Source organism: Pinus tabuliformis, chromosome 8 (genome assembly GCF_031772625.1).
Source record: "Pinus tabuliformis cultivar Carrire ecotype Pingquan chromosome 8, CPIR1, whole genome shotgun sequence".
Taxonomy (NCBI): domain Eukaryota; kingdom Viridiplantae; phylum Streptophyta; class Pinopsida; order Pinales; family Pinaceae; genus Pinus; species Pinus tabuliformis.
The window spans coordinates 1,692,019,433-1,692,596,148 of NC_142294.1; the positions used below are offsets into that span (position 1 = coordinate 1,692,019,433).

The following is a 576,716-nucleotide window of genomic DNA, read 5'->3' on the forward strand; positions in this document are numbered from 1 at the left end:
GCAGGAGCATGAGTGTGGATATATAATTTGGAAAATAATCACTCAGAAGGCCATGCATATAGATTTAATTTTAAATGTACCAATAATATGGCCGAGTATGAAGCATTAATTTTAGGTCTTAAGTTAGTTAGAAATCTAGGAGCTAAAAAAGTTTCTGTCATGGGAGACATTGAACTAATTATAAAAAAGATTGATGGTGTATATATGACAAAGGACCCTAGATTAATTTGTTATAGGGGAACTATAGTAAATAATTAACACTTTCCTAGAAACAAAGCTTACAGTAATCCCTAGAAAACACAATATGCAAGCCCATAGTTTAGCAATGTTTTCTAGCACCTGCAAATTACCCTTCCAACCTAACCATCAGTACACTGCTGAAGTTAGGCACAGACCTGCAATTCTAGATAATTTGAAGAATTGGCAAATATTTACTAATGATAAATAAATAAATAACTTTTTAATTTAAGAAGAAGAGTTTATAAATAACAACATAGATACTGATACATCAATAGATCTTGACACGAAGGATGAGATAGAGATAAATGAGATAGAAGGTGATGAACGGAATAGACTCAACCCAACTAAATTTACCAAGTTAGATGTAGATGACCTAGAGAAAATTGAGATTGATGAAATAACGAGTGAAGAAACCTAAGTAATTAATCTCAAAGATAATTTCTTACCAAAGGGATTAACCCCTCTAGAAGATTTCTTTGATTCAAATGATGTTCCTAAGAAACCTAAAATGGAACCTGTTAGCACTCCAGGAAACTATCCTAGGTTGCAGCTCGGAGATGCCTGGTAACATATAATCTTCAATATTGTTCTCAGAACTATTGGAATGGATGATGGTTTGGATCAAGTCAGATGACCATTTCAGCTCTATTTCCGCTCAAGGCATGCATGGACACCCTAAAAAAGACAAGGCTTTAAACCACTAATGCTCAATAATTTGTAGAATTAATGGATAGATGGAGAATATTGACTGTATCAAAAGATTGCATATATAAACATAAATGAATGGCTAGCTATAGGCAACAAAAGAAAATACTGATTTTACTGGTAGATGCATATATGACCACACATGGATGGCTAGCTACAGGCATCAAAGAAGCTTACAAGTCTAAGTTATCAAAGCAGACATAAGACTACAGTTTTCTGGCCTTAGACACAAAGGAAACATGAATGAACTGTTCAAGTGCAAGCATAGAACAACAAAGAGCATGGATGTTGAACATATAATGGCAAAAGAAGCTTGTATTTCTAGAATGAAGATGAGAAACTTGAAGGAACAGAGGAGGAATAATCTCTAGAAGTTTAACCCCTATTACATCTTGTTTTCAGCTATTTATAGCTTGTTTACAATGCTCCTGAGCTCTAAGAGGCTCAAAGTCTTAGTCTGCCTGATATGCATTGTTACTGATTTGATGCCCTCTAGGCAAGCATGGGATCAGAGTTTTTTGCTTATGACAACAGAGTAATTGCTTTAAGATATTTTGGTAGCTTGTTACGGTATCTGGGAGTTCTCCTGACCCAGAGATGCTCCATGATGTTTGTTTGATGAGCTGCGCTATCTGTTCCATAACTGTTTCTGTTTGATTTGGTTGTGTTGCGCTGTCTATGCCACCCGATCGATTCTGTTTAGGGCTAGTTGCGCGTGCTCCATGACTGTTTCTGTTAGGGCGAGCTATGCTGCGATGGAAGAGCTATCGGGCCTCTGTTTTCCCTTTAGATATTTAGAAAGACTGTTCTTTCTGTTAAACACAGAAAAACACAACAACCTTGTGAAATTCCTGCCCATTCGTGTCCTTTTCGAACTTAAAAAGTCAATAGATACAGTTTATCAGTCTCTCGGGTCTGCCCTGGTTGCCAACACAAGTCGCAAAAGCCTACTCCATGTGCGTTTTCCTTGTATTTGGAAATCCGCGAAAACACTAAAAAACATGTGAAATTGGCCTTAGGCAGACCTGAATATATATATATATATATATATATATATATATATATATATATATATATATAGATATATATATCTATATCTATATATATATATATAGATATAGATATAGATATAGATATATCTATATCCATATCCATATTTATATCTATCTATCTATCTATCTATCTATCTATCTATCTATCTATCTATCTATCTATCTATCTATCTATATATATATATATATATATATATATATATATATATATATATATATATATATATATATATATATCATTTCTGAAACCCATCGGGTCCGCCGCTATCGCAAGTCGCATTCGGCCCTGTTCCTGTGTATTTCATTAAACCACGAAAATACATGAAATACATTGAAAATGACCCTCTTGCGGATCTCAAATTTCATATATTTCACTTCCTGGCGTTGAAAAGTGTGCAACAAGAAATGCTTGTTGAGAATGCAACAAGATGATGGAGCTTAGTGAAAAGAGTCGCCTTCACTAAGTGGACCCGCAGGCAAATTATGGCGCAAGTTCTATTTTTGATCACAGTGTGGATGATCACAGTGTGGGTGATCACAGTGTGGGTGACCATAGTGTGAGTGATCATAGTGTGAGTGATCAAAGTCTATTTTTAGACTGGCTGTCAAAAATAGAAAAGTCAAATATTATTGTCTCATAATAATATTTGGACTATAAACTTGATCTTATTCTCTTGGAGCACTTCAGATTGAGCTACGGATGTGGTACATGCAGATCCCAGAAGGAAATACGTGGTTACCTATGGGATGACTAATATTTGCATACAGGACTTCAGTTAGAACTCAAGTGAGTTGAGTTTAGTGGCCTGGAGGTGCAGTTGATGGAGTTGTGTTCAGTTTAGCTTTGTTAAACTGGTTGTATTTAGTCTAACTGGCAAATAGACTAGAGATGAGTTGGGTGAATTAGTTATTAATTAATTCAAAAATTATTAAATCATAATGCAACTATAGAATACATCAGTTAACTCAGTTGCATGTCAGTGCATGTTCAGTTCAGCAGGGACAGGTGTTAGAGGATCAGATTGCTATCAGTTGTGACTATAGCCATGCATGATGATTTTCACAATTAGAGGGATTGAGTATGCCAATGAATTGGCCAATATCAAGAATTGTAGTCTGTGCTCACGTCCAACAGAGTGTGAGTGATTATTTGCAGGTCAAATACGAGTTTGGCAAGCCATTCTCATTAGTTCTTGAGCAGGTATTGAGCTGTGGAGGCAGGCAAGTAGTGGAATAGATTTGGAGATCAGATCTGAGCTGTATTGTGTGTAACAGGTGGAGATGGTACTAGATTTCTTGTGATAAGCATTGTACTTTGTAATGTTACATGTTCTCAATCATTAATATACAAATAGTGTGGGGTTTTTAGCGAGATGCTTTCCCCGGGAAAATACTGTGTTGATATGTGTGATTGATGCCTTCTATGTGCGCGTGTGAATGTTTCTGCTTCTGTAAATTGATGATCAACGTAGAGGAGATTATGTATTATACATGTTCCGCTTATAATTGTATGATCAGGATAATCTCTGTGAATATGTGTTAAATTATTCAAAATTTCTACATGGTATCGGAGCTGCTTGATTTGTAGAAGAGATTTTTACAGGATATCAAGCGAGGATTGATCATCAGATCTACTATTCAGGAAGTGTTTACATTCTATTTCTTTAGGCAGAGTCTGTAATCGGGCCAGGTAGCCTCTGGATTCATCCTTCTTTTGGAAGGTGAGATATCCGGTGAATGCCCATATAGTCGATCTCTGTACAAGAAATACTTTGTTCTCACGAATTTTAGATCGGAAGCGGTTGAGTTTTGAGTTGGTGGAATTCGAGTTTAATTCCAAAGCAAGAGATAAAACTCAGAAACATTCAGTGCGAGAATGGTGACAGTATGCCCCAGTATCTCACGAAGTTCACCCAATGCCGGGATGAGTTGGGAAGTGTGGGGGTGACTATTGATGATGAGGATGGTGAGTCTAGCACTCCTTGACCTTCCTAAGAGTTGGCATAGCTACCAGGACTCGGTGAATGGAAGGGAGAAACTACCAGGATGGGAGAGACTTTGGTCGGATCTTGTGCAGGAGGAGACTAGGCAGAGCACCAGAGACGGTTCTTCATCCATGCATGATGAGGAGAATTGTGCCTTAGCAAGTAAGGCGAAGAAGGGGAAGGGGAAGGTTTCTCTTTTCGAATCCAGTTCTTCCAGTGATGGGAAGAAGGTTGACAAGTCGAAGGTGAGATGCTTTCATTGTCATGAGGAGGGTTCACGGGTCAAGAACCTGTATTCTCTTGAGGTTCAAGATGCATGCAAAGCCTTGAGCAGCAAGGCAATTGATGGAGACTTGGTGGTTGAGAGGGAGCATACATTACCTCTCAACATGTAGAGCCAGAAGAAGTCTCAGACGATTGTGGAGGAGCCACGATTGGTGTAGCAGCTTCAGGAGGTTGTGGAGGAGCCACAACAGGGGAAGCTGAGAGGAGATCGAGTAGAGACATCTACTCATCCAGAGACCTCCATTAGGGGGAAACTTCGAGCCAGGTGGGTTGAGGGATCGCATGCAGCCATACCTCTAGGTAGGAGGTGGGGTGATGTGGATTGATTGTCCCAAGGAGGAGGGACAAGATCCTTGAGGTACCCAACCTCTTGGATGAGACCTTGCTACGGGAGCCCTGATGTGGAGTAGTAGGAACTGACTGATTGGGTAGAGACAGATGCGGATGGAGTGGCAGAGAGAGCGACAGTGCAAGGAATCCCAAGACAACGCATAGCTAGTAGGCTGCAACAATGCGAGAGGCACAAGTGTTTTGCACAGTGCTAGGTGGCATAGAGAGGTGTGTAATGGTGCAAGATGCATGGAGATGTTGCAGTAGCACAGATGTCAGAGAGGGAGCACTTCTCAGCAGCAGGTAGAGTTTCAGCATCAGAGGATGTTTCTAGCTCAACAGGGAGGTCAGTTGGGAGGTGCAGTGCAGATGAAATGCTAGGAGATAGAACCAGCAGCAGCACGGATGCAATCAGAGATCAAAGTGACAGAGGCTAGATCAGTCAGATACTGAAGAGCACAGAGATGCAGAGTTTCAGTCAACAGAGGCAATAGCAGTCAGAGACTTTGATGACAGAGCAAGTGGACTGGCCAGATGTGTTGCATGGAGAACATTCCAGAGTTTCAGGATCTGGTTTGAGAGGAAGCCTTTCTTGTTGAGAGGGAGTGTTGAAAAGTGTGCAACAAGAAATGCTTGTTGGGAATGCAACAAGATGATGGAGCTTAGTGAAAAGAGTCGCCTTCACTAAGTGGGCCCGCAGGCAAATTATGGCGCAAGTTCTATTTTTGATCACAGTGTGGATGATCACAGTGTGGGTGATCACAGTGTGGGTGACCACAGTGTGAGTGATCACAATGTGAGTGATCAAAGTATATTTTTAGACTGGCTGTCAAAAATAGAAAAGTCAAATATTATTGTCTCATAATAATATTTGGACTATAAACTTGATCTTATTCTCTTGGAGCACTTCAGGATGAGCTACGGATGTGGTACATGCAAATCCCAGAAGGAAATGCGTGGTTACCTATGAGATGACTAATATTTGCATGCAGGACTTCAGTTAGAACTCAAGTGAGTTGAGTTTAGTGGACTGGAGGTGCAGTTGATGGAGTTGTGTTCAGTTTAGCTTTTTTAAACTGGTTGTATTTAGTCTAACTGGAAAATAGACTAGAGATGAGTTGGGTGAATTAGTTATTAATTAATTCACAAATTATTAACTCATAATGCAACTATAGAATAAATCAGTTAACTTAGTTGCATGTCAGTGCATGTTCAGTTCAACAGGGATACGTGTTAGAGGATCAGATTGCTATCAGTTGTGACTATAGCTGTGCATGATGATTTGCACAATCAGAGGGATTGAGTATGCCAATGAATTGGCCAATATCAAGAATTGTAGCCTGTGCTCACGTCCAACAGAGTGTGAGTGATTATTTGCAGGTCAAATACGAGTTTGGCAAGCCATTCTCATCAGTTCTTGAGTAGGTATTGAGCTGTGGAGGCAGGCAAGTAGTGGAATAGATTTGGAGATCAGATCTGAGCTGTATTGTGTGTAACAGGTGGATCTGGTACTAGATTGCTTGTGATAAGCATTGTACTTTGTAATGTTACATGTTCTCAATCATTAATATACAGATAGTGTGGGGTTTTTAGCGATATGCTTTCCCAGGGAAAATACTGTGTTGATATGTGTGATTGATGCATTCTATGTGCGCCTGTGAATGTTTCTGCTTCTGTAAATTGATGATCAACGTAGAGGAGATTATGTATTATACATGTTCCACTTATAATTGTATGATTAGGATAATCTCTGTGAATATGTGTTAAATTATTCAAAATTTCTACACCTAGACCCTTTCGGGTCTAGGCTTCATCGCTATCACAAGGCTCCCAAGCTTCCTTTGTATTTCGTTGAAACAACGAAAATACATAAAAAAAACATTGAAAAATGGCTTTCCTTGGACCTAAAATATTATATAATATCATTCCCGAACCCTTTAGGGTCTGGGCTTTATCGCTATCGACGCTGCTAGGCTTCCTTTTTATTTCGTTGAAACAACGAAAATACATAAAAAAACTTTGAAAAATGCTTGGGCGCGGATCTGATATATTATGAATTCCTAACTATAATACCGTTGGGTCTAGTTATCGCATCGCACATACACCTGTGCATAGGCCCCGCCCCATGGTATAGTGCCGATGCGATACAACGATGCGATCTGATAGCAATCGTTGATCGCTCAATTCTCGGGCCTTATATATATCATAGCATATGTTCCCCGCCGATGCGATCATCGATGATCGTTGATCGGCGATGCCATGTGCCCGCCTTCAGACTGTCCCCTCTGCCTGGCCGATATGAGATTTGCCGCTTAGATCTGGGCCGTTGATCCGCGTGCATGATCGATGGTCCACATTGCATCGCTGATCGCAATTGAAAGTTCCCTCTATAATCATCGATATGCCTCCACCGATGCGACCCACCGATCCGATCATCGAAGATCGCTGATCGACGTCGTCTTGCGCCGATACCCGCCAGTTTCCTCTGCCGATTGTGATTGCCGATTGTGATTTGACGCTTAGATTTGGGTCGTTGATTTTCTAGATCTAATGGTAGCTGTGCAATGCCCATTTTAAGCATGCGGTAATGCTTTTTTCATGGTTTTAGAGTGTTTTGAGCCTCCCGATTGTGCATTTCTACCCTTCCAAGGGGTTTCCTCTTGCGCTGTTTTTTATCATTAGATGATCTTTGAGCCAAAATTGAAAATTTCAAGTGCATTAATGGATCCATTGGCATGTTTCTAAGAAAATTTGGAGACTTCAATAGCATATATGGATCCATTTGTGGGCCTTCTTCCAACAAGGCTAACATTGGCTCCTTCTGGGGATGAAATCCTCCCTGTGAGGTTTCAGCGATCTCAGATCAATGCCTTTCCTGTAAAACAAAAATTAAATTTTCCTTCTAGTGTTCCATTGGGAATGGAGTCTATTTTGTAATGAAATAAAAACTGGGAAAAACCTATTTACAATGACAAGGCTTTAAAGCCTTAAACAAAATAAAGTTTCAAGAACCGCCCATTTACTGGGCTACCAAAGGTATCTCCTCCTTCCAAACTCTGTAGAATGAATGTATTGTTCTGCTGAATTTGAGCGATGATAAAAGGACCTGTCCATAAGGAGTCAAACTTTCCATGATTACCTTTCTTTTCTTTAAATGCATCCCATTTAAGCACCCAATCACCAACTTGGAAATTGTCCACCTTTGCCTTCCTGTCAAAGGTTTCTTTGATTTTCTTCTGATGAGCTTTTGACTTCTCAACCAACTGCTCTCTGATCTGTTGTAGTTCAACCAAGTTATTCATTTTTATTACCATATCATTCTCTTCATTTTTTTCTTCTTGCAAGAACTTAGCCATAGGGAGAATGAGCTATATAGGGAAAACAACATCAACACCATAAACCAGTTTAAATGGAGAATTACTTATGGACTTTTTGATGGTAACTCTGTCAGCCCATAGTGAAAACTTCAACTTGGAATCCCAGCTCTTTTTGTTGTCCTCTAATAGCTTTTTGATTACCCTTACCAAACTTTTGTTAGATGATTCTGCTAGGCCATTTCCTTGAGGATAATATGAGGTAGAATGCACCACTTGAATGCCCATGGATTCAGTCACATCCATCAATTATTTTTCCTTGAAAGCTGCTGCATTATCAGTGACTAGTATGGTTGGGCAACCAAATCTAGTGAAAATATGCTCATTCAAGAACTTTATGACAACTTGATGATTGGCATTCTTAGTGGGTATAGCCTCAATCCACTTGGTGAAATAATCGGTGGCTACTAAAATCCATTTGTGTTGGCCACTGGAATGTGGGTTGATCTCACCTATAAAGTCCAAGCCCCACTACTGGAAGGGACCATTGACATATATTGGCTTCAAGGGCAGAGATTTTAGCTGCTGTCTCCCTGTAAACCTTTGACACTTTTCATGAGATTTTACAAAATAAAACACATTAGAGAACAAAGTAGGCCAATAATATCCATCCCTCAAGATTTTGTGAGCTGTGGTTTTCCAATAATGATGCCCTCCACAGATGCTAGAATGGAACTGGTGTATGACCTCCATAGATTGTTCTTTATCTAGACATCTCAAGAGGATTCCTGATGGGTCTTTCCAATAGAGAAGATTTTTATTAATGCAGAATTTGGTTGATTTGAGTTTAATGGCACGAGCTTGACTTGAGCTAAGCCCTGGAGGGACTTCTAGCTTTTGCAAAAAATGAACTATGCTGTAATACCATTCACATGTGGCTAGATTTTCAGCCAAAGACTGGTTCTGCTTTTGCTCTTCTGCTGCTCCCTTTGTTTGTTCATCATCTGAATTTAGACCTATGCAATTTATGTCTAACAAGCTGCAATTTTCTTCAGCCATAAGCTTAGCCAAGCCTTGGCCTTTGATAAGCTTAGTGGGCTTCACCTCTATGTCAAATTCTATGAATTTTGCAATCCATTTTGCCCTCTTTCCATCAATATCTGGCTGAGTTAAGATATCTTTTACTGAGGCTGAAGGTACATATGCAACTACTTTGGAATGTATAATATAAATTCTGAATGCTTTTAAAGATTTAATGAGAGCATAATCTTGTTTTTCAATGAGGTCATACCTTAGTTTAGCATCCCTTAGAGTTTTGCTAAAAAAGGCCACGGCGTGCTCTATGCCTTCCTCATTTTTCTGCAACAGAACTGCTGCATCTGTATCATAAGAGGCAAAAGAGAAGATGCAAAACTCCTTAATGTACTCTGGGCTGATTAGAGTGGGATATTCCATGATATCTTGCTTGATGGCTTCAAAAGAGCTTCTTGAAGCAGCTGTCCATTTTATTTTTGATCCTTTCTTCAGCATGGAAGTGATGTTCTTAAATAGCTCTGCAAAGTTTGGAATGAATCTCCTTACAAAGTTAATCTTACCTAGGAAGGATTGAATGTTCCTTTTCGACCTTGGGATGGACAATGTCTGAATGGCTTGAACCCTTGTTGCATCAATCTTCACACCTTTAGTAGAAAAAATATGTCCCAAAAGTTTGCCTTCTTTTAGAGCAAACTGTGACTTCTTCGGGTTCACTGAGATTCCAAAATGTCTGCACTTTAGGAAGACCTTCTTTAAGTGTTGTAAGTGGTCTTTGTGGCTATTGGAGAATATTGTTATGTCATCGAGATAAATAAGGACAAACTTGTCCTTCTCTCCCATAAAGGCTATGTCCATGGCCCTATGAAAAGTAGCCCCAACATTCATCAGTCCGAAAGGCATCTTGGAGTACATGAAAGTTCCCCAAGGAGTAGTGAAGGCGGTCTTTTCTTGATCTTCAGGATGTACAACTATCTGATTGTAACCTGAAAATCCATCTAAGAAAGACATAACTCTGGCCCCTAAAACTCTTTGCAGCAAGTGTTCTATCTTGGACAGGGGATAATTATCTTTTTTAGAGCACTTGTTTAGATTTCTGAAGTCAACACAAAGCCTGATTTCTCCATTTTTCTTTCTTACCACCACAAGGTTGGCTATCCACTTTGAATACCTTAGGGGGGCTATGATTTTGGCAACCAACAACTTCTTGATTTCTTTCTCAATCAAAGGCAATAAGAGAGGGCTGATAGGTCTTAATTTTTGCTTAAAAGGGATGGTGTTCTTTTCTAGCGGGATCTTATGATGAATGATGTTTGCATCATAGGTTTTAAGATCGTTGTATTCCTAGGCAAAAATGTCAGTGAATTGCTTCATGAGGGTGCAATAGTCATAATTCTAGGCCAAGGATAAATGCGTGGATAGATTTATGTTTTTTGGACAGGCTGGGCTGCCTATATTGTGTCTACAAACGGTAGACTCATTCTCTGTTTTGGCCGCATTATAGGGCACGTCATTATGATTGAAAAGCCTCTCTAGAGGCACCAATCCTTTTGGTATGTGATTACTAGGTAGCTGGATGATGCTTCTTTGGCCGATTTTGCTTTTCAGCTTGGACTGGCCACATTCTTCCATGGTTTCATTTTCCTGATTGATGCGCATTTTAGAAAATTCCCCACGACTTGCAAAAACCTGTTGATTTCATCATCGTCTTCAAAAACCCTCCAATATTTGACATTTTCAGGCAAAAACGGTCTATAATTTACCTAAACTTCATATGTCAATTTAGGAGGCAAAGGAGGAATAAACATGCTAGCAGAGACAACAAGGGAGTTGGCAAGATGGTTCTTCATTCTTGGAATATAAGAAATACTGAAATTATTGAAAGATTCCTTGAGCCTCCATACCTCATCTCTATATACCTTCAGCCTTGGATGCTTAGCTTGGAAAGTTTTATTTACCTACTGAATAATGAGGTCTGCGTCCCCAAACACTTTCAGGCCTTTGATACCCATTTCTTTAGCAGCGCTCAAGCCTAGAATCAAAGCTTCGTACTCTGCGATGTTGTTCATGACCTGAAAGGTTAATTTGAAAGATAAATGGATGTATTCCTGTGTTGGGGACACAAGGACTACACCTTCCCCTGCAGCTTCTTTAGAGCAAGCCCCATCAAAAAACATATCCCAAATCTGTGGGTTTTCTTCCTCTGCGATCTGGAAAACTGGTTTCTTGAGCTACGTGGAGGCCAACTGAGATTATTCAATATGAAGAATGCAAGCTCCAAAATCGGTGTCGATAGCATATATGGGATGATTTGTGGGATTCCTTTCATCGTTGATTGTATAAGCCAAGTGCACCTCTCTGTATAATCTCCTGCTCTCTCCTTCAAAAACTGGGACAGTAGCATAAGACAGATCATTTTGTAATGATCCACCTAGTCTCTTGATCCAACCTCTGGAAAGTAACATACCAAACTTGGGGGGTACATCTACCACCACAATATCCATCATCATGCTTTTCATAGGCAGCTGAGACAAAGTGATGGCTAGGTCCTTGATTAATCCCAGACATTTCACTTTTCTAGAGTCAAAAGAGAACAAGTCATGATAAGGCTTTGTGATGTCAAGACCCAACTCATCCATGACAGCCTTGGGCATTAGATTATGGCTAGCTCTAGTGTCCAGAAGGCAGTTGTGAAGGATTTTATCATGGATAGTCAGAGAGACATAGAATGATGGGGAGTTGTCTTCACAATTTTCAATCATTGGGCTAAGAATAACAGCTGGCTTGTCATCTTGCAGATTCACACAGTCAGTGGAGGCTTGGATGGCTTTAGGCTCAAGGGCCTCAAGGATGGATCTTTTGAAGGACTCATTCTTCAATAGTTCAATCAGAGGCATGGGTATCTTTAGCTTCTGAATTTCTGATTGAAAATTGAAAGGAGAAGGAGACTTTTCAAGACCTCTAACCTCATGAGTTGGAGCTTGGAGGATGATGGGATCAACTGCCGGTTGTTTTTGCTTATTAGCTTGCTGTACTACAGGGACAACAGCTCTTTGAACAAGAGTTTCCTTGGCATTATTTATCTTTGACCTCAAATTATATCTTTGCTGATCTACAGTTTGTAGAATAGCTTTACCATCCCATTCTTGGCTGATCTTGTCATTGCATAATGACTTTTCATAGGTAGCTGAGGTCAAAAAGGAAGCATTGCCTTTGTCTTCCAGACAATGGATCTCATCCTCTTCTTCAAACTGCTCTTCTTCCATGACTGTATTTTGAAAAGGAGCCCTCACCCTTTGGTCTTCATTTGCATCTTTGTTTCTTTGCAAAATCTGCAACTGCTCATTAGCTCTTCTATATGGATTTGGATTTGGATTTCTAGGAGCAAAGGTATTAGGCACTCTTCCTTTCCCTGGGTGCTGCTCAACCTTTAGTTTGGATATTTCAGAGGCTAATGACTCTATCATTTTGGTCATTTTATCTATCTTAGGATCAGAGGATGATGAAGACTCGCCCCTCTGTCTTCTTCTATCAGCATTTCCCTTGAGCTTCTCTGTAGCCATTATGTTCGATTCCACTTCCAAGGCTGCATCCTGCATGTCAGCGAAAGTAGCACATCACCTCTCTCTCAACAGTAGGCAGAAGTCAGAGTCAAAAGAATTGACATAGGTGAGTTTAGTAGAGGTAGTAGTGGGTTTTGCTTCAGCTGGTATCTTGCTGTACATATTGTTAGATACCTATACCAATAGGTTTCATATTTCATGATTGGCTATGGAAGGTCCAAATATGCTCTGCTTTGATGACTCAAAAATCACATATTTCCTAGAGAATCTGATCTGTGCTTATAGCTTGGTATGGACTCAAAGTTTTGATGGATGGTCCAAAAGTCTAATCTGGATCATTCCATGGTTTAAATTTGCAGTTGTAGAATAGAGAAAGGAGTCTGTCCAAACTGTTTAATCTTGGCAGACAAGTAGTTCAGGTAGAGAAGAAAAGGCTCCCAACAGCTTAATCTGGGACCTTGGAAGAGATAAGGGTAGAAGTAGATAGACAAAACAAAGGAAAAGCCAAAGAAAAGAAAAGGCAAGTAAGGGTCTGCAAGTCCAAGTGCACCCTCTAAGAAGAAATAAAAAATGCTAGGCAGGTAGTTGGGTAAGTAGTTGGGGTTGCAGAAAGGTTATCTTTACCATTGCAGATGTGTTAACTGTGCTTACCAAGGCAAAGTCTATCAATTGACAAGGTTTTCATCTTCATCAAGTTACAGCAAGGAGCATGACTAACCTCCCTCCTTCCCCCTTTCTTTTCATTACTAACATCCCCTTATCAGCTGAGATTCATGGAAGAAGATCATGGTTTCATGGTGGTTCTTGTTCATTCAAAAGCCACATTTCTTGTGTAAAAATCTTTTCATTTTGATCTACTCTTTAAACCAAGTGTTTCACAAACAAACTCAGTGTTTTCTCCCTTTATTCACCCCCCATCCATATTAACTCTAACTTTACTATGTAAATCCCTATATCACCTTTCCCCTACTAGTATTAACACCATGGTGTATAAACCCCAAAATTTGTATAAATATCCCTCCTTTTGGCATTATAGCCAATAAGTTCTCTGTCAGGGATCAAATGGCATCTGGTCACTTTGATGAACCTAACCCTAACCCCCTCCTCTGAATTCAGTTGGCTCCTTGAAAAACTTCATTTGCTAAAAAGTCTCACAAATGACCTAGTTTTGCCTATACCCACTTCATTTACAAAATAACTCCTAAATACCTATTTCATTCTCTTATCCAAAGTATTGGGGCTGTCTTATTGTGCATAAGAAAAACCCTATACAAGCCCCTTTTACCCATAACCCCTTTCAAATCACGAAAAGACCCAAAAAACCCACTTTTGACCGCCTAAACCAAAGTTGGCGCATGCATTTGGTTTATTTTTTGAAATACATTGAGAACATTATGAAAACCCATATCCTAAGGTCTCCGCCGGGCGCTGTTCCCAAAAATAAATAATAAAAAAAAGTACCTGCCCGCATTCGTATCCCCCGATCATATCATTCCCCCGTCCACCGTCGGATCAGATCCAAGAGATCCGACGGTCCGTATTAATATCGGAGCGGCCCCCGCGACAGAGGTTTAGCGCCCGAGAAAGTGACGTTGCGTTACGTCAGGGCGCGGCCACGCGTCGCCCATTGAGGGCTCTCAGAGCAATCTCTGACAATTGAGGGGCCGTATCATAACCACCCCGAGAAATCGTAGCGGCTAGGGCTAAACCGTAACCGTTAGGTCACTCACCGCCCGGTTTGATGGTCCAGTGTAACCTCCACATCATCACCCTGCCTGCCACCGCATCACACTTTTGTCTGCATCTGTGCCAACGTGCCCGCCACCTCATCCAAGGCTGACCCCACCCTATGACGTCATGCTGATGTCATCACAGAAAAAGCGCCAAATTGCAAAAAGTCCATATTTAGCCAAAAAACGCGTTTTTTTGTACTTTTTGCTCATTTGCTACTGTTTCCTTTGCATGCTATTTTTACGTCCTGAACTGCGCCACCGGCGGGAAACGACCTGAAGACCTCCAGAGCACCAATTCCACCCACAGTTACGACCTCTGTTCGCGGTTAGCCAGGTATTTCTCATAGTTCATCCTCCATACGCCTGAAATTCACTGTAAATTGCTCAGAACGCGTAGGGAACACTGAAACTCACTATTTCACCGATAGCTTTCCTCTGCAAGCACTTTTAATTACAATTGCAACCTTGAAACCACCAGCAGAGCCTTCATTTCCCAAGTTTTGGTCAAAAACTGTAAACTGCTCGCGCAAACGTGAGACAGTTGGTCAAGTTACTTAAAACCGGCCATAGAAGACAGAGGGAGACCAGGCATTGGTCTTATTTATAATTCGAGCAGTATTTCAATTGCTGCGTGTCCACTCCACCCTCTGCTCCCCATAATTCACAGTTGCATTGCAAAAACTCACCTCTGTGCTGTACTGCTCACTTGAAACTAATTCACCTGCAAGACAGAAACTGAATAGACCATGGAGACTCCAATTGCACTGAACATCAAGCCTCTCAATGCCCCTCACCAGGAATTAGAATGGAAAGCCCTGGGAGATATGGATTATCAAATGCTAGACTGGTTTCCATTGGGCTCCAAATATAATATTCAGATGCTGAATGAGTTGAAAGCCCAACACCTTAGTGGAGCAGACATCTTAGGGATTTGGGACTCAAACTTGCCCATCTACAACCTCCCCCAGGTAAATCCTATGCCAGAGTTGATCTACAGATGCCAGGAGTGCTATGACCCAGGCCAAAGAGCTGTCCTCGGCCCTACAGGCTCAGTCCTGTTCCATATCACCCCAGAGAGTATAAATGAGATGCTGCACTTCCATACTGCAAAGCCATTGACCCCCCTCCACATGCAGAACTTGATAAAGAAGGGGAACAAGTTGTCAAGTGACCAACTCATCAAAATCAACCAGCTGTTTGTACAACTAGGCTCTGAAGCCATCAAAACTCCTCCTATTGGATATCAGTACTTGAATGAATTGGGCAGGATGTTAGTGGATTTGATCAGCTATGTCCTAGGGTTCAAGGGACTAGAGGATGTGGATGAAATCATAATGGCAATGCTGTCTATATTCTATCCTGGTAAGCCCCCAACTGTACATTATGATTATGCTACATACATTGCAGATAAGATCCATGACCAGCTTATGAATTTGAAGAGGGAAAGACTGTTCAGGTATACTTCATACATATACCACCTATTCTTGTTTTATCAGCCAGCCAGCTTCTCTATTCCCTTGAAGCAAGTCAATGCCCAGGGAAATCCAAGGTCAGTTGTGTTTTGGACCTCTGTCTTTCATTGTGCCTCTGTATCACCATACACATACTCCGAGTTCATTGACTTATTCATTCATCCAGCCATGACAGTATTGTATGGTGTTCCTCCTCCAAGGTTAACTGATGACATGAGGAGAATTCTCCACCTGAACAAAACCTACAGCATTGGTAATTGGTACCTCTACCAAGACCACACAGTCATAAGAATATATGGCTGTGAGTTGAAGCCTTTTAGGTTGCCAAGGTATGTCCCCATGAGGTTTTTTGCCTTAGAATATTTCAGGCAGTTTGGGAATGCCGACTACCTCCACTTTCAAAGCAAGAACAAGAAGTCACAGTTAAAGGTAAGGAGCCAGCTGGGCCCTTTCCTATACAACAGAAAAGAGGAGGGGTGGAAAGAGGCAAACAGTATCCTAAAGGCCCTCAAACTGCAAACTAGTTTTGAATGGATACCCTATGACCCCAATCACTTTGTCTCCCTCAGGAGGATAAAATACAAATTGGGCAGCTATTCACACGTGAGGCAGCCTGAGATTGAGCAGTATGCCAATACATTAAGCTGGGAAGAAGGTACCCTAGAAGAGGAAATTACTAGTGAGGAGCTGCTAGAGAGAGAGGCTAGAAATATTCAAAAGGAAGCTGACTTAGAAACTTGTGGACAGGTTCCCCTCTCATACAAAAAACAACTTGGAGCAGCTGCCTCGTCCACAACAAAGCATCATCAAGCTGCCATGAATCCTCCACAGACATTCAACAAGGGCAAAGAAAAGCAGGTGGAACAGCCACCTCCTATGACCGAAGAAGAAATGGAAACCCTAGTGCAGCAACAAGAAGAGATGGAGCAGCAGGGTGAAGGACAGCAGCAAGAGGAGCAGCAACAACAAAAAGAACAAAGGCAGGAACAACCTGCCCAGCAAAAGCAAACAGTGGAAGCCCCTAAATCCACTGAACAAGCTGAGCCTCCAAGGCAAGAGACTTCAGCTGAGGCATCTACACTCCAGACTCCACAAAAGGAGGACACAAGCAGGAAAAGGGACAGAGAAACTCCCCTTACAACGTCAACAACTCATGGGGAGAAGAGGCAGAGAATCAATCCTCTTTCAGAGGAAGAGATGCCAATAGGGCAGCCGCTGGGTATGGTCCCACCCAGCAGGGAAACATCAACGAGTTCCTTTCAACAGGAACAGGATAGGGCAATGGGAGGAGAAGTAAGTTCCTCCAGGCAGCAAAGGGAAGGTGGGCCTAGTATTAAACAACAGTTCATCGATATTAAGATGAGAAATGAGCCCATCAAAAGACAGTTGTACAACCATCTGCTAAACTTGGCTCCCACCAATCAGCAAAGACTCATGTCTGCATATGATGTGCAGGGAGGCAAAATGATCATGAGTCATTTCATGCCAACAGCAGTACAGCCCCAAACTGCCTCTGATTATTTGAGGACTAACTTGGAAGTCCTTGCCAAGGATATCCACCCAATGGACAAAATAGAACTGCACAAGCAAACGGGTGAGATGGTCTATGCTTCTCTGGCAGACCAGACCTTGGATAACTATAGGCTACAAAATAGCCTTAACAATACAGCCTCTCAACTGGAGTTAGAGAGGGCGTCATCCCAGGCAAAGGACAACAGAATAAGGTCCTTGGTAGAAATAATCATTGAGATTGGAAATGATCCCAAAGATATCAAAGGGATCCAAGAGATATTGAAGTTGAGGGATGCTGACATGGTAGCATTGAGGAGAAAGATGAAACTCCCTGCCACAATCCACCCTCAAACAGATGATGTGGCCCAGCAAAGGCATGATCAAGAGGCCACAACCCTGTTGATATCTCTATACAAGGAGCTAATCCGGACCCAAGACAAACTAGGAGAATCAGAGGCTGCAAAGGCAGCACTACAGGCAGCATTGAAACAAAAAGAAGAGGGTCAAACCTCCCAGCCTCCTCCTGAAATAATCAATCTTGAAGAAGCTGCTCCAACAACTGCCCCTCCTCCTCAACAAACAGGGCCTACAGTACCAACTACATCAACAACTGCACCAGCAACAGAACAGACTCATAGTCTGGACATGCAGAAGCTCCAAAATGAAATTCAAGTCCTGGAAGCTCAAATGTTGGAGCTCAATTCAGCCAAAGAATCTTTGGCTAAAATAAATGAGAGATATGATAAGAGCAAACAGAATGCAGCTGAAAAAGATCGAGAAATAAAAGCTCTAAAGAAGAGGATAACTGAGCTTGAGAAGGAGCTCACACTAGAAAAGGTAACAGCAGAGCTAAAAGCAGTCCTTTGGGGCAATATTGGCCGGTCTATCACCAATCAGTGGCAGTACATTGAGACTATAGATGAACAAACAGTACTCATTACAAAGGCAAACAGGGAAATACACAGAGCTAGAGCAAGCCTTGGCAACATGCCTGATGCTGCCACCAGAATGATAAATATTTTAAATAACAGGACAAGCTCTCAACTGGCCACCATGGGAATTGCTCACAGGACTAAGACAATCTCAATGGTTAAAAGGGTCCTGACACTACGAAACCTGGTCGGAACACTGGAAAGAAGAACCCAGGATATGCAGACTGAAATCAACAAGTTCATGGACAGATTTCAGGCATTACAGAACAGAGGCCTCCCCAGCATATTAAGCAGTGTAGGAAGACTGCTTACCCTTGAAAACTACATCAAAAGGGTTGATGCCCATGCTGCAGGACAAATTGCCAGACAGCCCAGCACTTCAGCAGAATCAGGGCCAGCATCAGGGTAAACTTTATACAATAGGGTGGACAACCTATTTTTTATTATGAATGAGATCAATCATCTGTTTGATGTGCCTCCAAATTTCTTTAAGTATACAGAAGCAGATGAAACCATAGAGGCAATTGTGAAGCACCAATTGCCCACACAGGAAGTCTGGAAAAATTTGACACAGATAATATTGTCAAGCCAGAACCTGTAAATGTTAATTTTTGTCCAGTTTATAAGTAGTCATACACAGGCAGAATTTTGGTAGATAAGCATACAAAGGAAAGATAAAGGCTGAGCCAACTCAGCAGGGCTATTCGGTCACCACAGCAGCAATCACAATCACAGGTGGCAAACCCAAGAAAATACAGCGCAGCAAGCATAAAGACGTGTTCTCCAGCATTAAAGCAAAGTGGCTCAACCGACTCACTGACCTCCAAAGGTCAAATTATCCTCTGACAGACATAAAGAGCATTTATGCTGCATTCAAAGTTGTAATAACTTCTTTTCTACTTTCTGTACGAAGTTATGAAGATATTTTCTCTCTCAGATGACTCAATGCCTGAGATATTTTGTATAAACATTCCTATAAAGTCCCCTTCGCATGAGCTTGCAAGGGTTGTTGTTGATTTCTCCTGAAGAAATTCTTATGCTGTAATCCTTTCACAGGTTTAATAAAGAAAGTGATGGAATTTCTCGGATTTCTGAAGTGTTGAATGCGTTCTGGTGTCTGTTGATAACTACTGGATTCCTGTGTATTTCACCATACAATAAGTCTCTGTAACTCTCTTTGTTATTTACTTGTTTTGTTAAAATTCCATATATGTTATCTGATTTTCAATACTAAGCAACAAGGAAAAAGAATAACTTTCAGGATTTATTCACTGAGTACCCTGAGTTCAATCTGTGTTGTTTATGAATGTTTTCTCCAGCTGTAATCTAGATAAGTGTAATTCTTAATTGCTACACTTTCAGAATACACCTTTCACTGTGGCCTTTGTCACAGGAATTCAAGTTTTGCTCCTGTGCAGTGTGTTCACCTTCATCTCCCCAGCTTAATAGAAAATTCTTAATTGCTTTCTGTTGGTTGACATACATCACCATTTAAGCTAACTTTGTTTGTCTAAAATACACAATAGGCCCTGCAGTTTGAACACCACCAATCCTGCATCTCAAACCATTTCACAACTCCAGACTCCATTACCCAATGGTATTTCACTGTCTAAACACTATATCATAAGACTTGAAAGAAATCCTTCAACCAAAACATAAACCAAAATCTGAGCATAATAGCTAGCCTAAAATACCATCATAACAGAGATAAATCATAAAGAGAGAGCCCTCTCTGATTACAGTTTGGCTAGAAACTGTGATCCAAAGATTGGTTAGTGGTTACCCCGGCCGTATTCCCTTGGGAGTCATAGGGAACAACCTGGGTGTTAACACATATGGTTAAACCTATTATAAAAATCAGACAACAACTCACCATTTTCTCTCTTTAAGTTTCCAGACTCAATGTGGTAGTAGAGGAGGTCCTTTTTATCCCCCCAATGTTTTAGAAATGCATCATCTAAAGCTTTGATATCTGCTCTAGATCTTAGGGTTAGTTCTCTGAACCATTTTTTAGCCTCTCCATCTAGGCTTTGGACAAAGACTCTCATCCACACATCATCCTCACTAATGTCTAGATTATCAACATAGCTATAGAATGAATCAAGATGTTCTTCAGTAGTAACACCTTCAGTCCCAATGAATTTAGGCCTATATTTCTGATATTCGCCAGTAGGCATGGCATTTAGAGGAGTGGGTAGTATTAGAGGTCCATACCTAGTAGCTATGATTCTTTCCATTTTGGTGGGTGCTTGTGGGCCTGCCATAGCTGTGGTGGCTATATGGGTACTGGAAGTCTGAATGACAGAGGGCTGAGGAATGATTGATAGGACTAAAGGAGTATAATGGATAGGAGGTGAGGTTTCCTTTGGGCATACAACAAAAGGAGAACCTAAATAATAAGGAGCTTTATAAATCTCTAAGAGTTTTTCTTCGGCTAGTATTAAAAGCTATACTCTCAACATATATTTGTTCTATTACAAGCCTTTCTTGAAGAGATATAAGAGATTTTTTAGGTTTACCTGAACTTGATGCTCCTTTTTGCAATGGCTTTCTTTCTTTGATGATTTTTTAGGGTCAGGTACTGGATTAGCTTGTAGCTTTTGAGGATTTCTCCGAGTATGCCTCACAAACTGAGCCATAACTATGAAGTGGAGTCACCAAGAGGTTCGACCTCCAATAGAGTCACCAGATAGATGATTACAACCAAAAAGGTGCCCAGACTTTGTCTATCATCAAAACTGGATTTATGTCGTTTCCCAGGGAAGATGAGCTTCAGTTTCCTCTCCCCGACAACGACGCCAATTATGTTAGCACTCCAGGAAAATCTCCTAGGTTGCAGCTCAGAGCTACCTAGTAACATATAATCTTCAATATTGTTCTCAGAACTATTGGAATGGATGATGGTTTGGATCAAGTCAGATGACCATTTCATTTCTATTTCCGCTCAAGGCATGCATGGACACCCTCAACAACACAAGGCTTTAAACCACTAATGCTCAATAATTTGTGGATAGATTGAGAATATTGACTGTATCAGCAGATTGCATATATAAACATAAATGAATGGCTAGCTACAGGAAGCAAAATAAAATACTGACTGTATTGGTAGATCCATATATGACCACACATGGATGGCTAGCTACAGGCAGCAAAGAAGCTTGCAAGTCTAAGTTATCAAAGCAAAGATAAGATTATAGTTATCTGGCCTTAGACACAAAGGAAATATGAATGACTGTTCAAGTGCAAACATAAAACAACAAAGAGCATGGATGTTGAACATATAATGGAAAAAGAAGCTTGTATTTCTAGAATGAAGATGAGAAACTTGAAGGAACAGAGGGGGAATAATCTCGAGAAGTTTAACCCCTATTACATCTTGTTTTCAGCTATTTATAGCTTGTTTACAATGCTCCTGAGCTCTAAGAGGCTCGAAGTCTTAGTCTACCTGATATGCATTGTTAACTGATTTGATGCCCTCTAGGCAAGCATGGGATCGGAATTTTTTGCTTATGACAACATAGTAACTGCTTTCAGATATTTTGGTAGCTTGTTATGCTGTCTGGGAGTTCTCTTGAGCTAGAGATGCTCCATGATGTTTGTTTGATGAGCTGCACTGTCTATTCCATGACTGTTTCTATTTGATTTGGCTGTGTTGCGCTGTCTATGCCACCTGATCGATTCTGTTTAGGGCTAGCTGTGCGTGCTCCATGATTATTTCTGTTAGGGTGAGCTATGCTGCAATGGAAGAGCTATCGGGCCTCTGTTTTCCCTTTAGATATTTAGAAAGACTGTTCTTTCTATTAAACACAGAAAAACACAGCAACCTTGTGAAAATCCCGCCCATTCCTATCCTTTTCGGACTTAAAAAATCATTAGATGTGGCTTATCAGTCTCTCGGGTCCGCCCTGGTCGCCATCGCAAGTCGCATAAGCCTGCTCCATGTGTGTTTTCCTTTTATTTGGAAATCTGCGAAAACACTAAAAAACATGTGAAATTGGCCTTAGGCGGACCTGAATATATATATATATATATATATATATATATCTATATATATATATATATATATATATATTTCATTTATGAAACCCATCGGGTCCGCCCTTGTCGCTGTCGCAAGTCGCATTCGGCCCTGTTCCTGTGTATTTTGTTAAACCACGAAAATACACGAAATGCATTGAAAATGACCCTCTTGTGGATCTCAAATTTCATATATTTCATTTCCCGGACCCTTTCGGGTCTGGGCTTTCATAACTATCGCAAGGCTCCCAGGCTTCCTTTGTATTTCATTGAAACAACAAAAATACATAAAAAAAAACATTGAAAAATGGCTTTCCCCAGACTTGAAATATTATCTAATATCATTCCCGAACCCTTTGTGTTCGGGCTTTATCGCTATCGGTGTTGCCAAAGTTCCTTTGTATTTCGTTGAAACAACAAAAATACATAAAAAAATTTGAAAAATGCTTGGGCGCGGATCTGAAATATTATGAGTTCCCAACTATAATACTGTCGGGTCCAGCTATTGCATCGCAGATACAACTGTACATAGGCCCCGCCCCATGGTATAGTGTCGATGCGATACAACGATGCGATCTGATCGCAATCGCTGATCGCTCAATGCCCAGGCCATATATATATATATATATATATATATATATATATATATATATATATATATATATATATATATATATATATATATATATATATATATATATATATATATATATATATATATATATATATATATATATATATATATATATATATAGATATATATATATATCATAGCATATGTTCCCCACCGATGCGATCATCGGTGATCGCTGATCGATGGTGCCATGCGCCCGCCTTTAGACTGTCCCCTCTGCCTGACCGATATGTGATTTTCCGCTTAGATCTGGGTCGTTGATCTGCGAGCACAATTGATGGTCCACATTGCATCGCTGATCGAAATTGCAAGTTCACTCTGTAATCGCTGATATGCCTCCATCGATGTGACTCGTCGATCCGATCATCAGAGATCGCTGATCGGCGACGTCTTGTGCCGATACGCGTCGGTTTCCTCTGTCGATTGAGACTGCCGATTGTGATTTGCCGCTTAGATCTGGGCTGTTGATCAGCCAGATCTAACGGTGGCTGTGCAATGCCTAGTTTAAGCCTGCGGTAATGCTTTTTTCATGGTTTTAGAGTGTTTTGAGCCTCCCGATAGTGCATTTCTACCCTTCCAAGGGCTTTCCTCTTGCACCGATTTTGATCATTAGATGATCTTTGAGCAAAAATTGAAAATTTCAAGTGCATTAATGGATCCATTGGCATGTTTCTAAGAAAATTTGGAGACTTCAAGAGCCTATATGGATCCATTTGTGGGCCTTTTTCCAGCAAGGCTAACAGAACCTTTAAAGTATGATATAAAGGAATGTAATATAAGCACCGATGAAAAACCTAAACTAATCAAACTTTCAAAATCATTACCCCCAACTGAAAAGGTGAAGTACATTGAATTATTGAAAGAATTTCAGGATGTCTTTGCTTGGAGTTATGAGGACCTCAAATCTTATGACACCAACATCATCGAACACACAATTCCTATTAAGGAAAATCAAAAGCCTTTCAAACAAAAACTTAGAAGGATTAATCCTGTCTTATTACTTGGAATTGAAAAAGAAATTCAGAGGATGTATGATGCGAAAATAATTGCACCAATCAGATTTTCTGGTTGGGTCTCAAACTTGGTGCCAACTAGAAAGAAATCTGGTGAGATCAGAATTTGTGTGGATCTTAGAAACCTCAACAAAGTGTCACTAAAATACAATTACCCTCTCCCCAAAATGGACCACATTTTACAAAGAGTAGTTGGATCAACCAGAATCTCATTGTTGGATGGGTTTTCTGGTTACAATAAAATCTTGGTTCATCCTGATGAACAACCCAAACTGCTTTTACTACTCCTTGGGGCACATTTATGTATGTGAAAATGACTTTTTGGCTAATGAATGCTGGAGCCACTTTCCAGAGGGCTATGGATATAACCTTTGCAAAAGAAATTCATGACTTCCTTGTGATATATCTAGATGATATTACCGTATTTTCAAATATCTGACAATCAACATTTGGATTGTCTAAGACAAGTTTTTATTAAATGCATGAAATATGGAATCTCCTTGAACCCCAAAAAGTCCTTGTTTGGGTTAGGAGAAGGAAAGATTTTAGGTCACACAATTTCAAAATATGGTATAAGAATAGACCCTGCGAGAATAGAAGCCATCTTGCAAATACAACACACTAGGAACATTAAATAGTTACAAGCTTTCTTAGGAAAAATTAATTTTATGAGAAGATTTATATCTAATATAGCAGAATTAATTAGATCACTAAACAACATGATGAAAAAAGACTCCACCATAAAGTGGATTGTTGAGGCTAAAGAATCATTTGAAGACATTAAACTAGCCTTGACTAAAACACCTGCGTTAATCAGTCCTAAATTTGATAGAGATTTCATCTTGTTTTCCTTTGCTTCTGAGCGCACAATTGCTGCAATTCTATTGCTGAAAAATGACCAGGGCTATGAACAACCCATTGCTTTCTTTAGCAAAGCCCTGAGAGATGCCCCCTTGAAATATAATATAATGGAAAAACACGCATTGACTTTAGTCAAAGCCATTAAGGACTTTAGGGCATACATCTTATATTCTCATATAATAGCCTACGTTCATAATTCAGTAGTTAAAGACATCCTAACTCAGGATGGTCTTGATGAAAAGATGGGAAAGTGGATTGCTACTATTTTAGAGTATGATATAGAAATCAAACCTACTAAGTTAATCAAGGGCCAAGGTTTAGCCAAGCTCATGGCTGAATCAAACTGTCAGGCCTTGGATATAAACTTTATTGCAACAATAGATAATGAAGAGGAGATGGCGACTCCACTAATCAGCTAGGCCTTTATTGAATCACCTTGGTATGCTGATATTATTTATGTTTTACTGAACTTACAAGCTCCTCCTAAATTATCTAGGACTAAAAGCAGGTTTTTGAAGATGAAATCCTTGAAATTTTGTATATTAGACAATGCTCTGTTTTGGAGAGATCATGAAGGTATTCTTCTCAATTGCTTATTAAAAGAAGAATCTGACAAAGTTTTGCAAGAGTTTCATGTAGGTGACTATGGAGGACACCTTTACTGGAAGACCACTACAGATAAAATCCTTAGGACTGGTTTTTACTGGCCTACCCTGTTTGTTGATGTCAAAAATATGTGACCTCCTATCACAAGTGCCAAATTTTTTAGGGGAAGAAAAAGCTCTTACCTATACCCCTCAAGCCAATCTTTGTAGAAATACCTTTTCAACAATGGGGTTTAGAATTCATTAGTGAAATTCACCCACCCTCATCTGCCCATCATAAGTGGATCCTCACGGCCACATACTACTTCACAAAATTGATAGATGCCATACCTTTAAGGCAAGCCACAGACATTGTTATCATAACCTTCCTTGAGACCAATGTTCTATCAAGATTTGGATGTCCAACTAAGCTCATTATTGATAACGTAGAAACCTTTAAATCCAAAAGAATGATAGATTTCTGCAATAAGTATCATATCACCCTGGGCCATTCTACAGCCTATTAAGCTCAAGGTAATGGACTGCCAGAACCTCAAACAAAAGCCTTGTAAACATCATCAAGAAGTTACTAGAGGACAATAAGAAAACTTGGAATAAAAAGCTAGTCAATGCCTTATGGGCAGACATATTGACTACTAAGAAACCAATTGGTACTTCTCCCTATCAACTATTTTATGGAATGGAAGTTGTCTTTCCATCCTCTTTGGGAGTACCAGTAATGACGATACTTCAAGAATTGCAGGTTGAACAAAATAGTGTCCAAAGAAGAATCAACCAGACTATTCATCTACAACAAACCAGAGAAGAGGTCTATGTCAGGTCTCAAGTTGTGCAGGAAAGGGTTAAAAAGATTTTTGACAAAAGAACTAAGGCTGAAGATTTCTACATTGGTGACAAAGTGCTCAAGTGGGATTCAAGGAGGGAAGACAAAGGTAAACATGGGAAATTTGATTTCCTATGGAAAGGTACCTATGTTATTTATGCTTAAAGAGGAAATAATGCTTTCTTCTTGAGAGAAATTAATGGTATAGATGCAGAAGGTGGGCCAGTGAGTGGTCGAATGCTAAAACAGTACTTTGAACCAAGTTACTAATTTTCATTTCCCATTTGTACATACCTTATTTACAAAGTCTAGTTTGGATTGGATGGTGATATTTGAAGTTGAAGCCCGAAGAGAAGGCCCTAAGCTTTAAAATATTTACTATCATAAGTATCAATAATGCAGATGCATAGAAGAACACTTTGCAAGGTAACATCAACAACAATTCAAAGGCTAATGATATTAATTAGTTCTTGACATTTCACTAGAAAATTCCATCCCCAAGTGGAGCCACTATTAGGTTCCTATACGAATAGGAGTCATAATTTTGAATGACTAAGGTTAAGCCTTGTAATATTATACATACCTTTACTTTCTGCAAATGTTTTCCATATTAAAAAATTTAAAAATATAAAGAGGGTATGTCCTAAAAGAAAAATCAAAGGACAAAAAGAATGAGAAAAGGTAAAAAATGAAAATATATGAACCCCGAAAAACAGAAAGAGACCATGAAAGTGAGCAAGTCTAAATTTCACTACTATTTACTTTCATTCATAATAATGATTGTGTGCAGCTTGCTATTCATGCCACAATCCATGGTAATCAAACTGTTGAATCTTGATTATATCATGCTTTGAAATTTATGTTTATAGTTAGAGAATAAAATCTAACCAAACAGTTTAATCTTGGCAGATCATTAGATAGGTAGAGAAAATAAAAGGACTTCATCAGTTTAATTTGAGCCCTTGGATGATATAAGGTTAGGAATAGATAGTTTGTTTTATTAAAGAAAAGATAGAATAAGGGTTTTCTAGCCTAAATGCACCCAAATAAATGAAGAAAAAATGTTAGAATAGGTAAATGGGTAAGTAGAAGAAAGGTTGCTGAAGTATAAAGTTAATTGGATCAAAATACATGCATCATGCTTAGACTCATATTTCAATATGTATGATCAATTATGGAAGCAAAAACAAAGGTTTGCAAGTTAATGTGATTAACTCCCCATCATTCATTTTTCCCCTTACTAATTTCCTATCCACAAGTATGCTCTAGCACTTTAAATCCTTCAAGTCAAAGAGGCTCAGAGCATTTCTCTGACTTTTGGTGGGACCGAACCCTCAACTTAATGACTTAAGGACATCAAGTGATAGAATCACCTTCAGGAAATTCATCTCCCCCTCATTACCTTAATAAAACCCCTTTTCCTAAGGTTAAAACTCTTTTTCCTAGGAAAAGTGAAAACAAATCCATGTTAAAGCCATTTTCATTCAAAAAACCCACAAAAACATCTTATCCTAAATCGAGTATATGTAATTAAGGCACGCAAATATTACATTTACAGTTATACTTAAAGATATACCCACTCCACTCATCACATTTCATATTAATTTTTAATTTAATTATATAAATTATCGATATACCTATCCCTGTATATTAAATAAATCCCTTAAATAAATATCCCAACCCTTAGTTTTGATAAAAACTATGCAGTTTACCCCTTATCCTGACAAAATAAATAAAACACGTCATTAAACCCTACCTGATCAATTAAGCTCGTGATTAAATCTTAAATTAATCACAAACCGTCGGGGATTAAAGCCTTGCCCCCCTCGAAACCCATGCTCTTATCACTTGCACACCTTCCTCGCTCGACTGTCATCTGATCATCTTCCCTTTAATCCAACGGTCCACAGCCATATCGGCCGCGCCCGATGGCTGACCATTACCCGCCCGATAAAGCGGTTTTCGTCGGCCCCCCAACTGCTACATGTCGTGCTCTGAAGTAGATCGGGTGACCCCTCCGAAATATCACCCAAACTCTGTAAGCGACGCGATGGCCCATGAAACTGCCTCCCCGCTCAACCCGCCAAACCACCTACTGTTCATTTGAAATCACCCACCAAAAAATAACCGTTGCTCCATAAAAAGGTCGAGAAGCCCTTTTTCACCTTTTTTCGCTCGTTTTCTTTGTGAACCTCTGCGAACTAGTGTGATTCCTGCAAACACCAAATTCGTCATTTAAACTCTGAATTCACTACTGAAGAAAGTTGCAAAAACCTCAGTCGACCTTTCAGTCCATACCAGATCCATTCAAACCTCTGCAACTGCCATGAAATCCAAATTTGCATATAATTCACACAATTCCAGGTATTTCACGACGAATTACCGCTCACCCTTTCAAATTTGGAAAACGTTCAGCTTGTGAATTATTTTAATTAAGTAAAATTAATTGAAAAATACTTTAAAATTGAAAATTGCTTTGATCCCCTATCAGAGGTCACCGACGACCCACATAAGAACAAACGTTAGCTCATTTTTTATTCTTGGAAGAAATGACTGTAGATAGATAAATTTGTTTTTTCGGGGCGGACGTAGCCAAGTGGACCAAGGCAGTGGATTGTGAATCCACCACGCGCGGGTTCAATTCCCGTCGTTCGCCCATAAAAGAAGATAAAAAAAATCGGAGCTATCTCCCTCATCTAGGGTTCTCGGTTGGGAAAATATTACGAGCAAATAGATTGATTAATGAAAGTGATGGTTGATTCTAGCTTCGGTGAGAGCCGTGATGATTCATTCTAGCTTGTCATGGATGAAACAACCCACCAAGCCGCGATTACCCGCGGCCAAACCCTTTGAAAAATCCCAGTTGCCATGAAAAACCTATGAATTAAACCTTTAAAGCCAAATTTAAATCCACAAGAACTAAATTATGGCTGCCCCTGTTTCCTTGGATGTTAGACCTATCACAACTCCCCATTTGGACCTCGACCACCTTCCCTTGGCTGATAGGGATTTCCAAATTAAGGATACATCTACCCAAACCCTCCTGCTTACAATCCATTGTTCAAGTAGGGACAGATACCTCAACCATGCTGATGATATTGGCCTTTGGGAGTCAAATTTTCCCAAATACCAGTTTCGACAGGTACATGTTTTCCTTGAAATTGTCTACCAGTGTCATGCCCGTTACATTCCCAACCTGAGAGCTATTATGTCCCTTGACCAAAAGATTTTGTTCACCATTATAGTTGATTCCATTAATGAAATGTTGCAAATCCAACCAGGTCAAAACCTAACCCCACTCTCCATTGGGGATTTGCTAGACCAGTACTCCAAGTTGAGCCTGTCTAGGTTAGCCCAAATATTCCAGACATTCATTGTAGAAGAGCGGTATATTCCCAAAGATCCCCCTCCATATGTTTCTGCCATGTTCTCCGAAAGGGGCAAACAAATCATCACCATGATATCATGTGTTCTTGGCTGCACCACTGATGAATTTGTTGATGAACTTGTCCTGGCCTTCATGTCAATTTATACCCCAGGACAACCTCCTGTTGTTTTGTACAATTATGTTGAGTTCATAGCTGAGAGAATGCATGAATAGTTCACTAGGATGCACAATGAGAGAGTGTTTAAATACTCATCTGTCCTCTACCATATGTTCCTATACTATCAACCAGACAGATTTCCTTTTGCCCTTCAGAAGCTGGATACCAAAGGCCAGCCCAGGTCTGTCATTTTTTGGACCCCACTATTCCATAAGTTTCAGTCACCATATACCTATTTAGATTTCATAGATTCTTTTGTTCATCCAGTCATGACTATGCTGACAGGAAGCCCTCCACCCAGGATAAGTCCAGAGATCAAAAGGGTCCTTCAGTTGTCTAAACAAAGCAAAGTGTGAGATTGGTACCTTTACCAAAACCACACAGAGATAAGAATTTATGGTTACAATTTTGCACCATATAAACTACCCAAATACCTCCCCATGAGGTCATTTTCTCTAGAGTACTAGAGACAAATAATGAACTCTGATGAGATAAATTTTTTCTCGGCCAAGAAAAGATCAAAATTCAAAGTAAAACCCAGTTAGGCCCCTTCATCTACAATTCTAGAGAGATAGGGGAGGAGGCAGACCAAATTTTGCAGCAAATGAAGTTCCAAAAGAGTTTCATGTGGAGGTACGACCCTCAAGAATTTATGACCAGATTGAGAAAGAAGGTCAAGTTGGGACCTTATATTCATCACCCCATACCAGTGATAGAAATATATGCAAATCAATCTGAGTGGGTGGAAAACACTCTTGTAGACAGAGACAATACCAAGGTAGATGTAGATAATACCTTATGTGACTTAGAAAGACAGTTTGATGAGAGCTCGTTTCTGCAGGTACCTGAACAACAAAGAGCAACCATGAACACCCCTCCTATCGTGCATACTCCTTAGAATGAGGAAATAAATCCCAAGAGAAATAGAGAGGGAGTCTCCACTTCAGGCATGGAAACATCTAATGTACAACAGGAAACCAGTCAGAGCAAGAGGCAAAGGCTCAATCCTGTTTCAGAGCAGGAAGATATAGAAGGATCAATAAAATAACTAATAGTGAGTTTGATAGAAGTAGGGGCACAACTCCATCTGGGGAAACACAGGAGCCTTCCACATCACAAACCCAGATTTTGGAAAGGCAACTAAGTGTAGAAGTGTCCTCATTCAGTAGGCCTGCTGATAAGGATAAGGATATAAAAGATAGATATAAAGAGATCAAGATGAGAAATGAGAAACTGAAGGCACAAACTTATGCTCAGTATATCAAACTCACACCTACCAATCAGACAAGGTTGATGTCAGCTTTTGACATCAAGGAGGGAAAATTACAGATGTCCTTCATAAAACCAACTGCACAACAGCCAAGGACATCAACAGACTATAAAAAGATTGATTTTGAGGTATTGGAAAGGGATATTCATCCCATTGACCAAATCGAATTGCATAAGTAAGCTGGAGAGGTGATATACTCCACCCTCACAGGTAAAGCCATAGTTGCTCATCAGTTACAGAATTCATTGAGTAATATCTTAGCTCAATATCAATTAGAGAAGGCCTCCTCACAGGCCAAGGATAGTAGAATCAAGTCTTTGGAAGACTTAGTGATTGAATTGGGACTTGAACCCAAATATATCAAAGCCACTGAACAACTGATAAAGAAGAAAAATGATGACATTGCTACATTGAAAAAACAATTGAAGATACCTCAGCTGCAACATCCCTAAACACAAGAGGTCTTAGAGAGCCAAACCAGACATGAAGAGTTGATGGACTTGGTCCTAAAACTTAATGATCAGTTAAAGGAGACAAAGAAGGAATTGGACACTTTAATCCAATTAAAGCAAAGTGATATTGCCACTACATTTGCAGATGTCATCCCAACGGTCTCAACAACAATCCCTTCAACGCTGACAGCCTCATTGGCTCCCACGCCTCCCATGCCTACAACATAACCAATTTCAACAGAGTCTACATTAGTAGCAGGTGCATCAGGAGAAGAAGCAGCAAAGTTGGTCAGAGCCATGGAGGAAATGTCGATTTAGGCTACAGAAATGAACAAAATGAAAGAAAAGGTGACAAGCTTGGAAATAGATTACAAGCTTGCCAAAATTATGCACAAGGAAGAAGTGCAGAAAGATGCTAGAATGAATGAAAGATTAAAGGCCATGGAGAAATATCTAACAGTAAAGGAACCCCTTGGGCAAGCCAAGGAACTATTATGTGCCAATATCATTGACTCTGTCAATGATATTTGGCCATCCATTCAAGTGATTTTTGAATAGATAGATCTGATAAAGATAGCTACAGAAGCTATCCAAAAATCAAGGAAGAACTAGGAGACATGCTTGAAGATTCTACCTGACTTATCCACTTCCTCAACAGTAAAAACAAGTATGAACTTCAAGATTTAGATATAGAGGATAGTACAGAAACAATTTTGGAGGTAAGAAAGGTCCTTTCCAAGAGAAACTTAATGTTAAACTTGGAGGAAAAGTGTCAAAATATGCAGGTAGGAGTTGACATATTTATGGCCAAGTTTCAAATTTTGAGAGAGAAAGGGTTACCTAGTCCCTTGGTTATAAATGACAAGCTCATGACACAACAGGATTATGACAACAAAATCAGAGAGCTAGCTAAAGAACAGGCCAATACATCATCGATAAAGGCATTTCCAACAGGTAAAGTTCTTTACCAGACATTTGAAAACCTGTTTTTCCTCTAGCATGAGGTGAAACACCTATTGGTCACTAGGCCTAATTTTTCTAAGTACACTGAGGCAAATGATATATATAGGAGGATGTTGAAAATCAAGTTACCTGATGCTGAATTATGGGAAAAATTGACTGATTTACTATAGTAAAATGTAGTAAAAAGGTTAATGTACAGTCAGCAGGGTAAAAGGTAAAGGCAGGTCAGCATGATTAAAGAGTATCAGTGAAAGCCAAAAGCGAATGCAGCTTCCAGCGTAAAAAACCAAACAACAAGGCAAAATAAAAGGCTAGAAAGCCAACTATAAAGGCCAGCAGCACCAAAATACTAGGGATAGCATGAAGCAGTTCAATAGTTGTCTCTACCTTCTAGCAAGAAGATATTTTTATTTCCTAGATTAAATCTCAAGTTAGTTTGGGATATTTTGTAATAAACTTTTGTATAAATACTTCACAATTCGAAGTATGTAGGGTGGATTCTTAGACATTTCTATAGACTTCTTGATCAAAAGATTGTAAATCTATTGTATCACTAACTGGGCCAGCAAGCTGGATTGATGAATAAAGACAAGATATTTCACAGGATTCATGTGTTAATCGAAATGCAGACAAGTGTTTTCTCATGTTGTTGTTATCTTTCTTAAAGTTTTTCCACAATCTTTAATGTATTTCTGAATCTGAATGCTATAACTGGACCAATACCTCATAATTTGTTTAATTACACTCTGTTTTAATAGTTAGGCATTAAAATGTTTTCAACTGATATCTAAGTTAAGGAATTCTTAATTGCTCCTTAGTTTAGGTTGTTTCTTACTAATCCATATCAAAGGATTATTATTTTCCCTTTGTTTCGATTACCCTCTATTCCTCCTTTATATCTCGGTCTTAGAATTCTTAATTTCTCTATCACCCTGATTAAAACCATTTCACCCTCATGTTCCAAAGACCTGCACTTTACTCTGCTAGCTTTCCCTCTGAACATTCCCTTTAGTGAAATGATCCAATCTGGCTTCCCTTTTGTTGAATCCATATCCCAATGGTCTAAAGACATCATTCTATCCATCTGTTTTAAGGATCCCATCATCCAATCTTCAATAAAATAAAAAACCCCCTTGAACATTCATAACTATCCTGAAATCCCAGCAAACAAAGCTAAATCACATAGAGAGAGCGCTCTCTGAGCCTAGGTCAGCTAGAGCCTATGCACAAAAGTTGGTTTGTGGTTACCTCGGTCATTTTCTTTCTTCTAATAACTTCTAGAGAAAATTCTGAGTGATAACATAGTGCCGACCATACTAGGGACATTGAATCCTCAGTCCTAATATAGCTTTAAGAAAATTCTAAATCTACATTCTAAGCCTCTTAAAGTCATTTGTTAGAAGTTATCTGAAATTTTTTTCACAAAAACAATTAAAAAATTTGAAATTCTGGCTTCAGGAAGACTCATTTTATTATGGCTAATCCAGACCCAAGCCCTGCCCTAGTAGTTGATAATCCTAACCTAATTTCAAGAAAATCCAAAAAAGAAGAAAGTTCATTTAGGCAGATACCATTAGTTAAAGCTAATTCACGTCCTGATGAGTGACTATTTTTAGAAGAACTTCCCTTTGATGTGCTATTTGATCTTTCATTATTTAGAACAAAATTTGAAAGTGCAATCAATGAAACTGTTCTAGATCCTGATTTTATTGTAGACCTTGAAGTTCAATAGGCCAACAAATCCATTGATGAATACATTCTGAAATCTCCACAATCATCCATTAATACTGCCACAACCCCTGAGCTTTCTGAACAATTGTCCATTACTTTGAGTTCACCATTGTTCCCTTCAACTTCATCAATAATACCTTTTGAAGTCCATTCTTCACCACCATTTATACCTACACTCCCTCACCAACCTATCATTACCCATTCATCATCTACTAGTCCTAGTTCTTCATCCACTACTGCATCATCTCCAAGTACCTCAACCCCACATCTTAGCCCCTCCCAACTTAGAGCCATGGCAAATAGATATGCTCCTCTTGTTTTACCTGCCCAACTTGGTGCTATGCCAGCAGACTACCAAAGCAAAATTGTTCAATTTGATGGCACATGAAATTACACTGCACATCAACATGTCAACAAGAAACAAATTACTTTGAGTTGCACGAGATTGACACAGATAATGTTCAAATGAGAAGAACTTCCCTTTGATGTGCTATTTGATCTTTCATTATTTAGAACAAAATCTGAAAGTGCAATCAATGAAACTGTTCTAGATCCTGATTTTATTGTAGACCTTGAAGTTCAATAGGCCAACAAATACATTGATGAATACATTCTGAAATCTCCATAGTCATCCATTAATATTGCCACAACCCCTGAGATTTCTGAACATTTGTCCATTACTTTGAGTTCATCATTGTCCCCTTCAACTTCATCAATAATACCTTCTGAAGTCCATTCTTCACCACCATTTATACCTACACTCCCTCACCAACCTATCATTACCCATTCATCATCTACTAGTCCTAGTTCTTCATCCACTACTGGGTCATCTCCAAGTACCTCAACCCCACATCTTAGCCCCTCCCAACTTAGAGCCATGGCAAATAGATACACTCCTCTTCTTTTACCTGCCCAACTTGGTGCTATGCCAGCAGACTACCAAAACAAAATTGTTCAATTTGATGGCACAGGACATTACACTGCACATCAACATGTCAACAAGATAACATATTACTTTGAGTTGCACGAGATTGACATAGATAATGTTCAAATGAGATTCTTTGCCCAAACTTTAGCTGGTGATGTTAGGAAATGGTTTAGAGCATTGCATGCTAATAGTATTGATAGTTTAGATGCTTTAACCAACAATTTTTGAACAGATGGGAAAAGAAAAAGAATCCCCTACAAATCCTTTCAAAATATGAGAATATTAGAAGAGGACCTAATGAAACTATTCAAGATTACTACACCAGATTCAATAATATATATAACGCCATCCCAATTAATCTTAGACCCCCACCTGACTTAGCATTAATAAAGTTCCCTGATGGTTTTGACATAGATATGGCATACCAACTTAGGGAAAGAAAACCCCAACATTAGAAGAAATGCAAAGTGTAGCTGTTAGTGTTGAAGCTAATTTGTTAGCTAAAAGGGCTAGAGTCAGAAATGAAAGAAGAGGAACTGCAAAGGATGAAGCTTCACCCTCTGACATTAAAATAGATAGTTTAGCCAAAAGTATGGAAAAACTAATGGATAGAATAGAGAACATAGAAAGGAAACCCCAATGGGATAACCAACAAGCGCCTCCAGTTAGAAACCCAAATTTTAGAAAAAACCAAAACCAAAACATTGGGAAAAATGGACCGGATCAGAACATTAGGCCTCCTTTTCAAGAAAATTATGCAGAGACATCCCATCCAGAAGATCCAAAACAAGATACAAAAATTAACCTAATGGGAGTAAATGATGAGGACATTGTTTTTCTAACCCAAGATGAACAGGAATTGTATATGCTGTAGAAATTACAAATACAGTCTGGAGAATCATTTGATTACAAACAAGGATATGATTCTTCCATCTTTGAAGTACATAAACAGTATAATCTAAGAAGCAAAAAGAATGCTGATGTCCCTGACCAAACCAAGAAAACAGTACAAAGTCAACCCGAGAAAATAAAAGAAGCCCCTGTTTCAAAAATCCTCCAAATTCTCCCTAAGGAAAACCCAAAACCTTTTGGCCCCACAATTGTAGACATAACCTCTCATCAACCTTCTGTTGATCCCACATCCACTTCAATTCCACCTAAGGAACCAGTGGACAAAGCTCAAAACATCATATTTGAAAATCCTCCTAAGGAGGTCCCCAATAAAGGAAAAGAAGACAAGCCTACTCATGTCCTTGCTGCAAAAATTCAAAACCTTCAAACAAAAAAAGTCTATTTTCCATTCAATCTAGGAGTAGAGATAGCAAGGCTAAAGATTTCAGTTCCTTTAACAGAACTAATCAACAATGAAACTTACAAATCATTGATAAGCCAGACCTTAAACATTGCTGAAAATGAGGATTCAATAAACTTGTTTGATGACCAACCGGAACTCATATTTGGTCTAGATGTTAATGTAAAACCATTAGAAGGAGGAGTTCCACCTTTTTACATCAGCATTAGTTTCCATGAAAAAATTCTACACAATGCAATGTTGGATTCTGGGGCCTCTCACAACTTAATGCCCAAATCAATGATGGAGAAATTAAACCTAGACATTACAAGGCCTTACAAAGGCTTATTCTCATTTGACTCCAATGACGTACAATTTCTAGGATTGATCAAAGACCTGTGTGTCACTTTAGTCCAATATCCCGCCAAAAGCATCCCTATGGATATTGTAGTTGCCAACATCCCACCAAAGTATGGCATGCTATTATCCAGATCATGGGGAGCCAAACTTCAGGAATCCTTACAACTAGATATGTCATATGCAACAATCTCTATTTTTGGACAACCTAAGAAACTATACCGTGAAACCTTAATGAAATATATGGTAAGTAGCTAGGATCAACCTCAAAACTTTCCCATCTACTCCATACACTCAGATATAGATTCTTTTATCTTGTATAATGTTGATCAAACACAAGAAATTTTTTTAGACAGTACTAATACAGAACCAAAAGAAATTGCAGTTTCTACACAAAATGAAACTGACTAGACTACAAAACTGTTCAATGAACAAGATGGTCAAATTGCTGTAAATAATGAAAAATTTGTTGCACCAGATAGTGAAAATTATGAGCATGAGATATTATGGCCTCTAGAATTTGATGGGCTAGTCAATAGGTTAGGAGCAGGAGCAGGAGTGTGGATATATAATTTGGAAAATAATCACTTAGAAGGCCATGCATATAGATTGAATTTTAAATGTACCAATAATATGGCCAAGTATGAAGAATTAATTTTAGGTCTTAAATTAGTTAGAAATCTAGGAGCTAAAAGAGTTTTTGTCATGGGAGATTTTGAACTAATTATAAAATAGATTGATGTTGTATATATGACAAAGGACCCTATATTAAGTTGTTATAGGGGAACTATCGTAGAAATACTTAACACTTTCCTAGAAACAAAGCTTGCAGTAATCCCTAGAAAACACAATATGCAAGCCCATAGTTTAGCAATGTTTGCCAGCACCTGCAAATTACCCTTCCAACCTAACCATCAGTACACTGCTGAAGTTAGGCACAAACTTGTAGTTCTAGATAATTTGAAGAATTGGAAAATATTTTCTAATGATAGATAGATAAATAACTTTTTAATTTCAGAAGAGGAGTTTGTAAATAACAACATAGATACTGATACATCAATAGATCCTGACACTAAGGATGAGATAGAGATAAATGAGATAGAAGGTGATGAACTGAATAGACTCAACCCAACTAAATTTACCAAGTTAGATGTAGACAACCTAGAGAAAATTGAGATTGATGAAATAATCAGTGAAGAAACCGAATTAATTAATCTCAAAGATAATTTCTTACCAAAGGGATTAACCCCTCTAGAAGATTTATTTGATTCAAATGATGTTCCTAGGAAACCTAAAATGGAACCTTTAAAGTCTGATATAGAGGAATGTAATATAGGAAACGATGAAAATCCTAAACTAATCAAACTTTCAAAATCATTACCCCCAACTAAAAAGGTGAAGTACATTGAATTATTGAAAGAATTTCATAATGTCTTTGAAGAAAGTCATCCAACACACAATTCCTATTAAGGAAAATCAAAAGCCTTTCAAACGAAAACTTAGAAGGATTAATCATGTCTTATTACCTGCAATTGAAAAAGAAATTCAGAGGATGTATGATGCCAAAATAATTGAACCAATCAGATTTTATGATTGGGTCTCAAACTTGGTGCCAACTAGAAAGAAAACTGGTGAGATCAGACTCTGTGTGGATCTCAGAAACCTCAAAAAAGTGTCACTAAAAGATAATTAACCTCTTCCCAAAATGGACCACATTAAACAGAGAGTAGTTGGATCAACCATAATCTCATTGTTGGATGGGTTTTCTCGTTACAATCAAATTTTGGTTCATCCTGATGACCAACTCAAAACTACTTTTACTACTCCTTGGGGCACATTTATGTATGTGAAAATTCCTTTTGGGCTAATGAATGCAGGAGCCACTTTCCAGAGGGCTATGGATATAGCCTTTGCAAAAGAAATTCATGACTTGTGATATATCAAGATGAAATTACCATATTTTCAAAATCGGACAATCAACATTTGGATCATCTAAGACAAGTTTTTATTAAATGCAGGAAATATGGAATCTCCTTGAACCCAAAAAAGTCCTTGTTTGGGTTGGGAGAAGGAAAGTTGTTAGGTCACATAATTTCAAAAGATGGTATAAGAATAGACCTTGCGAGAATAGAAGCCATCTTGCAAATACAACACCCTAGGAATATTAAAGAGTTACAAGCTTTCTTAGGAAAAATTAATTTTCTTAGAAGATTTATATCTAATATAGCAGAATTAATTAGATCACTAGACAACATGATGAAAAAAGACTCCACCATAAAGTGGATTGTTGAGGCTAAAAAATCCTTTGAAGATATTAAAGTAGCCTTGACTAAAACATCGGTGTTAATCAGTCCTAAATTTGACAGAGATTTCATCTTGTTTTCCTTTGCTTCTGAGCACACAATTGTTGCAGTTCTATTACAGAAAAATGACCAGGGCTATGAACAACCCATCTCTTTCTTTAGCAAAGCCCTGAGAGACGCCCCCTTGAAATATAATATAATGGAAAAACAAACATTGGCTTTAGTCAAATCCATTAAGGACTTTATGGTATACATCTTATATTATCATATAGTAGCCTACGTTCCTAATTCAGTAGTTAAAGACATCCTAACTCAGGATGGTCCTGATGGAAAGAGGGGAAAGTGGTTTGCTACTATTTTAGAGTATGATATAGAAATCAAACCTACTAAGTTAATCAAGGTCCAAGGTTTAGCCAAGCTCATGGCTGAATCGAACTGTTAGGCCTTGAATATAAACTTTATTGCAACAATAAATAATGAAGAGGAGATGGCGACTCCACTAATCAACCAGGCCTTTATTGAATCACAATGGTATGCTGATATTATTTATGTTTGACTGAACTTACAAGCTCCTCTTGAATTATCTAGGACTAAAAAAGTCCTTGTTTGGGTTGGAAGAAGGAAAGTTGTTAGGTCACATAATTTCAAAAGATGGTATAAGAATAGACCTTGCGAGAATAGAAGCCATCTTGCGAATACAACACCCTAGGAATATTAAAGAGTTATAAGCTTTCTTAGGAAAAGTTAATTTTCTTAGAAGATTTATATCTAATATAGCAGAATTAATTAGATCAATAGACAACATGATGAAAGAAAGACTCCACCATAAAGTGGACTGTTGAGGCTAAAAAATTCTTTGAAGATATTAAACTAGCCTTGACTAAAACACCTGTGTTAATCAGTCCTAAATTTGACAGAGATTTCATCTTGTTTTCCTTTTCTTCTGAGCACACAATTGCTGCAGTTCTATTACAGAAAAATGACCAGGGCTATGAACAACCCATTTCTTTCTTTAGCAAAGCCCTGAGAGATGCCCCCTTGAAATATAATATAATGGAAAAACAAGCATTGGATTTAGTCAAAGCCATTAAGGACTTTAGGGTATACATCTTATATTCTCATATAGTAGCCTACGTTCCTAATTCAGTAGTTAAAGACATCCTAACTCAGGATGGTCCTGATGGAAAGAGGGGAAAGTGGATTGCTACTATTTTAGAGTATGATATAGAAATCAAACCTACTAAGTTAATCAAGGGCCAAGGTTTAGCCAAGCTCATGGCTGAATCGAACTGTTAGGCCTTGGATATAAACTTTATTGCAACAATAGATAATGAAGAGGAGATGGTGACTCCACTAATCAGCCAGGCCTTTATTGAATCACCTTGGTATGCTGATATTATTTATGTTTTACTGAACTTACAAGCTCCTCCTGAATTATCTAGGACTAAAAGCAGGTTTTTGAAGATGAAATCCTTGAAATTTTGTATATTAAATAATGCTCTGTTTTGGAGAGATCATGAAGGTATTCTTCTCAATTTCTTATTAAAAGAATAATCTGAAAAAGTTTTGCAGGAGTTTCATGCAGGTGACTGTGGAGGACACCTTTACTGGAATACCATTGTAGATAAAATCCTTAGAGCTGGTTTTTACTGGCCTACCCTATTTGCTGATGTCAAAAAATATGTGACCTCCTGTCACAAGTGCCAAATTTTTTAGGGGAAGAAAAAGCTCTTACCTTTACCCCTCAAGCCAATCTCTATAGAAATTCCTTTTCAACAATGGGGTTTAGACTTCATTGGTGAAATTCACCCACCCTCATCTGCTCAACATAAGTGGATCCTCACAGCGACAGACTACTTCACAAAATGGATAGAGGCCATACCTTCAAAGCAAGCTGCAGATGTTGTTATCATAACCTACCTTGAGACCAATATTTTATCAAGATTTGGATGTCCAACTAAGCTCATTACTGATAATGAAACATCCTTTAAATCCAAAAGAATGATAGATTTTTGCAATAAATATCATATCACCCCGGGCCATTGTACAGCCTATTACCCTCAAGGTAATGGACTAGTAGAATCCTCAAACAAAAGCCTGGTAAACATCATCAAGAAGTTACTAGAGGACAATAAGGAAACTTGGAATAAAAAGCTAGTCAATGCCTTATGGGCAGATAGATTGACTACTAAGAAATCAATTGGTACTTCTCCCTATCAACTAGTTTATGGAATGGAAGTTGTCTTTCCATCCTCTTTGGGAGTACCAGTAATGAAGATACTTCAAGAATTGCAGGTTGAACCAAATAGTGTCCAAAGAAGAATCAACCGGACTATTCATCTACAACAAACCAGAGAAGAGTTATCAGGTCTCAAGTTGTGCAGGAAAGGGTTAAAAAGATTTTTGATAAAAGAACTAAGGCTGAAGATTTCTACATTGGTGACAAAGTGCTCAAGTGGGATTAAAGGAGGGAAGACAAAGGTAAACATGGGAAATTTGATTTCCTATGGAAAGGTTCCTCTGCCATTTATGCTTACAAAGGAAATAGTGCTTTCTTCTTGAGAGAAATTAATGGTACAAATGTAGAAGCTAGGCCAGTGAATGGTCGAATGCTAAAACATTACTTTGAAACAAGTTACTAATTTTCATTTCCCATTTGTACATACCTTATTTACAAAGTCTAGTTTGGACTGGATGGTGATCTTTGAAGTTGAAGCCCGAAGAGAAGGCCCTAAGCTTTAAAATATTTACTATCATAAGTATCAATAATGCAGATGCATAGAAGAACACTTTGCAAGGTAACATCAACAACAATTCAAAGGCTACTGATATTCATTAGTTCATGACATTTCACTAGAAAATTCCAACCCCAAGTGGAGCCGCTGTTAGGTTCCTATACCAATAGGAGTCACAATTTTGAATGACTAAGGTTAAGCCTTGTAATATTGTACATACCTTTGCTTTCTGCAAATGTTTTCCATATTAAAAAATTAAAAAATGTAAAGAGGGTATGTCCTAAAAGAAAAATCAAAGGACAAAAAGAATGAGAAAAGGTCAAAAAATGAAAGTATATGAACCCCAAAAAATAAAAAGAGACCATGAAAGCGAGCAAGTCTAAATGTCGCTACTATTTGATTTCATGCATAATAATGATTGTGTGCAGTTTGTTATTCATGCCACAATCCATGGTAATCAAATTGTTTAATCTTGATTATATCATGCTTTGAAATTTATGTTTATAGTTAGAGAATAAAATCTGACCAAACAATTTAATTTTGACAGATCATTAGATAGGTAGAGAAAATAAAAGGAGCTCATCAATTTAATATGAACCCTTGGATGATATAAGGTTAGAAGTAGATAGTTTGTTTTATTAAAGAAAAGATAGAATAATGGTTTGCTAGCCTAAATTCACCCAAATAAATGAAGAAAAAATGTTAGAATAGGTAAGTGGGTAAGTAGAAGAAAGGTTGTTGAATTATAAAGTTAATTGGATCAAAATACATGCATCATGCTTAGACTCATATTTCAATATGTATGATCAATTATGGAAGCAAAAAAAAAGGTTTGCAAGTTAATGTGATTAACTCCCCATCATTCATTTTTCCCCTTACTTACTAATTTCCTATCCACAAGTATGCTCTAGCACTTTAAATCCTTCAAGTCAAAGAGGCTCAGAGCATTTCTCTGACTTTTGGTGGGACCGGACCCTCGGCTTAATGACTTAAGGACATCAAGTGATAGAATCCCCTTCATGAAATTCATCTCCCCCTCATTACCCTAATAAAACCCCTTTTCCTAAGGTTAAAACTCTTTTGCCTAGGAAAAGTAAAAACAACTCCATGTTAAAGCCCTTTTCATTCAAAAAACCCACAAAAACATCTTATCCTAAGTATTGAGTATATGTAAATAAAGCACGCAAATATTACATTTACATTTATACTTAAAGATATACCCACTCCGCTCATCACATTTCATATTAATTTTTAATTTAATTATATAAATTCTCGATATACCTATCCCCGTATATTAAATAAATCCCTTAAATAAATATCCCAACCCTTAGTTTTGATAAAAACTATATAGTTTACCCCTTATCCCGACAAAATAAATAAAACCCATCATTAAACCCCGCCCGATCAACTAAGCCTGTGATTAAGTCTTAAATTAATCACAAACCATCGGGGATTAAAGCCTTGGGCCCCCCTGAAACCCATGCTCTTATCACCCGTGCACCTCCCTCACCCGACTATCATCCGATCATCTTCCCTTTCATCCAATAGTCCACAGCCATATTGGCTGCGCCCCGATGGCCAATCGTTACCCGCTCGATACAATGGTTTTCTCTGGCCCCCCGAGTGCTACATGTCGTGCTCTAAAGTAGATCGGGTGACCCCTACGAAATACCACCCAACCTCCATAAGCGGTACGATGGCCTAGGAAACCGCCTCCCTGCTAAACCTGCCAAACCACCTATTGTTCATTTGAAATCACCCGCCAAAAAATAACCGTTGCTAAATAAAAAGGCCGAGAATCATTTTTTCACCTTTTTCGCTCGTTTTCTCTGTGAACGTCTGCGAACTAGTGTGATTCCTACAAACACTGAATTCAACATTTGAGCTTTGAATTCACTCCTGAATAAAGTTGCAGAGACCCCAGTTGACGTTTCAGTCCGTACCAGATTCATTTGAACCTCTACAGCTACCGTGAACTCCAAATTTGCAAATAATTCACCCAATTCCAGGTATTTCACCGTGAATTACCACTCACCCTTTCAAATTTGGAAAACGTTCAGCCTGTGAAGTATTTTAATTAAGTAAAATTAATTGAAAAATACTTTAAATTTGAAAACCCACGTCCAAACCCTCTGAAAAATCCCAGTTGTCGTGAAAAACCTCTGAATTAAATCTTTAAAGCCAAATTTAAATCCACAAGAACTAAATTATGGCTGCCCCTGTTGCCTTGGATGTTAGACTTGTCACAACTCCCCATTTGGACCTCGACCACCTTCCCTTGGCTGACAGGGATTTCCAAATTAAGGATACATCTACCTAGACCCTCCTACTTACAGTCCATTGTTCAAGTAGGGACAGATACCTCAACCATGTTGATGATATTCGCCTTTGGGAGTCAAATTTGCCCAAAAACCAGTTCCCACAGGTACATGTTTTCCCTGAAATTTTCCACCAGTGCCATGCTTGTTACATTCCCAACCTGAGAGCTATTATGTCCCCTAACCAAAAGATTATGTTCACCATTATAGCTGATTCCATTAATGAAATGTTGCAAATCCAACCAGGTCAAAACCTAACCCCACTCTCCATTGGGGATTTTCTAGACCAGTACTCCAAGTTGAGCCTGTCTAGGTTAACCCAAATATTCCATAAATTCATTGTAGAAGAGTGGTATATTCCCAAAGATCCCCCTCCATATGTTCCATCCATGTTCTCTGAAAGGGGCAAACAAATCATCACCATGATATCATGTGTTCTTGGCTACACCACTAATGAATTTGTTGATGAACTTGTCCTAGCCTTCATGTCAATTTATACCCCAGGACAACCTCCTACTGTTTTGTACAATTATGCTGAGTTCATAGCTGTGAGAATGCATGAACAGTTCATGAGGATGCACAATGAGAGAGTGTTTAAATAATCATCTGTCCTCTACCATATGTTCCTCTACTATCAACCATACATATTTCATTTTTCCCTTCAGAAGCTGGATACCAAAGGCCAGCCCGAGTCTGTCATTTTTTGGAGCCCATTGTTCCATAAGTTTCAGTCATCATATACCTATTCAGATTTCATAAATTCTTTTGTTCATCCAGTCATGACTATGCTGACAAGAAGCCCTCCACCCAGGATAAGTCCAGAGATCCAAAGGGTCCTTCAGTTGTCTAAACAAAGCAAAGTGGGATATTGGTACCTTTACCAAAACCACACAAAGATAAGAATTTATGGTTGCCATCTTGCACCATATAAAATACCCAAATACCTCCCCATGAGGTTATTTTCTCTAGAGTACTATAGACAAATAATCAACTCTGATGAGATAAATTTTGTCTCGGCCAAGAACAGATCACATTCAAAGTAAAAAACCAGTCAGGGGAGGAGGCAGACCAAATTTTGCAGCAAATGAAGTTCCAAAATAGTTTCATGTGGAGGTATGACCCTCAAGAATTTATGACCAGATTGAGAAAGAAGGTCAAGTTGGGACCTTAGATTCACCACCCCATACCAGAGATAGAAAGATATGCAAATCAATCTGAGTGGGTGGGAAACACTCTTGTAGATAGAGACGTTACCAAGGTAGATGTAGAGAATACCTTATGTGACTTAGAAATAGAGTTTGATGAGAGCTCGTTTCTGCAGGTACCTGAACAACAAAGAGCAACCATGAACACCCCTCTTATCATGCAGACTGCTGAGAATGAGGAAATAAATCCCAAGAGAAACAGAGAGGGAGCCTCCACTTCAGGCATGGAAACATCCAATGTACACCAGGAAACCAATCAAAGCAAGAGGCAAAGGTTCTATACTGTTTCAGAGCAGGAAGATACAGAAGGATCAGCAGAAGTAACCAATACTGATTTTGATAGAAGCAGGGGCACAACTCCATACGGGGAAACACAGGAGCCTTCCACATCACAGACCCAGATTTTGGAAAGGAAACTAATTGTAGAAGTGTCCTCATTCAGTAGGCCTGCTGATAAGAATAAGGATATAAAAGATAGATATAAAGAGATCAAGATGAGAAATGAGAAACTGGAGGCACAGACTTATGCTCAATATCTCAAACTCACACCTACCAATCAGACAAGGTTGATGTCAGCTTTTGACATCAAGGAGGAAAAATTAGAGATTTCCTTCATAAAACCAACTGCACAACAGCCAAGGACATTAGTAGACTATAAAAATATTGATTTTGAGGTATTAGCAAGGGATATTCATCCCATTAACCAAATCGAATTACACAAGTAGGCTGGAGACATGATATACTCCACCCTCAAAGGTAAAGCCATAGCTTCTCATCGGTTACAGAATTCATTGAGCAATATCTCAACTCAATATCAATTAGAGAAGGCCTCCTCATAGGCCAAGGATACTAGAATCGAGTCTTTGGAGGACTTAGTTATTGAATTGGGACATGATCCCAAAGATATCAAAGCCACTAAACAGTTGATAATGAATAAAAATGATGAAATTGGTGCACTAAAAAAACAATTGAAGATACCTCAGCTGCAACATCTGCAAACACAGGAGGTCTCAGAGAGCCAAACCAGACATGAAGAGTTGATGGACTTGGTCCTAAAACTTAATGATCAGTTAAAGGAGACATAGAAAGAATTGGACACTTTAATCCAATTAAAGCAAAGTGATATTTCCACTACATCTGCAAATGTCATCCCAATGGTATCAATAGCAGTCCCTTCAACGCTGGTAGCCTCATTGGCTCCCACAGCTCCCATGCCTACATCACAACCAGTTTCAACAGAGTTTACATCAGCAGGTGCATCAGGAGAAGAAGCAGAAAATTTGGTCAGAGCCATGGAGGAAATTTCTATTCAGGCTACAGAAATGATAAAACTGAAATAAAAGGTGACAATATTGGAAACAGATTACAAGCTTGCCAAAATTATGCACAAGGAAGAAGTGCAGAAAGCTGCCAGAATGAAAGATTAAAGGCCATGGAGAAAGATCTAACACTAAAGGAACCCCTTATGCAAGCTAAGGAACTATTATGGGCCAATATCATTGACTCTGTCAATGATATTTGGCCATCCATTCAAGTGATTTTTGAATAGATAGATCTGATAAAGATAGCTACAGAAGCTATCCAAAAAGTCAAGGAAGAACTAGGAGACATGCCTGAAGATGCTACCAGACTTATCCACTTCCTCAACAGTAAAAACAAGTATGAACTTCAGGAATTGGATATAGAGGATAGGACAGAAACAATTTTGGAGGTAAGAAAGGTCCTTTCCAAGAGAAACTTAATGTTAAACTTGGAGGACAAGTGTCAAAATATGTAGGTAGAAGTTGATAAATTTATGGCCAAGTTTCCAATTTTGAGAGAGAAAGGGTTACCCAGTCCCTCGGTCATAAATGAAAAGCTCATGACACAACAGATTATGACAACAAAATCAGAGAGCTAGCTAAAGAACAAGCCAGTACATCATCGAAAAAGGCATTTCCAAGAGGTAAAGTTCTTTACCAGACATTTGAAAACCTGTTTTTCCTACTGCATGAGGTGAAACACCTATTCATAAATAGGCCTAATTTTGTTAAGTACACCAAGGAAGATGAGATATATAGGAGGATGTTGAAAATCAAGTTACTTGATGCTGAATTATGGGAAAAATTGGCTGATTTACTATAGTAAATGTAGTAAAAAGGTTAATGTACAGTCAGCTGGGTAAAAGGTAAAGGCAGGTCAACATGATTAAAGAGTATCAGTGTCAAAGTGTATCATATGAAAGCCAAAAGTGAATGCAACTTCCAGCATAAAAAACCAAACAACAAGGCAACATAAAAGGCTAGAAACCCAACTATAAAGGCCAGCAGCACCAAAATACTAGGGACAACATGAAGCAGTTCAATAGTTGTCTCTACCTTCTAGCAAGAAGATATTTTTATTTCCTAGATTAAATCTCAAGTTAGTTTGGGATATTTTGCAATAAACTTTTGTATAAATGCTTCACAATTCGAAGTATGTAGGGAGGATTCTTAGACATTTCTATAGACTTCTTGATCAAAAGATTGTAAAGATATTGTATCACTGACTGGGCCAGCAAGCTAGATTGATGAATAAAAACAAGATATTTCAGAGGATTCATTTGTTTAAGCGAAGTGCAGACAAGTATTTTCTCATGTTGTTGTTATCTTTCTTAAAGTTTTCCACAATCTTTAATGTATTTCTGAATCTGAATGCTATAACTGGAAAAATACTTCAGACTTTGTTTAATTACACTCTGTTTTAACAATTAGGCATTTAAATGTTTTCAAATGATATCTAAGTTAAGGAATTCTTAATTGCTCCTTAGTTTAGGTTGTTTCTTGCTAATCCATATCAAAGGATTCTTAATTTCCCTTTGTTTTGATTACTCTCTATTCCTCCTTTATATCTCAGTCTTATAATTCTTAATTGCTCTATCATCCTAATTAAAACCATTTCACCCTCCTGTTCCAAATACCTACACTTTACTCTGCTAGCTTGTCCTCTGAACATTCCCTTTAGTGAGCTGATCTAGTCCGACTGCCCTTCTGTTGACTCCATAGCCCAATGGTCTAAAGACATCATTCTATCCATCTGTTTTAAGGATCCCACCATCCAATCTTCAATACAAATCAAAAACCCCCTTGAACATTCATAACTAGCCTAAAATCCCAACAAACAAAGCTAAATCACATAGAGAGAGCCCTCTCTGAGCCTAGGTTGGCTAGAGCCTATGCCCAAAAGTTGGTTTGTGGTTACCTTGGTCATTTTCTTTCTTCTAATAACTTCTAGAGAAAATTTTGAGTGATAACAATAGGGACAACCAAAAACTGGTCATGGCTAGGAAGAAAGGTCTAATTGGGCATATGGAAGCAGACCTCAATCAAGATGTAGGATGGACAGGGATGACATAGTCAGAGGTGGCAGATGGTTGTACGCCCTTGATAGGAGAGTTAGTATATATGGGTTCCATTCTAGTTCTGGTTCAAAGAGAGATCATCATCGATTACTGCCAAAATCCTTATAGGAGGAGTGAGAAGCACCACTTTCCAAATGAGTTCAAGAAAGCGAAGCCTCCTACATTTGATGGAGAGATGCATAAACCAGAAGATGCAGGGACACGGTTGTTTGGGATGAATAATTTCTTCAAGCTACATGATTATTTAGAGAATATGAAAGACATGATAGTTATTTTTCAGTCTCAAGGAAAAAGAAGATATCTGGTAGGAAGATGTAAAGCATGTCAAGGACATCATGATAGAGGAGTTGAGTTGGCATAAGTATATAAGACTCTTAAAAAATAAGTAATTTTACGAGAGATATTATGATGGAAAGGATTAGGAGTTCTATGATCTTAAGATGGGTTCTATGATAGATGAATATTATACGAACAAGTTCTGGAGCTATTGAGGTATGTGTCCTACCTCAAGGATGAGAAGACAAAGGTTCAAAGATTCATTAGTGGCTTTCTTTTAGAATTCAAGGATTAGATTGATTATGATGAACCTTAGTCATTGGAGGAAGTCATTGGAAGCTGAAGCATTGTTATGAGCAGTCTAAGTGTAAGTATGATCCTAAGCGTGATTGGAAGGGGAATAAAAAGACTATAGGAAAGTGGGTTAAGAAGCGAGGAAGACCTCAGGATGTAGGTTTACGAGGAGAACATGGTACCATAAAAGAAGTTCAATGTAGTTGATAGAGGACATGGGTCTCAGCTGGAGGAGCAGAACAAAGGTGATGGCAGGAAGCCTTTGCAGTGTTGGACTTGTGGTGGAGAGCATCATAGAAGAGATTATTCATAACATCGGGGTGGAAGACCTCATATTTACAATTCTCAGGAGACAAAAATAGTTGGAGATGTTGTGCAAATTATTCCTCATATCTATACAATACTTGATAACATGCAGGTGGATCATCAAACATCCATTATCTAGATGGAAGGTAATATTTGCGATCGAGATGTTTCCATTTTGATTGATCCTGAATCTAATTATATTTATGTTAGTCCTGACCTGGTGGATAAGTGTGGCTTGAATAAAAAGTGCATGGAGAACCTTGATTAGTGCAGTTAGCTATGGGGACCAAGAAAAGAGTTCATCATTGGGTGATATCTTATGAATTTGAGATGAATGGTAAATGTGCTTCCTTTAGGTTCATACAATATGATTTTGGGCGCGGATTGGTTTTACATTCACAGGACTAAGGTGGACTGTTATGATAAGGCTATTAAGTTCCTGGATGATGTTGAAGAGAGAAAAACTGTTGGAAATACTGAGAGGTGGGGTGAATCAGTATTTTCTTTCAATTTTTATTATTACCAGTTTAATTCTTCACAATTTAAATAGAGAAATGTATAAGTATAATTTTATTGAGTAAAATAATAAATACAATATAAATGTGTTCCAAGCTCCAACTTGGTTTTGATGAGGCTCTAAACTCTAGTGCTTCGACCCTATCTTGTCAAGGCACCAACCTTAGATTTAGGAGCACCAACTCCAAGGACACTAATCCTTCCAATTCTGAGGCACCAACCCTAAGGGCTCCGACCCTATCTTTCAAGATGAATCAGGTCAAAAGATTGTCCTCCTATTCTGTCTTCAGCTTCCTTCTTTGCTTGGCCTTCAGCTTCTACTGTACCTTTTGCGTCTGCCAGACCTTCGGCTTCTACTGCACCTTTTGCGTTTGCCAAACCTTCGGCTTCCTTTGTTTCTTCAAGTTCACGAGTTGTGAACTTTTCTTATTCTCTGCGATAGATGCCTGATACGCCTGAATCAAGTGAAGTGTTTCAACTTGTATATATATATATATATATATGTGTGTGTGTGTGTATGAGTTTTTCCAATGAATCGAAATGACACATTCAAAGGAGGAGGGGCTGACTTGTGCAAAAGGTGGTATATTAAAATATATCGGAGGGCCTGCCATGTCATCACCTTACCCCCGCAATTGCAACCTTCACGAAAATCCACATTAATAGAGGTCCCCCCACGCCACGTCATATTTTTAATCACAATTGCAACTTTCAGAGGTCCCGCAATCGCAACTCTTAACATCACCGATGTAACATGGTCGATATCCATAATTCCGATGAAGCGAAGGTGATATAATATTAAACCATTGTCAATAGATCTGTTGGGTCCATAGCTCCATCACAATAGGTACTTTGCCGGGTCCATAGTAATATCGCAATCGGCGGTTGGGTTCACAAGTCTTATCGCAATCGGCAGTTTGATGGTGACAACTCTTATGATTTGTGTAACTTCCCCGATATCTGGACGTGATACTACATAAAGGTATGTTGTAATGGAGTTGTCAGGTCCGCATATTATTATCGCAATCGCATTTTTAGCGTGACATTCCTTTAAGACTTGCAATGCGAAGGTTCTGATACAGCGATGCGATATTACAATAGGGCGTGTTATAATGGAGCAATCGGGTCCGCAACTCAAATCGTAATCGGAGATTTCAACGTGACAAGGCTTTAAAAAATTGCGGTATGGCAAATGCAATATTTCTTTAGGGTGTGTTATAATAGGACCATTGGGTCCACAACTTATATCACAATCAGGGATTTTAGCATAACAAGGCTTCAATACTTGCGACGCAACGGATGCGATATTGTATTAAGGTGTGTTGTATTTGAGTGATCGCGTCCACAATGCATATCACAATCGGGGGTTTTGAGCAATGTTACATAAATTAATATAGTATAATCGTTGATAAGATTTCTGCCGATATTATATATTGTCGAAAGGGCACCCATGGTTTATTGCTTCCTCCGATATGGCTCCTCTGATGTTTTATTCTTTTCTCCTCCGATATCATTGTTTCTTTTTGTTTTGTCGACGACACTTACCCTTGGGCATATGCAATAATCTGCTTCCTTGATGGCTTCTGATGAACTCTTCCTCTTTTTCTTTGGCTTCATGGCTTCTCCTCTTTACTCCTTCTCCTCTTCTGATGGCATCTGATATCTTTCCTCCTCGGTTCCACTGTTTCTATTATGTCTATATTCAATCCTTGGATCCTCCATGAGCAGTATTATGATCAATGGGAAACCACACATGTCACAAGAATTTTCCATCACAAACACTTCCATATTGATATCAATGACAACATAGATTAATAATCTCCCCCTTTGTCATTGATGGCAATATTCTTCTTCTCTCCCCCTTTGACATCAATGGAAAAAAGGTGCACAAGAACTCCCCATGTCAAACTGCTCCCCCTGTGATGCAACATCTTTATGAATCAACTTAAAGTGATGCTAGAGAAATAACCCCCATATTTTGGTGAAGATGTTCAAATGCTTCTCGAGGAAGAGGTTTTGTGAAAATATTAGCTATTTGCTCCTTAGTATTGATATATTCCAAGTTGATGTTTTTTTCAGCTACTTCTTCACGAAGGAAATGATACTTGATTGGTATATGTTTGGTCTTTGAGTTCATCACTAGATTTTTGCTCAGACTGATAGCACTTGTGTTATCACAATAGATGGTGATTGGTTGATTGGTACCTATGTTGACATCTTTTAGAGCTTCCTTCATCCATAATATTTGAGTACAACAATCTGCAGCAGCTATATACTCGGCTTTAGCTGTAGATAGTGATATGGATGTTTGTTTTTTGCTGAGCCAAGATACTAGACAATCTCCCAGGAAGAATGCATTTCCACTAGTACTTTTTCGATCATCGACACTTCCAACCCAATCAACGTCGGTGTATGCAGTCATAGTAAGAGTTGAGCTCTTAGGGTACCAAAGACCAAAATCAGGAGTTCCTTTCAAGTATTTGAGAATTCTTTTTACAACCAACAAACGAGATTGTTTAGGAGCTGATTGAAATATTCCCACCATTCCTACTGCTTGCATAATGTTAGGTCTCGTAGCAGTTAAGTATAGGAGGGCTCCAATTATTGACCTATAATGAGTTGCATCTACCGGAGGAGAGTCACCATATTTGCTTAATTTGCAATTTGTGGTCATAGGTGTGCTAATGGGTGCACAATCTTCCATTCCATATCTTTTAAGCATGTCTTTAAGATATTTTGCTTGAGATATGAACATGTCTTCCTTGGTTTGAGATACTTGTAGTCCAAGGAAGTAAGATAACTCTCCTATCATCGACATTTCGAACTCTTTTGACATATTTTGAGCAAACTCATGGCTCATCTCATCATTATTACTAGCAAAAATCAGATCATAAACATAGACAAGAGTGACTAGTAACTTATCCTCATCCATATTTATGTAGAGATTACTTCCTGCCACCCCCTTTTTGAAGCCTTGTTGTTGTAGATATTGATCCAATCTTGTGTACCAAGATCTAGGAGCTTGTTTCAACATATATAATGCCTTTTTCAACTTACAAACAAAGTCTTTTCCTTCTGCTAGATTAAACCCTTTTGGTTGCTCCATGTAGACTTCTTCCTTGAGTTCCCCATTCAGAAATGTTGATTTTACGTCCATTTAATAGATTTTGAATCCTTTTGAGCAAGAAAATGCCAAGAACATCCTTATAGCTTCCATATGAGCTAATGGTGCAAAGGTTTCTTCAAAGTCGATTCCCTCAATTTGTGAATAACCTTTACAAACAAGCCTTGCCTTATTTCTGATGATTTGTCCATCTTCATTCATTTTGTTTTTGAACACCCACTTGGTTCCAATTATATTTTTATCCTTTGGACGAGGTACCAGCTCCCATGTCTCATTCTTCTCGATTTGAGACATTTCTTCTTCCATGGATTTTACCCAATGAGGATCCTTACTTGCTTGAGTAAATTTTTCTGGTTCTTTCATAGATAGGAGATCAACATCATTTTTCTTTCGTGTACTTGTCATCCTTCTTCGGGTTTGCATCCCTTCATATATATTTCCAACAATCTGCTCTTCTCGGTGATGTTTTTGGAGAAACTTCACCTTTGAAGGGGTTTGAGATGGTTCTTTTTCCTTGTGTTTTTCTTGATCTTTTTCCTCTTTTTCAGGTTCTTCTTCGTTTTCTTCAATGAGAGGGTCAACTTCATGATCTTCAATTTATTTTTCTGGAAGGTCTTCATCAATCTTCACATCAATGCTTTCCACTATTTTCCGTAGTCGATTATTGTAGCACTTGTAGGCTTTGCTCCTTGTAGAATATCCAAGGAATATTCCTTCGTCAACCCGAGAATCAAATTTTCCTGGTGAGTCATCATTGATTTTTATGAAGCACTTGCTTCCAAAAATCTTGAAGTATTTTACTAAAGCAGGTCTTCCTTTCCATAATTCATAAGGAGTCTTCTCATTATTTGGTCTTATTTGAGTTCGATTCAACGTATAAACAACTGTCCCAACTGCTTTTCTCCAGAATTTTGGCTGCAAGTCAGCTGCTATTAACATTGTTCTTGCCATTTCTTAAACAATTCGTTTTCTTCTTTCAACTACCCCATTTTTCTTGGGTGTTTTGGCAGCAGAGAGTTCTCTTTCGATTCTACTACTTTAGAGAATTCATCAAATTCTTTTGATGTTTATTCTCCCCCTCTAGTCATTCTAAGACATTTAATCTTAGAATCCTTTTCATTTTCTACAAGAGCTTTAAGATTCTTAAAACATTCAAATGCTTCGGATTTATATTTTATGAAATATACCCACACCATTCTAGTATAGTCATCAACAAAAAAGGTAAAGTGCCTTTCTCCTTCGAGTGTCGGAGTTCTAGTTGGTCCACATAAATTAGCATAGATGATCTCCAAAGTTTTTGATGTAGAAAACTCCTTGGTCTTGTGGCTAGTTCTAGTTTTCTTTCCATGTTGACATGGACCACATACTCCTTGATTTGGCTTGAATAACTTTGGGATGTCTCGTACTGCATTAATCTTGCTGATATTGATCAAGTTATCAAAACTTGTATGTCCAAGTCGCTTGTGCCACATCCAACTTTTATCTATTTGACTTAAGTAACATTTATCTTCTTGAATTTTGTTCAGAATGTAGACGTTATTTGATGTTCTAACTCCTTTTGCCACAAGTTCCCCTCAGGAAGAGTTCCTTATTTCACAATCTTTAGTGCTAAAGAAAACATTATGTCCTTGATCACAGATTTGGCTAGCACTCAAGAGATTGTGTTTGAGCCCATCTACTAGTAAAGCATTTTGAGCCTTTCCTTTTCCATTAATAAGGGTAATAGTTCCTTTTCCAGCAATTTTGGCAGATCCACTTCCAAAGGATACATTTCCTTGCTTTTTGTTCAATGAGACAAACTTCCTTTTGTCACCTGTCATATGTCTGGAGCACCCACTATCCACAAACCAATGATTTTCACCATTGTGAGCACATAGAGCTAGGCCACATTTATCCGTGTTGGGATTCTCATTTTTTGCTTCTCCTCTTTTGAGGGGGCAATTTTGTTCATTATGTCCATTATTCTTACATAATGAGAAAATTGGATCAAATTTGGCCAAGGGATCAAAAGTGTTGTAGGTCTTGATTTTTCCTTGCCCTTTGAGACCATATGGTTTGTTTGTTTGATCCTTCAATTTTTGTGTTTCATTCTTACGAGCCATGCAATGTTTAGCTTGATGACCAAAATTTTTACAATAAAAACAATGCCCAAAAAAGATAGTTTTGTACCTGTTGTAATAGCCATGATTTGAATCAACATTCTTCCTTGGAGTTACTCTCTCTTCATTCTTTGGATTTGAGATGGGCCTTTGATGAAATAATCTTTCTTCTTTTGGGTTGCTGGAAAGTATGTCGGCATAACTTTTCACATTATTCTTAGTACTTGATGATTCTCCTTTAAAACCTATCCCAGATTTGTCATGTTGAGGTTTTTGATCATTTAGGATAATGTCAGGTATTTGAGAGCTTTCCCAATCCTTTTTCACTTGCTCCAATTCCTTCCTCAAATATACTATTTCGGCTTCACGTTCTTCACGAATTTCTTCTTTTTCTTTTAGCTTATGTTTCAAGAGGTCTTCCCTTATTTTTTCTTCCTCCTTTTCTACCTTGAGAGAAATGATTTTATTTCGTAATTTCTCATTTTCTTCAATGACACTCATTAACAATTCATCTACATTTCCTACTAGACCTGAATCATCATCATTTGTGAATTCCATGAATAATACTTCTTGGCTTCCAGCATAGTCATTTTCTTCATCTGATTCATCATTACCTCCTTTGCGATGAGGGAAATGATTAGTTGATTTCTTTTTGATGACTACAAATTCATCTTCATCATACTCATCTTGCTTAGAGAAGAAATTCTTCTTATTGAACCCTTTTTTTTGTATACCATCCTTTTAGAATTTTTCTCATCATCACTATCATGCTTAAGAGGACATTTTGCAACATAATGACCTATTATTCCACATTTGAAACACATAAGAGGGTACTTACCTTTTAGCTTAGATACTTTCTTTAGTCTTCATACAAATTGCGCCATTTTGGATTCAACATCGGTGTCATCACTATTGGTATTCCATTCTTTCCCCTTTTTTTATTTTGAGCCCTTGAATGCTGCATCTTTGGAACTTGGGCTTCCTTTTCTCATCTCATAGGCAATGAGTGACAAATCAAATAAAAAACCTGACAGTGCCATTGCACGTTCGGCATGTTTAGAAGTATCAGGCTCTGCGAAGTCTGATGGCCACATGAGACCGATGGCAAACATGATAAAAAAACTGTTAACAATGATTGAAAAGGAAAACTCTTTAAGCCAAGGTTTTAGATCGTTAGACGGAGGCTCGGATAGAGGCAGAACATATAACAATGAGCTTGAAAAATTCCGAACAACTGATAAAATTAGTGCGTTGAATATTAAGGATGATGAAATGCAAAACATGGGTAGCGCCGACAGAACAACTGATGAAATAAGTGCGTTAAGTATTGAGGCTAATGAGATGCAACACGTGGGAAGCACCAAATCAACTCACCTCATAACTATTTAAATCTCTCAGTTAAGATCTTCTACTATCAACATTCAAGAAGTCCTAATGATGGATCCCTTTGGGATTTGAAATGTTGACGAAAAATGGTTTTTACTGTGGGTTCTCCGGTAACTAAGTCAAAAGTATCTAGGTCCTTCATTTCTTCTATAGCACTTACTTTGGAGTCAAATCTGTCTGGGAGAGATCTTAAGACCTTTTGAACAATACTGCTTTCTTCAATGTTTTCTCCCAATCCTTTAAGAGAGTTGACCACTTCAGCTACTTGGAGAAAGTATGATGAAATATCTTCTTCATCACCCATTTTCAGACTTTCAAAATGTCTTCTATGAGTTTGAAGCTTTGCCTTCTTAACTTTGGAGTCCCATCATATAAGCTAACTAGGTTATCCCATACTTCTTTGGCTGAGTCACAATTCATGACTTTTGTAAATTCAAAATCAATGATTCCACTAGTGATGGAATTTAAGGCTTTTGCATTTGCAATGTAAGCTTTCCTTTCGTCTTGATCTGTTGGAAGAGTGGAAGGAGTTGTGTACCCATTTAAAACCGAATGCCAAACTTCAGGTCCAAGGGACATTAAGTAGTAGGACATTCTTTTTTTCCAAAAACCAAAATTTGTGCCATCGAACAAAGGAAGTCTTCCTGACACTTCTTGATTTTTCATTGTGACTAAGAATCCTTCTTCTAGCTGTTAGGCTGATATGAAGAAGCTGGCTTTGATACCAATTGTTGGAAATACTGAGAGGGGGGGTGAATCAATATTTTCTTTCAATTGTTATTATTACCAGTTTAATTCTTCACAATTTAAATAGAGAAATGTATAAGTATAATTTTATTGAGTAAAATAATAAATACAATATAAATGTGTTCCAAGCTCCAACTTGGTTTTGATGAGGCTCCGACCTCTAGGGCTTCAACCCTATCTTGTCAAGGCACCAACCTTGGATTTAGGAGCACCAAATCCAAGGACACCAATCCTTCCAATTTTGAGGCACCAACCCCAAGGGCTCTGACCCTATCTTTCAAGATGAATCAGGTCAAAAGATTGTCCTCTCGCTCTGTCTTCAGCTTCCTTCTTCGCTTGGCCTTCGGCTTCTACTGTACCTTCTGCATCTACCAAACCTTCAACTTCTACTGCACCTTCTGCGTCTGCCAGACCTTCGGCTTCCTCTGTTTCTTCAATTTCACAAGTTGTGAACTTTTCTTGTTCTCTATGATAGATGCCTGATACGCCTGAATCAAGTGAAGTGCTTCAACTTGTATATGTATAGATGTATGAGTTTTTCCAATGAATCGAAATGACGCGTTCAAAGGTTGAGGGGCCGACTTGTGCATGAGGTGGTATATTAAAATATATCAGAGGGCCTACCACGTCATCACCTTACCTCCACAATCACAACCTTCATGAAAGTCCACATTAATAGAGGTCCCCACATGCCACATCATATTTTTAATCACAATCGCAACTTTCGGAGGTCCCGCAATCGCAACTCTTAACATCACCGATGTAACATGGTCGATATTCATACTGTCGATGAAGCGAAGGTGATATAATATTAAACCATCGTCAATAGATCCGTTGGGTCCACAGCTCCATCGCAATCGGCACTCCGTCGGGTCCACAGTAATATCGCAATCGGCGGTTGGGTTCACAAGTCTTATCGCAATCGGCGGTCTGACAGTGACAACTCTTATGATTTGCGTAACTTCCCCGATATCTGGACACAATACTACATAAAGGTATGTTGTAATGGAGTTGTCGGGTCCGCATATTATTATCGCAATTGTAGCTTTAGTGTGACATTCCTTTAAGACTTGCAATGCGAAGGTTCTGATATAGCAGATGTGATATTACAATAGGGCATGTTATAATGGAGCAATCGGGTCCGCAATTCAAATCGTAATCAGAGATTTCAATGTGACAAGGCTTTAAAAACTTGCGGTATGGCAGATGTGATATTTCTTTTGGGTGTGTTGCAATAGGACCATCGGGTCTGCAACTTATATCGCAATCGGGGATTTTAGTGTAATAAGGCTTCAATACTTGCGATGCAATGGGCGCGATATTGTATTGAGGTGTGTTGTATTTGAGTGATTGGGTCCGCAATGCATATCACAATCAGGGGTTTTGAGTAATGTTACATAACTTAATATAATAGAACCATTGATAAGATTTCTGCTGATATTATATATTGTCGAAAGGGTTCCCATGGTTTATTACTTCCTCTGATATGGCTCCTCCTATGCTTTCTTCTTTGCTCCTCCGATATCATTGTTTCTCTTTGTTCTGTCGACGACACTTACCCTTGGGCATATGCGATAACCTACTTCCTTGATGGCTTTTGATGAACTCTTTCTCACTCTTTGGCTTCATGGCTTCTCCTCTTCTGATGGCATCTGATATCTTTCCTCCTCGGTTCCACTATTTCTATTATGTTTTTATACAATCCTTGGATCCTCCATGAGTAGTATTATGATCAATGGGCATCATTGGGACCACACATGTCACAAGAATTTTCCATCACAAACACTGCCATATTGACATCAATGACAACCTAGATTAACAAAAACATTACAAGGAAATAAGAAGCTTACATTAGTGAGAATGGTTACAACTATGTAGGCAAAGCGCAGTTGTAGAAAGGGATTTCTATTGTTTTCAGTTAATATTTCTAGTGACAATGGGAAGGATGTTGAGGATGATCAAACCCTGAAGAGGTATCCTGTTTTGCAGTAATTTCAGGATGTCTTTCCAACAAAGTTACCATCTCATGGGGAAGTGGATTTCTCTATTGAGTTGGTACTAAGAGTAGCACCAACATCAAAGGAACTATAAAAAATGAGCACTCCAGAGTTGGTGGAATTGAATTTGCAACTTAAGGAAATGCTTGATAAAGGATATATAAGGCCAAATGTATCACCTTGGGGTGCACTAGTGTTGTTTGTGAAGAACAAGGATGGTACTCTCAGGTTGTGCATTGATTACTATCAGTTGAACAAGGTGACTATCAAGAACAAGTATCCATTCTCATGGATTGATGATTTGTTTGATTAGTTAAAGGGAGCAAGTGTGTTTTCGAAGATTGAATTGAGATTAGGATATCATCAGGTGCACATCAAAGAAGAATACATTTACAAGACTGCATTCCACACCAGGTATGGACATTATGAGTTTGTGGTGGTTCCTTTTGGTCTTACTAATGCTCCAACTACTTTCATGTGTTTGATGAACATTGTATTGCATCCTTATCTAGACAAGTTTGTGATAGTATTCATTGATGATTTATTGATATATTCTGAGATTGAGGAAGAGCATGTAGAGCACCTGGAAACAATGTTAATATTGTTGAGAGAGCATCAATTGTATGGCAAACTCAACAAGTGAAATTTATTTCAGACTGAAGTTCATTACTTGGGACATGTTGTTTCCAACGAAGGTATAACAGTGGAGCCAGAAAAGATTAAGGTTGTCATGGAATGGCTATATCCTAGGGATGTGGATGAGGTCATATCATTTAATGGGACTAGAACGTTATTACAATAGTTTCATCAATAAATTCTCATGGATTTCCTATCCTATTACATCCTTCCTTAGAAAAGGAAATACGTTTGAATGGACTGAGTGTGTGGCTAGTTTTGAGCAGTTGAAGCATTTGCTTACAAATGCTCGAGTATTGAATATTGTAGATCCTGATAAAGAGTTTGTGGTATGTACAGATGCTTGCAAGAGAGGACTTGGTGGAGTCTTGATGCAAGAAGGACAAGTATTATGCTATGAGTTAAGGAAGTTGAATGAGCACGAGCATAAGTATAAGACTCCTGATCTTGAGTTGGAAGCTATCTTTTATGAATTGAAGATGTGGAGACATTATCTTCTTGGTAGGAGGTTAATTCTGATGAGGATCATAGTGGGGCGAGGTACTTGTTTGACCAACCCAATTCGAATTATAGGAAAGCTAGATGGTTGGTTATCCTCAGTGAGTTTGACTTCGAGATCAGGTACATCAAGGGCAAGGAGAACAGGGCTACAGATTCTCTCCATAGGAGAGTGTAGCTGAATCACATTGCAGTTGTGAGTTCTTATGGGACAAATTTGTAATAGCGGATCTTACAGGAAGGGAAACATGATGATAGGTACCAGGAACTGAAGAAGAGGTTACAACAATAGGGTGAAATTGATAGGGATAAGGTATATCATCTCACAGAAGATGACTTGGTCACATTCAGGAACATGATGTATGTGTCGAATAGTAGTGATCTCAAGAAGCTTATTTTGAGAGAGTTTCATGTCAATCCATATTCAGGTTAATGAGGATATTAGAAGACATTAAAAACATTTAAGAAGTTCTACCATTGGACGAACTTGAAGAATGAGGTGGTTGAGTTTGTTACTAGATGTTTGGATTATCAGTAGGTAAAAGCAGAGTGTAAGCATCCAACTGGTTTATTACAACCTTTTCTAATTCCAGAATGGAAATGGGAGGTCATTTCCATGGACTTCATTACATGTTTGTCGAGGACATCGAAGAAACATGATTCCATCATGGTTGTGGTAGATAGGTTTAGCAAGGTATCTCACTTCATTGCAGTGAAATCTACCAATTCAGCCAGTGAGGTAGCTCATATCTTCATCAGGGAGACAGTGATGTTGCATGGTGTTCCCAATAAAATCATATCAGAAAGAGATGCCAAGTTCACCTCCAGGTTTTGGAATGAATTTTTTGTAGGTTTGGGGATAGAGTTATCTTTTAGTACATCTTATCATCCACAGACAGATGGATAAATAGAAAGGGTTAACAAGATTCTTGAGGATATGTTGAGGATGTATGTCATGTTGAGAAATTTAGGGCATCAAGCGAATTAAGTTCTTCAAGTAGATTTATCTTAACTTTGACATTTTATTGTGATTTTTATTTCATTTTATTAGTACTTCTTTCAATTTATTATGTTCATCAAGACAAATGCCAAACAAGTAAGATCACAACAAGGGCACAAGATGTAGGCACAAGGCCATGGAAAAACCCATATAAAGGGGAAAACCCAATCAACCCTTTCTCTAGTATATTAGATCATGTTGAGACACACTTGAACCTTTGACTAATAGACATTCTCCAACCACCAAATCAACTCCTTCTACAACAGGCTTGGCTCCTGCAACATAGGTTCTCGACCCTTCTTGTAATATCTCTTGCAACATAAAAAATTTTGGCCCCTCTTGTAATAGCTCTTGCCACAGGGATTCTCGATCCCTCCTTTTATCCTCTTATCCAATATTTACAAGATATTAGATCGAATACTTGTCTTGTATCCTTCAAAATGGTCGAATGATAGGCTATTTATACTTGTTTTTCATTGTTCTTTTGAGCCAAAATGAATAATGGTTGAAGCTGACGTGTCATCTTGACTTGAGGCCGACTTGTAGGCTGGTTTATAGGTCTTCTATTTGGAGATTGACTTATGGTATATATGGTAGTATCTTTTAGGAGAAGGGAGTTGACTTATTGGAGTCGTTTCTTTGACACAAAAACATTTTTATCACTTTCGATTATGACTCAATAAAAATCCTAGAAGCCTACAATGGAGGCTTTACCTATTGACTATTGATCCAAGCATGAAAACCATGCTTTAATAAGTCAATAAAAATTTCTTTTATAAATAATTTTCTTTTCTTTCTTTCAAATACAAGTATGAATACCGACACTAGTTACATTATTCAACACTCCCCCTTGACTAGGGAGGTATTGATAATTTTTACATGTATGTACAAGGCTGAACTCAAAATGAAATTATCTACAAAGAAAATGAGTCATACAATGCCACAATGATTTCAAGTTAGATACTTGACCAAGGTATCTAACAGAGTGGGACTAAAGTGTGTTCCAATCTTCATCCAATTTAGGTACCATTAGACTTTTAAGCTCTAACACCAACCTAGGGATCTAGGTGCGTATCCAAGGTCGAAGGTCCATGACCAAAGTTACCCTCTATGATTTGGGATCTAGACATTAATACATAGGACGACCATATGTCCTCCCAAGTATATTTTTTCCACAAGATGCTTCATCTCTCCTTATCAACTAAATCATATATATATATATATATATATATATATATATATATATATATATATATATATATATATATATATATATATATATATATATATATATAGATAGATATATCTATATATATCTATATATATCTATATATAGTAGACTCCATATTTGAGACATAAAGCCTTAGAGACCAACAACTCATTCAAAATATCAAACCAATCATAGTGCTATACATCTAAGGTTTCAACTATATGCTTTTAGAATTTACACGTTAGACTCTACTAGGGTTTGTTGCAAACCCTAAATTTTATTAGCTAATAAGATAGAATACTTGCATATACATACCTAGGGTTTCATTATCATGCACTATCATCTCATATAAATATCCATACCTACCAGGTAAACTCAAGACACAAACATCAATACATCAAAGTTAGAAATACAATAAGTTTAATCAAACTAGGGTTTCGATCATATAGACAGATATACACCTAGTGTTTCATTCATATGATCTTACTATAACTATTACAAGAGTTTTGTTTATAAACCCTAATTCACCAAACCCTAAAAATATAGGGTTTCATTTAGACATTAATAGAAAATCCTAAAGGACTAACATTTTTACCCTGACATTATCAAAACCCTAAACTTCAAAAGAATATGATTTCTATACCTTATCGACAACCCCTAAGTAGATTAGGGCGTCATTATTTAACATTGACATACCCTTCGCGACAAGAGGCTAGGGTTTTACAGTGAACCCTAAGGGTTAGGGTTTCACAAGAATGATCAAATGACAAGAGATAATATAACGAGGGTAGATTAAATATAATGATTAATCACCCTAACAAGAATATTTTATTATTCAAAAGACTAAACACAAGATAATTAGTAAAATGAAGGAAATTTCAAAATAATTTTAATGAAAAAGGTTTTTTGTTGTTGTTGTTGTTTCAAATCTCTTAATTATAGCCATACCTGGAGTTGCTCCTTTTACAAATCTTGTAGGGTTTCCTTGAATTTCTGTCTTTTAATTTAGTCCCAATTTTATGCCTGCAACACTTAAAGACAAGTACAAATAAGAAAAATATACGTTACCCAAGATGTGATGTCAAATTTTAATCTATGGTTTCTAAGCAACAATGGAGGATGAAATCCCAGGGTTTCGAAGTGAAAATTTTGGGTCTAGTGAAAACAAATTTTCTTCTACTTCAATTATCACTAGGGTTTACTATATACCCTAAATTACCTACAAACATAGAAGTATAGATTAGGGTTAGGGTTTCTATATGACAAGGATTGTCATGTGTCATTTGGGATTTATAATTTTCAATACCAACATCATATGTTAGATTCTTAAACAAATAAACATGTTGTACATACCTTAAGGTTTCATGCCTTATATAACTTGATGTCTTTTCCTGCAAACTGCACACATATGGTTAAGTGACTAAAATATGAAAAATAATGTTGATACTTACTTGAAGACTTGACAATAAAGAGACTTGTTACACTTCTTCACTGCCTGTAGCTTCTTTTGTAGACTAGACCCAAGGTCTAGAACTTCTCATTGTCTTTCAAACTATATAGGGGAAATGGCTTTGAATGTTGCTTAGTGTATTCGAGATGACTCATTAAATAGGTCCTTCAAGACACTAAAATATGCTACAAAAGTTGTCTTTCATTGTGTTTGATACAATTTATCAAACAAGTGTATTTTTAAGAGGATTGATATATGTATACTTCAAAGGTCGGCTTCCCTTAGGTAACAATTCAAGTTTTGGACTGTGTAAATATATATTCTATAGGACTATCAATATTTTGTCACAAGATCTTTCCCTCTAAACCACTGAATTATCCTTAAGAGGATATACAAATAAGACTATAGGAAAGAGCGAATATGATAGGTATGATGATAGATCAATCTTAGAAGTCTCATATTAGAGTTCCCTTTCAGAACTTTGGCCTTTTGATAAGGTAACAATGGCTCTACTTTAGGATTACTAGTATAGATTTAGAACAAGTCAATACTATCCTCCAACAAAACCAGAGATTTAGTACCAAACTTTTGTGCTCATAATTTTGAAAATATTTGGCTCCTTTTCAGGGTTATTGGAGTTATGATCTAGGAAATTTTCATGTGGGCTTTCAAACAAAAATCCCCATTATACATGATCTTTTATTGAAACATACATTTTATTGTGAAATCATGAGCAATGTGTATTCTAAACAACTTCAATAAACCATCAACATGAAACAAGTAGCAATAATAATGAACAACCATAAACAAATGATATGATAATGGAGTTCGTCCAATGTGGACTACGTCTCAAGGCTCAGAGTCAAGAGTGGGGAGGTTGCTTCATTAGTCGCAGCAAGAAGTTGATGAGTACATGATGTAATATCTGTCAATACAAGGATGAACCCCTTATCTAGAATGGCATGTCTCTCCATGAGATGTTCTCCTATAAATAAATATCACTCACAATATTTTCTCCTTCAACATGACAAGGAAAATCTTACATAAAGTGGCATTCATAGATCTAAAATTCAAATCATCATCTTAGCGAAAATCAAATGGACACATGGCGAAAATACATATTATACCTCCAAGTATGGGGATGACTTGAAAATTAGTTATTCGAAAGAAGAAAAAACGTCTGCCATCATGTTCCCTATGAAAAACTATGAAATCTAAGTATAAACTCGACCCCTTTCCGTCTCCGTCAAATCTGGGCTCCCTGGGAATCTCAAAGATTCCACAAAGATTCAATTTCGTGGGTTGACTGAAATTTGGTTACTCATATGAAGAAATTGACCACGCCATAGTGTTCCTTGTGAAAAATCAAGTCAAACGAGTATAAAGTTGTCTGATTATGAAATTGCCAATTTTTGGCCTTTAGGGAATCTTTCAGATTCTATGCAGATTCTCGCGTCAAGGTTCCACCTTCATGGTTTCGCCTTCAACATCTTGTTTATGGAAAATCCACTACTCATATCAGAAAACCGATCATGCCATCATACTATTGACTAAATTCTGGTTAATTTGAGTAGAAACTTGGCATAATCCTGTCACTGATGACTTATGGGGCTTTAGGGAATCTAAAGATTCCCCTACACGATTCCCTATGGAATATTCTTGCAAAGATTCCCTCAAAATTTATCTCGAAATTCATTCCCAAGCTAGTGTGGTTCTGCCATTAGAAAATTTTTGCTAGTCGGCGCGCAGATCCACCCTCTCCTCCTCGGCCTCCGATGGACTAGACAAACGAAAAGACAAATATATATATATTATTTGGGTGGCAGAATTTACAAAATTTGGCAACCTAGCTTCATGGCTGACAAATAGTAAATAAGTTGATTTATTGTAGGATGTCTCAGGGTCAAATCTACGGGCCTCCCCCCATCTTTTCATTTGGCATTGGTTTATTTCTTTTTTTGTCGGTGGTTTTATGGGGCATGCGGCGGGTTGTCACATGTGGCAGTTACAAGTTCGATACCCATCGACCTCCCAACTTAGTGGTGTTCAGATAACGGCCTATGGGCCATACATTAATATATATTATATATCGTTTGGGGTTTGGCATGCCTACTAGGCCCTTCCCCCACATTATATATATATATATACATATATATATATCTCTCTCTCTCTCTCTCTCTCTCTCTCTCTCTATATATATATATATATATATATATAATTCAAAAACCGCGGACCAAATTTTATGGGTCACTGGAAAATTTAAAGAGGCGACATATTCATCATTTCTGACCACTGATAGGTGCCAAAATTTCACTTGGTTTGTGGCCGCCAAATTTAGCAACTTCTGCAAAATTTAGCTGAACCTCCATTTTTGGCGAGCCTCCAAATTTAGTTAGTGCTCTGCTAAATTTAGCTAATGGGATCGAGTTGACCAAAACTTTGATTGTTAATATATTAAGCATACGAACTCAGATTTGAGTGTCATTTGCATTGTTGGAATTAGGATGAAAAACTCTACATTATGGTCTTGGTTTCAACAAAATAAGAAGACTTTTATTTTTGAGCATTTCCAGAGCCACCTGTATCATTCCTCCCCACTAAGCAGCTTTTGGTCCTCCAAAAGCACAGACACAATCTAAAATCTATTGTATTCCCTCATATGCACAACAAGTGCCCTAACAGACCATACTTCCTTCTCCTTCACCTTTTTACTTAAGAACCATAATTGATGAACTGACACCTGCATTTTATGCAAACATGCAGTGCATCTTACAAAGTACATGTTCTTTTAGAAGACCAAAGATGACCCAAGAAAAACCCCATACTTTCCAAGAGACAAACTCTTTGGTCAAGTTTACATATGAATCATAATAGAAAGAAATACCATAACTATCAACAAAAAGGCAAAAAACATCACATGTTACATTCATAAGCGATGGCAAACACTTCATCACTTTTACAATCATTCACAACATGTGATTTACAAAATGCGATCATGACAAGCTATTATATCTAATAAAACTACCTCTCACTCAACAAAGTGAATGGGTCTTCTTTCTGGAGTTGATTCTCTTATCGAAAGGTTTCATTGACTTGTTCCTGCACAAGTGCTTTGTCCTTCTTGAGACACTACTCTGGATGGAGCTCCCAACATGTGGCTCTCTGACGTCCACCTATGTTGCAATGTCTGCAAAAATTCTTCTTCCTCCACACCCGCATAACCTTCTTCCTTCCCTGATGTGGAGAAGGCATTTCATGTCTTATCCTCTTTCTTGTTGTCCTTCTTTTGTGAAACTTGGCAACTACATGGTTATACAAGCCACAAAAACTACATGGTTTTCTATGCAATAAACTTTATTGATCATCAACAATCTTCTTGTAATCAAAAGGAACATTAACATACTGAGAATTTTGATACCTCACTTGGTTGCATTTGGTGCAATATTGGTGATGATAGTTTGCCTTAGCTCTTCCTCTACAATGTGCACTGTCATGGGACGATTTTGATGTGTTCCCATCATCCTCTTTCCTCTGTGGTTTTGGCAATGGCTTGGATTTTGCGTCTAAAGAATCCCTTTGATTATGCTTCCTTCAAAGACTCTCCTTCAATGTACTCCAATACTGCGAATCAAGGTCTTTGTACAACTTCCAATGGTTGAGTCATTCCTTGGCCATTAACACCAAGTCCTCCTTCTTTATACCCCATCTTGGTAAGGAGTCTAATGGAGGTTCCTTAAATGGGTGCCTCAAGGCTTCCAATAGAAATAACATCATGTGAAAATGAGACTAAAGGACTATCAAAACTATTTACCTTATTTTTTTATTCTAAAGAAGGTGATGATGGCTTCACTAATCCTTTGTTTCACTTCAAATTTTCCAAGGGCTCTTCCATGGCTCGTAATTGAAGCTGCAATCTATGCTTCTCCTCTCCTAATTCTTGTAGAAGTCTCCTCAAGTACACATTATCCATGTGAAGGCACTGGTTGATCTCTTCATTTGAATGATGAGAAGTTGAAGAAGAAGAATATTCACCTGAGGATGGAGAGCATCATCCTCTCCTCTCTCTTTATCCTATTCCTCTTTTTCCATTTTCTCCTCGTAACCTCCAAACAATATATCTACCATGTTTTCCATCCTGTGGAAGGCCTCGTAGAGATCTTGGTTCTTATCCATTTCCTTCTTGTTAAACTCTCAATTCACATTCCCTATCAAAAAGGTCAGACTGCTCTGATACCACTTGATCCGGGAAATTTTCATGAGTGCTTTCAAACAAAAATCCCCATTATACAGGACCTTTTACTGACACTTACATTTTCTTGTGAAATCATGAACAATTCATATTCTAAAAAACTTCAGCAAACCATCAACATGAAACAAGAAGCAATAATTATGAAAAACCATAAACACACGATATGATAATGGAGTTCATCCAATGTGGACTATGTCTTTAGGCCTAGGGTCAAGAGTGGGGAGGTCGCTTCATTAGCAATTACAAGAAGATGATGAGTACATGATGTAATCTTTGTCAATACAAGGATGAACCCCCTTATCTAGAGTGGCATGTCTCTCCATGAGACATTTTCCTATAAAGAACTATCACTCACAATATGTTCTCCTTTAGCATGACAAGGAACAGTCTCACATAAAGTGGCATACAATGATCCTCTTACAAAGTGGCATACATGGATCTCAAATTGAAATCATCATCCCAACAAAAATCAAATGAACACATGGTGAAAATACACCTTATAACTCCAAGTTTGGGGATGACCTGAAAATTGGCTACTTGGGTGAAGAAAAAACATGCACCATCATGTTCCCTGCAAAAAACCATGAAATTTGAGTATAAACGCAACCCATTTTTATCTTGGTCAAATCTGGGCTCCCCGAGAATCTCAAAGATTCCCTTATGGTTGACTAAAATTCAGTTACTTGGATGAATAAATTGATCACGCCATTGTGTTCCTTGCAAAAAATTGAGTGAGATAAGTATAAGGTTGGATTGGTTCTGAAACTGACAATTTTGGGCCTCTAGGGAATCTTTCGGATTCCATGCATATTCTTGCATTAAGGTTCCACCTTCAACATTTTGTTTTTGTAAAATTTGCTAATCAAATTAGAAAACCAATCATGCCATCGGACTCTTAGCAAAATTCTGGTTAATTTGAGTATAAACTTGGCATAATTCTGTCACTATGACTTATGTGACTCTAGGGAATCTAAAGATTCCCCTGCAAGATTCCTTGTGGAATATTCCTACAAAGATTCCCTCAAAATATGTCTCAAAATTTGTGCTCGAGATGGCATGGTTCTGACATTGGAAAAGTTCCGCTGGTCAATGTGCGGGTTTGCCCTCTCCTCCTCGGCCTCTGGTGGATTGACAAATGAAAAGACATATTTATATATTATTCGGGTGGCGGACTTTACAAAGTGGCTAGTGGACAGTAAATAACTTGATTTTTTGGAGGAGGTCCCGAGGAGGCCTCCCCCCTCCCCCACCTTTTATTTGGCGTTGGTTTATTTGTTTTTGGCAGTGGTTGTATGGGGCCACCACAATTTCGATACCTGCTGACCTCCCAACCCGTTGGTGTTTGGTTAACAACCTATGAGCCATATTAATACATATTATATATCGGTTGGGGTAGGATGGCTCCGCCGAGCCTACCCCCCATTTTTCATATATATATTTTTGAATTTAAAACAAACAATTCAAAAATGGTCAACTGAATTTTAAGGGTCGCTAACAATTTTTTTCTTTTGTAAACAAGGTAGTACTTTCTATATTTAATTTTTTCAACATTTACATTCAAAACCTTCGATCAGTCACCTGCCCGAAGGAAACTAGGTGACCATTGATCAACATTGTATCCACTCCAAAATTTAAATAAGTTCATCAGTATCATCTTGTCTTTACTATCCATTTCCCAAATTCCTATCTTTGGCCTTTTAAACAAAAAAATTCAAAAAACTAAAGATAATTAACCTACTCCTCATCTGAGGAGGCTATCTAAAATGTTTTCTCCTCTTCCGGGCTCAGCATCTTCCTGCCAGAATTATGCGGGTTCACCCCTGGGCCTGGGAGCTCTCGTCCCTGCTGGAACATTTTCCACTTTATCTCTGACAGAGTCTACTCAATTCGGCCCAAGGCAAGATTGTTCCTATAGGTTTGTATCTGAATGGTCGCCAGTTCTTTCATAATTTCCCCTCGTCCAAGTTCTGGTTCTTTGTTTCTGTTAGTGCTCGAATCTGCCTTAGGCTGAAGGAAAGCAGGATTCAAGGTAACATCAAACCAAGCTCAGCCTCGTAGCTAGCCCTACGAGGACAGGAGAGGGCTCTCTCCGGGTCTATCTTGGCAAAAGATATCCAATAGGGCCTAAGATGACCCAAATGAAAAACTGATAATGATTTTAGGCTAGTAAACAGATATGAAAAGATAATTTAATAAATGACTGAGTTTCTGGGCTGTATGGGACAAGGACAGCATGAGCAGAGATTTGACCAAAGGAACAGGATATTTCATAAGGCGAGATAGGCATGAGGTTTTAGCAAATTGAATTTAATTTAAATGAGGTGAAAAGACTGTTTAAGAAATCTGAAAAGGGCATTAATGTATGAATTTTTTCCAGGCAGAAGAAAACACATAAAATCTGAACACTTCCTCAAGGCAGAGCAATGAATGAATTCTACCTTTCTCACTTAAAAGTATTCAGCTGGAAACGATCATGAATGAATGGCGAAACATAACAAAGACATATGAGACATAAAGGGAGAAACACATGCTAAATTCATACCACAATAATCTTATAAATCAGAGCTACACCATTTAATTAATCCTATGTCAAAACTATATAGCCAAACGCTGAGTTATTCCTCCACCGTTTCCCAGAACTTAGAACCCTTCACAAATGATTTGTCATACAATAAATAAACTTCATCTGTGGGAAACAAATCGATGAAAAATAGGGAGCTGGAAAACCAATCGAAGAAGATAGGAAAAGAGCTGTCCATCCGTGCTGGGGACAGAGTAGCGTTACAGTATTCCATTTGAAAATCTATAATGACCAATGGAGAGGTGGCATCTGTAGATGTAAATCCCTTTGAATTGCAACTGAAATAAAAAATAGACTATCTGCTCCTATTTCTCTCTACTGTGGTAGGCATTTTTCGTTTAATTTTGCGTGCTTTGACTTGGAAATTTGCATTTGTTATTTAAATCAAAGTTAACCTTTAATAAACATAGCGTTTTGAATGGAGATTTCGCCTTTGATGACGGGAAAAACGTATTGCAACAACAAAGGCTTTAAAGTGCTGCTCTAAACAGGGCAACCAAACTGCTCCCGAACCAATTTAAAGACTCCGAATCAAGATACCGTTTATTTGCCAGCAAACTTTTCCTATCATCTTAGAAATGACAGGTGCAATCTTTGGATTTGCTTGATACTTTGCCAAGTTAGCATCCTTCTTCATCATATCCTGAAGTGCTATCATTATATCTAGATCACTGAACACAACCATCAGCTCTGGATCATTCAAGATTTTACTCATATTGGTTGAAGGGAAAGTACCCCTAAGGTCCTTTGGGCTAAGACTCTACCAGACTGAAAATTGCTTATTCAAAGAAACACACACACAGCCATCATCTTTACTTTTAAGCAAATTCTAATGTTAAGGGTACGTACCTAAGGTCCTACGTTCGAGAAGGCCTTTAGGGTCCAAACCCTTCTTGGAGTTCCCTTCTTCTTCCTTTGACCTGTAAGACAAAAAAATCAAAGAACACAACAGTACATGTACAAATACTTATGTATAAACCATCTTTATGCTATAAAGTTAGTTATAAAAATATTTAAGTAACCACTTGCATAAGAATTCAAAACAAGAATCTCATAAGCATAAAGAAAGATTGTTTCGGGAACAAAGACGTGTTTCTTTATATATAAAGGCAAATAAAGTACATATAACGGAAAGATATCACCTGAACACCTTCAGCAGGCTCCAAGCAAAGCTTCCTCCCGGATTCGTTCCAGCCTCAAGCCTCCAACAAGAGCTCCTTCCAAGTCTTACTCAATGATGATATCAAGGATGAATGATCACCAATACACATGGAAACAAGGGTTTCCTATGCAAAATGGGGGAAGTGCAGAAAGCACCAAGGACTTCAGACCTGGTCTATGGGGAAAATCTCGGCATAATAATCTTGCCCTTCTTTTCTCTCTCCCTTAGGCCTTCCCTTTGATGTCTTTTTATACCATCTCCAAGTAGTTTTTTAGTTAGGAGTTGGTTGGGAACAGTTGGGCCACGAGCACTAACAGGTGATCAGTAGGTAAAACCCGCGATCTCCGCCCGAAAATAAGGAATTATATATATTTTTAAGTGTTTTAATACATACACGCGGGTTGGGTATACACAGACCCACGTGTACACGCGTTTAACTCAGGGCAATGTCGCGTATAGGGAATAAAACACTGTTTTTTAAATTTTTGGACCAAGTCTGGAAGGAGGGGTTGCCCTAGGCCATGAGTGCAGCATCACAAACCATAAGAGTGAGATTTGGAGCTATAACAGATGCCCCCTAATGTATGAGGTCAGAAGGGGAACATGATGGCCGAAATATATTATGTAAGTACATGGAAAGGAACTCTGTCGAAAAACCGAGGAGGACTGCACCAGAATTCAGCCTGCCAAGCCACCGAAAGGAGATCAGAAAGAAACACTGTCTGAGGCGGGCATACCCATGCTCAGAAAAAGTAAAGCATGTCCGCATATCAAGTACAAGCGGATCCACTAAGTATACAAGTATAAATGACTGGAAGATACATAATGGATCATCTGATCATAATGAGTAAGTACATGTCTGAATATCACATATAAAACTGTCAATGATGCTGAAAAATGCAACGGATCACTGATATCAAAGACTGATCCCAAAAGGTACCAACTGAACATGATGGAATAGGATGGTACTACACTGCAAACTCAGGTGCCAGCATATAGAATGTCGCCATGACTGACTGCAACATATAAGGTGGAGTGGTATCAACTAGCAGCAACAGGAGCAACTGTCAAGTGAACCAATGAATGCTGACACAACCTGAGGTCTTCACCGACCGCCGTGGTACATTTCTACACCATGGGAATAAATGATCTGAAGTCAACCATGTGAGAAATCGTTTGATTACCGGTCATTGATGTATACCGTTAACAAACGCGAGACTACTCACCGATAATGATAATGAGCGTCAAGGTACCCAGTACAATCTAACAAGTGTGAATAGATGAGCTGAAGTCGAACACCTGTAAGAATCTATCGATCAGGAGACAATGATGATTTCCCACTATCGATAGCGAAGGATCTGCCACTAATGACTGCAAACCCCAAGGTACTGCCAAATGGACTCTAGATCTTTGCCCCAGAGCAATGAGTCGGAGTCGATAGGTAAAGATCCGCTAGAAGGAAGGCATTAAGGCATCCTCCATCAATCTAGCGCGAGTGTAACCCGTAGGCCAATAATGTGGAAGGAATCGGACGAAAAAAATGTAGTAACCCAACCGAAGTACGTTTCCGGCGTACACAAGATGTGGCTAGCGCACGGCAGAAACCCTCTGAACCAACCAATAATGAAAGCTGACACAGAGGCGAGGTATCCACCAATAGGGTCAAATGGAAACCAAGGTACTGCACGAATCCCAATGTGTGATAATGTATGCTGACGTCGAACACAAGGGAAACCACTCAGTCAAAGACCCATGACACTGATCGATGCTGAGCACAAGGTGACCTATCAATAATGAAAATAGGGCTAGGGTGCGGCTCTATGGCTGTCCTCAGAGCAATGTGTCGTCGTCGATAAGGACAAGACCCGCCAGCAAGAAGTCAATGGGGACCTTCTCAAACCGGCATGAGTAAAGGACCAATATAAATGATGTGATGATAGACATGATACTGACAACCAGGGATGGTCGACTGAAAAATGAGTCAAGAGACACCGCAGAAAGGCCGACTCAGGCTAACTTCCCTTGAACAAAAGCACGACTCAATGTGACTATGTGGCAACATATGATGAATCTGTATAAGTTCGTCATGCAGGAGGCACGAACGAACCCTCCATATGATTGGAAGAGATAACCAATCGGGGGAGAACTGACTCGATAACAAGGTTATGGCATACCTAAGTCAAACTAAATCCCACCCATGCGGAGGAGACTTTGTTTTGAGTGCTTTGTTCAAGGGCGACACGACTGACTTTAGCTGCCAACAATAAATGGAAATAATGTCCCTGTTCCCGCTCTTTTTTGGAATATTTAATTTTTTTGCCTTTTTCTGATAAGCCGGAAAAAGAATAAAAGAATGCTATGGTACAGTGGAAAGAACGAGTGTTGGTGAAACAGATGATCTAGTTCCTGGGAAAGGAACGTTCCTATGCTCAATGCAGGGAGGTGAAAACTGGTCAGTGACACTCAAAGGTATGTTCCTTCCATGGATCTGGGTATGTCAAGCTGCAGAAGTCAAAGGTATGCAAGGTTGATTTTGTAGACGTCATGGTCAAAAGTTGGCTTAAACACGAGTCCAAGTGAAGCCGGCTCTAGGCCAAAAGGTGCAAATGGTCAACATGCAATGCAAAAGTACCACTTGACATTCATAGGAGCCTCTAGGGTATAAGGCCAGAACGAAGCGAAGAAGCAAAGAGGAATGAGTCTTCAACGCACAAGTCATGGCGGGACTACAGAGGACTCCCGAGCCTACTCAAAACGAAGCAGCATGGGCAACAAATGTCAGTGAGGTGCTAACTAGGATGCCCATGTAAAGGATGGCTCTACCATCGTGTCATGATTTAACGAATCGGCGAGTGAAAATGGCTAACGAACCATAGCACGATGGGGTCGACCCTATGGCAGATGTATCGGTCAAATGGAGGCTAGTATGCATAATGCAACGGAAAAATGGTGTCCCTAACCTATATGCCAGTGAGAACACGATACCTGCCATGACGGGTCAGCAGTCATGGAACCGTCTCGAACCGTCGAAAAATGTCCAAAATGTCCTGAAAAACAACCCAATCTCGACATTCCAAGCTCCCAAGTTAAAAGTGACATGAAACCAAACAAAATAAAATTTTGAAAAAATTTTGCATTTTCAAAACTTATAAAAAGAAATTTTGAACTTACCATTTTCACCGTTTGACTTGGAGAGCAAAAATTGTGGAGCAAAAGGAGCAAACTTCCCTGTGACTTATTCAACCGTTCAAACTTGCCGAAAACTTCCAGGTAAGCACTAAACTTGTCTTGCAATTAATTGTGATAGTTTTTAGGAAGTTTAATTGATGTTTTACCGTTGGATTTTTGCAAAAAATTCCTTTGCGGCGTACACGCGGGTTGGCTATATAGAACTCGCGTATACGACGGCCCTACACGCGACTGTATACAAAGGAACCCGCGTGTGCGCAGCAAACTAATTTTATACACAAAACTAACGGATGAAAATGATTTTTTCTTCCAGGATGACTCTCACATGGCGTGAAAGAGAGCACTCAGCTGTGGATAATGAAGTTATGAACAATGATGAGGCATTAGATGCCCTACGGGGATGCGGGTTGCTAAAGTTCTTCAAATTGCCAAATATGAAAGCCAACACGCGTTTGCTCGAGAAACTCATTGATTATTGGGATGTCGATGAGGAAGCATTCATCATTGATCAAATGCCACTCAGGGTAGAAGTGGAAGATATATATTTTATCACGGGTCTTTCCTGAAGGGGAGAGGTAGTGCATTCCCGGGGCAGGACACGGAATAGCCTCAGTGTAGATGACTATGTACAGATTTATTGCCCGGGTCATCGGAAGGTCGGGAGTCAGATCTCTATCCCACATGTGGCGAGTTTGTCACTCAGGATAATCTTGTTCACCATAGGTCGAGTGAACGGATCATCCTCACTACATCAGGAATCACGGGTAAACATGAGCGTGGCAGTGGACTGTCTCACTACAGTGTTTGACTAGCGTACTCCTCTCCTTGCCAACATGAAGGAACAACTCACTTCTATCAGGAGGGGACAGACCAAGATCTTTGGGTTCGGAACCATCTTGTGCACTTTCTTCTTCGAAGGGTTCCCGCACTCCGCCCTAGGGTAGCAGTTTCCATCAGTAGTCCACGTGATCCACGCATGGGTCGGTGGGCTGACTTAATGAAACATCTGGGGGGGGGGGAGTCCCTAGGAATGCATTCGACGATGATTTCTTTACCTGGTGGGAGCAACAAATCATCGCCGTGGATGATTACCCCTATGCCGGACTGGATTTCCGAGGAGATCCTGATATAGTGTTACCACCGGATGCAGCATGGGGCGAGATTGGTAAGATTTTTGATTTTTTATGATTTTATGATTTTTTGGATTTTTCAAATATAATGATGAACTTTGAAAAATATTTTTTGATGAGATTCAAATGACTAATATGATGATCATGTTCCAGACATTGGGCCCGTACGACCAGATGGATTCCCGCGTCATGGACGGCGTGGCTGAGGGGCCGAAGAGGCGGCTGCGGATGCGGAACGGACCTTAAACAACGTCCAGCGACACTTGGTGAGACTGAGCTGCCAAGTACCGATGGCCGAGATAGAGGACCTTCCTCCAGATATGCAGCGTCATGTGGTTGGGATGCCACGTGAATGGGTTCGCATCTTTCGGCGCGTGGCCAATGCTATAGTTACCTATTTAGCTGCTCGTCCAGAGCCGAGGCATTAGATAAGCCTGACATGATTATGGGCATTTGAGTCCCAATTTTGTATATTTTTGGACACACATATGTACACTCGAGACGCTTTGCGATATATATATATACAGTTTGACTTTTTGATGCATGATTTTATGATGATGAATGATTGATATGCCAGTCTAATGCTTGATTAGCGATAGAATCAGCTAACCAATTTTGAGATCTTGGAATGTGCAAATAATTAATGTAAATAAATGATCTTTGCAACAACCTCACCCTTAAATATTGGCGATATAATAATGGATCTCTAACCCGATAAATGTTATTTAACTGAGACACTATCAATTGAGAATCAAGATATACTACCAACGAGTCGATCCCATAAGAGATTGCCTCGGATAATAAATTGATAACAGCTGTATACTCGGCCATATTGTTTGAAGCAGGACCGATACACACGCCTCTCGATATCATCAACTAACCAGTTGGGTAATAAAGTACCCAAGCTGTGGAAGCAAGATTCCGAGTGTGCCGACTAGCACCATCGGCGAACCCAAAATAGACCAAATCATCCATGAGCACCTGCCACAGTAGACCAAAAAGCACTGATATCAGAAAACGCTCGACAATATATGCATAAATATATACATAAAATACAAAGAAGTCATCGCCCAGCCTGAACTAAGCAAAGTACTTCTTTAGGTAGAGCCCATTTCGAGGCTCCGCCAGCTTGTTTCCTTCGAAATCAATTAACTCATACGATCCTTTTTCTAAAACTCGTTTGATAATGAAAGGACCGTACCACATAGGCTTAAATTTGCCTGCCCCCAAGGCGTCCTTATCTTGGTCATAGACCAAGACAAGGTCACCTTCAGAAAAGACACGAGGACGGACAGACTTATCATACTGTGTTTTGACCCTTTTCTTATGGGCCTCATTCATCGTGGCGGCATCTCGACGCTGCTCATCGAGATGTTCCAAGTGAACAAGGCACTCCTCGAGACTTGACGTCTCAGGAAGAAGCTCAACAGCCAACTTTAGAGATGGGATTTCACATTCAACTGGAAAGATAGATTCCATCCCGTAAACCAACTGAAAAGGAGTAAAACCAGTAGCCGTTTTGACAGAGGTTCAGTATGCCCAAAGCGCCGAATACAACATAATGTGCCAATTGGACCAATTTTTATCGATTTTCCATTGGAGTATCGTCTTAAGAGTTTTATTGAACGCCTCGACCTGTCCATTGGCTTGAGGATAATAAGGGGACGAATGCTCCTGACGGAATCCTAATTTAAGGGCCAATTCGGACATTAGCTGATTTTGGAAATGACTGCCATGGTCAGTGACAATCTCCCTTGGGATACCGAATCTTGAGATAACCTGATTGAAAAGAAACAAAGCTGCCGTGTCACTGTCGTTCTTATAAGTAGGCATGGCTTCAGCCCACTTCGTGAATTAGTCTACAACCACTATAATATACTTGTGATTTGCCGCTGAAGGCGGATTACAAGTCGTAAAATCAATACCCCACTTAGTGAAGGGACCGACGGTGACAATGGGAAAAAGGGGAGCTGGATGCGCGCGCATCTTGCGAGTAAAAATTTGACACGGATGGCAGCGTTTGACTGCTTCCACACAGTCCTTAAAGAGTGAAGGCCAAAAGTAGCCGGCACGTAAGATGCGCTGGGCTGTAGCAAGCCCTGATAGATGACCACCACAAGCTCCACTGTGGCAATCATTAAGAACAGACTCTGCTTCCTCTAAGGTTAAACAACGTCGAAGAATTGAATCAACCCCTCGACGGTATAATGTGTCACCAATGATAACATAGTTTTTAGCCAGGTGACGTAACTTGCGTCGTTCATCCTTGGAGAAAGTAGAGGGAAACTTCGAAGTCTGGAGATAAACAATGATATCTCCATACCAAGGGTCTTGTGAAGAGATGAGGAATATATGTTCGTCGGGTAAACTTTCCTCATAAACAATATCCTCTCCACAAGGAAGCTCAGAAATTAGCTCCGCGAAGACCATAGATTTCTTAGACTTGGCGGACAAGAATTCGAGATCGAATTCTTGTAAAATGACTATCCATCTATTATATTTGCCCCCAATCACTCGCCTACTGAGGACAAATTGAAATGGATTGACCGCCGCTAAGACAAAAGTTTTGCGTAGCAAAATATAATGACGGAGCCTCTGGACAGCATGGACAGCTGCCAAGGCCAATTTCTCAACTAGAGAATAGCGGAGTTCAAGACCTATTAAGCCTCAGCTCAGATAATAAATCACGTGCTCGACAAGAGCATCGTCTTCCTGAACTAGAACCATACCAATGGTAGATTCTGCTGCAGCGAGATATAAAAGGAAGTCTCTACCATAATCCGGTGGACTCAAAAGCGGGGCAGAGACTAATGCTTTTTTCAAAGCATCAAACGACCACTGCGCAAAGTCGTCCCACACAAATGGAACTCCTTTTTGTAGCAAACGCATGAACCCTTTAGTGATCTCGGCATAGTTTGCTATAAACCGTCTTAAGAAATTAGCCTTCCCTTGAAGACTTTGAAGTTGACGAATTGAGGACGGGGGAGGCAACTGAACTATTGCCTCAACCTTGAAGGGATCAACCCGAATCCCTTCATTGGACACAATAAACCCTAACAGCCGACCGGATGTAACCGCGAAAATGCATTTATTGGGATTCAACCGGATTTTATAGAAACGACATCGCTCAAAAACTAATCGAAGATGACTAGGATGATCAGTTCTCTTTCGAGAGCGAGCAACGAGATCATCTAAGTATGCCTCGATGACATGTTTGATGTCGTGGAAAGCGTATGACATGGCCCACTACAAAGTGGCTCCAGCATTTTTAAGACCAAAAGGCATCTTTCGATATGCAAAGGTACCCCAGGGACATATGAAGGCTGTCTTATGTTAGTCTTCAGGATGGATAGAGATTTGATTATAACCCGAAAAACCATCCATGAAGGAAAAAATTTCATTACCCGCACACTCGTCGATAATCTGATCAATGAATGGCGTGGGGTAATTGTCTTTCGGACAAGCCTTGTTTAAGTCCCTAAAATCAATGCATACTCAGATTGTTCCTTGCTTTTTGTCCACAGGAACTGGATTAGAAACCCAATCCGTAAGAGGAACAGGGTAGATAAAACCCGCCCTTAGCAGCTTCTCAACCTCAGCTTTGATAGCCGCTGCTTTCCTAGGGTTAACCGGCCGAAGCCTTTGACGAATCGGTTTTTCGTTTGCGTACGTCTTGATCTCATGCTGGACTATAGAAGGATCAATGCCGGGCATTTCCTCATAAGACCAAGCAAACACATCGCGATATTCCTTGAATAGGTCGGTGTAAATTTGAATTTCTTCAGGGGAACACTCAATTCCGATGAAGATATTCTCGATGATGTTAGGATCCTTAGAGATGTTTATAGGTATCGTTTTTGAGATTACCGACATATTACCTTTGGCACGTACGTGTGTTGGAGCCAAAGGGTTCGACACCGTACAAACATCACTACCAACGAGCTCGGAGAATCTAGATTCTACTTCCTGCAATGGAGGAAGAAAATATGAACGATGGTGTAAGTCTTCCCAAGGTCGATCTATACCCATCATTACTTCGAGGATTGCTTCTTCAGAAGGTAGAACCGAATCTAAGCAGTCCAAGGCAGAGGTAGAATCAAAGCTCCAAGCCAGGGCCACATGACCGTCTAACTCCTCTTCGGAAAAAGGAGTAGAATGGTTATCTGCAGAGTCTACGATAGGCTGATATCTAAGCTCAGCTGCAGATATAGGAAACGCCATTCCATTAACTTGTCCTTCAACTAATGTGGTCGTAGGTGAAGGCAAGGTCCAAGGGTCGGAAAAATAATGAGTTCGAAAGAACTCTTCTCGAGGAGACTCCTTGGATGATGAAATAGCATTGATTCTTGCAAAAGGAGAGGGAAGATCAAACGTACCCATCAATGAGGAATACATCCCTACTCCTAAATTCTTAGTCGGCGGGTGAGGGTTATCCACCAAAGGAACAGTAGATTCAGAGCTTGCTTGAGGATCGATTGGGGAATAGTCCAATTGATCAACCTTAACGATTTTCCCCTCATGAGGAAAGCAAATGACACGAAACAAAGTCGACACGATGGCCTCCATCTCGTACACCCAGTTCCTTCCTAATAGGAGATTATAGTCTAGGTTAGCATCTACGACTTCAACTTCGATATTAACGACCTTCCCTCCAACACATATAGGAAAGGCAGGGATAATCCCATGCGGCTCGTGAGAATGGCCATCAAATGCAGTTAAGACGGTTGGTGAAGGAACAGCCGAAGGTGAACCAATAGCCTTCCAACATGACATGGACATGACACATGTGGAAGCTCCTTCATCTATAACAGTGCGAAAAATATTGATTTTCCGGTATGTAGACTTTACCTGAAAAGCCATATGATGAGGGAGTCTCTTTTTGACATTTGACATGTCAAAAGAGAGCATTAAAGAATTAGCTGGATCGACTGCTCCAATTGCGGAGAGTAAAGCACTTCTCTGAGACGGACACGACTGGAGAACCTCCAAAGCGGACATAGCACATGGGCTTTGAGCCAAATCCTCCACAATGGAGTAATTTTGGGCGGCCCTAGCATTAGGGTTAATCGTCGCGCGTTTAGCGGAACCTTTCGGTATCCTAGGTATAGTCTCAACAGGAGGTCGCTCAATATGAAGGTCACTACCTCCGGGAACAGTTTTATCCTTAGATGTTTCAACTTCACCATAATCACGTGACCGAGTAGTCACATGGACGTTTGAACCCATCATAAAAACATTTGATGCTTTTTCCCCTTCCTGGTTGCCCCCTGAGGAGGTCCCAGGATTCGAATTTGCGCCAGCAAGAAGTTGCTGCCCTTGGGGAAACGGGTTAGTTAACACAGCTTGCGAACTAGAAGTCCCTTGCTGTCCTAACAAGCGCTGAGCATCTTCAATTCTGGGGCAGAGATGAGTTAGATGGTCCCTGCTGCATAACTTGGAAGGGAACTTAACTTTCTTTCTTGACTCACTTTTACCACCACCAGCGTTGTTGTCGGATTTATTTGCATCGGGCTTCCCATCCGAGTTCTTCTTCTTACCACGTCCTTTCTTTTTCCCATTGGAATTTTGATTTCCTTTGGGGTTATCGGATTGGACGGCGTTAATGGAAGAATTTTGGGAAGCGGGAGGATTAGACAATGTGACTTGGTTGTTAGAAGCAGTTTGTAAAGACAACTGTTGCAATTGATTCAACAAGTTCACTGTAGACGAGTCTACTGACCCAACGATACCATCCGCGTGCAGACCTGGCTTTGGCTTAGCTAAATCAACCTTAGATCCAGGAGCATCTGGCAAGTACTTTTGGAGGATCCCAGACTGAGAGTAAATCAGTTCTAACTGCTGGGCCCTGAAAATGGCTTGCTCCTCAGAATAGACCCCAGACATGGAGACATCCTTGGAGATCTCGGGTTGCAAAGACTTCAAAAACCACTCTAGACGATACTTCGAAGGGATTTCAGCTTTAATGAGCCTCTTTCTCCGTCTCCATTCCTGAATGTGATCAGAAATGTGGGTTGCCTTATCCTAACGAAAGGTGGCCAGAAGTTCAGTTCCGGCATCATAGCGGACAGGCAACTGGAAGTGATTTAAGAAGATATTAGCTAAGTCAGCGAACGATGTAAAGCTACCCCCTGGCAACTCTATGTACCATTTAGCCGCATTACCAGTCAAGGTGCGCTGAAAGAGTCTCAACCTAATCGAATCCTCGATGAGGGAGTTGGATGAGCACCACAAATGGCATGTGGTTACATGATCGCCCGGATCTTCACCACTCTTCCCTTCAAATTTCGGTATATCCGAAGGGAGTTTGGTTGGGATCGGAGGCCAGGCTGGATTGTATCTGATAGGATCATTTGTTAGCTTAGTAAGATCTGGCAAGTTTCATGTTGCCAGAAACGGAAGCCTAGGAGGACCTAGGGGATTCCACCCAGACTGGGCGGAACTCCCAAAGTTTTGAAAAGATTGTCCTGGAATTTGGGAGGCACCAGGCTACCCGAAGTGACCAGTAGAACCGGCTGAACCAAAAGGCAATCCTTGTGGTCCAGCAAAATTCGGAGTTTGACCAGCTCCTTCCGTATAACCTCCATAGCCCGTAAAGTTTCCTCCTAGAGAATGGTAAGGAGTTGATAACCCCTGATATGGGTTCCAAGCCGAAGCAAGGGGAGGAATACTTTGAAACATGCTAACCGTGGAATACGGCCTACTTCCTTGTTGGCCGATAAATGGATTCCCAGTTCCTGCACTACTAACCCCAGGGTTATTCCAACCTTGGAAAGGATTGCTGCTTTGTCCTATAGAAGAAAAAGGCATGGATCCTACCGTCGGGTTGGAATGTGGTATATGACCACTTCCGAAAGGAAAACCCTGGAATGAGGCCGATCCGCCCATCATGGACGTAGCCGCACTAAACGGAACCGATGGAATACCTTGTGATTGGGTGCCAAAAGAGAAGAGTCTAGTACTAAAAGCATTGGTTTGGGCATTTCCACTCATGGACGGAATGGAGGTAGACCCAAGTAGAGATGTGCTCGCAAAAGATCCAAACAAGGAAGTGGAGGGGATGGAAATGGTTCCTCCCCCTTGCACCGATGTAGGGGTTTGCATAGCCGCAACACTCGTAGAAGCCATGCTTCCAGTAGTGGTCATGAATGGTAAGCGCGTAGCGTAACCTGGACTTGTTGATCTATGTGACGGAGTCCCAACGTATTGCAATACGTCTGGATGACTAAATGGTAGAGGAGAATTTGGAACCACTAATGATTCTGAAAGTTCTTCTACCTCTACGTTATTCTCCGCTTGAAAGCAAACTCGAGAAAGGACTGGAGTGTCCCTCTCTTGCTCAGAAGTACCAGGCCTTGCTTGGCCGCTAATGTCCCCGAGAGGAGGATCAATCCCCGATGCGTCAACCGGTGTGGGACGGACCCCACCGGTAGTAGTACCTCTGCGCCTTCTAGGAGAAGGCTCTAAACTTGGTGGCGAGAGACCATGAAGTCTTCGAGACCGTCTTGAAGATCGGTCAGCCACTTTGAATTTTTTGTTATGATCTTAACTAAAGACTCAAAAAATTAAAAGCTAAGCCGACTAGGAGCACAGAGCACACACTATAAAGTCCCTAAAGATACATCCAGTCAAACAACTTCCAAGTATTTCCACTCCGAGTGATTAGGACCGGACACCAAAATACAAGAAAGTGAATCAAGGGGCCTTCCGAAGATAGTCTGGGATGATGAGGGCCCAGCCCTATCAGTGAAGGTATCAGAGGAAGTTACGCTGACCTCCTAACAACAGCCTGCGCCGGTGCAAGCCCCCAAGCTTCGCAAGGGTGCCTTCCAGTACTACTGTCGAGAGTGATACAACGTCGACCTCAAGTGCCACGGGATTCCCCTCCGCAACCACCTATGCACATCCCTAGGAGAGGCAACTATGGGTACCAACTCGTCGCAGAAGCCAGGCGGAACAGTCGTGAGGTAATTTCGGACAAGTAGGAGAGGGGGTATCTCTCTTCCCTGTCTTCACAGACCCTCGTGCTTAACTCCCAGATCCGGAGCTTTCCTCGTCTTCCTAATGCTATTGGATTTACTCTCGTTAATCAGACTCTTATGTTTGACGTTTTATGTGGCCTTGGAGAGTTAACTCTCCACTCGCCTAATCCAAGGCCCTAAAATCCTAAACTTGTTGGTGTAACTGACTAAAACAAAAAAGTTCTAGTGGATTTTAATTTAGCGCTTGATTTTATTAGGCTGTTCTTTAAGTCACAAGGTAATGGAGATGAAACTTGTGGTGTTTTTATGGACGCAAAAGAAATTAATAAAACTTAGCTACATGCACATGCACTTTTTGTTTTCGATGAAGAGCAATTTCTATGAGGTACAGAGGTACTTCTAATATAAACAAATTTTCTTTTTCTTTTCAGACTCCACACTCACAAAAACTAACAAAACTAAATATGCCTAAAAAGAGATGCAAATCTATCCTAATGCAAGAACTATATGTGGATGCAAGATTTAAAGACTACTTCTAAAAACAAAGAAGGAAAGTTGCTGCTTTACCAAATTTTGTCTTGCCACTAAAATGCTTAGATAGAAGATGATGTGTTACCAATCATTTCGTCCAAACAATAAAAACAAGTTTTAAGATAAAAACAAAGCACTTTCACTTCGCAAAAAAGGAAATCAAAAGAAAAGCAAGTTTAAGAAAGCGAAACTCAAAACTTTCAAAAGATTTTCTTTCAATCAAACCAAAAAGTCTTTTTCAAAGGAAAGCTCTCAAAAATACTGACACCAATGATTGATAAATAGGCAACCAAACACTTTTGTGAATTGACACCTTTCAAATGATGAAAACTCAACAAAAATAAAATGTGTTTGAAATCGCTTTTGACAATCAAAAGCAGCAATGAAAGTCCAAAAGATCAAAAGACAAGTTTCAAGAAAATGGTAACAAACAACTTTCCCGAAACGAAGGAGCAAATGGTCACAAAAATGATTTCGTTAAGCAAACAAAAGTGTCATGAAAGCAAAATGGACACAAAGCTTGAAATCCAATCTTCCTACTCTGCCAAAACAGAGCAGTCAAGATTCTTAACCAGAAATCTTGTGTGTCAAAAATCAATGACGCTTGCAATCAACGAAAACAAGACTAGTACTCCTTATAACTAGAGAGAGTTCAGAACAAGATGCCCCCTGTTAAACAGAGGACTGTTACTGGAAAATGACTGCTTGAAACTGACCCAAACCACCAGACAAACATTCAGCAACAAGAAAATTTATAAACCTTGAAAATTATGTAATATACGCGCCTGCAATTATGTGCAGAATGCGTGTACACGCGACTGTAACTAAGGAAACCTGCGTATACGCGGGTTCGCTTAGTGCAACTTGCGTATATACGCTTCTGTAATCCAGAAAAAGAGCGTATCTGAAGTCTTTCAAGAAAAATAAAAAACACAGACTGAAAAACTGGAAAAGCTTGGAGTTCAAGAACAGATCAGACAGTCAGAGCCAACAAACAGAGGGGCTGAGCCTTGATTGGCTTGAAGACTACCCAAACTAGGAACAACAAGAGTGTTGTCCCCAGCGGAGTCGCCAATTCTGGTTGAAGGGAAAGTACCCCTAGGGTCCTTCGGGCTAAGACTCTACTAGACTGAAAATTGCTTATTCAAAGAAACACACACACAACCATCATCTTTACTTTTAAGAAAATTCTAATGTTAAGGGTACGTACCTAAGGTCCTACATTCGAGAAGGCCTTTAGGGTCCAAACCCTTCTTGGAGTTCCCTTCTTCTTCCTTTGACCTGTAAGACAAACAAATCAAAGAACACAACAATACATGTACAAATACTTATGTATAAACCATCTTTATGCTATAAAGTTAGTTATAAAAATCTTTAAGTAACCACTTGCATAAGAATTCAAAACAAGAATCTCATAAGCATAAAGAAAGATTGTTTTGGGAACAAAGACGTGTTTCTTTATATATAAAGGCAAATAAAGTACATATAACGGAAAGATATCACCTGAACACCTTCAGCAGGCTCCAAGCAAAGCTTCCTCCCGGATTCGTTCCAGCCTCAAGCCTCTAACAAGAGCTCCTTCCAAGTCTTACTCAATGATGATATCAAGGATGAATGATCACCAATACACATGGAAACAAGGGTTTCCTATGCAAAATGGGGGAAGTGCAGAAAGCACCAAGGACTTCAGACCTGGTCTATGGGGAAAATCTCGGCATAATAATCTTGCCCTTCTTTTCTCTCTCCCTTAGGCCTTCCCTTTGATGTCTTTTTATACCATCTCCAAAGTAGTTTTTTAGTTAGGAGTTGGTTGGGAACAGTTGGGCCACGGGCACTAACAGGTGATCAGCAGGTAAAACCCGTGATCTCCGCCCCAAAATAAGGAATTATATATATTTTTAAGTGTTTTAATACATACACGCGGGTTGGGTATACACAGACACGCGTGTACACGCGTTTAACTCAGGGCAATGTCGCGTATAGGGAATAAAACACTGTTTTTTAAATTTTTGGACCAGGTCTGGAAGGAGGGGTTGCCCTAGGCCATGAGTGCAGCATCAAAAACCATAAGAGTGATATTTGGAGCTATAACACATATCAACATCACCACGCGTTCCGCCTGGGAAGCCACCAGTAGCCCCTCATGATTTACACGTGGATGTTTTCTCTTGCTTTTTGATTTTTCATATGACACCTAAGCTTCAGCACTTCTACGTTGCCTTTCATGTTCTTTCTTTCTCTCATATTTTTCCCTACGTAGGCGCACTTCATCATAAAATTTGTTCATTGGCATATTAACGAAATAAAGGTTTTTTGTTGACAATGGATGCTTGAATCAAGCATGGGGCTGCATTTGTTTGCTCTTCAAGGTGTTTCATATGTACAAGCGCATCTGCCAATTCGTCTTTGAGCTGCTGGTTGTCTCCTTGTAATTTGGTATAAGCATGGTGGACATTTTCCAATTCCGCTTCCAACTCTTTGACTCGACCATTGTGCTGATTAGATTCAACCATTATGTCAACCTTCTCCTCTTGTAAGGTCTGAACATTTTGTTGAAGGAGCTTTATTTCTAACTCAAGCCTCTCTAATTCTAAATGATGAGATGCCACTGAATTTTCAAGGGTTGCATTTTTCTTCATGAACTCCTCCATTTTCTGGAGAACTTGAGGAACATTGGCATTATCCTCCACACCTATTTGCCTGTATTCCCTCAATTTCTGGCTAATATCCTGCAAATTAATACAGACTAACTGAATGCTCTCTGCATCTAGCCCCAAGGAATGAATTTGTTTCAGCATTGTCTGAAATCTTCTGTCAAGGTCATTTCTGTCTTCTTTCAAGCAATAAAGTTCTTGTTGTAGTGCATTCCTCTGGTCCACTCGAAATGTGACCTCATTTAACAAACTATTCTTGTCTTTTTCCAGTTTATAGACTTCCTTTTCTAAATTCTTAATAGAAACAACTGCAGATGATGATTTCTCCTTAAGATTGCAATTATCTTCTTGTAAATGACTAATCTCTTCCTCTAAAACCTTTATTCGTTTATCAGCATCCTTCAGCCTCTCACTCCTGGCTTTGGAGTTCAATTGACAACATTTTTTGGTGTTCTTGCAATTGACTCATTGACTGTTGGTAGTTTTTAAGAACAACATCAAACTTCAACATTTGTGCAGACTCATCTTGAAGTTTAATGCCAACATCCTGTTCCTCATTATATTTTGTTATGGGTCCATCTTGTAAAGAAGTTGTCCTCTGAATTCTGTGCCAAATATCCTGTTGAAAATCATTTTTCTCTCTCTCCAAGTTCTGTGTTCTTTCCTCTTTAATATTCAAGCGAAGAACTCCATCTGCAATTTCATCCTTGATTCTTTTGTTTTCTTCGTTTAGATGGGCCATTTTAATCTGCAGGTCCTTTGCCCTATTTTCAGCAGACTCATACAACTTCAGGCTTTGTTGATACTGAAAAATCATGGTGTCATTTTCTGCTTGTGATTTTAAAAGAGCCTGCCGCAAGTTCTGGATTTCTTCATTGGCTTTTTGCAACTGCTGGACCCCTGTCATAACCTGTACCCTGAGATTGTGATTCTCATGATGAAACTTGAAAAGTTCTTCTTGTAAATTAGCAAGGGCTTGCCCATTATTTCTGTGTTCAGGAGTAGAGCATTCATACTGAAGTTCTGTCTGGATGTTTTGTCTCTCTGATTCCAATTTTGCTTCCAAGCTCAGAATTTTTAAGACAAGTTTATCATTCTCTTGAGTTTCAGATTTTGGCTTTTGACTCAAAGCCTTTCCTTCCTCGATATGTTCATTTTTCTGCTTCTTCAGTATGCACAATTGACCCTCAAGTTCACTGATTCGTGCAACATGTGATGATGAATCCTCATTGAGCTTGTGGTTCTCTTCATTTTATCTTCTAACTTCTCGCAGAGTACTTGGTTTAGCTCCTGCAAATCCTCTGTTGCAGCTTGCTCCACTTCCATGCTACAAAGAGGCATAGAGAAGCTTACATCATGCTTCTTTAGAAAAGCTCGAAGCCCACGAGTGGATCTTGTGAGATATGCAACACATGTATTCTCCATTTTCGCATTTAAACTACCTCCCACAAACATGACTATAAATTGTTGAATGCAAAAATAAAAGATATCATATGTCTTTTTCCTAAACATGTAATATACGGAACGAAATGAATCTTCCCCAAGCTGATTGTCGTTTTGATAGGAACTCACTCTCTGCAACATAGTATTATTCAACATATGGCACCAGTTAAGTGAAGAGGAAGAAATTAGGCGCATATTAACTTTCAAGCTCAAATCCAAAGGTACTCTATCTCCAGCTATTGGCAAATCATGTCCAAAACTGTTAGCATGCAAGGATGATCCTAAATTTCCCGATAAACCTGGAGAGTCATGAGGTTGAGTGACAACAGTTGAGGCCTTATTATTTGCCAATCCCTTAAATGCCTTGGCCATATCAACAGTCGTTCTTGAAGACAAAGCAGGAGAACTCGAAGAGAGCTCAGCAACATTACGAAAGTTGTTATATTCTTGACACTCAGCCTTTAGTTCAACGTTCTTATTTGCATATGCACTATTTATGGAGGTATCTGGATTACCAGATGAAGTGTGATTTCCATTCCTTCTCCAAATAAATTTTGATGAAAGCTTTCACATCAGATGGTGTGGAACATCGGTTGGTCTCTTTTATCTGTTTCTGAAACAAAGGAGCATCCTTAAACTTGTCTTTAGAGCTAAGTATTTTAAGCCAGGCTTTGTAACAGGATAAATATCAGCAACACGAGTATCGATGTATCTGGGCAGCTTGGGCAACTCAACTTTCTTAGGCCTAGAAACCATTGCATCATTGGACTTCTCTCCAGCAAGTAGAGCAACAGATGCTTCGTTCGACATCATACGCAAACGTTTAAACTGTTCTCCAATCTACTGTTTTATCATGGACCACATCTGCATAGGCAACTCGGCATTTGAATGCCCGCAAAGCAGACATGAAACGAAGATCGCCTCAGTCATTCACCATGCGACGAAGCAATGGTAATTTCCCCTCACATTGTCCGTGAGAAACAGGTAGCGACCTGATCTCCCATAAAACCGGCTTGTAGCAGAAAATTTGAGTCATTTCGGAAATTTGAGGAAGAAATGGTGAAAATTTTCTTTGGAGGCTCTGTGTGTCGTGCACACAACCCAATGTGCCGCGCGGGCTGTGTGCGTCGCGCCCATGCAATTTTGCACTGCGGAACAGGCTCATATGTGCTGCGCGCACCCAGTGCGTCGCGACACTCATCCTATGCGCCACGCCGGCAAACTCAAGCACATTTTTTGCCCACTTTACCTCTAATCATTGATTTTGCTCCAGATTCATTTGTGTCTGCAATTATCTTTGAGTGCATACTCCTTATTTGCTTTCCCCGATCTAAACCACATGATCATTGTCACTAAATTCTCCTTCCATTTCTACATTTGCAAGAGATGAGTCTTTCCATGTTTGTGGAGGCCATTCATAGTTTCAATTTATGTTATATGGGTAATATCGAAGTTTGCTCTTTTTAGTGTCCTGCTTGATTAAAATGATGACTCTTCTGTTGATTCTTTGCAAGGATAGGAGCTCCTGAACCTAGAAAGATGGGCAGGGCTGCCTGAAGAACTGTGAAACCTTATCAATCATGTATTCAACAAACTTAATAATTTCTTCTTTAAAACAGAGTTTTGAAGAAGAAATGTCCTTCCGCATTATTAATAATATGAATCTTGAAGTGAAACATTATTGAAGCTCCCTTTGGCCTGCAGGCGTTATTGAACGTTTCTAAAGACCAAACCCCAGACTTAAAAATTAAAATGACTCTTTTTGACCAAAATAGCATCTATGACTGCAAATGGCTTGAAATGGACTTTGATGATTTTTGGGGAAATTTTGACCAACCCAGCAGATACAAACATGAGGGAAACCAAGCCTTTCCATCAGTCAATGGCATGCCCCTAGCGGAATGCAGCTGAGTGAATGGAGCGAGACACCTAAAAATGAAATAGGAAAAAGAGCTTTGATCTCTGGTGGAGGACAGACAAGACCGACTCTAACAGTTTCTCTCCTGCTTGTTTAGCACTTCCCCTTCCATATGTTCCTGATGCAGGGTCATGGCTCGAGCAATAATATGTTTCATTATCCAGTACTGTTGTAGAGTCCTATGATAGAGAGATTGCCGACCATTTGTTGTACTTGGGTCCTGTAACATTTCTTCCCACTCATGCATAGGGAGGTCTCTACCTCTTATATTTTTTCTCAGGTCTCATTCCCAACCCCAAATTTGGTCCCGGACTTCCTGCGGATTTGCCTTCATGTAGGCGTCAATTAGTTTCTTCATCTGCTCACCATTCGATTTCCTTCCTTTTTTCTGTCCTGTGCTGCTTGTTCCTTCTTCTTGTTTTACATTTCTCTTGCTGCGCCTGGGTGCCATGTTTTTGCTTGTCAGCGTCCTGGTGCTCTTATCCTTAGAATGCTCTGATTGGGTTGCAATTGCCCCCTTACCGTTTGTTAGACCTATCACATTATAACACAGATGTCAGTTATAGCCTTTGGGGTGATATAATTGAGTAGGGTAGTGCTGCCACCCCTCATCATAGGTCCTCTCATGCTATGACTTGTTTGGTCAATTTAGTGTGATCTAAATTGCTATTTATAATGTCAACCCGGGGTTCGTAAACTGACGAAGTGAAGTGTACTATATGTACTAGATAACCATTTCCTTAATCTTTTGTCGTTTTTCACTTCTTCTTTTTTTAAGTTTGTTTTTGGATTTATCTTTCCCTAATGTGAGATGATGAAAATGTAATAAAGAAAGTGGAATATGGATGATTATGGTGATTTCTAAGTGGTTTTTCAAAACTTAAAAGAAAGCAAGCTTTAAAGTGACTGAAATGAAATCAATTCTTAAAAAGAAATAAAGACATCAAACAATGAACTAATGACATCGGCCCAGTATCTTTGTTGCTGAATGAAAATGAAAGTGAAATCTACACTAAATTCAATTAAAAATAAGAACAACTAATCCACACTATTTCAAATCTTCAACTCAATCTTCCTTGTGAAAATATATCATGAAATGTTAAGCAATGTGAAATCTAAAAGAAGTTAAACTGCATAAAAGAAGATAATCACACTACTTTAACTCTCTTGACCTTTTGCCTTTCAGCTTAATTTACCCTGTGAGAAACAGTCATGAACAAGTCAAGCAATGTGAGATCTAAAGCAAACTAAATCAAGCTATAATGAGTGATATTCTGATCCCTAATACAGTTATTTGATTATAGAAAGGAACCATTAACAGATGAATAGCATGATATCTAAGAACAGAAAATAAATGTACTGCTCAAGGAAATGACAGTACTTGAAAATCAAACTTCAGAAAACAAAAGTCAGCGACAAAGATAAGATGATCTCGTATGCCAATAGTGATAAAAAGAAAAGGTGAAAAAATGCCTCGGGCTGCCTAAGAAAACCTGCAAAAACACTGATCAGTTGTAACCATGAAAGAGCAACAATGAAAATGTAAATCAACAGAAATCAAAAGCTTTGTTATGTAAAGCTAATATACATGATGAAATAAAATGCAGAAATGAAATGACAACTGTACAACTAATATACATGAACAAAAATAAAGTAATGCAAAAGTTAAAAGACCACTGTACAAGGTTTCAGTAAGCAGGGGCCCTCTGCCACTTCGACCAATTCAACGAACAACTACACGCGGAAGTTTAAACCAATCTTCTCATATATTAAACAGCAACGTGAAAGTGCAGTGGGGAAATACAACAGTCTTCAAATTACATTAACAACGATTAACTTTACAGCGTTCATGGACGCGTTATTTATAAGGAAAGAGAGCTAAACAGTTTAACTAAATCTACGCTATTAACCACGCTGCCAGAGACACGTGAATCCTCCTCAGCCCGGATCTAGGTAACTGTCATCATGTTTATTAAATCCGAGAGGTATGTGTTATTGGGAAAAGTATCTATTCAGAACGTTCCTATCCCACTCTAAGGTGTGATAGTGCCTTAGCAACAAACAAGGAAAACTACTTGAGTCTTCTTCTTTATGAAATGTAAATGAGGAGAAAGGATGTAACTAACATGTGTCTTTCTCTAGTTTGTTGATCCAATCGCTCCTCTCTTCAATAGCTCCCAGCTCCCTGCTCCCTTATCGGCCCAGCTTCACCGAATTCCTGCAAGATCACAAGAGAGAGAAACTACACGAAGATATAGATATACATTCATAAAAAGCTCAGGATCAGATTAAGCTAAACATGCAAATATAACAAAACATCATTGATACACAGCATGTAGGAGAAACTCAAATAATTTTATTGATATGATAAGAAAGTCCAAGAGGAGATACAACCCAGTGAGTCCCGATCCAGCATCTACCTCCCAGCAAAGGAATCCCATCCTCTCCTCCAACAAAGCATAAATCACCCAATGTACTAATCTCAATCTCAGACCAACAACAATTCTCTGCAAAGTACAAAATTCCAGCCTCTGGATCTCTGGGATGAGGGATCCATCTATAGATGTAAGCAGAGAGGATGAGTCAGCTTATGTTTTGACTTGTGGCTTCTCTCTGTCAGTTCTTGCTTCCACTTGGAGACTGAGAGCCTCTTACTCATCACCTGGTCGAATTTAGTGAGGCAAGTGTCATTGGAGAAGATTCTGGAAGCTTCCATGGTCTTTCCACCTCGTTGAATGACTCTGCCACTTGTCATTTCCTGCTCAACGCACCTGGGTAGTGCATTCAAGTGTGTTGCAACACACCTAGCCAGTGTATTTGGGTGCTTTGCAACGCAGGCGGCTAGTGGAGCTTCTGAATTGATCCTGATTTGACTAGTTCTGAGTGGTTTTTGGTGGAAAACTTCTGGGAGAAGTTGTCATTGGTTGACCTTGTTCCTTTAGGAGCTGTAACAACATCTTTAGGGACTTTGGATCCCTTGTATTATGGACATTTCATGCTTAAAGCTGTAAGGCACAAAAATGTCTATAACAGTTGCCCCCTAAAGTATGAGGCCGTTTATCAGGTGAAATGCTTTATTAGGAGGATCCGAAGTTCTTTCAATGCTGGGAGGAGACCTGTAATAAGATACAATACAATACATTATTTTTCATACTGTTTTCATGATCTAGCTGAGGTGGGAATTCCCATGCTCATCTTTATAAATTCATTTTTATGTACATAGGACAGACAATCGTCTGATGGTATACTGTTGATTCTGATGAAATCATCATCCTTTTGGTAGGATCATTATCTGTTCTGCAGTGCTGTACATGTCAATGTCTTTATTTTTCCTGAATATATATCGCAGCCCGGATGGATGAAACTAGATCCGGGGTCTTCAATCTCGTCTGATCTTCACTCTAAGTACAAGTCGATCCATGTGAGAAATGTTTTGAAGTCGAACATGGAAAGAAATCGCTTGATTACTAGTCAATGATGTAAACTGTTAACAAGCGCGAGAGGAATCACCGACAATGATAATGACCCTCAAGGTACTGCAGTACAATTCACGTGGTGTGAATAAAGGACTTGGCGTCGAAAACCACGCAAAATCTTTCAGTCGAAGGTCATTGATCTATACCTGTCGCCGGAAGTGAGAAACTTGCCATTGAGGCATGCAAGCTTCAAAGTACTGAAGGGGGTGTTCCTAGATCAACTTCTTGGATAATGAGCTGATGTCGACAAGAAGCAATTCGTCAAAGGAGGGCCTTAATGTATCCCACATCAGTGACACGGAACGGAGCAAATGATTTTGATGGAGGTGAAAACGATCTGATGATATATGGTTCAGGGTGGCGGTCATGAAAGAATGAAGTATAATGTATGGTAGTGGATGGGACACGGTTGGCTTCTCTGGATGACTTCTCTTGAACATATCGGTGACACTTATATGATGGATTGGTAGCATTTACCCCAAAGGTGGATGGTATGGCGAGACCATGGTGATGTGACCGGTGAATGAAACAACCCAACCCAACTCAGGCACGGAGTGGAAGTGTCATGTTCAAGAGCGACTTGCTACCAATAAAGGTTCTTTGAGTTTCTTCCCAATTTTTCCCCAGTCATTGCTGACCAGTACCTCTTTATTTTTGTCAAGCTTGAGGAGGATAACATATGCTTGTTATATAATTTGCCCTTCGGGCAAACCCATCGCTATGTTTTAACGAGCCTAGCGATAGTGAAACTCGTTCTCGTCTAAAGACAAATTTGTCGCTATTAATCTTTTTAACGAGTCTAACGACAAAGATAACTCGGTCCTTTTCATTTTTAGAGAGTCTAAAAAGGTACGTAAAGTTAACTCCGGAGTTCCTTTTTCGTCATCTAATCCCTTAAGTCCGAAAAAGTATAAAACAATACAGAAGGGATGAATTTTCGATAGTTTTAACGAGCCGAACAAAACAAGCGCTCGATCTTTTTGTGCAATAATCCCTCAGGTCCAAAAAGATTAAAATCTAGAGGAGGGATAGCTCTTCCTGTCGCTTTAACAATCTGGAAGGCCAAAACTTGGCAATATTTTCATATTTTACGAGTCAAATGAAAAGAGCTTAAAGAAGACTCGTCTTTTGAGGAACGAGTGATAAAATGGGTAGCAGCTGATTCCAGGTAAGGGTTGGAATTTTCCAAGCACGGCAGTGTCGCAAGGATGGCTAGTGAAATCACTCTTCGCAACTGTTCCTGAAAATGGGTAAACAATCATATGGAGGTGAATGATCGGCCAATGGAAAGGTGGAGGTGATGGTGCAAACACGACCAAGGCTTTAATGGATGATAATGTTACATTCACGGTGGTTATTTACCGGAGGATAGTTCATTTTTTAACGAGCTTAAACGCGGGTTGAAACACTTGCTCGATCTTATGTTTATTTTTTAACGAGCATGAACTATGTGCTAAAACTGCTCGATAACATGGTCTTGTTTTGATTTTTTACCATAAATAGCTTTGCTTTTTCAAAGATAGTACTGTTCTTTCAATTGCTTCATCAAACTAGTTAGAAATGAATAACATTTGCTTGAAAATGAGATTAAAACGCTAATATTTTACTTTGAACTACGTAAAAATCAATTAAAAAGTGTTTTTACCTCTCATTTTACCATTTCATTTGAACTTGGTTTGTTGGAGCTTTGGAGGTGCCTCTTCCCCCTTGATTTTCATCAGCTGATTTCGGGAGATTCTGTGGACGATTCTCGGCGCCGTCTGGACTAGGTAGGAGCTAAACCTGAGCTCTTTCATTTCATGGTTTCTTTTCTGCATTCTGTGCTTCAGTCCCTGCTTTTCTGAGCCCCTGGGGTTTGATGGGAGCGTTTTGCCATCAACGCACCCTAGGCATGTCGAAACCTACGCTAATTGTGGGTCATCATGAAGGTGACTTGACATTCAACGCACCCATAACACATGTGTAGGTGCGTTGGGCGCAGAAAGGAAAGATGTAGCACAGTTTTTAATGAGATTTTTCCCTGTTTCTCATCAAAATTAGGATTTAATCTCCTCCCTTGTTTGTTTTTGCAGAGATATTGGAGCAAAATGACCCTTACATGGCGAGAACGAGAACATGAAGAAGAGGACATGATTGCCCTAAATGATCCTGTTACAGTGAACGCGCTGCGGAACTATGGTTTGCTGAAGTTCTTCTGCATCTCTAGCATGAGACAGCAGATCAACCTACTGCAGTATTTGCTCGATGCTTGGGATCCTATCAATCAAGTTTTCCAGATTAGGGGCAAATCCATCCCCTTGACTGCAGTAGACATTTACTTCTTGACTGGCTTGTCGCGGCGGGGTGCCCCCATTTCTTTGTCAGGTTCGGCCTGAGGGAGTGACTCTGTGAGAGATTATGTCTACCAGTATTGCAGGGAAGGATCTCAGCCGAGTAAAGACGGAAAGATCATCATCCGAAACGTCACTGACAGGTCCCTCAGGTCTATACTGTTCACTTTTGGTAGGATGGCCGGGAGTGCATCTCTTCATGTAGCCAACAGGTCCTATATGCAGCATGCCTTGGAATGCCTTCAACCGAAAATATTCAACTCGTGTGATGCAGTACTTCTTGTGATGAAGAGTCATTTGACCAAGATAAAGGACGGGAGGTTGAAGAACTTTGGGTTTGGTTCTATTTTGACCGCCTTTTCCTTGGAGAAAATACCACTGATGCAGCCGCAGTACATTGCACTCGACATACCTCCTCCTACTGAACCACGTTTGCAGAGATGGGTTGACCATATGTCTAGGCATGCTGGTCAGTCTCAGATTTCGTTTTCCGATACCTTCTTCAGGTGGTTTGATCGGCAGGAGATGGCTTATGCCGAGTATCCATATGCTGGCATGGATTTTCGGGGTGATCTGGATTTAGTACTACCAGATGGCGAGCAGTGGGGCGCTATTGGTAAGATCTTTGACCATATCACTGTTTACTGTTTTTATTTATAATGTCCTTGTGCTTTATTCCATCAAGACTTTTAATCAAACTCTTGTGTTCATGCAGATGTTGGTCCTGTTCATCCAGTAGTCCGTCTGAGAGTGTCGGCCACTGCCCCAGCAGGAGAGGCTGCCGGGAGGGTTATCCTTCATGACCTTGATGTGGCCGAGACTCTCACAGCTGTGCAGGAGCAGGTTGAGAGCCTTACTCTCGGTATTCCCGATGTGAGGATCGACGAGCTACCTTTGCAGTTACAGCGACATACTACTGGTGTGCCTAGACGATGGACTCGTCTCTTACGCATGATCGCACAGGCTATGACTTGCTATCACGAGCATCATTAGACTAGGGTGCCCCCTAGCATTTTGAGTTTTTGGGTCATGTGACCGATTTTGTCTTGGTTATAGAACATTATATATAAACCATAAACAACTATATATATATTTTGATTTTCGGGTTTTATTCTGGTTGAGTTATATGATCCACATGTAAAACATTGATGATGTGTTTCTTTTTACAAATGTCGCAAATGCCTATCTAACACATAGTTTGCTAATGAGTCGGTTAATGTGTTTAAGTTTCTGGAAATATGTTGGTATTGAACAAAATCAAATTGTCTTTCCAAAATCTTAACCCTTAGGAACATGCGATAAATAGCTGGGTTTCGGACGGAATATATACCATTGAGTTGTAGTATTACGAGTTGTGAGTCTAGCCTGACTATTAGTCGGCATATACCATGGGTGATGGCATCAGAGAGAAGTTCTATCAACACGCTATACTCAGCGATGTTATTCGTTGATTGACCGATACATACACCTCTGAAACTTACTAGCTCGCCGCTTGGATCAAAAATGGCCCAAGCTGCGGAGGACAGGTTCCGTGAACTACGACTTGCTCCGTCGGCATATCCAACACATGTCTCCAAAAGGTTTGACATCTGCAATAAATGTAAAAAGGTGGATTATTCGACCAAAACGAACACTTTAGCGAAAACAAAATACAACAAAAGCACTTTGGTTACTATTTAAGCATAGTAACGCTTGAGGTACAACCCATTACGAGGTTGCGCCAGTGGAATTCCATCATAATCCATTAACTCGTAGGCTCCTTTTGCTAACACCCGTTTAACAATATAGGGTCCCATCCATAAAGAACTAAATTTACCTGCTCCCAATTTATCGGATTCTTGGTCGTAAAGCAAGACCAAGTCACCTTCTGAGAAGATACAGGGTTTGACATTTTTGTCGAACTGCGCATTGACTCGTTTCTTATGGGCTTCGTTAGCCAAAGCGGCATCACGACGGGTTTCATCCAATTGGATTAATTCCAAGAAACGGGCCTCTTCTTCCGAAGTTCCGGGGAGGAGATCGATTGCGAGTTTAAGAGACGAGATTTTGCACTGGACTGGTAGGACTGCTTCCAGGCCATATACCAGTTGGAAGGGTGTGAACCCGGTCGCATTCCTTACCGATGTTCAGTAAGCCCACAAGGCTGAGTACAGGATTAGGTGCCACCTTCTTTTGTGAACTCTGATCATCCTCTGCAACATGCGCTTCAGGACCTTTTTGATCGCTTCAACTTGTCCGTTGGCTTGCGGGTAATATGGAGTAGAGCTGTCGTGAGACAGTCCTAGTTTGGCAGCTAATTCGAGCATCATGTGATTGCGAAAATGCGATCCATGATCTATGACTATAGCCTGTGGTAGGCCGAATCTGGCGACTACATGATGGAAAAAGAAAAGGGCAGCTGTTTCACCAGTGTTATCTAATGTAGGCATCGCCTCGGCCCATTTGGTAAAATAGTCAACTGCGACTATGATATACCCATGCCCCCCGGTCGAGGTGGGGTTACATGTCATGAAATCGATGCCCCATTTGGCGAACGGCCCAACTGCAACTATTGGCGGGTGGTCTTCTGGTTTTGCTATCAAAAATTTGACAAGAATGGCAACTTCTGACTGCAGTTATGCAATCCTTGAACATTGTTGGCCAGAAGTATCCTGCTCGTAAGATTTTTTGTGCTGTAGCATAACCAGATTGATGCCCCCCACAAGCTCCTGAATGACACTCATTCAGGGCTTTCTCGGCCTCCTCATGGGTGAGGCACCTTCTCAGAACTGTATCGATACCACGACGGTAAAGTGTATCACCGACGATCATGTAGTCCTTTGCTTGGTATCATATACGTTTCTGTTCGGAGTGAGAGGTGTTAGGCCTAAACTTTTGGGTTTGGAGATAAATTATTATATCTCCATACCACTCATTGCTTGTAGATATCAGAAACAGATTCTCATCCACGATTGATTCTTCGGATGTTTCATCGTTGGACGACGATGGGAGATCGCATAATAACTCTGCGAAAACTAGAGCTTTCTTTGATTTGGATTTTACGAATTCCAGATCAAACTCTTGAAGGATTGCTATCCATTTTGAATATTTTCCCCCCAGCAACTGTCGCGACAATATATAAGTCATTGGGTTGCAATCAAACAGAATGGTAGTTTTCCGAAAGAGGACATAATGTCGAAATCTTTGTATCGCTTGAACGGCTGCAAGCGCTAGTTTTTCAACATAAGAATATTTACTTTCTGTTTCATTTAAGTTTTTACTTAAATAATATATAGGGTGTTCAATTCCATCGACTTCTTGAACTAAAACCACCGTGATGGTCGTATCTGCTACAGCCAGATACAGGTTAAAATCTCTTTGATAATCGGGGGCGTACATTAATGATGCTTTCGTAGTCAAGGAATCTTTTAAAGCATCAAGGGAAGCTTGTGCAACCTGATCCCAGATGAAGGGTACCTCCTTTTTCAAAAGACGTGTATAGCCTTTAGCAAGTTCGGCGTAATTTGGAATGAACCTCCTTAGAAAGTTTGCTTTCCCTTGGAGTTTCTGAATCTGAAGCAAATTTGAAGGTGGAGGCAAATTTATGATTGCCTGTACCTTGCACGGGTCGAGACGAATCCCATCCTTGGAGACTACAAAGCCAAGTAAACGACCAGAACTGACGCAAAATACACATTTGTGTGGATTGAGTCGTATCTTGTAGTGTCGGCAACGTAGAAATATCGCTCTTAAATGCTGCGGATAATCACTCCGCTTTCGCGAATGAGCCGGAAGGTCGTCAAGGTATGGTTGAACGATGTTCTTGATGTCATGGAAGGCATAATTCATTGCCCTCTGAAACGTCGCCCCTGCGTTCTTTAAACAAAAGGGTAATTTTCGATATGCGAATGTGCCCCATGGACAAATGAATGCAGTCTTTGACTGGTCCTGTGGGCAGATATTTATTTGATTATACTCGAAAAATCCATCCATGAATGAAAAGATTTCGCATCCGGCGCATTCATCAATTATCTGGTCGATGAAGGGTGTAGGGTAGTTGTCTTTCGGACAATCTTTATTTACATCCCTATAATCAACACACACTCTAATTGTCCCTTGTTTCTTCATAACAGGGACAATATTTGATACCCAATCGGTTAGAGGAACTGGGTAGATGAAACCAGCATGGAGAAGTTTTTCAACTTCTGCCTTAATTGTAGCGGCTTTCTTGGGGTGCACCTACCTGAGCCGTTGTCGTACCGGTTTGACATCTGGATACATCTTAATTTCGTGTTCAACGATACTTAAGTCGATGCCTGGCCTTTCACTATATGACCAAGCAAAGACATCTCTGAATTCACGAAAAAGAGCGTCATATATTTCCAGTTCTGAAGGAGAACAACATTTGCCAACATAAATATTCTCTACAACATCTGTTTTAGTCGAGATATTTATGGTTATAGTCTCTTCAATGTTGGATAAGTTTCGCTCGGAATCCACCGTATTTACAGTATTTGAAAGGAATTCAAAAACTGGAGGATGATAAAGGTCATCTTGAGTATCTTCTCCACAATCCGGAAGAAGGGAACGATAGTGGCAATCATTCAATGGTGCCCCTTCAATCAACATTGATTGTACAATTCCTTCGTCGGTTCCATGCACTTGCGACCAAGGATCTGAAGGGGTACCATATTCTCTAGACCTATCTACCCAAACGCTTGATGAGCGTTGATTTGGGTTTGCCTCCCCTGCTAGAAACATTGATTGCTACAATATTTCTATTGGGCTTGGGGGCAAAACCATTGCATGATCCATGTTGATATCGTTTTCTGAAATCATTGTGGAAGATATCATATTGCAGGTTCCTATCGAAGCTACTTCCACCAAGTTGATTGGAGGTGGAAGAGCGAAAGTTCCCATTAGTATAGGATCTTTCAGTAGGCCTACTCCGATATTCTGGAGCGAATGGGGGCTTCCATGGATCATGGGAATGCTTCCTGTAACTTGTGAGCCATTGGGGAGGAAGTTTTGTTGGTCGACGATTGTAATCCCCCCTTGAAAGGGAAATGCAATCTTTCTAAAATAGGTCGACACAACAGCAGCCATGGCATATATCCATGGTCTTCCTAGTAGGATGTTGTAATCAAGATTTCCATCGATGACTTCAACATCTATTTCTACTATTTTTCCCCCTAGTTCAACCTTCAAGTTATTTAGGATACCATATGGGGTATATGTCCTTCCGTCGAATGCTCTTAATGTCGTCGAAGATCGCGACAAGGTTGGAGATCCTAAAGTTTTCCAGCAACTCATCGACATAATACATGTAGATGCCCCCTCATCAATAATTGTTCGATAAACAGTTTTGTTGAGGGCTTTCACTTGAATAAGGAAAGCTAATTGGGCTGGTAACTGAGGATCGTATCCTTTATGGTCAAAGGATACAGGATTGGAATCCTTAGGATCAACCCCACCAATGGCTGATAACAAAGCATGCCTTTGGGATGGGCAATTTTGTAGCACCTCAAGAGTCGACATAGCGGATGGCGATTGGGCCAAATCTTCCACTATGTTATAATGTTCCGCCGCTCTAGCGCGGGGATTAAACGTCGACTTGTGTACTACTCCATTTGGCGGTTTTATTGTTAATTCAGGAATGATGGGTGGTACAACTTTTGTCGAAGTTGTTGTCGAACTACTCGGTTGATCTTTATCCTTGTTGTTCGACAGCTGCGGATTCCCGTAATCTTTGTTCCTTGTCGAAATCAAAGCATCATTTTGCTGCTTCGAAATCGACAACATTAGCACTTGCGACGGGGAAGCATTTCCACTTTCAACCAGATTTGTTCCTGGATTTGGGAATGGATCAGTTAACACAGTTGAGGTTTTCGAACTCTTAAAGAATATTTTAAGCTTAGCTCTGTACTGACATTCTGTTGTCCAATGATCCTCATCGCATATATAACATGGATTTTTTGGTTTCCTATTTCCACGAGGGTTTGAAGAAGTTTTTTCAAGAGATGACTCATCCTATTTCTTCTTCTTCCCTTTGCCTTGCTTCTTCCTGCTTCCTGGTTGTTTGGTTTCTTTGCCCTTATCTGTCGATACGGCATTTACTTCCGAAGCAAGAATTTCGTCTTTTGCATTTTGATCTGAAATCTTACGGGCTTTCTTGGACGTAGCCTTTGTCGATTTCGCGTTTGTAGTGCCAATCACGCCATCTCTGGCGTGAGAGTCATTGTTTGATTTAGGAGGAGGAGGAATTGAGAATTCCGATCTAGGAGCATCAGGTATTTTGTCGTAGAGCGTGCCAGACTGAGTATAGACCAAGTCTAGATATTGCACACGAGCGATGACTTGCTCTTCCGTTACGACTCCCCCCTTTGCCACATCTTCCGTTATGGCAGGAAGTAATGACTTGATAAACCATTCAGCTAATAGCTGATCGGGAACGTACGTTTTTACCATCCTACGACGACGTCACCACTCATGTATATGATCAGATATGTGAGTGGCCGTTGTCTGTTTGAAGTTGGTTAAGATTTCCGTTCCCGTTTCATACCTTATCGGTAATTGAAAATGGGTTAAGAAAGTCGTGGCTAAGGTAATGAAGTTGTCGAACGAAGCTCTAGGCAATTCAATATACCATTTTGCCGCTGGACCCGTTAACGTCCTCTGAAAAAGGCGAAGCCTTATCGAATCATCGTTTAGGGTGTTTGATGAACACCATAGATGAAATGTCATCACATGATTTGATGGATCTTCACCTGGATTTCCATTAAATTTAGGAATATCTGATGGAAGTTTATGAGGGATTGCTGGCCACCAAGGGGCGTAAGCAATTGGATCGTTTGTTAACCGGTGTAAATCAGGTAACTCTAAAGTTGCCACGAATGGTAACTGTTGATTCAGGTTAGGTGAAGCATACCCAGGATATGATGGAATTGCCTGAGCAGTTGGCCTTTGCATACCAGCATAATGTAGTTGATGCTGGTACGACTAATACGGTTGGTGGACATGACCATTGTAGAATGGTTGATTTTGACCGTTTTGAATGTACGGCTGTCCACTGTTCACAAAGATCTGTTGCTCAGAACCTTGGTATACTTGTTGGAATTGTGGTTGTTGGTATTGCACCAGCCACGGTTGTGAAGCCATGTTCTGTTGCGCTATACTAACTGTTGGACCAAGGTGTGGGGTAATTGTACCTGTTTGGACCTGTGTCACCCCACCAGTCAGCGATTGTGGTTGAGTCACAGGGTCAAGGGGCTATTGCATTACAACCTGAGAAATCTGAGGTTGACATACAACAGGCAGCGTTTGAACTTGTGACACTGTCACAATGGCCGGTGTAGTAGGTATATTCGACACAGGTACGCATTGTTGCATCAAATACACAACCCTTGGTTGTTGGGGTAGTATAGGTACCCAACCACTTGATGTAACTCCAGTATAACCTAAATACTGTTGTGAACTCCCGTATGGATATCCTCCCGGAGGGGGTAATGAAAGGGCATACTGCCCCCCATACGGTGGCAATCCGGAACTCAAGGGAATTGTCTGCCCTTGGGGACTGGAATGCCCAAATTGACCTCCAAATGGATCAATTTGGCGAGTCTCAACATAAGAGTTGCCGGATATTATTCCGGAGGAACAAACAGGAACGGACCATACTATCGAAATATCCCCTGGATGGACTCCTTCTAGCGGTTGTGAGCTAGTCGGGACAGATGGTACGCCGGCAAACATTGTCGGAGTGACGGTAGGGAGTTCTGCTGTCGCTATGTCAGTCGACAGAGTCCTAGATGTTGACGTTTGTTCAGACATTTTGAGTCTATCCAAAAGATTACCTAGCGATTCTACAGGAACTTCCACTGGTGGTAGACTAACTTCTGATGTCGAAGGAAATAGAGTGACCCCGACTCCAAAATGTGTTGGAGTACTTGCTTGCGGATCTTCTACAATTTCCTCTATCGCAATCAAACCAGGTGGAAGGGGAAGACCATCATGTCCGTAAAATATTTCTGGTGCCGAAGAAGGGGTTGAATCGACAGCGATAGATGTTTGAAGAGCAAGACTCTCCGAACCGGTTGCAGATGGAACTGGTTCAGTAACACAAGTGTTTACTCTCAGACTAGGATCAGTATCACTGTCCCTCTGTGGCTGTTGAGCTTCTTGTGTAGAGGCAGGGTTTCCAGAAATGTTTGGAGTAACCGGAACCTCGGATGTTGTTGGAACACTTGTTCTAACTTTAATAGGAGATTTTGAATCGGTTAAACGAGTTCGCTTTGTCCGTACTGTTTTCGATTCCGGAGACAAAGACGGTTGACTCGTAAGCCTCCACGAACGACGGGGTTTCAATTGACTTTCTTCCACGATTGCGGATTACTCGATCAACTAAAATACAAAAGCGGAAATATGTTTTCGAATTAAATGAATTTTAGAAGCTTTGGACACAACTTGCTTTTTCAATTTTAAAGAGTCGAGAAAAAGCAAAAGATGACTCTAGTCTCCTTCGATTTTTAATGAGCCTGAAGTGACAAGTGCTCAGATGGACCTTTTTCGTTAAGGAGTCTGAAAAGGAACGAAAGGGACTGCTCTGGAGTTCTAGGTAGAGGGTGTGCCAAACCAATTGCAAAACCGCAGAATACTTTTTAAGGTACGGGCGGTCAATCTTCCCGAATGCTGTGTTCAGTGCATTGCGATCAGTAGGGCGGCCGACACGGCTTCCTATGGATAAAGGTTTTATGCCTATAGGGGTCTCCCAATATATACTCGACGGTACGTGGGAGCACAATCCGTACTGGCACTTATCGTCTCTCAGGAGGAATCACCCAACCATCAGTGAGGCCGACAGTAACCAGGTTTTACGACGCCGGAACACGTCTCTAGCCTAGACCTCTATGTTGTGCGTTAAGTTCCAATGCGTTGTTAAGTTCATTCAATTTATTTTAGGTTGATCTTTCTTAGAAGTTTGCCTTTTTGGATCACCACGAGATGTAGATACAATTCATAAATGTAGTCTAAAGATGATAAGCAAGCTTTTATCTCTTTTCAACAATGAAAATCCTAGCTACAAGGGGAAAAGAAAAACACAATCTTTTCTCAAAGAGCATAGAGAACACTGTAAATGCACATTTCCTAAATCAAACCATACAAACTATCAATATGAAAATGCAAAAATGCATGTATTTGTTTTCACTTTCTTAATATTGATGCCTAAAAAGAAAGCTGTTGTACAAATTTGAATTCGATTCAAGTGAAAACACAAACAAGTTTCTTTTTGAAATCAAAAAGACGATTATGACATTTTATGATTTTGAAGTAAACACTTGTTTTGACACTAGGAATTCATAAATTCAAACCAAAAGACAAAAGTAAAAGCACAATCAACTTTCAACACCAACAAACTTTCTCCTAAGATCAAAACGACACTTACAACAGGTCTAGATCTAAGAGCGACAGTATGACTAGTTTACTTTTGTAATGGGAAACTGCAAATGATGTAACAAATACACAAAAACAAATACAGTTTCTTTTATACAACTGAGGTGGAATTAAGGCAAAGAAAAGGGGTTTTCAGATAGGTACACATACTGATAACAGGCTGCAAAAAAATAGATAAAACTGAACACAAGGATGCAAAGAACCACAGCTGCACAGGGCAAAGGCTGATCAGCGCACCTGTTGCACAGAGAAATTGAATTGCAGCGCAGGTAGCCCTCTCGAGACCTGCGTTGAAATGTAGAGTCTCTTCACAGAACCTGCGCTGAAGTAGAAACGAGAATTGTCTCTGGGTTCTGGGTCACGGTTTGCAGTTTGATCTAAGGTTTTTGGCCGGATAAAGGCTATCAATAAGGTACAATTAGAAGGATGATTTAAAGGAGGACTAAGAGCTATCACAAAGGGAAGTTAGAGCATTTGTGGATCAGCTTGTTCAGATCATAAACAGGCCCAGTGAGTGGACTAGAGTGGCAGATCTCTACTTTGCATTTGTAAATGGCAAATGCAGTTCGATTCACCACTCCTAAGTTTATGAGAAGAACAACAATAGAAACACAAATAAACTAACTAAATACGATCCCCAACGGAGTCGCCAATTTGTTGTTGGGAAAAGTATCTATTCAGAACGCCCCTATCCCACTCTAAGGTGTGATAGTGCCTTAGCAACAAACAAGGAAAACTACTTGAGTCTTCTTCTTTATGAAATGTAAATGAGGAGAAAGGATGTAACTAACCTGTGTCTTTCACTAGTTTGTTGATCCAATCGCTCCTCTCTTCAATAGCTCCCAGCTCCCTGCTCCCTTACCGGCCCAGCTTCACCGAATTCCTGCAAGATCACAAGAGAGAGAAACTACACGAAGATATAGATATACATTCATAAAAAGCTCAAGATCAGATTAAGCTAAACATGCAAATATAACAAAACATCATTGATACACAGCATGTAGGAGAAACTAAAATAATTTTATTGATATGATAAGAAAGTCCAAGAGGAGATACAACCAAGTGAGTCCCGATCCAGCATCTACCTCCCAACAAAGGAATCCCTTCCTCTCCTCCAACGAAGCATAAATCACCCAATGTACTAATCTCAATCTCAAACCAACAGCAATTCTCTGCAAAGTACAAAATTCCAGCCTCTGGATCTCTGGGATGAGGGATCCATATATAGATGTAAGTAGGGAGGATGAGTCAGCTTATGTTTTGACTTGTGGCTTCTCTCTGTCAGTTCTTGCTTCCACATGGAGACTGAGAGCCTCTTACTCATCACCTGGTCGAATTCAGTGAGGCAAGTGTCATTGGAGAAGATTCTGGAAGCTTCCATGGTCTTTCCACCTCGTTGAATGACTCTGCCACTTGTCATTTCCCGCTCAACGCACTTGGGTAGTGCATTCAAGTGCGTTGCAACGCACCTAGCCAGTGTATTTGGGTGCTTTGCAACACAGGCAGTTAGTGGAGCTTCTGAATTGATCCTGATTTGACTAGTTCTGAGTGGTTTTTGGTGGAGAACTTATGGGAGAAGCTGTCATTGGTTGACCTTGTTCCTTTAGGAGTTGTAACAACATCTTTAGGGACTTTGGATCCCTTGGATTATGGACATTTCATGCTTAAAGCTATAAGGCACAAAAATGTCTATAACAGTATGGTTGTTGGATTTGCGCTGCCAGGATGTCTTCGTGGCTAAGGATTGTTCTGCGTAGCTTCACGTGCTCAAAAACAGAGCTACGCAGAGTCGTGCCACCGCTGGACACTTCCGTTGACTATCCTTTGCCCCCTGTTTGACCGCGAGTTTTCATGGCTGTGCTGGATGATCTGGAGGGACACGATCCATGTCCATGACTCCTGGAATTTGCCCATGTGGCTCATCCCTTCAGAGGACACGTGTAGCATGGTGTTTGACAAAACGGCTGCAGAATCCTGTGTTGGCTGCAGAATCCTGGGTCAGCTGCGGAAACCTGTGTCGGTTGCGGAAACTGAGAAGCTTCCGCAGCTGTCTGAACAAAATTCTAAACCAAACAACAGTCATCAGCGTAGTTAGAAAATCATGTCAAAAGCTCCTTTTTAAACTAAAATACAATGATTTAATCAGCTAGGTGGATGAAATGAGTGGAAGAAGAAGGCTGAGAGGGTGTATAGGAAAGTGTAGGTTCGAGCCTCAACATACCCCCACTGTGAAGGTGTTGCATGTCCTCATGCAACCAAAACTTAGTTTTTTTCTTTAATCCATGTGCTCTGAGGCTTCTGCAAGAACATCTAGCCCTCTTCTTTTCCTCTTTGATGCTAAAACAGTCCTTGGTTTCCTGACTAGACATTTGAACTTAAGATTAATCAATGCACTACTCAACTTTTTACACTTTCTCTTCAGCTTCTTGTTCTTCTTTTGCCACAGTCCTAAATGGAGCATAGTGTTATCATGGACAATCTTGTCTACCTTACTCTGCTCTTTGAGTGCTTCGTTTTCTTGTTTAATGTGCCTATTTAGGACTTCCAATTCGAACACTTCATGTTTTAAAGACTGTAGTTGTGCATCAAGTGGCAAGGTAGTGCTTGGTCCTGCAGCTGATTGTTCCAAGGACTCTAGGTAGTTATATGCTTCTTGCTGGTTGGAATCTACCTCAGGTGTTTTTCTCGGCCTGAACTCAAATTCTGGTAAAGGAGGATTGTTTTCTCTTTCCAGCTGAAAAGGGCTTTCCTCACGTGGAGGACTTGACTCAATGCCTGGTTGAGCTAGACCTTTTTCAGGTGTTCCTTCACCTAAATCAATAAAGTGTGATTTTTTTTCTTGGGTTACACTTTTCTTTCCTTTTAGCCTACTGCTCCTCCTCACATGTGGACTAGTGCTCTTTTTCTGTGCACTGTTTTTCTTTTTGTTTCTTTGCTAAGGCAACAGCTTGAAGATGTGCTAATCTTTCTGCCAAAGTTTGAGATTCTTCATCTATGGATGTTCAGTGGATGGATAGGTTTCTTGATTGATTACTTTGCCCTTGTCCTTCTTCTGTTTCTTGTTTTTAGCTCCCTCTTCTTCTTCCTGAATAGTTTCCTGAATGTCTATTGTAGGAGAGTCTTGGGCTGTAATATTCTTTTCTTTCCTCCTACTTCTCTTGGGAATTTTTGGGGGACTGCTTCCAGAGGTTTCAGTCAGTTCTTGGAAGTGGTTTCTCGTCAAAAACTTTTCCCAAGTATCCTTAGTGTTTTTCAACTGTTCTTCAATAAGGATTTTTATGAACCTGTGATGGTAAAGATGGGGTTCAATATTACCTACGTGTTTTTGAACAGTAAAACTCATTTTCTTCAAGCTTGATAATAGAAAGTAAGGCAAATTAAGGGTATAACCTTCCATAAAATTCATCATTAGCCTGGCATGATACATGTACATGGAGCCAAAACGACCCTCGCATGTGATAAATTTCTGAATAAGTAATAGCATAGGGGACCATTCTTCTTTTATTGTATGCACAGGGATTCCTTTGGTAAATATAGAGGTATCCATACCTGGGTTTTGTAGCATTGTTTTCCATATTTGATCTTCCACACCTCTGTTCTTGAACCACCTTTCACCTTCTTGTGGAAGACTTGTTGCAGCTGCTATTGTGGCCTCGGTCACTGTAAATTTTAGGTCTCCAACCAGCATTTTTTGTCCATTAAAAGACCTTGCAAAAGATTTAGTCACTTCTTTGTTATAGCCCCTGCAATTTTGAATGAATTTCAGCCACCTTGCTTTCTTCAACGACTCCTTCATTTGAGGATAACCCTCCAGATATTTCGGGCCTTCCAGTTCAGCTCTTAGTAGTTTTCCCATTCTCGGCTTCAAATTCCGACTGGAAATTCTACTACGTATGACGGTTCAGAAAAAAAAAAAAAAAAAAAACGGCTGATTTCGGGGTTCTTAGGGTAACTGGAGTGGCCGTAATCAAAGTTCGGAATGTATGTGGTGACTGTGGCTAGGGTTTGGAGCAGGCTGTAGTGGACGCAGCGGAAATGGAGAACAGGGAATGGTATGAGCACCGAGGTAAGCAACAGTCATGAGTTTAGCATCGAATGCATGCGGGAGTGAAGTGATAAATGGGCAGAATAACGGCTGAGTCCTTTTGGATCGGCTGGCTTGCGTACACGTCTCAGCAGACAGCTGCGGGAATTATGGTGAAGGAGAGTCGTAGTGCAGTCGGTCACGTCTCCAAAGTACGGCCAATAAATGGGAGAGCAGTCCATAAATTTAGAATGATTATGGGACCGTTAGAAATGAATAGGGTGTATATGGAATGACATCGTGGAAGAGGAGTGGTATGGGGCTTGCCGTATCAAATCATTGCATTTAGTGGAACTTGCCATGGTTTAATAACTATGCAAATAATGACATTAAATTGTTATTTGGTAGAGATTTTTGATCATACCTTTGGAAGTTGATCATTTCTTGATTAAGGTTTCTGACCCATTGTTGTTCTCTGATCTTGAGGATGCCCCATGCCTTTGCTGCACTTGGTGATGATGACACTAACCTTTGACTGTGATTTTTTTTGAAAACAAAGTGATGCCGGCTGTAAAGACAGAGTGATGCTGGCTGCAGAAATCGTTTCGAGCTGCGGAAACTGGTTCTGGCTGCGGAAACGGTTTCCAGCTGCAGAAACTAAGACAACACCCCTTTTTACTGCACAAAGATAGTTAGAGAAGAACTAACTAAATAAAATAGTCCTGAGAGGGACTTTTATTGATGGAATGAAATGAAATGAGTGGAATGAGATGGAAATGAAGTGGAGTGAAGTGGAATGGAGATGAAAATGAGATGGAGGTGAAGTGAAATGACAAGTGAGGTGGAGTGAAGATGGAAAGGAAGAGAGATTTTTTTTTTTGGAAAATATAGAGTGTCAGGTGTCCCTGATTTTCACTCTACATTTTCTGTATAAGACTGCCAATCTATGATTGGTTTTCAGGCTTATACAAAAGAATTTTTTTTTTTATTTTTTTTTTTCAATTGAAAGAAACAAAGACTAGGCTGGTGGAGGAGAAGGATTCGTCTCCACCAGCCTCATTGCAGAATTTTCTTGAAACATTTTGACAAAGTCCTCTTTTGAGAGTGGCTTATGATAAATTTTCAATCGGTGGCCATTCACAATAAGAGGAGTTTGAAACTCATCAATGGTCTTGACTCGAACTGCTCCATTGCTAAAGACTTCGTCAATCTCATATGGTCCAAGCCAATGAGTCTGAAATTTTCCTTTGAAGTCTTTAAACTTGGAATCAAACAGTAACGCCCAATCTCCCTTTTGAAACTTTTTCTCTTTGATATATTTTTCATGCCACTTAGTTCTTTGGTGCTAAACTAGATCAGTCCTTAAAATATCATCTTGTCTTATTTCATCTAGCTCATTCAGCTGCTCCATTCTGTGCTTTTGGGCTTCTGATAGATTCATCCCCAACTGAACTGCCATCTTGAAGGTCTTGACTTGAAACTCAATGGGGAGCAGGACTTCTTTCCCATAAACAAGTTCATAGGGAGAATGTCCTGTTGTATTCCTCCATGTAGTTCTATAGGCCCATAAGGCTTCAAGAAGCCTTTCTGCCCAATCTCTTCTGTGGAGATGAACAATTTTGGTGATGATGTTCTCAAGAACTTTGTTTGTGGATTCCACTTGACCATTTGCTTTCGGATGGTACGGAGTAGATTTTCTGTGCCTGATTTTGTATAATTCCATCAGCTTCTCCATCAAGTTAGATGTAAATTGACTTCCATGATCTGTCACAATTTCTCTTGGGACACCAAAACGAGTAAAAATATCCTCAAAAAGAAATTGAACAACTGAATTTTCAGTGGCAGAAGGCAATGCCTTGGCTTCCACCCATTTAGTGACATAATCAGTGCAAACCAATATATACTTCTTTTGTTTAGATGGTGGATTAATAGGTCCAATGAAATCTAAAGCCCATTTTTCAAAGGGTTCGATGAGTACCTGTGGCTGTAATGGCATTTCATTTGAAAGAGTTGGTCTCCCAATTCTTTGGCAGCTGTCACACCTCCTGACATATTGTTTTGCATCTTTGAAGAGAGAAGGCTAATAATATCCTAAAGAAAGGATTTTATAAGTTGTCCTCTTGTCAGCAAAGTGCCCACCGCATGGCTCATCATGACATGCCCTGAGGATTTCAGGCATTTCATCTTCCAGAACACATCTTCTGATCACACAATCTAGCCCTGTCTTAAACAATTCATTAGAAATCCATGAATAATTTGAACTCTCCTGAATAATTTTCCTCTTCTCATTAGGAAATAAATGTGGAGGTAGCTTCCCTGTAACCAAATAGTTAGCAATATTTGCATACCAAGGAGTTTTAGTAGTTACTGCAAACAAATATTCATCTGGAAACTTATCCTCTACAGGAGAATCTTCGTTAGTATTTTGGATTCTAGACAAGAAATCAACTACTGTATTTTGTTTCCCTGGTCTATCTAACACAGTAATATTGAATTCTTGTAAAAGTAAAAGCCATCTTGTAACTCTGCCATTAGTAACAGGTTTGTTCATGAGATATCTAATTGCAGAATGATCAGTATGGACAAAAGTTTCATAGCCTGTTATATAATGTCTAAACTTGTTGATTGCATGCACAACAGCTAAGAACTCTTTTTCAGCCACAGTATAATTTAACTCAGTGGGAGTCAAATTTTTACTGGTATAGTAAATGGCATAAGGAACTAAATCCTTTTGACCCAACACAGCTCCTAGAGCTGTATCTGAAGCATCTGTAGAAATATGGAAAGGAAGTTTCCAATTTTGCCCTCTCAAAATGGGTGCTTCAGATATTCTTGTTTTTAAAGTTTCAAATGCAGATTGACAGTCACGATCTCAATTGAATTCACAGTCTTTTGTAAGTAATTTGAAAAGCGGAGATGCTATCTTAGTGAAGTTTTCAATAAATCTTCTACAATATCCAGTAAATCCAAGAAAACTTCTAACATCTCTTTGACAATTTGAAATAGGCAACTTGGAGATGACTTCAACTTTTGATCTATCAACTTTAATTCCATCTCCTGAAATATGATGTCCTAAAACAATCCCTTCAGTAAACATCATAAAGCATTTCTCATGACTTAATGAAAGATTTGTTTCTTTACATCTTATAAGGACTTTTTCCAAATTCTCTAATGCCTCTTCAAATGAATTACCATAAACTGTAAAATCATCCATATAGACCTCTACACAATCATGAATTAGATCAGAAAAGATTCCTAGTACTGCCCTTTGAAATGTTGCGGGTGCATTACATAATCCAAAAGGAAGTACTCGGTAAGAAAAAGTTCCCCATGGACAAGTAAATGTGGTTTTGTCATGATCTTCAGGTGCTACCTGAATCTGATTGTAACCACTAAAACCATCCAAAAATGAGAAATACTTTTTGCCTGCTAAAGTATCTAATACCTGATCAATAAATGGTAAAGGAAAGTGATCCTTCAAAGTTGCTTTGTTTAATTCCCTGTAATCAATGCAAACCCTCCATTTACCATTCTTTTTAGGTACTATAACCAAGGGAGAAACCCATCGGCTATCTGAAATTGGATAAATGAAGTTTACGTTAAGTAACTTTTGGAGCTCTTCTTTCACTATCTCCCTAAGGTTTGGATTCATCCTTCTTTGAGGTTGTCTGATTGGCCTACTGTTTTCCTCAATGTAGATGTGATGAATGCAAGTCTTACGGTCAATACCTTTCATATTGGTATACTCCCATGCAAATGCAGTAGAATGTTTTTGCAAGATTTTGGTTAGCTCTTCCTGTTGTGATTTTTCCAAGTTTTTATTGATATTCAATGTTTTTCCTGGAAAAATCTCAATGGCAGAACTACCAAATTCTTCCATAGAGAAAAGAGACATTTGTCTAGATGATAGACACTCAATGTCAGAATCCAACTGAAATTGTGTGTGGTCATATTCTGAAGATAGTTCAAAGTTTTCTAAAGTGTTCAGAATTTGACTATCTTCACTAATCTTAGAAATGGTAAAAACGGGTTGTATAGTATCTTCATCATCAACCCACTCATTATCTCCTATTTCTGTAATTGCTTTTGTTGGAGGATACAGATTGAACTTCTTTGTCGAATTACCATCAGAAATATACATATCCCCAGACCTACAACTTATGAAAGCATCAGCTGTGGCTAGCCAAGGTCTTCCTAAAATAAGAGGATGTCCTCCTAGATTACTCTTGGGAGTTAAAATCATTAAATCCACTGGATATTCCCAAGAGTCTAAGGAGACTGGAATGTCTTCTAATACACCATCTGGTTTAATAATTGATCGATCTGCAAGTTGCAATAAAGTAGGTGTAAAAAGAAGATTAGGAAGTTTTAACTGTTCCATAGTCTGTCTACTCATGATGTTGATAGCAGCCCCTAAATCAATCAAAGTATTTGGTATTTCTACCCCATTGATATGTGTTTTGACAATTGGACTACCGAGATCTACATATTTCTGCATAGTAATTTTTCCCATCATGATATCTGCAATTTTCCCTACCAGGTGGATTCTTCTGGTATCTCTTGGTTTCCTTCCTGGTCTTTTAAGGCTCAACTCCTTTATTGTTTTTGCTAGAATAGGAATCTCTTTAATGGCTTGTAATAAGGGAATCTTGATACAGACATTCTTCAATTCATATAGAAAATTATAGTCAGGCAACCAAATTTGTTTTTCCACTCCTTTGTCAATTTGTAATCTTTCAGGAAAAGGAGGTGTGGATAAAGATGTAGGTTGCTCAACTATGGGAGTTGTGGGGGTTAACTCTTTTTCTTTTTCTTTTTGAGTACTTGGGTTTTGAAGAGATGCTTCAGAACCCTTATTGGCTTCAAGAGAATCTTCCTCAAAAATGCTTTGCTTTTGAGCATTTATAGAAGGCTTATCTAGGACTCTACCTGATCTGAGTTGTACATCATTGAGAGGAAAAATCATATAGGTAGGAAATTGTTGACCTACCATCATGTAAGCATTTTGAGGGTTTTTATTATTGGGGTTTGGCAATGGCTGAGAGGGAAGTTGATTTGACTTTTGTTGGAATGGAAGCAAGAGTTGAGAATTTGGATTCTGTTGAGAAGGTTGTTGTGGAAATGGAAATGATAGTTGTGGATTTTGATTTGGAAGTTGTGGAGCTTGTTGGTTTTGAAAAGATGGAGGATATTGGTAAAATTGAGCAAATCTCCCATAAGGATTTTGCATACCTTGTACCCATGATTGAAAAGGATTTTGAGGTTGGGACCAAGGTTGTTTCCAAGGATTCAAATTTGGTGGGGGTTGAAAATTCATAGAGTTGCTAAACCCTTGATTTTGTTGCCCCTGCCAAGGTCTCCTTGCAACAAAACAGAGAGATTTGATTGTATTTGGATCTTCTTGAAAGATAGCTTTGAGCCCAGGAATTGAAGGACAATCCTTGGTCTCATGATTCTCTGAACAAATTACACATGTTTCTACAACTTTTGCATCCAAGGGACATTCCCTTAGAGCATGTTTCTTCCTACACTTTGGGCAAAAGATGGCCAAAGCCTCAGCTTCTGCTTTCTTCTTATTATGAATCTTAAGGGTGTCTAGTTGCTCACTAAGACTCCCTAAGATGTCAGTTTTGAATTCATCAAGCATGTTGCCAATCTCAGCCCTACTTACCGATCCAGTTGCAAATTTATTTGCTCTGATGAGAGAAGGATCTCTAAGACCTTTTTGAGTTTTAGATTTCTCCCTTGAGAGATGGACACATAATTCTACTATATCAGAAAGTGGAAGTTGAGATATATCTCCCTTTCCCATCATGTTCAAAATATCTATCCATTCATCTCTAATGGCTTTTAATAGAAGGGCTTTCAAGGTCTCCTCATCCAAGTTACTCATTTTTGCTCTTTTCAGGTTATACTGAAATCTTTCAAGTAACTCCTCCAAGTTTTCATCTTCTTTTTGCATCATTTTGAATACCTCATCCTTGTGATTGGTGGGCATACAATAGTCCAGGTACCTATCCAAAAATGTTTGTTTCATATCATTCCAAGACCTAATGGATTGAGTGAGTAATCCCATGAACCATTTCAAGGCTGCTCCTTTCAATGTTGAAGGAAACAATTTGAGTTTTTGAGAGTCTTCCAAATAATCATAAGTTCGACACACGACCTCAAACTCAAATAGAAATGTTTCAGGGTCCTCATTCCTGAACCCATGGAAGTTTGGGAGGACAGATCGTGAGATGTTTTTCATTGTGGCTCGGGAGTCCTCATCGACTATAGGAAATCTGAATGAGTTATCCCCATCCCTATTTCCCCCAATGTTACCTCTACCTCCTCCATTGTTTCCTCCTCCTCCTATACCTCTACCTCTACCAAATCCAGTTGCTCCTTACTCTGTCATGATAGTTTCCCTGGAGACTTCAGAGTCTTCTGGTTCTTCTACTAAGGGTGTATGAGAAGGAATTTATCCCTCCTCTTCTTCAGATGATTCTACTTCTTCAATTACAATTTGTCTCTCTGTAGAAGGAAGGAAAGGATCTCTTTCTAGTTCAGATTCGATGGAAGGTGTGGGAGATTCAACTCCTGCCTCTTGAATTCCAGGAATCCTAGGGCTAGGAGTGTAAGTTGGAGATGATGGAGGTGTCTCTTTTCTATTCCTTGAAGTAGATGGAGTTGTAAAAATCGAACTTTTGGCTCTAGCTAAAAACCTTCCCCTAGAATCTCTTGCTCTATGCATGTCATTTTTTTTTTTCTTCAAGTCAGGCTAATAATTCTCTTTCTGATCTTCCAGGTCACTCTAGATGCAAGAAGAGAGCATACTCAAGAAACTATTAAACCAATAACTTTCTCTTTTTTGATCCTCCAGATCACACTAAGTGCAAGAGGAGAGCATACTTGAGAGGTTATCAATTTTCCTTTCTTGAAATTTTCTTGTTTTTTTTTTAGAAATTGGCTACCTAATTTCACTTCCCCGGCAATGGCGCCAAAATGTTTGGTCAATTTAATGTGATATAAATTTCTATTTATAATGTCAACCCGCGGTTCGTAAACTGACGAAGTGAAGTGTACTATATGTACTAGATAACCATTTCCTTAATCTTTTGTCGTTTTTCACTTTTATTTTTTAAGTTTGTTTTTGGATTTATCTTTCCCTAATGTGAGATGATGAAAATGTAATAAAGCAAGTGGAATATGGATGATTATGGTGATTTCTAAGTGGTTTTTCAAAACTTAAAATAAAGCAAGCTTTAAAGTGACTGAAATGAAATCAATTCTTAAAAAGAAATAAAGACATCAAACAATGAACTAATGACATCGACCTAGTATCTTTGTTGCTGAATGAAAATGAAAGTGAAATCTACACTAAATTCAATTAAAAATAAGAACAACTAATCCACACTATTTCAACTCTTCAACTCAATCTTCCTTGTGAAAAGATATCATGAAATGTTAAGCAATGTTAAATCTAAAAGAAGTTAAACTGCATAAAAGAAGATAATCACACTACTTTAACTCTCTTGACCTTTTGCCTTTCAGCTTAATTTACCCTGTGAGAAACAGTCATGAACAAGTCAAGCAATGTGAGATCTAAAGCAAACTAAATCAAGCTATAATGAGTGATATTCTGATCCCTAATACAGTTATTTGATTATAGAAAGGAACCATTAACAGATGAATAGCATGATATCTAAGAACAGAAAATAAATGTACTCCTCAAGGAAATGACAGTACTTGAAAATCAAACTTCAGAAAACAAAATTCAGCAAAAAAGACAAGATGATCTCGTATGCCAATAATGATAAAAAGAAAAGGTGAAAAATTGCCCCGGGCTGCCTAAGAAAACCTGCAAAAACACTGATCAGTTGTAACCATGAAAGAGCAGCAATGAAAATGTAAATCAACAGAAATCAAAAGCTTTGTTATGTACAGCTAATATACATGATGAAATAAAACGCAGCAATGAAATGACAACTATACAGCTAATATACATGAACAGAAATAAAGTAATGCAAAAGTTAAAAGACAACTGTACAAGGTTTCAGTAAGCAGGGGCCCTCTGCCACTTCAACCAATTCAACGAACAGCTACACGCGGAAGTTTAAACCAGTCTTCTCATATATTAAACCGCAACGTGAAAGTGCAGTGGGGAAATACAACAGTCTTCAAATTACATTAACAATGATTAACTTTACAGTGTTCATGGACGCATTATTTATAAGGAAAGAGAGCTAAACAGTTTAACTAAATCTACGCTATTAACCACGCTGCCAAAGACACGTGAATCCTCCTCAGCCTGGATCTAGGTAATTGTCATCATGTTTATTAAATCCGAGAGGTATGGCTGTTGGATTTGCGCTGCCAGGATGTCTTCGTGGCTAAGGATTGTGCCGCGTAGCTTCACGTGCTCAAAAACAGAGCTACGCAGAGTCGTGCCACTGCTGGACACTTCCGTTGACTATCCTTTGCCCCCTGTTTGACCGCGGGTTTTCATGGCTGTGCTGGATGATCTGGAGGGACACGCTCCATGTCCTTGACTCCTGGAACTTGCCCATGTGGCTCATCCCTTCAGAGGACACTTGTAGCATTGTGTTTGACAAAACAACTGTGGAATCCTGTGTTGGCTGCAGAATCCTAGGTCAGCTGCGGAAACCTGTGTCGACTGTGGAAACTAAGAAGCTTCCGCAGCTGTCTGAACAAAATTATAAACCAAACAATAGTCATCAGCGTAGTTAGAAAATCATGTCAAAATCTCCTTTTTAAACTAAAATACAATGATTTAATCAGCTAGGTGGATGAAATGAGTGGAAGAAGAAGGTTGAGAGGGTGTATAAGAAAGTGCAGGTTCGAGGCTCAACATGACTGTCTCGATTATGCAGAGCTAAGGCCTCTCTAGTGCTTTCAGGCTCTAAGATTCGACCACTTAGAGTTGCCTTATGAGAGTAGCGTACTTTTCCTGTGACAAGTGATCCACCTTTCTTTCAAGGCCACTCCTATCTCTCCTAGGCTTGCCTATCCCTATCCCCGGTTTGGATTCCTCTGGTCCAGAGTCCCCCTCCCAATTTTCTTCAGATTCTCTGTTCCCTATGAGATGCTCCTGGTTCCGCTCTCGCTTTTTCTGGGTTTTCCTTTCCCTCTTGGCAGGGTGCACCTCAGTAGGCAGAGGCTCAGGGTTTGAGATACCCAGGTCTCCAAATCTGTTACAGGGGACATGGGTGGATGGGCCCTTCATTTCCTTTCTTCTCTTCTCCTTACTTTTATACTCGCCAGGGTTCTTCCCTATCCCAAACTACACTAACTTTGTAACTGAATCTGAGATGATGAAGATCATCCTTATCTACCTTCCTGCCTACTCTATACTTCATGATAAATATTTTTTCCAAGAGACTTGGAGAAGGAAATTTAACATACCCATCAACCTCGTTGCTCTGTTCTATCTTCTGCAGCTATCATTTGCAGTCGTTGCGTTCTCGCTCGCCACTTTCCTTCTTCCATGTCCACATGCAAAATGCATGGTTTCCCTCATACTCTACTCTTTTAATATTCCCCTGTCTTAACGTTACCTCCAGCTATCCTCGTTTCTGTCCATCCCTGGCTCACTTTCCGACCCACTTTCCTTGGGATGTTGCCCAAATGTCTTGTCCTTCGTGCTTCATTAATGTTTTTCTTCTCTCGGTTGCTCTTTGCGTCCATTTTTTGACTCCGCATTGCCATTTGGCTTTCCCTTGCTGTCCCTTCTCGGTCCTACTGTCCTATTCTCCCTTCTCCCAACCCTTTCCATCTCTGTCCCCGCGCTTCTCAGGTCAGTCCTTTCTCTTCTCTCTTCCGTCATCCATGTCCTCTTTGTCCTTTCTTCCGTCTTTTGCTATTCCGTGGGTGATCTATGCTGACCTGCCTTCACCTGCCCTCGTCCTTCTATTACCATCAGCGTCACCCGAATTCTCTAGATGTCGCCTATCTGCTTCAACTACCTGTATCATTTGGTTCATTTCCTCATTCTCGCTAAGCTCTCCTTCTCCCGCGTCTAACTTTTGCTCTCTATTTAGGCATCCCCCGTTCGCAAGGAGGTCCGCAGGGGCATTTCCTTTCCTTTTCACATGGGATGAGATGGTGTATGCTAGCCGTTGAAGTTGCTTTTCAACGTCTGTTGTTACCCACACTGTCCTCCATCTTTTGCTTAGTTTTTTTACTGGTATTCCCTTCTGTAGTTGTTTTATGGTTTCTATGACCAGCATGGAGTCACCTTCTATTTGCATTCTTTGGTATCCTTCTCGTATCGCTATCTCTAATCCCCTGTTTAGTGCATGGTATTCTGCTTCATTGTTTGTGGCAATGCCATAGTCCATTGCATATGCCCATTTGATCTTTCCTTCTTCGTCTCTGAATATCCCTCCAATACCTGCCTCCCCTGGGTTGCCTTTGGCTGCCCCATAGAAGTTTAGTTTTATGAATCCTTGGGGAGGGTTCCTGTATCTTTCTTTGGCTCTTACCTTACCTGCATCATGTTCCTTCCCTATGCTGCTTGAGTTTTTTCTAGATTTCCAGTCAATTCATGATGCTAGTTTCCATTCCTTCCGTCTTTCAGTCTTCCTCTTTCCAGTTTCCCAGGATGATTGTTTCTCTTATGTTTTTCATAATTTGGTTCCAAATTTCCCCTTTGTCGTTTTTTCTTTGCTGAATATTACCCTGTTTCGTGCTTTCCAAAGGTTCCATAGGAGAAACCTAATTGACAGGTTCCAAGCATGGTTTAGGATTATGTTGCGGTACGGCTTGCTGCTCCACTTCTCTATTGTTATTTTAATGCTCCCTAAATTTCTTTCTATAATCTCAAAAAGTTGTTGGTGATTTTGCAACAGGTTATTACTTACACTGCAGGAATTTGCGACGTGATCCATGGTTTCTTCTTGATTTTGGCATAACACACATCACGAGGGCCCATACATCCCTTTCCTTATTTATTGATCCCAAGTCAAGGCTCGCCCATGTAGCACTGTCCAGGTAAAAAACGCCACTTTTGGCCAGGTTTTTAACTGCCAAATTCTTTTCCATTTTTTTGTGTTTGTGTTTCCAGCTCCTCCTATTTTCATATGGTAGCCTTCTAAAATTGTGAACTGCCTTTTATGCGTTTGCCCCATATTATTATATCTGGTCCTTCTTTAATAGCTATTTGCCTGGTTGCCAATTCTTTTTGATAGGTTGTCCATTGATCAGTTTCTGGGGCTTCGGGCCAGTCACTCTTCATCTTCCATTTTCTCCAATAATTGTTTTGTTCAACTACCCAATAGTTTCTTACTGCGTCTTCCACTATTTGGGTTGTGTACTGTTGGATTTTGTGTAGCTAGGTTTCTTGAATCAGGGTTCCTCTTTGTTGCCACGCTTCCTGCCAAAAATCTGCTTTGTCTCCCTCACGAATTTCCCAAAAGCTGTTGTCTCTTATCAGAGCTTTATTCATACTTTCCAGGTTCCAAATCGCTGAGCCTTTCCTTTCTGACAGGGTTCGGAGTTTACCTTCCGGTGTCCTTGCTATCTCATATTTCTGTTCCCACAACATTTTCCATAGGTCATTCCCTCCTTGAATCCATCTCCACCATAATTTTTCCCCCATGACTTGGTTTAAAATATAAGGGTCTCTTAGTCCTAGACCTCCCTCTGAGACCAACCTGATTAATCATGTCCATGACAGTAGAGCCCATTTTTTTTATTTGTTTGCCCCTTGCCACAGAAAATTTTTGAAGATTTGCACCATTTTTTGGCATATGGTCTTAGGGATTGCTTGACTGGCCATCTGATAGACTGGCATAGCTTGAAGGATTGATTTCAGGAGTATGAGGCGGCTCGGTGTATTGAGCATTCTGAATGTCCAATTGTCCATTCTTTTTTGAATTTTCCTTATCAAACCTTGCTAATTCACTACTTTGTACTGCTGATCACTCAGTTGTACTCCTAAGTATTTTGTTGGAAACTGCCCAATTTTGAACCCCATTCTTCTTTCCAGGAAGGCTTGGCTCACTCTTGGCGTGTTGAAGAAGAAGATTTCAGTTTTCTCTTTATTCACCTCTGTTCCTGAAGCTTTTGTAAATTCTGGTAGGATCTCCGCTAGTTTTTTAGCTTCCTTGAGCCTTGCTTGGGTTTGCTTGGCTATACATCATTACATCATCCACAAATTGCTAATGTGTAATAGTTAGGTCGTCCCCCCATAATCTTAGCCCTTTGAACTCCCCTTTGCTTACTTTGGTGTTGATTAAATGACCTAATTCGTCCGCTGCTAAAATGAACAGGAACACTGAGAGAGGTGTTGTTGGGAAAAGTATCCAATACGGAATGACCCTATCCCACTCTAAGGGTGATAGTACCTCAGCAACAATCAAAGCAAAGCTATTCGAGATTACTTCTTTATGAGACGTAAGAGAGAGGAGGAAGAGATCCACTAACCGATGTCTTCCGCTAATGATTGATCCAATCTTCTCTCTTTGCTGCTTGCTCCCAGCTCCTTGCTCTTTCACTGGCCCAGCTACACCAAGATCCTGCAAAATGGCAAGAGAGGGAAACTACAAGAAGCATACATTCATAATTGATTCAAGGATTAGAATAAATCAAATACACAAGTATAACAATACACCATTGAGACACATGCATATAGAAGAACCTCAAATGCTTTATTAATGGAAGAAGTAAAGTTCAGGAAGTGATACAACCATAAAAGGCCCAATCCAGCATCACCTCCCAGCAGAAAGAAATCTCCTCTTCACCTCCTTCAAGCAAATCACCCAATAGTTCTATACTCAAACCAACAACACTTCCTTACATTCACCAGATTCCAACCTCCCTAGACCTCATGAGAGAGCTCTATATATAGGAGTTTTGGAGAAAGGATGAGTCAGCTTGAGGCTGGCATGAAGCTGATTAGTGTCCTCTCCCACTTCAGTTATTCTTCGGTTCTTGAGTCCACTTGGAGGTTCTTGCTTCCACTTGGAGATCTAGACCCTCTTACTCATCACTAGGCGAATTCCCTGATCCAAGTGTCATTTTGGAAGCTTCCTGGGCATTGACACCTTGAGGAATGACTGTGCCACTTGGCCAAACTCGCCCAGCGCAGGTAGCCTTCTTTGCAGTTGACATTCAGCGCAGGTACACAGTGGAGCAGTTGACATTCAGCGCAGATGCTCAGTGGAGCAGTTGACATGATCCAGGATTAGGTTGTTTCTGAAGGTTTTCAGGTGGAGAACTGATATTCAGTGCTGTGGTTTGCTGACCTTGTTCCTCTAGGGGTAGGAACAACATGTTTAGGGACTTTGGATCCCTTAGATTATTGACATTTCATGCTTCATGATGTTAGGCACAAAAATATCTATAACAGTTGCCCCCTAAAGTATGAGGTCGTTTATCGGGCGAAATGCTTTATCAGGAGGATCCGAAGTTCATTCAATCGCTGAGAGGTGACCTGTAATAAAATACAATACAATACATTATTTTTCATTCTGCTTTCATGATCTAGCTGAGGCGGGCATTCCCATGCTCAGCTTTATAAATTCATTTTAGTACATAGAACAGACGATCGTCTGATGGTAGACTGATAATTCTCTGTTGAAATTATCATCCTTTGAGTAGGATGATCATCTGCTACAATGATGTACATGTCAAATGTCTTTATGTTTCCTGAATATATATCGCAGCCCGGATGGATGAAACTAGATCCGAGGTCTTCGAACTCGTTCGATCTTCACTCTAAGTACAAGTCGATCCATGTGAGAATTGCACTGAAGTCGAACATGGAAAGACATCGCTTGATTACCGGTCAATGATGTAAACCATTAACAAGCGCGAGAGGAATCACCGATAATGATAATGACCCTCAAGGTACTGCAGTACAATTCACGTGGTGTGAATAAAGGACTTGGCATCGAACACCACGCAAAATCTTCTGGTCCAAGGTCATTGATGTATACCTGTCGCCGGAAGTGAGAAACTTGCCATTGAGGCATGCAAGCTTCAAAGTACTGAAGGGGGTTGTTCCTAGATCAACTTCTTGGATAATGAGCTGAAGTCGACAAGAAGCGATCTGTCAAAGGAGGGCCTTAATGAATCCCACATCAGTGACACGGAATGGAGCTAATGATTTTAGTGGAGGTGAAAACAATCTGTGAGATATGATTCAGGGTGGCGATCATGGGTGGATGAAGGATAATGTATGGCAGTGGATGGGACACGGTTGACTCTTTCTGAACAACATCTCTTGAACATATAACGACACTGATGCGATGGATCGGTAGCATTACCCCAAATGTGGATGGTTTGGCGAAGACCATGGTGATGAGACCGGTGAATGAAACAACCCAACCCGATGTGATACGGAGGAAAAGTGTCATGTTCAAGAGCGACTTGCTACCATTAAAGCTTTGACGTTCTCCCAATTTTTCCCCAGTCATTTCTGACCAGTACCTCTTTATTTTTGTCAAGCTTGAGGAGGATAACATATGCTTGTTCTATAACCTGCCCTTCGGGCAAGCCCATCGCTATGTTTTAACGAGCCTAGCGATAGGGAAACTCGTTCTCGTCTAAAGACAATTTTGTCGCTATTTAATCATTTTAACGAGTCTAACGACAAGGAAAACTCGGTCCTTTCCATTTTTAGAGAGTCTGAAAAGGTACAGAAAGTTAACTCCAAAATTCCTTTTTCGTCATCTAATCCCTTAAGTCCGAAAAAGTATAAAACAATACAGAAGGGATGAGTTTTCGATAATTTTAACGAGCCAAATAAAACAAGCGCTCGACCTTTTTGTGCAATAATCCCTTAGGTCCAAAAAGATTAAAATCTAGAGGAGGGATAGCTCTTCCGGTCCTTTTAACGAGCTGGAAGGCCAAAACTCGGCAAACTTTTCATATTTTACGAGTCAGATGAAAAGAGCTCAAAGAAGACTCGTCTTTTGAGGAACGAGTGATGAACAGGGATAGCAGCAGATTCCAGGTACAGGTTGGAATTCTCCAATCACGGCAGTGTCACAAGGATGGCTAGGTGAAATCACTCTTCGCAGCTGTTCCTCAAAATAGGTAAACAATCATATGGGGGTGAACGATCGGCCAAATGGAATGGAGGTGGCAGGTGCAAACACGACCAAAGCTTTTTATGGCTAATAAATTTACAATCACAATGGTTATTTACCAGAATAGGTTCATTTTTTAATGAGCTTAAACTCTGGAGGAAACTCTTGCTCAATCTTATGTTTATTTTTTAATGAGCATGAACTATGTATTAAAACTGCTCGGATCTCGCTTTTCTATTTTTTAACGAGCATAAATTCTGCGGTAAAACTGCTCGATATACCAATCATAAGATAAGAAATTTCTCTTGTAAGACTCCATTTTTTATAGAGCTTGCGCCTCACATAAGCTATGCTCCCTCTCATCCTTTCTTTATGCAAGTTCGGAAACGGCTAATCCAAAAAACAGATAAATAACCGCTCCTAGCTTGCACTCCAAAAGGTTTGCATGCCCCCAGGTATAAAATACAATTTCAAGGCTGCCCCTCCTCTCCCCCACCTCTATTTTTCTTTGGGTGTTCACAGCTACTTGTCGTCTTGCTAGTCTAATGTTAACGATACTTGTCTTCTCGTTATTTTCAACGGGTCTTATGCGGTACTTGTCTTCCCGTCAGCCCAACTTTTAACAGATCTTTTGCAAGATCGCAAGAGAACAGCTACTTGCGACAAGAGAGCAGCTACTTGCGACAAGAGAGCAGCTACTTGCGACAAGAGAAGAACACTACTCAAAGACAAAACATGGTGTTATTGAAGGAGGCTTGCCTCTTTCTGGTTACCCAAAGATTGTTTTGTTAACACCATCAAACGAAAACATTTCCTCGGCACTGTTTACCGAAGTAGACAATGGTGAATGACCTTTGTCAAACAAGTAACCTTGACAAAAGAATCCTATTCTAGAACAACCCCTCTTCCATCCACGGACGGGGTACGGACTAGTCATATTCTTTCGCGGAAATTCTACCTTATACCCAGGGTTTCCTCTGCCCGAAGCAGACCAGGATGCATGCCCCCTGGGTTCCAGTCCCATCTTTCCGAATCACTCGCGCTCATCGGGAAGGAGGACTGGGGGTGGAGACATTTCTTGAGTGAATAGACCATTGAGGGTTGGTATATGACTATTTGCGATCCGTGATCCCGGAAATGAAAGTTGGTCTACGAGCTTGACCATTCTTCCTTCGTGTGGAAAACACATTACTCTAAAGAGTGAGGAGACTATAGCTCCCATGCAATATATATAGTCTCGTCCAAGGAGTAGGTTATAATCCAAGGGTCCTTGAACGACCATCACGTTCATTTGAACGGTCTTCCCTTTCAATGTAATAGGTACATTGGGGAGGATCCCTAATGGTCGACTGGTTCCTTTATCAAAACCCGAGAGATTCCTTATCTCAGGCAAAAGTGCTGGGGAACCCAGTGCTTTCCAAGCAACAGAGGAAAGGATACCCACAGATGCCCCTTCATCAATGATAGTGCCAGCCATTACCATTCTATAAATTTGGACTATGATTCTGAATGGTATACTGGCTGGCAACCGGGGTCTGCCTAGTTGGTTCCAATAAAAGGATACAATCAGGTTGCTTGGCGGTGGGACCGAATACACGGCCGGATATGACCCTGACGATGTTCCCTCCTGCGATAAAGGAATGGGTGCATTGCCCTGATGCTCATCAGAGTCGGTGTTGATGAAAAGAATCTGGATGGTGTCATCCTTATTCTCTTCAGTGAGGGTGTCATTTGAAGATGAATCTTCATTGACGGTGTCATTTGAAGATGAAACCTCTGAAGGCAAAACCGGGTCAACTGCCGTTTCGACCTTTAGACTTTCGTCTGGTCTGGATTCAGTAGGTTCATTTTCAATGACTAACGCTTCAGCTGACCACTTGAGCGGGCCAGCTGTATTTTCAACCAACGAAGGACTTGGCACGAGTTTTTTGTATCCAGGAGGAAGTCTCAACGGTGAAACCGGGCGATCTTCCAAAACTCTCTTCGCTTCATCTAATAAGGGACAACGGTGGATGGCGTGATCGCCTTCACACAGTCTGCAGGGGGATCTTGCTCCCCCTCTTTGTCTTGAACCTTCACTTTCGCTGGTTGACGGTAAGCATTAAACATGGCTATCAGAGGTTGATGCTCCCGAATTGTGCAAACGAGGGGACCAGTCCCTTAGTATCCGGGGAATACAGGGACAATCTCTATGGAAGTGGTCTCCTTTACATATGACACATGGCGATTTAGGCCCGGTCTGTGCTGTGTGTGGATTTTTGTTAGATGTCTTTTGCTTGCCCCCAATCGCCTTAGGCTCCTTCTTCTTCTTCTCTCTCTTCTTCTTCTCCTTCTTCTCCATGGGAGCTTGGCTTTTTCCGGCTCTACCTTGCGAAGATGAAGGATTGGAGGAAGAGTTATAGGAAGTAGAAGGCTGGTGGGCAGCTCTAGACTGATCTAACTATTGACTCGACTGTTCAGGAACCATGGTGTTCTGAACTACATTGGTTGAGAATAGCCAAATTGGCAGGCCAATTGTCAGTCCTGGAAGCGACAATGTGGCCATGTGGGGCGCACCAACTTCTCCCCAAGAGGAGAAAGGACTAGGATTTCCATCATGTGGAATTCCTTGGTTGGGGCATTCCATGTTCTCAACCTACAGATCAGCGCAGGAATAGGAGGTGATTATGTTCCGTTTAAAATAAATTTTATAACGACGCTTTAGACACAACTTGCTTTTTCACTTTTTAAGAGTCGAGAAAAAGCTAAAGATGACTCTAGTCTCCTTCGATGTTTTAACGAGCCCGAAGTGACAAATGCTCGGATGGACTTTTTCAGTTATAGAGTTTGAAAAAGGCCAAAAGAAACTGCTCTGGAGTTCTAGGCAGAGGGTGTGCCAAACTTTTCGCAAAACCACAGAATACGTTTTACGGTACGAGTGGTCGATCTTCGTGAATGTTGTGTTCACTGCATTGCGATCAGTAGGGCGGCCGACACAGTTTCCTATGGATAAAGGCTTTGTTCCTATAGGGGTCTCCCAATATATATGCGACGGTACGTGGGAGCACAAGTCCGTATTGATACTTATCGCTTCACCGTGGAGGAATCACCCAACCACTCAACGCTAAGATATCACGTTTAACGATGCCGGAACACGTCTCTAGCTTAGACCTCTATGTGTTTGCGTTATGTTTCAATGCGTTGTTATGTAAATTCAATTTATTTTAAGGTTGATCTTGTTTAGCAGTTTGCCTTTATGGATCACCACGAGATGTATAGTAACACTCCTAAATGTAGTCTAAGATGATAAGCAAGCTTTTCAATCTTTCAACTTTGAAAATCTTAACTACTGAGGGAAAAGAAAGACATCATCTTTTCACACAGATCATAGAGCACACACTAATGCACTTTTTCCTAAATCAACATGCAAACTGTCATAATGCACATGCACAATGCAAGTATTTCTTTTCTCTTTCTTAATGTTGATGTAATACAAGAAGAAAGTTGTTGTATAACTTTGAATTCAATTTCAAGTGAAAGCAAACAAGCTTGTCCAAAATCAAAAGACACCTTAAGATTTACTTGTTTCGACACTAGAAATATATAAATTCAAACCATATGACGAAAGCGAGAGCTCAATCAGCTATGAACAGCAAATAAACTAACTCTTAAGATCAGAACGACACTTTATCACAGGTCTAGATCTAAGAGGCCACAGCAAGACTAGTTCACTTTCGTTATGGGAAACTGCAAATGATACAAGAAATACACAAAGAACAAACACAGTTTCTTTATACAACCGAGGCGGAATAGTGGCAAGGAAAGTTGGTTTCAGATAGGTACATTGACTGGTAACAGGCTGCAAAAACAAGGGTGAAAACAGGGCAATAAACAGGAGGGAACCCCAGTAGCACTAGGCAAAACTGGTTCAGTGCAGGTAGTACACTGGCAGTTTGACCTTCAGCGCAGGTAGCCCCTTCGGGAACTGCGCTGAAATGCAGACTGCCTTCACAGTGCCTGCACTGAAGATTCAAACTTTCGTTTTTCTCAGTTTCCGGGTCACAGATTGCTCAAAAATTCACAGTTTTTGGCCAAATCAGAAGCTATCAGTCAAGTACACACTAAGGGATGAAAAGGAGGATGAAAAGCTATCACTAAGAGCTATTTAGAGTCCTTGTGAATCAGCTCTTAAAATCATAAACATGCCCAGAAACTGAGCTAGAGTAGCTGCCCTCTACTTTGCATTTGAAAGATCCAAATGCAGTTCGATTCGGTACTCCCTGTGTTTATGAAATGAATAGCAAAAACACAAACAACCAACAAGATACGATCCCCAGCGGAGTCGCCAATTTGTTGTTGGGAAAAGTATCCAATACGGAATGACCCTATCCCACTCTAAGGGTGATAGTACCTCACCAACAATCAAAGCAAAGCTATTCGAGATTACTTCTTTATGAGATGTAAGAGAGAGGAGGAAGAGATCCACTAATCGATGTCTTCCGCTAATGATTGATCCAATCTTCTCTCTTTGTTGCTTGCTCCCAGCTCCTTGCTCTTTCACTAGCCCAGCTACACCAAGATCCTGCAAAATGGCAAGAGAGGGAAACTACAAGAAGCATACATTCATAATTGATTCAAGGATTAGAATAAATCAAATACACAAGTATAACAATACACCATTGAGACACATGCATATAGAAGAATCTCAAATGCTTTATTAATGGAAGAAGTAAAGTTCAGGAAGTGATACAACCATAAAAGGCCCAATCCAGCATCACCTCCCAGCAGAAAGAAATCTCCTCTTCACCTCCTTCAAGCAAATCACCCAATAGTTCTATACTCAAACCAACAGCACTTCCTTACATTCACCAGATTCCAGCCTCCCTAGACCTCATGAGAGAGCTCTATATATAGGAGTTTTGGAGAAAGGATGAGTCAGCTTGAGGCTGGCATGAAGCTGGCTAGTGTCCTCTCCCACTTCAGTTATTCTTCAGTTCTTGAGTCCACTTGGAGGTTCTTGCTTCCACTTGGAGATCTAGACCCTCTTACTCATCACTAGGCAAATTCCCTGATCCAAGTGTCATTTTGGAAGCTTCCTGGGCATTGACACCTTGAGGAATGACTGTGCCACTTGGCCAAACTCGCCCAGCGCAGGTAGCCTTCTTTGCAGTTGACATTCAGCGCAGGTACACAGTGGAGTAGTTGACATTCAGCGCAGATGCTCAGTGGAGCAGTTGACATGATCCAGGATTAGCTTGTTTCTGAGTGTTTTCAGGTGGAGAACTGATATTCAGTGCTGTGGTTTGCTGACCTTGTTCCTCTAGGGGTAGGAACAACATGTTTAGGGACTTTGGATCCCTTAGATTATTGACATTTCATGCTTCATGCTGTTAGGCACAAAAATGTCTATAACAAGAGGGTCTCCCTGTCTTAGGCCGCGGGAAGGCTTAAAGGTGTCAGTAGGGGTCCCGTTAAGCAGGATTGACATACTTGGTGTGGATATCATGGACATTATCCATGCTATCCATCTATCGTCAAATTCGTAGGCTTGTAGGATTTCTTGTAGATATTGCCAGCTGAGTTTATCATAGGCCTTTGCTAAGTCAAGTTTAACCATCATTCCTTTATTTCCCGTTTTCTTTAGGGAGTGGATCAGCTCTTGCGCAACTACAATCCCATCCACAATCTGTCTCCCTTTCACAAACCCTGTTTTTTCTTTTGCTATCAATTCTGGGAGTAGAGGTTGTAATCTTTTTACCATTATAGTGGCCAGAATTTTATAGATTACATTGCAAAGAGTTATTGGTCTGAAGCTATGGGGTTCTTTAGCCTGATCTACTTTTGGTATTAATGCTAGAAAGGTAGCATTCCATGCGAGGTGCATTCTTTTATGGCTTCTTGATTCTTCTATTGCGTTAACAATATCTTTCTTCATGAAACTCCAAGTTGTTTGAAAGAATTTTGCTGTAAAGCCATCCGGGCCAGGGGCTTTATTTTTAGCCATTGACTTGACTACTTCCTCGACCTCCTTCTCAGTAATTACCCTTAGAAGAGCCAGGTTTTGATCCTTGTTTACCATTTTTAGGATATATTGTCTTATCTTTGCTATCTCCTCTTCTCTGTTACTTTGAGGCTCTGTCAGTATGCCCTTGAAATGTTGGATTAGGAGATTTTCCATTTCCTCTTTCTGGATTACCCTGTTACCTTGTTTATTTTTGAGGGAGAAAATTCGGTTCTGCTGCCTGTGTTGCTGCATCACTCGATGGAAGAATTTTGTATTCCGTTCTCCCTCTTTTAACCATTGAACTCTTGACTTTTTTCACCATAGGATTTCATCCTACTTTCTTCTTTCCTCCAGTCTAATTAGCACCTCTCCTTCTTCCTGCGCAAGCTCCTCTGTTCTTCCTTCTTCTATTATTTTTTGTTGTATCCTTTTCATTGCTATTTGGAGTTGTTCCTTGTCTTTATGGATGTTGCCAAATTCTTCTTTGTTCCAAGTCTTAAGTTTTCTTTTCAGCACCTTGAGTCTCAATTGGAGTGTGTGCATCTTATTCTTACCTTGAATTTCTACTTCACTATTCTGCCACCAGGTTTCCATCTTTTCTATGAGTGTTGGATCTCTTAGCCAGAAGGCTTCAAACCTGAAAGGTTTGTGCTGGTTTTGATTGTTCATGGCGATTTCAAGTTTTATTTGTCAATGATTTGATCCTTGGCATGGTAACTTCGTTGCTTCGTAGAAAATATCTTTCCCAAGGAAGTGTTCTATGGCTAAGAACCTGTCCAATCTGGAGGCTATCTGCCTACTGCCTCCTCTTCTATTATTCCAAGTGTATTTTCCATTGATAGTATTTATATCAATCAATTGGAGGGTTGTCTGGGTTTCCCTAAATCTCTCCATATCTGCATCCTCCCGTTGCAGTCCTCCTTTCTTTTCCATTGTGGTTGTTATCATATTAAAATCTCCTGCTATCACCCATAGTTTTTCTGTGTGCAGGTTGCCCATTCGACGCAACTGTGTTAGGAAGGCCTCTCTCTCAAGCGGTATGTGAGGCCCATACACCGCTGATACAAGGAACCAATCTTTATGTCCTACCATTCTGAATCTCCCTGATAGAATCCTTCTCATTCCTATCCATAGGTCAACCATTACTTCTGCTGGATTCCACAGTATTGCTATACCCCCTGCACTCCCTTTTGCATCTACTGTCATGCTTTCATAATAAGGCTTGATTTTTTTAAGAATTTCCTCCATTTTTGCTCCCGTTATTTTTGTTTCTTGAAGTAGCATGATCTGAGGTTTTTCTTTTTTGATCCTCTTGGCCAGATACCTTTGCTTACCCTCGATGTTAAGCCCTCTTATATTCCATGATGTAATAATCATTGAGACGGTTGGGTTGTTTGATGGAAGACCGTTGAAAGCGGCACTACTCTTCCTGTGTTGACTAACATTTCTCCCATTATTTGAATGGATTCTTGTAGGTTCTTCCGTCCTCGTTTTTCCCCCCTTTCCCTTTGTTTTGATGTTCCTGGCTATTATGATGTTGTGTTCCAAGCTGTTGATTCATCCCTGTTTTTCCACTCTCTTATTTTTCTTTGTATTTTTGGAAGATGTCTTTGTATAGTTTTTTGTCTTCTTCTCGAATAAATTGCTCGTCCAGGTTTTTCCACTTATCCAGTAGATTTTTAGAATTTCCTCTTCTGTGGTTGGGTCATCTCCTTTATTTATATCTACTTCCATTACTTCATACTCCTGGTATACTTCCTTTTCTTGATTCCTCTTTACTTTTGTTTCTTCTTGAGCTTTCTGCTTATTGTTGTTGGCGTCCTAATTTCCCCCCCCCCGCCTTCCTGATCTGTCTCTTCTTGGTAGTCCATCTTTCGGGTTTCTCCCTCCTCTTCTTCTGTTTGCAGTATTTCATACCTATTTGTCTCTTTACTTTTGGTTTTCTATTCTTTCCTGCCATCCTTATGGATTTCTTTGGTGGGTCGTTTCTTGAGTTTTACTTCTTGAAACCCCTCATCGTCTTCAGTGGTTTTCCTCTGTTGCTTGGTCTTTCTCTCCTCTTCCTCTGCATTTAAGGGGAATTCCTTGAAAAGGTGTCCATATTCATGACATTTTCTACATCTAAAAGGTATATGTTCGTAGTCCAACGCATGCTGCCAGACCTCCTCATGATATTCTAGTTCAACTGCACCTGGTATAGGGTTTGCAATGTTCATGTACACACATATTCTTGCATACGAGGTATATCTTCCTCTTTTAGTTGATTCCACTATCTTTACGAAACTGCCTATGGTGTTACCTATTCCTTCAAGAATCTCTGGGTAGTCCAAACAGTCTAACCCATACAGGTGCTGCTAGGAATTTTTCTTTGTCCGGGTTGTAGCATTCCTCCCAATACCTTATAAATAAACCTGCATTGTTATGGAAATATGGTTCGTTTTCAAAAAAATTCTCTTTGTCTTGTAGGTTTGAGAAGATTACTATAAAGAATCTGCATGCGCCCAGCTTCAGTTCAATGTGGCCGTGTGGCTGCCATTTCTGCTGGATCCATCTTGTTGGTTCTTTTTCTGAGGGCCATACTCCAATGAACTTGCAGATCAATGCACGATCCTTCATATAGCTTTTGTACCTTTCCAGTTTGTTCATCAGAATGACAAACCTCGGTTTCTCCACTGCGCAGGGTAGACATCTTCCTTTGCTTCCTGCTTGCTAGCATGCTCCCAGGACTGGTCCCAGTGTCCTTTGTTCAGCCTCCGCTTTGTTGTTGCTTGTTCCTTCTCCCACTATCGCATCCCTGTAGGAGGGGATCTCTCCCCTCCTAGTCTCCTCTGTCATTTCTGAGCCGCCTGTTCACTTCTTTCTGTGCCTGTCTGCTTGTTTTCGAGGTATTCCGCGCCGCCTACCTCATGGCCGTAAGGTCATTAGGGTTGCAGAGCTCCAAGAATCCCTCATCATTTTTTAGACAAGGGTCACTAACAAATTTAAAGAAGCGACAATTTCGTCATTTCTGACCGTCGATAGGTGCCAAAATGTCGCTTAGTTAGTGGCAGCCAAATTTAGCGGCTTCTGCAAAATTTAGTCGAACCTCCAGTTTTGGCGAACCTCCAAATTGAGTTAGCTCTCTGCTAAATTTAGCCAGTGGGGCCAAGTTGAACAAAACTTTGGCTGTGAATATCTTGAGCATATGAACTCGGATTTGAGTGGTGTTTACGTCATTGGAATTAGGTTACAAGCTCTATGTTTTGGTCCTAATTTCGATGTAATACAAATATTTTGAGTTTTGAGCATTTATGGAGCCACCTGGATCAAGTTGTCAAGATGAAGGCCTTTGACACCTAACAAAACTCAGAAAAATCCTTAACAAGTTTGTTGTTCTATAGTGAGTAAGATATACATTATAAAGTTTGGACCTTATGAAGGCTTTATACCTAATACAATCTCTCTAGACCCTCACTCTATCACCAAGATGTGTGGCCCTCTTAGGAATGTTGAATCACTCTTTCGGTTCTTCAAGAGCGGAGCTTCTCATGCCCTCGCTCTCTTTAAGTTTGTAGTCTTGTCACAATGAATAGGGCTTGATAGAGTGCCCAGAAATTTAATCTTCTTTCCTTCACAAATTTAGTCTATGGTATTTTTTTCTTCTTGAGATGGGATGGAGCCAATTTGATCTTCTTTATCTGCCCTCTCTTCAAAGCCCTAGCTCTGATACCATGTTGAGAAATCTAGGGCATCAAGCGAATTAAGTTGTTCAAGCAGATTTCCCTTAACTTTGACATATCCTTGTGATTGTTCTTTCATTTTGTTAGTACTTCTTTCAATTTATTATATTCATCAAGAAAAATGCCAAATAAATAAGATCACAACAAGGACACAAGATGTAGGCACAAGGCCAGGGTAAAACCAAGTCAACTCTTTCTCTAGTAGATTAAATCATGTTGAAATACACTTGACCCTTTGACCAATAGACTTTCTCAAACCACCAAATCAGCTCCTTCTGCAATAGTCTTGGCCCTCCTGCAATAGCTCATGCAATACAGATTCTTAGCCCTTCCTGTAATAGCTCCTGCAACATAAAAAAATTCGGCCCCTCCTGTAATAGCTCCTGCCACAAAGATTCTCGCCCCCTCTTGTAATAGATCATAGCACAAAGATTCTCGTCCCCTCCATTTATCCTCTTATCCGAGCTTCAGAAGATTGCAGATCGAATACTTGTCTTGTATCCTTCAAAATGGTCGAATGATAGGCTATTTATACTTGTTTGTCATTGTGCTTTTGATCTAACATGAGTAGTGGTTGAAGCCGAGTTGTCATATTTACTTGAGGCCGACTTGTAGAATTGTTTATAGATATTCTATTTGGAGATTGAATTGTAGAATATGTGGCAGTGTTTTGTAGGAGAAAGGAGCTAACTTGGTGGAGGAGTTTCTTTGACACAAAAAACATTTTTATCACTTTCAATTTTGACTCAATAAAAATCCTAGAAGCCTACAATGGAGGCTTGACCTATTGACCATTGACCCAAGCATGAAACCCATGCTTTAATAAGTCAATAAAAAATTCTTTTATAAATAATTTATTTTCTTTCTTTTGACAAATACATGACTCAAATACAATTATGAAGACTGACACTAGTTACATTCTTCAACATGCCATTCATCAGCAGAGGAAGTGGGAGACGTATCTTCCACTGGTTGAGTTTACATATAATAATGGGTATCAAGAGTCCTTGAAGATGAGTCCATTTGAGGCTCTTTATGGGTGGAGTTGTAATACTCCTATCAGCTCGAGTGATCTTTTGAATAGGGTATTGATTGGACCAGATAGGTTGGCTGAGATGTAACAGGAGATACAAGTTATCAAGAGGAACTTAAAGGCAACTCAAGACAGGTAGAAGAGTTATGCATATCATAATAGATCATTCAAGGAGTTTCAGGTTGGGGAGCATGTGTACTTGTGCATCAAGCACTGTCAAGAGGAAATCCTTGAGGATTGGATCATGTGCCAAGTTGGCACCTCGATATTGTGGCCCTTTTGAGATCCTTGAGAGGAATTGACCAGTGGCCTACCAACTTGAACTGCCGCCAACAATGAAAGTCCATGATGTTTTCCATGTTCCATTACTTAAGAGCTATGTCCATGATGTTGATAATATGATTGAATGGTATGTGTGTCAGGTAGAGCCAAAGGGATAATTCTAGCTAGAACCTCAGTGCATTTTGCAACGGAAACAACTCATGCTCCAGAACAAAGCAATCAAGCAAGTTAAAGTGTGATGGAGGCCCTTTGGGACCAATGAAGCTACATGGGAGATGGTTGATCATATGTGGGATATGTTTCCTTCTTTATTTGTTGGTTGAGCAGATGTGTTTGGTTTATGTGTTTTGGTTTATGTTTATGCATATGTGTATTATAGATATTGCAATGAGTTGTGTTATAAAGATCCAATAAGAGATATGTTGTAAATATTGCATCGAGCTGTGTTGCAAAGCTCCAATAAGCAGTATGGTGTTCATGGTTTCCGCAGTTTGGTATGATGTAAATGCTACATCGAGCTATGTTATAAAGCTCCATGGGAAACATGTTTTGTTGGTTATAAGTGTCATTGAACACCGATGATGGTGTTCCCCCAATGGGGAGGGTTTTGTAACAGAACCTGGTTGATTTTCCATGTAAATAAAATAGACCAAGGTCATGGGACACGTATGCCAAGCTGAATGTTGGGAAAAACACTTTAGTGGGCATCATTTGTGATTAATTAATGACTATGGAAATTGGCAAAGGCAAAGAGACATAATTGGCATTTAATTAAGAGAATAAAGGAAAATAGGGGAAAACGAAGGTGAAGAGACACAAATTTGCATGCAAGAGAAATTAGAGGAAAAATGAAGGAAAATGAAGAAAATAGAGGCCTCAATGATAAAAAGGCTCCAGAGAAATAGTGGCTAGCTTTTAACAATTTTGAGTTGAGCTCACTCTCATTCTCTCTTACTCTTGCACACTTAGAAATATCTTGGAGCATTTTTGGAGCACTCTAGTATTTGTTGATTTTTTAGTAGCTTGGGAGGTACTCCAAGCCCTAGGGTTCGGGGTTTGGAGGGAAAAGTGCCACAAGAGTCACTTGTGGGCTTGGAACCCAAGGTTGGGGTTTTGCACCCATCGTGATTTGGGCCAAAACCATGGATGCATTTTGGACATGTGATGGAATGAGATGATAGAGGGTGGAAAGGAGAATCCAACGCTTCAAGAATTGTCGAATTCTGAGTTGTCCTTAGTGAGATATGATTTTTTGAAGTTGACAATTAATTATTGGACAATCAAGTCATGTAGGCTTGGTCCAAAAGACATGTCTCTTCACTAATTCAAGGAACCCATCTTTAAGTTATAAATTGGAAGTGAATTGATTCATTTGTGATCATCCAAATGTGCATCTTCTCATAGAAAACTATCTTTGAGGCAGTCGTAGATTAGAGGAGAAAAGAGGACAAGTGTGGGGTGTGTTTGTATGGGTTTACTCTCTCCCATAGGTCCAAGTTTCAAGCTGGGAGGGAGCCGCATGTATGGGTAGTTTATGGTGTGTTTTTTATGCGATTTGAGGAGGGTTTACACTTGTTAAATATGTCACAATTCTAAAGGTTGATTACAAGTAGGCCATCGGCCTTAAGTGTCCTAAATAGGGAGGTTGAGAGGTCGTTCTGAGGAGCAGAACTAGCCGTAGACCCAAACCTCTATTTTGGCAAGTGTGGAGGCATGTTGGGGGCTTGTTTGTAGCACAGAACTATAGCAGAAAGTGGCCTGATATATCTAAAGGGAAGCCACAGTTAAGGAAAAGGTCTGGACGTGGAGAGAGGTGTTGTAGTAGTATGTGTTTCAGCCCTAACTAGTAGTGAAAACATTCAGCAATACACATCAACCCATAAAGAAAGGTTAGTATGGTTTTGTGTTGAGAAAGATTGTTAGTTGTCTCAATTTTGGTTGTAGCATGTGGGATCCGTGTGTTGAGGTCGACTTGGGTAGTTGGAGAGCTCAACTAGGAGCAAATCTTGCAGTGAATATTTGGGAGCCATTGGACTGGTGGAGGGCAGTGTGTTAGCTACCCAAAGTAACCCTAGAGGAACATACAAGAATGACATTGATTAGTGCGTGATTGGGTGAAGTTTGTAGCCTAATGTGTAGCTCTTTGATGAACAAAATAGGCTACTAGATTGGTAGATTGGAGCTCAGGTATTGGCCATCCTAGAGAGAAGATTGGATCAACCCGTGTTCATTGTAGCAGGAGCAACTTGTAGCAGTGATAGGAGGCAACCCTCCTGGAGACTTTATGTGTTTTCCTTTGATGGAATAAGGGGCAATTAGAGAGCAGAACGAGAGCGAAGGACCGGCATGAAAAGATACGACATAGAGTTTGCAACGTGATTGTCATTGTATCTTGTATTCCATAGATTGTTGTATTATTCATATTGGTTTAATATAACAAAAATTGGGTTCTACATTATTGTACAATATTTTGTCACAAATTGTGTATACTTATGCATATGTGATTTACTGCTTTATATTTTCTGTTGTGTAAAGTAGTTCTTGTTGAGATTCTTGGTTTGGTAGCATTAGAGTTTCTAAGATTCTATCCTAGACCCAAGATCGTGGAAATTCAACAGTATTCACTTGGATTGGAGAAATAAAGCAAAGGAAAGCAAGGTAGTTCAAGGGAACAATTGGATCAACAACTACAACTAGATTGCTTTGCATGTAATAGGTTGCATGTGTGATTTCCTTGCTGATATTTGGATGCATGGTATATGCATGTGATTCTCTAGTTATGTGTTGTCATTGGCATGGATATTTGCTTGGAGTGACAGTGGTTTCAGCCTTGCCTTGCGGTTTCTTGGATAGCCATGGTGTTATGGATTTCCCACTTGTTTTTTTCTTCTAATTGGTACTCAAGTTCCTTATGGCTGTGGGTTGGAACAAACACTCTGGAAGACCCATAACAACTTGGGTTGAGTTACTAGTTCCTGGAGCCATTGATTGGGACAAACACTCTGGAGCCCTTGGTGGGTTGAGTTACTAGTTCCTAGAGTTGCAGTTGGAACAAACGCTCTGGAGCCCTGGAAGGTTGTGGGTTGAGTTACTAGTTTTTGGAGTCATGGACAACTTGGGTAGAGACTGATCTGGTTGATGTTAGTGATTTATGGACCATAGAGGTGGAATCACTGTGGTTGAGGGTTGAGGTGGTTTGGCCTCTGGAAGCCCTGGTTTGGTTTTGTCTTGGTTTATTCCATGAGATCCCACATTCATGCTTGGAATATGGAACGGGGGTGATTGGATGAAAGAGATATTTGGTTCAACCCAATCTATGGTCGAGTGGTACGTGGAAGTCCCTGACTTGGTTGGCATTTTCATATGTTAATAAGAGTTATTTTCCTATTGTGATTTATGAGCACTTGTACTAGTTATCATGTTGACATTATGGTTGATTTTCCATGGTTTATGTGCTAGTTATTTGTTGGTTATATGCTGGTTATATGATGTATTCTATCTTTGGCTCATGTCATGCTTTAATAAGTTATTGAATGATTGATGAATGCATGGACTAACAAGTGCTATTGCAACTGGCTATAGAGGTTTCAGAGCCTTCTTGGTGATTCTCACATGAAGACTATCAATTTATGATTAGATATGCATTCATGACCTGTAGCTTACATGTTTGCCATATGTTTGACAAAATGTCTGTTATGGATTAGGCAGCTTTGGGTCAATTTCTTGCTTGATTCTGAATGGTTAGCATTGTTATCGTCTTTTCTATGTTTCTGGAAAGTTATAACCAATTTTGGGCAGTGGTCTAGAGATTAGCTTGGAAAAATGTCTCAGATCTGAGAACCATTGGCACTGAACTGGAGGAATTCAGTCATAACCGCTGGAGGTAAGCCTGTAAGTGTGGCTATAGGCTTCCAACCGCATGGATGCAGTGTCAAGGGTGTGTTATGGAGCTAGGTCAAAGAAAAAAGGTTCTAGCTCAGGGATTGATCACTTGGGGAGGTTATGTAGCTCCTGAGTGATTTGTAGTGCCTGTGGGACGTTAGTAACTGTTTAGTTTGTAGGTACCACTTCCTTAATTGGAACTTTGAGGTGGAGTCATGTCATAGTGACACTTGTGTCATATTTACCCTGGCAAGCTTGTGAATTTGGGTAAATATGAGAGGAGTCATTACAAACATGAACATGGTGACTTAGGAGATAGGCGTGCTTCGGAGGTGATTCAACTTTCAAGCTATAGGTAAGTGGATTTCCCTTCTATTTTTTTTTTCTAGTTTTGCTGCAATATTTTTCCTATCTGTTTTTTTTACATGCACAACCTTACAACAACACATTTTTCTTTATTTCAACAACAACCATGGCTCAATCACGGATAGAAGATAAGGGGCAAAAGGGGAGGAATGCCCCCATTGGTAATTCCTCACCTCCTTCAATTTCATCAGGGTCTGCCAGTGTTCCATCTGTTGGAAGTGGGGCTACAACAACAACTTGTGGAAGCTAAATATCCACAAGTATTTTGGACACCTTGCATTGTCTGTTCCTTGAATTTAGCGCTTAAAGCTATTGCTTTTGATGTGCCTTGGATTGGAAATATTATTGAGGATGCACGACATATCCGCAACTTTGTAAAAAATCATACCAATGTCCTCATAATCTACAAAGAGTACAGACATCTATCATTATTGAAGATTGCAGATACACAGTTTTCCTTTGCATTCATCATGTTGAAGAGGTTGAAGGAGGTCAAGACCAATTTTGGGCCCATAAATTTGTAGAGTTTTGGTCTTTTTGGAGAAAGACAAATCAAGCGGCCTCAAAAAGAGTCGACACAGTGTTAGATGATGCTTGGTGGGAGAGGGTAGATCTTACTATTAAGATCATGGACCCTATCATTCCTTTGTTACTATTTGCAAATACATAACAACCTATACTAAGAGAGGTTTATCAGGGATGGGATTCCATGATTGAGTCCGCGAGGACTATTATTTTTCAAAGGGAGTGCCTTGAGTATGAGACATCAACAAAGGCCTTCTTCACCACCATATAAGATATTCTTGTCAGCGGGTGGGACAAGAATTGCACACCTTTGTATTGCTTGGCTCACTCATTGAAACCAAAACACTACAACAATGAGTGGTTCAATGGTGGACTTTCATGTAGATTCCCTCCTCACATGAGCATGAGATTTTATAGGGAGGAAAGTTGCATTGAGATGGATATTTCAAGATAGAGCATCCCTTGATGAGGTGAGGGGTGTCTTTGCATAGTTTTCCACTAGCACTAGGTGATTTGTAGGCTATGATGTGATTAGAGACAGGCGGGATAAGAAGCCCTATTCTTGGTGGGAAACTCATGGGGAAACATGCCCTCCTCTACAACAGTTAGCCATGAGGCTCCTCTCTCAGGTTACATAATCCTCTTGTTGCGAGATGAATTGGAAAACATATGGGAATCTCTATAGTTTGAAGAAGAGTAGGGCTTGAGCAGTCTAGGGCAGAGACAATGGTGTATGTGTACACCAACCTTCGACTTATTTATAGGCAGAGGGAGGAGTGGTTGAAGGGAAAGACAAAGATGTGGGATGTGTTTTCTGATGATATGGGTTTGGACAATAGCATTGAGTTGGTATTGGCCAACTTGGATCTTAATGAGCCAGTGCTAGAGCTTGTCACTTTTGATGATAGTGATATTCTTGAGGGGTCATCCTCCACACCAACATATGCAAAGATTATAATGGATATAGAGGAGGAGGATGCAGAGATTATAATGGATACAGAGGAGGAGGATGCAGAAGAAAGCAGTGGTGGTATTGATGCTAATTTTGATGTTGATGAGCTATAGCCTATAACTTGCTAGCAGCTGCCTATGAGATTCTTCCTTCTTGTTATATGCTTTTGGGTTCTAATGTGTACCTTGTTTTGTAAATGTTAATTGCCATTGGCATTCCTAGTCAGGAGTCTTTGGGACTCGGTACCTATGTAATACATTTTGATTTTGATGACTTATTGAGAAAACTATAGTTTATGGCCAATTTCTTGTGTTTGTCCAATGTCAATTTATCGTCATTGATGTAGTAGTAAGTGTTAGTTGTAAACTTGTATCATAGATGAATCATGATTGTATGCATAATGTTACAATGTACATGTATGATTGAATTTGTATGATCATGAGAATTTGTGTAATATATATCTATATATATATATATATATATATAATGTGTCATGTTCAAGGGGGGTGTAGAATTTCCCACTGTAGATCACCAGATAATGCAATATACTAAAGCAAAATACTTGATCTACTTCTACAAACAAACTTGCGGAAGCTTAATGGATTTTGAGCAAGATTAAATAGAACACATATAACAGAGAATGAGAAAGCAATCGCACATGAACACAAAAGAATACTCTAGGGAAAGCCTCAGCTAAAAACCCCGATTTCTGTATTATCATACAAGTGGAAATATGTCCGGATTACACAAAGCTTTAGCTCACAAGCTATCCAGCTCTCAGTACAATCCCTCAATACAACTCACAGACTGAATAGACACAACATATGTCTTCCTCCAATCCTCCAAGCCTCCTATTTCCTTGCGCAGTTTCTCCTGGGGTCCAATGCTGCCACCTGTGTGAATTGGCCTCATCACACACTCATCAAACTCAGAAGTAACTGCACAATCTCCAAGGAATGAATTCCTTCTGCATGCAAGAGATATCCTCAATGGAATATTCCTGCAACTGATAGTACATTGTCCCATCATCTGATCTCAACTGGGTCCCTGACTGAACTGACATGCATTGTTATTTATGAGAGAATATTCAATTATCTGAAGTGCAGCAGTTACATGCATGCATGCATTAACTAACTGAACTCACAATCAGTTCCACAAACTGTTGGAACTAATCTAATTTGACTTAACTCAGTTAAGTGAGCTAACTAATTACAATTCAAAGTACAACTCATCCTAATCTCCTTAATCAAGGGATAACTTCCTCAATCAAAGGGGAAACTGTTGCATGTCTTCACATAGACTTCATGTTTGATTTTCTACAACTAATTAACTCAAGATGAATTAATTAATTATTTTACAAACAACTGCTAAGATCAAATTCGAATTTTAATTCTCAATTTTAGTTTAGGGACTAACTAAAATTGGAATGTATCCCGAATTGCTATTTTTAGTACTTCTATTTTTAGCATTTCTTGTTGCTATTTTCAACAATGGGCTCTATGTCCCGTGTCAGACACTCGTATTTGCATGTCCTGCGTGTCCCTCGTCCCTGTGTCAAGTGACCTAGGACACAGATCTAGGATGCCTAATATAGGGCCTCAAGTGGTTTTTACATGGCTTTGACTTGTGACCTTGGGTTTACAATGGTGGTGAATGTTGCACTGATAAATATATGTATCTCTGCTGACATGCGAGCTATTAAGGCTTTTATAGAAGTTTCATTTAGCCATAAGTATAAGGGCAACAAGGAGGAGAGAGGGCGGATATCATAGAGAATGCATTAAGAGAAAAAAAAATTGGCGATAAGAGTAGGCAAATCCATTTGTAAATATAGGAGAAGTTGATGAAATCATAGTACAAATATAAGGCCATGCATGATTAACAAAGAACAAAGAAATCAGTCAGAGTGGGAGATAGAGTATAGTTACAATTGAACAAGACTATAGGGTCCATTGTCCTAGTAACAAGATCAAGGATTTTGCAATATGGTCCTTTCGAGATACTAGAACACGTGAAGATATTGCCTATAGACTCAGTTTATCCCCATATATGCGTAGTTACTCTATCATGAATGTGGAAATCTCAAACTCTATGATCCTTCCATGTTGGATGAGGAAGGGCAAGTCTTACCTTCCATAGATGCTCAGGTAGAGTTGACCAAGAACACAGTTTTGTAGAAGGGGTCCATAACTACAAGATAGAGGCAGGATGACCTTTGCTACACTAGGTGGAAAGGACAACTTCCAGGAAAAGGAAAATGGTACTCCAGGGAAAATGTAGAGGAATAGAGAGTGTCTTTCCTTTTGTACTTGTATTATTTCCACACTAGACAAAAGAGAGCAGAGCAATCTCACCTTCTAGCTAGGTTTTCTCCCCGAAGGATTTCCTAGACCAAATACTTTGTGTTCATTGTGGATGGTGTATGATTGTATTTGTTGTTCTCTATTTTTCCACATTTTATCTATTTCATGTCTAAGCAAAAAATCGGTAACTAACGAATCTGGAATCTGAAGGAATTTAACCTTCACAATGTAGATTTCAGTTTATTTTATCAAAACCAGTGTGACGAACTGTCCAATGAAATAACCAGGGCAGTTTACAGATCAAATACAAAAACGAGGATTGCATGAATTTTCTGTCTTGCTGAAAACCAGAAACATTTGATTATGCTAAGCAAAAATATTAATTGGAGACCTGGCAAAAATATAACTCATAACCTTTATTCCAGATTTTTCCAACTGGAATATCTTTTAACTCAGGTCCGCCATATACCTGGCATTCCAAAAATTCAACGCTAAGCAGAAATATATCAAAATAAATTTCCAAACACTGTGTCAGTCCTTGCCACCACCACCCCTGAATCCACTCGCCACAACCCCTACATTCAACTATATATTTTCTTGCTTGCTATCCTTGTTTCCCAAAAGCTGCTACTGGATTACGGGGGCACCCATATCAATATAAACGGAGAGGTTACTGAGACCATGATGAGAAGAGTGGGGATACAAATTAATCAGGTTGCTGCAGAGGAATAAAAGAATTCAAAAAACCATGAAATGTCTGAACAAGCCTTCACCCAGATGTCCCTTGGAATATTTGAATCTGTGCAGGCCTCTTTTAGGTCACAGCAATACTTATTCTTCAGTTTCACATCAGGTCAAGCCAAAGCTGCCCCCGGTGTTTCAAGATCTTTGAAAACTTCCATCCTAAAGGAATGAAAACAAGCCTGAAGTCCGGTCATTCAATGAATGAATGATGACATCAATGAACTTAAACATTTTTCTCAGGCCCCTCGAGGAGAAGTTGAAGCTGGTTGGAAATTCTTTTGAATATATCTCTTTTCAAAAATATATATGGGTAGCCGAACATAGAGGCAGATGCCTTATCCAAAGAGGCAGTTTGTGTGGCTAAAGGTTCTGTGGTGCCTGAGGAGTTTAGAGGAGGCCCTTCTGTCTCCTATATACTAATCTTGATCTCCATAGGTGTCAGATGGTGTATTATTCTGGTGGCTGGCTTTTGGTTTCTGATAGGGTTCTTTCCTATATTTTTCTCTCTTACAGTTAAATGTTTTAGACAAAGTTGCAATGGTTCTGTTTTTGCCATTTTCTGGTAAACTTCTTTTGGAGAGGACTGAAATTTAGAGCTAATTACCTGGTGCCTTAGTTTTAGGGCAAAGGGTGTCTGTAGTTTTCTGTTCCAGATTCTGGAATTAAGTACAGGTCAGTGCTTTTTCTATGCTCATGATGTAAGGCTTGTAAAGAATGATTTCAATTCAATAGCACTTTTTCTTTGGCAAAAGAAAAGAAAATAGGCCCAACAATGTTTGGATATCAAATGCACGTCTCTGGGCATGGGTTGAGCTCCTTCCTGTTAATCCCAAACATAAGCCATTCATTTAAGGGTTAGCTCAAGCTTGCATTCTCACAACCAGCCCTTCTGTCTGAATTAAACATTCAAAAAGCAGGGTCCAAACTGCAATAACGAAGTGTGAGACTCACTTCAACGCACAGGGGAAACAGTGTTGACATGCATCATATCTTGCAGCACATTTGACTCAGAAAAAAGAGGGTGTAAGGTTAACTTTGTTGCTGCATATTGATGCTGCTCTAACATGGGTGAATTGACCCGGTGGCCCTTCTGTACAATCCATAAACTTTGAAATGTAAAATTGTAACACTCCCATGGCAAACTGCTGCATTCTCATACTCAAATTTGAGAGGTGAAACATTTAAACATGCAGGCATTGACGAAATAAGAGTGACTATAATGTTCTTCAATGATAGAGAGACTAAATCTAACTTGATTAATTAATGTCAGAGATTTTTTTCATCACGACAGCACTAGTTTCTCCGAAGACTGATTGCAATTTAAACTGAAATCAAAACTCATAAAGAGAGACCTGAAAAGAACTGAATTGCAGAAGGGCATTAACATCAAATAAAAATGAAAATGGCGATCAACAGAGCCAGACTCCTCTTCATTATTATAAAATCTAGCTATTTACAAAAGTAACAGGGAATGGCAAGATGACACCGTAAGGCACCCCCCTTTCCCTTGATAATCTCACTCGCCTCAACTCTCCTATCAGTGCTTCTCTGCACTTCTTGCTCTGGAAAGAGAAAAAGGTGCCCTAATAATCCATGTTGCTTTATTTTATAGCTGCATGATAAGCAAATTTCACTTATATTCATGATTTTTATGCTGCTCTTCCATTGCATCCTTCAGTTACAACTTAGAAGATGATGAATATCTTCTTTGTGTTGCAAATGGCATATACGCATTATTAATTGGGGATTGGCTAAGCCCACTACATGGGAACAATAATCATTTTAAATGTTTGCACATCCTCTAATATGCATTGCCTTAATTTGCCATGGAAAATACCATACACAAGGTCAGCGAAATCTGTAAGCATTCATCTGTCCTCCAACGTTTACAGAGTCCATATATTAATGTATTATAACTAATTAGGTCAGGCCTGTGACTTTCGTCTCTTGGAGGAGCTATCAGGTCTTCTTTAGGTTACCCACCTTGCTAAACTCGTTTATAAGAGTATCGTATGTGATTTCATTGGGCTGACAGCCTCTTTGTGCCAAAACATCTAACAACCAGAAAGCTTCCTCAAGCTTCCCTTCTCTGCAAAGACCATCAATAAGAGCATTGTATATGATAAAATTCGGATTGTACCCCTTATCTAGCATCTCATGAAGCACTTTCGTGGACTCCTGCGATTGCCCTTCCTTACAGAGCCCTCCAATAAGAGCACTGTATGTGACAAAATTAGGGCATATGCTTTTGTCGAGCATTTCATAGAAGAGCTTCCTAGCCCTGTCCAAATGGCCTTGCCTACAGAAACCATCAATAAGATCAGTGTATGTGATAACATCTGGGCAGATGTTTTTTAAGGGCATTTCATTGAAGAGCTTCATAGCTTCCTCCAATTTACCTTTCTTACATAAACCATCAATAAGCACATTGTATGTGGCAACATTAGGGTATATGCTTTTGTAGGTCATTTCAGCAAAGAGTTTTCTAGCTTCCTCCAACTTGCCTCCCTTACAGAGCCCATCAATAAGCGTATTGTACGTGACAACATTAGGGCATATGCTTTTGCTGAACATTTCATAGAAGAGCTTCCTAGCCTTGTCTAAAATGCCTTGCCTACAGAAACCATCAATAAGCTCATTGTATGTGATAACATTTGGGCACATATTTTTTTGGGGCATTTCATAGAAGAGCATCATAGCCTCCTCCAATTTGCCCTTCTTACAGAAGCCATCAATAAGCACATTGTACGTGACAACATTAGGGCATATGCTTTTATCGGCCATTTCATGGAAAAGTGTCCTAGCATCATCCAACTTGGCTTTCTTACAAAAACCATCAATAAGCGCATTCAAGGTGACAACATCAGGGCATATACTTTTGTTGGGCATTTCATAGAAGAGCTTCCTAGCCTCTTCCAACTTGCCTTGCTTACAGAAACCATCAATAAGCTCATTGTAGGTGAAAACATCTGGGTGCATAGTTTTATTGGGCATTTCATGGAAGAGTTTCATAGCGTCCTCCACCTTGCCTTTCTTACAAAAACCAGCAATAAGCACATTGTATGTGACAACATTAGAATATGTGCTTTTGTCATTCATCTCATAGAAGAGCTTCCTAGCTTCCTCCAAGTTGCCTTCCTTACAGAAACCATCAATAAGTGCATTGTATGTAACAATATTAGGGCAAATGTTTTTGTTGGGCATTTCGTAGAAGAGCTTCCTAGCCTCTTCCAACTTGCCTTGCTTACAGAAACCATCAATAAGTGTATTGTATGTGACAACATTAGGGTATATGGTATTGTTTGGCATTTCATAGAAGAGCTTCGTAGCCTCCTCCAACTTGCTTGCCTTACAGAAACCATCAATAACAGCATTGTATGTGACAACATCGGGGAATATGTTATTGTTTGGCATTGCATAGAAGAGCTTCCTAACCTCTTCCAACTTGCCTTGCTTGCAGAAACCAGCAATAAGTGCATTGTATGTGACAACATCAGGACATATGTTTCTGTTGGGTATTTCATTGAAGAGCTTCTTAGCTTCGTCCAACATACCTTGTTTACTGAAACCATCAATAAGCACATTGTATGTGAAAATATCCGGATATAAGTTTTTTCTGGGCATTTCATGGAAGAGCTCCATAGCCTCCTCCAACTTGCCTTCCTTGCATAAAGCATCCATAAGTGCATTGTATGTGACAACATTAGGATATATAATTTTGTTGGACATTTCGTAGAAGAGCTTCTTCGCCTCACCCAACTCTCCTTCTTTGCAATGGCCATCAATCAGAGCAGTAAATGTAATAACATTTGGGTGATGTCCTTCTTTTGACATCCGATACAGTAGTTTCCTGGCTTCATGGAGCTTACCTTCTTTGCATAGTCGATTGGTGAGCGTATTAAATGTGATTGTGTTGGGCTCATGGCCGTTTTGCAGCATAACAGCTAACAACACAAAGGCCCCGTGGGATTTCCCCGTCTTGCAGAATCCGTCCATTAAGGTATTATAAGTAAATAGATCTGGAGCTTGTCGTCTGCTCATCATTTGGTTAAAAAGCTTGAGAGAGTCCTCGATTTTGCACTTCCTGCACAGCCCTTTGATGAGGGTATTGAAGGTCACGATATTTGGCACATACCCATGTGCTTCCATTTCTTCAAACACTTTGAATGCACAATCCATCCTACCTGTTTGACAGTAACAATTGATGACAATATTCAAAGTTCTCAGATTTGGAAGAATCTCTGCTTGAATCATAAGTCTGTAAGTAGATAATGCCGATTCATGTTGATTCCGTCGGATTAAGCTGCTCAATAGAATATTACAGGTGACGAGAGTGGGGATAGATTTCGCTGAAAGCAGATGCTTGAAGGTGTCCACTGCCTCTTGAAGCCTGTTGGTTTCACAGAGTCTTCTAATGCCCATGTCTGCAGTTGGATTGAGAGCGTGGAAGAAACGTTGAGTGATTCATTGGGCAATTGAAATCTTCCTCTTCCATCTGAGGAGCATTGTCTTCCTTGCAAGATGCAATATGGATCCTTAAAACCCTAAACGCTATATCATCCACACCTTTCTCCCACCCATTGGATAAATGAAGTGACGCCGGAGAGATATAATAACAACTTCGGGCTTTCACAGAGTTTTCATTGTTCCAGTGATGACTGTACAAATATTCGGTGTATTTAGATGACCATTAATACGCTCCATGTTCTGAATGTTATTGGCTGCTTTTGTACATAGATCCCGGTACGAATATTGAAGATGATTGGAGAACAGACTTTGGTCATGGATTTTCTTGAGAAAATATTAATGTTTAAAATATTTTATTTTTCAGTTTTGTTAGAGTAATTATTTTTTGAGTGTCAAACCAACAGTGAGGACAGTCATTTCTGGTTGCTAATCGCGAATGTCGGTTTGACTCATCACTGTTATCAAGGAAAACCACATCACTGTTATCAAAGAAAACCACGCCACCTGTAATTATTCATTGATGTTATGTTAGTAGACAAATTTATTATTAAACAAAATATTAAATATAAATTTTGATTAATATATTATTATGTAAAAATTAAAAGAATATATGAACTATAAAAGAAATATATGTCTGTAGATCAATATTGAAATTTACTCTAATTATTAAACAATCTATCCATGATCTTGATGTTCTCTTTTAGTTGTTATAGAAGATGTTTTTTTTAGAGTAAGGTTGTTGTTTTTTCCAATGTTTAATTTTTATTTAATATTATTTATATTTTTTTAAATTAATGTTACATTTTAATTTATTTGTAAAATATTATGTTAATTGGGGTTATTTTGAAATATTATTTCAATTAGGGTTATTTTGAAATATTATGTCAATTAGGCTTATTTTGGGTGGTGGTTGTTATTAGTGATATGATAAGCTATAATGCCTTAATAAAGTGATGGAAGGAGCAAGGGGGTAGGGTGAATCTTTCACCCTAAGAATCAAGAAGAACATATGTATGTTTGGGGTTTAGGTTGCACTTCCAACAACGTTGTTGAAACCTATGCTTTATATCCATGTTTGGGGCAAATTGTGAGCTTGGTAATCGGTGATTCCTTGAATATAATTTAGCATTTATATCTAGGATCTCTCCCCTCACATACAAAACCTAGTCATATTTTCAAACATATTTATTAGTTGTATCAATCTATCCCCAAGAAGAAATGCCTCCATGTTCTCAGATCAAACAATTCCAAGGATAATCACATGGCTAATTTAGGGTCAAGGCTAAATCAAGGTGAACTTTGGTGGCAAGGGAAAAAGGGGTGTGTCCCCTTCCTTAACCCCCCTCCCCCCAATTTATGTTATGCTCATAGTAATAATTCTAATTATTTGTGTGCACTCTCCATGTTGTTCCATTTGGCGGCGCCTAATGGAACAAATTTGGGTCAATTTGAATGCAGTGAAGGGAGATCGCATTTGGATGAATGTGGTTAATGTTTGCAAGAAGTGGGTTTCACCTTATTGTATGAGAGCAGGCCATGGGTTGATGGAGAAGTACGAGTTGAATAAAGGAATTGTGTGGGTATGTCAAATTTGGATGTATTCGGAGGACGTCTCAAGTTCAATCCCTTTTGAAAGTATGATGGCAATAAGGAATGTTTGTACTTTCTTCCTACCTAAATCCTTCCTCCCCGGCGTGTGGCTTTGTGTGCAAATTTTGTTTATTTGAGCCTTTGAAGGTTGGATGATGTCCTCTTCTTCTTTTAGGAAGTTGTGGATGCATACATTCCACCCTGGGCTCTACTATGCGCGTTGTGCATGCCTTGGGATAGAGGAAAGATATCTACACTATTGGTTTGGTATAAGGTAAGCAAATTATCACCACTATGTTGTTCCATTGTAAATAATTTTAGTTTCTTTGACTTTTATTATCTCAACCTATCTTTAAAGAAAGAATTTGTTGGTGCTTTTTGTTGTTGGTTGCCATCTCTCTTATGCTAACATATGTCTACAGGCTTGTGTTCCCTAAATTTTGGTTTGATTCTATCGTGGTGCCCCTATGAATCAATGAGGGTGCTCCATGATTTTATGTCGGTGCATTTTTTAAGGAATGTGTTAATTTGGACGAATATTGGAGGATTCTAGCTAGCTTTAGGCTATATTGGGGTTTGACTCGCTTGGAAGCCAAGCAAATTGTGGGGATTTCTAGTAGTCCTTGGAAGGTGGCATATGGTTATTGTGGTATACTCAAAAGTTTTTAGTGGTTTTTTTATGCATGGTATATTCTCAATTGACCTAAAATCCCTTACTCATGTGCCTATTTCTTGTTTCCTTGGAGGTCAGGTGTCTTTTATGCTCCTAGTCCTGTCTCAAGGAGCACTGACTTCATGGAATCTCAAAAATCAGAATGGGAAATTCAACACAGTGTTTGTTGGCAAGAATTTACTCCTTGAAGAGCAATGGAATTGGTCCCTTGATTATGGACCCCCCCTCTTAGAACTAGTTTCTCACTATCTGTCAGTTGGATTCAAAGTATATCCCATGGGGGAGATGAAACTAATTTGGAGGTTGTCATTCAACTTATCGATAAAGATATTTCAATGATTTTGGACAATATACTCTCTCTAGAATCCAAGATTCAACAAATGGAAGATGAAATTAACTCTCTCAAATCCCATATTGAGTCAATAATTTTGAAGTTGAACGAAAACAATGGTCAATCAAGAGACTTGGAAATCAAAGCAGAAGAATAATTCCTCATGATTTAATGTAACATTTTGATGCTTTATAAATTTTATTTTATTTTTAAGTTAGTATTGGCAAATGTACAAGTGGAATGTTGTAGATATTATAGCATTTTGTTCAAAAGCTTCAAGGTTAGAATTATGTGGATGGTCATTGATACACACTCCATTCTAACCATGTTCATTGGTTTCAACTTGCTTATTTATATCGTGTATCTAAATTGAGCTTTAGCTCAATGCTTTTTAATGTAATATGTATTCTTAGTTCTTGTCAAGAAAAAAATATATCATCATTTATTTGATATTACCACATATTAAATATATATTAAGCAAAATGTGTATAACCATTGGGTGGAAAACTTAAGCAAAAATGTACTTATGCAAATTCAAATTAAAAGAAAAAGACATATATGTAATTTTATATGAATTTTTTTTTGCTTACCAATGGCTCCTAAGTTTTGGGAAATGAAAATGTTTTTTCAAATGAAATCATAATATAAGGTCTTTGAACAATAATAAATTTGTATTTTTTTGTTTTTTTAATCTTTTGGATGCATAATTTTAACATTCTAGGCTTGATTTGGATTGGTTCATGATATTATTTTTCATCTATCTTGATGCTTTTCAGAGTGTAAAAATTGGAGGAATCAACTCGTAGGACCATTTTTATTGGCGGATTCTAGTTTGGTGAATTGAATTCAAAACCTTCTTGAAGTAGTTTGAGGCATCAAATAGAATTTTTTTGGAAGGTAAAACTTTTCCACTTAAGTGTAGAGTTATTCTAAACATAGATATTGTTCCATCAATGTAAGAATCACCTTAATCAGAGTCTTTATGCAAAATTTATGTCACCCAAAGTTGACCTTTTTTGTTTTGACCACCATGATTTGAGAGGATACCACGTCAACCCCCATTATTCATGGAAAATGGGTTAGCCACGTGATCATGATGAAGAATACTCTAGAATATTCCATATTGTAACTATAGTTAAGAGTTGAAGTAGTCAAACTTAACCACTAGTAGGTTATCAAGCTATGTTATAATCAAGCCACTAGGTGAAAGAGGCATTCCACTTTATTCGAGTGCATTTTTCCCCATAAATGAGAAGAGTAGTTGAAAGTGGATGTAGAGAGAGCAAACAAATAGGGCTTGTGTAATGTAGTGTCCCATGGGCCACAATTCTCACTTCTTTGTACTTGTATCCATTTCCATTCAAAGAAAGAAAGAGCAGAGCAACCTCACCTTCCAACTAGGTTTTCTCCCATAAGGATTTCTTATGTCATATATTGTGTTATTATAGTTGCGAGTAATTGTATTTTTATATGTTCTCTATTTTTTTGTTTCATATATTGCATGCATCAACATAGCATAGTGATTAATGAATCTAGAAATATAAGGAAAAATTAACACACATAGTGTAGATTTTGGATTCTCATTATATCTTAGTAAATATGTCGCGACAAACATTCTAGTGGAATATCCATGATAGTTTATAGATCAAGGTCGGTCCGCCAATCCTAATTCTATCTATATTAACTTCTAATTTATCTTTCACTGAGAGGGATCAAATCTCTAAATTGCAAACCCTTTGTAAAATTTTGATGTCATTCGACACATGATACATTTAGAGTTAAGATGGATCTATGTTAGTTCTTAATATACCATGAGTTAACTCTATGTTGAGCATGGAAAAAATTACACATATCCCTCACACTAAGAAACACACCATTGAAATGTTTTAACCACCATGCATCGAGAATTATTAAATCCCTAGAAGTGCAAACCTTTCCTCAAATTTTTGATCCTTTTCAGCACATGATAAATCCATAGTTAATATGGATCTACAATTATTCTTAACATGCCATGTGTCAACTCCATATATTACATTTCAACTCCATGTTAAGTGTAGAAAAAATTACACATTTCCCTCATAGTGAGCAACACACCATTCAATTGTTTTAACCATAAGAGCCTTTTTACTTCTAGTTGTTACATGTGTTTGTGTGCATGTGTGTGTTTGTACACATGACTTTCTTTTCAAGGAGCCTTTATGCCCTTATGTGAATTCTTTATGGAGAAGGAGGTTGACTTCGAGGATGGAATTATTGGTACCTCTAATATATTCTACTCAGATCTTGATTTCATCAAACCACAACATGACATAAGGGAACTCAGAATGGAGCGCTCAAGTTCCTTTGGGCCACTAGGTGATAATCCATGTAACAGAGTACATACAAACCCTATTGTAATAACTCCATGCAAAGTAATGAATTTATTTCATTTTTTGTTTATTCTTATGCAATGGCTTTCCAAAACCTTCCATCTTTAACTCTAGAATGCCCTTGCATCATGCTCCCAAGGAACAAAGTTTTCATGGGCTCCTGTCCATGAGCTCTTTAATGGATTTGCCACTTTTCTATGTGTGTGGGGCAGTCATCCAAGTTTCATCTGACACTAGTAGTACTTAGTTCCATTTAACTAAGTACTTGTAGTACTCTTTGTCCCTGGTCTTTTTTATCAACCTCTTGTCTATAATCTTCTTAGGCTACAAAGGTTCATTTGTGAGCAACTGCTTGTCCCATTGAATTTGTTACTGGTGGGTTATTATGCTTTTGGTTCATATATATATATATATATATATATATATATATATATATATATATAAATCCGCTACATTAAAAATTGGATAAATTCCCACTCCAAGTGGCAGCTCTAACTCATAGGAATTGGATGAAAACTTCCTCAAAATTTTATAGGGTCCTATCTTTTTAAGTTTCAGTTTATTGTACTCACCCTTGGGAAATCTTTCCTTCCTTAAGTGTGCAAATACTAGGTCCCAAAAATTAAATTTTTGCTCTATTATCTTTAAATTTTCTCTGCTATTAAAATTTGAGGTGTTTTCCAACAACTTTTGCTTGACCTAGTTATGGGTTTTTTGTATGGTTGTAGAAAAATCTTCTGTTGTTGCACTCCTTTGTTCTATTATTCCCAAATTTCTAAGCTCATGTACCCCTCTTGGATTAATTCCATAGACAATTTGGAAAGGGCACTATCTTGTAGTCCTGTTAGGAGCGTCATTGTAAGAATATTCAACTTGTGCCAAAAGTTGATCCCATTGTTTATCATGGTCTCCAATTAGGTTGTGCAGTATGTTTACAATGCGTCTTCACAACTTCAATCTATCCATCAGTCTATGGGTGATATGTTGAGCTAAACTGCAATTCTGTTCCAAATTTTTTCCATAATGTCCTTTAGAAGTGTCCCAAAACTTTAGTTTCTCTATATGAAACTATACTCATGGGAATCCCATGCAATCTTACTACTTCCTTGGAGAACATATTAGCAATGTGACTAGCATCATTAGTCTTAGCATAAGGGATGAAATGAGCCATATTTGAGAACCTATCTACTACCAAAAAAATAGAATCATTGCCTTTATGTGTTTTAGGCAATCCCAAAATAAAATCCATGCTTATTGAATCCCAAGGCCTTTCTGGAATTGTCAATGGGGTGTATAATCTTGTGTTTTAGCTTCTTCCTTTGAAATACTGATAGATTTTGCACCCCTTCACAAACTTTTGGACATCATACTCAACTTTGGCCAATAATAATATCTCCTCAACATGTCATATGTTTTGTCTTGTCTAAAATGTCCTCCAAGGTCTCCATTTTGGTTTTCCTTCATTAAGTTCTCCCTCATAGAATAGCTCGGAATGCACAACTGAATGTTTTTTAAGAGAAGTCCATATTGAAGCATGTAACTAAGTCATGGGCTTTTATCTTATACATCTACACTTTACAAGCTTCATAGGCCTCCTTGAAATCAACATCCTTCTCATACAACTCCTTTATAAATTCAAATCCCAATACCTGGATCTGACTTTCCTGCAACAAAATTTGTCTCCTGCTTAATGCATCTACAATTTTGTTAGATTGACCATTGATATGCTTCCAAACAAATGTAAAACTTTCCAAATACTCAACCCATTTGATATGTATCCAGTTCAATTTTGGTTGCTACATAATGAACTGAGGAGCATGATTGTTAGTATACAAAATAAATTCTTTAGACAACAAATAATGCCTCCATGTCTATAAAGACTAAACCACTGCATAAAAATCCTTTTCATAAGAAATATATTTCCTCCTGGATCCATTCAAATTCTCATTGAAATAGGCAATGGGTCTATCCTCCTGGCTTATCACTGCTCCGATTGCATCATTACTAGCATCAATTTTGAATTGAAAGGGTTTATTAAAACCTGGAAGAGCAAGCATTCACTACTCTGTAATCTCTTTCTTTAGTATTTGAAATCCTTTTTCAGCTACATCGGTCCACCTAAATGGTTGTTGACTCTTCTTTGTTGTATCTACAATTGGAGCACTTATTTTATTAAAATTTTGAATAAAGTTGTGGTAAAATTTCCAAACCATGGAAACTCTTGACTTCAAGAACATTTTTAGGAGAGGGCCATTCAAGAATAGATTTCACTTTACCTAGATACATCTTCAGTCCTTCTTTAGAGATCACAAATCCAAAATATACTAATTTTGTTTTCAAAAAGGAACATTTCTTCAGGTTCAAAAGAAACTTTTCTTGTTGTAATTTTTCCAATACATACCTCAAATGCCTTATATGCTCCTCTTTAGACTGGTTTTACACTAGAATGTCATCCAAGTAAACAATCACAAACTCTCTTATGAACTCCTTCAATACTTCATTCATCAACCTCATGAATGTACTGGGTGAATTCGATAGGCCAAATGCCATGACCATCCACTCATATAAACCTTCATTAATCTTAAATGTAGTCTTCCACTCATCTCCCTCTTGAATTATTATTTAATGGTATCCTCTCTTTAGATGAATTTTAGAAAACTAGCATGCACCACTCAAGCAGACCAATAAATCATCAATACATGGCAGGAGAAAAAGATACATGATGGTAACTTTATTCAAGGTTTTGGAATATGTGCACATGCACCATCCACCATCCTTCTTAGGAGTCACTATTGTGGGTATTGCACATGGACTGAGACTCTCCCTAATCAGTCCCTTATCTAACAACTCTTGTACCTATTTTCTAATCTCCTCATTCTCCTTGGGTGTCATGCGGTAAGCAGTCTTATTGGGAAAATTGGATCCTGGTTCAAGTCAATGTAGTGACTGATACTCCTCTATAGTGGAAATTCTTTTGGCAGATTATCCACTACAACAACATGATATTCTTCCAACATTTATTGAATTTCTACAGGAAAATCATAAATAGTACTAGTAGTAAGAATTACTTTAGGATTACAAACAATAGCAAAGTTTACCTTTTCTGGTTCCAACTGCTGTAGAAATTCCTTACCACTCATCAATAGTGCCCTTGAATCACTGCTCCCAAAAGTTCCTTCCTCCTATAACGGAAACAAGGTATGATTGATGCCATCCTTCTGGAATTTATAAATATTCATCTTACCATCATGTACTAAAGTCCTGTAAAACTGCCACGGTCTCCCAAGAAAATTGTGGCACGCATCCATGGGCATCACATCACATAAGAACTTGTCTTTGTAGCTACCAAATTGTAGATCCACTTCACATTGTTCATTAACCAAGATTTGATGTCCCTTTTGCAAACAAGACACCTTGTAGGGTTTTGGATGCTTATGCTTCTTCAATTTCAGCTTCTCTACAACTTCTGTAGACACTAAATTATTTGTGCTTCCAATATCAATCACAACCTTGCAACACTTACCTTGGATTTTGCAAGTAGTCTTGAACAAAGCTCTCCTTTGAGCTGGTTCCACGACTTTTATTTTTCTATAAATACCTTCTTCACCATTAGAGCTTCACCTGTTTCTAGCACATTTTTTTGATTCCTACACCTCTACCTTTTCTTCTTCTATTGTAGTTGTAACAACATTCCTTTGGCTAGGTTCTCCATTCTCTAGACATTCACATGCCATATGTTTGAGCTTGCCAAACTTATAGCATCAAACCTCTCTCATGCCTCTTCCTTGTCCTCTGGAAGAAGATCCTTAGCCTCTAGATCACCTTCATGTTTTCCCTATGGGATGGAACTACTAGCCCCATCCTTCAATGTAGTAGACCTCCCTTTATTTTGTTGTTGTCCTCTACCTCTAGCAACACCTTTACCTCTTCCAGCTTGTTTTCTTGCAAGCTTCTCCTATGCTTTCAATGCCATATGGTAAGCCTCTTCTACTGTCCTTGGAGACAACACACTTATTTCATCTTGAATATCTAATGTAAGCCCATTGATATACCTTGCAGTTTTCTCTACAGACTCTTCCACATATCCAACTTTGATGTTTAGCTTGTAGAACTCCTCTATGTATTCTCTAACTGTCAATCCAATTTGTCTAAGATTCTACATACTTCTAAACAAGTTCAACTGACAATCCTTTGGCAGAAACTTCCCTCTGAGTTTTGCTACCATTTTGTCCCAACTTTTGATCTTCTATTTATTCTTTCTTCTCCTCTCTGTCTGCACACCATCCCACCAGAGATATGCATGTCCCTTCAATCGATTCACTGCAAACTTAACCTTATTTTCTTCATTCATTTCCTCATAATCAAAAAAAATTTCCATCTCTGCAATCAAGTCGATCAATTCCTATGGATTCATGCTTCCTGTATAAGAGGATCAATATAGATTTGGTTCTATGATATACCCCAAAATTGCCTTCAGAACCTTGGCCTCTGTTGGTTCTTCTACTTTTTCCTCTATGGTGTCTTCTTCCTCCTCAACATTTTCAACTCCAGCATCAGGATCTCTGTGTCAACCAGTCTCCATCGCTGCCATTCTTTCTTCCTATAACATCCTTGGTGAAAATTCCATGTAATAAAAGTTAAAAACAATAACCACTATTGATGGGACACTTATTCCAAGCTAAATGCTGGGAAATACATCTTATGGGGTGTTCATTTGGTTGTTTATGGCTAAGGAATTGGCTAAGGCGTTGGAAAGGTAAAATGGCATTTTTGGCACATTTATTTATGAAAATAATGGAAATTAGGAGAAAAGTTAGGTGAAAGGTCATAGGTTGCATGTGAGGAGGAAATTGAAGAAAAATAATGGAAAATGAAGAAAATAGAGGCCTCATTCATAAAAAGGCTTCTGAGGATCAGTTGCTAACCTTTTGTTAGTTCAGTTTTGGAGCTTTCTCATTGTTCTCGTTCTGTCTCATACTCTTGTAGACTTAGAGTTTTCTTGGAGAACTCTTGTAGGGTGTGGCATACTTGGATTTTTGGAGAAAGAAGGCAAAGGAAGAGTAGGAAAGCACAAGACGGCATCGATATCAACAATTACATCAGATTTTCTTGCAGGCACCGAGTTGCATGTATGTTTCCTTCACTAGTTTTGGCATGCATGGTGGTGAGTGCTAGTATTGCAGCAAGAATTTTGCAACTCTTGGGCTACCAAATTTAATTTTATCAACCCGACAGTTCGTAACAAACTTGGAAGTGTCAATGCTATATGCACAAGTACTAGTTCTCACTGCAAGTTGTCTCTTGGTCATCCAGCACGAGATCACTAGGAGCTCAAGCCAAATTCTATAGATTTCAGAAGAATCTCTATGTGTGATGAAAGGAAAGAAATATTACTCTACGGATGCTATTCTAACTGCAGAAAGGAGAAAGACTAGAATGTAAAGAAAAACCTAGTAAACCCTAATTAACAAGATAATTCTACTTTTGCCAAAAACACTATGAAAACCATGAAAGAAATTCCATTACCTACTCAAGGAAGTAAACAACATCTAACCATGCTATTTCTGGAAGTCAATAAGCAAAAAACATATTTTTGTATTTTTATGTGAATTTAACATGCATCTAACTTATTGTGTGTGAGTGTGGCAGCGAACAGGTAGCGTTTGAGGGAGGTTTTGGAGTTTGGGAGGATGTAGGATGGCGTGGATGGGTCCTATGAGGTCTTAGGTTGCCTTATGGGGGATTTTCCCACACTTGGCCTTCAAAAGAAAGCCTACAGGAAAAACTACAGGAGGACACAAGAAAACTATAGGAGGAAAACAAGGAAACTATAGGAGGCCTACAAGAGGAGGCCGAGAAAAAATTTCGTTGTTTTTAGGGTGTGAGAGTGGGTGGAAAAGGTGGATGAAGGTTGGAATGAGGTGTTAAGGTCCCTAAGGTCTACCATGAATCACCAGGAGAGAGAAAGATGATTGGGTTTGCTCAAGGAGAGAGGAAGAAGTTCTATGAAAAATGAAGGAAACTAGGGCAGAATTGAGGTGAGGTTTGGGAGACCTATAGGGCATGGATCAGATGGAGGGTGTGATTTCTGGTAAGCTGGCCTACTTTTGGAAGATATATTCTACATAGAAACTGACAGTCAACTAAGAAAATCAAGTAACCAATGAAATGAGTGCATCTTAGGAAAAACAGAGTTTTGCATTAAAATGGCCTAAACTATGATGTATAGAAGGAAATGTTGGGAAATGATGTAAGAAAGGAAAGCACACAAAAGGAATATTGCAAATCATGAAGTGAACATGATAAAGAAGATCTAAAGCAAAGAAAAACTGGACTATTAACCTACTAGAAAGCTGCAAACACTAGAAGTCCTAGGAATGAGGAAAATCTGTGTTTTTGGGGCAGTGAGAGAGTCTTTGCCTCAAATCATGGTCCTAGAGGGAGGAAGAGAGGCCAAGGCAATGTTGCTAGCCTTTGGAATCTTCTATGATCACTACTTAACTTGCTATAGAAAGCACAAATGGAATCAAGCTACTAAATCATCAAAAGCAACCTATTCTTAACCATAAGAGAAATACATCTAACATCAAACTAATATACAAACTGAAGTAAAGCATAAAAATACAAGTAAAGAGAAGCTTGGATACTTGGAATGGGCCCTAACGCAAGAGCATCAGCCCTCTGAGGTAACTCAATGCTAGCTCAAAAAGGATTCCATCTTCATTATCAAAAAATAGCAAGATTACATAAAACTGTCATAAAATAGTAAGCTCGAAATTTGAGCAGAGTTTACACAAGCAAAAAAAAAGTCGACCCTAGTGAGGCCATAGGCCTCTCTACTTATACATCTGAAGCTACCAACAACTTCCTTAAAATCAGGGAGGCTTGGCTCCCAAAAATCAAGATAACTATCAATCATCTTCCACTTGCTCGACTGCCTTCTAGTGCATGATTCGGTTGCTTGTACTCCAAGCTGAATGAAGGGGAATTCGAAATGAGGAGAAATAAATGAGGGGGATTCCCTCCTATAAGTCCTCTCCTCTATCTATTTCGAGTTATTGCAACAGTTTGACCACTAGATCCTTGACTTTGACCTCGAAATCCGCCAATAATCTGCATTAAATACATGTTAGACCACATGGCATAATAACTAACTCAACTCACCCTATAAGCATAAATATAATCAGAAAATCATACAACAAGCTAAGAGAATGGTTGATTTGACTAGGTTAGGAGGTAAAATGAGCCCATATAATTACCCATTTATGAGGCTCATCACATGTCATATGCATGTGGATTTTTGGTTGTGATTTGTCATTGGCATGGAGGATGGTCAGGATTGACAGTGGATTGCCTAGCCTTGCCATTTCCTGGATAGACATGGTGATTGTGGGTTTAATTTTGTTGTTTGTTTTTGGTTGTCTCTCATGTTTCCTTAGCTTGGGTTGAGTTATTAGTCCTAGAAGCATTGGTTGGACAAACACTCTGGAAGCCTTGTAACAGCTTGGGTTAAGTTACTAGCTCTAGAAGATTTGGTTGGACAAACACTCTGGAATCCCTTGGTGAGTTGAGTTACTAGTCCTAGAAGCCCTGGTTGGACAAATGCCCTCAAAGCCCTGAATAAGCTATGGGTTGAGTTACCAGTCTTGGAAGCCTTGGTTGGACAAATGCTCTGGAAGCCCTGGAAGGCTTGGATGGAGACCATTCTAATGATGGTTTTGTGATGTACGACCGTGAGGTGGGATCATTGTTCAATGGGTTGAGGTGGATGGCCTTTGAAAGCCCTGGATGAGTTTTGATTGATGTGTTCCATGAGATCCAATATTCATGCTTGGAATATGGCGCGAGGGTGAATGGTTGAAGCGATATTTGGCTCAACCATTCTATAGTTGGGTGGAACGTAGAAGTCCCATCTCGGGTTTGGATTTGCATCATTAATGAAAGGTTATTTATCCTTGTATTTCTATGAGAATTTTGATGGATTGTATGTGGTCTATATGGTTGTACTTTAATGAGTATTTTTGTTGCTATTATGTTGCTTTTGTATGTGTTTTATGATAGCAACCATGTGTGGCTCTCATCATGTTTTTACTTGTAATTGAATGACCAATGTATCTATAACCTAATGATGGAATGGAAGTTGATGTGTTGAGGCATCAATGGTTCTTAGCGATTCTTAACTATGAGATCCTTATGCTCAGAACTATTAATTACACCTGTGGATTACACATTTGCAATATGTTTGACAAAATGTTTGTCATGGCTAGTAGGGGTTTAGTCAAGGTCTTAAACAAGTATTTTATTTAATAATATCATTTCCTAGTTATTTTACTGATTTGAAAAGATTGTTTAATTCTGGGCAGTGACCTAGGTTCCGGGCTTGAAAAAGTGGCTCAAATCTCGAAGTCGTTGGCATAACACTGGTAATTTTGGTCTCTCGTCCCTAGCAGGCAAACCCGTGAGAGCAACTTTAGGTTGTTGGTCGCTCCCTTTCCCATAGCATGAGAGCGACTATGGCTTAAGAGATCTAAAACATCAGTGGTACCCAGGGAAAGGCAGTCTGAGTGGCTGACATGTCTCCCAAGGGTCCTATAGCTAATAATTAATGTATGTATGGTGTGTTTCCCTCGGTTCCACTTCCTTAACATGACTTATGAGGTTAAATCATATCATAGTGGCCTCTCATCACATGTTTATCCCGGCTAGTTGGTTGCTTGGGAAGATGTGGGAGGAGGATGTTATAGAGTGGTATCAGAGCATGGTTCACCTCTCGGACTAGATGGGTTATGTGTTGGCCATGCATGCATTTCAGTTGCATGTGTGTCTCTCACACTTGCATTCCATGTGCTTGTTGCATTTGAGGTGTTATTGTGGAATGCATCGCTGTGAATGTATTATTGTTTACATGTCGATTTATGTTGCCTACATGTATCATTTCAGTATGCTTGGTTACATTCTTGCTTGTTTGGTTACATTCTCTTATGCTTGGTTGCATGTGTCATGCTTGCAGGTTTGATTTCAAATATTTTTCGTTCATGCTTGGTCATATGTGTTTATGCATATGTGTGGATGGTTATGCATCGCTTATTGTTGGCTTGAGGGGGCTTGACCGAGGTTAAGTGTTAATTAGCCAAACAAATCCCTACATTACTAGCCCTTTTGGCATCATCTCGCGGAGCGTGGACCGAAGTCTCACCCAAAGCAGTATGGGGGGATGCTGGAACCAAGTTTCCGCACCCTAAGATGGTTGTGATGCTGGTTAATCCCCTCTATCCCTGCCTTCGTACAGATTACCTAGCTCTAGGGTTTGCCAGACTAGCCCCTTATTCTGTCCTTCAATACCTCCACGAAAGGGTATGATCGACCTTCGCGCAGCCCTAGCCTGCAGCTCAGGTACTTTCGTGCTGCTATGGCAACGTACTGTGCAAATTCCCAAATTAGTCTAGGTGACTTGCTTATCTTATTAAATGATTATAGTTATCACCACGTAAACAGATGTTCTTACTTGCGTTCACTTGACCAATGTAATTACATACATTCGCGCATCATATAAGCATTATAAATGAAATTTATATATAACATATCAAGATGCATCAACAGAACAAAGACACAGAAATTGCAGAATATTTCTCTTTATTGATATCATCCAAGGGATTACAGACTCTAACCACCCTACGCACACAGCTGCAGGGGTCCACGCACTCAGTTGTGAACTTCCACCCTAGGCCTCTGTGCACTCATCTGAAGAGCCTCTAACTACGCTACAACCCAAAACTTAGACTTCTACTTCAGAGCTATGACTCTTTAAGACTTATCTCCACTCCATGACTCTAAAACTACTTAGAGCTTAGCTCTTTTTATACAATCCCATGGTCCGTGGACCATGAGTAGATCTCTTACAACTGAATTTACTTTACAAACTAAGGGTGGACAACCCTTTATGACTCATGACACCTTCGCGCTTTGCGACCACAAAATGCAGAGTCTTTACAAGTTTATTACAAAATTTGACCAAAAAATGGGCTTTTAGCCCCAAAGCTGTCCTTGGGGGATCCCGCTCCCAACAGGCCCCCAACACAAACATCGTGACTCGCCCTTGAGTCACTCGGTCGGCGCAAAGATATTTGCACAAAGCCTTTCTAGTTTGTCTTGTATGACTGCAACCTCAGCTATGCACTGTGTGGTCACGTGCTTCACATCTTCCACTGATCCAGGTGGATATTGGTGGCCACCTGCCAAGTCCACCTGGACCCTCACCATTGTCTTTCTCAGCATTTTCAGTTTCCTTAATTGTAGCACAACTTACTATTTTTAGCAGTTTTTCGGGTCCTGAACTTCCAGAGCCGTTTTGAGGCCCTAAACGACGTTTTTTGGGGAATCCGAGGGCAACACGAGTCCATGGAATGGACTGGTGTTGCTCGTTCCAACAGTGATAGTGCTCGGATAGATCTTTCTAATGAGCTATTGTACGCGTCAAACGGAGATCATATGCCAAGTTACGACCCCGGGAAGTTGATGTACCAACTTACCCCCAAACGGGGCCCACAGTTTGGCATTTCATCTCCTAGGGTTAGGTTTTGGAATGTTAAGGGTTTTTCCATTGTTTCTCAACAATAAATAGGCCTTCGAGCCTCATTGTAACACAGTTCAGAGGCATGTAGCCATCACATCTCTTCTCAGAGATAAGCTACCATCGCCCTAGCTAGTTTATTTCCATTTGTGTCTGTAAGCATATTTCAGTATTTTCCATTAATGAAATGAAGTATTATTTCCGCTGCATCTTTGTGTATATGGTTATCTCTGTAATTTGTTGCGTTCCTGTTTAAATCCAGATCAGTGGTATCAGAGCGGTCTGCTTTTTCTCTGTTTTTCTTGGCATGTCCCCAACAAGGTCGGGATATAAGGAGTTAGGGCTTGAACTGGTTGAACCTTTGCAAGACCAGCCTCGCAAATCCCGACGGCCTCCCATGGCGGACGAGAAGAAAGACGAGGGGGCAAGAGATCCCATCAAAATCTTGCTCGAAGAAGCGCTCGAGCGACAACGGAACGCGATGATGGATAGCTTTGCGCAGATCCTTCAGCGGCTACCCAGAAGCGGCGCATCGGCTTCCAGTAGCTCCTCTGGAAACGCCACACCCTTTAAGGTACAAGTTAATTTTGAAATCCCCATATTCGAGGGTCAGATAGACGCCGATGCCGTAGATAAATGGTTAAATCTGCTAGAGGGTTATTTTTCTGTTCATGAATTTTCGAGTCGGGAAAAGATTGTTTTTGCTCTTCTCAAAGCAGCCCCCCACGTCAAGGACTGGTGGGAAACCTACTGCGAGCAGAAGGATGAAAGTACTGGCTCACTATTTTCAGCCGCACCCACCTGGGATTCATTCCGGGATGCCATCAAGGAGCAGTACTACCCTGTCGGAAGCTATGAGGATGAATACATAAAGTGGACCACGCTGCAGCAGGGAAGGGACCAAGACATGCCGGAGTTCACCAATCTTTTCCATACCCTTCGCACAAATTTGGGTATCAAGGATTCGGAGCAACATTTGATACTCAAATACCGTGGCTGCCTGCACAAGTACATCCAGGAAGAAATACAGTTCCTAAACATCCCCTCGCTCGGCGCAGCATACCGGTATGCCATCAAGGTCGAGCAGAAATTTAAACAAAAGAAGCGAGACTTTGGATCTGCGAATCCAAAGCAGGGGAAAGGTGCCCCTAAACCACAGAACAAAGGACAAAGCCAAGGCGGGACAGCCCAAGACAACCAGCCGAAGCTGCAAGCAAAGAGCAACGCCGCGAAGCTGAGAAAGGACACTGGAAAATGGTGCGAGTTCCATAAGAGCTCCACTCACAACACAAGTGAGTGTCGGGCCAAGCAGTCACTGGTGTCTGAGCTAAAGGTTTTAGAATCAGATGCATGTTCCGACTCTGAGTCAGAACCCGATAAGGGGTATGAAAAAGGGAAGCAGATCATTGATGCGGATCCCAGCGCCACTGTTGCTACCGCAAAGATCCAGAAAAATGAACCCGAAGATCCAGAGGAGGAGGAGCGTCTCTTCCACTCCCAGATGTGGGTAAAGGGCTCCCCGATACAGTTCATTGTTGATAGCGGGAGTCAAAAGAACCTCATTTCGGTAGAGGTCGTGAAGCAGTTGGGCTTATCGACCACAGCACATCCACAACCATACACCATTGGGTGGCTTCACCAAGGGCGAGATCTTCGCGTGAGCCAGCAGTGTCGCCTTCCATACAACATCAAGCCCTTCACGGATGAGGTATTGTGTGACATTGCTCCCCTTGAAGTTTGTGACGTATTACTAGGACAACCATACTTGTGGAAGCGACATGCTGTGTATGAATCAAGGCCCCGTGCTGTTATTATTACATTGGGAAATAAGTTGTTCAGGATACCAGAGGCAGCACCACCTGCCGCCATCTCTTTAATTACTGCAAAACAATGCAGTAAGATCATTTCCAAAACCAGGAAATTTGTTTTCCTGATGATACGCCCTCAAGGGAAGAAGAAGACAGTGGCCGCGGCCTCCAAACGGGGTCCCTTTGCACGACAGCTACAGATGGACAAGATTGTGGAGGAGTACGAAGACATCTTCACCTCCCCGGCAGGGGTTCCTCTGCACTGTCAAGTCAAGCACTCCATCGATCTGACCCCAGGTGCGCTGCTACCCAATGGACCAATTTATCGGCGCTCCGTTCTGGAGAACAATGAAATCAAGAGGCAGATTCAGGAGCTCCTGCATAAAGGTCACATCCGTCCGAGTTCTTCGCCCTGTGGGAGCCCGATAGTGTTGGTACAGAAGAAGGATGGGACGTGGAGACTCTGTATTGACTATCGGGCGCTGAACAAGATCACTGTCCGTAATAGGTACCCGTCCTGCGGATTGATGACCTCCTAGACCAACTAAAGGGGGCAAAATATTTCAGCAAGATCGATCTGAAGTCAGGATATCACCAGGTACCAATTGAACCCTCAGATGTGTGGAAGACTGCCTTCAAATCCAAGGAGGGCCTTTTCGAATGGTTGGTCATGCCTTTCGGATTAACGAATGCTCCTGCAACCTTTATGAGGCTAATGGATGACATCTTGCGGCCATTCACCAACTCGTTTGTAGTAGTATACTTGGATGACATTCTGATCTTCAGCCAGAGTTGGGAAGAGCACCTCCAACACATCCGACAGGTTCTCCAAACACTGTGGCAACACAAGCTATGTGCCAATTTGGAGAAATGCACTTTTGGCATGACCGAGGTTCAGTATCTGGGATACATCATTGATGAACAGGGGGTGCATGTCGATCCAGCCAAGGTCCAAGTCATTCGGGATTGGCCCTCTCCAACCACTCTAACAGAGCTCCGCATCTTTCTAGGTCTTGCCAACTTCTACCGCAGGTTTGTGTTGGGATTTTCTCATATTTCTTGGCCCTTGAGTCAAGTCACCAAGGGCGGGGCGAAAGCAAAATTCTTTTGGTTTGAATCTCAACAGAAGGCATTCAGGGAGTTGAAGGATCGCCTCTGCACGGCACTAGTGCTCGCGTTACCAGATTTACAACAACCATTTGAGGTCGAGACAGATGCCTCTGACTATGCTATTGGGGTAGTCCTTACTCAACATGGACATCCAGTGGCATATCACAGTGAAACACTTTCAGACACAGTCCGGAAGTACCCCACTTATGATAAAGAGATGTATTCCATTGTACAGGCCTGCCGACAATGGAAGCATTACATTTTGGGGAAGGAAACGGTCATCCACACAGACCACCGACCTCTGCAGTTCATACAGACCCAAGGGAAATTGCAGAATGATCGCCATCAGAAGTGGTCTACATACCTGCAACAGTTTCACTTGAATATCAAGTATAAAAAGGGCAGCACCAATAATGTTGCAGATTGCCTCAGTCGACCACCGATCATGGCGCTAACCACCGTGCTCAACTCTTGCGGGCACGAGACTTCTGATTGGCCACTTCTCTACAAAAGCAACCCAGAATTCGGCCACACATACCAGACACTCTTGGAGGGTCGGCAGGTTGCCGATTTTCACCTCCAAGATGCCCTATTATGCCACCTCGGTCACCTTTGTGTTCCTTCAAGCGAGCGTGCCAAGATGATTTGGGAAGCACACTATAGTCGGGCTGCTGGGCATTTCGGGGTCGAGAAAATAGTGGCAGTACTGCAAAACTATTTCTATTGGCCGAATCTTTGACAGGATGTTGGGAAGTACATCTGATCATGTACTGCCTGTGCCATTGCCAAACCGACCATTAAGAAGCAAGGCCTCTATACCCCGTTGCCTACCCCTAGTCGACCTTGGGAATCCATCTCCATGGATTACATGTCAGGCCTTCCTTCCACTAAGCATGGAAATGACTGTGTTTTTGTGGTCGTCGACAGGTTCTCAAAGATGGCCATTATGATGGCCTGCAAGAAGAATATCACAGCAAAAGCCACTGCTAAACTCTTCTTTGAACGAGTGTGGGTGCACTTTGGGATCCCACAGTCTATCATCTCAGATCGAGACAGTCGGTTTCTCAGCACCTTTTGGTCCAGTCTTTGGTCAATGTTGGACACCAAACTCACGAAGTCCACAGCCTTCCATCCTCAAACTGATGGCCAGACAGAGGTTGTCAATAGGATGATTGTGCACATTCTGCGCATGTATAACTCAAAGCATCCACGCACATGGGACGAGAGCCTCCCCTATGTTCAGCACGGCTACAACCGAGCTCTTCACAGCTCCACTGGCCATAGCCCTTTTCAGGTGGGTTTGGGATTCCAGCCACTATGCCCCATTGATGTGGCCATGCCACTTGCAGCTACTCACATGAATTCAGCTCATGTCCAGTCCGAAACAGATAAGGCCACCAGCTTCATTGAGCGCATCCAACATATTCGCCAGCAGGTCCATGACATTCTTGAGAAATCAAATGCCAAGTACAAGCAGCGACATGATCAACATCGGGTGCCACACAAGTTTCAGGTGGGTGACAAAGTCTGGTTGCATTTGCAAAAGGAACGCCTTACTGGAGCCTATCGGAAATTGAGACCACTTCGATATGGTCCTTACACCATTACTAAGGCTATGGGAGACAATGCATTTGAGCTCAGCATTCCCCCATTCCTTGGCCTGCACCCAGTATTCAATGTGGACCGCCTTCGGCCATACTTTCCACCATTGCTAGACACATCCGACATTGCAGAACAGCTCAAACCCATAGAATTAAATCCAGATTGCATCGAACAAGCTGCAACTGATCGGATCATGGACACACAGATCAAGAACACTCGCCAATAGAATATCCAACTGTATCGAGTTGTCAAAGCGGGCCAACTCCTTCAGCAGGGCAAGTGGCTCACCAGGGAACAAGTTCAGCAGAAGTTTCCTCATCTCATGGAGGAGCTCAACGCAATGGGGACCATTGCTTCCTAAGGGGGGAGGAATGATCCAGGTGGATATTGGTGGCCACCTGCCAAGTCCACCTGGACCCTCACCATTGTCTTTCTCAGCATTTTCAGTTTCCTTAATTGTAGCACAACTTACTATTTTTAGCAGTTTTTCGGGTCCTGAACTTCCGGAGCCATTTTGAGGCCCTAAACGACGTTTTTTGGGGAATCCGGGGGCAACACGAGTCCATGGAATGGACTGGTGTTGCCCGTTCCAACAGTGATAGTGCTCGGATAGATCTTTCTAATGAGCTATTGTACGCGTCAAACGAAGATCATATGCCAAAGTTACGACCCCGGGAAGTTGATGTACCAACTTACCCCCAAACGGGGCCCACAGTTTGGCGTTTCATCTCCTAGGGTTAGGTTTTGGAATGTTAAGGGTTTTTCCATTGTTTCTCAACAATAAATAGGCCTTCGAGCCTCATTGTAACACAGTTCAGAGGCATGTAGCCATCACATCTCTTCTCAGAGATAAGCTACCATCGCCCTAGCTAGTTTATTTCCATTTCTGTCTGTAAGCATATTTCAGTATTTTCCATTAATGAAATGAAGTATTATTTCCGCTGCATCTTTGTGTATATGGTTATCTCTGTAATTTGTTGCGTTCCTGTTTAAATCCGGATCATCCACTGTCTGCTCGGTCACTACTCCTGCGCTATCGACCTGAAGCTTTTACTACATCACTTGCAGAGTAAATCTTGTCACTGTACAAGCCTTATCCATTCAAGGCTTTAGTCTTGCCTTCAGCACTGCTTCCTTGTGTAGCGCTGTGCCCACATGTTCCTTCAGCTGCTTGGCCTCCCGCAACTTGGCTAGTCATTATGTTAGCGCGATAGTTCACGCTATGCCCTTAACCTCATCGTAGCACTGTTGTAGCTCACGCGCTTCCGTATCTAGTCGTTGTACATTGGGGTCCTCCTGCAAGCTGGTCAGGACCTCAAATGACTGTTCAAACAATTGTGTACAGTCTGCTACTACACTATCCACCGCCGCTACTGCTTCTGTGATAGTGGTCGCCCATTGTTCCTTCACTTCTGGCAGAGTTGAAGTCTAGGCCCTCAACTGTAACTCTGTAATTTGTAGGTTCAAATCCAACTGAACCTGCGCCATCTCAATCCGAGTGTCACGCACCCCTGTGGCTAGCTTATGAATGCATACCTTGACTGCCTCCTCCTCCAGAATGGCCAACCCAGGACCATTCGGCATGCCTCCTCAACGACCTTCATAATCCTCTTGCTCTGATTAGTCGCCTCAGTCTCAGCGGTGATGGCAACATTTATCTATAGGGCCATCTGCTCATTGTTGATCTACTATTCACTGATCACCTGGAGGGTGCGTGATCACATGCCCTTAACTCTGCAATCACTCCATCTTGTAAGAGGTGGAGTGCTTCATGCGGGAGCGCTGTCAGGTTTAGCCTTACTCCCTTTAGGGTGTTGGCAGTGGGCTTGCCAGCCTCATTCTTTGTGGTTAGTGCACCATTAGGTAGCACTATTGCACTGGAAGCCTTCGTGCGCAACATATCGGCAACCTTTGAAGTGCTGATAGCCAGGTTGGTAGACACTGTGCCAGCTTGTGACACGCGGGTTTGCAACTCCTGTAACCCTATCTGGATAGCCCCCATGATGATCTGCTGTTGCTACTCAAACTGTTGCAAGGCCTCCATGGTGACATCCCTCACTATGTCATCGATATCATGCAAGTCACCCTCTATTAATGTGATGGGGTCCAATGATGTCTTGGTCGCCTTTGACTTCTTCCTAGGCCCTCCCTTCTCCAACTCCCTTGGGCGCTTGATGTGGGTGGACGTCACCTGAGGGTTAGTGTCATGTTGTTCTATCTCTTCCTCTATCTCAGGTGAAGGTGACCTCGTGCCTTTGTCAGAGCCCCACTTTGTCCCACATGTCTACTTCCCTACCTGTTGCGTGGCCTTGTGCTCCACCTGGGCCTTATTAGCAACCTCCTTTTTCCTTTTTTTAGCTAGTTGTGCCATCTTAAGCTTGGCCTCCTCCTTCTTCTACGCGGTGGACTTACTCCTGCCCACCGCAAAGCTTGTGGTAGTGCGCCACTCTGTCGGCCATTAATCAAGCACCACATCAATGGTGTCGTCTGTTGCTAGATAAGGCAAGTTGTACCATTTATGTGTAGGGTCCTTCCACGCCCTGATGGATACTCAATGAAAGTTGGATTTAAATTTGGCATAGCCCTGCAGGTTGGTGTACACCGTAGGCAAAAATCACGGTTTGTGATTGATGGCCATTCGGATGTTCATCTCTGTCAAGATCCAAAATATCTTGTTGTCCCTGACTCACTGCACACCCTTGGTTGCTCATACTGAAGTGTACTTCGCTGCTTCTGGGAGGTCTGGTGTGACCAAAGGGAACTGGCTATCCTCTGGCAGCTCCCATGCTACCAGCACAATTGACAGCAAGAGCCACGCGTACTGGAACGTCTTGCTGAGCTCTTGTGCTTCGTAGTAGTTCACCAAGAACTCTTTGCTAAGGTAGTCCGACCAGTTGAACTAGACTCATTCAGCGCACTGTGCTGCTAGCGTGACGATAGGCGTCGACACCTCATCAGTCCGACACTTCCTCGTCAGCTTCCCCGCTAAGATATGTGTGTCTACCTTCACAATGGGGTCACAGATGCTGGATATAGCATATCCGCGCAGCTTCTTTACCAGTTTAAATTTTTCTTTCATTGATTTCGTGAGAGCCTGCTCACCACCTTTTCCTCTAAAGATCATGGTTGGATTCTCTCCTGTATATGGAAGTCATGTTATCCAGTGAATCGACCTATCTGTGACCGGTATCAGCTCCTCCAGCCACAGACACCCATCATGCACCAAGCACAACAGTTGCTTAATGACCAAAAATGTTACCGGGGTGTGGTTGTAGTGTGACACCCAGAGCAGGTTGAGCAACCTTGCCTTTTCTACTCCCTTGAGCCACCTCCGTGGCTTTAATGCGGTCATTCTGGTATTGGTATCAATTATGCGATGCATCATTTGCTTTGTCACCAGGTGTGAGAACTTCTCATGATCCGCCAAGTCCCAGTCTTCAAGTTTCAGCAACGACACTCGTGCCAATCACAGTTCGTCGAAACCAATTTTGTCGAGCAATAGAGGGGTTTGCAGGGGAGTCTTACTCTCATCGATGTCCTTTGGTACCTTAGTCTTAGGCTTACATGGAGGGACATACTCCAGCAACCGAGTAATAGGGCCCGCACCTTAGGTTTCAACCTCCTCCACTTCAACTTCCACATCCTCATCATCCATCGGGATGTCTTCAATGTCTTCCTCCTCTGGCTCCAAATTTATGGCCTTGCCTTTCTCTTGTGTGGTGGGTTTCTCCTTGGAAATGCATGCACTGGTATGGCAGGTTGCTTGCCCTCTTTATCCTTCATGGTCTCTTTGGTTCGGGCCGGCTTCGGTCTCAACATTCTCGGTGATTTAGGGACTTCAGTGAGCACCTTGGCGACTTCTGGAGTAGCTACTTCTACCTCCATCTCAACTTCCAGTATTGATTCTTCGATATCTCTAAATTATGTGGGTGGCGACATGATTTTATGCAAGAACTATTGTGTTTCCTTCGGCAATGTCTCAAATACTTTAGTAGCTATTAGAAGTTCATAGTGCTCGCGATTCATGTGCGCCTGAGAGCTCAACAACTCAATTCTCAAAATGCCAAGTGTTTTTCGCTACACAACCACTTGTAATTTATAGGTCATTTTGAATTCAAATATGACCGTTCCCCTCAATTTTGGTTCATTAATGCCGGATTGGCGGAAGATTTTCAAGGATCTGAGCCATAAATTTTGTCTTAAATGTCGACTGCCCATTCCATTTGGCCTCATTTCTACCATCAAATCATGAACATTGAATTTAACGGTCACTTTCTGGCCGACCTGCTTGATTTCTTCATGGGTAGTGCAGCTCCCTCCACGCTGCCGTGAGCCCTGTGACACTTCCTTACTTCGTACCATCCTCCAATCGCGCAGCTCCCCAACCCGGGCAGTGTAGTTTACAGTCCTGTGCCTCATTTCAGCTGCCTGGAGCACTAAGACTGTGCTGCCTTCATCTAGTCACATGGTTGGACCACCGGTGTATGGCTTCACGCAATTGCTATTCACCTTTCCTGGGAAGGGCTCTCCATTTTATTTGACCAGTTGTACCGCTCCTCCATTGGTAATTTCCTTAATGACATAGGGCCCTAACCAGTGCATTCTGAATTTCCCTAGAAATTGATCAAACTTGTTGTCATATAACAAAACCAAGTCATTTACCTTAAAAGTGCGCAGCTTAATGTGTCGATCATGCCATGCTTTTTCGCGTTGCTTTTGGACATGTTGGTGAAATCCAGCTAGAAATATCTCTTCCTCGAGCTCATCCAGTTGTGCGAGCCTTTCCTCTAGGGCTTCACGATCCGTCATACTCGTGAGCACCACTATGTGTAGACTAGGCATAATATATTCCATAGGAATTACCGCTTCAACCCCATAGACAAGCCTAAAGGGGGTTTGTCCGGTCAGCTTCTTGCATGTCGTTCAATAAGCCCATAGTACTGCATGTATGTGTAGGTCCCAATCACTTTGCTGAGCATTGCAAACCTTGGTCAATGCGTTCTCCAACACTTTATTGAATGCTTCCACCATCCGTTAGCCTGCGGATGATAAGGTGTGCTCTTCTGGTGATATACCTGAAATTCCTCCGTTAGCATGTTGATCGTCTCATTCAGAAAGTGTGTATCGAGATCACTCATCAAGATCTTTAGACATCCAAATCATGTCAGTAAATACTCAAAGAGGAACTTTGCAACAGTTGCGCCTGTGCAATCCTTCACAGGTTGTGCCTCTGCCCAATGAGTCAAATACTTTGTTGCAGTGATAATGTACCTCGCTCCCATTTTTCCTTAGGGTTGAATGGGTCCCACAAAATCTATCGCCCATTTTTTAAAGGGTTGCAACATCATTTGTGGATTCAAAGGCATCTCATCCCTCTGCGATGGCCTGCCAGTCCTTTGACCCACATCGCACGCCTTGCAATATTCTTTTGAGTCTTGATGGATGGTTGGCCACCACAACCCTACGCGTAGAATCTTCTGCGCAGTCGCTCTTCCTACATAATGTCCTCCCGTGGCACCTCCATGAGCATCCGCGAGGATGCTAATTCTTTCAAACTCAGGTACATATGGTCGCAATATCTCATCAGACCCCATTTTTATAGATGCTTAGAAATGATAGAGAAATATGTTGCACACACCACTAATTCCTTCTTCTGTTGGACAGTGTATCCTTCCGGTACAGTTCCTGTCTTTAGGAAGTGTATTATGTCCTCAAAATGACCATCCACGACTCGGACTTCAAATAGCTACGCGTTGGGCAATCCTTCCTCCAAATTAGTGGGCTCTTCCCCTGTTTCAATGTGTGACAAATGATCTGGTCCCACGTTCAGTCATCTAGGCTTCACAATAACTTCAAAATCATACTCTTGGAACAATAAGAGCCACCTACAGATTCTTCCCCCCAACACAGGCTTATTGATTAGGTACTTCAGCGTGAATTGATCTGTATACATCTTAAAATGGCCTCCTAGCAAGTAGTTCCTAAACTTTTGGAGCGCATACACCATGGCTAATCCTTTGTGCTCGGTGGTGGAATAGTTCTTCTCCGCTTTAGATAACCTTCTACTTGCAAATGCAATAGGATGGTCCAAGTTTCCTCCGCCAGCTTGTGCCAGTACTACTCCCAGCGCTATACATGACGCGTCAACATGTACATGAAACTCCTTCTTCCAATCTGAGAAGACTAAAATCGGTGCAGTGACCATCTTTTCTTTCAATATATCGAAGCTCTTCGTACAGTCCTCGTTCTAGCGGAATGTAACATCCTTTTTCAACAATTTCTCCATAGGCACAGTGATATGGGAATAGTCTTTGATAAACTTTCTGTAATATCCTCTGTGTCCTAAGGTAGCATGCAGCTGCTTCACACTCCTTGGCGCTTCCAAGTTCAGTATCACCACTATCTTCACGGGATCTACCATCATTCCTTGTCTGCAGACTGCATGGCCCAGTAGGGTCCCAAAAGGAACACAAAACAAACATTTCTTTATATTGAGCATGATCTGGTATCTTCGAAAGGTATCCAACATCAAGCAAAAGCTTGCTACATGGTGTTTTACCAACTCGAACATAATCTAGTCATCAAACTATACCTCTAGGAACTTATGAATAAATTCCTTGAATGTAGCAACGACTACGCGTGAGAAGATCATAGGTGCATTATTCAATCCAAGCGGCATCACAGTGTACTAAAAACAACCCCACTCAGTCACGAAGGTTGTCTTGCTCCTATCCTCCAGCGCAATTTTGATCTGGTGGTACCCAGAGAACCCATTAGTGAAGGAATATGCTTCTTAGCCACCTACATTGTCCAACACTTCATCATACTTCTACTTCTTCTCCTGTACCACCATTGGGCTTACTTAGTCAGATTCTTCCATAGACTCAATGATGCCTGCCATGAGCATCTTGTCTAACTCTAATCGGACCTTCTCCTTATACTTTGGGTTGAGACGGTAAGGTCTTTGCTTAACCGACGTTGCGTCAGGCTTCAGTGTGATCTTCATAACACCCAGATCCTCGATTATCCCTTTTAAATCCATAAACTTGGTAGGGAATAAATCCTGGTACTCACGGAGCAATTAAGCGACCTTATCCACCGTCACGTCATCCTAGTAATCTCCAATCTTCACGAATTTGGGTTCAGCCTAAGTACCAATGTTTACTTGTTTTTTTCTCAATGGTGCAATTATATCAAGATTCTCAATCTGTGGTCCTTCAACCTCACGATGGCCTTCTGTTTCTGGAATATTAATCTTTCGTGGATCCTCATCCTCTTCTGTAGCAGTTATGTCATAGCATTCCAGGACGTGGCTGAGCTGAGTAGCCCACTCAGGCTGAATCAGGCCCAAAGGATCCTATGGTATCCTAAAGATTTCCTCTTTCACTTCTTGTAGCGCCTCATCAATACAGTCAAACCCGTTTTCAAAACTGAATGTCATTATGAATCCTTCACGCAGAATATCCCATTCACCTGCACCATGGCAAAGCTCTATTTCTACGTACCAGTTCATAGGGATGACGTCAAAGGTGTGACAGAACAAGTGCACCCATTCAGGTTGGGGCTTCTCTCCATAAGCCTAGGCCCATTTGGCCAAATGCATGCGTGGATCATCCTGCCCATCATACTTGTCTGTCATTTGCATATTCGGTTTCCCAAATCATGTTCTCATCATTCTCCTACATTCGCACCAATCATCAAAGCTTCCCTTATGTGTACCCTGCCATGTTGTGGGTGTAGTGCGCAGTGCCCAGTCTAATGTCTGGAAGCGTTGCTTTTTCGGTACCTCCCTTTAAGATGCATCCAAAAAGGTATCTACCTCATTCAGGCCATCATAAGTAAGTAGATTTCTTACCTCCGAGGACACAGTGCAGCAACTGGGTCATCATGTTGTAGTTCAGCGTAGTCACTTCATGTAACCGATTCTACCAGCGCTCTAACTCTTCATCGGAGTCCGAGGTGTAGGAACTCTCACGATCCCATGTAATTCGTCCATCCATGGTGGGATTCACCCAATCTTGTTTTTGTGATGTTATCTTATAGATATAGTCCAGATCGTCATCACTCTCATAATCGCAGATTGGTTCAGTATAGCGCGATCCTTCAGCAGGATCTAGGGGTACTATTACGCGTAGCAATTTCTTCTCAAATATCATCTTTCACTTCTTTAGGTTGATTACCCCATTCATATCAATAGTCGAATCAATTCCCAGGAGCGTGGGATAGGGGTTGTTGTCATCCACAATTTCTATTGCTTCAAAGTCAGCCAGTGCGCTCACACCTTCAATATCCACAGTCACCCCCTGCAGCCACCCCATGGGGATGATTTTCTGTTGGTTCACCATTCTTAGCTGAATCAGAGACCATTGCAGCGTGGGTCTCCCCATCTGTTCCAAGTCTGCTTTGGTAGGACGTTCGCATCTGATCCTAGGTTCCAAATGACCTGATCCATTTCATACTCTCCTATCTGTGCAGTCAGCCTCATCTCTCATCTCGTTCTTGTTTTATGCTTGCCAATATTTCATACTACACGTGGATCACCCAGATCATTTTCAACACATATCTTTATGAGTTCTTCTAACCCCTTCACAACCTTACTATCGCGCAGTAACTTCATACAGGTCTCTAGGAAGGTTGTAATCATAGAAGGGTCCATCTCTTGATCAGGCTTATCCTAGCTCCCTGAGGTAGAGGCCTTAGTGAAGCTCTTCTCCGCTTCCATGAAGGTTTCACATGCGCGCTCCAAATTGAACTTAGCCTCCTGTTGAGGCCTCGAAAATTGGGTCAACAACAAGGGGGATACCCGCCCAGTCCGGACCTTGGTTGGCAGCGCCTTATCCGTTTGGTATAGCGTGTCCGACTGGAGATAATGGGACCAGTTTCCCAATCTATGGGTGTGTGTGTGTAGAATTGAAAGTTGCTGATTTAACAGTAACTATCTAATTTATTCTAATTCAAACTTTAATATAATTCTATGCTATGGTAATCTAATAAAAACATCACATCTAATCTATTCTAACCTGGGTTGTAATTCTTCTGTTATGCTATCTAAAGAGATTTCATATAACAACTAGTAATAAAGATCATTCAGTAATTATAAGAAAGGAAATCAATTAAGATGAACTATTTCGCATAAAAAGTTAGGCAAAACAGTTATGAACAACATATCGCATAATAAGCTATTCATACATTAAACATAAATAAATAGCTACCACCGTACAAAAGTGCCAAATGGTAACTCAAGCATTCATGCAATAACATATAAACAACTAAAAACTGTATATCGCTTTAACATATAAGCAGAAATGGCCAAGAGATAAAAGTACCATTTATGACTGGTCCTACTCATAAGCTTCAAGCAATAATGATTTATTTCTCCTTGCTCTAATATCTACTAAGAGTACAAAAGTGCAACATCAGTAGCAGATATCAAAGGAAAACATCAATAAATTTTGATCCATTCATTCACCAAAACCTCCTCTGAGGGTGAAAAAGTGCATGTTTTGAGGACAAGTTTTTGATAAATCTCTGGACCCTTCTCTAAATGTATGAGAAGGGTTTAAATACTACTAACTAAATAACTTAATTACACATATTCAGGATACGGTTTAAATGACCGCCCTTTTTCTAAGAAAAATTATTTCTAAAAATTAAATCTAATATCTAACTATTTCTGTATTTTCTCCTTAATGTTGCGAGCATTCAATGTTTTCCTGGGTAGAGTTGGCTGACTGTCTTCCGCTTTTGGTTGAGCTAAACGAACAGAAATGGCAAGTGTTGGCTCCATTTTTTCCAGCAAAATAGCAGATATGATTTAGAATCATCTTAGGCTATGTGGATTTACTGTGTATGCTCAGTAATAACCCAAATTCCACTTGGTTAACCCTTAAATTGCCTCTGCCTTTGATTTCTTGCGTTTCTGGGCTTACGAGTGACTAAGCAGTTAAGGACTTTGCTTTTTGAGCAATTTTCCTAGCGATGCACGATTAGGCGCTAATCGTGCATCGAAAACTGCCTCCGTTCTTTGATCCGGGCCTTTCTGGTGCGATTTTCGCCTTTAGCGCCTTTCCTTTACCGGGTATAAGCTTTAAATTTTTGCAAACATCCTGCTTTTGTGAACTTCTACCCTTGAGTGTTAAATCACCTGTTGATGTCAGCATTGTTCAACCATTCACGGAACTATGGCTCTGACTGATAGATCTGTAAATGAATAGCTCAGTAGCGCTCTGAGATTTGCGGCTCTGTAGCATGCAGTATCCATTCATGAGGGCATTTCTTCTCTGCTTCCGAGCATTAGAGCTTTACCTTTTTCCTTAATCACTCCCTGCACATTGCTTCATATTGTTTCTGTCTTTCCTTCCTGTAGTTCACACATAAGGAGAGCGTAATGATAATAAAAATTGACAAGAAAGCTCTGAGCTCTACGGATGTACAAAAACATGCCACCTGATGTGAACTAACTCTTCGAAAAACACAAAATTGTCTTTCATTAACACTTGGCATACATTCATTAATTTTCATTAACGCGCGTATTCAATTTTTCTTGAATGTTGAGCCGGGGAAAATCTGCGATGGACGATTTCTGTGATTCGCATTGCAGCATCGCATCATAGTGTTATCACATTTTATCCATATATGTTATCGCAGGGTGAGCCGATCACGTTTATCGCATTATCGCAGATTGCTATTTCGTGCGATCGCAAGATCGCCGGTCGCATTATCACATTATCTCAAGATCGCAATTCGTTAAATAGTTATGTGTTGTTTTTGCAATGTTGTGATATGTGATGTCGCATATCGGTCGTCGACGATTTTTGAAAGTTTTCGTTTATGAGCGTTTCTTAATGCATGCGATGCGATGGATTTCGCGTCACATTCTCGCAGTTTATCATTCTACTCACAAGGAAATGTCCTATCTTCTTCGCGCGATGCGATATATTTTTAAGGAGTATAATACATGAGTTTTAATTGAATTTTTGAATTTTTTACTAAGGGTCCCCACTTATCTAGTGTTATTGCTAATACTAAATAAGGAGGGGGGTTGTTGGTGGCCACAACAATTGGCGATTCACTTGGAAGAACCAGTTATCTCTGTTTTCCTATTGAATTTTTCAAACTTCCAAAACAGAAAAATTTTCAGAAAATTAAACTTTGTTATGGACAGATAGAGTACATTATGCTTTAAAATGTCAATGATATTTTGTTTCAACCTCTTTTCATTCTAATTATTTGCTTCCTTAGGCTAGTCCTTGTATTTACATCAGTCATTACTTGGTCTTGTAAAGATAAAATAAAGTCTCCTCTGTAAACCAGTTTTTAAATATGCTCATTTGTCGTAGGTAGAGCCTCTGCTGCCAGCAGGCGTTTATAGCCTCGACAGGGTTACCTGTTACCCAACAACGATCCTGTATCCTATTTAAGGTGACCTACAACTTCCAAGAAAAATCTATATTTACACTTATTTCTTTGATTTTCTTTTTATTCTTAAAGAACAATGTCTTGGTTTGGTAGCCAAATTATGACACAGTCACTCACTTGATTCATAACTTTGCTGAACAAGCTGGCTTGTGATGAGACCCCTTGTCTTTTGATTGCAACAATCTTGAGTCATTGCCCTGTTGTGGTAGACAGTATTGGCAAAGTCAGCAAGTTATGATATCTGTGATCATGATAAGCCGGCTCGTAATGAGACCTCTTATTCTTCAAGATATAGTGTATTCTTGGATTATCCCTCTGAAAGCTACGATTTTCCTTTAGCAGAGAGGAAGTCATTGTTTCCTTAAGATGGCTCTGGATGACAATAATAGAGTTTTTGGAAACAACTGTTCTACATAGAATCTTCATTTTGTTATTGATACCTTTCATTATGTTGATATAAAATAATTTCTTCACTAAAGGTTGCTTTCATCAAATTCCTTGAAGTTGAAACTCGTATCATATCTATGCTAAAGTTTTTAACTGTATTTGTCAATAATAAAGACCAATTGTCCAAAAGATTTGCTATTTATACAAGCGAAAAGCTCAAAATCGGAAAGAGAATAGGTGTCTTTTTCGTAAATACCTAATGTAACCATTCACAACTAGTTTTATTATGAAAAGAGAAACTATTCTACAAAAAATAGAAGAATAATCTTCTATGGAAAATATTTCTTCAGAATTTTTCCATTGACAGGCAAAGGATCCCTTCTACTTGCTAAATCCTGTAACACAAATGTTGATGGACCTATGACTTCAACAATCTAAAAAGGACCAAGCCACATCCTTTGAAATTTTGTGTGTTTTCCCTTTTCTTCATGAGCCTTGTCCCACTTTAAAACTAAATCTCCCATCTGAAAATCTTTTCTGGTCATTATGTTTGAATCAAAAGAGGATTTTACAAGCGCTTGATGATGAGCATGCGCTTTCTTAGCTTGTTCTCGTTGTTCTTCTAATTTAATTATTTCCATTTGTCTCAGCTGTAAGGAGGAAGTGGGTACTTCATCAGTGTATTGTACTAAAGACAAAGAGGGAATGACTAAGTGAGTTGGAAGAACCACTTCTTTCCCATAAAATAAATTAAAGGGAGAAGTGCTGATTGAAGCTTTTTGCGTTATCCTATCTGCCCATAAAGCATATACCAAAGCTTTGTGCCAATTCTTTTGATTCTGGTCAACTGTTCTTTTAATAATCCTAATTAGGTTTTTATTTGTTGACTCAGCTAACCCATTACCTTGCGGATAGTAATTGGCCGAATATTTAAGTTTGAATCCTCTTTTAAGTGCAAAATCAGTCATTGCATTTCCAAAAAAGTATGATGCATTGTCAAAGATTAAAACAGATGGCAATCCAAACCTAGTGATTATAAATTGATCTATGAATTCAATAATATTTTCAGAATTAGTTGTCTTGAGCGGAACTGCTTCTACCCATTTTGTGAAATAATCTGTTGCTGTGAGGATGTATCTATGCTGCTTAGAAGAGTGAGGAACGATCTCACCTATTATGTCCAAGCCCCACTGACTGAAAGGTTGCTCGATGTTTACCGGCTGTAGTGGCAGGGACGACTTCTTTTGTCTCCCAGCAGTAGTTTGGCAGACTTGACATCTTCTCACGTAACTGTGCGAGTCTTTGAACAGTGTGGGCCAGTAATATCCTGCACGTAAGATTTTATGTGCAGTAGCATCTCTAGCATAGTGTCCGCCTGCTGGCCCATCATGGAGTTCCTGCAAAATTTTTTCAGCTTCAGTTTTTTCAAGACACCTAAGAAGAACAGAATCATAATTTTTTCTGAAAAGAATATCATTTATGAGCTAATATTGTTTAGCTTTCAATCTTAGAGCTCTTTTCTTAGTATGATCAAGGTGTGAAGGAGCATACCCGTTCTTAAGATAATAAATGATATCAGCATATAATGATTCTGCTTCGTTCAGGCTTACCTCAGCCATCTGTACCTCTTCATATGGAGTTTCAGAGATTTGCGATGCTCCGGCTAGCATTTTGCAGAAGCCTTGACCTCTTACAATGTTTGCTGGTTTTATCTCAAGGTCGTATTCCTGTAAGACAGTAACCCAATTGGCCCTTTTCTCACCCACATCCTTCTGTACTAGAAGATTCCTTACCGCCGGAAACGGTACTATGATCTTAGTATGGGTTTTAAGTAAGAAAGGTCTGAAGTATTTGACCGCTTTGAAAACAACATAAGCATGTTTCTCCACATCTGAATAATTGAGTTCAGCACCTTGTAAATTTGAGCTAAAAAACGCAATTGGAGCTTCCACTTTTTCCTAATTCGCTTGAGTTAGTATTGCGGCATATGACTTATCTGAGGCAAATGTGTATAAGATAAAAGATTCTAAAAAATTCGGGGTTGCTAAAGATGGAGCATTACTAATAGCTTGCTTGATCAGGTTGAATGCTTCATGTTCATCTTGACCCCATTTAAAATTTGAATTCTTTTTAATCATGGTCTGCAAAGGAGACACGATTCGCGAAAAATCTGGAATGAATCTCTTTACAAAATTGATTTGACCAAGGAAAGATTGCATGGCTTTTTTGTTATGGGGTAGGGATATTTCAGAAATTTCTTTGATTCTGTCGGGATTAATGTGAATACCGGACTTTGACACTATGAATCCTAGAAGTTTCCCTTCACTTAATGTGAAAAAAGATTTCTTTGGGTTGAGTGAAATTCCATACCTTAAACACCATTGAAAGATTTGTTTCAGGTCTTTGAGATGGTCACTTCGCTTCTTGGAGTACACTGTTATATCATCCAAATAAATCACTACAGATTTATTGACTAAACATTTGAATGCGATGTCCATGGCTCTCTGAAATGTAGCACCAGCATTAATCAAACCAAATGGCATCTTCCGATATGCATATGTGCCCCATTTAGTTCTAAATGTGGTTTTCAACTGATCATCAAGATGTACCAACACTTGATTGTACCCCGAAAATCCATCCAAGAAAGACATTAGTTCTAAGCCCGCCACTGCCTGCAGTATTTTCTCCATAGGTGGAAGAGGAAACTTGTCTTTTTGACAGGCTTTGTTAATATTCCGAAAGTCGATGCAAATCCTAATGTCTCCATTTTTATTTCTAATGGGTACCATATTGGAGACCCATTTGGAATGTCTGACGGGGAAGATTATCCTGGCTTTCAGTAACTTGTTGAGCTCGATTTTTATCCGATTTTCTAAATTGGGGTGGATCTTTCTCAGTTTTTGTTGGACAGGTTTTTCGTTATCAATCATAGGAATATTATGCTGGATGATAGAAGTGTCATATGTTTTCAGCTCATCATAATTCTAGGCAAAAACATTTTTATATTGTCTCAAAAGACGAATATACGCTAGTTTCTCTTCAGGGGCTAGGGCGAGGCCTAGATTAATGTTTTGTGGTTTAGCATCGGTCCCTAGGTTTACTAATTCGTAGTTCAAAGTTAAACTGTAGAGTTTTGAATTGGTAGACCTCTTAAACTGATCTTTCAAATTGTATAAGTCTTCTAACTTAACCACCGACTTTGGTATAGCATTATTAGTGCTATTTTGCTGCAATTGTCGATCGTGTTGGTCTTCATTGATTATTTGATTGGAGTAGGATCCTTCAGATGTGAGGAAATTTACGATATCTGGATCATCATTGAATACTCTCCAATTTGTGATGTTGTTAGGAATGGATGGTCTAAAGATTAATTCTATTGAGAATCTATCTGGACTAAAATTTTTGGAGGGAATAAGCTTAGAAGCTACGTTAGCCAAAAGGTATGCACTTGCATTTTGGAGTCTGGGGATTGAAGAAATATTAAACGCTATGAAATGCTTAGTCAGATCTTGTACTAAAGATTGATAGTGTTTTAAGTGACTTGATAAGCAATGTATAGTGTTACGTACCTGCTTAACCACAATCTTAGAGTCTCCAAAGACTTGAAGATACTTGACATCTAACCCGATTGCCTTGTACAGGCCTTGAACCAAAGCCTCGTATTCTGCTGTATTGTTTGTGCAATCAAATTCGAGTCTGCATGTGAGCATGATCTTTTCTCCTTCTGGACTAATCAGAACGCATCCTGCTCCTGCTCCTTCGTTAGATCTAGAGCCATCAAAAAATAATTTCCAAAACAAAGATGTATTTACAGGTTTATCTAAAAAATTAATACATTTCGAACTATCAGTTCGAGAAAAATTCTCAACTTGGGACAAAACAGAATTTTCTAAATAAGGTGACGCATGAGCATTGAAATTGCCGAGGAAGGAATCTACCGAGTAATTGCCAATGATACTGCTGTTATACGCTACTGGTTCATTTTCTCCCTCTAACTCCGTTACTATGTACTTCTGGTGTAGCTCTCGTTCAACTTTTATTTGATTTGGTTTACCGTTGTAGGGCAGCCACATGTGTGACCAATCGGTTGCGAAGTATCCATGGAGTTTCTCTGACCAATCCCTGCTAAGGATTAAGCCATAGAATTTTGGGATGTCAGCAACTAGAATGTCAATAACCTGACATACCTTCGGGTTGGATGAAAATCTTATGGTTACTTGATTTAGTTCGCTGATCACTTCGACTTGAGATCGATCGAGCTGAACTATGCGCACTGCGGATTTCTGTGGTTGAACATTTAATTTGGGACATATAGATTTGGGTAAAATATTCGTTGAAGCACCAAAATCTACTAAACAATTGTGCACATTTTTGTTGAAGATTTCATAAGTAAGGAGAAATGGGGGAGTGTGAGATCTTGATCTTCCTCCAATCAAGGCGATGTCATTTGGATCAATCTTACTGATCGCGTTCGTTGGAGGTCTTCCCATGTTGTGGGAAGCTTGAGAAAATACAACGATAGGCAACGGTGCAACTGGCACGACATGTAATTCTTTCATCATTATCTTCTGTTGATGTTTCAATTTGCTCAGTTCGTAAAGGGTGATATTAGCCCTAGTCTTTTTCATGTCATCAATAATATTGTACTCCATTTCATCCGACACTATCAGTGTTTTTGGTGGATTCGTTTCATCTGCTTGGACTGGGCTAGTTTGAGTTGCTTTGGATGTCGTTTTCTTTGTTGCAACTTTATCTTTTGTTGCAGAGCTTGCACTCTTTTGCTTAGGGGTAGTTTGGGGAGGATCAAGCTGATTTCTACTTCGTGTGCTAACTGGAAATACTTCTTGATCTTCCTCTTGTGGGAGGATGAAGTCCCAAATTCCTTGTAATTCCACAACTTCTTCGTCATCGGTCTGCCCTTCAGTGGCAATTTCCTCTTCTTCTTCCTCGGATTCAACATTTGAAATGACATTGGGTGGCTTTGCATCCGTTGAAGGACCTCTTTTAAAAGCTCTATAGGGCTTTTTCGAAGAAGTCTCTGTTACTTGCTTTTTTATATCGACCATCTCATTGGACATGGTCTTTAGAACTTTCTCCAATCCTTCTAAATCAAAAGGATCTTTTGGCTATTTCTTCTTGGAGTCTTCCTTGAAGGTGACTTTTTTGGACTTACGTTCCTCTATCACGGATCTCTTTTCCAGGGCTATTATTCATTTTTCTACTGCTATCGCCTCTTTCATGTTTTCAGCTAAGGTTGTTTTATTTGCCCTATCCACGAAGATGGCTATGTTCGATGGCAGAGTGGTAATATACCATTCGCATCGTACTTCTTCGCTGGGCTAAGAAGCAGTAGGAATTTTGTTGAAAATTTTGTTGAACCGTAAATTGAAATCCTTAATAGGCTCTCTAGCTTCGGCTTTAAGATTGGATAGGTCATTGATTAACGTTGCCGTTGATCTGTCATCACCAAACTTGGTTAGGAATTGATCCTGGAAGATATCCCAACTTGTAATGGATTCGGAGGGTAATGAAAAGTACCATGACCCCGCTGTCCCTTGCAGTGTATAGGGAAAAAGCCGAACAACAGCATCTTCATTAGTAACCCCATTGAGATTAATGGAAAGCATGAAGTTATTTATGTGTTCTTCTGCTAGCATACCTACCTCAGGATTGAATTTGGGCAGCCATTTCTCAGGATGGGCCGGTATTTGACTCAAGGGTGCAGGCATTAAGAAACCGCTAGGGTTGTTCCATGGAGACTGGGCCATCGTTGAACTGCTAACAGAGGAAAGTGCAGAAGATGATGCCTGTGGCTGGGAGGATGAGGATACTATGATCGTAGATGATTGAAGAGGGGTTGTGGGAGTTCCAGTGGACAGATGGATGATGATCTGGAGTGGAGGTGTGGATGGTTGACTTTGCGGTGAAGTAGTTGAGATGGATGATGCAGACAAAAAAGTCTCACTGTCAGACTCTTGCGGTGATTTCCTTGCTCTTTTCCTGGTGGGAAGAGGTAATTCAGTTGGCTGAATGCCAAATTTTTCTCTCTTTAACCTGGTCAGGGGATGAGCAGGGTTGTACTGCGAAGTCACGTTGCCTTGGGATTTATCAAACCTCTGAGAGGAGATGGAAAATCGCTGAAGTTTGTGAATCGGGGATTCGACTTCAGGAGGTTCAATGGTAGATTGGTCTGAAATATCAGGGTGTGTAGCAGTGGTTGATACTCGAGCAACTTCTGACTCTGGATTTAAATGTAATGGGGAAGTCGGGGGAGATGATGAGGGCGATTTACTCTCAGAATGGTATTCAGATTTGGATTTACTTGCCATTCATAGTTCAGGCCCTCCTTCTAGTGCCAAATATGTTGAGGCCTCGAAAATCGGGTCGACAACAAAGGGGATACCCGCCCGGTCCGGACCTTGGTTGGCAGCTCCTTATCCATTTGGTATAGCGGGTCCTACTGGGGATAACGGGACCAATTTCCCAATCTATGGGTGTGTGTGTGTGTAGAATTGAATGTTGCTGATCTAACAGTAACTATCTAATTTATTCTAATTCAAACTTTAATCTAATTCTATGCTATGGTAATCTAATAAAAACAACACATCTAATCTATGCTAACCCGGGTTGTAATTCTTCTATTATGCGATCTAAAGAGATTTCATATAACAACTGGTAATAAAGATCATTCAGTAATTATAAGAAAGGAAATCAATTAAGATGAACTATTTCGCATAAAAAGTTAGGCAAAACATTTATGAACAACATATCGCATAATAAGCTATTCATACATTAAACATAAATAAATAGCTACCACCGTAAAAAAGTGCCAAATGGTAACTCAAGCATTCATGCAATAACATATAAACAACTAAAAACCGTATATCACTTTAACATATAAGCAGAAATGGTCAAGAGATAAAAGTACCATTTATGACTGGTCCTACTCATAAGCTTCAAGCAATAATGATTTATTTCTCCTTGCTCTAACATCTACTAAGAGTACAGAAGTGCAACATCAGTAGCAGATATCAAAGGCAAACATCAACAAATCTTGATCCATTCATTCACCAAAACCTCCTCTGAGGGTGCAAAAGTGCATGTTCTGAGGACAAGTTTTTGATAAATTTCTGGACCCTTCTCTAAATGCATGAGAAGGGTTTAAATACTACTAACTAAATAACTTAATTACACATATTCAGGATACGGTTTAAATGACCGCCCTTTTTCTAAGCAAAATTATTTCTAAAAATTAAATCTAATATCTAACTATTTCTGTATTTGCTCCTTAATGTTGCGAGCATTCAATATTTGCCTGGGTAGAGTCGGCTGACTGTCTTCCGCTTTTGGTTGAGCTAAACAAACAGAAATGGCAAGTGCTGGCACCATTTTTTCCAGCAAAATAGCAGATATGCTTTAGAATCATCTCTGGCTATGTGGATTTACTGTGTATGCTCAGTAATAACCCAAATTCCACTTGGTTAACCCTTAAATTGCCTCTGCCTTTGATTTCTTGCGTTTTCGGGCTTACGAGTGACTAAGCAGTTAAGGAATTTGCTTTTTGAGCAATTTTCCCAGCGATGTGCGATTAGCGCTAGGCGCTAAGTTTTCTGGTGCGTTTTTCACCTTTAGTGCCTTTCCTTTACCGAGTATAAGCTTTAAATTTTTGCAAACATCCTGCTTTTGTGAACTTCTACCCTTGAGCGTTAAATCGCCTGTTGATATCAACATTGTTCAACCATTCACGGGACTATGGCTATGACTGATAGATCTGTAAATGAATAACTCAGTAGCGCTTTGAGATTTGCGGCTCTGTAGCATGCGATATCCATTCATGAGGGCATTTCTTCTCTGCTTCCGAGCATCGGAGCTTTACCTTTTTCCTTAATCGCTCCCTGCACATTGCTTCATATTGTTTCTGTCTTTCCTTCCTGCAGTTCACACATAAGGAGAGCGTAATGATAATAAAAATTGACAAGAAAGCTCTGAGCTCTACGGATGTACAAAAACATGCCACCTGACGTGAACTAACTCTTCGAAAAACACAAAACTATCTTTCATTAACACTTGGCGTACATTCATTAATTTTCATTAACGCGCATATTCAATTTTTCTTGAATGTTGAGCCGGGGAAAATCTCCGATGGACGATTTCTGCGATTCGCATCGTAGCATCGCATCATTGCGTTATCACATTTTATCCATATGTGTTATCGCAGGGTTAGCCGATCACGTTTATCGCATTATCGTAGATTGCTGTTTTGTGTGATTGCAAGATCGCCGATCGCATTATCTCATTATCGCAAGATCACAATTCGTTAAATAGTTATGTGCTGTTTTTGCGATGTTGCGATATGCGATGTCACATATCGGTTGTCGGTGATTTCTTAAAGTTTTCGTTTATGAGCGTTTCTTAATGCATGCGATGCGATGGATTTCGCATCGCATTCTCAAAGTTTATCATTCTACTCACAAGGAAATGTCCTATCTTCTTCGCGCGATGCTATATATTTTTAAGGAGTATAATACATGAGTTTTAATTGAATTTTTGAATTTTTTACTAAGGGTCCCCACTTATCTAGTGTTATTGCTAATACTAAATAAGGAGGGGGGTTGTTGGTGGCCACAACACCTCCTTCATCATAGCTTGGCGAACCTATGTTACTGTCTTTGGGCTATTTCCCCTTGTCATCTCCTATTGTCATTCCACTTTGGAGCACTATATTCACGTTCAGATCCTCTTGGAGTAGATCAGACCTCATCATCTACAAGTTCTGAGTCGGAGGAGGTGGTAGCATCCCTTTGTCATGTATCTTTGCTATCAGCATAGGACAATCTTCTATTTCATGATCAAACAAAGTGCAATACTTGCATGATGGATTTGTTGGGTTAGTTCAATCGCGGGCATGGTGTCCTCATCCTTTGCAATTGTAGCAGATCAACTGTCCCCGACCTCTGCCAGGTCCTCCTTTGCCTCAACCTCGTCTGCGCCCCTGAAATCCTGTCTGGGCCATCCCCATGCTCTGGTCAGGGGGTCGTGTTTCTGCTTGAACCCTATAGGCAGGAATTCTATCCATCATTAATTCATAACTCCCGCAATTACGCTCATCATGCCCTACCAACCTACAAAAGTTGTAGAACAGTTGTTGCGGTGTCTGTACAAATTTCTACAGCAAATGACAGTTATATGTGGCATGTTTTCCTGCTACCTGACATATAGCACACCACAATGCAGGCCCCACGCTTGGTCCTGCTTGAGATTCCAGCCTCAAAGGCATCGATCCTCCTCCTGCAATATAGTTCACAAAGACTGGGCAATGGTCTTTGTCATGCCCCTGACCCTTGCATTTCAAGCACCATACCTCTTTGCGCATCTCTAGTCGAACCATTCTGTCTTGCTTCAAACTCTGTATCTGAAGGCAAACATTCTTCCAATGCACATGGATCTTTTGAACCCCCAAATTTGGATCTTGCATCAGTGTCTCATGTAGTCTCATTACAATCTCCAAGGCCTTCGCTTGAGTTGTTATCTTCTGTTGCGACAGCGCAACCCTTAGGTGTGGCAAGAGTGAAGCCACGAACCATCCGCGATGTTGTCCATTTGTTAAATTCATGTTAGCTTCATGAATTTTACACTTCAACCTCTGATATAATTCCCAAGGTGTCTCGCCTGGTTGCATCACAATTTCCTTGAAGTCCACAATCGACTGTGCCTTAGATTTAGGCCTATTGAATTCTCTATTCAGTGTTGTCTGGATGTATGCCACTTCAACATTCATTGATGTACCGGGTTAGCGCGCGATCTTGCGGAGCACTAACCAATGTCGCCTTCTTTATGTGATCATTTATCATGCCCTAAGCTTCCCATACGGCTTTCACAATGAACCAAAACTGGTCTGGGTCCTCATTTCCCAAGCCCTTGAACAAAGATAGCTTCACTGAATTTGTCATACTGAACTGCAGGGGAGGTGGAGGTGGTACGGGTGAAGTCATAGGTGATGGTGGTGAAGTTGGAGGTGGCATGGGTGGAGGTGGTATTTGCGAGAATCCTTGTCTTATCAACTGAATAACACTTCGCGGAGAAACTTGCGCTATCCCTTCTTCGTCATCACGCGGAGGTGAAATCAATGGAATTTATTTAAGACACTTCCCTTTGTTTCTGTAAGTTTTTCTACTTCACGTAGTTCAAAACATCAAGGTTGTTGCATAACCTGTTTTTCACACAATATCATTTTAATCCAAGTATTCACAGATTTCACGTACTTGCCTCACGGTCCTTTGAAAAAATGTCGCTCCACCTCGTTGTTGTTGACTGAGGTGTCAACCGCAAATTCAGTCACAAATCCTCCTATGATGCAATCGATCCAATGATCGACAACGTGGAAAATCTTGTCCATAGATGCTTCCAATTTCTGTACTAGCTTCGGGGTCCAAACAATAGGACCGTCAAGTTTCCACCTTCCTTGGCTATCTGCTAGCTTCGTGATCCACTCGTATTGCTCAACCGGAAAGAAGCAGAAAAGATTTCATGGATCTCTGTATATAGGTATCTATCTAACCATTGTTCCTTTGTCAATCACGGGTTTCTGTTCTCCTGCACCGCGAATTCGTGGATCTTCCTATCCAGCGAATCTTCGATCTGTTTCTTAGTTGGATTCCAGTGATACGACATCAAGCATCTCTTATGCAGATTCTGGTCCTGGCAAAAGAACCATTAGTTGGCTTGAGGGGGTCTGGCCTAGGTTCAACGTTAATTAGCCAAAAAAATCCCTACACTACTGGTCCTTTCGGCATCAACCCACGGAGCGTAGACCGAAGTGTCACCCGAAGCAGTATGGGGGGATGTTGGAACCAATTTTCTGCACCCTGAGATGGTTGTGATGTTGGTTAATCCCCTCTATCCCCACCTTCACACAGGTTACCTAGATTTATGGCTTGCCAGACTCGCCCCTTATTGTGTCCTTCAATACCTCCACGAAAGGGTATGATCAACCTTCACGCAGCCCTAGCCCGTGGATCAGGTACTTTCGTGCTTCTATGGTAGCATACCGTGCAGATTCCCAAATTATTCTAGGTGACTTGCTTATCTTATTAAATTATTATAGTTATGACTGTGTAAACAGATTTCCTTACTTACATTCACTTGAACAACGTAATTACATACATTCGCGCATCATATAAGCATTATAAATGAAATTCATATATAACATATCAAGATGCATCAACAGAACAAAGACATAGAAATTGTAGAATATTTCTCTTTATTGATATCTTCCAAGGGATTACAGACTCTATCCACCCTGCACACACAACTGCAGGGGTCTGCACACTCAGCTGCGAACTTCCACCCTAAGCCTCTACACACTTAGTTGCAGAGCCTCTACCTATGCTACGACTCGAAACTTAGACTTCTACTTCAAATCTATGAATATTTAAGACTTATCTCCACTCCATGACTCTAAAACTACTTAGAGCTTAGCTCTTTTTATACAATCCCATGGTCCGTGGACCATGGGTATATCTCTTATAGCTGACTTTACTTTACAAACTAAGGGCGGACAACCCCTTATGACTCATGACACCTTCGTTCTCCGCGACCACAAAATGTGCAGTCTTTACAAGTTTATTACAAAATTTGACCAAAACATGGGCTTTTAGCCCCAAAACTGTCCTTGGGGGATCCCTCTCCCAACACTTATGCATGTTCATGTTTGCATTTGGTCAAGTGTATAGAGACATAATGATGGTCGTTGTCATCCATGAGGTCTTGGTGTGTGTAGTTGTTGAGTTCATGTAGTAATGACTGGACCGTAGATAGAATGATGGTTTCATGGTCATATGATTATGTTTTATGTTTCTATATGTTGTCATGATTATGTCATACATGTATCACATTGATTTGTTGATCTTGCAAACAAGGTATCCTCCCCAAGCTATAATAAGGTATGTTGGTTTATTGTGATTTGGTTTAGCTGACATGATATACCTTGCAATAATAACTATCAAATGGCTAGGAAGATGGTTGACTACAAAGACTCTCCCTATGAATCAGAAGAGCAATATGGTGTTGGGAACTCTTCTGACTTGGTAGTTACACTGAGAAATTTAAAGGAAGAAATAAGGAGTTGTAAGGCAGATAATAAGATAATCATATAGGCACAGAAAAGGTTAGTAGAGGTAAATGCAGTTATACTTCAGAGCTTGTCAGATTTGCAGCAATAGGGACCACTTCAGATCAGCCATGAGCAAGAGGGTAGTACTAATGGGGCATATAGTAGTATATTGGATGGTGGTCATCAATTAGATAGAGATGACGCAATCAGAGATGGCATATTTTTGGACACTCTAGATAGGAGAAGGGATAAACACATGTATGATTCTAGTTGTGATTTAGATAAGAAATATGATCGTCATCGGTTTCATCCTTACAGGAGGAGTGATAAGGGGTATTTTCCAGATGAGTTTAAGAAAGAAAATCCACCTACTTTTAATGGAGAGATAAAGAAATCATAAGATACAGAGGCATGGTTCCTAGCCATGAAGAAGTTCTTCAGATTGCATGACTATTCAGAGAACATGAAATCTAGAGTGACTACATTCAGTCTCAAAGGAAAAGCAGAAATTTGGTGGGAAGATGTGAAGAATGTCAAAAAGATACTTTGATGACAGGGCAAAAGAATTCTATGAGCTAAAGATGGGATCCATGTGTTGGAAATACTGAGAAGGGGTGAATCAATATTACTTTTCAATTGTTATTATTTACTAGTTAGATCAATTATCATTAGAACACAATGAATGAAAAAGAATAATAAAAACTTTTATTAATCAATGATGAGGACACCAATCCTCTTTACAATAGATTCAATACAATAATGTGTAGGGATCCAACCCTATATGAAGACTTCAATCTTCAATCTCTCAGGCTCCAACTTGTATTTTGCCAAGATTACACTTGGACTTTCCAAGGCTCTAAAATTATCAATTTTGAGGCTTCAACCTCTAGGGATCCAACCCTATTTTTGGTATAGACTCCAACCTGGTCTTTTGAGGACTTCAATCCTCTAGGGCTCTAACCCTTTCTTCAGTGTAGGCTCCAACCTGATACATTGAGGACTCCTATTCTCTTGGGCTCCATCCCTCTCTTGTGTGCATGCTCCAAACTGATATATTGAGGACTTCTATCACTACAAGCTCCAACCTGATATAATGAGGCCTCCTATCCTCTGTATTCCTAGGCAACAACCCTGTCGATATGAGGCTCCAACCTCCTACTTCAATTTTGTCAAGTTAGGTTTAGTAATAGTTCACAACTCCCAATTTCTTCTTCAACGAGCCCTGTCAATCTTCAACAATGCCTCCACTTAATCTCCACATCTCTTCATCAATGACAACCTATCTTCACATGAAGAAGTCTTCACAACGCTTCATATTTCCCAAACAAATTTTGCAAAGTTACCTCATGATGATTTCAACAATGCATCACGATCTCCAATAATGTCTCCAAGGTCCGCTGAAGCTTTTCAACAAGATAAGCACAAAACAATTCTTTGTTTCGAGTCTCTATTCTCATTGTCATGGTAAATGCTTCAGGAGTGACTGCTTTAGAGGTTTGTGATATCTTACTTCCAAGGAATAAACTCACAAACACTTCAATGCTGGCGTCATCTATTTTTCCCTTCAAATGGTGTCAGATGAAACCTTACTTTGTTGGTTCAATGTCATACAGATCCAAGGACATATCGATCCGACAATTAATCTTTTCACAAATCTAAGATGGCGGTACAAAACTAAACTGAGCTACTAAAGGACCCTTCACATAACTTTTCTTTAGGTTGTGGTCTGTACTTCTTCTATAGATTAATTCATCACAGGTATGAGACTTTCAAATATTAACCCAATGAAAATAATTTATTTTCCTACTTGACCTTTCGCTTCCTTTCCTCTATTCCTTCAAAATCATGAGTTGTGAATTGTCTCTTATTCTTTGTAATGGATGATTGATTCACATACTTGAAGTGAAGTGTTTAACTTCTATATATATGAGTTTTGCCAATAAATGAAAATACACATTCATAGGAGGAGAGGCGGACTTGTGCATGAGTTGGCACATTAAAAATATATCGGAGGGGCATATAGACTTGTTATTTATGGAAACCACATAGTAACCTAGGAGAGGATATACCCACATTAAAATGGATATCTGGAGGTCCCACATGCCACATCATTGCATTGATTCTGCAATCAAAACCTCATGAATATCGTAGGTTTTCAAGTTGTGTTCATGCTCTATCTTCCGATATCGACATCATTGATATTCACATATTGCCCCTACTTCCGACGTAGTAGATGCGATATTCAATAAACCCGTTTTGATACTCAAAATCGAGTTTGCATCATGCTCTGACCATTGATGGATGCGATATTATATTAAATTATTTTTGATAAATCAATCAGGTGCACAACTTTATCGCAATCAAAGGTTTTAACATGTCATCCATTTCAAACTTGTGATACTGTGGATGAAATATTGTATTAAGTCGTGTTATAATAGTGCAATCGGATCTGCAATACATATCGCAATCGAAGTTTTTAACATGATATCCCTCTAAGACTTTCGATATGAAAGTTTCGATACGACAAATGTGATATTACATTAGGGCATGTTATAATGGAGCAATCGGGTCCGCAACTCAAATCGCAATCAGATGTTTCAACATGATAAGGATTTAAAACTTACGATATGGGGGATGCGATATTATATTAGAGTTGTTACAATAAACTGATCGGGTCCACATAACGGAAGTTCTAATATCGGAGGTCCATTCAAATCATAGATTGAAGATTAGGGTTTTTGAGTGGTAGCACATAATAAAGCACCGATATGATTTCTTGATATGATTCTTCCGTTGATGTGTTCCTCTTTTCTCCTCTGATATCAATGTTCTTCCCTTTAGCTCTTTCTCTTAGTCATATGTGGTCTTCTCATGGATCTGCTCCTCCTCAGCGTGTTTCTCCTGTGGCTTATCTTCCTGTGACTTCCGATAGCTCTTATTTGATGGCTTCGATGAAATACTTCTATTGTTCATGTTCTTGACTCCCAATGGCTTTTGATGGCTTTCCTCGACTTCCGATAACTTTCCTCCTTGAGACGCTCCTTGGGTCCATTGCTTCTACTCTATCTGTATGTATATTCAATCCTTGGGTCCTCCATCTCATCATATCAACATATATCATATTCTTGATATGGCATCTTCATAAGAACTTTCATCACTATGAAAATTATTATCAATGGGTATCAATGGGCAACATCACATAGCACAAGAATTTTCCATCACAAACAATGCCATATTGACATCAATGACAACCTTGAATAACAATCTCCCACTTTGTCATTGATGGAAATATTCTTGCCCTTTCAAAATTCTCTCCCCCTTTGACATCAATGGAAAATGGGGTGCCAAAGTACTCCCCCTATCATGCTGCTTCTTGTCATGTTGCTTCTTTCGTTTTTGCTTAGACAATTGCTTGTACAACTCCCCTTGAACTTGTGCTTCCCCTTTCCATCATAGATGTATTCATTAGATCAACAACATGTGTTTTTGGCTTGATTGTTCGAGAGGATTTTGGATCCAATCTACTTCTTTCTCCATACTTGTGTTACTTTCTTTTCTGGCTGAGTAGTTATGCTTTGAACTTGTTTAGGAACCCAAGATAAGTTACAATCCCAAGCCATATGTCCAATGTTATGACATTTGAAGCACTCAGTCTTAAACATGAAAGAGAGAGCATAGTTTCCTTTTGTAAATATTGTTTTGGAGAACTTATAGGAATCTTCATATGCACTTTAGTGCTTAGCCATGTGTCCAAAATTTGAGCAGGAATAACAATAACCATAAAATAAATTTTGGTACCTAGGGAATGATGATTGCCTTTATGCACTTCTGGAAGTATTCTACTTCAGAATTCTTTGATGATATTCATATCCTCTTGTAGTCTTGACACTATATTCATATATTCTTGGAACAGGGTTTCCTCCAATGTCATCTTGACTCTTCTCTTTGCCTTTGCTGGAACTGAGGACATCAATATTTTTTCCATATTCTTCCACATCTCTGTTGTTTGAAGCACCAAGATTTGCTTTAATTTTGTTTGAGGATTCACCTGTATAACCAAGACCCGTCTTATCAAATGGAGACCTCTAATGGTTGAGAAAGTCATCAAAGGATTGATAACTTTTCAAGACTTTGTTCAACAATTCAACTTCTTTCCTTAGTGAAACAATCTCTTCTTCAAATTTTCCACAGTCATCATTTTTCTTAACTAGTTGTTTCTCAATTTATTCCTTGACTTGTTGCTTCATTAACTTCCACTTTAAGGGAGATGATATATATTTCATCCTGAATATTTCTTCACTCTCCTTTGCTAGATTTTTCTCAATTTCTTCCTTTATCCTTGTTGCTTCACATGTTTCGGCCTTGAGTGAGTTGATATCTTATTTCAGTTTGAAGAACTCTTAATCTTTTTCTTCTAGTTGGCATATCATGGTGTTGGCTTGATGGGGCCTGACCTAGGTTCATCACTATCTACGCCAACCAACAAAACCCTAACTGCTAGCCCTTTCAGTAACAACCTGCGTAGCGTAGGCTGCAGTCTCACCTGAAGCAGTATTTGGGGATGACAAAACCAGGTTTCTACATCCAGAGGCCTATGTGATTGGTTCCAACAGTCCTTATGGCTCAGATCTGCCTTCGTGCACCTTTAAACATTCCAAACCTATAATTACTGTAAAATCATTCAAACAACTTCTAGATCTTCACGAAGGTTCCTAATCAAACTTAACATGCATAAATTCTACAGATATACTAAGTTTCACGCAGGAAATAAGTATCAATTCATGTAAATCATAATACAAAGTGAAGATACATAAACTTACAGAAGTAATAAGTAAGGCACATATGCATCAGAATTGGCTCAAAACTTTCTTTATTAAGTATATTCAATTCATTATAGACTTCTTTTCCTTACACACTCAGTTGCCCGGGCCCGCGGACTCAGCCTGCAGACTTACCAAGGTCTCTTCTCACTCAATTGTAGGAGCCTTCCCCTTTCACCTACGATCTGATTTAGAATATTATTTTGCAGTGCTAAGATCTTCCTCATATGCTTAAGGATTCATCAATTTTTGCATGTAAAATGAAAAGTTTTTATGTTAATTTTATGAACAATTTAACATAAACCAGAAACTAAAAAACATCATAAACATGTACAAAACATCATCAAAAACACATTACAACAAGTACATGATAAAGGGGTTTACCCCTCCTAGACTACGTCTCCTTGGTCTAGCTTCTAATGGCTTGGGTCTCTCTATTATGCTAAAAAGTGTAAAAATATGTGTTTACAATGCTCAAATGCTTCTAAAACCTACCCCAATCAGTTCATAATGTCCACAAATGGGTATATAGCCTATGTTTTTATCCAATTTGGTGAAAAACTAAAGAAGTTATGACTTCTCCTAGTTCTCCCAATATTTGCTCCACAAATTGCCCCATTTCCAGCATGATCCTACAAATTAGCTCTAAAAATCTACTAACTAGGTGAAAATTTCACCACGTGGCGGGTCATAATCTATCGGTACTGACTGTCTTATCACAAATCACAATCAGCGAGGAAACCATTGGTCTTATGGTCCGTGATCGCAATGGGGCGATGTGCGATTGCGATATCGGCAGACCCGAAGGGACATTAAATTGTAGCCTATAACCTTATCGCATCCAGGATATCACAATCAGCAGAAAACTGATGGTCTTATACATATGCGGGACTTTTCTTGTCGCGATATCTGATTGTGATATCACATCACAACCCTGATCTTGACGGGGGTTGATTCTGTAACACCTCCCTTCACCGATGTGTGATTGCGATTCTTGCATCTCACCCTGGCTTGCTCTAGGGTCGATTTTTAACGTTGATCCACCTCCGATATACGATTTGTGAAATGCAGGAACAAATGGTAGCCTGCCACTTGGAGCTTGCCAATTCACTGATGAAACCTGCCATGTCATCCAATCTTACCATGTGAGCATGCCAAACCTGAACTTTGACTTGCTCTAACTTCTGCATATGAGCTCGGATTTGAGTGTTGTTCACACCATTGGAATCAGAATGACGAGCTCTTTGATCTGAAGCTAACTTTAACAAGATTCTAACACTTTTTATTTTTTAGCCTAATTTTGAGCACTTGATCACTCCTCCCAACTGGAAGTCTTTTGGACCCCAAAAGATCACTTTCAATTGGCCAATAGCTGAGGGTACAATTCCCTCACCTTTCCAATCTTGATCCATTGATCACTGAATTGGAACTTGTGATCTCTACAATTCTTGTCGTGCCTTTCTGTGTACTTGCCTTTGTCCTTTTCAAGTTGTTCTTGCATTGTTTGATGTACCATTTGGAGTCATTCAATGAACTCTTTGGCTATGTCCATGTTACTATCAGTAGCAACATCCTTCTTACCAAGATGATACAATACATTATGATGAAAATGGTAAATAAATTCCTCCACTTGATTCATTTGACTCAAGCTTGAATATACATCTTGAAAGTATCTATTTTTTTGAACATAACTTTCATGTAAAACAAAATGATGCTTGAGGAAAGTAGTTATACAAACTATAGGCCTAGAAATTATATCAACAAACTTGTCACTTATACCTTTCTTATACCTTTTGATCGAGTGGAATAGTAGAAGAAAACCCATCCAATGGAAGTTCCATTGTCGCTGCAACTTAAACACTTTATCATTGAAAATTTCTGAATGAAAAGAAATGGGCTTGCCACATTGCAAAAAGACTGCGCCCATGGCATAGTCACATACAACAACCTGAAACTTAAATGACTGTCTCAAGTCTAGAAAAGAAAGTATTGGAGCTGTAGTGATTTTTTTAAAAGCATCAAATGCCTCTCATTGTTTTCCTCTCCACTAGAAGACCTTTTGCACAACTGCCAACGTATGCAAATGAACTATAATTGAAGAAAAATTAACAAAATTTCTCCTCCAACATTGGGTTGATCCCAAAAAGCATCAAATGCCTCTCATTGTTTTCCTCTCCACTGGAAGACCTTTTTCACAACTGCCAACATATGCAAATGAACTATAATTGAAGAAAAATTAACAAAATTTCTCCTCCAACATTAGGTTGCTCCCAAAAAACCTCTTATCCAAATGACTGTCTTGAGCCTGCCTGCATAAATTGCGAGCAAATCAAAGGGATCTGTGACTTCACGGGGATGTATGATTCTTTCACCTATGTCTGCAGGAATGCAGTGAATACCACCATAGACTACTTGGCTTCAATCTTGGAGAGGTCTAACTTTAGCTCACCTTCTCCACATCCCACGTAGACTACCAAAAAGCCTTTGGGAACCTAAACACGCTTAGAAGAACCAATTTCATGGCTCAAGTACATCAAAGAAGATTAATCCAACATATACTTTGACATCTTCAAAAACAAATGTTCTTGACATATGACATCAAGTATTTTTTTCTCATACATGACATGTTCATAATGAAATTTTTTGAAAATGAAAATGCCATCTAAGTAGACTATCATGTCTAGAAATGGATTCAACACATCTTTCTTCATATACGTAAAATCAGTAGGAGAATGGCAAAGACCGAAAAGCATAACAAGCCATTCAAACAAACCTTGCCTAGTTTTGAATGTCATCTTCCCTATATCTCCTTCAACAACTCTACTTTTATGAAAACCGCTTCTTGAATCCCATTCAAAGAAATGCTTCCCATTCTTCTTGGGTGCCAAAATGAGAGGTGCACCACATGGTAAAGGAGTAGGCTGAATGATCTTTTTATTCAACAGTCCTTGGATTTGTGTCTTAATTTTTGCACTTTCCATCACTGACATCTTGTACATGCCAATGTTAGGAAGAAGACACTTTTGTTGCAACTATAACCCGGGTTGGATTCCCCTCTTTGGAAGTAATCCCTTTGATTCTGAAACATTTCTCATATTGGTTAACTATGTCAACCAATTCATATTTTAAATTTGAATCAAAACCTTTAAAAGCTTCATTATTAACATCATTTTTGGGTTTGATCATGAGAAGCACAAAATTCTTACTTGAATTCACTAGTCTTTTCTTCTGCCCTGCATTAACAAACGAAAGATTTGTTTTCTTACTATGAGCTCTCACAATATATTCTACTCCATTTTTGAATAAATGATATTTATTTTCATGTTGATGGAAGATATATTTTCTTTCATAAAGGTACGGGCTACCCAAAATCATGCCACAAATATCTAATGGCACAATGTCAAGCTCCACTTTATCTATGAAATTTGTAGTAATAACGAATCTCATTTTATACTTTCTCATAACCTACAATTGCACATTGTCACATACCCATCCAAGTGGATACGGTTTATGATGTGGAACAGTTTCCGAATTTAAACTCTTGACAATGTTTTCTAAGATAAGATTGGCTTGAGACCTGCTATCAAACATCGTATCAATCTTGTTATTTTTTGATATCACCCTTATGTGAAACAGTTCTATTCTCCTCTTTTCATTTGGAGTTTTATGTGATTTTGAAGAATAGTGTTGGCAATGGATTCCTTTCCTTGAAACCCACCTTCTCCACATCCCACGTAGACTACCAAAAAGCCTTTGGGAACCTAAACACGCTTAGAAGAACCAATTTCATGGCTCAAGTACATCAAAGAAGATTAATCCAACATATACTTTGACATCTTCAAAAACAAATGTTCTTGACATATGACATCAAGTATTTTTTTCTCATACATGACATGTTCATAATGAAATTTTTTGAAAATGAAAATGTCATCTAAGTAGACTATCATGTCTAGAAATGGATTCAACACATCTTTCTTCATATACGTAAAATCAGTAGGAGAATGGCAAAGACCGAAAAGCATAACAAGCCATTCAAACAAACCTTGCCTAGTTTTGAATGTCATCTTCCCTATATCTCCTTCAACAACTCTACTTTTATGAAAACCGCTTCTTGAATCCCATTCAAAGAAATGCTTCCCATTCTTCTTGGGTGCCAAAATGAGAGGTGCACCACATGGTAAAGGAGTAGGCTGAATGACGATTTTATTCAACAGTCCTTGGATTTGTGTCTTAATTTTTGCACTTTCCATCACTGACATCTTGTACATGCCAATGTTAGGAAGAAGACACTTTTGTTGCAACTATAACCCGGGTTGGATTCCCCTCTTTGGAAGTAATACCTTTGATTCCGAAACATTTCTCATATTGGTTAACTATGTCAACCAATTCATATTTTAAATTTGAATCAAAACCTTTAAAAGCTTCATTATTAACATCATTTTTGGGTTTGATCATGAGAAGCACAAAATTCTTACTTGAATTCACTAGTCTTTTCTTCTGCCCTGCATTAACAAACGAAAGATTTGTTTTCTTACTATGAGCTCTCACAATATATTCTACTCCATTTTTGAATAAATGATATTTATTTTCATGTTGATGGAAGATATATTTTCTTTCATAAAGGTACGGGCTACCCAAAATCATGCCACAAATATCTAATGGCACAATGTCAAGCTCCACTTTATCTATGAAATTTGTAGTAATAACGAATCTCATTTTATACTTTCTCATAACCTACAATTGCACATTGTCACATACCCATCCAAGTGGATACGGTTTATGATGTGGAACAGTTTCCGAATTTAAACTCTTGACAATGTTTTCTAAGATAAGATTGGCTTGAGACCTGCTATCAAACATCGTATCAATCTTGTTATTTTTTGATATTACCCTTATGTGAAATAGTTCTATTCTCCTCTTTTCATTTGGAGTTTTATGTGATTTTGAAGAATAGTGTTGGCAATGGATTCCTTTCCTTGAAACCCACCTTCTCCACATCCCACGTAGACTACCAAAAAGCCTTTGGGAACCTAAACACGCTTAGAAGAACCAATTTCATGGCTCAAGTACATCAAAGAAGATTAATCCAACATATACTTTGACATCTTCAAAAACAAATGTTCTTGACATATGACATCAAGTATTTTTTTCTCATACATGACATGTTCATAATGAAATTTTTTGAAAATGAAAATGTCATCTAAGTAGACTATCATGTCTAGAAATGGATTCAACACATCTTTCTTCATATACGTAAAATCAGTAGGAGAATGGCAAAGACCGAAAAGCATAACAAGCCATTCAAACAAAACTTGCCTAGTTTTGAATGTCATCTTCCCTATATCTCCTTCAACAACTCTACTTTTATGAAAACCGCTTCTTGAATCCCATTCAAAGAAATGCTTCCCATTCTTCTTGGGTGCCAAAATGAGAGGTGCACCACATGGTAAAGGAGTAGGCTGAATGACCATTTTATTCAACAGTCCTTGGATTTGTGTCTTAATTTTTGCACTTTCCATCACTGACATCTTGTACATGCCAATGTTAGGAAGAAGACACTTTTGTTGCAACTATAACCCGGGTTGGATTCCCCTCTTTGGAAGTAATCCCTTTGATTCCGAAACATTTCTCATATTGGTTAACTATGTCAACCAATTCATATTTTAAATTTGAATCAAAACCTTTAAAAGCTTCATTATTAACATCATTTTTGGGTTTGATCATGAGAAGCACAAAATTCTTACTTGAATTCACTAGTCTTTTCTTCTGCCCTGCACTAACGAACGAAAGATTTGTTTTCTTACTATGAGCTCTCACAATATATTCTACTCCATTTTTGAATAAATGATATTTATTTTCATGTTGATGGAAGATATATTTTCTTTCATAAAGGTACAGGCTACCCAAAATCATGCCACAAATATCTAATGGCACAATGTCAAGCTCCACTTTATCTACGAAATTTGTAGTAATAACGAATCTCATTTTATACTTTCTCATAACCTACAATTGCACATTGTCACATACCCATCCAAGTGGATACGGTTTATGATGTGGAACAGTTTCCGAATTTAAACTCTTGACAACGTTTTCTAAGATAAGATTGGCTTGAGACCTGCTATCAAACATCGTATCAATCTTGTTATTTTTTGATATCACCCTTATGTGAAACAGTTCTATTCTCCTCTTTTCATTTGGAGTTTTATGTGATTTTGAAGAATAGTGTTGGCAATGGATTCCTTTCCTTGAAACCCCATGGCTATGATTTTTGTTTCATCACCCGATTTGGATCCCAAATCCTCTTCTTGAGTGATTACAGTTGTCTTTTCTTTTCCTTTGTTGTTGAATTTATTTGGTTTCATTTCCGGATGAGGCTTCAAACAATGAGCTTCATCATGACCCTCTTTGGAATAATGTTTACATTTTGTTTTCTCTCCTTCCTTTTTAATGGATGCATTTTTCTTTCCCTTTAAACCCTTTTCTTTCTCTTTACCCTTAAATGGCTTTTTACTGCCTTCTTGTGGGGTGTTTTCCCCTCTTGCTTCAAGATGAGTGCCTTGAACACACACATCACCTAGATTATTGGGATTAAACATTAAGATAGTATGCCTAAGGTAACTTTGTAAACCCCCTATGTACTTCAGCAATGTGTCCTGTGATTGCAAATCTAAACCTAACATCAAAGACCTTTTTCTAAATTTTTGGGTGTAATCTTTCACATTTTGACTTTTAAGTTCTCTAAAGTTTTCCTAATTCATGATAGATTTTTGCATATAAGCTAGAGGGTAGAATTGTCTTTTAATTGCATAAATGATATCATTCAAATAAATTGATATCTTACTGGTGGGCCCCAGTATTGTAGCAATAATGCTACAACTCCTGGAACTCCCTTCTTTAATTTTATCAACCCGGTAGTTCGTAACAAACTTGGAAGCGACGGTGCTGTATGCACAAGTACTAGATTTTGCCGCAGCTGTCACTTGGTCAGCTGGAACAAGTCCGCTAGGGGCTCAAGCCAACTTCTATGAGCTCTTAGAAGAAGCTTTTTAACTGATGGACAAAAGCTAACTCAAAGGAAGCTAATCTACTTGCGGAAAGAAACTGAAAGCTAAAAAGAAATACAAACCCTAGCAAACCCTAGCAAACCCTAATTCTACCAACTAGTCCTACTGATGCAAAAATGAGAATGCAAACTACAAGAAGAGATGCCATTACTTATAGGAAGGTAAAATGCATGTGTCTAAGTTATCACTATCTAAAGAAAACATCTTTTTGTATTTTTGATTAAGTTATTAGAATAATCATGCATGTGCTTTTAATTGGCTTTTCACTGTGCAGGGATGGATCAAGGAGGAGAAATGCTTGGAAAAGGTTGGGAAGACTCAGAGAGGGTCTAAGGGATCCCTATCATCCTTTCAGAGAGTTTCACAAAGTCAGGATGCCATGCAATCGTGTTTATGAACTTCTACAGGAAGTCTGCAGGGGTTTCTACAGGAAGTTCTGTAATTCTTCTACAGGATGTTTCGTGATGGGATTTTTGAGGATGGGTGATTGATGGAAGATGCATGGATGGTTATGGAGGTAGGATGGGGGTCTGAAGTGACCCAGGAACTGATGGATGGAGTGTTGAGATGATATGTAGAAGGCTGATTTGGCTTTAAGGTAGTTGAGACAACAATGGAGAAGAAGGTAGGGTTACGTGGGCAAGAGGATGGGTGTGAAGCGAGAAGCCTAGATATGGGATGAATCAGATGGCTCTGATGAAGCTTGACCATGTGAGTGAGTGATAGAGATGCCTTGCACAATGCACATTCAACCGAATCAATGAATTCTTGCAAACAAACTAAGTCCTAGCTAACTTAATCTAACTGTCAATGAAATGAATAAACATCAGCCTCGTTTGGAAAGAGAACCATGTACATCACGTGAGTAAGAACATTCCGAAAGATCTAAATGCATGACAAACTCCTACCAATCGATTCCCAAACATAAAAAGCTACTTTAACCAACAAAAACAACCAAAATAACAAGGCAAGATCTAAAGAGCAGATTTTATTTTAAGAACGCAGCAAACACACATAAAGATAAACAGGGGAGGTACTGGGCGCTTGAGATGGGCCCAACCCCAAGAGCTACAACCTCCCAAGAGAGATTTAGAGCTGGTGCAAAGCTGAATTCATCTTTATTAATCAAGAATGAAGAGTTACATCAAAATTGTCCACAAGGAGAGCTTGAGAATGAGCTGAAAGCAAAGCTAATCTATTGCATACAAATCGAATTACAAAATGACTACAACAAGGCTATGAAATGACTAACTACTAGCTACTATCTACTGGCTAACTAGCTAACATCCACTGGCTAACAAAATGACTAACTGGCTAACCCCAATGAGGCCCTAAGCCTTCTTATTTATACAATTTGAGGACCCAACAGTCCTCCTAAAATTTAGGGACTCGGCTGCCCAAAACTTGGAGTTAACAGCAGTCCTACTTGACTTGCTTGGCTGCCCTTGTGTTGATTGATTCGGTGGCCCTTGAACTCCGAGCTAATGGTGGAGAATTCGAGGCAAGGGCCCATAAATGAAGGGGACACCTTCCTACAAATCCTCTAGCTTGTCTTCCCACGAATTTGGCTGCCAAGTGCTCATTAAGACCTTCAATTTTGTCTCCAAATTGACCAAAAAGGCTACACAAAGCACCCATTAGAATTTTTGGCATAATGACTAACCAAATTCACTCTATTAGCATAAAAATAATCAAAAACATGCAATAAACCAATGAGAATGGTGGATTAAGTCAAATTAGCAGGTTGAATGAGCCCAAATAATTGTACATTTTTGGGGCTCATCACTTACCATTTTTTTAAATCTCCTCTTAGGTCTTTGATTCCCACCATACTAGTGTTTCACCCTCCATTCTCAAGGAAGCTAGCTGAATATTTATGTCATCCTCTTGAAGGTTCTGAATCCTACAATAGACCTCCAACTAATGAATACAATTATCAATCTTCTATGCATTCACTTCACCATTATACATAGGAAACTCGAATTTAACATCAAGTTTTAAAAAAGGTGATCTACAAGTTCCTTTTGAAGAATGATGATGAGTATGAGTAAGGGTTGTATAAGTGGAAGAGTGTGAAGATGGTTGTGAAGAAGAAGATGAAGAAGATGGTGGAGAGGGTGGAGGTTTGTCTCCATTCCCATTAGGTTCTTTTCCATTACCTCCTCTTGAGGAGCCTTCTCCTTTGGGATGTTTGGAACTTTCTCCTTGCAAACTCTTATTCCTCTCTTCATAGAGGACCTTCTCCATCTCTGTCATATCAAAGAAAGCCTTTCTGAAGGTTTTCTCATCTTCTGTCATGTTTGTAGGTTCTTCTTTATGAGACATGATCTCTAGAGTCTCAACTGTAACTTGAGGCTGAACTAGTGTTGGAGATTGTGGCAACCTTGCTCTTCTTACCCTTGACCCAACTTCAGGGCTTCCAACCAGCTTTCATTCACCTCCTTTTAGTTTTAACCTTGTAAGCATGACATAAACTTACAAACAATTAAATCCCTCTTTCACAAATAAAAAACTAGTGCTTTGATACCATATTGATTTGATTTAGAATATTAGTTTGCAGTGCTAAGATCTTCCTCAGATTATAAACAAAATGCTTTAATTGTGCTTAAGGATTCATCAATTTTTGCAAGTAAAATGAAGAGTTTTTATGTTAATTTTATGAACAATTTAACATAAGCCAAAAACTTAACAATGACATAAACATGTACAAAACATCATCAAAAATACATTACAACAAGCACATGATAAACGAGTTCACCCCTCCTTGGCTACGTCTCCTTGGTCTAGCTTCCAATGGCTTTGGCCTCTCTATTATGCTCAAAAGTGTAAAAATTTATGTTTACAACGCTCAAATGCTTCTAAAACCTGCTCCAATCAATTCGTCCAAAAATGGGCATCTATCCTCTCTTTTTTATCCTATTTGGTGAAATACTGAAGAAGTTATGACTTCTCCTAATTCTCCCAATATTCGCTCCACAAATTGCCCCATTTCCGATGTGATCCTTTAAATTAGCTTCAAAAAATCCTCTAACTAGGTGAAAATTTTGCCATGTGGCAGGCCATAATCTGTCAGCATCGAATGTCGTATCGCAAATCACAGTTGGCGAGGAAAACAACGGTCTTATGGTCTGTGATCGCAGTGGGGCGATGTGCGATATCAAAGGACCCAATGGGACATTAAACTGCATCCTATAACCTTATCGCATTCGGGATAGCGCAATCAATGGAAAACCAGTGGTCTTATACATATGTGAGACCTGTCCTGTTGTGATATGCCATTGATATCGCATCGAAAACTTGATCTTGTCGGGGGCCAATTATGTAACACCTCCCTTCGCTGATGTGTAATTGTGATTCTCGCATCGCACCCTTTCTTGCTCTGGGGACAATTTTTAACACCAATCTGCCTCCGATATGCGATTTACGAAATGTGGGAAATAATGGAGCCCTGCCACTTGGCGCTTCCGGATTCGTTGATGAAACCTGCCACATCATTCAATCCTACCATGTGAGCAAGTCAAACCTGAACTTTGATTTGCTCTAACTTCTGCATACGAGCTCAGATTTGAGTGTTGTCCATATCGTTGGAATCAAAATGACGAGCTCTTTGTTCTGAAACTAAGTTTAACAAGATTCTGACACTTTTATTTTTGAGCCTAATTTTGAGCACATGATCAGCCTAAGTACAGGAAACAAACCTTTCCTACCTTAGCACTTTTCCCCTTACAATGATTCTTCACAAAATGTTTCTTCTCTAGACTCACTATGACTCATATATATATATATAGCATTTTCTTTACAATACCATGGTCTGTGGACCATGGGTAGGTCTTAAAACCACTCTATCACCTACCCACCTAAAGGACTAAAGCCCCTTTGGCTCATACTAGCATCGCGCTTCGCTTCCACATTTCATAGAGACTTTACATTCGTTACAAAAAGATATTACAAAGTTTACCAAAACTTGACCAAAATGACCCCAGGGACCCTATCCCAGCACATGGTGTTTCTTTCCTTTTCTGCATCATCAACTTGTCCTTCTATGAGAGCCAAAGCTTCCATCACCTTCTTACCTCCTTGTGCTTGTTTCTTTGTTTCTTCTAGTTGACATCTAAGGGAGGAGACCTCTTCCTTGTATTAAACAATTTCTGCTTCAAGTTTATTCAAGATCTTGTGTCTTTGTTCAAGGTGGATTGACAAAGTTTCTTACCTTTTATTTGCCTTAACCAATTGATTTGTCATGGATATGAATTCTTCATCATGCTTCCTCTTTTTTTGATAAAAATATTCCTTAATCTTGGTGAGCTCCTCATCGCTTTCTTGAACTTGAAGCTTGAGTATGTTAGCTTCCTTCCTTGTCTTGACAAGGTCATGGTTACGATATTATGATTGCTTCTTGAGCTCCTCATTCTCCTTTTTCAACCTGCTTATCTCTTCTAGGGCAGCTACAAGCTTCACCATGAGATCTTCTTCAAATTCATATTTACTCTCTTTGTGTTCTAGGTCTTCCTTGGCCTTGAAATCTTCACTCATGTTTTCAACTTCCTTAATGGATTATGGATTTCTTTCTTTCTTATGATCATCTTGTTGACTAGCAGTCATGGTCAATGCTCCTTTTGAGTGAATACCGTGAAGTTTGTCCCACATACCTTTTGCTAAAGAACATTTTTCCACTTTAGCCGTTATAGGATTAGTTAGCCCAATCAATATTGTTTTCATCGATTTCATATTATATTCCTTGGATTCTTTTTCCATTATATTATCAGTAATCATTGATTCCCATACTTCAACACCTTGATCCATTAAGAAGTTTCTCATTCTTACCTTCCATACATCAAAGTTTCCATTAAACAATGGAACTTTCCCAATATGATTGTCTTAAGTTTTCATGGCCGAGGAAGATACATCTATAGAAGGATTGGAGGATTTCTTCCTTGGATTTTCCATTTATTTTCAAAGGATCAACCTTCAAGTTTTTAGGCTTTGAGAGAAGGTACTAACTTTGATACCAATTGTTGGAAATAATAAGATGGGGGTGAATCAATATTTATTTTCAATTGTTATTATTTACCAGTTAGATCACTTATCATTAGAACACAAAGAATGAACAATAAGAATAAATACTTTTATTAATCAATGATGAGGACTCCAATCCTCTTTACAATAAATTCAATACAATAATGTGTAGGGCTCCAACCCTAGATGAAGACTCCAATCTTCAATCTCCCAGGCTCCAACCTATATTTTTCCAAGCTTCGACTTGGACTTTCCAAGGCTCCAACCTTGTCAATTTTGAGGCTTCAACCTCTAGGGCTCCAACCCTATTTTTGGTATAGGATCCAACTTAGTATTTTGAGGACTTCGATCCTCTAGGGCTCCAACCCTCTCTTTGGTGTAGGCTCCAACCTGATATATTGAGGACTCCTATCCTCTAGGGCTCCAACCCTCTCTTTGGTGCAGGCTCCAACTTGATATATTGAGGACTTCTATCCTCTAGGGCTCCTACCCTCTCATCACTGCAGGCTCCAACCTAATATAATGAGGACTCCTATCCTCTATCTTCCAAGGCACCAACCCTGTCAATATGAGGCTCCAACCTCCTGCTTCAATTTTGTCAATTTAGGTTTAGTAATAGTTCACAACTCCCAATTTCTTCTTCAACAAGCCCTGTCAATCTTCAACAATGCCTCCACTTAATCTCCACATCACTTCATCAATGAAAACCTATATTCACATGAAGGAGTCTTTATAACTCTTCACATTTCCCAAACAGAGTCTGCAAATTTACCTCATGATGATTTCAACAATGAATCATGATCTCCAATAATGTCTCAAAGATATGTTGAATATTTTCAACAAGATATCTTTAATAGGTTATGTTAACCCTCAATATCAACATAAAACAATTCTCTATTTCGAGCCTCTGTTCTCATTATTGTGGTAAATTCTTCAGTAGTGACTACTTCAGAGGTTTGCGATATCTTACTTCCAAGGAAAAAACTCACAAACACTTCAATATTAGTGTCATCTATTGTTTCCTTCAGACGATGTCAAGTGAAACCTTACTTCTTTGGTTCGAGGTCATACAAATCTGAGGACACATCTATTCAATAATTAATCTTTCACAAATATGAGATAGTGGTATAGAACTGAACTGATTTGATAAAAGAACCTTCACATAATTGTTCTTCAGGTTGTCATCAATACTTCTTCTATAGATTAATTCATCACAAATACGAGCCTTTCAAAGATTAACCCAATCAAAATAATTTATTTTCTTGCTCAACCTTTGGATTCCTTTCTTGTGTTCCTTCAAGTTCACGAGTTGTGAATTGTCTCTTATTCTCTGTAATGGATGATCGATTCACATACTTGAAGTGTTTAACTTGTATATATATAATATGAGTTTTTCTAATAAACGAAAAGACATGTTCATTGGAGGAGAGGCTGACTTGCGCATGAGGTGGCACATTAACAATATATAAGAGGGGCCTTTTGTTAATATTCAACCAAATATGACATAGAATTGTTATTTACGGAAACCACATAGGAGAGGCTATACCCACATTACAATGGATATCTAGAGGTCCCACATGCCACATCATTGCATTAATTCCACAATCGTAACCTAATGAATATCATAGGTTTTCAACTTTTGCTCATGCTCTGTCTTCCGATATCAACATCGTTGATATTCACATATCGCCGCTACTTCTGATGTAGCAGATGAGATATTCAATAAACCCATTTTGGTACTCCCGATCGGGTCTGCATCATGCTCTGACCATTGATGGATGTGATATTATGTTAAATTATTTTTGATAAATCAATCGGGTCCACAACTTTATTGCAATCAGAGGTTTTAACATGTCATCCCTTTGAAACTTGCGATATTACGGGATGCAATATTATATTAAGTCAATTTATAATGGTGCAGTTGGGTCTGCAATACATATCATAATCAGAGGTTTTAACATGACATCCCTTTAAGACTTGTGATATGAAAGCCCTGATATGGCAGATGTGATAATACAGTAAGACGTGTTATAATGGAGCAATCGGGTCCACAACTCAAAACGTAATTGGATGTTTCAACGTAACAAGGCTTTAAAACATGCGATATGGCAGATGTGATATTAAATTAGAGTTGCTACAATAAAATGATCAAGTCCACATATCAACAGTTCTAATATCATAGGTCCATTCAAATCAGAGATTAGAGATCGGGGATTTTGAATGGTAACACATAATAAAGCATCGATATGATTCTTCTGTTGATGTGTTCCTCTTTGATCCTCTGATATTGTTGTTATTCCCTTTAGCTCTTTCTCTTAGGCATATGCAATCTTCTCATGGATCTGCTCCTCCTCATCGTGTTACTCATGTGGCTTATCTTCTTGTGACTTTTGATAGCTCTTCTTTGATGGTTGTTACACAACATTTTGTCACTGTCCTTGTACTCCTTGTTCCTTGATCCTGGAGGACCTCTACAGTGAACCCCACATGCTTTTCCTTCATGAAGAAACTCCCATTGTGTCCCTCTTCATGAGTAGATAAATTCCCTTTTGCACCATTTCCCCTGAAACTTTTGTTTTGCGCAGTTTACAAGACCGGTGCTAATGACCTTTGTATTCCTCGCACTAATGTGAAGAAATTAGCACTATCCCTAGCACCAACCGGGGTGACTGAGCTGTGTTCTAGTCACGTCAGTCCTATTATGGAAATTTTTTAAATTACGAGCCGAAGCTTCTAGCTCTAGAAGCTTCATAATGAAATTCTGGCCAATGGTTTGGCTGGATGGGGTCGAGGATGACAGTTTGGTTTCCTTTCCCCTATAATAATGGAACTACCTCAAGGTGTAAGCCATTCTCCCATGAAAAAAAGATCCATCTCCCATCCATTCATCCTATATTAACCTCCCTTCTGCCCAAGCACAAGCTAGTTTTTGTTGAGTGTGGATATTGGTGTGCTAATGCTATTTTGGTTTGGAGTAGACAACAAGCTATTACTAATTGTAGCTATCTAGTTGTGTGAGGGAGAAGTGTGATTTGGTTTGGAGTGAATCTTAAAGGGAAGAGCCTTAAAACTATTGTTGATTGAGGCCACCATGGAATGCTTGCAGAACTATGTGGGAACCTGGTCTTGTCGGAGGAGGACTACAATGTCAAGACGAATGGTTGTAATCTCTTTTTGATATTAATATATGCAACTATCGATTGATTTCCTACATGTTTTGTCATCTTACATATTCATGGCTTAATGTTTCTTGACTTGTTAAGTAGGTTGAATTATAATTTGTCTATTATCATGTTTGTTGTCTGTTTTTGTTTACTTGTTTTAGGTACTTGAAGAAGGAAGCAAGAGATAGCTGGAGCAATCAAGCAAGGACATCATCAAACATGATAAGTGGACTAAGAGGTAGGCCCTCTTAATTGGTTCTAACCTAAGGAAATGTTCCATAGAATGTATATGTTGTGGCTAGACCCATTATCGGGCTAGAGGAATTTGTTTGTGTCTGTACTTATAATTTTACTTCACCAAAAATTGGTGACTCCATTGGGGAACCAATCCTTTTGTTTGTCTTGGATTTCATGATTTCATGAGAACTTTTCTAGTTCCACTTTTTCCCTTTGGTTTTGTTTCTTTTCTCTTACTTAGTGGCTTGAGTCTAAAATTCATAGTAGCAGATATGGTCCCTATTTCAATTTTTTTTTTTTTTTTTTTCCTTGGCTCCCTCGATCAGCACACTTAATTCGCTGATAGTCACGCCGATCAGCATGAGTTGCTGAGAAACAATCGCGTCGACCAGCCTCGGCGCTTGTTGTTAGTTAGGCAGTCACAATGATGCCTGTAAGTGAAGATTAGGGTTTGTCCCCAATCTTGGCTAGTGTGTTTTTCTCTTATGACTTTGATCTCGTAAGCCTTTTAGACCGTTTTCTCCCTAACTAGAAAGCTTCAATTAGATTTCTTTGTGTGCTTGCTTGGTTTAGCCCACCCTCTGATGTGTCAAATTTGGTCCTGTGTGAAGTTATTTTTTATTTTTTCTTTGAATCCCTCAATCAGCATTATTTTTTTCCAAAAAGTCGTGCCAATAAGGCCATCTACGCTAGTTGTAGTACTGGTCAGTCGTGTCGATCGGCACTACTTTTGGCCCAAAAGTTGCTCTGGTCTTTGAGTTAAGAAAAATAAGAATTTCTCCCATTCCAGTACCAGTGTGTCTTAATCCTCAGACTCTCTTCTTCCACCCAAAAGTGACTAGGATTCTTTTTTTGCTTCATTTTCAATTGAACGAGTGAAAGAGTCTCGTTTTTTCTCTTATTTCGAATGTCTCTTTTCTCTTTCCAAGCATAGATTACATTGCTTGGTTTGTCGATTGAAGAATTTATGCATTCGGTTTGTTCGATTTAGGGAAGAAGTTGCTTTTAGTTTCATTTATAATGCTTTGGGTTTGATTGATGCTTGCTTGTTCGGAATTGTGAAAAATTTCTTTAAAGTGCTTTATGTGAAAGATTCATTTTGCATTTTATGAAAAGGAGAACATCATTCTAGATTACTTAAGAGAAAATATTGCATTAGTAGCACTATTGAGAAGCTATAATTTCATCATCATAAGCATTGGAAATGAAATGAAACTTCTTTTGTTGATAGGAAGATTAAATGCATTTAGGATATTTATTAGAGAAGGATTGCATTCTTTGATTGTTGCATTGATTTTGTGTTCCCTATCTCTCAATTAGTGTTAACCTTCATCGAAGACAAATATCTTTTTTCTCATATAGCTACACGTAGGAGTTTTGTCAGATGACAGTGGTAGGGCCTTGAAATTGAAACCTAATTCAAGGTCAACCGTTAAAATTGATTGAATTAACCTAAGGAAGCATTGAAACTTAATGCTCACATTTAGTGTTCTAGGCTAGAGATGTGTTCCGGCATCTTTAAACCTAGCAGCTGTTGTTCGCTTCAGCGTTAGACAGTGCTAGTACGGACTTGTGCTCCCCGTACCATCCTGTATATAAAGGGAGACCCACTAGGTTTGAAATCCTTTATTCATTGGAAGTTGAGTCTTCTGCCTTGTAAATGTGATAAACCAAACACAACATTCGGGGAGATTGCCTGCCCGTACTTCTAGGTTCACCGGGAGTTATTCTGCAGTTCACGGTTACCTAGTAATCCTTTATGCCTAGATCATCCTGAGTAGTCATTTGATCTTTTTCACTCATTAAACCTAAAAGACCATTCGAGCACTTGTCCTTTCAAGCTCATTAACTCAGAAAGTGACTAGAGTCACCTTTTCCCTTTTCTCGACTCTTAAAACATGAAAAGGCAAAGTTTTGTTTCAGTGTCTTAAAATTAACTGCCCATGAAATATTCCTAGTTAAAGTTATCTTCCTTAGTGTTTCCTTAAAAGTCAATTCCAATGGCAACATTCCCAGAGTCTATTAGTCAAGGATTCCCCTCAGATGGGAATTCTAGTCCCTTTCCTTCTTTTGGAAATATTGGTGCTCCTTATATGGCAATGTTGTCCCTCCCTGGGTTAACCATTAGTTTACATGTCTGGTTATCTATTACCTCGGTGATCCTGAATGTCCCAACTCTTGCCTTGCCATCTCCTTCATTAGAATCACATCACGTTGATTCTAAGGTTGACCTCTCCCCTTCTTCCCCTGTTTCTTCCTCTTCCTCTTCCTCTTCTACTTCGCTTGGTGAAAGTTTGAAATCTAGTAACCAGGAGGCTAAGAAGAAGAAGACGAAGACGAAGAAGAAGAAGTCAAATAAGCAAGAGGCCAACTGTGTAGCTATTACTCCAAATGCACCCCCCGTCGACCAACCTTTAGATACTTCATGGAAGTTTGGATTCCCTTGCAAGTTGTGTATGGGTGACCATCTCCTTCAAGACTGTCATGGCATTCCCAGAGTCTTAGAGGTATGGTCTCAAAATCTGGATTGACCATCCTCATTGACCTCTGGATATCATGTTGATGCTGCATCCTTGGTTAGCGATGGTAAGAAGAAAGGGAAGATTAGATTCCCCTGAAAGTTATGTTAAGGAGAGAATCTTCTTCACCTTTTTCTTCTTATGGATAAAGCTTCAAAAGTTTTGGAAAACCTTGCAGCTCCTCAACCCCAACTTCCTATTGGTTATCAAAGGCTTTCTTCTAACCCTTGCCTAGTTGGTAAAGAGATTGACTTGGATTCATCTCTTTCCCATCTTGCTCTTCTTGAGCATGACTCTCTTGTGTCTGTTCCTTACCAACCATTGGTTGAAAAGAGTGTCGACTTGGCTTTGCCTTCAGTTGTTCACTCTGTTCCCAAAGAGAATAGTGATCGTATTGATCATGTTCTTCTTGTCTCCTCAAATTCTCATGGATCGAAGCGTGACCCTCCCATCCTGGTTGTTCAGGAGAGTCCTTCTTCTATTCCTACAGAGCATGGGGGCAATCATATGATGCCCCCACCAAGTAGTTCTGTCATTTCTTTCGATTGGGGTCCATTGACTGCTTTCCATCTCCCATCTTATGTGCTTTTCCAGATCATAGTACAAGACTATAATATGGTAGTACATGGCACTATATTAGATGAAGGCGTGTCTGTTAGCATCATGTCTTCTACTACTTGGAAAGCTTTTGGTTCCCCACAGCTTGTGCCTGTCACCCAGAATTTGTTGGCTTTCAATAGAGGAACCAGTCAACCCTTGGGGGTCCTTCCAAAGTTCCCTATTACTTTGGGAGGAAAGTTTGTCTATATATACATGATAGTAGTCCAAGGTCCCTTATATTTCAATATTCTCCTTGGATGCGACTATGTTTATGTCATGGGAGCTCTTTTTTCTTCACTTTTCTGCTTGGTTTGTTTTCCGCACGAAGGGAGAATTGTGACCATTGATCAATTGTCATTCATTAGTCACCAGGTGCCTCCTTTGCAACCATAGTCCCCTATTAGCTCTTGTTTGCACGTAGTACCTTCCCCACCACAGGTCAAATATGTGGCTACCTGTTTCGTATCCGCATCTGTTGATGATCACTCATATGGTATAGTACATTATGTACTGGGGGCATTGGAACCCGATCTATCTTTGGTACCAAATGATATATATTCCTCCCAAAGCATGGTTCTTCCTTCTATTGAAGACCTCTTGGAAGCCATGTTCTCATATGGTTCATAAATAAGGAGTTGTGAGGATAGTTCCGGGTCTTGTGTCAACCTCATTAAAAAATGAAACAAGGAGTCATTAGGAGAGTTCTTGGTCTTGTGTCAACCTCATTAAAAAATGAAACAAGGGGTGAGCATATTTATTTCTCTTGTGTCAATCTCGTTAAAAAATGAAACAAGGGTCTTAAGGATAGTTCTTTTACTGTGTCAACCTCGTTAAAAAATGAAGCAACTCCCTTTTCCAAATCGAGTCTTTGATTAAGATATCGTAAAATCCTAGTTGATTCTTTCCAAGATCTCGAAAGTGAACCTTCATTACATCCACCTATTTGATTGAAATGAAGCTTGGGGGGCATGTACCTCGATTGAGTCATTATGTTGGGGGCATGAAAACTTATAGCAAGCATATTTTTTTATTTCAAGCTTGTGTAAACATGAAATCGAATCCAAGCAGAGTTCTCCATGGTTCAAGCTTGTGCAAAAATGAACCCATGCTCAATTTACATCTTGTGATTGTCGTTTTTATCAACTGACTTCTACTAGATGAGACTTGGTTGTTTGATTCCATCGCCACCATTTCTTTGGCCGATCATATGCTTTCACTTGGTTGTTATTCCTTTCTTGAGGGACCGCAGCGATGAGTGGTTTTCTTAGCCAACCTCTTGACCATTACATGTTTTGAGCAGTTCCACCATTGTTGGAACCAGTTGCTACCTTTTATACCACTCGTTCCTCTAGGACGGGTCACCTTTAAGCTCTTTTCTCGACTCATTAAACTCATATGAAAATATTGTCATGTTTTTCCATTTTGACTTGTAAAATAACATAAAATGGGGGGTCCGCTTTCAGCTCTTTTCCGACCCTTTAAAAGAGAAAAGATAGTCGAGCCCTTGTCATTTCGAACTCGTTAACAAATGTGAAATGTAGTGTTCCCAGTATAAGTTTACCCCTTTTTCAAGATGGGAGGCACTATTTATGAAAAAGGTATGCCTTGACTGCAATGGTCAAGCGGTTCTCTCAAGTATTGTTTTTCACCTTTTTGAGCTCGAGAGACACAAATGTTTGAAAAGGGACCATGTGGAGTTTTCTTTTATGAAAAGGGAACATCTTGGGTTTGGGCCGTTTATTTTTTCCTTCCATTTGATCTCTGCCACAGCATCATGACCACCGATCCTATGGATCCAAAAGCTGCCAAACTTCTAGTTGTGTCACAGATATGTTCAAGAGTTGTCCTTCTACAGTTACACTTACCTTTGATTCTCTGTATCATCCAAAATAATTTTGCATCCTCTCGTCTCGCATCGATGATATGGGATTCATTATGGCCCTCCTTCGACACGATCACTTTTCATCGGCTTCAACTCATTATCTGGGAAGTTGACTGAGAGTCTCCTTTCCGGTACCTTAGAGCTTGCATGCCCTAATGGCATGTTCTTCGCAATCAACGACCAACTCACGTCATTGGATTTCAATCGAGTGATTTCACGGGTGTTTGACTTCAATTCCTCTATTCACATTTCGTGGATTGTGCTGATAGTTCCTTGAGGATCATTGTCATTATTGGTGGTTTCTCTCACGCTTGTTAACAGTTTACATCATTGACTGGTAATCAAGAGACTTTATAGCATGTTTGACATCAACACATCTATTCGCATGTTAGAATTTGTACTTTGATCGGGTTGTGTTGGAGCGCAAGACCCTGGACTCAGATCACAAAAGTCCAGGTTGCGAAGTGATGTGACATGGTTATGTTGATATACATGTCTATCTTGGACGACTGGCTGCGACTAGACCATGAGTTATCATATGCGATCCTTCTCATTATTGGATGGTTGTGACCATACCTTGGTTTTGTTATGATCCTCTTTGACAGATGGTTGCGCCCATACCGGGATCCATTTACATGATCATTTTCTGGATGGCTGCATCTATGCCACAATTCATGTATCATTTGACAGAGATCTCAGTCTATGTATATGTATCTATACTTTCTTGCAGGTTTTCTGATGACAGACCAGTTCCTCGCACTGATTTATAAAGCATTACATCCCTTACTCTAGCTCGGCCTTCACGCTTTAGGGGGCATTTATTACACAACATTTTGTCACTGTCCCTGTACTCCCCATTCCTTGATCCTGGATGACCTCTACAGTGAACCCCACATGCTTTGCCTTCATGAAGAATCTCCCATTGTGTCCCTCTTCATGAGCAGATAAATTCCCTTTTGCACCATTTCCCCTGAAACTTATGTTCTGCCCAATTTACAAGACCGACACTAATGGCCTTTCTCTTCCCTGCACTGATGTATAGATATTAGCACTATCCCTTGTGCCAACCGGAGTAGCTGAGCTGTGTTCCAGTCGCGTTGGTCCTATTATGGAAAGTTTTTTAAATTAAGAGCGATGCTTCCAGCTCTAGAAACTTCGTAATGAAATCCTGGTAAATGGTTTGGCCAGATGGGGTCGAGGATGACAGTTTGGGCTCCTTTCCCCTATAATGATGGAAATACCTCAAGGGATAAGTCCTTCTCCCATTAGAAAATGATCCATATCCCATCCATTCATCCTATATAAACCTCCCTTCCGCCCAAGCACAAGCTAGTTTTTACTGAGTGTGGATATTGGTGTGCTAATGTTATTTTGGTTTGGAGTAGATAACAAGCTATTACTAGTTGTGTGAGGGAGAAGTGTGATTTGGTTTGGAGTGAAGTCTAAAGAGAAGAGCCTTAAAACTATTATTGATTGAGGCCACCATGGAATGCTAGCAGAAGTGTGTAGGAACCTGGTCTTGTGAGAGGAGGACTGCAACGTCAATATGAATGGTTGTAATCTATCTTTGATATTAATATATGCAACTATCGATTGAATTCCTACATGTTTTGTCATATTAAATATTCATGGCTTAATGTTTCTTGACTTGTTAAGTAGGTTGAATTACAATTTGTCTATTATCACGTTTGTTGTTTGTTGTTGTTTACTTGTTTTAGGTACTTGAAGAAGGAAACAAGAGATAACTGGAGCGAGCAAGCAAGGACATCGTCAAACAGGATAAGCGGACTAAGAGGTAGGCCCTCTTAATTGGTTCTAACCTAAGGAAATCTTCCATAGAATGTATTTGTTGTGGCTAGACCCATTATCAGGCTAGAGGAATTTGTTTGTGTCCACACTTATAATTTTACTTCACCACAAATTGGTGACTCCACTGGGGAACCAATCCTTTTTTTGTCTTGGATTTTATGATTTCGTGAGAACTTTTCTAGTTCCACTTTTTCCCTTTGGTTCTATTTCTTTTCTACTGCTTACTACCTTGAGTCTTAAATTCATAGCAGCAGATCTGGTCCCTGTTTCAAAAAGAGAATATTTTTTCCTTGGCTCCCTCAATCAACATGCTTAATTTGTTGATAGTCGTGCTGATCATTGTGAGTTGCTGAGAAATAGTCGCACCGACCAGCCTCTGGCGCTTGTTGTCAGTTAGGCAGTCATGTCAATGCCTGTAAGTGAAGATTAGAATTTGTCCCCAATCTTGGCCAGTGTGTTTTTCTCTTATGATTTTGATCCTTTAAGCCTTTTAGACCGTTTTCTCCCTGACTAGAAATATTCATTTAGCTTGCTTTGTGTGCTTGCTTGGTTTAGCCCACCCTCTGATGTGTCAAGTCTGGCCTTGTGTGAAGTTATTTTTTATTTATTTTTTCAATCCCTCGATAAAAATAAAGTCACGTCGATCAGGCCATCACTTCTAGTTGTAGTACTGGTCAGTCATGCCGATCGGCACTACTTTTGGCCCAAAAGTTGCTACGGTCTCTAAGTTAAGAAAAATTAGAATTTATCCCATTCCAGTGCCAATGTGTCTTGACCCTCATACTCCCTTCTTTCGCCCATAAGTGACTAGGATGCTTTGTTTGCTTCATTTTCAATTGAATGAGTGAAAGAGTCTCGTTTGTTCTCTTATTTTGAGTGTCTCTTTTCTCTTTCCAAGCATAGATTACATTGCTTTGTTTGTCGATTGAAGCGTTTATGTGTTTGGTTTGTTCTATTCAGGGAAGAGGTTGCTTTTAGTTTCATTTATAATGCTTTGGATTTGATTGATGTTTGTTTGTTCGGAATTGTGAAAATTTTCATTAAAGTGCTTTATGTGAATGATTCATTTTGAGGATGTATGTGATGCATCAATATTGGAAGTGGGAAGAGTATCTTCCTTTGGTAGAGTTCGCATACAACAATGGTTATCAGGAGTCATTGAGGATGAGTCCTTTTGAGGCATTGTATGGGTCGCGCTGTAACACTCCCATCAGTTGGAGTGATCCTGTTAGCAGGGTATTGATTGGACCATCTATGTTGGAAGACATGGAATAGGAAATGTGTTGGGTGTGGAGCCTGATTATCTTCTTTATTCAAACGTATTGCCACATTGGACCCCATTTCGTAATGTGGTGGCAACGCCATCCATTTATGTGCGCCGCCAGGGGGGTCTAAGGGGAAACGATGATTCTTTAGATCCCCCCCCAGTGAAGGATCAGGAGAAGCCCCTCGAAGCTAAAAATAGATGTAAAATTGCCTTGTAAAATGTTGTAATTTTGTATTCAATCTAGGTTGTTCATTAGGCATAAATCTAACGGTAGAAGTTATGTTTAATTTAGGGTTTTTTCCCTAGAAGGCAACCCCTCGCTATATATGAGGGAATTATATTGCGACTATGTAGATGTGTATTCTGAGTGAGAAAGAGAGAGGAGATTGTGTGACAACGAAGAGAGAATTAAAATAGACTTGTTGTAGGTTGTATATCTTCATTTTGCTAGATAATATAAAAGGAAGGACTGGTTGTTTCTCCGTGGACGTAGCCCAAATTGGGTGAACCACGTATATCTGTGTCTCTCTTGTTTTATGTTTTTTCTTTGTTTATATTTATGCAATATATTTTATGTGTTCCATCGCTCTGCAATATATAATTTTTTAACAAATGGTATCAGAGACGAAGGTCTATTTGGCTGATAAACTTGTAGGAGAGAAGGATTCCTGGTTCAAGTGGGAGAAATGGCGAAAGATGGTAGGTTTAGGGTTGAAAATTTTAATGGCCAAAACTATGAGTTGTGGAAGATGTAGATGGAAGATTACTTGTATCAGAAAGACCTGTACCTACCATTGAGCAGAAAGACAAAGAAGTCGGCGAGTATTACAGACACACAATGAGATATTCTCAATAGAAAGGCACTTGGAACAATAGGGCAATGCTTAGCGGCATCAATAGCCTTTAATATTTCAAAGGAAATATGAAAAACCTTCAGCCTAAAATAAGGTATTTCTTATGAAGCATTTATTTAATATGAAGATGTCAGAAGGTGCATATGTTGTTGATCATTTAAATGAATTTAATACAGTTACCAATCAATTAATTTCTATAGGGGTAACTTTTGATGTTGAAGTTAGGGCTCTGTTATTTCTATGCTCATTGACTACAGACACTAGGGGAAGAAAAATGGAAAGAGGAAACAACCCAAGATATCACAGTAAGTCAAGGAAAGGTAGATACAATTCCAAATCGGGGATAGTGTGCTGGAAATGCGGGAAGAAAGGACATCTGAAGAAAGACTGCAAGTATCGAAGGGAAAAGAAGGAGATGTGCAACAATAAAACAATCATGAAGCGAATGTGACAGGTGATGTGTTGCAAGATTCTTTGATTATTTCATTAGAAAATATTATTGAAGCTTGGGTGGTAGATTCAGGGGCCTCATTCCATTCCACACTTGATAGGAAACATTTTCATGATTATGTTCAAGGAGATTTTGGACAGGTTTGATTGGGTGATGATAAACCCTATAAAATCATTGGAATGGGTACAATTTTCATAAAACAGCATAATGGAAATCAATGGATGTTGAAGGAGGTAAGGCATGTTCCAGATCTGAAGAGAAAATTAATTTCAACAGGGTAGTTGGGAGGTGAAGGTTGTGTAACTAATTTTACAGATAAAACCTGGAAGGTCACTAAAGGATCCCTGGTAATATCAGAAGGATAAAAGGTTGGCACATTGTATTTATGCAATGGTATTTCTAATTTTGTTAATGCTTTAACCTCTACAGGAGCAGATACGACATTGTGGCATCATAGGCTCGGGCACATGAGTGAAAAGGGGATGTAGATTCTTCACTCAAGAAATTTGTTTCCAGGTTTGAAGTGTGTTGATTTGGAATTCTGTGAGAATTGTGTTTATGGAAAACATAAGAGAGTTAGATTCCTCAGAGTTGGGAAAGAAAAGAAGAGCGAAAAATTAGAGCTTGTGCATACAGATGTATGGGGATCTGCTCAGGTAGCATCTCTCAGTGGATCTCGTTATTATGTTACTTTTATTGATGATGCAACCAGAAAAAACTAGATTTGTAGTATTCAAAATAAATTTGATGTATTTTGATACTTTCAAGAAATGGAAAGCCTTGGTTGAAAATGAGACAGGAAAAATGTTGAAGTGTCTCAGATCAGACAATGGAGGTGAATATTGCAGCAAAGAGTTTGATAAGTATTGTTTAGATAATGGAATTCGGAGAGACAAGACAATTCTAGGATCACCACAAGAAAATGGTGTGTCAGAATGGATGAACATGACAATCATGGAGCGTGCAAGGTGCATGAGATTGCATGAAATATTGCCTTTAAAATTTTTGGTAGATGTTGTAGATACTGTTGTTTATCTAATAAACAGAGGGCCTTCAAGTTCCTTGGATGGTCGTATTCTATAGGAGGCATGGACAGGTAAAAAGGTAAACTACTCATTTTAAAGACTTTTGGTTGTGAAGCCTTTGTCCACATTAATAAAGAAAATAGAACAAGTCTTGAGGCAAAACCAAAGAAATGTACCTTTGTTGGATATGATGTTAATGATTTTGGTTATCGCTTTTATGATTATGAAAAATACAAAATCATTAGGAGCAGAGATGTCATATTCAATGAAAAGGTTTTGTATAAGGATTAGATGCAAGAAAAGAAATAGGAAAAAGAAAATAGAGAATACACAATGTTTGATGAGATCACAGAAAAAGTGAAGGTGCCTGAAAATCATAATGATTAATATTCATAACAACAACAACTACAACCACAATAGAAACAAGCACCTCAAACACCTGAAAGTGGTGTTAGAATATCTACTAAGATAAGTAGACCCCCTGAATGATACTCTCCTTCATTATATTATGTATTGTTGATTGACTCTGGTGAACCAGAATGTTATGAAAAAGCAGTGTAGGTAGAAACCAGGAAGAAGTGGGAGCAAGACATGAAAGAATAGATGGACTCCTTAGTACATAACTAGACCTGGGACTTAGTTAGTTTTCCTATAGGTAAAACAACATTGCAGAATAAATGGATTTACGGGTTGAAGGAAGAAGATGGAGGTAGAAAAAGGTATAAAGTCAGACTTGTGGTGAAGGGGTTTGCATAGAAAAAGGGTATACAATTTGATGAGATATTTTCTCCTGTTGTTAAAATGACTTCAATCAAAACTATTTTAAATCTAGTAGGAGCTGAAGATTTGCATCTTGAGCAGTTAGATGTAAAGACGACCTTTCTCCATGGGGATTTGGAGGAAGAAATATATATTCAGCAACCACAAGGATATGAGGTCAAAGGGAAGGAGAAACTAGTGTGCAGGTTGAATTAGAGCTTGTATGGCTTAAAACAGGATCCAAGGCAATGGTATCTAAATTTTGACAGGTTTATGTCTGAACAAGGTTATACTAGATTTCACTCTAATCATTGTGTTTATCTCAAAAGGAAAAATGATGGAAGCTACATTATATTGTTATTGTATGTAGATGACATGTTTGTTGTAGGTTATAACATGCAGGAAATAAATGTGCTCAAAAGAAAATTGGCAAACTCATTTGCAATGAAGGATTTGGGTGCTTCAAAGCAAATTAACATTGTCTCAGAGTGAATACATACAAAAGGTGTTGAAAATATTTAATATGCAGAATGCAAAACCAGTTAGTATACCTTTGGCTAACTATTTCAAACTAAGTAAGGAGGTGTGTCCTAAGACTCGGGAAGAAATCACTTATATGTCTATATTTCCATATGCATCAACAATTGGAAGCTTAATATATGCAATGGTCTACACAAGGCCTGATATTGCACATGTAGTGGGAGTTGTAAGCAGGTACATGAAAAATCTAGGAAAAGAACATTAGATGGCAGTGAAGTGGATTTTCAAGTATTTAAGAGGCACCACAAATCAAGAATTATGCTTTGGTGGTTCAAACATTGCTCTATAGGGATATGTTTTTGGGATAGGGTCCCCTGGGTCAATTTTGGGGTTAAAATAACCCAAGATTTGATACAGTTTTGTAATTAATGTAAAGTCTCCATGATTTGTGGATGAGGAGTGTGTATATGAATAGGAGTCAAAGGGGTTTAGCCCCTTGTTTTATGTAAAGTTTGAGTCAGTTTTGAGATTCATCCATGGTACGTAGACAATAGCATTGTATTAAAAAGGCTATAAATAGGTGTGTCGTAGGGAGTCTAAGTAATACTAATTGATGGATAAGGGAAGGAGAAGTGATAGCAAAGAGAAGTGGGTAAGATAGAAGAAATTCTCTATAGCTGAGTGTGCAAATACCTAGGTAGAGTCTGCAGTTGAGTCTGCGAACCCCTGCAGCTATGTGCACAACGTAGCTTTGATTCTATAATCCTGAATTGAAGATCAATCAAGATAGTTTCTGAAGAATTCTTTCATATTTCTATTTATTTATGTTAATGTTGTATGATGTCGATGAATGATGTGTTTTATGGAATATTGATTAAATTGTTACACAATTCTCTTGAATAAGTGTTAATGATGTACACAATGCATGTTTAAGTACTTTCACGAAGATACTGATGAATTCTCTGATGTTTACTAATAACTTAAGTAATTTTGTGTGAACCCTAATTTAGGACTACTCTTTGATGGAGGTAAGTAAATAGATTGACTGTTGAAGGTCCGCAAGGATTGATCATAAACCTTCGCGGAGGTCTAAAGGTTGTTTAACAGAGTTGCAGTAACATGCCCTAAGAGTGTATCGATCTGCGTGAAGGAAAATATGAGGCGTTGGAAGACATCGCACTAGTCTCTGGATGCAAAAATTTAGTTCTTGTATTCCCCCCATACTACTATGGGTGAGACTGCAACCCGCGCTACGCAGGTTGTTGCCAAAAGGGCTAGTAGTGTAAGGTTTTGTTAGTTGGCGTAGCTAACTCTGAACCTGGATCAGGATGCCCTAAACCAACAAATGGTTCCATTGTCGGGACCGAGATCTGCTTGAAAGAGATGTGTGATGTCGCATCACTGGACTCTGACCAAGAAATAAATTGAAAAGTGGTTGAATCAGAAGATTCACGAGTTCGTGGTGCAAGAAAATAGGAATTTGCACCTATCAAAAGAAGAGTGGTTGAACAGGTATCTATATACAGAGATACACGAGATCTTCTTCTGCACTTTTCCCATTGAATTGTATGAGTGGTTAGCCAAATTAACAGACATTCAAGGAACAAGGAAGCTTGATATTCCTATAGTGTGGACTCCAGAACTAATGTGATGATTTGAAGCCTCTGGAAATAAGATTGTGCGGGTTGTTGATCATTGGCTCGATCAGATTCTGGGATAATTTGTTACAGAATTTGTAGTTGATATATCGGTCAGCTATAGTGAAGAAGAGCGGTGATTTTTCAACGGAATGCGAGGTAAGTATTTAAGATCATTGAATACTTGGATTAAAATGTTGTTATGTGAAAAACGGGTGATTCCATTTCCTTGATGTTCGGAGCTATGCGAAGTGGAAGACTCTTTAGAGATCGAGAGAGATTAGGTCTAGAATATAGTTCGTTAATCGGGCCTCCTTCAAGTGATGACAAAGAAGTGATGCAGGCTTCACTGCGAAGTGTTGTCGAGATGATAATGCAGGGTTTTCCACAAACACATCATCCATCCACTTCGCCTCCACCTCCACATCCACCGCATACACCTTCGCCCAGTCCTCCACCTCCACCACCACCATTCAACATGACGAACATGATGAAGCTATCGATTTTCAAAGGCATAGGGAGTGAAGATAAAAATAAATTTTGGTTTGTTGTGAATGTTGTATGGATAACACAACAGATTACTGATGACAATATAAATAAGGCATAATTAGTTATCGCTCTGCAGGATCATGCACTAACTTGGTATATTAAGTATTCTTCTGATAATCCTCTTGCATCACTGACAGAAACTAGGGTGACTTTAAAAAAGGAGTTTAGTAAGCCTAAGTTTGACTCACAGTCAGTAATTGGATTCAAAGAAATCATGATGAGGGTCGATGAGACATCTTGGGAATTAGATCAAAGGTTGAAGTGTCAGATTCGAGAAGCTAACATGCAACTCACAGATAGTCAACATCACAAATGGTTTATAGCTTCGCTTTTGCCCCACCTAAGAATTTCTCTGTCACAAAAGAAGATAGGAACCCAGGCGGAAGACTTGGAAATCATGATGAGGTTGCATGCATCACCTATTCAAGATGTGACCTTGGGGGTGCAGTAGATCCACTCTTAGTTACAGACCCTACACATAGAACTATAGAATTTGAAGAAAGACAAGGAGATTAAACCAGAAGTGCATGCAAAAGTCTGATGTCTGAAGTGCAAGAGCCAGGGGAACGATAAAGACCATTGTCCTGTATACACAAATTATATTACAGGAGGGGGACTAGTTTCCCTAAAGCTAGAAGCCCAGTAGGGCTGAGCGTGGGGACAACACTATGGTGCACTATTTTTCAGATTGTTGGACAACATGCGATGGATAATTTTCATTTACTTCAAAATTTCATCCAAACACCCTAGCAATTGTTCTATAACTTCTGTAAATCGGTGGGCCACGATGAGTGCCACTGTCATAACTATGAGCTAATGATGGAAAGAAAACCTATATATTGGATGCAAGAAGAAACTCAACCTCCATAGCAGGGCACCGAAGGAGTGCATAGAGGTTATCAGGGTCGAGGATGGGGCCGAGGAGGAGGAGGGTCTGGTAGAGGTTGTGGTCAAATCATTTGCTACAACTGCGGACAACCAGGGTACTACACGCGAGAGTGTCAAAATCAGACATGCCCATCATGTCAATACTGCAACCAGTTTGACCATACTATAGAAGAATGTCCAATGCTAATATCTAAGATGCAAGAGAAGAAAACACAACCTACCCATATTTAAGTGAAGTTTTTGGAGTGGTGTTATATATCCAAAGCATAAAGATGAGGTTGTCTTTGGGTTTGATTGGTGTTAATACCAATAATACCTCTACCGCTACTAATATTTCCCATTAATATAATTGGCTTCAAACATAGCAATCAACACATCAAGATTTAAGTGAAGTTTTTGAATTATGGTGTTAGAGGTGCAATGCAACAAAGAGGAGATGGCTTGTATTCATTGATAGAGATATCACAGAGCAAGAAAGATGCCCATATTTAAGTGAAGCTTTTGGAGTGGTGTTATATATCCAAAGCATAAATATGAGGTTGTCTTTGGGTTTGATTGGTGTTAATACCAATAATACCTCTACCGCTACTAATATTTCCCATTAATATAATTGGCTTCAAACATAGCAATCAAGACATCAAGATTTAAGTGAAGTTTTTGAATTATGGTGTTAGAGGTGTAATGAAAAAAAGAGGAGATGGCTTGTATTCATTGCCTCAGTAGCCTACGTAGAACTTACAGATGATGGGATTTGAGCCCTGTGAGGAGGATCAAAGCATGAATATAGTGTTGAGAAGTGGAATAACGACTGGGGATGATAAAGATAAACAAACTGAAGAGGATGGATGGGTCTGCAAGGCCCTAGAGGAGGAAGTTGGCTTTGATATAAAATGTTCTAAGGAAACATTTATGGAAGGGAAGAAGAGCTTCATTGAGGCCTCCACCTTAGAAAGGCAGGACAGGGTGCAAGAAACCAGCACATCATTAGAGGTTGATCCCTCTGTACTCACTACATTTTTGGAGACCTACATAAATTTGTTGCGTGATAAAAAAGCTGTGGAAGGCCTATATGAATTAATAAAAAAATGCACCAACAAAGAGAAGGTCCCTGATGGACACCGAGTGGTCAGAAAAATTGGCAAACATAAGGCATGAACAGGGTGCGAGTGAGGCTCACTGTGTAGATAGGTGATTATGAGAAGGACCACGTCATCTTGGATCTGGGGTCTAATGTGAACATATTAGAAAAATAAACATGGGAAAGAATGGGGAGACCTACGCTACAGTGGTCTTCGATTCAGCTCAAAATGGCAGACCAGCAGAAAATCATTCCCATGGGATGATTATATGGAGTAACAGTTGACATATAAGGTGCCATCACAATGGCCGATTTTTGAAGTTATAGAGATCATCGATGAAATTAATCCATACCCTACACTCCTGGGGATTGAATCAGACATTAATATGAATAAGGTCATCAATTTGAAGAAGAGGATAATGTCATTTGAAAGAAAATTGCTTCGGGTTGTAGTACCATTGGACCCTGCATAAGGGCGTGCAATACTAAACCAGTCCACGATTATGAAGAAAGTAATGATGAAATAGATCAAATCTACAAAATAATAGCATGAGACCATGACTAAATCAATCTAATGGCAAATGGAAAGATTGCATGGGATCGAGAGAGTTCCTGCACCTCTGATTCAGACAAAGAGTTGGATCATTGGCAGAATCGCTTGCATGAAGTATCTACACTGCGATGCAATATGATGACGAAGTCGCTGCGCTATGTTTCATCGGAGGTGAGGAAGCTAACCTATTATGATGGTTTAACTGAAGTAGATAAGTTTTTGGATGAATTTGAATGTGAAGTACCTGAGGATCACCGCTTCCAAGCATTAGAATTGGCATTGCGTGCTACACCTACATGATGGTGGGGAACACATAAGGATAGATTTGATGGATGGCGAGATTAGAGAAGAATGATGAAGTTGCGGTTTAGGTGTGTTAACACTATAATGACTGAGAAATACAATGGAAAGGATGATCTGCATGATCACCTAGAGAAATGGACTAAAGCATGGGGAACGAAATTGCAACCAGAGTGGGTACACATATTTTTCCATGCTTTGGATACAATTCCCATGAACTAGTATCTGGAAACGGAGTTCCGCCAGGGAACCACAAAGTGGTATATATTGAGGGAAGGGTTCTTATTGACCTTCAGCTTTGAAGATGACATCAAAAGCATCGATGAAGCTCTAAAAGAGATTAAGGCAGTTATCTTCAAAACAACGTAAGAACCTACATAATGGATCCAACCAGACTAAAGCACCCAGCTGCGCCATGCACTGGAATGCTATAATGTGACCACTAAAGAGGAAGATGAAGATCCAAGAAACATTAATATTCCAGAGGAAAAAGGGCATTGTGAAGTCAAAGGCCAACAAATATAAAAACCAAACATCATTGCGTCATTGAAGACAAAGCAAGTAAACATTGACACTAAAGCAGAACCGAAATTTGCAAAAATTGGAGATTATTGGGGCGATTGTTATAGACATTTTTGTGCCTTACAACTCCAAGCATGAAATGTCCATAAACCAAGGGCTCCGAAGTCCCTAAAAGTGTTGCTCTAACCCCTAAAGGAACAAGGTCAACAGATTACAGCTTCTCCCAGAAGTTCGCCACCAGAAACTGCTCAGAATTGGTCAAAACAGGATCATTTCAGCTGCTCCACTGGCTAAGTGCGTTGCATTGCACCTAAATACACTGTGAGGGTGCGTTGCATTTCAAAACTCCCTTCTGTAGGGTGCGATGGGCGAGAAATGACAAATGGCAGTGTCATTCCGCGAGGTGGAGAGGCAATGGAAGCTTCCACAATCTTCTCCTGTGACACTTGCCTCATTGAGTTCGACCAAAGATGAGTAAGAGGCCCTCAGTCTCCAAGTGGAAGCAAGAACTGGCAGAGAGAAGACACTAATCAAATCATAAGCTGACTCATCCTCCTTACACATATCTATATATGGATCCCTCATCCCAGAGATCCAGAGGCTGGAATTTTGCATATTGTAAGGAATTGTTGTTGGTTTCTAGAGACATACATCAGATTGTTGGGTGATTTATGCTTTGTTTGAGGTGAAGAGGGGCTTCTTTGCTGGGAGGTTGATGCTGGGTCGGAATCACTGGTTGTAACTCCTCCTGGATCTTTTCTTGCTTATCAATAAAAACTATTTGAGTTTTCCTCCATGCTTTTTGTATCATTGATGCTTGTTACATTTTGTGTGGTTAACGTAAATCTGATCCTAAGTTGTTTATGAATATAGATCTTTGTCTTTGTATAGTGCTCTTCTTCTGTGATCTTACAGGTACTTTGTGAAGCTGGGCATGCAAGGGAGCAGGTAGCTGGAGACTATCAAAGAAGAGAGGGATTGAATCAAAGGATTAGCGCAAGACACAGGTTGGTTCTTTCTATTCCCCTCTGTCTATAATTCATAAAGGAAATACAAAAGTAGTTTTTCTCTGTTTGTTTCTAAGGCAGCTGTCACACCTTAGTGGGATAGGGAAGTTCTAAATAGACACTTTTCCCTGTAACAAAATGGAAACTCCGCTGGGGAATGTCTAATTAGTTTGTTTGTGTATCATTCTTTGTTGTTTGTTTCATAAACTTATAAGTAGCTCTCGAACTACATTTGCCATAACAAATGCAAAGTAGATAACTGCTGCTTCTATCCATTCACTGGATCTGTTTATGATTTAAACAGCTGATGCTCAGACTATCTGATTGCCCTTGTGATAGCTCTTAGATCCTCCTTAGATCTACCCCTGATTGTTGCACTACTGATTGCTTTTTAATTGGCCAAAAACCAAGGACTGAACTGCAAACTGTGACCCAGAACCCGGACAAAGTCTCGTTTCTGGCCCAGCGTAGGTACTGTTCAGAGATCCTAAATTTCAGCACACTTCCTGAAGGGGCAACCTGCGCTGCATTTCAGATTCTCTATGTTACAGGTGCGCTGATCAGACTAGCTTTATGCAGCTGTGGTTCCTGTGCTTCATTCTTTCCAGTTCTATCCTTGAATTTTGCTGCCTGTGATCAGTATATGCCTGTTTGAAGCCTATTTTCCTTACTGTTATTCCGCCTCCTTTGTACAAAATAACTGTAGATTTTTTTATGTGTTTGTTGAGTCGTTTACAGTTTTCCATTGCAAAAGTAGAATAGTCGTATTGTCGTCCTTTGATTTGAATCTATCGTAAGTGTCGATTTCAATCATAGGAGAAAGTTTAGTTGCTGTTGATGGTTGATTATGCTGTTACTATTGATTTTGGTCTGAATTTGTGATTTTATAGTGTCAAGAACAAGTGTTCATTTCAAAATCGTAAGGTGTCGTAATCATCTATGTTCTTTGATTTCGAAAAAGAGCTTGTTTATGTTTGTCGCTTGAAAAGAAATTCAGAATTTGTACATCAACTTTCTTTTTAGCATCAATACTAAGAAAGTCGAAAAACAAATACATGCATGTGCATTTGCATATAGACAGTCTGTTTGGCTTGATTTAGGAAAGTGCATTTACGATGTGCTCTTTGCTCTTTGCGAAAAGATTGTGTCTTTCTTTTCCCTTAGTAGCTAGGATTTTCATTGCACAAAAGAGATAAAGGTTTGTTTATCATCTTTAGATTGCATTTTAGGAATTACATCTACATCTCGTGGTGAACCCGAAAGGCAAACTTCATAAACAAGATCAACTTAAAATAAATTCAATGAATCTAACAACGCTTTGGAACTTAACGCACAACATTTAGAGGTCTAGGCTAGAGACGTATTCTGGCGTTGTAAAGCCTGGTAACTGTTGTCCTCACTGATGGTTGGGTGATTCCTCCACTTTGAGACGATAAGTGCCAGTACGGACTTGTGCTTCCACGTACCGTCGAGTATATTTTGGGAGACCCCTATAGGCTTAAATCCTTTATCCTTAGGAAGCCGTGTCTGCCGCCCTATCGATCGCAATGCACTAAACACAGCATTCGGGAAGATTGACTGCCGTACCGTAAAAAGTATTCTGCAGTTTTGTGATTGGTTTGGTACTCCCTCTACCTAGATCTCCAGAGTAGTCCCTTTCGTTCCTTTCCAGACTCCTTAACGGAAAAGGTCCATCTGAGCACTTGTCACTTCAGGCTCGAAGGCGACTAGAGTCATCTTTTGTTTTTTCTCGACTCTCAAAAACTGAAAAAACAAGTTGTGTCAAAGCGTCTAAAAATTTATTTTAAACGGAATATTCATTACCCCTTTCCTACGTTGATCTTGGGTTGAGAAAATGGAGTCTACCAACCAAGGAATTCCCCTTGGAGGAAATCCTAGTCCCTTCTCCTCTTGGGGAGATGTTGGTGCACCCCATATGGCCACATTGTCGCTTCCAGGACTGACAATTGGTTTGCATGTATGGCTCTTCTCAACCTCTTTCGTTCAGAACACCACTATTCCTGAACAATCGAATCAGCAATTAGATGAGTCCAAAGTTACCCACCAACCTTCTACTTCCTCTAATTCTTCCTCTCCTCCTTCCTCTTTGCTTGATGGGGCTGGTAAAGCCAAAAGTCAAGTTCCTAAGGAGAAGAAGGAAAATAAGAAGAAAGAGAAGAAGGAGCTAAAAGCGAATGGGGGCAAACGAGTGTCGTCTAACGAAAATCCACACACTGCACCGACCAGGCCTAAATCACCATGTTTCATTTGCAAAGGAGACCATTTTCACAGATATTGTCCCTACATCCCTCGGATCTTAAGGGACTGGTCTCCTCGTTTGCACAACCTGGTGTCGTCAACCTCTGATGATCATGTTGAAAACACACCGTCAACTAGTGAAAGTGAAGCCCTAGGACAAAAAGGAAAATATAGATTTCCTTGTAAACTGTGTGAAGGCGATCATGCCGTCCACCGTTGTCCCTTCTTAGATGAAGCTAAAAGAGTTTTGGATGATCATCCGGTTTCACCGTTACGACTTCCTCCTGGATATAAAAAACTCTTGCCAAGTCCGTCACTAGTTGAAAATCCGGCTGACCCGCTTAGGTGGTCGGCCGAAGCATCTGTCATTGAAGATGAACCATCTGAATCCATACCAGACGAAAGTCAAAAGGTCGAGGCGACAGTTGACCCGGTCTTGCCTTCAGAGGTTCCATCTTCAGATGATACAATCACTGAAGAGAACAAGGATGACACCGTCCAAATTCTTTTCATAAGCACAGACTCCAACGAACATGGGGGAAATTTACCCGTTCCTTTACCGTAGGAAGGAAGTTCGTCAGAGTCGTACCCGGCTGTCTATTCGGTCCCACCTCCAAGCAACCTAGTTGTCTCCTTCGACTGGAATCAACTAGGCAGACCCCGTTTACCAGCTAGTGTACCATTCCGAATTATTGTTCAAATATATAGAATGGTTATGGCTGGTACCATCATAGATGAGGGGGCTTCTATGAGTATCCTTTCCTCAACTGCTTGGAAAGCGCTTGGTTCGCCATCGCTTTTGCCTGAGATGAGAAATCTGACAGGCTTTGATAAAGGAACCAGTCAACCGCTAAGGATCCTTCCCAATGTGCCCATAACATTGAGAGGGAAAACCGTTCAGAAGAATGTAATGGTAGTTCAAGGACCCCTGGATTACAATCTACTCCTTGGGCGAGACTATATTTATTGCATGAGAGCCATTGTCTCATCACTCTTTAGAGATGTGTTTTCTGCACAAAGGAAGAGTGGTCAAGCTCGTGGACCAGCTTTCATTTCCCGGATCACACATAGAAAATAGTCATATACCATCCCTGAATGGTCTTTTCAAGCAAGAAATGTCTTAATCTCCAGTCCATCCTCCCGATGAGCGCGAGTGATTCAGAGGGACATGACTGAAACCCAGGGGGCATGCACCCTGGTCTGCTTCGGCAGGAAAACTTCAGGTATAAGGTAGGTTTCCGCGAGAGAATATGACCTCCGTACTCCCGTCCATGATTGGAATGGGGAGTTGGACTGGAACAAGATCCTCTTGCCAAAGTTATGTCAGGGATGGTCACGCCATACCATCCGCTCACCTTTGTTTATTTCGGTAGACATCGCCGAAGAAGTGTTTTGTTTGCGCTGTGAATAGAACAATATTTGGGTAACCTGTAAGAGGTAGGCCTCTCTCGGTAAAACAAATGTTTTAACGGACTAAAGAAGGGGTAACCTTGAAACTCTGTTTTATACTTGGGGGCATGCAAACCTTTTGGAATGCAAGCAAAGAGCGACTATTTATTTTTTAAATTTTTAGGACCTCTAACCCTTTAAACTCGTAGGATTGGTCATTTCCTAACTTGCATAAATAAAGGATGTGGGGAAAAACTCTAAAAGTTGCCATTCTTATGTGAGACATTCTTATCACAAGACTGGATTAATCGAGTAGTTTTAGCACATAGTTCAAGCTCGTTAAAAAATAAACATAAGACATGAGCAAATGTTTCCACCCGCGTTTAAGCTCATTAAAAAATGAACTATCCCCCAGTAAATAATCATCGTGAATGTAGTTCTTCAGTCGTTAAAGCCTTGGTCGTGTTTGCACCGTCACCTCCACTTTTCACTGGCCGATCATTCACCTCCATTTGATTGTTTACCCATTTTGAGGAACAGCTACGAAGAGTGATCTCACTAGCCATCCTTGTGACACTATCGTGATTGGAAAATTCCAAACCTTACCTGGAATCAACTACTACCTGTTTTATCACTCGTTCCTCAAAAGACGAGTCTCCTTTAAGCTCTTTTCAATTGACTCTTAAAATATGAAAAGATTGCCGAGCCATTGGCCTCTCCAGCTCGTTAAAGGGATAGGAAGTGCTATCCCTCCTCTATATTTTAATCTTTTTGGACCTAAGGGATTATTACACAAAAAGATCGAGCGCTTGTTTTGTTCGGCTCGTTAAAACTATCAAAAATTCATCCCTTCTGTATTGTTTTATACTTTTTCGGACTTAAGGGATTAGATGACGAAAAAGGAATTTTGGAGTTACCTTTACGTTCCTTTTCAGACTCTCTAAAATTGAAAAGGACCGAGTTATCTTTGTCATTAAACTCGTTAAAAAGATTAATAGCGACAAACTTGTCTTTAGACGAGAACGAGTTTCACTATCACTAGGCTCGTTAAAACATAGCGATGGGTTTGCCCGAAGGGAAAATTATAGCACAAGCATATGTTATCCTCCTCAAGCTTGACAAAAATAAAGAGGTACTGGTCAGCAATGACTGGGGAAAATTTGGGAAGAAAACTCAAAGAAACTTTGTTGGTAGCAAGTCGCTCTTGAACATGACACTTCCACTCCGTGTCCGAGTTGGGTTGGGTTGTTTCATTCACCGGTCACATCACCATGGTCACGACATACCATCCACATTTGGGGTTAATGCTACCAATCTATCACATCTGTGTCGCCGATATGTTCAAGAGAAGTCATCCAGAGAAGTCACCTATGTCTCACCCACTACCATACATTATATTCCATTCTTTCATGACCACCACCCTGAACCTTATATCACCTCCATCAAAAATCATTTGCTCTGTTTCGTGTCACTGATGTGGGATTCATTAAGGCCCTCCTGTGACGGATCACTTCTTGTCGACATCAGCTCATTATCCAAGAAGTTGATCTAGGAACACCCCATTCAGTACTTTGAAGCTTGCTTGCCTCAATGGCAAGTTTCTCACTTCCGGCGATAGGTTTACATCAATGGCCTTCGACCGAAAGATTTTGCATGGTGTTCGATGCCAAGTCCTTTATTCACACCACGTGAATTGTACTACAATACCTTGAGGATCATTATCATTATTGGTGATTCCTCTCGCGCTTGTTAACAGTTTACATCATTGACTGGTAATCAAGTGATGTCTTTCCATTTTCGACTTCAAAACATTTCTCACATGGATCGACTTGTACTTCGAGTAAAGATCAGATGAGATTGAAGACCCTGGATCTAGTTTCATCGATTCGGGCTGCGATATATATTCAGGGAAATAAAGACATCAAATGTACATCATTGCAGCACAGATAATCATCCTACCAAAAGGATGATGGCTCTATCAGAATCATCAGTCTACACTCAGACGATTGTCTGTCCTATGTACATGAAAATGAATTTATAAAGCTGAGCATGGGAATGCCCGCCTCAGCTAGATCATGAAAACAGTATGAAGATAATGTATTGTATTGTATCTTATTACAGGTCTCCTCCCAGCATTGAAAGAACTTCGGATCCTCATAATAAAGCATTTCACCCGACACCAAAAGGTTAATGACCTCATACTTTAGGGGGAAACTGTTATAGACATTTTTGTGCCTTACAACTCCAAGCATGAAATGTCCATAAACCAAGGGCTCCTAAGTCCCTAAAAGTGTTGTTCTAACCCCTAAAGGAACAAGGTCAATAGATTACAGCTTCTCCCAGAAGTTCGCCACCAGAAACTGCTTAGAATTGGTCAAAACAGGATCATTTCAGCTGCTCCACTGGCTAAGTGCGTTGCATTGCACCTAAATACACTGTGAGGGTGCGTTGTATTTCAAAACTCCCTTCTGTAGGGTGCGATGGGTGAGAAATGACAAATGGCAGTGTCATTCCGCGAGGTGGAGAGGCAATGGAAGCTTCCACAATCTTCTCCTGTGACACTTGCCTCACTGAGTTCGACCAAAGATGAGTAAGAGGCCCTCAGTCTCCAAGTGGAAGCAAGAACTGGCAGAGAGAAGACACTAATCAAATCATAAGCTGACTCATCCTCCTTACACATATCTATATATGGATCCCTCATCCCAGAGATCCAGAGGCTGGAATTTTGCATATTGTAAGGAATTGTTGTTGGTTTCTAGAGACATACATCAAATTGTTGGGTGATTTATGCTTTCTTTGAGGTGAAGAGGGGCTTCTTTGCTGGGAGGTTGATGCTGGGTCAAAATCACCGGTTGTAACTCCTCCTGGATCTTTTCTTGCTTATCAATAAAAACTATTTGAGTTTTCCTCCATGCTTTTTGTATCATTGATGCTTGTTACATTTTGTGTGGTTAACTTAAATCTGATCCTAAGTTGTTTATGAATATAGATCTTTGTCTTTGTATAGTGCTCTTCTTCTGTGATCTTACAGGTACTTTGTGAAGCTGGGCATGCAAGGGAGCAGGTAGCTAGAGACTATCAAAGAAGAGAGGGATTGAATCAAAGGATTAGTGCAAGACACAGATTGGTTCTTTCTATTCCCCTCTGTCTATAATTCATAAAGGAAATACAAAAGTAGTTTTTCTCTATTTGTTTCTAAGGCAGCTGTCACACCTTAGTGGGATAGAGCAGTTCTAAATAGACACTTTTCCCTGTAACAATGATGTTACTATGGATAAAGTTACTGAGTCACTCTGTGAACACCAGGATCTCTTCCCTACCAATTTTTCGAATTTGAAGGATATAGTTGGTGATTTGTGCGTTATGAAGATCACTCTGAAGCCATACGTGAAGCCTATTAAATATAGGTCATATTGCCTTAATCGTAAATACAAAGAAAAGGTTCTCCGAGAGCTGGATAAGATGTTGGAGGCAGGCATCGTAGAACCGGTTTAAGAATCTGATTAAGTGAGCCCGATGGTGGTTCAAGAGAAGAAAAAAGGGAGAGATAAAGATTTGCATAGATCTGCGGAATCTTAATGATGTGTGTTTCCATGACCGATTTCCAATGCCATTTACAGACAAAGTGTTAGATAATGTGAGATGACATGAGGCCTATTCCTTTATTGACGTGTTCTATGGGTATCATCGGATTAAGATCGTGCCTGAGGATCGAAGCAAAACGACCTTCGCGATGGAGTGTGGTTGTTTTCAATACATTTTAATGCCATTTGGGCTTAAGAATGCGCTTACGATATTTTCCCACATAGTCATTATAGTGTTCAAGGAGTTCATTCATGAGTTCCTAGAAGTCTACTTTGATGACTGGACAATGTTTGGATTAGTGAAGCACCATGTAGTAAGTCCGAGCCTAATGTTGGATACATGTCACAGATACTAGATCATGTTGAATTTGAAGAAATGCATATTCTGTGTTCCCTTTAGGATTTTATTGGGTCACGTGGTGTGCAAGCAAGAATTGATGGTGGACCCTGCAAAGATTATGGTAATTGTGAATTTGGAGGCCCCGAGGAACGTTAAGCAGTTGCGCGGGACGCTGGGACATATGGGATATTTTAGAAAATTTATCAAAGCTTATGCTCAAATCACTGCACCCATGGAGAAACTGCTGAAGAAGGATGCAACATTCAGAAACTGTTGAAGAAGGATGCAACATTCTGTTGGGACGAAGAATGTCAGCCCAACTTAGATGCATTGAAAGAAAAGATGGTCATTGCATTGATCTTGATATTCATTAATTGGAAAAAGGAGTTTCATGTACATGTGGATGCCTCTTGCATTGCGTTGGGTGCAGTGTTAACGTAGGCCGGTGAAGGAGAAATAGACCATCCTATCACCTTCGTGAGTAGGAAATTATCGAAGGCCAAGAAGAATTATTCAACGACTCAACGCGAAGGATTGGCCATGGTGTACGCACTGCAGAACTTTAGGCATTACATGTTAGGAGGGCATTTCAAGATGTACACAGATCATTCTGCCTTGAAATACCTAGTCAATAAGCCTGTGTTGGGGGGGAAAGATCTGTAGATGGTTGCTATTATTTCAGGAGTATTACTTTGAAGTCATAGTGATGTTGGGGAGGTTAAATGTGGGTCCTGACCATCTATCGCGGATCGAAACAGGCGAGGAGACCAATAATCTGGAGGAAGGGCTTCCAGATGCATAGCTCTTTGTGGTGCACGTAGCGGATAATCATTTTGCCAATATTATTCACTTCTTGACTACGGGGATGGCACCAGAAGGATATACAAGTCAACAAAAGAAGGAATTAGTAGTGTGCGGAAAAAAAAATCAGTTATTGCAGGACATTTGTATAAGATGGGTGATGATGAAATATTGTGAAGATATGTGTTGGATTTTGAGTGGGATAGCATTCTCGTTGAAGCTCATGGGGGAGTTGCGGGAGGTCATTACGTAGGTAAGGCAACTGTGCAAAATATTTTGCACGTAGTTCTACGGTGGCCTACCTTGCATAAGGATTCCAAGGCATATTGGAATGCATGTGAAAGAACTAGCAAACCATCATGAAGGGATGAATTACCATTACATTCTCAAGTATCTTTGCAACCATTTGAGAAATGGGCGATTGATTTCGTTGGGCCAATTCAGCCCCTGGGAAAGAAAACAGGTGTGCATTATATCATCACCACGATGGAATATCTAACCATATGGGAGGAAGCACAAACGGTTAAGGATTGTACAGGGGATACGACAACAAATTTTTTGTTTATGTCTTAACTAGATTTGGCTACCCGAAAGTGTTGATGAGTGAAAGAGGTACACAATTTCTAAATGAGATGACCAATGCATTGACTGAAGAATTTCAGGTATACCATCAGAAGAATACATTGTATCACCCACATTCCAATGGGACTGTGCAAGCCTTCATTAAGATTTTGGAGAACACGCTGACGAAGATCTGCATCGCTATTATAGACATATTTGGGCACTGCAACCCCAATCACATATGTCCTTAAACCAAGGGCTTCTAAGTCCCTAAAAGTTTTGTTTCATACCCTAAAGGATCAAGGTCAGCTGATCACATCATCTCCTAGAAGTTCTCCCTGAAAAACTACTCAGAATTGGTCAAAACTGGACCATGCAGACTGCTCAGTGCTAAGGGTGTGATGCATACTGAAAAGTACTTCTGTGGGGTGCGATGAGCGAGAGCAGACAAATGGCAGAGGTAGTTGGCTAGGTAGAAACCCAGAGAATCTTCTAGAAACCGCCCATTTGACACTTGCCTCTCTGAATTCGCCCAAGGATGAGTAAGAGATCATGAAATCTCCAAGTGGAACCAAGAACTATCAGAGAGAGGACACTAATCAAAATCCCAGAAGCCGATTCACCCACCTAAAAACATCTATATATGGATCCCTCATCCTAGAGATCCAAAGGCTGGAATCTTTATTTTGTAAGGAAGTGTTGTTGGTTTCTTTGTGCAACATTGTTGGGTGATCTAAGCTTTTCATGAGGTGAAGAGGGATTTCATGCTGGGAGGATGGCGCTGGGTTAGACCATTGGGTTGTAATCCTCTCTTCTACTACTTCTATCAATAAAGTTATTTGTGTTTTCCTCCATATGTTTGTGTATCTCTGAATCTTATCTTGATATATGCATTTGTATGGTTGATATATACATGATCCTATATTGTTTATGGTTATAGATCTCTATGCTTTGATGGTATCATGCTGCTTTGACTCCATAGGTGTTCTTTGAAGTGGGACAAGTGAGGAAAGAGTGGTGAATTTCTGTCAAAGGGGAAAGGAAACAAGCAAGGAGCCAAGTGAAAGACTGAGGTTGGTACTCTCTGCTTCTTTCTCATCTATCTCTCATAAAGGAAAACACAAGTGACTTTAGTTTGTTTGTTTCTAAGATAACTACCCATCTTAGTGGGACTAGCAGCTCTGAATGGACACTAGTTTTCCCGATAACCAAATGGCGACTCCGCTGGGGAGCGAATAGCTTGTTTGCTTGATTATATTTTTTTGCTTTATAAACTACAGATGGAACCTGAAGTTAAGCTAGCTAGCCTTCGAACTACATTTGCTATGCAAGTGCAAAGTAGATCAATGCTGCTTCAGTCCATCTCCGGGTTTTGTTTATAAACTGAAAAATTGATTTGCAAACATCCTAATCGCCCTGGTGGTGGCTCAAGTAACCTCATTAGATCAACCCCTACACTTTGTATTTACTGACTATCATTAGCTCAGCTTAAATCCTTGAACTAAGCTGCAAATTATGACCAAAAACCAACTTAAAGTCTCGTCCTTGGACCATCGCACTATCTCCTTTTGACAATCTAGATGCATCGCACCTCCCATGTACAGTAGGTGAGATGCATCCCTGTTTCCCTGTGTTACAGGTGCGATGATCAGATAAGACTGTTTCTGCCTCCAGATTTTGGTTTTTCTTCATTCTCTTCAGCTTTATTCAGGAGTTTTGTTGTCTGTGATCAGTATACCACTGTTGAAACTCCCTTACTTTGCATTATTCAGCCTCCATTGTAAAAATAATTGTGAATGTTTTTATATATTTTTTTCCATTTACAATTCTCCTTTACAAACAGTAGCTTAATCGAACTGTCGTCTCTTGATTTGAAAGTGTCGCAAGTGTCGTTTTCAGTCAAAGAAAAGAATCCTACTCTTCTTGATGGTCGATTACACTGTTACTCTTGTATTTGATTTGAATTAATAGTATTTCAAGTGTCGAAAGCAGTTTTCAATTCAAAATCGCAAAGTGTTGTCCTTGTCTTCCTTTCGTCTTTTGAAGAGAAAATTGTTAGTACTGTCACTTTGAAAGAAAAGATAATTCAGATTTTTACTTAGCATTCTTTTTTTCATTCACACATTAAGAAGGCGGAAAACAAATACATGCATGTGCATTTGAATTTAGACTGCTTGTTTATTTTGATTTAGGACAGTGCATCTAGTGTGTGCTCTCTGCTTTATGTTGAAATAATTTCGCTTCTCTTTCCTTAGTATCTAGGATTTTCATTGCAAAAAGAAGAGTAAATGACTGCTTATCATCTTAGATTGCATATTTAGGAATTGTATATCTACATCACGTGGTGAACCTTAAAGGAAAAATTCTTAAGAAATATCAACTATAAAATAAATTCAATGAACATAAAAATGCTTTGGAACCTAACGCACAACATTTAGAAGTCTAGTCTAGAGATGTATTCTGGCATCGTAAAGCCTAGTAACTATCGCTTTCATCATAGGTTGGGTGATTCCTCCTCTTTGAGATGACAAGTGTCAGTACGGACTTGTGCTCCCACGTATTGTCTAGTATATATTGGGAGACCACATTAGGCTATATCCTTTATCCTTAGGAAGCTGTGTCTACCGCCCTATCGATCGCAATGCACTGAACACAACATTCGGGAAGATTGACTGTTGTACCGTAAAAATATTCTGCAGTTTTGCGATTGGTTTGGTAATCCCTTTCTGTAGATTTCTAGAGTAGTCTCTTTCGTTCCTTTTCAGACTCCTTAAAACAAAAGGTCCATCTGAGCACTTTTCACTTCAGGCTCATTAAAAATCAAAGGCGACTAGAGTCATCTTTAGCTTTTTGTCGACTCTTAAAAATTGAAAAAGCAAGTAGTGTCAAAGCGTCATAAAATTTAGTTTAATCGGAATAACCTCATTGTTCCCTCGTGATATTAGGTTGAGAAAATGGAGTCCACCAACCAAGGATTTCCCCTTGGGGGGAATCCTAGTCCTTTCTCCTCTTGGGGAGATGTTGGTGCACCTCATATGGCCACATTGTCCCTTCCAGGACTGACAATTGGCCTGCCAGTATGGCTCTTCTCGACCTCTGTCGTTCAAAGTACCATGATTCCTGAGCAATCAAATCAGCAACCAGATGATACTAGAGTTACCCCTCAACCTTCTACTTTGTTTGTTTCTCCCTCTCCTTCTTCCTCTTCGCTTGGTGAAGTTGGTAAAGCTAAGGACCAAGTAACTGAGAAGAAGAAGAAAGGGAAGGAGAAGAATAAGAAGAAGCCAACAGCGAAAGGGGGCAACCGAGCATCGTCTAGCGAAAATCCACACACTACACTGTCCAAACCTAAATCTCCATGTGTCATTTGCAAGGGAGACCACTATCATCGATATTGTCCTTGCATCCCACAGATCTTAAGGGACTAGTCTCCCCACTTGCACAATCCGGTGTCCTCAACCTCTGACGATCATGTTGAAAGTACACCGTCAACTAGTGAAAACGAAGTCACTGGACAAAAAGGAAGATCTAAAATTCCTTGTAGACTGTGTGAAGGCAATCATGCCATCCACTGTTGTCCCTTCCTAGATGAAGCTAAAAGAGTCTTGGATAACCGTCCTGCTTCACCGCTACGGCTTCCTCCTGGATACAAGAAACTCTTGCCGAGTCCATCACTAGTTGAAAATCTGACTGACACACCTTTGTGGTTAGTCGAAGCATCTATCATTGAATATAAACCCTCTGAGTCCACACCAAACCAAAGTCAACAGGTCGAGACGACAGTTGACCCAGTCTTGTCTTCAGAAGGTCTACCTTCATATGATACAATCACCAAGGAGAATGAGAACGACACCGTTCAAATTCTCTTTGTAAACACAGACTCCGATGAACATGGGGGTAATCTACCCATTCCTTTACTGTACGAAGGAAGTTCGTCAGAGATGTATCTGGTCGTTTATTCGGTCCCACCTCCAAGAAACCTAGTCATTTCCTTCGACTGGAATCTACTAGGTAGACCTTGTCTACCATCTAATGTACCATTTCGAATCATAGTACGAGCTTACAGAATGGTCATGGTCGGTACTATCATAGATGAAGGGGCTTCTATGAGTATCCTTTCTTCAACTACTTGGAAAGTGCTTGGTTCACCATTGCTTCTACCTGAGATGTGAAATCTGACAGGCTTCGACAAAGGAACCAGTCGACCGTTAGGGATCCTTCCAAATTTGCCTATAACTTTGAGAAGGAAAACTGTTTATCTGAACGTAATGGTAGTCCAAGGACCTTTATATTACAATCTACTCCTTGGGCGTGACTACATTTATAGCATGGGAGCTATTGTTTCCTCACTCTTTCGAGTGATGTGTTTTCCGCATGAAGGCAGAGTGGTCCAGCTTGTAGATCAGTTTTCATTCCCCGGTTCACACATAGCTAATAGTCTAGTGCCATCCATAACTGGTCTTTTTGCACAAGGAATGTCTCATCAATCTCCTGTTCGTCCACCTGATGAGCGCGAGTGATTTGGTGATTGTGACTGAAACCTAGGAGGCATGCGCCTTGGTCTTCTTTGGCAGGAAAACCCCAGTTATAAGGTAGGTTTCTGCGTAGGAATATGACTAGTCTGACACACCCGTCCATTTAGGAAAATGGGATTAGACTGGAATAAGATTCCTCCGTGAGAAGGTATGCCTTTCTTGACAGAGCAAGTGTTTTGTCTACAAATTGAAGGGTAACCTGGAAACTCTACTTCGTTATACCTGGGGGCATGAAAGTGAAAAGCGACCATTTATTTTCTTAGTTTGTAGGTTCTTAACCCTTTAAACTCGTAGAATTGGTCGTTCCTAGCTTGCATAATGAAAGGATCTAGAGCAAAGTTTCGAATGGGGCAAGCTCCCTAAAAATTGAACCTATCGATGAGACATCCTTATTATACGACTGGCATGGGGGGTTTTACACGAAGTTCAATCTCGTTAAAAAATAAACCTAGCAATGAGCATATGTTCCACCAGAGTTTAAGCTCATTAAAAAATGAACCCACCTCTGGTAAATAACCATTGCGATCGCATTATTATTAGCTTTTGAGCCTTGGTCGTGTTCTTACCATCACCTCCACTCTTTTATAGCTGATCATACGCCTCCATTTGATTGTTTACCCCTTTTTAGGAACAACTACGACGAGTGATCCTATTAGCCACCTTCTTTACACTGCCATGATTGAAAAGTTCCAAATCTTACCTGGAACTAGCTGCTATCCGAAAACATCACTTGTTCTTCAAAAAACGAGTCTCCTTTAAGCTCTTTTCATTTGACTCGTAAAATATGAAAAGATTGCTGAGAAATTGGCCTCTCCAGCTCGTTAAAGCGATCGGAAGAGCTATCCCTCCTCTAGATTTTAATCTTTTTGGACCTGAGGGATCATTACACAACAATATCTAGCGCTTTTCTTGTTCGGCTCGTCGAAACTATCGAAAAGTCATCCCTTTCGTATTATTTTACACTTTTTTGGACTTAAGGGCTTACATTATGAAAAAGGAATGCTAGAGTTTCGTTTCCATCTCTTTTTAGACTCTCTAAAATTGAAAAGAACTGAGTTGTCATTGTCGTTAAACTTGTTAAAACAATAGCGACAAACTTGTCCATGCAAACAAGAGCGAGTTTCGCTGTCACTAGGCTTGTTAAAACATAGCGACGGGTTTGCTCGAAGGGAAAATTATAGAACAAGCATATGGTATCCTCGTCAAGCTTGACAAAAATAAAGAGGTACTGGTCAGAAATGACTAGGGAAAAACTGGGAAGAAAATTTGAAGAAACTTTATTGGTAGCAAGTCGCTTTTAAACATGACACTTTCACTCCATCACCATGAATGAGTTGTGTTGGGTTATTCCGTTCACCAGTCATATTACCATTGCTCCACCGTACCATCTGTTATCACTTAGAACTAAAAATTTGATGCATATAATTGTTTGTCCTAGTCCGATGACAAAGGTCTGCATTAAGTTGATTTCATTTTATGTTTCCTCACTTAGGATTTGGAGTTTTTAAAGTTTTTAACTCAAACCATACTCGACTCCCATTGGTTCTCCTCCACCTATCATTGTTCCATAGTCATATTTTGTCTTATTCGAGTCACCGTGGCTTTTAGTGATTTCGCAGCGTAATCCCATTTGCCAGTTTCGCAGCGCAATGATGGTTAAGCAATTTCGCAGCGCATCATGATTAGGCCGTTTCGTAGCGCATCATTAGAATTTAAAACTAACAGCGCTGCGAAATCATGGATCCATGCATTCCGCAGCGAATCTTTCCCAAAATGTCAAGTCCGTTAAGTGAGTCACCAGTTGTGTCCACTCATGTCAGTTTATGTACCTCTCATATCACGTTTGAACGCTCATTAGCCACTACCCCACTACTAGATCTGTTGATATGTACAGAAATATTATTCTCGAGGGATTTTACCGTGCATAGACCTTAATGATAGTAGTAAGTGCTGCATGAGTGACAAATCCGCCTGATTATGTATTGAAGAGTTTTAAATGAAAGAATTTGAATTTCAAGCGAGGCTGATTTCAAGCGAGGCTGGTTTCAAGCGAGGCTGAATTAAAAAGGAGCTGAATCACCATTTCAACCAGAACTATTAGACTTTGTGTGTGAAGATCTCGAAGGAAAAATGGAGAAAAAAGAGCACAGATCCGGTAAATGCCAGAGGACTGAACCTGAGGGCTTGGACATAACACTGAGGGATGAAGGTGTGAAGAAAGCGTTCAAAGATGCCGGGTGCTGGAACTTTTGTAAAAAGCTACAAGGAGGACATGCGCAGGTAACTAAAGAATTTGTGCTAAACTTCACTGGTTTAAATTCAAAGGTAGCCATGTTAGAAGTACAGGTTTCTCCAGAAGCAATATCTGCTGTGACAGAGATCCCAAGAGGACGAGAAGAATGGTTTAAAAATTTTAAGTTTGACATGAATCCTTGTAAAGAGTTTTTAAAGGAGGCATATGTAAACGAAGATTTAACAAAAGCAATGCCCAGAAATTATGTCAAGGAACATTATGCTCTTCTTCTCACATGCATACAGAAATACTTGACCTGTGAAGGAAGGTACAATAAGGTTTATTCTTATCATTTCAAACTGCTTTTGCATTTCACGGGAAAAGTCTCCATAGACATTTCTTTTTATTTGTTTCGCATTTTGAGTAAGATGTGTGATAAGGTGCAGCTGAGGAAAGAGGACTGTGAAACCTTTTTGTTTCATCATGGTTTGATCAAGTTGCTAGTTTTAGATGGCATCCAAAAGATAGGCAGAGACTGGAACTCGTTTATTTTCATGGCTGGATTCCAAAGCAAGACTGGCCTTACTCCACAACCAGCCAGAGAATTCACAATAGCTGAGTTCCAAAAAGAGGCAAGAGCTAAAAAGCAAACCAGGTCACAGCTAAGAAAACCAGTGAAGCCACTAATCATTCAAGATCAACCTCAGCAATCAACAAAGGAAAAAACTCATGATAAGAAGACTATACCTGAAACAAGAAGATCTGAAGCAGTCTCAAGGGTAAAGACAAGAAGCTAGATAAAGAAGGAAAAAGGTAAAGCCATAGCAGTTGAAGAGAGCCCAGTGTCTAAGGCAAGTTTGAATGATTTGTTACAGGCCATTGAATTCGAGCAGTCTGAACCAGTCCATATTGATTTGACGCAGTCACCGCAGGAACGTACCAAGAAGTCTAAGGCCTCAAAAAGGCTTAAATTCGATGAGCCAGGTGAAGAATTTATTTTTAAACCCAGAAGACCTATTACAAGGAAGCAAGTAAAAGAAGCGCTGCCAAGAACAGAGGAAACCAGGAAAGTTAGGCAAAAAGATACAAGCAGAATAGTCACCACATCTCAAGGAGATAATATAGCAGCCATAAAAAGCCAATTAGAAGTAGCTAGATATGAGATTGCCAAATTGAAGAAAGCTGCTAGAAAACGGGTAGTCATGTATGCAAATTATCGTAAAGCTCTGTGGAAAGGGAGTGAAACCCTAGAAAACCAGTTAAATTCAGTAGTTGATGGCCATGCACAATTTCACACATGGACAGTACCAGCAATCAGAGAAGCCAGGTACATTAGAAGGATAAATATGCAACTAAGAGCTGGGAATAAAGCTATGAAGAAGAAAATTGAAGACCTGAAGGCACAGCTAGGCCAGTTACTTGCTAAATAAATTTTCTTTTCAAGAAAGGTTTTGCTCTAAGTTTTGTAAAATTTGCTTAGGCTTATTGTTCTGAAGAAATGTATATCCCTGTTATGCATATGAAAAGTTGAAGGGAATTTTTGGTAATCAAATGTTTGGGTGATAAAAATCTCGGGTCAAAGGCAAGCTGTTTCAAATAATTCAACAGTTTCGTAGCGTGCTACGAAACTGCTGTAGGTGATGATTTTAACACAGACAGGCAATTTTGTATTATGAGCGGGAATTTTGAAAGGGAAATGCCATAAGGGTATGCAAGACATCAGCTGGAAAAACAATAGTAAATCAGATCAAGACAGGTGGATGCTTTAAAAGGTGGAATATTTCGACCCAATTTTAAATTTCGGTTGTAAAGTCCCTTTATCACCGTTCAAGAGGGATCAAACGATTTGCATACAAGAAACTTTTGCCTGTACACATGTCCATCGATGCAGCTTACAACACATCAAGAACGTGGCAGTGTTCCATATTTTGGGTTATTAAAGGCTAGAAAGCATGCTTCTGTACATTCGAGCATTAAGAGGAAAATTGGAGCCGAGAAGCAAGGGAAATTTCCTAATACTTCTAAGCAATTAAATGATTTAGCGTTCAAGGTCAATATGGAGTATTAAACATCCAGCTCAGCCAAATCGAAAGAGGACCAGGTGTCAAAGAACAAGGAGAAGCCATTTGCATGGAAAACGGAGTTAGAGTCATAGTTAATTTAGAACTCTTTAAAAACTCCAGTCAGCACTTTATTGTATTTATTAGTTAGTTAAATAGCTGATAGGTGTCATTAGAGGTAGTTATCGAATTCCCCTCATGCTGGAGGAGGAAAATCGAATTAGTTAGAATAAGGATTCTATATATAGCTGAAACAACAATGTAATGAGGGTTGGAAATTTGATGAACAGAGCATTGTTTTGGCTTATGTAAAGACAAAGTTTCAATAATATAATTTAGCTGCTTTACTTCTCAGGATTCATGAAGGATTTCCATGTTCAGAATGTATGATTTTATCTTTTCCTTAATGTCTTTTACAGTTGCATAGGTGTACAATCACTCAGAATTCACTGATTGTGCTCTGATTTCCTGTGTGCATTTATGAGCTGTGGTTCCATATGTGTTGTGTTCTGAATATTCAAATGCTAAGTGCCCTGACTTCTATGTAAAGGCAGTACCATTGTTTACTAAAGTGTTGTTGACTCCATAGGCCCAATGGAAATTTGTTTGATGTTTTTCCAGCACCCATATTTATCACAGATATGTCACAAAGAGTTAGCCATCTTATCTTAAGTAAAAATCATTAACCCATTTAGAGAGAGCCCTCTCAGGTTGAGGAGGCTAAGCCTCAACCTAAAGTAGGTCTGAAATAGTTACTTGAAATCTTCCTGGTCTGCAGCCTTCCAGGGTCTGATTTTGAGATAACATTTTGGTGCGTCTGCCTGGAGTCTGAAGATTACTCATTCCCGAAATTATGAAGCTGAACTTTTGAAGGTAGCAGGAGCTCAGAAGATTTTCGAGGCTGCATTCTACCTTGGTGACTCCATTCAATCTTAAAGTTAAAAAGGTGGATTCGAGAGGAAGATATACAAGGAGTAATCCTGACCCAAATCCTCCTAGTCCTGTGGATAATCCCAACATTATCTCAAGGAGCAGGCAAAGATTTTCTGATATACCAGGTACTTCATCCATATCAAAATATTTGTTCCCTGAATTTTCTAGAAGTCTTGAAGATAAAATTGTTGATGATAAAATTCATGAGGTATTGTTGAGGTCTGAGAACGAAGAAGAGCTTATTGGAATTATTTTAGATTTACAAAAAAGAGGCATTGATACTTCATCTTTAGTATCACAAAAAGATAAGGAAGAGTTTTGGGAGGTTGTTACTTCAGAATTTCTATTAGAGGAAGAGGACTTAAATCAGCTCAAAGAACTTGATCCTCTTGAAGTTTTGCTCAAATCTAAAACTGGTTTACCTCTCCCAAATTGGAGTTCTTTTGTCAGTGGTTTTCAAAGTCCAAATAGCCCTTTTCGTACCAATACTTTATCTTCTGCCTCTGTTAGTCCAAATAGTCCTCAGACACTATCTCACACTAGTTCTACTCCCACTGGTCATACAATACCTGTTGTCACTGCTCCTCCATTCATTATGGCTATACCTGCTAGGTATGCTCCTCTAGCTCTCCCTGCTGTTTTACATGATCTTCCTAGCAAATATGCCGCTAGGATTCCAACATGGGGAGGTGATGAAGATATTACAGCAGAGGAACATGTGGATAGGTTCAATGATTTTGTTGACAGGGAAGAAGTGGATGATGAAGATGTAAAACTAAGATTGTTTGCTCAAACCTTCATTGGGGAAGTCAGAAAATGGTTTAAAGCCCTTAGAGCTGGAAGCATTCATAGTTGGGTAGAGTTTGAAGACAACTTTCTAAGGAAATGGGGAAACAGAACCAACCCTGTCCAAGCCCTTACTGAATATAACAATCTTAGGAGAGCTCCAGAGGAAACTGTTCAAAATTTCTCTAAGAGGTTTAACAAAATATATAATTCTATTCCAGCTCATTTGAAACCTCCTGGAGCTTTGGCACAGTTGAGATATGTTGAATCATTTGATTCAGATTTTTCTCTTTTACTCAGAGAAAGGGAGTCTGCCTCTCTTGCTGACATGCAAAATGATGCAATTAAGGTAGAGGTGAATATGCTTGCTGCTAAGAAGTCAAAGATGGCAAAGTCTAAGTTGAAGGAGGAAGAGAAGCCTTCTACCTCTGCTCAAGAAGACAAGTTTGAAACAATGATGAAAACCATGGAGAAATTGGTGGACAGATTAGCTCTTGGGAATGTTTCTGCTCCTCCAGCACAGCAAGAACCTCAATTCAGGAACCCTCAGTTCAGAAGACCTCAGAATCAGCAAAGGCCAAGAGACAACCGAAATCAGCAGGCAGATCCTCTAGTGATACCTCCTTTCCAGCAAAATTTGGTAGATGAGGAGGATGAACCTGAAGTCCCTGAGGAATCAATTCATTGTTTTGATGAAGAAGGGTCAGAAATTTTCTTGACCAAGGAAGAACATGATGAGTCCAGCATGATAAAATCAGAAGAAGAGCCTTCAGATTTTTTAAAGGGCTACCGGCATGCTATCTTTGAGATGCAAAAGCAGTATAATCTTAGGAATAGAGATGTTCCTATTATAGCAAATAAAGCACAGCTCAAGAAGAATACCTCAAGGACAGCTGATGATAAAAAGGTAAAAGCAAAGGTAGTTGAAGGTAAAGATGATCCTCCTCTTGACAAAAAGGACGTTCAAATTCCTTCTCCTCCCAAGGAAATTGACAAGACTACTTCTGTTTTTAACATTGAGAATGAGATTGCAAAAATTAAAATATCAGTCCCTTTTAATGAAATTCTCAAGGTAGACAAATACAGAAGCAAAATCGTTGAAATGCTTAATTCACAACCAGGAGTGGCTGATATCCTAAATGTACAAGAAGATAATCCTATTATCTGTTTGGGTCCAAGACTTGAGGATGAACAAAATGAAGAATTTCCTCCTTTTTACATAAGCATTACCATTCATGACATGACTCTACATAATGCTATGTTAGATTCAGGGGCATCACATAATCTCATGCCTAAGGTAATCATGGAAAGACTGGGGTTAGAGATAACTAGGCCATATAAGGATTTATTTTCCTTTGATTCAAAAAGAGTCCATTGCATTGGTTTGATAAAAGATGTTGTTGTGGGGCTCACACAAATTTCAGCAAAAACAATGGTTATGGACATTGTTGTTGCAGACATTCCACCGAAGTTTGGAATGCTTCTTTCAAGGTCATGGGCAGCAAAAATCAAGGGCACAATGTAGATGGATCTTACATATGCTACCATTCCAGTGTTTGGTGAACAAAGGAGGTTGTATCGCGAAACAAGGATGGCCTACATGGTAAGCAGCAAAGAAAATCCTCAGAATTTCCCTATTTATTCATGTGATACTGGTCTTGGGTCAGCAATCCTTTTCAATGAATCAGTTGGGAGAGAATTACAAGATAAACCTGTAGAAAATCAGAGTCAAGAAGGGCAACAAGGAGATGAAAGGGACATAATGGGCTGTTGGTCATTGTATTTTGATGGATCAGCAGGAAAAGAAGGTGCAGGAGCTGGGATTTGGATCACTAGTCCAACTGAAGAAAGTAAGTTTCTCTCATACAAATTAAACTTTGATTGTACCAACAATATGGCTGAGTACGAATCTCTAGTTTTAGGTTTGGAAGCCTTGATAAAGTTGAAAGCCAAAGATATCGCTGTTTATGGAGATTCTGAGTTAGTAATTAAACAAGTAGAAGGTACATATCAAACTAAGGATGCAAGGATGAGAGCATACAAAAATTTAGTGTTGGAAATGTTGGAGAAATTTCAATCTTTTTCCTTCAGCATCAAAACCAGAGATCAAAACTCTATTGCAGATTCTCTTGCTGTTTCAACCAGTCTCTTTATTATTCCTAAACATTCTTCTGAAAGCTATGAAGTGGAGGTTTGCCATAGACCAGTTATACCAGATAATATCATAAATTGGCAAGTTTTTGAGGATGATCAGCAGGTAAGGAACTTCATTGAATTAAAAGAATACTTTAAGCACAATCAAATAGATCAGCAGAACATGTTAATAGAGTCAAAGGAAAGTTTTGAAGTCTTACAGTTACAAAACAACTTAATCCATAAAGGCCTCATTCCTTTGGAAAAACTATTTGATCAAAATGATGTGTTCAAAGCACCAAGATTGCAAGCTAATGAGGAGGAAGTAGAAAACTGTAATTTAGGTGACTCAGTTGTGCCTAAAATAGTCAAGATTTCAAGGTTCCTTTCAGCTGATATGAAGACCAAATATGTTGAAATGATGAAAAGATTCATTGATGTTTTTGCATGGAGCTATGCTGATTTGAAACAATATGATTCTTCAATCATACAACATACCATCCCTATTAAGCAGAATGAGAAGCCTTTTAAGCAGAAGATAAGAAGGATTAATCCTCTTCTAATGCCACTGATTGAAAAAGAAGTGAAAAAGCTTTTTGATGCCAAAATTATTGTCCCAATCAGATTTTCAAATTGGCTTGCTAACTTGGTACCAGTCAGAAAAAAGAATGGGGAGATCAGAATTTGTATAGACTTCAGGAACTTAAGCAAAGCCTCATTGAAAGGTAATTACCCTCTCCCCAAAATGGATTTCATTTTGCAAAACATTGTTGGTTCACAAAGGATGTCTATGCTTGATGGCTTCTCAGGGTACAATCAGATTCTTGTTCACCCAGAAGATCAGGAGAAAACAGCTTTCACTACACCATGGGGAACATTCATGTATGCAAAAATGCCCTTTGGCCTCATGAATGCAGGAGCAACTTTCCAGAGAGCAATGGATATTGCTTTTGCTGAAGAAAAGGACAAATCAGTGGTGGTTTATCTTGATGATATCACAGTTTTTTCAAAGAAGGAAGAAGACCACTTAAAGCACCTTGAAAGGGTCCTACTGAAGTGTAGGAAGTTTGGTATTTCTCTAAACCCAGCCAAAAGTATTTTTGCTTTAACTTCTGGCAAACTGCTTCGACATATTATTTCTGAAGAGGGAATTAGGATTGATCCTAATAGAGTTAGTGCAATTCAAAAGTTAGATTTACCAAGGAGTAAGAAGGAGATTCAATCCTTTTTTGGGAAAGTTAACTTTGTTAGAAGATTCATTCCTAATTTTGCTGAAGTGGTCAAGAACATAACAAAGATGTTAAAGAAAGGAGCAGATTTTAAATGGACAGCTGAAGTAAAGAAATCATTTGAAGAGATCAAGAAAGCACTTACTCAAGCACCAGTCCTCATCAGCCCGGATTTTACCAAGGAGTTTCTGATCTTCACATTTGCTTCTGAAGACACAATTGCTGGAGTTTTATTGCAAAAAGGAAGTCAAGGTACTGAACAACCCATTTCTTTCTTTAGCAAGACGTTGGCTAATGCTGAATTGAAATATAATATCTTAGAGAAACAAGCCGATGCATTGGTGAAAGCAATTAAGGATTTCAGGATTTATGTTTTGCACTCTCACATTGTTGCATACGTGCCAAATGCTGTTATAAAAGATATTCTTACACAAGCTAATCCAGATGGAAAAAGGGGAAAGTGGATAGCAAAACTGTTGGAGTATGACATTGAGATCAAACCCACCAAGTTGGTAAAGGGTCAAGGCCTAGCCAAATTGTTGACTCAGTCAAATCTGCACTGTATTGATATTAATTTAAGCACAGAAATCTTAGAAATTTCTGAAAATGAAGAAGAGTTGGTCCAAATAAACGAGAAATTCTTGATCTCAGAATGGTATAAGGATATAGCATTTGTTTTGCAGCATAATAGAGCTCCTGATAACCTTTCAAAATCCAAAGCTCGGTTTACCAAGTTGAAATATCTTAGATATTTTGTGTATGACCAAAATCTGCTTTGGAAAGATGCAGGAGGAATATTATTAAACTGTCTCATTGAAGAAGAAGCTGATAAAGCAATTGATGAGTTTCATAAAGGGGATTGTGGAGGACATCACTATTGGAAAGCCACTGCAAACAAGGTTTTGAGAGCTGGCTATTTTTGGCCAACTATGTTTAGAGATATTTATAAAAAGATAGCCACATGCGATGAATGTCAAGTGTTTGAAGGAAAGAGGAAGCTCATGCCAATGCCCTTGGTTCCTATTTATGTTGAAGCACCTTTCCAGCAGTGGGGATTAGATTTTATAGGGGAAATCCATCCTCCCTCATCAGGACAACATCGCTGGATTCTAACAACCACCGATTACTTTACAAAATGGATAGAGGCGATACCCACCAGGCAAGCAAATGATTCAGTGATTATTTCTTTCTTAGAAAATAATATATTATCAAGATTTGGTTGCCCAATCAAGATCATTACAGATAGTGCTCAAGCTTTTAAGTCCAAAAGAATGATTAATTTTTGTCATCAGTATCACATTTCCCTTGGATATTCCACTGCTTATTATCCACAGGGAAATGGCTTAGCTGAGTCATCAAACAAGAGTCTTGTGAGAATCATTAAGAAGCTGCTGCAAGAAAATAAAAAGGCTTGGCATTTGAAATTAAAATATGCCTTGTGGGCTGACCGGATTTGCACAAAAAGCTCCATTGGAACATCACCATATGAGCTTGTATATGGGGCAGAGGTTATATTTCCAACATCTCTCGGAGTACCAGTAATGAAGCTTATTCAAGGATTAGAAGAGGAACCAAATGTTGTACAACGAAGGATTAATCAGCTAATAGCTTTGCAGGAGAAAAGAAATGAGGTGTTTGACAGTAATCAACAAAGCCAGAACATAATCAAGAGAGCATTTGACAAAAAGATCAAAGAGGTTACATTCCAGATTCATGATAAAGTACTGAAATGGGAAGCTAGAATTGAAGAGAAAGGTAAACATGGTAAATTTGATAATTTGTGGAAAGGGCCATATCAAATTTCTGCTTTCCATGGGAATAACACCTACATTCTGCAGGAGGTTGATGGAACACCATATGCTGGAGGACCTGTTAATGGCAGGTTCCTAAAGCATTACAATTGATAGGATCTCTGCCAAGTGTCTCACAAACATTGTATATAACCGTTTTATTAGTCTTTCTTGTTGAAAATAAATGACAAGCTGAACAGGAAGCTTAAGCCCGAGGTGAAGGCCCACAAAGCTAGAAAGGCATGCTTGTCAACTCTGTTTATGTTTTCAGAAATTGAACAAAGCACTGGACCTACGAGTTCTTAGTGTACTACAGGAGCACACTATCCCAAGTGGAGCCACTGTTATCACTTAGAACTAAAAATTTGATGCATATAATTGTCTGTCCTAGTCCGATGACAAAGGTCTGTGTTAAGTTGATTTCATTTTATGTTTCCTCACTTAGGATTTGGAGTTTTTAAAGTTTTTAACTCAAACCATACTCGACTCCCATTGGTTCTCCTCCACCTATCATTGTTCCATAGTCATATTTTGTCTTATTCGAGTCACCGTGGCTTTTAGTGATTTCACAGCGTAATCCCATTTGCCAGTTTCGCAGCGCAATGATGGTTAAGCAATTTCGCAGCGCGTCATGATTAGGCCATTTCGCAGCGCATCATTAGAATTTAAAACTAACAGCGCTGTGAAATCATGGATTCGTGCATTCCACAGCGAATCTTTCCCAAAATGTTAAGTCCGTTAGGTGAGTCACCAGTTGTGTCCACTCATGTCAATTTATGTACCTCTCATATCACGTTTGAACGCTCATTAGCCACTACCCCACTACTAGATCTGTTGATATGTACAGAAATATTATTCCTGAGGGATTTTACCGTGCATAGACCTTAATGATAGTAGTAAGTGCTGCATGAGTGACAAATCCGCCTGATTATGTATTGAAGAGTTTTAAATGAAAGAATTTGAATTTCAAGCGAGGTTGATTTCAAGCGAGGCTGGTTTCAAGCGAGGCTAAATTAAAAAGGAGCTGAATCACCATTTCAACCAGAACTGTTAGACTTTGTGTGTGAAGATCTCGAAGGAAAAATGGAGAAAAAAGAGCACAGATCCGGTAAATGCCAGAGGACTGAACCTGAGGGCTTGGACATAACACTGAGGGATGAAGGTGTGAAGAAAGCGTTCAAAGATGTCGGGTGCTGGAACTTTTGTAAAAAGATACAAGGAGGACATGCGCAGGTAACTAAAGAATTTGCCCTAAACTTCACTGGTTTAAATTCAAAGGTAGCCATGTTAGAAGTACAGGTTTCTCCAGAAGTAATATCTGCTGTGACAGAGATCCCAAGAGGACGAGAAGAATGGTTTAAAAATTTTAAGTTTGACATGAATCCTTGTAAAGAGTTTTTAAAGGAGGCATATGTAAACGAAGATTTAACAAAAGCAGTGCCCAGGAATTATGTCAAGGAACATTATGCTCTTCTTCTCACATGCATACAGAAATACTTGACCTGTGAAGGAAGGTACAATAAGGTTTATTCTTATCATTTCAAACTGCTTTTGCATTTCACGGGAAAAGTCTCCATAGACATTCCTTTTTATTTGTTTCGCAGTTTGAGTAAGATGTGTGATAAGGTGCAGCTGAGGAAAGAGGACTGTGAAACCTCTTTGTTTCATCATGGTTTGATCAAGTTGCTAGTTTTAGATGGCCTCCAAAAGATAGGCAGAGACTGGAACTCGTTTATTTTCATGGCTGGATTCCAAAGCAAGACTGGCCTTACTCCACAACCAGCCAGAGAAATCACAATAGCCGAGCTCCAAAAAGAGGCAAGAGCTAAAAAGCAAACCAGGTCACAGCTAAGAAAACCAGTGAAGCCACTAATCATTCAAGATCAACATCAGCAATCAACAAAGGAAAAAACTCATGATAAGAAGACTATACCTGAAACAAGAAGATCTGAAGCAGTCTCAAGGGTAAAGACAAGAAGCCAGATAAAGAAGGAAAAAGGTAAAGCCATAGCAGTTGAAGAGAGCCCAGTGTCTAAGGCAAGTTTGAATGATTTGTTACAGGCCATTGAATTCGAGCAGTCTGAACCAGTCCATATTGATTTGACGTAGTCACCGCAGGAAGGTACCAAGAAGTCTAAGGCCTCAAAAAGGCTTAAATTCGATGAGCCAGGTGAAGAATTTATTTTTAAACCCAGAAGACCTATTACAAGGAAGCAAGTAAAAGAAGCGCTGCCAAGAATAGAGGAAACCGGGAAAGTTAGGCAAAAAGATACAAGCAGAACAGTCACCACATCTCAAGGAGATAATATAGCAGCCATAAAAAGCCAATTAGAAGCAGCTAGATATGAGATTGCCAAATTGAAGAAAGCTGCTAGAAAACGGGTAGTCATGTATGCAAATTATCGTAAAGCTCTGTGGAAAGGGAGTGAAACCCTAGAAAACCAGTTAAATTCAATAGTTGATGGCCATGCACAATTTTACACATGGACAGTACCAGCAATCAGAGAAGCCAGGTACATTAGAAGGATAAATATGCAACTAAGAGTTGGGAATAAAGCTATGAAGAAGAAAATTGAAGACCTGAAGGCACAGCTAGGCCAGTTACTTGCTAAATAAATTTTCTTTTCAAGAAAGGTTTTGCTCTAAGTTTTGTAAAATTTGCTTAGGCTTATTGTTCTGAAGAAATGTATATCCCTGTTATGCATATGAAAAGTTGAAGGAAATTTTTGGTAATCAAATGTTTGGGTGATAAAAATCTCGGATCAAAGGCAAGCTGTTTCAAATAATTCAGCAGTTTCGTAGCGCGCTACGAAACTGTTGTAGGTGATGATTTTAACACAGACAGGCAGTTTTGTATTATGAGTGGGAATTTTGAAAGGGAAATGCCAAAAGGGTATGCAAGACATCAGCTGGAACAACAATAGTAAATCAGATCAAGACAGGTGGATGCTTTAAAAGGTGGAATATTTCGACCCAATTTTAAATTTCGGTTGTAAAGTCCCTTTATCACCATTCAAGAGGGATCAAACGATTTGCATACAAGAAACTTTTGCATGTACATATGTCCATCGATGCAGCTTACAACACATCAAGAACGTGGCAGTGTTCCATATTTTGGGTTATTAAAGGCTAGAAAGCATGCTTCTGTACATTCGAGCATTAAGAGGAAAATTGGAGCCGATAAGCAAGGGAAATTTCCTAATACTTCTGAGCAGTTAAATGATTTAGCGTTCAAGGTCAATATGGAGTATTAAACATCCAGCTCAGCCAAATCGAAAGAGGACCAGGTGTCAAAGAACAAGGAGAAGCCATTTGCATGGAAAACGGAGTTAGAGTCATAGTTAATTTAGAACTCTTTAAAAACTCCAGTCAGCACTTTATTGTATTTATTAGTTAGTTAAATAGCTGATAGGTGTCATTAGAGGTAGTTATCGAATTCCCCTCATGCTGGAGGAGGAAAATTGAATTAGTTAGAATAAGGATTCTATATATAGCTGAAACAACAATGTAATGAGGGTTGGAAATTTGATGAACAGAGCATTGTTTTGGCTTATGTAAAGACAAAGTTTCAGTAATATAATTTAGCTGCTTTACTTCTCAGGATTCATGAAGGATTTCCATGTTCAGAATGTATGATTTTATCTTTTCCTTAATGTCTTTTACAATTGCATAGGTGTACAATCACTCAGAATTCACTGATTGTGCTCTGATTTCCTGTGTGCATTTATGAGCTGTGGTTCCATATGTGTTGTGTTCTGAATATTCAAATGCTAAGTGCCCTGACTTTTATGTAAAGGCAGTACCATTGTTTACTGAAGTGTTGTTGACTCCATAGGCCCAATGGAAATTTGTTTGATGTTTTCCAGCACCCATATTTATCACAGATATGTCACAAAGAGTTAGCCATCTTATCTTAAGTAAAAATAATTAACCCATTTAGAGAGAGCCCTCTCAGGTTGAGGAGGCTAAGCCTCAACCTAAAGTAGGTATGAAATAGTTACTTGAAATCTTCCTGGTCTGTAGCCTTCCAGGGTCTGATTTTGAGATAACACCATCCATTTTTGGGGTTAACGCAACCAATCCATTTCAGTTTCACTGATATGTTCAAGAGAAGTCGCTCAGAGAATTCACCGACCCAGCTTGTGTCTCATCCACTGCAATACCTTCATGCTTCATTATTTCATGACCGCCACCCTGAACCCTGTATCATCAGATCATTTTCACCTCCACAAAATCAATTTCTCCATTTCGTGTCGTAGATGTGGGATTCATTAAGGCCCTCCTACGACGGGTCACTTCTTGTCTACATCAGCTCATTATCCAAGAAGTCAACTTAGGAACAACCCTTTCAGTACTTTGAAGCTTGCATGCCTCAATGGCAAGTTTCTCATTTCCGGCGACAGGTTTACATTAATGGACTTCGACCGAAAGATTTTGCATGGTGCTCGACATCGACTCATGTATTCACACCACGTGAATTGTACTGCAGTAACTTGAGGGTCATTATCATTATCGGTGATTCCTCTCGCGCCTATTAACAGCTTACGTCGTTGGCTGGTAATCAGGCGATGTCTTTCCATGTTCAACGTTAGAACATCTTTTCACATGGATCGACTTGTACTTCAGGAGAAGATTGAACGAGTTTTGAAGACCCCGGATCTAGTTTCATCCATCCAGCATGCGATATATTTAGGAAAATAAAGACATCAAATGTACATCATTGCTACACAGATAATAATCCAAGCCAAAGGATGATGGCTCTACAAGAATCATCAGTCTGCCACACAGATGGTTGTCTATCCTATGTACATGAAAATGAATTTATAAAGCTGAGCATGGGAATGCCTGCCTCAGCTAGATCATGAAAATACTATGAAGATAATGTATTGTATTGTATCTTACTACAGGTCACCTTCCAGTTCGAAAAACCTCGGATCCTCATGATAAAGCATTTCACCCGACATCAAAAGGATTTACGACCTGATGCTTTAGTGGGCAACTGTTATAGACATATTTGGGCACTGCAACCCCAATCACATATGTCCATAAACCAAGGGCTTCTAAGTCCCTAAGAGTGTTGTTTCATACCCTAAAGGAGCAAGGTCATCTGATTACATCATCTCTCAGGATTTCTCCGTGAAAAACTACTCAGAACTGGTCAAAATTGGACCATACAGACTGCTCAGTGCTAAGGGTGCGATGCATCTCACCTGCCACATGCAAAAAGTGCGATGCATACTGAAAAGCCCTTCTGTGGGGTGCGATGAGCGAGAGCAGACAAATGGCAGAGGCAGTTGGCTAGGTGGAAACCCAGAGAATCTTCTAGAAACTGCCCATTTGACACTTGCCTCTCTGAATTCGCCCAGGGATGAGTAAGAGATCATGAAATATCCAAGTGGAACCAAGAACTATCAGAGAGAGGACACTAATCAAAATCCCAAAAGCTGACTCACCCACCTACAAACATCTATATATGGATCCCTCATCCTAGAGATCCAAAGGCTAGAATCTTGTATTTTGTAAGGAAGTGTTGTTGGTTTCTCTGTGCAACATTGTTGGGTGATCTAAGCTTTTCATGAGGTGAAGAGGGATTTCATGCTGGGAGGATGGCGCTGGGTCAGACCAATGGGTTGTAATCCTCTCTTCTACTACCTCTATCAATAAATCTATTTGAGGTTTCCTCCATATGTTTGTGTATCTCTGAATCTTGTCTCAAAATATGCATTTGTATGGTTGATATATATTTGATCCTATATTGTTTATGGTTATAGATCTCTATGCTTTGATGGTATCATGCTGCTTTGACTCCACAGGTATTCTTTGATGTGGGACAAGTGAGGAAAGAGTGTTGAATTTCTATCAAAGGGGAAAGGAAACAAGCAAGGAGCCAAGTGAAAGACTGAGGTTGGTACTCTTTGCTTCTTTCTCATCTATCTCTCATAAAGGAAAATGCAAGTGACTTTAGTTTGTTTGTTTCTAAGATAGCTACCCGTCTTAGTGGGACTAATAGCTCTGGATGGACATTAGTTTTCCTGATAACAACCACGCATCGGAATGACTGGGATGTGCACGTACCTGCAGTACTATGGGCTTAGAGGACTACTTGCAAGAAGCTGATAGGGCAAACGTCATTCAGATTAGTATATGGGGTCGAAGCAGTAATTCCGATGGAACACATTGTGCCTAGTTTTCGCATAACATCCTTTACGGATATGGCAGATCTCAAGGCCTTGGAGGAATGGCTCGCGCAGCTTATGGAGCTCGAAGAGGATCAATTTTTGGTAGGATTTCATCAACAAGTATAGACGAAACATGAAAAAACATGGCATGATCACCATATCAAGCTTCGCACTTTCAAGGTAAACAATTTGGTCCTGTTATATGATAGTAAATTCACTAAATTTCTGAGTAAATTCCAGATGCATTGGTTAGGGCCATATATTGTTAAAGAAATTACAGATGGAGGCATAGTTCAGCGTGTGAAGCTGAATGGGGAGCCCTTCCTGGGAAGAGTAAATGGCAGCAGGTTGAAATTGTATACATGGGATCCTGCACAATGACTATATGATAACAGGATAGTCTTAGTGATCCAGGAAGTTGCAAGGGATCGCTGGACTATAAACTACACTACCCAGTTTGGAGGAGGATGCAATGAGGAGGCTACATGAAGAATGACGAAGATACAACTTAGGAAGATGCGCCATGGAGGAAGTTGTCGCGTAACACAAAAGGAAAGTGATCGTTGGAGTTACTGTTCATGACTTGATGGCCAGAAGACGGTTAAGTGGAGAGGGGTGGCGGCATTTAAGGCAAAAATCTTTGAAGATCTGCCACCAAAACAACATTTATTATTAGAAATTGACCCTCCATGTGCTGCATACAGGGGTGGCAGATGAATTGACAACTAGGGGGCAACGCGCCTTCAACCTCATCAATGAGTATAAAGTCAACAATGAGCAAATTTTTCTAAAAAGGCACAAGTTTTGAAGGAAAAGGAGTCACTTCAGACGTGTAGTTCCTGTCTGGAGTCAGCAGTAGCAGAAGCATACAAGACAGTGCCTAAGCTTCACATATCAGAAGATGCACAAATAGAAGCGAAAATCAGAAACTAGCCGCTAGTGTTCGTGAGGCTAAAGAAGAGGTTGGTCGAGTCGCATTTGAGCTCAACATGAAGTTTACAAAGCTGCAGTTAAAGTTGCAGCCCACGAATCCGCCTAAGGTTTGGGAGTAGCACGAAGCCGCGATAAAGGAAGGCATGGCTACCTTGGATGCCACAATCATTGACTATGTAACATTATTTGAGAAGGGTATGGAACTAGTGACCAATCTGTGGGAGGATCCGAACCTACAAACACTGAACACAAAGGTACGAAAGTTGTAGTGGAAATATGATGAAGTCTGGGCAACTGCGCACTCCTTAGCACCATCGTAATGCCTTGCCAAATTACAGGAAGGAAAGCAACAACTAGCACAAGTAGAGGAAGCACAAAAGAAGGATGCCTTGCTAAAGGCAAGGTTGTAGCCTTGGGTAGAGGAGGCTTATCAAGTCACAACTACTATTCAGGATAATCTTAAAGTGTTGGAGTAGAAACAACAGATGATGAGGTTGGTCGTAGAAGGATGAGCCATGGAAAAATTAGTCAAGGAAGTCAAGCACGAAGCCACGGAGAGCATTTCCAAAGTTTTTGTGATCCACATGGAGCTGGGGGATCTTTGAAGTAAAAGCGTTGTGCTAGCAGAGTGACTCAAGGGCGAGTCACGATCTTTGTGTTGGGGGCCTGTTGGGATAGGGTCCCCTGGGTCAATTTTGGGGTTAAAATAACCCAAGTTTTGATACAATTTTGTAGTTAATGTAAAGTCCCCGTGATTTGTGGATGAGGAGAGCTTATATGAATAGGAGTCAAAGGGGTTTATCCCCTTGTTTTATATAAAGTTTGAATCAGTTTTGAGATTCACCCATGGTCCGGGACAATGGAATTGTATGAAAAAGGCTATAAATATGTGTGTCTTGGGGAGTCTAAGTAATACTAATTGATGGATAAGGGAAGGAGAAGTTATAGCGAAGAGAAGTGGGTAATATGGAAGAAAGGTTATGCAGTGGAGTGCGTAGAGGACTAGGTAGAGTTTGCAGCTGAGTGCGCAGACCCTTGCCGCTGTGTGCGCAGGGTAGCTTTGAGTTTGTAATCCTAAATTGAAGATCAATAAGGACAGTTTTCGAATAATTCTTGTGTATTTATGTTTATTTTTGTTAATACTATATGTTGTCGATGAATGATGTGTTTTATGGAATACTGATTAAAAGTTACGCGATTCTCTTGAATAAGTGTTAATGATGTACGCATTGCATGTTTAAGTACTTTTGCGAAGAATCTGATGAATTATATGGTGTTTACGAATAACTTAAATAAATTTGCGTGAACCCTAATTTAGGACTGCTCTCTGATGTGCGTAAGTAGATAGATTGATTGTTGAAGGTCCGCAAGGACTGATCATAGACCTTCACGGAAGTTTGAAGGTTGTTTAATAGAGTTGCAACAATGTGCCCTAAGAGTGCATTGATTTGAGCGAAGGAAAATCTGAGGCACTGGAAGACATCAAAATAGTATCTAGATCCAGAAACTTGGTTCTTGCTTCCCCCCATACTTCTTTGAGTGATACTGCAGCCTGCGTTACGCGGGTTGTTGCCGAAAAGGCCAGTAGTGTATGGTTTTTTTGGTTGGCGCAACTAACTCTGTTGATGTAGATATGGAAGGTGATTGAGATAGTAGGAGGAGCACCATAGTGTATGTGTTTACTGTAGGTGGAGCAACTGTCAGTTGGGTTTCAAAACTGCAAAGTGTTGTTGCACTCTCAACGACGGAAGCAGAGTATGTTGCTGCTACAAAGGCTAGTAAAGAAATGATTTGGTTACAAAGGTTTCTGGATGAATTGGGTAAGAAGCAGGAGTTGGGCAGGTTATACAGTGACAGCCAGAGTGCCATACATCTTGCAAAGAACTCTGCATTTCATTCCAAGACTAAACATATATAGCTCAAGTACCATTTCATACGGTTAGTGTTGGAAGATGGACAGTTGAAGTTGGAAAAGATACACACTAGCCAAAATCCTGCATATATGTTAACAAAAGTTGTAACCAGGGAGAAACTGAGATTCTTCTCAGTTTCAATTGGTCTTCAAGTATGATGATGAAGATGAGAAACAACCAGGTCCAAAGTGGAGTCATTGTCCAGCAAATGAAGCAGCGGTGGAGTTCCTATAATTAGTCTCCAAGTGGGAGATTGTTGGGTGTGGAGCCTGATTATCTTATTTATTCAAAGGTATCACCACATTGGACCTCATTTCATAATGTGGCGGAAACGCCGGTCCAGGGGGGGCGACAATGATTATTTAGAGGCCCCCTCAGCAGGGGATCAGGGGTGTTGGTCACTTTAATTGCTTATTAATTCAAACAACCAAGTGCTACATAAATTGTCAACCGAGGGAAGTTTGTTATTTCAAAGGCAACTATGCACTATATGTACTCAATCTTAAAAGCAGTAAAAGTTGTAGTAATAAATAAACTAGTTACACCTTGCTCTAAGCAAACTGAAGCTCCACTATGAGTTACAGCAAAAACAATCTATTACAGATAATTACCAAAGAATGCTTAATTTCATTAAAAGAGTTATCTAATGAAAAGGGAATCAATCTGCAAAGGAAAGCACTAGTTATGCTGTAACAGTGAACAGGACCCTATTCCCAAAGCAGGAATCTTCAACACCTGTTTTTGATTACCAAGCTTGTCAACCCACTCTGTAAACTCAATTGCCAACAAAACTCACATGAAAATGCAGTGATTCAATAAAGAAAACAGAGTTCAGCAATAATGCATAAGTAACATCCAGTAAACAGAACTTCTAACAAGGTATGGGTAGGAAACACACTTAACACACTGTATAAATATAATGGGCTTGTGATGAAGGTGGGCCCTGTCCTTCTCACAAGATTCCCTAGGAGACAAGAACTAGAAAGAAATGTTCAGAACAGTATTTTATTCATCCATCAATATGTCATGTTACAAAAGGATTCTAGTTATGTTCCTTCAGCTAGACCTTCCCCGCAGTCTGTTCCTCCCCCTCTAATGTAGAGGTCTCCTCTTTTTAAAGAGGAGATATCCATTACAATAGATTACATTGTAAGCCCTATTTTATCCCAATATTTAAAAATAGGGAAATCAGTTTTCCCATCAACAAAATGTTGTTACAGTAATGCTCTTTGGATCATGGTCGTTACATCCAGTGAAGCAGCTCCTTCGGTGATTTTATTCTGTTGCTGTCAAATCTAGAATGAAAATCACAACTGTTTCAGCCGTGGGATTTGCGCGTCATTCTTACTGTTTCAACAACTTTAGAATTACTCTTGCAGTCTCCAGGTAGTTTCAACAACGTGGACTGCACACCATTCTTCAACTGTTTCAACAACTATCCAATTCAATGATTAACTATGAAGATAGCGTAATTATATATAAAATAATTAAACGTATAGTGATGAGAAGAAATATTGTGTACCTTTGGAACAATTGGGTTAAAGCAATAACAAGGACTTTAAATATAGGTTGAAAAAGGATGACATGATAGCAAAATGTATGGTCAAAAAGGGACAATGTGAGGTCCTAACATCCCCCCCAACTGAAAGGGTTACATGTCCTCATGCAACTTTTACTTTGAATTTGAGTCTGAGTACTGGGATGTACAGTGAAAATTACTTAGACAATAAGTATAGAAGGTGCTATCAACCAAGTCTCTGAAAACATGGACATTCTGTAATCTCTGCCATGCTGCGAGCTCCTCCTTTTTGGACAACCTGAAGTAAGCCTTATATTGCTGTGTTGGCAACCATAGAAGAGGGAAATGAAAATGATATCCTAACCATTTTTCGGAACACTGTTGAATGCATTTGACATAGTTAGGTAGCCGTGAGATTGTTGTTTGAAGATTAAGAGGGTTAAAGGGATGATATTCCTTTCTCTCCTTAGGGCACTGTTCCCAAAATAGGTTGTTTGCCTGTAAGGAAAGAGCTCCCTTGGCTTTGACATAATGTTGGCAGTCTTTTAAGACTGCTGCCTGTAACTCTTTGATATGCTCGATCATTCCTGGTTCCTTCAAAAACTGATGATATTCAGCAATGAAAATGGCAGCATTCTGTGGCTCAGATCGAATCCACAGAAGGCGATTATCTTCATTCTGTTTTGCTGAAAGAAAGGCATTTTTCCACGTGAGTTGATTGGCCAAGAAAGAGACAAAGGCTCTAATCTAAATGTCACCAACCAGAGGGATCATATTAAGCTTTCTATCCTCAGGCATGGCTTCATTATGGAGGTACAGTTCACAGAGTAAATTTTTTTCACTGATTGATGCCTCTGTGAAAGTTTTGACAAACTGTTGAGGTGTAGATACCTCATGAGGTTGCCCATCTCTGATTGCCTTTACTTGGAAGAACGCTAAGCGTTCTGTGAGAAACACAGAATAATTAGAGGATGGTTTCCTGGTGGCCAGTAGTCTTTGAACCAGATCAAACATGAGAGACAATCTAGTTTTTAACTGTTTATTTTCCTTGTTCTGCGCACGAGACTGTTCTAAAACTTCCCAATTTGCATATATATGGTTTTGCCACGATGATTTGTGCTCCTGAAAAATCTTCTCTTGTGACATAACATAATGTTTCTTCCATTTATCCATTTGCGCTTGAGTGCTGTTGTTCTGAGTGAAAACAGTCTTTATACGCCGAGGTTCAGTCTGAGTAAACGTAGTCTTTGTAGGCCAGGGTTCAGTCTCAGTGAACAGAGTTTTTGTAGGCCGTGGTTCAGTCTGAGTGAACACAATTTTTGTAGGTCGTGGTACAGGGCTTTTAGTTTTAACAATCAGAGTAGGCCGAGGTATTTGTGGTTTAACTTCTTTTTCAAAAATATTTGAAGGCCCTGCTGGTTCTTGTGTAACAGCAAGGCGTTCCTTTTTAATTGCAACAGAAGTAAATGCAGGAGTGGCTCTAGGAAATGGAACTTCAACTATTTTATAACCAGCTTGATGATAAATATTACCACACTCACTACACATATATTCATTATACTGTTCTTTCTGTGTACTCTTCTCAGTTGCGGATGCTGCATGAGCTAAAGTATACAAATTAAGCTCTCTATCATAGGCTTCTCTTGCTGTTATTAATTCATGTTTATAAACTTTGAGTTCAGATTTTAAAAACTCGTTTTCCTATAGAAGGGAAGCTAAAGTGACTAGAATTTGTGTAACAATGGGAGTCTTAGTAGCTGATTCCAGTGAATGAAAGGCATGTTGTTCTGTGGAAGCTTCATCATTCGGAACCTCAGCAGGTGGTTCTTGTGTGGAAAATGTTGAATCATCAACTACATCATTCTGAGCATCCAAATTTTGCATACCAGTAGATGGTTCTTGTGTGGCAGCTGCTGGCTGAGTAGCTGGTTCTTGTGTAACAACTACAGTTTGTGCAATATGTTGGTTACTTTGGTCATCAGCAGTTGGTTATTGTGTAGCAACTGTTGAATTAGTAGCTGGTTCTTGTGGGGCAGCTACATCTTGGCCATCTGTTTTATGTTCATTAGCAAGTGGTTCTTGTGTAGCAACTGTTGAATCAGTAGCTGGTTCTTGTGGGGCAGCTACATCTAGGTCGTCTGTTTTCTGTTCATTAGTAAGTGATTCTTGTGGGGCAACTACATCTAGGTCATTTGTTTTCTATTCATCAGCAGGTGATTCTTGTGTGGCAAATGCTGAATCAGCAGCTGGTTCTTGTGGGGCAGCTACATGCTGTACATCATCTTGGGTATCTAAATTTTATGGACCAGCAGCTGGTTCTTGTGTGACAACTGCTGAATCAGTAGCTGGTTCTTGTGTGGCAGCTACGTTTTCTGAAAGAAATGATGTCACAAAATCATGGACATCTTGCATTTTAGTACTCGAGGGTGAGATAGGTAAAGATTCAGGACCTTGGGACTGTGGTGGGGTATGGGGTTTTAGGCTAATAGGTGGGGAATTTAGGATGGTGGTCATAGTTGCTGCTTCAGAAGACGTCCTCATTTGTCTTCGAGGTAAAAAGGCAGGAAGAGTAGTGGTTTTTCTTTTATGAGTAGTTTTCTTTAGAGGAAGAGGGTCACCGGGGATGGTAGCTTCTTGAGCAGCCTTTTCTTGCCTTTTTCTTTTTAGCTTAGCAATGGGAAGGTTGTCATTAGAATCATCACTAGGGATATGGACAGTGGGAATGGATGATTCAACTAAATTATGGGGTGGAGTCAATGTAGTGGAGGGGTCAATTGGGTTGGCTGCTGCGGGTGGTGGAATTTTTGGGGAATCAAAGATGCTCCCTGGTTGTCGTGCGGAAGGATTTTCAACTTGCTGAGGGATTCCAGGGGTTTGTTAAGGATTTTCAGGAGGAGCTTCGAGGGTTTCAACATCTAATTAGGGAATTTTGGCTGTTGTTTGAGGAATTTCAATAGTTTCTTGGGGATTTTCGGCTGCTGCTTAAGGAATTTCAGTAGTTTCTTGGGGATTTTCGGCTGCTGCTTAAGGAATTTCAACAACTTCTTAGGGTTATAGGGGTGGGTTGTTAAGGGGAGGGGGATTCTGTTGGGCAAAACCCCTCTGAATTAAAAGCTGGACAAGACGATGATGGGTGAGGGAAAGGAGTGGGTACTTCGCATTCATGCAATAGTGTGACATATTCTTTGGACACCCAAGTAGATAGTATGGCATATTTAGTAGTCGACCATGTCTCAAATGATTTAACAACACAAAATCATGCTAATAAACTACCTGGTAACATCCTTCGCAGGTGAGGTAGTGCTTGACGAACTATGCAACCATTGGCCATGGAGGTGGTAATGAATGGAGCGCAACACCCCTACCCTTAGGCTCGACCTTCTCTCCAGGTAGAAGAAAATCCTGCTATGCATTCAAAATGATGTGTTACCGACTAAACCATCGAATGCCATCGGCTGGTAAACCTGAAACCTATGCTATATCATCCTCTGATACTGGAATTTGGACTCCTTGAACAATAGAGTAGCCTTCTTGTAGATTACGTGCGAATTCAAGGACTTGCTGAGGATCGAATCCCTGAAGTCTCCGAAAATAATCTACCCAGCCTGCCTACTGAAAAATTTGATATACTTTTGGGTGTAATTCCAATAGAGCTGTTGAGCCGGGTTCATTTCGAATAGCAGAACCTCCCATAGTTACTAGCTTCAGTAAAATGCACAGTTTAAAGTCGAGTTACCACACCCGAAACAGAGTAAATTTTGCAAATGAGGTTGTGACATAATAGTACAGAGATGGGGTGACAAGACATGATCGTGGTGAAAAACGACAGTGATTGGCGTATCGTGAAATGATGGTGTAATTTTGGTATTCCCCCCCAACTGGGGCTAAAATGATGAGTTTGAATGTACGGAGATTGTGGTAATCATGTCATAATATTCTCATTAACTATAGCTTAATAATATTTACACATAACAAATGCATACCTCATGTTTACCTTTGATTGATATTCTGAAAATATAATGTCTGTTGCTAATAGATCACCAATGGTTATGGGAAAGGGTTTTGAAATATGTGGGTATTTATATGAAAGGCTTTTATAAACATAGGAGGAGGTAGTGAAAGAACAAAGTTATAAGGATCAATAGATAGTTCTCACAATGGAAAGTAATATGTATTCATCCTTGAGAATAATTGATGTTTCAATCACGGGAAAAATGGGAAAAGTTGGTGTTTCAGCAACGTGAAAAGTTGGTATTTTAGCAACGAGAAATTGGTGTTCAGCAACGGGAAAAATTGGAAGAGTTGGTGTTTCAACAACAGGAAAAATAAAGAGAGATGTTGCTGTAAATAAGAAAAATAAGGAAAATGTTGCTAAGTAATGAGATGACAATGCTTCTCAAAATGAAGCTTAAACCTACTTGTAATACAATTGTTCTTTTCAACCAGCCTCCCAATCTGAGACCTGCAAAATAATGAATTGTAACATGGAAACCCTTGACAGGGATTATTAGTTAAGAAATCTAATCTAATAAAAAATATAATGTAGAGATTAAATGCAATGAGGGGTAGCAGGCTCCCCCAAAAAGATATAGTGTGAATCTGCCATGCAAGTGGCCTTAAAATCCTCTTTAGAAATAGTTTGCTGGTACAGACGGAGCTGATACCCATTCACTAACAATGGTGTTCTAGAATCATCAATTGTTAGGAGCCTTACTATTCCATTGGGAAAAACAATATCTATTTCGTAAGGTCCCAGCCACCTTGTTCATAATTTCCCTTGAAAATTTTCAAATCGAGAATCATACAATAGAGCCCAATTACCTTTTTGGAACTACTTATGCTTAATAGTTTTATCATGCCACCTGGTTCTTTGTTGTTGAATCATAGATGTTTGATGGATGGCATCCAACCTTTTTTCATCCAATTCCTGGAGCTGCTACAACCTAGTTGTCTGTGCATCACTCAAATCAAGGTTAATAGCTAAAGCAGTTCTTAAGGTTTTAATTTCAAATTCCACAGGAAAAACAACACTTTTACCATAAACCAATTCATAGGGAGAAAAACCTATAGTGTTCCTCCAGGTAGTTCTGTAAACCCATAATGCTTCAAGTAGCCTTTGATACCAATCCTTCCTATTCTCCTTCACTGTTTTTGTTAAAATGGATTCTATGACTTTGTTTGTACTTTCCACCTGACCATTGGCTTGGGGGTGGTAAGGTGTAGTCATTTTATGATGAATATGATATTTTTGAAGCATGGATTTAAAACCATGAGAATTGAAAGGAGGTCCTCCATCTGAAACTAGCTCTCTAGGCACTCCAAATCTAACAAAGGTTTCTTCAAATAGAAAGGTTAAAACAGATTCTTCATTAGCTCTAATAAGTGCCTTAGCTTCCACCCATTTAATAATATAATCTGTACAAACCAATATGTAAACTCTCTGACTGGATGGAGGATTGATGGGTCCTATAAAGTCTAGAGTCCATCTTTCAAAGGGTTCAAGTATTACCTGGGGATTCAATGGCAATTTCATCTCTATGATTAGGTTGACCCATTCTCTGACAACTATCACAGGCCCAAACATATTTCTTTGCATCCTTGAAGAGTGAGGGCCAATAATAACCCATTCTGAGAATTTTATGTGCTTTTCTCTTATCAGAAAAATGCCCTCCACAAGGGCCATCATGACAAGCCTTCAGTGTATCATAAACTTCATCTTCTCTAATGCATCTTCAAATTTCATGATCAAGTCCTGTATGAAAAAGACACCCACTTATCCAGCTATACTGAGCACTTTGTTGAATGATCTTTCTTTTCTCCCGATGTGATAGGTGTGATGGTAACTTCCCTGCAACCAAATAATTGGCAATGTCTGCATACCAAGGTGAGTGAGCAGATACTGCAAATAAGTATTCATCAGGAAAGGAATCATCTACTGGAGTATTATCATCAGTTTTTATCCGAGAAAGGAAGTCAGCAACCACATTTTCTTTACCTGGTCAATCTACAATTGTAATATCAAATTCTTGTAATAATAATAGCCACCTGGTAACTCGAGCATTTGTAACATATTTGTTCATTAAATACTTAATGGTCGAGTGATCAGTATGAAAAAAAGTAGGGTAACCAGTAATGTAATGTCAAAATTTATTAATAGCATAAATGACTGCTAAAAATTCATTTTCGGTAACTGTGTAATTAAGCTCAGCAGGGGTCATATTCTTACTAATGAAATAGATAGCATAAGGAAGATTATTTTCTTCTTGCCCCAGGATAGCTCCAATTGCAGTGTCCGAAGCATCAGAGGATATATGAAAGGGAAGTGCCCAATTAGGTCCCTTTAGAATAGGAGCTGTAGACAACTGATGCTTAAGTTCATCAAATGCTTTCTGGCAGACATCAATCCACTTAAATTCAACATTTTTCATAAGTAACACAAACAAAGGAGAAGCTATTTTAGAATTTTTTTTGATAAATCTTCTGTAATATCCAGCATGTCCTAAAAAACTTCTTACATCAGTTTGTGTTTTAGGGATAGGAAGGGTATGAATTACCTGTACTTTGGATGGATCTACCTGAATCCCTAGGAATGAAATGAAGTGTCCAAGAACAATTCCTTTGTTCATCATCATATGACATTTTTCAGTACTCAAGGAAAGGTGAGCTTTTATACAACGTTTAAGTACTTTCTCAAGGTTTTGTAATGAATCTTCAAAAGTCACACCATAAGGAGTAAAGTCATCCATAAATATCTCCATAGAGTCATTAAGCATATCAGAAAAGATTCCTATCACTGCTCTTTGAAACATTGTTGGAGCATTACATAGTCCAAATGGGAGAACTCTATAAGCAAAAGTTCCCTAAGGACTAGTAAAAGTGGTCTTGTCCTGATCTTAGGGTGCAATTATGATTTGGTTATATCCGCTAAAACCATCTAAAAAGGAAAAGAATCTCTTTCCTGACAAGCTGTCTAGCACCTGATCAATAAATGGCAAGGGGAAATGATCTTTTTGAGTGGCTTTTTTTAAGGCTCTATAATCTACACACACTCTCCATTTCCCATTTTTCTTAGGTACTATCACCAATGGAGAAACCCATTCATTATCATATATGTGGTATATAAACCCTACATTAAGCAGTTTTTGAAGTTCTTATTTAACAATTTCCCTCAAATTTGGATTCATTCGCCGCTGGGGTTGACAGACTGGTCGGCATCCTTCCTTAATATAGATACGATGAGTACATAATTCAGGGGAGATCCCCTTCATATCTGTGTAGTCCCATGCAAATGCTTCCTTATTTTCACGAAGTAACTTCATTAGCTGTTGTGTTTCAACATCTGACAAGTTAGGGTTTATGTTCAATGTTTTGCCAGGTTCCATTTCTACCGTTATGCTTTTAGAGGAGATAGCAGTTGATGTTTGGGGTAAATTTTTAGATTTAAGCTTTTCCTGGGTTTCAGGTTCTAAAATTGCAGTTAACTGATTATATGTTTCAGAAGTGACCGAGGAGGGTTCAAAAATAAAATTACTAATTACTTCATCCTCCGTTGTATCTTTAAGAGTTAAGGCTTGTTCGATAGTCAAAATGGGTTGAGTAGCGTCATCATCATAATCCAACCATACAAAATTATCATTGTTAATCATAGGTGTGGCATGAGGGTAAAGAGTAAGCTGCTTAGTTTCACATCCATTAGAAATTGTCATTGAACCTGATCTACAATTGAAAAAGGCATTTGCTGTAGCCAGCCAGGGTCTCCCCAAAATCAGAGGATGTCCCCCCAACTTTGTTTTAGTCTATAATACAAAAAAGGCAGTTGGGTAGTTCCAAGATTCAATTGAAATGATCAGGTCTTCAATAACCCCTTCTGGTTTGATTGTGGAATGGTCAGCTAACTCTAGGATGGTTGGTGTCTCTCTGATTACATTTTTCAGCTGTAACAGTTGTGCGGTTTCAAGGGTCATAATATTTATAGCAGCACCTAAGTCTAATAGAACTTGTGAAACAATAGTTTTTCCAACCTGTATTATGACCATAGGATGGCCGGGATCACCATATTTTACAAGAGGAGTTTTTCCCGACATTAAAGCAGCTAGATCACCCATCACATGAACTATAAGGGGATCTTTAGTTTTCCTACCAGGTTTCTTGATGCAAATATATCTGACAGTTCTAGCATAAATTGGTACATCTCTGAGTGCTTGTAAAAGTGGAATTTTAACATAAAGATTCTACAATTCCTCTGGAAGATTAAAAGCAGGTGGCTTAGGTGTCTTAGTGAGAGCTAGGCGCTCAGGGAATGGTGGCTCTGTTGTTTCAGCAGTTTTATTAGAGGATGACTCTACTGTTTCAACACCCTTATTAGGTAAATTATTTCTTTCTGTCTCTTCTTTGTCAGAGTCAGAAGAAGTAATATCATCAATAATAGGCTCAACTATTCTCCCAAATCATAAATGGATATCATTACACTGCACAGGGAGAACAGGAGATATAGGCTAGTTCTGAATATCAATGACTTGCACAGCTTTATTATTAGGGTTAGGGTTTGGTTGTACAGGCAGCTAGGGTCTTATTGTCTGATTATTTGGTGAAGCACCTGATGGTAGAGGGAGAGGTTGTTGAAACTGGCGAAATTTGTTTGGGAACGGGATTTGTTGAGCTCTCCAGTTTGGGTTCCATTGATTAAAATAATGTTGCTGTGGATGCCAAGGAGTCCACATTGCAGGGTCTACAAAGGGAGGGTTTGTTTGTTGCATGGGTGGGAAGATCATTTGGTTAAAGGGTGGATATTGCATTTGGTTGAAGGGTGGGTAATTTGCTTGATTAAAAGAAGGATAATTATTCCAACGATTAAATGGCATATTAGAGTTCGTACCTTGTCCTCGTGGTTGCCATTGCCTCCTCTGTGTCAGCAAATGAACTGCTTCAGCTTCTTCCTCGGTTGGTTATAAGGTTGCTTTTATTCTTGGTAAAGAGGGGCATTGTTTAGTTTCATGATTTTTCTCGCAAATGGTGCAAATTGGTACCTTGTTCAATGTACATTCCCTTAGTGGATGTTTTTCTTTGCATTTAGGACAGAAGATAGCCAAAGCAGTTTTTTCCTCTACTTGTTTCCTCTTAACCTGCAAGGTATCAATCTGTGAAGCAAAAGAGCTTAACATTTCAGTTTTAAATTCTTCAAGTAGATTACCTATTTTAGCTCTTGTTGCTCCCCCACTGGCTGATTTTTGGACTCTTGAATATGTGTTATCCCTGCTTTTTGGTCTATTTGCAGCTCCTCTTGAACATCTCTTACAAAGGTTGACAATTTCATCATACGATTCCTTAGATATTTCCCCTTTACCAAGCATATTTAACATGTCTAAATAGTCATCCCATACCCCTTTCAATAATATTGTCTTAAGAATATCTTTACGTACATTAGGGTGATCGGATCTCTACAGATTATATTGTAATCTTTCCACAAAATCCTCCAAATTTCCGTCCTCCTTCTGAACCATATTGAATAGTTCCTCCCTTTTCTCTCTCGTCTGGAAATAGTCTTGATATTTGGCTAGAAACTTCTCCTTCATCTGCTCCCATGTTGTGATCACATGACCTCCCAGGCTCATAGACCATCTTAGTGCATTTAATTTTAATGTTGCTGGAAATAGCTTCAACTTATGAGCATTAGTAACATAATGATAACTTCTACACAATATATCAAATTCGAAAAGAAACTCATCAGGGTCTTTAGAAGATAAACCATGGAAGTTGGGTAAGGCTGAAAGTGGGATGTTCTTCATAGGAGTTGCCCCTCTGGGAAGATCCCCGATAGGAAATCCCAAGGTGAGGAGAGAATTCTTGCCTCTTCCTTCTCCTCCTCCATGTCCCCCACCGAAGAGTCCTTCATTGTTTCCATCCATTGGTTGTTCCCTTGTTGCACTTGCCCAGTCTTCAGTGCTTTCTGTTGGACCCTCAATGTCTTGAACTGGTTTCTCAACGTCTTCCAATGGTCCCTCAATATCTTCTATTGGTTCTTCAATGTCTTCTGTTGGTTCCTCAGTATTCTCTACTATCTCTTCAACCCTTTCAAGGCCCACAACTTCCTCCGTTTTGTAGTTTGTTTGGAGAGAGTGCTGAGTCTGTGGCTTTCGAGAGCTTAGCCTCTGAGAAGTTTTAGCTTTTGAGATAATCTCATTAATAAAAGTTTTTCTTCCTCCTCTTCCTTTGCCCTTGCCACCTGTAGGATTAGTTTTCTTGCATCCTCTCATGCATTCTGCACATCTAAAATAAAATCATTAATGTTTTTAAAATCTATGATTGCTTTCCTCGGCAACAACACCAAAATGTTGGTCACTTTAATTGCTTATTAATTCAAACAACCAAGTGCTACATAAATTGTCAACCTAGGGAAGTCTGTTATTTCAAAGGCAACTATGCACTATATGTATTCAATCTTAAAAGCAATAAAAGTTGTAGTAATAAATAAACTAGTTACACCTTGCTCTAAGCAAACTGAAGCTCCACTCTGAGATACAGAAAAAAACAATCTATTGCAGATAATTACCAAATAATGCTTAATTTCATTAAAAGAGTTATCTAATGAAAAAGGAATCAATTTGCAAAGGAAAGCACTAGTTATGTTGTAACAGTGAATAGGACCCTATTCCCAAAGTAGGAATCTTCAGCACCTGTTTCTGATTACCAAGCTTGTCAACCCACTCTGTAAACTCAACTACCAACAAAACTCACATGAAAATGCAGTGATCTAGTAAAGAAAATAGAGTTCAGCAATAATGCATAAGTAACATCCAGTAAATAGAACTTCTAACAAGGTATGGGTAGGAAACACACTTAACACACTGCAGAAATATAATGGGTGAATCTTGTGATGAAGGTGGGCCCTGTCCTTCTCACAAGATTCCCCAGGAGACAAGAAATAGAAAGAAATGTTCAGAATAGTATTTTATTCATCCATCAATATGTCATGTTACAAAAGGATTCCAGTTCTGTTCCTTCAGCTAGACCTTCCCTGCAGTCGGTTCCTCCCCCTCTAATGTAGATGTCTCCTCCTTTTAAAGAGGAGACATCCATTACAATAGATTACATTGTAAGCCCTATTTTAACCCAATATACAAAAATAGGAAAATCAGTTTTCCCATCAACAAAATGTTGTTACAGTAATGCTGACTTTGGATCATGGTCGTTACATCTAGTGTAGCAGCGCCTTTGGTGATCTTCTTCTGTTGCTGTCAAATCTAGAATGCAAATCACAACTGTTTTAGTCGCGGGATTTGTGCATCGTTCTTACTGTTTCAGCAACTGTAGAAGTAATCTTGCAGTCTCCAGGCAGTTTTAGCAACATGGACTGCACACCGTTCTTTAACTATTTCAACAACTATCCAATTCAATGATTAACTGTGAAGATAACGTAATTATATGTAAAATAATTAAAAGTATAGTGATGAGAAGAAATATTGTGTACCTTTGGAACAAATGGGTTAAAGCAATAACAAGGACTTTAAAGATAGGTTGAAAGAGGATGACATGATAGCAAAATGTATGGTCAAAAAGGGACAATGTGAGGTCCTAACAAGGGGCAGCGCCCCCAAAGCTAAAAATAGATGTAAACTTTCCTTATAAAATGTTGTAATTTCGTATTCAATTTGGGTCATTCATTAGGTGGAAATACGACAGTAGAAGTTATGTTTAATTTAGGTCTTTTTGCTGTTAGGCCCCTATACTACTAGTGTAACCCCTTATTGTTATTAGTACAACCCCCTTATTATATTGTTGTACCCATGTAGTCCCCATATTGTTACTATTGTGCCCCATAGAAGCCCACTATTGTTATTATTGTGCCCTTACATTATTATTGTTATCTCGGCTCTGATTATATTATGACCCCTTAGACTCCTATATATAGAAAGGAGGTCTTTTCATTTGTATCATCCAAGAATTATTCATTTGTGTAATGTAAAGGAGGTTTCCCCCTCGAAGAGGCTTATTTATAAGGCATTCATCTATCTTTTCTATCTTTTTGTGAGCTGTTTTCATAACATTAGGTATTAGAGCTCTGGATTCTAGGGTTTCACTGCTCCAAATAGGTCACCGTGGTATTTTCGCTATAACGTTTTTTCTGCGGCGTTTCAGAAGCTACAGAAAAAGCCCATTTGAGAAGAAATCTTGCTGAAATGTGCGTTTGAATTTCAGATCTTGTCTCGCTATATTTTCGGATATATGATCTAAGGAATTTAGGGTTTTTGCAGACTCCCGAATTACAACCTAAACAGCTGACCTTGGGAAAATTGTCATAGCTATCTCCCTAGGAATCATATTACAATTTCATAAGAAGTTACAGAAAGAGGACAGACTGTAGTTTCCTGTATATATTTTTCAGATCCAAAGGTCAAAACAGTGACACGTGGCACTTCATACAAGTTCGCTCTTCTGAAAAGGTATATAATTAGGTCATCTTGGGATATTGTGCATAGCTCTTTCTTGGAGAATCCAATTTTGATAAGACTGGTGGCATTGGAAAGAGGACATAGAGGGCTACTGTAGATCATGATTTCAGAACTGGAAGAGCAAAAATTACAGAGTTACAGTCGTTTCAAGATTGAGCTCCTAAAATCAAGAAAATGCAATATGAGGAAGTTTGATGGGAAGGATCTGGTAAATTGGATACTACAAATGGAGCAATATTTTGATATACATGGTGTACCACTGTTACAAAAGTTATGTATTGCATCTTCATATTTAGAGCTAGATCAATTTTTATGGTATAAAGGGCTTTGTTCTCATAGACAGTTGTTAAATGGTCAATTTTCAGGGAGGAAATGATAACACATTATGAGGATACAAAGAGAAATGCCTTCTTTAGAGTAACACCAAAACAATTGGAAGAAAAAAGAGAAAAAGGGATTTGTTACAAAGTGGAAATAAAAATTATGGTAACAAAGAAGTATACCCCTCACAACTATAAAGATGGAAGTGTTGTTTCTCCTAGCCCTCCACAACGTACAAGGGTTACACCACAACAATTAGAAGAAAAAAGAGAAAATGGGCTTTGTTACAATTGTGATAACAAATACATTAAAGGTCATAAGTGTGCTGAGAGGAAATTGTTTTACATTGATTGTGGAGAGGAGGAAGAAAAGGATCAACAAATGTCAAAATAAGAGTATATACACCAAGAACCAACCCTAGAGAAAGAAGAAATGAATCCGACCATATCTTGTAAAGCATTGGAAAGAATTACTACTCAAACTATTAAGATACAAAGACATATCAAGAAGAAAAAGGTTCAATAAGTGAAAGATCACATCGATAAAGAAGAAATGAATCCAACCATATCTTGTAATGCATTGGCCGAAATTACCACTCCTCAAACTAGCAAGATAGAAGGACATATCAAGAAGAAAAATGTTCAAAAAGTGAAAGATCACATCGAGCATCAAGAAATGAATCCGACCATATCTTGTAAAGCCTTGGAAGGAATTACCACTTCTCAAACTCTAAAGATAGAAGGACATATCAAGAATAAAAAGGTTCAAGCAGTGAAAGATCACATCGAGCATCAACAATAAGTTCTCCAACTTTTAAAGGATAACATCACTTTGGTGCAGAATCGAATGAAACAACAGGTAGATCAACATCGCAGTGAAAAATGTTTTGATGTAGGTGATCGGGTATTTTTACAGCTACATATCAAGCAAGCTATTTATGAGAAGGAAATGTTGGCAATACTACATGCACTTAAGAAATGGCGACCTTACCCAATGGGAAGACACTTCAAGGTAAAAATGGATCATGATAGTCTTAAATACTTTTTAGAACAAATATTATCTTTAGAAGAACAGAAAAAATGTGTCACAAATATGTTAGGTTATGACTTTGACATCATATATAGAAAAGGGAAGCAAATTTTTTTTGCAGATGCACTCTCAAGAAAGGATGAGGATCTGGAAGCATTGTTTTGTGCTATTTATATTATCCAACTAGATTGGATAAACAAAGCAAGGGTGTTGTTGGGAAAAGTATCCAATACGGAATGACCCTATCCCACTCTAAGGGTGATAGTACCTCAACAACAATCAAAGCAAAGCTATTCGAGATTACTTCTTTATGAGATGTAAGAGAGGGGAGAAAAATATCCACTAACCGTTGTCTTCCGCTAATGATTGATCCAATCTTCTCGCTTTGCTGCTTGCTCCCAGCTCCTTGCTCTTTCACTGGCCCAGCAACACCAAGATCCTGCAAAATAACAAGAAAGGGAGACTACAAGAAGCATACATTCATAACTGATTCAAGGATTAGAATAAATCAAATATACAAGTATCAATACGCCATTTAGACACATGCATATAGAAGAACCTCAAATGCTTTATTAATGGAAGAAGTAAAGTTCAGGAAGTAATACAACCATAAAAGGCCCAATCCAGCATCACCTCCCAGCAGAAAGAAATCTCCTCTTCACCTCCTTCAAGCAAATCACCCAATAGTTCTATACTCAAACCAACAGCACTTCCTTACATCCACAAGATTCCAGCCTCCTTAGACATCATGAGAGAGCTCTATATATAGGAGTTTTGGAGAAAGGATGAGTCAGCTTGAGGCTGGCATGAAGCTGACTAGTGTCCTCTCCCACTTCAGTTATTCTTCAGTTCTTGAGTCCACTTGGAGGTTCTTGCTTCCACTTGGAGATCTAGACCCTCTTACTCATCACTAGGTGAATTCCCTGATCCAAGTGTCATTTTGGAAGCTTCCTGAGCATTGACACCTTGAGGAATGACTGTGCCACTTGGCCAAACTCGCCCAACACAGGTAGCCTTCTTTGCAGTTGACATTCAGCGCAGGTACAGAGTGGAGCAGTTGACATTCAGCGCAAATGCTCAGTGGAGCAGTTGACATGATCTAGAATTAGATTGTTTTTGAGTGTTTTCAGGTGGAGAACTGATATTCAGTGTTGTGGTTTGCTGACCTTGTTCCTCTAGGGGTAGGAACAACATGCTTAGGGACTTTGGATCCCTTAGATTATTGACATTTCATGCTTCATGCTGCAAGGCACAAAAATGTTTATAACAGTTGCCCCCTAAAGTATGAGGTCGTTTATCGGGTGAAATGCTTTATCAGGAGGATCCGAAGTTCATTCAATCACTGAGAGGTGACCTGTAATAAAATACAATACAATACATTATTTTTCATTCTGCTTTCATGATCTAGCTGAGGCGGGCATTCCCATGCTCAGCTTTATAAATTCATTTTGGTACATAGAACAGACGATCGTCTGATGGTAGACTGATAATTCTCTGCTGAAATTATCATCCTTTGAGTAGGATGATCATCTGCTGTAATGATGTACATGTCAAATGTCTTTATATTTCCTGAATATATATCACAGCCCGGATGGATGAAACTAGATCCAGGGTCTTCAAACTCGTTCGATCTTCACTCTAAGTACAAGTCGATCCATGTGAGAATTGCGTTGAAGTCGAACCTGGAAAGACATCGCTTGATTACCGGTCAATGATGTAAACCGTTAACAAGCGCGAGAGGAATCACCGATAATGATGATGACCCTCAAGGTACTGCAGTACAATTCATGTGGTGTGAATAAAGGACTTGGCGTCGAACACCACGCAAAATCTTTCGGTCAAAGGTCATTGATGTATACCTATCGCTAGAAGTGAGAAACTTTCCATTGAGGCATGCAAGTTTCAAAGTACTGAGGGGGGTGTTCCTAGATCAACTTCTTGGATAATGAGCTGAAGTCGACAAGAAGCGATCCGTCAAAGGAGGGCCTTAATGAATCCCACATCAGTGACATGGAACGGAGCTAATGATTTTAGTGGAGGTGAAAACAATCTGTGAAATATGATTCAGGGTGGCGATCATGGGTGGATGAAGGATAATGTATGGCAGTGGATGGGACACGGTTGACTCTTTCTAAACAACATCTCTTGAACATATAACGACACTGATGCGATGGATAGGTAGCATTACCCCAAATGTGGATGGTTTGGCGAGGACCATGGTGATGAGACCGGTGAATGAAACAACCCAACCCGATGTGATACGGAGGAAAAGTGTCATGTTCAAGAGCGACTTGCTACCATTAAAGCTTTGAGGTTCTCCCAACTTTTCCCCAGTCATTTCTGACCAGTACCTCTTTATTTTTGTCAAGCTTGAGGAGGATAACATATGCTTGTTCTATAACCTGCCCTTCGGGCAAGCCCATCGCTATATTTTAACGAGCCTAGCGATAGGGAAACTCGTTCTTGTCTAAAGACAAGTTTGTCGCTATTTAATCATTTTAACGAGTCTAACGACAAGGAAAACTCGATCCTTTTCATTTTTAGAGAGTCTGAAAAGGTACAGAAAGTTAACTCCAAAATTCCTTTTTCGTCATCTAATCCCTTAAGTCCGAAAAAGTATAAAACAATACAGAAGGGATGAGTTTTCGATAATTTTAACGAGCCGAATAAAACAAGCGCTCGACCTTTTTGTGCAATAATCCCTCAGGTCCAAAAAGATTAAAATCTAGAGGAGGGATAGCTCTTCTGGTCACTTTAACGAGCTGGAAGGCCAAAACTCGGCAAACTTTTCATATTTTACGAGTCAGGAGAAAAGAGCTCAAAGAAGACTCATCTTTTGAGGAACGAGTGATAAACAGGGATAGCAGCAGATTCCAGGTACAGGTTGGAATTTTCCAATCACGGCAGTGTCACAAGGATGGCTAGGTGAAATCACTCTTCGCAGCGGTTCCTCAAAATGGGTAAACAATCATATGGGGGTGAACGATTGACCAAATGGAATGGAGGTGGCAGGTGCAAACACGACCAAGGATTTTTATGGCTAATAAATTTACGATCACAATGGTTATTTACCGGAATAGGTTCATTTTTTAATGAGCTTAAACTCTGGAGGAAACTCTTGCTCAATCTTATGTTTATTTTTTAACGAGCATGAACTATGTATTAAAACTGCTCGGATCTCGCTTTTCTATTTTTTAACGAGCATAAATTCTGCGGTAAAACTGCTCGAATATATGGTCAAATTTTGATTTTTTACCATTACTAGCTTTTCTCTTTTCAAATATAGTACTGCATTTTCAATTGCTGCAACAAACTTTGTTAGAAATGAATAATATTTGCATGAAAATGAGATTATAACCCTAATATTTCACTTTGAACTACGTAAAAAGCCATTAAAAGGTGTTTTTACCTCTCATTTACCATTTCATTTGCATTTTGTTTGTTGGAGCTCTGGAGGTGCCTCTTCCCCTTGATTTTCATCAGCTGATTCCGGGAGATTCTGCGGACGATTTTCGGCGCCGTCTGGACCAGGTAGGAGCTAAACCCTAGCTCTTTCTTTCCATGGTTTCATTTTCCAGTTTTAGGTCTGTTTTTCAGTGTTTCTGAGCCCCAGGGGTTTTGTAAAAATGCCCTAACTTCAGCACAGGTTCCCCTTTCGAAACCTGCGCTGAATGTCATGTTGCCTTAAGGCAGCCTGACCTTCAGCGCAGGAGGGACACTCTTTGCCTGCGCTGGGCTCAAAAAACTGAGTTTCCAGGTCATTTTTTGATGATTTTTCACCAGTTTTTCATCAAAACCAGGAACTTACTCCTTCTTTGTTTGCTTTGCAGGGAACTTTGAACAAAATGTCCCTTACATGGCGAGAACGAGAACATGAAGAGGAGGACATGATTTCCCTCCATGACCTGGTCACGGTGAATGCGCTGCGGAACTGTGGCCTGCTGAAGTTCTTCCGTATCTCTAGCATGAGAACACATATTTCTTTGCTGTAGTATATGCTTGATGCTTGGGATCATGTTAACCAAGTATTCCAGATTAGGGGAAAGTCCATCCCCTTGACCATAGAGGACATGTACTTCTTGACTGGGTTGTCAAGACGAGGTGCCCCCGTTTCCTTGTCAGGTACGGCCCGGGGGACTGATTCCACCAGAGATTATGTCCGCCAGTATTGCAGGGAAGGTTCTCAGCCAAGCAGAGACGGCAAGATTGTTATCCGCGAGATTACTGATCGGGCTCTCAGGTCCATTCTGTACACTATTGGTAGGATGGCCGGCAGCGCAGCTCTACATGTTGCCAACAGATCTTATATGCAGCACGCCTTGGAGTGTCTCCAACCGAAAGTATTCAACTGGTGTGATGCAGTACTTGTTCAGATGAAAAGTCAATTGACCAAGGTAAAGGACGGGAAGCTGAAGAACTTTGGATTTGGTTCTATTCTGACTGCCTTCGCCTTGGAGAAAATCCCACTGATGCAGCCTCAGTACATCATACTCGACTTGCCTTCTCCGACCGAGCCACGCATGCAGAGGTGGGTTGATCACATGTCTAGGCATGCTGGTCAACCTCAGATTACTTTTACTGAGGCCTTCTTCAGGTGGTTCGAGCGCCAGGAGATGGCGTTTTTCGAGTATCCATATGTGGGCATGGATTTCCGAGGTGATTCGGATTTGGTGCTACCAGATGGCGAACAGTGGGGTGCCATTGGTAAATTCCTTGACCATATTACTGTTTACTGTTCTTATTTATAATGTTGTTGTGCTTTATTCTATCAAGACTTTTAATTGTACTCTTGGGTGCATGCAGATATTGGTCCTGTTCATCCAGCAGTTCGTCCGAGACCGCCAATTGCTGCCTCGGTAGTGGAGCCTGCTAGGAGAGTTGTTATTCGCGACCTTGATGATACTGAGACCCTTATAGCTGTGCAGGAGCAGGTTGAGAGCCTTACTCTCGGCATTCCTGATGTGAGGATTGATGAGTTACCTTTACAGCTGCAGCGACACACTACTGGTGTACCTAGACGATGGACTCGTCTCTTGCGCATGATTGCACAGGCCGTGACGTGCTATCATGAGCACCACTAGGCTAGGGTGCCCCCTAGCATCTTTTTGAGTTTTAGGTCATATGACCAATTTTGTCTTGGTTACAGAACATTATGTATGAACTATATAAACAGCTTATATATTTTGATTTTCGAGTTTTATTCTGTTTGAGTTATATGATCCATATGTACAATCTTTGATGATGTGTCCTTTTTATAAATGTTGCAAATGTCTATCTAACACATAGTTTGCTAATGAGTCAGTTAATGTGTTTAAGTTTATGGAAATATGTTGATATTGAATTGAATCAAATCGTCTTTCCAAGATCTTAACCCTTAGGAACATGCGATAAATAGCTGGATTGCGAACAGAATATATACCATTGAGTTGTAGCATTACGAGCTGTGAGTCTAGCCTGACAATTAGTCAGCGTATGCCACGTGTGATGGCATCAGAGAGTAGTTCTATCAACGCGCTATACTCAGCGATGTTATTCATTGATTGCCCAATACACACACCTCTGAAACTTACTAACTCGCCGCTAGGATAAAAAATGGCCTAGGCTGCGTAAGATAGGTTTCGCGAACTACGATTCGCTCCGTCGGCATATCCAACACATGTCTCCAAAAGGTTCGACATCTACAACAAATGGAAAAGGTGGATCACTCAACCAGAACAAATACTTTAGCGAAAACAAAATACAACAAAAGCATGCAAGTTACTATTTAAGCATAGTAACGCTTGAGGTAAAGCCCGTTGCGGGGCTGCGCCAGTGGAATTCTGTCGTAATCCATTAACTCGTAGGCTCCTTTTGCTAACACCCTTTTAACAATATAGGGGCCCATCCATAAGGACTTGAATTTACCTGCTCCCAATTTATCGGATTCTTGGTCATAAAGCAAGACCAAATCACCTTCTGAGAGGACACGGGGTTTGACATTTTTGTCGAACTGAGCCTTGACTCGTTTCTTATGGGCCTCGTTAGCCAAAGCGGCATCACGACGGGTTTCATCCAATTGGATTAATTCCAAGAAACAAGCCTCTTCTTCTGAAGTTCCGGGGAGAAGATCGATTGCGAGTTTAAGCGACGAAATTTCACACTGGATTGGCAAGACTGCTTCCAGGCCATACACCAGTTGAAAAGGTGTGAACCCGGTTGCGTTCTTTACCGACGTTCGGTAAGCCCACAAGGCTGAGTACAGGATTAGGTGCCATCTTCTTTTATGAACCCCAATCATCCTTTGCAACATATGCTTCAAGACCTTGTTGATTGCTTCAACTTGTCCGTTGGCTTGCGGATAATATGGGGTAGAGCTGTCGTGAGATAGCCCTAGCTTGGCAGCTAATTCGACCATCATGTGATTGCAAAAATGCGACCCATGATCTGTAACTATAGCCTATGGTACGCCGAACCTGGCGACTACATGATTGAAAAAGAAGAGGGCAGCTGTTTCACCAGTGTTATCCAATGTAGGCATCGCCTCGGCCCATTTGGTAAAATAGTCAACAGCGACTATAATATACACATGCCCCCCGGTCGAGGTGGGGTTACATTGCATGAAATCGATGCCCCACTTGGCGAAGGGCCCAACAGCAACTATCGGCTGTAAAGGTGCGGGTGGTCGTCTGGTTTTGCTATCAAAAATTTGACAAGCATGGCAACTTCTGACTGCGGTTATGCAATCTTTGAACATGGTTGGCCAGAAGTATCCTGCTCGTAAGATTTTTTGTGCTGTTGCATATCCAGACTAATGCCCCCCACACGCGCCTGAATGACATTCATTCAGGGCTTTTTCGGCCTCGTCATGGGTAAGGCACCTCCTCAGAACTGTATCGACACCACGACGGTAAAGTGTATCACCGACGATCATGTAGTCTTTTGATTGGTATCGTATACGTTTTTGTTCGGAGCGAGAGGTGTTAGGCCTGAAATTTTGGGTTTGGAGATAAACTATGATATCTCCATACCACTCATCGCTTACAGATATCAGAAACAAACTTTTGTCCACGATTGACTCTTCCGATGTTTCATCGTTGGACAACGATGGGAGATCGCATAACAATTCTGCGAAAACTAGAGCTTTCTTTGATTTGGATTTTACAAATTCCAGATCAAACTCTTGAAGGATCGCTATCCATTTTGAATATTTTCCCCCCAGCAACTGTCGCGACAGTATATAAGTCATGGGGTTGCAATCTGACAAGATGGTAGTTTTCCGAAAGAGGACATAATGTCGAAACCTTTGAATCGCTTGAACAGCTGCAAGCGCTAGTTTTTCAACATAAGAATACTTACTTTCTGTATCATTTAAGTTTTTACTTAAATAATAAATAGGATGTTCTATTCCATCGACTTCCTGAACTAAAACCATCGCAATGGTCGTATCCGCTGCAGCCCGATACAGGTTAAAATCTCTTTGATAGTCCGGGGCGTACATTAATGATGCTTTTACTAGACAACCTTTCAGAGCATCAAAGGAAGCTTGCGCCACCTGGTCCCAGACAAAAGGTACATCCTTTTCCAAAAGACGAGTATAACCCTTAGCAAGTTCTGCGTAATTTGGAATGAACCTCCTCAGAAAGTTCGCTTTCCCTTGGAGTTTCTGAATCTGTAGCAAATTTGAAGGTGGAGGCAAATTAATGATTGCCTGAACCTTGCAGGGGTCGAGACGAATCCCGTCCTTAGAGACTACAAAGCCAAGTAAACGACCAGAACCGACGCAAAACACACATTTGTGTGGATTGAGTCTTATCTTGTAGTGTCGGCAACGTAGAAATATCGCTCTTAAATGCTGCGGATGATCAGTCCGCTTTCGCGAATGAGCCAGAAGATCGTCGAGATAAGGTTGAACGATGTTCTTGATGTCATGGAAGGCATAATTCATCGCCCTCTGAAACGTCGCCCCTGCGTTCTTTAAACCAAAGGGTAATTTTCGATAAGCGAATGTGCCCCACGGACAAATAAATGCAGTCTTTGACTGGTCTTGTGGGCGGATATTTATTTGATTATGCCCGGAAAATCCATCCATAAATGAAAAGATTTCACATCCGACGCATTCATCAATTATCTAGTCGATGAAGGGTGTAGGGTAGTTGTCCTTCGGACAAGCTTGGTTTACATCCCTATAATCGACACACACTCTAATCGTCCCTTGTTTTTTCATAACAGGGACAACATTCGATACCCAATCGGTTAGAGGAACCGGGTAGATGAATCCAGCATGGAGAAGTTTTTCAACTTCTGCCTTAATGGCCGCGGCTTTCTTGGGATGTACCTGTCGAAGCCGTTGTCTTACTGGTTTTACATCATGATACATTTTAATTTCATGTTCAACAATACTCGAGTCAATGCCTGGCATTTCATCATATGACCAAGCAAAGACATCTCTAAATTCGCGAAAAAGAGCGTTATATATTTCCAGTTCTGAAGGGGAACAACCTTTGCCGACATAAATATTCTCTACAACATCTGTTTTAGTCGAGATATTTATGGCTATAGTCTCTTCAATATTGGATAGGTTTCGCTCGGAATCCACCGTTTTTATAGTATTTGTTAGGAATTCAAATACTGAAGGGTGATAAAGGTCACTTTGAGTATCTTCTTCATATTCCGGAAGAAGGGAATGATGGTGGTGATCATTCCATGGTGCCCCCTCAATCATCATTGATTGTAAGATTCCTTCGTCAGTCCCATGTACTTTCGACCAAGGATCTAATGGGGTTCCATATTCTCTAGACCTATCTACCCAAACGCTTGATGAGCGTTGATTTGGGCTCGCCTCCCATGCTTGAAACATTGATTGCTACAATATTTCTAAAGGGCTTGGTGGCAAAACCATTGAACGATCCATGTCGACCTTCGTGGAAGATATCATGTTGCAGGTTGCTACAAACGGTATATTTCCCATAAAAATAGGAGGTGGTAGCGCGAAAGTTCCCATCAATGTGGGGTCTTTCAATAATCCTACTCCGATATCTTGAATTGAATGGTTGCTCTCATGGATCATGGGAATGCTTCCTGTTACTTGTGAACCATTAGGGAGGAAATTCTGTTGGTCGACGATCGTAATCCCTCCTTCAAACGGGAATGCGATCTTCCTAAAATAAGTCGACACGACAGCTTCCATGGCATAAATCCATGGTCTACCCAGTAGGATGTTATAGTCAAGATTTCCATCAATGACCTCAACATCAATTTCTACCGTCTTTCCTCCTAGTTCAACTTTCAAGTTATTAAGGATACCGTAAGGGGTATAAGTCCTTCCGTCGAAAGCTTTTAATGTCGTCGAAGATCGCGACAAGGTTGGAGATCCTAAAGTTTTCCAGCAACTCATCGACATAATACATGTTGATGCCCCCTCATCAATAATTGTTCTGTGAACAGTTTTGTTGAGGGCTTTCACTTGAATAAGGAAGGCTAATTGAGCTGGTAACTGAGGATCGTATCCCTTGTGATCAAAGGATATAAGATTGGAATCCTTAGGATCAACCCCACCAATTGCCGATAACAATGCCTGCCTATGGGTTGGACAATTTTGTAATACCTCTAGAGTCGACATAGCGGATGGCGATTGTGCCAAATCTTCCACTATGTTATAATGTTGCGCCGCTCTGGCGCGAGGATTAAATGTAGACTTGTGTACTACACCCTTTGGTGGTTTTATTGTTAATTCAGGGATGATGGGTGGTACAACTTCTGTCGAAGTTGTTGTCGAACTACTCGGTTGATCTTTACCTTTTTCGTTCGACAGCTGAGGATTCCCATAATCTTTGTTCCTTGTCGAAATCAAAGCATCATTTTGCTGTTTTGAAACCGACAACATAAGTACTTGCAACGGGGAAGCATTTCCACTATCAACCAGATTTTGACCTGGGTTGGGAAATGGATCAGTTAACACAGCTGAGGTTTGGGAACTTTTAAAGAACCTCTTTAACTCAGCTTTGAATGGGCAATTCTTTGTGCCATGATCCTTATCATCACATATTAGACATGGATTATTTTGTTTCCCTTTCCCAGGAGGGTTTGAAGAATTTTTTCCAGGGGATGACTCACCCTGTTTCTTCTTCTTCCCTTTGTTTTGTTTCTTCTTGCTTCCTGGTTGATTGGTTTCTTTGCCTCTATCTTCTGATACGACATTTACTTTCGAAGCAAGAATTTCTTCTTTTGCATTTTGATCCGAATTATTACGGGCTTTCTTTGATGAAGCCTTTATCGATTTTGTGTTTGCTGTGTCAATCACGCCATCACCGGCATGAGAGTCACTATTTGATTTAGGAGGGGGAGGAATTGAAAATTCCGGTCTAGGGGCATCAGGTATTTTGTCGTAGAGCGTGCCGGACTGAGTATAAACTAAGTCCAAGTACTGTGCACGAGCGATAACTTGCTCCTCTGTTACGACTCCCCCCTTGGCCACATCTTCCGTAATAGCAGGAAGTAATGACTTTATAAACCATTCAGCTAATAGCTGATCGGGAACGTATGTTTTCACCATCCTACGACGACGATGCCACTCATGTATATGATCAGATATATGGGTGGCAGTTGTCTGTTTGAAGTTGGTTAATATTTCTATTCCCGTTTCATACCTTATTGGTAATTGAAAATGGGTTAAGAAAGTCGTGGCTAGGGAACTAAAATTGTCGAAAGAGGCTCTTGGCAATTCAAAATACCATTTAGCCGCTGGACTTGTCAATGTCCTCTGAAAAAGGCGAAGCCTTATCGAATCGTCGTTAAGGGTGTTCGACGAACACCACAGATGAAAAGTCATCACGTGATTCGATGGGTCTTCACCTGGATTTCCATTGAATTTAGGAATGTCAGATGGAAGTTTATGAGGAATCGTTGGCCACCAAGGGGCATAAGCAATCGGATCGTTGGTTAACCGGTGTAAATCAGGTAACTCTAGAGTTTCCACGAATGGTAACTGTTGATTCAGGTTAGGCGAAGCGTAACCAGGGTACGATGGAATCGCTTGAGCAGTGGGCCTTTGCATACCAGCATAATGTAATTGATGTTGGTATGACTGATACGGTTGGTGGACTTGACCACTGTAAAGTGGTTGGTTTTGACCGTTTTGGATATACGGTTGTCCACTATTCACAAAGATTTGCTGCTCAGAACCTTGGTACACCTGCTGGAATTGCGGTTGTTGGTATTGCACAAGCCATGGTTGTGAAGCCATGTTTTGTTGTGCTATGCTAACCATTGGACCAAGGTGTGGGGTAATTGTACCCATTTGTACTTGTGTCGCCCCACCAGTTGGTGATTGTGGTTGTGACCCATGGTCAAGTGGCTGTTGCATTACAACCTGAGAAATCTAAGGTTGACATGCAACAGGTATCGCTTGAACTTGTGACACTGTTACAATAGCCAGTGTGGTTGGGATGTTCGTCATAGGTACACACTGTTGCATAGAATATACAACCCTTGGTTGTTGAGGTAGCATAGGTACCCAACTACTTGATGCAATTCCAGTATAACCTGAACATTGTTGTGAACTCACGTATGGGTACCCTCCCGGAGGGGGTAATGAAAGGGCATACTGCCCCCCATACGGTATCAATCCAGAACTAAAGGGGATTGATTGCCCAGATTGACCTCCAAATGGGTCAATTTGGCAAGTTTCAACATAAGAGTTGCTGGGTATTACTCCGGATGAAAAAACTGGAACAGACCATACTGTCGAAATAGTCCCTTGGTGGACTCCTTCTAGCGGTTGAGAGCTAGTCGGGACAGCTGGTATGCCGGCAAACATCGTCGGAGTGACGGCAGGGGCTTCTGCTATCGCTATGTCATTCGACACAGTCCTAGATGATGACGGTTGTTCAGACATTTTAAGTCTATCCAATAGATTGCCTAGCGATTCTATAGGAACTTCCACTTGTGGTGGATTAACTTCTGATGAAGGAAATAGAGTGACCCCGACTCCAAAATGAGTTGGAGTACTTGCTTGCAGATCCTCTGCAATTTCCTCTATCGCAATCAAACCCGGTGGAAGAGGAAGACCGTCAGGTCCGTAAAATATTTCTGGTGCCGAAGAAGTGGTTGCTTCGACAGCGACAGTTGTTTGAGGGACAAAACTTTCTGGGCCGGTCACAAATGGAACTGGTTCAGTTATACAAGTATTTGCCCCCAGACTAGGATCAGTATTACTGTCCTTCTGTGGCTGTTGAACTTCTTCTATAGAGGCAGGGTTTCCAGAAATGCTAGGAGTAACCGGAACCTCAGATGTAGTTGGAACACTTGTTCTAACTTTTAAGGGAGATTTTGAACCAATTAAACGAGTTCACTTTGTCCGTACTATTTTTGATTCCGGTGACAAAGACGGTTGACTCGTAAGCCTCCGCGAACGACGGGGTTTCAATTGACTTTCTTCCACGATTGCGGATTACTCGATCAACCAAAATATTAAAAGGGGAAATTTGTGTTTCCGAATTGAATGAATTTTATTAGACGATTTAGACACAACTTGCTTTTTCACTTTTTAAGAGTTGAGAAAAAGCTAAAGATGACTCTAGTCTCCTTCGACGTATTAACGAGCCCGAAGTGAAAAATGCTCAGTTGGACTTTTTCAGTTATAGAGTTTGAAAAAGGCCAAAAGAAACTGCTCTGGAGATCTAGGCAGAGGGTGTGCCAAACCTTTCGCAAAACCACAGAATACGTTTTACAGTACGAGTGGTCGATCTTCGTGAATGTTGTGTTCACTGCATTGCGATCAGTAGGGCGGCCAACACGGCTTCCTATGGATAAAGGCTTTGTTCCTATAGGGGTCTCCCAATATATACGCGACGGTACTTGGGAGCACAAGTCCATATTAGTGCCAGCGACTCTCAGGAGGAATCACCCACCTTCGTCGAGATCGACAGTCACTACGTTTAACGACGCCGGAACACGTCTCTAGCTTAGACCTCTATGTGTTTGCGTTATGTTTCAAAGCGTTGTTAGGTTCATTCAATATATTTTAAGTTGATCTTTTTAAAGTTTGCCTTTCAAGGTTCACCACGAGATGTTTGATACAAATTCCTAAATGCAGTCTAAGATGAGAAGCAAGCTTTTTCAATCTTTTCGACTTATGAAAATCTTAACTACTGAGGGAAAACAAAGATAACATCTTTTCACACAGATCAAAGAGCATACACTATTGCACTTTGTCCCTAAATCAATATACAAACTTATATGCAAAATGCAAAATGCAGGTATTTCTTTTCTCTTTCTTAATGTTGATGTAATACAAAAAAGAAAGCTGTTGTATAATTTCGAATTCAATTTCAAGCGAAAGCAAACAAGCTTGTCCAAAATCAAAAGACACCTTAAGATTTACTTGTTTCGACACTAGAAATGTATAAATTCAAACCATATGACGAAAGCAAAAAGCTCAATCAGCTATGAACAACAAATAAACTAACTCTTAAGATCAAAACGACACTTATCACAGGTCTAGATCTAAGAGGCCACAGCAAGACTAGTTCACTTTCGTTATGGGAAACCGTAAATGATACAAGAAATACACAAAGAACAAACGCAGTTAATTTATACAACCGAGGTGGAATAGTGGCAAGGAAAGTTGGTTTCAGATAGGTACATTGACTGGTAACAGGCTGCAAAAACAAGGGTGAAAACAGGGCAGTAAACAGAAGGGAACCCCAGTAGCACTAGGCAAAATTGGTCCAGCGCAGGTAGTACACTGGCAGTTTGACCTTTAGCGCAGGTAGCCCCTTCGGGAACTGCGCTGAAATGCAGACTGCCTTCACAGCACCTGCACTGAAGAGACAAACTTTCGTTTTTCTCAGTTTCCGGGTCACAGATTGCTCAAAAATTCATAGTTTTTGGCCAAATCAGAAGCTATCAGTCAAGTACACACTAAGGGATGAAAAGGAGGATGAAAAGCTATCACTAAGAGCTATTTAGAGTCCTTGTGGATCAGCTCTTCAAATCATAAACTTGCCCAGAAACTGAGCTAGAGTAGCTGCCCTCTACTTTGCATTTGAAAGATCCAAATACAATTTGATTCGGTACTCCCTGTGTTTATGAAAAGAATAGCAAAAACACAAACAACCAACAAGATACGATCCCCAGCGGAGTCGCCAATTTGTTGTTGGGAAAAGTATCCAATACGGAATGACCCTATCCCACTCTAAGGGTGATAGTACCTCAGCAACAATCAAAGCAAAGCTATTCGAGATTACTTCTTTATGAGATGTAAGAGAGGGGAGAAAAAGATCCACTAACCATTGTCTTCCGCTAATGATTGATCCAATCTTCTCTCTTTGCTGCTTGCTCCCAGCTCCTTGCTCTTTCACTGGCCCAGCAACACCAAGATCCTGCAAAATAACAAGAAAGGGAGACTACAAGAAGCATACATTCATAACTGATTCAAGGATTAGAATAAATCAAATATACAAGTATCAATACGCCATTTAGACACATGCATATAGAAGAACCTCAAATGCTTTATTAATGGAAGAAGTAAAGTTCAGGAAGTAATACAACCATAAAAGGCCCAATCCAGCATCACCTCCCAGCAGAAAGAAATCTCCTCTTCACCTCCTTCAAGCAAATCACCCAATAGTTCTATACTCAAACCAACAGCACTTCCTTACATCCACAAGATTCCAGCCTCCTTAGACCTCATGAGAGAGCTCTATATATAGGAGTTTTGGAGAAAGGATGAGTCAGCTTGAGGCTGGCATGAAGCTGACTAGTGTCCTCTCCCACTTCAGTTATTCTTCAGTTCTTGAGTCCACTTGGAGGTTCTTGCTTCCACTTGGAGATCTAGACCCTCTTACTCATCACTAGGCGAAGTCCCTGATCCAAGTTTCATTTTGGAAGCTTCCTGGGCATTGACACCTTGAGGAATGACTGTGCCACTTGGCCAAACTCGCCCAACGCAGGTAGCCTTCTTTGCAGTTGACATTCAGCGCAGGTACAGAGTGGAGCAGTTGACATTCAGCGCAGATGCTCAGTGGAGCAGTTGACATGATCCAGAATTAGCTTGTTTTTTAGTGTTTTCAGGTGGAGAACTGATATTCAGTGCTGTGGTTTGCTGACCTTGTTCCTCTAGGGGTAGGAACAACATGTTTAGGGACTTTGGATCCCTTAGATTATTGACATTTCATGCTTCATGCTGTAAGGCACAAAAATGTCTATAACAAAGGGATGAATGGAAGAAGGATGAAAAAGTGTGGCCACTCATTCAAAAGTTGTAGAAGATCCCAATTCAAACAATATTTCCAGAACTTGAAGAGGAAGGAAACATCATATTGGAACCTGGATCAGTCACAGAATCAAGAACCCGACAGATACGAAATTTATCAATTCCAGAGTATCTCATCAAGTGGAAGAACTTACCCGCTGAAGATTCCACATGGGAGGACAAGAATATTCTACAGAAGCATCAAGAACTGCTCAAGTGTTGAGGATAACACTTTTTGAAGGAGAGGGGCATGTTAGGCCCCTATACTACTAGTGTAACCCCTTATTGTTATTTGTACAACCCCCTTATTATATTGTTGTACCCATGTGGTCCCCATATTGTTACGGTTGTGCCCCATAGAAGCCCACTATTGTTATTATTGTGCCCTTACATTATTATTGTTATGTCAGCTCTGATTATATTATGACCCCTTAGACTCCTATTTATAGAAAGGAGGTCTTGTCATTTGTATCATCCAAGAATTGTTCATTTTTGTAATGTAAAGGGGGTTTCCCCCTCAAAGAGGCTTATTTCTAATGCATTCATCTATATTTTCTATCTTTTTGTGAGCTGGTTTCATAACATTTGCCCTAGAAGGAAACCCCTTGCTATATATGAGGTAATTGTATTTGCAACTATGTAGATTTGTATTCTGAGCGAGAAAGAGAGAGGAGATTGTGTGAGAGCGAACGGGGAATTACAATGAATATGTTGTAGGTTGTATCTCTTCATTTTGTTGGATAATATAAAAGGAAGGATTGGTTGTCTCTCCATGGATGTAGCCCAAATTGGATGAGCCACATATATCTATGTATCTATTGTTTTATGTGTTTTTTTGTGTTTATATTTCTGCAATATATTTTATGTGTTCTATCACTCTCTAATATATAATTTTCTAACAAAATGCAAGTGATCAAGAAGAATCTAAAGGCAGCACAGGATAGGCAGAAGAGTTATGCAGATAGAAACAGGTTGTTCAAGGAGTTCCAGGCTGGGGAACAGGTGTACTTGCGCATCAAACAAAAGAAGAGCTCTTTATGGATTAGATCATGTGCCAAGATGGCACCACATATTTTTGGACCCTTTAGTATCATTGAGAGGATTGGGTTAGTAGCCTATCGACTTGCACTGCATCTGACAGTGAAATTCCATGATGTTTTCCATGTAACATTGCTTAAGAATTATGTTTATGATGTTGATCATGTGATTGAATGGTTTGTATTGTAGGTGGAACCAGATGGAGAATTCCTACTGGAGCCTTAGTTTATATTACAAAAAATGGTGCTCATGCTCTGGAACCAATCAATCGAGCAAGATAAAGTGCAATGCAAGAACTTTGGGCCCGGTGAAGCTACATTGGAGATGGCGGAAAAGATGTGGGCTATGTGTCCTTCCTTGTTTGCTCGTTGAGGCAAAGCAACTTCGATATGGTGGTTTGGTATATGATTTATGGTGGTTTGGTATATGCTTTATTGTGGTTGATATATGCTTTATGATGGTTTGGTATATGTTATATCATGTTTTGATATATGCTTAGATATGGTGTTTAGTATATGTTTCGATATATATGCTTTGGTATATGATTTGGTATATGTTTTTGGTAAATATTTTGGTAATGTTGCTATGTGTACATATGTATATGGATGTAAATACTACCATGAATTATGTTATAAAGCCCCAATATGTGGTATGGGTGTCATGTTATTATGATTATGTTGTTATGTTACTATGTTATCATGTGGTTATGCTATCATGATGTTATGATGCTATGTGGATTGGCACTCATTCGGATGATCATTGTAAATACCATAATGAGTTGTGTTATAAAGCTCCACTATGCGGTATGTTATCATGTTATCATGAGCAGTATAACTTCTTTCAGCGGGTTGTTGAGGTATATGTGTGATTGAACAATGAGGATGGTGTCTCCCAAGGGGGAGGGTTCTGTAACAGCCCTGGTGAAAATTCCATGTAATAAAAGTTAAAAACAATAACAATGGTTGTTGGGACACTTATTACAAGCTAAATGTTGGGCAAGACATCCTAGCAGGTGTTCATTTGGTTGGTTATGGGTAAGGTAATTGGAAAAGTCAATGGCTAAGGCATTGGAAAGGAAAATTGGAAATTTTGGCACATTTATTTATGAAAATAATGGAAATTAGGAGAAAAGGGACGTGAAAGGCCACAAATTGCATGCAAGGAGGAAATTGAAGAAAAATAATAGATAATAAAGAAAATAGAGACCTCATTCGTAAAAAGGCTTCTAAGGATCAGTTGGAAACCTTTTGTCAGTTCAGTTTTGGAGCTCTCTCATTATTCTCTCTCTCATACTCTTGGAGACTTTGAGTTTTCTTGGAGCACTCTTGGAGGGTGTGGCATATTTGCATTTTTGGAGCAAGAAGTGTTAAAATTGGAAACTAGGGCCAAACTCCATGTGAGTCATCTTATTTATGGCAGTTGATATTTTTATTGGATTCCTCTCATCAAGAAGTGTAGGATTGATCTAAAGATCATCTGATTTCGATAGGTATTCATGGAGTTATGAATTTATTTATGTTATAAGACAAATTGTCAAGTCAGCCAGCAAATTGAGTAGGCTCAGAAGCCCAATAGACATGTCTATTCATCATCTATGTTTTAGTATAAATAGAAGAGGACTTGAAGTCATTTTTTCATCCTCTTAATGTGATCTCCTCTCCACGTCTTGGGTTTCTAGAGAGGGAGAGACATTAAAGAATATAATGGCCTAGTATGATGCCCTAATCCAACACAGTCATTTACACGCAGTCAATAAAGCCTCTTACACAGTTATGGAAACCTTATACATTGTTCATGGTGAAGCTGCAGTTGGAAGGAGCCATACCATAGTTATACGCAGGGCATAGAGACTCCCTACATGCTGTTCATGAAGACATCCATACACAGTTCATGGAGTCACATATATGCAGGTCATGGAGACATCTATACGTAGTTAATGGAGGCATTGTCCAAGCAACCCTAAAAGCAGTAAACAGAGACACCTAATATGCAGTAAGGAGACCTATTCACGTAGCCATAGAAGCACAGAACTCGCACATGGAAACTCGTGCATGGAGGAGCAGGTTCGTATTAAGGTATGACTACACCTCGCCTAGGGTGTTAGGTGCAGTCATGTTCAAATTGCGGAAGCATGTATAAAGACACAGTCAAGGCATGAAGCCGCTATCAAGTCATGAAGCCACAATCATGTATTGGACTAAGGCATGAAAATCGCAGTCAAGCATTGGAAGAAGCCACAGTCATAATTGTTGTAGCCGCAGATCATACATGAAGCTCTGCATAACTATGTATGCTAATTCAGTTAGTCTACATGATATGATAAACCCTAAGCATACTTGCAGCAGTCTTGTGTATAATCACAATAGCTCAGTTTTGGTTGGATGAAGAAGATTTCGTTATATAGATCTCAGTGACATACATCTTGTACAATAGTGACGTGAAGTATTAAATATGAAATCACAATGACAAAGATCATAAGCAATAATGATGGTTATAGTCTCAACATAATGAGAATGATAAGGATGATCAGTCTCAGATCATGATGGGCATGGGTAGCAAAATGATGAATAAGACAACATGATGATGAATGTAGGGCATGTCAGTAAAGGTTAGCAGGATGATGAATAAGGCTGCATGATGATGGAAGATGCAGCATAATGGGCAGCATGATGATAAGAGCAGATGAGAGCAGCTCAGTCATAGGGCTGCATAATGATGGAAGATGCAGCATAATGGGCAGCATGATTATGAATGTAGATGAGAGAAACTAAGTCATAAAGGTCCAGCACTGTGATGGTACAACATGGTGCCACACAGTAAGGTGAAAAAAATGGATGAAATGCAACACTACGATAGGTGAAGCTGACACCTTGGAGAATCAGTTGAAGTAGAATGTCTTCAACTGATCTCATCATTATAGGAGATGATCTATGCTCAGATCTAGATAAGTCAAAGTGTTGACTTCTGTTGTAAATGTACTATCTCTCTCTCCGCTAAACTTTGAAGAACATAAAAGAATAATTGATCAAGGGTTTCCCCACATTGGGGTTTGTCCCTGGCTAGCGCCACATCTTGTGTTATCTTGTCTTGGCTTGTCTTTTGTGATTTATATTTATGTTCTATCTGCAGTTTATTCTAACGCTAATGTGATTGCTAATCTGGAAAAGATATTGGAAAATTAAAATAAATTTCTCTAGCATAGAATATACCTAAAATTAACAAGGTATCAGAGCTGAGGTGAAGACAATGCCCAAGAAAGAGTGAAAGAGAAATCACTGAAGACAGTTGGGAAAGGACAAAAGGATCAATGGGTTCCTCATCCCTTTTCAAATTCACCAAGGGTGAGGTGGAAGCAGAGAATATTATTAGAATGGCATAGCAGAAGTTTCTGATGGCCTACCTAAAGATCACTTCATTGGGAAGTTCAGATCTAAGGGTGGAAGGAAAGGCAGATGCCTTGGTTGCAATAAGTTCGGTTGTTGTGTGAAGGAGTGTCTAAATGGTAGAGACACATCTCTTGATGAAGATAACAATCATTCCAGGGACATATTCAATGATTAGAGGAATGACAAGTAATGTAGGTCATCAAGGAAACGACCGACTCTTTAGAGAAAGCAATGAACCCCAGGTATGAAGAATCAAATGTTGTTTCTGATAAGATAAAGAAGCATTATCTTGTATTGGCCCTCTCCTTCAGATTCTTTGGGAATTTGGCTTATTGATTGTAGTGCTTCAAGGCACTTCATCGGATAGTAAGGTGCACTCTCTAATTTGGTAGAGGTGGAAACAATCATGGGATTATACTTGGAGCTGATGCCACCTATCCCGGAAATGGTGTGGGGAATGTTATCCCTCAATCAAATGAGGGTAACTCAATTCATTTATAGAATCTCTTTTATGTACCTGATCGCAAGAAGAACCTGGTGTCCATTTTAGTAATGGAAGTCAAAGGTTTCAAGGTGGCAGTCATCAATGGAAAGGTACGTGTTTGAAAATATAATTTTCAAAGATGTTTTTGAGTTTAGGGTTGTATCAAGTTGTAGGAAGTCCACTAGGGACCATGTCCATTAACACATAGCACTAGAGGTCTATGGTTCAGATGGTGGCAGGGATGCCTGAATTCAAAAAGAGCATGAAAGTACATGTTTGAGATGTACCGAAGGAAAATCTTACAAGGGGACCATTCCCCTCATGTAGCAGGTCCACAGGTTTGGAACAACTCGAGGATTTTGAGATTCATAATTAGGAATCTCATGTATACGGGTGGAAGAAATCCCTCTGTGGCTTGAAGCAAGACTCCCTCGGCATAGTATGAGAGGATTGATAGTTGTCAGATGAAGCTGAGATTCACTAGCAGTGAAACCGATCCAAACCATTACCCAAAGGTTGTGGATGATAGACCTCTCATACCGGAACCTTATGAGGACGACCTATTTCTGACAGGTGCAGACCCTCTCATTTGTAGAAGTAAGAGGGAGTTGGATTCCGAATGTGAAATGATAAACTGCAAGCCTGTGACTACCTCAAAGATATTAATTTCAAAAGTTATATGGTGGTGATATTGGACCAGATTTGGGAAATGCCTCTGAGTTTTATAAACTCATTCGCGTTGATGTTCTTGGTGAAATTTCGTCCGAACATATGTTTTTCAGTTAGCATGGTGAGCTCATATTTGGTTGAGCCTCACTAGATTGGTGCCAAGAATCTTCTGAGATATCTTCGGGGCACAATTTCTTCATGGGTTGAGATACACTACCGGAAATATGAAACTGCATGATTATTCGAATGCTGACTGGGCAGGTAGTGTGGAGGATCATTAGAGCACTTCCCAGTGATGGTTCTCTTTGGATTATGCTTTGATATCATGGATGAGTAGGAAGCAGAAGTCGGTTGTTATAAGCACCGCCGAGACCGGATACATAACTACGAGTATGACCTCGTATCAAGCTACCTGGCTGAGGAAGCTCTTCAGTGAGCTGTTTTTACACATGATGAATACCACTGTGATTCTTTGTGACAACTAGAGGCAGGATTCAATTATTAAGGAATCCCGTATTCGATGATTTCTCCAGCAGATAAACATCAGATACTACCTTATCTGGGATATGGTGAGTCGATGAGCAAGGAGGCTCCATCGCATTGAGACTGATGTACAGGTTGCCGTCATTTTGTCAAAGCCTGGGGGAAAGATCAAATTTGTGATCTTCCCAAACAACTTGGAGTCGTCAAGAGACCCTTATAAAAGGATCCTGCATGTTGCATACATTGAGCTCTGGGAGCTCTAAGGGCTTGGGGTTCTTACTGGAGCAACATACAACCACAGGGTGACTCACCCTCCCCTGGTAGCACGTGCTAAACTGGATGATGTGTTCTCCATGGTGATTGTGGAACATAATGATTCATTCTCCTGTAGGCCAGGATGATTAGTTCTCCATGGCATCCACTGGACAAGATGATTCACTCTCTTGTGGGACAGGATGATTCACTCTCTTGTAGACAGGATGATTTGCTCTCCTTTGGACAAGATGATTCACTCTCTTGTGAGATAGGATGATTTTCTCTCCTGTGGACAGGATGATTCGCTCTCCTGTGGACAAGATGATTCGCTCTCTTATGGGATAGGATGATTTGCTCTCCTATGTACAGGATGATTCGCTCTCCTGTGGACAAGATGATTCACTCTCTTGTGGGACAGGATGATTCGCTCTCCTGTGGATAGTTCTCCTGTCAAGGCATCCTACCCATGCAGTCTGGGACTCATGGGAAGTACCTCTCATATGATCAATGAGCAGGGGAATGAGGATAGGGACCATAGTAGTACTAATGGACGCATCGTTGTATCTACCATACTTCCTATGCTATGATGACCTTCATTGATCTGGGATCAATGATACTAGTTTGGGACCAGTGAGAGTGGTACCCACTGTGACACTGACTTCGGGTCGGTAGAGGACTGGTCTGGGACTAGTGGTACACACTCTGAGACTAACTTTGGGTCAGTGGAGAATGGTATGAGACATTCTTGATCAATTCTTCTTCTTCATGGATCAGTAGAGAGCAGAGCTGAGCAGATCTAGCAAAGATGAGTAGAGCTGAGAAGAGTTGAGCAAAGCAGAGAGCAGAGTTGAGTAGAGCTAGTAGAGCTTAGCAGAGCAGAGAGCAGAGCTGAGCAAAGTAGAGTAGAGCAGTGCAGGGTACTGACGACAGAGATAGTACAGTCAGACATATGGATCAGTGGATGGAGTTCGCCCTAGTTGAGAGGGAGTGTTAAAATTGGCAACTAGGGCCAAACTCCATGTGGGTCATCTTATTTATGGCAGACGATATTTTTATGGGATCCCTCTCATCGAGAAGTGTAGGGTTGATCTAAATATCATCTAATTCCGATAAGTATTCATGGAGTTATGAATTTATTTATGTTATAAGACAAATTGTCAAGTCGACCAACAACTTGGGTAGGCTCAGAAGCCCAATAGACATGTCTATTCATCATCTACATTTTAGTATAAAAAGAAGAGGACTTGAAGTCATTTTGACATCCTCTTAATGTGATCTCCTCTCCACGTCTTGGGTTTTTGGAGAAGGAGAGACACTAAAGAATACGTCGGCCTAGTATGATGCCCTAGCTGTAGATAATGCCCTAATCCAACACAGTCATTTACACGTAGTCAATAAAGCCTCTGACAAAGTTATGGAAACCTTATACGCTGTTCATGGTGAAATTGCAGTTGGAAGGAGCCCTACCACAGTTATATGCAGGGCATAGAGACTCCTTACACACTGTTCATGAAGACATCCATACACAGTTCATGGAGTCACATGTATGCAGGTCATGGAGACATCCATACGTAGTTAATGGAGGCATTGTCCAAACAACCCTAAATGCAGTAAACAAAGACACCTAATACATAGCAAGGAGACCTGTTCACACAGCCATAGAAGCACAAAACTCATGCATGGAAACTTGTGCATGGAGGAGCAGGTTCGTACTAAGGTATGACTGCACCTCGGCTAGGGTATTAGGTGCGGTCATGTTCAGATTGCGGAAGCAGGCATGAAGAAGCAGTCAAGGCATGAAGCCGCTGTCAAGTCATGAATCCGCAGTCATGTACTAGACTAAGGCATGAAAATCGCAGTCAAGCATTGGAAGAAGTCGCAGTCATAATTGTTGTAGTCGTAGATCATACATGAAGTTTCGCATACCTGTGCATGTTAATTCAGTAAGTCTACATGATATGATAAACCCTAGGCATACTTGCAGCAGTCTTGATGTATGATCACAACAACTCAGTTTCGGTTGGAGAAGAAGATTTCGGTATATAGATCTCGGTGACATACATCTTGTACAACAATGACGTGAGGTATTAAATATGCAGTCACAATGACAAAGATCATAAGCAGTAATGATGGTTACAGTCTCAACATAATGAGAATGATAAGGATGATCAGTGTCAGATCATGATGGGCATGGGCAGTAAAATGATGAATAAGACAACATGATGATGAATGTAGGGCATTTCAGTAAAGGTGAGCATGATGATGAATAGGGTTGCATGATGATGGAAGATGCAGCATAATGGGAAGCATGATGATAAGAGCAGATGGAAGTCCCATCTCGGGTTTTGATTCTGCACCATTAATGAAAGGTTATTTCTCCTTGTATTTCTATGAGAATTTTGATGGATTGTATGTGGTCTATATGATTGTACTTTCATGAGTATTTATGTTTCTATTATGTTGGTTATGTATGTGTTTTATGACAACATCCATGTGTGGCTCTCATCATGTTTTTACTTGTAATTGAATGATCAATGTATTTATGACCTAATGGATGGAATGGAAGTTGATTTGTTGAGGTATCAATGGTTCTTATCAATTCTCAACTAAGTATGAGACCCTTATGCTCGAAACTATTAATAACACCTGTAGATTACACAGTTGCAATATGTTCGACGAAATTCCTGTCATGGCTAGTAGGGGTCAATTCAGGTATTAAACAAGTTTTTTCTTTAATACTTTCATTTCCTGGTTATTTTACTCATTTTAAGAGATGGTTCAATTCTAGGCAGTGACCTAGGTACTAGGCTTGAAAAAGTGGCTCAAATCCTAGAGTCGTTGGCATAGCACTGGCAATTTTGGTCTCTGGTCATTGGTAGGCAAACCTATGAGAGTGAATTTAGGTTGTTGGTCGTTCCCTTTCCCATAGCATGAGAGCGACTATGGCTTAATAGATCCAAAACATCAGTGGAACCCAAGGACAGGTTGTCTGAGTGGCTAACATGTCTCCTGAGGGCCCTGTAGCTGATAATTAATGTTTGCACGGTGTGTTTTCGTTGGTTCCACTTCCTTAACATGAATTAGGAGGTCGAATCATATCATAGTGGCCTCTCATTGCATGTTTACCCTGGATGTATGGTTTCTTGGGTAGATGTGGGAGGAGGGTGTTACACTTCCAATTGTCGCATCACTCTCAATACTTCTCCATTAGAAACAGGTCTTTGCCTTCTTTATTCTCTTGCAACTCTACCAATCCTTTACAAGATATGGTCAGATTCATTTCTTGATGCTCGATGTGATCTTTCACTTCTTGAACATTTTTCTTATTGATATGTCCTTCTATCTTGATACTTTGAGGAGTGGTAATTCTGACCAATGAATTACAATATATGGTTGGATTCATTTCTTCTTTCTCGATGTGATCTTTCACTTCTTGCACCTTTCTCTTCTTGATATGTCCTTCTATCTTGAGAGTTTGAGGAGTGGTAATTCTTTCTAATGCTTTACAAGATATGGTCTGATTCATTTCTTCTTTCTCTAGGGTTGGGTCCTGGCGTATATCCTCTTCTTTTGATGTTTCTTGGTCATTTTCTTCCTCCTCTTCATACTCTATGTAAAATAATTTCTTCTCAGCACACTTATGACCTTTAGTGCATTTGCTATCATAGTTGTAACAAAGCCCTTTTTCTCTTTTTTCTTCCAATTGTTGTGGTGTAACCCTTGTAGGTTGTGGAAGGCCGGGAGAAATAACATTTCCATCTTTATAGTTGTGAGGGGTATGCTTCCTGGTTTCCATAATTTTTCTTTCCACTATGTCACAAAGCCCCTTTACTCTTTCCAATTGTTGTGGTGTTGCTCTAAAGAAGGTGATGCTCTTTGTATCCTCATAATGTGCTATCATTTCCTCAGTGAAAATTGACCATGTAACAAGTTGTTTACGAGAACATAGCCCTTCATACCATAAAAATTGATCTGGTTCTAAATATGAAGATGCAATAAATACCTTTTGTAACAGTGGTACACCATGTAGATCAAAATATTGCTCCATCTGAAGTATCCAATTTACCAGATCCTTGCCATCAAACTTCCTCATCTTGCCTTTTCTTGATTTTAGGAGCTCGATCTTAAAACGACTGTAAGCCTGTAGTTTCAGATCTTTAGGTTCTGAAATTATGATCTATAGTAGCCCTCTGCATCCTCTTTCTAATGCCACCAGTCTGATCCAAATTGGATTCTCAAAGAAAGAGTTATGAACAATCTCCCAAGATGACCTAATTATAGACCTTTCCAAAAGAGCGAACTTGTATGAAGTGCCACGTGTCACTGTTTCAACCTTTGGATCTGAAAAAGATATAGAAGAAACTACAATCCGTCCTATTTTTGTACCTTCTTACAAAATTTCAATCTGATGCTCAGAGAGAAAGTTATGACGATTTTCCCCAGGTCACCTGTTTGGAATGTAATTCAAGAGTCTGCAAAAATACCAACTTCCTCAGATCATATCTCCACAAATATAGTGCAAAAAGCTCTTAAATTCGGACCCGAGATTCAGTGTGATTTCTTCTCAAATGGGTTTTTTTTATAGCTTCTGAAACGTCGCAGAAAAAAACTTATAGCGAAAATTCCACAATGACCTGTTTGGAGCAGCAAAACCCTAGAATCCAAAGCTCTGATACCAAATGTTATGAAACCAGCTCAAGGAAAAGATAGAAAAGATAGATCAACGCCTTAGAATTCAGCCTCTTCGAGGGGGAAACCTCCTTTACATTACATAAATGAACAATTCTTGGATGATACAAATGAAAAGACCTCCTTTCTATATATAGGAGTCTAAGGGGTCATAACATAATTAGAGCCGACATAACAATAATAATGTAAGGGCACAATAATAACAATAGTGGGCTTCTATGTGGCACAATAGTAACAATATGGGCACTACATGGGTACATAAATATAATAAGTGGGTTTTACTAATAACAATAAGGGGTTACACTAGTAGTATAGGGGCCTAACATCTACATCTTGGGGTTTCCCTGTGTCTGGTGTCTTCTCAATGTTTACCTGAGAGTCTACTTGAGAGCTAGGACCTCCACTATCAATAGTGACACTTGGTGTAGGCTTATACTTAGGATTTAATAGATGCATTGAGATCACCTGGAGCCTTTCATTTCTAAATTCCTAAAATCTTTGAAAATCTTCAGGTTTTAGATTCATCTTTTCCCATTTGAATGCTTGTTCAAAGGATATGGCCGACTGTAACAAGTCTTCAAAATAATTATCTTCATGGTTGTATGGCTTGATATTTACTCCAGTAGTGACATTATATGCCACTTTGTTTGGATCAAATTGCCTCTTATGCAACGTATGAAGCCTGAGGGCTTCCATATGTGTGGACTCTTTAGTAGCATGAACAAAATTCGCTAAAGCAAAAGAACCACATTTGACAGGGAAAGGGGGCCATAATGACTTCTTGCCATCTTAGAGAACTTTAGTCAGGCCCTTTCCCACTGTCTGGTAGGCAATCTCTCTTACTAATAATTTATCAGAAACATATAAAGGGATGACATGTGGATCAACTGTGCTACCAAAAACTCTAATGCAGGTGAACCATTCTTCAATGAAATATTTGCTGACAATAAACAGGTCTGCTGCAGCTTCTTGGGAAAACTTGGGGGCTTTCTTATTGAAAATTATTTGATGTAGGGGCAACACAACATCATGAAATATCTTATAGAAGTGAGGTATGCAATGCGATTCCCATATTTGTTTATGACTGACATGGATTGGGTAGGGATCCTGTAAGGTCCATTTGGTTGGAAATGTTGTGCAAAAATAGATAGCATCCATAATGTAAGCACTAAAATAGAATGGAGGGAGGTTATCTGAAGAGGAGGCTTTCTTCTGTTGATATTCAGTAATGGTGGCGGCTATGTTGTTAGATAGGAGGGAAGGCCAATTCATGATATGGGAATTAAGACATGCATTAATCATAGGAATCCTTTCTATTGAAAACTTAGTATTATTGAGTAGCCCATACAATCTACATAACATGGCTGCTGCATAGTTGTAGGGGTTTTCCAAAGAGGCTATAGCATACATACCCAATTTGTCATATTTGAATTTGTTGTCCAACACTCTCCAACCCTGAATTAGCTTGAAGGGGTCTAGGTTCTTCTTTGCGAAGTTAGCCACAAATGTGTTGTCGTAGATATCCTGCTGGTCAAGTATGTAGTACATTTTCTTCAAGTCCTCTGCTCTGAATGAGCTTATGAGCTCCATTCTTGAATTCTTGAATTGCCTATCTTCAATGATAATGTTTTCGATCACCCACCTGATCATATCCATGTATGGGAGGATTTTAGGTCTTACTCCTATCCTATGAAGGACAGAATAGGAAGCATCTCTATATTGAAGTCCTGAAGGCCTTGTTGAGTCGGTTGTTTCTCTCATAACAGTGATTTTAGGATGTTCGTACTCCAACCTATTGTAAATAACTTCCCAAGCTATTGTGCCTCTGGTAACGTCACAAACTGTATTAGCGAAGATAGGAGCCATCTCTGTAAACTCAGATTCAACAATGGTCTGCTTGTTCTGTTTCTGCATCACCTTTCTTAGTGACATGTATTTTTTAGCTTGCCTGAAATAGACAAGATATATCAGCGCAGACGATATCAGGTAATTAAGACTAAAAGCTTCTCTGAAATGACTTTGGATCGTGAGAAAGGTTTAATGAGATATTCGATGTTAACTACCCATAACCTAGAAAATGATTATCCTTCCTCGGGCCGCTAAATATTTATTAACCTGTCAATTCATTCATTTTGGTATTTAAAATGTAATTATTTCACACATTTTACCTCTCTTAATTGTGCATCGTAATCTCTAAAGGGATACAGTATAGTTCTACTAGATGCATCAAGTGAAATGCGATAGCAGATATCGCATTTCGCAAATCACTAACAAACATTCTAATGGCATGGCTAAGTTTGTTGTGAATTTTGCGAAGTGCAAAATGCGATTGCGAAATGACAAGGTGTTATTTATTAGGTTATTGCAGCGGGAGACCTAATTGCATATCACAATTTTTTGAAGGTGTTTTAAAATAGTCATGTGGAAAAGTGTGATTTGCAATTTGCGATGTGGATTTCATCCTTAGTTCATTTTGCAAGGTTTTGCTAGGTATTTTCTTAGAGTTAGGTATTATTATCCTAAGCCTAAAAATTTAAAAGGGTCCCCATTTATAACTCTAACCTTAGCTATTGTTCTTTATAAATGGGGGGGTTGTTTTGTAGTACAACACACTATAAGCTTGTTTATCAATGATAGGGTAATTCAACTCTAACCCATGTAAGCTAGCACTCATGAAAGAAATAGGTTATTCATTTCCTTCAGCATCCTTATACGTCAATATGGTCGTAATAGATGAATCTGAAGCAAAAGTATAAAGCATAAAATCATTACCATAATTAGAACTAAACAATGCAGGTGTATCAACAATAGCTTGTTTAATTTGAGCAAATACATATTTTTCCCTTTTGCCCCATTTATATATTGCATATTTCTTTATCATATCTTCCAATGGCTTAATTATTTGAGCATAGTTGGAGATGAACTTGCACAGGAAATTAATCTTTCCCAAAAAAGATTGCATAGCCTTCTTATTTACTGGGAACAGGATTTGAGTTATATCTTTGACCCTTTCAGGACTAACTTTGATTCCGCTCTTTGCAATTATGTGTCCTAAGAAAGTGCCTTCTGACACACCAAAGATGTTTTTATTGTGATTGAGAGAAATCCCATATTTGTGACACCACTCAAATATTTGTTTTAGATGACACACATGGTCTGATCTTCTTTTAGAGAACATAGTAACATCATCTAGATAAACTACTACACTTTGGCCAATTAGGCCACGAAAAGAAATTTCCATTGCTCTTTGGAATGTAGCACCAATAGTGATAAGCCTGAATGGCATGCGCTTAAACGTGAATGTTCTGCACTTAATCCTAAAAGTGGTTTTGAGGTGGTCTGGTTCTACCACTAGCATTTGATTGTATCCACAAAAGCTATCTAGCAATGAGAACATCTCGGACCCAAATATAATTTAGAGGATTTGTTCCATGGATGGCACCAAGTAATTGTCTTTGTTTGATGCCTAGTTGAGATTGCAAAATTCGACACATAACCTTATTGTAATCGTACTTCTTCCTAACATGGACTAAATTTGAAACCCAAGTAGAATTTATGAACTTAAAGATGATCTGAGCATCCAACAACTTTCTCAAATACTGTTGGATTAGGGGTTCCACTGTTGGATGAAATTTCCATAGATTTTTCTAAAAAGACTTATCCCCTTATTTAATGGGAATGACATGCTAGATAATTCAAGTGCCACACGTCTTCAAATAACCATAATTCCATTAAAATACATCTCGGTACTATTTGAATAGGTGGATGAATGCTTTTTGTTATTGTGGAGAACAACATGTACTGAGGTGTACATACTTTGGATTGTCTTGACTTCCCAAGTTGACTTGTTCGAATGACAACTTTGATATCTGAGTCTTCGTATTAATTAGTCCTCTGAACCAGTTTTGCAGGTCATATAAATTTTCCAAGGACACTACACCTTTACGCATAGTATTGCCTTTCATTGCATCACATGCTTCTTGCAAAACCTTATCGTGATCATCCTCCTCAATGGCCGCATCTTTGAATATGTCTGCATTAGCCATAAAATGTAGTATCTATTGGTCATCATTGAAAACAAAAAAACAGTTACACTATCAGGCACATATGATTTATATATAATCTATATAGAATTTATTTTTTCAAAGGCGACATTCTAGAAGTTGCATTAGCTAATGTGTCTACCATGGAATTTTCAATTCTAAGAACACAAATAATATTAAATGATTTAAAATAAGTAATTATTCGCCATATCTCTTGTTGGTAGTTTTTAAATCTTGGTGAAACACATTGGATAGTGTTCAATACTTGTCGAGTAACCACTTTTGAGTCATCAATTACTTTAAGGAGTTATATCTTCAGGTCGATGGCTTTCTTTAATCCAAGCACGAGTGCTTCATATTCGATAGCATTATTGGTGCACTCAAAATCCAAACGACATGATAGGATGTGCTTTTTATTATGTGGGTCTATGAGAATGAAACTAGCTCTAAAGCCATCCTACATTTTTGAACCATCAAAGCACAAAGTCCAAATATCATCATCCACTAAATTGGTTCCTATACTATTATTACTATGCACATCTAAGTTACAAGATTCATTAGCATCAGTTGGAGTACAAGGAAGGAGCTCCAACTGTTTATCTAGGGGGACGGGTGATGGTTTTGCGTGATAACACCCATGATTAATTTCTAAAGATCAGTTTTGCAAAGGCAAAAGGCTTATTATGACCCTCAATTGGTGTCACAATATTTTTCAAGTAGGTTTTCGCTCTCTAGCATGGAAAATTTTAGGGGCTAATGTTCGCCCAGTGGGCTAATTTTCCATGATTTTTCCAAAAAATGATTCGCCAATTTCCAATTTTTATAAAAGATGATTCGCCCAAATTTTAGAATATAAAATTATTTTATCTTAAAAATCGCCAACATTATATAGAGACTATATATAAAATCATTATAAATTTGAATAATTTTGCAAATATATCATTAAAAAATTTATAGTTTGCATATTAGGGATTAGTGAGATTCGCCAATGTTTTTAAACTTCAAGAAAATTTTCCATCCTTAAAATTTTCCTTGCTCTCCAGTCAAATATGGTTATTTATGCCCTTATATGGAAATCATAAGTGTGACCAATCTGTAGCTAAATACCCTTGTAATTTACTAGACCAGTCTCTACTCAAAAGTATGCCATAGGCTTCAAGGATGTCCACAATTACAATGTTTATGCATTGGTGTACCTGGTGGTTAGATGACAAATGGATAATAACATTCCTAAGTTTGCCAATGGCTTAGGTAAGGGATTTGTCCAACTGAATCATTTGTGCATCAATTTTGTCCCATTTAACGTTAATTTTATTAACAAAATATAATGGAATTACATTCACAGATGCACCTGAATCAACCAAACAGTTATGGACATTGTAATTAAATATTTCAAAAGTTAACAAAAATGGGGGGCAAAGATTATTAGCATCTAAAGTTATAGCATTAACTATAGATTTGAGAGTTCCAAAAGACTTACCAAACACCTTTTGAGAAGTAGTAGCTTTTTCACCTGATGAAGGTTGTGAGAAGGCTTGGACAAGTAGTTTATGATGATCTGCTATCTTTGTGAGCTTAAACATGGAAATGTTGGCACGAGTTATTTTCAAGTCTTCAACGATATTATAATCAATAACTTCATTTTTAGCAGGTAGTTCTGAAGTATCTAGAGGTGTAATTTTGTTTGAAACTTCTAGAGTGATATACTTGTTATTGCTACTAGTAGAAGTGTTCTTAGGAGAAACAACATTTCTAGACTTTTTTTTCATATTCTAAGCAAGATTGGTTGGTGGTGAGATCCTTATTAACAATTGATCCTTCAGTTTTTGTCTCATCACCTCCTATTCATAAATGGGCCGTTTTCTCATCAAATTATAATGACTAGTTTGTTTCTGAGGAGGGGTTTCACTTTAAGGTGGTGCTTCATCACTCTCCTTGTTAGTATTAAGAATGAAATCAAAGGTGTTGGTTGAATTCACAATACCTTGATTTTCCTTAGCCGTCGAAGGCTCATTTGTTTCTTTTGTCTGCTTGGACTGCTTATCTTCTAGTAAAGCATCAACAATATGTGTTGCCAGAGCATTCATGTTTTGTTTCCACTACGGGAACGTTTTCTCTGAATTCAATTCCTGATGGAAGGAAAAATAGTTATCCATGCCTATAATTTCAACATTCAACACAACATTCGAACTCTGAGCAGACTTAGTTGGTTGATTATTTTTATTCCTTCTCAGTAAGATAATACTTTGGGGGCTTGCTACTAGTAGAAGCCTCGTTGACTTTCTCTTTAATTCTGAGACATCCTTAGTAAGTGGTTTTAAAGATTTAGTCAAGATTTCAATATCAACATAATCCTTTTCTTTAGCCTTACTTGAAAAAGATTGAGAATTCTTGCTAGTCTCCTTGGAGTCTTTATATTCTTCGTCATTAATAATATCTCTAATGGCACACAAGTCTTTCTCCACGACGATTTCTTCTACAATATTAAATCCAATGTCTCCTCTGCAACTCTTTTAACAAAAGCATAAATTTTTGTTGCCAAGGCAGTTGTGTAATAATCTGTAGTGATAGAGTCATGATGTTTCGTGTTTGGGGGGAACTTGTTCAATATGAATTTAAACCTTTTATTGAAATCTTTGACTTTCTCCCTTTCCCCCATCTTAATATTTGTGAGTTATTTTAACAACAAGGTGGGGAGTCTTATCATCAATGAATGTCTCCAAAAGAAATTTTTTAAAATCCCTCCAACCATGGATTTAATTAACAGGTAGACTATGGTACCAATTTACTGCTCTACCTTCTAAAGTTAAAGGAAAAATCATATAATCAACATCATTGTACGTACCTCTAACATTCGTAGATGCATGTAGAAATTATCTATATGATCTTTTGTCTTTGTCTTCCTATCAATATCAAACTTAATTAACAACTTCTTTCGATGTCTAGGAATTCTATGAAGGTTATCTGAAAGAGTGAGTGTACCTTGGGCCATCCAATCTATGTCTTGATCATCCATGTCTTCGTCTCCTAGTTCCTCCTCCTTTTCTGAATCTAATGAGCCTTCTCCTTCACCGTTTAAACCATCGTTAAACTCAAAATCAACTGTCAGTTTTTCTCTATCAGAAAGAACAAGATCTTCCTCATACTCTTCATGAATGATTTTAAGTGGCTTTTGTTGGATTGTGTCTTCTAAAGGTTGTTAATTCCTCAAGAGTGGCAAAAATAAAATTTTACATCAATACAACCAATACACCAGTACGAGTTGTTTCTTTATTATTTGGATGATGAGGAAGATTATGAGCAATGGGGAGTAAACCAATAACTTTCGCAAATTGACAAGTAATAGGGAAAATTTCTTGGAGTTGTTCGTAAGTAATATCGTAGGCTAACTCTAAACCTGGTTGAGAATACCTTACTACCTCGAGAATAGGAGTTGGGGTGGTACTCAGGATAAGACTGCCTTGTCCATAAGATGAATGGTTGGGATGTAATGAATTATCAGCCATAAAAAATGGTTTTCCTCCTTTTAGTGCCATAATGTTAACAGTGCTACATCCCACCAACATACAGGGGATCTCCCCAATATGAGGTCCCAATTAGACCTCACATCGTTTTGTGAAGGAGTCCCATCTGGAAATATGGCCCGATTGCCATTAACTTAGAGATTTGCCTTCTCTTAAGCAATTATCATGAGAGAGTAATGTGCATGTTCTTTTGAATGAGCAAGAAAGTGTGCCTTGTGAAATGTTCAATTGCAAATGTATCAAGGTTCTTTCACTGCAAGGAAAAGAAAGTAATCCTCTAAAAGAAAAGTAATAGTATTACTCTAGTGGAGACGTGTGCACAACAACAAGAAATAATCGTTAGACATCAAGCAAAATAGTTCACATAGACGCTATGATCATTAAAATCATCATAACACATTTCCAACAAGTTCAGCACCAAATTCACCGAAATATTTCAATTACTTTAGTACATATGAAATCCAACATAACATGCAAACATTAGAAGAGTAGTTTCAAAAAATCCATGATCTATGCATGGAAATATGTAGGCCGAATGGCTTCAAGTATTAAGGAAAAGTTCCAAGATATCTAAGTACAATGAACATCACTAACTCCAATAGTGGAGCGTTAGAGGCACTACTTCCTCCCCAAAATTACTATTTCTATCTCTCTAATGCCTTGTGGGAGCAGCCAAGGTTAAAATTCCTTTGCTTGAGTAATGAGGCTCCTTTTATAAGGCGTGACCTTTTATATCCTCATTAATCTTGAGTTTCTCCTATGACTTTTCAACTTGTAATGACATTTGGACTTCTATAGCTTTTGAACTTCCAAATGACTTTTGGAATTACATATGACTCTTCGAATTACACATCTTTTAGACTTCTTCACATGGCTCTTTTGTCCATGCATGACTCTTGGACTTCTACTTATTTGTATATACAATATTTACATAATTACATCATGATTTCCACATCATCATGTGGTGAGGACATGACAAGTCACTATCATTAATGACATGGAATTTCTTGATCGGTGACAATGCTACCACTTGAATCTTTGATTTTGCATGCATGTTATAGGGAAAAGTGTCTACACAGAACTGCTTATCCCACTAAGGTGTGATAGCTACCTTAGAAACAAACAAAGTAAAGCTACTTTCGTTTTTCCTTTATGAAGTATAGATGAGAGAAGAACAAAGAAGACCAACCTCTGTCTTGTGCTAATCTCCTAGTTCGATTCCTCTCCCTCTTGATAGTCTTTCGCTACTTGTTCCCTTGCACGCCCAGCTTCACAGAGAACCTATAAGATCACAGTAGCATAGCACTATACAATAACATGGATCTATAATCTTAAACAATCTAGGATCAGATTTAAATTGACCATACAAATGCAGCAAACATAAATGACACAAGAGTATGGAGGAAAACTTGAATAGCTTTTATTGATAAACAAGAAAGAGCCAAGGGAGTTACAACCAGTTTTTCTGACCCAGCATCATCCTCTCAGCAAGGAAGCCCCTCTTCACCTCATAAAAAGCTTAGATCACCCAAAAATCTGATGTTGTCTCAAGAAACCAACAGCAATTCCTTACAATATGCAAAATTCCAACCCCCCTGGATCTCTGGGATGAGGGATCCATATATAGATATCTGTAAGGGAGATGAGTCAGCTTGTGATTTTATTAGTGTCTTCCCTTTGATATTTCTTGCTTCCACTTGGAGATTGATGATCTCTTACTCATCCTTGGTCGAATTCAGAGAGGCAAGTGTCAAGGAGAAGTTTCTGGAAGTTTCCATGCCTCTCCACCTCGCGGAATGACACTGCCATTTGTCACTTCTCACTCATCGCACCCCATAGAAGAGCTTTTTGAAATGAAATGCACCCACACAGTGTATTTAGGTGAGATGCAACGCACTTTGCCTATGGAGCAGCTGAAATGATCCTGTTTTGACCAGTTCTGAGCAGTTTTTCATGGAGAACTTCTGGGAGAAGCTGTAATCAATTGACCTTGTTCCTTTAGGGGTTAGAACAACACTTTTAGGGACTTAGGAGCCCTTGGTTTATGGAAATTTCATGCTTGGGGTTGTAGTGCCAAAAAATGTCTATAACAGTTTCCCCCTAAAGCATGAGGTCGTTAATCCTTTGATGTCGGGTGAAATGCTTTATTATGAGGATCCGAAGTTCTTTCAAGCTGGGAGGAGACCTGTAATAAGATACAATACAATACATTATCTTCATAATATTTTCATGATCTAGCTGAGGCGGGAATTCCCATGCTCAGCTTTATAAATTCATTTTCATGTACATAGGACAGACAATCGTCTGAGTGTAGACTGATGATTCTGGTAGAGCCATCATCCCTTTGATTGGATGATTATCTGTGCCGCAATGATGTACATTCGATGTCTTTATTTCCCTAAATATATATCGCAGCCCGGATGGATGAAACTAGATCTGGGGTCTTCAATCTCGTTCGATCTTCACTCGAAGTACAATTCTATCAATGTGAGATATGTTCTGGAGTCGAACATGGAAAGACATTGCCTGATTACCAGCCAATGATGTAAGTTGTTAACAAGCGTGAGAGGAATCACCGATAATGATAATGACCCTCAAGGTACTGCAGTACAATTCACGTGGTGTGAATAAAGGACTTGGCATCGAACACCACGCAAAATATTTCGGTTGAAGGCCATTGATGTAAACCTGTCGCCGGAAGTGAGAAACTTGCCATTGAGGCATGCAAGCTTCAAAGTACTGAACGGGGTGTTCCTAGATCGACTTCTCGGATAATGAGCTGATGTCGACAAGAAGCGATCCATCACAGGAGGGCCTTAATGAATCCCACATCAATGACACGTAACGGAGCAAATGATTTTAATGGAGGTGAAAACGATTTGATGACATACGGTTCAGGGTGGCGGTCATGAAAGAATGGAGTGTAAATGTATTGTAGCGGGTGAGACACAGGTGAATTCTCTGAATGACTTCTCTTGAACATATCGGCGACACTGACATGATGGATTGGTAGCATTACCCCAAATGTGGATGGTGTGATGAGACCATGGTGATGTGACCGGTGAATGAAACAACCCAACCCGACTTGGATGCGGAGTGAAAGTGTCATGTTCAAGAGCGACTTGCTACCAACAAAGTTTCTTCAAGTTTTCTTCCCAATTTTCCCCAGTCATTGCTGACCAATACCTCTTTATTTTTGTCAAGCTTGAGGAGGATAACATATGCTTGTTCTATAATTTGCCCTTCGGGCAAACCCATCGCTATGTTTTAACGAGCCTAGCGATAGTGAAACTCGTTCTTGTCTGTTATGGACAAGTTTGTCGCTATTAAGTTTTAACAAGTTTAACAACAAAGATAACTCGGTCCTTTTCAATTTTAGAGAGTCTGAAAAGGAATGTAAAGGAAACTCCAAAATTCCTTTTTTGTCATCTAATCCCTTAAGTTCGAAAAAGTATAAAACAATACAGAAGGGATGAATTTTCGATACTTTTAACGAGCCGAACAAAACAAGCGCTCGATCTTTTTGTGTAATAATCCCTCAGGTCCAAAAAGATTAAAATTTAGAGGAGGGATAGCACTTCCGGTCCCTTTAACGAGCTGGAGAGGCCAATGGCTCGGCAATCTTTTCATATTTTACGAGTCAGTTGAAAAGAGCTTAAAGGAGACTCATCTTTTAAGGAACGAGTGATAAAATTGGGTAGCAGCTAATTCCAGGTAAGGTTTGGAATGTTCCAATCACGGCAGTGTTACAAGGATGCTAGTGAGATCACTCTTTGCAGTTGTTCCTCAAAAGGGGTAAACAATCAAATGGAGATGAATGATCGGCCAATACAGAGTGGAGGTGGTGATGAGAACACGACCAAGGCTTTTAAAGGCTGAAGTACTACATTCACGATGGTTATTTATTGGGAAATAGTTCATTTTTTAATGAGCTTAAACACGGGGGGGGGGAACATTTTCTCATGGCTTATGTTTATTTTTTAACGAGCTTGAACTATGCGCTAAAACTGCTCGATTAATCTAGTCGTATAATAAGAATGTCCCATTTAAAAACGACAATTTTTAGATTTTTGCCCCACATCCTTTCTTTATGCAAGTTAGGAAACGACCAATCCTACGAGTTTAAAGGGTTAGAGGACCTACAAATTTAAAAAATAAATAGTCGCTCTTCGCTTGCATGCCAAAAGGTTTGCATGCCCCCGGGTATAAAATAAAGTTTCAAGGACACCTTTTGTTCTACCGACAAAACATTTGTTTTATCAGGGAAGGTAATCCTCTTTCAGGTTACCAAAGATTGTTCTATTCACAGCGCAAAAAAAACATTTCTTCGGTGATGTCTACCGAAATAGAAAAAGGTGAGACAATCCACTCACATAACTTTGACGAGAGAATCTTGTTCCAGTCTAACCCCCTCTTCCAATCATGGACGGGAGTACAGTCTAGTCATATATCTCTCGCGGAAACCTACCCTATACCCGAAGTTTTCCTGCCGAAGCAGACTAGGGTGCATGCCCCCTGGGTTTCAGTCATGTCTCTCGAATCACTCGCACTCATCAGGTGGACGGACTGGAGATTGATGAGACATTCCTTGTGTGAAAAGACCATTCAGGGATGGCATATGACTATTTTCTCTGTGTGATCCGGGAAATGAAAGCTGGTCTACGAGCTTGACCACTCTTCCTTTGTGCGGAAAAAACATCACTCTAAAGAGTGATGAGACAATGGCTCCCATGCAATAAATATAGTCTCTGCCAAGGAGTAGATTATAATCCAGGGGTCCTTGAACTACCATTACGTTCATGCGAACGGTTTTCCCTCTCAGTGTTATGGGCACATTGGGAAGGATCCCTAATGGTTGACTGGTTCCTTTGTCAAAGTCTGTTAGATTTCTCATTTCAGGCAAAAGCTATGGTCAACCAAGCGCTTTCCAAGCAGTTGAGGAAAGGATACTCACAGAAGCCCCTTCATCTATGATGGTACCAGCCATAACCATTCTATATACTTAAGCAATAATTCGGAATGGTACACTGGCCGGTAAACGGGGTCTGCCTAGTTGATTCCAGTCGAAGGAGACAACTAGGTTGCTTGGAGGTGGGACCGAATAGACGGTCGGGTATGACTCTGACAAACTTCCCTCTTGTGGTAAAGGAATGGGTAAATTTCCCCCATGTTCATCGGAGTCTGTGCTTACGAAAAGAATTTGGACGGTGTCATCCTTATTCTCTTCTGTGATTGTATCATCTGAAGACGGAACCTCTGAAGGCAAGACCGGGTCAACTGCCGCCTCGACCTTTTGACTTTCGTCTGGTATGGGTTCAGATGGTTTGTCTTCAATGATAGATGCTTCAGCCGACCATCTGGGCGGGTTAGCCGATTTTTCAACTAGTGACGGACTCGGCAAGAGTTTTTTCTATCCAGGAGGAAGTCGTAACGGTGAAACCGGACGATCGTCCAAAACTCTTTTAGCCTCATCTAAGAAGGGACAATGGTGGACGACATGATTGCCTTCGCACAGTTTACAAGGAAATCTGTATTTTCCTTTTTGTCCTGGGGCTTCACTTTCACTAGTTGACGGTGTGTTTTCAACACGATCATCAGAGGTTGACGACACTGGGTTGTGCAAACGAGGAGACCAGTCCCTTAAGATCCGAGGGATGCAAGGACAATCTCTATGATAGTGGTCTCCTTTGCAAATGACACATGGCGATTTAGGCCTGGTCAGTGCAGTGTGTGGATTTTCGCTAGACAACGCTTGGTTGCCCCCTTTCACTTTTGGCTCCTTCTTTTTCTTCTCTTTCTTCTTCTTTTCCTTCTTCTTCTCAGGTACTTGATTTTTGGCTTTACCAACTCCATCAAGTGAAGAAGAAGGAGGAGAGGAAGAATTTGAGGAAGTAGAAGGTTGGTGGGTAACTCTGGATTCGTCTAGTTGCTGACTCGACTGTTCAGGAATTGCGGTGTTCTGAACGACAGAGGTTGAGAAGAGCCATACGGGCAAGCCGATTGTCAATCCTGGAAGCGACAATGTGGCCATATGGGGTGCACCAACATCTCCCCAAGAGGAGAAGGGACTAGGATTTCTTCCAAGGGGAACTCCTTGGTTGGTGGGTTCCATTTTCTCAACCTAAGATCAACATAGGGAAAGGTGATGATTATTCCATTTAAAATAAATTTTAGACGCTTTGACACAACTTGTTTTTTTCAATTTTTAAGAGTCGAGAAAAAAAACAAAAGATGACTCTAGTCGCCTTCGATTTTTAATCAGCCTGAAGTGACAAGTGCTCAGATGGACCTTTTCCGTTAAGGAGTCTAAAAAGGAACGAAAGGGACTGCTCTGGAAATCTAGGTAGAGGGATTACCAAACCAATCGCAAAACTGCAGAATACTTTTTACGGTACGACAGTCAATCTTCCCGAATGATGTGTTCAGTGCATTGTGATCGATAGGGCGGTAGACATGGCTTCCTATGGATAAAGGATTAAGCCTATTGTGGTCTCTCAAAATATACTCGATGGTATGTGGGAGCACAAGTCCGTACTGGCACTTATCGTCTCAAAGTGGAGGAATCACCCAACCATCAGTGAGAACAATAGTTACCAGGCTTTACGACGTCGGAATACGTCTCTAGCCTAGACTTCTAAATGTTGTGCGTTAGGTTCCAAAGCGTTGTTAGATTCATTGAATTTATTTTATAGTTGATCTTGTTTATGAAGTTTGCCTTTCAGGTTCACTGGGAGATGTAGATGTGTAATTCCTAAAATGCAATCTAAGATGATAAACAGTCTTTTATCTTCTTTGTGCAATGAAAATCTTAGCTACTAAGGAGAGAGAGACAGTATTCTTTCACAAAGAGCAAAGAGCACACTCTAAATGCACTTTCCTAAATCAAACCAATCAAACAGTCTAAATGCAAATGCACATGCATGTATTTGTTTTCGGCTTTCTTAGTATGTGAATGGAGAAAAGAAAGCTAATGCACAAATCTGAATTACTTTTCAAGCGACAATTATCAACAAGTTTCTTTTCGAAATCAAAAAATGGAGGCAATCACAACACTTTACGATTTGGAAATGAATACTTGCTTTCGACACTAGAAAAATTACAAATTCAGACCAAATACAATAGTAACAGGATAATCAACTATCTACAACAACCAAACTCTTTCCTATGCCTAAAAACGACACTTGCAACGCTTTCAAATCAAAGGACGACAGTACGATTACGTTACTTTTGCAAAGGAGAACTGAAAATGACTCAGCAAATACACAAAAACATTTACAGTTCCTTTGTACAAAGGAGGCGGAATAACAGCAAGGAAAAGGGGTTTCGAATAGAGATATACTGATCACAGGCAGCAAAATTTATGAATAGAACTGGGAAGAATGAATCATAGAAACCAAAACTGAACAATGCCTAGTCTGATCAGCGCACCTGTAACACAGGGAATTTGAAATGCAGTGCACCTACTACACTCGGGAAGTGCGCTGAATTTCAGATTCACAGAATAGTACCTGCGTTGGGCCAGAGACGAGACTTTGCTTGGGTTCCAGGTCACAGTTTGTAGTTCAGTTCATGGGTTTTGGCTGAGCAAATGGTAATCAGTAATGCAAAAATCAGGGGTAGATCTAAGGAGGATCTAAGAGCTATCACAAAGGGCAATTAGAGAGTTTGTAAATCAGTTGTTTAATTTATAAACAAATCCCGGAGATTGACTGAAGAGGAATTTATCTACTTTACATTTGCATAGAAAATGTAGTTCGAAAGCTACCTGGCTCGACTTCAGGCTCCATCTGTAAGTTTATAAAATAGACCACAAGGAAGATAAACAAACAAACTAATTCGTCCCCAGCAGAGTCGCCATTTTGTTACAGGGAAAAGTGTCTACACAGAACTGCTTATCCCACTAAGGTGTGATAGCTACCTTAGAAACAAACAAAGTAAAGCTACTTTTCTTTTTCCTTTATGAAGTATAGATGAGAGAAGAACAAAGAAGACCAACCTCTGTCTTGCGCTAATCTCCTAGTTCGATTCCTCTCCCTCTTGATAGTCTTTCGCTACTTGTTCCCTTGCACGCCCAGCTTCACAGAGAACCTGTAAGATCACAGTAGCATAGCACTATACAAGAACATGGATCTATAATCATAAACAATCTAGGATCATATTTAAATTGACCATACAAATGCAGTAAGCATAAATGACACAAGAGTATGGAGGAAAACTTGAATAGTTTTTATTGATAAACAAGAAAGAGCCAAGGGAGTTACAACCAGTTGTTCTGACCCAGCATCATCCTCTCAGCAAGGAAGCCCCTCTTCACCTCATACAAAGCTTAGATCACCCAACAATCTGATGTTGTCTCAAGAAACCAATAGCAATTCCTTACAATATGCAAAATTCCAGCCCCCTTGGATCTCTGGGATGAGGGATCCATATATAGATATCTGTAAGGGAGATGAGTCAGCTTGTGATTTGATTAGTGTCTTCCCTCTGATAGTTCTTGCTTCCACTTGGAGATTGATGATCTCTTACTCATCCTTGGTCGAATTAAGAGAGGCAAGTGTCACAGGAGAAGTTTCTGGAAGTTTCCATGCCTCTCCACCTCGCGGAATGACACTGCCATTTGTCACTTCTCACTCATTGCACCCCATAGAAGGGCTTTTTGAAATGCAAAGCACCCACACAGTGTATTTAGGTGAGATGCAATGCACTTTGCCTATGGAGCAGCTGAAATGATCCTGTTTTGACCAGTTCTGAGCAGTTTTTCATGGAGAACTTATGGGAGAAGCTGTAATCAGTTGACCTTGTTCCTTTAGGGGTTAGAACAACACTTTTAGGGACTTAGGAGCCCTTGGTTTATGGAAATTTCATGCTTGGGGTTGTAGTGCCCAAAAATGTCTATAACAATGTAGTTTCCATGTTGTTGATGTATTTACCCTCCAAATGATATTTGATCATATGGAGTTTTTTGGGTTTCTTCGATCATCACGATTTTAATGTGTTTGATGTTCTTCAAATGCTTCCTTTTACTAGAGTCTTTGCTTGGTCTCTTCATGCATCATTGCCATGTTGTTTTGGAATACCTACAACTAAAATTACACATGGAAAACAAGAATCAGCCTAAAAATTCTCCTATTATAACATGTCTCATGAAAATTTTATGTTCATGACTTAATAGTGCGCATGGAGAAAGATGGGGATTTTTTGGCACAAGGGTGCATTGTGAAATGTGTTGGGTGTGGAGCCTGATTATCTTCTTTATTCAAAGGTATCGCCACATTGGACCCCAGTTCGAAATGGGGGGGCAACGCCACCTGAAAAATATTCGCTGCAAGGGGGGTCTGGGGGGCGGCTGCGACCTTTAGGCCCCCCCCCCCTGGTGGGGGGTTTCGGGAGCAGTACCCCCGAAGCTAAGAATAGATGTAAAATTGCCTTGTAAAAATATAGTAATTTCTAGTCAATCTGGGCCATTCATTAGGCAGAGATCTAATGATAGAAGTTCTGTTTAATTTAGGGTTTTTTTCCCTAGAAGGCAACCCCTCACTATATATGAGGGAATTGTATTGCATCTATGTAGATCTGTATTCTGAGTGAGAAAGAGAGAGGAGATTGAGAGCGAAGAGGGTTTTACAGCGGATCTGCTGTAGGCTGTATCTCTTCAGTTTGCTGGATAATATAAAAGGAAGGATTGGTTGTTTCTCCATGGACATAGCCCAAATTGGGTGAACCACGTATATCTGTGGCTCTCTTGTTTTATGCATTTTCTATGTTTATATTTCTGCAATATTTTATATGTTCCATTGCTCAATAATATATAATTTTCTAACAACTGGTATCAGAGCCAAAGGTCCTTTTTTGGCTGACAAACTCGCAGGAGAGAAGGATTCCTGGTTTGAGTGGGAGCAATGGCGAAAGATGGTAAGTTTAGGGTCGAGAAATTTAATGGCCAAAACTTCTCGTTGTGGAAGATGCAGATGGAAGATTATCTATATCAGAAATATATGTACCTACCATTGGGTAGAAAAACAAAGATGCCCACGAGTATGACAGATGAAGAATGGAACCTTCTTGATAGAAAGGCACTCGGAACAGTACAGTTGTGCCTCGCAGTGTCGGTCTCCTTCAACATTTTGAAGGAAACAACGACGAAGGGTTTGATTAAGGTGTTGGCTAAACTATATGAAAAGCCCTCGACCTCAATTAAGGTATTTCTTATGAAGCGTTTATTTAATATGAAGATGTCGGAAGGTGGATCTATTGCAAACCATTTAAATGATTTTAATACTGTTACAAGTCAGTTAAGTTCTGTAGGGGTAAACTTTGATGATGAAGTTAGAGCTCTGTTATTCTTGTGCTCATTGCCAGAAAGTTCGAATGGTTTAGTAATGGCCATTAGTAACTTTGTTTCTGGATCTAGTACTTTAAAGTTTGATAATGTTGTTGGTGCTATCCTTAGTGAGGAAATGCGATGGAAAAGCTCCGGTGAGACATCGGGTAATGCTTTGAGTGCAGAGTCTAGGGGAAGAAAAATGGAAAGAGGAAAGAGCTCAGGATATTGTAGTAAATCAAGGAAAGGCAGATCTAAGTCCAAATCGGGGATAGTCTATTGGCAATGCGGAAAGAAAGGACACCTAAAGAAAGACTGTAGATCTCAGAAGGGAAAAGAAGGAGATGCACAACAAGAAAACAATCATGAAGAAAATGTGACAAGTGAGGTGTTACAAGATGCTTTGATTCTTTCTTTCAAAAATATTACGGATTCCTAGGTGGTAGATTCAGGGGCCTCATTCCATGCCACACCTGATAAGAAATACTTTCATGACTATGTTCAAGGAGATTTTGGACAAGTTCGTTTGGGTGATGATAAACCCTGTAAAATTGTTAGAATGGTTAAGGTTCTTGTAAAACAGCAAAATCGAAACTAATGGCTACTAAAGGAGGTCAAGCATGTTCCAGATCTGAAGAAAAATCTGATTTCAATAGGGCAGTTAGGTGGTGAAGGTTGTGTGACAAATTTCACAGATAAAGCTTGGAAGGTCCCAAAAGATACTTTCAAGAAATGGAAAGCTTTGGTTAAGATTGAGACAAGAAATAAATTGAAGTGTCTCAGATCAGACAATGGAGGTGAATATTGTAGCAACAAGTTTGATAGGTACTATTCAGAGCATGGAATTCGCAGAGAGAAGATAGTTCCAAGAACACCACAAGAAAATGGTGTGTCAGAAAGGATGAATAGAACAATCATGGAGCGTGCAAGGTGCATGAGATTGCATGCAGGATTGCCTTTACAATTTTGGGCAGATGCTGTATATACTATTGTTTTTCTAATAAACAGAGGGCCTTCAAGTTCCCTAGATGGTGGTATTCCAGAGGAAGCATGGACAGGTAAAAAGGCAAATTACTCTTTTTTAAAGACTTTTGGTTGTGAGGCCTTTGTCCATATTAATAAATAAAATAGAACAAATCTTGAGGCAAAATCAAAGAAATGTACCTTTATTGGATATGGTGTTAATGATTTTGGTTATCTCTTATATGATTATGAAAATCACAAAATCATTAGGAGCAAAGATGTAATATTCAATGAAAAGGTCTTGCATAAGAATCAGTTGCAGGAAAAGAAACAGGAAAAAGAAAAAAAGGAATACACAGCTCTTGATGAGATCACTGAAAAAATAAAGGTGCCTGAAAATAATAATAATCATCAACCACAACAACAAAAACCACCACAACAGCAACGGGCACCCCAAACACCTGAAAGTGGTGTTAGAAAATCTACCAGGATAAGTAGACCCCCTGAATGATACTCTCCTTCATTATATTATTTATTGTTGACTGATTCTGGTGAACCCGAATGTTATGAAGAAGCAATGCAGGTTGAAAGCAAGAAGAAGTGGGAGCTAGCCATGGAAGAAGAGATGGACTCCTTAATGCATAACCAGACTTGGGACTTAGTCAAGTTGCCTGCAGGTAAAACTACATTGCAGAATAAATGGGTTTACAGGCTGAAGGAAGAAGATGGAGGAAAATAGAGGTACAAAGCTAGACTTGTGGTGAAGGGGTTTGCACAAAAGAAAGGTATTGATTTTGATGAAATATTTTTTCCTATTGTTAAAATGACTTCAATCAGAACTATTCTAAGTCTAGTAGCAGCTGAAGATTTGCATCTTGAGCAGTTAGATGTAAAGACAACCTTTCTCCATGGGAATTTGGAGGAAGAGATATATATGCATCAGCCACAAGGATATGAGGTAAAAGGGAAGGAGAAACTAGTGTGCAGGTTGAAGAAGAGCTTATATGGCTTAAACCAGGCTCCAAGGCAGTGGTATCTAAAATTTGACAAGTTTATGTATGAACAAGGTTATACTAGATGTCACTATGATCATTGTGCCTATCTGAAAAAGAAAAATGATGGTAGCTATATTATATTGTTACTGTATGTAGATGAAATGCTTGTTTCAAGGTCTAACATGCAGGAAATAAATGTTCTCAAAAGAAAATTGGCAAATTCATTTGCAATGAAGGATTTGGGAGCTACAAAACAAATCCTTGGTATGAGAATAACTAGAGACGGGAAAAATTGCAAACTAACATTGTCTCAGAATGAGTACATACAAAAGGTGTTGAAAAGATTTAATATGCACAATGCAAAACCATTTAGTACACCTTTTGCTAGCCATTTTAAACTTAGTAAGGAAATGTGCCCAAAGACCCAAGAAGATATGGATTATATGTCTAAAGTTCCATATGCATCAGCAGTTGGAAGCTTAATGTGTGCAATGGTCTACACAAGGCCTGATATTGCACATGTAGTGGGAGTTGTAAGCAGGTACATGAACAATCCAGGAAAGGAACATTGGATGGTAGTGAAATGGATTCTCAAATATTTGAAAGGTACCATAAATCAAGCATTATGCTTTAGTGGTTCAAACATTTCTCTACGGGGATATGTTGATGCAGATATGGCAGGTGACAAAGATAACAAGAGGAGCACTACAGGATATGTATTTACTGTAGGTGGAACAATTGTCAGTTGGGTTTCAAAAATCCAAAGTGTTGTTGCACTTTCAACAACAGAAGCAGAGTATGTTGCTGCTACAAAGGCTAGTAAAGAAATGATTTGGTTACAAAGGTTTATGGGAGAATTGGGTAAGGAGCATGATATGGGCACGTTATACAGTGATAGCCAAAGTGTCATTCATCTTGCAAAGAACTCAACAATTCATTCTAGGACTAAACACATACAGTGCAAGTACCATTTCATATGATCAGTGTTGGAAGATGGAGAGTTGAAGCTAGAAAAGATACACACTAGCCAGAATCCTGCAGATATGCTAACAAAAGTTGTAACCAGGGAGAAACTGAGAATATGCTCAGTTTCAATTGGTCTTCAAGTATGATGAAGAAGATGAGAAACATCTAGGTCCAAAGAGGAGTCATTGTCCAGCAAATGAAGCAGCAGTGGAGTTGCTATAATCAGTTTCCAAGCGAGAGATTGTTGGGTGTGGAGCCTGATTATCTTCTGTATTCAAAGGTATCACCACATTGGACCCCAATTCGAAATGGTGCGGTAACGCCACCTGAAAAATATTCACTGCAGGGGGGGCGGCTCCGACCTTTGGGGAGCGCCCCCACACCCCCCCCCCCCCCCCTCAAGCGGGGGGTTTTGGGGGCAGCGCCCCTAAAGTTAAGAATAGATGTAAAATTGCCTTGTAAAAATATAGTAATTTCTAGTCAATCTGGGCCATTCATCAGGCGGAGATCTAACGATATAAGTTATGTTTAATTTAGGGTTTTTTGCCCTAGAAGGCATCCCCTCACTATATATGAGGGAATTGTATTGCATCTATGTAGATCTGTATTTTGAGTGAGAAAGAGAGAGGAGATTGAGAGCGAAGAGGGTGTTACATCGGATCTGATGTAGGTTGTATCTCTTTAGTTTGCTGGATAATATAAAAGGAAGGATTGGTTGTTTCTCCGTGGACGTAGCCCAAATTGGGTGAACCAAGTATATCTGTGTCTCTCTTCTTTTATGTATTTTCTGTGTTTATATTTCTGCAATATTTTATGTGTTCCATTGCTCCATAATATATAATTTTCTAACAAAATGTTGAACGGATGAAGCTTCAAGGCTTTGAGAAGTGCTCATGCACACAACATGAGAGAGAACGCTCAAGGGAGGGCATAGGGAATAGGTTCGAAGGATGAAGGAAAAACATTTTGGCTTCCCAAGTGCATTGTCTACTCAAGGGGGGTAGGAAGAGCACATGGTGCACTGGCGAAGGCTGAAGGGATGAAGCTTTAGGGATTCCGGGTGCACTCATGTGCACAAGAGATTTAAGGAGGGAACAACACTGAAGGATGAAGGGATGAAGCTTCAGCCTTCCCAAGTTCTTTATGTGCTCAAGAGAGGCCAAGAGTGTGCAGGGAATAGTGTTGACGGTTAAAGGAGTCATGATGATGATTTGATGGTGCATCATGCACTCAACAAGGTGGAAGGATTTCTTTGAGGGCGTAGTCTGAAACAAGGAATGGGAATAATGGGGTGTGTGTTATGTGCTCTTAGATTGCACAGGGCACACTTAGAAATAAGGAAGGGGTCTCAATCAAGGCTTAAGAATGTGTCATGTGCTCCCCTAGCCTTAATGGGTCAACTTGTGCAGCCAAATTTGTTTGTTAGGAAGATAGAACATGGGGAAAACATAATGAGTTTAGACATGAAATAAAGTGCAACACATACCAACTCGTTAATAAGACTTAGATAGCCCTGAACAATGAGAAATATAAATCAAAATGCCAGTTTACAAACACTCCCCAAGTACAATGAACAAAGTGTGTGTGACTGTGACCAAAAGTGTCATTTTACAACAAACAAAGGTGTTGTAACCATGAAGTGCACTAGAGGTGTTCTAAACAATGTGACAACACTTAGAAATGATCAAGAACACTTGGAATGGATGGAATGAATTGAAACATCACCCAATGATGAAAGGGACACTTGATGTGACAGTTTAGTAGGCTCCAAAATTTGAATGTAGTGAAGTTTTGGAGGGAATGACAATATGTCCATATCTCAATTTTGTTTTGGGTCCACAAACCACGTTACATCGTTCATATCCTTCTCACTTCCTATTTCATTGATTAACTAATGTAATGTGTTCGACATTAGGTGATTAGTGGTGGTCAGGGTCCCATGCCAAAACTACGACAGAGTTGAACCCTCCCATTTCCATGTCTCAACAAGATTATAACTCAGGGCATTGGATGATGGGTGGTGAGTGGTGATCAAAGTTCCACATCATAACTGTGACCAAGTCAGCTAACTCTTATCAGCGTGATTGTCATATGTTGTAAGGTAATAAGGTCTCAATGATGAAAAATGGGTAGTGTTAGTGCCCCATGTGGTTGTTGCCACGTGTACTTGGCATGGGGACAACAGATCCTTCTTTAATGTGTTTTGTAGTGATTTCTCATTATATTTGGTTTGTAGATGATCTAACATTTCAATGAAATATCAAACCTTACCATTCGTGAACCCCCATAGCTATGGTTTCACAACTCGTTGGTGGGTGATCCAACTTAGTGCCCATCTTGCCCCATGCCTATGGTGTTGACTCTGCTGACCTTTGGATTCTAGATCACTACATCCGTCCATGATTCTATTAATATTTGACCATCTGATCGTCTTCCTATCCAACCTTGCATCTATTGAATGGTGTTGTGATTGATGCCAACATTGGTCTTTGAATTCTCTTAATATTTATCTATGTATTGCATCAATTGGAAGCCTCAGTGTACAAATAGCCTTGGAAAGAAGGGAATGAAGCAAAACCTTTCATTTGATGAGGAATTTGAATGGGAAAATCACTAAAATTACAAGTGAAGCCATTATTAATTTATTATGCTCATGGTGTTGGTTCCAACAATAAGTGGCATGCCACATAAATCCTCATGGTTGAGGAAATATGTATTGTCAAATTTGGAGCCCCATTGTGTGATCAAGGTGCCCCATAATGAAATGTTAAAGGTTACTTGATATTTGGTCAAATTTGGTCTTAATTATTGGTTAAAGTTGGCATTTATATTCAAGAAATTTTGATTAAATTGTGTGGTTCTTAGATTGACCAATCATCCCTCCTAATGGGGAATATCTTAGCCCAAATTGGTTTGTAAAGGAGAATCATGTCAAGGGAATTTTAGTTATGAAAATAACTCAAAAAACGGAGTTCAAGTTAGCCTATTTAGCTATTTAAAATTTATAGACAAGTCAACTTTGTCTTAAAGTTGGTTTTATTGGCATGTCAACCCCCCTCTAGAGCCCCCTCATTCACTATAAATATAGGGCTAGGGTCCTCCTAAAATATATCATCTCTCATGTATTATTAAACATATTTCACTATGAAATTCGTCTATGCCTAAGGCAACACGTTGATCCAAAGGAGGCCGAATTTTACTTAAGACTTTTTTGGTTTCATTATTTTAACCTCTTTATTTGATAATCATTGGACATATCAAGGAAGAGATTCATTTTTGAGGCATGTTTCGCACTAGTTTTGAGGCACATTTCGCATTGGCTTTGAGGCTTGTTTTAGCCTTCCTAAGCCTGGTTTGGGTATTCTTGTCAGACGAGAAGGTAACTCCTCAAAATGTAATTGTATTATTCATTTAGGTTATTCATTATTATATAAAAGAGGGAGTGACTTTTCAATTCATCTCCCGACGACTCTCCATTTTCTCTATTATTTATTTACACTAATTACAGTTGTTCACCCAGTCCCTATGATTAGGTGTCAACATCCCCCCTTAATATGAAGGGATGTTGGTGAGTCCAAGCATTGTTCTGAATCTTTCAAGCTTTTCTCTTCCAAGCGCTTTGGTGAAGATGTCTGCAATATGCTCATTAGTGGAACAATGGTGAAGATGGATTGTTTTTGACTCAACATGATGTCGAATGAGATGATATTTTGTATTCATGTGCTTCATTCGATCATGGAAATTTGGGTTCTTGGCCAAATTTATTGCCAAGGTATTGTCAATCATGAGTGGAGTCGATTGTACTTGTTTTACCTGAAAATCTTCTAGAATTTTCTTGAGCCACACAATTTTTTCTTTTTTTTCGCCTCAGTTGCTGCCACATATTCTACCTCTATTGTGGAATCTGTTGGAACTTATTGTTTGCGTGATCTCCAGGAGACAGCTCCTGATCCAAGACTCATAGCATAAATCGAAGTAGATACCTCAGTTTCTTTGTCGCCATCAAAGTCTGAATCAGAATATCCAATCAAGCTGAAGTCACCCACCTATGTATACTTGATTCCAAAGTCTTGAGTTCCCTTCAAGTACTTTAGAACTCTTTTTGCAGTAGACCAATGTCCCTCACAAGGATTTTGCATAAACCTAGATAGGATTCCAACAGCAAACGAATGTCTGGTCTGGTAGTAGTTAAGTAGTTGAGACTTCCTACAAGCTATCTATACTTTGTTGCATCCTCAAATTATTTTCCTTCAATGGATGTGAGCTTTAAGTTATGTTCCATTGGAGTAGTCAAAGAATTGCATTCAGACATGCCAAACATGTTAAATAGATCTCCAATGTACTTATTTTGAGAAAGGAATATGGACTTCAGATGTTGAGTTACTTCAATACCAAGATAGTAATGAACATAACCCAAATCAGTCATTTCAATACCTTTCCTCAATTCCTTCTTTATGGATGTAATGCATTGTTCCCTGTCATCAAAAGATCATCTACATATACCACAAGATATACAACTCTTTTGCCAAGCTTCTTGACAAACAAAGTTGCATCATCAAGATCATAATATTTGAAATTGAGTTTCAGAAGATGCTCAATTAGTTTTTCATACCAAGCTTGCGGTGCTTGTTTGAGGCCATACAAGGATTTGACAACATAATTTAATTTCATGTCCTTTTACATTAAATCCTTTAGGTTGGGACATAAAAACATTCTCTTTTAGATCTCCATTCAAGAAAGAAATTTTTACATCCATTTGATGGACTTTCCAACCGTTATGAGCTTCTAGGGAAAAGAGTGTCCGGATGGTAGCCCATTTTGCTGTGGGGGAAAAGTCTCCTCATAATCGACCCTTCCTTCTATGCAAAACATTTTGCCACAAGCCTAGCTTTGTGCTTTTCAAGTGAGCCATCATATTTATACTTGTTCTTGTAGACCCACTTGCAGTCAATTGGTTTGGTTCCCAATGGAGGATCAACCAGCTTCCAAGTGCCATTCTTTATCAAGGCATCACACTCCTTTTGCATTGCTTATTTCCATTCATCATGAGAAGCAGCTTCTTTGAAGGAATTTGGTTCAAAATTTGTATAAAAATTCAATTCACAATCATAATAAACATCCATATCAACAGGTGAATCAGAGTCGTCTACATCACCTCCATTTTTCCATGTTGAATTTCTAGTTCCTATCTTTACAACCTCATCAGGATGAACACTTTCAAGTGTCTTTGTCAACCACTTTGGGGGACCTTTCTGAGATGGTCTAGGTTGCTCTGTTGATTGAGTTGGGACTAAATCAAGATTGAGTCTCCCAATTCTTTCAATGTCATCACTTAAAGTATCATCCGTTGTTGGAGTTTCATGCGGGGGATAAAGTGCTTCGGAAGAGGATTCCACATGTTGATCTAGTATAGGAATCCCCCCTTCAAGATGTGGAATCTGATTATCAAATTCTTGGAATTATTTTTCATTTGCGAATCTATCCAAGCAATCAAGTTGCCGCTCAACAAAATTGTCAGTTTTGGACGATTCAAGAAAGATTACATCTGTAGATACAACAAAATTTTTATTGAATACATCATAGAGACGGTATGCTTTGGAGGAGTTTGAATACCCCAGGAAGATACACTTATGACTTCTTACACCAAGTTTGTTTCTATGTACCTTTGGTATCAAGGCATAACATGTGGAACCAAAGGCCCTGAGATGCTTTACCGAAGGAATGTTCCCATACCACATTTCATAAGGAGTCTTGTTTCTAATAGCATTAGATGGAAATCTGTTCTTTACATATACAAGACATAGAACTGCATCAGCCCAAAACATCATTTTTACATTTTTGAAAAACATCATGGAATGCACCATATTTAAGATTGTCCTATTCATTCTTTCAGCTACTCTGTTTTGTTGGGGATTATAAGGCATGGTTGTTTGATGTTTGATCCCATGTTGGTGAAGATATTTTTCAAATTCATTTGAAGTGTATTATTTTCCATTATCAGTGCGAATAGAGCCAATATGAGATTGTGCATCATTTTCAATCCATGTATGAAAGTTCTTGAATGTTTGAAAATCATCAGATTTGTTCTTCAATAAATAAACCCAACACATTCTGGTGTAGCCATCAATAAATGTCATCATATATTTATTTCCATTTGCAGAAGGAACAGGGATTGGATCACATAAATATGAATGAATGAGTTCAAGTTTTCTATGTGCTCTGGAATGTGAATCATGAACAGATTGTTTGCTATGCTTTCCTAGAATGTAAGCGTCACATTTCTTAAGTTTCCTAGGAATTGTAGGCAAACCATTAACACCATTTTTCTTCAACAAGTGGAGGCTGTCATAGTTCAAGTGTCCAAATCTAGCATGCCATAATAAACTTGATGGAAATGTATCTTCTTCATAATGAGAATTGTATGAGAAATTTTTTGCACGAGCAGAGGTACCCTGCAACTTGAGAAGCCTTTCTTCTTCTATCCCCATCATGACAAGTGAGTGGTCTGATGCTTTTCTCACCTCAAGCTTACCATCAAACATATGAATGGAGTGTCCTTACTGGCAGATGTGAACCAAGGAAAGCAAGTTTCTCCTCAGTTGTGGGGGATATAAAACGGGATGTAGAAGAAAGTCTGGAAGACCAGGCAATTTAAGCCTGATTGTACCAACCCTGATGGCTTGAATTTTGATCTATCTGCAAATTATACTGCTCCATCAAAATTGTCAGTAAATTCTTCAAAAAAGTCTCTTCTAAAATTTATATGGAAAGTTGCTCCTGAATCAAGCAACCGATCATTTTTCCAAGAAGCAAGTGAAGCATTAAATAAGTCTTCATTTACTCCAATATTACAGTGTACCACAACATAGTGAGCAGATTCATGTGCTATACCTTTCTCTTTGTCATTAGTTTTACCTTTGGGTTGGTTTATTTCATGCTCAGTTATGTCCCAAGGCAAATTGCATGTGGATGCATCATGTGATCCATCTCTTTTGCAGCGTATGTAGTGCAAATCTAACTTTTCTCCTTGAGAGTGTCTACCCCCCCTTCCTATGAAATGTCTTACTCTTCCTCTTCGACCACCTCTTCCTCTCGAAGATTTTTGAGCAATATTCTTCTCTCTATCTGCAAGGCACATAGCCTCTTCATAAGACTGAGTTGTCCTCTTCCCAAAAGCTTTCTCTCTTTTAGCAAAATTTTTCACAAGGGAGTCAAAGGTAATATTTTTGAGGTTTCCATTGGCTTGCAATGACTCAAGATAATTTGAGTAAGTGGGATAAAGTCCCTTGAGAAAAGCTATCAGGGGAATGTCCAGTTCAACATTAGTGACTTTGATATCATGCATAATATATTTTACTTCTGATGCAAGAGTAAGAGGATCATTATTTTGTAATTCAAGGGTGAAAAATTTAATCATGAGTTGAACAACTTCAAGTGCAGAGTGTGAGTCATAGAGTTCCTTCAGTTTTTGTAAGGCTTCGAAAGCATTTGAAAATGGAAAAATATGGCAACTCACCTCTTCATTTATTGATGCTGCAATCAATGCATAAGCCTTGTTGTTCTTATTTTCCCAAATGGAGAATTCCTTGTCTGAGGTAGGTTGTTCTGGCTCTTTGTCTCCTTTTCCAACAACTCATTAAAAATGAGAATGTGTTGGATTTTCCGAGAGCACTTAGGATAGTTCTCCTTCCCATTCAAAACCACTCCCACAACAGATATCAATGAGTGCATTTTAAAAATATGTACTGTGTAAAAAAAAACGCTCTTCTCCTGGTAAAAAAATGACGTAGGAGGTTGATGAAAATGAGGTGGTAGTCTGTAATTCAACTACTGGTTAACCTTGTAACCTCATCAACAAAGCTGCATCTTTACACAATTCACGGACCTGTGGGTTATGGACCCACAACATTTTATTTATTTATTTATCACAGCTAGAATGAACATGATTTATTTAACGCCTATGACTAGAACCCAAATAAATTTAATCTCCTTTCTGATCATTTCACATCTGCCAAAAATGTTAACATATACGCATGTTGTGATGCGATTATTGTCTGATCAATCAACCAATGAATCAGTCGTGATGGCCAAAACTCAATGAGGCTTTAATCCCGTTGTATAAAAACTTATCGCGTCTGAAATTTAAATTAACTCACATGCATATTCTGACGCGATATGCATCTGATTACCCATTAAATAGACAGTTCGATCACTCTGAACCTTAAACTATTTTTAATGATTTTATCGGGTCCACTAGCCGAGGTAATTTTCTTGCAAGTTCCTGTGTGATCATCGTGGATCTTCTTAAATCCGGTTCTGTATGTGGATTTTCCCTTGAGGGTTCCGCTTATCTGACCAATCATTGTCGGTCCCTCATTGACTTCTCCTTTTATCAAGCGCTTCAATCCGTGCCGTTGATCTCACTTCTCCAGATCCAATGGATATTGCATCGTCTACTCACCAACTAACCCGGATGATCTTCACCGTCGATGTGACCCATCCAATCGAACGGTTGTCACGCAATCTCGCTTGAAATCTTGTACGACCAATATCAAGTCAAGAGTGCCCGAGAAAAGTGGTTTTCCCTTACTACGTGTTGTCCGCTAAGGTTAATCGCGTGAATTTTAGGAATACCATTTATAACCTTTAGGGTGCATGAGATACCATTTCCCATTTATCAATACCACCCACGTGATTAATTCATACTTTTAATAAAGGTGCTTAAGGAAAGGTTTAGCGCTTAAACTCAATATTAATGCTCAACACTAATTGACTGTGATTTATAAATAAAATGTATGAACAGAGAAGAATACCTCGCAAAACTAGCCGAATGTTTGCAACAGTTGCGAGAGAGGGGAAAACCTGCAGAACGGTCATCAAATTCTTAAGAAAGGCACACCTGTGGATTGGTTGCAAGAGGTCAGTTCTGGAAAATTGGTAGAACATAGGCAGAAGGGAGTTACAGAGTAGAGAAGGAAGTCAAAAATGGTGTTGGCTCTGATACCATGTCAGACCAGGAGGTAGCTCCTCAAAATGTAATCGTATTATTCATTCAGGTTGTTCATTATTATATACAACAAGGAGTGACTGTTCAGTTCATCTCCCAATGAATCTCCATTTTCTCTATTATTTATTTACACTAATTACAGTTGTTCACCCAATCCCTATGATTAGGTGTCAGCAATTCTTTAACACCATTTTGAGGCCAATCTGAGGCAATTTTATGAGGCCTAATCTCAACCTTTCCTTGAGGATATTTGGAGGCAAAACTAAGGAATTCATTCACTGGTCAAAAGCAAAGTTTCTTCAATTTTTGTTGATCCTAATTGTTTATCTATCACATGGGTAATTGTGGTTAATGATAAATATCAGGCTAAGTTTAGATGAGGCCTATCTTAGTCCATTTTAGAGACTATTTTCGGCCCCATTCTAAAGCAGTGTGTGGTAGTTTTGACCCCCCTCACAATGCACACCTTTGACAACCTTTTAAGGGACTTTCTAAGGATTCTTCTGAGGTACAATTTAGGCTAATCAAAGGTCGTGTCAATAGTAGAACTAATGCATTGTAAAACATTGTTTACTTGAGGATGCATCTATGCTTGTGTGGTTATAGGGTCAATTGATAAGTTGTTGGAATAATGTCTCTATGATATCGCAGCATTGTGTAAGGTTTATATCACTATGAAAGTTTACTATTGTATATGACATAGAAATGTATTTCTTGTATACGCATGCATCATTCAATATTGATCCGAATTGGATCCATGGAAAATTATCAGAATTCTATGACTGTATCAAATCATGACAGACTTCAAAAACTTGTGAACAAAGAGCTATCAGGAAGGACCTCTGGACAATGGCAGTTTGTAGCTAGCAAGGAACGACAAGGACCTCGATCAAAGTGTGTTGACCGAGGCCCATGGAGACCACGCAGGGCGCAAACTAGTAGTTAGGAAGTCCGGATCAGAAAACAGAGGCCGTTTTTGATATTGTTGGGCAAAACCCCTCGAGAAGGAATAGCCCCGAGCGCTCAGTCACAAGGAAAGCCAAAAACCGTGGGAAAAGCGTTAAAATGACAGGCAAGTCCCATGCTCCAAAACTAGCGGAATATTGAAGGCATTTTGGGTAGTAAGTGGAATTGTCAGGAGACCCAGCGATGCCATACAGTGAATGACGCGTGTTCGGTAGATGAGAGGAAAAACCGCCTATCATCGCTGGCTAACATCCGAGAAAGTAAATAGCGCAATAAGAGCGAACACCGTAGGATCTGGGGGCTCCAGATCTAATGACAGAGATTGCACCTAATGAATGATCGGATCTGGAGGGAGAATTAAGTTGTGACATATAAAAGTCTGAAGTCTGATTTGACCGCTGATTTGGCAAATGAATCATTACACAGAGTAACTAAAATACCAAACTATTTGAGGAAGAGCTGGCACAGTTCGTGAAAGGACAAGTGGCCACTTCCTTGGGAGACGTTACATAATGGCAAAGACGCAGAGGCAGGGAATTCCAAGCGGACAGCAACAGGCAATCCAAAGAGGCGAAAGAGGAAGTGAACAGCCAAGGGATGGATTGGCTTTAATCCATGAACAGACAGAGAACAAAACACAGGAAGAGAGAGAAGGAGACAGTGAGCCAGAGAAACCGAATAGAAAGTAAAGCAGAGAACAGAGAGCCGAGCTGACCTGCAGAGCTAAGGTAGCATCGAGCAGACAGAAGGCTTGAGAGGTTCAAGCAATCCCTGTGAGGATACCTGTCGAGAACAGAGTACCAAATTGGACTCGTGCCATCAATACCAGTTGAGGTCAAGACTTAATAAGGGGGAGTCTGTGCACTCTAGTGGCTTGGGGAATCCAAGAACCACCCTACTAAGCATCATCTGTTTCAGGAGACTCAAACTGAGCTCCTCATTGTAAAACTCTGTTTAAAGACACAATAAAAAGAAGGCCACCACTGAAAGTTGGACCGGAGACGTAGCCCAGGAGGATTGGGTGAACTCCTTATTAATTTGTTGTGTTATTGCATTTTCTTACTGTGTTTCTCTTACTATTTTCCATTTTCCAATGTCTGTGTATTTTGCAATATGATTGATCCGTTGCCTAAGATAACATAGACACACACCAGCACATGAGTCTGTAATACTTTATTCATTAATTAATTAACTGAGATCACTCACAAGTTATTTTCAGATCAAGTGGTATCATAGCTCCTAGTTGTTAAGGTTAGACAAGCTTGTGCTGGATTTAGCTATCGAATGCTAACTATATCAAAGCTCAAATTAGGAAAAGGAGAGTTAGTCGAAACTAATCCTGAAATTGGGAGAGTTTATCCTCAGAAGACAATGTTAGAGGAAGGTTATGTGGGGCCAGACCCTCAATTCCTAGATAGTTTCCTAGCCATAAGATCCATGGTAGAGGAAATGTATAAGGACTTTAGAAAACATAAGGATGAAGATTCATTAAGCTTCAAACAAGATAAAAGAGAAGAAGAGTCTTTCCTCCATGACCACTCAAAAGGCAAAGGGAAAGAGGAAAGCTTTCTCACACCTACTAATAGCCTCGAACATAAAAAGAAGACATCTTTGATTAAACTAGATGCTAAATTTGATTTACCTATATATGATGGAGAGTTGAATGCAGAAAAGCTGGACAATTGGATTAGACAAGTTGATGTTCATTACAGAGTGCAGAGTATTGATTCAGACAAGAGCAAGATTTAGCTGGCAAGCCTACACCTTAGAGGCACTGCCTTGGTTTGGTGGGAAGACAAGACCCAAGCTGACATGAAGCGACATGGTAAGACTATTGTTGTCTGGAGTGAATTTGTTTCTGCAATCAAAAAGCAGTTCTATCTATTGGCCTACATGCAACAAGCCATGATGAGCTGGAAAACTCTTCGACAGTTGAAAGGGAAAAGTGTACAAGGATACACCCAAGAATTTAGAAAGAGAGCATTGATTCTAGGAATCTCATTAGACTCACCTAAGACTTTGTTGAAGTACATTGGTGGTCTACACAACTACATGAGGCACACTATCCTCATGTTTAATCCCACTAGTATAGATGAGGTATCTGTACAATCTACTAATCTAGAAGCTATAGGAAAGAATGGAAATCCAGAAGTTGGGGGATCATCCCAACCCATTGCAAGCAAGAATAAGGAGAAAAGAAAACAGAAATGGAAAGAAAGGAAGGCCAATACTACATAGAAAAGCAAGTTTTCATGCACTCACTGTAAGAAGGATGGGCATGATGATGAGCACTATTGGATTCTGCATCCGGAGTTGAGACCTAAGAAGTTTGAGGGCAAGAAGAAGAATACTGCTACAGCCATTTAGAAATATTCGGGGTCAGATTCAAGAGATGAAACAACCATTGCAGCCACAGGTATAAAAGCTAAGGATTCTGAAGCATCTACTAGTAATTCTGCACAATCTCTTATTGATGAAGAAAATGAGAGAAACATACATGAGCTTTTCCATATTCGAGTTATTTCCAAACATCAAAAGATTGATACTTTGTTTGATAGTGGCTTACAAGTCAATTTAATTTCTGAAGCAATTGTAAATAAATTGGGATTACTGACTACACCTCACAAGAAACCATACCCATTAGGATGGTTAAGTGATAAAGCACAACTACAAGTGACTAGACAATGCAAACTCAAGTTTTCTTTTGGGTCAGCATTTGTAGATGAGGTTGAGTTATACGTAATTCTTTTAGATATATGTGGAATTGTTTTAGGAAGTCCTTACTTGTATGACAGAAAAGCTATTTTCTATAGAGCTGAGAACAAGTATCTACTTGTTAAAGATGGAATTGAATACTTTGTAAGAGCTAATAAGCTCAAGAATAATTATACTCTCATAAACTCAGGGAAGATGAAACGAATGATAAATTCATGCAAACAATTTTTACTGATGGTTGTAAAGGAAAAGAAACCTGATAAAACCAATGTATTTGAGGGCTGTGATGCTAAACAGTAAGCTGATTTAGAAAGAGTTGTTTCAGAGTATGATATCTTGTTTCAAGAACCTAAAGGTCTGCCACCCAAAAAGGAAATATTGCATGAAATTAATTTGCAGCAAGATGCTCCATTGCCAAACATTGGAATGTACAGGTTGTCCACTTTAGAGAATGCAGAAATCAAGAAGCAGGTGCAGGAGTTGCTTGAGAAAGGGTTCATCAGACCTAGCACATAACCATGTGGGTCACCAATCATTTTGGTGAGAAAGAAAGATGGCTCGTGGAGAATGTGCATTGACTACCGAGCACTGGATAAGATAACAATAAAAAATCATTATCCCCTTCCTCGCATAGATGATCTCTTAGATCAATTGAAAGAAGTTGTTTATTTTTCCAAGTTAGACTTGCATAGTGGATACCATCAGGTCAGAGTTGCAGAACAAGATGCATGGAAGACTGCTTTCAAAACAAATCAGGGATTGTATGAGTGGTTGGTTATGCCTTTTGGCTTAACTAATGCTCCTGCTACTTTCATGAGAATAATGAATGATGTACTCAGACCTTTTCTTGATGATTTTGTTATTGTGTATCTAGATGACATTCTGATATTTAGCAAAACATGGGAAGAACATTTAAAGCATGTTAAGCAGACACTAGATGTTTTGAAAAGAGAAAAACTTTATGTTAAACTCTCAAAATGTGAATTTGGCAAAACATCTTTGAATTATTTGGGACATATAGTAGGGGGTGGTGAATTGAAGATAGATCCCTCTAAGGTGGCAGTCATTGTAAACTGGCCTAAACCCAAATCTGCTATAGAAGTTAGGAGCTTCTTAGGAGCAGCACAATATTGGAGAAAGTTCATTTCTAACTTTTCCTTAATTGCAGCTCCCTTACATGCTTTAACAGGATTGAACAAGGTGTTTCAGTGGGGAGGCAAACAACAGAAAACCTTCGACACCTTGAAAGAATATTTGTACAGCACCTGTACTAGCACTGCTTGATCTTCAAAGACCATTTGAGATCCAAATGGATGCCAGTGACTATGCAATGGGAGCAGTGTTGATACAACACGGTAAACCCATATGTTATCATTCTGAGACATTTAATTATGCAGTAGTTAACTACCCCACATATGATAAAGAATTGTATGCATTAGTGCAAAGTGTGAAAAAGTGGAAACATTACTTAATGGGCAAAGAGACAGTAATACATAATGGTCATCAGCCACTTCAATATCTACACTCCCAAACTAAGTTGCAGCAATCAAGACACTATAGGTGGATGGGTTTTCTACAACAGTTTCATTTAGTCATCAGATATAAAAAGGGCAAACACAATAAAGTTGCAGATATGTTATCTAGACCCATTATAAATGCATCTACTATACTTAAGCATAATTCTATGTTACATGAGAGCTACATTGAACAATAAGCTCAAGATATAGATTTCAAAGATGTATATGCAACTATAAGTCAAGACAAACGAGTAGAAGAATTGGATTATCATGTAAAGGACTGACTCCTATATCATTGTGGGAAGCTATGCATTCCGCAAAATGAAAGAGTAAAGATAATTCGAGAAGCACAGACTTCTCTAATATCAGGTCACTTTGGGGTAAGTAAAATAGTTGAACAGCTGCAAAGATTTTGTTATTGGCCAAGAATGAACGGGACAGTTTCTAGATATGTAAGAGGGTGTACTATGTGTGCTAAAAGCAAGCCCAACAGTAGAAAACTAGGCTTGTACACTCCATTACCAGTTCCTTCTCACCCTTGGGAAAGTGTTTCCATGGATTTTGTTGGAGGACTACCTAAATCTAGGAAAGGTCATGATTATTTGTATGTTGTTGTGGATAGGTTCAGCAAAATGTGTATTTTGATACCTTGTAATAAACAAATTACAGCTGAACAAACTGATGGCCAAACAGAAGTAGTCAATAGGACAGTGATCCAGTTTCTCAAAGGATATTGTAGCAAGCATCCTAAGTTTTGGGATGAACATTTGTGTTATGTGCAGCATGCTTACAACCAAGCCAAGCATTCTTCTACACATAGATCTCCTTTTGAGACATGTTTTTGTTTCACACCAAGGTCTCCTTTGGATTTTGTCTTTGGTAAAGACACCACAATTAAGGGACACAGTGATGTGGACAGGGCAACTAGGTTCATTGAACAAATCCAAGAGATCCACCAGGCAGTACAGGAACAGCTGGAAAAGAGCCAAGCCAAGTACAAGGCAAGGCATGACAAACATCGGATGGAGCATAGTTTCCAAGTTGCTAACCAAGTCTGGCTATATATCAGCAAGGACAGAATGCAAGGTGAAGGTAAAAAGCTGAAGCCTATCAAGTATGGACCCTTCAAGATACTTGAGAATATTGGTGAGAATGCTTTTCGCCTTGATCTACCAGCTTACATGCACATCTACTCAGTTGTGAATACAGATTGCTTGAGATTGTTTGAACCTTCACTAATTGAGGATCCCGAAGAGCAGAGTCAATTTCCTTCTATTGATGACATGTTACCTAAATATCTTAATGAATTGTAGGAAGACGCAGTTCTAGGTAGGAAGGTGAGGATGACGCGCAGGGGAGATGTTGAGTACCTCAGAGTTGGGCTCAAGGGTTCAAAGCCGAGCAATGCAAAGTGGATAGAGATTGGACAAGTGAGACAATTGTATCCTCACTTAGTCGATGCTTGAAAACCAACTTTTGGTGGTCCAAAAGCTTTTTCAGTGGGAAGGCCGTGATCCAAATTGGATCCATGGAAAATTATCAAAATTCTATGACTATATCAAATCATGACAGACTTCAAAAAATTGTGAACAAAGAGCTATTAGGAAGGACCTCTAGACAGTGGCAATTTGTAGCCAGCAAGGAACGACAAGGACCTCGGTCAAAGTGTGCTAACCAAGGCCCATGGAGACCGCGCAGGGTGCAAACTAGTAGTTAGGAAGTCCTAATTGGAAAACAGAGGTTGTTTCTAATATCTCTTGGAAAAACCCCTCGAGAAGGAATAGCCTTGAGCACTCGATCACAAGGAAAGCCGAAAACAATGGGAAAAGCGTTGAAATGACAGGCGGGTCCCGCTCCAAAACTAGTGGAATATCGGAGGCATTTTGGACGGTAAGAGAAATTGTCAAGAGACCCAGCAGTGCCATACAACGAACGACATGTGTCCAGTGGATGAGAGAGAAAACCACCTCTCATCACAGGCTAACGTCCAAGCAAGTAAACCGCGCGATAAGAGTGAACACCGTAGGATCTGGGGGCTCCAGATATAATGATGGAGGTTGCACACAATGAATGACTGGATCTGGAGGGAGAATTAATCTGCAACATATAAAATTCTGAAGTCTGATTTGACTACTGATTTGGCGGATGAATCATTACACAGAGTAACCGAAATACCGAACCATTTGAGGAAGAGCTGGCGTAGTTCGTGAAAGGACAAGTGGCCACTTCCCTGGGAGACGTTACACAATGGCGAAGACGCAGAGGCAGGGAATTCCAAGCAGACTGCAGCAGATGATCTGAAGAGGTGGAAGAGGAAGTGAACAACCAAGGGACGGATTGGCTTTAAGCCATGAATAGATAGAGAACAAAACACAGGAAGAGAGAGAAGGAGACAGTGAGCTAGAGAAACCGAACAGAAAGTAAAGCAGAGAACATAGAGCCGAGCTGACCTACGGAGCTAAGGTAGCATCGAGCAAACAGAAGGCTTGAGAGGTTCAAGCAATCCCTGTGAGGATATCTGTCGGGAATGGAGTACCAAATTGGACTCGTCCCATCAAGACCAGTTGAGGTCGAGACTTAGTAAGGGGGAGTCTATGCACTCTAGTGGCTTGGGGAATCCAAGAACCACCCTACTAAGCATCATTTGTTTCAGGAGACTCAAACTAAGCTCCTCATTGTAAAACTCTATTTAAAGACATAATAAAAAGAAGGCCACCACTGAAAGCTGGACCGAAGACATAGCCCAGGAGGATTGGGTGAACTCCTTATTAATTTTTTGTGTTATTGCATTTTCTTACTGTGTTTCTCTTACTGTTTTCCATTTTCCAGTGTCTGTGTATTTTGCAATTTGATCGATCCGTTGCCTAAGATAACATAGACACACACTAGCACATGAGTCTATAATGCCTTTATTCGTTGATTAATTAACTGAGATCACTCACGAGTGATTTTCAGATCAAATACTAGTTGATCTATTCTCTGTAAAAATATTGCATATGTTGTTGTTGGTATCATAGTAATGTTGAGGACAGAGCTCGGTATGACTAAGTGAGGTTGTTATGGTTGAAGCTTTTGTGTATTATTGAGCCAGAGTCTACACTTGTTAGGGTTTATTGCTACTACTAGTTGTCTTGTTGAAGAGTTTCAAACTTGTAATATATTTCTAGTACAACTGATATAATAGCAATAACAAAGTATACTTTTGATGTCAAAATTGAGGGTTTTTTGATCTATGAAAAATTAGTATGCTTGTATATATTAGCATTTTCACAATGAATATATTGAGCAAAGTTGCAAGGGTTGTTATGTATATATGAGGGGAAAATGGTTTGACGAGAAAAGTGTTATTTCAATATGTGAATTAAGAGTATTATTCCATTAGGGTTTGCAATATTGAGCAGATAGGTTTAAGTAATTAGTTGAGAAGAGAATATTATTTATGCATGCTTGATATGCTACTAGTGCTAGAGTTTGTCAAAAAAGTTTTGAGCAAAGTTATTGGCTTGTGTGGCACATTATAACAACAATATGATAAGCATCAGGTCATGACAGTACATCAAATTTGTAGTGTAGGCTAGTTGATTTCAGTTGCACAGAAATAGTGGTAATTATTATGTGACAGAGGAAATACAAATATTTGTGATTCTAATCATCCAAGGTTTATATTTTTCATTGACTTAATGTTGAGATATTATGTCACTGACTATATGTAGTGTTTACAACAATGATACGAGGACTAGTGATTGTAGGTTGGTGTAGTGACAGAAACTATGGCAAACATTATTGAATTGTTTTCTATATTTAGGGTGGTTGAGTGGTGCAAGGAAGAGAGTGAAGTCTCACTCGGGTTGGAGATTGAAAACACCCAAGGAGAAGGAGTCCACTGTCTAGGTGGTTTCACAACCCCAAAGAAAGCACCAAGGTGACTCACTTTCTCTCTAATTGCATGGTTTCACCCAACATCAAATGTCTTTTATCTCGATTCTAGTAGATGGAATCAATTTATTTTTGTGGCTTATGAGCCACCTCTCAAGGCAAGCACCTCAAGGGTTCACAATCCACTATCTAGGTGGTTTCATAGCCCCAAAGAAATCACCACATTGACTTGAATTTCCCTATTTTAGTGGTTTATCATCCGGCAACATACACCAGGTAGTTTCACAACCCCAAGAAAACCACCATAGTGATACAACTCTCCACGAATCTCCTCATTGATCAATTAGGCTTAGAAACACTACCTAGTGGCCTCAAAACAATCGTAGGGAACACATTCCCAATTCACAAAACAATGGTTCAATTTGTGCTTTTCTTTTCTCCTTCTATTCTCCACACCAGTAGATTTAAATAGATCTCCTCTCTAGTGTCTTCACCTAGAACTCCATTTTTCCTCATATTTTGGTGCACTTCATCCTCTTTGTGTGGTAATTTCTTTTCCAATCACTTTCTTTCTCCACAACTTCTAGAATACTAAATAATGAAGTATGATCCCCTCCATTCTTCCTTCACTATCACAACCCTTAGGTTCACAACCTCTTACTCTCTCTCCATGTTTCATGAGGAGAGGGGATGGTATGGTTCCATCCTCCACTTAGGGTGCTCACTCCATGACTTCAGTTCTCATCGGCATAGGCCAATCTATGGTCAGGTGGGTATTTTGATAAATAAGGGTGGTTGGTATGGTTTTATCTCGGCACACCATAGGAAAACCATCTCGTTTGTAATAGGCAAACCAAAACCCTCCATGCACACAACAATTACTCAAAAATCATCCCCTTAGAGATTTGGATCTATATGTCCCTCCATACAATTGAAATTCACATTCAATTTATTTGATGTTTACACATATTGTCTCAGCTAGCCATGGCCCCCATGCGAACATTACACAATCACAATTTTAACATTATGAAAATTGGGTAAATTGATGGATACATATAATAATAGCTCTATGAAGCCTGCCCTAAAATCTATTTATCATCTATCTTCCAAGTAGAAGCTCAATGAGGAAGGAGTTATTATTGGAGGCTTAGCAGTTGTGAAGTCTTAAGAATATTAGGTTGGTCAAAATTCCCACCTCTCCTTGTCACAAATCCAAGCAATAAAATACATTCACAATGGTAAAATTTTCACCACCATTTAGTTCCTTGAAGCAATGAATGCCCATGATAGGGGACTGGCATGATTTGTCTTTATTTTAATGCTTATGGGGTTGGGAGTGCCCTAAAGATTTTATCCTTTAAAAAACTTGTAAAAACTTTCTCTAAAGATGTAATTTATTTTCAAACATTGTGCTATGGCCCAAAAGCATGGGAGTCCTCCTCTCCCTCACCGAAATACTAGTCCTACAACACTTCAGACTTTGATGAGAGGTCAAGGGGGCTCCTCGTGGCCTAGAACCCTAAATTTAAAGTTAACTCATCTTCTCTCCTCACCTGAGGTAGTTTGCTAGAATTATAAGACCACAATATGATATTTCCTTTTCAACTTATTTCCTTATACAAATAAAAATACTTTATGGGAAGGTATTGCATCATCAAGCCTCCTCTTTGTGCCAAATGTGATCCTTAGGGGCAGTCTGAATTTCACTCTATCAAATGAAGAGTTTTGGGGAGCTCATCCTCATCATGATCCTTTAGATGACTTTTTATTTTATTCCTTGAAGACTAAAACTAGTTGACTTGGAACCTTCTAAATTGATTCCTTTGTCGAGAAATGGTAGGATAGGTTGTGATAACATAGCTAAGAGGTTGGATCAATTTGTGATTTCAAAAGCACTTCTCGAAGGCCCTTGACTTATTAAATCTTGGGTGTGCTTAGGGGGATTATCTGGTCATCTCCTTGTCCTTTTTAAATTGGACCAGCAAGAGTCAAAGCCCCAATCCCCTGTCTATCTATTGTATGATAATTATTGAAATTGAATCCTTCCTATCTCTTTGAGTATAACTATAAAAATATTATCACCTAATCTTGGACCCATTTGTAGTATGTGGATAATTTGACTAGTGTGAAAGAAATAAAAAAAGGATGGGTAAATTATTTCAATAGGAAATCCCAAGTGCTTCTTCTCGAGACTGAGTAAGATATCAACACCATCCTCATGGAAAATACTAGGTTCCCACTTTAATGAAGATGGAGATTCCCTAAAATCTCTTTTGGATCTTAAACATGACCTTCTAGCCAAAGAGGAATCATCTTAGTGTCTCAAGAGTAAAGAATTATGGCTTGAGGAAAAATATAATAACACGACTTTTTTCATAAATTCACTCGTTACAAAAAAAAAAATGAACTCCATTTGGGAAATTATAAATCCTTATGGCAATCTAGACAAGTCCTATAAGGAGAAGGTAGAGGCAGGGAGGGCCTTTTATGGTATGATTTTCAAGGAACCTAAGGGATGTCCTATTGAAAAAATTTAGTATGTAACAAGCAAGAAGAAAAAAATCATTATATTCCATAAGAGAATATACATGTTTCAATCCTCGTGGGACTACACAAAAAACCCTAGACCTATTCGAATAGAGCAGGCCCAAATGCCTTCTCTAAAAATCCACCCATAACTAGTTACATATACATTCTTCCAATTAAAAAATTCTTATACATTAAGTCAAACCCTTGGTAAAATATCACTTGTTTTCAAACCCTGCACACACACACATGTAAGCCTTGAGGGTTAGCTCAAGTGGTTTAGAGCCAAAAGTGAAGTTCTTTGATATTGTTGTTAGTTGTTGTTGATCATGGGTTTGAATCTCTTTAATTCCCTCAGGATGAGGCCCCGTAATCATGGCTAATGGTTTACCATAGATAAAAAGTGGGGAAGTACTCCATTAAGTATTTCATTTATAGAGTAAATACTTACAGTTGCATATGCATTTAATTGCTTATAGATCATTGAGGTTCATTAGAATTACACTTATTCATTTACAAAATTTATTCATCACTATATATCATCAAATTATCCCCAACTAGATTAAAACTATTTGAATGTACCATGCACAAGTTTATATCACAAAACCAGATCTAAATTTTTTTCTAAGAGTTCCCTAACATTAGTTATATGCTTCATATCCACATATGTATAATGGGGAGCACCTATATATCATTCGAGGAGACCTATTATTATAATAGAGGGTAGGATGAAAATGGCCCTGTATAATCCACTAAAATATATTTGTCCTTCAAAATTTTCATGTTATAGCAAATAATGACATAGTTGTTGTCCAAAAAAACTGGATAATATGATTTTATCTTGATATCCAAGTCTTGTAGTTGTCGTTAGTTATGCCTAGGGTTATAAATGGAGAAATTTGAGCACACCCTCTTTGGTTTCTTGGAATTCTGACTGGCCTTGAGCTAGTGCCATATCCTTTTTGAAAGTGTCTCGTCTTCTTGGTTTTCTTCCCTGTAGACATGAGAGAAGGATATATAAATAAATTTCGTTGATCTATGCATAATGTTCTGGTAGAGAAGAAGAAGTGCGTGTATTTTTAGCTTTGATTTCCCATTCATCTGTTTCACCAAATTCATAATATATCCATATATATATTCAGACTTGTGATATCAAGGTATTCAACCAATTTCAAAAGAAGTTTGAGGGTTAATAAATTAGGATAACTATTTGTTGTGTCCCCAAGATTGCAGTAAAATGAGTAGGTGTGAATTAGAGAGATAAAGTTTTCCCCTTACTCCCCTATAGTGGGGGTGTGCTAAGTAGTGTCGTCGAAGAATTCCCAAGGTCTATCCTTGGATATTGAAATTGCTACATGGGAATTCTTGTTTTGACACACAAGCTTCCTAGGCATGGAGTCTTGCAAGGCTAGACTATTGTATTCCACATGAATAGATTATTGTCCTTGGTCATTGAAGATGGATCCATTTTTTAATGTATACTTGGGTTTTTTTAATCAAACCAAGCCTTTAGAAAATCATACTCTAAGGGACCATCCCATTGGTAGTTGTATTCCATAATTTTATGAATTTCTTTGCATATAGATCTCACAAAATGGGAGTGAATAAAAATGTGTTAGATCGATTCACTATCAAACAAACAAAGTGAACATCTACCGGGATAACATAAGGAGAACATTTAGAGGACATTCTAGGTGGGGGCCTTATTCTTTAGAAGCAACCACATGAAAATTTTATATTTTGGTGGGATTTTGAGTTTCCATAATTTATTTGCCCACCATGGAGGGGGGAGACCATCAAAATAATTTTTCATGGAGATGTATCAATGTTTTGGACCATATATGTGGAAGGGAGCTAGGGACCATATCATATGATCCTTTATAGGGGATATAAAGATTAAACTTTGAACCAAAATTGTAGTCTATTGTGTCCATTGCTCGGCCTGTGCAACCTCTAAATGCAGATCTTGCACCCTTGACCATGTCTGAGGGCTAAAGAGTTCCCTTCTCATGGAAAATTTCCAAACATAGAAATATCCTATTTGATTGAGGAATTGGATAAGCTCACCTAATATAATGTGTTGATCCATGTTTCCTATCCAAGGGTCCCTACTTATAAGAACTATGGAGTCATCTTTGATTCTCCATATAAGGCCTCTCATAATGATTTCTTTCTAGATAATAGAGGCATCATTGGATTTTTTTCCTTGGCTCTTTAAGACAATCCATTACATATGTTGGGGAGATGTATTTTTTTATCATTACCTGAAGCCATAGGCCCTGTCCCTAAATTATTTTCCATGTTCCTTTAGTTGTCAAGGCTTTTGAAAAAAAAGAAAGGCCTTTCAAGCCCCAACCTCCCAAATCTTTTGGGCAAGCAATGGATGCCCAAGTAGTTAAGCAAAGGGTCTCTTCTCTATTTTTCCTGCCCAAAGGAATCTCATTGAGATTTTTTTTAGCCTATTGATGGTACCCATGGGGATCTAGGCTAGCGAGGGCAGTAGACTAGAATGGCCTTGAGAAAAACCTTACACTAAACAAGCCTACCTTCCCTTGACAACCATGTATTGTGTCATATCCTTATTCTAGTATCAACTTTTGTTATGATCCATACCTAGTCTTTCTTTTTGTAGCTGTTGGGTTTAAGAAAAAACCTCTAATATTTCACAACATTTCCTAATTGGGAGGGGGTGCTATGGAGAATTCCTTGCACCAAATATGAATCCTAAGGGTCCAGAGCATTCCCATATAGGGAAGACTTCTCCTAGTTTAAGATCATCCCCATGGAATTTGAGAAGGAGTCTAGAATCTACTTCAGCCCTATATACTTCCATAGTCTAGGGTGAGAAAAATAATGATATCATCCACAAATAAAAGATGTGATAGAGAGCATTTCTTGAAGATTTCAATTCCTTTCAAATAGAATCTCCTTCTAGCATCCAGCAAAGCCCTACTTAAAGCCTCAACAACTAAAAGAAAGAGTGGGGGCACAATGGACAACCTTTCCTTAGACCTCACTGAGGGTTGAAGAAGGAATAGGTTGGACCATTTATTAGCAGATCCATGGAAGAAGAATTTATACATATATATATCCAATCCACGAAAGAAGGGTTGAAACCCAGATGAAGAAGGAGAAGTCTAATAAAGAGCTAAAACACTTTATCAAATGCTTTGGATAGATCCACTTTATAGATGATCACCTTTTGCTTTAGAATATTAAGAGAATGAAGATTTTCTTGAGCAAACCCAATGTCCTCATGGATCTATCTATCTCTTAGGAAGCCAAATTGCTTAACTAAGATATTTTCAAAGAGGATTGGCTTTAATTTGAGAGAAATAATCTTCAAAATTATCTTATAGATATTATTGCAAACTGATATGGGATGAAATTGATCAAAAGTTGAGGGATTATCATATTTGGGTATAAGATCTAGGAAAGTATCATTAAAAGGGGCTAAAATTCTCACATGGATTCTGGAATATTCAATGACAAGTAATAAGTCATCCTCTATGAAATCATAACAAGCCTGATAAAATTAAATAGGTAGGTCATTTGGCCCTGGACTTTTGTCCTTTTCGAAGCTTTGGATGATCATTTCAAGTTCAACCATAGATATTTCTCTCATTAGGTCCTCATTTTCCTCCTCATTGATAAAGTGAGGGAAGAAACTGGTTATCTACAGGATTTTCTCTATATTTGTTTTGCTCTATGTTGACAAGGTTAATCCTCTCCATAGACAAAGACGATCCCTCTAGCCCAATGAGTGGGTCTAGTAGCTGAAGTGATAATCAACTAGACATATTCCTAGATTATAATTGAAAAGTAGAACGAGAGAGATGATCTACCTCGCTCTAATGCTATTCTGATTTCCTTGGTTGAGATCCTTGAACTGCTTGTGTCACGGACTTATTCTTGCTTCTTTCAGTGCTTATGTATCTACACAAGTAATTAAGAGACAATAAAGCATTCCAAAACCAATAACAAATCCAATAATAACCTACTTATCTAATCAAGGAATGCCAAGCTAATGTATACATGAGCATATATATTTTGGGAAGATGAACCAGTAATTTTATATTATTTAAAGAATAAAGGGAAGCTTACAACCAAAGCCTTGATGTTGAAAGGCTCTCCTTGAGTGGTAATCCAAGTTCAAGCCACAAAACTCTCCAAACACTCCTTCTCCAAGTCTAATGAATAGCCTCTAAGCACAAGATCAACATAGGGGTGAAAATCGACATAGATCAACCGACCAACCATTTGGGAATGGGAAAGGAGGATTTTAAAGACTGGGAGAGGAGTTACGACTTCTCCAAAGATAGGATTAGTCCCACATCTCAAGGAGGTAGCTCATAGGGATAAGACAAATAGGTAAAGTTAGGAGGATTTTACCTCATCCATGTGAAACCACCTCTAGCTCACTGCTCTAGAAGCTTCTAGATCATGAAGCTTCTCATCTCCTTTAGGAAAATTACCTTTTTGGGATCATCACATGTATGTGAGAAAACAGAGCAATGTCATCGTGGGTCTAACATATTGCAACATGTGACCATCGCGGTTTTAAGCCTCATAAGGGTGATGGTGCTCAAATTAGGGCTTAAGAGCTATTTCTTCAGGGAAATCTCAAGACATCTTCCAAACAAAGTCTTAGGAGGGATCTAAGTTGTATACATGGATTAGTATGTTGTATGATGGTCATGTTTGGGGCACTTCGAGGTATGTCATAGGGAAGTGCAAGAGGTATGACAAAATACTGTGTAATATATGCCCCCTAAAGCATGAAGGCAGAACGAGGAGTGATGGTTGAGATGCTTTACGAGCTTTTGGCAAGGACGAGGACACACACTGTCAAGAAACCTGCGAATCAAGGATGCATATACATATACATATCTGATGTCAGAACATGAATCCATGGTATAGACGCAACCATCCGGAGAATAAGGACTTATGAAAATATCTATGGCATGGGTGCAGCCATCCAATACATAAGGATCATCTATAATCTAAGATCCAAGGCATGGACGCAACCATCCAATATATAAGGATCATCATCATAAATATAAAGTCCCACGGTATGATCACAGCCATCCGTATAGCAAAAGCATGTGTACAATCATGAATAACATATAACTCCATGAAGCCTAAGTCATATTAGACAATACTTAGGGTTGTGTGCTCCATCTCGAACCAATCAATGTACGAATTCTAACATGCGAATAAACATGTTGAAGTCGAACATGCTAGAAACCACTTGATTACCAGCCAATGATGTGGACCATTAACAGGCACAAGAGGAACCGCCCATAATGACAATGGCAATCAAGGTATGACAATACAATCCGTGAATGTGAAAATGAAGCTGAGGTTGAACACTGGTGGAATCACCCATTCGAAAGCCACTAATGAAGACCTGTCTTCGGATGCGAGGAATTGGCCATTAGGGCATTCCAACTCTAAGGTACTGAAAGGGAGTTCCTGATTCATCTTCCTGGATAATGAACTAAATTATACAGAAGTGACCCATTGAAGGAGGGAAATGATGAATCCCCCATCATCGACATGAAACAAGGAATAAAGTGGAATAATATTCAAGACTGTAGTAATGACTAAAACAATGTATAGGTAAATAACTACAGATTGGACTTCTGGCGACACGACTCCTAAGTGTGGAAACATTTAGACTCAACATAGGACCAAGGGTCATAATGACGAAGTGGAATAATCAGATGAGAGGCAAAATGGATCACCCAAACCCAGAAAGACAAGTGACAAAGTGAGGATATCCCAAACCCGACATGAGAGCAGAATAGTGTCATGTTCAAGAGCGACATGCTGCCTATACAAAGGATGTTTCATCTTCATTTTCCCCCACTATTTCTAGTGATTACCTCTTTATTTTTACACAATCTTGAATAATATACCATATGCTTGTCATATAAGTTCATCCTTCAAATGAAGCCATCCTAGTAAGTTTTATGAGTCCTAAGAAGGAGAAACTCGAGCCCGTCATGGTGACAAGTATTTTGTCGTTTACTTTTTACGAGTCCAAGAGAAGAGTAACTCGATGTCTTTTTCATATTTAGAGAGTTTGAAAAAGAAAACTCCATCAATTCCCTTTTCATAATTTGTCTCTCGAATTCGAAAAGGTAGAAAACAATATTCGAGAGAACCTCCTAGCCATGTTCAACTAAAGTGTTCCTTTTTTGTACAATAGTCTATCTCAGTCCAGAAAAGGGTTAAACTTATACTGAGTAGAATTCAATTCATTTACTTTAGCAATTTTGAAATGACAAGTACTTGACAATCTTTTCATATTTTTGGAGTCTTAAAAGAGCTGAAAGATGACCCCACCTGGACGAACGAGCGGTGTGAAAGGATAGAAACTAGTTCTGCTCATGATGGGATTGCTAAAAACATGTATGTTACATATCCATTTGGGTATATCACTTCCATCATCCATATCAGTGTTTTAGGGCTTATCAAACCCTAATTTCGGTTGCTACATGCCCTAAACAAGTCAACCTTTTGAATGCCTCCTTCCTGGACAATTTCATGGCTTGAAGACATCCTGAAATGATCTCTAAAGGGACAAGTGCAGGTAGGACCATGTAAGGGTACGCTACAGAGGAGTTAAGTCCATGCCAGGGTGCTCTGCAGAGCACTTAGACCCTCTTTGACCTGTGTTGGGTGAGATTGAGTGAAATTTACATAGGGTTTGTGGAATATTCTTATCTCTTGGAGTCTTCTAGAAGTTTCCCTCACTTATCAACTCCTATGAGCTTGAAAATGGATGAGGAATGAGTTAAGATGCAACCTATCCTCTCATCCCTTCCTCCATGGAACTAATTCTAAGTATGGAAGGCCATTCAATACCCCCATTTATGACATAACCTCCTCCATTTTCCTATAAATTGGGCACTTATCTAACTAATTAAGGGCTTGAATTTGATGAATTGTAAAGAGATAATGTTGCTATGAGAATTTACTTTGAGACAAGTATTGTTATGTTGCCGGAGTGTCATGCTTTTGATGTGATGTAGATGGGATCAAAGCTAGAGGAGTGACTTTGAATCAGACTTCATGGTTGTAATTCTTCCTTCTATTCAATAAAGTATTTGAACATTTTTCCATATGCTTATCTTGTTATATGATGCTTATATGTGTGAATGTATATGATTCCATTTACTTGTAATCAATGAATCTTTTGCTTTGATTGGTTCTTTGTCTTCTGTTGATGTTTACAGGTACTTCTCAAGCATGTTAAGTATGGGAAGGAGCGACGGGAATGATACAAAGGAGACGAGAGGAAAGTGAAACTACAAGTAGGTCTTATTATCCTCTTTGTCTTATCTATTGCTTATAGGAAAAGGTTAAAGTGCTTTAAACTGTTGTTCTAGATATGGCTACTTATCTAGGGAATTAGTATTTATTCGTAGATACAAAATTCTCCAAAACAAATTGGCGACCATAATGGGGATCGATCATCATTCCAAGCTTATACACATCCTAGGATACCCTAGTAGACTTTACTTTCCTTCATTGATCTTGTTTCAGCCTTTTTGAAGTGTTTTTGGTCAAAATTTACACTAAAATGCCTATTTTAGGAATGTGTTGTAACTAGAGCACCCTTGGTTAGGGGACATTGCTCTGCAGAGCACCCTTGGCTTAGAGACAATTCTCTGCAGCACACTGTCTCCCATTTAGGGCTGTTTTCATCCTCATTAATCCAATAATTCTACCTTTGGCTTGATTTTTTCGAAATTTCCTTCTGAAGCGGTTTGCTGAAAGACCAATGATTGTTATGTCTCTGAAATAAACTTGTATTTCCTCTTTCCAACCCTACTTTGGCTTGATTGATTAATGTGTCTTAAATGATTTCTTTATCATTAGCATTTCATAGTCAAAGTTAGATTATAGTCGATTAATATTTGTTCGAAATAAAGTGTCGTAAAATTATTATTTTCCTTCAAAAAAGAACTACCGTAAAGTCTTCGTTCTTGCAAAAAAGGTTGATTGATTATATGTGCATTAGTTTCCTTTTGTTCATATTCACATTAAGGAAATTGAAAATAAATACATGCATTTTGCATTAAAAAAGTTTGTGTGTGCTCATAGGAATAGTTTAGGGAAATTGCATTAGATGTGCTCTTTGCTCTTTGTCAAAGATCTGATTGCTCTAACCCTACTAGCTAAGGTTTCCATTATTCAATTGAATGAGAAGAATGCTTATCATATTATTTTAATTTTAGGAATTGCAAACATACATCATGTGGTGAACCTTGAAAGTCAAATTCTAAAGAAGATCAACTTAAAATTAACATCAATTTACCTAATGGAGCATTGTCACCTAACGAATAACATTTAGAGGTTCTATGCTAGAGACATGTTCTGGCATCGTAAAACATAGCAGTTGTCGCTAACTTGTTTGCAATACATCCTAAGTGTGGTATCTCATTACACGTACGTGAGTATATTGTATCTCGTCCATGTACCTTTGGGTATATAGGGAGGTGTTATAGTACGTAAAGTATATGGGAATGCTCTCATTGTGCGGTTTTGCATTAGACAGTGCTAATATGGATTGGGCCTCCACGTACTTTCTGGTATATATGGGAGGACAACACTAAGTTTCTATCCATCCTTAGGTAACCGCATATTGTGATATACCGAACACAGCGTTCAGGCCTACTTGTACTTCTTGATTCACCGGGAGGTATTCTGAAGTTCACAGTTGCTTGGTAAACCTTTTGCCTAGATTATCCCTCTTTTGTTTTGTTATGTTACTTTGATTAAAATAAAATTAATTGATTGCAGATAACATCCTCCACGCTCACTCCTTAGTTGATTTTAGGTTGAGACATATGGCGACAAATCCAGAGTCCACCAATCAAGGAATTCCTTTTGATGGGAATCCTAATTCTTTTCCTCCTTTTGGAAATATTGGTGCTCCATATATGGCTTATTGTCCCTTCTAGGATTTACCATTAGCTTGCTAGTATGGTTTTTTTCAACCTCCTTGGTTCATAATGTCGTGATTTCTCTACAATCGAGTACTCCTCCAACTGGACAAAATCAACCTCCAGTTGATCCTAAATTTGACCCTTTGCCTTCTTCCTCGGTTGTTTCTTCCTCCCCTTCTTCCTCTTCTCCTAGTGAAAGTATTGGTACTAGTAACCAGGTGGCTAAGAAGAAGAAGAAAGGGAAGAAGAAGAAGAAGAAGAAAATTTAGCAGAGGGGAAACCAAGCAACCATTGCTTTGAATGCAACATCTGATGAGAAATCGTCCATCAAGCCTCACAAAGTTCGATATCCATGCAGACTTTGTTTGGGAGACCATATTCTTCGAAATTGTTCTGGTATTCCTCGGATCTTAGAAAAATGGTCTTCTTGTTTACATCATCCTGTGTCATCAACTTCTAGAGATCATGTTGGTGACACACCATCAACTAGTGGTATTAAATTTCATGGAAAGAAGGGTAAAGTTAAGTTTCCCTGTAGGTTATGTGAAGGGAATCACCCCATTCACCTTTGTCCCTATCTGGATGAAGCCAAAAAAGTGTTGGATAATCATCCTGCTTCACCACAATGACTTCCATCTGGTTACAGGAAACTCCCTTAATCCTTCACTAGTTGATGAATTGACTGAATCAAATCAATCGTTAGTCAAACCCACTCTCTTTGAATGTGAATCCCATGAGTACATACCTGACCAATCACAGGTCGAGGAAACAATTGACCCGATTTCACCTTCAGTTAATCGTACCTTTCCCGAACAGAGTGAATATGATACCTCTCAAGTTCTTTTTGTTTCTTTAGATTCCAATGAGCTTGGGGGAAATCCTCCTGTTCCATTAAGGTAGGAGGAAAATCCTCCTGTTCTCATAACTCAAAGGGGTAATTCTCCCATTCTTACAGTACCCCCTCCAAGTAGTCTAGGCACTTCCTTTGATTGGAATCGACTAGCAAGATGTGGTCTTCCTTCTTATGCACATTTCCAGATCATAGTGCAGGTTTGTAATATGATTGTATCTAGCACTACTAGAGATGAAGGTGCATCTGTGAGTATCCTTTCCTCCACTACTTGGCAAGCGCTCGGTTCACCGACACTTGTGCTTGTTAACTAAAATTTGTTCGCTTTTAATAGAGGAACCAGTCAACCATTAGGGATCCTTCCTTAGTTACCTATTACTTTGGGAGGAAAATTTGTTTATCTCAATGTGATGGCAGTCTCAAGCCCTTTAGATTACAATTTATTTCTTGGGGCGACTATGTTTATGACATGGGAGCTATTGTTTCAACAGTCTTTTGAGTGATTTGTTTCCCGCATGAAGGTAGAATTATCACCATTGACTAGCTTTCATTTCCCGATCCAAATATGGCTTCCATTCAACCATCTTCCGTAAATGGTCCTTTTGTACCAATGGTATCATCCCTGCCATGGGTTAATTATGTGGCAACCTGTTCCATGCCTACATCAACTAACGATCAATTCTATGATGTTGTACATTATGTATTAGGGGCATTGGAACTAGATCTCTCCTTCCAAAGCATTGTTCTCCCATCTGATGAGAACCTCTTAGAATTCACGACCTATTATGGGTTTTAAACCAAGGATATGAGGATAGTTCCTTGTGTTGTGTCAACCTCGTTAAAAAATGAAACCAAGGATATGAGGATAGTTCTTTTACTGTGTCAACCTAATTAAAAAATGAAACAACTCCCATGAGGATAGTTCCTTGTCTTGTGTCAACCTCATTAAAAAAAGAAACAAAGGGTATGAGGATAGTTCCTGGTCTTGTGTCAACCTTGTTAAAAAATGAAACAAGGAATCTGCGCAGAGTTCCTTGTCTTGTGTCAAGCTCATTAAAAAATGAAAAAAGGTCCCCAATTCCAAGTCGAGTCTTTATGTAGATCTCATAAAATCCCAGTCGATTCTTTCACTTGATCTCGTAAATGAACCTTCATTCCATCCACCTGATAGCCACGAGTAGTCTACTTAGGTGAATGTAATAAGCTTGGGGGGCATGCACCTAGTATCCCTATAGGTTATGTGAAGGGAATCACCCCATTCACCTTTGTTCCTATCCGGACAAAGCCAAAAAGTTGTTGGATAACCATCCTGCTTCACCACAGCGATTTCCATCTGGTTACAGGAGACTCTCCCTTTCATCATGTTGGGGGCATGTAAGTCAATCTCAAGCATAGTTCTTCATTTCAAGAGTGTATAAAAATGAAATTGAATTCAAGCATAGTTCTTCATTTCAAGCTTGTCTAAAAATGAAATTGAATCCAAGCATAGTTTTTTCATTTCAAGCTTGTGTAAACATGAAATTAAATCCAAGCATAGTTCCCTATGGTTCAAGCTTGTGTAAAATGAACCCATTTCCATTTTAACCATCGTGATTTCCATTCTATCAACCTCTTCCATCATATGAACCTTAGTTTTTCTCCTTCCATCATCACTATCTACTTGGCTGGTCATACACTTCACTTGGTTGTCTTACACTTTTTGAGGAACAGTTGCAATGAGTGGTCTTATTAGCCAACTTCTTCACTTAAATCAACATGTTTTGAAAAGTTCCAACATCACCGGGACCAGTTTCTATCCTAGAAACCACTCGTTCCTCAAAGTTGATTTCTCTTTAAGCTCTTTTCAAACTCTCGAAATATGAAAAGATTACCGAGCACTTGTCCTTTTTAGCTCGTTAATGGATTGGAAATGACATCTACTCAGTATAAGTTTAACCCTTTTTCAGACTGAGATAGATTATTTACGAAAAAGGAATACGTTGACCGAACATGGTCAATAGGTTCTCTCCCATATTATTTTATGCTTTTTTGGGCTTGAGAGACAAATCTATGAAAAAGAACTTGTGGAGTTTCCTTTTCGTCCCTTTTCAAACTCTCTAAACATGAAAAGGATCGAGTTATCTTTGTTGTTAAACTCATTAAAACATCAAATAGCGACAAACTTATCGATCATGACAAGAATGATTTTCACCTTCGCTAGACTCGTTAAAATATCACATAGCAATGGATTCACCCAAAGGGTGGAATTATACAACAAGCATATGTTATGCTCCTCAATCTTGATAAAAATAAAGAGGTACTAGTCAGCAATGAATGGGGAAAATGGAAAAGGGGTAAACCACTTTTGGTAGCAGGTCACTCTTGAACATGACACTTTCACTTCATCAACGTGACTACTTGGGTTGGGTTATCAGCTTTATGGTTATCTTACCATTGCTCTATCATATCATTCATCACTTGTGGGTCAATGCTACCAATTCAGTTCAGTGTCGCCGACATGTTCAAGAGAAGTCATCCAGTTAAAATTCATCCTTTGTAATACCATAAAACTTCATTTTCATGACCGCCATTCCTGAACCTTGCGTCGTCAGTCAAATTCCATCTCCGATATCATTACACTTGCTTCGTGTCATTCATGTGGGATACATCCAGGCCGTCATGCGACGAGTCGCTTCTTGTCGACATCAGCACATTATCGAAGAAGTTGACTTAGAAACACCCTTCCAGTACCTTGAGGCTTGCATACATTAATTGAAATTTTCTCGCTTTTGGCGCTAAGTTGACATCACTGGCCTTCGACTGAAAGACTTTGTATGGTGTTCGACATAAAAAATCCATTCACACCATGCAGAATGTACTGTAGTACCTTGAGGATCATTATCATTATCGATGAGTTCTCTCGCGTCTGTTAACAATTTACATCATTGGCTGGTAATCAGACGATGTCTTCCCATGTTCGAATTCAGATAACATATTCAAATGGTTAGACTCATACTTGAGCGAACAATTGAATGATATAGAAGACCTTGGATCTAGTTTCATCCATCCGGGCTACGATTTCAGTAGTACTAAATCATATGTACAATGGCCTTACACTGATGGTCATCCATTCATGGGTTTAAATCGACTATCTATGTACATGTAATGAAAGATTATATCCTAAGCATGGGTATGCCTTCCCTCAGTGATTCATGAAAAAAATAAAAATATCATGATATGTGAATTTAAATGTATGCAAGTCACCTTCCACTTCGAAACCTCCTCATCACATCGTAAAGCATTTCATTTAACATTTACATTTTTTGACTTCATGCTTTAGGGGGAAGTTGTTACAGATCCATTTGGGCACATCACTCCCATCATCTAGATCAATGTTTTAGGTCTCATCAAACCCTAATTTCAGTTGCTACATGCCCTAAGAAAGTCAACCTTTTGAATGCCTCCTTCTGAGACAACTTCATGACTTGAAGACATCCTGAATTGATCTCTAAAGGGACCAGCGAGTAAGCCCATGTAAGGGTGCGCTGCAGAGCAGTTAAGTCCATGGCAGGGTGCTCTATAGAGCATTTAGGCCCTCTTTGACCTGAACTGGGCAAGATTGAGTAAAATTCACATAGGGTTTGGGGAATACTCTTATCTCTTGGAGTCTTATAGAAGTTTCCCTCACTTATCAACTCCTATGAGCTCAAAAATGGATGAGGAATAAGTTAAGATGCATCCTATCCTCTCATCCCTTCCTCCATGGAACTAATTCTAAGTATGGAAGGCCATTCAATACCCCCATTTATGACATAACCTCCTCCATATTCCTATAAATTGAGCACTCATCTAAGTGATCAGGGGCTGGAATTTGATGAATTGTAAGGAGATAATGTTACTATGAATTGAATTTGAGACAAGTATTTTTATCCTGCTGGAGTGTCATGCTTTTGATGTGATGTGGATGGGATCAAAGCTAGAGGAGTGACTTTGAATTAGACTTCATGGTTTTAATTCTTACTTCTATTCAATAAAGTATTTGAACCTTTTTCCATGTGCTTATCTTGTTATATGATTCTTATGTGTGTGAATGTATCTAATTCCATTTACTTGTAATCAATAGATATTTTGCTTTGACTGGTTCTTTGTTTTCTCTTGATGTTTACAAGTACTTCTCAAGCGTGTTAAGTACGGGAAGGAGCAACAAGACTAATACAAAGAAGACAAGAGGAAAGTGAAACTACAAGTAGGTCTTCTCATCCTCTTTGTCTTATATAATGCTTATAGGAAAAGGCTAAAGTGCTTTAAACTGTTGTTCTAGATATGGCTACTTATCTAGGGAATTAGTATTTATTTGTAGATACAAAATTCTCCAAAACAATGTAATAGTCAAGACGATGGCTAATAAAACCACTCATTATAGATGTTCCTCAGACAAAGGTAAAATAACCAAGTGAAAGTGTATGATTGGCTAAAGAGATGGTGACGATGGAATGAAAGAACCAAGCCTCATCTAACAAAAATTTACTGATAAAACAACAATCACGAGATTTAAAGAGATAAATTATTTCATTTTTGCACAATATTGAAACAAAGATAAACTATGCTTGGATTTTGTTTAATTTTTACACAAACTTGAAACGGAAACAAACTATGCTTGGATTTGGTTTCATTTTTACACCAGCGTGAAACAGAAACAAACTATGCTTGAGAAAAGTTTGCATGCCCCCGGCATAATGACTCAATTCGAGGTACATGCCCCCCAAGATTAATTACATGCACCTATGATGCAGGAGCATCCAGACTTAGCCAGCAATGTGATTGTATGTTCACATGTTGCAGCTAGCAAGAGATGAATTTCATTGACCTGAGTGGTCAAAATCAGTTTAGTAGAGAGGGTTGGATCTCTCGAATTAATCTTTATCTCAATTATTGTAATAATTAGAATATTGTATTATTTTTAGACTAAGAGATAAGTTGTTAGAATAGGTGTGTCTCAGAGCTTGGAAATAGGGATTTGATTGTTAGACTGATAAAAATAGGGATCGAGTTGTTAATGCAGTTAGGATAGGATTTGATTCATAAAAGGAAAAAGAATGTAATGACAGAGAGATTAGATGATTGAGAACAGAGTGAGTAAGAGAGAGTTTGTGTGACAGAGATAGGATTTGAGATTGAAATAGAAGTCAGAAAATTGTTGTAATCGAGCCAAGAGGGCCAAGACTCTGTAATTTCCATTTTTTAATAAATGATCAAGTGTGGTGTTGTGTGTTAATCCTGGTGCATAAATTCATTGAATTTGTGTATCAACATTCTGGACCCTAATCGAGTATTTTCCTTTGTTTAAACACTTTATTCATAAATCGTAGTCAATTAGGTGTTAAGGGTTAATATTGTGTTAAATGTTAAACCTTTTCTTAAGTGCCTTTATTAAAGTTATGAATTAAAGCACTTGGGTTGTATTTGATGAGCAGGAAGCGATATCTCGTGCGCCCAAAAGGAGGTAAATGGTATTGGTAAATTTCACGCGATTACCTTTATAGGTCAACACGTAGCACGAGAAAACCACTTTTCTCACGTGCTCTTGACCTAATAACATTCGTGCAAGAATTCGCGCGAGATTGCGTGACAGCCGTTAGATTGGATGGGTCACATCAATAATGGAGATCATCCAGGCAAGTTGATAGGCAAACAACGTGATATCCGTTGGATCTAGAGAGTTGAGATCAATGGTGTGGATTGAAGCGCTCAACAAAAGGAGAAGTCAACGAGACCGACGGTGATTGGTTAGGATAAGCGGGACCCTTAGAAGGAAAACACATGTACAAAACCTATTTGTGCATAGCTAATTGGTTATAAAGTTAACCATTAGTCTAATTAAAGGCTACCACCTCATATTCGTCAACCTCCTACTGTAGCAAACATGCCACCGAGGAGAGGAGCTGGCATAGGTTGGGGGAGACCTGTAGTGAATGCAGTTCTTCTAGATGAGATCCGGAGTCTACGTACAAGGATGGAGACTATGGATACTGCTCAGAGGAGAGAAACTAATGAAGGAGATGCCAGTGCAACAGAATAATCTTCTAAGGAAGAAGAAGAGAAAAAAAGTGAAGCTACCAATGTTCTCAAGGTGTTGGCCAAAGCAAATGGAAGACCAAAGATAGAAATATCTTTGCATGATTATAATCTCAATGTAGAAGAGTTGATGGACTGGATCAGTTCATTGGATAAGTATTTTGACTATGAGGAGGAGGTTGATGACAAAAAGAAGGTGAAATTTGCAGTTACCAAATTGAAGGGTCATGCGGCTATCTATTAGGATGAATTACAAACATCCAGAGCAAGAAAAAGGAAGTCGAAGATCAAACAATCAGATAAAATGGCAAGTAAATTGAAAGCCAAATTTATGCCAAAAGATTATCAATCAAATCTATTTAGACAATTACAAAACTTGAGACAAAAAGGAATGACTGTCAAAGAATATACAGAAGATTTTTATAAGTTGAACATTAGAGCAAAACATGCAAAGGATGATGAAGAGAATGTAGCCAAGTATATAAATGGCTTGAGATATGACATACAGAATGAAATCAGCTTGCTGAGTTTGAAGACAATTGAAGATGCCTATCAAGTAGCTTTGAAGGTAGAAGAGAAGATGTTGAGGAAACAAAATCAAATGAACAGAGGGAAAAGTTCAGCAAGAGGTAGAGGAACTACTAGACCAAGATTTCAGCACCATTAGAGTGAAGCAAGAAGTTCAAGTAGTAGACCATCACAGAGAGGAGAATTTAGGAGAGGAATATTTACACCCAGAGGAAGAGGCCGAGGAAGAGAAATTCGGTGTTACACATGTGGAGAATGGGGACATGGATCATGGGACTGTCCTCATAATAAAGAAACAAATCAGAGAAATGTGAATGTGGCTAAGGCAAGGGAAGAGAAACCTCAAATTACAGACAAGGAAGAATCACCTCAAGTAGGAGAATCCTTGTTGTTGAAAAGGGTATTGCTCAAGGTAGAGAAAGAGATAGGAGAACAAGCTCATAGAAAGAGTTTATTCATAACTTCATGTAAGTCCAAAGGAAAATGGTATAAAGTGATAATTGATAATGGAAGCACTAATAACATTGTTTCTACAGAAATGGTGGACAAGTTAGGACTAGTGAAAACAGTACACCCTACTCCTTACAAAGTATCATGGTTGCAAAAAGGACATCATCTTATTGGGACAAAACAATGCAAGGTAGAGATACAGATTGGTGCTTATAAGGATGTGGTATTATGTGATGTAATGCCAATGGATGTATGCCATGTATTGCTGGGAAGACCTTGGCAGTTTGAACGGAAATCTATTCATGATGGGAGAAGAAATACTTACACTCTGGAGAAGGATGGAAATAAACACATTGTTGTCATTAAATGATGAAGCAGGAAAAGAAGCGCTTGGAAATAGTGTTATGCTGATGAGTGGGAAAGAATTGCTGCAAGAAGTCAAGAAGGATGAATAGATGCATTTTGCTATCATAAGGAGACCTAAGGTAATTTCAACTTCCACAAACTTAGATGATTTACCTGAATATATCAAAACTATGTTCAATGATTGTGCTAGTATTATTATGGATGAGCTACCAAATGCATTACCACCAATTAGGAGTATTAGTCATCATATTGATCTAATACTTGGAGCAAGTTTTCCAAACAAACCAGCATACAGATTAACTCCTCAAGGGAATGCAGAAGTTGGAAGACAAGTGCAAGAAATGATGGATAAGGGATTGATCAGAGGGAGTCTTAGTCCATATGTTGTACCAACAATACTCAGTCCAAAGAAAGGTGGTGAATGGCATATGTGTGCAGATTCCATAGCCATAAACAAGATTACTATCAGGTATAGATTTCCTTTACCACGCATGGATGATTTGATGGATTGTTTAAGTGGGTCAAAGTATTTTTCTAAAATAGATCTGAAGAGTGGATATCATCAAATAAGGATTAGAGAAGGAGATGAATGGAAGACTGCATTTAAAACAAATAGTGGCTTATATGAGTGGTTAGTGATGCATTTTGGACTCACTAATGCACCTAGCACATTCATGATATTAATGAATGAAGTATTGAAGGAATATGTAGGCAAGTTTTTCATTGTTTACCTTGATAATAACTTAGTTTTTAGTAGAAGCAAAGAAGAACATCTGGAGCATCTTAAGTTGGTTTTAAGAACTCTACAGAAAGAGAAACTACTGATAAATCTGAAGAAATGTAGTTTCATGAAAGAAGAATTAATCTATTTTGGATTTGTAGTTTCTAAAGAAGGTTTGAAAATGGATCCAGAGAAAGTCCAAGCAATTTGGAATTGGCCTACTCCAAGAAACATATTTGAGGTAAGAAGCTTTCATGGTCTAGCAAGTTTCTATAGAAAATTTATCGGAGGTTTTAGTCAGATTTGTGCACCAATTATTGAAACAATCAAAGAGACTAATCAGCCATTCAAGTGGACAGAAGCAATAGAAATAAATTTTAAGTTTCTAAAGAAGAAAATTACAAAGAAACCAGCTTTAACTTTACTTGATCTTGGAAAAGTTTTCCAAGTCGAAACTGATGCTAGTGGAGTTGCAATTGGAGCAGTTTTGAGTTAGGAACAGAGACCAATAACCTACTTTGGTGAGAAACTAAATGAAGCTAAGAAGAAGTATTCCTTATGATAAATAATTTTATGTTATTTTGCAATCTTTAAAAAAATGGAGACATTATTTACTACCAAAGGAGTTTGTATTATATTCTAACAATCATGCATTGCACTTTATAAACAATCAACCAAAATTAAACCAGAAACATGCCAAGTGGGTAGAGTTTTTACAGAGTTTCACTTTTGTGATAAAACACACAAGTGGTAAGTTGAACAAAGTTGTTGATGCTTTGAGCAGGGTAAATTTCATTGTACAAGAATTAAAAGTTGGTGTTGTAGGATTTGAAGAAATGGTTGATATGTATAAAGATGATGGAGAATTCAAAGATATTTATGCAGTTGTACAAAATCCAATAGTTCATAATAGAAGTTAGTGGTTAGACTATCTTATCCATGGAGGTTTAATGTTTAAAGGTAACAAATTGTGTATTCCCAAATGTTCTATGAGGGAAAACATAATCAAGGAGAAACACAGTGGATGATTGTCTGGTCACTTTGTACAAGACAAAACCTTTGCTCAAATAAATGCTTTTTACTGTTGGCCAAATATGCAAATTGATGTTAAGAGATTTGTTGAGAAGTGCAGGATATGTCAGCATGCTAAAGGGAGAAGCCAAAATACAGGATTGTACCAACCATTGCCAATACTAGATTGACCATGGGATGCAGTTAGTATGGATTTTGTTTTAGGGTTACCTAGAACTCAAAGAGGCAATGATTCCATTTATGTTGTGGTAGATAGATTTTCCAAAATGGCACATTTCATTGCATGTAAAAAGACTAGTTATGCAACACATATTGCTAATCTATTTTTACAGAATTTGTAATGTTACATGGATTGCATATAAGTATTTTGTCTGATAGGGATACAAAGTTTGTTGGGCATTCTGGAGAACTCTTCGGAAGAAACTAGGTGCCAACCTTAGTTTCAGTTCAACATATCACCCTCAAACAGATGGACAAACTGAAGTAGTAAACATAAGCTTGGAGAACATATTGAGAAGTTTATTGTATCAAAATCCTAAGCAGTCGGATTTAGCACTTGCTCAAGATGAGTTTGGTTATAATGACACTCCAAACCGAAGTGCTAGAATGAGTCCATTTTAGATTGTCTTTGGAATGAATCCAAGAGGTGTATATGAACTCAGAAATTTGGTTAAACAGGAGACAAGAAGTGCAAAAGCTGAAGACTTTTCAGAGCAGATGCAGAGACTACAAGAAGATGTCAAAGACAGATTGCGGGAAAGAAGTGGAAAATAAAAACAGAGAGCTGAGATGAAAAGGAGGGAAAAAGAATTCCAAGTGGGAGATCTAGTGATGGTATACTTGAGAAAATAAAGATTTCCTGTTGGGACTTATAATAAATTAAAGATGAAAAAGATAGGACCATGCAGAATTGTGAGGAAGTTTTCAACTAATGCTTATGAAATTGAATTGCCAGAAGGAATTGGAATATCACCTATCTTCAATGTTGCAGATTTGTATCCATATAAAGAGACAGAGACAGAACTATAGAAGGAATCTACAGAAGATGAAGTTCAAACTTTAAACTGGGAAGAAAAAATGCCAAAGATCATTAAGAAAGAGGTGGAAGTTGTTTTGGAGAAAAGAGTATCCAAAAGAACCAGAGGACAGGTTTATTTTCAGTATCTAGTCAAATGGAAGGGACAGCCAGTGGAGGATGCTAGTTGGTTGACAGCAACAGAGTGGAAAAAGTATGGAGTAAACCCTGAAAGTCTAAGGGATGATTCTTTTCTTCCCTAGGAGTCTAATGCAGAAGCATCTGGACATAGCCAGTGATCTGATTGTATGTTCACATGTTGTGGCTAGCAAGAGATGAATTTCATTGATCTGAGTGGTCAAAATCAGTTTTAGTAGAGAGGGTTGGATCTCTCGAATTAATCTTATCCCAATTATTGTAATAATTAGAATGTTGTCTTATTTTTAGACTAAGAGATAAGTTGTTAGTATAGGTGTGTCTCAGAGCTTGGAAATAGGGATTTAATTGTTAGACTGATAAAAATAGGGATCAAGTTGTCAATGCATTTAGGATAGGATTTGATTCGTAAAAGGAAAAAGAATGTGATGATAGAGAGATTAGATGATTGAGAACAGAGTGAGTAAGAGAGAGTTTGTGATAGAGATAGAATTTGAGATTGAAACAAAGGTCAGAAAACTATTGTAATCGAGCCGAGAGGGCCAAGACTCTGCAATTTCCATTTTGTTGAATAAATGATCAAGTGTGGTGTTGTGTGTTAATCTTGGTGCATAAATTCATTATATTTGTGTATCGGAGTTTTGGACCCTAATCAGGTATTTTCCTTTGTTTAAACACTTTATTCATAAATCACAGTCAATTAGGTGTTAAGGGTTAATGTTGTGTTAAGCGCTAAACCTTTCCTTAAGCACCTTTATTAAAGTTATGAATTAAAGCATGTGGGTTGTATTTGATAAGCGGGAAGTAGTATCTCGCATGCCCAAAAGGAGGTAAATGGTATTTTGAAATTTCACGTGATTACCTTTAAAGGTCGACATGTAGCACGAGAAAACCACTTTTCTCACATGATCTCGACTTGATAACGTTGGTGAAAGAATCTGTGTGAGATTGCATGACAGTTGTTCAATTGGACAGGTCACATCGACGGCGGAGATCGTCTGGGCAAGTTGATAGGCGGACGCAATATCCGTTGGATCTGGAGAGTGGAGATCAATGGCGTGGATTGAAGTGCTCAACAAAAGGATAATTCAATGAGAGACTGACGGTGATTGATTAGGATAAGCGAGACCCTTAGAAGGAAAACATGCGTACAAAACATGTTTGCGCGCAGCTGATTGGTTATAAAGTTAAGCATTAGTCTAATTAAAGACTACCACCTCATTTTCGTCAACCTCTTTCGTCAACCTAAGTGGCTGGAATGAAGATTCAATTATGAGATCAAGTGAAATACTCGACTAGGATTTTACGAGATCTAATCAAAGACTCGAATTGGAAGGGGATTTGTTTCATTTTTTAATGAGCTTGACACAGAAAAAGAACCATTCTCATGGAGACTTATTTCATTTTTTAACGAGGTTGACATAGTAAAATAACTATCCTCATAATCCTTTGTTTCGTTTTTTAAGGAACTTGGCACAAGACAAGGAACTTTGCTCCATCCCTTGTTTTATTTTTTAACGAGCTTGACACAAGACAAGGAACTCTACTCCATATCCCTTGTTTCATTTTTTAAGGAGCTTGACACAGGACAAGGAACTTTGCTCCAAAGTCCTTGTTTCATTTTTTAAGGAGCTTGACACAAGACAAGGAACTCTGCTCCATGACACCTTGTTTCATTTTTTAACGAGCTTGACACAAGACAAGGAACTCTGATCCATGGTCCTTGATCACAGTCCAAAATATGCCATGGCTTCCAAGAGTTTCTCATCATATGGGAGAATAACACTCTGGAAGGGATACATGTCCAGGGATCCAAATGAGAAATCGGGCTCCAATGCCCCCAGTACATGGTGTACTACATCATCCACTAGATCATTAGTAGATGTGGGCATGGAATAGGTAGCCACATAATTAACCTATGGTGAAGGTGATACTACTTTCACATAAGAACCATTTAGGGATGATGGTTGAGTGGGAGTTGATTCAAGACCAATGAATGTAAGTTGATCAAAGATCACAATGCTTCCTTCATGTGGGAAAAACATCACTCAGAAGAGAGAAGAAACAAGGGTTCCCATGACATAAATATATTCATGGCCAAGGAGTATATTAAAATCTAATAAGCCTTGGACAACCATCACGTCTATATAGACAGTCTTTCCTCCCAAATTAATAGGTAACTTAGGAAGGATCCCTAACAGTTGACTAGTTCCGCTATTAAAAGCTAACCTATTATGGGTGACGAGGAAAGGTTGAGGGGAACCTAGATATTGCCAAGCAGTTGGGGACATGATGCTAAAAAATGCGGCCTCGTCTATGACTATGCTAGGTATGTCCATATGGTAAGCTTGTACTTTAATTTGGAAAGGTGTTTGGTCAATTTAGTGTGTCCTAAATTGCTACATTAATTATCAATCCGAGTTGTAAACTGATGAAGTGTGGCGCACTATATGTGCAAGACAACCTCCTTCTTATATTTTTGTCTTTTTTCATTTTTTATTTTGTTTTGGGGGTTTTTATCTTCGTTTATCTCCTAATGTGAATGGAAATCATATTCCTGAGCCTTTAGAAGGCAAGCATGGATATGGATTTTAGGAAATTATGTCCTCTATAATGGTTTCCAGCGCTTAACACTTCAGAAGATCTTAGAATATACTAGTGATGACAGGAATACTTGAACAAGAATGAAAAATGTGCTGCTATTTAAAACAAGTAAATAATGAACTACTGATCATGAAACTATTATCTCTGTTGCTGTCTAAATACAGAAAAATGATTTAAGCTACTGCACTCAAAGAAATCAAAAATTGCAAAGAAAGTAAAACTAAAATCAAATTACATCATTCATAATCCAATTTCTCGCCAGTTAGTCTAGCTATGGCTTTCGGAGATAATCATCAATGACATGAGCAATCTGATATCTAATTGTAGAAAAGTAAAACTAAAACCAAATCACAACATTCATAATCTGATTCCTCGCCAGTTAGTCTAGCTATGGCTTTCGTAGATAATCGTCAATGACATGAGAAATTTGATGTCTAATTGCAAAAAAGTAAAACTAAAATCAAATCACAACATTCATAATCCGATTCCTCGCTAGTTAGTCTAGCTATGGCTTTCGGAGGTAATCGTCAATGACATGAGCAATCTAATGTCTAATTGTAGAAAATTAAAACTAAAATCAAATCACAACATTCATAATCTAATTCCTCGCCAGTTAGTCTAGCTATGACTTTCGGAGGTAATCGTCAATGATATGAGTAAGTTGATTTCTAAACTAACTAACAAAGCAAATGAACAACACTAAAATCAACAAAACAGAACTGGAATTTAAAAAAACTAAGAAAAGCAAAGTCAGCAGAGAATTAATCCCATGTCATTAATCATTGCAAAAATTATATGCAGATGCTCGGGCTACCTACTCTATCCTGAAACATACATACACTGATCAGCGTCATACAAAGCTTGTAAAATCATGAACAAAAGTGAAATGTTAATACCATAACAATTGAGATATACACAGGTGGATAACTATGGAATATATGCAATGGAAATAAGGAAACAATGCATAAAACTTTACAACAACAATGAAAACAAAACCTCAGCGTACAGGGGCCCTCTGCACAGCCTCGGTCAGTAGGCTATCAATCCAAAATTACGTTCACACAATCATGTAGAAACAGAGTCTTATTGTATATATCAAAACATAGTTACAACAATAAGACTAGTGTCACCGGCACAGTGAAATTTGAACAGCAAAATTACATTCCAAAAAAGACTAACTCTATGCCTATAGAAATGTGTTATTTATAACAAAGGTTACATAACTGTTTTCCCTGTAAAACTATGTGAACAAAGGACACGTAAAAGACAGCGTCCATGGATTTAGCATAATGGTTGCCGAGATTATTAAATCTATCAACTGTGGTTGTTGGATTCAGATCGTGGGGTAGTCTACAGGTGGCAACATGAACCCAGAGATTTAGGAACGGCCACGCATCCCTTAGAATCCTTCACGTGTTTGAAAACAGAGTCCGGCTGCCGTAGGACTCTTATGTTGGACCACTGTTTGACCACCATTGACCACAACTTCCCTTGATGAATTCAGCTGAACCAATAGGACCTGATCCATGTCCAGGTCATTTCTAACTTGCCCATGTGGCTTGTTTTTCCTGGTGACACCTACAACCTAGAGTTTAACAAAAACAACTACGGAAAGTTGAATCAGCTGCGGAAAGTGACTGGATTCCGCAGCTAATGAGAAAAATCTAGTTCAAACAGAAAACACAAAAACATAGTTAGAAAACCACTTAAATGCTATTTTAGAATCAATATGTAATGATTTCTGACAGCTTATGGAGTACTGGTGAGGGAAAAAGTCTAGGAAAATGTGTAGGAGAGGTGTAATTTCAAAGCTCAACATACCCCCACTGTGAAGGTGTTGCATGTCCCCATGCAACCAAAAATTTGATCATCCTCCTTTCAATTCATATGTTCTGAGACCTCTGCCAATACATCCAGCCTTCTTTTATTCTTTCTTGGGACCACTACCATCCTCGGCTTCCTCATTAGACACCTGAATTTGAGGTTGATGAGAGCCCTGTTTAACCTCCTCTTCTTTTTCTTTAATTTTCTATTTTTCTTCTGCCATAGCCTAAGATGCAACATGGTGTTGTCATGAATAATCTTATCTAACCTGCCCTATTCCTTCAATGTTTCATTTTCTCTTTTGATGTATCTATTTAAGACCTCCAGCTCAAAAACTTCATGTTTTAGTGATTGGATTTGAGCTTCTTGAGCTGTATTAGGTTGGGCAGATGAAGTGCCTGGATCTGTGGCCGTTTTCTCCAAGGACTCTATATAATCATACATTTCTTGTTGGTTCGTGTCTATCTCAGGTGTAGTCTTTCTTGGGCTGACCCCAAAATCCTGTTGAGAGGGACTGATTTCAAAATCTGGCCGAGCAGGACTCATGTCAAAATCTGGCTGAGAAATAGGAGTATGGTGGGGCCACGGTCAGGAGGGATCGCTGAAGGTTGTTCCAGTGTTTCCCCTCCTAAATCAATAAAGTGGGGCCCCTTAATTTGTATTTTCCTCAATTTCCCTTTTAGTCTAGAACTTCTCCTCAAATTTTGTGGACTAATGTCTTCTTTTTCCATACTCTGTTTTTCTTTCCCTTTTCTCTTTGCTGCAGTTGACTGCTCCTGAAGGTAAACTAGTCTTTCAGACAGTATTTGGTGGTCCTCTTCTGAGGAAGGTTCTGGGGTTTGATAGACAACCTCTATATTTCTTTTCCCTCTTGATTTTCTTGGCTTCTTACCCTCAGTTCTTTCCTTCCTACTTTCAGACAGTTTTTCTTCCCTACTAGTTTCTTCAACTATGTTAGTAGGAGTATCCTAAATTTTATCACTTGTTTTCTTTCTTCTGTTTCTCCTTGATGTGCTGCTTTCAGGGGTTTCTTATGGATCTTTAAAGAAATTTCTAACCAAAAACTGCTCCCATGTGTACTTATTTTCTTTTAATTGTTTTTCTATCAAAATCTTCACAAGGTCGTGATGATACAAATGGGGTTCTACATCTCCCAGATTCTTTTGGACGATGGTGGACATTTTCTTCAGGCTATTTAGCAAGAAGTAGGGAAAATTAATAGTTTGGTTTTCTAGAAAATTCATCAGCAACCGGGTGTGGTACATGTACATTGACCTGAATCGTCCCTCACAGGTAATGAATTTCTGGATTATTAATAATAAACTAGCCCATTTTTCTTGTAAAGCAGAGACAGGGATTCCACGATTAAAGATGGTTACATCCATACCTGGATTTTGTAGGATAACCCTCCATGCTCTCTCGTCAAAGCTCTTATTTTTGAACCATCGTTCTCCCTCCTGTGGGAGTTCAGTTGCAGCTTCTATGGACGCCTCTGTGATTGAGAATTTAAGGTCTCCAACCTTAGCTTCCACTCCATCAAAAGACGTAGCAAAAGTCTTCGTAACTTCCTTGTTGTAGCCTCTGAATTTCTGAATAAATTGTAGCCACCGGGCCTTCCTTAGCATGCTTTTCACTTGCGGATACCCTTCCATAAATTTGGGCCCTTCCGGTTCTGCTCTCAACAGAGGACCCATTCTTTCCTCCTGTCTTAAACATGTCTGCGTGGGTATTGGATGAACGGAGGTGAGATGGCTGGGTTAACAGGAAATGGACAGGATTTATGGAGAAAAATTAGTGACTGTAAATGGAAAACAGAGAACAGGTAGCGGGAGTGAGTTTATGGAGCGGAGCGGAGGCTTATGTGAACAGGGTAGGAATGCAAACGTGACTTCAATAGAATAGTAGGGGAGTAAAGTGAGCCCGACAGATTTTATTTTTTAAACTGGATGGCTACGAAGTAGACGTAAACATGCTCACAAAATGGTTGCGGAATTTGTGCGGCGGAGAAGAGCTGTGATCAAATCAACCACGTCCCCATAATTACAGGTGGAGTGTCAAAGTACAGCCAAACACGAGTTAAATCCGGAGGCTTGATCATGAGGCTGTTTGAAAATAAATGCAAGGTTTGTGGAGGAATCATATAAAGGTCGTGGAATGGTTATGGAGCTATCAACGTCAATCATTGTATATAATAGAGTTTTGGTTTCATAACTATATAAAATGTGCTCTAAATGCTATTTGAAATAAATCTTACTCATACCTTAGAATTTTTTCCACTTTTCGTCCATTAACCTTTGATCAGCTGCTCCTTGTTGATGCTTTTAGATGCCTCATATCTTCAAAATAGGTCCTTGGTCACACCTGCATTTGATTTTCATGATCACTTAACTAACATCTGACTGTCAGTGTTGAAAAACAGAGTGATGGTTGCGGAATCAGCCTCTGGCTGCGGAAACTGGGTTCAGCTACGGAAACTGACACAGTAATCATATGACTAAATGGAGATGGATAAATGATGATTGAATGAATGAAAATGGTCATAAAAGGAATTTTATTGGCGGAATGAGATGATGAAATGAAAATGAAATGAAGTGAAGTGAAATGAGGTGGAATGAAGTGAAGTGAGATGTCATGAAACTATGAATACAATAAGAGGAGTTTTTTTTTTTGGGAAAATATGGGGCGTCAGGAGTTCCTGATTTTCGCCTTGTATTTTCTGTATAAGGCTGCCAATCAATGATTGGTTTTCAGGCTTATACATAATTTTTTTTAACAGAAAAGAATAAAGGCTAGGCTAGTGGAGAAGAAGGATTCTTCTTCACCAGCCTTATTGCAGAACTATCTTGAAAGATTTTGACAAATTCCTCTTTTGAGAGTGGCTTATGATAGATCTTTAATCTGTGGCCATTCACAATAAGAGGAGTTTGATGTTCATCAATGGTTTTGATTCTTATCTCTCCATTTCTAAAGATTTTGTCAATCTCATATGGCCCAAGCCAATGAGTCTGAAATTTTCCTTTAAAATCTTTAAACTTGGAATCAAATAGCAATGCCCAATCTTCTTCTTGAAACTTTTTCTCCTTGATGTATTTGTCATGCCACTTAGCTCTTTGATATTGAACTAGATCAGTTCTTAGGATCGCCTCTTGTCTAATCTCATCTAGCTCATTCAAATGCTCCATTCTATGCTTTTGGGCTTCTTATAGATCCATTCCCAACTGAACTGCCATCTTGAAAGTTTTGACTTGGAACTCAATGGGGAGCAGGACTTCTTTCCCATAAACAAGTTCATAGGGAGAATGTCCTTTTTTATTTCTCCATGTAGTTTTGTAGGCCCACAAGGCTTCAGGAAGCCTTTCTGCCCAATCTCTTCTGTGTAGATGAACAGTTTTGGTGATGATGCCTTCAATAACTTTGTTTGTAGACTCCAATTGACCATTTTCTTGTGGATGGTAAGGAGTAGATTTTCTGTGCTTGATTTTGTATTCTTCCATCATTGTTTCCACCAGGTTGGATGTGAATTGACTTCCCTGATCTGTCACAATTTCTCTTGGAACACCAAAGCCAGTAAAAATATCCTCATAAAGAAAACTAACAACTGAATTTTCAATAGCAGAAAATAATGCTTTGGATTCTACCTATTTAGTGACATAATCAGTACATACCAATATATACTTTCTTTGTTAAGATGGTGGGTTAATAGGTCCAATGAAATCTAAAGCCCATTTTTCAAAGGGTTCGATGAGTACCTATGGCTGTAATGGCATTTCATTTGAAAGGGTAGGTTTCCCTGCTTTTTGGCAACTGTCACACCTTTTGACATATTGTTTTGCATCTTTGAAGAGGGATGGCCAACAATATCCTAAAGAGAGGATCTTATAAGTTGTCATTTTGTCAGCTAAGTGTCTGTCGCATGGTTCATCATGACATGATTTGAGGATATCAGGCATTTCATTTTCCCCAACACATCTTCTGATCACAAGATCTGGCCCTGTTTTAAACAATTCGTTAGAAATCCACAAATATTTTGAACTCTCCTGAATAATCTTTCTTCTTTCACAAGGAAATAAATGTGGAGGTAGTTTCCCTGTAACCAAATAGTTAGCTATATCTGCATACCAAGGGGTCTTAGTAGTTACTACAAATAAATATTCATCAGGAAACTTATCCTCTACAGGAGAATCTTCTTTAGTATTCTGAATCCTAGACAAGAAATCAACTACTATATTTTGTTTCCCTGGTCTATCCAACACAGTAATATTGAATTCCTATAAAAGTAGGAGCCACCTTGTAACTCTGCCATTAGTAATAGGTTTGTTCATTAGATATCTAATTGCAGAATGATCAATATGAATAAAAGTTTCATAGCCTGTTATATAGTGTCTAAACTTATTGATTGCATGAACAACAGCTAAGAACTCTTTTTCAGTTACAGTATAGTTCAACTCAGTGGGAGTCAAATTTCTACTGGTATAGTAAATGGCATAAGAAACTAAATATTTTTGACCCAACACAGCTCTTAAAGCTGTATCTGAAGCATCTGTAGAAATATGGAAAGGGAGTTTCCAATTTGGTCCTCTCAAGATAGGCTTTTCAGATATTCTTGTTTTCAAAGTTTCAAACGCTGATTAACAATCAGGATCCCATTTGAATTCACAGTCTTTTGTAAGTAGTTTGAAGAGTGGAGATGCTGTTTTAGTGAAGTTTTCTATAAATCTTCTATAGTATCCAGTAAATCCTAGAAAACTTCTAACATCTTTTTGACAATTTGGAATAGGCAATTTGGAGATGACTTCAACTTTTGATCTATCAACCTTAATCCCATCCCTTCAAATATGATGTCCTAAAACAATACCTTCAGTAAACATCATAAAGCATTTTTCATGGCTTAATGAAACATTTGTCTCTTTACATCTTATAAGGACTTTTTCCAAATTTTCTAATGCCTCTTCAAACGAATCACCATAAACTGTAAAATCATCCATATAAACCTCTACACAATCATGGATTAGATCAGAAAAAATTCCTAGCACTACTCTTTGGAATGTCGCGGGTGCATTACATAATCCAAAAGGAAGCACTCGATAAGCAAGAGCTCCCCATGGATAGGTAAATGTGGTCTTATCCTGATCCTCAAGCGCTACCTGAATTCGATTATAACCACTAAAACCATCCAGAAATGAAAAGTACTTTTTGCTTGCTAATGTATCTAATACTTGATCAATAAAGGGCAAAGGAAAGTGATCATTCAAGGTTTCTTTGTTCAATTCCCTGTAATGAATGCATACCCTTCATTTACCATTCTTTTTGGGTACTATAACCAAAGGAAAAACCCATCAACTATCTAAAATTGGATAAATGAAGTTTACATTGAGTAGTTTTTGGAGCTCTTCTTTCACTATCTCTCTAAGATTTGGATTCATCCTTCTCTAAGGTTGTCTGATTAGTCTACTGTTTTCCTCGATATAGATGTGATGGATGCAAGTCTTAGGGTCAATACCTTTCATATATGTATACTCCCATGCAAATGCAATAGAATGTTTTTGCAAGATTTTTGTTAGCTCTTCCTGTTGTGTTTTTTCCAAATTTTTGTTGATATTCATTGTTTTACCTGGAAAAATCTCAATGGTAGAACTACCAAACTCTTCCATAGAGTAAAGAGACATTTGTCTTGATGATAAGTACTCAATATCAGAATCTAACTGAAATTGTGTGTGGTCATATTCTGAAGATATTTCAAAATTTTCTAATGTGTTTAGAATTTGACTATCTTCACTAATTTCAGAAATGGTAAAGACAAGTTGTATACTATCCTCATCATCGACCCATTCATTGTCTCCTACTTCTATAACTGCTTTTGTTGGAGGATACAAATTGAATTTCTTTGTCGAAATACCATCAGAAATGTACATATCTCCATATCTAAAACTAATGAAAGCATCAGTTGTGGCTAGCCAAGCTCTTCCTAAGATGAGTGGATGCCCTCCTAAATTACTCTTGGGAGTCAAAATCATGAAATCTACTAGATATTCCCAAGGATCTAAGGAGACTGAAATGTCTTCTAATACACCATCTGGTTTGATTATTGATTTATCTGCAAGTTGCAGTAAGGTAGGTGTAAAAAGAAGATTAGGAAGATTAAGTTGTTCCATAGTCTGTCTACTCAAAATGTTGATAGCAGCCCCTAAGTCAATCAAAGTATTTGGAATTTCTATCCCATTTATATGTGTCTTGACAATTGGACTACCTGGATCTACATATTTCTACATGGTAATTTTTCCCATCATGATATCTGTAATTTTTCCTACCAGGTGGATTCTTCTTGTATCTCTTGGTTTCCTTCCTGGTCTTTTGAGACTCAACTCCTTTATTGTTTTTGCTAGAATAGGAATCTCCCTAATGGCCACTAGAAAGGGAATCTTGATACAGAAATTTTTTAATTCATCTAGGAAATCATAGTCAGGCAACAAGATTTGTTTTTCCACTCCTTTGTCAATTTGTAATCTTTCAGGGAAAGGAGGTGTGGATGAAGATGCAGGTTGCTCAACTACAGGAGTCGTGGGGGTTGACTCTTTTTCTTTTTCTTTTTGAATGTTTTGGTTTTGAAGAGATGCTTCCTCAGAACATTTATTGGCTTTAAGAGAATCCTCCTCAGAGGTATCTTGCTTTTGAACATCTATAGAAGGTTTTTCTAAAACTCTACAGACTTGAGTTGTACATAGTTGAGAGGAACAATCATATAGGTAGGAAATTGTTGTCCTTCTACCATGTAAGCATTCTGAGGATTTTTTTTATTGGGATTTGGCAATGGCTGGGCCGGTAGTTGATTTGTCTTTTGTTGAAATGGAAGCAAGAGTTGAGAATTTGGATTTTGTTGAGAAGGTCGTTGTTGCGGAAATGGTAATGAGAGTTGTGGGTTTTGATTTGGAATTTGTGGATTTTGTTGATTTTGGAAAGATGGAGGATATTAATAAAATTGAGCAAATCTCCCATAAGGATTTCGCATCCCTTGTGTTGAGCCTCAGACCTGCACTCCTTTTCACATCCTCTCAGCCTCCTTTTCCATTCATTTCCGTCCTTTATCACTCATTTCCTTCATCAATTTGCTTAAATCATTGTATTATAGGACTTTGACATGGTTTATTAATTATGCTAATGACTGTGTTGTTGGATTAGAATTTTGGTTCAAAACCTGCAGTTTCCGCAGCTGTCCCAGTTTCCGCAACTAATCCCAGTTTCTGCAACTGATCCCAGTTTCCGCAGCTGTTTTCTTAAACGGCATGATCCAGGTGTCCTCCGGTCAGAAGGGCCACATGGTCAAGTACGTGGCACTAAGGACATGGTGTGTGTCCTTCCAGCTCAGCCATAACAGTCGTAAACACCCATGGTCAACGAGGGGGCAACTTCGGTCAAACGAAGGTGATTGACGGTGGCACGGCTCTGTGTGTTCGGTTTAGAGCACGTGAAGCACAGCTGGCCTCTTCCTCAACCACACAGATGATGGGGGACACATATCCAACCAAATATTTAATACCCACCTCGACCGTTGCCTAAATTCGTGGACTGTGCTAGATTACGTGTTCTTCACACAGCTGTTAGAATAGCGTAGTTTGTGATTAAGTTAGTTTGGTTTTTCTGCTATAAATAAAGCGTATTTGAATGCTGATTAGCTAGCTGTTGTTATGTAATATTGAACCCCACTGTAACTTTTACTTTTGCTACGTAATATATGAGAAGACTGTTCTCCATTTGAGCGTTTAAGTGATCTTTTGAGCTGGCTGGGAGTAGGCAGAGGGCCCCTGTTTACTTTTGCTTTTGCTTACTATGTTTTGATCATGTACAATAGCTGTATATAACTTTGAATTCTGTCCATTTATATTTCTGCACTTTTCCATGGCTGATCAGTGTGTTTTTGCAGATTGCTTAGGTACCCGGGACAGTTTCTTTTCTTTCTTTTTCACAGCTAGTGATACTTGTGATCATCTTGTCTAATGGTGCTGACCTTATTTTGTTTGCAGCCTTTATTTCATTGTTATCATTTCTTTAAGTTGCATAATTGTTTACTAATCAAGTTGTTTACTTGTTGATGGTCTCTTCTTTATAATTCAATATCTTTATCGAGGTCCAAAATATCACTAACACGGCTTGGTTATTTTGTTTAAGACTCACATTGCTAACTCACTCATAACTCTTTCTTATATGATCAATCCATCTGAAGGCAGAAAGGTTAAGGGAAAATTAAGTAGTGTGATTTGTCACTTAGATTGTACATTGCTTGAGATTTCATTGAAGAACTAAAGTAGTTGCTATTGTTTTTAAGTTAATGTAGATGTCATTTTCAATTTCATTTTCTTGCAGCAACATAGACACTGGGCGAAGATCATTAGTCTTTCATTTGATGCTTTCATTTTTCCTTTAAGAGTAATTTCATTTCAGTTGTTGTTCAAAGCTTTCTCGTAGATTACTTTTTGAGCTTTAAGAAATCATCCAGAACTCATCACAATCACACACACCTCACTCACTTTATTTTCATTTCCATCACATCACTGTAGGAGAAATAGACTTGAAAACAAACTTAAAAAGTTAAAAACGACAAAAACTTAAGAAATAGTTGCCTAAGTACATACAGTACACATCACTTCATCAGCTTACGAGCCCCGGGTTGACATTTAAAAGTTGCAATTTAGACTTCACTAAATTGACCAAACACCTTGTGCCCATGATTGATATGGATTTTGAGATTGGGCCCAAGGTTGATGCCAAGAATTCCAATTTGGTGGGAGCTGAAAGTTCATAGGATTGTTAAATCCTTGATTTTGTGGCCCCTGCCATGGTCTTCTTGAAACAAACCAAAGGGACTCTACTAAATTTGGATCACAACTTTGAGCCCAAGAATTGAAGGACAATCCTTGGTCTCATGGCTTTCTGAGAAAATCACACGTCTCTACAACTTTTTCATCCAAGGGACATTTCCTTAAAGCATGTTTTTTTCTACATTTTGGACAAAAGATGGCTTTGGCTTCGGCTTCTGCTTTCTGCTTGTTTTGTATTTTAAGGGTGTCTAGTTGTTCACTAAGGCTCCCTAGAATATCAGTTTTGAACTCATCAAGCATATTTCCAATCTCTGCCCTACTTATTGATCCAGTTGCAGATTTCTTTGCTCTAATAAGAGAAGGATCTCTAGGCCCTTTTCCAGTTTTAGATTTTCCCCTTGAGAGATGGACACATAGTTCTGCTATGTCATGGAGGGGAAGTTGAGAAATATCTCCCTTCCCCATCATGTTTAAAATATCTATCCATTCATCTCTAATGGCTTTCAATAAAAGGGCTTTCAAGTTTTCCTCATCTAAATTACTCATTTTTGCTCTCTTTAAGTTGTATTGAAATCTTTCAAGTAAATCCTCCAAGTTTTCATCTTCTTTTTGCATCATCTTGAATACCTCATCCTTATGATTGGTGGGCATACAATAATCCAAGTATCTATCCAAAAAATTTTGTTTCATATCATTCCAAGTCCTAATAGATTGATTGACTAATCCCATGAACCATTTCAAAGCAGCTCCTTTCAATGTTGAAGGAAACAGTTTAAGTTTTTGAGAGTCTTCCATATAGTCATAGGTTCGGCACAAGACTTCAAACTCAAATAGAAATGTTTCAGGATCCTCACTTCGTAACTCATAAAAGTTTGGAAGGACAGATGGTGAAATGTTTTTCATTGTTGTATGGGTCTCCTCATCAGCTATAGGGAATCCAAACGAGTTATCTCCATCCCTATTTCCCCCATTGTTACCTCTACCTCCTCCATTGTTTCCGCCTCCTCTACCTCTACCTCGACCCCCTCCTCCAAATCCATTCACTACTTCCTCTGTCATGATAGTTTCCTTAGAGTTCTTAGAGTCCTCTGGTTCTTCTATTAATGGCAAACGAGGAAGAATTTCTCCCTCCTCTTCTTCAGGTGATTCTACTTCTTTGATTACAATGTGTTCCCCTGTAGAAGTGAAGAACGGTTCTTCTCCTAGGTTAGATTTGATGGATAGTGTGGAAGAGTCTCCTAATTCAGCTGTTGCCCCTTGAATTCCAGGAATCCTAAGGCTGGGAGTGTGAGTCGGAGATGATGGAGGTGTATCTTGTCTATGCCTTGAAGTAGCTAGAGTTGTGAAAATCGACCTTTTGGCCCTAGTTATAAACCTTCCCCTAGAATCTCTTGCTCTATGCATGTCATTTTTTTATGTTTTATTTTTCAAGTCGGGCTAATAATTCTCTTTATGATCTTCTAGGTCACACTAGGTGCAAGAAGAGAGCATAATCAAGAAATTATTAAACTAACAACTCTCTTTTCTGATCCTCCAGATCACACTAGGTGCAAGAGGAGAGCATACTTCAAGAAGTTATCAATTTTCCCTTCTTTTTTTTAAAAAAATAGATTGGCTACCTAGTTACACTTCCCTGGAAATGGCACCAAAATGTTTGGTCAATTTAGTGTGTCCTAAATTGCTACATTAATTATCAAACTGGGATTCGTAAACTAATGAAGTGTGGCACACTATATGTGCAAGACAACCTCCTTCTTATATTTTTGTCGTATTTCAGTTTTTATTTTGTTTTGGGGGTTTTTATCTTCGTTTATCTCCTAATGTGAATGGAAATCCTATTCCCGAGTCTTTAGAAGGCAAGCATGGATATGGATTTTATGCAATTATGTCCTCTATAATGGTTTCCAGCACTTAACACTTCAGAAGATCTTAGAATATACTAGTGATGACAGTAATACTTGAACAAGAATGAAAAATGTGTTGCTATTTAAAACAAGTAAATAATGAACTACTGATCATGAAACTATTATCTCTGCTACTGTCTAAATACAAAAAAATGATTTAAGCTATTGCACTCAAAGAAATAAAAAATTGAAAAGAAAGTAAAACTAAAATCAAATTACATCATTCATAATCCGATTTCTCGCCAGTTAGTATAGCTATGTCTTTCGGAGATAATCATCAATGACATGATCAATCTGATATCTAATTGAAGAAAAGTAAAACTAAAACCAAATCACAACATTCATAATCTGATTCCTCGCCATTTAGTCTAGCTATGGCTTTTGGAGATAATCGTCAATGACATGAGCAATCTGATGTCTAATTGCAGAAAAGTAAAACTAAAATCAAATCACAACATTCATAATTTGATTCCTCGCCAGTTAGTCTAGCTATGGATTTCGGAGGTAATCGTTAATGACATGAGCAATCTGATGTCTAATTGCAGAAAAGTAAAACTAAAATCAAATCACAACATTCATAATCTGATTCCTTGCCAGTTAGTCTAGCTATGGCTTTCGGAGGTAATCGTCAATGATATGAGTAAGTTGATTTCTAAACTAACTAACAAAGCAAATTAACAAGACTGAAATCAACAAAACAGAACTGGAATTAAAAAAAACTAAGAAAAGCAAAGTCAGCAAAGAATTAATCCCATGTCATTAATCATTGCGAAAATTATATGCAGATGCCCGGGTTGCCTACTCTATCCTGAAACATACATACACTGATCAGCGTCATACAAAACTTGTAAAATCATGAACAGAAGTGAAATGTTAATACCATAACAATTGAAATATACACAGGTGGATAACTATGGAATATATGCAATGGAAATAAGGAAACAATGCATAAAATTTTACAACAACAATGAAAACGAAACCTCAGCATACAGGGGCCCTCTGCACAGCCTTGGTCAATAGGCTATCAGTCCAAAATTATGTTCACACAATCATGTAGAAATAGAGTCTTCTTGTATATATCAAAACACAGCTACAGCAATAAGACTAGTGTCACGGCACAGTGAAATTTGAACAACAAAATTACATTCCAAAAAAGACTAACTCTATGCATATAGAAATGCGTTATTTATAACAAAGGTTACATAACTGTTTTCCCTGTAAAACTATGTGAACAGAGGACATGTAAAAGACAACGTCCATGGATTTAGCATAATGGTTGCCGAGATTATTAAATCTATCAACTTAGGCTGTTGGATTCGCATCGTGGGGCAGTCTACAGGTGGCAACATGACCCCAGAGATTTAAGAACGGCCACGCATCCCTCAAAATCCTTCACGTGTTTGAAAACAGAGTCTGGCTACCGTAGGACTCTTAGGTTGGACCCTTGTTTGACCATCGTTGACCACAACTTCCCTTGATGAATTCGGCTGAACCAATAGGACTTAATCCATGTCCAAGTCATTTCTAACTTGCCCATGTGGCTTATTTTGCCTGGTGACACCTGCAACCTAGAGTTTAACAAAAACAGCTATGGAAAGTTGAATCAGCTGCAGAAAGTTAAATCAACTGCGGAAAGTGACTGGATTCCGCAGCTAATGAGCAAAATATAGTGCAAATAGAAAACACAAAAACATAGTTAGAAAACCACTTAAATGCTCTTTTAGAATCAATATGCAATGCTTTCTGACAGCTTATGGAGTACTGGTGAGGGAAAAAGTCTGGGAAAATGTGTAGGAGAGGTGTAATTTCAAAGCTGAACAAAAGGCACATAAGACAGAAGGCGATATCCTGCCAATCGACTCCAATCAAAAGAAGTGACTAAACTACTTAGAGGGGGTGTCATAAGAACATGAGATTTGACTTCTTCCTCGATGGAAACAAGAGAAATTCTCTCATGCCCCTGGGGACCAGGAGGATTTACCTCCAGTTCATTCGAAAATAAAGAGACCATAAGAAGTTGAGAAGTATGAGGTTCACTCTCTACCAGAAAGGTGTGGTTAACTAAAGGTGGAGTCAAGTATACCTGTTTCTTAACTAATGGTTGGTTGAGAAAATACTCATGAGACTCACTTTCAGAGAGAGCAAGGTTGACCAAAGATGACTTTTGATCAATCACTGGATCAACTAGTGAAGGATCAGGGGAAATATTTCCATAACCAACTAGAAGACGAGGTTGAGAGGTTGTAAGGTTTACAACTCTTTGGAAGCTTCATCCATAAGAGGAAAAAGGTGAATGGGATGATTACCTTCACATGACTTACAAGGAAATTTAACTATTCCCTTTTTCCCATGAGCTTTACTAGTTGAAGGTTTATCACCAACATGATCGCCAGAGGCTGATCACAAAGGTTGATGTGAACTTGTAGACGACACTTCTAAGACCTTGGGAATACCAGGACAATTCCGAAGAAGGTGGTCACCCTTACATAACATGAAAGGAAATTTTACTTTTTGGGGCTGGTGAGAATATTTTTCTCATTAGTTGCATTTGTAGCAATGGCTGCTTGGTTGCCCCCCTGCTTATTTTTCTTCTTCTTCTTCTTCCTCTTCTTCTTCTTCTTATATTCTTGGTTACTAGAATCTAGACTTTCACCATGCGAAGAGGAAGAACGAGGTGAAGAAATAGGTGAAGAAGGCAAGGGATCAACTTTAGGATCAACATGAAGTTGATGTTGTTCAGGTGGAGGAGAACTCGGTTGAAAATAAGTTTGGACACTCGGAACCACCGAGGTCGAAAATAACCAAACTGACAGACCAATGGTTAATCCAAGAAGGGGCAACGTTGCCATATAGGGAGCACCAGTATTTCCAAAAGAAAGAAAAGGACTAGGATTCCCATCAGAGGGGTTTCCTTGACTGGTAGAATCAGGAAATGTTTCCATTGGTATCAACCTAAGATCTATTAAGGAGTATTTCCATAGGAAGGATGTTTTTCTGCAGTCAATTAATTTTAGAATTTGAAACAAAAACTTGTCCTTTTCATGATACTCTTGGAAAAAATGATTACCAAGCAACCGTGAACTGCAATACACACCTCAGAAAATAAAATCCAAGGACTTGATGTATGTGTAGGAAATCTCCCCGAATGTTGTATTTATTGTATCATGTTTACAGGGTGGAAGACTCAGTTTCTTATGGATAAAGGTTTTCAACTTATGAGGGTCTCCCTTTATATACTCGACGGTACGAGGAGCACAAGTCTGTGCAAGCGCTATCTAATGCCAAAGTGAATGATAACTGCTAAGTTTTAAAGACACCAGAACATGTCTCTAGCTTAGACCACTAAGTATGAAGAGTTAATGTTTCAAATGCTCCTTATATTAATTGAGATAAATTTTAAGTTAATCTTCAATTATGCTTTCGTTTTGATGCTCAAAACAATGCCACCTGGACACCTATGATGCAACTATATGAGAAAAGGAAACTTTCGTTTCAATGAAAGCTAGACCTACCAAGGGAAGAAATTTCAATCAATAATGCATCATGCAAAATTCCTTCCACCAACTTTCACTTTCATCTTCCAAATGAAAAATGTGAAAACGAAATCTAATCTTTCATTTCACTAAACGCAGTGCCAAAAGTAAAAATTGATTTCCACTTTTCACTATCCTAAATGCAAATTTCGAAAGCAAAATGATTTTACTTTACAAAGATGCACTTATGTGAATTATGCTTTTCTTTCCATTTTGAATGATTTGATGCACCTAATACAATTTTATCTTTCAATCACTGAAAATGTGGTCTATTTTTAATGATGAATCTCAAAAAATAACTTTTCAATGCAACTAATCTAATGCATTTTCACAAGAAATAGATTTCTAAAATACAAGCTAAAACAAATACAAACAATGTTTTCCACAGAAAACAACACTCAATCAATCAACAAAACAAGCATCTCAATGACACCAACAAGCAACAAGTGATGACTAATTGATTAGAAACCCGAGAACTCAGTCAGATTTCACTTCAAAGCCAAGGAGACAAATTTTGCAAATTAATCAAGGCAATCAATCAAAACATTGATAAATCCAAGCATAGAGGATGGGAAGAGACCTTAGGGGCCAAGAAACACTGGATTCTTAGGAAGAAATCTTAAAAATTCTCATATTCAAGGATCATCGCTATTTTACATACCCAAACCCACGATTATCGCTACTTTGCATAGGAAATCCCGTGATGGAATCACTACTTTGTATAGAAAAAGTAGTGATGATTTCATCACGACCAAAAAATGAAGAATTTTTTTTCCATCGTGACTGTAAAGGTAAAAACAGTGATCATCGCGACTGTAAAGGTAAAAACCGCGATGCCATCGTGACTGTAAAGAGTAAACCCACAATGGCTAAGGAACATGGAAAAAACTAAAATGATTCCAAGAAACAATCCATACTTATCACTCTAAGGCAATGATTAGTGATGGTATAAACCCAAACTGATGTAGACAAGTCGAAAAATCAACGGTTGGTCAAACTAGTCAAAAGATCAGGGTGAAAGATTGGATGGAAAGGGTCATAGGCTCCCCATTGGAGTAACCATTTTGTTGACAAGGTTAATCCTCTCTAAAGATAGAGACAATCCCTCTAGCCCAATGAGTGGGTCTAGCAACTAAAGTGACAATCAACTAGACATCTTCCTATATTATAATTGAAAATTAGAACTAGAGATATGACCTACCTCGCTCTGATGCTATTCCGATTTCATTTGTTGAGGTCCTCGAATTGCTTGTGTCACGGACTTATTCCTTCTTCTTTCAGTTCTTATTTACCAACACAAGTAATCAAGAGACAACAAAGCATGCCAAAACCAATAGAAAATTCAATAATAACCTACTTAGCTTATCAAGGAATGCCAAGCTAATGCATACATGAACATATATATTTTGGGAAGATGAACCAGTAGTTGTATATTATTTAAAGAATAAAGGGAAGCTTACAACCATAGCCTTGATTTTTAAAGGCTCTCCTTGAGTGGTAAACCAAGTTCAAGCCAAGAAACTCTCCAAACACTCCTTCTCCAAGTCTAATGAATAGCCTCTAAGCACAAGCTCAAGATAAAGGTGAAAATGGACATAGATCAACTGACCAACCATTTGGGAATGGGAGAGAAGGAATTTATAGAATGGGAGAGGGAGTTAGGACTTCTCCAAAGATAGTATTAGGCCCACATCTCAAGGAGGTAGTTCATAGGGATAAGACAAAGATGTCAAGTTAGGAGGATTCAACCTCATCTATGTGAAACCACCTCTAGCTCACTGCTCTGGAAGCTTCTAGATCACGAAGCTTCTCATCTTCTTTTGGAAAGTTACCTTTATGGGATAATCATGGATATATGAGAAAATAAAGCGATGTCATCGTGGGTTTGGCATATTGCAACATGCGGCCATCATAGTTTTAAGCCTCATAAGGGTGACGGTGATCAAATTAGGGTTTAAGAGTTATTTCTTCAAGGAAAGCTCAAGACATCTTTCAAACAAAGTATTAGGAGGGATCTGAGTTGTATACATGAATGAGTATCCTATATAATGGTCATGTTTCAGGCACTTTGGGGTATGTCACAGGGAAGTGCAAGAGGTGTGAAAAAATACTATGTAACACTCTCCTTTTTAATATAGATTGGAAGTATGTGCAAACTTCCTTTTCAATTTCACCCTCTTGATTTCCCAAATGGTGTTTACCACTTTTATATGATTTGTTATCCTATGGAAGTATTTTATGTTCTTGTCTCTTTCTTGTAGCCATAGTGCTCTACTTTTTAGTCTCCATTATTTTTCTTTCTCGAGCAAGATGCTCCTTCTTTTTTGCTCTAAAGATTTTAATAATTTTGTTTGGTCTTCAAACAAGGAGGAGTGGTATGAGTTTAACAACAAATCATCTATTTTATTTCAACCTCTTGCAATTATTTTCATCCATTTCCTTTTTCTCCTTTTCCCATTAACAATTTACTTTTGTTTTCTTTTTTCAGGTTCTCTTAGAATTGTAAAGGGGGAGAAATTCCAGAGTCTGGGTTTAAGGGAACCCAATCCATTTTCAAACTTTCCAATAGGGAGGGATTTTCCAACTAGGTGGGATTCAGCTTGAAAGGGCCCATAGGCTTTGAGGGGCCAACTTCCAAACCCAATATGATGGGCCTATGATCTGAATCTCCCCCCAGGTTAGTACATTGTCTACTTTTTAGGGTGTATTGAGAATTTTTTTAAATCAAAAAACTATCCAGACATTTTTCCACATAGTCATCTCCTACACTCTTATTTGAACAAGTAGGGAGGAATTTAGCAGGGTGGATTAACCAATCTAGCTAAATCAGTACACTCAAAAAATAAATATGCCAATGGGTTTGGCCAAGCTGAAGGTCCTCAAATTTTAGAATGACCCATCGTGAAGTTTAAATCACCATTGATAACCACTTGGTCTATATAAAAACAAGGTAGCTTGAATAATTTTTTCCAATAAGTTTTTTGATCCACATAGGGCCCATAAACATTTGCATAGACAAAAGAGAGATCAAAGACCTCATGGAAGAAGAAAAGGCAGGAGTGGGATGTTTGTGCAAATGAGCATAGTATAGCATATTTGTGTTCAACCAACCAATAACTATCCCCCTTAATTTCTCATAAGTGTGTGTAGTAGAAGAACCATGATAAGAGGAGGAAAGTGTAGCTACAGCCTTGGGGCCATCCATCGTTGTTTACTAAAGAATAGTAACATGAGGTGTGAGAGAGAGAATCAACCTTTGAACACTAAGGTTTTTAGAGGGATTGGAAAACCCATGAAGTTGTGGGAGACGACCCTCATTCAAAACCCTCCAAGGCGCCTGAAGCTCTAAGCACTCCAAAAATTGCCATTTGTTTCCCTAATTTGATTTCATTGGAATCCTACCTCATGGCTAATGAGATGTTCAATTTGCACCCCCTTCTCAAGCATGGGAAATCCTAATCATCCAACATACAAAAACTCCTGCCTGGTTTAGGGAAAAAATTCCCAATAGACAAATCTGAGTCAAGATGCCTCGACGATAGGGGTCGAAGTCCATAGGGGTGTGAGACAATTCAAGTAGGGAGAGGGGAGGGAGAGGGGTCACAGAGAGAAAACAAGCCCAAAGGAGAGGGTTTGGATCCAGGGGCGAATATATGGGCAGTGACTTCACTTTTGGAAGTCGTAAGAGGGAACATGAAATAGAAGGAAAAACATTTAGGGGAGAAAAATATAGAGGTGTTAGAACATAAGAAGAGAGAGATAATTAAAGAGAGCGGGAAGATAATGACATACCAATATTGCACGCCACCATGTTTAGAGAAGCCATGAAAACCTCCAATTGAGCCTAATCCTAAGGAACTCATTCATTAAAGAGTTGTTCTCCATAAGAAAATAGTTATTTGTCAATATACGAGAAATAATTAGATCTTTGCTTTCAGCTTCACGCCCTTCTTCCTCAAATATTTTGATAGGGACACTTCTAGACTTTGATATCAATGGAGTCTTTTGAACCCATACTTTCTTAACCCTTCCTGGAAGAAATCCCTTCCCAGATGGTCATAAGAGTGGCACCTGACATAGCAAAAGAGGGTCCATTCATAATCAAGAAAGTAATTGTGAATTTTTGAACCCACATAGATGGAAATGGAGTTTGGAAGCCCTGCAACCATGTTGATGCCAACTAAAATCCTCGCAATAGAAATATAGCTAGCTTTTTTAAAAGAGGTGTCTTCTTCATAGTAAAACCCTAGGATGTTCCCTATCTTTTGGAACACTTCATTGAACCAAATATCCAGAGGGAGGGCCAGAAGGCAAACCCAGATTTGGATCACCAAAAGCTTTCTAGAGTGGGCGTCAAAATCCACAGACCATCATTTCAGGAATAAAGCTTGAGAGACCCAATGCAAACATTTCTGGAGGAATTATTCCCCATCCTTCTTCATTTCCAAAATCCAGCCCAACCATTCAATGTCTAGGAGCAAACATTGTGGAAGATAACCTAGAATCGACCTAAAGTGGTCAAGGGTTCACTTCCATAGGATATCCATCACCATTATTTTACTATCAAAACAACTAATTATTTTTGTCTCCTCCATCCTAGAAATGTCGTTGAGTTCAACCTCGTCATCGATACCCAAATTTGTCCTTCACCCTTGTGAATAACACATTTTATATTGATCTTAGTTGGCTTAATGCCTTCTAGTTAGCTAGTCAATCTCAACTTGAATTGGATTTTCCACCACTAAAAATCCCCCACATTAGTTGGTTTCACAGGAAGCTAATGTGAGAAGAAGGGGAATAAGGGAAAGTGACCGACACGAAAAATGGGAAATTGAAAACATCAGGAGGCCTATGAACATGGTTGGGAAAAACCTCAGTCAAGAAAATAAAGGAGGGTTCATCCACGAGAGAGATATTTGACAGAGTAGTCATAGGGGATGGTGGGGGAAAGAATGTAGAAGAGAACATAGGTGTCGATGTGACGAGTGAGGAAGGAGAGGATGGGTCAGTCAAATAAGACAAGGACCGAGGAAAGGTATGTCGACCTAGATCCCAAGGGAGACTATAACAGAGGTTGTTACGATAACAAATAATTAGGAGAGAGGATGCACTTCAATTTATCCTCATGAGTCTAAATTTGCACCCCCTCCATGGGTTATGCAGAGAAGTCCACCAATTCCAAGTCCATGCTCAATTTGAATAGAATGTAGGCAAGAGGGAAAGTAGGGGAGCATTGCAGAGCCCACATGCATAAGCCTCCACACTAGAGTTCCAAAAACCCAAGGTTACCATTGGAGCCGAAATCATAAATCTACCACAAAGCCTCTTTTTGTTTATATATATATATATATATATATATATATATATGCGTTAATGAAATATTTTACTTAATGGACATTGAAATATTTTATTTCAAATGAACATTTAAACAAGTAAATAATATTGTTATCTCCCTCAACGTTTTACTTTGTACACACACACATATGATAATGAATTATTTTACTTAATGGACATTGAAATATTTTATTTCCAATGAACATTTAAACAAGTAAATATATTGTTATCTCCCTCAAATTTTTACTTTGTACACACACACATATGATAATGAAATATTTTATTTAATGGACATTGAAATATCTCTTTTATTATTAAGCATTTTTTTTAAATACCACGTGTCAACTCCATATTAGGAATTGAACGAATTACATATATCCTTCTTAATGGGAATTAGAAGGTATAAGTGGGAAACATGTGTGTGTGTGTGTGTGTGTGTGTGTGTATGTGAAAGGTTTTGCATTACCAACCAACCCCATCATAATTTTTAGATTTGCCTCCACTTGCTCATGCCAAATTTGTATTGTTTTACCTGAAATTCACCAAAATTGGCTACATTCATTAAACTACACAACCAAGGTTCATTTCTTCACCAAATTATGTGATCCAACTTGCAAAATATGTATTTTATCATTCTTCAACTTCCTACATTTCTATATTTTCAATTTGATCCTTAAAACTTCTTGTTGTGTAAAAATACCAAAATTTTGTCCTAGCATGTAAAGAAGTCTACAAGGCCTTGTTAACATGCATGCCAAATCTTCCTCATGCATGATTTAAGAAAATAGTCTAATATGACCAGGAATTCACCATGTTGGGCCCAAAACCCACGTCTTATATTTTCTTGATTCATCTCCAAATGCAATCTAGTTTGCTTGTAAAATGACCTTCTAACATTGTTTAACATTTCTATGAAATGCACCCCATCATCACAAAGATTCATAATGAGGCTAAGTTAAAGATCCAAATCAAGTTTTGTATGATTCTCTACTTTTTGCATTCAATTCTCTACAAAGTTTTTTCATCTTGTTCAATGAATCCATATCCAATGCTTAAAATAAAGTTGCTCTTATTCTAACAATTAAGGAAAATGAACATCTAGAGCATTAAAAATGCATGTACAGTGAAAATTAGGCATGCTCATATCTTGTAATTTGAACTAGAAGTACTCCTATGTAATAATCCAAATGCATTTAGGATAACTTAATTAACAAGTAATGCTCATGTCTCAAACCACTTTGGTTGGAGAATTTTGAGCATCTTGCTCAAAATATTGTTAATGAATCAACAATTGTTTAGTGTTCTATTTATTTTCTTTCTTTTTTTCCTTACTCCACTCCACTCATCCTTCCTTCTTCTATACTTTGCATCCTTCTTCTTCTTCTTTATAATCCTTACCTATGCAATGTCCAAATGTAGGTAATTCTTCAAATTAGCACTCAAATTTTCCATCCTCATTGCCTCACTGGCCTTTATTATAATTGGCATTATATTCTATTATTTTCATTCCTCTATTTTTACTTATCACTACAAATTTCAGTCAATGGGGCTTACTCACTCAAATATTTCTTTCTAAGTGATGCTTACTACTTCCCCATCCTCCCTCTTTTGCACCATCACGATTATCTAAATGCATATCACAAATCCTTGTTGCTTAAGGATATGTTGGATACGTTTTTCTTTCATTGTAAACTCTTTGTGTCCATCATCATTGTTTGAATTTTCTTCACTTTCATTGCTTGTATTCTTCAACTTTCATACTCTTTATCATTATCATGTTACATATTTTCTCTAGTCTATGTCTACATTCCTTTAGGAAAATAGTTACCTTCTACACTTGCAAACACATCAACACAAGAAATATCAAAGGATTCAACATTTTCCATCTGCATTTCTTACATCGCTACATTTTCTATAATACCATCTACTTGCAACTCTGTTATTGCAAGACCACTCTATTCTACGATCCCATCTTATATTGCAACACCACTCACTACTGCAACAACATCTTCAAGAAATTTTCCTTGTTTTATACACTCATTTATATTCATTTCACATGTTTGTTATTATTGAGACATCATGTCCACTTCAATTGCTTTTAGTTACCTTAGTCTAACTTTCATCACTCTCGTTATTCTTTTCAACATGTGGAAGAATATGTTTACTCTACTCTACTATTTTCCTACTCTTTTGCTCTCCCTTCATCTACTTATTTCCCCCCTTCAAAGTGATATATCAAACCTCTTGTCATAAGGGCGTCCTCTCTACACAAATCCTCTTTCCAATGGACATCTTCAAACAATTTACAAATTTTATAATTTCTTCCTCACTCTTTGATAGAAGACCAACTCTCATGGCCACTTTGCAAAATTATTCAAAATAATCTTATACACATATTCTCTTTGACTTCAATTTCTCTAATACTCTAAGCATCTCCAAGCATACTCTTTAATTACAAATTTATCTTTTAATTTGTCAAATTTATATTTTAACTTTTCTTGTTATTTTTCTATAAATATTACTATAATTTAGATGCACGCCCTTTCAATATTTCATAGGTAATCTTCGATTTCTATGGCTCTTCAATCTTGTGATATTCAAAGTAATGTTGCATTTTTTTAATAAATCTCATAAATCTTATGGATCTGAACTTGCATAAAATTTAGGGATCTTCATCTTCATTTGGTGATGTCACACATATTCTCGTTGATCTTATCTTTTACATCATTTCACATTCATTTCACATTTATTTCTTCTTCTTAGTTAGTTCAATCGCGTCTATCCCCTTCATATGTTGCAAAAATTTTGTAGCATTTTCCATCATCTCTAAACCAATGTTTTCCATTCCATGTCTTCCTCTCACCATAACATTTTTTCTTCTTTCCATTCTATGTTCTTCAACTCAATATTCCACACATTCTAACTTGCCATGTCTTCATCATCTCTACCATAATGACCTTTTTGCATAGCTTTCTCTACAATCTCTCATCTTTCTAACTACTTTTCTATCACCAATTCATCAAAGGAATCATCTATGCTCTATGTTTGATCTATTCTTGTGGCAATAACTCTTGATAATTCTCATCAGTTATCAATTGTTGTTCTATTTACTACATAACCACTCACAGCAATGATCCCTTTTACTAGACTTTCCTTCACAAAGGCCACATTTCACTGCTCTTCAATAACAAGTTGATATTATAGCAAGAACATAAACCTACTTTGGTATGACTTGGTGTAGTGGTTGGGAACCTGTGATCAAAGTCACACAACAAACGCTAACACAACACACAACAAAACAACAAATGCATTATTTAATAACAAACATTCCACACATAGTGCACTACCAATTTAAATCACGTTAAAATTTACAACATATATTTTCAAAAACAAATCTTTGCATCCTTATTGAATCAATGGTCAATGCTTGTAAACTTTGTTATACTCAAAGAGTCCTTTAAACAAGTTCCTGGAACCCACAACAACCAACACCACACAAAAAAAACTCAAATCAAAGGAAAGATAAAGGCACTTTGTTTATTCACAAACTTCATATTTATGCTTGAATACACTAGCTTTTGGCCTTTTGACTGTACTCACTATTAAAATTTGAAATAAAACCCTTCATATTCCCTAGGTTTATAAAAAATCACTAAAATGTTGGATTTCCATTAATTTTTCTAAATTTCCAAGTCTAATGTTAAAACTACAGTACAAATATGCATGGGAGGGACTAGGAAATGTATGCCAAAATTTATACATGTTCTCATTTTAAAAAATGAGGCTTGTTATCTAATTTTGTGCATTAATGGAAAAACCCTTGTCTTCAATTCTGTTTGTTCATATTGAATATGCTAATTCAAAAATTTAGGTAGTTTTGCTTGAAATTCACCACAATTTCATAGGTTCACTAAATTCATACCAAAGGTTTATTTATTATCCAAATTGAGTTATTCAACTTCGGGAATGTGTATTTTCTCATTCTTAACCTTTCTACATTTAATTTTCAATTTGATCCTTAAAATCTTTTCTTTTCTTTTTTAGGCTAATGCAAATTATTTTATTTAATCAAAAAAGGTTTACATACGATGCAATGGACGAAAATGGCAATTGGAAAATAATTCCCATCAATGAGGTGTTTCGAGACAAACAACAAGAAATTAAAACTATAATCACCAAACATCACACTGTGTTGAAGAAAAATGATGGAGCATAGAGACAACACACCATCTCTGCAAAAAAAACCCTCATCGTACCCAATGCACACTATGCAAAAAACACATCATGACGAACCAAAACAATGTGCCAACCCTACAGAAAGAAACATAACTAGGCAAAGATCCAGAGAGAGATTCCACCTTCCCTACAAACCATTGATGACTATCGTCTGAAGGATAACAAAAATATGAAGAACCAACTAGGGACCATAGCTAATCCAAAACACCAAATAAATTAAACCTTGCAAGAGACATGAATAAGGAATAATCTAAGTTAATGATGGCCCCACCAGTAGTCATAGCATATAAATTTCCACCAAATCAGGAACATTGTTGAAGACTATCAAAGTCCACCATGAAGAGAACCTCAAAAGCAACTAAAAAAGCTTGGAGACGGAAATCCATATAGCCCAAAAAACTTCAAACTACAAATATGAGCTCCTATTCTGAAGAAAGCATAATGAAATCAATAATGTTATGTTGTGAAGGACTAAGAGGATCAAATGGATGATCAATAAGCCCTCCAGAATCAAATTCAGAGGCTTAATCAATATCATCCAAACAAAAATGAACATTTCTGATCATGCACTCAATGTCCTCTTGACTAGAAAACAACTTCTTATTATCAACTTGTCTATCCATCAACACCATAGGATGGAGGGTATCCATTAATTGATGCATAGAGAGTGAATGCAATAAATGAAATATTCTTCTTCTTAATTTTCCAAGATCTGGAATCCATTTCCTCCCACTTCTAAGTAAGAGAAAAGGGATAGTTGACAAATTCATTTTCTTCTAGTTGTCAAAGAGGGACACAATCAAAACATGATGCAATGGAATCCCAAACAAATAGACAGCAATAAACTTTATAAGATCGCATTCCACCTCTACAACTATACATGTGTTGTTGTGGAGGCATAGCGATTGGAATGAGAGAACAACAACCACAAACAGAAAGAAATCCAACCCATTGAACACTCCAAAGGGCTAATAACCAAACTCTCAAGACCCATGAGTAAAAAAAGACAATCATCCCCCCATCACTAACAACTTGAGATACATTGGAGTAGGACTAAAAAAAAAACCCACCAGGCACCACAAAGATAAACTCCCAGCAAACAAAGAACATTGGATCTAAGACAAATTAAAAACCTTGTGAAGCCCCTCTAGCAAATAAAGACCATTGGAATTGAGACAAAACAACATTAATATGAAACAAAGCTTGAAGAATTCAAGATAAATTGAAGAAACCCTAGTTCCTCCACAAAACTAAACAAAAGGATTAGAGACAAGAAAGGAACAGAGTGCCCAGTTGCAATATAAAATCCACTGAAACAAAGGATAGAAATGCAGCTGTAACACCCCTCCCTTGTGTGTCAAACATTGAAAACCTAAGCTAAGAAAAGCTACGTTAATGTGTAAAAAGAAAAATAAATACCTTATGGAATAAATTAATTAATTAATCACTTGGAAAAGAAAGACACCAAGAGATGAGATTCTTGCCAAATCCCATTGGGGAATGGGAAAGAAAAATTCTTTCATGATAAAGCTTCTAGATTCAATTATAGATAAGATGGATGGATTGAAGATAAATATCCATCGAGAAAAACATAAAAGTTGTGCGGGAGAGAAAGGCAAGCTTTTATGAGGAAAAACCTTGCAGGAGAGAAAGGCGAGCTTTTCTGATATAAGCCTAGGAAAATGGATAAAAAAGATCCATAAAAGTAGGACGTTTCTGATGGAAACCATATCATGAAAGAGGGCATTAAATACCCATTGCATAGATCAATTGGAGGTAGTTGATCCATGGCAAGAACCTCGGCTCGGGGGTAACTTAAGAGTCAGTTCTAGGTTGGGTAGTGGTGCTCTGTTTTCCAAGTGTTGTTCTCTCTTTTGATCTAGTTGGACTCACTTGCATGGGATGATCTATATGTTGGTTTCTTACCCTATATTTTGTAAATTCTCTAGCATATGACAGGATTTGCTTGAGTTTTAAATGAATTGCATGTGGCATTTATGAGATGATTTTATGGATGCACATAAATGTAGTTCTAGTTACTGTCACAATAGGTGGATCTTATGCAGTATTGGTGTTAGCCTATCTCTTGTTAAGATAGTGAATAGTCATGCTTGAGCTGCTATGCAAATTTGTTAATTGTGGTTAATTCTCAACTATATAAACTATAGTACAGGTTATTTATGCTATGCATCCAATGCTGCTCTTCTGACTAAATGTGAAAATCCCTAAGATACACATGTTAACATGTCATGCAACTGTGGCAGTAGGATTATTGATTGTGTATGATGAATGATTTTGTTTTGAAATGACAGAGCCTATGGTTCGGGTTTTCTAATCTATGCGTTATGTGCTATAGGATGAATTGCATCCATTGAGGCATTCTAGTTCTTTATTCGTATTGCATAAGATATATGTTGGTGGTACTTACGTCCATGACAGTAGGACTATGAACATGCCATATGGAAAAGCTAGTTACAGTGTATGGATGACAGGAGCTCCAGTAATTCTGGATTGACTCCTCAAAGGAGGGAAACTCGAATGCGGGATATTTAATAATCCTGATTGATTCATCCTCTGTGATGTGATGTAGGCATGGGTAGAACTGCCTGTGGTAGCTTTGCTATGAGATACTTGTATATGAACCCATGTGACAACCAATACATTTAAATTTATTACAAGCTAGTATGTTAAAATTGGCAACTAGGGTCAAACTCCATGTGGGTAACCTTATTCATGGATGATAAAAAATTTCCTAGATTCCTCTCGTCGAGAGGTGTAGGATTAATCTAAAGATCATCCGATTCCGATAAGTATTTATGGAGATATGAATTTATTTTGATTATGGAATAATTATCAAGCCGACCAACAACTCATGTAAGCTCAGAAGCCCAACAAACGCATCTATTCATCATCAAAATTCGTTTATAAATACAGGAGGTCTTTTCCTCATTTGAACACTCACTCTCATCACATCTCTCTCTCTCTCTCTCCTGCATAGAAAAGAGGCTCTTCTCCTACTGCGCAGAAAGGGACCCCTCTCTCACATGTGTGGAAGGAAGGACACAGAATTTAGGGCTGCAACTGCAGATCATAAGTTTGACTAGTGTTGACCATCAGACTCTCTCTCAGAACTGCATTGTAGGTGGAAATGAATCTCTTTAGAAGGCCATACATTTTGGTGAAGGAATCAAGGCAATCCGACGGTCGGGTTGTAAGATATTGCTTGCCCTAGTTTAGGGTTGATCTATGGTTTTCTGCTGCTAATGCAAATCAGATTTTTGTACTATTTCTCTCTGTTGAATTATTGAAGATAAAAGAAGATTTGATCAAAGGGTTTCCCCATATTGGGGTTTGTCCCTGGCTAGCCGCAACATCTTGTGTCTCTTGTCTTGTCTTATTTTTTGTCGATCGTTTAATGTTCTATCTGCACTTTACTTAATGTACATGTGATTGCTAATCTGTGGATAATAATAATAAAAATAAGTAAACTGTTCTAAGCATAGAACATACCATAACTTAACATGGTATCAGAGTTGAGGTGAAGACAAATCCTAAGCAAGAGCAAGAGCAATCACAAAGAGAAGATTAGCAGGTTGTCCTAAAAGAATTCATGGGGTCCTCAACACACTTCCCTGCTGAAGACAAGATCCGTGAGAAGTATGACTACCATGGATGGAAGATGTCTCTCGATCTAACATTAGAAGAACAGGAAGTGTTGGACCATGTGAGAGGCGAAATTTTTGAGCCTCCATCAAATACATCTATTGCTGCTAGGAACAAATGGACCAAGGGGGAAGTAAAAGCTAAGAAGATCATCTGGGACTCTATCGACAAACGTTTGGTGGCCTACATCTCTGATTTGAACACCTCCAAGGAAATCTACGATAGGTTGGTGAGTTTATTTAAAGTTAATGATGCAAATCAAGTTTTGTTTCATAGAAATAACCTGAAGGAAATTAAGAAGGGCAAAGATGAGAGCATGCAAGCATATCTCTTAAGAATCACCTAGATCAAGAATGATCTCCTATCTATTGGAGAAATTATTACTGATAGGGAAATGGCACTCTCAACCCTTGGAGGATTACCATCTGAATGGTACGTGTTCAGGACTACTCTTCTCAACAATAACATAATTCCTGGTTTCGAGGAATTAATGGAAAGATGCATTCAAGAAGAAACAAGGATAGAAGAGCAAGAAATGCCCATGCCTAAAGGTCCTCCTGCTGCCTTTTCTTCTCATGCCAAGAAAAAAATAATTCCAGGACTAAATCAAAAAGAAAGGCTAGACCTAAGGGTGGAAGAAAAGGATGATGTTACATTTGCGATAAAGTAGGTCACTATGCAAGGGAATGCCCTGATAGAAGGAACTCTCACCAGGACGACGATCAAAATCCCTCTCATGGAAATCAAAGGAATGGCAAATCTAATAGCAGAGGTAAAAGGAGTGTTGGAAATCAAGGAAGAGGACAACCATTCAAGAAGGCTAGAAATTCCAAGTATGAATCTAACACTGTTGACAATAAACATGATGAATATTATCTAACAGCTGCTTTATCTACCTCTGCTCCTCCGGACTCACTAGGAAATTGGCTTATTGATATTGGTGCCTCAAGGCACTTCACTGGTTACAAAAAAGTTCTCCTTAATCTGATAGAGAAAGAAACTAACCTAGAAATTGTCCTTGGAGATCATATGAAATATCTCGTGAAAGGTGTTGGCAATGTCTCTCTTAAATTAAATCAAGGTAATATGATCCACTTACAAGATGTATTATATGTACCTAACCTCAAAAAGAACTTGGTGTCCATCTCGGCAATGGAAGACAAAGGCTACAAGGTGACCTTCAACAATGGCAAGGATGTGTATGGAAAAACAATGTTAAATATGCCTTCACTCTTGGGTTTCGAGTTGATTCATTATATCAGGTCGGTGGAAGTCCACTAGGTGTCATGTCTTGTGACACATCTCTTTAATACGAACTTTGGCATCAGAGGTTTACCCACCTTTATTATAAAGCTCTACCTGATGTAATACATATGGTGACAGGGATGCCTGAATTCCGAGTAGAGAAAGAAGGTGTATGTCCAGGATGTGCCAAAAGAAAGCTCAAAAGGGGACCATTCCCCTCAAGCCAAAGCAAGATCTCTGATATATTACAGTTGGTTCACTCAGACATATGTGGTATGATGCCTATGAACTCCTTGGGAGGATATTCATATTATCTTACTTTTACAGATGACTATTCTCGAAATACTTGGATATACTTCTTGAAAAAGAAGGATGAAGTGTTCTCTTGGTTTCGACACTTCAAATCCTTGATCAAGAATCAAACCGAAAAGAAGATCAAGATCTTAAGGACTGATAATGGGACTGAAGATGAATCTAACAAGTTTCATGACTTTTTTAAAGAGGCTGGCATTAAGAGGAAGACTACTACACCATACACTCCTGAACAGAATGGTGTGGCGGAAAGGAAGAACCGTACGATTGTGGAATTTGTCCATGCCATGCTCCATGATCAAATACTTCCGAAGTTTCTATGGGTCGAAGTTGCAAGCACCACCGTATATGTACAAAACCAATGCCCTCGTCAAGCATTGGGTTCCAAGACTCCTGAAGAAATGTTCACCAGTAAGAAACTTGATGTATCTCATTTTAGAATTTTTGGAAGCCTTGTATACTTTCATTTGCTGAAAGAGAAAAGGAATAAATTGGGTGCATCTAGAAAGAAAGGAATCTTCATGGGCTATGGTGAAAATAATAAGGGCTATAGAATATATGTAGTCAGTCAAAGGGAAGTCATGATTAGTCATGATGTCACCTTTGATGAAGATATAGCTCTCAGCAAGGTGAACAATCTTCCTACTTTAAGGAGATCTCAAGAATCTGACACCAGGGAACCAAAAGAAAAAGATGATGTAACAATTCCCATTGTGGATGAACCCAAGGATCCTATTGATCCAACTGAGCCTTCCTCTTCTAAGAAGAGGCCCTCTTGGCTTAGGGGGCTACTCGATGATGTTGAAGGACACACTACACCCCGAGGAACCTTCCGTGAAAGTAAGAAACCTAACAGGAATCATGGATACCTGACCATCATGAGCACAATCATACAAAATGAGCCTTCATCATTCTCAGATGCCGTCAAGCATCAAGTATGGAAGGATGCTATGACCAAAGAATATGAGTCTATTATGAAGAATGATGTCTGGGAAGTAGTTCCCAGACCCCAGGACAAGACAGTTGTCACTTCTAAATGGCTTTACAAGATAAAGCATGCAGCATATGGAAATACGGAAAAGTATAAGGCTCGTTTTGTCACTTGTGGCTTCTCCCATAAGGAAGTTATAGACTATGATGAGATATTTGCACCTGTTGCCAGATATACCACCATCCACTCGATCATAGCCCTTGCAGCTTCATAATGATGGAACCTACATCAGATGGATGTCAAGATCACATTCTTGCATGGTTTGATCAAAGAAGAGGTCTACGTGGAGCAACCCGAAGGATTTGAGATTTATGATCGAAATTCTCATGTATGCAGGTTGAAGAAGGCTCTCTATGGACTGAAGTAAGCACCCCGAGCATGGTATGAGAGGATCGATAGCTACTTGATGAAGTTGGGATTCACTAGAAGTGAAGCCAATCCTAATATTTACTTTAAGGTTGAAGATGAAAAACCTCTCATACTGGTGCTGTATGTGGATGACCTCTTTCTAACAAGTGTAGACCCTCTCATTCACAAATGTAAGAGGAATTTGGCTTCTGAATTTGAAATGAAGGACCTAGGACTGATGCACTATTTCCTAGGACTTGAAGTTTGGCAGAAGCCAATGGAAATTTTCCTATCTCAAGGAAAATATGTGGTGAAGATATTGGAAAGATTCAGTATGGTGGACTGCAAGCCTGTTACTACCCCGATGGAGCTTGACTTTAAGAAGTTAAGCGGTAGCGCTACTTGACCCCATTTACGAAATGCCACCGAGTATTGTCAACTCGTCAAGCATTAATGTTCTTAGTGAACTCCCGTCCAGATATATGCTTCGCAGTCAACACATTGATTCAACATATGGTTGAACCTCACCACATACATTGGATTGGTGCCAAGAATCTGTTGAGATATCTTCGTAGCACAATTACTTATGGGTTAAGATGCACTACCAGAGATGTGAGACTACTTGGATACACTGATGCTAATTGGGAAGGTAGTGTGGTGGATTGTAAGGGCACTTCCAGGTGATGTTTCTCCTTGGGATCTGCTTCGATATCCTGGATGAGTAGGAAGCAGAAGTCGGTGGCTTTGAGCACCACCGAGGCAGAGTATATTGCTGCTAGCATGGCATCCTGTGAGGCAGTCTGATTGTGAAAGCTCTTCAGTGAGCTGTTTGGATTTACATTGGATACCACCGTGATCCTATGTGACAATCAAAGTGGGATTCGTTTATCAGAGAATCTCGTATTTCATGATCGCTCCAAGCATATCAATATCAGGTACCACTATATTCGAGATATGGTGTAGCGAGGAGAAATAAGGCTCCAACATATCGGTACAGATGAACAGGTTTCCGACATTATGACAAAGCCCCTAGGGAAGGTCAAATTACTAACTTTCCAAGAACGACTTGGTGTCGTTCAAAGACCCTCTGATGAGGGTCCTATATGATGTATTGATCTTTGGGAGCTCTGGGGGGTGTAGGGTACTTCTTGGAGCGACATATGACCACAGGGTGACTCACCATCCCCTGGTGGTGCACCTTGTATAGGATAAAAGGATCAAACTTTACCTGTGACACCCCGTGGCGACTGTGGAACGGGATGATTAGTTCTCCTGTGGGTCTAGATGATGTGTTCTCCATGGAAATTGTGGACAAGATGATTCACTTTCCTGTGGGACATGATGATTCGATCTCCTGTGGATAGGATGATTCGCTCTCCTGTGGACAGGATGATTCACTCTCCTATGGACAAGATGATTCGCTCTCTTATGGGAAAAGATGATTTGCTCTCTTGTGGGACAGGATGATTCACTCTCCTATGGACAGGATTGATTAGTTCTCCTGTTGAGGCATCCTACCCATGCAGTCTGGGACTCATGGGAAGTACCTCTCATCTGATCAATGAGCAGAGAAATGAGGATAGGGACCATAGTAGCACCGATGGACGCATCGTTGTATCTACCATACTCCCTATGCTAGGATGACCTTCATTGATCTGGGATCAATGATACTAGTCTAGGACCAGTGGTAGGAGTTGTACCCACTATGACACTGACTTTGGGTCGGTTGAGGAGGTATGATACATCCTCGATCACTTCTTCTTCTTCATAATTCGAGCATAGTAGAACAGAGTAGAGTAGAGCAGATCAGCACAAGGTAGAACAGATCATAGCAGAGCAGGGGTCAAGTTGTACAGGGCAGTGCATTTGATGGATGAATAGTAGCGATGAATAGTAGCGATGGACAGACGAATTGCTGATGAAGTTCTCCCTAGTTGAGAGGGAGTGTTAAAATTGGAAACTAGGGCCAAACTCCATGTGGGTCACCTTATTCATGACTGATAATATTTTTCCTAGATTCCTCTCGTCGAGAGTTGTAGGATTGATCTAAAGATCATCTGATTCAGATAAGTATTTATGGAGATATGAATTTATTTTGATTATGGAATAATTATCAAGCCGACCAGCAACTCATGTAGGCTCAGAAGCCCAACAGACGCATCTATTCATCATCAACATTCGTATATAAATATAGGAGGTATTTTCTTCATTTGGACACTCACTCTCATCACATCTCTATCTCTCTCCTGTGCAGAAAAGAGGCTCTTCTCCTACTGCGCAGAAAGGGACTCTTCTCTCACAAGTGTGGAAGGAAGGACGCAGAATTTAGGGATTCAACTGTAGATCAGAAGTTTGACCAGCGTTGACCATCAGACTCTCTCTCATAACTGCGTTGTAGATAGAACTAACTCTCCTCAGAAGGTCGTACATTTTGGTGAAGGAATCAAGGCAATCCGACAGTCGGTTTGCAAGATATTGTCTGCCCTAGTTTAGGGCTGATCTAGGGTTTGTTGCTGCTAATGCAAATCAGATTTTTGTACTACTTCTCTCTGCTGAATTATTGAAGATAAAATAAGATATGATCAAAGGGTTTCCCCATATTGGGGTTTTTCCCTGACTACCCGCCACATCTTGTGTCTCTTGTCTTGCCTTGTTTTATGTCGATCGTTTAATGTTTTATCTACACTTTACTTAATGTACATGTGATTGCTAATCTGTGGATCATAATAATAAAAAGAAGTAAACTGCTATAAGCATAGAACATACCATAACTTAACATAAAATTTAAAAAGGAACCCAATATTTTTCCTTTAATACTGTGGTTAGGAGGTATCTGCCAATAGTTGGTGAAATTTAATGGGGTGTCCAAGAGGTATGTTACAAATGGTATCAGAGCCCAAATTCAAACCTTTCATTTTACAAACAAATCCACCTCTGTAGGATATGAAAAACTTTCAAGTCCTAAAATTGGACTCACATTACTAAGAAGTCTACTGGAGGGTCCAGGTATAAGTGCCAAATAGGCAAGTATCCTTCAAGGTTGAATCTAACTATTAAAATGATTTATATGGAATATGGAAGTAAGAATAGCTATTCTATCAAGGAAATCTAGGGATCGTATGAGGTCTTGTAATGTAATGATTCTAATGGTTTGTGTTTTTATGTCATGGTGGGAAGATTTTTAAGGAAACCCTTAAACGCTACTTCAACGAGGCCCATATATCGATACATGGCCCCTTGAAAGACAATATGGTGTCAAAAAAATTTGGGTACTTCGTCTGATTAGTTGGTGGAACCCTTTCTTGTGTGTGTCGCTTCGCACCTGGCCCTATTGCATCTATGACTTGTAAATGATCCATTCCTTAGTGTTCTACTACACTTTGTATGTGTTTAGACTATGGTTCAAGGTGTGAACTTGGTTTTTTTTCCTCACGCAAAGAGTATAACACCTTATGGTGAGGGTTTGAATCATGTAACACCAAATCCAAATTAGCAAATGACGGTATTTCCCTCATGCATTTAACTGAGATTGACAGAATCCCAATGACTGGCCGAGTGGTTTAGTCATTAGTGTGGATCAGAAACTAGGATCAGCGTGCCTCCCCAACCAGGCTCTTCTATCGTGCCAACTCCACCAGAATAGAATCACTCTTGTCTGCTAGTTGTGGTCTGGTCTATCCTTTGTTCAGAGAGCCTCAAGAGGGATCATGGTTTTTCTATCTTTACTAATTGAGAAGGCCATTCATAAGGTTGCTCTCAGTCATAGACCGAGACATGGCCTATAGGCCCTGTCGAGAAATTCTGCAAGACACAGAAAATGTATGTACAACTAATCACCATAAATAAATGATGCTCAAAAGAGGTATTCCAGTTATGCTTTTCTAGTTCGAACTTGAAGTGATTTCCTATTTCCATGAAGTTAATTTTCTCATAATAAGAACCTTTGGCAAATCCCAGTGCTTTCCATCCATGGAAACCTCGTCCATGATCATCTCCTCTCTCAAATCAGAGGCTCGGTTGTTCAAACCAGACCAAGTAGGATGGAACATGATTTCCGTCGAGTCAGGGAAGAAGACGGGGGATTAAGCATATGGTTGCTCCTCCCTTGTGACTTGCCACTTGATGTGTTGGTCGATATCCTGAGTGAGCTACTTTTCTTCCTCATGCGTTGTTATAAAAAGTAGCATTTTTTGTTTGATTTTGATAGATGGAACATATGTCGGGTTGGTTGGATGTAGACCCATGCTTTATGGGTAGTGTTTAAGCAACAACACCTTTCCAATTTAGGGATGGAGAGAAATCCTAATTATTATTGTTCCTTTTTAAACGTTGTCTTTCGCATGATTTACCACAAATTTGGAGGCGTGTGATGGCAGATAGAGTTGGCAACAAAGAAAATTGATACCCTTCCTCCATGGAGGGATCGAAGAAAAGTCGTAGCTCGGTTGTTTCCTTTTGTCGATTACGAGTGCCTATCTACTGAGTCGAAGGCATTGGGTTGGGATGATGATTATCCTCATGGGCATCATCACCCTTAGTTGGATAAAGTTATCCGTAAATCACAACCTTATCCAAGCAATAAACACAGTCATGAAAGGATAAAATCTAGAAGAGAGGATAATGTTTATCCCAACCTTCAACTGAGTACTCTATCCTCCAATGTGTTGAGTCTACACATAAATAAGTGACCTAGCTCGATCCTCAGGCAGATTGCCTTGGAAAATTGCAAATTGTTCTCTAGCAATGTGAGTGTTTATTGTGGTGCATTGAGCATGATTGTTGTGAAGACATAAGGAGCTTAAGAGGCTGAGGGAAATTGAACGATATGTAAGGAGGAGGTTACTTACTCTTCACCATGAGTGTGAAAGGAGTTTGATCGTGCCTTCATTCCCTTGACATGATTTTGGGTGCTTCCTTATAGTTTTACAAAGAAAAACAGATGGCGGCGATCGTATTAAGGGTCAGGTTTAAACGCCTTTGTCGTATGCTTGCAAAAGTGGAGAAGATGCTCCTATTTTCTATTCGTCGCTCCAAAATAAAATGGGAAAATAGGCAAAGTCCATGGAAATCTATGTCGTACAAGACTGGAAATTTAAAAGGTAATTAAATTATGAGTTGTTGTATTCATGCATGACATGGCCCATAAGAGTAGACATATTTTTGTTGCACAATTGTTTGGGTATTTTTGCTCAGTTGTCATAGGATGAGTGGGAAAATGTGTTATTCCAATGTCAACTTGTGGATTGGCAATATTGTTGGGGCATGTAATAAACCATGTCACTATTGTCATCAACATGATTAGTAAACGCACTCACATCATTTTATTTTATTATATATTACCTCGCTCGTTTCATTCATAGTTCAAAACATTAGTAGCAAGCAAATAGTAATAATCGATTTTCCATAACAGGTTTTGTTGTATGGTGGGTGTTTGTGCCTCGACCTAGTAGAGGAATCTACGATACTTCTTTGAATTATTGTGCTTATTATATGTACTCATGTCACATTTTGCGTAAATATAATGTTTTGAATTAGCATGCATAATTATTTTTAAGCATATAGTACAAGACTAAATGACATGAGGTCATCTGAGGTGAAAGTAAACTGCACATAAGCATGTGTACCCATTACATAAGTTATTTTGTTCTATGCATAAAACATGAGTAGAGTTATATGAGTTATTTTTTTAAATATGCCCCCATAAGAATATGGATATTTCTTGAGTTGCTTACATTAAATGCTCTTATGAGACACAACGACTTTATATCATGATTGAAAAGTGATACTTGCAATTATGCATAGCAGAGCGAGATAATTAAACAATTGGTAATCATGATAAAATATGGCCATCATATTAATGTGATATTAAATCTTGATAACAAATAATGCATCTATAAGAAGAATATGAGTACTTGAGTTGCAAAAGTACATGTATGACTTGCAGGAAGGACTCATTGTGGGGTTACAATGAGCTACATGGATATGCTTCATATGTGAAGGAATTCCAATTCTCACAACTGAATTATATGAAAACAAAGAGGAAATTTACCATGTTTGTGGAAGAATATGTGGTGTATTTGACTCTGGTTAGATACCATAGAGGTCAAATATTAAACTATATTTATCTTTAAAATCATTAAATGGATTTTTAAGTGAGTATCCATATATATGAGCAAAGTGGAAATTAATCATTACACTTATGTTAAATACTCAAGTTTTTGGATAACTATATTGCAAGGGAGGAGAGAGAATCCCTAGACATCTATATTAGAACAAAACAAATTTCTGCCATGTTGAATTATAAGGGGAAAAGAGTAATGCAAAGAAAGGACAAAATTGTTTATTTCAATAAGTAAAAGATGGTCAACCATAAAATTGTTATTTTTTTTTTTATGAGCATACTTATTGAGTATTAGAGATTACATACACTCATGTTAATGGGTCATTATATCCTAGAAATAGGAGTAGGGTCAAATACTAAACACCTCGACCTAAGAAGAATAAAGACTATGACCATATCTAACAAGGATAATCAACGAAAGTTCTGAATAAATGACAGTGAGGAATAAGTAATTTTTAAGAGTATGGTTAATTGGTGGATTTAATGATATGGTTATCATATCTTAATCATTCTAAGTTGCATGATCATAGCTTAATAATATGGTCATCACCTTATTCTACCCATATCTGAAATCAAATTATGAGTTGTATGTTGTCTAAGTAAGATCATAAGTTAAGGAAATGAAGTTATGCTAAAAAGGTCCTAAGAAAGGATGAGATATGAAAGAAAGGTCTTTGTATGTAATATAAGACTAGGTATTTTCTTTCAATTTAATGTTGTTGTGTTGATCAGTGCACATGCAGGTAATGATGTAATGCACTTTGGATATGGTTTTCCAATGGATGAATCATTTAATAAGAAAATGTTCCAAATACACTTTAATATAGGGAAAAAAAACCTCATTAGAAAATTATGCATAGCTAATTTAACATGCATAGGTTGGAACCTATGGGATTTTGGTTGAGTAAATCAATATCGTAACTTAGGTATGCAAGAGGCATACATTACATGTCAATCTAACCTAAACTAGGGATGAGATTGTGAAGTATGTGCATAAATGTAATACAACATACTTTATACATATTATAAATTAATAAATTTAAAAAAAAAAAAAAAAAGAGGACATCATACATTAATGATGTTATGATAAGAAGGTCAATGGACTGACACCAAAAGTACATCTAGTGTACATACATAATGGCAATCTAGAAGCAATTCCTAGAGCTTCTTTGTTGATAGTAGAAAGACAATGTTAAGCTCAAGAGCACCTTCCCAACAGTTCACTCAAATACTAATGGGTGAAACTCAAGGTGTACCTTAACGTGCATGTTCATGCAAATATAAATGGGGTTTTGGGGGTAACCTCTCACAAACATGAACCTTTCCAATCTGGAAAATAAATTGAGATCTAACAGATGTACTTCTCGTGAGAAGTAATAAGAGTAAAATGAACTATGTGCTTATACTCTATATAAACATAGTACATATAATTTCGAGCAGATTTGGAATATGACTCCTAATTAGTAAGAAAAGAGTTGGTAAAGCAAAAAAGTTTTGCATAATTACCGCTCATGATGATCTAAAGATCTAATGTTAATGGTAAAATAACACATGCATCAAGAGGATAACTAATCTCTTTGTTTTAAGGGTGATTTAATGTTACAAGGAGGGGTTAACATGTAAATACCCTAGGATCACACCCTCGCATAAAAATTTAAAGGGTGTGAAGTTGTGAATATTGTAGCTTTCATTTATGACTCATATATGGGAGATGTATGCATGTGCATATTGTTTATTCAATAATGGCCAACTAGGTGTTGGAAGAAGTGAAAAAAGAGCAATAGTAAATCACACGGCATGAATTGTTTAAGTATGGAATATTTGTTAAGTACTAACCAAATTTGTCCTTGGTTAAAGACAAGCTAAGATGGTTATTAGACTTCAAATATCTATGACACACTGAGTATCATGGTTAATAATCTGCTTATGATTAAGCGGAAGGTATATTCTGTTGTTGTTAAAAACCTTGTACAAGTGACAGATTTAATCCCAAAACTAAAAGTTATGGTTATAATAAAATTATAGTAAGCATGAGTACTTCCATGATACTATTTTTCTAATATTGTGTTGCAACCACATGAAACGGGAAAAGGATTTTCTAAATAAAAGCACTTGAATACTATGACATTAAACTTTTCACTGGTTGCAGAAATGGAATAGGTCCATGAAATTCCTTATTCTCCTAGCAATAAACTGAGCACAGTTTGTTCCACTTAACTAAAGGTAATATAAATAAATAAAGGAATTTTGGCATAGTACTAACATGGTTAGAAACATGTGGATGAATAATATGTCATGCAGGTGATGTTATGGACATTAGTATGATGTACCAATGGTATAGATGGTACTACGTACAAATGTTATATATGATACTAGTATGAATACATGTATTGCATAATAATATATAACATGTTTAGTTGTGTATGCATAATACACACTATGTGCAAGTATGCATGAAGACACTCGGTGGTTGTTTGTTATGGAAACTGACCTAGAGTATGTACAAAAGAAGGAAGCTAAGAAGTGATTCAAGGATAAGTAACAGTGGTTTACTTTTAGTTGTATGCATATGATTATGATTCTAATGAGTACATATGATTATGATGGTTATGTGTGATCTAATCTGATATCATACTTTGTACATATTGAGTTGGAAAATGTGCCAGTTGACTTGTTGTATGCAGAGGAACTGCAAGAAGCAAGTGTTTGGTAAGAACACAAAGGCTTGGAAGAATGCAGGGGAAGAACATGCATTTCTTCAACTAAAATAAATGACGGGAAATATAATCTGTAGCTACTCAAATAGTAGTATTGTGTATCAAATTATGATATTAATTGTGGTAAACATAGTTGAGTTTCTGCATCTAAAAACTCTCACAAAATTGATGGAAACAAATGTTAGAGGTGGTGAGGAAAGAATATGTGCTCCTTGTAACCAATGTATACCAGAAGATCTGCATTAGATTTCCATGCCATGGGAGCTTGTGAATTCAAAGACAACTACTTGTGAATGAGGAAATAATATTGTAAGATGCAGTAATACACCAAGGACAATGTAAATTTGGGGGGGGGGAGTATGTAACACCCCTCCCTTGTGTGTCAAACTTTTCAAACCTAAGCTAGGAAAAGCTAGGTTAATGTGTAACAAGAAAAATAAATACCTATGGAATACAATAATTAATTAATCACTTGGAAAAGTGAGACACCAAGAGATGAGATTCTTACCAAATCCCATTGGGGAATGGGAAAGGAAAAATATTTCATGATAAAGCTTCTAGATTCAATTCTAGATAAGCTGGATGGATTGGAGATAGATATCCATCGAGAAAAACATAAAAGTTGTGCAGGAGAGAAAGGCAAGCTTTTATGAGGAAAAGCCTCGTGGGAGAGAAAGGCAAGCTTTTCCGAGATAAGCCTAGGCAAATGGATAAAAAGGATCCATAAAAGCGGGATGCCACTAATGGAAACCATATCATGAAAGAGGGTATTAAATACCCATTGCATAGATCAATTGGAGGCAGTTGATCCATGGCAAGAACCTCAGGTCAGGGGTGAACTGAAGAGTCAATTCTAGGTTGGGTGGCAGTGCTCCGTTTTCCAAGTGTTGTTCTCTCTTTTGATCTAGTTGGACTCACTTGCGTGGGATGATTTGTATGTTGGTTTCTTACCCTCTATGTTGCAAATTTTGTAGCATATGAGAGAATTTTATTGAGTTTTAAATGAATTGCATGTGGTGTTTATGAGATGACTTTATGGATGCACATAAATGTAATTCTAGTTACTATCACAATAGGTGGATCTTATGCGGTATTGGTGTTAACCTGTCTTTTGTTAAGATAGTGAATAATCGTGCTTGAGCTGCTATGAAAATTTGTTAATTGTGTTTAATGCTCAATTGTATAAACTATAGTATGGATTATTTATGTTATGCATCCAATGCTACTCTTCTAACTAAATGTGCAAAATCCCTAAGATACACATGTTAACATGTCATGCAACTATGGCAGTAGGATTATTGATTGTGTACGATGAATGATTTTGTTTTGAAACTGTAGATCCTATGGTTCAGGTTATCTAATCTATGCATTGTGCGCTATAGGATGAATTACATCCATTGAGACATTCTAGTTATTTATTCGTATTGCATAAGATATATGTCAGTGGTGCTTTTGGCCATAATAGTACGACTATGAACATGTCATATGGAAAAGCTAGTTACAGTGTATGGATGACAGGAGCTCCAATAATGTTGGATTGAATCCTCAAAGGAGGGAAACTCGAATGCGAGATCTTGAATAATCCTGATTGATTCCTCCTCTGTGATGTAATGTAGGCATGGGTAGAACTACATGTGTTAGCTTTGTTATGAGATAGATGTATATGAACCCATGTGACAACTAGTACATCTAAATTTATTACAAGCTAAAATTTAAAAAGGAACCCAATATGTTTCCTTTAATACTGTGGCTAGGAGGTATCTACTAGTAGTTGGTGAAATTTAATGGGGTGTCTAAGAGGTATGTTACAACAGAGTACAACCAAATTGAGAAATTCTTGAGATACCCAAATCCACTAACCAGAATAGGGCAAGAGTATCAAATACTTGGGAATTCATGGTGTTAAAAGGATGAATTCGAAAGGACAACCACAATTCAAACATAGGACCACTCGTTGAGGAGTTTACGAAAAGAACAAAGAAAATTTGCTTAACATTAGCATGAGTTTGCTTGAAATCACAAACCATAACTGAATGCCTTCGGCCAGACTCCAAAAAATATTCAAATACAACGCAAGAGAACTAAATCACCATAAAAACTTAGTTATAGGACACCATACCAACTTAACCAAAGAGCACCAGAATTGACAGAGTGAGGGTATAACCTCACCACCATCAAACCTCACTACACACTGTAGACACATTCTACCATCTATCATACATTTATAGCAAATTAATGTGATTTGATGCCCTCGAGTGTTCATATAAAATCATTGCCACAATATAACCAAATTGAGCTAAGTGTAATGAAGCACATTTTTCCAAACAATAACATAAAAAAATTCTCTAGGATCGCACCTCCATCGAGGATTCCTCAATTTTGGATGCAATAGCTAGATCAATTAATTTTGATAGACTCTGCATTTCTTCAGGCCATACCCTTAAGGGATAAGGTTCATCCAAATAGAACTCCTTTGGTCGGCATCCCATATTAGCCAAAAAGTTTGTGACTTTGTTCCCTATCCATTATGTGTGTTGAACAATAATATATTTGAAATGTTCTAGAAAATTATTGATATCATTCACCACCCCCAACAGAAGCTAGCTCTAAACAATATTAGAAACATAATTTCCATGTAGAAGCTTTTGGATACATTGAATGATGAGTTCTGAGTCACCATCAATCTTAAACAACTTAAATCCCTCCCTCATAGCTATCTTAATATCTGTTTCTAACGTCAGGAATTCAGCTAGGTTATTATTGGCAATCCCACAACTCATCACAAAGTCCCTCAAGGGAATGGAGGACTCATCCCTGAAAATGCCTCTAATACCTGCTAAAACTAAGTTACCCTTTGCATCCCCATCAAATTTTAACTTAATAAAGTTCCGAGGAGGGGGGAGATAAGAAATATTAACAAGAGAAGACACCACCTTCTATGATCCAAAGGTTGAAAGGAGCATCTATTTGTCAAGGTTAACTTTATGTAAAATAATCACTTCTGACTCTTTCACTTCCCAATATCCAGGGGACCATCTTGCAACTAGAATTGTTTCCATGAAGAAAATAATACAACCTCATATGCCATTTGGGAAGAGAATTTTTTTGTAGAAATATCCTACCATTTTGCTCTTTCCATAAATTCCATAAAATAAATCCAAATGCCAATTGCTAAGCTTTGTGAATAATAAGATTTTTGAATTTAGGAAGGGCCTCTTGAGCCAACATCATTTGAAGATTAGGACTAGTAAGACGCTCAACTCCAAAATTTTTAGTAATAATATCCCACAATTGTTAAGAAAATACACATCAAAAAATAAATGTTTCATAGTTTCCTCTTCTTTTACACAAAGAAAACATATCGAGAGTCCTCCATAGCCCTTTTTATGTATCATCTCCCATAAAACTTGCTATGGTGCAAAAATAGCAAAATTTTATCCTAATTTCACAATTTTTCCCTCCTTTACATGAGTGCTCATTAAATAACACTAGCATGTTCATATAAAAGATACTCCTTTACATTAGTGCTCATTAAATATAATCCAACACTAGCATGTTCATATAAAAGATACACCATGTTAGGGTAAAATAAAAGCCCCAATTTGGATTAAAATATATTTAAAAATACTTGGTGGTACTCAATAATCATATAGTTGCACAAGTGTGTAACATAAATGTTGTGCATCATAGTACGATGGAATATATTTAAAATTTGTTGATTACTACAATATATACATATATTGCAATTGTGTATAACTCTATAAGTGCGCTACTATATCATTAAACTTTATAAATAACTCTTTTTGGTGTATTATATACATGTAACTACATATGCATTAAGATACTAGGTGTAAAATGATAGCGTAAAATTAAAATAAAAGGTAAACAAATTTTTCATTTTCACTTTCCTCAGTACTTCACACACCTTCAAGCACCAATGCTCTCACTCCCGAATTCTTCTAAATGGTTGGAATTTAGGGGGTTTTCTTCATACGCAACATTTTTTTTTTTTTTTTTTTTGTTATTTATCAAAATGATAGTAGTTTATTTTTTTGTTATGGGAAAACCATGCCTCCATGATAGAGACATGACCAAGGAATTTGTTTTCTACATCCTAAGTAATGTTTTCATTATTTTATTTTTCCAATTTTGTTTGTAAATTCAAGTTTTTTCCATTTATTTTGAAAAAAAAGGCCACTAGGGTGACTCGTGTTTTCCATGCATCACATAATTGTGCATTTACACAAAGCATCATCAATCATGCTGCATGTCATTATATGTACATGGTATATTTGAATATGATTAGTGCACAAATATTTTTTCTATTTGGTGTAATAAAGAATGTCATGGAGTATTGAGAGTGGTGCACAACATCTATGAACCTATGTTATTAATCACAAGTATGTTACAAGTAATCATGCATTGTGATATTATTACATAAGTGCTATTATGCACAATTGGTGCACATGTATTTCCATTTAGCACACCACAAGGTGTATTTTATATACTAAGTACAATTAACTATGTATTAAAGGTGACTAATAGCACCAGGTTCTGTTTGTTTCAAAAGCATCCCTGTGTGTGACTATGCACACTAATTCATTCATTATAGATTTATAATTTATTGATGTATTTGACATGTTGGTAGACTAAGCACATCATATATGGTGTTATAAGACTTTATTAGTGCACCACATTGATGAGGCTTGTAATTCTCACAATGCACTAATGTGGTCTATATAGTAGAAATAATTATTGTACAATTCACTTATTCTACGAACCACAATGATGTTGGTGTGGAATTTTATTGCATTGTACCTGGTGCATGTTTTTAATATGGGCACATTGTCTATGATCACATAATTGGTGCATTAGTGTTTTTTACATAATTGAAAGCACCAATTTTAGAATTCAATATTGAATAAAATTAGAAATGGTTCTTTAGAAAAAAGGTTTATTTTGTATCTAAATATTATTACTAATGTTTCAATGTGAATTAGGGATGAAAAAAAAACATTATGTCAACACATATAACTTTATATGTGTTTGTTAGGCGTAGGACGGGTAGAAGGGTCTTTTTCATCATCTTATTACTACTCAAATCACATCCTTTTGAGGGATGTTAACCTCCCCATATTATTTTAGCAAGCTAACTCCCTCGAAGGGAACACATAGTTATTGACTTTGTCAATTCATAAATGGGATTATAGCTAACATGCCTTCGGGGTTAGTCCCAATATTAAAGTACCAACTCGCAAAGGAGGTCATTTATTTCAATGACCTATCTAGGATGGGGGAAGATTTGTCTCATTTCCCTAATTTGTCATTTGGTGTTGCTTGAGAGATCCAATTGGCATGTATGTAGAGGTATGCCAATCATAACATTATTGACCTTAGTGATTTATAGATTATTGGGGGCCAACTATGTTTACATTAGTTTGGATCCAATGGAGCCCTATGCTTGTGCCTTGCTATCATGGCACTAGAACACCATAACACTGACAAGACGAATTAGTTACCTTGTGATGTACTATGTAGATATCCTTTTGCAATGACCTAAACTAATTAGGTAGTTTACTATTCTTTTATAATAAAAAATTTGCAGTACTTTAGTTTGATGTCGTAGCTCATTCCAGGAGATGAAACTTTTCCCCTTAGCTTTAGATATATAAACTTTTAAATGTTTGTAGTGACTCCATTTTCATTTTATTTCCACCTTCCTATATTGATAAGTGGGGTAGATGTTGCCCAAGATGGGCCAATAGAAGTACCCTTGCAGGGTGATGGATGCAAATGCCATTGTCATGTTAGGTAGTGAGGATGATCATTCCTCAATCTTGTGTAATATCCATATGTAGGGATGGATTGGAAAGGATGCCATAACATCCTATGCACTCTAGCAAAGAACCACTAGATGAGAGAGATAATAATATCATGATGTTTTCATTATTCTAGTTACACATTTTGTTGTCTTATTTAATATAAATGTTATTGATTATGAACTTTTGTTTAAATTGTCTAACTATTATCTAATTTTTTTCTTAAGCATTGGTTTGTAAATTGGTGTGGGCCTTTTTCTTGGCCTAATGTAGATATTTCGAGTCCGATGAGTCACCTTTGGATCACAAAGCTACGGAGTGATAAAGACCAAATACCCAATGTCATTTCATGGTCCCATATCCATTATGTAATTTGGTGGATTGACTCCAAAGTGAAACAAATTTATCCTAGAGTGATCATGCATGACCTTGAGTTTACAAATATCAATGCAATCCTTCCCTAAGATATTAAATTATTGATGTGTCATTCTATTGTATCTCAATCTTAGTCCAAAGTGTAAGGGATGAGGAGGAATGAGCTATGAGACATGCTTATTTGTTTCTTTTTCTTCTTCATCTTCAAATGAAAAGATGTATGAGGACACTCTTCCTCCACCTACTCCTTCACACATGCCACCAATTTCTCCCACTACTTCTTGGAAATGGTGATATGATCCCTGGGGGGCATATATGGCAGTTAGTGTATATGTAATTGGGTAAACATGTATGCAATATGGATTGGTTTAATAAAGGGCCCTCATATGAAATGAGTGAGAATATGTATATATACAGGTCAATATGATGATTATAGTGATGAGAATTTGATTTGGATACATGAATTGATGAAAGTATTTAGATGAGGTTCTCCTAGGATTACTTAAGGAGTTATTGTGTAACTCATATCTATTATATCTTTGGGAGCTCTACTCCATGATTGTATTTGGTATACATTACATATGCTCTAAAATTTTAATTTTATTTTAAGGATTTGGTACATAACAAGTGGTGCTCAAATAATCACAATTTTTTTTTCAAGCTTAAAGTTACAACTTGCTTGACACCATGGCATTATCAATCAATATTGTTTTGAATAAAAATTTAAAATTGATCCTTAAATCCAATGCGGTGTCATTACTACCACACTTTTTGGGGGGGATTAAAATTATAACTTGTTTTAAAGAAAAACCTTGACAATTGGTGCCATTGTAATCAAAACCTTAAAATCAATCATTGAATCAAAAAGTGGTGATTTCAATAGCAATCTTCTTTTTCAAGTTTAAAATTGAAACATTTTTGAAACCATGGCCTAAAGAATAGTTACCATTACAAACAAAATTAGTGAAAAGAAAGTTTAAAAATAAATTAAAATTAAAAAGGAAGAATAAAAATGAGGGAAATAAGCCACAAAACAAAGGGTAAAAATAAGTTTTGTCTTGATTCGGTTAACTTAAATATCACTACAATCACATTTGCCTCTCCTATGGAAACCTTAAGCTTTGATTTCCTCAGTGATGGAATCCTCGGAGGGGGCTACTCCCCCCAGTCTTCCTCTACAAATGAGATCTAAGCTTTTGAATCTTTGATCATGGCCATCGTAATTCGCCCAAAGACAAAATACACTTTGCCCAAGTTCGTTAAGTGAGCCAAGGCCATTCCTTCTGTAGCCCTCCCCAATGGAGCGATCACAACCACTCTTGTCTTCTCACATTATGCCCTTGTTGGAAAATTCATGGGGATTTGGCCATCTCCCCAATCCATCGAATCTTGGCTTGAGCAGACACAGAAACTAAAAAATGAAAGGGGGTATTCAATTTTATGCTTGTGTCAATGGGTTTTTTGCCTTCCTTTTTGAATTCAATGAAGACCAAGATGTAATTTTTAGAAACATGCCATATTTCTTCGGATCCAAGGGAATGTATTTGGATTTCAACCCTGGTGAAGATATTCCAACAGTTGTCCCTCTTTGGGCTAAGCTCCCTCATATCTCCTTGTCTTTATGGAGCGATGATTGTTTAAGGGAAACTGGGAACGGGGTTGGAAAATATCTAGATTGAGTTGAGCCAAAGGGTTCTAAGTTCGGCCGCGGTAAAATATGTGTGGACATAGATCTACAAAAAGGGATACCTGTTGAGCCCTGAACTTGCATCTTTCTTATACACCTTCCTAAACTTTTTCCATTTACCTGGACCTCCTAAGCTATCAACATCATTGCATATTAATCATAAAAGAGCACTTAAAGTGGTTTTTTACTATGTTTTGTGTCTGTTGTTTGAATTATATTTTTGCTCATTGAGCTACGGAATCCTATCACTTTCCGCAGCTGCTTCAACTTTCCGCAGTCATTTTTGTTAAAGTCCATATTGCAGGTGTCTTCAAGCAAATCAAGCCACATGGGTAAGTTGAAAATGACATGGACATGGACCGAGTCCTATTGGCTCAGTCGGATTCATCAAAGGAGGCCATGGTCAACGGTGGTCAAGTGGTGGTCAAACAAAAGAGTCCTACGGCAACAGGACTATGTTTCCCAGCACATGAAAGATTTTCATGGCCATTTCTAGATTTCTGGAGGTACGTTGACACCTGTAGGCTGCCCACGATGTAAATCCAACAGACCGCTTTCAATAGATTGCATCATCTCGGCAACCATGATGCTAGATCCATGGATGTTGTCGTTCATGTGTCCTCTGTTAGCGCAATCTTTAGGAAATCAGTTATGTAGCTTTTTGTTATAAATAATGCATTTCTATATGCATAGAAGTTAGACTTTTGAATGTATTATTGCTGTTAAAGAGCCCACTGTGCCGTGACATTGTTTCGTTGTTATGACTGTGTTCTGAATATACGAGAAGACTCTGTTTCTGAGCATAATTCTTGGTTGATAGTTGTTGCCCGAGGTTGTGCAGAGGGCCCCTGCACATGCCGAGGTTTTGTTTCATATTGCTATACAATTTCATGTTGTGTCTCTTTATGTTTATTATGCCATAGTTATTCACTTATGTAGATTTCATTTCTTATGGCACTAACGTTTCATTTTTGTTCATAATTTACATGCTTTACATTGCTATTAACGCTTATTAGTGTGTATGTTCCAGATTACAGTAGGCAGCGCGGGCATTTACATATAGTTTCACAATTACTAATGACATGGAATCAGTCTTTCTACTGACTTACTTTTCTTAGTTTTTAATTTCAGTTCTGTTTTGTTTATTTCAGTTTTGTTCATTGGCTTTATTAGTTAGCTTAGATATTAAATTGCTCATATCATTGTCAGTTACCTCCGAAAGCCATAGCAAGACTAATGGTGAGGGGTTGAAGTATGAGTGTGTAATTTGATATTAGTTTTATTTTTCTGCAAATTAGATATTGTTGGGTATACGACCAAAGTCCCACATTGACTAGAAGTGGGGAGGATCATGGGTATATAAGGATGGACAAATATCTCCATTGGTATGAGGCCTTTTGGGATAAAGCCCAAAAACAAATCCATGAGGGCTTAGGCCCAAAGTGGACAATATCATACCATTGTGGAGATATGTGGTGTCCAGAGTCCTTACAAGTGGTATCAGAGCCATGCCCCGAAGTTAGCCAAGTGGATGAATCCTCGGAATACCGAACAAAGGTGGTGGGCCTCGGTAATATCACGATGAGATCCGTGGATGAGCTCGGTTAGACAGGCTGTGTGCTCCGGATTCTTCATGGACGTGTCTTGGTCCCAACACGGTGAAGAGGAGTTGACCTGGGATAGAGCAAGCTCTCGAGGCAGGTGATGCTCCATGTAAGGCGTGTGCTTCCAACGCATTGGAGCGGAGAATCCTAGTTGGTAGAGAGTGGACGGATGGATAATGTTTGAGGGGAGGCTCAATGGTCCTTTGTTCAAGGGGAGGATTGTTGGGTATACGACCAAAGTCCCACATTGACTAGAAGTGGGGAGGATCATGGGTATATAAGGATGGACAAATATCTCCATTGGTATGAGGCCTTTTGGGATAAAGCCCAAAAACAAATCCATGAGGGCTTAGGCCCAAAGTGGACAATATCATACCATTGTGGAGATATGTGGTGTCCAGAGTCCTTACAGATATCAGATTGCTCAAGTTGTTGATGATTACCTCCGAAAGCCATAGCAAGACTAACTAGCAAGGGGTCAGACTATGAATTGATGTGATTTGATTTTAAGTTTACTTTTCTGCAATTAGATATCAGATTGCTCAAGTTGTTGATGATTACCTCCAAAAGCCACAGTGAGACTAACTGGCGAGGGGTCAGACTATGAATGGTTTTGATTTGATTTTAATTTTACTTTTCTGCAATTAGATATCAGATTGCTCAATTTGTTGATGATTACCTCCGAAAGCCATAGCGAGACTAACTGGCGAGGGGTTAGAATATGAATTGATGTAATTTGATTTTAGCTTTACTTTACTTGCAATTTTTGGATTTCTTTGAGTACAGTAGCTTAATTCATTTCTTTTGTATTTAGACAGCAGCAGGGATAATGGTTTCATGATCAATAGTTCACTATTTGTTTGATTAGAATAGTGGCACATTTTTCATTTTCTTTTAGGAATTAATTTCATCATTGCATGTTCTAAGACCTTCTGAAGTTTGAAGTTTTGGAAACCATTATAAAGGACATAATTGCCTTGAAAATTTATATCCATACTTGTCTTTTAGAATTTCCATTTCACATTAGGAGATAAATGAAGATAAAAACTCCCAAAACAAAATTAAAAAAATAAAAAATGAAAAAAAAGTAAGAAATAGGTTATCTTGCACATATAGTGTGCCATACTTCAATAGTTTACGACTCCCGGATTGACAATTAATTTAGCAATTTAGGACACTCTAAATTGACAAAAAAAATTGGCCCTGTTGCCGGGGAAGTGTAACTAGGTAGCCAATTTCTTAAAAAAAAAAAATCAAAGAAGGGAAAAATTGATAACTTCTCAAAGTATGCTCTCCTCTTGCACCTAGTGTGATCTGGAGGATCAGAAAAGAGAGTTATTAGTTCAATAATTTCTTGATTATGCTCTCTTCTTGCACCTAGTGTGATCTGGAAGATCAGAAATAGAATTATTAGCCTGACTTGAAGATAAAAATAAATAAAAATGACATGCATAGAGCAAGAGATTCTAGGGGAAGGTTTATAGCTAGGGCCAAGAGTTTGATTTTTACAACTCCATCTACTTCAAGGCATAGACAAGATACACCTCCATCATCTCCAACTCACACTCCCAGCCTTAGGATTCCTGGAATTCAAGGAGCAGCAGCTGAATTAGGAGACTCTCCCACACTATCCATCAAATCTGACCTAGGGAAAGAACCTGTCTTCACTTCCACAGGGGAACATATTGTAATCAAAGAAGTAGAATCACCTAAATAAGAAGAGGGAGAAATTCCTCCTCATTCGCCATTAATAGAAGAACCAGAGGACTCTAAAAACTCTGGGGAAACTATCATGACAGAGGAAGTAGTAAACGGATTTGGAGGAGGAGGTAGAGGTAGAGGTAGAGGAGGAGGAAACAATGGAGGAGGTAGAGGTAACAATGGGGAAAATAGGGATGGAGATAACTCATTTGGATTGCTTATAGTTGATGAGGAAACTCAATGCAACAATGAAAAACATCTCACCATCTGTCCTCCCAAACTTTTATGGGTTGTGAAGTGAGGATCGTCAAACATTTCTATTTGAGTTTGAAGTTGTGTGCCAAACTTATGATTATATGGAAGACTCTCAAAAGCTCAAATTGTTTCCTTCAACATTGAAGGGAGTTGCTTTGAAATGGTTCATGGGATTAGTCACTCAATCTATTAGGAATTGGAATGATATGAAACAAACATTTCTGGATAGATACCTAGACTATTGCATGCCCACCAACCATAAGAATGAGGTATTCAAAATGGTGCAAAAAGAAGATGAAAACTTGGAGGATTTACTTGAAATATTTCAATACAACTTAAAAAGAGAAAAAGTGAGTAACTTAGATGAGGAGACCTTGAAATCCCTTCTATTAAAAGCCATTAGAAATGAATGGATAGATATTTTAAACATGATGGGAAAGGGAGATATTTCTCAACTTCCACTTCGTGATATAGCAGAACTATGTGTCCATCTCTCAAGGGGAAAATCTAAAACAGGAAAAGAGCCTAGAGATCCTTCTCTTATTAAAGCAAACAAATCTGCAACTGGATCAGTAAGTACAACTGAGATTGGAAATATGCTTGATGAGTTCAAAACTGATATTCTAGGGAGCCTTAGTGAACATCTAAACACCCTTAAAATACAAAACAAGCAGAAAGCATAAGCTGAAGCCTTAGCCATCTTTTGTCCAAAATGTAGGAAGAAACATGCTCTAAGGGAATTCCCCTTGGATGCAAAAGTTGTAGAAACATGTATGATTTGCTCAGAAAGCCATGAGACCAAGGATTGTCTTTCAATTCCTGGGCTCAAAGTTGTCTTTCAAGAAGATTCAAATTTAGTAGAGGCTCTCTGCTTTGTTTCAAGGAGACCTTGGCAGGGGCAACAAAATCAAGGGTTTAACAACCCTATGAACTTTCAACCCCCGCCAAATTGGAATCCTTGGCAACAACCTTGGTCCCAACCTCAAAATCCATATCAATCATGGGTACAAGGTATGCAAAATCCTTATGGGAGATTTTCTCAATTTTATCAATATCCTCCATCTTTTCAAAATCAACAAGCTCCACAACTTCCAAATCAAAACCCACAACTTTCATTGCCATTTCCACAACAACAACAACCTTCTCAACAAAATCCAAATTCTCAACTCTTGCTTCCATTCCAACAAAAGACAAATCAACTACCAGCCCAGCCATTGCCAAATCCTAATAACAAAAATCCTCAGAATGCTTATATGGTAGAAGGACAACAATTTCCTACCTATATGATTGTTCCTCTTAATGATGTACAACTCAGGTCTGGTAGAGTTTTAGAAAAACCTTCTATAGATGCTCAAAAGCAAAGTACTTCTGAGGAAGATTCTCTTCAAGTCAATAAAGGTTCTGAAGCATCTCTTCAAAACCCAAACACTCAAAAAGAAAAATAAAAAGAGTCAACCCCCACAACTCCTATAGTTGAGCAACCTGCATCTTCATCTACACCTCCTTTCCCTGAAAGATTACAAATTGACAAAGGGGTGGAAAAACAAATCTTGTTGCTTGACTATGATTTCCTAGATGAATTAACGAATGTTTGTATCAAGATTCCCTTGCTACAAGCCATTAGAGAGATTCATATTCTAGCAAAAACAATAAAGGAGTTGAGTCTCAAAAGACCAGGAAGGAAACCAAGAGATACAAGAAGAATCCACCAGGTAGGAAAATTTGCAGATATCATGATGGGAAAAATTACCATGCAGAAATATGTAGATCCAGGTAGTCCAATCGTCAAGACACATATAAACGGGATAGAAATTCCAAACACATTAATTGACTTAGGGGCTGCTATCAACATTATGAGTAGACAGACTATGGAACAGCTTAAACTTCCTAATCTTGTTTTTACACCTACCTTACTGCAACTTGCAGATAGATCAATAATCAAACCAGATGGTGTATTAGAAGATATTTTAGTCTCCTTAGATTCTTGGGAATATCTAGTAGATTTCATGATTTTGACTCCCAAGAGTAATTTAGGAGGGCACCCACTCATCTTAGGAAGACCTTGGCTAGCCACAACTGATGCTTTCATTAGTTGTAGATCTGGGGATATGTACATTTCTGATGGTAGTTCGACAAAGAAATTCAATTTGTATCCTCCAGCAAAAGCAATTACAGAAGTAGGAGATAATTAATGGGTCGATGATGAGGACATTATACAATCTATCTTTACCATTTATGAAATCAGTGAAGATAGTCAAATTCTGAACACATTAGAAAACTTTGAAACATCTTCAGAATATGACCACACACAATTTCAGTTAGATTCTGACATTGAGTATTCATCATCAAGACAAATGTCTCTTTACTCTATGGAAGAGTTCGGTAGTTCCACCATTGAGATTTTCCTAGGTAAAGCATTGAATATCAATAAAAAATTGGAAAAGTCACAACAGGAAGTGCTAACCAAAATCTTGCAAAACCATTCTACTGCATTTGCATGGGAGTATACTAATATGAAAGCTATTGACCCTAAGACTTGCATTCATCACATCTACATCAAGGAAAACAGTAGACCAATCAGACAACCTCAGAGAAGGATGAATCCAAACCTTAGGGAGATAGTGAAAGAAGAGCTCAAAAAACTACTCAATGTAAACTTCATTTATCCAATTTTAGATAGTCGATGGGTTTCTCCTTTGGTTATAGTACCTAAAAAGAATGGTAAATGGAGGGTATGCATTGATTACAGGGAATTGAATAAAGCAACTTTGAAGGATCACTTTCCTTTGCCCTTTATCGATCAAGTATTAGATACACTAGCAGGCAAAAAGTACTTTTCATTTTTGGATGGTTTTAGTGGCTATAACCAAATTCAGGTAGCACCTGAAGATCAAGATAAGACCACATTTACTTGTCCATGGGGAACTTTTTCTTATCGAGTGCTTCCTTTTGGATTATGTAATGCACCCGCAACATTCCAAAGAGCAGTGCTATGAATCCTTTTTGATCTAATCCATGATTGTGTAGAGGTTTATATGGATGATTTTACAATTTATGGTAATTCGTTTGAAGAGGCATTAGAGAATTTGGAAAAAGTCCTTATAAGATGTAAAGAAACAAAACTTTCATTAAGTCATGAAAAATTCTTTATGATGTTTACTGAAGGTATTGTTTTGGGACATCACATTTCAGGGGATGGGATTAAAGTTGATAAATCAAAAGTTGAAGTCATGTCCAAGTTGCCTATTCCAAATTGTCAAAAATATGTTAGAAGTTTTCTGGGATTTTCTGGGTACTATAGAAGATTTATAGAGAACTTCACTAAAATAGCATCTCCCCTCTTCAAATTGCTTACAAAAGACTGTGAATTCAAATGGGATCCTGATTGTCAATCAGCATTTGAAACTTTGAAAACAAGAATATCTGAAGCACCCATCTTGAGAGGGCCAAATTGGAAACTTCCTTTCCATATTTCTACAGATGCTTCAGATACAGCTCTAGGGGCTATGTTGGGTCAAAAGGATTTAGTTCCTTATGCCATTTACTATACTAGTAAAAATTTAACTCCCACTGAGTTGAACTATACTATGACTGAAAAAGAGTTCTTAGTTGTTGTTCATGCAATCAATAAGTTTAGACATTATATAACAGGCTATGAAACTTTTATTCATACTGATCATTCTACGATTAGATATCTAATGAACAAACCTGTTACTAATGGCAGAGTTACAAGGTGGCTCTTATTTTTACAAGAATTCAATATTACTGTGTTGGATAGACCAGGGAAATAAAATACAGTAGCTGATTTCTTGTCTAGGATTTAGAATACTAAAGAAGATTCTCTTGTAGAGGACAAGTTTCCTAATGAGTATTTATTTGCAGTAACTACTAAGACTCCTTGGTATGCAGATATAGCTAACTATTTGGTTACAGGGAAACTGCCTCCATATTTATTTCCTGGTGAAAGAAGAAAGATTATTCAAGAGAGTTCAAAATATTCATGGATTTCTAACGAATTGTTTAAAACAGGGCCAGATCTTGTGATCAGAAGATGTGTTAGGGAAGATGAAATGTCTGATATCCTCAAAGCATGTCATGATGAACCATGCGGCAGACACTTTGCTGACAAAAGGACAGCCTATAAAATCTTCTCTTTGGGATATTATTGGCCATCCCTTTTCAAATATGCAAAACAATATGTCAAAAGGTGTGACAGCTGCCAAAGAGTAGGGAAGCCTACCCTTTCAAATGAAATGCCATTGCAGCCAAAAGGTACTCATCGAACCCTTTGAAAAATGGGCTTTAGATTTCATTGGACCTATTAACCCGCCATCTAAACAAAAAAAGTATATATTGGTATGTACTGATTATGTCACTAAATGGGTAGAAGCCAAAGAATTATTTTCTGCTACTGAAAATTCAGTTGTTAATTTTCTTTATGAGGATATTTTTACTCGCTTTGGTGTTCCAAGAGAAATTTTGACAGATCAGGAAATTCAATTCACATCCAACCTGGTGGAGAAGCTGATGGAAGAATACAAAATCAAGCACAGAAAATCTACTCCTTACCATCCGCAAGCAAATGGCCAAGTGGAGTCTACAAACAAAGTTATTGAAGGTATCATCACCAAAACTGTTCATCTACATAGAAGAGATTGGGTAGAAAGGCTTCCTGAAGTCTTATGGGCCTACAGAACCACATGGAGAAATACAACAGGGCAGTCTCCCTATGAACTAGTTTATGGGAAAGAAGTCTTGCTCCCCATTGAGTTCCAAGTCAAAACTTTCAAGATGGCAGTTCAGTTGGGGATGGATCTATCAGAAGCCCAACAGCACAGAATGGAGCAGTTGAATGAGCTAGATGAGATCAGACAAGATGCAATTCTAAGAACTGATCTAGTTCAATATCAAAGATCTAAGTGGCATGACAAATACATCAAAGAGAAAAAGTTTCAAGAAGGAGATTGGGCATTGCTATTTGATTCCAAGTTTAAAGATTTTAAAGGGAAATTTCAGACTCATTGGCTTGGGCCATATGAGATTGGAAAAATCTTTAGCAATGGAGTGGTAAGAATCAAAACCATTGATGAATATCGAACTCCTCTTATTGTGAATGGCCACAGATTAAAGATCTATCATAAGCCACTCTCAAAAGAGGAATTTATCAAAATGTTTCAAGATAGTTCTGCAATAAGGCTGGTGAAGAAGAATACTTCTTCTCCACCAGCCTAGCCTTTGTTCCTTTCTATTCATTAAAATAAATAAATAAATAAATAAAATATTGTATAAGGCTGAAAACCAATCACTGAATGGCAATCTTATACAGAAAATACAGGGAGAAAATCAGGAACTCCTGACGCCCTATATTTTCCAAAAAAAAAAATTCTCTCTCTCATTTCACAGTTTTGTGACACCCCACTTCATTTCATTCCACTCCACTTCATTTCATTCCACTCCATTTTATCCATTTCATTTCATTTCGCCAATAAAAAATTTTCCCATGACCATTTTCAGTTAGTCAATTATCATCTATTCATCTCCATTCAGTAAAATGATTGCTGAGTCAGTTTTCGTAGCTATCACTCTGTTTTTCAAAACTAATAGTTAGATGTTAGTTCAATAATCATGAAATCAAATGTAGGTATGACCGAGGACATATTATGAAGACATGAGGCACTTAAAGCATCAACAAGGAGCAACTAATCAAAGATTAATAAAAAAAAATGGTAAGAATTCCAAGGTATGAGTAGAAATTTATTTCAAATAGCGTTCAAAGCACATTTTTACATAGTTATAAAACCATAAGCTCCATTATATGCAATGATTGACGTTGATAACTCCATAACCGTTCCACGATCTCTATACGGTTCCCCCACAATCCTTGCATTTATTTGCAAACGGCCTCATGATCAAGCCTCCGGTTTTAGCTCGTGTTCGATTGTACTTTGATACTCCACCTGTAATCATGGGACGTGGTTGATTTGATCATGGATTCTCTTCGCTGCACAAATTCCGTAGCCATTTCATAAACATGTTTATGTCCACTCCGCAGCCATTCAGTTTAAAATTCTTCCAAGTTCACTTTACTTCCCTACTATTTTATTGAAGCCACGGTTGCATTTCCACCTTGTTCATATCAGTCTCCACTCCATTCCGTGAATTCTCTTACGCTACCTGTTCTCTATTTTCCATCTATAGTCATTGTTTTCTTCTCCATAAACCCTGTTCATCACCATAACCCAGTCGTCTACCTCCGCTAAAGCCCTTACTCACGTAGACTCGCGCAGACAAATTTTAAAGGTAGAAGGAAGGATGGGTCTGTTGTCGAGGGTAGAACCAGAAGGGCCCAAGTTTTTGGAAGGATACCCGCAAGTGAAAAACATATTGAAAAAGGAAAGGTGGCTATGGTTTATTCAAAAATTCAAGGGCCACAACAAGGAGATTACAAAGACTTTTACGAGGTCTTTTAACGGCCTGGACGTGGAAGTGGGAGAACTCAAGTTTACAGTCACCGAGGCATCCATAGCAACTGCTATAGAACTTCTACAGGAGGGTGAACGCTAGTTCAAGAACAAGAGCTTTGACGAGAAGGCTTGGAGGGTTATCCTACGAAATCCAGGTATGGACGTAACTATTTTTAAACGAGGAATCCCTGTCCATGCTTTACAAGAGAAGTGGGCCAGTCTATTGTTGATTATTCAAAAGTTCATTACCTGTGAGGGACATTTTGGATCAATGTATATGTATCACACTCTGTTGTTGATGAATTTCCTAGAAAACCAAACCCTCAATATGCCATACTTTTTACTGAATAGTTTGAAAAATATTTCTGTAACCATCCAAAAGAATCTAGAGGACGTAGACCCACACTTGTATCACCATGGCCTTGTGAAAATCTTGATAGAAAAACAATTGAAAGAAAAGAAAGACACATGGAAACAGTTTCTAGTTAGAAATTTATTTCAAGATCCACAATAGGCCCCTGAAAGTAGTACATCAAGAAGAAGCAGAAGAAAGAGAACAAGTGATAAAATTCAAAGTACTCCTACTAACACAATTGAAGAAACTAGTAGAGAAGAAAGACTGTCTAAAAGGAGGAAGGAAAAAGACTGAGGGTAAAAAGCCAACAAAATCAAAAGAGAAAAGAAGCATTGAGGCTGTGCATCAAACCCTAGAACCTTCCTCAGAAGAAGACCATCAAGTATTGTCTGAAAGACTAGTTCACCTTTAGGAATAGTCAGTTGTAGCCAAGAAGAAAGGAAAAGAAAAACAGAGTAGGGAAGAAAAAGACATTAGTCCACAGCTGTTGCTGGGAAAAGTGTCTACTCAGAACGCCCCTATCCCACTAAGGTGTGACAGTGCCTTAGCAACAAACAAGGAAAACTACTTTCGTATTCTTCTTTATGAACTGTAAATGAAGAGGAATAGGATGAACTAACCTGTGTCTTGCGCTAGTCCTTTGATCTTATCTCTCTCCTCTTTGACAGCTTCCAGCTACCTGCTCCTTCACTTGCCCAGCTTCACCAAGTTCCTGCAAGATCATAGAAGAGGAAAACTACACAAAGACATGGATTTACATTCATAAATAGCTTAGGATCAGATTTAAGCTAAACATGCAAACATAACAAAACATCATTGATACACAAGCATGTAGGAGAAACTCAAATAGTTTTATTGATATAACAAGAAGGTCCAGGAGGAGTTACAACCGATGTTTCCTGATCCAGCATCAACCCCCCAGCAAAGGAATCCCCTCTTCACCTCCAAGAAAGCATAAATCACCCAATGCACTGATCTCTATCTCAAAACCAACAGCAATTCTCTGCAAAGTACAAAATTCCAGCCTCTGGATCTCTGGGATGAGGGATCCATATATAGATGTATGCAAAGAGGATGAGTCAGCTTATGATTTGACTTGTGGCTTCTCTCTGTCAGTTCTTGCTTCCACTTGGAGACTGAGAGCCTCTTACTCATCTTTGGTCGAACTCAGTGAGGCAAGTGTCATTGGGGAAGATTCTGGAAGTTTCCATTGTCTGTCCACCTCACGGAATGACACTGCCATTTGTCATTTCCCGCTCAGTGCACCCTGGTAGTGCATTTAGGTGCATTGCAATGCACCTAGCTAGTGTATCGAGATGCTATGCAACGCAACTAGCTAGTGGAGCAGCTGAAATGATCTTGATTTGACTGATTCTGAGTAGTTTCTGGTGGAGAACTTCTGGGAGAAGCTGTAATTGGTTGACCTTGTTCCTCTAGGGGTAGGAACAACACTTTTAGGGACTTAGGATCCCTTGGTTTATGGACATTTCATGCTTAGAGCTGTAAGGCACAAAAATGTCTATAACAGTTGCCCCCTAAAGTATGAGGCCGTTTATCGGGTGAAATGCTTTATTAGGAGGATCCGAAGTTCTTTCAATGCTGGGAGGAGACCTGTAATAAGATACAATACAATACATTATCTTCATATTGTTTTCATGATCTAGCTGAGGCGAGCATTCCCATGCTCAGCTTTATAAATTCATTTTTATGTACACAGGACAAACAATCGTCTGATGGTAGACTGATGATTTTGGTGAAGTCATCATCCTTTTGGTAGGATGATTATCTGTGTTGCAATGTTGTACATGTCAATGTCTTTATTTTTCCTGAATATATATCGTAGCCCGGATGGATGAAACTAGATCTGGGGTCTTCAATCTCATCTGATCTTCACTCGAAGTACAAGTCGATCCATGTGAAAAATGTTTTGAAGTCGAACATGGAAAGACATCGCTTGATTACCAGTCAATGATGTAAATTGTTAACAAGCGCGAGAGGAATCACCGATAAGGATGATGACCCTCAAGGTACTACAGTACAATTCACATGGTGTGAATAAAGGACTTGGTGTCGAACACCACGCAAAATCTTTCAGTCGAAGGTCATTGACGTATACCTGTCGCCGGAAGTGAGAAACTTGCCATTGAGGCATGCAAGCTTCAAAGTACTGAATGGGGTGTTCCTAGATCAACTTCTTGGATAATGAGCTGGTGTCGACAAGAAGCGATCCGTCAAAGGAGGGCCTTGATGAATCCCACATCAATGACATGGAACGGAGTAAATGATTTTGATGGAGGTGAAAACGATCTGATGATATATGGTTCAGGATGGCTGTCATGAAGGAATGAAGTATAATGTATGGTAGTGGATGGGACACGGGTGACTTCTCTGGGTGACTTCTCTTGAACATGTCGGCAACACTTATGTGATGGATTGGTAGCATTTACCCCAAATGTGGATGGTATGGCGTGACCATGTTGATGTGACCGATGAACGAAAAAACCCAACCCGACTCAGGCATGGAGTGGAAGTGTCATGTTCAAGAGCGACTTGCTACCAATAAAGATTCTTTGAGTTTCTTCCCAATTTTTCCCTAGTCATTGCTGACCAGTACCTCTTTATTTTTGTCAAGCTTGAGGAGGATAACATATGCTTGTTCTATAATTTGCCCTTCGGGCTAACCCATCGCTATGTTTTAACGAGCCTAGCGATAGTGAAACTCGTTCTCGTCTAAAGACAAGTTTGTCGCTATTAATCTTTTTAACGAGTCTAACGACAAAGATAACTCGGTCCTTTTCATTTTTAGAGAGTATGAAAAGGTACGTAAAGTTAACTCCGGAATTCCTTTTTCGTCATCTAATCCCTTAAGTCCAAAAAAGTATAAAAAAATACAGAAGGGATGAATTTTCGATAGTTTTAACGAGCCGAACAACACAAGCGCTCGATCTTTTTGTGCAATAATCCCTCAGGTCCAAAAATATTAAAATCTAGAGGAGGGATAGCACTTCCGGTCGCTTTAACGAGCTGGAAGGCCAAAACTCGGCAATCTTTTCATATTTTACGAGTCAGATGAAAAGAGCTTAAAGAAGACTCGTCTTTTGAGGAACGAGTGATAAAATGGGTAGCAGCTGATTCCAGGTAAGGTTTGGAATTTTCCAATCACGGCAGTGTCACGAGGATGGCTAGTGAAATCACTCTTCGCAGTTGTTCCTTAAAATGGGTAAACAATCAAATGGAGGTGAATGATCGGCCAATGGAAAAGTAGAGGTGACGGTGCAAACACGACCAAGGCTTTAATGGCTAATAATGCTACATTCACGGTGGTTATTTACCGGAGGATAGTTCATTTTTTAACGAGCTTAAACGCGGATTGAAACACTTGCTCGGTCTTATGTTTATTTTTTAACGAGCTTGAACTATGTGCTAAAACTGCTCGATAATCCAGTCATATGATAAGAATGTCTCATATAAAACGGAAACATTTAGATTTTTGCCCCACATCCTTTCTTTATGCAAGTTAGGAAATGACTAATCCTACGAGTTTAAAGGGTTAGCCTACGGGTTTAAAGGGAGGACCTAAAAATTTAAAAAATAAATAGCCGCCCCTTGCTTGCATTCCAAAAGGTTTGCATGCCCCCAGGTATAAAATATGGTTTCAAGGTTACCCCTCAATTTGCAGACAAAACATTTGTTCTATCAGGAAAGGCCTACCTCTTACAGGTTTCCAAAGATTGTCTCATTCGCGTTACAAATGAAACACTTCCTCGGCGATGTCTACCGAAATAAACAAAGGTGAGCAGAGACGTGTGCCACTCACATAACTTTGACAAGAGAATATTTTTCTAGAATAACCCCTCTTCCACTGACGGACGGGGTACAGACTAGTCATATTCTCCCACGGAAACTTACCCTATACCCGAAGTTTTCCTGCCGAAGCAGACCAAGACGCATGCCCCCTGGGTTTCAGTCATATCCCTCCGAATTACTCGCACTCATCGGCAGGACGGACTGGGGGTTGAGACATTTCTTACGTGAAGAGACCATTTAGGGATGGTATATGACTATTTGCTATGCGTGATCTAGGAAATGAAAGCTGGTCTACGAGCTTGACCACTCTTCCTTCGTGCGGAAAACACATTACTCTAAAGAGTGAGGAGACAATGGCTCCCATGCAATAAATATAGTCTCGCCCAAGGAGTAGATTGTAATCTAAGGGCCCTTGGACTACCATTACGTTCATTTGAACTGTCTTCCCTCTCAATGTTATGGGCACATTGGGAAGGATCTCTAAAGGTCAACTGGTTCCTTTATCAAATCCTGTCAGATTTCTCATATCAGGCAAAAGTGATGGTGAACCAAGCGCTTTCCAAGTAGTAGAGGAAAGGATACTCACAGAAGCCCCCTCATCTATGATGGTACCAGCCATGACCATTCTATATATTTGGACGATAATTCTCAATGGTATTCTTGCTGGTAAACGGGGTCTGCCTAGTTGATTCCAGTCGAAGGAGACAACTAGGTTGCTTGGAGGTGGGACCGAGTAGATGGTCGGGTACGGCTCTGACGAACTTCCTTCCTGCGGTAAAGGAATGGGTAGGTTGCCCCCGTGTTCGTCGGAGTCTGTGTTGATGAAGAGAATTTGGATGGTGTCATCCTTGTTCTCTCCAGTGACTGTGTCATTCGAAGATAAAACCTCTGAAGGCAAGACCGGGTCAACTGCCGCCTCGACCTTTTGACTTTCGTCGGGTATGGATTCAGCTAGTTCATCTTCAATGATAGGTGCTTCAGCTGACCACTTGAGCGGGCCAGCTAGATTCTCAACTAACGAAGGACTTGGCAAGAGTTTTTTATATCCAGGAGGAAGTCGTAATGGTGAAACTGGACGATCATCCAAACCTCTTTTAGCTTCGTCTAAGAAGGGACAACGGTGGATGGCGTGATCGCCTTCGCACAGTTTACAGGGAGATCTAGCTCTCCCTTTTTGTCCTAGGGCTTCACTTTCGCTAGTTGATGGTGTGCTTTCAACATGGCCATCAGAGGTTGACGACACCGGATTGTGAAAACGGGGAGACCAGTCCCTTAGTATCCGAGGGATGCAAGGACAATCTCTGTGAAAGTGGTCTCCCTTGCAAATGACACATGGTGATTTATTCCTGGTCGGTGCAGTGTGTGGATTTTCGTTAGACGACACTCGTTTGCCCCCATTCGCTTTTAGCTCCTTCTTCTTCTTCTCTTTCTTCTTCTTTTCCTTCTTCTCCTTAGGAACTTGACCTTTGGCTTTGCCAGCCCCATCAAGCGAAGAGGAAGGAGGAGAGGAAGAATTAGAGGAAGTAGAAGGTTGGTGGGTAACTCTGGATTGGTCTAACTGCTGATTCGATTGTTCAGTAATAGTGGTGTTCTGAACGACATTGGTTGAGAAGAGCCAGACTGGCAAGCCAATTGTCAGTCCTGGAAGCGACAATGTGGCCATATGGGGTGCACCAACATCTCCCCAAGAGGAGAAGGGACTAGGATTTCCACCAAGGGGAATTCCTTGGTTGGTAGACTCCATTTTCTCAACCTAAGATCAACGTAGGAAAAGGGTGATGAATATTCCGTTTAAAATAAATTTTTAGATGCTTTAGACACAACTTGCTTTTTCAATTTTAAAGAGTCGAGAAAAAACAAAAGATGACTCTAGTCTCCTTCGATTTTTAATGAGCCTGAAGTGACAAGTGCTCAGATGGACCTTTTCCGTTAAGGAGTTTGAAAAGGAACGAAAGGGACTGCTCTGGAGATCTAGGTAGAGGGTGTACCAAACCAATCACAAAACTGCAGAATACGTTTTACGGTACGGCAGTCAATCTTCCCGAATGTTGTGTTCGGTGCATTGCGATCAGTAGGGCAGCCGACACGGCTTCCTATGTATAAAAGGTTTTAAGCCTATAGGGGTCTCCCAATATATACTCGACGGTACGTGGGAGCACAAGTCCATACTGGCACTTATCGTTTCACAGTGGAGGAATCAGCCAACCATCAGTGAGGACAACAGTTACCAGGTTTTACGACGCCGGAACACGTCTCTAGCCTAGACCTCTATGTTGTGCGTTAAGTTCCAAAGCGTTGTTAGATTCATTCAATTTATTTTAGGTTGATCTTTCTTATGAAGTTTTCCTTTTGGGTTCACCACGAGATGTAGATGTAATTCCTAAATGCAATCTAAAGATGATAAGCAAGCTTTTATCTCTTTTCAGCAATGAAAATCCTAGCTACAAGGGGAAAAGAAAGACACAATCTTTTCTCAAAGAGCAAAGAGCACACTGTAAATGCACTTTTCCTAAATCAAGCCATACAAACTATCAATATGCAAATGCACATATGCATGTATTTGTTTTCACTTTCTTAATATCGATGCCTAAAAAGAAAGTTGATGTACAAATCTGAATTTGCTTTCAAATGAAAAACACAAACAAGCTTCTTTTCGAAATCAAAAAGGTAGAGAAGATTACGACACTCTATGATTTTGAAATAAACACTCGTTTCGACACTAGAAAGTGACAAATTCAAACCAAAGGTAAAAGTAAAAGTATAATCGACTGTCAATGGCAAAGAAACTTTCTCCTAAGATCAAAATTGACACTTACGACAGATCTAAATCCAAGGACGATAGTATGACTATTCTACTCTTTCAATGGAAAACTGTAAATGATGTAACAAACACACAAAGAACATCTACAGTCTTTTTGTACAAAGGAGGCGGAATTAAGGCAAAGAAAAGGAGTTTTCAGACAGGTACACACACTGATCACAGGCTGCAAAAATCAGAGACAAAACTGGATAAAATGAAGCAGAGAACCTCAGCTGCACAGGGCAAAGGCTGATCAGCGCACCTGTTGCACAGAGAAATTGAATTGCAGCGCAGGTAGCCCTCTCGGGACCTGCGTTGAAATGTAGAACCTCTTCACAGAGCCTGCGCTGGGGCAGAAACGAGACTTCTATCCGGGTTCTGGGTCATGGTTTGCAGTTTAATCTATGGTTTTTGGCCGAGTAAAAGCAATCAGTAAGGTACAATCAGAGGGATGATTTAAAGGAGGACTAAGAGCTATCACAAAGGGTAATCAGATCATTTGTGAATCAGCTGTTCAAATCATAAACAAATCCAATGAGTGGATTGAAGTAGCAGGTGTCTACTTTGCATTTGATAATGGCAAATGCAGTTCGATTGTTACTTCTGTGTTTATGAAACAAACAACAAGAGAAACACAAACAAACTAACTAGACACGATCCCCAGCGGAGTCGCCATTTTGTTGTTGGGAAAAGTGTCTACTCAGAACGCCCCTATCCCACTAAGGTGTGACAGTGCCTTAGCAACAAGCAAGGAAAACTACTTTCATATTCTTCTTTATGAACTGTAAATGAAGAGGAATAGGATGAACTAACCTGTGTCTTGCGCTAGTCCTTTGATCTTATCTCTCTCCTCTTTGACAACTTCCAGCTACCTGCTCCTTCGCTTGCCCAACTTCACAAAGTTCCTGCAAGATCACAGAAGAGGAAAACTACACAAAGACATGGATTTACATTCATAAATAGCTTAGGATCAGATTTAAGCTAAACATGCAAACATAACAAAACATCATTGATACACAAGCATGTAGGAGAAACTCAAATAGTTTTATTGATATAACAAGAAGGTCCAGGAGGAGTTACAACCGATGTTTCCTGATCCAGAATCAACCCCCCAGCAAAGGAATCCCCTCTTCACCTCCAACAAAGCATAAATCACCCAATGCACTGATCTCTATCTCAAAACCAACAGCAATTCTCTGCAAAGTACAAAATTCCAGCCTCTGGATCTCTGGGATGAGGGATCCATATATAGATGTATGCAAAGAGGATGAGTCAGCTTATGATTTGACTTGTGGCTTCTCTCTGTCAGTTCTTGCTTCCACTTGGAGACTGAGAGCCTCTTACTCATCTTTGGTCGAACTCAGTGAGGCAAGTGTCATTGGGGAAGATTCTGGAAGTTTCCATTGTCTGTCCACCTCGTGGAATGACACTGCCATTTGTCATTTCCTACTCAACGCACCCTGGTAGTGCATTTAGGTGCATTGCAACGCACCTAGCTAGTGTACTGGGGTGCTATGCAACGCAGCTGGCTAGTGGAGCAACTGAAATGATCCTGATTTGACTGATTCTGAGCAGTTTCTGGTGGAGAACTTCTGGGAGAAGCTGTAATTGGTTGACCTTGTTCCTCTAGGGGTAGGAACAACACTTTTAGGGACTTAGGATCCCTTGTTTTATGGACATTTCATTCTTAGAGCTGTAAGGCACAAAAATGTTTATAACAACAGCATGTAAGAAGAAGCTCCAGGCTTAAAGGGAAATTAAGGACAGTGCAAACCAAAGGACCCCACTTTATTGACTTCGGAGGGGAAACACCGAAGCAGCCTCCACCAACCTCTCCTGACCATATCCCACACCATGCTTCCACTCCACAACCAAATTTTGACATGATTCCTTCTCGGCCAGATTTGGAAATCAGTCCTTCTCAATAGGATTTTGGGGTCAACCCAAGGAAAACTACACCCGAGATAGACCCGAATCAGCAAGAGATGTATGATTATCTAGAATCCTTAGAAAAGGCAGCCACAGGCCCAAGCACTTCATCCACTCAGCCTCACACAGCACAAGAAGCTCTAGTCCAATCATTGAAACAAGAAATCTTTGAATTGGAGGTTTTAAATAGACATATTAAAAATGAAAATGAAGCATTAAAGGAACAAAGCAGATTGGACAAGATCATTCATGACAACACTATGTTACATATGGGGCTGTGGCAGACAAAGAACAAGAAATTGAAGAAGAAATCTAAGAGGTTGAGTAAAGCACTTATCAACCTCAAATTCAGATGCTTGATGTGGAAGCCTAGAATGTTAGCAGTACCAAGGAAGAGAAGAAGAGGGTTGGATGTGCTGGTAGAGGTGTCAGAGCATATGGATTGAAGAGAGGATGGTTTAAATCTTGGTTGCTTGGGGACATGCAACACCTTCATAGTGGGGGTATGTTGAGCCCTGAACTTGCATCTTTCCTATACACCTTCCTAAACTTTTTCCATTTACCTAGACCTCCTAAGCTATTAACATCACTGCATATTAATCATAAAAGAGCACTTAAAGTGGTTTTTAACTATGTTTTGTGTTTGCTATTTGAATTAAATTTTTGCTCATTAAGCTGCGGAATCTTGTCACTTTTGGCCGCTGCTTCAACTTTTCGCAGCCATTTTTGTTAAAGTCCATATTGCAGGTGTCTTCAGGAAAATCAAGCCACATGGGCAAGTTGAAAATGACGTGGACATGAGTCCTATTGGCTCAGTCGGATTCATCAGAGGAGGCCATGGTCAACGGTGGTCAAGCGGTGGTCAAATAAAAGAGTCCTACGGCAATAGGACTCTGTTTCCCAGCACGTGAAAGATTTTCGTGGCCGTTTCTAGATTTCTGGAGGCACGCTGACACCTGTAGGCTGCCCATGATGTAAATCCAACAAGCCGCTTTCAATAGATTGCATCATCTCGGCAGCCATGATGCTAGATCCATGGACATTGTCGTTCACGTGTCATCTTTCAGCGCGGTCTTTAGGAAATCAGTTATGTAGCCTTTTGTTATAAATAATGTGTTTCTATACGCATAGAAGTTAGTCTTTTGAATGTATTGTTGTTGTTAAAGAGCCCACTGTGCCGTGACATTGTTTCGTTGTTATGACTGCATTCTGAATATATGAGAAGACTCTGTTTCTGAGCATAATTCTTGGTTGATAGCTATTGCCCGAGGTTGTGCAGAGGGCCCCTGCACACACCGAGGTTTTGTTTCATATTGCTGTACAGTTTCATGCTGTGTTTCTTTATGTTTATTATGCCATAGTTATTCACTTATGTATATTGCATTTCTTATGGTACTAACATTTCATTTTTGTTCATAATTTACATGCTTTACATTGTTGTTAATGCTGATCAGTGTGTATGTTCCAGATTACAATAGGCAGCCCGAGCATTTGCATATAGTTTCACAATGACTAATGACATGGAATCGGTCTTTCTGCTGACTTACTTTTCTTAGTTTTTAATTTCAGTTCTGTTTTGTTTATTTCAGTTTTGTTCATTGGCTTTATTAGTTAGCTTAGATATTAAATTGCTCATATCATTGTCAGTTACCTCCGAAAGCCATAGCGAGACTAATGGTGAGGGATTGAAGTATGCATGTGTAATTTGATATTAGTTTTATTTTTCTGCAAATTAGATATCAGATTGCTCAAGTTGTTGACGATTACCTCCGAAAGCCATAGTGAGACTAACTGGCGAGGGGTCAGACTATGAATTGATGTGATTTGATTTTAAGTTTACTTTTCTGCAATTAGATATCAGATTGCTCAATTTGTTGATGATTACCTCCGAAAGCCATAGCGAGACTAACTAGCGAGGGTTCAGACTATGAATTGATGTGATTTGATTTTAAGTTTACTTTTCTGCAATTAGATATCAGATTGCTCAAGTTGTTGATGATTACCTCCAAAATCCATAGCGAGACTAACTGGCGATGGGTCAGAATATGAATTGGTGTAATTTGATTTTAGTTTTACTTTACTTGCAATTTTTGGATTTCTTTGAGTACAATAGCTTAATTCATTTCTTTTGTCTTTAGACAACAACAGGGATAATGGTTTCATGATCAATAGTTCATTGTTTGTTTGATTAGAATAGTGGCACATTTTTCATTTTCTTTTAGGAATTAATTTCATCATCGCATGTTCTAAGACCTTCTGAAGTTTGATGATTTGGAAACCATTATAAAAGACATAGTTGCCTTGAAAATTTATATCCATACTTGTCTTTTAGAATTTCCATTTCACATTAGGAGATAAACGAAGATAAAAACTCCCAAAACAAAATAAAAAAATCAAAAATGACAAAAAGTAAGAAATAGGTTATCTTGCACATATAGTGCACCACACTTCAACAGTTTACGACTCCCAGATTGACAATTAATATAGCAATTTAGGACACTCTAAATTGACCAAACAATACCCTAAGAGATAAATGGGAGGAAGTATACACTATCAAACACTGGATTACTAAAATATTCCCTTCAAGTGTTGTTTTTTCCATGAATACACACACTTTGCTAGGTACTGCAAAAAAACTCCTGCCAGTAAAGGCCCAGATCTGCCTACAAATCAAGGAGAAACCTAGAAAATATAAAAAAGAGGTAATAATAAGGGTAAATCCTATGGAAATAAGAAACAAGTTTCTACAAACAAAAATGGAGCATCATCGTCTGCAAATCCTTTCAATTCCTTACCAAATCTATAAGATGGTGATTAAGGCAACGATGTCCCCATTCAAGGATCTTTTCCCTCCTAAGAGAACAAGGATGAGAAATAAGACAGTGAAACTAATGAAGATGAGGAAGTTAATATACTAGATCAATACATTTCCCATCAATATGAACCAAGTTCAGAATACCCCCCTTCTCCATCTCTGAGAAATGAGCATCTCTCCCTTGGTCCTAAACATGTAGAACTAAGTTCTTAGCTAGTAGGAGTTATCACCACGAATATGGTGCAAAATTTAGTTTGGGAAGATGAAGGAAGCTACCAGGAAATATAAAGTATAGGGAAAAATCAAGGCCGGCCCCAGCAAAAGGTGGTTCGAGGGAGAGAGAAGCATAAAAGAACAAGAAAATGGGTAACCAACAAGGGATCTCATATATTCTAAAACCTAAAGGTCCAAAATGTGTTTAAATCCCATAAAAAGCAGGAGGCTCCTCTAAGAACCCTCCTCAATGATAATAATCTCATGGAATATACGAGGTTTGGGTATCCCTATTAAAACCCAAGAAATCTGGGATTTGGTTCATCAAGAGAAACCATGGATCCTCATGTTGTAGGAAAATAAGATGGAAGAAATAGAAGTAAATGTGTTTAGCAAGAACATTATGGAAAGACGGTGTTGGCATTTTTGATGATGAACGTGATGCATCCAGTGGAATAGGTATGTTCTAGTCTAAAATACATTTCCAAATAGTCGATACAATCAATTCTCACTTTTGGATTGCAATCATTTTAGAAAAGAAAAAACTCCAAAGAAAGAATCTCAGTCATTAATGTTCACGCCCTGGTTCAATATGGAGACAAATTCGAGTTCTGAGACTCCCTTGCCTCAATTAAAAAATGAGAGGGATACTCTAACTATATTCTGGGTGGTGATTTTAATACCATTTTAAAATCAGAGGAAGAAAGAGGTGGATCTATAGTTAGAGATCCCTTTCGTGAAAGAATGGAACACCTTATAAGAAAGTGGGATTTGGTTGATATCCCTCCCAAAATTAGTAAATACACTTGGAAAAATAGAAGATATGGGAAGAATTTCATAGTTACGAGGTTAAATTGATTTCGCATTCATTGCAGTTGGCTTCTTAAGGAACTAGATTGCTCCTCGTAAAGTCTAGCTCAAGGTGAATCTAACCATCGCCCAATCTCTCTTTAGTTGGATCAATCAGAAAATTTAGGTCCAGTTCTATTTTGATTTAATCTAATCTAGTTACAGGAACGAGTCCTTGATATCATTAGAAAGGCCTGGCTCACTCCGATGACAGGCTCTCCTTCTTTCATATGGGAATCCAAGTTGAAATATGTGAAGAAAACTTTGAGATTTTGGCTCAAATCCAAGTATGTTCCTCTAGGTCAAAAGAGAAAGGAATGGGGTTCATCAATTAGCCATGCACCATGAATAAATGGAAGATAGTCCAATAGATTCATGGCATTTTTATAAAGAAAAAGATCTCACAAAAAAAATATTTGTGATTAATCGATAGGAAGAAGAGACATGGTGTTTGAAACCATGAATATTATGGCTGAAAGTTGGCGATCAAAATACTTAACTCTTTCACAAGCAAGACAAGGCAAGGGAACTATGAAACAATGTGAAAGAGATAGTTCTTGAAGGAGGTCTCAAAATCTCCTCATTTGAGTAAATAAAATCAAAAGCATTCCACTACATCAAAACCCTATACATGGTAGAGCAAGATGTTGATAAGGACTTGGCCCATAACTTTCTAAAATGTGTTCCATTGGTTCTCTCATATTCTTCTAATTCATTCTTTGTTAGCAAAATTGGAAAATCTAAGGTTTTGGAAGCTATTTGGAGCTTGGACCCTGATAAGGCTTTGGAGCTGGATGGGTTCTCCATCACTTTTTTAGAGAATTTTGGCATTTAATAAAGAAGGATTTGATAATAATGTTGAACAACACAAGGTTTAAAGAAAGGTTGGCGGAACTACAAACTCAACCTTTTTAGCACTCATCCCTAAAGAATCAAATATTACAAATTTCACTAGATTTAGGCCTATCTCCCTATGCAATTCAATCTACAAGATCTTGAAAAAGATCATAGCAAACTAGGTGAAGAAATTGCTTATAGATTTCATTTCGGAGAATCGGGAAGGCTTCATGCAGTAGCGTCAAAATATGGATAACGTCATACTCGTCCAGGAAGTAATCCTCTCGAGAAAAGTATCACGTGAAAGAGGTATGGCCATAAAATTATATATGGCAAATTCCCTTGATCGGGTTAAGCATTCCTTCCTTTATTTAATGTTAGAAAAATAGGTTTCATCGAAGATTTCTTCATATAAGTTAAAGCATGCATAGGATCCCCTAGATTTCCCCTCTGATAAATGGAAGCCCATCAACCTTCTTCAAGGCTTCTAGGGGAGTTTTGAAGGGGTGCCCATTATCCCCCTTATTGTATCTCATTATGGCAGAAATTTTAACCCAAAACTTGGAGTTATCTAGGCAAGAGGGCAAGTTGATGGGCTTGAGTATAATGTGCAAGTCTAAATAGGTAAATCACTCTCAATTTTTTATGACACCCTTTTGATGGGAGGTGCCTCTAAGATTATTGCTATAATATTCCGAAATATTTTGGACTCCTATCTCCTCCTCTCAGAAGGTTCAGTCAATAAAAGAAAATGTCAAATCTATGTATGGAATAGTTATGAATCAATTTTTTGCAAGATTGCCAAAGTTTTTGAATTTCCTGTCATTTCAAATTGGAGATCCTTCAAGTAATTGGGAATTCCTATCTATTTAAGAATGACCAAATTTGAATATTGGGAGGAGATCCTATAGAAAATGAAAAAGCGCATTCTTTCGTGGGGAGCGCAATGGTTAACAACAACATGTAAGTTGACCCTAATCAAGTCAGTTTTATCTTCCCTCCCAATATATTTCAAATCTGGTTTATTGGCACCAAACAACGTCACCAATCAACTTAGTGGTACGATGAAGAAATTTTTGTGGCAAGGAGGGAAAAACAACAAACATCACTTCCATCTAGTCAATTGGAAAACAATTCATTTTCCAAAAGAAGGAGGATTTACTATTAAAGGTATTGTTAGGTCCCTATAATACTAGTGATGCCCCCATTAATATTGTAGTTGTATCCCTTATTAATATTGTTGTGCCCCTATTGTCCCCATATTGTTATTACTGTGTCCCAAAGAATTTATATTGTGACCCCTTAGACTCCTATATATAGAAAGGAGGTTTTGTCATTTGAATCATCTAAGAATTGTTCATTTATGTAATGTAAAGGAGGTTTCCCCCTCAAAGAGGCCGAATTCTAAGGTGTTGATCTATCTTTTCTAACTTTTTGTGAGCTAGTTTCATAACATTTGGTATGAGAGCTTTGGATTCTAGGGTTTTGCTGCTCCAAATAGGTCATCGTGGAATTTTCATTATAACTTTTTTCTGTGACGTTTCAGAAGCGGAAAAAAAAAACACATTTGAGAAAAAATCGCACTAAACCTCGAGTCCAAATTTCAGAGCTATTCACGCTATATTTGTGGAGATATGATCTAAGGAAGTTGGTCTTTTTGGAGACTCCTGAATTACATTCCAAACAGGTGACCTGGGGAAAATCGTCATAACTTTCTCTCTGAGCTTCAGATTGAGATTTTGTAAGAAGGTATAGAAAGAGGATAGACATTAGTTTCTTTTATATATTTTTCAAAGCCAAAGGTCGAAACAGTGACACGTGGCACTTCATACAATTTCGCTCTGCTGGAAAGGTCTATAATCAAGCCATCTTGGGAGATTGTGCATAACTCTTCCTTGGAGAATCCAATTTGGATCAGACTAGTGGCATTGGAAATAGGACGTAGAGGGCTACTACAGGTCACAATTTCAGAACTGGATGATCCAAAATTATAGAGATACATAAAATTCAATATCAAACTCCTACAAAGAGAAAAAATGTGTGTAGTTTTTTTTTTAATTTTTGCATAAGTTTGGTTTGAAAAATTAGTTTGAAGGAATTCAAAGGGCATAGTAAAGCATTATTATTTTTAATTGATGCCCCGAGGAAAGAAAATGCAAACACCTAGTAAACAACCTAAAAGCTCTAGCATGACTCATGAAGAAGGGGAAGAAATGCAACATAATATATCAAAATTACGAGACCAAGTGCAACAAGTGTCACTTACACAAAAAGTAACAGAATCTAAGATGGATGGTTTAAAGAAAGATGTAGAAGCTAAGATAGATGGTTTAAAGAAAGGTGTAGAAGCTAATATGGATTGTTTAAAGAAAGGCGTAGAAGCTAAGATGGATGGCAGTAGAAGCTAAGATGGATGGCATGGAAGCTAAGATGAATGGCGTGGACGCTAAAATAGATGGCATGGATGATAAGATGGAAGAATTGAAGATAAATATGAATAAGTTGCTACAAGAAATGGTCACTAATGGTGAAAGGGTTGTAAAGGAAACTCATGATGAAAACAAAAGAAATGTTAATCATGATTCCGTAGACTCTAATGTTGGATCGAAGACCCACCATATTCGAAAAATCAATATGAGGAAGTTTGATGGCAAGGATCCCACAACATGGATATTACAAATGGAGCAATTTTTCGATCTCAATAATGTGCAAAACACACAAAAGGTACATATTGCAACTTTATATTTGGAACCAAATTAGTTTGTATGGTATCAATGGCTTTGCTCTCGTAAACAAATTATCACTTGGGCAATTTTTACGGAAGAATTGACAGCACATTATGAGGATACAAAAAGCAACACCTTTTTTAGCCAATTGATAAGTCTCAAACAAAAGGGTTCAATAATGGAGCACATTGAGGAGTTCCAAAAATTGAACATAAGGGTAAAATATATTCCAGAGGAGCATAGGATTGATGTGTTCATAGGGACTTTAAAGGATAATATCCAACATGATGTTCACCTTTGGGAACCTGATTCATTAGAGAAGGCATTCAGGTTAGCAAGGAAAATGGAAAGAAAAATTATGGCAACCAGGAAGCATACCACTCACAACTATAAAAATGGAAGTGTTGTTGCCCCTAGCCTTCTACAACCTATAAGGTTGACACCACAACGATTGGAAGAAAAAAGAGAAAAAGGGCTTTGTTACAGTTGTGATAGCAAATACACTAAAGGTCATAAGTGTGCTAAGAAGAAATTATTCTACATAGATTGTGAAGAGGAAGAAGGAGCAAGAAAGGTCAAAAGAAGAGGATATACTCCAGGGACAAAGCCTAGATAAAGAAGAAATGAATCCGACCATATCTTGTAATGCATTGGCTGGAATTACCACTGCTCAAACCATCAAGATAGAAGGACAAATCAAGAAGAAAAAGGTAATAGTGTTGATTGATTCAGGAAGTACCCACAATTTTATTCATTGTAAGATAGCAAAAGAATTGAATTGCTTCCTATATCCATCACCAGAGTGTCAAGTGATGGTTTCAAATGGAGGAACGATAAATTGCTCTGGAAAGTGCCATAATATCAAGCTATCCATGGGAGAATATGTATTGAAAAGCCCAATGCTTTCCATTCCAATGGGAGGTGTTGATGTTGTACTAGGAGTCCAATGGCTACAATCCTTGGGTACAATAGCTTTTAACTTTCAAGAACTTTTCATGAAATTTTATGCAGAAGGAAAGGAAGTTGAATTAAGGGGTATTGCAAGGAAACCGGGAAAGATAATAAGCTCTAATAGTATGATAAAGCTTCTAAAAAAGGAACAATGAGGTGTAATTGCACAATTATGTTTGCTAGATGTTTCCACATTGAATTCATCTATTGCTCCAGATATCCAAAAAGGATTGGACAATCATTCTAAGGTATTTGAGAATCCCAAAGGTCTCGCACCTATTCATGCTCGTGATCATGCTATTATTTGATTCCAGGAAGTGTTCCTCCAAACATCAGGCCGTACAAATATCTCTATGCCCAAAAGAGTGAAATTGAGCATATGGTTGCAGAAATGCTTGAGGCTGGTATAATTCAACCTAGCCAAAGTTCTTTCACTGCTCCAGTAGTATTAGTGCACAAGAAGGATGGATCATGGCGCATGTGTCCGGATTATAGGGAGCTCAACAAGCTCACTACAAAAAGATAAGTTTCCCATTCCCATCATTGATGAATTATTGGATGAATTGCATGGATAAATTTACTTCACCAAGTTCTTCGTTTAGGATATCATCAAATCAGAATGAAGACTCAAGACATTCTGAAACCAGCATTTAGAACTCATGAGGGTCACTATGAGTTTTTGGTCATGCCTTTTGGCCTTAGCAATGCACCTTCTACATTTCAAGGTTTGATGAATTCCATTTTCAAACCCTTCCTTAGAAAATTTGTGTTAGTATTTTTTGATGATATACTAATCTACAGCAAGTCTTGGAAGGATCATGTTGAACACGTTGACAGGGTGCTACAACTATTGGAGGAGAAACAATTATATGCAAAAAGATCCAAATGTTTCTTTGGAGTACAAGAGGTGGAATATCTGGGTCATATTGTATCACATTAAGGATTTAAGGTAGACCCTAGCAAAATTAAAGCCATTAAGGAATGGGAAATCCCCACATCCATAAAGCATTTGTGAGGATTTCTCGGGTTGACAGGGTATTATCGCAAGTTTGTTAAGAATTATGGGAAAATTGCAGCACCTCTAACAATGTTGTTGAAGAAAGATGCATTTTCATGGACTCCAGAAGCAACAAAGGCCTTCGAAGATCTTAAAGAGGCAATGTGCCAAGCACCGGTCTTAGCTACACCAGACTTCACAAAAACCTTTAGTGTGGAATGTGATGCTTCAAGAAATGGAATTGGCGATGTTTTAATGCAAGATGAAAGACCCATTGTTTTCGAAAGTTTTCCAATCAAGGGAAAATATTTACACAAAGCTATTTATGAGAAGGAAGTGTTGGCAATACTACATGCACTTAAGAAATGGTGACCCTACCTAATGGGAAGACACTTCAAGGTAAAAGCGGATCATGATAACGTTAAATACTTTTTAGAACAAAGATTATCCTCTAAAGAAAAACAAAAATGGGTCACAAAGATGTTGGGTTATGACTTTGAAATCATATACAAAAAAGGGAAGTGAAATGTTGTGGCAGATGCACTCTCAAGAAAAGATGAGGATGTGGAAGCATTGTTGTGCGCCATTTCTATTATCCAACCAGATTGGATAAACGAAGCAAGGGAGGAATGGAAGAATGATGAAGAAGTGTGGGAACTTATTCGAAAGTTACAACAAGATTCCAGTACATCTGATACATTTAGCTAGAAAAATGATTCGTTATGGTACAAAGATCACTTATACCTCTGTAAGAATTCCCAACTCAAACAAAATATTCTTCAAGAATTGCACGCTTCTCCCTTAGGAGGGCACTCAGGATTTTTAAAAACTTACCACAGGGTTAAGAAGGAAATTTTTTGGGATGGCGTTAAATCAGATGTTCAAAAGTTTGTGGTGGAATGTTTGGTATGCCAACAAAATAAAGTTGAAACAATTAAGACACCGGGTCTATTACAACCTTTATCCATTCCAAGCCAACGTTGGGAGGAGGTTTCAATGGATTTTATCACAGGTTTACCGAAGCCTGAGGGAAAGAGTGTCATCATGGTGGTAGTTAACAGACTTACCAAGTATGCACACTTTTGTGCATTATCACATCCATTTAAATCCAATACAATTTCTACGGAATTTATGGAAACAATTCAAAAGCTACATGGAAACCCAAAAATTATTGTAAGTGACAGAGATCCCATTTTTACAAGAAATTTTTGGACAGAATTATTTTCTTGTCTTGGTACTCAGTTAGCTCATAGCTCATCTTATCATCCTCAATCTGATGGGAAAATGGAGATAGTAAACAAATGTTTGGAAGGATATCTTCGTTGCTTTGTATTTGATAAACAAACAGAATGGGTCAAATGGTTGCCTCTACCTGAATGGTGGTATAACACTTCCTTCCATACTGCAACAAAAATGACCCCATTTATGGCACTTTATGGATATCAGCCACCATCCATCACATCATATTTAAGAGAAAATTCTAAGGTTCAAGCAGTGGAACATCACATCGAGCATCAACAACAAGTTCTCCAACTCTTAAAGGATAACCTCGTGTTGGCGCAGAATAGAATGAAACAACAGGTAGATCAACATTGCAGTGAAAGAAGTTTTGATGTAGGTGATTGGGTATTCCTACGGCTACAACCATATAAACAAATGTCCCTCAAGCAAGCTAAGAAGGATAACAAATTGTCACCAAATTATTATGGTCCATACAAGGTGTTGCAAAAGATTGGTACTATGGCATACAAATTGGAGCTTCCCGCAACTTCTCGAGTGCACCCAGTTTTCCATGTTTCATGTTTAAAGAAGGTTATAGGCGACAAGCTCCCAGTTCAAACAATATTGCTAGAACTTGACGAGGAAGGAAAAATTATATTGGAACCGGAAGCATTCATAGAAACAAGAACTCGACAACTAAGAAATCGATCCATTTCAGAGTATCTCATCAAGTGGAAGAACTTATCTGCTGAAGATTCCACATGCGAGGATGAGAATTTTATACAGGAGCATCCAGAACTACTCAAGTGTTGAGGACAACACTTTTTTAAAGGAGAGGGGCATGTTAGGTCCCTATAATACTAGTGATGCCCCCATTAATATTGTAGTTGTATCCCTTATTAATATTGTTGTGCCCCTATTGTCCCCATATTGTTATTACTCTGCCCCATAGAATCCCTCTATTGTTATTTTTGTGCCTTTATATTATTATTGTTAGGTAATCTTGGTTATATTGTAACCCCTTAGACTCCTATATATAGAAAGGAGGTTTTGTCATTTGAATAATCCAAGAATTGTTCATTTATGTAATGTAAAGGAGGTTGCCCCCTCGAAGAGGCTGAATTCTAAGGCGTTTATCTATATTTTCTATCTTTTTGTGAGCTGGTTTCATAACAGATACCTAGCTCATGAATATAACATTAGGGGACAAAATCTTGTGGAGGTTGATATCAGAATCTAGTGACTGGTGGAAGCAAGCCTTCCTACTGAAGTATTTTCATAAGAACAAAATCCTGAGACTAGAACAAGAATCTTGGCTGGATCACAGGTTGAAAAATTGGAAATTATGTAAAGAAGCTTTCTCCCTTACTTTTGATTCTTTGAGATAACAAACAAGGAATGAAGCGTGTATTCATTTGTGGGAACATTGTATTATAGTAGCAAAGTTGTTGAATGATAATGAAAATATGGAGGAATTTTTGAACTAGATGAAGGATAAGGGCCTTAGAAAAATTGCATATATTTCTATGTGGGATAGTGAGGGCCAATGGATTGGTTGGTATTGTGACAACATCCCCGCCAATCTTCAACAAGCTTGGAATTTAATGCTCAAGGATCTTAAGAGTTATGCACCAATTATCACCACCGGATTGGATTGAAGGATATGGAAGCCTAACAACAATGGAACTTATTTAATTAAAGAAGGCTACAACCTTTTAGTTCAGGGTCAAATGTAGAGCATCCATAATCGTATTTGGAGAAAAATATGGCACGATGATGGAATTCTGAAAATGAATTTCTTTTGTTGGGGGTTTGGTGCAAGGAAAAATATTAACTGTGGAAAACTTGAAAAAAAATAAACATTTTCAACCCATCAAGGCGTGTTTTATGCCAACAAGAGGAAGAAGATATCCCATATCTATTCAATAATTTCCCCTTCTCCTTGAAAGTTTGGAAACTAGCTCTTGCCCATGTCTTCGATGTATTGAGAATCCCAGATTCATGGGATGAAATTTTTATAAATTGGATCCAAAAATTCCTTGGCATAGAAAGTTTGGTTGAGTTGTAGCTAGATGTTGGAAGTCCATGCCAAAATATCTAGGTTGGGCAATATGGATAGCATGCAATTGCACCATTTTCAGAGAGGAAAAATGAGCACATTTGTAGCGACTTCTAAAGAAATATCCTTGTTGTTCGAGACAATTTTGTCCAGAGGATTAGATAAAAAATAATTGGAAGAGCTTTCTCCACTAGAAAAAGAATGGTTGAGTTTGGGGCCGAGCTTTCACCATGTTGGCAGCTTCAGATCCAAATTAATGTGTAGAATTATGGTTATAAAATTGCAACTCCTCATTGAAATTTAATCTAAATAATGAGACACAATCCTAATCTACTGCTTTGTGGAATTAATTCACAATATAGAACAACATCTTCAAACATGTAATAAGAAACACCACACACACACAATGATTCATCTAGGGCAAAGAAACTGCTAAAAACCCCTTCAGCATGTCTTGAATTAATCATATGAATAGAGATGTATTACAAATGTCATCTCTATTTGATCTCAACCTGAAAGTGAATAACCTATCTGATCACTGAGAATATCTAACCCAAACTTAGTCAATTTTTATGCTTCTCCTTGAGCCCCTATTTCCTTTCGCAAATATTGAGGAATTAGGTCCCTATTATTTAGGAATTTACCTCCAATCTATTGCGCAATTCCCAAGGATTGATCTCTGATTGCATGCAATACATGTACACTCAATAATAGTCTACAATTTATGTTAAATTTCCTTAGAATCTCCAACACAGCTGGGGAAATCGAATTATATGCATGCATTACATATTTTGGGCTAATTGATTAGTTAACTGGTTGATCACTGAGTTACACTAATGTTCCACTCCACAACTAACCTCCCACTAGTTTTATCAATAACTTGAACGAGTTAAATTGAACACAACTTAATATAATTGAATTAGATTGCTACAAATTAGCAATCACTCACGCATAACTAAACCCAAGCCCTCTAACTCGAATTAACTGATTTAATTGGGTGACCAGAGCCATGTCACCTCAGTTAACTACCTCCAAGTTTTCCGCTGATGTGGAAATTCGAATTATCTTAGTTTTGACCAATATAAAGTCAAAACTGAGATTTTCTTGCTACACTTCTCAACACTCGTTCTTACCAAGAAAGAGATTATCAACCACCCCTATCCTACACATGGGGAATTCGAACTTCCCTCTTGATAAGGCCTTTGTCAAGATGTCAGCATAGTGTTCCTCTATCGGAATGTAATGTAGAAACATTATTTGCCTCTACACACGATCCCTTAAATGATGATACTATATATTAATATGCTTGGATCGATCGTGAAATACCAGAATCTCAAAGAGCTTAATGGAACTATGATTATCACAATAGATCACAGTTGGATCCATCTCCTGATCAAAAATTCCCACGAGTATCTTTCTCATCTAGATCGCCTCACATGCTGCTTGACTTGCAACCATATATTCAACTTCTATTGTGTTGACAAATATATAAGGCAATGGTTAGGATGATTTCTCTTTTCTTTGATAACTTATTGTGAATACTTTTTACTTTTTCTTACTTATTAGCTTCTTTACTTATTATTTTGTTTTCCATATATCATTAAACAACTACCAAAATAAGAAGAACAAGAACACAAAATATAGGTTTCCATCCAGGGCCAAAACCTCTCCACTTGAGAGGAAAACCCGCAAAATATCTTCTCTTAAATTGACAAATTCCAAGATTTCTAGACCAAGGCCGATACACTTCAAGACCAATTCCAAACCTTTCTGGATGATGTGATTTCCTTCTACAAGTAAAACCTAGTCAAATCTCTTCTAGTAGCATAAATTTGACACCCAACTGCAGAATTTTTGCCTCCACTGCAGACCTAAAATTTTTGGCTCTCCTGCAATTGTTGTTGCCACATGTGTGAGATTTGTTTAGCCTTCCAATGCTTCAACATATTTTCTCTTGGATTTATCTTCCTTCAAGAGCTTTTGGATGGATTCTTGTGACCTTCACTTGACATTCTTTCCTTCCCTTCTTTAAGATCGAACTTGCAGAAGAAAACCGTAGATCTGCTACAAAATCCCTAGCCTCCCTTCGCACATGTGAGAGATTAATAGCCCAAAAACAAGTCTTCTTTGTCCTCTTCCTCCTTTGTTTCCCTCTTCTTCTTCATCCTTTGCTTGGATGAGTGAGTGATGAATGTGCTCCAAGGAGGGCAAGTTTCCTCCTTTTTATAGGCTTCTCAAGGGTGAACATTGCTCCTCAAATTAGGCTGACTTGGTCTTGAAGGGTATTTTGACACTTTTAATGACAAAAATATTTTTCTTTACAAATTACAATGTGTCTGATGGGGTATTCAACTTATGACAATGGCTCTTTTGATTTCTTGACCTAGGACAAACCCTAAAAGCACTCAATGGGTGCTTGACCTATAAAATAAAATACCTTGAGCATGAAACCGTGCTCCAATAATAATAATAATAATTTTTCTTTCATTTTACAATATCGAAAAATCAAAAGTACATTGCATATTTATGAAGATTGAACCTAGTTACACATTTTTCAACACTCCCTCTTAACTAGGGAGGTATTCATAAATGGTACATGGGCATTCTCAATCTGAAGAGATCTCATAAGAAGAGTCGGATTGGTAACCCATCTTCTTAGCATCATATCAACCAACATTGTCATATAGGAAGGCCTTGACTAACAACTCTATCTATCCACAAGATTAGAGCATAATTCTAGTGAGACCAATGATTTATAGACACCATCATCATTGCCTCTCAAGGTAACATACCCCACCTAAATGTTCAGAGAGTATGACCTTCCTTGGACTATTTTTATCTTGGATAGCTAGTTCTCAAAGAATAACGGTCCACGACGACTCTTATCTTGGATGCCCTACCTCATCTTCAAAGAGTATTAGATGCCAAATGATTAACCTCTTTTATTTCTTTGTCTTCCCAAGTGAAGGCAAGAATGATGTGCTTGTATCTCCCTCTCAATCAGGGAGGATACATCAACCAAGCCAAGCTTGTCTATCAAATATAAAACCTTCTTATTAAGAAGATATTTTGTTAATATTTCAGCTACTTGCTCATCGGTGGAGATATATTGTAGTTGTAGCACACCATCTTGTACTAGCTTCTGAATGTAGCGATAATTCTTGTTGATATGCTTCATCTTTCCATGAAAAACTGGGTCTTCAGACAATCATATACAACTAGTGTTATCACAATGTATCACTGTAAGGTCCATTGGTCCTTCAAATAGGTTGGATAGTAGCTTCCTCAACTAGACCGCTTATTTGCTTACTTCACAAGTTGCAATATACTCAGTGTCAACACTGCTCAAAGCAATTGCTTCTTGCTTTCTTCTCATCCATGAGATCATGGAGGATCCCAAATTGAAGTATCCTCCTGTAGTCTTCCTTCCATCCTGCTCACTGCCTCCCCAATTAGAATCTATATATCCAATCAAGTAGGCATCATTCCTCCTATCTTATTTTAGACAATAGTGGATTGTTCCTTGCATATATCTCAGTATGTATTTCAATGCTATCCAATGATCATGCCTCGGCTCCACTTGGAATTGACTAAGAACATTTACTGCAAAACATATGTTTGGACGAGTATTCATCAAGTACATCAGTAAGCCAATCAATATTCTATACTTGGAAGGATCCACAGGGATCGATTCATAACTCCTTAGTCTTTTTAAGTTTGTGATAATCGAGGTTGTCATTGGTTTGCAATCTATCATGTCAAACCTATTCAACATATTTATCACATACTTTCCTTGACCTAGGTAGATCTCATCAAGTCCTTGTCAAACTTCCAGTCCTAGATAATAGTGCATCAACCCTATATCCTTCATGTCAAGTTTTGCAGCTAATTGCCTCTTACATTCTTCAATTCGACCTTCCACACCTGTCAATAGAACATTATCCACATACAGAAGAATGATTATAAGCTCTTCCTTCACAGCATTAATATAAAGTTTCGGATCAATATAACTCTTTTTGAAGCCTAATCTCTAAAGGTATGCATCAATCATAGCATACCATGGCCTTGGTGCTTGTTTGAGCCCATATAATGCATTCTTTAATATGAAAACATATGCCTTTTTGTCTTTAACTTCAAATCCCAAGGGTTGTTTTATATAGACTTCCTCATCAATTGTGTCATTTAGGAATACAACCTTGACATTCATTTGGTGGATGTTCCATATCGATGTTGCCAAATAAACCAGTGAACATATAGTTGTATAGCTTGTTGTCAGAGCAAATGTCTCTACATATTCGATGCCTTCTTGTTGAGAGAAGCCCCTAGCCATGTTATGTAACCAACTCAAAGAACAGAACAAAATATAGATCAATGACTTAAAAATTATCCTCTTCGATGGGTTGTATAGCTTGTTGTCAGAGCAAATGTCTCTCATAGTCGATGCCTTCTTGTTGAGAGAAGCCCCTAGCCATGTTATGTAACCAACTCAAAGAACAGAATAAAATATAGATTAATGACTTAAAGATTACCTCTTCGATGGGGAAACCTCCTTTACATTAAATAAATGAAAAATTCTTGGATGATACAAATGATAAGACCCCCTTGATATATATAGGAGTCCAAGGGGTTACAATATAATCATAGCCGACATAACAATAATAATGTAAGGGAACAACAATAAAAAACAATGGGCTTTTATGGGGCACAACAATAACAACATGGGGGATACATGGGCACAACAATAATAATAGGGGGTTACACTAACAATAACAATAAGGGAAATACACTAGTATTATAGGGACCTGACATGCCCCTCTCCTTCAAAAAATTGTTGTCCTCAACACTTGAGTAGTTTTGGATGCTTCTGCATAAAATTCTCATCCTCCCATGTGGAGTATTCAACGGGTAAGTTATTCCACTTCATGAGATACTCTAATTCATTAATCGATTTTTTAGTTGTCGGGTTCTTGTTTCTGTGACTGCTTCAGGCTCAAATATGATTTTTCCTTCTTCATCAAGTTCTAGAAACTCTGTTTGAACTAGGAGCTTGTCACCAATAATATTCTTTAAGCATGAAACATGGAAAATTGGGTGTATTCAAGAAGAAGCAGGAAACTCTAATTTGTATGTCATAGTACCAATATTTTGCAACACCTTGTAAGGACTATAGTACTTGGGTGATAATTTTTTATCCTTCTTAGCTTGCTTGAGGGACATTTGTTTGTATGATTCTAGTCATAAAATACCCAATCACCTACATCAAAACTTATTTCACTACAATGATGATTTGCCTGTTGTTTCATTCAATTATGCACCAGAGTGAGGTTATCCTTTAGGAGTTGGAGAACTTGTTGTTGGTACTCGATGTGATCTTCCACTGCTTGAACCTTAGAATTTTCTCTTAAAGATGATGTGATGGATGGTGGATGATATCCATTAAGTGCCATAAATGGGGTCATTTTTGCTGCAGTATGGATGGAATTGTTATACCACCATCAGCTAGAGGTAACCACTTGACCCATTGTGTTTGTTATTAGATACAAGGCAATAAGGACATCCTTCCAAACATTTGTTCATTATCTCAGTTTGCCCGTCAGATTGAGGATGATAAGATTAGTTATTAGCTAACTGAGTACCAAGACAAAAAAATAAACTTGTCCAAAAAATTCTAGGGCAAATGGATCTCTTTCACTTACAATAATATTTGGGTTTCCATGTAGCTTTCGAATTGTTTCCATAAATGAAGTAGCAACTGTACTATCTTGAAAATGATGAGATAATGCACAAAAGTGGAAGTCTATCAACTACCACCATGTTGACATTGTCTCCTTCGGACTTGGGTAAACCTATGATAAAATCCATTAAGACCTCCTCCCAATGTTGAATTGGAATGGCTAAAGGTTGTAACAGACCTAGGGTCTTAACTGTATCGACTTTATTTTGTTAGCAAACCAAACATTATGCCACAAAATTCTGAATATCAGATTTAAGGCCACCCCAAAAAAATTCCTTGTTGAACTCATGGTAGTTTTTTAAAAATACTAAGTTCCCTCCTAAGGGAGAGGTGTGAAATTCCAAAATAATATTTTACTTAAGTTTGGAATTCTTACAAAGATATAAGCGATCTTTGTACCATAATGAATCATTTTTCTAGCTAAATGTATTAGATGTATTGGGATCTTGCTAAAACTTTAGAATGAGTGTCCACACCTCTTGAGCATTCTTCCATTCATTCCTTGCTTTGGTTATCCAATTAAGTTGGATAATAGAAATGACACAAAGAAATGATTCCACATCCTCATCCTTTCTTAAGATTGCATCTGCAACAACATTTTTCTTTCCTTTTTTGTAGATGATTTCAAAGTCATAACCCAACATCTTTGTGACCTATTTTTGTTTCTCTTCTAAAGATAATCGTTATTCAAAAAAGTATTTTAGACTAACATGATGTATTTTTACCTTGAAGTGTCTTCCCATTAGATAAGGTCTCCATAGTTTTAGTATATGTAGTATTGCCAACATTTCCTTATCATAAATAGGTTTGTGTAAATACTTTCCTTTGATTTGACGACTTTCAAAATCAATGGGTCTTCCTTCTTGCATTAAAACAACACCAATTCCATTGCCTAAGGTATCACATTCCATAATAAAGGTTTCTGTGAAGTTAAGCGTAGCTAAGACCGTTTTTTGGCACATTGCCTCCTTAAGATGTTCAAATGCATTAGTTACTTCTAGAGTCCAAGAAAATGCATCTTTCTTCAGTAATTTTGTTAGAGGTGATGTTATTCTTCCATAATTCTTAACAAACTTACGATAATACCATGTCAACCCAAGAAATCCTTAAAGATTCTTTATGATTTTGGGGATTTTCCATTCCTTAATGGCTTTAATTTTGTTAGGGTCTACCTTAACACCCTCATCAAATACAATATGACCCAAATATTCCACCTCATGTACTCCAAAGAAACATTTGGAGGTTTTTCATATAATTGTTTCTCCTCTAATAGTTTGAGCACCGTGTCAATATGTTTAACATGATCCTTCTAAGACTTGTTGTAGGTTAGTATATCATCAAAAAATGCTAACACAAATTTTCTAAGGAACGGTTTGAAAATGGAATTCATCAAACCTTGAGATGTCGAAGGTGCATTAATATGGCCAAAAGGCATGACCAAAAATTCATAATGACCCTCATGAGTTTTGAATGTTGTTTTTAGAATGTTTTCAATATTCATTCTAATTTGATGATATCTTGAATGAAGATCCAACTTGGTCAAGTAAGTTGTTCCATGTAATTCATCCAACAATTCATCAATGACAAGAATGGGAAATTTATCTTTGATAGTGAGCTTATTGAGTTCCCTATAATCTGGACACATACGCCACGATCCATCCTTCTTGTGCAACCAATACTACTGGAGAAGAGAAAGAACTTTGACTAGGTTGAATTATAACAGGCTCTAGCATCTCTACAACCATATGTTCAATTTCACCTTTTTGGGCATAGGGATATTTGTAAGGTCTGATGTTTGGAGGAACACTTCCTGGAATCAAATGAATAGCATGATCATGATCATGGATAAATGGGAGGCCTTTGGGAGTCTCAAATACCTTGGAATTATTGTCTAAGACTTTTTGGAGACATGGAGAAATAGATGATTTTGATGTTTGAACCTCTAGTGAACATAATTGTGCAATTACACCTCGTTGTTCTTTCTTTTGGAGTTTTTTCATGCCATTAGAGTTGATTATCTTTCCTAGTTTCCCTACGATATCCCTTAATTCAACTTCGTTTCCTTACCAAAAAAAAATCAAGAAACGTTCTTGAAAATTAAAAGCTATCATCCCCAAAGATTGTAACCATTAGATTCTTAGTACAACATTAGCACCAGCCATTGGAATGGACAACATTGGACTATTCAATACATATTCCCCCATGGTTAGCTTGATATTATGGCACTTTCCAGAGAAATTTATAGTTCCTCCATTTGCAACCATCACTTGACACTCAAGTGCTCGATATAGGAAGAAATTCAATTCCTTGGTTATCTTACAATGAATAAATTTATGAGTACTCCCTGAATAAATCAACACTATTACCTTTTTCTTCTTTATATATCCTTCTATCTTGAGCATTTAAGGAGTGGTAATTCTTGCCAATGCATTGCAAGATATGGTCAGATTCGTTTCTTCTTTCTTCAGGGTTGCTCCTTGGTGTATGTCCTCCTCTTTTGATGTTTCTTGTTTCTTTTCTTCCTCCTCTTCACAATCTATGTAGAATAATTTATTCTTAGCACATTTATGACCTTTAGTGTATTTTCTATCCCAATTGTAACAAACCCCTTTTTCTCTTCTTTCCTCCAATTATTGTGGCGTCAACCTTGTAGTTTGTGTAAGGATAGGAGTAGCAACACTTCCATCTTTATAGTTGTGAGTGGTAGACTTCCTTGTTGCCATAATTTTGCTTTCAACTTTTCTTGCCACCCTGAATGCCTTCTCCAATGAATTGAGTTCCCAAACGTGAACCTCTTGTTGGATGTTATCCTTCAAATTCCCTATGAAGACATCAATCCTATGCTCCTCTAGAATATTAGTTACCCTAATATTCAATTTTTGGAAGTCCTAAATGTGCTCCACCATCAAACCTTTTTGTTTGAGATTTATCAATTGGCTAAAGAAGGTGTTACTCTTTGTATCCTCATAATGTGCAATCATTTCCTCTATAAAATTTAACAAGTGATAATTAGTTTATGAGAACAAATCCCTCGATACCATACAAACTAATTGGGTTTTAAATATAAAGTTTCAATGCATACCCTTTGTGTGTGTTGCACATCAAGGAGATCAAAAAATTACTCCATCTGTAGTATCCATGTTATTGGATCCTTTCCATCAAACTTCCTCATATCAATATTTGGAATGTGGTGGTTCTTAAACCCAACATTGGGGTCTCTAAAATCATAATTCATATTCCTTTTTTCCTCATCATGATTTCTATGGATTACCTTGTTACCATTGGGAAGTCTTTCTTTCAACAACTTTTTGAACCCTTCCAATTTGACATTCATCATGTCCATGTCTACTTTAAAAAATCCCATATCTTCTTTTAAACTATCCTTCAAAAATTCCATGTCCCTTTATATTTTTAATTCTAAACCATTCATCATTTCTTCCAATTCATTTTCGGTTACTCTTTGCGAGAGAAAAACTTTTGTTGCACTTGGTCTCGTAATTTTGATATACCATGTTGCATTTCTTCCTCTTCTTCATGTGTCATAGAAGATATTTCTAGTTTCTTACTAGGTGTGTCCATCTTTTTGTTTTGAGGAATTTTTGAATCAAAAAATGATATCTATGCTTCACTATTCCCTTTGAATCACTTCAAACTGATTTTTCAAACAAAAGTTATGCAAAATTATAAAAAAAAACACATTGTTCTCTTGTTTTTTCAAGAGCTCGATATTGAAACTATTGTATCTCTGTAATTTAGGATCTCCAAGAGATAACGTTTCATCCTGTAGTAGCCCTCTAAGTCTTCTTTCTAACCCCACAAGTCAGACTGAGATTGGATTCTTCAAGAAGGGTTATGCCTAATCTCCCATGATGGCCTGATTATAGACTAGTTCAGTAGAGAAAACTTGTAAGGAGTGCCACTTGTCACTCTTTCGACCTTCGGCTCTGAAAATGATACCCAAAAAATTACAGTCCATCTACTTTCAATCGCTTCTTATGAAATTTAAATCTGATGCTTGGAGAGAAAGTTATGACAATTTTCCCTAGGTCGACTGTTTGGTATGGAGTTTTGGAGCTTGCGCAAACCCTAACTTCCTCAGATCATATCTTTGAAAATATAGCGAACTAAGACCTTAAATTCATACATGAGGCTCACCAATATTTCAACTCCACGTGGTTGAAATTTCAACTTCTAAAACTACATAATAAAAAAAAATTATAGCGAAAATTCCAAGATGGCCTATTTGAAGAAGCGAAACCCTAGAATCTGACACTCTCATACCAAATTTTATGGAACCAGCTCAAAGAATAGAAGAAGATATAGATCAACGACCTAAAATTGTCCTCTTCGAGGGGGAAACCTCCTTTTCATTACATAAATGAAAAATTCTTGGATGATACAAATGATAAGACCTCCTTGGGATATATAGGAGTCTAAGGGGTGATAATATAATCAGAGCCTAAAATACAATAATAATGTAAGGGAACAACAATAGAAATAGAGAGATCTTAAAGGGAACAACAATAACAATATGGGGATACACCAACAATAACAATAAGGGGAATACACCAATATTATAGGGACCTAACAAGCCATTAATCTTGCCTTGTATTTATCAATACTTCCATCTTCTACATGTTTGATCTTGTAGAGCCACCTAGAAGTTACCACAGATTTGTCTTTAGGCCTAGGTACAATCTCCCAAGCTCCATTCTTCATTATAGATTGATATTCTTCATTCATGCCATCCTTGCATTCTTGGTTATTTACACTTCTTCAAAAGTGGATGGCTCTTCTTCTATTAGTTTTGTCATGTAGGTTGCGTACCTAAAATATCGTTTGGGCTTCTTGATTTCCCTTAATGTACCTTGAGCTACTCCATGACCTTCTGCATCTAGAAGTGTAGGCTTTAACCAGCTAGGTATTTTTCTAAATTCAAGGATAGCCATAGGTTGTACAAGTTCACTGGGACCTTCATCTTCATGATTTGGTTCTTCTTCGTCCCTAGTAACTTCTTCTTCAAATACTAGAAGTTCTTCATCATCAAAGTCCATAGGGAGATCCTTTGATTTATTGAATGAAATAATCATCAAATATCACATATCGATTGAATTCTATTCAGTGTTATTCTTTTATGTAGATAATATAGGCCTTAGAAGAGTTACTGTAACCCACAAATGTTCCCTTCATGCCTGATGGATCCAACCTCTTCCTTTTTCCCTTAGGTATATGAACATAGATAGGACGACCAAAAATTTGGAGATGATCTACGGTTGGTTTCTTTCCAATGAACACTTCTTCGTGAGTTATTAGACCTATGGGGACTTCGGGTTTTTATGTCTACAACTGTCTTTATAGCTTCACCCCACAGAAATTTTGGTAAATCTTGAATATTTAGCATTTCTTTTACACTTTCTTCAATGGATTGATTATTTCGTTCTACAACTCCATTTTGTTTAAGATTATATGGGACTATCAACTCCCTCTTAATCCCAGAATCCTTATAGAAAGCTATGATTTCCTTAGATGTGTATTCTACTCCATTATCAAATCTTAAGATATTGATTCTTCTTTTTGTAAGGTTCTCTACTTCAGCTTCAAATTCTTTAAATTTAGTAAATACTTCATCCTTGTATTTCAATAGGTAAACCCAAGTTTTCCTTGAATGGTAATCTATAAATGTGACATAATATAGATGATCTCTAAGATATTTAAGAGCCATAGGACCACAAATAGCGTAATGAATAAGAACCATGATTTCTTTTGACTATGAAGCATTTATTCCAAATGGTCTCTTGGTGTTCTTACCCATTTCACATCCCTTTCATAATCCTTTGTGATCTTCCTTCAGTTTAGGGATTCCATCTACTATCAAATTTATCGTTGGAATAATTTTGAAATGGAGATGATCGAATCTTCTATGCCAAATTTCACATGGGCTTATTTCAATGTGAACTAGAGCTTGAGAAAGGGGAGATAGTAACATGTAAAGTCTTCCTTCACGAATCCCAATCTTTCTATATTTTTCTATACTTACACTTTTACCCCATACTACAATTTTTCCATCAATGAAAGCCACTCTATCACCCTTATCTTCTGGACTTGAAATGGAAAGTAAGTTCTTATGCAAACTTGGAACAATTCGGATGTTGTTGAGATGAATATTGCCTCCATTCTCTAGTTCTATCGAGGTTGATCCAATTCCTCTCACAAGATAGCTCTTTTTGTCACCAAGTTCTACAGAGTAAGAAGACTTTCATTTTGATAATGTTTTTAGTTGCTTGTGATGACCATCCATGTTCCTTGATGCTCCACTATCGATCAACCAAATGCTCTCATCTTGAAATGTGCCAGTGAGTGTTGAGAAGAGTCCTTCATCCTTTGTCTTAGTTACTTCCTTCTTTGGAGTAAATATGAGATTCCATAATATTTGATACCCTTCTTGAGATGACTTGCCACCTTTGAACACTTCTTTAGAAACTTCTTCAATTTAGTAATTATCTTCATAATGCCCTCTACCAACCTTAGCTCTGAAAACATGTTGAGAAATCTATAGGGAAATGGTTAGGATGATTTCTCTTTTCTTTGATAATTTCTTATGTAGGTTTTTTACATTTTCTTACTTATTAGCTTCTTTACTTATTATTATGTTTGAATATCATCAAAAAACTACCAAAGCAAGAAGAACACTAACACAAAATAAAGGTTGCAAGTGAAGGCCAAAACCTCTCCACTTGAGAGGAAAACCCACAAAATATCTTCTCTTCTTATAGATTCTTCAATTGGAAAATTCTAAGACCTCTAAACCAAGACCAACATCCTCTAAGACCAAGTACAATCATTTTTGGATGATGTGCTTTCCATGTCCAAGTCAAACCTAGTCAAATCTCTTCTAGTAGCACAACTTTGACCCCAAGCTGCAAAATTGCGGCCTCCACTACAGACCTGAAATTTTCGTCCCTCCTGCAGTTGTTGTTGCCACACATGTGAGATTTTTTTAGCCTTCCAAGGATTCCTCATACCTTCGCTTGGCTTTCTCTTCCTTCTGGAGCTTTTGGATGACTTCTTGTGACCTTCGCTTGACCTTCTTTCCATCCCTTCTTCAAGATCTAACTTGTAGAAGAAAACCCTAGATCTGCTGCAGAAACCCTAACCTCCCTTTGCACGTGTAAGAGATAAATAGCCCAAAAAAATTTCTATTTGTCCCCTTCCTTCTTCACTGCCTTCTTCTTCTTATTCGTTCACTTGGATGAGTGAGTGATGAATGTGCTCCAAGGAGGTCGAGTTTCCTCCTTAATATAGGCTTCTCAAGGGTGGACGCGGCTCCTCAAATTACGCTGACTTGGTCTTGAATAGTATTTTGACACTTTTAATGACAAACATAATTTTATTTACAAATTACAATGTGCTTGTTGGGGTCTTCAACTTATGACAATGACTCTTCTGGCTTCTTGCCCTGGGATAAAACCTAGAAGCACTCAATGGGTGCTTGACCTATAAAAGAAAATACTTTTAGCATGAAACCCATGCTCCAAAAATAATAATAATAATTTTTCTTTCATTTTATAATATAAAATAATCAAAACTACATTTCATATTTATGAAGACTAAACCTAGTTACACATTTTTCAACACATTATGCTAAGTGCCACAAGCCTCTGCTTCTTGATGTACCAAGAAATTACTATGGACCCACCATTTAAAATTCCACCAAATGTGCTATGTCGGTAAGATGGACTCCCTACCCAATCTGCATCTATGAATCCATGTAGCTTCACTCCCTTTGTCTATATGTACCATAATGCATACTAGGTAGTACTTCTGAGCTACCATAAGACAAGATTTGCTACCTTCCAAAACAATTTGGTTGACCTAACCATAGCTTGGCTCAGTTGGTTGACTGCATAGCACATATATGGTCATGTGTTCACAAGATACATTAGTGAACCCACTAGCTACCAATAAACGGTAGCATCAACCTCTCCACCTGAAGTGGTATACTTCTTCTTCTAGTTGGTCACTAAAGGTGTCTCCATGGGCTTACTATTATCCACGTGGAATCTTTGCAATATCTCATTGGCATACTTTCCTTGGGACAAAAACAATTCCCCATTACTTTTCCATACTTCCAGACCAAGGAAGTAGTGCATGAGACCCATGTATTTCGTCTCAAATTCCTTTGCAAGATCCTCCTTACAAGAGATGATCAATTTCTCATCACCTGTTCATACTAAATCATCAACGTATAACACAATGATAAGTAATTTACCTTCTATGCAAATATGATAGAGGTTTGCATTTGCTTCACTTTTGTTGAAGCCCAATCCAGTGAGATAATTGTCGATCTGAGTGTACCAAACTCGAGGTGCCTGTTTGAGACCCTACAATGCTCGCCTGAGTCTGCACACATGCGACTCCCAATCATATGTCTCAAAACCTTTTGGTTGCTCAATGTACACTTCCTCCTCAGTAACACCTTCAGGGAATGTTGTTTTTACATCCATCTGGTGGATCTTCCACCCCATCTGTGTAGTCAACACAAGAATAGATCTAATGGATGAATATCTTTCTACAAGAGAAAAGGTTTCCTCATAGTCAATTCCCTCAGCTTGAGAGAATCATTGGGCTACAAGTCTGGATTTATACTTCTCTATGCTTCTGTCTGTTGCATGCTTAACCTTGAAGATCCATCTCAAACCCACAACTAATTTTTCTAGGTGTCTTGGGACCACTTCCCAAACACGGTTATTTGTGATGGATTCGTATTCTTCGACCATAGAATCAACCTAAAATGGTTACTCTACTACTTCCTCAAAAGAGGATGACTCAGTCTGTATAAGCCCATGCATAAGAGCCATGTAGGCAGTGTACCTCTCAGGTGACCTTCTCTCCCTACGATGATATGTGGGGGCTCCCACATTCTCCCTTGAATCATGCATCAATCTATTAGCTTCCATGGTTCTTTTTCTACCTTCTGTAAATGGTTCTACTTGAGTGGATGTCTACACTCAACCTCCTCTTTGTTCCTCCAATTTTGGCTGCTCCACAACTTCTTGAGGCTCCTCCTTTGGAGCTAAAATCTCTTGTCCTGGTGGGATCTAAAGCTCCCTCTGAAGAGAGCATCTATTGCTTTATCCTCATCAAACTTTACATACCTCCGCACAACTATCATTCTGAGGGATGGTAAGTACACATGGTAGTTGTGTGGAGTTTTGGTGTAACCCATAAAGAATCCCAACTCTGTTGTTGGTTCAAGCTTCTGGTGAGCACCAGCATTGCAGCAATAATGTTGCAACTCCTGGGCTACCTACTTTACTCTTATCAACCCAGTAGTTCATAACAAATTTGGAAGTGACGGTGTTGTATGCACAAGTACTAGTTCTTACTGCAGGTTGTCACTTGGTCAGACAGCACAAGATCACTAGAAGCTCAAGCCAACTTCTATAGACTCCAAAAGAAGCTCTATATGTGATGGAAGGAGAGAAAGACTACTCTATGGATACTACTCTAACTGCAGAAAGGAAAAAGACTGAAATGTAAAGCAAACCAAGTAAATCCTAATTAACCAACTAATCCTACTTTTGCAGAAAGCACTATGAAAACCATGAAAAGAATGCCATTATCTATTCAAAGAAGTAAACAACATCTAACTAAGCTATTTCTGGAAGTAAATGAGCAAAAAAAACATCTTTTTGGATTTTTATGTATTTTTATGTGAATTTGACATGCATGCAATTTATTTGTGAATGTGGTAGAGAATATGTGGCGTTGGAGTGTGGAGAGGATGTAGGATGGTGTGGATGGGTCCTAGGAGGTCTCATGTGGCCTTTTGGAGGATTTTCCCACACTCGGCCTTCAAAAGAAAGCCTACAGGAAAATCTATAGGAGGAAAAACAACATTCTACAAGAGGCCTACAGGAGGAGGCCGAGAGTAGTTTTGGCTGTTTTGAGGGTGTGAGAGTGGGTGGAAAAGGTGGATGAGAGTTGGAATGAGGTGTTAGGGCACCTAGGGTCTACCAAGAATCATTAGGAGAGAGAAATATGATTGGATTTGCTCAAGGAGAGAGGAAGAAATTCTATGGAAAATGCAAGAAACTAAGGCAGAATTGAGGGGAGACTTGGGCAACCTGTAGGGCATCGATCGTATGGAGGATGGGATGGCTGATAAGCTGACCTGTTGTTAGAAGATATCTGATGCATAGACAACTAACAGTCAACCAATGAGATTAAGCAAGCAATGAAATAAGTGTATCTAGAAAAACAGAGTTTTACATCAAACTAGTCTAAACTGTGATCCATGAAAGGAAATGTTGATAATTGCTGCAAGAAAGGAAAGCATGAAAGAAGACTATTGTAAACCAAGAAGTGAGCATGATGAAGAAGTTTTGAAGCAAAGAAAAACTAGACTATTAACCACCAAAAAGCTGCAAACATTAGAAGTCCTATGAATGAGTAAAATCTGTGTTTTTGGGGCAGCGAAAGGGTCTTTTCCTCAAATCATGGTCCCAAAGGGAGGAAGAGAGGCCAAGGCACTATTGCTAGCCTTTTGAATATTTTCTTTACCACTACTTAACCTACTATAGAAAGCACAAATGGAAGAAAACTACTGAATCATCAAAAGCAACCTATTCTTAACCATAAAAGAAATACATTTAACAACAACCTAATCTACAAACTGAAATAAAACATACAAATGCAAGTAAACAAGAGCTTGTTTGCTTGGATTGGGCACTAAACCAAGAGCTTCAACCCTCTGAGGTAACTCAGTGCTAACTCAAAAAGGATTCCATCTTTATTTCCAAACAATAACAAGATTACATGAAACTGTCATGTTGGGTAGCGGAGGTCCCGCGTAACAGTTTTGGGTCTGATAGCCTAGAAATTAGGATAAAAATAAGGTAAACCTCTAAAATATGCGGAGCACGGAATGTAAAAGTTCAAGTCAAAGGGTTGTCTGCCCAGGAAATAATATAGAATAATAGGAAGTAAGTTAGTCCACAGACCATAGGAAGGTATAAATAGAGCGCGGCTCTATGAGGGAAAGGCAGTTCTTTTTTGGGTATGATCTTGGATCTAAATTGTAATGGGTTTTTGAGGAGGATAGTTTGAAAACATCTGTAAGTTTGAGTCGAGGGTTTGGGTAGTGGATAGAGGCTCTGCAGCTGTGTGTGCAGAGTCCTAGAAGAGTCTACAGTTGTGTGTGCAGAGGCCTAGAAGAGTTCGCAGCTGTGTGTGCGGACCCCTGCAGCTGAGTGCGCAGGGCAGATCTGGATGTATTGGTGATACAGTGGAAATAAAGATAAGTTTCTTCTAGAAATTATATGTTATAATCTGAGTTATCGTGGATCTGACTTTGTGTATGGTTAATATAACTATTTGATCTATGTGCATATGCTTACGTTATAGATGCATGTGAATCTGAGTTTATTCTAAGTACGCGAACTGGTTAAATATGTTAAATGTTTGCTTAAAGACCCTTCTAAGTAGATCTGATTTACCATACTTCATCAAATATATTAGATCTGTAAACAGCACGATAATAGAAGGTTAAACTATTCTGGGTCCAGATCGGCACGAATATAGAGCAGTGCGACACTGCAGAACGGCTCGCGAACCCTCCAGACCAAATCTAGACATCCCAAGGGTGCGGAAACCTAGTTCCAACAACCTCCCTTGCTACCTCGAGTGAGACCTCAGTCTATGCTCCTCGGTCTATTGCTGAAAGGGCCGGTAGCTGTGGGATTTGCTTTACTAAATAATTCTTCCGAACCTGGGTCAGGCCCATATAAGGCAACAAATGGTTCCTTTACCAGGACTGGGATCTGCCTAAGGGGTGTCTGATATGAAATGCAGGGACTTGAAGGATCGAAGGAACTAGGAATAGTAGTAGCTTAGAGTACATTGACAAGGGTAACAATGACAAGCACGCTCTAGCTACTTGTGTTCAAAGGAGCAGGAGGTGAAGACCCGGAACAATTCTGGTTTGTGTTAACATCAATATGGAATGTACAACGAATTGCGGATGATAATATCAAAAAGGCTACCTTAGTCAGTGTGCTGCAGGACCGAGCACTGACATGGTACATAAAGTACTCAAGCGATCACCCAACAGCGGGGACAGCAGAAATCCAGACTGAGTTAAATAAATAACTTAGGTGTCCGAAGTCAGAAACACAATCGACCATAGGGTTCAAGGATATCGTGATTATGCCTGGTGAAACACCGTGGGATTTGGACCAAAGACTGAAAAGTAATATTCGTGAGGCTAACATGAAATTGAAGGATGCGCAGCATTGCACTTGGTTTATGGCATCCTTAACACCACATCTGAGGACGGCTTTGTCACAACAAAAGATCTCAACCTAGGCTAAAGCATTAGAGACAACGATGAGGTTGCATGAAACTCCGTTACAAGACCCAGGGTTGGGAGTTCAGAAAATCCAAGTGCAGATCCAAAATTTGTGTTTGGAAATGAAGAAGTTAAAACAAGAACAGGCACCGTGACCAGAAGTCTGGGAGGAAGTATGGTGTATAAAGTGCAGGAGTTAGGGACACGATAAAGATCACTACCCGGTCTCAGTAAATTATGTGGCAACAGGGGGACCAACACCATTTCGACCAGAGGCACACGCAGGGTCGAGCCCAATAACCCTGCTCTGGTGCGCAATCTGTCAGGTGGGAGGAAAGCACAACACTAATAACTGTCATCTATTTCCAAAATACAACCAGACCCCCAGCAACTATTTTACAACTTTTGCAAATCGGTGGGCCACGAGGAAAGGGACTATCGTAGTTACCAATTATTAATGGACCAGTCACCTACTTACATAATGAAAATTGAGGCGCGAGGTCAGGATCCAGCTGCGGCGATCGCATGCGGTGGGTTCGAGGGCCGTGGACGAGGATGGGGCAGAATGGGACCAGGAAGGGGTCACGGCAGCTAATCTGCTACAACTATGGAGGTCCAGGACATTACACATGGGATTGTACCAACCCAACCAGAATTTCGTGTAGTTATTGTGAGAAATTTGATCATGAGCTAATAGATTGTCCTACACTGATAGCATAGATTCGTGAATAAAAGGGTAATGCAACCAACAATGACCTAGAACGTGTAGATGATGAGGTCTGAATCCCGCAATGAAGATCCCAAAGTGAACATGGTATTGAGAAGTGGCACGACCACAGGAGCGGATAGAAGAATCTTAAGTAAGGAAGATGCAGGGGTGGGTAAGGAGACGTATTTGGAAGCTCGGGAGAGCTTCACGGATGTCTCTACCCCAGGTAGTAGGGATCAACCTGAGCCGGTCAGGAATCCCTCCATGATAACTACCTTTTTAGAGACATGTATAAAATTGCTTTGTGACAACAGAGCATTTAAAGGCTTACAAGAACTAATAAATAGATGCGCAAGATGGAGTGAACCTCACGTAGTTCGAAAGTTGGGAAGGCATGCGTCACGGACCGGGAGGGAAATGCGACTAACAACACAGATCGGTGATTATGAGATGGATCCGTTCATTCTGGATCTAGGCTCAGATGCCAACGTACTGCCTAAACAGACTTGGGAGTGCATGGGTAACCTTACACTACAATGGTCCCCTATCCAACTGTGGATGGCAAACCAGCAGAAGGTGTTGCCCATGGGAAGGTTGTAAGGAGTTACAGTAGACCTTGACAACACAAGTACTCAGACGGACTTTGAAGTTATTGAGCTCATGGATGAAAGTACGCCCTATCATGCGTTGTTAGGAATAGACTGGGCCACCAACATGAATGGGGTTATTAATTTAAAGAAGGAGACAATGGTATTTGAAACAAAGTCACTCTGTGTAGTCATTCCATTAGATCCGACTGAAGGGCTACACTACATTAAACCTGTGCACGACAGAGAAAGTGACGACGACATAGATTGTAGCTACAGAATGTCTACACAAAGGCAAGAATGGGTCAAGACAATGGAGGATAGAAGAATATCATGAGGCTATGGAGAATCCTACACTTCCGATTCAGATGAGGAAGACGAGTGGTGATGCAACAAGTTGAACGGAGTGACCACGCTACATTGCAACATGGTGACTAAATCTTTGTACTGTGTGAGGGCCTAGGATCGCGAATTGTCGACATATGATGCACACCAAATTTGAAATCGCAGTACCAGAGCACCAACGGTTTGATGCGATGAGGTGGGCATTGCGTGCGACGCCTGCGCGATGGTGGGGAACACATGAAGGGACTTTCGAAGATTGGTGCGCTTGCAGGCGTATGATGAAGATCAGATTTGGGAAGTCGGAATTACGCATAACGGAGAAATACGATGGACGTGATGACCCGCGCATGCACCTTACCAGATGGATCAAAGCCTACAAAAAGGAACCTTAGCCAGAATGGGTGCACTTATTTTATCACACCCTAGATGTCATTCCCAGAAACTCGTATATTGAAGCAGAGCTTCGGCACGACACAGGTGAGTGGGATATCTTGCACGAAGGGTTTTTTTCAACATTCCTCTTTGAAGATCAATGGATGGATCCCGTGGACGAAGCGTTACAGTTGGTAAAGGCAGCCATTTTCAAGACGCCACTAGAACCAGAAGAAACTATGCAGCCCGACTGGTTGTGAGAGTTGAGCTAGGCCCTCGAATGTTATAATGTCCAGGTAGAAGATGATGAGGACGATCCGCGAAATGTCAATATTACAGAATCGGAGGGGAGCCATGAGGTGCGCAGACTCGCAATCGAAGATCCAGATATCACGGCGCCATTGAAAACGAAACAAGTCAATATCGGAACCAAAGAGGAGCTGAAGTATGCAATGCTTGGGGACTATTGGGACGACGCCACAATGGATAAGGTCGTCGAATTGCTTTGGGAATATCGAGATTTGTTCCCAACAAAAATCACAGAGCTAAAAGGGATCCTAGGAGACTTGGGAATGATGAAGATAACATTGAAGCCAGACGCGAAACCAGTTAAGTAGCGACCCTACCAATTGAATCCAAAATATAAAGAAAAGGTCCGCGAAGAACTAGACAAGATGCTAGTAGCAGGAATCATTGAACCTGTCGAGGAGTCCAACTGGGTAAGTCTGATGGTTGTGCAAGAGAAGAAACAGAAGGGAGAGATTCGTATCTGCTTGGATCTCAGGAAGCTCAATGATGCCTGCGTGAACAATCTGTTTCCAACACTGTTTACAGATGAAGTACTGGAAAATGTAGGAGGGCAGGAAGCCTACTCCTTCACGGATGGGTTCTCAAGATACCACCAAATCAAGATTTCACCAAAAGACAGTAGTAAAACAACGTTTGCCACCGAATGGGGTTGCTTTCAATACACGGTGATTCCCTTTGGACTGAAGAACGCATCAATGATATTTTCACGAATAGTGGTAGTGGCATTCAAGAAATTTATACACAAGTTCTTAGAGGTCTATCTTGACAACTGGACCGTGTTTGGACTAGTTAAGAAGCATGTAGCAAGCTTACGGTTAATGTTGGATACTTGCTGCCGACATCAGATTGCACTAAATCTAAAGAAGTGTACTTTCCTTGTCCTGTTTGGGAACCTACTAGGCCATGTGGTCTGTAAGCAAGGCCTGATGGTGGATCCAGAAAAGATTATTGTCATACTCAATCTGCAAGCGCCGTGAAGTGTCAAACAACTACGCACCACACTGGGACACACGGGCTACTATCAGAAGTTCATCAAAAGCTACGCCCAGATCACGGCTCCGATGGAACAATTGCTGAAGAAGGATGCTACTTATTGCTGGAAAGAGGAATGCAACAAAAGTCTGGAGATGCTTAAGGAAAATATGGCATCAACCCCTATATTGGTCTTTCTGAAATGGGACGTCGAGTTTCATGTGCATGTCGACATGTCATGTATCATGCTGGGGCCAGTACTTACTCAACCAGGAGCGGAGGGACTAGACCATCTGATTGCGATCGCAAGTCGCCGGTTGTCAAAAGCTGAGAAGAATTACTCCACTACCAAGCACGAGGTATTAGCGATGGTATACGTGCTTCAAAAATTCCGCCACTATCTGCTTGGAGGCCACTTTAAGATGTATACCGATCACTCGACGTTAAAATACCTAGTGAAAAAGCCTGTGTTGGGGGGGCGCATTTGTAGGTGGTTGCTATTATTCCAGGAATATGACTTTGAGGTCGTTGTAAAGCCAGGACGTCTAAACGCAGGCCCAGATCACCTGTCCCAAATTGAGACCGGCGAAGAACCCACAAATCTAGAGGACAGACTCCCAGATGCACAACTATATGCGGTGCACGTAGCAGATGGCCATTTTGAGGATATAATCCATTTCTTAACTACAAGAATAGCGCCGCAGGGATATTTTGTTTAGCAAAAGAAGGATTTGGTGATACGCGGAGTAGACTTCACCGTGATTGCAGGACACCTCTACAAAATGGGTAACGACGAAATATTGCGTAGGTATGTCTCGGAGTTCGAGCGAGGACAAATCCTAGCCAAAGCACATGCAGGGGTTGCTGGTGGACATTATGCGGGTCGCGCCATAGTCCAGAAGATTCTTCGCGTAGGATTATGGTGGCGCACATTGCATAAGGATTCGAAAGCATACTGCCGAGCCTGCGATGTATGTCAACGGATAGGGAAACCATTGCAGAGAGATGAAATGCCACTCCAGCCACAGACGATGCTACAGCCATTCGAGAAGTGGGCCATCGACTTTGTAGGACCTATTGAGCCGCGAGGGAAGACGGGTGTGCGCTATATCATCACCGTGCCCGAATATTTGACCCGATGGGCAAAGGCACAGCCGGTTAAGGATTGCACGACTGTGATAGCTGCAAAGTTTTTGTTTGAGAACGTACTGACAAGGTTTGGACGTCCCAAAATTCTCATGAGCGATCAAGGAACACATTTCCTAAATGAAACAATCAGTGCACTCACTGCGGCATTCCAGATATATCACCAACAGAGTATGCCATACCACCCACAAGCAAATAGGACCGTTGAGGCATTCAAAAAAATCTTGGAGACCGCGTTGCCCAAGGTCTGTAATGCCCAATGAAATTACTGGGACTTGCGCATCCCTGTTATGCTATGGGCATATCAAACCACGTGCAAGAAGTTGACGGGCCAGACACATTTTCGGTTAGTCTATGGCAAGGAAACCATTATGCGTATGGAATATATTGTGTCTAGTCTACGGATTGTGGAAATCACAGGTATGGCAGACCGCAGGGCTTTGGAGGAAAGGATAGTGCATCTAGCAGAACTAGAGGAGGAATGATCTTTAGCTGGATTCCATCAGCAAGTACATAAACAATGCGAGAAATCATGGCATGATTGCCATATCAAGGTGCGCACCTTCAAGGAGAATGATCTAGTATTGCTATATGACAGTAAGTTTGAGAAATTCCCTGGCAAACTCCAAATGTATCGGTTGGGACCCTATGTCATCAAAGAAGTTACCGATGGGGGCGCAGTTTAGCTTGCCCCCTTCCTAGGCTAAGTGAATGGAAGTCGCCTGAAGCTCTACACGAGCGGGCCGGCTACCTGACCGTTCAAGGGACAGTCTCACCACTCCAGCCAGTTGAAAGAGAGTGCGGGACGGTAAAGCAGTCTAGGCAAAAGAGGCATGAGTACCAGGCTACACGTCGATTTGGCTCATCCACAAGATCGCGATTGCGCGGTAAGAATTGCGCCGATGCGTTGCTAAGAAGAGAGGTGATTGTTCCTGTCACTATTCATGACAAGATGTCTGCACTATGGCAAAAGGGAGTGGGCGACGGGAATTTAAGAGAGGGAGTACAAGCCAGATATAGAATGAGCTGCCACAAATTTTACACGAGGACACTAGAATAGGCGGGAACCAGTGAATTTGAAATTTGAATCACTTATAAATCACCAAGAGGCATCCACCGGGCAATCTACACTTCTGGAAAACACATGTTGGTTATCGATATGGAGATTTTCATTATCTCTACGCAAGGAGTAAGCCCGAGGGTTCTGATATGGCTGATGGAGAAGCAAGACTCTATAAGGAGCATGGTGTTGACAGCTACGGGCGTCCCGCAGAATGCAGCATAAACAGTAGGGGATGTACCGGAAAAGGGGAGACACGAAGCTAAATTGATTCGGATGCCGTCACCTCACCCAAGGGCAGGTCAGTGAACCACAACAGAAAGGTGAAAGGATGGACAAACAGATACCACAAGTAGAAACGAAGTTAATAAGTCGTCTCTGAAGGACCTTGAGGATTGGGATCTCGTAGACAGCAACACAGGTCTTGCAAAATTGCAACACAAGCTACAGTAGTGTGAAGAGTAGATACGAAGGTCAGAAATGACTGCGGTGGTACAAGGAGGTCCCATATGCAGCTCCCCCGCTAGAGCTAAAATCCTAGGAGGGGGTGTTCTATGTTAACCGAGCAAAGCAGAATGAGCATTATCGATCGCAAGAATTGGTAGAAACAACGAAGTAGAAGCCGGACGAAGCGTTGTAGGAGACAACGAAGAAGCAGGAGGACGACGAGTGTCACTCAGAGGAAGGTGAACAACAAAGCCACGGTAGTGTGTCTCGCCGCACCAACGAGTGACTTGGGATGAGTCACGATGATTATGTTGGGGGAATGTTGGGTAGCGGAGGTCCTGCGTAACAGTTTTGGGTCTGATAGCCTAGAAATTAGGATAAAAATATGGTAAACCTCTGAAATATGTGGAGAGAAATATGTAAAAGGTCGAGTCAAAGGACTTTATGCCCAGGAAATAATATAGAATAATAGGAAGTAAGTCGGTCCGCGGACCATAGGAAGGTATAAATAGAGTGCGGCTCTATGAGGGAAAGGCAGTTCTTTTTTGGGTATGATCTTGGATCTAAATTGTAATGGGTTTTTGAGGAGGATAGTTTGAAAGCGTCTGTAAGTCTGAGTCGAGGGTTTCGGTAGTGGATAGAGGCTCTGCAGCTATGTGTGAAGAGGCCTAGAAGAGTCTGCAGCTGTGTGTGTGGACCCCTGTAGCTGAGTTTACAAGGCGGATCTAGATGTATTGGTGATACAGTGGAAATAAATATAAGTTTCTTCTGGAAATTCCGTGTTACAATCTGAGTTATCACGGATCTGACTTTGTGTATGGTTAATATAATTGGTTTATCTATGCGCATATGCTTATGTTATAGATGCATGTGAATCTGAGTTTATTCTAATTGCGCGAACTGGTTAAATCTGTTAAATGTTTGCTTAAAGACCCTTCTAAGTAGATCTGATTTACCATACTTCATCAAATAGATTAGATTTGTAAATAGCGCGATAATAGAAGGTTAAAGTTATTCTGGGTCTGAATCGGCACGAATATAGAGCAGCGCGAGGCTACAAAACGGTGTGCGAACCCTCTAGACCATATCTAGACATCCCAAGGGTGCGGAAACCTGGTTCCAGCACCCTCCCCTACTACCTTGATTGAGACCTCAGTCTGCACTCCACGGGTTGTTGCTGAAATGTTTGGCACTTGCGGGATTTTCTTGGCTAAATAATTCTTCCGAACCTGGGTCAAGCCCATATAAGCCAACATGCCAAAATAATAAGCTCGAAGTTGAGCAGAGTTTACATAAGAAAAAGTAAAACAAAAATCTAACCCTAGTGAGGCCCTAGGCCTCTCTACTTATACCAATGAAGCTACCAACAGCTTCCCTAAAATCAAGGAGGCTTGGCTCCCAAAACTCGAGATAATCATCAATCCTCCTCCACTTGCTCGGCTACCTTCTATGCATGATTTGGCTACTTGTACTCTGAGCTGAATGAAGGGGAATTCGAAGTGAGGAGTAATAAATGAGGGGGATTCCATCCTATAAGTCCTCTCCTTTGTCCACTTTGAGTTATTGCTGCCATTTTTCCATTGGATCCTTGACTTTGACCTCGAAACTCATCAATAATATGCATTAAATACATGTTAGACCACATGGCACAATAACTAACTCAACTCACTCTACAAGCATAAATATAATCATAAAATCATGTAATAAGCTAAGAGATTGGTTGGTTTGACTAGGTTAGGAGGTACAACGAGCCCATATAATTGCCCATTTATGAGGCTCATCATCACCCCCCTACTGAAAGTGTTGCTCATCCTCTGAGCAACTTAATCAATCTCCTCATCTTTTATGGCCCTGGTGGCTTCCCTAGCATCCCAGGGTTCTGATGTGGTCTGCTCTTCTTTGCCATAAAATCCTACCTTCCTTTCTATCTCCTTCCACTGCTCTTCCTCTTCTTCTTCCCTTCTGCCTTCTAGCATGCCTAACAGCAGTGGGGGACTCAGTTTGAGGCCAATCCAGTTGACCTTCTGCCTCTGCATGGAGTGCTTGTACATTGGCACTCTTTTCAATGCCTCCTTCAGTCTCATGGGGGAATGATATTCCCTGATCTGCAAACTGTGTGGTAAGGTGTTCCATCTCCTCATGCATGCATGCACACAATCATCCCCAAGTAGCCTTTGCATATCCTCAAAATGTGCAATGGCTTGTGCCTAATTGGTGAGATATCTAGGGGCAATCTAAGGGTCATTGGCAAGCAGGTTGTGTGTGCTGATGAGTGCAATAGGATCTGATGACTCAGCTCTTATCATTAGTGGCTCATTCTGCTCCTTTATCATCAATCTCTTTATTTCTGCTGCCCTCAATTCTTCATGGTTCATCCATGAGGTCATGGCCATTAATTGCAGGTCCCCTAGCTTGGCATTGGGGTCCCACACATTCATGTCTATGAGGGCCATGTTATGTAGGTAGAATTTTGCCATCTTTGCTTTATCCTCTGAGGTGCTTTGGTCACACAAATCCATACTACTTGTAATCTTGGAAAGGCATTGTGCCTCTTTGTGCCAAATTCTTTATCTGGAATTGAAGCAATTGGTCCTTTAGATAGAGGCCATCGGATTTGGCTGGTGTTCTACATTGCAATGCCTTCATGGATAAGCTAGCCATGCATGCCAGTTGATTCCATTTCTCTTGTAGCTGGCTCCTTAGAATTTCATTCTCATTTTCAAGGTGACTTCTTGTGATGGCTTCTCTATCTCTGAGAGCACTCAACTTTTCTACCCATTTCCCTGAGTTTGTTTTCCATATGACCAACATCTTCAACCCCTTTTGATTTGGCTATCTGCATCCACCTATGTGTTCTCACTCTTTCGTTCTCTAATTCAAAAAATAGTGGAATTGCAAATTCCTGTGGGATGATCCTTCCTCCCTCAAGTAGATTGTAATAGGAGGCAAGACTAGGCTAGGGGCCAGGTTCTTGTAACTCTCTTGCTTCCTCCTTTACCTCTGGTTGTCCTCCCATCCTTTCCTCAAGCTTTAAGGTCTCCTGTAGTCTAGATAGTGTCTCCTGTAGGACTATCTGAGCCTCTTGTAGGTCCAGTTTTGGGTCTTGTAGTACTGCCTTTCCCTTCCATGTAGAAGATCTTGGAGTCCCCCTTTCATAGGTTATAGGTGTCTTGGAAGGAGATTCTTTCACCTTGGCAGATGGTGAATCTTCAATGGTAATGGGAAACTTGAGGATGTGCATGGAGTCTAGTGGAGTTAGTGGGCTCTTTTCTCATAAACCCCCCTGTCATACTGCCTATACTTCTTTTGAAAAAAACAAATATGGAGGTGGAGACAAGGATTTTGAGTGAAATAGAGAAACAGAGGAGACTGTTTTTTTTTTTTAATAAGAAGAAATTTTTTTATGTATTTTCTCCTCTCCTAAAGACTTATTTCCTCCTCAAATTAAGACCACTTCCTTCATATATTTATATTCAACAAGGGGAATGCATGAAACCTACCTCTTCAAACCGAAAATTCTGCTAAAAATCGTGTTTTCTCCATTCAAAACAACTCACTAACCCTCCTGTAGAAACCTATTGTCCCTCATGTAGATTTCCTGTAGGTGCCCTTGTAGAACCTATAGGTGCTCCTATAGAAAATGTCGAGAGCAAGAATATGGGAGAGGTCGATGGAGGATGGTGGTTACGAGGCTATGGGGGCACAAGGAGACTGTTGTAGTTGAGTTATGAGGAGAGAATGAAGTAAAAGGTGGTAGAATGCTAAGGGAGGAGTACTTATTACCCTTTATGGTTGTTTTTGGTTATGAGTGCTGAGCTGGCAAGGTGTACGTTTTCCAGATCAGGACCGTTGGTCCCCACCTACTTGGTCATCATGGTCCCTCCTCATAATCATCTCTCATTATTTCATCGGAGTTAACTCTTCCTCCCACTACCTGTCCTTGGCATCCTTTGCTGGAGTTGATTGTGCGCACGTGTGGGTGACATCTCAATTAAGCGGAGTCAACTAACTAAAGGTGGCCATGTTAATTGGCCACCTTTCCCTCGTTCAACCTCAACCATCTCGTTGCTTTTGCATGACTTCTAATTAAACCAATGCAAATAGAGGAGTGACTTAGATACTTACCTGTGATCCAAGTGTATTTTTTGTGAGGTGTTGTGGCTTTCTCTGCTGCATATCTTCATTTCCCTTTATGCATGTTGTGTTGTTGTGTGTTTTTGTAGGTTCTTATTTTGTTGGAGCTGAGTTGCATGTGCCTTTTCATCGTTCAGATGTGTTGTCCCTTGCTGCTGGTGTTGGACTTCTATGGAATCAGCGGTTGTGGGTTTGCAGGATAGTGACTTGTTTTTTCCATATCTCCCAAACGATAGACTAGATTGACCTAAAAATTTATGAGCATGTTTCCATCATCATTATGCACCTCCCCATAGAAAAAAATTGGTCAATGGATGCACAGATCTCGAGAAAAACCAAAAATGGCTTAAGGTGATGGAGGCCGATTTCTTGGAAACTGTGCACTGGAATTCGCTGAAATTGCTTGAGCATGTTACCATCATCCATATGCAATTCCCCATGAAATAGTTTTTTAAATGGATGCACGGTTTTCAAGTTAGGGAAAAAACAAATTTATGCTCTATGTATTTTTTTATCCTATAGGAAAACAGAGCATCCTATAGTTTTTTTTTAGACAACAAGGAAAATGAGTGGTAGAAGCTCGAGAATGATGGGTGGATGGTGAAAATAGATGACGGTGATGGACTGTCATGGCCTTGGACTTGTTGGAGCATTTGAGCGAAGTAGGAGAAAGTTAAAATTTGACTTATTTTGACTAGGATTGACCAATTTTCCTTTTGGTACCAACTTGTTCTTGTTGCTTGCAGATGTTGGAGAGTACATGCATGCATGGAGCAAGAATTTTTATTTTTTTTCTCTTTATTCTAGGCCTACTAGCCGCCTCAATGAGGTTTTCAACTAGTAGGTCTGCCTAGGCACCTCAAAGGAGGCTTTCACTTAAGATCTTTTTTATCTCTTTTTTCTTCTTTCCAACCCATTGACCGCCTCATGGAGGTTTTCAATCAGTGAGCCAATCCGAGGCACCTCCAAGGAGGTTTTCACCTTAGATTTTTATTTTTTTCTTTTATTTTTCATTTTTTTTCTCCTACCCTACCCTACTTGTAAAACAAAATCACTTTCAAGTATAAGAATACTTCCAATGGAGCCATGTGCACATCAAGATGATAGACAAAATGATGTGGAGGCTTGAAATGTATGCTTTGACATGTACCTGGATTTCAGAGACCAAATGATTTGACTTTGAAAGGATCAAGCATAGTTGAGGAAGAGAGTGATGTTGCAACTTAGTGATTGTCTGGAACCATATTTCAATATAGTTGTGATGTCCTTGGTCCTTTTGCTAATTTGGATCATTCTTCATGTCTTCTTCTACCATGACCTTCAAATCTTCCTCTTTTTGCTGATTTTTCTCTTGAATACATGGAGGATTTGATGGTAACCATGAGGGAGTTCTCTCGATATCTAATTTTGATGTCTTCTCTTCATCAAGTGCAGCCCATGGTTCTTTGATCTTCTCTTTTGAATCTTCTTCTTCTGGATGTGGTCCTTCAATGATATCAATATAATCTCTTTTTTGCAATACTCTTCCTGAGCTATGGTGAATACCATTGAGCTCAAGAGGAGTTGTTTGGAAGTGTTGTACCTCAGCATTGTAAATGAGTTGAGCTACTTCAGTGTGTCGGTTTGGGAATGGTGGTACAGCTAGTCGAGTGGGAGTGTATATTTGAGATGGATGTGGATGGGGTTATGGTTGGGCAGGTGGTGGAGGAAGAAGAGCGGGAAGAGAGATGTATTGGGGCCTCCACCCCTGATGAGATGCATTCCACTAAGGTTGCGACTGAACATAGGGTTGAAATAAATGGGTGGTTGGTTAAGCATGATATGGAGATGTGAAGGACCAAGGAAGAGGTATGGACCAGGAAGGATGAGAAAGGGGGCCCCAAGAAGGTATGGATGTGACTTGGTTGGGGTTGTAGTATGCCTGAGATATCCCTTGCATCCCCTGCTAATATGGTCTAGGTCCATGCGACCTCCTTTGGTTTATGTAATAGATCTATTCAGTGGCTCCTTCGGCCCCTTGGTATATAGCTTTAAGTCTGGGCACTTGTTTGTAGAATTATTTTCTTCACAGATTGAACAAACCTCTATAGAGTTCAATGGGCATTCATTCCTGGGATGCCTCCTGGTGCATCTAGGGCAAAAAATGGCCAAAGCCCTCTCTGCTTCCTCTTGTTTTCTTTTGATATGTAAGGTATCCATTTGCATGGCAAGAATCTGCAGCATCTCACTCTTGAAGTCTTCCAGCATGTTTCCAATTTCACCTTTAATGGATGAGTTGGAAGAAAAGGTATTGCCCCCAACATTTCTATTTTCAGCCATTGGCTTCAAAGGAATGTTTTCTTATTCTTCTTCCCCTATAGGTTCTTCAAATATGTCTAGATTTTCACCTAAGGGTTCTTCTTGATTGCAGCTACCGAAGAAGAGAGAAGGTTGGCTGTGTGAAGCAATGGGGGTGTTGGAAAAAAAATTCCTGAGTTATCTCTATTCCTACGAGGCATGAAAGGAAATATTTTTGGTTGGTTTTTGTTTCTTTTTCCCCACACTGATAGTACCTGCAGAAACTAAAATTGATTGAACAAAACAAATTGCAACTAACTGAAATGAACTTGCTAAAATGAAATTTGCAGAATTGAAAGGAAAGCAAGGAAATGCATAATTGAAAGAAAATAAATGACTAGTCTACTTTTGCTGAAATGAAATTTGCAGAATTGAAAAAGAAAAGCAAGGAAATGCAGAACTTGAAAGAAGAGAAATGACTAGTCTACTTTTGCTTAAATAAACTATTAGCAGAATGTTGCAATAGAAAATAGAAGAAAGAAGTAATCACAGAATACTCTGACGCTTCCCCAGCAATGACACCAAAAAGTGGTGAGCACCAGTATTGCAACAATAATGTTGCAACCCCTGGGCTTCCTACTTTACTCTTATCAACTTGGTAGTTCATAACAAACTTGGAAGTGACGGTGTTGTATGCACAAGTACTAGTTCTTACTGCAGGTTGTCACTTGGTCAGTCGACGCAAGATCACTAGGAGCTCAATCCAACTTCTATGGATTCCAGAAGAATCTCTATATGTGATGGAAGGAGAGAAAGACTACTCTACGGATACTACTCTAACTGCAGAAAGGAAAAAGACTGAAATGTAAAGCAAACCAAGTAAATCCTATTTAACCAACTAATCCTACTTTTGCAGAAAGCACTATGAAAACGATGAAAATAATGCCATTATTTATTCAAAGAAGTAAACAACATCTAACTAAGCTATTTCTGGAAATAAATGAACAAAAAAAAATCTTTTTGGATTTTTATGTATTTTTATGTGAATTTGACATGCATGCAATTTATTTGTTTGTGAAGGTGGCAGCGAATAGGTGGCATTGGAGTATGGTTTTGGGACTTGAGAGGATGTAGGATGGTGTGGATGGGTCCTAGGAGGTCTCAGGTGGCCTTCTGGAGGCTTTTCTCACATTCGGCCTTCAAAAGAAAGCCTACAGGAAAATCTATAGGAAGACACAGGAAATCTACAGGAAAAAAAACAACGTTCTACAGGAGGAGGCCGAGAGCAGTTTTAGCTATTTTGAGGGTGTGAGAGTGGGTGAAAAAGATGGATGAGAGTTGGAATGAGGAGTTAGGGCACCTAGGTTCTACCAAGAATCATTAGGAGAGAGAAATATGATTAGATTTGCTCAAGGAGAGAGGAAGAAATTCTATGGAAAATGCAGGAAATTAAGGCAGAATTAAGGGGAGACTTGGGCGACCTATAGGGCATGGATCAGATGGAGGATGGGATCGCTGATAATCTAACATGATTTTAGAAGATATCTTATGCATAGACAACTAACAGTCAACCAATGAGATTAAGCAAGCAATGAAATAAGTGCATCTAGAAAAACAGAGTTTTGCATCAAACTAGTCTAAACTGTGATCTATGAAAGGAAATGTTGATAATTGCTGCAAGAAAGGAAAGAATGAAAGAAGACTATTGTAAACTAAGAAGTGAGAATGATGAATAAGTTCTGAAGCAAAGAAAAACTAGACTATTAACCACCAAAAAACTGCAAACACTAGAAGTCCTATGAATGAGGAAAATTTGTGTTTTTGGGGCTGCAAGAGGGTCTTTGCCTCAAATCATGGTCCCAAAGGGAGGAAGAGAGGCCAAGGCACTGTTTCTAGCCTTTTGAATATTTTCTTTACCACTTCTTAACCTACTATAGGAAGCACAAATGGAAGCAAACTACTGAATCATCAAAAGAAACCTATTCTTAACCATAAAAGAAACACATTTAATAGCAACCTAATCTACAAACTAAAATAAAACATAAAAATACAAGTAAAGAGGAGATTGGCTGCTTGGATTGGGCCCTAACCCAAGAACTTCAGCCCTCTGAGGTAACTCAGTGCTAACTCAAAAAGGATTCCATCTTTATTTCCAAAACAATAACAAGATTACATGAAATTGTCAAAATAATAAGCTCGAAGTTGAGCAGAGTTTACATAAGCAAAAGTAAAACAAAAATCCAACAAAATTCTGACCCTAGTGAGGCCCTAGGCCTCTCTACTTATACCAATGAAGCTACCAATAACTTCCTTAAAATTAGGGAGGCTTGGCTCCCAAAACTCGAGATAATCATCAGTCATCCTCCACTTGCTCGACTGCCTTCTAGTGCATGATTTGGCTACTTGTACTCCGAGCTGAATGAAGGGGAATTTGAAGTGAGGAGTGATAAATGAGGGGGATTTCCTCCTATAAATCCTCTCCTTTTTCCACTTCGAGTTATTTCTGCTATTTGTCCATTGGATCCTTGACTTTGACCTCGAAACTCATCAATAATCTGCATTAAATACATGTTAGACCACATGGCACAATAACTAACTCAACTCACTCTATAAGCATAAATATAATCAGAAAATCATGTAATAAGCTAAGAGAATGGTTGGTTTGACTAGGTTAGGAGGTAAAATGAGCCCATATAACTGCCCATTTATGAGGATCATCACCTTCCTCCTCGAATATTTGGAGGCATGGTAGTAAACAGAGGCTCCAAAAATTATGAAGTGAGACACATCCAAATTTCTCCCTGAGAAATCCTCCTCTAGTGTAATCATACCAATAATCCAATTACAACTCTAGTTTCGCAAGTAGACTATTGTGTTACATGCCTCTGCCCACAAATGTAGTGGTATGCATTGGTCATGTACCATAGCTCTCGTTTCTCCCACAATTATTCGGTTCTTCCTCTCAACTACCCCATTCTGTTGTGGTTTATGTGGTGCTATGAGCTCTCTTTGAATGCCTTCTTTCACACAGAAATCCTTGAATTCATTCGAAACATATTCACCTCCATTTTTTTTCTCGAGGGCCTTCACCTTCTTGTCGGTCTCTTTCTCAACTAATGCCTTAAATTCTACAAACTTTGAGAATGTCTCATCCTTATTCCACATGAAGAAGATGACATAGTAATTTCTTGAGAAATAATCAACAAAGATGACATAATACTTATGTCTAGCAGTGGAGGTTGTCGAGAAGGGTCCACAAACATTAGAGTGGACTCCCTCTGAGACTACATGTGTTTTGTTTTCTCAATCACGGAATGTGGATTTCACATACTTTCCTAAGGTACAATCCTTGTGGACATCTTGTTGCTCAAGTGATCCCTTAGGAAGACCAGTGGTTATTTGCTGCATAAATTTTAAGGAACCATGATGCAAATGGCCCAATATTTTATGCTAGAGCTCACCCACATCGCGACTCTACACGTTCTCTGCCTTACAACTTAATGCAACACAATATTTCACATCATGTTTATACATGTTCTTAACACAAACCCTGATTTTCTTTATTTGTCTAGTAGTTATGTGCCTCAGAAAGGCTTTACCTTTACTGAAGATCACATCATAGCCACAGTATTCTAAAACTACTACCGAGATGAGGTTCTTCATCAGGCCTAACATAAACATAACGTCTTTGAGGCAGAGAGGGGATCCTAACTCCCTCTTAAAGGTTATTGTACTGATCTTGGTGGCATTGTACCTTCCATCGTCCCCAAGCTCGATATGCATATGGAGCTCTTTCTCCTCTAGGTCACTAAAAAACTCTCTACACTGAGTCATGTGGAAAGAGGCACCTAAATCCAAGTACCACATGATCTCTGTCATAGTTCTTTCCATGCATGCGATAAGGGTGAAGTCTAGCTCAAACTGTGCAACCAATGCTTCACTTGCTTCTCCTCCAATGTTCTTATATCTAGAATTTTTGTCTAGACACTTCGTGGTATAGTGCCCAAAATCATGACAATTGAAGCATTTTATTTTAGAAAATTCTTTCTTCTTTCCCCCTTGGCTAGATTCTGGTTTGGTTTGGGATTTGTTCCATTTTCCCTTATTCACCTTTCCAACCAATGCAAAATTTTCTCCATCCCATCCCTTGGATAAAGTTTCATCCCAATTATTTTTCTTGAACTCTTCTTGAACCAAGTCGGACCACAACCTTAACCAATTTGGAAAATTTTCCCTTCCATTCACAAAGCCATGATAGATATGCCATGACTTTTGACAGCCTAGAAGAGTTAGGCTCACGAGGTCCTCTTCTACAACAGTCACACCAAACCCTCCAATCTCATCCTGAACTTGTGTAAATTTGGTGAGATACTACGGAATAGTATCATTCTTCTCCATTTTGATTTTTCGAAGTTTGTCTTTGAGGGCCAATTTCCGATGGTCATTTCTATTCTCAAATAGCTTTGTCAATGCCTTCCACATTGCGAAAAAAATAATATTTTCCATGGATATTTGAGACAACGTGGTATCGCACTCCCTCCAATATTATTCTCCTCACCTTGGCTACATCTTTCTTCCATTAGGATAGGTTTTTTGCATCAACTGATCCTCGTTTTGCAATGTCCATCTTGACATATTCCAACAATTTGTTGTCATCAAGCACTACCTCCATGCGATCCTTCCATGCAATGAAATTCAAGCTTCCTTCCAAGGCATACTCTAATGATACGAGTTGACTCAACTCCCAGATTTAACCAAGATATTTTACTTCCCTGATGTTGTTAAAATTGCATTTAAAAGAGAAAAAAGGAACATATATGCATGATGTAAAGAAGAGGTAACATGACAAGAGTCAGAAACATAAAACACAAGATGTTGATAACGGAGTTCGTCCAATGTGGACTACGTCTCTGGGCTCGGTGTCAACATGGTGTTGGTCACTTCATTCAGTGTTGGAAATGGTGAAGATGTACACAGACGATGTTTTCTATCATACAAGGACCTGTGCCCTCTACATGAGTGCAAATTCTCTCCACGAGATGTTCCGCTACATGAACTATCACTCACAACAGACCTCCTATCAACATGACATAAACTTACACATGGTGACAATGAGTATCCCAACATCATGGCATCAAAGGGATCTCGACCAAAACACCCATGGTGACAATGAGTATCCCACCATCATGGAAACAAAGGGATCTCAATCAACACATACATAACAATCCATGATAAATACATCTTACATGAAATAGACACAAATATTTTGCATCATACATCAAGCAAGAATCGAAACAACATCATACATCTCATGGAAAATGATCAAAGAAATACATGACATCAACACTCCATATACCTCAACTCTGCTATTGACTGAATAATGGAATGCTCAGTTGCTGGATCTCAATGCACCATCAAAATCGTGGCATCGAATGGCATAGGATCGACTGTCCACACTCTGAAATCTGACATTGTCACTCCAATCTGGAAAATGGCCAAAAAATAGAAGGCTTAGATGCAAAAAACTGACTGCACCACTGAATTTTTGTCGTTGAGAAGTGTAAAATCAACTATCCATTTTCTGAATTCTGACACCGAAAAAATCTGGGCCTGTAGGAATCTTTTAGATTCCCTCATGATTCTCCAAAGATTCCCTCCTCCGATTTGACTGGAGATTTGCAACTCAAATCAGAATAATGATCTTGCCATTAAGATCCTTGCGAAATTATCAGAAGAATGAGTATAAAGTTGGTTTCATTCTGGATCTAGGAAATTTCAGCCTCTAAGGAATCTGGAAGATTCCCTCAAGATTCTCAAAGATTCTCCTCTGTTGGGAATCTGAAATCCATTGCTCAAAAGGTGAATCCAAATTCTCCATTGCGTTCCCTATGAAAATCTGAGAAAAATGACTGTAAACTTGATTACATTCTGATAAAATGAATTTTTACCTCCCAAGGAATCTTTAAGATTCTTTGCAAAAATCTGTCTCGAAAAGCATGCCATCATTTTGCCTCCTGGAACTACATCATGATTCCATCTCTGGCTTGGTTTGCAGTTCCACCGTTCAGAACTCCGTTCTCAGCCTTCGTTCCTTGTTCCACCTTCGTTCCCCTCTTGCAAATGAATGTCAAGTTTATATAAACATTTGTGGGCGGAGCTAACAAGGACAGAGCCCGTGGCTCATTGGTGGCAGAGGAATTTAGGATGGCAAAGGTTAGGGGGTCAAATCCCAACCCCTCTAAAATTGGAGCGGTTGTTAATGTAATTGTTACATTTTTTGGGCGCGTTTTGGTTTGTCATAACACACAATTGGCGGGAAGTGATTGGTGCGCATTATTTTAATTTTAAACAACGGTTATGGTTTGGTTGTTATGCGGTTGTCTTTTGGGTTGGTCCACCCATGGAGCGGGCTGGCCACGTGGCCGAGCAGGTTCGATTCCTGCCAGCCCATAAATATATGTGTTATGGTGGTTGGGGCATGGGTCGAGTCCACTGGAGGTGGCCCGCCCATCCCCTCTACATTAGTGTTACAGTGATATGCAGGTAGTGTTATGAAACCAGATCAAGAAAAGATAGAAAATATAGATCAATGCCTTAGAATTCAGCCTCTTCGAGGGGGAAACCTCCTTTACATTACATAAATGAACTATTCTTGGATGATACAAATGACAAAACCTCCTTTCTATATATAGGAGTCTAAGGAGTCACAATATAATCCAGCCGACCTAACAATAATAATATAAAGCCACAAAAATAACAATAGAGGGATTCTATGGGGCACAGAAATAACAATATGGGGGTAATAGGGGCACAACAATATAAATAAGGGGTATAACTACAATAGTAATGGGGTAATCACTAGTATTATAGGGACCAAACATGCCCCTCTCCTTCAAAAAAGTGTTGTCCTCAACGCTTGAGTAGTTCTGGATACTTCTGCATAAAATTCTCATCCTCCCATGTGGAATCTTCAGCGGATAAGTTCTTCCACTTGATAAGATACTCTGAAATTGATCGATTTCGTAGCTGTCGAGTTCTTGTTTCTGTGACTGCTTCCAGTTCCAATATAATTTTTCCTTCCTCGTCAAGTTCTGGCAATATTGTTTGAATTGGGAGCTTGTCACCTATAACCTTCTTTAAACATGAAACATGGAAAACTGGGTGCAATCGAGAAGCTGCAGGAAGCTCCAATTTGTATGCCATAGTACCAATCTTTTGCAACACCTTGTATGGACCATAATACTTTGGTGATAATTTATTATCCTTCTTAGCTTGCTTTAGGGACATTTTCTTATATGGTTGTAGCCGTAGGAATACCCAATCACCTACATCAAAACTTCTTTCACTGCGATGTTGATCTGCCTGTTGTTTCATTCTATTTTGTGCCAACACGAGGTTATCCTTTAAGAGTTGGAGGACTTGTTGTTGATGTTCGATGTGATGTTCCACTGCCTGAACCTTAGAATTTTCTCTTAAATATGATGTGATGGATGGTGGTTGATACCCATAAAGTGCCATAAATGGGGTCATTTTTGTTGTTGTATGGAAGGAAGTGTTATACCACCATTCAGCCAGAGGCAACCATTTGACCCATTGTGTCTGTTTATCAGATACAAAGCAACGAAGATATCCTTCCAAACATTTGTTTACTATCTCAGTTTGCCCATCAGATTGAGGATGATAAGATGAGCTATGAGCTAACTGAGTACCAAGACAAGAAAATAATTTTGTCCAAAAATTTCCAGTGAAAATGGGATCTCTGTCACTTACAATAATCTTTGGGTTTCCATGTAGCTTTTGAACTGTTTCCATAAATGCAGTAGAAACTGTACTGGCTTTAAATGGATGTGATAATGCACAAAAGTGTGCATACTTGGTAAGTCTGTCAACTACCACCATGATGACACTCTTTCCCTCAGACTTGGGTAAACCTGTGATAAAATCCATTGAAACCTCCTCCCAACGTTGGCTTGGAATGGATAAAGGTTGTAATAGACTCGGTGTCTTAATTGTTTCAACTTTATTTTGCTGGCAAACCAAACATTCCACCACAAAATTTTGAATATCTGATTTAAGGCCATCCCAAAAAAATTCCTTCTTAACCCTGTGGTAAGTTTTTAAAAATCCTGAGTGCCCTCCTAAGGGAGAAGTGTGCAATTCCATAAGAATCTTTTGTTTTAGCTGGGAATTCTTACAGAGGTATAAGCGATCTTTGTACCATAACGAATCATTTTGCCAGCTAAATGTATCAGAAGTACTGGAATCTTGTTGTAGCTTTCGAATAAGTGCCCACACTTCTTCGTCATTCTTCCATTCCTCCCTTGCTTCGTTTATCCAATCTGGTTGGATAATAGAAATGGCACACAAAAATGCTTCCACATCCTCATCCTTTCTTGAGAGTGCATCTGCCACCACATTTTGCTTCCCTTTTTTGTAGATGATTTCAAAGTCATAACCCAACATCTTTGTGACCCACTTTTGTTGCTCTTCAGAGGATAATCTTTGTTCTAAAAAGTATTTAAGGCTATCATGATCCATTTTTACCTTGAAGTGTCTTCCCATTAGGTAGGGTCGCCATTTCTTAAGTGCATGGAGTATTGCCAACATTTCCTTCTCATAAATAGCTTTGCTTAAAAACTTTCCCTTGATTGGACGACTTTCAAAAGCAATGGGTCTTTCATCTTGCATTAGAACAGCACCAATTCCATTTCCTGAAGCATCACATTCCACAATAAAGGTTTTTGTGAAGTCCGGTGTAGCTAAGACCAGTGCTTGGCACATTGCCTCTTTAAGATGTTCAAAGGCCTTTGTTGCTTCCGGAGTCCATGAAAATGAATCTTTCTTCAATAATGTTGTTAGAGGTGCTGCTATTCTCCCATAATTCTTAACAAACTTGCGATAATACCCTGTCAACCCAAGAAATCCTCGCAGATGCTTTATGGATGTGGGGATTTTCCATTCCTTAATGGCTTTAATTTTGCTAGGGTCTACCTTAACTCCTTCATGAGATACAATATGACCCAAATATTCCACCTCCTGGACTCCAAAGAAACATTTGGATCTTTTTGCATATAATTGTTTCTCCTCCAATAGTTGTAGCACCCTGTCAACATGTTCAACATGATCCTTCCAAGACTTGTTGTAGATTAGTATATCATCAAAAAATACTAACACAAATTTTCTAAGGAATGGTTTGAAAATTGAATTCATCAAACCTTGAAATGTTGAAGGTGCATTGGTAAGGCCAAAAGGCATGACCAAAAATTCATAATGACCCTCATGAGTTCTAAATGCCATTTTCGGAATGTCTTCAATCTTCATTCTGATTTGATGATATCCCGAACGAAGATCCAACTTGGTGAAGTAAATTGATCCATGCAATTCATCCAGTAATTCATCAATAACAGGAATGGGGAACTTATCTTTAATAGTGAGCTTGTTGAGCTCCCTATAATCCGGACACATGCGCCATGATCCATCCTTCTTGTGCACCAATACTACTGGAGCTGAGAAAGAACTTTGACTCGGTTGAATTATACCAGCCTCTAGCATTTCTGCAACCATACGTTCAATTTCACTTTTTTGGGCATAGGGATATCTGTACGGCCTGATGTTTGGAGGAACACTTCCTGGAATCAGATGAATAGCATGATCATGATCACGCATAGGTGGGAGACCTTTTGGAGTCTCAAATACCTTGGAATGATTGTCCAGGACTTTTTGGAGATCTGGAGAAATAGATGATTCCAATGTGGAAACATCTAGCGAACATAATTGTGCAATTACACCTCTTTGCTCCTTTTTTAGAAGCTTTGTCATGCCATTAGAGCTGATTATCTTTCCTGGTTTCCCTGCAATACCCCTTAATTCAACTTCCTTTCCTTCCGTAGAAAATTTGATGAAAAGTTCTTGAAAATTAAAAGCTATTGTACCCAAGGATTGTAGCCATTGGACTCCTAGTACAACATCAGCACCTCCCATTGGAATGGAAAGCATTGGGCTAGTCAATACATATTCTCCCATGGATAGCTTGATATTATGGCACTTTCCAGAGAAATTTATTGTTCCTCCATTTGCAATCATCACTTGACACTCTGGTGCTGGATATAGGAAGCAATTCAATTCTTTTGCTACCCTACAATGAATAAAATTGTGGGTGCTTCCTGAATCAATCAACACTATTACCTTTTTCTTCTTGATTTGTCCTTCTATCTTGATGGTTTGAGGAGTGGTAATTCCCGCCAATGCATTACAAGATATGGTCGGATTTATTTGTTCTTCATCTAGGCTTTGTTCCTGGAGTATATCTTCTTCTTTTGACCTTTCTTGCTCCTTTTCTTCTTCCTCTTCACAATCTATGTAGAATAATTTCTTCTCAGCACACTTATGACCTTTAGTGTATTTGCTATCACAACTGTAACAAAGCCCTTTTGCTCTTTTTTCTTCCAATTGTTGTGGTGTCAACCTTATAGGTTGTGGAAGACTTGGGGCAACAACACTTCCGTCTTTATAGTTGTGAGTGGTATGCTTCCTGGTTGCCATAATTTTGCTTTCCATTTTTCTTGCTAACCTGAATGCCTTCTCTAATGAATCAGGTTCCCAAAGGCAAACATCATGTTGGATATTATCCTTTAAAGACCCTATGAACACATCAATCCTATGCTCCTCTGGAATATCTTTTACCCTTATGTTCAATTTTTGGAACTCCTCAATGTGCTCCATTACTGAACCCTTTTGTTTGAGACTTATCAATTGGCTAAAAAAAGTGTTGCTTTTTGTATCTTCATAATGTGCTATCAATTCTTCCGTAAAAATTGCCCAAGTGATAAATTGTTTACGAGAGCAAAGCCATTGATACCATACAAACTGATTTGGTTCCAAATATACAGTTGCCATACGTACCTTTTGTGCGTTTTGCACATTATTGAGATCGAAGAATTGCTCCATCTGTAATATCCATGTGGCGGGATCCTTGCCATCAAAATTCCTCATATCAATTTTTGGAATATTGTGATTCTTCGATCCAACATTAACGTCTATGGAATCATGATTAACATTTCTTTTGTTCTCATCATGAGTTTCCTTTACTACCTGTTGGGTCCCTATAATACTAGTGATTACCCCATTACTATTGTAGTTATACCCCTTATTTATATTGTTGTGCCCCTATTACCCCCATATTGTTATTTCTGTGCCCCATAGAATCCCTCTATTGTTATTTTTGTGGCTTTATATTATTATTGTTAGGTCGGCTGGATTATATTGTGACTCCCTAGACTCCTATATATAGAAAGGAGGTTTTGTCATTTGTATCATCCAAGAATTGTTCATTTATGTAATGTAAAGGAGGTTGCCCCCTCGAAGAGGCTGAATTCTAAGGCGTGGATCTCTCTTTTCTATCTTTGTGTGAGCTGGTTTCATAACACTACCTTTTCACCATTAGTGACCCTTTCTTGTAGCAACTTCTTCAATTCTTCCATGTCTGTCTTCAAATCTATCTTCAAATCTGCCATGTCTCTCTTCAAATCTGTCTTCCAATCATCCATCTTAGCTTCCATGCCCTTTATCTTAGATTCCACACCACTTATCTTAGCTTCTGTGAGCTTTTGTGAGCGTGACATTTGTTGCACTTGTTCTTGTAATTTTGATATATCATGTAGCATTTCTTCCTCTTCTTCATGAGTCATGCTAGAGCTTTCAGGTTCCGTACTAGGTGTTTGAATTTTATTTCCTCAGGGCATCAGTTACCGATAATAATGCTTTACTATGCCCTTTGAATTCCGTTAAACCAAGCTTACACAAAAAATTAAAAAAAAACTACACACCTTTTTTCACTTTATAGAAGCCTGATATTGAATCTGATGTATCTCTGTAATTTCAGATCATCCAGTTCTGAAATTTCTACCTGTATTAGCCTTCTACGTCCTCTTTCCAATGCCACAGGTCGGAGCCAAATTGGATTCTCCAAGGAAGAGTTATGTGAAATCTCCCACAGTGACTTGCTTTTAGACTGGTTCAGTAGAGCGAACTTGTACGACGTGCCACGAGTCACTGTTTCAACCTTTGAATCTAAAACACACACACAAGAAACTACAGTCCATCCTGTTTCTGTACCTTCTTACGAAATTTCAATCCGATCCCCAGAGAGAAAGTTATGACGATTTTTCCCAGGTCACCTGTTTTGAATGTAATTCAGGAGTCTGCAAAAAGACCAACTTCCTTAGATCATATCTCCGCAAATATCGTGTGAAAAGCTCTGAAATTCGGACCCAAGGTTCAGCGCGATTTCTTCTCAAATGGGTTTTTTTTGCGACTTCGGAAACGTCACAGAAAAAAAGTTATAGCAAAAATTCCATGATGACCTGTTTGGAGCAGCGAAACCCTAGAATCCAAAGCTCTGATACCAAATGTTATGAAACCAGATCAAGAAAAGATAGATCAACGCCTTAGAATTCAGCCTCTTCGAGGGGGAAACCTCCTTTACATTACATAAATGAACTATTCTCGGATGATACAAATGACAAAACCTCCTTTCTATATATAGGAGTCTAAGGAGTCACAATATAATCCAGCCGACCTAACAATAATAATATAAAGCCACAAAAAAACAATAGAGGGATTCTATGGGGCACATAAATAACAATATGGGGGTAATAGGGGCACAACAATATAAATAAGGGGTATAACTACAATAGTAATGGGGTAATCACTAGTATTATAGGGACCCAACAGGTAGGGCCAACAGGGGTCACAAATTTTCAGCCCAAATTTAATTAATTTTTTTTTTAAGCTTTGAGTCCGATGGAGGCAACGAGGGTCATGGCCCGCCACTCTCTCTCTCTCTCTCTCTCTCTCTCTCTCTCTCTCTCTCTCTATATATATATATATATATATATATATATATATATATATACATATAACAATAGGTTATTTTCAAATTTGTCTAATATAAGGGTTATTAGATAAATTATGCATCCAACAAATTCCCCTGCTCTCGAGAGCTAAGTTCCCATGTCGGTTGACAGTGAATTTGTAGGACACTTAAACCCGGCCCACATGGAAACTTTGTTGCCATGACCAAAACTTTTACTGGCTCTTTCTCCCTCATACGAGCACGAATTAGAGTGTTGTTCGCACCGTCGGAATCAAGGTGATGAACAATTCGATCTGGTGTTGTTTTGGGAGCAATCTAACCAATTTGAATTTTGACCCTTTTTGAGTCCTCTTGGACTTCTACATGTGTCTGGAACCACCTGGATCATCTAATCTCAGTCCATTGGATTTCATTGTCCCAACTCTCAAACAGATCTTGCTACATTGATCCTGCAATCCAAACCTCCTCAGAAAAAACTTTGAAATTCTTATTCTACTGTGAATCCAACTCTCATACCATGTAGAATTATGGCTATAGAATTGTAATTTCTCAATGAAATTTGATCTAAATCATGAGACACAATCCTAATCTACTGCTCTACGGAATTCAATTCACAATATAGAACAACATTGGAAAAAATGCAATAAGAAACACCACACATGCATAGGATTTATCTAGGGGAAATCAACTGCTAAAAACCCCTTCAGTCTGTCTTACATTAATCAGATGAACAGAGATGTATTACAAATGCTAGCACTGTCTGAGCTCAACCTGCAAGTGAATAACCTATCTCTCTACTCATTGAGACGATCTGACCCATACTTAGTCAATTTTTTCTTCTCCTTCAATCCTTATTTCCTTGAACAAATATTGAGGAATTAGACCCCTGTTATTTAGGAATTTATCTCTAATTGATTGCGTAGTTACCAAGGATCAATCTCTGATTACATGCAACACCTATACACTCAATAATAGTCTACAACTGATGTTACATTGCCTTGGAATCTCCACCACAAATGGGGAACTAAAATTCTCTGTATGCATTAGATATTTTGGGTTGATTGATTAGTTAATTGGTTGATCACTGAGTTAGACTATGTTCCACTGCACAACTAACCTCCCACTAGTTTTATCAATGGTTAGAACTAGTTTAATTGGACACAACTTAATATAACTGAATTAGATTGCTACAAATTAGCAATCACTCACGCATAACTGAACTAAATCCCTCCAACTTGAATTAACTGAGTTAATTGAGATACAAAATCCATGTCACCTCAGTTAATTAACTCCAAGTTTTTTGTTGATGTGGAAATTTGAGTTGTCTCAATTTTAACCAAGACAAAGTCAAAATTGAGATTTTATTTATACACTTCTACACATACTAGACCTTAAACCTTATCTAATTAGGTTGGCTCGAAAGGAGTTTCACTCTTGGAAAATAAGTCTGGGACAATCCACATTATTCTTTGATGGTGTCTCGAAAGGAAACCTCGGGGAGGCTGGAGTGGGAGGGGTTTTTTTTCGCCTCGATGAAACAAAAGAGTCTCAATTTGCCTGGGGTCGTAGTTTCGTCTCCAATAACCAAGCAAAGTATCTTGCTTTAGGGGTGGGTCTAGATCTAGCCCTCTCTGAGGCATATGAAACCTGTCATTATTTGGAGCTTCAAAAATTGTTATTAAACATGTGATAAAATTTCAAAAGAATGATAATTGGTTCCCTCCTTCAATAATTCATCAAATAAAGTTGTTGGCAAACAAATTTTATTCGATTTTTTTCATATAAGAAGAAATCATAATGAGGTTGCAGACCTTTTGGCTAATCAAGGAACACAACTTAATCAAGGAGAAATTAAATATGATGATGAGGCTATAATTATAAAAATTATTCCATAAGTATGACAGGATTAAATGGGAAATCTATGATCCCAAGGAAATTCAAGCAGAGGAAAGGGTGAGTGGTGGTTCCTTAAAGGGGGAGTAGAGGGGTTTAGGGGGATGATGCAATTTTGAGAATCACCCTCTTTATCATCCACATAAAAGTTGTTTTTCAATTAAGTTTTATTTTATGTTACTTTTATTTTTAAATTTATTTTTTCATGTGTTTTGTAAACCTTTTTTTTGCTGAGTTTCTCTTTTATATTTGTTTTTTAAAATGTTTTTTTCTTTTTTTCTTTTCCTTCTTTAAAAAAAAAGGGAGGATGGTCGTTAACGTCCATTGAGACCAACATTGGTCTATTGGACCTCAAAAAAGGTAACGAATTATTTGGTTTGCTTTAGAATTTTATTTTGTGCTTGAAAAACTTTAGGAAAAGCATCCCTCAATCATCATAGTTTTCATGAATTAAAGGTCAAGATAGTTGATGTTGTAACCACACTTTTGAAATTGAGATCTAATGTGGGTGTACACATGATATTATATGAACATGTGCTTTTCATCTTCAACATTCTTAGCATCACAAAGATGACAAATTATTTCAACTCGCAACATTTTAAGAATTATCTAATGCCCAATTTCACCATAGAGCTTGTAAGAATTAGTTTTTACCTTAGCAATGTTGGTTTTCATCTTTAGGCTAGTTGAACTAGTTTGATATTTTTGATCTTCTAGATTATGGTTGATTACCTACTTATAGTATCTTAATTTTTTCCTATCCCCTAATTCTTTATTACAACACAATTTCTTCATAAATTTATATGTAATAATATTTTAAATGATATCATTACTATGCATAATGGCCTCTTCTTTGATACTCAAATGATTTAGCCAAGACTTAACATCCTTACACTAGCTTAATTTGAGTTATGGGTGGTTTTGACTGTGTTTTGAAGGAAGCCTAGGAAACCTCTTATCTTCCATGTTATTTATTTTATTTGTGTACATGAAGTACCTAGTCATGGGTTCTCAAGGGGGGAAGACTCACTTCCACAAGGAGGATAGAATAGGATGCATTGCCTCTATTTTTAATATTATAAGTCATAAAACACTTTTGGACTTGCTCCATGATTCTTTGAATATGGTGTAGCCCTAGTCTTCATAGCCATATAAGATAACAGGAGTAACGAAAATCTATAAGAGGTTTTGTTCTCATCCAAAATCCAAAGGACCACTAATTTACAATTGTTTTCAAGTCCATAACAAGCTTTCCACCTCCCTTTTCCATTTTCTAAATTATATAGTTCCAAATGAGCTTTTGATGAAGATCAATCCTGATTTATTTGTATGAGTGAGTAAGAATCTTTAGTTGCTTTTAAGATCATAAGAACTCCTTACTAGAAGAACCATATCATCAACATAAAGAAGAGGGATGATAATTATTCCTTCTAGAGGCGTGTTGACACATCCTTCTTCTGAGCAACATATAACTTGTCAATTTGTGTGCCAAAAAGTGCAGGGAATGAGAGACAACCTTTCTTAACTCCTTTATTATAATTAATTTATTTTGGCCAACCCTCAATGTTAAAAAAGAAAATCAATGATGTTCTCATACAACCTTATCATAACATCTCCAAGTAAAAATAAACATTTATCTCCTCTAATCTACTATAGAGATTAGTTCTAGGCACTTGATCAAATGATTTTATAAATTCAACAAAGCAACATAAGAAATTGGTTTTATTATTATAACACTCACGTGTAATGATCCTAGGCATAACAAGGTGGTCCATAATTGAATAATAATTCATAAATCTAGCTTGGACTTTATATCTTTTTCCATGGCTTTCTATCCACACACCAATCTTATTTTCTAGAATAAATCCATATAGCTTGGCTAAAAAAGGAGAAATCATAATGGTCCTATAACTAGAGGGATTGATTTTATTGTAGTTTTTAAAATATGCCTTGATGAGGCTTGGTTTAGGGTTCAAGGAAACCCTACTAGACTGCTAAATTGAAGATCTTGTGAATCTAAGGGATGAGGATAGACCCTCCAATTTTTATTATTTCTACTTGGTATCCTTCAATGTCCTTAAGTTTCCCTTGGATCCACTTAACTCCAAACTCTGTGTCTTCTAAAGAAACAAATTCTTCTATGTAAAGATGGTTGAATTATTTTCATGGCATTAGGTGATTTGTACAACCTATTAAGATATGAATTTAAGTCTCTCAAAGAAATCATATCGTTTTCTTTAGTTCAAGCCACACACACCCCCACACACACACATATTTCACTAATTTGGGAAAAAATTCCTTATATTTCCTCATTTCCCCACTATTTTTAAATTTACTTTTCCATTTGTTATGATTTTGTTCACAACAGTGTTGGTTTCTTATGCTATGGTTTAAATTATTTTGCAATTTTAAACCCCATAAAATAAGGGCGTTACTAGTAGCACTACTTTGTAATTTGGACCAATGGTCAAGGTCGTCGTTTCAAATGAGTTGTAATCGTATTGTCAAAAAAATGGGGGGTGTTATCGGTAGTGGCACTCTTTGAATATGATGTAATTTTAACATTTTTTATCACAATCATACTATTTGTAAAAGCCATTGTATCAAACAAGTTGTAGTTTCAACCCCGTCAAAAGGGGGTGCTACTGGTAGAACCATTTTTAACTTAGGGGTAGATTTTAAGTTTCTCATTCTCATTGATGTCAACTACCAAGGCCATAACTTCAAAAAAGTTGTAAATTTAACCTAAAAAAATGGTTTATTATAGGAGCACCACTTTTCAATTTAAGGGTTGACCTTGAGGTTTTTGTTTCCAACTTTATAAGGACTGAAGGTTGTGGTTACAATTGGTGGTAATTCCATCCTCATAAAAAGGGTGAATCTAGGAGCACCACTTTTTTATTCAAGGGTTTATTTTGGTGTTTTTAACTAAAACAATATAGGTTTTAGGGCCAAAGCTCTCAATTTGAGGTCGCAGTTCTCAACAACTTGGTAATTATGTTTCTACTAGTATCTACAATGACAAAAGGAACAAATAGATGTTGATTAACATCACCAAGATGTATTACTCTATAATATGGGGAAGATTTATGTTCTGAAGGTAGAAATAGTACAATTAACAAGAAAGATTGACATCTCCAAGGTTATGGGCCATTCTGGTTTTAGGAAGAGTTTGGTTTGAGGTATGCCATTGGCTTAATAAGAAGTATTTATATTTATCAAAGGTTGTATTTTATGTTGTACATATAAGCCTATTAATAAGGAGCAAGGACTATATAGTCCACTTCCAACCCTTGTAAGGCTAGGTGAAAAGAATATTCATGGACATTGTTGGTGGTTTGTGGAGACTAAGAAGAGGGAATCACTACCTATATGTCATAGTATACTATGTTTGGATGGGTTGTAAGAAGACCATCAAAGGACAAGAAGCTGCAAGCTTGTTCTTTGGAAGAGTCTAGGTGCACTTTGGCACCCCAACAAGGATTGTTTATACTAGAGATATTAGATTCACTGGAATGTTTTGGAATTTACTATTGGAGAATTTGGATACCAAATTAAAGAGATCCATTGCCTTTCACCTAAAAACCAATGAGTAAGAAGATGCAATAAATAAACTTTGGTTAAGATTGTGAGAGGTTATATCAAAAGCATCCAAGGACTTGGCATGAAAATTTGGTTTACACACAACATTCTTATAATAGAGTTGTCCTCACCCGCATGGTGAGTCTCCTTTTGAAATTTGTTTTGTATATTTTGCACCATCACCATTTGGTATTGTACATGGATAAATTGAAGTAGGGACAACAACATTAAGTGATGTATAGAAGACATATAATCTCATAGAGAAAATATGGAAAATGCATTGACTTCAGGGGAAATGAAAGAAACCAAAAAGATTTTTCAGTATATATTTTCTTCTCTACAATATTAAAATATAATATAATATATATATATATATATATATATATATATATATATATATATATATATATATATATATATATATAGATATCATAGGCTAGAATACAACTAAAATTCCTTAACTATAACTACATAACCATGGGCTAAACCACCATGCACAACAAAACTGCCAAAACAGAAAACTATGTGATCTGAGGTAGCAAAAATGGATGCAAAAAACCACAATTTTTTTAGGAGCATTGTGCTTGAAACCTCACATAGGTGGCCTTCCACTCCCTTGCGAACCCCTTGAGAAAGGGGAGATTCACTCGTCCTACAACCTGCCTAAATGGGTGGGGGTGCTGCTGCAAAGAATATAACTCATACCCAACATTGAAACAACAAAGATTAGGGTTTTAAGGGTCCTAGGGACAAGGGATTACCATGTTCTATAAATATCTAATATACTTGTGGGGTCCAATAGTAGTACTTGCCTCAATATTTTAGGGCTCTAACTAAGGATGGTTGATCATACCCTTAGTTTTACTACCGATTACCTAGGTACGTGACAACATTATTCTTAAGTGTTGTCCTCGGTGCCACCATAGAATTCAAGCGATCAAGTGACTGATCTAGGATTGGTTTCAAGATGCCTATAGGACTTTTGATATACCCAAGGGTACGTGGAAATTATATTCCATGCATAAGTGTTTTCCAATATCTTATAACTCAAAAGGGCACAAATGAGACTTATAGGTGTTTCAAACTATAGGGACTAACCCTATAATTTTTATTTTTTTAAATGCTAAAAATACAATCATAAGGAAAATAGCTTTGGGAACCCAAAAATTATTAAGTAGTGTATAAAACTTTCATGAATTTCACTTCATTGAACATATCATCTAATTTACATACATTTAACTAAAACCATAAAGAAGTCATAAAAGAATATAATACATCATAGGTACTGTTCACCAGAAGATGAGATTCAAACTTGACTTGCCGCTACTTGTCTTCCTTTGTTGTCAGTCGCCTCCGAGTGTGAATGTCGATGTGCTTGATCCAAATGCAATGACCCACCGATTGACCTCCCAGCCTACTCCTTGGGTACTCTCCTTCCCCGCGGACCCCCGAGCTGCAATGGGGTTGTACAATAGAGGAATGTATTAGCTGGTAGAGGAGAGCACTCCTTGGCTCAAGAGTCCCCTCTCTAAAGTCCTCTACCTCACCAAACTCACTATAGCTCGTAGTCACTAATCTAACATAGTCTCATCCATCCAACAATATGGTAAAGAAAGGTCCCTTCTCCCATGGTTTGCCCCTTCTTTTATAGGAGTCCTCATAGGTGACAATTGGAATTTTATGCATAATTAATTATTTTTTATAATTCAATAGTTTGATTATTCACCCACCCATGTGTCACTCTCTCATCAAGGATCTCCAAAATTATTTACTTAAATTTTAATTTAAAAATAATATTTTTCTTCACCTCAACAAGATTCCTATTTCTTCTCCTAGTTGTCTCTTGATCCCCCTTTTTACTCCTTAATTTGTGTTCATTACTAAAGTCAATTAATGAGTCAAGATTTGATCCCCTATCTACTCCCTAATTTAACTCAAGTTATCTCTTAGATGGATATTCTTGTGTTGGTTGTTGCCACATGGAGGTTCTCTACATTTCTCTAAATTTAATTTATTAATCTTATTTTAATTCATCATCCTCTTCTCTTAATTAGGTTTAACTATTTTAGGGTTATTCTTTATCCTTACATTTATGTCCCTCTTTCCCCTTTTTACCTAATTAAACTACATAATCTACCTAATATTTTCCAACATGGGGAGGGTAGAGTTTTTAAGATAAAATATTTTATTTCTTCCTATGATCTTCTTAACCCAAGTTTTATTCTTGATTTAATTACCTCGATTTCTAACATCCTTTACCCTTGATGTAAATTTACCTAGTTTTCATTTCTTGATTATATTTATTAATTTTTTTATTTTTAATGATTCCAAGGGTGCCAAGTTTGGTCGTGCCCTTCAAGAACTTCCCTTGAAGTTCCAAGGGTGCCATGCCTAACAATTTATTTGTGATGCCAAGGGTGCCAAATTTGGTTATGCCCTTCAAGAACTTCCCTTGAAGTTCCAAGGGTGCCACGCCAAACAATTTATTTGTGATGCCAAGGGTGCCAAGTTGGTCGTGCCCTTCAAGAAATTCCCTTGAAGTTCAAAGGGTGCCACACCAGTTTCCCTTCAAGCATTCAGTGGCTACAAGGGGAAAGTATAGGTGCAACAACAGAGACCACTATCATCTCTTATGTTGCCTGATATAGTAAGACTAATGGTGTCGGGGATCAAGGAATCCGCCTTGATGTGTGCCCCAGTAAAATCCTCATGAGCGACCCAACTTTGGGACCTGCCCTCATGACATCGTGATCTTCAAGGCGAAGGTGTTTCAACCTTTCCAACCCAAGTCATGGTGAGAGTGCTAGTGGGTGAGATCAGGGACATTGCCCCACCCCTCCCATGTAGTTCCATCCAATTGTACAACCCCATCACCCATATGTGAATCATTCGGCCAAGCAACTAATCTGTGCTTGCAACCACTAACATATCATCAAAAAACATATTTAGCAGGTTTCAAAATTGACTTAGAATTTCAAAGATAAAATAATATAAATTTTCATTAAACCAGGTGTTGTCAACTCGTCATATGCAAGTGCCTCTGGTGGTTTCCTGCCATACTCAATAATCATCAGTAACAAGGTTTCTCAGTGTTAGTCATTGTCATAATAGCATCATTAACATCACTTAGTCATTCGCTTCATATTTCATAGTGAACCAGAACTAATGTAGGTAAGTAACATAGAGGACACATCCATCATGGCTATCATCATCTGGGAACATACATATCCATCAAAGCTATCAACATCGTAACCTCAATAGAAAACATACCTATCCATCAAAGCTATCATCATCATGATATCAATACAGAGCATACATATCCTTTACTGCTATCATCATCATAAATTCAATAGAGACCAAACATAACCATTTATGCTACAATCATCATAATATCAATAGAGAACATGCATAACCATTAATGCTACAATCATCATCATACCAATAGATAACATACATAAACATCACAACCACTAATAATAGAGTCATGTGTCCAGATCCTCAACCGGAGGTCCTCAAGGAATAAAGTGTGGGCCTTAGGGTTAAATAAATGCTAATGTCATATAGTTGTTAGTCGACTAGAGCAGGGCACTACACAAACAAAGTGAAACCATGTGTAAAAATATTACGTTTTTCATATTCAACTGTGGTTTTACCCACTTAAAGAAATATCACTATGCCTTTTTGTAAATTCTAGAAACACATCTCTCACCTGCAAGATTCCTAAATAAAAAATTCTAAAAATTAGGTTAGAGGAAAATTGCTTTGATACCACTTGTAGTGTAACCATTAGAAATATTTAGAGCATAAAAGCAAGTAATATTGAGATAATTAAGAAAAAGAAATCAAAATGATGAGTGAAACAATAATAGTAGCCAAAATAATATACCTCGACTATTAGGAGAATAATGTTCACTAACTTCTTTGAGGGGAACCCTCCAATAGAGTAGAGCTCGCTTACAATAATTCTTCAAGTCTCCTTTTACAATGCCTTTACCTTTATGTATACTACTTTCTATCCTTCTATAACATTCTAGTGGAGGAATTTTCTCATAGGCAGAACTGTCTCATAGGCCCTCTTATAATAGTAACATTCCCACTAATGTTGGCCTTATTTACTAATGATTGTCTTTCTTACATACAATATATTAATCTATTTATTAATGGCCATGGAGGTTAGAACCCTCACAATTTATTTTTTCCATAATGTTTTATATATTGGCATGTTTGAAAAAAATGCGACAAGCGAGGTGGAGGATGTGGCCATGAAGAAGAATAACGACAAAGAAGGAGAGACACACGGTCAAAATATAAAAAAATACATTATCACAAAGGGGTATGATAGAACAATCACAAAAGAGTTAGATTTTATTATCAAGTAAACATCATGTAATTATGATGATAGGCATCTCCCTATTTAATGTTGGTAGTTTAATCTTTCTTTTAATCCAAACATTTATCTTATGGTCATAAATGAAGGATGTTGGCATATTCTCATCATCTCCTCCACATCAACGAATGCAATTTCAAATATTAACTACCTTGTATCTCTAAGTCCATGTTTACCTTTTCACATTTACTTAAAACAATTATAAATTACCATGAAAAGTATCAAATAACATGTAACCACCCTACCCCACATTCACCTCCTTGTTTGGTGATTTAATTGATCTTAAAATACTTCATAAATTATTGACTAGGACTTGTAAACTGATGAAGTGTATGTGCACAATTTGTGCTAGAATTCTTTATTATGTGAGTAATTTTCAAATTGAATTAGGATGTTTTCATGCACATGTTTTATCGTAGAATCACTTAAAGTAAAAAAAAAAAAAAATTGTCACTCTTGCAGGAAATGAAAGTATCACACTGTCAGAGATAAAGCTAAAATGAAGTGCAGAAGTAAATAGCAAAATCAAATCTAAATCCTCTTCACGCTTACAAAAAGGAAAATTAATCTTAAATTGTAGAAATAAATATCACATCAACAAAATTAAAATCTTATTCACACTATCAGAAATCAAACCTTGAACTAATTGTAAATTCCAAATCAAATGATCACTTTACAAGTGCATAATAAATCCCTTTGATTATTTTATTCACCATTCACACAACAAGATTAGATTTATGAAATAAACTCTATACAACAAATTCTATTATAAAATTTGCAGCAAATTCTATCTTGAATGTCACTAACTCTTCTCTATAAATCAAAATTATATTCTTTGTGATAAATTAATCCTATGAAACAGAAAACTTAAATAAGAATGAAACCTTATAGCTCCCAGGGGGCCCTCCAGTGAGTGTAGGTATGCAGAGATCAACAAAGGTTAACCACACATTTGTACGTACAACACGGTGGAATCAAGAGCTTAATTAATCAATTGCAAAGAGTTTTAAAAATAGTAACCAGTCACACTTTCATTGTGTTGAGAGGAAGGTTTTATAACCTCCTTTGTTAAATTTCTTAGAGATTTCTAAGCCTATCCTTCTCAACTGATCATATTAAAATAACATTACTTAAATGAGATAACAATTCTTCATGATTTTCTATCGAAGAAGCAAACCATGAGGCAAAATATCAACTTCAATCCATGATCTTCTCGATCACCTAATTTGTCTTCGGTCTCTTCCACTGGGTTGAATTCCACATTGACAAGCTCATACAACATCCCTATCACTTTGCCAAATCAGAGGAATAGGTGTATATCATTGTGCTAGTTTCCAACTACTTGTTCATATGCTTCATTCCTCAACTAAAGTTTCAGAACCTGTAGATTCTTCAAGTAAGTTGCAAAATCGATTGTTAGTTGCATAATTGATGCAATTCGATAGCTTGTGCAAATATTAAATCAAATAATAAAGAAAAAATGAAACTATGAATAAAAGATGATTAAATACTTGTTTTTTCCAATAACCTTGCAAGTTGACACTTAATTGGAGTTATTATGGTCAAAACTGAAGAGAATGGAGTTTAAGGAAGGTGTAAAAAAGGAAAAATTTCAGCCTTCAACATCCCCCCACACAGAAGTTATTGCATTTCCTCATGCACACAATTTCAAAATTTTGTGACCCACTCTATCACTGAGCTACCTCCAAGGCTTGAGCAAGAACATCTAAATTAGTATTCTCAGTTTTTCTGTTACTAGTTTCCATCCATGGTTTCTTCATTAAAATCCTGCAATGTGAACTCCTAATTTTACTCTTGAGAAGTTTATTTTTAGCCTTTAACCTCTTGTTTTTCTTGTATCAGTGGCAAAGATGTAGGAGAATATTATCGTTTTGAGTCCTTTGAATATAATTTTGTACCTTCATTGCTTCATGTTCCTGCTTCACATACCTTTTTAACACTTCTAGTCCATACATTTCATGTTTAAGAGAATTTTCAATTCTAGTTTTTCTGGAGGGATGAAATGAACTTCTTCACTTAGAATTTCTTCTTGATTTGAGGATAAATCAACTTTTCCTTGGGATTTTTGTTCAAGAGATTCTATATAACCATAGATTTCTATTGAACATGGTTGATTTTTAGGGTCTTTCTTGTTGGTCTTGCAATTGGTGATGGTATTCTCTCTGCTTCTTCTTCTTCTTCTAAAAAAAAAAACTTGGAGACTATTTAATGCCCAATTTTTTAAGTCGTGTACTTCTTCTTCATGGTTTTTAGCAATGAGAGCACAATTTTTCTTGCTAATTTTGACTTTCTTTGTTCCTTCTTTTGATGGGCCTCCATTTGTACTAACAAATTTCTTCTTTCTAAGACTCTCTAAAACATTTGCAAGAGGGGTTTCATCATTAGAATCTTTTTGTGTATGCTCATGTTGTGGTATTTCTTGTGTAGGTAAATCTTCGTTTTGAAGCTTAAGATTTGAGGGAAATTTCCGTCGGCTTCTTCTTATTTTGGAACTGGGTTAATCTTGTTGAGCTTCTTTAAAATGATTTCAAACCATAAAATCCTCCCAATTATCCCCTTTACTCCTCAAATGAGCTTCAATCAAAATATTTACTAATATGTGATGATACAAACCAATGTTAATAAATGATATTTTCCTTTGGATATTAACAGCCATTTTTTTTAAAATACAAAGCAGGAAATATGGAAAATTGATTTCGTTGCCATCAATAAAATGCATCATCAAATGAGCATGATAGAAGAACATATTCCCAAACCTACCCTCACACGTTACAAAATTCTGAATGATTAAGAATAAATTTCTCCATTTAATTTTTAAATTTGTTATTGGAATTCGTTTCTTAAAAAAGGAGATGACCATACCTAGGTTTTTAAGGAAGATCTCCCAGTCTTTTTCTTTGATTTTCTGGTTTTTAAACAAACTTTCCTCATTTCTTGGTAATCCTATAGCTTCTTCCATAAACGACTCTGTCAAGACCAACCTGATATCTCCAATTTATTCTTCTATCCCATCATAGGCCCGAGCAAACGACTTTGTGACCTCCTTGTCATGCCCATCAAACTTCTCAAAGAATTGTAACCATCGTGCATGTTGCAATTGTTGCTTCAACTATGAAGGAATAAACTTTCCCATTCTCTGACAACTATCACATCTCTTAACATATTCTTTGGCATCTTTAAAAAGAGAAGGCCAATAATATCCTAAGAGAATGATTTTGTAGGCAGTCCTTTTATTAGAAAAATGTCTTCCACATGTTTCATCGTGACAAGCCTTTAATATTTCGAGTACTTCATATTCTTTAACACATCTTCGAATGATTAAATCAAACCAGACCCTATTTGGTACAATTCTCCATTTATCCATGAATAAGATGCACTGGTTTGAATAAATTTCCTTTTCTCCCGAGAAGACAAATATGAAGGTAACTTTCATGTGGCTAAATAGTTAGCAATATCTGCAAACCAAGGAGATTTAATAGATACTGCAAAAAGATATTCGTCACGAAATTTAACTTTTACAGGAACATCCTTATTATCATTTTGGATTCTAGATAGAAAATCAACAACTGTATTCTCCTTTTCAAACCTATCTAAAATAGTAATATTGAATTCTTGTAATAGCAATAGCCATCTTGTAACTCTACCATTAGAAATTGATTTATTCAATAAATATCTAATTGCAGAGTGATCTGTGTGAACAAAAGTTTCATAACTAGTGATATAATGTCGAAACTTATTAATGGCATGTACAACAACTAAAAACTCCTTTTCTATTACAGTATAATTCAACTCTGCAGGAGTCAAATTTTTACTCATGTAATAAATGGCATAAGGAGTCAAGTCTTTATGTCCCAATAAAGCTCCTAGGGTTGTATCTGAAGCATCGGTTGAAATATGAAAAATAAGTCTCCAATATGGTCCTCTTGAGATGGGTGCTTCAAAAATCCTTTCTTTCAATGTTTCAAAATCTTTTTGGCAATAAAAATTCCAAATGAATTCACAATCTTGTGTAAGTAATTTGAAAAGTGGAGAGGCTATTTTTGTGAAGTTTTTTATGAATCTTCTGTAATAACAAGTAAAACCAAGAAAACTTCTAACATCTTTTTGACAAGCGGAACTGATAATTTTGAAATAACTTCTACTTTAGAAGCATCCACTTTAATCCCATCTCCTGAAATGTGGTGGCCTAAAATAATTCCCTAAGTGAAAATCATAAAACATTTTTCATGGCCTAATGATGGATTTGTTTCTTTACATCTAATGAGAACTTTTTCTAAATTTTCAAGAACTTCCTCAAAAGAATTACCATAAACAATAATATCAGCCATGTAAACTTCCACACAATCATGAATTAGAACAGAAAAAATGCCTAGAACTGCCCTTTGGAATGTTGCAGGTGCATTACATAATCCAAAAGGAAGTACTCTGTAAGCATAAGTTCCCCATGTATAAGTAAAAGTTGTTTTGTCTTGATCTTCCAGAGCTATTTGGATTTGGTTATATCCACTAAAACCATCCAAGAATGAAAAATACTTTTTCCCTGCCAATGTATCAAGGACTTGACCTATAAAGGGAAGTGGAAAATGATCTTCAATTCCCTATAATCGATGCATACTCTCCATTTTCCATTTTTCTTTGGAACAATCACTAATAGTGAGACCCACTGACTATCTGATGTTGGGTAAATGAAATTCACATTTAAACGTTTTTGTAACTCCTCTTTAACAATTTCCTTTAGATTTGGATTCATCCTCCTTTGGGGTTGTCAAACTGGTCTGACATTTTCTTCAATATAGATATGATGCATACAAATGTTAGGATCAATTACTTTCATATCGGTGTATTCCCATGCATAAGCAGAGGAATGTTCTTGTAACATCTTTATCAATTCTTTCGTTTGAGATTCTTCTATATTATCATTAATGTTCAAAGTTTTTCCTGGAAAGATTTCCATTAAAGAATTGCCAAAATTTTCCATAAAATGTAAAGCCATTTGATGAGATGATAAATATTCAATATTGCATTGTTCTAGAATATTTTGGTCTTTTTGACAATATGAGGAAGAATCATTATTATTCATTAAATTTAAAATTTGATCTTCTTCATCTATTTGCGAAGTAGAAAATATTGGTTGTACATCAAAATATTCATTATCATCATCTATCCAAACTTCACTTTCTAATTCTATTGGCTTTTTTGCAGGAGGGTATAGTGTGAATTTTTAGTAGAGCTTCCATTAGAAATAAACATATCACCAGATCTACAACTTATAAAAGCATCAATTGTAGCTAAAAATGGTCTACCTAGAATCTTTGAGCTCTTGGATTGGCCCCGGACCCTGTTATGAACAACTCTCAACAGTCTCCCAATCTCAGAACCATACGACATCGTCATAGAATGAGGAGTAGATGTGGTGGCAGTCAGGGAGGCGCCACTCGTTTTGCGTCTCAGCCCCCCTCTATCTCTACCTCCCCTTCTGTTTCCCCTTCCCCAAGCCTCTCCAATTCCTGCTCCCTTGGCAAATATCCAGACACTCGAAGCGGCCATGGCAGATTAAGCACCAGAGAGGCTCATCGCTCCGGAGAAACCCCCCAGCAAGCAGTGACCTTTGATCCCTCTTAGCAAGCGTACTTCCATTTTCAAAGTGCATTGAACAAACCGCTCATAATAGCCACCATCTCGGTGAATTTTAGGGAAGTCCCTGCTTCCTTTCCCGAACCTTCGCTCAGCCGGGAAATCAACCAAGTCCCTCCTTCCAACTTCGATCTAGGGGAGCTGAGCTCCTACCGCCCACCGAAAGATAAGAGCAACCCATCTAGTAGCAAACAAAAAATTTAGGAAGCAATGCCACCCATAAGGATAAGAGCATTCAAACTGAGGACAGTGCAGGTGGCGGACATGCAGCGAATGCCAACTCTGAGGAATATGGATGGTGTCCGATCGTGGAGGAAGAGCCTACCGAAGACACCTTGCAGCTGCTGGCTAGGTTACGTGGTGAGCCTTGATTCCATTTCTGATTAGTTCTGATACTTGTCACTTTATACCTTGTTTCCTATCGGGTATTTTTCTGGTGTTGTCCCCAACTCGGGTGAAGAAAATTTTTCATTTTTATTCCCATTTGTCTATTCACAGGGGAATTTTTGAGTTAAGTACGGGTTTTCACGGTTTTTGGCTAGAACTTTTGAATTTTGGAACTACAACCCCTGCGAGGGTAAACTGAACTGTATTAATTTTGTACTCAGACTGGTTTTCCCATCTGGGGCAGTCACGATTTCAAGGTTTTATGCACAGAATGGTCATACAATTGACCTAGTGCCATTGAGGCCGAAGCCTCTATGTAAATTATGTCTTTATAAATAGATCAGTTTTACATAGAAAGGAAAAACAATGGTCTAGCTAGAATCAATGGGTGTCCTCCTAAATTATTCTTGGGAGTTAAAATCATAAAATCAATAGGATATTCCCAAGAATATAAGGAGACAGATACATCTTCTAATACACCATCTGGTTTGATAACATATCTATCTGCTAATTGTAGTAATGTTGGTGTGTATTGAAGATTAGAAAGTTTTAATTGATCCATAGTTTGTTTACTCATGATATTGATAGTTGCTCCTAAATCGATCAATGTGTTTGGAATCTCGACACCATTAATGTGTGTTTTTACAATGGGACTACCTGGATCTAGATATTTCTGAACTGTTGGTTTTCCCATCATAATATATGCAATTTTTCCAATTAAGTGAATTTTTTTCACTTTCTTTTTTCCTAGTTTTTTAATGCTTAACTCCCTAATTGTCTTTGCAAATATTGGTATTTCCCTTATAGCTTGTAACAAAGGAATTTTGATGCAAACATTTTTCAATTCATCTAACATATCATATTCAGGCAACACAATTTGTTTTTCTATTCCTTTGTCAATTTTTAGCCTTTCAGGAAAGGGTGGATTTTGAACAGAAACAAAAGGTTGTTCTGAAATGGGAGTTGAGTTTATTTATTCTTGATTAAGAGATGCTTATTTTTCGAGGGGTTCATCCTCTCCAAATGCTTGAATAGCAACAGATGGTAACTTCTTTTCCAAAATGCTACAGATCTGAGCTGGACATTATTTAGATCTAATGGAGTTATCATGCAAGCTTGGAAATTTTGACCTTGTATATTGTAAACAGGGTGTGAATTTTTATTATTCAGGTTTGGAAGTGGTTGAGCAGGTAGTTGAAAGATTTTTTGGGGGTATGATGTGGATGGTAATTGAAGTGGTTGATTAGAAGGTTGAGTTTGATTTTGAAATTGTGGAAAAGAGTTTGATTGAGGAGGATAATATGGAGGTTGATATGGAATAAATGGTTGTTGAAATTGATTATATTGAGGATTCCTAGGAGGATACTGCCAACCTTGTGTCCATAATGGATTTTGAGGTGGCAAATTTTTCCAAGGCATTAGAGTATTCCAATTGTTCTGAGGTTGTGCATATGATTGGTATTGAGGATTAAGACCTTGTACCATATTTGGCTATTGTGGTGACCATGGTCTTTTACTAATAAAACAGAGTGAATTAGCTTGGCTTGCTTCAACTTCATTTTTCAAGACTGATATAAGTCAAGGAATTGAAGGGTGTTCCTTTGTGATATGACTTTTTTCACAGATAATGCATATTTCCACACTATCAAGAGAACATTCTCTTAGGGTATGTTTCTTTTTTCATTTAGGACAAAAAATTGATAATGCAACATTTTCAGCCTTTTGCGTGTTTTGAATCTTAAAGGTATTTTTTCACTAATTCTCCCTAAGATATTTATTTTGAAGCTGTCAAGAAAATTGCATATTTTTTCTCTACTTACTATCCTAGTTGCAGATTTATTAATCCTAGACATAACAAGGTCTCTTGGATTTTCCTAGTTCTAGCTTTCCTCTTGAAATGTGTGTACACAATTCACAAATTTCTCTAAATGATAACTGAGAAACATCTCCTTTTCCCATTAAATTGAGAATATCTACCCACTCATCTCTAATGGCTTTTAGCAAAATATATTTCAGAGTTTCTTCATCTAGATTATGCATCTTAGCCCTTTTAACATTATAAGCAAATCTTTCAACGAAATCTTCAAGATTTTCATCCTCTTTTTGCATCATTTTAAAGACTTCATATTTAAGGTTATGAGGCATACAATAATATTTGTATTTATCTAAGAACACATTTTTCATTTCTTCCCATGTTCTTATGGTATGTGTTCCTAATCCCATAAACCATTTAAGTGCTCCATCTTTAAGAGTGGTTGGAAACAATTTCAATTTTTGAGAATCAAGCAAGTAGTCATAAGATCTACACAAGACTTCAAACTCAAAAAGAAATGTTTTAGGATCCTCATGTCTTACTCCATGGAAATTAGGGAGGATGGAGGGTGAGATATTCTTCATTGTAACTATGGTATCTTCATCTAATATGGGAAACCCAAAAGGTTCTGGATCTCCTCTACTACCTCTTCCTCCACCTCCTCCTCTATTTCTTCCTCTATTTCCTCCTCTACCTCTTCCACCTCCAATCCTAAATTCACCATTCATATTATGTACTTCTCCTTCTCCTTCCCATGCCATTGTAGATTCATCAGAGCTAATATTGGGTTCTTCAATTGGATTTTCTAGCTCCTCTTCTGGTTCTTCTACCAATCGAATAAAATAATTTTCTTCTTCCTCTCCACTAGGAACTTCCAATTATTGTCGTAGAAGTTGTTCTCCAGTTGAAGATAGAAAGATTACTCCTCCAGTTGGGGATGTAGGTTCGTCTACTACAGCTTCAGTAGAGGAAGTTGGTGAATCTTTCAGTTGGATTTCGGATCTTTGTACCTCAGGAAGTCTATGTCTACCTGCAAATGATGGAATATGAATTTCGGTGGATGGTGTGGCACTACGAGGTCATGGTGGGGTGAGTGGTGATGTTGGAATTGAAATCCTACCTCTACTTATAAACCTACCCCTAGAATCTCTTTCCCTATGCATAAATATATTTTTATCATTTTTTTTAATGAAAAGTCTTCTAAAAAAAATAAATCCTATATACACTTCCCCGACAACGATGCCAAAATGTTTGGTAATTTAATTGATCTTAAATTACTTCATAAATTATCGACCAAGACTTGTAAACTGATGAAGTGTATGTGCACAATTTGTGCTAGGATTCTTTATTATGTGAGTAATTTTCAAATTGAATTAGGATGTTTTCATGCACATGTTTTATCTAAGAATCACTCAAAGTAAAAATATTGTCACTCTTGCAGGAAAGGAAAGTATCACACTAACAAAAATAAAGCTAAACTGAAGTGTAGAAGTAAATAGAAAAATAAAATCTAAATCCTCTTCACACTTACAGAAAAGAAAGCTAATCTTAAATTGCAGAAATAAATATCACATCATCCAAATTAAAACCTTCTTCACATTGTCAGAAACCAAAACTTGAACTAATTTCAAATTCCAAATCAAATGATCAATTTACATGTGCATAATAAATCCTTTTGATTATTTTATTCACCATTCACACAACGAGATTAGATTTATGAAAGAAACTCTATACAAAAAAATCTATCTTGACTACCACTAACACTTCTCTAGAAATCAAAATGATATCCATTGTGATAACTTAATCCTATGAAATGAAAACTTAAATAAAAATGAAACTTTACAGCTCCCAGGTAGCCCTCCCGTGAGTGTAGGTATGTGGAGATCAACAAAGGTTAACCACGCATTTGTACGCACAACACAATGGAAACACGAGCTTAATTAATTGATTGTACAGAGTTTTAAAAATAATAGCTAGTCACACTATTATTGTGCCGAGAGGCAGGTTTTATAACCACCTTTGTGAAACTGTTTGGAGATTTCTAAGAATATCCTTCTCAACTGATCATCTTAAAACAACATTACTTAAATGAGATAATGATTCTTCATGATTTGTTATTGAAGAAGCAAATCATGAGGCAAAATATCAACTTCAATCCACGATCTTCTCGCTCACCTGATTTGTCTTCAATCTCTTCTATTGGGTTGACTTCCACATTGACCAGCTCATACAATGTCCTTATCACTTTTCCAGATTAGAGGAATAGGTGGATATTGTTGTGCTAGTTTCCAACTAGTTGTTCATATGCTTCGTTCCTCAACTGATGTTTCAAGACCTATAGATTCTTCAAGTAAGTTGCATAATCGATTATTAGTTGCATGATTGATGCAATTCGGTAGCTTGTGCAAATACTAAATCAAATAATAAATAAACTATGAAACTATGAATAAATTTGCTTTTCCAATAAACTTGCAAACTGACATTTAATTGGAGTTATTATGGTCAAAAAGGAAGAGAATGGAGTTTAAGGAAGGTGTCAAAAAGGAAAAATTTTGGTCTTCAACACTGCTTTTACAAGCTCACTAGGTAAACATGAGATGAGAGTTACTATGAATGACCCAACATCCAAGTTCTAGGCATGGAAGTGGGGTCTACCATCTTGAAACTTACTACAATCTCCGAGGGACACCACATCACCCAAATGTTAGACAACATCTGTTGAGGGTCTTGCCCTGGGTTTGAACTTTCTTTTTCTTGACCCTACATCCTAGCCGCGTGCATGCCAAGTTGTGCATGCAGTCGAAGAGCTCCAATCACATGCATATGCCTTCCTCCATGCATTTTCAACTGAGATCTATTAGTTCAAAGGGTACGACTAGCAAACCTATTCCAGATTTTCAAGGCTAGCTATAGGCCAACTACCCAGAACAACCTAGAAGTTTCTAGAAGTCAATCTAAGATTATAATAAGTCTGTATGACAAATACGATGAATAAGATCTTGCCTAAACTTTCCAAACACATGATAAACATTTCATCAAGCACATGGTAAACATAGTAGCTACATGTCATGAATGCATATCTATTCACTGTCTTCTTAGCTTCATCAAAGAATCATAGAGAAGGCTCAATGCCCTCTCAAGCTACCTATTTAATAACTTATCAAGCCATAAGCAAGATCTATGACAAGAGAACATTATACAACAAGAATATGCCATGCTTATAACCAACATTTAACCAAAATGAAACCATGACAACCAGTCATAAAATCACACATCGAATCAAAACATGTGCTCATTGATCTCAATAATAAATAATACATAATATCATATTCATAAAACCAACCAAGTCAGGGACTTCCATGAACCACTCGACCAAATATTAGGCTGAACCAAATATCTCTTTCAGCTAATCACCCCCACCCCATATTCCAAACATGAATGTGGGATTGCATGTGATAAATCAAAACAAAACCAACCAAGGAATCCATAGGCCACTCCACCTCATTCCTGAACCATAGTGATTTCACCTCAACCAATCCAACAATCACTAATACTAAAACACGTTTGCATGCCTCCGACTTTCTTCACCATGCCCAAGAAGAATTTTCCTATATGCACCCATTCGTCAAGAGTTCCAAGAGAAAAACCATCTCCACACTCGACCTTTAGGAATTTTTCCAATACCACCTCAACCAGGCTCCAAGGTCTACTAACTATCTGAAGCTTAATCAAAACAAGGAACCCACTACATCATTGCTATCTAGGAAATGGTAAGGCAAAGTTGAAACCACTGTTAATCTAGACAAATACCATGCCAATGACATCAAAATGACCAAATAACCACATGCATGTACCATTCATACAATTCTCATTAAGGAAATCACACATGCAACCTATTACCTACAATGTTCTCCTATTGTAGCTACTTTTCCAACCTTCTCCTTTATTTCCCATGAATTCCTATGCTTGTTTGCTTGCTTTTGTCCAGGTGCTCCCTCTCTTCAAGTCCAAGTGGGAATGCCTCTATGTCCAAGTGAATGCTAGAATGCTCCAAGAATGCTCTAAGTATCTAAGAGTGCTACGAGTAACCAAGAGCGGCATAGGATGTTCTCCCTCTCCTTTTGTTTCCTTTTCCTTCATTTTCCTTTGCATACATATTTTTGTCTCTTCATCTTCCTTTTCACTTGTTTTCCTTCATTTCTTTCAATTAAATTCCATTTATTTTATTTTGCCTTTGCCAATACCAATGCCAATTTCCATAGCCGATAATAAACCAAAAGTGATGTCCACTATAATGTTTATCCCATCATTCAGCTTGGAATACAAGTCCCTTGACCTTGGTTTAATATATTTACATGGAAAATCAACCTGAGGTTGGTACATAACAAATAACAAATTATGTAAATTATCAAATTATAAAAAGCGATACAAATGATGGAAATTATGATTATGCAAATTATCAAATAACAAATGATGCCTGTAGGGGTATATCAGTTGCATTTGCTAATGTGATTGTGCTATTCTATTAGATGAAACATTGTTAGTAAAATTCCAAAGATTGTCATATCCCTAAGTTGCTAATATGAGAAGTGCCAAAAATGCAATTGTATATATATGGGTTCATTGGAAAATAATTGCATAATTGCAGATGCATTTGATTTCTTTAAACCCTATAAAAATATGTGTTTGTTCATTTACTAAGGCAATTGCTTTCACAAAACCTTAAATTTCAAAAAAGAGGTTATTTATGAACATTAATATCTCAATAAACTCAATATGGTCTTATTTCCATTTGCTTACCTCCTCTCCCTATATAAGAGAATTAAATGACTACTAAAAGATTTTATATTTTTGAGATGGATTTTTGTAAAATGGATTGTATAAATAAGTGGACAATTTCAATTATTTGGAAAATTAATCTTTATACACTTGAAGTAAAATTTCTTTTAATAAGTAGATTTTTTTTAGGGTAACATCTATAGGGGATTTCAATCGGTAACCTTTTTGCAAGGAATTCCTTGAAATATACCCAATCAGCGTCAAACTAAAACCCAAAGCCCCATGAACTTTTTAATAAATAGAGTTAAAAAAATTAAAATTAAAACAAGGTTTCTTAAAAAAAAATGTTATCAATTATATGAAATTATAACTTATCGCAAAAAAATTATGAAATATGTTTTTTCTCCCTTTTTTGTGAATTTGAGATTCTTTTGTCTTAGAATGCCTTCATAGAAAACTAGATATCATTGTTTAAGCTAAGCCTCGTCACAATCTGCCACTAGGGAAACCATAATTGTTGACAACTGACAAAATTCTAGGTCTATCAAATGTAAATAACTACTACTACTAAACACATAACCACTAAAATGAACTATACTACTGAAAGTAAAAGACATGAGCTAAGAGGCTGAATGAAACATCAAGTATCCAAAGAAATGACCAAGGTCGGATCCTGGGCACTTGTACCTGTTGGGCTTAGAGGTTTCAAGCCACATTGAAGATGACCCTCTGTGTGCTAACTGAGCATCCATACTGACGAGACAAGAAAATTGATGACTTTAGACTCATTGAATTTCATTTAGAAAGGAGATGATTTCGTTGCAGTCATCATGCTTTTCCTTGAGGACCCTACCCAGGAGTGCCTTCATTTGCTAGCGGGGCTAATGGAATTAAGGTATTGGTTCCTCCTTCCCCTGGTATGCTGAGGGTCAGAAACCCAATTGGCTACTTTGGCTTGGATTTTATAATCAAAGTAAGCATTGCGGTCACTAGTGGTCAAGGCTTCTAGTTAATGGATTTCTAGAGGAGTGGATTAATGAAAAATGGTCGCATCATTTTAAGCTTGGGATTGAGCTCGTGCCCAATCTCGAGGGCCTCTTCCACCAAACCACTAATGAAAATGCATCCACTGGTAGCACATTGTATGTTGGGGTAAAAAAGGTGAGAGTCTGGATGACCCAAAGTAGACAAAGAAACCGAGAAGACAATAAGATAGGATGTGGAGTAAAATGTACACAAATTTAAGACTTAGACGCCAATGAAGTCTGGAGTGAGCTCTAGCAATACATAACAAAGGATTAACGAAGAGGGAGGGGATCTAGGAAGGGTCCAACAACAATAAGAAGCCAATGACACTAATACCAATGCACATAACCATGACACTGTGTGAACTATGAACCAGAGTCCACCATGCAAAAGATATCAAACTAAAAGAGTTGAGGGAGTTGTAGAAGTTAGACATAGAATGAATTACCAGGCAATGGTTGACCCATCGGGCTTGGGAATACTTTAGGTTGAAGACAAGCCTTCGTTGGTTACTTCTCACCCCTATTCGAGCTACTATTGTCATCATCACCAACTTCCCAAAAGTCCCCTCTTCGATCGTTGTCACTTTTCTCCTCATGTAGATGGACAACACCAGTTACATGCACTGAAGAACAACATCCTAGGAGCTAAAACAACCATGTAGTAAAACTCTCATAGAACCATCACCATGGGGCAGAGCTTCCTCATGTACCAAAGACGAGCCACGAGAATTACCACAGGACACAGGACCATGACATGTAGATTGAAACTCCACAAACCATGTGCCTCAAGGGAAAACTCCCACCTGTGGTGAGGGAATGTCACACAAACTACGAAAGTACATAAAGCCAAGTTTACCTATCTAGGAGTGTGCAAACAAAGAATAGGTTGTCATCTTATTGTGAAGGGAATGCATACAAGTTACACATGTGTGATTGCATGCGGTGTAATAGCCATGCCACCACCCCCCCTTTAAATGCGATGGTAGGCGACGGGCTCCCCTCTAGTCCTCCGTTGATGCAACTTACAACATCTTGATCGAAGAAATTTTCCCCTTTTTTAAATTAATATTTATCTACATATTTGATATAGAATTATAGCTTATCTAAAAATAATATTAAATTTCATTTTATTTTTTAATTAAAATTTATCTATTTATTATATTAAGATATTTTTTTAAAAATGGATTGATTGTCATTTTGTATTAAAAGATAGGCTAGATACAAGACCATAACCTTTTACACATTTCAGTATTTTAAGAGGCTTCACTGCTCCGATACAATCACAAGAGTTTTTTCCTACCTCTGTGGGATCTTCTAACTACAACTCTAAACTGATATCTGCCATAAAGTTTGTATAAAACTCATAAGTACAAAACATACTTGCAGAACATTTTTCAAAGCTAAAAAATTTGTAACAACCCCCGATTGATTTTCCATGTAAGTAAAATAAGACCAAGGTCATGGGACACGTATTCCAAGCTGAATGGTGGGCAAACATTATAGTGGACATCACTTGTGGTTTATTGATTGCTATGGAAATTGACAAATGCATTGGCAAAAGGCGAAAGAGGCAATAAATGACATTTAATTATGAAAATAAAAGAAAATTGGAGAAAAGGAAGATGAAGAGACAAGAACATGCATGCAAGGGAAATTAGAGAGAAAATGAAGGAAAATGAAAGAAAATGAGACCTCAATGGTAAAAGGCATTAGATCAATAGTTCACACCTTTTTGTCGGTTTTGACTTTTCTCTCTTACACTCTAGCACACTTAGAGCATTCTTGGAGCACTTCAGCGATCACTTGGATTTGGATAAAGGAAAACAAACAAGCAAAGGGTAAGCAGATGAAAGAAAGGGAGCGCAAGAGGAAGGGTGGATCAATTGCTACAACAAGGGTACATTGTAAGTAACATGTTGCATGTGTGATTTCCTTGTTGGTCTTTGGATGCATGATACATGCATGTGGTTCCATGGTTATTTGTTGTCATTGGCATGGAGATTTGCTTGGATTAACATTGGTTTCAACCTTGCCTTGTTATTTCCTAGATAGCCATGATGTAATGGGTTCTATATTTGGATTTTGATTGGCTCTCAAGTTCCTTATGACTGTGGGTTGGGATAGAATCTTTGGAGCCTTGGAACAACTTGGGTTCCCTGGAGGCTATGGGTTGAGATGAGATATCTCTGGAGTTGTGTAACAACTTGGGTTCCTTGGAGAATGTGGGTTGAGATAGAATCCCCGGATCTCTAGACAGTCTGGGAAGAGACTAATCTGGTTGATGTTAGTGATTTCTGGATCGATTAGGTGAGATCACTGTGGTTGAGGGTTGAGGTGGTTTGGCCTCTGGAAGCCTAGGTTGGCTTTATTTTGGTTTAACTCATATGATCCCACATTCATGCTTGAAATATGGTGCAGGGGTGATTAGTTGAAAGAGAGATTTGGTTCAGTTCAATCTATGGTCGGGTGGTATGTGGAAGTCCCCGACTTGGTTGGAATTTGCATATGTTAATATGAATATTTTTCCTATTGTGACCTATGAGCACTTGTACTAATTATTATATTGATCTTATGGTTGATTTGTCGTGGTTTCTATTCTGGTTATATGCATGGTTCTATGATGTGCTCTAACTATGGCTCTTGTTCATGATTTGATCAGTTATCAAATGGTTAATGAATGCATGGGCTAACAAGTGTTGTTGCAACTAGCTTGAGAGGGCATAAAACCTTCTTGAATCAATGAACATGTATGTATTTATGACCTATAGGTACTATGTACACAAAGTGCTTGTATAAATCAGTAATTTAGACCTTTGACTTCCCAGGGTCATAACTTTGGCATACGATCTTTGTTTGACTATCATAATGCCTCGTTTCAAAGATCTCCATAAGGAAGCTAGAAAATAAATGTGCGAAATGAATTATGGAACTTTTTTAGTCTCTTCATTTTCCCTGAAAATGCCATTTAGGCCCTCAAAATGGCCTTAGAAGTTTAGAACCCGAAAAAATGCCAAAAATAGAAAGTTGGGTTAAATTTAATGAAACGAAACTTAAAGGAATTAATGTTGGGTCAAGTTAGGTCAAAACCAGTGTGATTATGTGTCACTGGGTATTTGCAGTTAGTTCTGGACATGCAGACCCCATTTCCATAAGTGCATCTTGGAAATTGGGTCATGCACGACAACTCTCATCTCATGTTTACCCCAGTGAGCAAGTTAAAGTGGGTAAATGTGGAGTGGGGTGTTACAAAATTTAATTGTTATAGATGACCCAACTTCTAGTCTATGTTTGTTTTTTCCTTAGCAACATTGCATACCCTCATTCCTTGCTCTACCGATCTTGTGGTATTTTCTCTTGGTTGGACTTTACTAGATTCTGGTTTCTTCTGTTTGGTCTCTATCCCTTTGTTGGAGGATGCTTCCATTCTATTCATTTTGAGTTTGAGGATTGTAATCTCTGCCTCCATAATTGCCAGTTACTTGTCTATGTTGTCCTGCAATTGGTTACATTTTTTTCTCCAACAATTCCATCTTTGCCTCTTTCTCTTGCTCTGCAATTTCACTTATCCTATTCATCAACTCCATCATTGACATGACCGCCTCCGACAAGTTGTCTATCATCTAACACAAATGGTCCTAGTCTTGTTCATGTGAATGTGTCTTTGTAGTTGCCATTTCCATCTACCTATGACTCGAAGCTCTTGGATGAATGATAAACTAATACCAAACTAGAGCTAACATTGCGGTCGTAAATACAGACTCTATATAATCAAGTGAGGATCGATTCTTGAGGCGACATCGCCAATAGGTGGAATTTACTATCACATCTGTCTAAACAAATCATTGTGGGTGCAATCCATCTCGACAAGAGCTTTAAATTCACAAACTATTATGTGGTGGATCACATTTTAACTCCATTGTGTGAGATCTTAAGGCTTCGCCCCAAGCACTTAATGGAGTATGTTGTTTATTCTTTGCCATTCTCCACAACTGTCCTATCCTTTGCCATCTAACACATCGGTTAATGTGTCGTGTTCTGGAGAAGTTATCGATGTAATTGTTGTACGCATACCTTTCATGCGTATTTAATTGCCAACACCTCCCTTGGAGTGAACCACAGATATGACATGAAGAGTCAATTTTTGTGGATCTCCCAATGATTTTTTGATGATTTATTTCTCCATTTTGATGGCTGGAGTGGGCATCCTTTTCAACCATAAATATTTTTGAACTCATCATGGTAGAGGGATGAATAAGATTTGTGAAGGATCCATCTCATTACGCCTTGGTTTAGGATTGCTCCTTTATTTGCTAGCTTATCCGCTTCTGTGTTCAATTGTGTGTATACATGGTATAATTCCATCTCTTCAAATTTCCTCAACTGCAAAGCTATTGTTTGGAGCATTATGTCATTGACATTTATTCCTCTAACCTTTTTCTTAGTGACTTGCTTTACTACAAAACATTAAATCTTCAAAAACCATCCATCTCTTTATACCTTTGGTAATGTCTAATTCTATTCCTCTTTAAAGGGCAAAATATTCAGCATCATTGTTTGTTAAATATATTAAATATCCAACCCAAGCAAATTATATCTCTCTTTAACCATTGAGATGATATATTAAAAATTATATAACACACTATATATAAACTAATTCCATTAAACATAGAAATATTTCGAATTTTGTTTATAATTATTATTTTTAATAAAATGATATAAAATTCCACCTATTTACCTATTATTTTTTTTTACTGTCATCTGATAAATTTAAGTTAAAAATGAATACAAATGAATTATATAACTTGCCCGGCAAAGCCTAAATTGAGCTAAATACATTTATCAGTAATTATTGTTTTATTGTTTTTGGTTACACAAAATTTACAGTACACACAAAAAAATAAAAAAGCCACGAAAAAAATGTAAATGCAGAAACGCTGTGAAAAATTGTACGCGGAGGGGCAAACGTTCGGCGTGGAAAAAATGTAGATGGGTTAAAAATATCAGTTCTTACCTATGACCTGGCTTTTATTGTCGAAGTGCCGAGAGAGGAGATGAGCAACGGGAATAAATAGTAGGATTTTCGGTTTCAGGGAGCGGCCGCTGCACCAGCCAATTACAATGTCATTCTGCTCGACAAATATGGCGGCCACTACCACGAGGAAGGCAACGCTTTCCATATTGGAGAAGAATTCATTTCTCCATACCATTTGTCAACACTCGTTCCACACTTCTGATGCCGCTGCAGACACTCGCATTAAAGCATTCTGTCAGTCCAACAAGCTCACCGAGGCACTGGAGACCTTCAAGCATCTGCTTTCATCTAAATCAGATTCCATCCCTACTCTCAGCACTTGCAATCTCTTGTTAAGTAGCCTTGTTCGACGGAATCGACATGAATCAGCATTGTGTGCTTACATGCTTATGACTGAGACAGACATTCTACCAAATCTTAACACTTTGAACATTGTCATCAATTCGTACTGTCAAACAGGTAAAATGGATTATGCATTCGAAGTGTTTGAAGGAATGAAAGCACACGGATATGTTCCAAATGTAATAACCTTCAACACCCTCATCAAAGGGCTTTGCAGAAAGGGTAGAATTGGGGCTGCTGTCAAACTTTTTAATCAAATGGTGAGCAAAGAGCAGGTTCCTGATCTTTTTACGTATAATACTCTTATAGATGGGTTCTGCAAGACAGGGAAAACTCACGAAGCGTTCGGATTGTTAGCTGTTATGCTGCAAACGGGCCATTATCCTAACACGATCACGTTTAGCAGCCTCATGGATCAACTATGCCAAGAAGGCGAACTCCGGGATGCCAAAAATCTATTGTATCAGATGTTAAAAGAAGGGTATAAGCCTGATGTTATTACATTTACTGTTCTGATCGACGGCCTTTGCAAAGAAGCCAATTTGGAAGAGGGTGTAAAGCTTTTTTATGAAATGTCCAACAAAAATATATATCCTAATGTTGTCACATACAGTGTCCTTATTGATGGTTTATGCAAGGAAGGCAAGTTGGATGAGGCCAGTAAGCTATTCCATGAAATGCCCAACAAAAAGATATGCCCTAATGTTGTCACATATAGTGTGCTTATTGATGGTTTCTGTAAGGCAGGCAAGTTGGACGAGGCTAAGAAACTCTTCTATGAAATGCCTAATAAAAACATATACCCTGATGTTGTCACATACAATACGCTTATTGATAGTCTCTCTAAGGAAGGCAAGCTTGATGAGGCTAAGAAACTCTTACACGAAATGGCCAACAAAAACATATACCCCAATGTTGTCACATACAATGCACTTCTTGATGGCTTATGTAAAGAAGGCAAGTTTCATGAGGCTTTGAATCTGTTCTGTGAAATGCCCAACAAAAACATATGCTCCGATGTTGTCACATACAATGTCCTAATTAATGGTTTATGTAAGGAAGGGCAATGGCAGGTGGCTACTAAAGTGCTTCAAGAAATGCTAGATAAGGGGCACAATCCAAATGTTATCACATTCACTGTTTTGATTGATTGTTTTTGTAAAGAAGGCAAGTTTCAAGAAGCTCTCTGGTTGTTAGATGTTATGGTGATAATAGGCCACCAGCCTAATGAAGTCACATACAATACGCTTATAAATGGGTTTTGCAAGATGGGCAATCTGGAGAGGGCCAGGGAATTCCTTCAAGAGATGTTGGGTAAAGGTTGTAGGCCCGACCTAGTTAGCTATAGTGCATTGATAGATGGACTCTGCAAGCATCGCAGGATTGATGAAGCTCAACAAATCTTCTATGAGATGCCAAAACAGGGTTTGCGCCCTGATGTAGTTACATACAGTGCATTGATAGATGGCCTCTGCAAACTGGAAAATCTTAAGGAGGCAATAAAGTTATTTAAACACATGATAGAGAATGGTCATGTCCCTGATATGATTACATATATCACTCTCATGGAGGGACTATGCAAGAAAGGCACACACCAAGAGTCCATTACTCTATTGCATGAGATCTTAAAAAAAGGTTTGGCACTGTAGCTGTGACATATTTAGATGTGAGTAACAACCTTTGTAAAGATATTGCTGAAATGCACATGGCAAGATTCAGTAGTACTGTATGAATTGCGTTTGATGAAATGCAGAGGTGATTTTGGTAACAATGCACCAGGCAAGGTATCAGAAACAGGTAAAAATAATGGCATCTTTATACTTTAGGAAATTGAATCCACTTTGACGTCCTCAATTGAATTTTTTGCAACTTTGTAACTTGCTTTGGTGTTCCTTCTTTTTGTTATGGCTTTCACTCTTGAGGCCATATGTAATAATTTATTCGATATGTTGCATTTCCTGACTCTAGATATATTGAGTATTGAGTAATGCTTTGTATTTGTTTATTGTATACAATAAGTAGTACTGAATCATTAACACCATGTCATGTATTAATTACATTGCATTTTTTATTAGACATCTGCAAATACTTGAGTAGGCAGTCTTTGTCGTTGTAATTGTAACAACCAAGACAACTATCATCTTGTTCTGTCTGTTTTGATCTTGTTGCAATCTCCTTGTTTTACAAGCTGTCATGGGTATGTTTATCAGTTTGAAAGGACATTATTTAGGAACTGCGACATTTTTTAATCAAAGTAGTTCATTTGTAGCATAGGGCTGGTCGGTTCACTTCCATCTCCAAATGGTCAGCAACAAACAATAGGAGTTGGTTTAGTCTACAACACAATGCCCAAAACAGATCCAATGGCCACTAGACCTTTTCTGTTTCCACCTGGATCCTCTGGCATAGGGTCTCCAGCATTGTAATTACCATCAAGCCTGGAGGGAAAGTACGTTCTTTGAAAGACATGGCCAACCAGAATGCCCAGTTCTCCGTGTAGATAGGAAAATGAAAATTTTGCATAACATGTATATACCATCCTACAGTGAGGATCATTCCACACCAAACTGAGTTTCCATTCCTCCTTTTCTACCTCTATAACCTGTAAGATTTTGCTGGTTTCTTCTGCCCCATGTTGTGATAATTTTTATTTATACAAGTGGAAGTAGATATTCATGCCTGAACTTGCTTTGATGTCGATAATGTTAATGTGTTTTAATTGTTTACCTTGTTGCATGGCGTCTTATGTTTCTATGCATTTTTCTGTGTACACAGTGTAGTAGCTTTTGCTCTGTCTCCTACATATATATTCATTCATTTGTGATACTAGTTAGTGGTACATTTAGAACTAATTTGTTTGCGCTCTTGTAAATTGCAACATACCTGAGATATAAAATGTGCCGAAGATGTTTTGTCTGCAGCATGGCAGTTGTTCTAATATGTAACACATGCAGTCACTTTCTATTGAATCTTTTAGTTTTACCTTCCTGTTGCATTAATAGACAGATGAGACTATGAAGGGGATATTTCTGCTTAACTACGCAGTTCTCAATGATACATGTTTCTTTTGATAAGCAAGCACAACTTACTGTCAGAGAGAATAGATGCTTTCTAGAGGTACTTTAACTCAAAATAGGTTAACTTCAGGCCTTAAGGAACAATGATTCCTTGAGCAGTGCAAGGATCTGAATACCTCAATTGAAGTTACCCCCTTGAAGCAGAATTTGGATTTGAAACTGCAATTTTTACTTCTTCTCTTGCGACATAAGTTCTATATCATTAACTTGGCTTAAGATTAGACTGAACAATTAATGTGCTTGCACAATTTCTGGAACATACCCAGCTGAAATGCATTACAGATTATCAATGTTCCACCAAGACTCCGGTGTGGGGAGACGCGGGTGCGGGGAGACGCACAGGGGGGACGTGTGGGAGTACCCTCAAATTTTAGGGAAATTTTGGGGGTGCGGGGAGTCGTCGAGGTATATATATATATATATATATATATAAAATTCAAGTTCATATTCATTGTTCACTGTTCAATAATGAAAGCATAAAAATATTAAATAGACAATTGAAATTTGAATCATTGATCCATCCTCATCATTCATTTTGATACATACATCATTCATATGACATATTCAAGTGACAAGTCTCATTATTGAATTAATTATTATTCATACATACCATGAGATTCGAAAAACAAAAATAAATATCAATAATAAAATATTCAAATAATGCTCATGTTGTAATCAACGATTTTACACTTGCAGGCTTGCAGCTTGTTGTGTCACTGTTTTAATTTATTTTGCAATTTTTTTTTTTGTTTTTCTGCCCTGCAGGAAGAGTTTAAAAAAAAAATCATCATGTAAATTAAAATTTACAATGCAAATATAGTAGAATTAAATTTAAATTATTAAAATTTAAAAACAAAAACATAAACAAAAAGTAAAAATTAAATTCAAGTGACTGTGTTTTGAAACATTTTGAAGTTTTCATTAAAATTTATATTTAAAAATTATTATAATTTAAAACATTATAATTATAGTTTAAACAAATGATATCAAATTTAAAAATTTTAAAAATTACAGCAGGGCCGCAGGCTGTATGTTCACTGTTACAACATTTTTTTTTTTTAAAACTACAACATTAAAACAGTTCAGATTTCAAGCTTTAATGTCTACCTGGAGGTGGAGCCGCACAGCGTCAGGGACAGAGGGTTGACGACAAAGGACTCAGGGGGTCCGAGGATGCTGGGCTGCGGCTGAAACTTGAAAGTCGTGGTCAAAATTTTAAACAACAACGGTTGGAGCAACTGCCAACAGCAAGCCTGCAAGGGGACGCAGCACCCTGTCTCGGCTCAGCGTCTCTCAATGGCAATGACTCGGCTCACCGTCCCTCAGCTTAGACTTTTAAGTTTTAGTTATTTAGTTTTAATTTTAGTTAAAAAAAAAAATTAATGGTTTTGATTTTTGAATTTTTGATTTTGAATTTTTAATTTTGAAGTCTTATTAGAAAAATTTAAAGGGGGACGCCCAGGCGCACCCTTTTTGGGGAGTCTAGACTCCCACACTGAAGGGGGACGCCCAGAAGCACCCTTTTTGGGGAGTCTAGACTCCCACACTGGGGAAACGCACCCCCTTGCGTCTCCCCAAGACTCCCCAAAATGGGTGCGTGGGGAAACACACCCCTAAGAGACTCCCCGTCCCGGGTGCGTGGGGTGCGAGGGGTGTGCGCACCCGACCCTGGGGGACACCTCCCCGTGGAACACTGCAGATTATGTGGATGCATTCAACCTTCTCACCTTCTATGTTGCATTTGCTCCCTATAAACATTGTATTAGTCTCTAGTCTCTTACTTTGTCATTTTGAATCTCTACTTGGATCATTTATTAAACAGCCCCCCTCCCCATTCTGAATGCACCTTCTTCACTTGTTATGGTATGTGCAAGTTTGGACCAACTTGCAAATTTTATCATTCCATTGAAGTCTTCGACACTTCGGTTATGGTGAGTCAATCTTTGCATCAATTGATATTTGAGTTGGCTTTCACAATATAGGATATGCGTTAGTTACTCGTGCTTCAACTTCTTTATCTTCAGAGTTAGCAGTTGAATTTAGTGGAGGAAAGTCTTATAATGCTTTCTACATTAGAAGCTCGTCAACAACCTTCAGGTTTTGAGTATTTAGCAAGAGATGCATAGTGTTCGACTTCAAGAAGAAAAGTGGGCTTTTAATTTTTCTGCAAGGTTGACACACTCCACTGGTTTAAATATGAATCAGATGTCTATCTTGTCAACTTGGTGCATAAACTATAATCTGTTCAATTTATTGGCCAACTAAGCTGCAGATAATGTCTTCCTGATAGTTGTAACCAGAGCTGTTTGGAATTCAATGGACATTATGAAGCTTTTTCTAATTGTCAAAGTCCCTATTGTGTCTTGATAAGTCTGGCCGAATTTCATTATATCTAGAGATTTCATTAGTCTTTGTTTACTCCCAAGAGGAAATGCTTTTTTCATATTAATTGGGGCAAACACCTCTCTTTCTGTTTTTTGGTTGGACTTCTTAAGCCCCTTAATCCTTCATAATCATTGCTTCTCCTAGATCCTTGTGCAGTCTCAATAACTCCCTTGCGAGGCCTGCGTCCGTTTATTGTTCAGAATTATCCTGTTCAGCCTGTTGTTTGTGCTAGATTTATTCCATTATTTATGTTTACTTGTTCAAATACATCGTTAGTGTCCTGTTACCATGTTTATCTTCGACCTTTAGATCCGTATTTAGTGAATTTGTTTTTGATTGATTTATATATTACATTGGGAAACCATTATCCTGTGAGAGTTATATTTGTATCTTAATTTGGGGAACCTTCTGTACGAAAATGGTGTAAGCTTCATTTTCGGCCTCAGCTGACCTTATATTATAATAATCACTGTATTTGTATGTTTGGCTAAGACTAACCTTCTACACATAGGCTCACAACTCCTCCCAGGGAAAGTGCCCTACTCGTGTATAAAATTTAAAAGTACACATCTCTCATAAATAATTTATCATTATTTGATTCTTTTAAATCCTTAATAAAGTGATTTTCAGCTTTGCCTAAGGGTACCTATCAAGTGTTGTGCTGTCATGTGCTTGTATTTATTTTTCTCTCTTTCCTATCTCACTCATTCTTTCTTGGCTGGCTATTGATTATTTTGTATCGTACCATGGTCTTTTATATGTGTGTTGCAGCAACACTACTGCTTGTTTATTTTTTTTTCTTCATGTTATTTTCAGAATCTTTTAGGAGCTGCGCTTGCACCCCCACATTCTATTCATACTGATTGTACTCTTCTTCAGTCCGATTGACCTACTTTTGTGGTCATTTGTTGGAGAGTAATAAAAGTTAACTTATGTTGATTTTTGTAACTTGGGTGGTACTCCAAACCCTAGGATATAGGGTTGTGGAGGAATTTGACCCACATGGTTTTTGTGGGTAAGTGTACCCAAAGTAATGGGCACAAAACCAAATGTGATTTTCATGATTGAGCCATTGTTGCAAGTGGAGAACCCTAAAAGGAGCCTAGGGATCCTAAGGCAGCCATGGAAGAGTTGAGCGAATGAGAGATAAATTTTATTTATATGTGAGTGGGCCAAAGAACCTTAGCTTCACGTCAGCTGGCTTGAATAGGTGTGCCCTAGAAGGGCTGTTTGTTGCACCCAAGATAGCATATAAATAAAATAGAGTTGAGCCTCATTTGCTCATCCCATCATCACATCTTTTTTGTTATGTGAAGACAGAACAAGGAGGACGGATATCTCTGTGATAGCCGCAGCCGTAAGAAGCCTAGCGAAGAAGAGAAGGGGACTAGTTTGTGGTTCGTTTTCTTGTGACTGTTTGGGCTATGTTTGGGCAGGTGCGGGCAGCGAAGAAGAGGAGATTAGGCAGAGGTATTTGAGGGCAGAATCTGGGCATAAAACAGAAGTAGACTCTCTGTGTCACAGGCCAAAAATTTCTGTGTTGGTGCATGTGGAAGAAACCTTGTTTTGGGGAGGCCGAGTAGCCTAGGAGGCAGCCAGAATCAGGCTGTGTCTTTCTAAGGCAACAGTGCAGGAATTATGGTCTGTTGGAGAGGGTTTTGAAGTGGTTTGGAGCTGCTACAGATTGCCCTAGATAGGGGCGAGTCCTCAGAGATCCATGCTCAGAGCTGAAGTGTATTGAGGATCAGTGCAGGACGTCTTCAATGAGAGAAGGGTGCAGGATTGGAGGTCCAGTTTGGACATAGTTTTGTGGACAGCACATGTACAGGTGGGGGGACTGTTAGAGGGCTGCCAAAAGTGTCCTAAGTTCAGTCTTTGAGAAGGACTTCAAGGCTGATAGGAGAGGCAGAAGTGTTGGAGCTCAAGGGCTGATCTTTGAAGGACTAAAGAAGGCCGCCAAGTGGGCTAGATTACAAGCCCTAGTTCACTGTTGGAGAAGGACATCTTCAGTAAAAGAAAGGCAGCCTCCAAGCCCTTGACTTGTCATCTTGTAGCAGCTAAGTGGCAGAAGTGGGCAGACCAAACAGTTGTTCACAAACGGAGTTGTGAATAGCTGATTGAAGACCCTATGTGTTGACATCCTTGGTGGACAAAGGAGCAGCTAGAAGGCAAAGTTGTTGGAGCCGTGTTCAGTGGCCTAAGAGACTTGTGATCATTGGTAGAGGCAGATTGGTGTTGCTGCAGATTGGAAGCTAAAGGACCTGTTGACCACTGAAGTATACTTGAAGACTCCAAGCCCAAGAATATGTCAGAAAGTTTCCTGTACTTACAGAGTTCCAGAAATCATTAGAGCTTTTAAGCTTTTTCTTCTCTCTTCTTCTCTATTGTACACAGATTCCACAACTGTACGGGGATATTGTAAAGTGATGCTAGCATGATGAAATAAAGTCATATAAGATGCCTAGGTAGCTTAAAACTTTGTTATCAAGTGAGTTCACTCTAGGGAGTTTTTTTTACTGGGTTAATTATTTGATCTTTTCAGTGCCTAATAATTAACTGAGTTTTATTTCCCAGTTATAACCCCAAAGCTGGGGTGTGGCTTGATAGTGAGGCCTTAAATGAATTATAGTGTCTAGAGTCAATGTATGTTACCATGTTAGATCACTTGTAATAAGTGATGTCTAGAAAAGTTGTAGGGGTATTAGTAGTCAAAATTGGATCTCTACTCTTCAGCGTTTTACTATACCCCCACTTTGAGGGGTGAAAAATCACTTTAAACACCAAAAACCCACTTTTTCCTAAGTTTAGTGGGAAAGTGAGAAATAAATAACCCAAAAAAAAAATGGCGAAAATAAAAATTCGTACATGCCAATTAAGGTGGAATTGGAAACGGCATGGAAAATTATCCCAAGTCAAAAGTCAAGTGGAAGGGTGAGTTGGCATCATACATGTCACAAGTTTTTTTGCACACGGGAAATTGTTTGGTGGGCCAAGCTTGAGCTACGACTTCCCCACATGGCAGCTCGAATTTCCCATGAGGAGATTAACACATTACTAAGGAACTATAGCAGATTTGGGAAATAATTTGGCGGAGAAACTTAGGGATATGTTTTCACCTACCATAACACTTGTACGCTGGCCTCTTCAACAACATCTACGCACAGCACTTCACCGTTAACGCTGGCAGCAATTTAACGCAGAGATGGAGGGCAGATTGAGTTCGATTTGGCAGAGTTGTCTCTCTACAGCAATTGGGTTAAGAAATTTATGGAAATTGCTCTCCTCTTCACTCACATACATCCACACATGGTAGCAGCAAGAAAGCAACGCGAATTTTGGCACACAGGAAAGGAGAAATCGCTGTCTACAGTCCAGATTCCGACCTCTACACTTTGGCTGAAAGCTCACACTCGGCAAAATCGAAATTTTTTCTTGTGATTTCCACCATGTTCCACTTGGCATTGGGGTTTACATTGGGGTTTGCTCCCATAGTTCTATTTAGATGAGCCTTTGGCTGGTATCTCGATACGAGCTCTTGTGCTTGGGGAAGCTCTGCTCTTTTGTACAGTTACATTTCAATGCAATAAAAGACTTTGGGTTTCAACTATGAGGTGTTATTCAATTATGAGCATGGTATAATTCTTGATCATGAACTTCATTTTCTTTTGGTAACATTGTGTTTATTATTTCCATATGCTTGCTAAATATTTGTTTGTGTAGAGTTATCTTGCATGAGCATTTGGTTTTAGAAATTTATTCTAGATAAGGAATGTTTTAGTAGATTTTCATATAAATCTCTAAAATCTCTTTCTCATTATATTTTTCTAACCCATGTGGATCTAATGATTTGATTTGAAGTGTTGTAGATTTTTTTTGATCAAGTCTCAAGCGTGAGGGGACATTTTTGGAGAAATTAACCCACTCTTGAGCATGAACGTTGGAAGAACCCACATTGTGATATTCCAAAGTTTTCATCATTCGATTTGTGTTTGCAGGGATTCTTGGCTTTGGCTTCTAGACAAGTCTACTTCATTTGAATCATTTATCTTAAACGATTGTACTTATATTGATTTTATTTGCTATTAAGAGCATGTCAATAGCTAAACAAGGAGGAGAGTCCTACTCGCATTCCTTGGTTTAGCCTTTGTGTACTAGTTGTAGATGTTCATTTTGTTAGAAATCTGCAGTTTCTAAATCTTAATGTGACCCGGTTAAAAGCATTAAAGCATTAAAGCGTTAAAAGCATTAAAGCATTAAAGCGTTAAAAGCATTAAAGCATTAAAGCACTAAAGCAGTTTCTAATCTAAAGCATTAGATCTTAAGCGTTGAATTGGTATATGATGGACGTACCAGATTAGAGTTAAATAATATATAAAGAATTGGGTCCTCTCTCTCCCACACAAGAGTTGCATTCTTCTCCATCAAGAAGCACATAAAGGAAGTGAGGGCAAGAGGAGAGAAACCGAATTCCGAGAAGAAGACAGAAGACAGAAGACAGAAGATGGCAGCCATTACTTCTTCCGCTGTTAGTCAAGGTATGTCATCTTAAGCAACATATTAAGTTCTGAATGTGAAATATTTGGTATTGATAATCTTGGGCTGTTAATGGAAATTTTACATTTGGTATCAGAGCGACAATCAATAACTGAATATTTCCTATGATTGCAATTGATTTGTTCTGTGCTTTACTCATGTGATTGAGCTTTTGGGAAATTGTGTGGGTTTTATGAAATGATCACGAAACAAATTTCTAACATCCTGAACCAATCTCATGAGCGTCGTCGAAGTTATTGGTAGACTTCTTAAGCTCTTGACATGAAAACCATCTGGCCCCTTTGAGTTTGGGAGTGCCACCACTATCCGGACCGCTTGTTCCCCAAGAAACGAAGGGTTTCCTTAATTCGATCGCCTGATAATTACAGCTGAGTTCAGGGTCCGAATTCGTGGGGTGGTTTGTACGTTTGCTTGCTCAAGTGTCGGTCTGAAACTAAAATTCGACTGCTGTGAGGGCCCAACAATGTTTTATGCCACCTGTGTGAGCTTGTTGGCCGCTTGTTGGCCGAACTGTATCCTCCTCGATTTTATTAAGATAGAGACACACCATTGCCCGAATAGATTTGGCCCAAATCAATCTATAATGCACTTACTTCTGCCTCGAGGGTTTGAAGGGCAGAACGTGTTGCTTCCTGATAGACAGATTCTCCAAGAACCGTGCCGGGGAAGATTATCCGATTTCATTGGATGGCACATGCCATGGATGCGTTTCGATAATGTGTGAAAAGTGGAAGTGGATTCAGGCAATTGCCAAAACCATTCCAATCTGAGTCACACGTTAAGGGTGTGTCCTCCCATCCGCCAGTCAGACCAACCAAATAAATTTGCCGGCATATATATATAAATTTCTTTGAGTGGCGTGGTCGGTAAACCAAAGAAGTTCAATATTCCCAAAGTTTATTTGTGCAAAATAATTGTTTGGAATGTGGGCATAAAAGTTATTGTTCTGTGACTGATTGTTTTGCATAAAGTATATGTTATAAATCATTTATGCACATGAGATTTATGATCACCAAAGTGGTCAAAATCAGAATGTTGTTTTGCATAAGGTATGTGTTACAAATTATTTATGCACATGAGATTTATGATTTTGTTAATCACCAAAGTGGTCAAAATCAGAATAATCATTTAGTGCATAAGTGACATAATGATTATTGATAGAAATTGCCAGTTATAATAATACCAATTAAGAACTGGCGTCACTAATGATAGAACCTGAGAACTTACCCAAAGGAAAGTCTTGTTCTATAACTAGTTGACATGATGAGGTTTGATAGATATTTTGATTAAATAAATATTGATCATCCAAAGATGTCAGTTCTATTTAATTGAATATATTTATTACCTACTTATGTTTTGGTATTTAATTATGTTAAGTATAGGATAGTATCTACCCAAAGGAGTGCTATTTTATACTATTATGTCTACATCTGAATCGCGTTAGTTATGAGCTTATAGTTATTTCATTTTTAATTTGCAGGAGTTCCCATGAATGCACATGCTTCATCTGTTACATTGTTCACTGGTGTTAATTTTTCTGAATGGAGAGAACAAGTCAATTTCCATTTAGGTGTTCAGGATCTTGACTTGGCACTCCTTGAGGATAAACCTGCTGCTCTTACAAGAGATAGTACTGAGGCAGAAAAATTACACCATAAAGCATGGGAACGCAGTAACAGATTGAGCCTTATGTTTATTAAGATGACTGTTGCTAACAACATCAAGTCAACAATTCCACAAACAGAAAGTGCTAAGGAATATATGCAGTCTGTGGAAGAGCGTTTTCGTTCAGCTGATAAGTCACTCGCTGGTACTCTTATGGCAGAACTCACGACCATGAAGTTTGATGGGTCGCGAACTATGCAAGAGCACATTATAGAGATGACTAATCTTGCAGCAAGGTTAAACTCCCTGGGACTTACAGTAGAGGATTCTTTTCTTGTCCAGTTCATCCTGAACTCGCTACCTTCTGAATATGGACCTTTTCAGATTAACTATAACACTATAAAGGATAAGTGGAATGTTAATGAATTGGCCAGTAGACTTGTTCAGGAAGAAGGACGTTTGAAAAATCAAGTGAATCACTCAGTAAGTTTTGTGAGTAATAAAGCTGGTAAAGAAAAGAAAGGAAAATCAAGTCATTTCAAGAAGAAAAAGGCACCTGCTAAGAATGGGCAGGATAAGGAAAAGAAGGAACTAAAGGATGTTCAATGTCATTTCTGTAAAAAGAAAGGACATTATCAAGTTGACTGTCCGAAAAGGAAAGCTTGGTTCGAAAAGAAAGGTAATTATCTATCTTTCGTATGTTTTGAATCAAATTTAATTAAAGTTCCCATTAATACATGGTGGTTTGATACTGGTGCTACAACTCATGTTTCCAATAATATGCAGGGATTTCTTATGATCCGAACCATAAATCCAAATGAAGATCATTTTCTCTTTATGGGAAACGGAATGAAATCTTCAATTGAAGGCATTGGGACTTATCGTCTAATTCTAGAAAGTGGATATGTATTAGACTTATACAGTACTCTTTATGTACCTTCATTATCTAGAAACCTTTTTTCCGCAAGTAAATTGGATATTTCTGGTTTTAGATGTATGATTGGATCTGGCTGTTTTGATTTATATAAGAATACTGATAATGTTGGTTCTGGTATTCTAATTGATGGTTTATATAAATTGAAACTGAATGACACTTATGCGAATTCCTTGTTGAATGTAGTAAATAATGTTGGATGTAAACGTAGCATGGTGAATGAAAATTCTGCTTTCTTGTGGCATAAAAGACTAGGTCATATATCCAAAGAAAGAATGATGAGACTAGTAAATAATGAAATTTTGTCAAATTTGGACTTTAGTGATCTAGAATTATGTGTGGATTGTATTAAAGGTAAACAAACCAAACATAATAAGAAAAGAGCCACTAGAAGCAGCCAGCTTCTTGAAATAATACACACTGATATTTGCGGACCTATGGACACTCCAGCCTTTAATGGAGAAAAGTATTTCATCACTTTCATTGACGATTTTTCCCGTTATGGTTATGTCTATTTGCTTCAAGAAAAATCTCAATCTGTAAATGTCTTTGAGATGTTTGTAAAGGAAGTTGAGAGGCAATTAGATAAAAAGGTGAAAATCATAAGGTCTGATAGAGGTGGTGAATATTATGGTAAATATAACGAGTCAGGCCAGTGTCCAGGTCCATTTGCAAAATTCCTCGAAAGTCATGGCATATGTGCGCAATACACAATGCTAGGTACACCACAGCAAAATGGTGTAGCAGAAAGGTGCAATAGGACGTTAATGGATATGATTAGGAGTATGATGTCAGATTCTACACTACCTAAGAATTTGTGGTCATATGCTCTCAAAACCGCTAATTATTTGTTGAATAGGGTTCCTAGTAAAGCTGTTCAAAAGACTCCTTTTGAGTTATGGACTAACAGGAAACCTAGCTTAAGACACCTGCATGTTTGGGGTTGTCCAGCGGAAGCGAGAATTTATAATCCACATGAAAAGAAATTAGATTCTCGAACGATCAGTGGGTATTTTTTAGGATACCCTGAGAAATCTAAAGGGTACGTGTTTTACTGTCCTAATCATAGTCCAAGAATTGTAGAAACTGGTAATGCAAGATTCATTGAGAATGGTGAAGTCAGTGGGAGTACTCGAAGAGAAATAGTAGAAATAAAGGAAACAAGGGTAAATGTTACATTGCCTAGAATAGTTCCTCCATCTACTATTACTCCAAATGTTGTTCCAGCTGTTGTAGAACAGCATGATGATAATGAACAACATATAAATGAAGAAGTACTTCCTGAAGGAAATGACTTACATAATACTGATATGCATGAACCACAACAAGTAGCATTAAGAAGACCTCAAAGAAATCGTAGGTCAGCTATTTCTGATGATTATGTGGTTTATATGCAAGAATCAGATTATGATATTGGAGTCAATAAGGATCCAGTTTCGTTTTCACATGCTGTAGAAAGTAAAGAGTCAAAGGAATGGATTAATGCCATGAAAGAAGAAATGAAATCCATGCAACATAATGAAGTTTGGGATCTCGTTGAGTTACCACATGGCTGTAAAAGAGTCGGATGCAAATGGGTTTTTAAAACCAAACACGTCTCTAGTGGTAATATCGAACGGTATAAAGCTAGACTTGTTGCTAAGGGTTACACTTAGAAAGATGGTGTTGATTACAAGGAGACATTTTCTCCTGTTTCGAAAAAGGACTCACTAAGAATAATAATGGCATTAGTAGCTCATTATGATTTGGAGTTACATCAAATGGATGTGAAAACAGCCTTTCTGAATGGAGATCTTGATGAGGATGTTTATATGGATCAACCTGAGGGTTTTTCTGTAGAAGGTAAAGAACAATTGGTGTGTAAACTTAAGAAGTCAATATATGGGCTTAAACAAGCATCCCGGCAATGGTATATTAAGTTCAATACGATTATTACATCTTTTGGTTTTAAGGAAAATACGGTTGATCACTGTATATACCAAAAGATCAGTGGGAGCAAGTTTATTTTTCTGGTCCTTTATGTTGATGACATCTTGCTTGCTGCAAATAATTTAAGTATATTGCATGAGACTAAACGAACTTTGAAATGAAAGATATGGGAGAGGCATCCTATGTGATTGGATATAGCGATTCAGATTTTGCTGGATGCATCGATACTAGAAAATCGACTTTTGGTTACCTGTTTATGTTTGCTCAAGGTGCCATATCATGGAAAAGTGCGAAACAGACTATCGTTGCTTCATCCACTATGGAGGCAGAATTTGTGGCATATTTTGAAGCCACAATTCATGCATTATGGTTGCAGAACTTTATTTCAGGACTTGCGGTTGTCGACACCATTAGCAAGCCGCTGAAAATCTATTGTGATAACTCTGCAGCAGTATTTTTCTCAAAGAACGACAAGTACTCTAAAGGTGCCAAACACATAGATCTGAAGTATCTTGTTGTGAAAGATGAGGTTCAGAAACAAAGAGTGTCAATCATGCACATCAGGACAGAACTTATGATTGCAGACCCTTTGACGAAAGGGTTACAACCAAGACAATTTAAGGAACATGTTCAAAGAATGGGTCTTGGTTGTATTAATAATAATTGATGTGTGACATTCTGAGCTCTTTTATGTGTTTCTGATATACAATTATGTGTTTCTTGTTTTAATGAAGTAGTACGTATTTTATGTAATTTTAAACAAGAAAGAGTCTTATAAGGATATTATGTTTAATCATTATGATATAAGACATTATGTGGACCATTATGCTGTTTTATATAAATTATGAGTATGAATTGATGGATTGCTGGTATTGTAGTATATGGAAGGGAATGCATTGAATTAATAGTGCACAACCGCCATAACTCTCAGCAATTTATCATAGTATGATGTTCAACACTTAATATTATGAATAATCGGGTCAAGTGGGAGAATGTTAGAAATTTGCGGTTTCTAAATCTTAATGTGACCCGGTTAAAAGCATTAAAGCATTAAAGCGTTAAAAGCATTAAAGCACTAAAGCAGTTTCTAATCTAAAGCATTAGATCTTAAGCGTTGAATTGGTATATGATGGACGTACCAGATTAGAGTTAAATAATATATAAAGAATTGGGTCCTCTCTCTCCCACACAAGAGTTGCATTCTTCTCCATCAAGAAGCACATAAAGGAAGTGAGGGCAAGAGGAGAGAAACCGAATTCTGAGAAGAAGACAGAAGACAGAAGACAGAAGATGGCAGCCATTACTTCTTCCGCTGTTAGTCAAGGTATGTCATCTTAAGCAACATATTAAGTTCTGAATGTGAAATATTTGGTATTGATAATCTTGGGCTGTTAATGGAAATTTTACACCTTTTCCCACACGTTTTCTACTAACTTTTAGGACTGTTTTGCAGAGGTTTAACAGCCCTTTTCAAGGGCCATTTTATCTAACATTGCAGTGATTTTAGAGAGGTTAGGAACTGGAAGCTTTGCCATTTTTGTTGGCAGGCCGAAAACCATCGATTTGAGGAGGAGAGGCCTCTCCACCGTGACCTTTTGAGCCCTCGTTTCTCTGCTAGCCGTGATCTCTCAAAGAGCTGCCTTTTATATCAGCTGGTCGTGGACTTGAATACCCTCTTTCTATTGCACGAGTGTTCCTTGTCACGGGTGGCTGCAAATTGTAGAACAAAAGTCTGCTACAGACTTCCAGATTGTATTCGAAACCCCTTTGGCATCTTGTAGCCATCCAAATTTTGGAAAATTTGTTCACTGCTTTCTAAAGGAAAGGTCTTAGTGTTTTCTAAGTTAAATTTTTATTGTAAAGAGATCCTCAAATCTTGAGCCCTTCTCCCACATAATATAAAGGGCTCTCGTCATTGTAACATCATATTAATAAAAGTAATTTTCTCTCTTGGATCTTGGGGAACCATCCCCTTGGCATCGAGCTCCTTCTCTCGTCATTGTAACACGTCATTGTAACATCATATTAATAAAAGTAATTTTCTCTCTTGGATCTTGGGGAACCATCCCCTTGGCATCGAGTTGCCTCTTCTTGTTTGGGGGTTGACTAATTTGCTTGGAAGTTTGTTTCGATTTGTTTATTTCTCTCTCTCCATTTGTGAAGCTTAGCACATGGTCATATGCTAACCTTTCATTTCATCTAGTTGCAAGTTTCATACTTTAATAACTCTCATTTGCATCATAACGCTCACTTACTACATAGCTTCATTTTTAAGTTACTTCAGTTTAGTTGCAAGTTGTTTCAATTTTGAGATCTCATTTTGAATACATTTTCATTTGGAGCAATTTCTTCTAATTTGATCTACTTGCAAGCTTACTTGAGTAATATAATTTGTGCACTTTGGTTCAAGCAACTCATTTAGCCTATGATCTCTTATATTTTTGTGGTGCAACTTTCACTTGAATGATATGTCGAATGTGAAAATACATTCTCTCATTTCAAGGCTTGTGAGTTGGTGTTTTAAGGCATTGAGCTATTCTCCATTTCATTGTTTCCATTGGTACATCTTTTAATGAAGTTAATATCATTGTTGTATCTCTATTGGAAATGCATTGTCATCAACATATCTCATTGGAAGCATTTCTCTCATATTTAGGCATTTCGCTTGCATACTAAATTAGACTTGCATTTCTAAAAACTACCTCCAAGCATAAGCTTGGTTGAATAGACATTTTAGGACAAATTTTTTCTGATTTTTCTTTTACCTGGTACAAAGTAAGGTTAAAACGCGTGACCTCGCAGTTCTCTTGTGGCCAAGCCCTTGTAGGAATGAAGGCACGTGGATTGCAAGGATCTTGGGAAGGGTATCGTTAACAAAGGACTAGTGCCTCCTCAACCCATCTTCCTTGCAACTCACCCCAATCTTTACCTTGTGGCAAGAATTTGAAAGGAAAATTTCTCACTTTAGACTAGGCATTTATAATTAAAATTAACCAAGATAATTGCATCTCACATAGTCTAGTTTTTAGCATCATCTCATCAAGTTGATTTATGAGCATTTTCCATTTCACTTGCAATACCATTTTATGTACTTGTCATCTTGAAGTTTACTTGCTCATGGTTATTTGATGTTTTATCATTCTATTTGAGCATTTCCCTTATAAGTGCAAGTTCCATTTACTTTTGCAAGTTATATTTTTGTTGCTCATATTTCATATCTTGAACTAACGCTTGTTTGGCAGCTTTCCCATTCTAGCAGTTTTGAAAGAGAGATTTTATAGGCAAGTATTGTGATTTCACTTTGAACATATTATTTCTTGCAAGTATTTTGGCATTGGTCTAACTATAATTTTCTTGCAGGATTTATCTTATTGAAATTCACTTGCTTCATCTACATTGTTACTTACATGAACTTGCGAATCACTTATTTTCTTTCAAGTTGTTGAATGGTGAATGTTCGAATGTACTAACTAATCTCCTAGAACTTGTTACCTTAACAAGGCTTCATTAAGAATTCGTCCTTAGGGTCCACCCCCCTTAGCTTTATTAAGAGAGAGCTTTAATGGAGAGAGTTGATATCAGGTGACAACCTCTTCTCTGAGCTTGCCACCAAGGCCACACCTTGCAGGGTAGAGGATTTTTCCCACATTAACCTAGGTGTAAGCAAGGTGACAACAGGACCAACAGGTGTGTTCAAGATACGTGGATCGAAAGGACTGTGGATGCACCCCGATAGGAGTAGGTTAGTTGTATCTTGTTTAGGGCAGTTTTGTTATCATAGTTGTTGATACATAGTGCTAGTTATCTTGTATCGAGGTAGATTGTATGAGGGCCATTATCCCTAGTGTTGGAGCCCTAGACTATTGTATTAAAATATATTGAAGTTGGGTTGAAAAAGTGAAAAAATTGTCTATTGTGCACTAGTTGATTTACTGTTGTGTTTATTCCGTTGTGCAAATTAGTCTTGTTGTGGAATTTGAATGTGTTTGCATTGGAGATTCTAAGACCAAACCTAAATTCTTGAGTGCCATGGAAATTTAACATCTTATCTCTCTAGTGCATTTGTTCTTGGGTTCACTCTCGCTCTAAGGCTTTACTCCTCTTGGCTACTTTTTCTTCTTGCTATGCCCTAGGGTGGGTTTGTTCTTCTCTTTATTACAAAATTTGGGTTATGTTGGTTTTGTTAAATTCTCTTGCTACATCTTGTGAATCTCAAGTTTTCACATATTATCATAGTAGGTGTGGATCTAATGTTCTCAATTAAGTAGCTAATCTAAAGATTTTTGGATGGTGTCATCCTTTAAGGCTTCTTTGTGATTGTAGAACTAGGGTTTTTGGACCATTTATTTTCTAAAGTTTCCTAGAGTTTTTTCTATTGTTTAAATCCAATCATCTATTTTGAGGGTTTCCTAGGGTTAAAGCCTCCTTCAAGGCTAACACTCTCCTCTTTTGTCATTAAGAAAAAGGTGGCACACTGTAGGTTTTTTCCAAAAGAAGCTGGTACCTCTTTTTAACTTTCAAAGACTTTATAGAGCCTTCTTCTTTGTGTTGGTGTTCAACCTGATGGACTCCTCTATGGTTGTGCACTCTGCATATTTTTCTCCTCCACTTCATAGGAATGGTTTGCTGATCTAGAAGCATGTGACTAAGCATCAACATTCCCTGTCCAATTATCAATCTGTTATAAAGAACATAGATGATTGTCATAAAGTGGTTGCCTCAAGTTATTATGATGTGAGTTGTCCTTTTGCTAAGCTTGGTTCGTGGTGACATTTTTGGGCATATGAACATTCATTCTCTTGGGGGAGTGTTAACACCAAATCCACCCATGCAAATCCTGTGTTAAATTCATCACTTTTGTGAATACATCTTCCTAGTTCTATAGTTCGAGGTTAGATCGAGTTGTTGAAAAGTAGTGAGTAAAGGTCTTCTTGACTCTTTCCTTAAGTCAAGATAGACATTGCTTGAGTCTTCCTTAGCATGCACGAGTTCCTAGACATTAGAACAAGTCATGAAGCAATTAAATTATGCGCTGAATTTGGAGGCTCAATTTCGTGTGTCTCCAAGTGCTAGTTTATTTTTGGAAAGGGATGAGTGAGAGTCTCAATGTCTAATTGAGGCTAGGACGAGTTACAAGAGTCAGTTTGACTTAGTTAACTAATCAATCTCTCGTTTGAATTCTAAAATAAGCTTATGAGATTTAGCTGAGTTGAATTTCATAAAAGGAGGTTGAAAGGCACAATTGTATCGTTATTGTTGAGCATGAGTTTTGTGTGTGAGCTGGTTGTGAGAAGAGTGTCCCTGGGAGCAACCTATACATAGATACTTGGCTAATAATTTCCTTGCAAAAGTGCGCTAGGATTTAGGAGGAATTCCTAAATAATATGGGTTGTCCAAAGCTAGGACTCCTAAAACATCTCGACGAGGGGTTGTCAAAATGGACTTCTAAAACATCCCATAAACCCTCACTGTTCCTTCCTTCTCTTGTTGCGGCCAGGGCACAAAAATATCCTTCTCAAACAGGTCCTTCTCTAAGGTATGTGTTGCACTTGATGGATGTTCTTTAGCCTCATCTCCACCTTCTATTTATACACTAAATGAAGGGCTCCACAATTGATGAAGAGACATGTCTCTTGGACGAATTCCTCAAGCCTACATGACTTTGACTGTCCAAACATTAATTGTCATCTTCAAAAATTCATAACTTCGTTTCTAGAGCTCTGATTTGAGTGATCTTTGGAGTGTTGTAATCAACACACCAAGCTCTATCACCTCAAAAGTTTTCATGCTCAAATTGTTCATGGTTTTGACCCAAATCCTGATGGGTGCAAAACCCCAACCTTGGGTTCCAAGCCAACAAGTGACCCTTGTGGTGCTTTGCCCTCCAAACCCCGAATCTTAGGGCTTGGAGTACCTCCCAAGCTACTCAAAAAACAAATATGTAGAGAGACTTTTTGAGGGTTACTTTGCCTTTCCTAACTCCATGGCTAACATGAAATCTTCAAAAGCTAAGGTTTGTTCTCTTAGTGCTCCTAAGCAATGACCAGCTTCTTATGAAAGGAATACAATGTCATCTAGAAGGAGAACGTCTTTGCAAGAAGTAGTGGATGACAGGTTAAGCATCACTAGTGCGTAGATGCAAAGGTCATATTCTCAGGTCCCCTTAGTTCGCAAAGGCTATCAATATGCTAGTTAATTTATGCTAGATAGATCAACAATACCACTCAGGGATGGTCAATTTGAGACAACTTCCACAACAAATTGTCATTACTAAATTCTTAAAGTATGTTGAGGTGTGTATATCTACTGAAAGTTGATTGATGGCTTTGGATTAATATGATTTCAGCAAGTAGGATAAGAGGATGAAGACTTAAGAAGGAAACATGATGGGATTTTTTGCTTTGTTTTTCAAAGTTATTAATATTGTTTCCCACTTGAATTGCAGAATTGTCTAAGCATCTCTGGTTGATGTCATGACACATCACATCTCCACACAAGACAAATACAAAGGTTGTTATTGGTTGCTTTGAGTCTTTATTCTTCTAATTCTCTTATTGGGTTTACTAGTTTAGGAATGTAGTAGAGGACACAAGGTAGCCCCTTACAAAGTTGTGCAATATAAGACCTCTGATTATTGTGGCAATTATGCTATGGAAGTTATATGATACACAGGGTGTTTGGCATTGTTCAGAGCATACAAGAATATATGACCTAATCATGGATTATAGAAGCATAGTTGATGCAACAATTGAATGATGACCCAAAATTTGGATATATAAATTGGCTTGCTTTCTTTTCCCTACACTGATTTTCTTTGTAAGCCCTTTGTTGGTCTATGGAGGTTCTTTTATTGGGGTTAATCAGTATTATGGTGCTTATATTTATTCACTCAAGTATTGAAGGGTGCATAAAATTTTGGCAAATGTTCTCAGTGAAAATTTTCATGTTGTGGTCGCTTCATTAGCATAAGCCAATTGATGCAGGGTTTTGCATCATACAGTTCTTCACCTTAGACAGACATCATCCAATCATTCAGGTTTTCTAATAATTGATTCAATCCCATTTCTTCACCCTTGTGAACATCACTTGATGCAATGAGTGCTAAGTGGACTACTCAAAAATCATGAGAAATTAGTCAGTTACGACTATCTGTCATGCAAATGGTCATAGATGAATGACTTTCTTAACATAGTTGAATCCAAAAAAATGATATCTAATAATTGACTTGTCTAAATAATCCAAAGAAATCAATGACCCTGTTCTTCCAAGTTCCTTATGTTCCCATTGGACCTATTCCTTCTATTCTTTTGTGAATCATGTGTTTCACGTATAATGATAGCAAATTATATAATGCTTCCTTCTTTGTCAATTTGAAAAGAAAAAGTTCTTGGAGTGCTTCCCATATTGAAACTTGAAAGGATCCTTTCTGCTTTGTAAATTCCTATTTTTTTGCAAATTCCTAATTTTTCAATGATCCTGTTGTTCTTCCAAGTTCCTTATGTCCCCATTGGACCTATTCCCCCTATTCTTTTGTGAATCATGTGTTTTTCACATATATCCATATATGCTAGCAAATTATACAATGATTTCTTCTTTGTAAAATTGAAAAGAAAATGTTCTTGGAGTGCTTCACATTCTATTGAAACTTGGAAGGATCCCCAGAGAGAATAGCTTTGTTATGGTTTGTGGATCGCTGAGGTCATTGAAAATGTATTCTCTTAGTGGATCCTTTGCCCATTATCTACAAGGGATCACTCAGGTCATTTTTCGTGGTTAGATAGATTTCAAAAGAGATCTATGGCCAAAAGTTTCTGAGCATGCCAAGAGTCTTGTCCGGGAGATGCTTGAGCATGATTGTAAGATTTGGTTAAATGTTCAACAAGTGCTTCGTATGTTTCTTTATGTTATAACTACATTCTAGATTGAGGCCTACGAGGTGCAATTTTAGCTTGCAAGATTGAGTTCTGTTTATAAAAAAGTAATTAAACGAGATAGAATTCAAATTACTTATATCATATGTAAATTAAATTTAACTCTCACTTTAGATTCCTAGTACTGTGTGGAGCTGCTCCAAATCAGAGTTTGGTCTTAAATCCTTTTATACATAGAAAGAGGGTTCGAAAGGGATTTCTCAAGCGTGGAAGTGAGAAACAAAAAAAGTGTGGAGGCTTTATTATTTTTTTAACTCTACAAGGATGGCCTCATTAGTTTAATCTTTAATGTTATGTGGATTGCATCATTATTTTTCTTTATCTCCTTTTGTCATACTCATTTTTTTTGACTGGTGAAAAAATATTATATTATATAAGGAATTTAAATTTATCTACCAAAAAAGAGGAGACTTTGCATGACGTCAATCGAGTGTTATATATATAGCTCCATTTGAAGTTAAATGATAGGCCCAAATCCCCTATGTTTGTTAGAAGAAGTTTCCTCATTTAATATCCACATATAAAACTAGCAAAGAACCATGAATTGTTAGTGGTCTACTCTAGGGCTGGTAAATCAAATTAAACAACCAAACAAGTATATTAAATAAACATTTGACATGCATCATTAAAAAGGCTAATCATTAGCCTACTTTACAGTAAATTGAATATTTTGTAACAACTAGCAACCATTTATGTGCTCTTTAAAAGTTAGAATTCTGGTTGAAAAGGTGTTGTTGCTATACATGTTACTCTTGTTACTCTAATTGGTTAAATTGGTTCAAGGTTTGTTACCACTGAGAATGGCGTTAAGGTTTGCTATCACTGAGAATAGCGTTAAGGTTTGCTACGTATAAAACCAAGGTGGTTGTCAAGGGTTTCACTTTCTTAACTTGCATACAAAGACATTTACAATAAATATTTTAATGAATTTGAAGTTAGTAAATACAAATCTTATTCTCAACAATGATTTTCAATTTAATATCTATTAGCAGCGCCGTTTGGTAGAGATTTTGCTTCGAAAAATAAAAAAACCAGGAATCATTATCGACCTGCCTTTTCCACCTTCTTGTGCAAATGCTAGTTAATACTATGTCACCAAATATAGAGCTGATCTGCAAGGTGTTTCTAATAATGACCCTTTGTTGGGTTCAAGGTAATTATCATCATTTACTATTTCTATATTCCATTTCTTCTAAAACACCATAGCTCAGAGAAAATATGTACAAGCATAGGCAATGTTGTCTAGCAATAATGTCAGGTCTATAGCTTCTGGATTAAGAACACACCACCTTTGTTTTTTGCTAAACATGGTTTCATTCTCCAATGTAGAGATGCGCATATCCAGCTCCTTCTTTCTATAGCTTCATTCAAGACTACCTGGTCCACATGCTTCTTACAACAATCCAATAAATTCAGTTTGCTTGTTACTACATCATTTGAAGAACTGACAAAATAGTATCCAACAGGGTTAAACTAAAAATTCCACATAAGATAATTGTGGCCTTTGTAGCAAACAAGATGTGTGTTCATCTTGGAACCCCATAATTGTGGTCTGGCGTTGGTCTTGGTGTTGGCTTTGGTGTGTTGTGACTTGATATGTGTAGATGTTCAGACTTGTGGTGAGGCCGAGAGCTAGAGGAGACTTGTGGTGTGGCCGAGAGCTAGAGGAGATTTGTGGAGATTGGATACTACCCACCAGATTTTTACACAAACTTATAATAACCCTGCAAATAAAATCTAACAAGCCCCAGAGTACAAAAATACTTTTTTATTTGCTCAAAACGGTAATTTTTTCCCAAATTCCCTATTTTTTAGTTGGGTTGCCTAGCGCTACAGAATCATCAAGTTTGGTAGCACTACGAAATGAGCATTGCCAAATTACAAGGTAGTTAGAAATTTAGAACCACAAGAGAGCATTAGTATGTGATAGATAACAGGTAAGTAAAATGGGTATTTTTTGTATTTAAATTTAATAAAGTATTTAACAATTGTATATATTTGAAATTTGAGTAAAACATTAAGGAGATAAGTAAAAAATATTATTAAAAAATATGTTTTTTTTCCTCTTTAAAACTATTTACTCTTACGGTTCATTATTTTAAATCTTATTGGTTCTGTTAAAGTTGATTTTGATAGAGTGCATTTTGTGTTTTGAGGCCCGTCTTTTTACCTCAAAGTTCCCCTAATGATAGCTTGAATATGGATCTTGTCATTAATTCCATTCTTTAAACAAGAAACATGAATATTTGGATGTACATGTGAAGATATAGGTAACTCCAATTTGTAAGTCATACTTTTAGTTCCCTACAACACTTTATAGGACCATAGTACTTTGGTACTAGTTTATTGTCCCCCTTTTGTTGTTTGAGGGGCATCTACTTGTATGGTTGTAGCATAAAAAATATCCAACTCCCCATGTTAGATCTCCTTTCGCTACAATATTGATATGCTTGTTTCATCCTATTTCGTGCTATAGTCAAGTTGTCTCTCAATGCCTGGAGAACCTTTTGTTGATGTTCTATGTGTTTCTCCATTACCTAAACCTCCACTTTCCCTTTTAAGGGTGATGTGATGGATGGAGGATGATAGTCATAAAATGTTATGTTGGCTTATAGGGGCCTGACCTAGGTTTGAAAGAGTTATTTAGCCAAACAAATCTTGCGGCTACTGGCCCTTTCGGCAACAGCCCGCAGAGCGCGGATCGAGGTCTCACTCGAGGTAGTAGGAGAGGGTGCTAAAACCAGGTTTCTGCACCCTTAGGATGTCTAGATGTGATCTGGAGGTTTCACGCACTATTCTGTAGCCTCACGTTGCTCGGCTTCTGCGCAGATCCGGACTAGGGCTATTTCTTGATACTAGTTATTTAATGAGTTATTATAGATCCGATCTACTTATGGCAGTCTTTAAGCAAACATGTAATCAAGATAACCAGTGCGCGCATTCAAAAGAGATACATATTTACATTAACCCATAACATACGCGTACACATATAGATTCAACAAAAATATTAACCTTAAATCAATCAGATCCACAATAGTTCAACTTTGACACAGTGATTGGGAATCAACTTATCTTTATTCAACTTCTTCCGTAAATACAACCAGATCTATCCTGTGCACTCAGTTACAGGGGTTCGCACACACAGCTGCAGACTCTACTAGGCCTCTGCACACACAGCTGCAAAGCTTCTATCTACTACCCAAAACCCTCGACTCAGACTTACAGACATGTATATAACCTTCGTAGACCCATAGCACTACAAATCATCCTCTTCAACAAGACTACCTTCTACCCTTAGATTCCACTCTATTTATACATTCCCATGGTCCGCGGACCATGGGTAGGCCGACTTACTCCCTATTATTCTATATTATTTTTTGGGCGGACAACCCTTTGACTCGACCTTTTACATTTCGCGCTTCGCATATTTCAGAGTTTTACAATATTTTTGTCCTAACTTATAGGCTCTCAACCCAAAAACTATTACGCGGGACCTCTACCCAACAGTCCCCCAGCACAATCATTATGACTCGTCTCGAGTCACTCGTCGGTGTAGCGAGACGCGCTACCTTAGCTTCGCGGTTCACCTCCCTTTGAGTGACACTCTTCGTCCTGCTGCTCCTTCATTGTCTCCTACAATGCTTCGTCCAACTCCTGCTTCGTTGTTTCTACCAAATTTCGCAACCGAAAATGCTCATTTTGCTTTGCTCAGTTAACAGAGAACACTCCCTCATAGGATTTTAGCTCTAGCGGGGGAGCCACATAGGAGACCTCCTTGTACCACCGCAGCCACTTTCTACCTTCGTATCTTCTTTTTGCACAGTCTGCTGCAGCTTGTGTTGCAATTTTGAAATACGTTGGCTGTTGTCCACGAGATCCCAATCCTCAAGGTACATCATAGACGACTTATTAACTGCACTTCTACCAGTGGTCTCCGTCTTTCCATCCTTTCTCTTTTCTGTTGTGGTTCGTTGGCCTGCCCATGGGCGAGGTTGTGGCATCCGGACCAGTTCTACTTCGTGTCTACCATTTTCCAGTACATCCCCTACCGTCGATGCTGAACTCTACGTGGTGCCCGTAGCTGTCAACACCATGTTCTTCAGAGAGCCCTGCATCTCCATCGGCCATATCACCACCCTCGGGCTTACTCCTTGTGCATAGATAATGAAGAGTTCCATAGTGGTAGGGAGGCACAATAGCTTGCGGTTCTCAGAAGCGTAGCTCGCTCGGTGGATGCCCCCCTGTGATTTATAAGCGTTTCGAATTTCAAATTTGTTGGCTCCTGCCTGTTTTGGCGCCCTCATGTTAAACCTGTGGTAGATCGTTCCATATCTAGCTCGTACCCCTTCTCTTAATTGCCCGCCACCCGCTCCCTTTTGCCATGATGCAGACATCTTGTCATGAATAGTGACAGTAATGTGGTGGGCTCCAGTATTTCAACAATAATGCTGCAACTCCTGGGACTCCCTTCTTTACTTTTATCAACCCAGTAGTTCGTAACAAACTTGGAAGCGACGATGCTATATGCACAAGTACTAGCTCTTACCGCAGGCTTTCACTTGATCATCTGGCACAAGTCCGCTAGAAGCTTAAGACAACTTCCATGAGCTATTAGAAGAAGCTTTTAATTGTGATGGACGAAAACTAACTCTAAGGAGGCTAATTTATTTGTAGAAAGAAACTAAAAGCTGAAAGGAAATGCAAACCCTAACAAACTCTAGTTTTGCTGACTAACCCTACTGGTGCAAGAAAAGAAATGAAAGCTGCTGAAATGGATGCGATTAACTCTTGGAAAGGTAAAATGTAGGTGTCTAGGCTACTTCTGAAGTAAAATCTGGAAAAAACATCTTTTTGTATTTTTGAGTAATTTTGCAGAATTATTATGCATGTGCTTTAACTGTTTTTGACTGTGCAGAGGTTGATTGGTGAAAGGAAATGGAGCGGGCACTTGCAGGAGGTTGGGAAGGTGAGAAGAGGGCCTAAGGGGTCCCTAACACCCTTCCAGAAAGTTTCACAGCAATCAGATTTCGAGAAACTGCCCACGTGATCTTCTACAGGAAGTCTACAGGGGTTCTACAGGAAGAGCCGAGAGAGGATTTTTGAGGGTTGATGGAGGAAAACTAGTGGGAAAGTGGAAATGGAGGTTGGATGAGGCTGTGAAGAGGTCTAGGACCTAGTAAATGAGGCTAGGGAGCGATGAAGATAGTTGGATTTGTTCAAGGATGGAGGGACCAATTTTGCACAAAAATGAAGGAATTAGGTCAAACTGGCGGAGTGTGGTGAATGAAGGGAAGGAATCCAGAATATGGGGTTGGAGTAGGTGGTGTGAAGAAGGATAGGCAGGGATGGATTACAAGTGATCTGCACACTATTTCTCCAAACTAATCAAAGAAAGACTAAAAACATCAGAGATCTATCTACTTTAACCTATTCTGACCTAAAAACCAGAAATCATGGTGGACAGAAGTTTATTGGCAGAAACTCATGTAAGACAACTATGAAAACCGAGCAAGAATAGATCTAAGCATGTCATCACAACTGGTATCAACTTCCCTAACTAAAAATCTAACACTTGCGATTGCATGGAAAGGCAAAATAGTGTTTTTGTGGCAGCAAGTATGCCTTGGTCTCAGCTCATGGTCCCAAGGAGGGAGAGATGAGATCAAGGATTGCTTGGTGGCATTTTGGCTGGTCTTTTCCTTTACCAAACTATCAAAAAAACCTGAAGCATGAAAAGCTATTTCAATCATCAAAAACAACCTAAATAACAAAGCAATATGTTAATCTAAGTAGCATAAATTATTCTAGGAATGCAACAAAAACATATAAAAGTACACAAAAGGAGGTACTGGCACTTGGGTTGGGCCCAACCCCAAGAGCTACAACCTCCTAAAAGAAGTTCAGAGCTGATGCAAAGTGAAACTAATCTCCATTACTCAAAAAATAACCATGTCACAAAAAGGTTTATAGCAAAAGCTCGAAAATGAGCTGAAAGGCAGAGCAGCACTAAAGTGCGAAAATACAACTGTTCAAGAGCTAAACTATGAAGGCTGGAAGCCTTCCTACTTATCACCATGAGGACCTCCAACAACCCTCCTTAACTTAAGGGGCTTGGCTGCTCAAAACTGCAGGTAATCAACGACTTCACAAAAGCTGCTCGACTGCCCTTGGGGATCATCTTCGGTGGGCTGCTGAACTCCGAGGTGATGTTGGAGAACTCGAGGAAGGGGCCATTTAGTGCAGGAGACACCCTTCCTACAAATCCTTAGCCTTGTTCCCTCGTATTTGACTGTAAATTCGCTCATAAATGCTTGACCTTGGTCCAAAACATGTCCAAAAATCTGCGATTAAGCACGTATTAGACTTCATGGTCAAGTGACTAACCTTATTCATTCAATTAACATAAATATACTCAAAAGCATGCATAAAATATGAAGAATGGTGGATTAATCGAGAATAATAGGCAAAATGAGCCCAAAAAGTTACTCATTTTTGGGGCTCATCATCACCCCCCTGCTAAATGTGTTGCTCATCCTCTGAGCAACTAATCCAGCTCATCATCTTTGATTTCTTTGACTGCCTCTCTCACATCCCAAGCTTCCGAGGTGATGTCTTATTCTCGGTCATGGAACCCTGCTTTTCTCTCTACTTCCTCCCATTGCCTGTGCTCTTCTTCTTCTTTGACCCCTTCTAGTAGTCCTAAAAGCAATGGAGGACTAAACTTTAGGCCGATCCAGTTGGCCTGTAGATTTTGCATTGACTGTTTATAGAGTGGTACTCTTGCCAAGGCCTCCCTCATCTTTGTTGGGGAGTGGTATTCTCTAATGTTTAGACTGTGGGACAGTGTGTTCCATCTCCTTATGCAAGCATGAATGAAGTTATCCCCCAACAGTCTTTCCATGTCCTCAAAATGAGCAATGGCCTGAACTTGTCTTTCAATGTAATCTGGGTGAACCTGGGGGTTGTTGGCAAGTTGCTAATGGACATACACTAAAGCTAAGGGATCTTCTGGTTCTGCTCTGATCATGAGTGGCTCCCGTAGCTCCCTATCTATAACATTCTAAATTTCTGCTGCCCTCTTTTCCTCATGGTTTAACCAAGAGGCCATGGCCATGATTTGCACATCTTCCAATGCAGCATTGGGGTCCCACAGATTCATGTTTGGAAGGGCCAAGTTGCGTAAATAGAATTATGATAACTTGGCCTTATCTTCTGCTGAGCTGCTATCACGCAAAGCCCTGAATTGATGGTAATTCTGAAATGGAATGGTGCCCCTTTGGGCCAAGATGTTAATTTGGAATTGTAACCATTGATCTTTAAGATATAAGGCATATGACTTAGCAGGTTGCCTACATTGTAAGGCTTCTACTGCCCAGCTGGCCATGCAGGCTAGTTGGGCCTCTTTCTCTTGCACCTGTTGCTTTAGGGACTGTATTTCCTCTGCTACTTGTGACTCCTTTTCCTGTAGCAGTTTTGTTAGCACCTCAACCTCAGCTTACAGCTTGTCCCCTTTGTGCTGTTCATCAGATGCTTCCTTGTCTGTCGAAGGCCCTTCTTGCTGCTGTTGTTCTCCCAAAATGGAGGGCCTATCTTCCTTATGACTTCCCTGTAGCTGCAACTGTTTTCTTAGCAGCTCATTCTCCTCCTGCAGTTGGGCTCTTTAGCAGCTTTCTACATGCCTGACCATGGCCAGTTCTCCTCTTAACTCTTTTAACTTCTCCTCCATGTGGCCTATGTCCTCAATTTCCTTAGATTTGGCAATTTTCATCCATGCGTGTGTTCTGATCCTCTCTTGTTCTAATGCAAGGAAAAGTGGCACAAAAAATTTTTGTGGGATGATTTTCCCACCTTATAATAGGTTGTAGTGTGAGCCCAAGCTAGGCTAAGGGCTTGGTTCCAATACCTCCTCAGTCTTTCCCTCTCCCTGTGATGATTTGGCTGTCTTTTCCTCCAATTTCTCGGTCTCTTTTAACTTAGCCAGAGTTTCCTGTAGAGACGTCTCGGCTTCCTATAGAGCTGTCTTTGAGTCCATCATCCTAATTCTATCTCCAGGTGGAGGTTTTTGGGCTTCCTCGTTCATAAATGATAGACATATTTGAAGGAGACTCTTCTTTTGGTTTAGTTGTTGTGTCTTGAATGAGAATTGGCTCTTTTGATTGTGGCTGGGGTCTACCCACTTTTATCCGTGTGCTCCTCTTTGCTTTAAAGTACATGGAGGTTTGCCTCTTTCTCTTCCCTTTTTGTTTTGGAGGTGTGCTTAAGGCAGCAAGCACAACTGCTGCCTCTCTTGCCAATATCTCAGGGGATTTCTCCTCTTGCTGTTCTTTTTCCTTGCTTATTGTAGAAATCCATGTGTCAACTTTTTCTGTTTGTATTTCTGAGATTTCAGGGTGTGTCTTTTCTTTTTGTTTCTGTGTGCCTTCTTTGGCTGTGGCAACCTTTATTTGGGATTTTTTTGGCCTTCTCTGTTATACTCTGCATTCTCTTTTCCCGTGGTGTTTTTGCTGTTGTTTCTTCCCCTATTTTAGGCTTAGCAATCTGACCCATTTCCCCTTTTTCTTTCTGTTCTTTTTGTGCTTGAATGTTTTGTGTTCCTTCACCATTGGATTTGTCACCTTCTTTAGTGTGTTCCCCCATCTCACTGTTGGATGAGGTGATGTCTTCGGCTAGAATTCTGATATTGTCATCCCTGGACATGTTTCAGAAGATCTCCCAAGATATGGGGACAATGTAGGTGTGCAAAGCATCTTCCACCAATAGTTTGATGAGCCCATGATGGGCCAACTGATCTGGGATTCCTTCATTTAATTTTGTACCACATTCAATTAGTGACTGAAGAAGAAAATAGGAAATGCCCAGTTTGTTGGCTGGAGGCAAATCAATCCCATGCCTTAGTTCACACAACAACCTGAAATGATATTCATAGATGATGCTAAACCTTCCTTCATATGTGATGTACTTCATAATTTGGAAACTGACTTCACTTCAAAGAGGAGGCAAGCTGGTTCTTCTAACCCCGTTTTCGTCTTCTACAGGATGCTCCGTGCGCAGAAAGAATGACTTCTTAGCAATTTGGCCCAATGATCCCTCTTCTTTACTCCAAGGGAGCCCCAATGGTAGCCCAGTGACTGCACTGATGAGCTCAGGGGTGAGTTCCAAGGTCAAACCCCTAAAACTAACCGTGGCATGTGTTTTTGACTGTGGTCGTAAGGACATTAAAAACTCCTCAATTATCTCTTCATCATGACCCTGAATTTTGTCAAAGAAGGATATCCAATTTGCTCGGGTGAAAAGGTCCACCACCTCAGGATGCTCGTGCAGTTTGCTAGAGTCTGATGGTTCTTTTCTTATGAATCCTTTTGGCATGGTGAGAGTGCTCTTTTTATGCTTTAATCAGAAAAGGAAATTCCTTTTATGGTTTCCCTTGAACCCAAGAAGTAATTTCTCGAGTGTCCAATATCAACTAGCAACAATTCTTTGGTTTTAAGACTGCTGTCACCCAGAACTCGACTGTTTGCTTATGAAAAGATGAATTTGGTTTTTACAGACAGAGCACAAGGATCAAGTTTTCTTCTCAGCACACAGACAGATTTGCAAATTCAAATTTTTTTACACACACAGGCTGGCCCCCACGGCTGCATATATCTTCCCTCGTTTGGAGCTCCAAATTCGACGAAAAATCCCAGGTTCTCTTGCTCCGAAACGCTGTGCAGGTTTTCCTGTAGAACCCTTCTTGTAGAAGGCCCCCGATTCCCGTAAAATGTCACTGTGCTACTGAGCAAGCTCGATACACAGGAGATTTTCGAAAACAAGCAGGAAAACCGGTGGAGGACGACTGGTTAACAATTTTTGGAAGCGGATGACGTGTACTTTGGTCGAGGACGTTGCAAGTGCAAGATGAACAAAAGGTGGTGTAAGTTTCAACGAGGCATCTTTTAATTGCGGCGTGATTCGTGGTGAGGGGATGAGGTGGCTGGACTGGACCGTTGATCCGACATCACAACCATAATTTCTCTACGTGTTTCTGACTGCCATCACCTCCTTTCTGCCGTTATCCGCCGCCACCACTACCAGTCCTGACGATTTCTCCCGAAATGGACACTCCACACGTGCTGGCTGCACATTTCATTAGCAATTTTGAATGTAACGGGGCTCGTTTGGATCCCGCGAGGATATGTAACTGGCCGAGGGTCCACTCAATCCGAACCATTCCCATAGGCATGCAACTTTTAAAATATAATTTATGCAATTGACGAATGAGTTTAGGCACTTCCCTGTGTGGTCACGACCGTGTTATACAGACTTCAGGTTTTGGAACCACTCCTTCGTTTGCTGCTACTTCATGCATGGGTTTTGGAACCCATTTCTTCATTTGCTGATGCTGCATGCACGGGTTTTGCTTAGTTTCAATTGCTAAGCAAAAGATAAATGTAGATTAGACATTTCTTGCTTTCTTAGACTAGCATTTCAATTCTGCAAGCGTAGATTAGCATTTCCATTCTGCAATTTCAATTCCACAAGCATAAATTAGCATTTCAATTCAGCAATTTCAATTTTACAAGCGTAGCTTAGCATTTCCTTTCTGCAATTTCATTTTAGCAATATAGATTAGTCCTTTCCTGCTTTCATTTCAATTCTGCATTTTCATTTCAGCAAGATAGATTTTAGTTAGTTGGAGTTCAATCCATTTCAGTTTTGCAGGTATAAGAAAAAAGCAAAAATCAACCAAAAATATTTCATTTTCATGCCTCGTAGGAACATAGACCATACAGGAAAATTCTTACCCAACACCCCCACCACATCACTGAGTCACCCTTATCTCTTCTTCGGTAACGGTGATCCAGAAGAACTTATAGGTGAACCTCCAGAGATATACAAAGATCCTATAACAGAGGAAGAACAAGAAAACGTTCCACTTGAGACCATGGCTGAACACAGGAATGGTATAGGGAATGAGGAAAGAATAGAAGGTGCCTTTCCCATCCGAGAGACAAATGGGGACACAAAAATGAAAAACGTAAGTCCCTCAGCCTTATCTCACTTCCATGGATTGACCACTGAAGACCCTGATACCTTCTTGTTTGAGTTTGTTGTCCTTTTTCGAACTTATGACTATGCAGAAGATGAGAAAAAGTTGAAACTCTTTCCCTCTACCCTCAAGGATGTAGCACTACGCTGGTTCATGCGGTTACCTGGAAACAATATCACAACTTAGGCTCAAATGCAGCAAGCCTTTAACAACAAATACTGGGACTACTATAGTTCAAAGGAAACGAAGGGAGAAATCTTTCGAATGACAATGGGAAGTGATGAGTCTCTGGAAGACTATGAAGAAAGGTTCCATCTCAGTTATAAAAGGGCCAAGTGCACAATTGACCCCAAATCTCTGAAGTTGGTTCTGCTCCGAGGAGTCCCTGAAGACCTTCTAGATACCCTCCATTTGCTAGCTGGAGGAGACATCTACTAACTACCTTATGAGGACATAAAGACTGTGTTTAGAAACCATTCTAGGGCAGCCCGAAAAAGAGGTAGGGGGAATCCACTTTCAGCTAGTGCCACCTTCTCCAAACATGAGTTTACAAATCAGATGGAAAACCTTAAAAGTGAGGTGAGACAGACTATTGCCATGCAACTGCATACTTTCCGAATCCAACAAAAGAAAGAAGAAGTTGAGAGGGCTTTGTCTATCTTTTGTCCCAGATCCACAAGGAAGCATCCTAAGAACGAGTGTCCATTGCACTCAGTAGAGGTATGTTTCGTTTGTGAGGAAGACCACCCTACAAACCAGTGCCCAACCTTACCTGGACTTAAAGCTGTGTACCAAGGGGTTGAAGGAGCCACTGAGCCACTCTACTTCCTCAACCAAAGGAGGCCACATGGATCCAGACCTTACCAGCAGGGGATGCAAGGGACATCCCAAATATATTACAACCCCAATCAATCCACTCACATACCTTCTTGGGGTCCCCCCGCTCATCCTTCCTGGTCTGCACCCCCTCCTTGGTCATATCCACCTCAATACCATACTCAACCTGCTGCTCATTCGTTTCATTCTCATGTTCAGCCACAACCTCAGTGGAATGCACCACAATAGGGGTGGAGGCCCTAGTACAACTCTCCTCCCGCCATTTTGCCTCCACCACCTGCTCAAACACAACCATTACCTCCTCCTCCGAGACAACCCCAGATGCCTACTCAATTGAACTCGAACCCCAATAACAGATAGGCCCAACAGGTATATACTAGAGAGACAACATGCCCTACCTATGTGGTGGAGATTCAAGAGATCAACCTACGGTCTGGGAAGGTCTTCCCAAATAGCTAACCTCCTCCTAAGGAGGATGAAGTAGAGGAACATGAAAGTGAACCCAAAGCCATTCCACGCTTTCCTGAGAGACTAACTGGAAACACACAACCAAACCCAGAAGAGACTGAACTTCTGGGAGAACTTACATAGCTGTGTGTAAAAATACCACTTCTCCAGGCCATCAAAGATGTACCAATATACAACAGACTGATCTAAGAGAAGTGTTTCAGGCACCTAGGCAGGCGCAAGAGAGATGCCCCAACTATCAATGTCATAGGACAATTGTCCGACCTGATGTTGGGATAAGTAATCTGCCCAAAATATTTGGACCCTGGGAGTCTTGTAGTGGATGTCCACATCAATGGCACCATAATCCCCCACACCCTGATTGATCTTGGGGCTGCCATTAATGTGATGATCGGGGACATTATGCTCAAACTTAACCCTCAGGGTTCCCTGAGAAAGACCTCGACAGTACTGCAGTTAACAGACCGCTCCACCGTGGCTTCCGAAGGGATTGTGGAAGATGTCCTGGTCTCTATTGATTCTTGGGAGTACCCTGCGGACTTTTTGGTCCTTCAGCCAAAGGCAAAACTCACTGGATACCCCCTCATTTTGGGAAGGCCTTGGTTAGCTACTGCAGATGCTTACATTAGTTGTTGAGCTAGGAGCATGACCATTAAGAATGGGCCAATGTCCAAACAGCTAGTCCTATATCCTCCTGCCCAACCTTTTCTCGAACATGACTTACCTCTCTGGTTGGAGGAGGAAGATGAGGATGAAGTCTACTCTGCACCTGTGTGCATCGTGGAAGCCACCAGGGGGGGTCCTCAAACCGAGGATGACCTTATTGAGAATTTAATCCAAAATCCACATCCCAGTGTGCTGCCATTAGAAAATTTGGTAGGAGACACCCAACCCAAGTGCCAGTACCTCCTTTGTGTACTTTTATGTGTCTTTGCTGCATTCATAGAATAATTTTTGTTATTTAGGTTAAAATCTTGCTTTGTTACTTAGGTTGTTTTTTATGATTAAAATAGCTTTTCATACTTCAGGTTGATTTGTCAGTTTGGTAAAGGAAAAGATCTACAAAAAGGCCATCAAGCAATCCTTGATCCCATCTCTCCCTCCTTGGGACCATGAGCTGAGATCAAGGCATACTTGCTGCCACAAAAACATTGTTTTTGCTTTTCCATGCAATTGCCAGTGTTAGATTTTTAGTTGGAAAAGTTGATACCAGTTGTACTTGCATATTTAGATCTGTTCTTGCTTAGTTTCCATAGCTCTCTTGCATGATTTCCTGTTTATACACTATTGTTCAGAGTAGATTAGGTTAACATAGATAGATCTCTGGTTTTTTGTCTTTGTTTGGATCAGTTTTCAGAAAGTAATGTGCAGAACACCTGTAATACATCCCTACCTACCCTTCCTCCATCATCCAACTTGTTGCAACCCCTAATTCAAGATTCCTTTCCTTCATTCACCACCCTTTTCCAACTTGACCTAATTTCCATATCTTTGTGCAACCTTGCTCCTTCCATCCTTGAATGAATCCAACCACCTTAATCACTTCTTAGCTTCATCTACCAGGTCTTAGACCCCTTTTCATCTTCATCCATCCTCCATTTCCACTTTCCCACCGTTTTTCCACTGTCAACCCTCCAAAATCCTCTTTCGGCTCTTCCTGTAGAACATCCTGTAGAACCCCTGTAGATTTTCTGTAGAAGATCACGTGAGCAGTTTCTCAAGATCTGATCACTGTGAAACTCTCTGGAAGGGTGCTAGGGACCCCTTAGGCCCTCTTCTCACCTTCCCAATCTCCTGCAAGCACCCACTCCATTTCCTTTCGCCAATCAATCTCTGCATAGTGAAAAACAGTTAAAGCACATGCATAATAATTCTGCAAAATTACTCAAAAATACAAAAAGATGTTTTTTCCAGATTTTATTTCAGAAGTAGCTTAGACACCTGCATTTTACCTTTCCAACAGTCAATGGCATCCATTTCAGCAGCTTTCATCTCTTTTCTTGCACCAGTAGGGTTAGTCGGTAAAACTAGGTGATGTCTTCTTCTTGGTCATGGAACCTTACTTTTCTCTCTACTTCTTACCATTGCCTGTGCTCTTCTTCTTCTTTGACCCCTTCCAACAATACTAAAAGCAATGGAGGACTAAACTTTAGGTCGAACCAGTTGGCCTTCAGAAGTAGCTTTGCACATATTTCTCAAAACTGATCGAAGAAAGACTAGAAAAACCAGAGATCTAGCTATTTTGACCTACTTTGACCTACAAACCAGAAATATGATGAACAAAAGTTTATTGGCAGAAAATCATGCAAGATAACTATGGCAACTAAGAAAGAACAAATTCTAAACATGCAAGTACTGTAACTGGTATCAAATTTCCTAACTAAAAATCTAACACTAGCAATTGCATTGAAAGGCAAAATCAATGTTTTTGTGGCAGAAAATATGCCTTGGTCTCAAGGAGGGAGAGATGAGATCAAGGATTGCTTGATGGCTTTTTTGCAGATCTTTTTTGTTACCAAACTTTCAAATCAACCTGAAGCATGAAATGCTATCTTAATCATCAAAAACAACCTAAGTAACAAAGCAAGATTTTAACCTAAATAACAAAAATTATTCCAAGAATGCAGCGAAGACACATAAAAGTACACAAAGGAGGTACTGGGCACTTGGGTTGGGCCCAACCCCAAGAGCTACAACCTCCTAAGAAATATTAGAGCTGGTGCAAAGCTGGATTGATCTTTATTGATTAAAAAAATAATAGTTACATCCCAAAAACTGTCTACAAGAAAAAGCTCCAAAATGTGTTGAAATGCAGAGCTAACCTACTGACTAAAATCTAACTAACATCTGACTAACTCCTGAGCCTTTAGTCAGATGTTAGTTAGATTTTAGTCAGTAGGTTAGCTCTGCCTTTCAGCTCATTTTCGAGCTTTTGCTGTAAACCTTTTTGTGACATGGTTATTTTTTGAGTAATGGAGATCAGTTTCACTTTGCATCAGCTCTGAGCTTCTTTTAGGAGGCTGTAGCTCTTGGGGTTGGGCCCAACCCAAGTGCCAGTACCTCCTTTTGTGTACTTTTATATGTTTTTGCTGCATTCCTAGAATAATTTCTGCTACTTAGATTAACATATTGCTTTGTTATTTAGGTTGCTTTTGATGATTGAAATAGCTTTTCATGCTTCAGGTTGTTTTGATAGTTTGGTAAAGGAAAAGACCTGCAAAAAGGCCACCAAGCAATCCTTGATCTCATCTCTCCCTCCTTGGGACCATGAGCTGAGACCAAGGCATACTTGCTGCGACAAAAATACTATTTTTCCTTTCCATGCAATCGCAAGTGTTAAATTTTTAGTTAGGGAAGTTGATACCAGTTGCGATGACATGCTTAGATCTGTTCTTGCTCGGTTTTCATAATTGTCTTACATGATTTTCTGTCAATAAACTTTTGTCCACCATGATTTCTGGTTTTTAGGTCAGAATAGGTTAAAGTAGATAGATATCTGATGCTTTTAGTCTTTCTTTGATTAGTTTGGAGAAATAGTGTGCAGATCACCTATAATCCATCCCTACCTATCCTTCCTTCCTCACACCACCTGCTCCAACCCCAGATTCCAGATTCCTTCCCTTCATTCACCACACTCTGCTAGTTTGACCTAATTTCTTCATTTTTGTGCAACATTGGTCCCTCCATCCTTGAACAAATCCAACCGTCTTCATTGCTCCCTAGCCTTATTTACTAGGTCCTAGACCTCTTCACAGCCTCATCCAACCTCCATTTCCACTTTCCCACTGTTTTTCTACCGCCAATCCTCCAAAATCCTATTTCTTTTTTGGCTGTCCCTGTCTCCAGAGTATGTCTTCCAGAGGGATCAACTGCTACAGGATTCCTGTAGAATGTCCTGTAGCTGCTTCTCCTCTTGGAATGCAATGCTAGAATGAGTAGGGATATACTACTGAGGAGGGGTTTGGCTGATGAGGCGTCCAGATGGAGATTGATAGGTATGGTGAGCGAGACACTACTGCTTGATTTGTCACTAGAAGTTCTTGCTGGCAGTATGAGGAAAACAAGGTTTTTTTTGTGTGACTGTGCAGAAACAAATAACTAGATGAGTGCAATGGAGGTGTAAAGAGATGAAAAAAGGTGACATATGGTGATGGATGGAAACAAGGGTGTTGGCAGTTCTCATAGGCAGATTCCCAACCTTCAGATTCTCTTCTGAGATCAATTTTGCTTGTCTGTGGGTTCTACAGGATCTTCATGTAGAAGACACAAAACTTCTTGTAGAAGACACAAAACTTCCTGTAGAAGGTGAAATCTTGGCCCGAATGAGATCAAATCTTAGGAAAGGGGAGTGGTCATGGAGGAATTGTTTGTGAGGGATGCTTGTATCCTGGTGCCGACCTCTGTCCTTGTTTTATGCAATCCTCCTAACTTGCACTGTCCTTCCTGCAACCTGCAAATTGTTCAACAGAAGTCAGGTTTATTTTTCTGCGTTTTTCTTTTGAGGGAGAGAGAGACAGCTGGGGCACCTCCAGGAGGTTTTCACCCTCATTGTCTGCCTCGAGCGCCTCTAAGAGGTTTTCACCCAAGGATATTTTTATTCTTTTTCTGTTTTTTTCCTCTTTTTTTTTTGGTGCTCAGAATGTGGATGGAGTGGAGACAGAGACCTGCTCCACTACCAACACTGATTTATCCAGAGTTTCAATGAACTCCTGCTTAGAAAGGGGCTTCTTGTAGATCTTTAAACGATGCCCATTGACGAGCATGGTGATGGATTCTTCATCAATGGTCCTGATAAGGACTGAACCATTGTCATTACATTTCTCCGCTGCATATGGTCCCAACCATTTTGTCCTCAGATTCCCTTTGAAATCCTTGTATCTTGAATCATATAACAGTGCCCAATCTCCTGGCTGAAATTGCTTCTCTTTAAGGTGTCGGTCATGCCATATTTTTTTTTGAAGTTGGACTACCTCTGAGTGGAGGAGGGCCTGTGTTCTTTGTTCATCTAGTCCATTTAGCTGAAGTAGTATTTTCTGTTGTGCATGGCTGAGATCTAGGTTTAGCTGAGCTGCCAACCTCAATGTGTTGTATTCAAATTCTATGGACAACAAAGCCTTCTTCCCGTAGACCAGCTCATAAGGTGTGAAACTTGTTGTAGTTTTTGAAGTAGTGTTGTATACCCAAGTGGTCTCAACCAAGCGATCTGCCCATTCCCTTCTGCTGCTGCTCACCACTTTAGTCAAGATCTCTTCCAAAGCCCTGCTAGTGACTTCCACTTGCCCATTTGCTTGCAGATGATAAGGGGTGGAAGTTCCGTGCTTAATCTTGTGATAAGAAAGCAGGTATTCAATCAGGTTAGAGGTAAACTGGCTTCCTTGATCTGTGACTAATTCTCTTGGGTGGCCACATTTATAGAAGATATTTTCCCTCAAAAACTCAACCAATTTTTCTTCTGTTGCTGCTTTGATTGCCTTTGTTTCTGCCCACTTTGTGAGGTAGTCTGTGCACCTAATGATGTAAGACTTTTGTCTTGAAGGAGGGTTGATAGGACCCACAAAGTCCATGCCCCACTTCTCAAATGGCTTGAAAGTCACCTGAGGTTGGAGGGGCATTTCATCCCTTGGAGTTGGTTTTCCCATCCTTTGACATAAGTCACATTGGCTGATGTATCTTCTAACATCTTGATGAAGAGTGGGCCAATAGTAGCCTGCCTGTAGAATTTTGAAAGTGGTTCTCTTTGCTGCAAAGTGGCCTCCAAAGGGTCCATCATGACAGGTCAGGAGGATGTCAAAAACTTCCTCCTCCCTGACACAACGCCTCAAAATCTTATCTGGGCCAAGTTTGAATAGGTTTCCCCCAATCCAAGTGAATGGGGCGCTTTTCCTCATGATCTTGCTCTTCTCTTTTGAGGATAGGTGTGGCGGGAATTGTGCTGAAACCAAGTAATTTGATATATCAACAAACCATGGCGAGAGTACTGAAATAGAAAATAGGTGTTCATCTAGCAGTTGATCATCCACCACCCCTTCTTCTCCTACAGGAAAATCTAGTCTAGACAAAAAATCAACAACATTTTCCTTACCTAGCTTGTCAATAATGGTCAAATCAAATCGCTTCAATAAAAGTAACCATATAATGATACGAGCATTTATATCAGGTTTATTCATCAAATACCTAATTGCAGCATGATCAGTGTGTACGAATGTTTGATAACCAGTGATGTAATGTCTGAACTTGTTTAGGGAATGGACTACAACTAGGAGCTCTTTCTTGGTTACGGTATAGTTTAATTCTGCCTTGGATAGGTTTTTGCTGACAAAATATATGGCATACAGTAGCTTCTCTTCAACTTGTCCTAAGGCTGATCCTATAGCTTTGTTTGAGGCATCTGTGTGAATATGGAAAGGTAGGGCCCAGTGTGGACCTCTCAAGATTGGGGTAGTTGCCAGCTTATCCTTCAACACATCTAGAGCCTCTTGACAGCTGTCAGTCCATATAAACTCAACATCTTTCCCCAAAATACCAAACAATGGAGAGGCTAGCTTACTGAAATCTTTAATAAAAATAATATCCCGCTAAGCCTAAAAAACTCTGAACATCCCTTACCTTTTGAGGAGGTGGAACCCTTTGGATGATAACAATCTTGTTGGGATCCACCTGTAAGCCTTGCTGAGAAATTGTATGACCTAGCACGGTCCCTTCAGATATCAGGAACTCACATTTTTCAGGACTGAGGGACAGGTTCATCTCAATACACTTGGTTAAAACTTTTCCCATGTTAGTCAATGCTTCTTGGAAATTAGACCCATAAGGAGTAAAGTCATCCATATATATTTCCACCGAATCATGAACCAGCTCAGTACTGCTCTCTGAAAAATGGCAGGAGCGTTGCATAACCCAAAGGGAAGGAACCGGTAGTCAAAGGTACCCCATGGGCAAGTGAAAGTGGTCTTATCTTGGTCTTCTGGGCTAATTTGGATCTGATTATACCCGCTAAACCCATCTAGGAAAGAAAATAACTTCTTCCCTGCCAGTGCATCTAACACTTGATCTATGAAAGGTAAAGCGAAATGGTCATTCTTGGTGGCTTTGTTAAGTTCTCGATAATCTATACAGATTCTCCACTTCCCATTTTTCTTGGGCACAAGCACCAGAGGAGAAACCCACTCGCTGTCAGAGATGGGGTAGATGAATCCTGCATCCAACAACTTTTGCAGTTCTTCTTTAACAATGTCCTTAAGGGCTGGATTCATTCTCCTCTGAGGCTACCTGATTGGTTTACAATCCTCTTTGATGTAAATGTGATGGGTACAGACTGAAGGGTGGACTCCTTTCATCTCCTTATAGCTCCAAGCAAAAGCATCCAAATGGCAGTTCAATAAGCTACACAGCTCCTTCTCTTGAGAGGGAGATAGGGATGAGTTGATCTTCAAGGTTCTTTCAGGGCCAAATTCCACATTCTTAACTCGGGAAGAGGTCGGATCAACCACACAGAGATCCCCTAAAGCACTGGCTTGGGTGTCTCCTACCAACTCTTCTAATGGCAGCACACTGGGAGGTGGATTTTGGATTAAATTCTCAATAAGGTCATCCTCGGTTTGAGGACCCCCTTGGTGGCTTCCACGGTGCACACAGGTGCAGAGTAGACTTCATCCTCATCTTCCTCCTCCAACCAGAGAGGTAAGTCATGTTCGAGCAAAGGTTGGGCAAGAGGATATGGGACTATCTGTTTGGACATTGGCCCATTCTTAATGGTCATGCTCCCAGCTCAACAACTGATGTAAGCATCTGCAGTAGCTAACCAAGGCCTTCCCAAAATGAGGGGGTATCCAGTGAGTTTTGCCTTTGGTTGAAGGACCAAAAAGTCCGCAGGGTACTCCCAAGAATCAACAGAGACCAGGACATCTTCCACAATCCCTTCGGGAGTCACGGTGGAGCGGTCTGCTAACTGCAGTACTGTCGAGGTCTTTCTCAGGGAACCCTGAAGGTTAAGTTTGAGCATAGTGTCCCTGGTCATCACATTAATGGCAGCCCCTAGATCAATCAGGGTGTGGGGGATTATGGTGCCATTGATGTGGACATCCACTACAAGACTCCTAGGGTCCAAATATTTTGGACAGATTACTTGTCCCAACATTAGGTCAGATAGTTATCCTATGACATTGATAGTTGGGGCATCTCTCTTGCACCTGCCTGGGTGCCTGAAACACTTCTCTTTGATCAATCTGTTGTAGATTGGTACATCTTTGATGGCCTGGAGAAGTATTTTTACACACAGTTGTTTAAGTTCTCCCAGAAGTTCAGTTTCTTCTGGGTTTGGTTGTGTGTTCCTAGTTAGTCTCTCAGGAAAGGGTGGAATGGCTTTGGGTTCACTTTCCTGTTCCTCTGCTTCATCCTCTTTAGGAGGAGGTTGGCTATTTGGGAGGACCTTCCTAGACCATAGATTGATCTCCTGAATCTCCACCGCATAGGTAGGGCATGTTGTCTCTCCAGTATATACCTGCTAGGCTTGTCTGTTATTGGGGTTCGGGTTTGGTTGAGCAGGCATCTGGGGTTGTCTCGGAGGAGCAGGAGGTAATGGTTGTGGTTGAGCAGGTGGTGGAGGAAAAATGGCGGGAGGAGAGTTGTACTGGGGCCTCCACCCCTGTTGTGGTGCATTCCACTGAGGTTGTGGTTGAACATGAGAATGAAACGAATGAGCAGCAGGTTGAGTATGGTATTGAGGTGGATATGACCAAGGAGGGGGTGCGGACCAGGAAGGATGAGTGGGGGGACCCCAAGAAGGTATGTGAGTGGATTGGTTGGGGTTGTAATATGTTTGGGATGTCCCTTGCATCCCCTGCTGGTAAGGTCTGGATCCATGTGGCCTCCTTTGGTTGAGGAAGTAGAGTGGTTCAGTGGCTCCTTCAGCCCCTTGGTACACAGCTTTAAGTCCGAGTAAGGTTGGGCAGGGGTTTGTAGGGTGGTATTCCTTACAAACGAAACATACCTCTACTGAGTGCAATGGACACTCGTTCTTAGGATGCTTCCTTGTGCATCTGAGACAAAATATGGTCAAAACCCTCTCAGCTTCTTCTTTCTTCTGTTGGATTCGGAAAGTATCCAGTTGCATGGAAATGGTTTATCTCGCCTCACTTTTAAGGTCTTCCATCTAATTTGTAAACTCATGTTTGGAAAAGGTGGCACTAGCTGAAAGTGGATTCCCCCTACCTCTTTTTCGGGCTGCTCTAGAATGGTTTCTAAACACAGTCTTTATGTCCTCATAAGGTAGTTGGTAGATGTCTCCTCCAGCTAGCAAATGGAGGGTATCTAGAAGGCCTTCAGAGACTCCTCGGAGCAGAACCAGCTTCAGAGATTCGGGGTCAAGTGTGCACCTGGACCTTTTATAACTAAGTTGGAAACTTTCTTCATAGTTTTCTAGAGACTCATCACTTCCCATGGTCATTCGAAAGATTTATCCCTTCGTTTCCTTTGACCTACAATAGTCCTGGTATTTGTTGTTAAAGGCTTGCTGCATTTGAGCCCAAGTTGTGATATTGTTTCCAGGTAAGCCCATGAACCAGCATAGTGCTGCATGCTTGAGGGTAGAGGGAAAGAGTTTCAACTTTTGCTCGTCTTCTGCATAGTCATAAGTTCGACAAAGGACAACAAACTCAAACAAGAAGGTATCAGGGTCTTCAGTGGTCAATCCATGGAAGTGAGGTAAGGCTGAGGGACTTATGTTTTTCATTTTTGTGTCCCCATTTATCTCTCGGATGGGAAAGGCACCTTCTATTCTTTCCTCATTCCCTATACCATTCATGTGTTCAGCCATGGTCTCAAGTGGAACATTTTCTTGCTCTTCTTGTTATAGGATTTTCGTATATCTCTGGAGGTTCACCTATAGGTTCTTTTGGATCATCGCCACCGAAGAAGAGAGAATGGTGACTCAATGATGTGGAGGGGGTGTTGGGTAAGAATTTTCCTGTATGGTCTCTGTTCCTACGAGGCATGAAAATGAAATATCTTTGGTTGATTTTTGCTTTTTCTGCTTGTACATGCAAAATTGAAATGGATTGAACTGCAACTAACTAAAATCTATCTTGCTGAAATGAAAATGCAAAATTGAAATGAAAGTAGGAAATGACTAATATATGATGCTGAAATGAAATTGCAGAAAGGAAATGCTAAGCTACGCTTGCAGAATTGAAATTGTTGAATTGAAATGCTAATTTACGCTTATGGAATTGAAATTGGAGAATGGAAATGCTAATCTACGCTTGCAGAATTGAAATGCTAGTATAAGAAAGCAGGAAATGTCTAATCTACTTTTGTGGAAATAAAATTGCAGAATGAGAATGAAACAACTACTCTACGATTGCTAAAATAAACTACTGAGCGGAAGGTTGTAGTAGAAAATAGAAGAAAAACAACAATCATAAATACTTTGACGTGTCCCTGGCAACGGTGCCAAAAAGATGGTGGGCTCTAGTATTTCAGCAATAATGCTGGAACTCCTGGTACTCCTTGTTATAGACATTTTTGGGCACTGCAACCCCAAGCATGAAATGTCCATAAACCAAGGGCTCCTAAATCCCTAAAAGTGTTGTTCTAACACCTAAAGGAACAAGGTCAACTGATTACAGCTTCTCCCAGAAGTTCTCCATGAAAAACTGCTCAAAACTGGTCAAAACAGGATCATTTCAGCTGCTCCATAGGCAAAGTACGTTGCATCTCACCTAAGTACACTCTATGGGTGTGTTGCATTTCAAAAATCCCTTCTATGGGGTGCGATGGGCGAGAAATGACAAATGGTAGTGTCAATCCGCGAGGTGGAGAGGCATGGAACTTTAACGAGGGAATCTTGTTCCAGTCTAACCCCCTTTTCCAATCATGGATGGGAGTACAGGCTAGTCATATATCTCTCGCGGAAACCTACCCTATACCCGAAGTTTTCCTGTCGAAGCAGACCAGGGTGCATGCCCCCTGGGTTTCAGTCATGTCCCCCAAATCACTCGCGCTCATCAGGTGGACGAACTGGGGATTGATGAGACATTCCTTGTGTGAAAAGACCATTCAGGGATGGTATATGACTATTTGCTATGTGTGATCCGGGAAATGAAAGTTGGTCTACGAGCTTGACCACTCTTCCTTCATGCGGAAAACACATTACTCTAAAGAGTGATGAGACAATGGCTCCCATGCAATAAATATAGTCTCGTCCAAGGAACAGATTATAATCCAAGGGTCCTTGGACCACCATTACGTTCATATGAACGGTTTTCCCTCTCAATGTTATGGGCACATTGGGAAGGATCCCTAACGGTCGACTGGTTCCTTCAATGGCCTTCGACCGAAAGATTTTGCGTGGTGTTCGACGCCAAGTCCTTTATTCACACCACGTGAATTATACTGCAGTACCTTGAGGGTCATTATCATTATCGGTGATTCCTCTCGCGCCTGTTAATAGCTTACATCATTGGCTGGTAATCAGGCATGTCTTTCCATGTTCGACTCCAGAACATCTCTCACATGGATAGACTTGTACTTCGAGTGAAGATCGAACGAGATTGAAGACCCCAGATCTAGTTTCATCCATCCGGGCTGCGATATATATTCAGGGAAATAAAGACATCAAATGTACATCATTGCTGCACAGATAATCATCCAATCAAAGGGATGATGGATCTACCAGAATCATCAGTCTACACTCAGACGATTGTCTGTCATATGTACATGAATATGAATTTATAAAGCTGAGCATGGGAATGCCCACCTCAGTTAGATCATGAAAATATTATGAAGATAATGTGTTGTATTGTATCTTATTACAGGTCTCCTCCCAGCTTGAAAGAACTTCGGATCCTCATAATAAAGCATTTCACCCGACATCAAAAGATTAACGACCTCATGCTTTAGGGGGCAACTGTTATAGACATTTTTGGGCACTGCAACCCCAAGCATGAAATTTCCATAAACCAAGGGCTCCTAAGTCCCTAAAAGTGTTGTTCTAACCCCTAAAGGAACAAGGTCAACTGATTACAACTTCTCCCAGAAGTTCTCCATGAAAAACTGCTCAAAACTGGTCAAAACAGGATCATTTCAGCTGCTCCACAGGCAAAGTGCGTTGCATCTCACCTAAGTACACTCTGTGGGTGCGTTGCATTTCAAAAACCCCTTCTATGGGGTGCGATGGTCGATAAATGACAAATGGTAGTGTCAATCTGCAAGATGGAGAGGCATGGACTCTTCCAGAAACTTCTTCTGTGACACTTGCCTCTCTGAATTCGACCAAGGATGAGTAAGAGATCATCAATCTCCAAGTGGAAGCAAGAACTATCAGAGGGAAGACACTAATCAAGTCACAAGCTGACTCATCTCCCTTACAGATATCTATATATGGATCCCTCATCCCAGAGATCCAGAGGCTAGAATTTTGCATCTTGTAAGGAATTGCTGTTGGTTTCTTGAGACAACATCATAGTGTTGGGTGATCTAAGCTTTGTATGAGGTGAAGAAGGGCTTACTTGCTGAGAGGATGATGCTGGGTCAGAACAACTGGTTGTAACTCCCTTGGCTCTTTCCTCCATACTCTTGTGTCATTTATGTTTTATGCATTAGTATGGTCAATTTACATCTGATCCTAGATTGTTTATGATTATAGATCCATGTTCTTGTATAGTGTTATGCTACTGTGATCCTACAGGTACTCCAGTGAAGCTGGGCGTACAAGGGAGCAAGTAGCGAAAGACTATCAAGAGAGAGAGGAATCGAACTAGGAGATAAGCGCAAGACAAAGGTTGGTCTTCTTTGTTCTTCTCTCATCTATATTTCATAAAGGAAAAACAAAAGTAGATTTACTTTGTTTTTTTCTAAGGTAGCTACCACACCTTAGTGGGATAAGCAGTTCTGTGTAGACACTTTTCCCTGTAACACTCCCTTCTTTACTTTTATCAACCCGGTAGTTCGTAACAAACTTGGAAGCGATGGTGCTATATGCACAAGTACTAGCTCTTGCCGCAGGCTATCACTTGATCAGCTGGCACAAGTCCGTGAGGAGCATAAGCCAACTTCCATGAGCTCTAAGAAGAAGCTTTTAATTGTGATTAATGAAAGCTAGCTCTAAGGAGGCTAATCTATTTGCAAAAAGAAACTAAAAGCTGAAAGGAAATGTAAACCCTAGCAAACCCTAGTTTTACCGACTAATCCTACTGGTGAAAGAAAAGAGATGAAAGTTGCTGAAATGGATGCCATTGATTCTTGGAAAGGTAAAATGTAGGTGTCTAAGCTACTTCTGAAGTAAAATTTGGGAAAAACATATTTTTGTATTTTTGAGTAATTTTGCAGAATTGTTATGCATGTGCTTTAACTGCTTTTGATTGTGCAGAGGTTGATTGGTGAAAGGAAATGGAGCAGGCACTTGCAAGAGGTTGGGAAGGTGAGAAGAGGGCCTAAGGGGTCCCTAGCACCCTTCCAGAGAGTTTCACAGCGATCAGATCTTGAGAAACTGCCCACGTGATCTTCTACATGAAGTCTGCAGGGGTTTTACAGGATGTTCTACAGGAAGAGCCGAGAGAGGATTTTTGAGGGTTGATGGAGAAAACCAGTGGGAAAGTGGAAATGGAGGTTGGATGAGGCTGTGAAGAGGTCTAGTACCTGTTAAATGAGGCTAGGGAGTGATGAAGATGGTTGGATTTGTTCAAGGATGGAGGGACCAATGTTGCACAAAAATGAAGAAATTAGGTCAAACTGGCAGAGTGTGGTGAATGAAGGGAAGGAATCCGGAATGTGGGGTTTGAGCAGGTGATGTGAGGAAGGAAGGATAGGTAGGGATCGATTACAGGTGATTTTCACACTATTTCTCCAAACTATTCAAAGAAAGACTAAAAACATTAGAGGTCTATCTACTTTAACTTATTCTGACCTAAAAACCAGAAATCATGGTGGATAGAAGTTTATTGGAAGAAAATCATGTAAGATAACTATGAAAAATGAGCAAGAATAGATCTAAGCATGTCATCACAACTAGTATCAACTTCCCTAACTAAAAATCTAACACTTGCGATTGCATGGAAAGACAAAACAGTGTTTTTGTGGCAGCAAGTATGCCTTGGTCTCAGCTCATGGTCCCAAGGAGGGAGAGATGAGATCAAGGATTTCTTGGTGGCCTTTTTGTAGGTCTTTTCCTTTACCAAACCATCAAAACAACTTGAAGCATGAAAAGCTATTTCAATCATCAAAAGCAACCTAAATAACAAAGAAATATGTTAATCTAAGTAGCATAAATTATTCTAGGAATGCAGCAAAAACATATAAAAGTACACAAAAGGAGGTACTGGCACTTGGGTTGGGCCCAACCCCAAGAGCTACAGCCTTCTAATAGAAGCTCAGAGCTGATACAAAGTGAAACTGATCTCCATTACTCAAAAAATAACCATGTCTCAAAAAGGTTTACAACAAAAGCTCGAAAATGAGCTGAAAGGCAGAGTAGCACTAAAGTGCGAAAATAAAACTGTTCAAGAGCTAAAATACGAAGGCTGGAAGCCTTCCTACTTATCACCACGAGGACCTCCAACAACCCTCCTTAACTCAAGGGGCTTGGCTGCTCAAAACTGCAGGTAATTAGCCACTTCACAAAAGCTGCTCAACTGCCCTTGGGGATCATCTTCGGTGGGCTGCTGAACTCCGAGCTGATGGTGGAGAACTCAAGCAAGGGGCCATTTAGTGCAGGAATACCCTTCTTACAAATCCTCAGCCTTTTTCCCTCATATTTGGCTGTCAACTGGCTCATAAATGCTTGACCTTGGTCCAAAATATGTCCAAAAATCTGCAATTAAGCACGTATTAGACTTCATGGTCAAGTGACTAACCTCATTCATTCAATTAACATAAATATACTCAAAAGCATACATAAAATATGAAGAATGGTGGATTAATTGAGAATAATAGGCAAAATGAGCCCAACAAGTTACCCATTTTTGGGGCTCATCACTATGGTCACCTCTTTTCTTATCAATGCATCAGCGCAACCCTTTCTGCGCAACCACGGCCCTTGTGATAGGCCAAATCTACGCGTATTCTAACAATCACGCCTATTTCCCCCAGACTGATTTATCGTCCCGCGCTCTCTTTCAACTGGTTGGAGCGGTGAAACTGTCCTTCGGGTGGTTAGTCAGGCGGTCGACCCACCTGTGTAGAGCTTCAGGCGACTGCCATTCACTCTTCCCGGGAAGGGGTCTCCATTGAGCTTGGAAAGCTGAACCGCGCCCCCATTGGTAACTTCTTTGATGACATAGGGTCCCAACCAATGCATTCAGAGTTTTCCAGGGAATTTCTCGAACTTGCTATCATATAGTAATACTAGATCATTTTCCTTGAAAGTGCGCACCTTGATATGGCGATCATGCCATGCTTTCTCTCGCTGTTTCTGTACTTGCTGATGGAATCCAGCCAAAAATGGTCCTCCTCCAGTTCCTCTAGTTGCACGAGCCGTTCCTCCAAAGCCCCGCGGTTAGCCATGCCTGTTATTGCTGTTATTCGCAGACTAGGGACAATGTATTTCATAGGCATGATGGCCTCCTTGCCATAGACTAACCGGAAAGGTGTCTGGCCCGTCAACTTCTTGCATGTAGTTTGGTATGCCCATAGCACAGCAGGGATGTGCAAGTCCCAGTCGTTTCATTGCACATTACAGACCTTGGTCAACGCAGTCTCCAAAATTTTGTTGAATGCTTCCACGGTCCCATTCGCTTGCGGGTGGTATGGCATACTCTGTTGATGATATATCTAGAATTCCTCAGTGAGTGCGCTGATCGTTTCATTTAGAAAGTGCGTACCCTGGTCACTCATGAGAATTTTGGGACATCCAAACCTTGTCAACACGTTCTCAAACAAAAACTTCGCAGCTGTAGCAGCCGTGCAGTCCTTAACCGGCTGTGCCTCTGCCCACCTAGTCAAATATTCTATCGCGGTGATGATATAGTGCATGCCCGTCTTCCCTCGAGGTGCGATAGGTCCTACGAAGTTGATTGCCCACTTATTGAATGACTATAGTGTCATCTGTGGTTTGAGTGGCATTTCATCCCTCTGCGATGGTTTCCCGGTCCATTGACAGACGTCGCAGGCTTGACAGTATGCTTTCGAGTCCTGATGTAGAGTTGGCCACCATAGTCCTGCGCGAAGAATTTTTTGTGTTGTAGCACGACTGCAAAATGTCCTCCAGCCACCCCGCCATGTGCTTCGGCCAAGATTTGTCCGTGCTCGAATTCAGGCACATATCTGCGTAAGATTTCGTCGTTGCCCATTTTGTAGAGATGTCCTGCAATAACGGTAAAGTCTGTTGCACATATCACCAATTCTTTCTTCTGTTGAACGGAATATCCTTGTGGCGTGGTTCCTGTGGTCAAGAAGTGGATTATGTCCTCAAAATGGCCATCTGTGATGCACATGGCATACAACTATGCATCCGGGAGTTCGTCCTCTAAGTTTGTGGGCTCTTCGCCGTTCTTAATTTGGACAGATGATCTGGGCCGTGTTGAGACATCCTAGCTTTACGACAACTTCGAAGTCATATTCTTGAAATAACAGCAGCCACCTACAAATGTGCCCCCCCCCAACATAGGCTTATTCACTAGGTATTTTAGCGCAGAGTGGTCAGTATACATCTTGAAATTCCCTTCGAGCAGATAGTGGTAGTATTTTTAAAGCACGTATACCATCGCCAATCCCTCCCGCTCAGCAGTGGAGTAATTCTTCTCAGCTTTTGATAATCGTCGACTGGCGAAATCAATCGGGTGATCAATTCCCTCTGCGCCTTCTTGAGTAAGTACCGCACCCAACGTGATACATGACGCATCGACATGCACGTGAAATTCGACATCCCATCTCGGGAAGACCAATATCGGGGTAGATTCCATCTTTTCCTTAAGCTTTTCGAGACTTTTGTTTCATTCCTCATTCCAACAATAAGTAGAATCCTTCTTGAGAAACTGTTCCATTGGCGCTGTGATTTGTGCGTATCTTTTTATGAATTTCCGATAATACCCAGTGTGTCCTAGCATGGTGCGTAATTGTTTGACACTTCGCGACGCTTGCAAATTGAGTATGACAACCATCTTCAACGGATCCATCATTAGACCTTACTTACAAACCACATGGTTGAGCAGATTCCCGAAGGGGACAAGGAACGTACACTTCTTTAGGTTTAGCGCAATCTGGTGTCATTGGCAAGTATCCAGCATTAAACGTAAGCTCGCGATATGTTTCTTAACCAGCCCAAATACGGTCCAATCATCAAGATATACTTCTAAGAACTTATGTATAAATTCCTTGAATGTAGCTACCACAATGCGTGAGAATATCACCAACGCATTCTTCAGTCCAAAGGGCATCACCATACATTGAAAGTAACCCCATTCAGTGGCGCAAGTTGTTTTGCTCCTATCCTTTGGCGCGATCTTGATCTGGTGGTACCCCGAGAACCTGTCCGTGAAGGAGTAGGCTTCCTGTCCTCCCACATTTTCTAGTACTTCATCCGTAAAGGGCATTGGAAATGGGTCGTTAACATAGGCATCATTGAGCTTCCTGAGATCTACGCAGTTGCGAATTTCATCCTTCTGCTTCTTCTCTTGCACAACCATAGGACTTACCCAATTGGACTCCTCGACTGGTTTAATTATTCCTGCTGCAAGCATCTTGTCCAATTCTTCGCAGACTTTTGCTTTTTATTTTGGATTCAATTGGTAAGGCTGCTGTTTAACTGGCTTTGCATCCAGCTTCAAATTTATCTTCATCATTCTCATGTCACCGAGGATCCCTTTTAACTCCATGATTTTTGTTGGAAATAAATCACGATATTCTCAAAGCAACTCGGCCTTTTCCACCGTGGTATTGTCACAATAATCCTCAACTATTGCATACTTCAGCTCTTCCTCTGTTCTGAT

The 576,716-nt window shown here is 39.0% G+C and overlaps 2 protein-coding genes across 2 annotated transcripts; one reads left to right on the forward strand and one right to left on the reverse strand.

The window, feature by feature from the left end:
* Positions 1 to 146,474: 146,474 nt before the first annotated feature.
* Positions 146,475 to 149,770, reverse strand: LOC149242766 (uncharacterized). Its single transcript, XM_089367718.1, has one exon. The coding sequence runs from the start codon at positions 149,463 to 149,465 to the stop codon at positions 147,003 to 147,005; it is 2,463 nt and encodes an 820-aa protein (XP_089223844.1). The 5' UTR covers positions 149,466 to 149,770; the 3' UTR covers positions 146,475 to 147,002.
* Positions 149,771 to 523,538: 373,768 nt separating this feature from the next.
* Positions 523,539 to 527,505, forward strand: LOC149242767 (uncharacterized). The gene has a single exon (XM_089374314.1). It carries the CDS (start codon positions 523,791 to 523,793, stop codon positions 525,693 to 525,695), a length of 1,905 nt encoding a protein of 634 aa, XP_089230440.1. The 5' UTR covers positions 523,539 to 523,790; the 3' UTR covers positions 525,696 to 527,505.
* The last annotated feature ends 49,211 nt before the right edge of the window (positions 527,506 to 576,716 follow it).

Bases quoted from the DNA above. Each gene is read 5' to 3' on its own strand.
- LOC149242766 (XM_089367718.1), bottom strand. From the start codon at position 149,465: ATGGGCATTAGAAGACTCTGTGAAACCAACAGGCTTCAAGAGGCAGTG.
- LOC149242767 (XM_089374314.1), top strand. From the start codon at position 523,791: ATGTCATTCTGCTCGACAAATATGGCGGCCACTACCACGAGGAAGGCA.